Consider the following 563,547-nt stretch of genomic DNA (forward strand, 5'->3'; position numbering starts at 1 on the left):
CCTTTCTGACACCTTCCACGGTGGAGTTGTGCATGGGGTGTGTTTGGAACATTTTGTCACCAGCCGAGTCCAAAAGTCAGCGCTTCCCCAACTGAGCCCAGAAAGCAGGTAGAACAACTTTTGTGATGCATTTCAGCTGCCTACCGCGGTAGTCTAAAAACTAGCCACAGAACTCGTATCTGGCCCCTTCGCCAGTGGAGTTGTGCATGGGGTGTGTTTGGAACATTTTGTCACCAGCCGAGTCCAAAATTCAGCGCTTCCCCATCTCAGCCCAGAAAGCAGGTAGAACAAGTCTTGTGTTGCCGTTCAGCTGCCTACCCGAGCAATGTAAAAAGTACCAAGAGAACTCCTTTCTGGCTCCTTCGCCAGTGGAGTTGTGCATGGGGTGTGTTAGGAACATTTTGTCACCAGCCGAGTCCAAACTTCAGCGCTTCCCCAACTGAGCCCAGAAAGCAGGTAGAACAACTTTTGTGATGCATTTCAGCTGCCTACAGCGGTAGTCTAAAAACTAGACACAGAACTCGTATCTGGCCCCTTCGCCAGTGGAGTTGTGCATGGGGTGTGTTTGGAACATTTTGTCACCAGCCGAGTCCAAAATTCAGAGCTTCCCCATCTCAGCCCAGAAAGCAGGTAGAACAAGTCTTGTGGTGCCTTTCAGCTGCCTACCCGAGTAATGTAAAAAATTTCAACAGAACTCCTTTCTGGCACCTTCTCCAGTGGAGTTGTGCATGGGGTGTGTTTGGAACATTTTGTCACCAGCCGAGTCCAATCTTGAGCGCTTCCCCATCTCAGCCCAGAAAGCAGGATGAACTACATCTGTGGTACCTTTAAGCTGCCTACCGGGGTAGTGTAAGAACTACCAAAGGAACTCCTTTCTGGCACCTTCGACGGTGAAGTTGTGCATGGGGTGTGTTTGGAACATTTTGTCACCAGCCGAGTCCAAAATTCAGCTCTTCCCCAACTGAGCCCAGAAAGCAGGTAGAACAACTTTTGTGATGCATTTCAGCTGCCTACCGTGGTAGTCTAAAAACTAGCCACAGAACTCGTATCTGGCCCCTTCGCCAGTGGAGTTGTGCATGGGGTGTGTTTGGAACATTTTGTCACCAGCCGAGTCCAAAATTCAGCGCTTCCCCATCTCAGCCCAGAAAGCAGGTAAAACAACTTCTGTGGTGCCTTTCAGCTGCCTACCGCGGTAGTGTAAAAACTACCAAGAGAACTCCTGTCTGGCACGTTTCCCGATGGAGTTGTGCATGGGGTGTGTTTGGAACATTTTGTCACCAGCCGATTCCAAAATTCAGCGCTTCCCCATCTCAGCCCAGAAAGCAGGTAGAACAAGTTATGTGGTGCCTTTCAGCTGCCTAGTGGGGTAGTGTAAAAACTACCAAGAGAACTCCTGTCTGGCACGTTTCCCGATGGAGTTGTGCATGGGGTGTGTTTGGAACATTTTGTCACCAGCCGAGTCCAAAATTCAGCGCTTCCCCATCTCAGCCCAGAAAGCAGGTAGAACAAGTCTTGTGGTGCCTTTCAGCTGCCTAACGGAGCAATGTAAAAAATACCAAAAGAACTCGTTTCTGTCACCTTGCCCGATGGAGTTGTGCATGGGGTGTGTTTGGAACATTTTGTCACCAGCCGAGTCCAAAATTCAGCGCTTCCCCATCTCAGCCCAGAAAGCAGGTAGAACAAGTCTTGTGGTGCCTTTCAGCTGCCTACCGGGGTAATGTAAAAACTAGCAACAGAACTCCTTTCTGGCACCTTCCCCGATGGAGTTGTGCATGGGGTGTGTTTGGAACATTTTGTCACCAGCCGAGTCCAAAATTCAGCGATTCCCCATCTCAGCCCAGAAAGCAGGTAGAACAACTTCTGTGGTGCGTTTCTGCTGCCTACCGGGGTAATGTAAAAACTAGCAACAGAACTCGTATCTGGCCCCTTCCCCGATGGAGTTGTGCATGGGGTGTGTTTGGAACATTTTGTGACCAGCCGAGTCCAAACTTGAGCGCTTCCCCATCTCAGCCCAGAAAGCAGGATGAACTACATCTGTGGTACCTTTCAGCTGCCTACCGGGGTAGTGTAAAAACTACCAAAGGAACTCCTTTCTGGCACCTTCGACGGTGAAGTTGTGCATGGGGTGTGTTTGGAACATTTTGTCACCAGCCGAGTCCAAAATTCAGCTCTTCCCCAACTGAGCCCAGAAAGCAGGTAGAACAACTTTTGTGATGCATTTCAGCTGCCTACCGTGGTAGTCTAAAAACTAGCCACAGAACTCGTATCTGGCCCCTTCGCCAGTGGAGTTGTGCATGGGGTGTGTTTGGAACATTTTGTCACCAGCCGAGTCCAAAATTCAGCGCTTCCCCATCTCAGCCCAGAAAGCAGGTAGAACAAGTTTTGTGGGGCCTTTCAGCTGCCTACGCAAGTAATGTAAAAACTACCAACAGAATTCTTTTCTGGCACCTTCCCCGGTGGAGTTGTGCATGGGGTGTGTTTGGAACATTTTGTCACCAGCCGAGTCCAAAATTCAGCGCTTCCCCATCTCAGCCCAGAAAGCAGGTAGAACAAGTCTTGTGGTGCCTTTCAGCTGCCTAACGGAGCAATGCAAAAAATACCAAAAGAACTCGTTTCTGTCACCTTGCCCGATGGAGTTGTGCATGGGGTGTGTTTGGAACATTTTGTCACCAGCCGAGTCCAAAATTCAGCGCTTCCCCATCTCAGCCCAGAAAGCAGGTAGAACAAGTTTTGTGGTGCCTTTCAGCTGCCTACCGGGGTAATGTAAAAACTAGCAACAGAACTCCTTTCTGGCACCTTCCCCGATGGAGTTGTGCATGGGGTGTGTTTGGAACATTTTGTCACCAGCCGAGGCCAAAATTCAGCGATTCCCCATCTCAGCCCAGAAAGCGGGATGAACTACATCTGTGGTCCCTTTCACCTGCCTACCGGGGTAGTGTAAAAACTACCAAAGGATCTTCTTTCTGGCACCTTCCCCGGAGGAGTTGTGCATGGGGTGTGTTTGGAACATTTTGTCACCAGCCGAGTCCAAACTTCAGCGCTTCCCCATCTCAGCCCAGAAAGCAGGATGATCTACATCTGTGGTGCCTTTCAGCTGCCTACCGGGGTAGTGTAAGAACTATCAATAGAACTCATTTCTGGCACCTTCCACGGTGGAGTTGTGCATGGGGTGTGTTTGGAACATTTTGTGACCAGCCGAGGCCAAAATTCAGCGCTTCCCCATCCTAGCCCAGAAAGCAGGTAGAACAACTTTTGTGGTGCCTTCCCGCTGCCTACCCTAGCAATGTAAAAAGTACCAACAGAACACCTTTCTGACACCTTCCACGGTGGAGTTGTGCATGGGGTGTGTTTGGAACATTTTGTCACCAGCCGAGTCCAAAATTCAGCGCTTCCCCAACTGAGCCCAGAAAGCAGGTAGAACAACTTTTGTGATGCATTTCAGCTGCCTACCGCGGTAGTCTAAAAACTAGCCACAGAACTCGTATCTGGCCCCTTCGCCAGTGGAGTTGTGCATGGGGTGTGTTTGGAACATTTTGTCACCAGCCGAGTCCAAAATTCAGCGCTTCCCTATCTCAGCCCAGAAAGCAGGATGAACTACATCTGTGGTGCGTTTCAGCTGCCTACCGGGGTAATGTAAAAACTAGCAACAGAACTCTTTTCTGGCACCTTCCCCGATGGAGTTGTGCATGGGGTGTGTTTGGAACATTTTGTCACCAGCCGAGGCCAAAATTCAGCGCTTCCCCATCCTAGCCCAGAAAGCAGGTAGAACAAGTTTTGTGGTGCCTTCCAGCTGCCTACCCTAGCAATGTAAAAAGTACCAACAGAACACCTTTCTGACACCTTCCACGGTGGAGTTGTGCATGGGGTGTGTTTGGAACATTTTGTCACCAGCCGAGTCCAAAATTCAGCGCTTCCCCATCTCAGCCCAGAAAGCAGGTAGAACAAGTCTTGTGTTGCCGTTCAGCTGCCTACCCGAGCAATGTAAGAAGTACCAAGAGAACTCCTTTCTGGCTCCTTCGCCAGTGGAGTTGTGCATGGGGTGTGTTAGGAACATTTTGTCACCAGCCGAGTCCAAACTTCAGCTCTTCCCCATCTCAGCCCAGAAAGCAGGATGATCTACATCTGTGGTGCCTTTCAGCTGCCTACCGGGGTAGTGTAAGAACTATCAATAGAACTCATTTCTGGCACCTTCCACGGTGGAGTTGTGCATGGGGTGTGTTTGGAACATTTTGTGACCAGCCGAGGCCAAAATTCAGCGCTTCCCCATCCTAGCCCAGAAAGCAGGTAGAACAACTTTTGTGGTGCCTTCCCGCTGCCTACCCTAGCAATGTAAAAAGTACCAACAGAACACCTTTCTGACACCTTCCACGGTGGAGTTGTGCATGGGGTGTGTTTGGAACATTTTGTCACCAGCCGAGTCCAAAAGTCAGCGCTTCCCCAACTGAGCCCAGAAAGCAGGTAGAACAACTTTTGTGATGCATTTCAGCTGCCTACCGCGGTAGTCTAAAAACTAGCCACAGAACTCGTATCTGGCCCCTTCGCCAGTGGAGTTGTGCATGGGGTGTGTTTGGAACATTTTGTCACCAGCCGAGTCCAAAATTCAGCGCTTCCCCATCTCAGCCCAGAAAGCAGGTAGAACAAGTCTTGTGTTGCCGTTCAGCTGCCTACCCGAGCAATGTAAAAAGTACCAAGAGAACTCCTTTCTGGCTCCTTCGCCAGTGGAGTTGTGCATGGGGTGTGTTAGGAACATTTTGTCACCAGCCGAGTCCAATCTTGAGCGCTTCCCCATCTCAGCCCAGAAAGCAGGATGAACTACATCTGTGGTACCTTTAAGCTGCCTACCGGGGTAGTGTAAGAACTACCAAAGGAACTCCTTTCTGGCACCTTCGACGGTGAAGTTGTGCATGGGGTGTGTTTGGAACATTTTGTCACCAGCCGAGTCCAAAATTCAGCTCTTCCCCAACTGAGCCCAGAAAGCAGGTAGAACAACTTTTGTGATGCATTTCAGCTGCCTACCGTGGTAGTCTAAAAACTAGCCACAGAACTCGTATCTGGCCCCTTCGCCAGTGGAGTTGTGCATGGGGTGTGTTTGGAACATTTTGTCACCAGCCGAGTCCAAAATTCAGCGCTTCCCCATCTCAGCCCAGAAAGCAGGTAAAACAACTTCTGTGGTGCCTTTCAGCTGCCTACCGCGGTAGTGTAAAAACTACCAAGAGAACTCCTGTCTGGCACGTTTCCCGATGGAGTTGTGCATGGGGTGTGTTTGGAACATTTTGTCACCAGCCGATTCCAAAATTCAGCGCTTCCCCATCTCAGCCCAGAAAGCAGGATGAACTACATCTGTGGTACCTTTAAGCTGCCTACCGGGGTAGTGTAAGAACTACCAAAGGAACTCCTTTCTGGCACCTTCGACGGTGAAGTTGTGCATGGGGTGTGTTTGGAACATTTTGTCACCAGCCGAGTCCAAAATTCAGCTCTTCCCCAACTGAGCCCAGAAAGCAGGTAGAACAACTTTTGTGATGCATTTCAGCTGCCTACCGTGGTAGTCTAAAAACTAGCCACAGAACTCGTATCTGGCCCCTTCGCCAGTGGAGTTGTGCATGGGGTGTGTTTGGAACATTTTGTCACCAGCCGAGTCCAAAATTCAGCGCTTCCCCATCTCAGCCCAGAAAGCAGGTAAAACAACTTCTGTGGTGCCTTTCAGCTGCCTACCGTGGTAGTGTAAAAACTACGAAGAGAACTCCTGTCTGGCACGTTTCCCGATGGAGTTGTGCATGGGGTGTGTTTAGAACATTTTGTCACCAGCCGAGTCCAAAATTCAGCGATTCCCCATCTCAGCCCAGAAAGCAGGTAGAACAACTTCTGTGGTGCGTTTCTGCTGCCTACCGGGGTAATGTAAAAACTAGCAACAGAACTCGTATCTGGCCCCTTCCCCGATGGAGTTGTGCATGGGGTGTGTTTGGAACATTTTGTGACCAGCCGAGTCCAAACTTGAGCGCTTCCCCATCTCAGCCCAGAAAGCAGGATGAACTACATCTGTGGTACCTTTCAGCTGCCTACCGGGGTAGTGTAAAAACTACCAAAGGAACTCCTTTCTGGCACCTTCGACGGTGAAGTTGTGCATGGGGTGTGTTTGGAACATTTTGTCACCAGCCGAGTCCAAAATTCAGCTCTTCCCCAACTGAGCCCAGAAAGCAGGTAGAACAACTTTTGTGATGCATTTCAGCTGCCTACCGTGGTAGTCTAAAAACTAGCCACAGAACTCGTATCTGGCCCCTTCGCCAGTGGAGTTGTGCATGGGGTGTGTTTGGAACATTTTGTCACCAGCCGAGTCCAAAATTCAGCGCTTCCCCATCTCAGCCCAGAAAGCAGGTAGAACAAGTTTTGTGGGGCCTTTCAGCTGCCTACGCAAGTAATGTAAAAACTACCAACAGAATTCTTTTCTGGCACCTTCCCCGGTGGAGTTGTGCATGGGGTGTGTTTGGAACATTTTGTCACCAGCCGAGTCCAAAATTCAGCGCTTCCCCATCTCAGCCCAGAAAGCAGGTAGAACAAGTCTTGTGGTGCCTTTCAGCTGCCTAACGGAGCAATGCAAAAAATACCAAAAGAACTCGTTTCTGTCACCTTGCCCGATGGAGTTGTGCATGGGGTGTGTTTGGAACATTTTGTCACCAGCCGAGTCCAAAATTCAGCGCTTCCCCATCTCAGCCCAGAAAGCAGGTAGAACAAGTTTTGTGGTGCCTTTCAGCTGCCTACCGGGGTAATGTAAAAACTAGCAACAGAACTCCTTTCTGGCACCTTCCCCGATGGAGTTGTGCATGGGGTGTGTTTGGAACATTTTGTCACCAGCCGAGGCCAAAATTCAGCGATTCCCCATCTCAGCCCAGAAAGCGGGATGAACTACATCTGTGGTCCCTTTCACCTGCCTACCGGGGTAGTGTAAAAACTACCAAAGGATCTTCTTTCTGGCACCTTCCCCGGAGGAGTTGTGCATGGGGTGTGTTTGGAACATTTTGTCACCAGCCGAGTCCAAACTTCAGCGCTTCCCCATCTCAGCCCAGAAAGCAGGATGATCTACATCTGTGGTGCCTTTCAGCTGCCTACCGGGGTAGTGTAAGAACTATCAATAGAACTCATTTCTGGCACCTTCCACGGTGGAGTTGTGCATGGGGTGTGTTTGGAACATTTTGTGACCAGCCGAGGCCAAAATTCAGCGCTTCCCCATCCTAGCCCAGAAAGCAGGTAGAACAACTTTTGTGGTGCCTTCCCGCTGCCTACCCTAGCAATGTAAAAAGTACCAACAGAACACCTTTCTGACACCTTCCACGGTGGAGTTGTGCATGGGGTGTGTTTGGAACATTTTGTCACCAGCCGAGTCCAAACTTCAGCGCTTCCCCAACTGAGCCCAGAAAGCAGGTAGAACAACTTTTGTGATGCATTTCAGCTGCCTACCGCGGTAGTCTAAAAACTAGCCACAGAACTCGTATCTGGCCCCTTCGCCAGTGGAGTTGTGCATGGGGTGTGTTTGGAACATTTTGTCACCAGCCGAGTCCAAAATTCAGCGCTTCCCCATCTCAGCCCAGAAAGCAGGATGAACTACATCTGTGGTGCGTTTCAGCTGCCTACCGGGGTAATGTAAAAACTAGCAACAGAACTCTTTTCTGGCACCTTCCCCGATGGAGTTGTGCATGGGGTGTGTTTGGAACATTTTGTCACCAGCCGAGGCCAAAATTCAGCGCTTCCCCATCCTAGCCCAGAAAGCAGGTAGAACAAGTTTTGTGGTGCCTTCCAGCTGCCTACCCTAGCAATGTAAAAAGTACCAACAGAACACCTTTCTGACACCTTCCACGGTGGAGTTGTGCATGGGGTGTGTTTGGAACATTTTGTCACCAGCCGAGTCCAAAATTCAGCGCTTCCCCATCTCAGCCCAGAAAGCAGGTAGAACAAGTCTTGTGTTGCCGTTCAGCTGCCTACCCGAGCAATGTAAGAAGTACCAAGAGAACTCCTTTCTGGCTCCTTCGCCAGTGGAGTTGTGCATGGGGTGTGTTAGGAACATTTTGTCACCAGCCGAGTCCAAACTTCAGCGCTTCCCCAACTGAGCCCAGAAAGCAGGTAGAACAACTTTTGTGATGCATTTCAGCTGCCTACCGCGGTAGTCTAAAAACTAGCCACAGAACTCGTATCTGGCCCCTTCGCCAGTGGAGTTGTGCATGGGGTGTGTTTGGAACATTTTGTCACCAGCCGAGTCCAAAATTCAGCGCTTCCCCATCTCAGCCCAGAAAGCAGGTAGAACAAGTCTTGTGGTGCCTTTCAGCTGCCTACCCGAGTAATGTAAAAAATTTCAACAGAACTCCTTTCTGGCACCTTCTCCAGTGGAGTTGTGCATGGGGTGTGTTTGGAACATTTTGTCACCAGCCGAGTCCACAATTCAGCGCTTCCCCATCTCAGCCCAGAAAGCAGGTAGAACAACTTCTGTGGTGCCTTTCACCTGCCTACCGCGGTAGTGTAAAAACTACCAAGAGAACTCCTGTCTGGCACGTTTCCCGATGGAGTTGTGCATGGGGTGTGTTTGGAACAATTTGTCACCAGCCGAGGCCAAAATTCATCTCTTCCCCAACTGAGCCCAGAAAGCAGGTAGAACAACTTTTGTGATGCATTTCAGCTGCCTACAGCGGTAGTCTAAAAACTAGCCACAGAACTCGTGTCTGGCCCCTTCGCCAGTGGAGTTGTGCATGGGGTGTGTTTGGAACATTTTGTCACCAGCCGAGTCCAAAATTCAGCGCTTCCCCATCTCAGCCCAGAAAGCAGGTAGAACAACTTCTGTGGTGCCTTTCACCTGCCTAGTGGTGTAGTGTAAAAACTACCAAGAGAACTCCTGTCTGGCACGTTTCCCGATGGAGTTGTGCATGGGGTGTGTTTGGAACATTTTGTCACCAGCCGAGTCCAAAATTCAGCGCTTCCCCATCTCAGCCCAGAAAGCAGGTAGAACAAGTCTTGTGGTGCCTTTCAGCTGCCTAACGGAGCAATGCAAAAAATACCAAAAGAACTCGTTTCTGTCACCTTGCCCGATGGAGTTGTGCATGGGGTGTGTTTGGAACATTTTGTCACCAGCCGAGTCCAAAATTCAGCGCTTCCCCATCTCAGCCCAGAAAGCAGGTAGAACAAGTTTTGTGGTGCCTTTCAGCTGCCTACCGGGGTAATGTAAAAACTAGCAACAGAACTCCTTTCTGGCACCTTCCCCGATGGAGTTGTGCATGGGGTGTGTTTGGAACATTTTGTCACCAGCCGAGGCCAAAATTCAGCGATTCCCCATCTCAGCCCAGAAAGCGGGATGAACTACATCTGTGGTCCCTTTCACCTGCCTACCGGGGTAGTGTAAAAACTACCAAAGGATCTTCTTTCTGGCACCTTCCCCGGAGGAGTTGTGCATGGGGTGTGTTTGGAACATTTTGTCACCAGCCGAGTCCAAACTTCAGCGCTTCCCCATCTCAGCCCAGAAAGCAGGATGATCTACATCTGTGGTGCCTTTCAGCTGCCTACCGGGGTAGTGTAAGAACTATCAATAGAACTCATTTCTGGCACCTTCCACGGTGGAGTTGTGCATGGGGTGTGTTTGGAACATTTTGTGACCAGCCGAGGCCAAAATTCAGCGCTTCCCCATCCTAGCCCAGAAAGCAGGTAGAACAACTTTTGTGGTGCCTTCCCGCTGCCTACCCTAGCAATGTAAAAAGTACCAACAGAACACCTTTCTGACACCTTCCACGGTGGAGTTGTGCATGGGGTGTGTTTGGAACATTTTGTCACCAGCCGAGTCCAAAATTCAGCGCTTCCCCAACTGAGCCCAGAAAGCAGGTAGAACAACTTTTGTGATGCATTTCAGCTGCCTACCGCGGTAGTCTAAAAACTAGCCACAGAACTCGTATCTGGCCCCTTCGCCAGTGGAGTTGTGCATGGGGTGTGTTTGGAACATTTTGTCACCAGCCGAGTCCAAAATTCAGCGCTTCCCCATCTCAGCCCAGAAAGCAGGATGAACTACATCTGTGGTGCGTTTCAGCTGCCTACCGGGGTAATGTAAAAACTAGCAACAGAACTCTTTTCTGGCACCTTCCCCGATGGAGTTGTGCATGGGGTGTGTTTGGAACATTTTGTCACCAGCCGAGGCCAAAATTCAGCGCTTCCCCATCCTAGCCCAGAAAGCAGGTAGAACAAGTTTTGTGGTGCCTTCCAGCTGCCTACCCTAGCAATGTAAAAAGTACCAACAGAACACCTTTCTGACACCTTCCACGGTGGAGTTGTGCATGGGGTGTGTTTGGAACATTTTGTCACCAGCCGAGTCCAAAATTCAGCGCTTCCCCATCTCAGCCCAGAAAGCAGGTAGAACAAGTCTTGTGTTGCCGTTCAGCTGCCTACCCGAGCAATGTAAGAAGTACCAAGAGAACTCCTTTCTGGCTCCTTCGCCAGTGGAGTTGTGCATGGGGTGTGTTAGGAACATTTTGTCACCAGCCGAGTCCAAACTTCAGCGCTTCCCCAACTGAGCCCAGAAAGCAGGTAGAACAACTTTTGTGATGCATTTCAGCTGCCTACCGCGGTAGTCTAAAAACTAGCCACAGAACTCGTATCTGGCCCCTTCGCCAGTGGAGTTGTGCATGGGGTGTGTTTGGAACATTTTGTCACCAGCCGAGTCCAAAATTCAGCGCTTCCCCATCTCAGCCCAGAAAGCAGGTAGAACAAGTCTTGTGGTGCCTTTCAGCTGCCTACCCGAGTAATGTAAAAAATTTCAACAGAACTCCTTTCTGGCACCTTCTCCAGTGGAGTTGTGCATGGGGTGTGTTTGGAACATTTTGTCACCAGCCGAGTCCACAATTCAGCGCTTCCCCATCTCAGCCCAGAAAGCAGGTAGAACAAGTTATGTGGTGCCTTTCACCTGCCTACCGCGGTAGTGTAAAAACTACCAAGAGAACTCCTGTCTGGCACGTTTCCCGATGGAGTTGTGCATGGGGTGTGTTTGGAACAATTTGTCACCAGCCGAGGCCAAAATTCATCTCTTCCCCAACTGAGCCCAGAAAGCAGGTAGAACAACTTTTGTGATGCATTTCAGCTGCCTACAGCGGTAGTCTAAAAACTAGCCACAGAACTCGTGTCTGGCCCCTTCGCCAGTGGAGTTGTGCATGGGGTGTGTTTGGAACATTTTGTCACCAGCCGAGTCCAAAATTCAGCGCTTCCCCATCTCAGCCCAGAAAGCAGGTAAAACAACTTCTGTGATGCCTTTCAGCTGCCTACCGCGGTAGTGTAAAAACTACCAACAGAACTCCTTTCTGGCACCTTCCCCGGTGGAGATGTGCATGGGGTGTGCTTGGAACATTTTGTCACCAGCCGAGTCCAAAAGTCAGCGCTTCCCCATCTCAGCCCAGAAAGCAGGTAGAACAAGTTTTGTGGGGCCTTTCAGCTGCCTACGCAAGTAATGTAAAAACTACCAACAGAATTCCTTTCTGGCACCTTCCCCGGTGGAGTTGTGCATGGGGTGTGCTTGGAACATTTTGTCACCAGCCGACTCCAAAAGTCAGCGCTTCCCCATCTCAGCCCAGAAAGCAGATAGAACAAGTTTTGTGGTGTCTGTCAGGTGCCTACCGGGGTAGTGTAAGAATTACTACGAACAGAACACCTTTCTGGCATATTCCCCGGTGGAGTTGTGGATGGGGTGTGTTTGGAACATTTTATCGCCAGCCGAGTCCAAAATTCAGCGCTTCCCCATCTCAGCCCAGAAAGCAGGTAGAACAAGTTTTGTGGGGCCTTTCAGCTGTCTATGCAAGTAATGTAAAAACTACCAACAGAATTCCTTTCTGGCACCTTCCCCGGTGGAGTTGTGCATGGGGTGTGTTTGGAACATTTTGTCACCAGCCGAGTCCAAAATTCAGCGCTTCCCCATCTCAGCCCAGAAAGCCGGCAGAACAAGTTTTGTGGTGTCTTTCAGCTGCCTACCGGGGTAGTGTAAAAAGCACCAACAGAAGTCCTTTCTGGCACCTTCCCCGGTGGAGTTGTGCATGGGGTGTGTTTGGAACATTTTATCGCCAGCCAAGTCCAAAATTCAGCGCTTCCCCATCTCAGCCCAGAAAGCAGGTAGAACAACTTTCGTGGTGCCTTTCAGCTGCCTACCGGGGTAGTGTAAGAATTACTACCAGTACTCCTTTCTGGCACCTTCCCCGGTGGAGTTGTGCATGGGGTGTGTTTGGAACATTTTGTCACCAGCCGAGTCCAAACTTCAGCGCTTCCCCATCTCAGCCCAGAAAGCAGGTAGAACAAGTTTTGTGGGGCCTTTCAGCTTCCTACGCAAGTAATGTAAAAACTACCAACAGAATTCCTTTCTGGCACCTTCCCCAGCGGAGTTGTGCATGGGGTGTGCTTGGAACATTTTGTCACCAGCCGAGTCCAAAATTCAGCGCTTCCCCATCTCAGCCCAGAAAGCAGGTAAAACAACTTCTGTGGTTCCTTTCAGCTGCCTACCGCGGTAGTGTAAAAACTACCAAGAGAACTACTGTCTGGCACGTTTCCCGATGGAGTTGTGCATGGGGTGTGTTTGGAACATTTTGTCACCAGCCGAGGCCAAAATTCAGCGCTTCCCCATCTCAGCCCAGAAAGCAGGTAGAACAAGTCTTGTGGTGCCTTTCAGCTGCCTAACGGAGCAATGTAAAAAATACCAAAAGAACTCGTTTCTGTCACCTTGCCCGATGGAGTTGTGCATGGGGTGTGTTTGGAACATTTTGTCACCAGCCGAGTCCAAAATTCAGCGCTTCCCCATCTCAGCCCAGAAAGCAGGTAGAACAAGTCTTGTGGTGCCTTTCAGCTGCCTAACGGAGCAATGTAAAAAATACCAAAAGAACTCGTTTCTGTCACCTTGCCCGATGGAGTTGTGCATGGGGTGTGTTTGGAACATTTTGTCACCAGCCGACTCCAAAATTCAGCGCTTCCCCATCTCAGCCCAGAAAGCAGGTAGAACAAGTTTTGTGGTGCCTTTCAGCTGCCTACCGGGGTAATGTAAAAACTAGCAACAGAACTCCTTTCTGGCACCTTCCCCGATGGAGTTTTGCATGGGGTGTGTTTGGAACATTTTGTCACCAGCCGAGTCCAAAATTCAGCGCTTCCCCATCTCAGCCCAGAAAGCAGGTAGAACAACTTCTGTGGTGCTTTTCAGCTGCCTACCGGGGTAATGTAAAAACTAGCAACAGAACTCGTATCTGGCCCCTTCCCCGATGGAGTTGTGCATGGGGTGTGTTTGGAACATTTTGTCACCAGCCGAGTCCAATCTTGAGCGCTTCCCCATCTCAGCCCAGAAAGCAGGATGAACTACATCTGTGGTACCTTTAAGCTGCCTACCGGGGTAGTGTAAGAACTACCAAAGGAACTCCTTTCTGGCACCTTCGACGGTGAAGTTGTGCATGGGGTGTGTTTGGAACATTTTGTCACCAGCCGAGTCCAAAATTCAGCGCTTCCCCAACTGAGCCCAGAAAGCAGGTAGAACAACTTTTGTGATGCATTTCAGCTGCCTACCGTGGTAGTCTAAAAACTAGCCACAGAACTCGTATCTGGCCCCTTCGCCAGTGGAGTTGTGCATGGGGTGTGTTTGGAACATTTTGTCACCAGCCGAGTCCAAAATTCAGCGCTTCCCCATCTCAGCCCAGAAAGCAGGTAAAACAACTTCTGTGGTGCCTTTCAGCTGCCTACCGTGGTAGTGTAAAAACTACGAAGAGAACTCCTGTCTGGCACGTTTCCCGATGGAGTTGTGCATGGGGTGTGTTTGGAACATTTTGTCACCAGCCGAGTCCAAAATTCAGCCCTTCCCCATCTCAGCCCAGAAAGCAGGTAGAACAAGTCTTGTGGTGCCTTTCAGCTGCCTAACAGAGCAATGTAAAAAATACCAAAAGAACTCGTTTCTGTCACCTTGCCCGATGGAATTGTGCATGGGGTGTGTTTGGAACATTTTGTCACCAGCCGAGTCCAAAATTCAGCGCTTCCCCATCTCAGCCCAGAAAGCAGATAGAACAAGTTTTGTGGTGCCTTTCAGCTGCCTACGCAAGTAATGTAAAAACTAGCAACAGAACTCCTTTCTGGCACCTTCCCCAATGGAGTTCTGCATGGGGTGTGTTTGGAACATTTTGTCACCAGCCGAGTCCAAAATTCAGCGCTTCCCCATCTCAGCCCAGAAAGCAGGTAGAACAAGTTTTGTGGTGCGTTTCAGCTGCCTACCGGGGTAATGTAAAAACTAGCAACAGAACTCGTATCTGGCCCCTTCCCCGATGGAGTTGTGCATGGGGTGTGTTTGGAACATTTTGTCACCAGCCGAGGCCAAAATTCATCTCTTCCCCAACTGAGCCCAGAAAGCAGGTAGAACAACTTTTGTGATGCATTTCAGCTGCCTACAGCGGTAGTCTAAAAACTAGCCACAGAACTCGTGTCTGGCCCCTTCGCCAGTGGAGTTGTGCATGGGGTGTGTTTGGAACATTTTGTCACCAGCCGAGTCCAAAATTCAGCGCTTCCCCATCTCAGCCCAGAAAGCAGGTAAAACAACTTCTGTGGTGCCTTTCAGCTGCCTACCGGGGTAGTGTAAAAACTACCAACAGAACTCCTTTCTGGCACCTTCCCCGGTGGAGTAGTGCATGGGGTGTGTTTGGAACATTTTGTCACCAGCCGAGTCCAAACTTCAGCGCTTCCCCATCTCAGCCCAGAAAGCAGGTAGAACAAGTTTTGTGGGGCCTTTCAGCTGTCTATGCAAGTAATGTAAAAACTACCAACAGAATTCCTTTCTGGCACCTTCCCCGATGGAGTTGTGCATGGGGTGTGTTTGGAACATATTGTCACCAGCCGAGTCCAAAATTCAGCGCTTCCCCATCTCAGCCCAGAAAGCCGGCAGAACAAGTTTTGTGGTGTCTTTCAGCTGCCTACCGGGGTAGTGTAAAAAGCACCAACAGAAGTCCTTTCTGGCACCTTCCCCGGTGGAGTTGTGCATGGGGTGTGTTTGGAACATTTTATCGCCAGCCGAGTCCAAAATTCAGCGCTTCCCCATCTCAGCCCAGAAAGCAGGTAGAACAACTTTCGTGGTGCCTTTCAGCTGCCTACCGGGGTAGTGTAAGAATTACTACCAGTACTCCTTTCTGGCACCTTCCCCGGTGGAGTTGTGCATGGGGTGTGTTTGGAACATTTTGTCACCAGCCGAGTCCAAACTTCAGCGCTTCCCCATCTCAGCCCAGAAAGCAGGTAGAACAAGTTTTGTGGGGCCTTTCAGCTTCCTACGCAAGTAATGTAAAAATTACCAACAGAATTCCTTTCTGGCACCTTCCCCAGCGGAGTTGTGCATGGGGTGTGCTTGGAACATTTTGTCACCAGCCGAGTCCAAAATTCAGCGCTTCCCCATCTCAGCCCAGAAAGCAGGTAAAACAACTTCTGTGGTTCCTTTCAGCTGCCTACCGCGGTAGTGTAAAAACTACCAAGAGAACTACTGTCTGGCACGTTTCCCGATGGAGTTGTGCATGGGGTGTGTTTGGAACATTTTGTCACCAGCCGAGGCCAAAATTCAGCGCTTCCCCATCTCAGCCCAGAAAGCAGGTAGAACAAGTCTTGTGGTGCCTTTCAGCTGCCTAACGGAGCAATGTAAAAAATACCAAAAGAACTCGTTTCTGTCACCTTGCCCGATGGAGTTGTGCATGGGGTGTGTTTGGAACATTTTGTCACCAGCCGAGTCCAAAATTCAGCGCTTCCCCATCTCAGCCCAGAAAGCAGGTAGAACAAGTCTTGTGGTGCCTTTCAGCTGCCTAACGGAGCAATGTAAAAAATACCAAAAGAACTCGTTTCTGTCACCTTGCCCGATGGAGTTGTGCATGGGGTGTGTTTGGAACATTTTGTCACCAGCCGACTCCAAAATTCAGCGCTTCCCCATCTCAGCCCAGAAAGCAGGTAGAACAAGTTTTGTGGTGCCTTTCAGCTGCCTACCGGGGTAATGTAAAAACTAGCAACAGAACTCCTTTCTGGCACCTTCCCCGATGGAGTTTTGCATGGGGTGTGTTTGGAACATTTTGTCACCAGCCGAGTCCAAAATTCAGCGCTTCCCCATCTCAGCCCAGAAAGCAGGTAGAACAACTTCTGTGGTGCTTTTCAGCTGCCTACCGGGGTAATGTAAAAACTAGCAACAGAACTCGTATCTGGCCCCTTCCCCGATGGAGTTGTGCATGGGGTGTGTTTGGAACATTTTGTCACCAGCCGAGTCCAATCTTGAGCGCTTCCCCATCTCAGCCCAGAAAGCAGGATGAACTACATCTGTGGTACCTTTAAGCTGCCTACCGGGGTAGTGTAAGAACTACCAAAGGAACTCCTTTCTGGCACCTTCGACGGTGAAGTTGTGCATGGGGTGTGTTTGGAACATTTTGTCACCAGCCGAGTCCAAAATTCAGCGCTTCCCCAACTGAGCCCAGAAAGCAGGTAGAACAACTTTTGTGATGCATTTCAGCTGCCTACCGTGGTAGTCTAAAAACTAGCCACAGAACTCGTATCTGGCCCCTTCGCCAGTGGAGTTGTGCATGGGGTGTGTTTGGAACATTTTGTCACCAGCCGAGTCCAAAATTCAGCGCTTCCCCATCTCAGCCCAGAAAGCAGGTAAAACAACTTCTGTGGTGCCTTTCAGCTGCCTACCGTGGTAGTGTAAAAACTACGAAGAGAACTCCTGTCTGGCACGTTTCCCGATGGAGTTGTGCATGGGGTGTGTTTGGAACATTTTGTCACCAGCCGAGTCCAAAATTCAGCCCTTCCCCATCTCAGCCCAGAAAGCAGGTAGAACAAGTCTTGTGGTGCCTTTCAGCTGCCTAACAGAGCAATGTAAAAAATACCAAAAGAACTCGTTTCTGTCACCTTGCCCGATGGAATTGTGCATGGGGTGTGTTTGGAACATTTTGTCACCAGCCGAGTCCAAAATTCAGCGCTTCCCCATCTCAGCCCAGAAAGCAGATAGAACAAGTTTTGTGGTGCCTTTCAGCTGCCTACGCAAGTAATGTAAAAACTAGCAACAGAACTCCTTTCTGGCACCTTCCCCGATGGAGTTCTGCATGGGGTGTGTTTGGAACATTTTGTCACCAGCCGAGTCCAAAATTCAGCGCTTCCCCATCTCAGCCCAGAAAGCAGGTAGAACAAGTTTTGTGGTGCGTTTCAGCTGCCTACCGGGGTAATGTAAAAACTAGCAACAGAACTCGTATCTGGCCCCTTCCCCGATGGAGTTGTGCATGGGGTGTGTTTGGAACATTTTGTCACCAGCCGAGGCCAAAATTCAGCGCTTCCCCATCCTAGCCCAGAAAGCAGGTAGAACAGCTTTTGTGGTGCCTTCCAGCTGCCTACCCTAGCAATGTAAAAAGTACCAACAGAACTCCTTTCTCACACCTTCCACGGTGGAGTTGTGCATGGGGTGTGTTTGGAACATTTTGTCACCAGCCGAGTCCAAAATTCAGCTCTTCCCCAACTGAGCCCAGAAAGCAGGTAGAACAACTTTTGTGATGCATTTCAGCTGCCTACCGCGGTAGTCTAAAAACTAGACACAGAACTCGTATCTGGCCCCTTCGCCAGTGGAGTTGTGCATGGGGTGTGTTTGGAACATTTTGTCACCAGCCGAGTCCAAAATTCAGCGATTCCCCATCTCAGCCCAGAAAGCAGGTAGAACAACTTCTGTGGTGCGTTTCTGCTGCCTACCGGGGTAATGTAAAAACTAGCAACAGAACTCGTATCTGGCCCCTTCCCCGATGGAGTTGTGCATGGGGTGTGTTTGGAACATTTTGTCACCAGCCGAGGCCAAAATTCAGCGATTCCCCATCTCAGCCCAGAAAGCAGGTAGAACAAGTTATGTGGTGCCTTTCAGCTGCCTACTGGGGTAGTGTAAAAACTACCAACGGAACTCCTTTCTGGCACCTTCCCCGATGGAGTTGTGCATGGGGTGTGTTTGGAACATTTTGTCACCAGCCGAGTCCAAAATTCAGCGATTCCCGATCTCAGCCCAGAAAGCAGGTAGAACAACTTCTGTGGTGCCTTTCAGCTGCCTACCGCGGTAGTGTAAAAACTACCAAGAGAACTCCTGTCTGGCACGTTTCCCGATGGAGTTGTGCATGGGGTGTGTTTGGAACATTTTGTCACCAGCCGAGGCCAAAATTCAGCGCTTCCCAATCTCAGCCCAGAAAGCAGGATGAACTACATCTGTGGTGCATTTCAGCTGCCTACCCGAGTAATGTAAAAAGTTCCAACAGAACTCCTTTCTGGCACCTTGCCCGATGGAGTTGTGCATGGGGTGTGTTTGGAACATGTTGTCACCAGCCGAGTCCAAAATTCAGCGCTTCCCCATCTCAGCCCAGAAAGCAGGTAGAACAAGTTTTGTGGTGCCTTTCATCTGCCTACCGGGGTAATGTAAAAACTACCAAGAGAACTCCTTTCTGGCACCTTCCCCGATGGAGTTGTGCATGGGGTGTGTTTGGAACATTTTGTCACCAGCCGAGGCCAAAATTCAGCGCTTCCCCATCTCAGCCCAGAAAGCAGGATGAACTACATCTGTGGTACCTTTCACCTGCCTACCGGGGTAGTGTAAAAACTACCAACGGTTCTTCTTTCTGGCAGCTTCCCCGGAGGAGTTGTGCATGGGGTGTGTTTGGAACATTTTGTCACCAGCCGAGTCCAAAATTCAGCGCTTCCCCATCTCAGCCCAGAAAGCAGGTAAAACAAGTCTTGTGGTGCCTTTCAGCTGCCTACCCGAGCAATCTAAAAAGTACCAAGAGAACTCCTTTCTGGCACCTTCCCCGGTGGAGTTGTGCATGGGGTGTGTTTGGAACATTTTGTCACCAGCCGAGGCCAAAATTCAGCGCTTCCCCATCTCAGCCCAGAAAGCAGGTAGAACAAGTTTTGTGGTGCCTTTCAGCTGCCTACTGGGGTAGTGTAAAAACTACCAATAGAACTCATTTCTGGCACCTTCCCCGGTGGAGTCGTGCATGGGGTGTGTTTGGAACATTTTGTCACCAGCCGAGGCCAAAATTCAGCGCTTCCCCATCTCAGCCCAGAAAGCAGGATGAACTACATCTGTGGTGCCTTTCAGCTGCCTACCGGGGTAGTGTAAAAACTAGCAAAGGAACTCCTTTCTGGCACCTTCCCCGGTGGAGTTGTGCATGGGGTGTGTTTGGAACATTTTGTGACCAGCCGAGGCCAAAATTCAGCGCTTCCCCATCCTAGCCCAGAAAGCAGGTAGAACAACTTTTGTGGTGCCTTCCAGCTGCCTACCCTAGCAATGTAAAAAGTACCGAGAGAACTCCTTTCTGGCACCTTCCCCGGAGGAGTTGTGCATGGGGTGTGTTTGGAACATTTTGTCACCAGCCGAGTCCAAAATTCAGCTCTTCCCCAACTGAGCCCAGAAAGCAGGTAGAACAACTTTTGTGATGCATTTCAGCTGCCTACAGCGGTAGTCTAAAAACTAGACACAGAACTCGTATCTGGCCCCTTCGCCAGTGGAGTTGTGCATGGGGTATGTTAGGAACATTTTGTCACCAGCCGAGGCCAAAATTCAGCGCTTCCCCATCTCAGCCCAGAAAGCAGGTAGAACAAGTTTTGTGGTGCCTTTCAGCTGCCTACTGGGGTAGTGTAAAAACTACCAGCGGAACTCCTTTCTGGCACCTTCCCCGATGGAGTTGTGCATGGGGTGTGTTTGGAACATTTTGTCACCAGCCGAGTCCAAAATTCAGCGCTTCCCGATCTCAGCCCAGAAAGCAGGTAGAACAACTTCTGTGGTGCCTTTCAGCTGCCTACTGGGGTAGTGTAAAAACTACCAAGAGAACTCCTGTCTGGCACGTTTCCCGATGGAGTTGTGCATGGGGTGTGTTTGGAACATTTTGTCACCAGCCGAGTCCAAAATTCAGCGCTTCCCAATCTCAGCCCAGAAAGCAGGATGAACTACATCTGTGGTGCATTTCAGCTGCCTACCCGAGTAATGTAAAAAGTTCCAACAGAACTCCTTTCTGGCACCTTCCCCGATGGAGTTGTGCATGGGGTGTGTTTGGAATATTTTGTCACCAGCCGAGTCCAAAATTCAGCGCTTCCCCATCTCAGCCCAGAAAGCAGGTAGAACAAGTTTTGTGGTGCGTTTCAGCTGCCTACCGGGGTAATGTAAAAACTAGCAACAGAACTCCTTTCTGGCACCTTCCCCGATGGAGTTGTGCATGGGGTGTGTTTGGAACATTTTGTGACCAGCCGAGGCCAAAATTCAGCGCTTCCCCATCCTAGCCCAGAAAGCAGGTAGAACAACTTTTGTGGTGCCTTCCAGCTGCCTACCCTAGCAATGTAAAAAGTACCAACAGAACTCCTTTCTGGCACCTTCGCCAGTGGAGTTGTGCATGGGGTGTGTTTGGAACATTTTGTCACCAGCCGAGTCCAAAATTCAGCGCTTCCCCAACTGAGCCCAGAAAGCAGGTAGAACAACTTTTGTGATGCATTTCAGCTGCCTACGGCGGTAGTCTAAAAACTAGCCACAGAACTCGTATCTGGCCCCTTCGCCAGTGGAGTTGTGCATGGGGTGTGTTTGGAACATTTTGTCACCAGCCGAGGCCAAAATTCGGCGCTTCCCCATCTCAGCCCAGAAAGCAGGTAGAACAAGTTTTGTGGGGCCTTTCAGCTGCCTATTGGGGTAGTGTAAGAACTACCAATAGAACTCCTTTCTGGCACCTTCCCCGATGCAGTTGTGCATGGGGTGTGTTTGGAACATTTTGTCACCAGCCGAGGCCAAACTTCAGCGCTTCCCCATCTCAGCCCAGAAAGCAGGTAGAACAACTTCTGTGGTGCCTTTCAGCTGCCTACCCGAGCAATGTAAAAAGTACCAAAAGAACTCGTTTCTGGCACCTTCCCCGGTGGAGTTGTGCATGGGGTGTGTTTGGAACATTTTTTCACCAGCCGAGGCCAAAATTCAGCGCTTCCCAATCTCAGCCGAGAAAGCAGGATGAACTACATCTGTGGTGCATTTCAGCTGCCTACCCGAGTAATGTAAAAAGTTCCAAGAGAACTCCTTTCTGGCACCTTGCTCGATGGAGTTGTGCATGGGGTGTGTTTGGAACATTTTATCACCAGCCGAGTCCAAAATTCAGCGATTCCCCATCTCAGCCCAGAAAGCAGGTAGAACAAGTCTTGTGGTGCCTTTCAGCTGCCTACCCGAGTAATGTAAAAAATTTCAACAAAACTCCTTTCTGGCACCTTCTCCAGTGGAGTTGTGCATGGGGTGTGTTTGGAACATTTTGTCACCAGCCGAGGCCAAAATTCAGCGCTTCCCCATCCTAGCCCAGAAAGCAGGTAGAACAACTTTTGTGGTGCCTTCCAGATGCCTACCCTAGCAATGTAAAAAGTACCGAGAGAACTCCTTTCTGGCACCTTCCCCGGAGGAGTTGTGCATGGGGTGTGTTTGGAACATTTTGTCACCAGCCGAGTCCAAAATTCAGCGCTTCCCCAACTGAGCCCAGAAAGCAGGTAGAACAACTTTTGTGATGCATTTCAGCTGCCTACCGCGGTAGTCTAAAAACTAGCCACAGATCTCGTATCTGGCCCCTTCACCAGTGGAGTTGTGCATGGGGTGTGTTTGGAACATTTTGTCACCAGCCGAGGCCAAAATTCAGCGATTCCCCATCTCAGCCCAGAAAGCAGGTAGAACAAGTCTTGTGGTGCCTTTCAGCTGCCTACCCGAGCAATGTAAACAGTACCAAGAGAATTCCTTTCTGGCACCTTCCCCGGTGGAGTTGTGCATGGGGTGTGTTTGGAACATTTTGTCACCAGCCGAGGCCAAAATTCAGCGCTTCCCCATCTCAGCCCAGAAAGCAGGTAGAACAAGTTTTGTGGTGCGTTTCAGCTGCCTACCGGGGTAATGTAAAAACTAGCAACAGAACTCCTTTCTGGCACCTTCCCCGATGGAGTTGTGCATGGGGTGTGTTTGGAACATTTTGTGACCAGCCGAGGCCAAAATTCAGCGCTTCCCCATCCTAGCCCAGAAAGCAGGTAGAACAACTTTTGTGGTGCCTTCCAGCTGCCTACCCTAGCAATGTAAAAAGTACCGAGAGAACTCCTTTCTGGCACCTTCGCCAGTGGAGTTGTGCATGGGGTGTGTTTGGAACATTTTGTCACCAGCCGAGTCCAAAATTCAGCGCTTCCCCAACTGAGCCCAGAAAGCAGGTAGAACAACTTTTGTGATGCATTTCAGCTGCCTACGGCGGTAGTCTAAAAACTAGCCACAGAACTCGTATCTGGCCCCTTCGCCAGTGGAGTTGTGCATGGGGTGTGTTTGGAACATTTTGTCACCAGCCGAGGCCAAAATTCGGCGCTTCCCCATCTCAGCCCAGAAAGCAGGTAGAACAAGTTTTGTGGGGCCTTTCAGCTGCCTACCGGGGTAATGTAAAAACTACCAAGAGAACTCCTTTCTGGCACCTTCCCCGATGCAGTTGTGCATGGGGTGTGTTTGGAACATTTTGTCACCAGCCGAGTCCAAAATTCAGCGCTTCCCCATCCTAGCCCAGAAAGCAGGTAGAACAAGTTTTGTGGTGCGTTTCAGCTGCCTACCGGGGTAATGTAAAAACTAGCAACAGAACTCCTTTCTGGCACCTTCCCCGGTGGAGTTGTGCATGGGGTGTGTTTGGAACATTTTGTCACCAGCCGAGGCCAAAATTCAGCGCTTCCCCATCTCAGCCCAGGAAGCAGGTAGAACAAGTTTTGTGGTGCCTTTCAGCTGCCTATTGGGGTAGTGTAAGAACTACCAATAGAACTCCTTTCTGGCACCTTCCCCGGAGGAGCTGTGCATGGGGTGTGTTTGGAACATTTTGTCACCAGCCGAGGCCAAAATTCAGCGCTTCCCCATCTCAGCCCAGAAAGCAGGTAGAACAACTTCTGTGGTGCCTTTCAGCTGCCTACCGCGGTAGTGTAAAAACTACCAAGAGAACTCCTGTCTGGCACGTTTCCCGATGGAGTTGTGCATGGGGTGTGTTTGGAACATTTTGTTCACCAGCCGAGGCCAAAATTCAGCGCTTCCCCATCTCAGCCCAGAAAGCAGGATGAACTACATCTGTGGTGCATTTCAGCTGCCTACCCGAGTAATGTAAAAAGTTCCAAGAGAACTCCTTTCTGGCACCTTGCTCGATGGAGTTGTGCATGGGGTGTGTTTGGAACATTTTATCACCAGCCGAGTCCAAAATTCAGCGATTCCCCATCTCAGCCCAGAAAGCAGGTAGAACAAGTCTTGTGGTGCCTTTCAGCTGCCTACCCGAGTAATGTAAAAAATTTCAACAAAACTCCTTTCTGGCACCTTCTCCAGTGGAGTTGTGCATGGGGTGTGTTTGGAACATTTTGTCACCAGCCGAGGCCAAAATTCAGCGCTTCCCCATCCTAGCCCAGAAAGCAGGTAGAACAACTTTTGTGGTGCCTTCCAGATGCCTACCCTAGCAATGTAAAAAGTACCGAGAGAACTCCTTTCTGGCACCTTCCCCGGAGGAGTTGTGCATGGGGTGTGTTTGGAACATTTTGTCACCAGCCGAGTCCAAAATTCAGCGCTTCCCCAACTGAGCCCAGAAAGCAGGTAGAACAACTTTTGTGATGCATTTCAGCTGCCTACCGCGGTAGTCTAAAAACTAGCCACAGATCTCGTATCTGGCCCCTTCACCAGTGGAGTTGTGCATGGGGTGTGTTTGGAACATTTTGTCACCAGCCGAGGCCAAAATTCAGCGATTCCCCATCTCAGCCCAGAAAGCAGGTAGAACAAGTCTTGTGGTGCCTTTCAGCTGCCTACCCGAGCAATGTAAACAGTACCAAGAGAATTCCTTTCTGGCACCTTCCCCGGTGGAGTTGTGCATGGGGTGTGTTTGGAACATTTTGTCACCAGCCGAGGCCAAAATTCAGCGCTTCCCCATCTCAGCCCAGAAAGCAGGTAGAACAATTTTTGTGGTGCCTTTCAGCTACCTACTGGGGTAGTGTAAAAACTACCAATAGAACTCATTTCTGGCACCTTCCCCGGTGGAGTTGTGCATGGGGTGTGTTTGGAACATTTTGTCACCAGCCGAGTCCAAAATTCAGCGCTTCCCCATCTCAGCCCAGAAAGCAGGATGAACTACATCTGTGGTATCTTTCAGCTGCCTACCGGGGTAGTGTAAAAACTAGCAAAGGAACTCCTTTCTGGCACCTTCCCCGGTGGAGTTGTGCATGGGGTGTGTTTGGAACATTTTGTGACCAGCCGAGGCCAAAATTCAGCGCTTCCCCATCCTAGCCCAGAAAGCAGGTAGAACAACTTTTGTGGTGCCTTCCAGCTGCCTACCCTAGCAATGTAAAAAGTTCCAACAGAACTCCTTTCTGGCACCTTCCCCGGAGGAGTTGTGCATGGGGTGTGTTTGGAACATTTTGTCACCAGCCGAGTCCAAAATTCCGCTCTTCCCCAACTGAGCCCAGAAAGCAGGTAGAACAACTTTTGTGATGCATTTCAGCTGCCTACAGCGGTAGTCTAAAAACTAGACACAGAACTCGTATCTGGCCCCTTCGCCAGTGGAGTTGTGCATGGGGTGTGTTAGGAACATTTTGTCACCAGCCGAGTCCAAAATTCAGCGCTTCCCCATCCTAGCCCAGAAAGCAGGTAGAACAAGTTTTGTGGTGCGTTTCAGCTGCCTACCGGGGTAATGTAAAAACTAGCAACAGAACTCCTTTCTGGCACCTTCCCCGGTGGAGTTGTGCATGGGGTGTGTTTGGAACATTTTGTCACCAGCCGAGGCCAAAATTCAGCGCTTCCCCATCTCAGCCCAGGAAGCAGGTAGAACAAGTTTTGTGGTGCCTTTCAGCTGCCTATTGGGGTAGTGTAAGAACTACCAATAGAACTCCTTTCTGGCACCTTCCCCGGAGGAGCTGTGCATGGGGTGTGTTTGGAACATTTTGTCACCAGCCGAGGCCAAACTTCAGCGCTTCCCCATCTCAGCCCAGAAAGCAGGTAGAACAACTTCTGTGGTGCCTTTCAGCTGCCTACCGCGGTAGTGTAAAAACTACCAAGAGAACTCCTGTCTGGCACGTTTCCCGATGGAGTTGTGCATGGGGTGTGTTTGGAACATTTTGTTCACCAGCCGAGGCCAAAATTCAGCGCTTCCCCATCTCAGCCCAGAAAGCAGGATGAACTACATCTGTGGTGCATTTCAGCTGCCTACCCGAGTAATGTAAAAAGTTCCAAGAGAACTCCTTTCTGGCACCTTGCTCGATGGAGTTGTGCATGGGGTGTGTTTGGAACATTTTATCACCAGCCGAGTCCAAAATTCAGCGATTCCCCATCTCAGCCCAGAAAGCAGGTAGAACAAGTCTTGTGGTGCCTTTCAGCTGCCTACCCGAGTAATGTAAAAAATTTCAACAAAACTCCTTTCTGGCACCTTCTCCAGTGGAGTTGTGCATGGGGTGTGTTTGGAACATTTTGTCACCAGCCGAGGCCAAAATTCAGCGCTTCCCCATCCTAGCCCAGAAAGCAGGTAGAACAACTTTTGTGGTGCCTTCCAGATGCCTACCCTAGCAATGTAAAAAGTACCGAGAGAACTCCTTTCTGGCACCTTCCCCGGAGGAGTTGTGCATGGGGTGTGTTTGGAACATTTTGTCACCAGCCGAGTCCAAAATTCAGCGCTTCCCCAACTGAGCCCAGAAAGCAGGTAGAACAACTTTTGTGATGCATTTCAGCTGCCTACCGCGGTAGTCTAAAAACTAGCCACAGATCTCGTATCTGGCCCCTTCACCAGTGGAGTTGTGCATGGGGTGTGTTTGGAACATTTTGTCACCAGCCGAGGCCAAAATTCAGCGATTCCCCATCTCAGCCCAGAAAGCAGGTAGAACAAGTCTTGTGGTGCCTTTCAGCTGCCTACCCGAGCAATGTAAACAGTACCAAGAGAATTCCTTTCTGGCACCTTCCCCGGTGGAGTTGTGCATGGGGTGTGTTTGGAACATTTTGTCACCAGCCGAGGCCAAAATTCAGCGCTTCCCCATCTCAGCCCAGAAAGCAGGTAGAACAATTTTTGTGGTGCCTTTCAGCTACCTACTGGGGTAGTGTAAAAACTACCAATAGAACTCATTTCTGGCACCTTCCCCGGTGGAGTTGTGCATGGGGTGTGTTTGGAACATTTTGTCACCAGCCGAGTCCAAAATTCAGCGCTTCCCCATCTCAGCCCAGAAAGCAGGATGAACTACATCTGTGGTATCTTTCAGCTGCCTACCGGGGTAGTGTAAAAACTAGCAAAGGAACTCCTTTCTGGCACCTTCCCCGGTGGAGTTGTGCATGGGGTGTGTTTGGAACATTTTGTGACCAGCCGAGGCCAAAATTCAGCGCTTCCCCATCCTAGCCCAGAAAGCAGGTAGAACAACTTTTGTGGTGCCTTCCAGCTGCCTACCCTAGCAATGTAAAAAGTTCCAACAGAACTCCTTTCTGGCACCTTCCCCGGAGGAGTTGTGCATGGGGTGTGTTTGGAACATTTTGTCACCAGCCGAGTCCAAAATTCCGCTCTTCCCCAACTGAGCCCAGAAAGCAGGTAGAACAACTTTTGTGATGCATTTCAGCTGCCTACAGCGGTAGTCTAAAAACTAGACACAGAACTCGTATCTGGCCCCTTCGCCAGTGGAGTTGTGCATGGGGTGTGTTAGGAACATTTTGTCACCAGCCGAGGCCAAAATTCAGCGCTTCCCCATCTCAGCCCAGAAAGCAGGTAGAACAAGTTTTGTGGTGCCTTTCAGCTGCCTACTGGGGTAGTGTAAAAACTACCAATAGAATTCATTTCTGTCACCTTCCCCGGTGGAGTTGTGCATGGGGTGTGTTTGGAACATTTTGTCACCAGCCGAGTCCAAAATTCAGCGCTTCCCCATCTCAGCCCAGAAAGCAGGATGAACTACATCTGTGGTATCTTTCAGCTGCCTACCGGGGTAGTGTAAAAACTAGCAAAGGAACTCCTTTCTGACACCTTCCCCGGTGGAGTTGTGCATGGGGTGTGTTTGGAACATTTTGTGACCAGCCGAGGCCAAAATTCAGCGCTTCCCCATCCTAGCCCAGAAAGCCGGTAGAACAACTTTTGTGGTGCCTTCCAGCTGCCTACCCTAGCAATGTAAAAACTACGAAGAGAACTCCTTTCTGGCACCTTCCCCGGAGGAGTTGTGCATGGGGTGTGTTTAGAACATTTTGTCACCAGCCGAGTCCAAAATTCAGCGCTTCCCCATCTCAGCCCAGAAAGCAGGTAGAACAACTTTTGTGATGCATTTCAGCTGCCTACAGCGGTAGTCTAAAAACTAGACACAGAACTCGTATCTGGCCCCTTCGCCAGTGGAGTTGTGCATGGGGTGTGTTAGGAACATTTTGTCACCAGCCGAGTCCAAAATTCAGCGCTTCCCCATCTCAGCCCAGAAAGCAGGTAGAACAAGTCTTGTGGTGCCTTTCAGCTGCCTACCCGAGCAATGTAAAAAGTACCAAGAGAACTCCTTTCTGGCACCTTCCCCGGTGGAGTCGTGCATGGGGTGTGTTTGGAACATTTTGTCACCAGCCGAGTCCAAAATTCAGCGCTTCCCCATCTCAGCCCAGAAAGCAGGTAGAACAAGTCTTGTGGTGCCTTTCAGTTGCCTACCCGAGTAATGTAAAAAATTTCAACAGAACTCCTTTCTGGCACCTTCTCCAGTGGAGTTGTGCATGGGGTGTGTTTGGAACATTTTGTCACCAGCCGAGTCCAAAATTCAGCGCTTCCCCATCTCAGCCCAGAAAGCAGGTAGAACAAGTTATGTGGTGCCTTTCAGCTGCCTACCCGAGCAATGTAAAAAGTACCAAGAGAACTCCTTTCTGGCACCTTCCCCGGTGGAGTTGTGCATGGGGTGTGTTTGGAACATTTTGTCACCAGCCGAGTCCAAAATTCAGCGATTCCCCATCTCAGCCCAGAAAGCAGGTAGAACAACTTCTGTGGTGCCTTTCACCTGCCTACCGCGGTAGTGTAAAAACTACCAAGAGAACTCCTGTCTGGCACGTTTCCCGATGGAGTTGTGCATGGGGTGTGTTTGGAACATTTTGTCACCAGCCGAGGCCAAAATTCAGCGCTTCCCAATCTCAGCCCAGAAAGCAGGATGAACTACATCTGTGGTGCATTTCAGCTGCCTACCCGAGTAATGTAAAAAGTTCCAACAGAACTCCTTTCTGGCACCTTCCCCGATGGAGTTGTGCATGGGGTGTGTTTGGAATATTTTGTCACCAGCCGAGTCCAAAATTCAGCGCTTCCCCATCTCAGCCAAGAAAGCAGGTAGAACAAGTTTTGTGGTGCGTTTCAGCTGCCTACCGGGGTAATGTAAAAACTAGCAACAGAACTCCTTTCTGGCACCTTCCCCGGTGGAGTTGTGCATGGGGTGTGTTTGGAACATTTTGTGACCAGCCGAGGCCAAAATTCAGCGCTTCCCCATCCTAGCCCAGAAAGCAGGTAGAACAACTTTTGTGGTGCCTTCCAGCTGCCTACCCTAGCAATGTAAAAAGTACCGAGAGAACTCCTTTCTGGCCCCTTCGCCAGTGGAGTTGTGCATGGGGTGTGTTTGGAACATTTTGTCACCAGCCGAGTCCAAAATTCAGCGCTTCCCCAACTGAGCCCAGAAAGCAGGTAGAACAACTTTTGTGATGCATTTCAGCTGCCTACCGCGGTAGTCTAAAAACTAGCCACAGAACTCGTATCTGGCCCCTTCGCCAGTGGAGTTGTGCATGGGGTGTGTTTGGAACATTTTGTCACCAGCCGAGGCCAAAATTCAGCGCTTCCCCATCTCAGCTCAGAAAGCAGGTAGAACAAGTTTTGTGGTGCCTTTCAGCTGCCTACCGGGGTAATGTAAAAACTACCAAGAGAACTCCTTTCTGGCACCTTCCCCGGTGGAGTTGTGCATGGGGTGTGTTTGGAACATTTTGTCACCAGCCGAGGCCAAAATTCAGCGCTTCCCCATCTCAGCCCAGGAAGCAGGTAGAACAAGTTTTGTGGTGCCTTTCAGCTGCCTATTGGGGTAGTGTAAGAACTACCAATAGAACTCCTTTCTGGCACCTTCCCCGGAGGAGCTGTGCATGGGGTGTGTTTGGAACATTTTGTCACCAGCCGAGGCCAAACTTCAGCGCTTCCCCATCTCAGCCCAGAAAGCAGGTAGAACAAGTCTTGTGGTGCCTTTCAGCTGCCTACCCGAGCAATGTAAAAAGTACCAAAAGAACTCGTTTCTGGCACCTTCCCCGGTGGAGTTGTGCATGGGGTGTGTTTGGAACATTTTTTCACCAGCCGAGTCCAAAATTCAGCGCTTCCCAATCTCAGCCCAGAAAGCAGGATGAACTACATCTGTGGTGCATTTCAGCTGCCTACCCGAGTAATGTAAAAAGTTCTAAGAGAACTCCTTTCTGGCACCTTGCTCGATGGAGTTGTGCATGGGGTGTGTTTGGAACATTTTATCACCAGCCGAGTCCAAAATTCAGCGCTTCCCCATCTCAGCCCAGAAAGCAGGTAGAACAAGTCTTGTGGTGCCTTTCAGCTGCCTACCCGAGTAATGTAAAAAATTTCAACAAAACTCCTTTCTGGCACCTTCTCCAGTGGAGTTGTGCATGGGGTGTGTTTGGAACATTTTGTCACCAGCCGAGGCCAAAATTCAGCGCTTCCCCATCCTAGCCCAGAAAGCAGGTAGAACAACTTTTGTGGTGCCTTCCAGCTGCCTACCCTAGCAATGTAAAAAGTACCAACAGAACTCCTTTCTGGCACCTTCCCCGGAGGAGTTGTGCATGGGGTGTGTTTGGAACATTTTGTCACCAGCCGAGTCCAAAATTCAGCGCTTCCCCAACTGAGCCCAGAAAGCAGGTAGAACAACTTTTGTGATGCATTTCAGCTGCCTACCGCGGTAGTCTAAAAACTAGCCACAGAACTCGTATCTGGCCCCTTCCCCGGTGGAGTTGTGCCTGGGGTGTGTTTGGAACATTTTGTCACCAGCCGAGGCCAAAATTCAGCGCTTCCCCATCTCAGCCCAGAAAGTAGGTAGAACAAGTTATTGTGGTGCCTTTCACCTGCCTACTGGGGTAGTGTAAAAACTATCAATAGAACTCATTTCTGGCACCTTCCCCGGTGGAGTTGTGCATGGGGTGTGTTTGGAACATTTTGTCACCAGCCGAGGCCAAAATTCAGCGCTTCCCAATCTCAGCCCAGAAAGCAGGATGAACTACATCTGTGGTGCATTTCAGCTGCCTACCCTAGCAATGTAAAAAGTACCGAGAGAACTCCTTTCTGGCACCTTCCCCGGACGAGTTGTGCATGGGGTGTGTTTGGAACATTTTGTCACCAGCCGAGTCCAAAATTCAGCGCTTCCCCATCTCAGCCCAGAAAGCAGGTAGAACAACTTTTGTGATGCATTTCAGCTGCCTACCGCGGTAGTCTAAAAACTAGCCACAGAACTCGTATCTGGCCCCTTCGCCAGTGGAGTTGTGCATGGGGTGTGTTTGGAACATTTTGTCACCAGCCGAGGCCAAAATTCAGCGCTTCCCCATCTCAACCCAGAAAGCAGTAGAACAACTTTTGTGGTGCCTTCCAGCTGCCTACCCTAGCAATGTAAAAAGTACCAACAGAACTCTTTTCTGGCACGTTCCCCGGTGGAGTTGTGCATGGGGTGTGTTTGGAACATTTTGTCACCAGCCGAGGCCAAAATTCAGCGCTTCCCAATCTCAGCCCAGAAAGCAGGATGAACTACATCTGTGGTGCATTTCAGCTGCCTACCCGAGTAATGTAAAAAGTTCCAAAAGAACTCCTTTCTGGCACCTTCCCCGATGGAGTTGTGCATGGGGTGTGTTTGGAACATGTTGTCACCAGCCGAGTCCAAAATTCAGCGCTTCCCCATCTCAGCCCAGAAAGCAGGTAGAACAAGTTATGTGGTGCCTTTCAGCTGCCTACTGGGGTAGTGTAAAAACTACCAACGGAACTCCTTTCTGGCACATTCCTTGGTGGAGTTGTGCATGGGGTGTTTTTGGAACATTTTGTCACCAGCCGAGTCCAAAATTCAGCGCTTCCCCATCTCAGCCCAGAAAGCAGGTAGAACAAGTCTTGTGGTGCCTTTCAGCTGCCTACCCGAGTAATGTAAAAAATTTTAACAGAACTCCTTTCTGGCACCTTCTCCAGTGGAGTTGTGCATGGGGTGTGTTTGGAACATTTTGTCACCTGCCGAGTCCATACTTCAGCGCTTCCCCATCTCAGCCCAGAAAGCAGGTAGAACAAGTTATGTGGTGCCTTTCAGCTGCCTACTGGGGTAGTGTAAAAACTACTAACGGAACTCCTTTCTGGCACCTTCCCCGGTGGAGTTGTGCATGGGGTGTGTTTGGAACATTTTGTCACCAGCCGAGTCCAAAATTCAGCGCTTCCCCATCTCAGCCCAGAAAGCAGGTAGAACAAGTCTTGTGGTGCCTTTCAGCTGCCTAATGGAGCAATGTAAAAAATACCAAAACAACTCGTTTCTGGCACCTTCCCCGGTGGAGTTGTGCATGGGGTGTGTTTGGAACATTTTGTCACCAGCCGAGTCCAAAATTCAGCGCTTCCCCATCTCAGCCCAGAAAGCAGGTAGAACAAGTTTTGTGGTGCCTTTCAGCTGCCTACCGGGGTAATGTAAAAACTACCAAGAGAACTCCTTTCTGACACCTTCCCCGGTGGAGTTGTGCATGGGGTGTGTTTGGAACATTTTGTCACCAGCCGAGTCCAAAATTCAGCGCTTCCCCATCTCAGCCCAGAAAGCAGATAGAACAAGTTTTGTGGTGCCTTTCAGCTGCCTACCGGGGTAATGTAAAAACTACCAAGAGAACTCCTTTCTGGCACCTTCCCCGATGGAGTTGTGCATGGGGTGTGTTTGGAACATTTTGTCACCAGCCGAGGCCAAAATTCAGCGCTTCCCCATCTCAGCCCAGAAAGCAGGATGAACTACATCTGTGGTACCTTTCAGCTGCCTACCGGGGTAGTGTAAAAACTACCAACGGAACTCCTTTCTGGCACCTTCCCCGGTGGAGTTGTGCATGGGGTGTGTTTGGAACATTTTGTGACCAGCCGAGGCCAAAATTCAGCGCTTCCCCATCCTAGCCCAGAAAGCAGGTAGAACAACTTTTGTGGTGCCTTCCTGCTGACTACCCTAGCAATGTAAAAAGTACCAAGAGAACTCCTTTCTGGCACCTTCTCCAGTGGAGTTGTGCATAGGGTGTATTTGGAACATTTTGTCACCAGCCGAGTCCAAAATTCAGCGCTTCCCCATCTCAGCCCAGAAAGCAGGTAGAACAAGTCTTGTGGTGCCTTTCAGCTGCCTACCCGAGTAATGTAAAAAATTTCAACAGAACTCCTTTCTGGCACCTTCTCCAGTGGAGTTGTGCATGGGGTGTGTTTGGAACATTTTGTCACCAGCCGAGTCCAAAATTCAGCGCTTCCCCATCTCAGCCCAGAAAGCAGGTAGAACAAGTCTTGTGGTGCCTTTCAGCTGCCGACTGGGGTAGTGTAAAAACTTCCAACGGAACTCCTTTCTGGCACCTTCCCCGGTGGAGTTGTGCATGGGGTGTGTTTGGAACATTTTGTCACCAGCCGAGTCCAAAATTCAGCGATTCCCCATCTCAGCCCAGAAAGCAGTTAGAACAAGTCTTGTGGTGCCTTTCAGCTGCCTACCCGAGCAATCTAAAAAGTACCAAGAGAACTCCTTTCTGGCACCTTCCCCGGTGGAGTTGTGCATGGGGTGTGTTTGGAACATTTTGTCACCAGCCGAGTCCAAAATTCAGCGCTTCCCCATCTCAGCCCAGAAAGCAGGTAGAACAAGTCTTGTGGTGCCTTTCAGCTGCCTAACGGAGCAATGTAAAAAATACCAAAAGAACTCGTTTCTGGCACCTTGCCCGATGGGGTTGGCATGGGGTGTGTTTGGAACATGTTGTCACCAGCCGAGTCCAAAATTCAGCGCTTCCCCATCTCAGCCCAGAAAGCAGGTAGAACAAGTTTTGTGGTGCCTTTCAGCTGCCTACCGGGGTAATGTAAAAACTACCAATAGAACTCATTTCTGGCAGATTCCCCGGTGGAGTCGTGCATGGGGTGTGTTTGGAACATTTTGTCACCAGCCGAGTCCATACTTCAGCTCTTCCCCATCTCAGCCCAGAAAGTAGGATGAACTACATCTGTGGTACCTTTCAGCTGCCTACCGGGGTAGTGTAAAAACTAGCAAAGGAACTCCTTTCTGGCACCTTCCCCGGTGGAGTTGTGCATGGGGTGTGTTTGGAACATTTTGTGACCAGCCGAGGCCAAAATTCAGCGCTTCCCCATCCTAGCCCAGAAAGCAGGTAGAACAACTTTTGTGGTGCCTTCCAGCTGCCTACCCTAGCAATGTAAAAAGTACCAACAGAACTCCTTTCTGGCACCTTCTCCAGTGGAGTTGTGCATGGGGTGTGTTTGGAACATTTTGTCACCAGCCGAGTCCAAAATTCAGCGCTTCCCCATCTCAGCCCAGAAAGCAGGTAGAACAAGTCTTGTGGTGCCTTTCAGCTGCCTAACGGAGCAATGTAAAAAGTACCAAAAGAACTCGTTTCTGGCACCTTCCCCGGTGGAGTTGTGCATGGGGTGTGTTTGGAACATTTTGTCACCAGCCGAGGCCAAAATTCAGCGCTTCCCAATCTCAGCCCAGAAAGCAGGATGAACTACATCTGTGGTGCATTTCAGCTGCCTACCCGAGTAATGTAAAAAGTTCCAACAGAACTCCTTTCTGGCACCTTGCCCGATGGAGTTGTGCATGGGGTGTGTTTGGAACATTTTGTCACCAGCCGAGTCCAAAATTCAGCGCTTCCCCAACTGAGCCCAGAAAGCAGGTAGAACAACTTTTGTTATGCATTTCAGCTGCCTACCGCGGTAGTCTAAAAACTAGCCACAGAACTCGTATCTGGCCCCTTCGCCAGTGGAGTTGTGCATGGGGTGTGTTTGGAACATTTTGTCACCAGCCAAGTCCAAAATTCAGCGCTTCCCCATCTCAGCCCAGAAAGCAGGTAGAACAAGTCTTGTGGTGCCTTTCAGCTGCCTACCCGAGTAATGTAAAAAATTTCAACAGAACTCCTTTCTGGCACCTTCTCCAGTGGAGTTGTGCATGGGGTGTGCTTGGAACATTTTGTCACCAGCCGAGTCCAAAATTCAGCGCTTCCCCATCTCAGCCCAGAAAGCAGGTAGAACAAGTTATGTGGTGCCTTTCAGCTGCCTACTGGGGTAGTGTAAAAACTACCAACGGAACTCCTTTCTGGCACGTTTCCTGATGGAGTTGTGCATGGGGTGTGTTTGGAACATTTTGTCACCAGCCGAGTCCAAAATTCAGCGATTCCCCATCTCAGCCCAGAAAGCAGGTAGAACAACTTCTGTGGTGCCTTTCACCTGCCTACCGCGGTAGTGTAAAAACTACCAAGAGAACTCCTGTCTGGCACGTTTCCCGATGGAGTTGTGCATGGGGTGTGTTTGGAACATTTTGTCAACAGCCGAGTCCAAAATTCAGCGCTTCCCCATCTCAGCCCAGAAAGCAGGTAGAACAAGTTTTGTGGTGCCTTTCAGCTGCCTACCGGGGTAATGTAAAAACTACCAAGAGAACTCCTTTCTGGCACCTTCCCCGATGGAGTTGTGCATGGGGTGTGTTTGGAACATTTTGTCACCAGCCGAGTCCAAAATTCAGCGATTCCCCATCTCAGCCCAGAAAGCAGGTAGAACAAGTTTTGTGGTGCGTTTCAGCTGCCTACCGGGGTAATGTAAAAACTAGCAACAGAACTCCTTTCTGGCACCTTCCCCGATGGAGTTGTGCATGGGGTGTGTTTGGAACATTTTGTCACCAGCCTAGGCCAAACTTCAGCGCTTCCCCATCTCAGCCCAGAAAGCAGGATGAACTACATCTGTGGTCCCTTTCACCTGCCTATCGGGGTAGTGTAAAAACTACCAACGGATCTTCTTTCTGGCACCTTCCCCGGAGGAGTTGTGCATGGGGTGTGTTTGGAACATTTTGTCACCAGCCGAGGCCAAAATTCAGCGCTTCCCCATTTCAGCCCAGAAAGCAGGATGAACTACATCTGTGGTACCTTTCAGCTGCCTACCGGGGTAGTGTAAAAACTAGCAAAGGAACTCCTTTCTGGCACCTTCCCCGGTGGAGTTGTGCATGGGGTGTGTTTGGAACATTTTGTCAACAGCCGAGTCCAAAATTCAGCGCTTCCCCACCTCACCCCAGAAAGCAGGTAGAACAAGTTATGTGGTGCCTTTCAGCTGCCTAACGGAGCAATGTAAAAAATACCAAAAGAACTCGTTTCTGTCACCTTGCCCGATGGAGTTGTGCATGGGGTGTGTTTGGAACATTTTGTCACCAGCCTAGGCCAAACTTCAGCGCTTCCCCATCTCAGCCCAGAAAGCAGGATGAACTACATCTGTGGTCCCTTTCACCAGCCTACCGGGGTAGTGTAAAAACTACCAACGGATCTTCTTTCTGGCACCTTCCCCGGAGGAGTTGTGCATGGGGTGTGTTTGGAACATTTTGTCACCAGCCGAGGCCAAAATTCAGCGCTACCCCATCTCAGCCCAGAAAGCAGGTAGAACAAGTCTTGTGGTGCCTTTCAGCTGCCTAACGGAGCAATGTAAAAAATACCAAAAGAACTCGTTTCTGGCACCTTCCCCGGTGGAGTTGTGCATGGGGTGTGTTTGGAACATTTTGTCACCAGCCGAGGCCAAAATTCAGCGCTTCCCCACCTCACCCCAGAAAGCAGGTAGAACAAGTTATGTGGTGCCTTCCAGCTGCCTACCCTAGCAATGTAAAAAGTTCCAACAGAACTCCTTTCTGGCACCTTGCCCGATGGAGTTGTGCATGGGGTGTGTTTGGAACATTTTGTCACCAGCCGAGTCCAAAATTCAGCGCTTCCCCAACTGAGCCCAGAAAGCAGGTAGAACAACTTTTGTGATGCATTTCAGCTGCCTACCGCGGTAGTCTAAAAACTAGCCACAGAACTCCTTTCTGGCACCTTCCCTGGTGGAGTTGTGCATGGGGTGTGTTTGGAACATTTTGTCACCAGCCGAGTCCAAAATTCAGCGATTCCCCACCTCACCCCAGAAAGCAGGTAGAACAACTTCTGTGGTGCCTTTCACCTGCCTACCGCGGTAGTGTAAAAACTACCAAGAGAACTCCTGTCTGGCACGTTTCCCGATGGAGTTGTGCATGGGGTGTGTTTGGAACATTTTGTCACCAGCCGAGTCCAAAATTCAGCGCTTCCCCATCTCAGCCCAGAAAGCAGGTAGAACAAGTCTTGTGGTGCCTTTCAGCTGCCTACCCGAGTAATGTAAAAAATTTCAACAGAACTCCTTTCTGGCACCTTCTCCAGTGGAGTTGTGCATGGGGTGTGTTAGGAACTTTTTGTCACCAGCCGAGTCCAAAATTCAGCGCTTCCCCATCTCAGCCCAGAAAGCAGGTAGAACAAGTTATGTGGTGCCTTTCAGCTGCCTACTGGGGTAGTGTAAAAACTACCAACGGAACTCCTTTCTGGCACATTCCTTGGTGGAGTTGTGCATGGGGTGTTTTTGGAACATTTTGTCACCAGCCGAGTCCAAAATTCAGCGCTTCCCCATCTCAGCCCAGAAAGCAGGTAGAACAAGTCTTGTGGTGCCTTTCAGCTGCCTACCCGAGTAATGTAAAAAATTTTAACAGAACTCCTTTCTGGCACCTTCTCCAGTGGAGTTGTGCATGGGGTGTGTTTGGAACATTTTGTCACCTGCCGAGTCCATACTTCAGCGCTTCCCCATCTCAGCCCAGAAAGCAGGTAGAACAAGTTATGTGGTGCCTTTCAGCTGCCTACTGGGGTAGTGTAAAAACTACTAACGGAACTCCTTTCTGGCACCTTCCCCGGTGGAGTTGTGCATGGGGTGTGTTTGGAACATTTTGTCACCAGCCGAGTCCAAAATTCAGCGCTTCCCCATCTCAGCCCAGAAAGCAGGTAGAACAAGTCTTGTGGTGCCTTTCAGCTGCCTAATGGAGCAATGTAAAAAATACCAAAACAACTCGTTTCTGGCACCTTCCCCGGTGGAGTTGTGCATGGGGTGTGTTTGGAACATTTTGTCACCAGCCGAGTCCAAAATTCAGCGCTTCCCCATCTCAGCCCAGAAAGCAGGTAGAACAAGTTTTGTGGTGCCTTTCAGCTGCCTACCGGGGTAATGTAAAAACTACCAAGAGAACTCCTTTCTGACACCTTCCCCGGTGGAGTTGTGCATGGGGTGTGTTTGGAACATTTTGTCACCAGCCGAGTCCAAAATTCAGCGCTTCCCCATCTCAGCCCAGAAAGCAGATAGAACAAGTTTTGTGGTGCCTTTCAGCTGCCTACCGGGGTAATGTAAAAACTACCAAGAGAACTCCTTTCTGGCACCTTCCCCGATGGAGTTGTGCATGGGGTGTGTTTGGAACATTTTGTCACCAGCCGAGGCCAAAATTCAGCGCTTCCCCATCTCAGCCCAGAAAGCAGGATGAACTACATCTGTGGTACCTTTCAGCTGCCTACCGGGGTAGTGTAAAAACTACCAACGGAACTCCTTTCTGGCACCTTCCCCGGTGGAGTTGTGCATGGGGTGTGTTTGGAACATTTTGTGACCAGCCGAGGCCAAAATTCAGCGCTTCCCCATCCTAGCCCAGAAAGCAGGTAGAACAACTTTTGTGGTGCCTTCCTGCTGACTACCCTAGCAATGTAAAAAGTACCAAGAGAACTCCTTTCTGGCACCTTCTCCAGTGGAGTTGTGCATAGGGTGTATTTGGAACATTTTGTCACCAGCCGAGTCCAAAATTCAGCGCTTCCCCATCTCAGCCCAGAAAGCAGGTAGAACAAGTCTTGTGGTGCCTTTCAGCTGCCTACCCGAGTAATGTAAAAAATTTCAACAGAACTCCTTTCTGGCACCTTCTCCAGTGGAGTTGTGCATGGGGTGTGTTTGGAACATTTTGTCACCAGCCGAGTCCAAAATTCAGCGCTTCCCCATCTCAGCCCAGAAAGCAGGTAGAACAAGTCTTGTGGTGCCTTTCAGCTGCCGACTGGGGTAGTGTAAAAACTTCCAACGGAACTCCTTTCTGGCACCTTCCCCGGTGGAGTTGTGCATGGGGTGTGTTTGGAACATTTTGTCACCAGCCGAGTCCAAAATTCAGCGATTCCCCATCTCAGCCCAGAAAGCAGTTAGAACAAGTCTTGTGGTGCCTTTCAGCTGCCTACCCGAGCAATCTAAAAAGTACCAAGAGAACTCCTTTCTGGCACCTTCCCCGGTGGAGTTGTGCATGGGGTGTGTTTGGAACATTTTGTCACCAGCCGAGTCCAAAATTCAGCGCTTCCCCATCTCAGCCCAGAAAGCAGGTAGAACAAGTCTTGTGGTGCCTTTCAGCTGCCTAACGGAGCAATGTAAAAAATACCAAAAGAACTCGTTTCTGGCACCTTGCCCGATGGGGTTGGCATGGGGTGTGTTTGGAACATGTTGTCACCAGCCGAGTCCAAAATTCAGCGCTTCCCCATCTCAGCCCAGAAAGCAGGTAGAACAAGTTTTGTGGTGCCTTTCAGCTGCCTACCGGGGTAATGTAAAAACTACCAATAGAACTCATTTCTGGCAGATTCCCCGGTGGAGTCGTGCATGGGGTGTGTTTGGAACATTTTGTCACCAGCCGAGTCCATACTTCAGCTCTTCCCCATCTCAGCCCAGAAAGTAGGATGAACTACATCTGTGGTACCTTTCAGCTGCCTACCGGGGTAGTGTAAAAACTAGCAAAGGAACTCCTTTCTGGCACCTTCCCCGGTGGAGTTGTGCATGGGGTGTGTTTGGAACATTTTGTGACCAGCCGAGGCCAAAATTCAGCGCTTCCCCATCCTAGCCCAGAAAGCAGGTAGAACAACTTTTGTGGTGCCTTCCAGCTGCCTACCCTAGCAATGTAAAAAGTACCAACAGAACTCCTTTCTGGCACCTTCTCCAGTGGAGTTGTGCATGGGGTGTGTTTGGAACATTTTGTCACCAGCCGAGTCCAAAATTCAGCGCTTCCCCATCTCAGCCCAGAAAGCAGGTAGAACAAGTCTTGTGGTGCCTTTCAGCTGCCTAACGGAGCAATGTAAAAAGTACCAAAAGAACTCGTTTCTGGCACCTTCCCCGGTGGAGTTGTGCATGGGGTGTGTTTGGAACATTTTGTCACCAGCCGAGGCCAAAATTCAGCGCTTCCCAATCTCAGCCCAGAAAGCAGGATGAACTACATCTGTGGTGCATTTCAGCTGCCTACCCGAGTAATGTAAAAAGTTCCAACAGAACTCCTTTCTGGCACCTTGCCCGATGGAGTTGTGCATGGGGTGTGTTTGGAACATTTTGTCACCAGCCGAGTCCAAAATTCAGCGCTTCCCCAACTGAGCCCAGAAAGCAGGTAGAACAACTTTTGTTATGCATTTCAGCTGCCTACCGCGGTAGTCTAAAAACTAGCCACAGAACTCGTATCTGGCCCCTTCGCCAGTGGAGTTGTGCATGGGGTGTGTTTGGAACATTTTGTCACCAGCCAAGTCCAAAATTCAGCGCTTCCCCATCTCAGCCCAGAAAGCAGGTAGAACAAGTCTTGTGGTGCCTTTCAGCTGCCTACCCGAGTAATGTAAAAAATTTCAACAGAACTCCTTTCTGGCACCTTCTCCAGTGGAGTTGTGCATGGGGTGTGCTTGGAACATTTTGTCACCAGCCGAGTCCAAAATTCAGCGCTTCCCCATCTCAGCCCAGAAAGCAGGTAGAACAAGTTATGTGGTGCCTTTCAGCTGCCTACTGGGGTAGTGTAAAAACTACCAACGGAACTCCTTTCTGGCACGTTTCCTGATGGAGTTGTGCATGGGGTGTGTTTGGAACATTTTGTCACCAGCCGAGTCCAAAATTCAGCGATTCCCCATCTCAGCCCAGAAAGCAGGTAGAACAACTTCTGTGGTGCCTTTCACCTGCCTACCGCGGTAGTGTAAAAACTACCAAGAGAACTCCTGTCTGGCACGTTTCCCGATGGAGTTGTGCATGGGGTGTGTTTGGAACATTTTGTCAACAGCCGAGTCCAAAATTCAGCGCTTCCCCATCTCAGCCCAGAAAGCAGGTAGAACAAGTTTTGTGGTGCCTTTCAGCTGCCTACCGGGGTAATGTAAAAACTACCAAGAGAACTCCTTTCTGGCACCTTCCCCGATGGAGTTGTGCATGGGGTGTGTTTGGAACATTTTGTCACCAGCCGAGTCCAAAATTCAGCGATTCCCCATCTCAGCCCAGAAAGCAGGTAGAACAAGTTTTGTGGTGCGTTTCAGCTGCCTACCGGGGTAATGTAAAAACTAGCAACAGAACTCCTTTCTGGCACCTTCCCCGATGGAGTTGTGCATGGGGTGTGTTTGGAACATTTTGTCACCAGCCTAGGCCAAACTTCAGCGCTTCCCCATCTCAGCCCAGAAAGCAGGATGAACTACATCTGTGGTCCCTTTCACCTGCCTATCGGGGTAGTGTAAAAACTACCAACGGATCTTCTTTCTGGCACCTTCCCCGGAGGAGTTGTGCATGGGGTGTGTTTGGAACATTTTGTCACCAGCCGAGGCCAAAATTCAGCGCTTCCCCATTTCAGCCCAGAAAGCAGGATGAACTACATCTGTGGTACCTTTCAGCTGCCTACCGGGGTAGTGTAAAAACTAGCAAAGGAACTCCTTTCTGGCACCTTCCCCGGTGGAGTTGTGCATGGGGTGTGTTTGGAACATTTTGTCAACAGCCGAGTCCAAAATTCAGCGCTTCCCCACCTCACCCCAGAAAGCAGGTAGAACAAGTTATGTGGTGCCTTTCAGCTGCCTAACGGAGCAATGTAAAAAATACCAAAAGAACTCGTTTCTGTCACCTTGCCCGATGGAGTTGTGCATGGGGTGTGTTTGGAACATTTTGTCACCAGCCTAGGCCAAACTTCAGCGCTTCCCCATCTCAGCCCAGAAAGCAGGATGAACTACATCTGTGGTCCCTTTCACCAGCCTACCGGGGTAGTGTAAAAACTACCAACGGATCTTCTTTCTGGCACCTTCCCCGGAGGAGTTGTGCATGGGGTGTGTTTGGAACATTTTGTCACCAGCCGAGGCCAAAATTCAGCGCTACCCCATCTCAGCCCAGAAAGCAGGTAGAACAAGTCTTGTGGTGCCTTTCAGCTGCCTAACGGAGCAATGTAAAAAATACCAAAAGAACTCGTTTCTGGCACCTTCCCCGGTGGAGTTGTGCATGGGGTGTGTTTGGAACATTTTGTCACCAGCCGAGGCCAAAATTCAGCGCTTCCCCACCTCACCCCAGAAAGCAGGTAGAACAAGTTATGTGGTGCCTTCCAGCTGCCTACCCTAGCAATGTAAAAAGTTCCAACAGAACTCCTTTCTGGCACCTTGCCCGATGGAGTTGTGCATGGGGTGTGTTTGGAACATTTTGTCACCAGCCGAGTCCAAAATTCAGCGCTTCCCCAACTGAGCCCAGAAAGCAGGTAGAACAACTTTTGTGATGCATTTCAGCTGCCTACCGCGGTAGTCTAAAAACTAGCCACAGAACTCCTTTCTGGCACCTTCCCTGGTGGAGTTGTGCATGGGGTGTGTTTGGAACATTTTGTCACCAGCCGAGTCCAAAATTCAGCGATTCCCCATCTCAGCCCAGAAAGCAGGTAGAACAACTTCTGTGGTGCCTTTCACCTGCCTACCGCGGTAGTGTAAAAACTACCAAGAGAACTCCTGTCTGGCACGTTTCCCGATGGAGTTGTGCATGGGGTGTGTTTGGAACATTTTGTCACCAGCCGAGTCCAAAATTCAGCGCTTCCCCATCTCAGCCCAGAAAGCAGGTAGAACAAGTCTTGTGGTGCCTTTCAGCTGCCTACCCGAGTAATGTAAAAAATTTCAACAGAACTCCTTTCTGGCACCTTCTCCAGTGGAGTTGTGCATGGGGTGTGTTAGGAACTTTTTGTCACCAGCCGAGTCCAAAATTCAGCGCTTCCCCATCTCAGCCCAGAAAGCAGGTAGAACAAGTCTTGTGGTGCCTTTCAGCTGCCTACTGGGGTAGTGTAAAAACTTCCAACGGAACTCCTTTCTGGCACCTTCCACGGTGGAGTTGTGCATGGGGTGTGTTTGGAACATTTTGTCACCAGCCGAGTCCAAAATTCAGCGCTTCCCCATCTCAGCCCAGAAAGCAGGTAGAACAAGTTTTGTGGTGTCTTTCAGCTGCTTACCGGGGTAGTGTAAAAACTACCAACAGAACTCCTTTCTGGCACCTTCCCCGGTGGAGTTGTGCATGGGGTGTGTTTGGAACATTTTGTCACCAGCCGAGTCCAAAATTCAGCGCTTCCCCATCTCAGCCCAGAAAGCAGGTAGAACAAGTTTTGTGGTGCCTTTCAGATGCCTACCGGGGTAATGTAAAAACTAGCAACAGAACTCCTTTCTGGCACCTTCCCCGATGGAGTTGTGCATGGGGTGTGTTTGGAACATTTTGTCACCAGCCGAGTCCAAAATTCAGCGATTCCCCATCTCAGCCCAGAAAGCAGGTAGAACAAGTCTTGTGGTGCCTTTCAGCTGCCTAACGGAGCAATGCAAAAAGTACCAAGAGAACTCGTTTCTGGCACCTTCCCCGGTGGAGTTGTGCTTGGGGTGTGTTAGGAACATTTTGTCACCAGCCGAGTCCAAAATTCAGCGCTTCCCGATCTCAGCCCAGAAAGCAGGTAGAACAAGTTTTGTGGTGCATTTCAGCTGCCTACCGGGGTAGTGTAAAAACTACCAATGGATCTTCTTTCTGGTACCTTCCCCGGAGGAGTTGTGCATGGGGTGTGTTTGGAACATTTTGTCACCAGCCGAGTCCAAAATTCAGCGCTTCCCCATCTCAGCCCAGAAAGCAGGTAGAACAAGTCTTGTGGTGCCTTTCAGCTGCCTACCCGTGTAATGTGAAAAATTTCAACAGAACTCCTTTCTGGCCCCTTCGCCAATGGAGTTGTGCATGGGGTGTGTTTGGAACATTTTGTCACCAGCCGAGTCCAAAATTCAGCGATTCCCCATCTCAGCCCAGAAAGCAGGTAGAACAAGTCTTGTGGTGCCTTTCAGCTGCCTAACGGAGCAATGTAAAAAATACCAAAAGAACTCGTTTCTGGCACCTTCCCCGGTGGAGTTGTGCATGGGGTGTGTTTGGAACATTTTGTCAACAGCCGAGTCCAAAATTCAGCGCTTCCCCACCTCACCCCAGAAAGCAGGTAGAACAAGTTATGTGGTGCCTTTCAGCTGCCTAACGGAGCAATGTAAAAACTACCAACGGAACTCCTTTCTGGCACCTTCCCCGGAGGAGTTGTGCATGGGGTGTGTTTGGAACATTTTGTCACCAGCCGAGTCCAAAATTCATTTCTTCCCGATCTCAGCCCAGAAAGCAGGTAGAACAACTTTTGTGGTGCCTTCCAGCTGCCTACCCTAGCAATTTAAAAAGTACCAACAGAACTCCTTTCTGACACCTTCCACGGTGGAGTTGTGCATGGAGTGTGTTTGGAACATTTTGTCACCAGCCGAGTCCAAAATTCAGCTCTTCCCCAACTGAGCCCAGAAAGCAGGTAGAACAACTTTTGTGATGCATTTCAGCTGCCTACCGCGGTAGTCTAAAAACTAGACACAGAACTCGTATCTGGCCCCTTCGCCAGTGGAGTTGTGCATGGGGTGTGTTTGGAACTTTTTGTCACCAGCCGAGTCCAAAATTCAGCGCTTCCCCATCTCAGCCCAGAAAGCAGGTAGAACAAGTCTTGTGGTGCCTTTCAGCTGCCGACTGGGGTAGTGTAAAAACTTCCAACGGAACTCCTTTCTGGCACCTTCCCCGGTGGAGTTGTGCATGGGGTGTGTTTGGAACATTTTGTCACCAGCCGAGTCCAAAATTCAGCGATTCCCCATCTCAGCCCAGAAAGCAGTTAGAACAAGTCTTGTGGTGCCTTTCAGCTGCCTACCCGAGCAATGTAAAAAGTACCAAGAGAACTCCTTTCTGGCACCTTCCCCGGTGGAGTTGTGCATGGGGTGTGTTTGGAACATTTTGTCACCAGCCGAGTCCAAAATTCAGCGCTTCCCCATCTCAGCCCAGAAAGCAGGTAGAACAAGTCTTGTGGTGCCTTTCAGCTGCCTACCCGAGCAATCTAAAAAGTACCAAGAGAACTCCTTTCTGGCACCTTCCCCGGTGGAGTTGTGCATGGGGTGTGTTAGGAACATTTTGTCACCAGCCGAGGCCAAAATTCAGCGCTTCCCGATCTCAGCCCAGAAAGCAGGTAGAACAAGTTTTGTGGTGCCTTTCAGCTGCCTACTGGGGTAGTGTAAAAACTACCAATAGAACTCATTTCTGGCACCTTCCCCGGTGGAGTTGTGCATGGGGTGTGTTTGGAACATTTTGTCACCAGCCGAGTCCAAAATTCAGCGCTTCCCCATCTCAGCCCAGAAAGCAGGTAGAACAAGTTTTGTGGTGCGTTTCAGCTGCCTACTGGGGTAGTGTAAAAACTACCAATAGAACTCGTTTCTGGCACATTCCCCGGTGGAGTTGTGCATGGGGTGTGTTTGGAACATTTTGTCACCAGCCGAGTCCAAAATTCAGCGCTTCCCCATCTCAGCCCAGAAAGCAGGTAGAATAAGTTTTGTGTTGCATTTCAGCTGCCTACCGCGGTAGTGTAAAAACTACCAACGGAACTCCTTTCTGGCACCTTCCCCGGAGGAGTTGTGCATGGGGTGTGTTTGGAACATTTTGTCACCAGCCGAGGCCAAACTTCAGCGCTTCCCCATCTCAGCCCAGAAAGCAGGATGAACTACATCTGTGGTCCCTTTCACCTGCCTACCGGGGTAGTGTAAAAACTACCAACAGATCTTCTTTCTGGCAGCTTCCCCGGAGGAGTTGTGCATGGGGTGTGCTTGGAACATTTTGTCACCAGCCGAATCCAAAATTCAGCGCTTCCCCATCTCAGCCCAGAAAGCAGGTAGAACAAGTCTTGTGGTGCCTTTCAGCTGCCTACCCGAGCAATCTAAAAAGTACCAAGAGAACTCCTTTCTGGCACCTTCCCCGGTGGAGTTGTGCATGGGGTGTGTTAGGAACATTTTGTCACCAGCCGAGGCCAAAATTCAGCGCTTCCCGATCTCAGCCCAGAAAGCAGGTAGAACAAGTTTTGTCGTGCCTTTCAGCTGCCTACTGGGGTAGTGTAAAAACTACCAATAGAACTCATTTCTGGCACCTTCCCCGGTGGAGTCGTGCATGGGGTGTGTTTGGAACATTTTGTCACCAGCCGAGTCCAAAATTCAGCGCTTCCCCATCTCAGCCCAGAAAGCAGGATGAACTACATCTGTGGTGCCTTTCAGCTGCCTAACGGGGTTGTGTAAAAAATAGCAAAGGAACTCCTTTCTGGCACCTTCCCCGGTGGAGTTGTGCATGGGGTGTGTTTGGAACATTTTGTGACCAGCCGAGGCCAAAATTCAGCGCTTCCCCATCCTAGCCCAGAAAGCAGGTAGAACAACTTTTCTGGTGCCTTCCAGCTGCCTACCCTAGCAATGTAAAAAGTACCGAGAGAACTCCTTTCTGGCACCTTCCCCGGAGGAGTTGTGCATGGGGTGTGTTTGGAACATTTTGTCACCAGCCGAGTCCAAAATTCAGCGCTTCCCCAACTGAGCCCAGAAAGCAGGTAGAACAACTTTTGTGATGCATTTCAGCTGCCTACAGCGGTAGTCTAAAAACTAGCCACAGAACTCGTATCTGGCCCCTTCGCCAGTGGAGTTGTGCATGGGGTGTGTTTGGAACATTTTGTCACCAGCCGAGGCCAAACTTCAGCGCTTCCCCATCTCAGCCCAGAAAGCAGGATGAACTACATCTGCGGTCCCTTTCACCTGCCTACCGGGGTAGTGTAAAAACTACCAACGGATCTTCTTTCTGGCACCTTCCCCGGTGGAGTTGTGCATGGGGTGTGTTTGGAACATTTTGTCACCAGCCGAGGCCAAAATTCAGCGCTACCCCATCTCAGCCCAGAAAGCAGGTAGAACAAGTCTTGTGGTGCCTTTCAGCTGCCTAACGGAGCAATGTAAAAAATACCAAAAGAACTCGTTTCTGGCACCTTCCCCGGTGGAGTTGTGCATGGGGTGTGTTTGGAACATTTTGTCAACAGCCGAGGCCAAAATTCAGCGCTTCCCCACCTCACCCCAGAAAGCAGGTAGAACAAGTTATGTGGTGCCTTCCAGCTGCCTACCCTAGCAATGTAAAAAGTTCCAACAGAACTCCTTTCTGGCACCTTGCCCGATGGAGTTGTGCATGGGGTGTGTTTGGAACATTTTGTCACCAGCCGAGTCCAAAATTCAGCGCTTCCCCATCTCAGCCCAGAAAGCAGGTAGAACAACTTTTGTGATGCATTTCAGCTGCCTACCGCGGTAGTCTAAAAACTAGCCACAGAACTCCTTTCTGGCACCTTCCCTGGTGGAGTTGTGCATGGGGTGTGTTTGGAACATTTTGTCACCAGCCGAGTCCAAAATTCAGCGCTTCCCCATCTCAGCCCAGAAAGCAGGTAGAACAACTTCTGTGGTGCCTTTCACCTGCCTACCGCGGTAGTGTAAAAACTACCAAGAGAACTCCTGTCTGGCACGTTTCCCGATGGAGTTGTGCATGGGGTGTGTTTGGAACATTTTGTCACCAGCCGAGTCCAAAATTCAGCGCTTCCCCATCTCAGCCCAGAAAGCAGGTAGAACAAGTCTTGTGGTGCCTTTCAGCTGCCTACCCGAGTAATGTAAAAAATTTCAACAGAACTCCTTTCTGGCACCTTCTCCAGTGGAGTTGTGCATGGGGTGTGTTAGGAACTTTTTGTCACCAGCCGAGTCCAAAATTCAGCGCTTCCCCATCTCAGCCCAGAAAGCAGGTAGAACAAGTCTTGTGGTGCCTTTCAGCTGCCTACTGGGGTAGTGTAAAAACTTCCAACAGAACTCCTTTCTGGCACCTTCCACGGTGGAGTTGTGCATGGGGTGTGTTTGGAACATTTTGTCACCAGCCGAGTCCAAAATTCAGCGCTTTCCCATCTCAGCCCAGAAAGCAGGTAGAACAAGTCTTGTGGTGCCTTTCAGCTGCCTAACGGAGCAATGTAAAAAATACCAAAAGAACTCGTTTCTGGCACCTTCCCCGGTGGAGTTGTGCATGGGGTGTGTTTGGAACATTTTGTCACCAGCCGAGTCCAAAATTCAGCGCTTCCCCATCTCAGCCCAGAAAGCAGGTAGAACAAGTTTTGTGGTGCCTTTCAGCTGCCTACCGCGGTAGTGTAAAAACTAGCAACAGAACTCCTTTCTGGCACCTTCCCCGATGGAGTTGTGCATGGGGTGTGTTTGGAACATTTTGTCACCAGCCGAGTCCAAAATTCAGCGATTCCCCATCTCAGCCCAGAAAGCAGGTAGAACAAGTCTTGTGGTGCCTTTCAGCTGCCTAACGGAGCAATGCAAAAAGTACCAAGAGAACTCGTTTCTGGCACCTTCCCCGGTGGAGTTGTGCTTGGGGTGTGTTAGGAACATTTTGTCACCAGCCGAGTCCAAAATTCAGCGCTTCCCGATCTCAGCCCAGAAAGCAGGTAGAACAAGTTTTGTGGTGCATTTCAGCTGCCTACCGGGGTAGTGTAAAAACTACCAATGGATCTTCTTTCTGGTACCTTCCCCGGAGGAGTTGTGCATGGGGTGTGTTTGGAACATTTTGTCACCAGCCGAGTCCAAAATTCAGCGCTTCCCCATCTCAGCCCAGAAAGCAGGTAGAACAAGTCTTGTGGTGCCTTTCAGCTGCCTACCCGTGTATTGTGAAAAATTTCAACAGAACTCCTTTCTGGCGCCTTCGCCAATGGAGTTGTGCATGGGGTGTGTTTGGAACATTTTGTCACCAGCCGAGTCCAAAATTCAGCGATTCCCCATCTCAGCCCAGAAAGCAGGTAGAACAAGTCTTGTGGTGCCTTTCAGCTGCCTAACGGAGCAATGTAAAAAATACCAAAAGAACTCGTTTCTGGCACCTTCCCCGGTGGAGTTGTGCATGGGGTGTGTTTGGAACATTTTGTCAACAGCCGAGTCCAAAATTCAGCGCTTCCCCACCTCACCCCAGAAAGCAGGTAGAACAAGTTATGTGGTGCCTTTCAGCTGCCTAACGGAGCAATGTAAAAACTACCAACGGAACTCCTTTCTGGCACCTTCCCCGGAGGAGTTGTGCATGGGGTGTGTTTGGAACATTTTGTCACCAGCCGAGTCCAAAATTCATTTCTTCCCGATCTCAGCCCAGAAAGCAGGTAGAACAACTTTTGTGGTGCCTTCCAGCTGCCTACCCTAGCAATTTAAAAAGTACCAACAGAACTCCTTTCTGACACCTTCCACGGTGGAGTTGTGCATGGAGTGTGTTTGGAACATTTTGTCACCAGCCGAGTCCAAAATTCAGCTCTTCCCCAACTGAGCCCAGAAAGCAGGTAGAACAACTTTTGTGATGCATTTCAGCTGCCTACCGCGGTAGTCTAAAAACTAGACACAGAACTCGTATCTGGCCCCTTCGCCAGTGGAGTTGTGCATGGGGTGTGTTTGGAACTTTTTGTCACCAGCCGAGTCCAAAATTCAGCGCTTCCCCATCTCAGCCCAGAAAGCAGGTAGAACAAGTCTTGTGGTGCCTTTCAGCTGCCGACTGGGGTAGTGTAAAAACTTCCAACGGAACTCCTTTCTGGCACCTTCCCCGGTGGAGTTGTGCATGGGGTGTGTTTGGAACATTTTGTCACCAGCCGAGTCCAAAATTCAGCGATTCCCCATCTCAGCCCAGAAAGCAGTTAGAACAAGTCTTGTGGTGCCTTTCAGCTGCCTACCCGAGCAATGTAAAAAGTACCAAGAGAACTCCTTTCTGGCACCTTCCCCGGTGGAGTTGTGCATGGGGTGTGTTTGGAACATTTTGTCACCAGCCGAGTCCAAAATTCAGCGCTTCCCCATCTCAGCCCAGAAAGCAGGTAGAACAAGTCTTGTGGTGCCTTTCAGCTGCCTACCCGAGCAATCTAAAAAGTACCAAGAGAACTCCTTTCTGGCACCTTCCCCGGTGGAGTTGTGCATGGGGTGTGTTAGGAACATTTTGTCACCAGCCGAGGCCAAAATTCAGCGCTTCCCGATCTCAGCCCAGAAAGCAGGTAGAACAAGTTTTGTGGTGCCTTTCAGCTGCCTACTGGGGTAGTGTAAAAACTACCAATAGAACTCATTTCTGGCACCTTCCCCGGTGGAGTTGTGCATGGGGTGTGTTTGGAACATTTTGTCACCAGCCGAGTCCAAAATTCAGCGCTTCCCCATCTCAGCCCAGAAAACAGGTAGAACAAGTTTTGTGGTGCATTTCAGCTGCCTACTGGGGTAGTGTAAAAACTACCAATAGAACTCGTTTCTGGCACATTCCCCGGTGGAGTTGTGCATGGGGTGTGTTTGGAACATTTTGTCACCAGCCAAGTCCAAAATTCAGCGCTTCCCCATCTCAGCCCAGAAAGCAGGTAGAATAAGTTTTGTGTTGCATTGCAGCTGCCTACCGCGGTAGTGTAAAAACTACCAACGGAACTCCTTTCTGGCACCTTCCCCGGAGGAGTTGTGCATGGGGTGTGTTTGGAACATTTTGTCACCAGCCGAGGCCAAACTTCAGCGCTTCCCCATCTCAGCCCAGAAAGCAGGATGAACTACATCTGTGGTCCCTTTCACCTGCCTACCGGGGTAGTGTAAAAACTACCAACAGATCTTCTTTCTGGCAGCTTCCCCGGAGGAGTTGTGCATGGGGTGTGCTTGGAACATTTTGTCACCAGCCGAATCCAAAATTCAGCGCTTCCCCATCTCAGCCCAGAAAGCAGGTAGAACAAGTCTTGTGGTGCCTTTCAGCTGCCTACCCGAGCAATCTAAAAAGTACCAAGAGAACTCCTTTCTGGCACCTTCCCCGGTGGAGTTGTGCATGGGGTGTGTTAGGAACATTTTGTCACCAGCCGAGGCCAAAATTCAGCGCTTCCCGATCTCAGCCCAGAAAGCAGGTAGAACAAGTTTTGTGGTGCCTTTCAGCTGCCTACTGGGGTAGTGTAAAAACTACCAATAGAACTCATTTCTGGCACCTTCCCCGGTGGAGTCGTGCATGGGGTGTGTTTGGAACATTTTGTCACCAGCCGAGTCCAAAATTCAGCGCTTCCCCATCTCAGCCCAGAAAGCAGGATGAACTACATCTGTGGTGCCTTTCAGCTGCCTACCGGGGTTGTGTAAAAACTAGCAAAGGAACTCCTTTCTGGCACCTTCCCCGGTGGAGTTGTGCATGGGGTGTGTTTGGAACATTTTGTGACCAGCCGAGGCCAAAATTCAGCGCTTCCCCATCCTAGCCCAGAAAGCAGGTAGAACAACTTTTGTGGTGCCTTCCAGCTGCCTACCCTAGCAATGTAAAAAGTACCGAGAGAACTCCTTTCTGGCACCTTCCCCGGAGGAGTTGTGCATGGGGTGTGTTTGGAACATTTTGTCACCAGCCGAGTCCAAAATTCAGCGCTTCCCCAACTGAGCCCAGAAAGCAGGTAGAACAACTTTTGTGATGCATTTCAGCTGCCTACAGCGGTAGTCTAAAAACTAGCCACAGAACTCGTATCTGGCCCCTTCGCCAGTGGAGTTGTGCATGGGGTGTGTTTGGAACATGTTGTCACCAGCCGAGGCCAAAATTCAGCGCTTCCCCATCTCAGCCCAGAAAGCAGGTAGAACAAGTCTTGTGGTGCCTTTCAGCTGCCTACCCGAGCAATGTAAAAAGTACCAAGAGAACTCCTTTCTGGCACCTTCCCCGGTGGAGTCGTGCATGGGGTGTGTTTGGAACATTTTGTCACCAGCCGAGTCCAAAATTCAGCGCTTCCCCATCTCAGCCCAGAAAGCAGGTAGAACAAGTCTTGTGGTGCCTTTCAGCTGCCTACCCGAGTAATGTAAAAAATTTCAACAGAACTCCTTTCTGGCACCTTCTCCAGTGGAGTTGTGCATGGGGTGTGTTTGGAACATTTTGTCACCAGCCGAGTCCAAAATTCAGCGCTTCCCCATCTCAGCCCAGAAAGCAGGTAGAACAAGTTATGTGGTGCCTTTCAGCTGCCTACTGGGGTAGTGTAAAAACTACCAACGGAACTCCTTTCTGGCACCTTCCCCGATGGAGTTGTGCATGGGGTGTGTTTGGAACATTTTGTCACCAGCCGAGTCCAAAATTCAGCGCTTCCCCATCTCAGCCCAGAAAGCAGGTAGAACAACTTCTGTGGTGCCTTTCACCTGCCTACCGCGGTAGTGTAAAAACTACCAAGAGAACTCCTGTCTGGCACGTTTCCCGATGGAGTTGTGCATGGGGTGTGTTTGGAACATTTTGTCACCAGCCGAGGCCAAAATTCAGCGCTACCCCATCTCAGCCCAGAAAGCAGGTAGAACAAGTCTTCCGGTGTCTTTCAGCTGCCTACCTGAGTAATGTAAAAAATTTCAACAGAACTCCTTTCTGGCACCTTCTCCAGTGGAGTTGTGCATGGGGTGTATTTGGAACATTTTGTCACCAGCCGAGTCCAAAATTCAGCGCTTCCCCATCCTAGCCCAGAAAGCAGGATGAACTACATCTGTGGTGCATTTCAGCTGCCTACCCGAGTAATGTAAAAAGTTCCAACAGAACTCCTTTCTGGCACCTTGCCCGATGGGGTTGTGCATGGGGTGTGTTTGGAACATGTTGTCACCAGCCGAGTCCAAAATTCAGCGCTTCCCCATCTCAGCCCAGAAAGCAGGTAGAACAAGTTTTGTGGTGCCTTTCAGCTGCCTACCGGGGTAATGTAAAAACTACCAAGAGAACTCCTTTCTGGCACCTTCCCCGATGGAGTTGTGCATGGGGTGTGTTTGGAACATTTTGTCACCAGCCGAGGCCAAAATTCAGCGCTTCCCCATCTCAGCCCAGAAAGCAGGTAGAACAAGTTTTGTGGTGCCTTTCAGCTGCCTACCGGGGTAATGTAAAAACTAGCCACAGAACTCGTATCTGGCCCCTTCGCCAGTGGAGTTGTGCATGGGGTGTGTTTGGAACATTTTGTGACCAGCCGAGGCCAAAATTCAGCGCTTCCCCATCCTAGCCCAGAAAGCAGGTAGAACAACTTTTGTGGTGCCTTCCAGCTGCCTACCCTAGCAATGTAAAAAGTACCGAGAGAACTCCTTTCTGGCCCCTTCGCCAGTGGAGTTGTGCATGGGGTGTGTTTGGAACATTTTGTCAGCAGCCGAGTCCAAAATTCAGCGCTTCCCCAACTGAGCCCAGAAAGCAGGTAGAACAACTTTTGTGATGCATTTCAGCTGCCTACCGCGGTAGTCTAAAAACTAGCCACAGAACTCGTATCTGGCCCCTTCGCCAGTGGAGTTGTGCATGGGGTGTGTTTGGAACATTTTGTCAGCAGCCGAGTCCAAAATTCAGCGCTTCCCCATCTCAGCCCAGAAAGCAGGTAAAACAACTTCTGTGGTGCCTTTCAGCTGCCTACAGGGGTAATGTAAAAACTAGCAACAGAACTCGTATCTGGCCCCTTCCCCGGTGGAGTTGTGCATGGGGTGTGTTTGGAACATTTGTCACCAGCCGAGGCCAAAATTCAGCGCTTCCCCATCTCAGCCCAGAAAGCAGGTAGAACAAGTTTTGTGGTGCCTTTCAGCTGCCTAACGGGGTAATGTAAAAACTACCAAGAGAACTCCTTTCTGGCACCTTCCCCGATGGAGTTGTGCATGGGGTGTGTTTGGAACATTTTGTCACCAGCCGAGTCCAAAATTCAGCCCTTCCCCATCTCAGCCCAGAAAGCAGGTAGAACAAGTTTTGTGGTGCGTTTCAGCTGCCTACTGGGGTAGTGTAAAATCTACCAATAGAACTCGTTTCTGGCACATTCCCCGGTGGAGTTGTGCATGGGGTGTGTTTGGAACATTTTGTCACCAGCCGAGTCCAAAATTCAGCGCTTCCCCATCTCAGCCCAGAAAGCAGGTAGAATAAGTTTTGTGTTGCATTTCAGCTGCCTACCGCGGTAGTCTAAAAACTACCAACGGAACTCCTTTCTGGCACCTTCCCCGGAGGAGTTGTGCATGGGGTGTGTTTGGAACATTTTGTCACCAGCCGAGGCCAAACTTCAGCGCTTCCCCATCTCAGCCCAGAAAGCAGGATGAACTACATCTGTGGTCCCTTTCACCTGCCTATCGGGGTAGTGTAAAAACTACCAACGGATCTTCTTTCTGGCAGCTTCCCCGGAGGAGTTGTGCATGGGGTGTGTTTGGAACATTTTGTCACCAGCCGAGTCCAAAATTCAGCGCTTCCCCATCTCAGCCCAGAAAGCAGGTAGAACAAGTCTTGTGGTGCCTTTCAGCTGCCTACCCGAGCAATCTAAAAAGTACCAAGAGAACTCCTTTCTGGCACCTTCCCCGGTGGAGTTGTGCATGGGGTGTGTTAGGAACATTTTGTCACCAGCCGAGGCCAAAATTCAGCGCTTCCCCATCTCAGCCCAGAAAGCAGGTAGAACAAGTTTTGTGGTGCCTTTCAGCTGCCTACTGGGGTAGTGTAAAAACTACCAATAGAACTCATTTCTGGCACCTTCCCCGGTGGAGTTGTGCATGGGGTGTGTTTGGAACATTTTGTCACCAGCCGAGTCCAAAATTCAGCGCTTCCCCATCTCAGCCCAGAAAGCAGGTAGAACAAGTTTTGTGGTGCGTTTCAGCTGCCTACTGGGGTAGTGTAAAAACTACCAATAGAACTCGTTTCTGGCACATTCCCCGGTGGAGTTGTGCATGGGGTGTGTTTGGAACATTTTGTCACCAGCCGAGTCCAAAATTCAGCGCTTCCCCATCTCAGCCCAGAAAGCAGGTAGAATAAGTTTTGTGTTGCATTTCAGCTGCCTACCGCGGTAGTGTAAAAACTACCAACGGAACTCCTTTCTGGCACCTTCCCCGGAGGAGTTGTGCATGGGGTGTGTTTGGAACATTTTGTCACCAGCCGAGGCCAAACTTCAGCGCTTCCCCATCTCAGCCCAGAAAGCAGGTAGAACAAGTCTTTTGGTGCCTTTCAGCTGCCTACCCGAGCAATGTAAAAAGTACCAAAAGAACTCGTTTCTGGCAGCTTCCCCGGAGGAGTTGTGCATGGGGTGTGTTTGGAACATTTTGTCACCAGCCGAGTCCAAAATTCAGCGCTTCCCCATCTCAGCCCAGAAAGCAGGTAGAACAAGTCTTGTGGTGCCTTTCAGCTGCCTACCCGAGCAATCTAAAAAGTACCAAGAGAACTCCTTTCTGGCACCTTCCCCGGTGGAGTTGTGCATGGGGTGTGTTAGGAACATTTTGTCACCAGCCGAGGCCAAAATTCAGCGCTTCCCCATCTCAGCCCAGAAAGCAGGTAGAACAAGTTTTGTGGTGCCTTTCAGCTGCCTACTGGGGTAGTGTAAAAACTACCAATAGAACTCATTTCTGGCACCTTCCCCGGTGGAGTCGTGCATGGGGTGTGTTTGGAACATTTTGTCACCAGCCGAGTCCAAAATTCAGCGCTTCCCCATCTCAGCCCAGAAAGCAGGATGAACTACATCTGTGGTTCCTTTCAGCTGCCTACCGGGGTTGTGTAAAAACTAGCAAAGGAACTCCTTTCTGGCACCTTCCCCGGTGGAGTTGTGCATGGGGTGTGTTTGGAACATTTTGTGACCAGCCGAGGCCAAAATTCAGCGCTTCCCCATCCTAGCCCAGAAAGCAGGTAGAACAACTTTTCTGGTGCCTTCCAGCTGCCTACCCTAGCAATGTAAAAAGTACCGAGAGAACTCCTTTCTGGCACCTTCCCCGGAGGAGTTGTGCATGGGGTGTGTTTGGAACATTTTGTCACCAGCCGAGTCCAAAATTCAGCGCTTCCCCAACTGAGCCCAGAAAGCAGGTAGAACAACTTTTGTGATGCATTTCAGCTGCCTACAGCGGTAGTCTAAAAACTAGCCACAGAACTCGTATCTGGCCCCTTCGCCAGTGGAGTTGTGCATGGGGTGTGTTTGGAACATTTTGTCACCAGCCGAGGCCAAAATTCAGCGCTTCCCCATCTCAGCCCAGAAAGCAGGTAGAACAAGTCTTGTGGTGCCTTTCAGCTGCCTACCCGAGCAATGTAAAAAGTACCAAGAGAACTCCTTTCTGGCACCTTCCCCGGTGGAGTCGTGCATGGGGTGTGTTTGGAACATTTTGTCAGCAGCCGAGTCCAAAATTCAGCGCTTCCCCAACTGAGCCCAGAAAGCAGGTAGAACAACTTTTGTGATGCATTTCAGCTGCCTACCGCGGTAGTCTAAAAACTAGCCACAGAACTCGTATCTGGCCCCTTCGCCAGTGGAGTTGTGCATGGGGTGTGTTTGGAACATTTTGTCACCAGCCGAGTCCAAAATTCAGCGCTTCCCCATCTCAGCCCAGAAAGCAGGTAAAACAACTTCTGTGGTGCCTTTCAGCTGCCTACAGGGGTAATGTAAAAACTAGCAACAGAACTCGTATCTGGCCCCTTCCCCGGTGGAGTTGTGCATGGGGTGTGTTTGGAACATTTGTCACCAGCCGAGGCCAAAATTCAGCGCTTCCCCATCTCAGCCCAGAAAGCAGGTAGAACAAGTTTTGTGGTGCCTTTCAGCTGCCTAACGGGGTAATGTAAAAACTACCAAGAGAACTCCTTTCTGGCACCTTCCCCGATGGAGTTGTGCATGGGGTGTGTTTGGAACATTTTGTCACCAGCCGAGTCCAAAATTCAGCCCTTCCCCATCTCAGCCCAGAAAGCAGGTAGAACAAGTTTTGTGGTGCGTTTCAGCTGCCTACTGGGGTAGTGTAAAATCTACCAATAGAACTCGTTTCTGGCACATTCCCCGGTGGAGTTGTGCATGGGGTGTGTTTGGAACATTTTGTCACCAGCCGAGTCCAAAATTCAGCGCTTCCCCATCTCAGCCCAGAAAGCAGGTAGAATAAGTTTTGTGTTGCATTTCAGCTGCCTACCGCGGTAGTCTAAAAACTACCAACGGAACTCCTTTCTGGCACCTTCCCCGGAGGAGTTGTGCATGGGGTGTGTTTGGAACATTTTGTCACCAGCCGAGGCCAAACTTCAGCGCTTCCCCATCTCAGCCCAGAAAGCAGGATGAACTACATCTGTGGTCCCTTTCACCTGCCTATCGGGGTAGTGTAAAAACTACCAACGGATCTTCTTTCTGGCAGCTTCCCCGGAGGAGTTGTGCATGGGGTGTGTTTGGAACATTTTGTCACCAGCCGAGTCCAAAATTCAGCGCTTCCCCATCTCAGCCCAGAAAGCAGGTAGAACAAGTCTTGTGGTGCCTTTCAGCTGCCTACCCGAGCAATCTAAAAAGTACCAAGAGAACTCCTTTCTGGCACCTTCCCCGGAGGAGTTGTGCATGGGGTGTGTTAGGAACATTTTGTCACCAGCCGAGGCCAAAATTCAGCGCTTCCCGATCTCAGCCCAGAAAGCAGGTAGAACAAGTTTTGTGGTGCCTTTCAGCTGCCTACTGGGGTAGTGTAAAAACTACCAATAGAACTCATTTCTGGCACCTTCCCCGGTGGAGTTGTGCATGGGGTGTGTTTGGAACATTTTGTCACCAGCCGAGTCCAAAATTCAGCGCTTCCCCATCTCAGCCCAGAAAGCAGGTAGAACAAGTTTTGTGGTGCGTTTCAGCTGCCTACTGGGGTAGTGTAAAAACTACCAATAGAACTCGTTTCTGGCACATTCCCCGGTGGAGTTGTGCATGGGGTGTGTTTGGAACATTTTGTCACCAGCCGAGTCCAAAATTCAGCGCTTCCCCATCTCAGCCCAGAAAGCAGGTAGAATAAGTTTTGTGTTGCATTTCAGCTGCCTACCGCGGTAGTGTAAAAACTACCAACGGAACTCCTTTCTGGCACCTTCCCCGGAGGAGTTGTGCATGGGGTGTGTTTGGAACATTTTGTCACCAGCCGAGGCCAAACTTCAGCGCTTCCCCATCTCAGCCCAGAAAGCAGGATGAACTACATCTGTGGTCCCTTTCACCTGCCTACCGGGGTAGTGTAAAAACTACCAACAGATCTTCTTTCTGGCAGCTTCCCCGGAGGAGTTGTGCATGGGGTGTGTTTGGAACATTTTGTCACCAGCCGAGTCCAAAATTCAGCGCTTCCCCATCTCAGCCCAGAAAGCAGGTAGAACAAGTCTTGTGGTGCCTTTCAGCTGCCTACCCGAGCAATCTAAAAAGTACCAAGAGAACTCCTTTCTGGCACCTTCCCCGGTGGAGTTGTGCATGGGGTGTGTTAGGAACATTTTGTCACCAGCCGAGGCCAAAATTCAGCGCTTCCCGATCTCAGCCCAGAAAGCAGGTAGAACAAGTTTTGTGGTGCCTTTCAGCTGCCTACTGGGGTAGTGTAAAAACTACCAATAGAACTCATTTCTGGCACCTTCCCCGGTGGAGTCGTGCATGGGGTGTGTTTGGAACATTTTGTCACCAGCCGAGTCCAAAATTCAGCGCTTCCCCATCTCAGCCCAGAAAGCAGGATGAACTACATCTGTGGTGCCTTTCAGCTGCCTACCGGGGTTGTGTAAAAACTAGCAAAGGAACTCCTTTCTGGCACCTTCCCCGGTGGAGTTGTGCATGGGGTGTGTTTGGAACATTTTGTGACCAGCCGAGGCCAAAATTCAGCGCTTCCCCATCCTAGCCCAGAAAGCAGGTAGAACAACTTTTGTGGTGCCTTCCAGCTGCCTACCCTAGCAATGTAAAAAGTACCGAGAGAACTCCTTTCTGGCACCTTCCCCGGAGGAGTTGTGCATGGGGTGTGTTTGGAACATTTTGTCACCAGCCGAGTCCAAAATTCAGCGCTTCCCCAACTGAGCCCAGAAAGCAGGTAGAACAACTTTTGTGATGCATTTCAGCTGCCTACAGCGGTAGTCTAAAAACTAGCCACAGAACTCGTATCTGGCCCCTTCGCCAGTGGAGTTGTGCATGGGGTGTGTTTGGAACATTTTGTCACCAGCCGAGGCCAAAATTCAGCGCTTCCCCATCTCAGCCCAGAAAGCAGGTAGAACAAGTCTTGTGGTGCCTTTCAGCTGCCTACCCGAGCAATGTAAAAAGTACCAAGAGAACTCCTTTCTGGCACCTTCCCCGGTGGAGTCGTGCATGGGGTGTGTTTGGAACATTTTGTCACCAGCCGAGTCCAAAATTCAGCGCTTCCCCATCTCAGCCCAGAAAGCAGGTAGAACAAGTCTTGTGGTGCCTTTCAGCTGCCTACCCGAGTAATGTAAAAAATTTCAACAGAACTCCTTTCTGGCACCTTCTCCAGTGGAGTTGTGCATGGGGTGTGTTTGGAACATTTTGTCACCAGCCGAGTCCAAAATTCAGCGCTTCCCCATCTCAGCCCAGAAAGCAGGTAGAACAAGTTATGTGGTGCCTTTCAGCTGCCTACTGGGGTAGTGTAAAAACTACCAACGGAACTCCTTTCTGGCACCTTCCCCGATGGAGTTGTGCATGGGGTGTGTTTGGAACATTTTGTCACCAGCCGAGTCCAAAATTCAGCGATTCCCCATCTCAGCCCAGAAAGCAGGTAGAACAACTTCTGTGGTGCCTTTCACCTGCCTACCGCGGTAGTGTAAAAACTACCAAGAGAACTCCTGTCTGGCACGTTTCCCGATGGAGTTGTGCATGGGGTGTGTTTGGAACATTTTGTTCACCAGCCGAGGCCAAAATTCAGCGCTTCCCAATCTCAGCCCAGAAAGCAGGATGAACTACATCTGTGGTGCATTTCAGCTGCCTACCCGAGTAATGTAAAAAGTTCCAACAGAACTCCTTTCTGGCACCTTGCCCGATGGAGTTGTGCATGGGGTGTGTTTGGAACATGTTGTCACCAGCCGAGTCCAAAATTCAGCGATTCCCCATCTCAGCCCAGAAAGCAGGTAGAACAAGTTTTGTGGTGCCTTTCAGCTGCCTACCGGGGTAATGTAAAAACTACCAAGAGAACTCCTTTCTGGCACCTTCCCCGATGGAGTTGTGCATGGGGTGTGTTTGGAACATTTTGTCACCAGCCGAGGCCAAAATTCAGCGCTTCCCCATCTCAGCCCAGAAAGCAGGTAGAACAACTTTTGTGGTGCCTTCCAGCTGCCTACCCTAGCAATGTAAAAAGTACCGAGAGAACTCCTTTCTGGCCCCTTCGCCAGTGGAGTTGTGCATGGGGTGTGTTTGGAACATTTTGTCACCAGCCGAGTCCAAAATTCAGCGCTTCCCCAACTGAGCCCAGAAAGCAGGTAGAACAACTTTTGTGATGCATTTCAGCTGCCTACGGCGGTAGTCTAAAAACTAGCCACAGAACTCGTATCTGGCCCCTTCGCCAGTGGAGTTGTGCATGGGGTGTGTTTGGAACATTTTGTCACCAGCCGAGGCCAAAATTCAGCGCTTCCCCATCTCAGCCCAGAAAGCAGGTAGAACAAGTTTTGTGGTGCCTTTCAGCTGCCTACCGGGGTAATGTAAAAACTACCAAGAGAACTCCTTTCTGGCACCTTCCCCGATGGAGTTGTGCATGGGGTGTGTTTGGAACATTTTGTCACCAGCCGAGGCCAAAATTCAGCGCTTCCCCATCTCAGCCCAGGAAGCAGGTAGAAAAAGTTTTGTGGTGCCTTTCAGCTGCCTATTGGGGTAGTGTAAGAACTACCAATAGAACTCCTTTCTGGCACCTTCCCCGGAGGAGCTGTGCATGGGGTGTGTTTGGAACATTTTGTCACCAGCCGAGGCCAAACTTCAGCGCTTCCCCATCTCAGCCCAGAAAGCAGGTAGAACAAGTCTTTTGGTGCCTTTCAGCTGCCTACCCGAGCAATGTAAAAAGTACCAAAAGAACTCGTTTCTGGCACCTTCCCCGGTGGAGTTGTGCATGGGGTGTGTTTGGAACATTTTTTCACCAGCCGAGGCCAAAATTCAGCGCTTCCCAATCTCAGCCCAGAAAGCAGGTAGAACAAGTCTTGTGGTGCCTTTCAGCTGCCTACCCGAGCAATGTAAAAACTAGCAACAGAACTCCTTTCTGGCACCTTCCCCGATGGAGTTGTGCATGGGGTGTGTTTGGAACATTTTGTCACCAGCCGAGTCCAAAATTCAGCGCTTCCCCATCTCAGCCCAGAAAGCAGGTAGAACAAGTCTTGTGGTGCCTTTCAGCTGCCTACCCGAGTAATGTAAAAAGTTCCAACAGAACTCCTTTCTGGCACCTTGCCCGATGGAGTTGTGCATGGGGTGTGTTTGGAACATTTTGTCACCAGCCGAGGCCAAAATTCAGCGCTTCCCCATCTCAGCCCAGAAAGCAGCTAGAACAACTTTTGTGGTGCCTTTCAGCTGCCTACCCAAGCAATGTAAAAAGTACCAAGAGAACTCCTGTCTGGCACCTTCCCCGGTGGAGTCGTGCATGGGGTGTGTTTGGAACATTTTGTCACCAGCCGAGGCCAAACTTCAGCGCTTCCCCACCTCACCGCAGAAAGCAGGATGAACTACATCTGTGGTACCTTTCAGCTGCCTACCGGGGTAGTGTAAGAACTTACAACGGAACTCCTTTCTGGCACCTTCCCCGGTGGAGTTGTGCATGGGGTGTGTTTGGAACATTTTGTCACCAGCCGAGGCCAAAATTCAGCGCTTCCCCACCTCACCCCAGAAAGCAGGATGAACTACATCTGTGGTACCTTTCAGCTGCCTACCGGGGTAGTGTAAGAACTTACAACGGAACTCCTTTCTGGCACCTTCCCCGGTGGAGTTGTGCATTGGGTGTGTTTGGAACATTTTGTCACCAGCCAAGTCCAAAATTCAGCGCTTCCCCATCTCAGCCCAGAAAGCAGGTCGAACAAGTCTTGTGGTGCCTTTCAGCTGCCTACCCGAGTAATGTAAAAACTAGCAACAGAACTCCTTTCTGGCACCTTCCCCAGTGGAGTTGTGCATGGGGTGTGTTTGGAACATTTTGTCACCAGCCGAGTCCAAAATTCAGCGCTTCCCCATCTCAGCCCAGAAAGCAGGTAGAACAAGTCTTGTGGTGCCTTTCAGCTGCCTACCCGAGCAATGTAAAAAGTACCAAGAGAACTCCTTTCTGGCACCTTCCCCGGTGGAGTTGTGCATGGGGTGTGTTTGGAACATTTTGTCACCAGCCGAGGCCAAAATTCAGTGCTTCCCAACCTCACCCCAGAAAGCAGGATGAACTACATCTGTGGTGCCTTTCAGCTGCCTACCGGGGTAGTGTAAAAACTAGCAAAGGAACTTCTTTCTGGCACCTTCCCCGGTGGAGTTGTGCATGGGGTGTGTTTGGAACATTTTGTCACCAGCCGAGGCCAAAATTCAGCGCTTCCCCACCTCACCCCAGAAAGCAGGATGAACTACATCTGTGGTACCTTTCAGCTGCCTACCGGGGTAGTGTAAAAACTAGCAAAGGAACTCCTTTCTGACACCTTCCCCGGTGGAGTCGTTCATGGGGTGTGTTTGGAACATTTTGTCACCAGCCGAGTCCAAAATTCAGCGCTTCCCCACCTCACCCCAGAAAGCAGGTAGATCAAGTTTTGTGGTGCCTTTCAGCTGCCTACCGGGGTAATGTAAAAACTAGCAACAGAACTCCTTTCTGGCACCTTCCCCGATGGAGTTGTGCATGGGGTGTGTTTGGAACATTTTGTCACCAGCCGAGTCCAAAATTCAGCGCTTCCCCATCTCAGCCCAGAAAGCAGGTAGAACAAGTCTTGTGGTGCCTTTCAGCTGCCTACCCAAGTAATGTAAAAAGTTCCAACAGAACTCCTTTCTGGCACCTTGCCCGATGGAGTTGTGCATGGGGTGTGTTTGGAACATTTTGTCACCAGCCGAGTCCAAAATTCAGCGCTTCCCCATCTCAGCCCAGAAAGCAGCTAGAACAACTTTTGTGGTGCCTTTCAGCTGCCTACCCAAGCAATGTAAAAAGTACCAAGAGAACTCCTGTCTGGCACCTTCCCCGGTGGACTCGTGCATGGGGTGTGTTTGGAACATTTTGTCACCAGCCGAGGCCAAACTTCAGCGCTTCCCCACCTCACCCCAGAAAGCAGGATGAACTACATCTGTGGTACCTTTCAGCTGCCTACCGGGGTAGTGGAAGAACTTACAACGGAACTCCTTTCTGGCACCTTCCCCGGTGGAGTTGTGCATGGGGTGTGTTTGGAACATTTTGTCACCAGCCGAGGCCAAAATTCAGCGCTTCCCCACCTCACCCCAGAAAGCAGGATGAACTACATCTGTGGTACCTTTCAGCTGCCTACCGGGATAGTGTAAGAACTTACAACGGAACTCCTTTCTGGCACCTTCCCCAATGGAGTTGTGCATGGGGTGTGTTTGGAACATTTTGTCACCAGCCGAGTCCAAAATTCAGCGCTTCCCCATCTCAGCCCAAAAAGCAGGTAGAACAAGTCTTGTGGTGCCTTTCAGCTCCCTACCCGAGCAATGTAAAAAGTACCAAGAGAACTCCTTTCTGGCACCTTCCCCGGTGGAGTTGTGCATGGGGTGTGTTTGGAACATTTTGTCACCAGCCGAGGCCAAAATTCAGTGCTTCCCCACCTCACCCCAGAAAGCAGGATGAACTACATCTGTGGTACCTTTCAGCTGCCTACCGGGGTAGTGTAAGAACTTACAACGGAACTTCTTTCTGGCACCTTCCCCGGTGGAGTTGTGCATGGGGTGTGTTTGGAACATTTTGTCACCAGCCAAGTCCAAAATTCAGCGCTTCGCCATCTCAGCCCAGAAAGCAGGTAGAACAAGTCTTGTGGTGCCTTTCAGCTGCCTACCCGAGCAATGTAAAAAGTACCAAGAGAACTCCTTTCTGGCACCTTCCCCGGTGGAGTTGTGCATGGGGTGTGTTTGGAACATTTTGTCACCAGCCGAGGCCAAAATTCAGTGCTTCCCAACCTCACCCCAGAAAGCAGGATGAACTACATCTGTGGTACCTTTCAGCTGCCTACCGGGGTAGTTTAAAAACTAGCAAAGGAACTTCTTTCTGGCACCTTCCCCGGTGGAGTTGTGCATGGGGTGTGTTTGGAACATTTTGTCACCAGCCGAGGCCAAAATTCAGCACTTCCCCACCTCACCCCAGAAAGCAGGAAGAACTACATCTGTGGTACCTTTCAGCTGCCTACCGGGGTAGTGTAAAAACTAGCAAAGGAACTCCTTTCTGACACCTTCCCCGGTGGAGTCGTTCATGGGGTGTGTTTGGAACATTTTGTCACCAGCCGAGGCCAAACTTCAGCGCTTCCCCACCTCACCCCAGAAAGCAGGTAGATCAAGTCTTGTGGTGCCTTTCAGCTGCCTACCCAAGTAATGTAAAAGGTTCCAACAGAACTCCTTTCTGGCACCTTGCCCGATGGAGTTGTGCATGGGGTGTGTTTGGAACATTTTGTCACCAGCCGAGGCCAAAATTCAGCGCTTCCCCATCTCAGCCCAGAAAGCAGCTAGAACAACTTTTGTGGTGCCTTTCAGCTGCCTACCCAAGCAATGTAAAAAGTACCAAGAGAACTCCTGTCTGGCACCTTCCCCGGTGGAGTCGTGCATGGGGTGTGTTTGGAACATTTTGTCACCAGCCGAGGCCAAACTTCAGCGCTTCCCCACCTCACCCCAGAAAGCAGGATGAACTACATCTGTGGTACCTTTCAGCTGCCTACCGGGGTAGTGGAAGAACTTACAACGGAACTCCTTTCTGGCACCTTCCCCGGTGGAGTTGTGCATGGGGTGTGTTTGGAACATTTTGTCACCAGCCGAGTCCAAAATTCAGCGCTTCCCCATCTCAGCCCAGAAAGCAGGTAGAACAACTTCTGTGGTGCCTTTCACCTGCCTACCGCGGTAGTGTAAAAACTACCAAGAGAACTCCTGTCTGGCACGTTTCCCGATGGAGTTGTGCATGGGGTGTGTTTGGAACATTTTGTTCACCAGCCGAGGCCAAAATTCAGCGCTTCCCCATCTCAGCCCAGAAAGCAGGATGAACTACATCTGTGGTGCATTTCAGCTGCCTACCCGAGTAATGTAAAAAGTTCCAACAGAACTCCTTTCTGGCACCTTGCCCGATGGAGTTGTGCATGGGGTGTGTTTGGAACATGTTGTCACCAGCCGAGTCCAAAATTCAGCGCTTCCCCATCTCAGCCCAGAAAGCAGGTAGAACAAGTTTTGTGGTGCCTTTCAGCTGCCTACCGGGGTAATGTAAAAACTACCAAGAGAACTCCTTTCTGGCACCTTCCCCGATGGAGTTGTGCATGGGGTGTGTTTGGAACATTTTGTCACCAGCCGAGGCCAAAATTCAGCGCTTCCCCATCCTAGCCCAGAAAGCAGGTAGAACAACTTTTGTGGTGCCTTCCAGCTGCCTACCCTAGCAATGTAAAAAGTACCGAGAGAACTCCTTTCTGGCCCCTTCGCCAGTGGAGTTGTGCATGGGGTGTGTTTGGAACATTTTGTCACCAGCCGAGTCCAAAATTCAGCGCTTCCCCAACTGAGCCCAGAAAGCAGGTAGAACAACTTTTGTGATGCATTTCAGCTGCCTACGGCGGTAGTCTAAAAACTAGCCACAGAACTCGTATCTGGCCCCTTCGCCAGTGGAGTTGTGCATGGGGTGTGTTTGGAACATTTTGTCACCAGCCGAGGCCAAAATTCAGCGCTTCCCCATCTCAGCCCAGAAAGCAGGTAGAACAAGTTTTGTGGTGCCTTTCAGCTGCCTACCGGGGTAATGTAAAAACTACCAAGAGAACTCCTTTCTGGCACCTTCCCCGATGGAGTTGTGCATGGGGTGTGTTTGGAAAATTTTGTCACCAGCCGAGGCCAAAATTCAGCGCTTCCCCATCTCAGCCCAGGAAGCAGGTAGAACAAGTTTTGTGGTGCCTTTCAGCTGCCTATTGGGGTAGTGTAAGAACTACCAATAGAACTCCTTTCTGGCACCTTCCCCGGAGGAGCTGTGCATGGGGTGTGTTTGGAACATTTTGTCACCAGCCGAGGCCAAACTTCAGCGCTTCCCCATCTCAGCCCAGAAAGCAGGTAGAACAAGTCTTGTGGTGCCTTTCAGCTGCCTACCCGAGCAATGTAAAAAGTACCAAAAGAACTCGTTTCTGGCACCTTCCCCGGTGGAGTTGTGCATGGGGTGTGTTTGGAACATTTTTTCACCAGCCGAGGCCAAAATTCAGCGCTTCCCCATCTCAGCCCAGAAAGCAGGTAGAACAAGTCTTGTGGTGCCTTTCAGCTGCCTACCCGAGTAATGTAAAAAGTTCCAACAGAACTCCTTTCTGGCACCTTGCCCGATGGAGTTGTGCATGGGGTGTGTTTGGAACATTTTGTCACCAGCCGAGGCCAAAATTCAGCGCTTCCCCATCTCAGCCCAGAAAGCAGCTAGAACAACTTTTGTGGTGCCTTTCAGCTGCCTACCCAAGCAATGTAAAAAGTACCAAGAGAACTCCTGTCTGGCACCTTCCCCGGTGGAGTCGTGCATGGGGTGTGTTTGGAACATTTTGTCACCAGCCGAGGCCAAACTTCAGCGCTTCCCCACCTCACCGCAGAAAGCAGGATGAACTACATCTGTGGTACCTTTCAGCTGCCTACCGGGGTAGTGTAAGAACTTACAACGGAACTCCTTTCTGGCACCTTCCCCGGTGGAGTTGTGCATGGGGTGTGTTTGGAACATTTTGTCACCAGCCGAGGCCAAAATTCAGCGCTTCCCCACCTCACCGCAGAAAGCAGGATGAACTACATCTGTGGTACCTTTCAGCTGCCTACCGGGGTAGTGTAAGAACTTACAACGGAACTCCTTTCTGGCACCTTCCCCGGTGGAGTTGTGCATTGGGTGTGTTTGGAACATTTTGTCACCAGCCAAGTCCAAAATTCAGCGCTTCCCCATCTCAGCCCAGAAAGCAGGTAGAACAAGTCTTGTGGTGCCTTTCAGCTGCCTACCCGAGTAATGTAAAAACTAGCAACAGAACTCCTTTCTGGCACCTTCCCCAGTGGAGTTGTGCATGGGGTGTGTTTGGAACATTTTGTCACCAGCCGAGTCCAAAATTCAGCGCTTCCCCATCTCAGCCCAGAAAGCAGGTAGAACAAGTCTTGTGGTGCCTTTCAGCTGCCTACCCGAGCAATGTAAAAAGTACCAAGAGAACTCCTTTCTGGCACCTTCCCCGGTGGAGTTGTGCATGGGGTGTGTTTGGAACATTTTGTCACCAGCCGAGGCCAAAATTCAGTGCTTCCCAACCTCACCCCAGAAAGCAGGATGAACTACATCTGTGGTACCTTTCAGCTGCCTACCGGGGTAGTGTAAAAACTAGCAAAGGAACTTCTTTCTGGCACCTTCCCCGGTGGAGTTGTGCATGGGGTGTGTTTGGAACATTTTGTCACCAGCCGAGGCCAAAATTCAGCGCTTCCCCACCTCACCCAAGAAGCAGGATGAACTACATCTGTGGTACCTTTCAGCTGCCTACCGGGGTAGTGTAAAAACTAGCAAAGGAACTCCTTTCTGACACCTTCCCCGGTGGAGTCGTTCATGGGGTGTGTTTGGAACATTTTGTCACCAGCCGAGGCCAAACTTCAGCGCTTCCCCACCTCACCCCAGAAAGCAGGTAGATCAAGTTTTGTGGTGCCTTTCAGCTGCCTACCGGGGTAATGTAAAAACTACCAACGGAACTCCTTTCTGGCACCTTCCCCGATGGAGTTGTGCATGGGGTGTGTTTGGAACATTTTGTCACCAGCCGAGTCCAAAATTCAGCGCTTCCCCATCTCAGCCCAGAAAGCAGGTAGAACAAGTCTTGTGGTGCCTTTCAGCTGCCTACCCAAGTAATGTAAAAAGTTCCAACAGAACTCCTTTCTGGCACCTTGCCCGATGGAGTTGTGCATGGGGTGTGTTTGGAACATTTTGTCACCAGCCGAGGCCAAAATTCAGCGCTTCCCCATCTCAGCCCAGAAAGCAGCTAGAACAACTTTTGTGGTGCCTTTCAGCTGCCTACCCAAGCAATGTAAAAAGTACCAAGAGAACTCCTGTCTGGCACCTTCCCCGGTGGAGTCGTGCATGGGGTGTGTTTGGAACATTTTGTCACCAGCCGAGGCCAAACTTCAGCGCTTCCCCACCTCACCGCAGAAAGCAGGATGAACTACATCTGTGGTACCTTTCAGGTGCCTACCGGGGTAGTGTAAGAACTTACAACGGAACTCCTTTCTGGCACCTTCCCCGGTGGAGTTGTGCATGGGGTGTGTTTGGAACATTTTGTCACCAGCCGAGGCCAAAATTCAGCGCTTCCCCACCTCACCGCAGAAAGCAGGATGAACTACATCTGTGGTACCTTTCAGCTGCCTACCGGGGTAGTGTAAGAACTTACAACGGAACTCCTTTCTGGCACCTTCCCCGGTGGAGTTGTGCATTGGGTGTGTTTGGAACATTTTGTCACCAGCCAAGTCCAAAATTCAGCGCTTCCCCATCTCAGCCCAGAAAGCAGGTAGAACAAGTCTTGTGGTGCCTTTCAGCTGCCTACCCGAGTAATGTAAAAACTAGCAACAGAACTCCTTTCTGGCACCTTCCCCAGTGGAGTTGTGCATGGGGTGTGTTTGGAACATTTTGTCACCAGCCGAGTCCAAAATTCAGCGCTTCCCCATCTCAGCCCAGAAAGCAGGTAGAACAAGTCTTGTGGTGCCTTTCAGCTGCCTACCCGAGCAATGTAAAAAGTACCAAGAGAACTCCTTTCTGGCACCTTCCCCGGTGGAGTTGTGCATGGGGTGTGTTTGGAACATTTTGTCACCAGCCGAGGCCAAAATTCAGTGCTTCCCAACCTCACCCCAGAAAGCAGGATGAACTACATCTGTGGTACCTTTCAGCTGCCTACCGGGGTAGTGTAAAAACTAGCAAAGGAACTCCTTTCTGGCACCTTCCCCGGTGGAGTTGTGCATGGGGTGTGTTTGGAACATTTTGTCACCAGCCGAGGCCAAAATTCAGCGCTTCCCCACCTCACCCCAGAAAGCAGGATGAACTACATCTGTGGTACCTTTCAGCTGCCTACCGGGGTAGTGTAAAAACTAGCAAAGGAACTCCTTTCTGACACCTTCCCCGGTGGAGTCGTTCATGGGGTGTGTTTGGAACATTTTGTCACCAGCCGAGGCCAAACTTCAGCGCTTCCCCACCTCACCCCAGAAAGCAGGTAGATCAAGTTTTGTGGTGCCTTTCAGCTGCCTACCGGGGTAATGTAAAAACTACCAACGGAACTCCTTTCTGGCACCTTCCCCGATGGAGTTGTGCATGGGGTGTGTTTGGAACATTTTGTCACCAGCCGAGTCCAAAATTCAGTGCTTCCCCATCTCAGCCCAGAAAGCAGGTAGAACAAGTCTTGTGGTGCCTTTCAGCTGCCTACCCAAGTAATGTAAAAAGTTCCAACAGAACTCCTTTCTGGCACCTTGCCCGATGGAGTTGTGCATGGGGTGTGTTTGGAACATTTTGTCACCAGCCGAGGCCAAAATTCAGCGCTTCCCCATCTCAGCCCAGAAAGCAGCTAGAACAACTTTTGTGGTGCCTTTCAGCTGCCTACCCAAGCAATGTAAAAAGTACCAAGAGAACTCCTGTCTGGCACCTTCCCCGGTGGACTCGTGCATGGGGTGTGTTTGGAACATTTTGTCACCAGCCGAGGCCAAACTTCAGCGCTTCCCCACCTCACCCCAGAAAGCAGGATGAACTACATCTGTGGTACCTTTCAGCTGCCTACCGGGGTAGTGGAAGAACTTACAACGGAACTCCTTTCTGGCACCTTCCCCGGTGGAGTTGTGCATGGGGTGTGTTTGGAACATTTTGTCACCAGCCGAGGCCAAAATTCAGCGCTTCCCCACCTCACCCCAGAAAGCAGGATGAACTACATCTGTGGTACCTTTCAGCTGCCTACCGGGATAGTGTAAGAACTTACAACGGAACTCCTTTCTGGCACCTTCCCCGATGGAGTTGTGCATTGGGTGTGTTTGGAACATTTTGTCACCAGCCAAGTCCAAAATTCAGCGCTTCCCCATCTCAGCCCAGAAAGCAGGTAGAACAAGTCTTGTGGTGCCTTTCAGCTGCCTACCCGAGTAATGTAAAAACTAGCAACAGAACTCCTTTCTGGCACCTTCCCCGATGGAGTTGTGCATGGGGTGTGTTTGGAACATTTTGTCACCAGCCGAGTCCAAAATTCAGCGCTTCCCCATCTCAGCCCAGAAAGCAGGTAGAACAAGTCTTGTGGTGCCTTTCAGCTGCCTACCCGAGCAATGTAAAAAGTACCAAGAGAACTCCTTTCTGGCACCTTCCCCGGTGGAGTTGTGCATGGGGTGTGTTTGGAACATTTTGTCACCAGCCGAGGCCAAAATTCAGTGCTTCCCAACCTCACCCCAGAAAGCAGGATGAACTACATCTGTGGTACCTTTCAGCTGCCTACCGGGGTAGTGTAAAAACTAGCAAAGGAACTTCTTTCTGGCACCTTCCCCGGTGGAGTTGTGCATGGGGTGTGTTTGGAACATTTTGTCACCAGCCGAGGCCAAAATTCAGCGCTTCCCCACCTCACCCAAGAAAGCAGGATGAACTACATCTGTGGTACCTTTCAGCTGCCTACCGGGGTAGTGTAAAAACTAGCAAAGGAACTCCTTTCTGACACCTTCCCCGGTGGAGTCGTTCATGGGGTGTGTTTGGAACATTTTGTCACCAGCCGAGGCCAAACTTCAGCGCTTCCCCATCTCAGCCCAGAAAGCAGCTAGAACAACTTTTGTGGTGCCTTTCAGCTGCCTACCCAAGCAATGTAAAAAGTACCGAGAGAACTCCTGTCTGGCACCTTCCCCGGTGGAGTCGTGCATGGGGTGTGTTTGGAACATTTTGTCACCAGCCGAGGCCAAACTTCAGCGCTTCCCCACCTCACCCCAGAAAGCAGGTAGATCAAGTTTTGTGGTGCCTTTCAGCTGCCTACCGGGGTAATGTAAAAACTAGCAACAGAACTCCTTTCTGGCACCTTCCCCGATGGAGTTGTGCATGGGGTGTGTTTGGAACATTTTGTCACCAGCCGAGTCCAAAATTCAGCGCTTCCCCATCTCAGCCCAGAAAGCAGGTAGAACAAGTCTTGTGGTGCCTTTCAGCTGCCTACCCAAGTAATGTAAAAAGTTCCAACAGAACTCCTTTCTGGCACCTTGCCCGATGGAGTTGTGCATGGGGTGTGTTTGGAACATTTTGTCACCAGCCGAGGCCAAAATTCAGCGCTTCCCCATCTCAGCCCAGAAAGCAGCTAGAACAACTTTTGTGGTGCCTTTCAGCTGCCTACCCAAGCAATGTAAAAAGTACCAAGAGAACTCCTGTCTGGCACCTTCCCCGGTGGAGTCGTGCATGGGGTGTGTTTGGAACATTTTGTCACCAGCCGAGGCCAAACTTCAGCGCTTCCCCACCTCACCCCAGAAAGCAGGATGAACTACATCTGTGGTACCTTTCAGCTGCCTACCGGGGTAGTGGAAGAACTTACAACGGAACTCCTTTCTGGCACCTTCCCCGGTGGAGTTGTGCATGGGGTGTGTTTGGAACATTTTGTCACCAGCCGAGGCCAAAATTCAGCGCTTCCCCACCTCACCCCAGAAAGCAGGATGAACTACATCTGTGGTACCTTTCAGCTGCCTACCGGGGTAGTGTAAGAACTTACAACGGAACTCCTTTCTGGCACCTTCCCCGGTGGAGTTGTGCATTGGGTGTGTTTGGAACATTTTGTCACCAGCCAAGTCCAAAATTCAGCGCTTCCCCATCTCAGCCCAGAAAGCAGGTAGAACAAGTCTTGTGGTGCCTTTCAGCTGCCTACCCGAGTAATGTAAAAACTAGCAACAGAACTCCTTTCTGGCACCTTCCCCAATGGAGTTGTGCATGGGGTGTGTTTGGAACATTTTGTCACCAGCCGAGTCCAAAATTCAGCGCTTCCCCATCTCAGCCCAAAAAGCAGGTAGAACAAGTCTTGTGGTGCCTTTCAGCTGCCTACCCGAGCAATGTAAAAAGTACCAAGAGAACTCCTTTCTGGCACCTTCCCCGGTGGAGTTGTGCATGGGGTGTGTTTGGAACATTTTGTCACCAGCCGAGGCCAAAATTCAGTGCTTCCCCACCTCACCCCAGAAAGCAGGATGAACTACATCTGTGGTACCTTTCAGCTGCCTACCGGGGTAGTGTAAGAACTTACAACGGAACTCCTTTCTGGCACCTTCCCCGGTGGAGTTGTGCATTGGGTGTGTTTGGAACATTTTGTCACCAGCCAAGTCCAAAATTCAGCGCTTCCCCATCTCAGCCCAGAAAGCAGGTAGAACAAGTCTTGTGGTGCCTTTCAGCTGCCTACCCGAGCAATGTAAAAAGTACCAAGAGAACTCCTTTCTGGCACCTTCCCCGGTGGAGTTGTGCATGGGGTGTGTTTGGAACATTTTGTCACCAGCCGAGGCCAAAATTCAGTGCTTCCCAACCTCACCCCAGAAAGCAGGATGAACTACATCTGTGGTACCTTTCAGCTGCCTACCGGGGTAGTGTAAAAACTAGCAAAGGAACTTCTTTCTGGCACCTTCCCCGGTGGAGTTGTGCATGGGGTGTGTTTGGAACATTTTGTCACCAGCCGAGGCCAAAATTCAGCGCTTCCCCACCTCACCCCAGAAAGCAGGATGAACTACATCTGTGGTACCTTTCAGCTGCCTACCGGGGTAGTGTAAAAACTAGCAAAGGAACTCCTTTCTGACACCTTCCCCGGTGGAGTCGTTCATGGGGTGTGTTTGGAACATTTTGTCACCAGCCGAGGCCAAACTTCAGCGCTTCCCCACCTGTCCCCAGAAAGCAGGTAGATCAAGTTTTGTGGTGCCTTTCAGCTGCCTACCGGGGTAATGTAAAAACTAGCAACAGAACTCCTTTCTGGCACCTTCCCCGATGGAGTTGTGCATGGGGTGTGTTTGGAACATTTTGTCACCAGCCGAGTCCAAAATTCAGCGCTTCCCCATCTCAGCCCAGAAAGCAGGTAGAACAAGTCTTGTGGTGCCTTTCAGCTGCCTACCCGAGTAATGTAAAAAGTAGCAATAGAACTACTTTCTGGCACCTTCCCCAGTGGAGTTGTGCATGGGGTGTGTTTGGAACATTTTGTCACCAGCCGAGGCCAAAATTCAGCGCTTCCCCATCTCAGCCCAGGAAGCAGGTAGAACAAGTTTTGTGGTGCCTTTCAGCTGCCTATTGGGGTAGTGTAAGAACTACCAATAGAACTCCTTTCTGGCACCTTCCCCGGAGGAGCTGTGCATGGGGTGTGTTTGGAACATTTTGTCACCAGCCGAGGCCAAACTTCAGCGCTTCCCCATCTCAGCCCAGAAAGCAGGTAGAACAAGTCTTGTGGTGCCTTTCAGCTGCCTACCCGAGCAATGTAAAAAGTACCAAAAGAACTCGTTTCTGGCACCTTCCCCGGTGGAGTTGTGCATGGGGTGTGTTTGGAACATTTTTTCACCAGCCGAGGCCAAAATTCAGCGCTTCCCAATCTCAGCCCAGAAAGCAGGTAGAACAAGTCTTGTGGTGCCTTTCAGCTGCCTACCCGAGCAATGTAAAAACTAGCAACAGAACTCCTTTCTGGCCCCTTCCCCGATGGAGTTGTGCATGGGGTGTGTTTGGAACATTTTGTCACCAGCCGAGTCCAAAATTCAGCGCTTCCCCATCTCAGCCCAGAAAGCAGGTAGAACAAGTCTTGTGGTGCCTTTCAGCTGCCTACCCGAGTAATGTAAAAAGTTCCAACAGAACTCCTTTCTGGCACCTTGCCCGATGGAGTTGTGCATGGGGTGTGTTTGGAACATTTTGTCACCAGCCGAGGCCAAAATTCAGCGCTTCCCCATCTCAGCCCAGAAAGCAGCTAGAACAACTTTTGTGGTGCCTTTCAGCTGCCTACCCAAGCAATGTAAAAAGTACCAAGAGAACTCCTGTCTGGCACCTTCCCCGGTGGAGTCGTGCATGGGGTGTGTTTGGAACATTTTGTCACCAGCCGAGGCCAAACTTCAGCGCTTCCCCACCTCACCGCAGAAAGCAGGATGAACTACATCTGTGGTCCCTTTCACCTGCCTACCGGGGTAGTGTAAGAACTTACAACGGAACTCCTTTCTGGCACCTTCCCCGGTGGAGTTGTGCATGGGGTGTGTTTGGAACATTTTGTCACCAGCCGAGGCCAAAATTCAGCGCTTCCCCACCTCACCCCAGAAAGCAGGATGAACTACATCTGTGGTACCTTTCAGCTGCCTACCGGGGTAGTGTAAAAACTAGCAAAGGAACTCCTTTCTGACACCTTCCCCGGTGGAGTCGTTCATGGGGTGTGTTTGGAACATTTTGTCACCAGCCGAGGCCAAACTTCAGCGCTTCCCCACCTCACCCCAGAAAGCAGGTAGATCAAGTTTTGTGGTGCCTTTCAGCTGCCTACCGGGGTAGTGTAAAAACTACCAACAGAACTCCTTTCTGGCACCTTCCCCGGTGGAGTTGTGCATGGGGTGTGTTTGGAACATTTTGTCACCAGCCGAGTCCAAAATTCAGCGCTTCCCCATCTCAGCCCAGAAAGCAGGTAGAACAAGTCTTGTGGTGCCTTTCAGCTGCCTACCCAAGTAATGTAAAAAGTTCCAACAGAACTCCTTTCTGGCACCTTGCCCGATGGAGTTGTGCATGGGGTGTGTTTGGAACATTTTGTCACCAGCCGAGTCCAAAATTCAGCGCTTCCCCATCTCAGCCCAGAAAGCAGCTAGAACAACTTTTGTGGTGCCTTTCAGCTGCCTACCCAAGCAATGTAAAAAGTACCAAGAGAACTCCTGTCTGGCACCTTCCCCGGTGGAGTCGTGCATGGGGTGTGTTTGGAACATTTTGTCACCAGCCGAGGCCAAACTTCAGCGCTTCCCCACCTCACCCCAGAAAGCAGGATGAACTACATCTGTGGTACCTTTCAGCTGCCTACCGGGGTAGTGGAAGAACTTACAACGGAACTCCTTTCTGGCACCTTCCCCGGTGGAGTTGTGCATGGGGTGTGTTTGGAACATTTTGTCACCAGCCGAGGCCAAAATTCAGCGCTTCCCCACCTCACCCCAGAAAGCAGGATGAACTACATCTGTGGTACCTTTCAGCTGCCTACCGGGATAGTGTAAGAACTTACAACGGAACTCCTTTCTGGCACCTTCCCCGGTGGAGTTGTGCATTGGGTGTGTTTGGAACATTTTGTCACCAGCCAAGTCCAAAATTCAGCGCTTCCCCATCTCAGCCCAGAAAGCAGGTAGAACAAGTCTTGTGGTGCCTTTCAGCTGCCTACCCGAGTAATGTAAAAACTAGCAACAGAACTCCTTTCTGGCACCTTCCCCAATGGAGTTGTGCATGGGGTGTGTTTGGAACATTTTGTCACCAGCCGAGTCCAAAATTCAGCGCTTCCCCATCTCAGCCCAAAAAGCAGGTAGAACAAGTCTTGTGGTGCCTTTCAGCTGCCTACCCGAGCAATGTAAAAAGTACCAAGAGAACTCCTTTCTGGCACCTTCCCCGGTGGAGTTGTGCATGGGGTGTGTTTGGAACATTTTGTCACCAGCCGAGGCCAAAATTCAGTGCTTCCCCACCTCACCCCAGAAAGCAGGATGAACTACATCTGTGGTACCTTTCAGCTGCCTACCGGGGTAGTGTAAAAACTTACAACGGAACTCCTTTCTGGCACCTTCCCCGGAGGAGTTGTGCATGGGGTGTGTTTGGAACATTTTGTCACCAGCCAAGTCCAAAATTCAGCGCTTCCCCATCTCAGCCCAGAAAGCAGGTAGAACAAGTCTTGTGGTGCCTTTCAGCTGCCTACCCAAGTAATGTAAAAAGTTCCAACAGAACTCCTTTCTGGCACCTTGCCCGATGGAGTTGTGCATGGGGTGTGTTTGGAACATTTTGTCACCAGCCGAGGCCAAAATTCAGCGCTTCCCCATCTCAGCCCAGAAAGCAGCTAGAACAACTTTTGTGGTGCCTTTCAGCTGCCTACCCAAGCAATGTAAAAAGTACCAAGAGAACTCCTGTCTGGCACCTTCCCCGGTGGAGTCGTGCATGGGGTGTGTTTGGAACATTTTGTCACCAGCCGAGGCCAAACTTCAGCGCTTCCCCACCTCACCCCAGAAAGCAGGATGAACTACATCTGTGGTACCTTTCAGCTGCCTACCGGGGTAGTGGAAGAACTTACAACGGAACTCCTTTCTGGCACCTTCCCCGGTGGAGTTGTGCATGGGGTGTGTTTGGAACATTTTGTCACCAGCCGAGTCCAAAATTCAGCGCTTCCCCATCTCAGCCCAGAAAGCAGGTAGAACAACTTCTGTGGTGCCTTTCACCTGCCTACCGCGGTAGTGTAAAAACTACCAAGAGAACTCCTGTCTGGCACGTTTCCCGATGGAGTTGTGCATGGGGTGTGTTTGGAACATTTTGTTCACCAGCCGAGTCCAAAATTCAGCGCTTCCCAATCTCAGCCCAGAAAGCAGGATGAACTACATCTGTGGTGCATTTCAGCTGCCTACCCGAGTAATGTAAAAAGTTCCAACAGAACTCCTTTCTGGCACCTTGCCCGATGGAGTTGTGCATGGGGTGTGTTTGGAACATGTTGTCACCAGCCGAGTCCAAAATTCAGCGCTTCCCCATCCTAGCCCAGAAAGCAGGTAGAACAACTTTTGTGGTGCCTTCCAGCTGCCTACCCTAGCAATGTAAAAAGTACCGAGAGAACTCCTTTCTGGCCCCTTCGCCAGTGGAGTTGTGCATGGGGTGTGTTTGGAACATTTTGTCACCAGACGAGTCCAAAATTCAACGCTTCCCCATCTCAGCCCAGAAAGCAGGTAGAACAAGTTTTGTGATGCATTTCAGCTGCCTACGGCGGTAGTCTAAAAACTAGCCACAGAACTCGTATCTGGCCCCTTCGCCAGTGGAGTTGTGCATGGGGTGTGTTTGGAACATTTTGTCACCAGCCGAGGCCAAAATTCAGCGCTTCCCCATCTCAGCCCAGAAAGCAGGTAGAACAAGTTTTGTGGTGCCTTTCAGCTGCCTACCGGGGTAATGTAAAAACTACCAAGAGAACTCCTTTCTGGCACCTTCCCCGATGGAGTTGTGCATGGGGTGTGTTTGGAACATTTTGTCACCAGCCGAGTCCAAAATTCAGCGCTTCCCCATCTCAGCCCAGGAAGCAGGTAGAACAAGTTTTGTGGTGCCTTTCAGCTGCCTATTGGGGTAGTGTAAGAACTACCAATAGAACTCCTTTCTGGCACCTTCCCCGGAGGAGCTGTGCATGGGGTGTGTTTGGAACATTTTGTCACCAGCCAAGTCCAAAATTCAGCGCTTCCCCATCTCAGCCCAGAAAGCAGGTAGAACAAGTCTTGTGGTGCCTTTCAGCTGCCTACCCGAGTAATGTAAAAAGTTCCAACAGAACTCCTTTCTGGCACCTTGCCCGATGGAGTTGTGCATGGGGTGTGTTTGGAACATTTTGTCACCAGCCGAGGCCAAAATTCAGCGCTTCCCCATCTCAGCCCAGAAAGCAGCTAGAACAACTTTTGTGGTGCCTTTCAGCTGCCTACCCAAGCAATGTAAAAAGTACCAAGAGAACTCCTGTCTGGCACCTTCCCCGGTGGAGTCGTGCATGGGGTGTGTTTGGAACATTTTGTCACCAGCCGAGGCCAAACTTCAGCGCTTCCCCACCTCACCGCAGAAAGCAGGATGAACTACATCTGTGGTACCTTTCAGCTGCCTACCGGGGTAGTGTAAGAACTTACAACGGAACTCCTTTCTGGCACCTTCCCCGGTGGAGTTGTGCATGGGGTGTGTTTGGAACATTTTGTCACCAGCCGAGGCCAAAATTCAGCGCTTCCCCACCTCACCCCAGAAAGCAGGATGAACTACATCTGTGGTACCTTTCAGCTGCCTACCGGGGTAGTGTAAAAACTAGCAAAGGAACTCCTTTCTGACACCTTCCCCGGTGGAGTCGTTCATGGGGTGTGTTTGGAACATTTTGTCACCAGCCGAGGCCAAACTTCAGCGCTTCCCCACCTCACCCCAGAAAGCAGGTAGATCAAGTTTTGTGGTGCCTTTCAGCTGCCTACCGGGGTAGTGTAAAAACTACCAACAGAACTCCTTTCTGGCACCTTCCCCGGTGGAGTTGTGCATGGGGTGTGTTTGGAACATTTTGTCACCAGCCGAGTCCAAAATTCAGCGCTTCCCCATCTCAGCCCAGAAAGCAGGTAGAACAAGTCTTGTGGTGCCTTTCAGCTGCCTACCCGAGCAATGTAAAAAGTACCAAGAGAACTCCTTTCGGGCACCTTCCCCGGTGGAGTTGTGCATGGGGTGTGTTTGGAACATTTTGTCACCAGCCGAGGCCAAAATTCAGTGCTTCCCAACCTCACCCCAGAAAGCAGGATGAACTACATCTGTGGTACCTTTCAGCTGCCTACCGGGGTAGTGTAAAAACTAGCAAAGGAACTTCTTTCTGGCACCTTCCCCGGTGGAGTTGTGCATGGGGTGTGTTTGGAACATTTTGTCACCAGCCAAGTCCAAACTTCAGCGCTTCCCCATCTCAGCCCAGAAAGCAGGTAGAACAAGTCTTGTGGTGCCTTTCAGCTGCCTACCCGAGTAATGTAAAAACTAGCAACAGAACTCCTTTCTGGCACCTTCCCCAGTGGAGTTGTGCATGGGGTGTGTTTGGAACATTTTGTCACCAGCCGAGTCCAAAATTCAGCGCTTCCCCATCTCAGCCCAGAAAGCAGGTAGAACAAGTCTTGTGGTGCCTTTCAGCTGCCTACCCGAGCAATGTAAAAAGTACCAAGAGAACTCCTTTCTGGCACCTTCCCCGGTGGAGTTGTGCATGGGGTGTGTTTGGAACATTTTGTCACCAGCCGAGGCCAAAATTCAGTGCTTCCCCACCTCACCCCAGAAAGCAGGATGAACTACATCTGTGGTACCTTTCAGCTGCCTACCGGGGTAGTGTAAAAACTAGCAAAGGAACTTCTTTCTGGCACCTTCCCCGGTGGAGTTGTGCATGGGGTGTGTTTGGAACATTTTGTCACCAGCCGAGGCCAAAATTCAGCGCTTCCCCACCTCACCCCAGAAAGCAGGATGAACTACATCTGTGGTACCTTTCAGCTGCCTACCGGGGTAGTGTAAAAACTAGCAAAGGAACTCCTTTCTGACACCTTCCCCGGTGGAGTCGTTCATGGGGTGTGTTTGGAACATTTTGTCACCAGCCGAGGCCAAACTTCAGCGCTTCCCCACCTCACCCCAGAAAGCAGGTAGATCAAGTTTTGTGGTGCCTTTCAGCTGCCTACCGGGGTAATGTAAAAACTAGCAACAGAACTCCTTTCTGGCACCTTCCCCGATGGAGTTGTGCATGGGGTGTGTTTGGAACATTTTGTCACCAGCCGAGTCCAAAATTCAGCGCTTCCCCATCTCAGCCCAGAAAGCAGGTAGAACAAGTCTTGTGGTGCCTTTCAGCTGCCTACCCAAGTAATGTAAAAAGTTCCAACAGAACTCCTTTCTGGCACCTTGCCCGATGGAGTTGTGCATGGGGTGTGTTTGGAACATTTTGTCACCAGCCGAGGCCAAAATTCAGCGCTTCCCCATCTCAGCCCAGAAAGCAGGTAGAACAAGTCTTGTGGTGCCTTTCAGCTGCCTACCCAAGTAATGTAAAAAGTTCCAACAGAACTCCTTTCTGGCACCTTGCCCGATGGAGTTGTGCATGGGGTGTGTTTGGAACATTTTGTCACCAGCCGAGGCCAAAATTCAGCGCTTCCCCATCTCAGCCCAGAAAGCAGCTAGAACAACTTTTGTGGTGCCTTTCAGCTGCCTACCCAAGCAATGTAAAAAGTACCAAGAGAACTCCTGTCTGGCACCTTCCCCGGTGGAGTCGTGCATGGGGTGTGTTTGGAACATTTTGTCACCAGCCGAGGCCAAACTTCAGCGCTTCCCCACCTCACCCCAGAAAGCAGGATGAACTACATCTGTGGTACCTTTCAGCTGCCTACCGGGGTAGTGGAAGAACTTACAACGGAACTCCTTTCTGGCACCTTCCCCGGTGGAGTTGTGAATGGGGTGTGTTTGGAACATTTTGTCACCAGCCGAGGCCAAAATTCAGCGCTTCCCCACCTCACCCCAGAAAGCAGGATGAACTACATCTGTGGTACCTTTCAGCTGCCTACCGGGATAGTGTAAGAACTTACAACGGAACTCCTTTCTGGCACCTTCCCCGGTGGAGTTGTGCATTGGGTGTGTTTTGAACATTTTGTCACCAGCCAAGTCCAAAATTCAGCGCTTCCCCATCTCAGCCCAGAAAGCAGGTAGAACAAGTCTTGTGGTGCCTTTCAGCTGCCTACCCGAGTAATGTAAAAACTAGCAACAGAACTCCTTTCTGGCACCTTCCCCAATGGAGTTGTGCATGGGGTGTGTTTGGAACATTTTGTCACCAGCCGAGTCCAAAATTCAGCGCTTCCCCATCTCAGCCCAAAAAGCAGGTAGAACAAGTCTTGTGGTGCCTTTCAGCTGCCTACCCGAGCAATGTAAAAAGTACCAAGAGAACTCCTTTCTGGCACCTTCCTCGGTGGAGTTGTGCATGGGGTGTGTTTGGAACATTTTGTCACCAGCCGAGTCCAAAATTCAGCGCTTCCCCATCTCAGCCCAGAAAGCAGGTAGAACAAGTCTTGTGGTGCCTTTCAGCTGCCTACCCAAGTAATGTAAAAAGTTCCAACAGAACTCCTTTCTGGCACCTTGCCCGATGGAGTTGTGCATGGGGTGTGTTTGGAACATTTTGTCACCAGCCGAGGCCAAAATTCAGCGCTTCCCCATCTCAGCCCAGAAAGCAGCTAGAACAACTTTTGTGGTGCCTTTCAGCTGCCTACCCAAGCAATGTAAAAAGTACCAAGAGAACTCCTGTCTGGCACCTTCCCCGGTGGAGTCGTGCATGGGGTGTGTTTGGAACATTTTGTCACCAGCCGAGGCCAAACTTCAGCGCTTCCCCACCTCACCCCAGAAAGCAGGATGAACTACATCTGTGGTACCTTTCAGCTGCCTACCGGGGTAGTGGAAGAACTTACAACGGAACTCCTTTCTGGCACCTTCCCCGGTGGAGTTGTGAATGGGGTGTGTTTGGAACATTTTGTCACCAGCCGAGGCCAAAATTCAGCGCTTCCCCACCTCACCCCAGAAAGCAGGATGAACTACATCTGTGGTACCTTTCAGCTGCCTACCGGGATAGTGTAAGAACTTACAACGGAACTCCTTTCTGGCACCTTCCCCGGTGGAGTTGTGCATTGGGTGTGTTTTGAACATTTTGTCACCAGCCAAGTCCAAAATTCAGCGCTTCCCCATCTCAGCCCAGAAAGCAGGTAGAACAAGTCTTGTGGTGCCTTTCAGCTGCCTACCCGAGTAATGTAAAAACTAGCAACAGAACTCCTTTCTGGCACCTTCCCCAATGGAGTTGTGCATGGGGTGTGTTTGGAACATTTTGTCACCAGCCGAGTCCAAAATTCAGCGCTTCCCCATCTCAGCCCAAAAAGCAGGTAGAACAAGTCTTGTGGTGCCTTTCAGCTGCCTACCCGAGCAATGTAAAAAGTACCAAGAGAACTCCTTTCTGGCACCTTCCTCGGTGGAGTTGTGCATGGGGTGTGTTTGGAACATTTTGTCACCAGCCAAGTCCAAAATTCAGCGCTTCCCCACCTCACCCCAGAAAGCAGGATGAACTACATCTGTGGTACCTTTCAGCTGCCTACCGGGGTAGTGTAAGAACTTACAACGGAACTCCTTTCTGGCACCTTCCCCGGTGGAGTTGTGCATTGGGTGTGTTTGGAACATTTTGTCACCAGCCAAGTCCAAAATTCAGCGCTTCCCCATCTCAGCCCAGAAAGCAGGTAGAACAAGTCTTGTGGTGCCTTTCAGCTGCCTACCCGAGTAATGTAAAAACTAGCAACAGAACTCCTTTCTGGCACCTTCCCCAGTGGAGTTGTGCATGGGGTGTGTTTGGAACATTTTGTCACCAGCCGAGTCCAAAATTCAGCGCTTCCCCATCTCAGCCCAGAAAGCAGGTAGAACAAGTCTTGTGGTGCCTTTCAGCTGCCTACCCGAGCAATGTAAAAAGTACCAAGAGAACTCCTTTCTGGCACCTTCCCCGGTGGAGTTGTGCATGGGGTGTGTTTGGAACATTTTGTCACCAGCCGAGGCCAAAATTCAGTGCTTCCCAACCTCACCCCAGAAAGCAGGATGAACTACATCTGTGGTACCTTTCAGCTGCCTACCGGGGTAGTGTAAAAACTAGCAAAGGAACTTCTTTCTGGCACCTTCCCCGGTGGAGTTGTGCATGGGGTGTGTTTGGAACATTTTGTCACCAGCCGAGGCCAAAATTCAGCGCTTCCCCACCTCACCCCAGAAAGCAGGATGAACTACATCTGTGGTACCATTCAGCTGCCTACCGGGGTAGTGTAAAAACTAGCAAAGGAACTCCTTTCTGACACCTTCCCCGGTGGAGTCGTTCATGGGGTGTGTTTGGAACATTTTGTCACCAGCCGAGGCCAAACTTCAGCGCTTCCCCACCTCACCCCAGAAAGCAGGTAGAACAAGTCTTGTGGTGCCTTTCAGCTGCCTACCCAAGTAATGTAAAAAGTTCCAACAGAACTCCTTTCTGGCACCTTGCCCGATGGAGTTGTGCATGGGGTGTGTTTGGAACATTTTGTCACCAGCCGAGGCCAAAATTCAGCGCTTCCCCATCTCAGCCCAGAAAGCAGCTAGAACAACTTTTGTGGTGCCTTTCAGCTGCCTACCCAAGCAATGTAAAAAGTACCAAGAGAACTCCTGTCTGGCACCTTCCCCGGTGGAGTCGTGCATGGGGTGTGTTTGGAACATTTTGTCACCAGCCGAGGCCAAACTTCAGCGCTTCCCCACCTCACCCCAGAAAGCAGGATGAACTACATCTGTGGTACCTTTCAGCTGCCTACCGGGGTAGTGGAAGAACTTACAACGGAACTCCTTTCTGGCACCTTCCCCGGTGGAGTTGTGCATGGGGTGTGTTTGGAACATTTTGTCACCAGCCGAGGCCAAAATTCAGCGCTTCCCCACCTCACCCCAGAAAGCAGGATGAACTACATCTGTGGTACCTTTCAGCTGCCTACCGGGGTAGTGTAAGAACTTACAACGGAACTCCTTTCTGGCACCTTCCCCGGTGGAGTTGTGCATTGGGTGTGTTTGGAACATTTTGTCACCAGCCAAGTCCAAAATTCAGCGCTTCCCCATCTCAGCCCAGAAAGCAGGTAGAACAAGTCTTGTGGTGCCTTTCAGCTGCCTACCCGAGTAATGTAAAAACTAGCAACAGAACTCCTTTCTGGCACCTTCCCCAATGGAGTTGTGCATGGGGTGTGTTTGGAACATTTTGTCACCAGCCGAGTCCAAAATTCAGCGCTTCCCCATCTCAGCCCAAAAAGCAGGTAGAACAAGTCTTGTGGTGCCTTTCAGCTGCCTACCTGAGCAATGTAAAAAGTACCAAGAGAACTCCTTTCTGGCACCTTCCCCGGTGGAGTTGTGCATGGGGTGTGTTTGGAACATTTTGTCACCAGCCGAGGCCAAAATTCAGTGCTTCCCAACCTCACCCCAGAAAGCAGGATGAACTACATCTGTGGTACCTTTCAGCTGCCTACCGGGGTAATGTATAAACTAGCAACAGAAGTCGTATCTGGCCCCTTCCCTGATGGAGTTGTGCATGGGGTGTGTTTGGAACATTTTGTCACCAGCCGAGTCCAAAATTCAGCGCTTCCCTATCTCAGCCCAGAAAGCAGGATGAACTACATCTGTGGTACCTTTCAGCTGCCTACCGGGGTAGTGTAAAAACTAGCAAAGGAACTTCTTTCTGGCACCTTCCCCGGTGGAGTTGTGCATGGGGTGTGTTTGGAACATTTTGTCACCAGCCGAGGCCAAAATTCAGCGCTTCCCCACCTCACCCCAGAAAGCAGGATGAACTACATCTGTGGTACCTTTCAGCTGCCTACCGGGGTAGTGTAAAAACTAGCAAAGGAACTCCTTTCTGACACCTTCCCCGGTGGAGTCGTTCATGGGGTGTGTATGGAACATTTTGTCACCAGCCGAGTCCAAAATTCAGCGCTTCCCCACCTCACCCCAGAAAGCAGGTAGATCAAGTTTTGTGGTGCCTTTCAGCTGCCTACCGGGGTAATGTAAAAACTAGCAACAGAACTCCTTTCTGGCACCTTCCCCGATGGAGTTGTGCATGGGGTGTGTTTGGAACATTTTGTCACCAGCCGAGTCCAAAATTCAGCGCTTCCCCATCTCAGCCCAGAAAGCAGGTAGAACAAGTCTTGTGGTGCCTTTCAGCTGCCTACCCGAGTAATGTAAAAAATTTCAAAAGAACTCCTTTCTGGCACCTTCTCCCGTGGAGTTGTGCATGGGGTGTGTTTGGAACTTTTTGTCACCAGCCGAGTCCAAATTTCAGCGCTTCCCCATCTCAGCCCGGAAAGCAGGTAGAACAAGTCTTGTGGTGCCTTTCAGCTGCCTACTGGGGTAGTGTAAAAACTAGCAACAGAGCTCCTTTCTGGCACCTTCCACGGTGGAGTTGTGCATGGGGTGTGTTTGGAACATTTTGTCACCAGCCGAGGCCAAAATTCAGCGCTTCCCCATCTCAGCCCAGAAAGCAGGTAGAACAAGTCTTGTGGTGCCTTTCAGCTGCCTACCCGAGCAATGTAAAAAGTACCAAGAGAACTCCTTTCTGGCACCTTCCCCGGTGGAGCTGTGCATGGGGTGTGTTTGGAACATTTTGTCACCAGCCGAGGCCAAAATTCAGTGCTTCCCAACCTCACCCCAGAAAGCAGGATGAACTACATCTGTGGTACCTTTCAGCTGCCTACCGGGGTAGTGTAAAAACTAGCAAAGGAACTTCTTTCTGGCACCTTCCCCGGTGGAGTTGTGCATGGGGTGTGTTTGGAACATTTTGTCACCAGCCGAGGCCAAAATTCAGCGCTTCCCCACCTCACCCCAGAAAGCAGGATGAACTACATCTGTGGTACCTTTCAGCTGCCTACCGGGGTAGTGTAAAAACTAGCAAAGGAACTCCTTTCTGACACCTTCCCCGGTGGAGTCGTTCATGGGGTGTGTTTGGAACATTTTGTCACCAGCCGAGGCCAAACTTCAGCGCTTCCCCACCTCACCCCAGAAAGCAGGTAGATCAAGTTTTGTGGTGCCTTTCAGCTGCCTACCGGGGTAATGTAAAAACTAGCAACAGAACTCCTTTCTGGCACCTTCCCCGATGGAGTTGTGCATGGGGTGTGTTTGGAACATTTTGTCACCAGCCGAGTCCAAAATTCAGCGCTTCCCCATCTCAGCCCAGAAAGCAGGTAGAACAAGTCTTGTGGTGCCTTTCAGCTGCCTACCCAAGTAATGTAAAAAGTTCCAACAGAACTCCTTTCTGGCACCTTGCCCGATGGAGTTGTGCATGGGGTGTGTTTGGAACATTTTGTCACCAGCCGAGGCCAAAATTCAGCGCTTCCCCATCTCAGCCCAGAAAGCAGCTAGAACAACTTTTGTGGTGCCTTTCAGCTGCCTACCCAAGCAATGTAAAAAGTACCAAGAGAACTCCTGTCTGGCACCTTCCCCGGTGGAGTCGTGCATGGGGTGTGTTTGGAACATTTTGTCACCAGCCGAGGCCAAACTTCAGCGCTTCCCCACCTCACCCCAGAAAGCAGGATGAACTACATCTGTGGTACCTTTCAGCTGCCTACCGGGGTAGTGGAAGAACTTACAACGGAACTCCTTTCTGGCACCTTCCCCGGTGGAGTTGTGAATGGGGTGTGTTTGGAACATTTTGTCACCAGCCGAGGCCAAAATTCAGCGCTTCCCCACCTCACCCCAGAAAGCAGGATGAACTACATCTGTGGTACCTTTCAGCTGCCTACCGGGATAGTGTAAGAACTTACAACGGAACTCCTTTCTGGCACCTTCCCCGGTGGAGTTGTGCATTGGGTGTGTTTTGAACATTTTGTCACCAGCCAAGTCCAAAATTCAGCGCTTCCCCATCTCAGCCCAGAAAGCAGGTAGAACAAGTCTTGTGGTGCCTTTCAGCTGCCTACCCGAGTAATGTAAAAACTAGCAACAGAACTCCTTTCTGGCACCTTCCCCAATGGAGTTGTGCATGGGGTGTGTTTGGAACATTTTGTCACCAGCCGAGTCCAAAATTCAGCGCTTCCCCATCTCAGCCCAAAAAGCAGGTAGAACAAGTCTTGTGGTGCCTTTCAGCTGCCTACCCGAGCAATGTAAAAAGTACCAAGAGAACTCCTTTCTGGCACCTTCCCCGGTGGAGTTGTGCATGGGGTGTGTTTGGAACATTTTGTCACCAGCCGAGGCCAAAATTCAGTGCTTCCCCACCTCACCCCAGAAAGCAGGATGAACTACATCTGTGGTACCTTTCAGCTGCCTACCGGGGTAGTGTAAGAACTTACAACGGAACTCCTTTCTGGCACCTTCCCCGGTGGAGTTGTGCATTGGGTGTGTTTGGAACATTTTGTCACCAGCCAAGTCCAAAATTCAGCGCTTCCCCATCTCAGCCCAGAAAGCAGGTAGAACAAGTCTTGTGGTGCCTTTCAGCTGCCTACCCGAGTAATGTAAAAACTAGCAACAGAACTCCTTTCTGGCACCTTCCCCAGTGGAGTTGTGCATGGGGTGTGTTTGGAACATTTTGTCACCAGCCGAGGCCAAAATTCAGTGCTTCCCAACCTCACCCCAGAAAGCAGGATGAACTACATCTGTGGTACCTTTCAGCTGCCTACCGGGGTAATGTATAAACTAGCAACAGAAGTCGTATCTGGCCCCTTCCCTGATGGAGTTGTGCATGGGGTGTGTTTGGAACATTTTGTCACCAGCCGAGTCCAAAATTCAGCGCTTCCCTATCTCAGCCCAGAAAGCAGGATGAACTACATCTGTGGTACCTTTCAGCTGCCTACCGGGGTAGTGTAAAAACTAGCAAAGGAACTTCTTTCTGGCACCTTCCCCGGTGGAGTTGTGCATGGGGTGTGTTTGGAACATTTTGTCACCAGCCGAGGCCAAAATTCAGCGCTTCCCCACCTCACCCCAGAAAGCAGGATGAACTACATCTGTGGTACCTTTCAGCTGCCTACCGGGGTAGTGTAAAAACTAGCAAAGGAACTCCTTTCTGACACCTTCCCCGGTGGAGTCGTTCATGGGGTGTGTATGGAACATTTTGTCACCAGCCGAGTCCAAAATTCAGCGCTTCCCCACCTCACCCCAGAAAGCAGGTAGATCAAGTTTTGTGGTGCCTTTCAGCTGCCTACCGGGGTAATGTAAAAACTAGCAACAGAACTCCTTTCTGGCACCTTCCCCGATGGAGTTGTGCATGGGGTGTGTTTGGAACATTTTGTCACCAGCCGAGTCCAAAATTCAGCGCTTCCCCATCTCAGCCCAGAAAGCAGGTAGAACAAGTCTTGTGGTGCCTTTCAGCTGCCTACCCGAGTAATGTAAAAAATTTCAAAAGAACTCCTTTCTGGCACCTTCTCCCGTGGAGTTGTGCATGGGGTGTGTTTGGAACTTTTTGTCACCAGCCGAGTCCAAAATTCAGCGCTTCCCCATCTCAGCCCAGAAAGCAGGTAGAACAAGTCTTGTGGTGCCTTTCAGCTGCCTACTGGGGTAGTGTAAAAACTAGCAAAGGAACTTCTTTCTGGCACCTTCCCCGGTGGAGTTGTGCATGGGGTGTGTTTGGAACATTTTGTCACCAGCCGAGGCCAAAATTCAGCGCTTCCCCATCTCAGCCCAGAAAGCAGGTAGAACAAGTCTTGTGGTGCCTTTCAGCTGCCTAACGGAGCAATGTAAAAAATACCAAAAGAACTCGTTTCTGGCACCTTCCCCGGTGGAGTTGTGCATGGGGTGTGTTTGGAACATTTTGTCACCAGCCGAGTCCAAAATTCAGCGCTTCCCCATCTCAGCCCAGAAAGCAGGTAGAACAAGTTATGTGGTGCCTTTCAGCTGCCTAACGGAGCAATGTAAAAAATACCAAAAGAACTCGTTTCTGTCACCTTCCCCGGAGGAGTTGTGCATGGGGTGTGTTTGGAACATTTTGTCACCAGCCGAGTCCAAAATTCAGCGCTTCCCCATCTCAGCCCAGAAAGCAGGTAAAACAACTTCTGTGGTACCTTTCAGCTGCCTACCGCGGTAGTGTAAAAACTACCAAGAGAACTCCTGTCTGGCACGTTTCCCGATGGAGTTGTGCATGGGGTGTGTTTGGAACATTTTGTCACCAGCCGAGTCCAAAATTCAGCGCTTCCCCATCTCAGCCCAGAAAGCAGGTAGAACAAGTCTTGTGGTGCCCTTCAGCTGCCTACCCGACTAATGTAAAAAATTTCAACAGAACTCCTTTCTGGCACCTTCCCCGATGGAGTTGTGCATGGGGTGTGTTTGGAACATTTTGTCACCAGCCGAGTCCAAAATTCAGCGCTTCCCCATCTCAGCCCAGAAAGCAGGTAGAACAAGTTATGTTGTGCCTTTCAGCTGCCTACTGGGGTAGTGTAAAAACTAGCAACAGAACTCCTTTCTGGCACCTTCCCCGATGGAGTTGTGCATGGGGTGTGTTTGGAACATTTTGTCACCAGCCGAGTCCAAAATTCAGCGATTCCCCATCTCAGCCCAGAAAGCAGGTAGAACAAGTCTTGTGGTGCCTTTCAGTTGCCTACCCGAGCAATGTAAAAAGTACCAAGAGAACTCGTTTCTGGCACCTTCCCCGGTGGAGTTGTGCATGGGGTGTGTTAGGAACATTTTGTCACCAGCCGAGTCCAAACTTCAGCGCTTCCCCATCTCAGCCCAGAAAGCAGGTAGAACAAGTTTTGTGGTGCATTTCAGCTGCCTACCGGGGTAGTGTAAAAACTACCAATGGAACTTCTTTCTGGTACCTTCCCCGGAGGAGTTGTGCATGGGGTGTGTTTGGAACATTTTGTCACCAGCCGAGTCCAAAATTCAGCGCTTCCCCATCTCAGCCCAGAAAGCAGGTAGAACAAGTCTTGTGGTGCCTTTCAGCTGCCTACCGGGGTAATGTAAAAAATTTCAACAGAACTCCTTTCTGGCACCTTCCCCAATGGAGTTGTGCATGGGGTGTGTTTGGAACATTTTGTCACCAGCCGAGTCCAAAATTCAGCGCTTCCCCATCTCAGCCCAGAAAGCAGGTAGAACAAGTCTTGTGGTGCCTTTCAGCTGCCTAACGGAGCAATGTAAAAAATACCAAAAGAACTCATTTCTGTCACCTTGCCCGATGGAGTTGTGCATGGGGTGTGTTTGGAACATTTTGTCACCAGCCGAGTCCAAAATTCAGCGCTTCCCCATCTCAGCCCAGAAAGCAGGTAGAACAAGTTTTGTGGTGCGTTTCAGCTGCCTACCAGGGTAATGTAAAAACTAGCAACAGAACTCGTATCTGGCCCCTTCCCCGATGGAGTTGTGCATGGGGTGTGTTTGGAACATTTTGTCACCAGCCGAGGCCAAAATTCAGCGCTTCCCCATCTCAGCCCAGGAAGCAGGTAGAATAAGTTTTGTGTTGCATTTCAGCTGCCTACCGCGGTAGTGTAAAAACTACCAACGGAACTCCTTTCTGGCACCTTCCCCGGAGGAGTTGTGCATGGGGTGTGTTTGGAACATTTTGTCACCAGCCGAGTCCAAAATTCAGCGCTTCCCGATCTCAGCCCAGAAAGCAGGTAGAACAACTTTTGTGGTGCCTTCCAGCTGCCTACCCGAGCAATGTAAAAAGTACCAACAGAACTCCTTTCTGACACCTTCCACGGTGGAGTTGTGCATGGGGTGTGTTTGGAACATTTTGTCACCAGCCGAGTCCAAAATTCAGCGCTTCCCCAACTGAGCCCAGAAAGCAGGTAGAACAACTTTTGTGATGCATTTCAGCTGCCTACCGCGGTAGTCTAAAATCTAGCCACAGAACTCGTATCTGGCCCCTTCGCCAGTGGAGTTGTGCATGGGGTGTGTTTGGAACATTTTGTCACCAGCCGAGTCCAAAATTCAGCGATTCCCCATCTCAGCCCAGAAAGCAGGTAGAACAACTTTTGTGGTGCCTTTCAGCTGCCTACCGGGGTAGTGTAAGAACTACCAACGGAACTCCTTTCTGGCACCTTCCCCGGTGGAGTTGTGCATGGGGTGTGTTTGGAACATTTTGTCACCAGCCTAGGCCAAACTTCAGCGCTTCCCCATCTCAGCCCAGAAAGCAGGATGAACTACATCTGTGGTCCCTTTCACCTGCCTACCGGGGTAGTGTAAAAACTACCAACGGATCTTCTTTCTGGCACCTTCCCCGGAGGAGTTGTGCATGGGGTGTGTTTGGAACATTTTGTCACCAGCCGAGGCCAAAATTCAGCGCTTCCCCATCTCAGCCCAGAAAGCAGGTAGAACAAGTCTTGTGGTGCCTTTCAGCTGCCTACCCGAGCAATGTAAAAACTAGCAACAGAACTCCTTTCTGGCACCTTCCCCAGTGGAGTTGTGCATGGGGTGTGTTTGGAACATTTTGTCACCAGCCGAGTCCAAAATTCAGCGCTTCCCCATCTCAGCCCAGAAAGCAGGTAGAACAAGTCTTGTGGTGCCTTTCAGCTGCCTACCAGAGCAATGTAAAAAGTACCAAGAGAACTCCTTTCTGGCACCTTCCCCGGTGGAGTTGTGCATGGGGTGTGTTTGGAACATTTTGTCACCAGCCGAGGCCAAAAATCAGTGCTTCCCAACCTCACCCCAGAAAGCAGGATGAACTACATCTGTGGTACCTTTCAGCTGCCTACCGGGGTAGTGTAAAAACTAGCAAAGGAACTTCTTTCTGGCACCTTCCCCGGTGGAGTTGTGCATGGGGTGTGTTTGGAACATTTTGTCACCAGCCGAGGCCAAAATTCAGCGCTTCCCCACCTCACCCCAGAAAGCAGGATGAACTACATCTGTGGTACCTTTCAGCTGCCTACCGGGGTAGTGTAAAAACTAGCAAAGGAACTCCTTTCTGACACCTTCCCCGGTGGAGTCGTTCATGGGGTGTGTTTGGAACATTTTGTCACCAGCCGAGGCCAAACTTCAGCGCTTCCCCACCTCACCCCAGAAAGCAGGTAGAACAAGTCTTGTGGTGCCTTTCAGCTGCCTACCCAAGTAATGTAAAAAGTTCCAACAGAACTCCTTTCTGGCACCTTGCCCGATGCAGTTGTGCATGGGGTGTGTTTGGAACATTTTGTCACCAGCCGAGGCCAAAATTCAGCGCTTCCCCATCTCAGCCCAGAAAGCAGCTAGAACAACTTTTGTGGTGCCTTTCAGCTGCCTACCCAAGCAATGTAAAAAGTACCAAGAGAACTCCTGTCTGGCACCTTCCCCGGTGGAGTCGTGCATGGGGTGTGTTTGGAACATTTTGTCACCAGCCGAGGCCAAAATTCAGCGCTTCCCCACCTCACCCCAGAAAGCAGGATGAACTACATCTGTGGTACCTTTCAGCTGCCTACCGGGGTAGTGGAAGAACTTACAACGGAACTCCTTTCTGGCACCTTCCCCGGTGGAGTTGTGCATGGGGTGTGTTTGGAACATTTTGTCACCAGCCGAGGCCAAAATTCAGCGCTTCCCCACCTCACCCCAGAAAGCAGGATGAACTACATCTGTGGTACCTTTCAGCTGCCTACCGGGGTAGTGTAAGAACTTACAACGGAACTCCTTTCTGGCACCTTCCCCGGTGGAGTTGTGCATGGGGTGTGTTTGGAACATTTTGTCACCAGCCAAGTCCAAAATTCAGCGCTTCCCCATCTCAGCCCAGAAAGCAGGTAGAACAAGTTATGTTGTGCCTTTCAGCTGCCTACTGGGGTAGTGTAAAAACTAGCAACAGAACTCCTTTCAGGCACCTTCCCCGATGGAGTTGTGCATGGGGTGTGTTTGGAACATTTTGTCACCAGCCGAGTCCAAAATTCAGCGATTCCCCATCTCAGCCCAGAAAGCAGGTAGAACAAGTCTTGTGGTGCCTTTCAGTTGCCTACCCGAGCAATGTAAAAAGTACCAAGAGAACTCCTTTCTGGCACCTTCCCCAGTGGAGTTGTGCATGGGGTGTGTTAGGAACATTTTGTCACCAGCCGAGTCCAAACTTCAGCGCTTCCCGATCTCAGCCCAGAAAGCAGGTAGAACAAGTTTTGTGGTGCATTTCAGCTGCCTACCGGGGTAGTGTAAAAACTACCAATGGATATTCTTTCTGGTACCTTCCCCGGAGGAGTTGTGCATGGGGTGTGTTTGGAACATTTTGTCACCAGCCGAGTCCAAAATTCAGCGCTTCCCCATCTCAGCCCAGAAAGCAGGTAGAACAAGTCTTGTGGTGCCTTTCAGCTGCCTACCGGGGTAATGTAAAAAATTTCAACAGAACTCCTTTCTGGCCCCTTCGCCAATGGAGTTGTGCATGGGGTGTGTTTGGAACATTTTGTCACCAGCCGAGTCCAAAATTCAGCGCTTCCCCATCTCAGCCCAGAAAACAGGTAGAACAAGTTTTGTGGTATCTGTCAGGTGCCTAACGGGGTAGTGTAAAAACTACCAACAGAACTCATTTCTGGCACCTTCCCCGGTGGAGTCGTGCATGGGGTGTGTTTGGAACATTTTGTCACCATCCGAGTCCAAAATTCAGCGCTTCCCCATCTCAGCCCAGAAAGCAGGTAGAACAAGTTTTGTGGTGCGTTTCAGCTGCCTACCGGGGTAATGTAAAAACTAGCAACAGAACTCGTATCTGGCCCCTTCCCCGATGGAGTTGTGCATGGGGTGTGTTTGGAACATTTTGTCACCAGCCGAGGCCAAAATTCAGCGCTTCCCCATCTCAGCCCAGGAAGCAGGTAGAATAAGTTTTGTTTTGCATTTCAGCTGCCTACCGCGGTAGTGTAAAAACTACCAACGGAACTCCTTTCTGGCACCTTCCCCGGAGGAGTTGTGCATGGGGTGTGTTTGGAACATTTTGTCACCAGCCGAGTCCAAAATTCAGCGCTTCCCGATCTCAGCCCAGAAAGCAGGTAGAACAACTTTTGTGGTGCCTTCCAGCTGCCTACCCTAGCAATGTAAAAAGTACCAACAGAACTCCTTTCTGACACCTTCCACGGTGGAGTTGTGCATGGGGTGTGTTTGGAACATTTTGTCACCAGCCGAGTCCAAAATTCAGCGCTTCCCCAACTGAGCCCAGAAAGCAGGTAGAACAACTTTTGTGATGCATTTCAGCTGCCTACCGCGGTAGTCTAAAAACTAGCCACAGAACTCGTATCTGGCCCCTTCGCCTGTGGAGTTGTGCATGGGGTGTGTTTGGAACATTTTGTCACCAGCCGAGTCCAAAATTCAGCGATTCCCCATCTCAGCCCAGAAAGCAGGTAGAACAACTTTTGTGGTGCCTTTCAGCTGCCTACCGGGGTAGTGTAAGAACTACCAACGGAACTCCTTTCTGGCACCTTCCCCGGTGGAGTTGTGCATGGGGTGTGTTTGGAACATTTTGTCACCAGCCTAGGCCAAACTTCAGCGCTTCCCCATCTCAGCCCAGAAAGCAGGATGAACTACATCTGTGGTCCCTTTCACCTGCCTACCGGGGTAGTGTAAAAACTACCAACGGATCTTCTTTCTGGCACCTTCCCCGGAGGAGTTGTGCATGGGGTGTGTTTGGAACATTTTGTCACCAGCCGAGGCCAAAATTCAGCGCTACCCCATCTCAGCCCAGAAAGCAGGTAGAACAAGTCTTCTGGTGTCTTTCAGCTGCCTACCCGAGTAATGTAAAAAATTTCAACAGAACTCCTTTCTGGCACCTTCTCCAGTGGAGTTGTGCATGGGGTGTGTTTGGAACATTTTGTCACCAGCCGAGGCCAAAATTCAGCGCTTCCCCACCTCACCCCAGAAAGCAGGATGAACTACATCTATGGTACCTTTCAGCTGCCTACCGGGGTAATGTATAAACTAGCAACAGAAGTCGTATCTGGCCCCTTCCCTGATGGAGTTGTGCATGGGGTGTGTTTGGAACATTTTGTCACCAGCCGAGTCCAAAATTCAGCGCTTCCCTATCTCAGCCCAGAAAGCAGGATGAACTACATCTGTGGTACCTTTCAGCTGCCTACCGGGGTAGTGTAAAAACTAGCAAAGGAACTTCTTTCTGGCACCTTCCCCGGTGGAGTTGTGCATGGGGTGTGTTTGGAACATTTTGTCACCAGCCGAGGCCAAACTTCAGCGCTTCCCCACCTCACCCCAGAAAGCAGGTAGATCAAGTTTTGTGGTGCCTTTCAGCTGCCTACCGGGGTAATGTAAAAACTAGCAACAGAACTCCTTTCTGGCACCTTCCCCGATGGAGTTGTGCATGGGGTGTGTTTGGAACATTTTGTCACCAGCCGAGTCCAAAATTCAGCGCTTCCCCATCTCAGCCCAGAAAGCAGGTAGAACAAGTCTTGTGGTGCCTTTCAGCTGCCTACCCGAGTAATGTAAAAAATTTCAACAGAACTCCTTTCTGGCACCTTCTCCAGTGGAGTTGTGCATGGGGTGTGTTTGGAACTTTTTGTCACCAGCCGAGTCCAAAATTCAGCGCTTCCCCATCTCAGCCCAGAAAGCAGGTAGAACAAGTCTTGTGGTGCCTTTCAGCTGCCTACTGGGGTAGTGTAAAAACTAGCAACAGAACTCCTTTCTGGCACCTTCCACGGTGGAGTTGTGCATGGGGTGTGTTTGGAACATTTTGTCACCAGCCGAGGCCAAAATTCAGCGCTTCCCCACCTCACACCAGAAAGCAGGTAGAACAAGTCTTGTGGTGCCTTTCAGCTGCCTAACGGAGCAATGTAAAAAATACCAAAAGAACTCGTTTCTGGCACCTTCCCCGGTGGAGTTGTGCATGGGGTGTGTTTGGAACATTTTGTCACCAGCCGAGTCCAAAATTCAGCGCTTCCCCATCTCAGCCCAGAAAGCAGGTAGAACAAGTTATGTGGTGCCTTTCAGCTGCCTAACGGAGCAATGTAAAAAATACCAAAAGAACTCGTTTCTGTCACCTTCCCCGGAGGAGTTGTGCATGGGGTGTGTTTGGAACATTTTGTCACCAGCCGAGTCCAAAATTCAGCGCTTCCCCATCTCAGCCCAGAAAGCAGGTAAAACAACTTCTGTGGTACCTTTCAGCTGCCTACCGCGGTAGTGTAAAAACTACCAAGAGAACTCCTGTCTGGCACGTTTCCCGATGGAGTTGTGCATGGGGTGTGTTTGGAACATTTTGTCACCAGCCGAGTCCAAAATTCAGCGCTTCCCCATCTCAGCCCAGAAAGCAGGTAGAACAAGTCTTGTGGTGCCTTTCAGCTGCCTACCCGACTAATGTAAAAAATTTCAACAGAACTCCTTTCTGGCACCTTCCCCAGTGGAGTTGTGCATGGGGTGTGTTTGGAACATTTTGTCACCAGCCGAGTCCAAAATTCAGCGCTTCCCCATCTCAGCCCAGAAAGCAGGTAGAACAAGTTATGTTGTGCCTTTCAGCTGCCTACTGGGGTAGTGTAAAAACTAGCAACAGAACTCCTTTCTGGCACCTTCCCCGATGGAGTTGTGCATGGGGTGTGTTTGGAACATTTTGTCACCAGCCGAGTCCAAAATTCAGCGCTTCCCCATCTCAGCCCAGAAAGCAGGTAGAACAAGTTATGTTGTGCCTTTCAGCTGCCTACTGGGGTAGTGTAAAAACTAGCAACAGAACTCCTTTCTGGCACCTTCCCCGATGGAGTTGTGCATGGGGTGTGTTTGGAACATTTTGTCACCAGCCGAGGCCAAAATTCAGCGATTCCCCATCTCAGCCCAGAAAGCAGGTAGAACAAGTCTTGTGGTGCCTTTCAGTTGCCTACCCGAGCAATGTAAAAAGTACCAAGAGAACTCGTTTCTGGCACCTTCCCCGGTGGAGTTGTGCATGGGGTGTGTTAGGAACATTTTGTCACCAGCCGAGTCCAAACTTCAGCGCTTCCCCATCTCAGCCCAGAAAGCAGGTAGAACAAGTTTTGTGGTGCATTTCAGCTGCCTACCGGGGTAGTGTAAAAACTACCAATGGATCTTCTTTCTGGTACCTTCCCCGGAGGAGTTGTGCATGGGGTGTGTTTGGAACATTTTGTCACCAGCCGAGTCCAAAATTCAGCGCTTCCCCATCTCAGCCCAGAAAGCAGGTAGAACAAGTCTTGTGGTGCCTTTCAGCTGCCTAACGGAGCAATGTAAAAAATACCAAAAGAACTCATTTCTGTCACCTTGCCCGATGGAGTTGTGCATGGGGTGTGTTTGGAACATTTTGTCACCAGCCGAGTCCAAAATTCAGCGCTTCCCCATCTCAGCCCAGAAAGCAGGTAGAACAAGTTTTGTGGTGCGTTTCAGCTGCCTACCGGGGTAATGTAAAAACTAGCAACAGAACTCGTATCTGGCCCCTTCCCCGATGGAGTTGTGCATGGGGTGTGTTTGGAACATTTTGTCACCAGCCGAGGCCAAAATTCAGCGCTTCCCCATCTCAGCCCAGGAAGCAGGTAGAATAAGTTTTGTGTTGCATTTCAGCTGCCTACCGCGGTAGTGTAAAAACTACCAACGGAACTCCTTTCTGGCACCTTCCCCGGAGGAGTTGTGCATGGGGTGTGTTTGGAACATTTTGTCACCAGCCGAGGCCAAAATTCAGCGCTTCCCCATCTCAGCCCAGAAAGCAGGTAGAACAACTTTTGTGGTGCCTTCCAGCTGCCTACCCTAGCAATGTAAAAAGTACCAACAGAACTCCTTTCTGACACCTTCCACGGTGGAGTTGTGCATGGGGTGTGTTTGGAACATTTTGTCACCAGCCGAGTCCAAAATTCAGCGCTTCCCCAACTGAGCCCAGAAAGCAGGTAGAACAACTTTTGTGATGCATTTCAGCTGCCTACCGCGGTAGTCTAAAAACTAGCCACAGAACTCGTATCTGGCCCCTTCGCCAGTGGAGTTGTGCATGGGGTGTGTTTGGAACATTTTGTCACCAGCCGAGTCCAAAATTCAGCGATTCCCCATCTCAGCCCAGAAAGCAGGTAGAACAACTTTTGTGGTGCCTTTCAGCTGCCTACCGGGGTAGTGTAAGAACTACCAACGGAACTCCTTTCTGGCACCTTCCCCGGTGGAGTTGTGCATGGGGTGTGTTTGGAACATTTTGTCACCAGCCTAGGCCAAACTTCAGCGCTTCCCCATCTCAGCCCAGAAAGCAGGATGAACTACATCTGTGGTCCCTTTCACCTGCCTACCGGGGTAGTGTAAAAACTACCAACGGATCTTCTTTCTGGCACCTTCCCCGGAGGAGTTGTGCATGGGGTGTGTTTGGAACATTTTGTCACCAGCCGAGGCCAAAATTCAGCGCTTCCCCATCTCAGCCCAGAAAGCAGGTAGAACAAGTCTTGTGGTGCCTTTCAGCTGCCTACCAGAGCAATGTAAAAAGTACCAAGAGAACTCCTTTCTGGCACCTTCCCCGGTGGAGTTGTGCATGGGGTGTGTTTGGAACATTTTGTCACCAGCCGAGGCCAAAATTCAGTGCTTCCCAACCTCACCCCAGAAAGCAGGATGAACTACATCTGTGGTACCTTTCAGCTGCCTACCGGGGTAGTGTAAAAACTAGCAAAGGAACTTCTTTCTGGCACCTTCCCCGGTGGAGTTGTGCATGGGGTGTGTTTGGAACATTTTGTCACCAGCCGAGGCCAAAATTCAGCGCTTCCCCATCTCAGCCCAGAAAGCAGGATGAACTACATCTGTGGTACCTTTCAGCTGCCTACCGGGGTAGTGTAAAAACTAGCAAAGGAACTCCTTTCTGACACCTTCCCCGGTGGAGTCGTTCATGGGGTGTGTTTGGAACAATTTGTCACCAGCCGAGGCCAAACTTCAGCGCTTCCCCACCTCACCCCAGAAAGCAGGTAGAACAAGTCTTGTGGTGCCTTTCAGCTGCCTACCCAAGTAATGTAAAAAGTTCCAACAGAACTCCTTTCTGGCACCTTGCCCGATGGAGTTGTGCATGGGGTGTGTTTGGAACATTTTGTCACCAGCCGAGGCCAAAATTCAGCGCTTCCCCATCTCAGCCCAGAAAGCAGGTAGAACAAGTTTTGTGGTGCATTTCAGCTGCCTACCGCGGTAGTGTAAAAACTACCAATGGATCTTCTTTCTGGTACCTTCCCCGGAGGAGTTGTGCATGGGGTGTGTTTGGAACATTTTGTCACCAGCCGAGTCCAAAATTCAGCGCTTCCCCATCTCAGCCCAGAAAGCAGGTAGAACAAGTCTTGTGGTGCCTTTCAGCTGCCTACCGGGGTAATGTAAAAAATTTCAACAGAACTCCTTTCTGGCCCCTTCGCCAATGGAGTTGTGCATGGGGTGTGTTTGGAACATTTTGTCACCAGCCGAGTCCAAAATTCAGCGCTTCCCCATCTCAGCCCAGAAAGCAGGTAGAACAAGTCTTGTGGTGCCTTTCAGCTGCCTAACGGAGCAATGTAAAAAATACCAAAAGAACTCATTTCTGTCACCTTGCCCGATGGAGTTGTGCATGGGGTGTGTTTGGAACATTTTGTCACCAGCCGAGTCCAAAATTCAGCGCTTCCCCATCTCAGCCCAGAAAGCAGGTAGAACAAGTTTTGTGGTGCGTTTCAGCTGCCTACCGGGGTAATGTAAAAACTAGCAACAGAACTCGTATCTGGCCCCTTCCCCGATGGAGTTGTGCATGGGGTGTGTTTGGAACATTTTGTCACCAGCCGAGGCCAAAATTCAGCGCTTCCCCATCTCAGCCCAGGAAGCAGGTAGAATAAGTTTTGTGTTGCATTTCAGCTGCCTACCGCGGTAGTGTAAAAACTACCAACGGAACTCCTTTCTGGCACCTTCCCCGGAGGAGTTGTGCATGGGGTGTGTTTGGAACATTTTGTCACCAGCCGAGTCCAAAATTCAGCGCTTCCCGATCTCAGCCCAGAAAGCAGGTAGAACAACTTTTGTGGTGCCTTCCAGCTGCCTACCCTAGCAATGTAAAAAGTACCAACAGAACTCCTTTCTGACACCTTCCACGGTGGAGTTGTGCATGGGGTGTGTTTGGAACATTTTGTCACCAGCCGAGTCCAAAATTCAGCGCTTCCCCAACTGAGCCCAGAAAGCAGGTAGAACAACTTTTGTGATGCATTTCAGCTGCCTACCGCGGTAGTCTAAAAACTAGCCACAGAACTCGTATCTGGCCCCTTCGCCAGTGGAGTTGTGCATGGGGTGTGTTTGGAACATTTTGTCACCAGCCGAGTCCAAAATTCAGCGATTCCCCATCTCAGCCCAGAAAGCAGGTAGAACAACTTTTGTGGTGCCTTTCAGCTGCCTACCGGGGTAGTGTAAGAACTACCAACGGAACTCCTTTCTGGCACCTTCCCCGGTGGAGTTGTGCATGGGGTGTGTTTGGAACATTTTGTCACCAGCCTAGGCCAAACTTCAGCGCTTCCCCATCTCAGCCCAGAAAGCAGGATGAACTACATCTGTGGTCCCTTTCACCTGCCTACCGGGGTAGTGTAAAAACTACCAACGGATCTTCTTTCTGGCACCTTCCCCGGAGGAGTTGTGCATGGGGTGTGTTTGGAACATTTTGTCACCAGCCGAGTCCAAAATTCAGCGCTTCCCCATCTCAGCCCAGAAAGCAGGTAGAACAAGTTTTGTGGTGCGTTTCAGCTGCCTACCGGGGTAATGTAAAAACTAGCAACAGAACTCGTATCTGGCCCCTTCCCCGATGGAGTTGTGCATGGGGTGTGTTTGGAACATTTTGTCACCAGCCGAGGCCAAAATTCAGCGCTTCCCCATCTCAGCCCAGGAAGCAGGTAGAATAAGTTTTGTGTTGCATTTCAGCTGCCTACCGCGGTAGTGTAAAAACTACCAACGGAACTCCTTTCTGGCACCTTCCCCGGAGGAGTTGTGCATGGGGTGTGTTTGGAACATTTTGTCACCAGCCGAGTCCAAAATTCAGCGCTTCCCGATCTCAGCCCAGAAAGCAGGTAGAACAACTTTTGTGGTGCCTTCCAGCTGCCTACCCTAGCAATGTAAAAAGTACCAACAGAACTCCTTTCTGACACCTTCCACGGTGGAGTTGTGCATGGGGTGTGTTTGGAACATTTTGTCACCAGCCGAGTCCAAAATTCAGCGCTTCCCCAACTGAGCCCAGAAAGCAGGTAGAACAACTTTTGTGATGCATTTCAGCTGCCTACCGCGGTAGTCTAAAAACTAGCCACAGAACTCGTATCTGGCCCCTTCGCCAGTGGAGTTGTGCATGGGGTGTGTTTGGAACATTTTGTCACCAGCCGAGTCCAAAATTCAGCGATTCCCCATCTCAGCCCAGAAAGCAGGTAGAACAACTTTTGTGGTGCCTTTCAGCTGCCTACCGGGGTAGTGTAAGAACTACCAACGGAACTCCTTTCTGGCACCTTCCCCGGTGGAGTTGTGCATGGGGTGTGTTTGGAACATTTTGTCACCAGCCTAGGCCAAACTTCAGCGCTTCCCCATCTCAGCCCAGAAAGCAGGATGAACTACATCTGTGGTCCCTTTCACCTGCCTACCGGGGTAGTGTAAAAACTACCAACGGATCTTCTTTCTGGCACCTTCCCCGGAGGAGTTGTGCATGGGGTGTGTTTGGAACATTTTGTCACCAGCCGAGGCCAAAATTCAGCGCTTCCCCATCTCAGCCCAGAAAGCAGGTAGAACAAGTCTTGTGGTGCCTTTCAGCTGCCTACCCGAGCAATGTAAAAACTAGCAACAGAACTCCTTTCTGGCACCTTCCCCAGTGGAGTTGTGCATGGGGTGTGTTTGGAACATTTTGTCACCAGCCGAGTCCAAAATTCAGCGCTTCCCCATCTCAGCCCAGAAAGCAGGTAGAACAAGTCTTGTGGTGCCTTTCAGCTGCCTACCAGAGCAATGTAAAAAGTACCAAGAGAACTCCTTTCTGGCACCTTCCCCGGTGGAGTTGTGCATGGGGTGTGTTTGGAACATTTTGTCACCAGCCGAGGCCAAAATTCAGTGCTTCCCAACCTCACCCCAGAAAGCAGGATGAACTACATCTGTGGTACCTTTCAGCTGCCTACCGGGGTAGTGTAAAAACTAGCAAAGGAACTTCTTTCTGGCACCTTCCCCGGTGGAGTTGTGCATGGGGTGTGTTTGGAACATTTTGTCACCAGCCGAGGCCAAAATTCAGCGCTTCCCCACCTCACCCCAGAGAGCAGGATGAACTACATCTGTGTTACCTTTCAGCTGCCTACCGGGGTAGTGTAAAAACTAGCAAAGGAACTCCTTTCTGACACCTTCCCCGGTGGAGTCGTTCATGGGGTGTGTTTGGAACAATTTGTCACCAGCCGAGGCCAAACTTCAGCGCTTCCCCACCTCACCCCAGAAAGCAGGTAGAACAAGTCTTGTGGTGCCTTTCAGCTGCCTACCCAAGTAATGTAAAAAGTTCCAACAGAACTCCTTTCTGGCACCTTGCCCGATGGAGTTGTGCATGGGGTGTGTTTGGAACATTTTGTCACCAGCCGAGGCCAAAATTCAGCGCTTCCCCATCTCAGCCCAGAAAGCAGCTAGAACAACTTTTGTGGTGCCTTTCAGCTGCCTACCCAAGCAATGTAAAAAGTACCAAGAGAACTCCTGTCTGGCACCTTCCCCGGTGGAGTCGTGCATGGGGTGTGTTTGGAACATTTTGTCACCAGCCGAGGCCAAAATTCAGCGCTTCCCCACCTCACCCCAGAAAGCAGGATGAACTACATCTGTGGTACCTTTCAGCTGCCTACCGGGGTAGTGGAAGAACTTACAACGGAACTCCTTTCTGGCACCTTCCCCGGTGGAGTTGTGCATGGGGTGTGTTTGGAACATTTTGTCACCAGCCGAGGCCAAAATTCAGCGCTTCCCCACCTCACCCCAGAAAGCAGGATGAACTACATCTGTGGTACCTTTCAGCTGCCTACCGGGGTAGTGTAAGAACTTACAACGGAACTCCTTTCTGGCACCTTCCCCGGTGGAGTTGTGCATTGGGTGTGTTTGGAACATTTTGTCACCAGCCAAGTCCAAAATTCAGCGCTTCCCCATCTCAGCCCAGAAAGCAGGTAGAACAAGTCTTGTGGTGCCTTTCAGCTGCCTACCCGAGTAATGTAAAAACTAGCAACAGAACTCCTTTCTGGCACCTTCCCCAATGGAGTTGTGCATGGGGTGTGTTTGGAACATTTTGTCACCAGCCGAGTCCAAAATTCAGCGCTTCCCCATCTCAGCCCAAAAAGCAGGTAGAACAAGTCTTGTGGTGCCTTTCAGCTGCCTACCCGAGCAATGTAAAAAGTACCAAGAGAACTCCTTTCTGGCACCTTCCCCAGTGGAGTTGTGCATGGGGTGTGTTTGGAACATTTTGTCACCAGCCGAGGCCAAAATTCAGTGCTTCCCAACCTCACCCCAGAAAGCAGGATGAACTACATCTGTGGTACCTTTCAGCTGCCTACCGGGGTAATGTATAAACTAGCAACAGAAGTCGTATCTGGCCCCTTCCCTGATGGAGTTGTGCATGGGGTGTGTTTGGAACATTTTGTCACCAGCCGAGTCCAAAATTCAGCGCTTCCCTATCTCAGCCCAGAAAGCAGGATGAACTACATCTGTGGTACCTTTCAGCTGCCTACCGGGGTAGTGTAAAAACTAGCAAAGGAACTTCTTTCTGGCACCTTCCCCGGTGGAGTTGTGCATGGGGTGTGTTTGGAACATTTTGTCACCAGCCGAGGCCAAACTTCAGCGCTTCCCCACCTCACCCCAGAAAGCAGGATGAACTACATCTGTGGTACCTTTCAGCTGCCTACCGGGGTAGTGTAAAAACTAGCAAAGGAACTCCTTTCTGACACCTTCCCCGGTGGAGTCGTTCATGGGGTGTGTATGGAACATTTTGTCACCAGCCGAGGCCAAACTTCAGCGCTTCCCCACCTCACCCCAGAAAGCAGGTAGATCAAGTCTTGCGGTGCCTTTCAGCTGCCTACCCGAGTAATGTAAAAAATTTCAACAGAACTCCTTTCTGGCACCTTCTCCAGTGGAGTTGTGCATGGGGTGTGTTTGGAACATTTTGTCACCAGCCGAGTCCAAAATTCAGCGCTTCCCCATCTCAGCCCAGAAAGCAGGTAGAACAAGTCTTGTGGTGCCTTTCAGCTGCCTACCGGGGTAGTGTAAGAATTACTACCATTACTCCTTTCTGGCACCTTCAACGGTGGAGTTGTGCATGGGGTGTGCTTGGAACATTTTGTCACCAGCCGAGGCCAAAATTCAGCGCTTCCCCACCTCACACCAGAAAGCAGGTAGAACAAGTCTTGTGGTGCCTTTCAGCTGCCTAACGGAGCAATGTAAAAAATACCAAAAGAACTCGTTTCTGGCACCTTCCCCGGTGGAGTTGTGCATGGGGTGTGTTTGGAACATTTTGTCACCAGCCGAGTCCAAAATTCAGCGCTTCCCCATCTCAGCCCAGAAAGCAGGTAGAACAAGTTATGTGGTGCCTTTCAGCTGCCTAACGGAGCAATGTAAAAAATACCAAAAGAACTCGTTTCTGTCACCTTCCCCGGAGGAGTTGTGCATGGGGTGTGTTTGGAACATTTTGTCACCAGCCGAGTCCAAAATTCAGCGCTTCCCCATCTCAGCCCAGAAAGCAGGTAAAACAACTTCTGTGGTACCTTTCAGCTGCCTACCGCGGTAGTGTAAAAACTACCAAGAGAACTCCTGTCTGGCACGTTTCCCGATGGAGTTGTGCATGGGGTGTGTTTGGAACATTTTGTCACCAGCCGAGTCCAAAATTCAGCGCTTCCCCATCTCAGCCCAGAAAGCAGGTAGAACAAGTTTTGTGGTATCTGTCAGGTGCCTAACGGGGTAGTGTAAAAACTACCAACAGAACTCCTTTCTGGCACCTTCCCCGGAGGAGTTGTGCATGGGGTGTGTTTGGAACATTTTGTCACCAGCCGAGTCCAAAATTCAGCGCTTCCCCATCTCAGCCCAGAAAGCAGGTAGAACAAGTCTTGTGGTGCCTTTCAGCTGCCTACCGGGGTAATGTAAAAAATTTCAACAGAACTCCTTTCTGGCCCCTTCGCCAATGGAGTTGTGCATGGGGTGTGTTTGGAACATTTTGTCACCAGCCGAGTCCAAAATTCAGCGCTTCCCCATCTCAGCCCAGAAAACAGGTAGAACAAGTTTTGTGGTATCTGTCAGGTGCCTAACGGGGTAGTGTAAAAACTACCAACAGAACTCCTTTCTGGCACCTTCCCCGGTGGAGTCGTGCATGGGGTGTGTTTGGAACATTTTGTCACCAGCCGAGTCCAAAATTCAGCGCTTCTTCAACTGAGCCCAGAAAGCAGGTAGAACAACTTTTGTGATGCATTTCAGCTGCCTACCGCGGTAGTCTAAAAACTAGCCACAGAACTCGTATCTGGCCCCTTCGCCAGTGGAGTTGTGCATGGGGTGTGTTTGGAACATTTTGTCACCAGCCGAGTCCAAAATTCAGCGATTCCCCATCTCAGCCCAGAAAGCAGGTAGAACAACTTTTGTGGTGCCTTTCAGCTGCCTACCGGGGTAGTGTAAGAACTACCAACGGAACTCCTTTCTGGCACCTTCCCCGGTGGAGTTGTGCATGGGGTGTGTTTGGAACATTTTGTCACCAGCCTAGGCCAAACTTCAGCGCTTCCCCATCTCAGCCCAGAAAGCAGGATGAACTACATCTGTGGTCCCTTTCACCTGCCTACCGGGGTAGTGTAAAAACTACCAACGGATCTTCTTTCTGGCACCTTCCCCGGAGGAGTTGTGCATGGGGTGTGTTTGGAACATTTTATCACCAGCCGAGGCCAAAATTCAGCGCTACCCCATCTCAGCCCAGAAAGCAGGTAGAACAAGTCTTCTGGTGTCTTTCAGCTGCCTACCCGAGTAATGTAAAAAATTTCAACAGAACTCCTTTCTGGCACCTTCTCCAGTGGAGTTGTTCATGGGGTGTATTTGGAACATTTTGTCACCAGCCGAGTCCAAAATTCAGCGCTTCCCCATCTCAGCCCAGAAAGCAGGTAGAACAAGTTATGTGGTGCCTTCCAACTGCCTACTGGGGTAGTGTAAAAACTACCAACGGAACTCCTTTCAGGCACATTCCCCGGTGGAGTTGTGCATGGGGTGTTTTTGGAACATTTTGTCAGCAGCCGAGTCCAAAATTCAGCGCTTCCCCATCTCAGCCCAGAAAGCAGGTAGAACAAGTCTTGTGGTGCCTTTCAGCTGCCTACCCGAGCAATGTAAAAAGTACCAAGAGAACTCCTTTCTGGCACCTTCCCCGGTGGAGTTGTGCATGGGGTGTGTTAGGAACATTTTGTCACCAGCCGAGTCCAAAATTCAGCGCTTCCCGATCTCAGCCCAGAAAGCAGGTAGAACAAGTTTTGTGGTGCCTTTCAGCTGCCTACTGGGGTAGTGTAAAAACTACCAAGAGAACTCATTTCTGGCACATTCCTTGCTGGAGTCATGCATGGGCTGTGTTTGGAACATTTTGTCACCAGCCGAGTCCAAAATTCAGCGCTTCCCCATCTCAGCCCAGAAAGCAGGATGAACTACATCTGTGGTGCCTTTCAGCTGCCTACCGGGGTAGTGTAAAAACTAGCAAAGGAACTCCTTTCTGGCACCTTCCCCGGTGGAGTTGTGCATGGGGTGTGTTTGGAACATTTTGTCACCAGCCGAGTCCAAAATTCAGCGCTTCCCCATCTCAGCCCAGAAAGCAGGTAGAACAAGTCTTGTGGTGCCTTTCAGCTGCCTACCGGGGTAATGTAAAAACTACCAAGAGAACTCCTTTCTGGCACCTTCCCCGGTGGAGTTGTGCATGGGGTGTGTTTGGAACATTTTGTCACCAGCCGAGGCCAAAATTCAGCGCTTCCCCATCTCAGCCCAGGAAGCAGGTAGAACAAGTTTTGTGGTGCCTTTCAGCTGCCTATTGGGGTAGTGTAAGAACTACCAATAGAACTCCTTTCTGGCACCTTCCCCGGAGGAGCTGTGCATGGGGTGTGTTTGGAACATTTTGTCACCAGCCGAGGCCAAACTTCAGCGCTTCCCCATCTCAGCCCAGAAAGCAGGTAGAACAAGTCTTGTGGTGCCTTTCAGCTGCCTACCCGAGCAATGTAAAAAGTACCAAGAGAACTCGTTTCTGGCACCTTCCCCGGTGGAGTTGTGCATGGGGTGTGTTTGGAACATTTTGTCACCAGCCGAGGCCAAAATTCAGCGCTTCCCCATCTCAGCCCAGAAAGCAGGTAGAAGAAGTCTTGTGGTGCCTTTCAGCTGCCTACCCGAGCAATGTAAAAAGTACCAAGAGAACTCCTTTCTGGCACCTTCCCCGGTGGAGTCGTGCATGGGGTGTGTTTGGAACATTTTGTCACCAGCCGAGTCCAAAATTCAGCGCTTCCCCATCTCAGCCCAGAAAGCAGGTAGAACAAGTCTTGTGGTGCATTTTAGGTGCCTACCCGAGTAATGTAAAAACTACCAAGAGAACTCCTGTCTGGCACGTTTCCCGATGGAGTTGTGCATGGGGTGTGTTTGGAACATTTTGTCACCAGCCGAGGCCAAAATTCAGCGCTTCCCCATCCTAGCCCAGAAAGCAGGTAGAAAAACTTTTATGGTGCCTTCCAGCTGCCTACCCTAGCAATGTAAAAAGTACCGAGAGAACTCCTTTCTGGCCCCTTCGCCAGTGGAGTTGTGCATGGGGTGTGTATGGAACATTTTGTCACCAGCCGAGTCCAAAATTCAGCGCTTCCCCAACTGAGCCCAGAAAGCAGGTAGAACAACTTTTGTGATGCATTTCAGCTGCCTACCGCGGTAGTCTAAAAACTAGCCACAGAACTCGTATCTGGCCCCTTCGCCAGTGGAGTTGTGCATGGGGTGTGTTTGGAACATTTTGTCACCAGCCGAGTCCAAAATTCAGCGCTTCCCCATCTCAGCCCAGAAAGCAGGTAGAACAAGTTTTGTGGTGCCTTTCAGCTGCCTACCGGGGTAATGTAAAAACTACCAAGAGAACTCCTTTCTGGCACCTTCCCCGATGGAGTTGTGCATGGGGTGTGTTTGGAACATTTTGTCACCAGCCGACTCCAAAATTCAGCGCTTCCCCATCTCAGCCCAGAAAGCAGGTAGAACAAGTTTTGTGGTGCGTTTCAGCTGCCTACCGGGGTAATGTAAAAACTAGCAACGGAACTCCTTTCTGGCACCTTCCCCGGTGGAGTTGTGCATGGGGTGTGTTTGGAACATTTTGTCACCAGCCGAGTCCAAAATTCAGCGCTTCCCCATCTCAGCCCAGAAAGCAGGTAGAACAAGTTATGTGGTGCCTTTCAGATGCCTAACGGAGCAATGTAAAAAATACCAAAAGAACTCGTTTCTGTCACCTTCCCCGGAGGAGTTGTGCATGGGGTGTGTTTGGAACATTTTGTCACCAGCCGAGTCCAAAATTCAGCGCTTCCCCATCTCAGCCCAGAAAGCAGGTAAAACAACTTCTGTGGTACCTTTCAGCTGCCTACCGCGGTAGTGTAAAAACTACCAAGAGAACTCCTGTCTGGCACGTTTCCCGATGGAGTTGTGCATGGGGTGTGTTTGGAACATTTTGTCACCAGCCGAGTCCAAAATTCAGCGCTTCCCCATCTCAGCCCAGAAAGCAGGTAGAACAAGTTTTGTGGTATCTGTCAGGTGCCTAACGGGGTAGTGTAAAAACTACCAACAGAACTCCTTTCTGGCACCTTCCCCGATGGAGTTGTGCATGGGGTGTGTTTGGAACATTTTGTCACCAGCCGAGTCCAAAATTCAGCGATTCCCCATCTCAGCCCAGAAAGCAGGTAGAACAAGTCTTGTGGTGCCTTTCAGTTGCCTACCCGAGCAATGTAAAAAGTACCAAGAGAACTCCTTTCTGGCACCTTCCCCGGTGGAGTTGTGCATGGGGTGTGTTAGGAACATTTTGTCACCAGCCGAGTCCAAACTTCAGCGCTTCCCCATCTCAGCCCAGAAAGCAGGTAGAACAAGTTTTGTGGTGCATTTCAGCTGCCTACCGGGGTAGTGTAAAAACTACCAATGGATCTTCTTTCTGGTACCTTCCCCGGAGGAGTTGTGCATGGGGTGTGTTTGGAACATTTTGTCACCAGCCGAGTCCAAAATTCAGCGCTTCCCCATCTCAGCCCAGAAAGCAGGTAGAACAAGTCTTGTGGTGCCTTTCAGCTGCCTACCGGGGTAATGTAAAAAATTTCAACAGAACTCCTTTCTGGCCCCTTCGCCAATGGAGTTGTGCATGGGGTGTGTTTGGAACATTTTGTCACCAGCCGAGTCCAAAATTCAGCGCTTCCCCATCTCAGCCCAGAAAACAGGTAGAACAAGTTTTGTGGTATCTGTCAGGTGCCTAACGGGGTAGTGTAAAAACTACCAACAGAACTCCTTTCTGGCACCTTCCCCGGTGGAGTCGTGCATGGGGTGTGTTTGGAACATTTTGTCACCAGCCGAGTCCAAAATTCAGCGCTTCTTCAACTGAGCCCAGAAAGCAGGTAGAACAACTTTTGTGATGCATTTCAGCTGCCTACCGCGGTAGTCTAAAAACTAGCCACAGAACTCGTATCTGGCCCCTTCGCCAGTGGAGTTGTGCATGGGGTGTGTTTGGAACATTTTGTCACCAGCCGAGTCCAAAATTCAGCGATTCCCCATCTCAGCCCAGAAAGCAGGTAGAACAACTTTTGTGGTGCCTTTCAGCTGCCTACCGGGGTAGTGTAAGAACTACCAACGGAACTCCTTTCTGGCACCTTCCCCGGTGGAGTTGTGCATGGGGTGTGTTTGGAACATTTTGTCACCAGCCTAGGCCAAACTTCAGCGCTTCCCCATCTCAGCCCAGAAAGCAGGATGAACTACATCTGTGGTCCCTTTCACCTGCCTACCGGGGTAGTGTAAAAACTACCAACGGATCTTCTTTCTGGCACCTTCCCCGGAGGAGTTGTGCATGGGGTGTGTTTGGAACATTTTATCACCAGCCGAGGCCAAAATTCAGCGCTACCCCATCTCAGCCCAGAAAGCAGGTAGAACAAGTCTTCTGGTGTCTTTCAGCTGCCTACCCGAGTAATGTAAAAAATTTCAACAGAACTCCTTTCTGGCACCTTCTCCAGTGGAGTTGTTCATGGGGTGTATTTGGAACATTTTGTCACCAGCCGAGTCCAAAATTCAGCGCTTCCCCATCTCAGCCCAGAAAGCAGGTAGAACAAGTTATGTGGTGCCTTCCAACTGCCTACTGGGGTAGTGTAAAAACTACCAACGGAACTCCTTTCAGGCACATTCCCCGGTGGAGTTGTGCATGGGGTGTTTTTGGAACATTTTGTCACCAGCCGAGTCCAAAATTCAGCGCTTCCCCATCTCAGCCCAGAAAGCAGGTAGAACAAGTCTTGTGGTGCCTTTCAGCTGCCTACCCGAGCAATGTAAAAAGTACCAAGAGAACTCCTTTCTGGCACCTTCCCCGGTGGAGTTGTGCATGGGGTGTGTTAGGAACATTTTGTCACCAGCCGAGTCCAAAATTCAGCGCTTCCCGATCTCAGCCCAGAAAGCAGGTAGAACAAGTTTTGTGGTGCCTTTCAGCTGCCTACTGGGGTAGTGTAAAAACTACCAAGAGAACTCATTTCTGGCACATTCCTTGCTGGAGTCATGCATGGGCTGTGTTTGGAACATTTTGTCACCAGCCGAGTCCAAAATTCAGCGCTTCCCCATCTCAGCCCAGAAAGCAGGATGAACTACATCTGTGGTGCCTTTCAGCTGCCTACCGGGGTAGTGTAAAAACTAGCAAAGGAACTCCTTTCTGGCACCTTCCCCGGTGGAGTTGTGCATGGGGTGTGTTTGGAACATTTTGTCACCAGCCGAGGCCAAAATTCAGCGCTTCCCCATCTCAGCCCAGAAAGCAGGTAGAACAAGTCTTGTGGTGCCTTTCAGCTGCCTACCGGGGTAATGTAAAAACTACCAAGAGAACTCCTTTCTGGCACCTTCCCCGGTGGAGTTGTGCATGGGGTGTGTTTGGAACATTTTGTCACCAGCCGAGGCCAAAATTCAGCGCTTCCCCATCTCAGCCCAGGAAGCAGGTAGAACAAGTTTTGTGGTGCCTTTCAGCTGCCTATTGGGGTAGTGTAAGAACTACCAATAGAACTCCTTTCTGGCACCTTCCCCGGAGGAGCTGTGCATGGGGTGTGTTTGGAACATTTTGTCACCAGCCGAGGCCAAACTTCAGCGCTTCCCCATCTCAGCCCAGAAAGCAGGTAGAACAAGTCTTGTGGTGCCTTTCAGCTGCCTACCCGAGCAATGTAAAAAGTACCAAGAGAACTCGTTTCTGGCACCTTCCCCGGTGGAGTTGTGCATGGGGTGTGTTTGGAACATTTTGTCACCAGCCGAGGCCAAACTTCAGCGCTTCCCCATCTCAGCCCAGAAAGCAGGTAGAAGAAGTCTTGTGGTGCCTTTCAGCTGCCTACCCGAGCAATGTAAAAAGTACCAAGAGAACTCCTTTCTGGCACCTTCCCCGGTGGAGTCGTGCATGGGGTGTGTTTGGAACATTTTGTCACTAGCCGAGTCCAAAATTCAGCGCTTCCCCATCTCAGCCCAGAAAGCAGGTAGAACAAGTCTTGTGGTGCATTTTAGGTGCCTACCCGAGTAATGTAAAAACTACCAAGAGAACTCCTGTCTGGCACGTTTCCCGATGGAGTTGTGCATGGGGTGTGTTTGGAACATTTTGTCACCAGCCGAGGCCAAAATTCAGCGCTTCCCCATCCTAGCCCAGAAAGCAGGTAGAAAAACTTTTATGGTGCCTTCCAGCTGCCTACCCTAGCAATGTAAAAAGTACCGAGAGAACTCCTTTCTGGCCCCTTCGCCAGTGGAGTTGTGCATGGGGTGTGTATGGAACATTTTGTCACCAGCCGAGTCCAAAATTCAGCGCTTCCCCAACTGAGCCCAGAAAGCAGGTAGAACAACTTTTGTGATGCATTTCAGCTGCCTACCGCGGTAGTCTAAAAACTAGCCACAGAACTCGTATCTGGCCCCTTCGCCAGTGGAGTTGTGCATGGGGTGTGTTTGGAACATTTTGTCACCAGCCGAGTCCAAAATTCAGCGCTTCCCCATCTCAGCCCAGAAAGCAGGTAGAACAAGTTTTGTGGTGCCTTTCAGCTGCCTACCGGGGTAATGTAAAAACTACCAAGAGAACTCCTTTCTGGCACCTTCCCCGATGGAGTTGTGCATGGGGTGTGTTTGGAACATTTTGTCACCAGCCGAGTCCAAAATTCAGCGCTTCCCCATCTCAGCCCAGAAAGCAGGTAGAACAAGTTTTGTGGTGCGTTTCAGCTGCCTACCGGGGTAATGTAAAAACTAGCAACGGAACTCCTTTCTGGCACCTTCCCCGGTGGAGTTGTGCATGGGGTGTGTTTGGAACATTTTGTCACCAGCCGAGGCCAAAATTCAGCGCTTCCCCATCTCAGCCCAGGAAGCAGGTAGAACAAGTTTTGTGGTGCCTTTCAGCTGCCTATTGGGGTAGTGTAAGAACTACCAATAGAACTCCTTTCTGGCACCTTCCCCGGAGGAGCTGTGCATGGGGTGTGTTTGGAACATTTTGTCACCAGCCGAGGCCAAACTTCAGCGCTTCCCCATCTCAGCCCAGAAAGCAGGTAGAAGAAGTCTTGTGGTGCCTTTCAGCTGCCTACCCGAGCAATGTAAAAAGTACCAACAGAACTCGTTTCTGGCACCTTCCCCGGTGGAGTTGTGCATGGGGTGTGTTTGGAACATTTTGTCACCAGCCGAGGCCAAACTTCAGCGCTTCCCCATCTCAGCCCAGAAAGCAGGTAGAAGAAGTCTTGTGGTGCCTTTCAGCTGCCTACCCGAGCAATGTAAAAAGTCCCAAGAGAACTCCTTTCTGGCACCTTCCCCGGTGGAGTCGTGCATGGGGTGTGTTTGGAACATTTTGCCACCAGCCGAGTCCAAAATTCAGCGCTTCCCCATCTCAGCCCAGGAAGCAGGTAGAACAAGTCTTGTGGTGCCTTTCAGCTGCCTACCCGACTAATGTAAAAAATTTCAACAGAACTCCTTTCTGGCACCTTCCCCAGTGGAGTTGTGCATGGGGTGTGTTTGGAACATTTTGTCACCAGCCGAGTCCAAAATTCAGCGCTTCCCCATCTCAGCCCAGAAAGCAGGTAGAACAAGTTATGTGGTGCCTTTCAGCTGCCTACTGGGGTAGTGTAAAAACTACCAACAGAACTCCTTTCTGGCACCTTCCCCGATGGAGTTGTGCATGGGGTGTGTTTGGAACATTTTGTCACCAGCCGATTCCAAAATTCAGCGATTCCCCATCTCAGCCCAGAAAGCAGGTAGAACAACTTCTGTGGTGCCTTTCACCTGCCTACCGCGGTAGTGTAAAAACTACCAAGAGAACTCCTGTCTGGCACGTTTCCCGATGGAGTTGTGCATGGGGTGTGTTTGGAACAATTTGTCACCAGCCGAGGCCAAAATTCAGCGCTTCCCAATCTCAGCCCAGAAAGCAGGATGAACTACATCTGTGGTGCATTTCAGCTGCCTACCCGAGTAATGTAAAAAGTTCCAACAGAACTCCTTTCTGGCACCTTGCCCGATGGAGTTGTGCATGGGGTGTGTTTGGAACATGTTGTCACCAGCCGAGTCCAAAATTCAGCGCTTCCCCATCTCAGCCCAGAAAGCAGGTAGAACAAGTTTTGTGGTGCCTTTCAGCTGCCTACCGGGGTAATGTAAAAACTACCAAGAGAACTCGTTTCTGGCACCTTCCCCGATGGAGTTGTGCATGGGGTGTGTTTGGAACATTTTGTGACCAGCCGAGGCCAAAATTCAGCGCTTCCCCATCCTAGCCCAGAAAGCAGGTAGAACAACTTTTATGGTGCCTTCCAGCTGCCTACCCTAGCAATGTAAAAAGTACCGAGAGAACTCCTTTCTGGCCCCTTCGCCAGTGGAGTTGTGCATGGGGTGTGTTTGGAACATTTTGTCACCAGCCGAGTCCAAAATTCAGCGCTTCCCCAACTGAGCCCAGAAAGCAGGTAGAACAACTTTTGTGATGCATTTCAGCTGCCTACCGCGGTAGTCTAAAAACTAGCCACAGAACTCGTATCTGGCCCCTTCGCCAGTGGAGTTGTGCATGGGGTGTGTTTGGAACATTTTGTCACCAGCCGAGTCCAAAATTCAGCGCTTCCCCATCTCAGCCCAGAAAGCAGGTAGAACAAGTTTTGTGGTGCCTTTCAGCTGCCTACCAGGGTAATGTAAAAACTACCAAGAGAACTCCTTTCTGGCACCTTCCCCGATGGAGTTGTGCATGGGGTGTGTTTGGAACATTTTGTCACCAGCCGAGTCCAAAATTCAGCGCTTCCCCATCTCAGCCCAGAAAGCAGGTAGAACAAGTTTTGTGGTACCTTTCAGCTGCCTACCGGGGTAGTGTAAGAACTTACAACGGAACTCCTTTCTGGCACCTTCCCCGGTGGAGTTGTGCATGGGGTGTGTTTGGAACATTTTGTCACCAGCCGAGGCCAAAATTCAGCGCTTCCCCATCTCAGCCCAGAAAGCAGGTAGAACAAGTTTTGTGGTGCCTTTCAGCTGCCTATTGGGGTAGTGTAAGAACTACCAATAGAACTCCTTTCTGGCACCTTCCCCGGAGGAGCTGTGCATGGGGTGTGTTTGGAACATTTTGTCACCAGCCGAGGCCAAACTTCAGCGCTTCCCCATCTCAGCCCAGAAAGCAGGTAGAACAAGTCTTGTGGTGCCTTTCAGCTGCCTGCCCGAGCAATGTAAAAAGTACCAAAAGAACTCGTTTCTGGCACCTTCCCCGGTGGAGTTGTGCATGGGGTGTGTTTGGAACATTTTTTCACCAGCCGAGGCCAAAATTCAGCTCTTCCCAATCTCAGCCCAGAAAGCAGGATGAACTACATCTGTGGTGCATTTCAGCTGCCTACCCGAGTAATGTAAAAAGTTCCAACAGAACTCCTTTCTGGCACCTTGCCGGATGGAGTTGTGCATGGGGTGTGTTTGGAACATGTTGTCACCAGCCGAGTCCAAAATTCAGCGCTTCCCCATCTCAGCCCAGGAAGCAGGTAGAACAAGTCTTGTGGTGCCTTTCAGCTGCCTACCGGGGTAATGTAAAAAGTTTTAAGAGAACTCCTTTCTGGCACCTTCCCCGATGGAGTTGTGCATGGGGTGTGTTTGGAACATTTTATCACCAGCCGAGTCCAAAATTCAGCGCTTCCCCATCTCAGCCCAGAAAGCAGGTAGAACAAGTTTTGTGGTGCCTTTCAGCTGCCTACCGGGGTAATGTAAAAACTAGCAACAGAACTCCTTTCTGGCACCTTCCCCGATGGAGTTGTGCATGGGGTGTGTTTGGAACATTTTGTGACCAGCCGAGGCCAAAATTCAGCGCTTCCCCATCCTAGCCCAGAAAGCAGGTAGAACAACTTTTGTGGTGCCTTCCAGCTGCCTACCCTAGCAATGTAAAAAGTACCGAGAGAACTCCTTTCTGGCCCCTTCGCCAGTGGAGTTGTGCATGGGGTGTGTTTGGAACATTTTGTCACCAGCCGAGTCCAAAATTCAGCGCTTCCCAAACTGAGCCCAGAAAGCAGGTAGAACAACTTTTGTGATGCATTTCAGCTGCCTACCGCGGTAGTCTAAAAACTAGCCACAGAACTCGTATCTGGCCCCTTCGCCAGTGGAGTTGTGCATGGGGTGTGTTTGGAACATTTTGTCACCAGCCGAGGCCAAAATTCAGCGCTTCCCCATCTCAGCCCAGAAAGCAGGTAGAACAAGTTTTGTGGTGCGTTTCAGCTGCCTACCGGGGTAATGTAAAAACTAGCAACAGAACTCCTTTCTGGCACCTTCCCCGGTGGAGTTGTGCATGGGGTGTGTTTGGAACATTTTGTCACCAGCCGAGGCCAAAATTCAGCGCTTCCCCATCTCAGCCCAGGAAGCAGGTAGAACAAGTTATGTGGTGCCTTTCAGCTGCCTATTGGGGTAGTGTAAGAACTACCAATAGAACTCCTTTCTGGCACCTTCCCCGGAGGAGCTGTGCATGGGGTGTGTTTGGAACATTTTGTCACCAGCCGAGGCCAAACTTCAGCGCTTCCCCATCTCAGCCCAGAAAGCAGGTAGAACAAGTCTTGTGGTGCCTTTCAGCTGCCTACCCGAGTAATGTAAAAAATTTCAACAAAACTCCTTTCTGGCACCTTCTCCAGTGGAGTTGTGCATGGGGTGTGTTTGGAACATTTTGTCACCAGCCGAGGCCAAAATTCAGCGCTTCCCCATCCTAGCCCAGAAAGCAGGTAGAACAACTTTTTTGGTGCCTTCCAGCTGCCTACCCTAGCAATGTAAAAAGTACCGAGAGAACTCCTTTCTGGCACCTTCCCCGGAGGAGTTGTGCATGGGGAGTGTTTGGAACATTTTGTCACCAGCCGAGTCCAAAATTCAGCGCTTCCCCATCTCAGCCCAGAAAGCAGGTAGAACAACTTCTGTGGTGCCTTTCACCTGCCTACCGCGGTAGTGTAAAAACTACCAAGAGAACTCCTGTCTGGCACGTTTCCCGATGGAGTTGTGCATGGGGTGTGTTTGGAACATTTTGTCACCAGCCGAGGCCAAAATTCAGCGCTTCCCAATCTCAGCCCAGAAAGCAGGATGAACTACATCTGTGGTGCATTTCAGCTGCCTACCCGAGTAATGTAAAAAGTTCCAACAGAACTCCTTTCTGGCACCTTGCCCGATGGAGTTGTGCATGGGGTGTGTTTGGAACATTTTGTCACCAGCCGAGGCCAAAATTCAGCGCTTCCCCATCTCAGCCCAGAAAGCAGGATGAACTACATCTGTGGTATCTTTCAGCTGCCTACCGGGGTAGTGTAAAAACTAGCAAAGGAACTCCTTTCTGGCACCTTCCCCGGTGGAGTTGTGCATGGGGTGTGTTTGGAACATTTTGTCACCAGCCGAGTCCAAAATTCAGCGCTTCCCCATCTCAGCCCAGAAAGCAGGTAGAACAAGTCTTGTGGTGCCTTTCAGCTGCCTACCCGAGTAATGTAAAAACTAGCAACAGAAGTCCTTTCTGGCACCTTCCCCGGTGGAGTTGTGCATGGGGTGTGTTTGGAACATTTTGTGACCAGCCGAGGCCAAAATTCAGCGCTTCCCCAACTCAGCCCAGAAAGCAGGTAGAACAAGTTTTGTGGTGCCTTTCAGCTGCCTACCGGGGTAATGTAAAAACTAGCAACAGAACTCCTTTCTGGCCCCTTCCCCGATGGAGTTGTGCATGGGGTGTGTTTGGAACATTTTGTCACCAGCCGACTCCAAAATTCAGCCCTTCCCCATCTCAGCCCAGAAAGCAGGTAGAACAAGTTTTGTGGTGCGTTTCAGCTGTCTACCGGGGTAATGTAAAAACTAGCCACAGAACTCGTATCTGGCCCCTTCGCCAGTGGAGTTGTGCATGGGGTGTGTTTGGAACATTTTGTGACCAGCCGAGGCCAAAATTCAGCGCTTCCCCATCCTAGCCCAGAAAGCAGGTAGAACAACTTTTGTGGTGCCTTCCAGCTGCCTACCCTAGCAATGTAAAAAGTACCGAGAGAACTCCTTTCTGGCCCCTTCGCCAGTGGAGTTGTGCATGGGGTGTGTTTGGAACATTTTGTCACCAGCCGAGTCCAAAATTCAGCGCTTCCCCAACTGAGCCCAGAAAGCAGGTAGAACAACTTTTGTGATGCATTTCAGCTGCCTACCGCGGTAGTCTAAAAACTAGCCACAGAACTCGTATCTGGCCCCTTCGCCAGTGGAGTTGTGCATGGGGTGTGTTTGGAACATTTTGTCACCAGCCGAGTCCAAAATTCAGCGCTTCCCCAACTGAGCCCAGAAAGAAGGTAGAACAACTTTTGTGATGCATTTCAGCTGCCTACCGCGGTAGTCTAAAAACTAGCCACAGAACTCGTATCTGGCCCCTTCGCCAGTGGAGTTGTGCATGGGGTGTGTTTGGAACATTTTGTCACCAGCCGAGGCCAAAATTCAGCGCTTCCCCATCTCAGCCCAGAAAGCAGGTAGAACAAGTTTTGTGGTGCCTTTCAGCTGCCTACCGGGGTAATGTAAAAACTACCAAGAGAACTCCTTTCTGGCACCTTCCCCGATGGAGTTGTGCATGGGGTGTGTTTGGAACATTTTGTCACCAGCCGAGTCCAAAATTCAGCGCTTCCCCATCTCAGCCCAGAAAGCAGGTAGAACAAGTTTTGTGGTGCGTTTCAGCTGCCTACCGGGGTAATGTAAAAACTAGCAACAGAACTCCTTTCTGGCACCTTCCCCGGTGGAGTTGTGCATGGGGTGTGTTTGGAACATTTTGTCAGCAGCCGAGGCCAAAATTCAGCGCTTCCCCATCTCAGCCCAGAAAGCAGGTAGAACAAGTCTTGTGGTGCCTTTCAGCTGCCTACCCGAGCAATGTAAAAAGTACCAACAGAACTCGTTTCTGGCACCTTCCCCGGTGGAGTTGTGCATGGGGTGTGTTTGGAACATTTTTTCACCAGCCGAGGCCAAAATTCAGCGCTTCCCAATCTCAGCCCAGAAAGCAGGATGAACTACATCTGTGGTGCATTTCACCTGCCTACCCGAGTAATGTAAAAAGTTCTAAGAGAACTCCTTTCTGGCACTTTGCTCGATGGAGTTGTGCATGGGGTGTGTTTGGAACATTTTGTCACCAGCCGAGTCCAAAATTCAGCGCTTCCCCATCCTAGCCCAGAAAGCAGGTAGAACAACTTTTGTGATGCATTTCAGCTGCCTACCGCGGTAGTCTAAAAACTAGCCACAGAACTCGTATCTGGCCCCTTCGCCAGTGGAGTTGTGCATGGGGTGTGTTTGGAACATTTTGTCACCAGCCGAGTCCAAAATTCAGCGCTTCCCCATCTCAGCCCAGAAAGCAGGTAGAACAAGTCTTGTGGTGCCTTTCAGCTGCCTACCCTAGCAATGTAAAAAGTACCGAGAGAACTCCTTTCTGGCACCTTCCCCGGAGGAGTTGTGCATGGGTTGTGTTTGGAACATTTTGTCACCAGCCGAGTCCAAAATTCAGCGCTTCCCCATCTCAGCCCAGAAAGTAGGTAGAACAAGTTATTGTGGTGCCTTTCACCTGCCTACTGGGGTAGTGTAAAAACTACCAATAGAACTCATTTCTGGCACATTCCCCGGTGGAGTTGTGCATGGGGTGTGTTTGGAACATTTTTTCACCAGCCGAGGCCAAAATTCAGCGCTTCCCAATCTCAGCCCAGAAAGCAGGATGAACTACTTCTGTGGTGCATTTCAGCTGCCTACCCGAGTAATGTAAAAAGTTTTAAGAGAACTCCTTTCTGGCACCTTGCTCGATGGAGTTGTGCATGGGGTGTGTTTGGAACATTTTATCACCAGCCGAGTCCAAAATTCAGCGCTTCCCCATCTCAGCCCAGAAAGCAGGTAGAACAAGTCTTGTGGTGCCTTTCAGCTGCCTACCGGGGTAATGTAAAAAATTTCAACAAAACTCCTTTCTGGCACCTTCTCCAGTGGAGTTGTGCATGGGGTGTGTTTGGAACATTTTGTCACCAGCCGAGTCCAAAATTCAGCGCTTCCCCAACTGAGCCCAGAAAGCAGGTAGAACAACTTTTGTGATGCATTTCAGCTGCCTACCGTGGTAGTCTAAAAACTAGCCACAGAACTCGTATCTGGCCCCTTCGCCAGTGGAGTTGTGCATGGGGTGTGTTTGGAACATTTTGTCACCAGCCGAGGGCAAAATTCAGCGCTTCCCCATCTCAGCCCAGAAAGTAGATAGAACAAGTCTTGTGGTGCCTTTCAGCTGCCTACCCTAGCAATGTAAAAAGTACCGAGAGAACTCCTTTCTGGCACCTTCCCCGGAGGAGTTGTGCATGGGTTGTGTTTGGAACATTTTGTCACCAGCTGAGTCCAAAATTCAGCGCTTCCCCAACTGAGCCCAGAAAGCGGGTAGAACAACTTTTGTGATGCATTTCAGCTGCCTACCGCGGTAGTCTAAAAACTAGCCACAGAACTCGTATCTGGCCCCTTCCCCGGTGGAGTTGTGCCTGGGGTGTGTTTGGAACATTTTGTCACCAGCCGAGGCCAAAATTCAGCGCTTCCCCAACTGAGCCCAGAAAGTAGGTAGAACAAGTTATTGTGGTGCCTTTCACCTGCCTACTGGGGTAGTGTAAAAACTACCAATAGAACTCATTTCTGGCACATTCCCCGGTGGAGTTGTGCATGGGGTGTGTTTGGAACATTTTGTCACCAGCCGAGGCCAAAATTCAGCGCTTCCCCATCTCAGCCCAGAAAGCAGGATGAACTACATCTGTGGTGCATTTCAGCTGCCTACCCTAGCAATGTAAAAAGTACCGAGAGAACTCCTTTCTGGCACCTTCCCCGGAGGAGTTGTGCATGGGGTGTGTTTGGAACATTTTGTCAGCAGCCGAGTCCAAAATTCAGCGCTTCCCCAACTGAGCCCAGAAAGCAGGTAGAACAACTTTTGTGATGCATTTCAGCTGCCTACCGCGGTAGTCTAAAAACTAGCCACAGAACTCGTATCTGGCCCCTTCGCCAGTGGAGTTGTGCATGGGGTGTGTTTGGAACATTTTGTCACCAGCCGAGTCCAAAATTCAGCGCTTCCCCATCTCAGCCCAGAAAGCAGGTAGAACAAGTCTTGTGGTGCCTTTCAGCTGCCTACCCGAGCAATCTAAAAAGTACCAAGAGAACTCCTTTCTGGCACCTTCCCCGGTGGAGTTGTGCATGGGGTGTGTTAGGAACATTTTGTCACCAGCCGAGTCCAAAATTCAGCGCTTCCCGATCTCAGCCCAGAAAGTAGATAGAACAAGTCTTGTGGTGCCTTTCAGCTGCCTACCCTAGCAATGTAAAAAGTACCGAGAGAACTCCTTTCTGGCACCTTCCCCGGAGGAGTTGTGCATGGGTTGTGTTTGGAACATTTTGTCACCAGCCGAGTCCAAAATTCAGCGCTTCCCCAACTGAGCCCAGAAAGCGGGTAGAACAACTTTTGTGATGCATTTCAGCTGCCTACCGCGGTAGTCTAAAAACTAGCCACAGAACTCGTATCTGGCCCCTTCCCCGGTGGAGTTGTGCCTGGGGTGTGTTTGGAACATTTTGTCACCAGCCGAGGCCAAAATTCAGCGCTTCCCCATCTCAGCCCAGAAAGTAGGTAGAACAAGTTATTGTGGTGCCTTTCACCTGCCTACTGGGGTAGTGTAAAAACTACCAATAGAACTCATTTCTGGCACATTCCCCGGTGGAGTTGTGCATGGGGTGTGTTTGGAACATTTTGTCACCAGCCGAGGCCAAAATTCAGCGCTTCCCAATCTCAGCCCAGAAAGCAGGATGAACTACATCTGTGGTGCATTTCAGCTGCCTACCCTAGCAATGTAAAAAGTACCGAGAGAACTCCTTTCTGGCACCTTCCCCGGAGGAGTTGTGCATGGGGTGTGTTTGGAACATTTTGTCAGCAGCCGAGTCCAAAATTCAGCGCTTCCCCAACTGAGCCCAGAAAGCAGGTAGAACAACTTTTGTGATGCATTTCAGCTGCCTACCGCGGTAGTCTAAAAACTAGCCACAGAACTCGTATCTGGCCCCTTCGCCAGTGGAGTTGTGCATGGGGTGTGTTTGGAACATTTTGTCACCAGCCGAGGCCAAAATTCAGCGCTTCCCCATCTCAACCCAGAAAGCAGGTAGAACAACTTTTGTGGTGCCTTCCAGCTGCCTACCCTAGCAATGTAAAAAGTACCAACAGAACTCCTTTCTGGCACGTTCCCCGGTGGAGTTGTGCATGGGGTGTGTTTGGAACATTTTGTCACCAGCCGAGTCCAAAATTCAGCGCTTCCCAATCTCAGCCCAGAAAGCAGGATGAACTACATCTGTGGTGCCTTTCAGCTGCCTACCCGAGTAATGTAAAAAGTTCCAAAAGAACTCCTTTCTGGCACCTTGCCCGATGGAGTTGTGCATGGGGTGTGTTTGGAACATTTTGTCACCAGCCGAGTCCAAAATTCAGCGATTCCCCATCTCAGCCCAGAAAGCAGGTAGAACAAGTTATGTGGTGCCTTTCAGCTAGCTACTGGGGTAGTGTAAAAACTACCAATAGAACTCCTTTCTGGCACCTTCCCCGATGGAGTTGTGCATGGGGTGTGTTTGGAACATTTTGTCACCAGCCTAGGCCAAACTTCAGCGCTTCCCCATCTCAGCCCAGAAAGCAGGATGAACTACATCTGTGGTCCCTTTCACCTGCCTACCGGGGTAGTGTAAAAACTACCAACGGATCTTCTTTCTGGCACCTTCCCCGGAGGAGTTGTGCATGGGGTGTGTTTGGAACATTTTGTCACCAGCCGAGGCCAAAATTCAGCGCTACCCCATCTCAGCCCAGAAAGCAGGTAGAACAAGTCTTGTGGTGCCTTTCAGCTGCCTACCCGAGTAATGTAAAAAATACCAAAAGAACTCGTTTCTGGCACCTTCCCCGGTGGAGTTGTGCATGGGGTGTGTTTGGAACATTTTGTCAACAGCCGAGTCCAAAATTCAGCGCTTCCCCACCTCACCCCAGAAAGCAGGTAGAACAAGTTATGTGGTGCCTTTCAGCTGCCTAACGGAGCAATGTAAAAAATACCAAAAGAACTCGTTTCTGTCACCTTGCCCGATGGAGTTGTGCATGGGGTGTGTTTGGAACATTTTGTCACCAGCCTAGGCCAAACTTCAGCGCTTCCCCATCTCAGCCCAGAAAGCAGGATGAACTACATCTGTGGTCCCTTTCACCTGCCTACCGGGGTAGTGTAAAAACTACCAATGGATCTTCTTTCTGGCACCTTCCCCGGAGGAGTTGTGCATGGGGTGTGTTTGGAACATTTTGTCACCAGCCGAGGCCAAAATTCAGCGCTACCCCATCTCAGCCCAGAAAGCAGGTAGAACAAGTCTTGTGGTGCCTTTCAGCTGCCTACCCGAGTAATGTAAAAAATACCAAAAGAACTCGTTTCTGGCACCTTCCCCGGTGGAGTTGTGCATGGGGTGTGTTTGGAACATTTTGTCAACAGCCGAGTCCAAAATTCAGCGCTTCCCCACCTCACCCCAGAAAGCAGGTAGAACAAGTTATGTGGTGCCTTTCAGCTGCCTAACGGAGCAATGTAAAAAATACCAAAAGAACTCGTTTCTGTCACCTTGCCCGATGGAGTTGTGCATGGGGTGTGTTTGGAACATTTTGTCACCAGCCGACTCCAAAATTCAGCGCTTCCCCATCTCAGCCCAGAAACCAGGTAGAACAAGTTTTGTGGTGCGTTTCAGCTGCCTACCGGGGTAATGTAAAAACTAGCAACAGAACTCCTTTCTGGCACCTTCTCCAGTGGAGTTGTGCATGGGGTGTGCTTGGAACATTTTGTCACCAGCCGAGGCCAAAATTCAGCGCTTCCCCATCTCAGCCCAGGAAGCAGGTAGAATAAGTTTTGTGTTGCATTTCAGCTGCCTACCGCGGTAGTGTAAAAACTACCAACGGAACTCCTTTCTGGCACCTTCCCCGGAGGAGTTGTGCATGGGGTGTGTTTGGAACATTTTGTCACCAGCCGAGTCCAAAATTCAGCGCTTCCCGATCTCAGCCCAGAAAGCAGGTAGAACAACTTTTGTGGTGCCTTCCAGCTGCCTACCCTAGCAATGTAAAAAGTTCCAACAGAACTCCTTTCTGGCACCTTGCCCGATGGAGTTGTGCATGGGGTGTGTTTGGAACATTTTGTCACCAGCCGAGTCCAAAATTCAGCGCTTCCCCAACTGAGCCCAGAAAGCAGGTAGAACAACTTTTGTGATGCATTTCAGCTGCCTACCGCGGTAGTCTAAAAACTAGCCACAGAACTCGTATCTGGCCCCTTCCCCGGTGGAGTTGTGCATGGGGTGTGTTTGGAACATTTTGTCACCAGCCGAGGCCAAAATTCAGCGATTCCCCATCTCAGCCCAGAAAGCAGGTAGAACAACTTCTGTGGTACCTTTCAGCTGCCTACCGCGGTAGTGTAAAAACTACCAAGAGAACTCCTGTCTGGCACGTTTCCCGATGGAGTTGTGCATGGGGTGTGTTTGGAACATTTTGTCACCAGCCGAGGCCAAAATTCAGCGCTTCCCCAACTGAGCCCAGAAAGCGGGTAGAACAACTTTTGTGATGCATTTCAGCTGCCTACCGCGGTAGTCTAAAAACTAGCCACAGAACTCGTATCTGGCCCCTTCCCCGGTGGAGTTGTGCCTGGGGTGTGTTTGGAACATTTTGTCACCAGCCGAGGCCAAAATTCAGCGCTTCCCCATCTCAGCCCAGAAAGTAGGTAGAACAAGTTATTGTGGTGCCTTTCACCTGCCTACTGGGGTAGTGTAAAAACTACCAATAGAACTCATTTCTGGCACATTCCCCGGTGGAGTTGTGCATGGGGTGTGTTTGGAACATTTTGTCACCAGCCGAGGCCAAAATTCAGCGCTTCCCAATCTCAGCCCAGAAAGCAGGATGAACTACATCTGTGGTGCATTTCAGCTGCCTACCCTAGCAATGTAAAAAGTACCGAGAGAACTCCTTTCTGGCACCTTCCCCGGAGGAGTTGTGCATGGGGTGTGTTTGGAACATTTTGTCAGCAGCCGAGTCCAAAATTCAGCGCTTCCCCAACTGAGCCCAGAAAGCGGGTAGAACAACTTTTGTGATGCATTTCAGCTGCCCACCGCGGTAGTCTAAAAACTAGCCACAGAACTCGTATCTGGCCCCTTCGCCAGTGGAGTTGTGCATGGGGTGTGTTTGGAACATTTTGTCACCAGCCGAGGCCAAAATTCAGCGCTTCCCCATCTCAACCCAGAAAGCAGGTAGAACAACTTTTGTGGTGCCTTCCAGCTGCCTACCCTAGCAATGTAAAAAGTACCAACAGAACTCCTTTCTGGCACGTTCCCCGGTGGAGTTGTGCATGGGGTGTGTTTGGAACATTTTGTCACCAGCCGAGTCCAAAATTCAGCGCTTCCCAATCTCAGCCCAGAAAGCAGGATGAACTACATCTGTGGTGCATTTCAGCTGCCTACCCGAGTAATGTAAAAAGTTCCAAAAGAACTCCTTTCTGGCACCTTGCCCGATGGAGTTGTGCATGGGGTGTGTTTGGAACATTTTGTCACCAGCCGAGTCCAAAATTCAGCGATTCCCCATCTCAGCCCAGAAAGCAGGTAGAACAAGTCTTGTGGTGCCTTTCAGCTGCCTACTGGGGTAGTGTAAAAACTACCAACGGAACTCCTTTCTGGCACGTTTCCTGATGGAGTTGTGCATGGGGTGTGTTTGGAACATTTTGTCACCAGCCGAGTCCAAAATTCAGCGATTCCCCATCTCAGCCCAGAAAGCAGGTAGAACAACTTCTGTGGTGCCTTTCACCTGCCTACCGCGGTAGTGTAAAAACTACCAAGAGAACTCCTGTCTGGCACGTTTCCCGATGGAGTTGTGCATGGGGTGTGTTTGGAACATTTTGTCACCAGCCGAGGCCAAAATTCAGCGCTTCCCAATCTCAGCCCAGAAAGCAGGATGAACTACATCTGTGGTGCATTTCAGCTGCCTACCCGAGTAATGTAAAAAGTTCCAACAGAACTCCTTTCTGGCACCTTCCCCGATGGAGTTGTGCATGGGGTGTGTTTGGAATATTTTGTCACCAGCCGAGTCCAAAATTCAGCGCTTCCCCATCTCAGCCCAGAAAGCAGGTAGAACAAGTTTTGTGGTGCCTTTCAGCTGCCTACCGGGGTAATGTAAAAACTAGCAACAGAACTCCTTTCTGGCACCTTCCCCGGTGGAGTTGTGCATGGGGTGTGTTTGGAACATTTTGTGACCAGCCGAGGCCAAAATTCAGCGCTTCCCCATCCTAGCCCAGAAAGCAGGTAGAACAACTTTTGTGGTGCCTTCCAGCTGCCTACCCTAGCAATGTAAAAATTACCGAGAGAACTCCTTTCTGGCCCCTTCGCCAGTGGAGTTGTGCATGGGGTGTGTTTGGAACATTTTGTCACCAGCCGAGTCCAAAATTCAGCGCTTCCCCAACTGAGCCCAGAAAGCAGGTAGAACAACTTTTGTGATGCATTTCAGCTGCCTACCGCGGTAGTCTAAAAACTAGCCACAGAACTCGTATCTGGCCCCTTCGCCAGTGGAGTTGTGCATGGGGTGTGTTTGGAACATTTTGTCACCAGCCGAGGCCAAACTTCAGCGCTTCCCCATCTCAGCCCAGAAAGCAGGTAGAACAAGTCTTGTGGTGCCTTTCAGCTGCCTACCCGAGCAATGTAAAAAGTACCAAAAGAACTCGTTTCTGGCACCTTCCCCGGTGGAGTTGTGCATGGGGTGTGTTTGGAACATTTTTTCACCAGCCGAGGCCAAAATTCAGCGCTTCCCAATCTCAGCCCAGAAAGCAGGATGAACTACATCTGTGGTGCATTTCAGCTGCCTACCCGAGTAATGTAAAAAGTTCTAAGAGAACTCCTTTCTGGCACCTTGCTCGATGGAGTTGTGCATGGGGTGTGTTTGGAACATTTTATCACCAGCCGAGTCCAAAATTCAGCGCTTCCCCATCTCAGCCCAGAAAGCAGGTAGAACAAGTCTTGTGGTACCTTTCAGCTGCCTACCCGAGTAATGTAAAAAATTTCAACAAAACTCCTTTCTGGCACCTTCCCCGGAGGAGTTGTGCATGGGGTGTGTTTGGAACATTTTGTCACCAGCCGAGGCCAAAATTCAGCGCTTCCCCATCCTAGCCCAGAAAGCAGGTAGAACAACTTTTGTGTTGCCTTCCAGCTGCCTACCCTAGCAATGTAAAAAGTACCGAGAGAACTCCTTTCTGGCACCTTGCCCGATGGAGTTGTGCATGGGGTGTGTTTGGAACATGTTGTCACCAGCCGAGTCCAAAATTCAGCGCTTCCCCAACTGAGCCCAGAAAGCAGGTAGAACAACTTTTGTGATGCATTTCAGCTGCCTACCGCGGTAGTCTAAAAACTAGCCACAGAACTCGTATCTGGCCCCTTCGCCAGTGGAGTTGTGCATGGGGTGTGTTTGGAACATTTTGTGACCAGCCGAGGCCAAAATTCAGCGCTTCCCCATCTCAGCCCAGAAAGTAGATAGAACAAGTCTTGTGGTGCCTTTCAGCTGCCTACCCTAGCAATGTAAAAAGTACCGAGAGAACTCCTTTCTGGCACCTTCCCCGGAGGAGTTGTGCATGGGTTGTGTTTGGAACATTTTGTCACCAGCCGAGTCCAAAATTCAGCGCTTCCCCAACTGAGCCCAGAAAGCAGGTAGAACAACTTTTGTGATTCATTTCAGCTGCCTACCGCGGTAGTCTAAAAACTAGCCACAGAACTCGTATCTGGCCCCTTCCCCGGTGGAGTTGTGCATGGGGTGTGTTTGGAACATTTTGTCACCAGCCGAGTCCAAAATTCAGCGCTTCCCGATCTCAGCCCAGAAAGCAGGTAGAACAACTTTTGTGGTGCCTTCCAGCTGCCTACCCTAGCAATGTAAAAAGTTCCAACAGAACTCCTTTCTGGCACCTTGCCCGATGGAGTTGTGCATGGGGTGTGTTTGGAACATTTTGTCACCAGCCGAGTCCAAAATTCAGCGCTTCCCCAACTGAGCCCAGAAAGCAGGTAGAACAACTTTTGTGATGCATTTCAGCTGCCTACCGCGGTAGTCTAAAAACTAGCCACAGAACTCGTATCTGGCCCCTTCCCCGGTGGAGTTGTGCATGGGGTGTGTTTGGAACATTTTGTCACCAGCCGAGGCCAAAATTCAGCGCTTCCCCAACTGAGCCCAGAAAGCAGGTAGAATAAGTTTTGTGTTGCATTTCAGCTGCCTACCGCGGTAGTGTAAAAACTACCAACGGAACTCCTTTCTGGCACCTTCCCCGGAGGAGTTGTGCATGGGGTGTGTTTGGAACATTTTGTCACCAGCCGAGTCCAAAATTCAGCGCTTCCCGATCTCAGCCCAGAAAGCAGGTAGAACAACTTTTGTGGTGCCTTCCAGCTGCCTACCCTAGCAATGTAAAAAGTTCCAACAGAACTCCTTTCTGGCACCTTGCCCGATGGAGTTGTGCATGGGGTGTGTTTGGAACATTTTGTCACCAGCCGAGTCCAAAATTCAGCGCTTCCCCAACTGAGCCCAGAAAGCAGGTAGAACAACTTTTGTGATGCATTTCAGCTGCCTACCGCGGTAGTCTAAAAACTAGCCACAGAACTCGTATCTGGCCCCTTCCCCGGTGGAGTTGTGCATGGGGTGTGTTTGGAACATTTTGTCACCAGCCGAGGCCAAAATTCAGCGATTCCCCATCTCAGCCCAGAAAGCAGGTAGAACAACTTCTGTGGTACCTTTCAGCTGCCTACCGCGGTAGTGTAAAAACTACCAAGAGAACTCCTGTCTGGCACGTTTCCCGATGGAGTTGTGCATGGGGTGTGTTTGGAACATTTTGTCACCAGCCGAGGCCAAAATTCAGCGCTTCCCCATCTCAGCCCAGAAAGTAGGTAGAACAAGTTATTGTGGTGCCTTTCACCTGCCTACTGGGGTAGTGTAAAAACTACCAATAGAACTCATTTCTGGCACATTCCCCGGTGGAGTTGTGCATGGGGTGTGTTTGGAACATTTTGTCACCAGCCGAGGCCAAAATTCAGCGCTTCCCAATCTCAGCCCAGAAAGCAGGATGAACTACATCTGTGGTGCATTTCAGCTGCCTACCCTAGCAATGTAAAAAGTACCGAGAGAACTCCTTTCTGGCACCTTCCCCGGAGGAGTTGTGCATGGGGTGTGTTTGGAACATTTTGTCAGCAGCCGAGTCCAAAATTCAGCGCTTCCCCAACTGAGCCCAGAAAGCGGGTAGAACAACTTTTGTGATGCATTTCAGCTGCCTACCGCGGTAGTCTAAAAACTAGCCACAGAACTCGTATCTGGCCCCTTCGCCAGTGGAGTTGTGCATGGGGTGTGTTTGGAACATTTTGTCACCAGCCGAGGCCAAAATTCAGCGCTTCCCCATCTCAACCCAGAAAGCAGGTAGAACAACTTTTGTGGTGCCTTCCAGCTGCCTACCCTAGCAATGTAAAAAGTACCAACAGAACTCCTTTCTGGCACGTTCCCCGGTGGAGTTGTGCATGGGGTGTGTTTGGAACATTTTGTCACCAGCCGAGTCCAAAATTCAGCGCTTCCCAATCTCAGCCCAGAAAGCAGGATGAACTACATCTGTGGTGCATTTCAGCTGCCTACCCGAGTAATGTAAAAAGTTCCAAAAGAACTCCTTTCTGGCACCTTGCCCGATGGAGTTGTGCATGGGGTGTGTTAGGAACATTTTGTCACCAGCCGAGGCCAAAATTCAGCGATTCCCCATCTCAGCCCAGAAAGCAGGTAGAACAAGTCTTGTGGTGCCTTTCAGCTGCCTACTGGGGTAGTGTAAAAACTACCAACGGAACTCCTTTCTGGCACGTTTCCTGATGGAGTTGTGCATGGGGTGTGTTTGGAACATTTTGTCACCAGCCGAGTCCAAAATTCAGCGATTCCCCATCTCAGCCCAGAAAGCAGGTAGAACAACTTCTGTGGTGCCTTTCACCTGCCTACCGCGGTAGTGTAAAAACTACCAAGAGAACTCCTGTCTGGCACGTTTCCCGATGGAGTTGTGCATGGGGTGTGTTTGGAACATTTTGTCACCAGCCGAGGCCAAAATTCAGCGCTTCCCAATCTCAGCCCAGAAAGCAGGATGAACTACATCTGTGGTGCATTTCAGCTGCCTACCCGAGTAATGTAAAAAGTTCCAACAGAACTCCTTTCTGGCACCTTCCCCGATGGAGTTGTGCATGGGGTGTGTTTGGAATATTTTGTCACCAGCCGAGTCCAAAATTCAGCGCTTCCCCATCTCAGCCCAGAAAGCAGGTAGAACAAGTTTTGTGGTGCCTTTCAGCTGCCTACCGGGGTAATGTAAAAACTAGCAACAGAACTCCTTTCTGGCACCTTCCCCGGTGGAGTTGTGCATGGGGTGTGTTTGGAACATTTTGTGACCAGCCGAGGCCAAAATTCAGCGCTTCCCCATCCTAGCCCAGAAAGCAGGTAGAACAACTTTTGTGGTGCCTTCCAGCTGCCTACCCTAGCAATGTAAAAATTACCGAGAGAACTCCTTTCTGGCCCCTTCGCCAGTGGAGTTGTGCATGGGGTGTGTTTGGAACATTTTGTCACCAGCCGAGTCCAAAATTCAGCGCTTCCCCAACTGAGCCCAGAAAGCAGGTAGAACAACTTTTGTGATGCATTTCAGCTGCCTACCGCGGTAGTCTAAAAACTAGCCACAGAACTCGTATCTGGCCCCTTCGCCAGTGGAGTTGTGCATGGGGTGTGTTTGGAACATTTTGTCACCAGCCGAGGCCAAACTTCAGCGCTTCCCCATCTCAGCCCAGAAAGCAGGTAGAACAAGTCTTGTGGTGCCTTTCAGCTGCCTACCCGAGCAATGTAAAAAGTACCAAAAGAACTCGTTTCTGGCACCTTCCCCGGTGGAGTTGTGCATGGGGTGTGTTTGGAACATTTTTTCACCAGCCGAGGCCAAAATTCAGCGCTTCCCAATCTCAGCCCAGAAAGCAGGATGAACTACATCTGTGGTGCATTTCAGCTGCCTACCCGAGTAATGTAAAAAGTTCTAAGAGAACTCCTTTCTGGCACCTTGCTCGATGGAGTTGTGCATGGGGTGTGTTTGGAACATTTTATCACCAGCCGAGTCCAAAATTCAGCGCTTCCCCATCTCAGCCCAGAAAGCAGGTAGAACAAGTCTTGTGGTACCTTTCAGCTGCCTACCCGAGTAATGTAAAAAATTTCAACAAAACTCCTTTCTGGCACCTTCCCCGGAGGAGTTGTGCATGGGGTGTGTTTGGAACATTTTGTCACCAGCCGAGGCCAAAATTCAGCGCTTCCCCATCCTAGCCCAGAAAGCAGGTAGAACAACTTTTGTGTTGCCTTCCAGCTGCCTACCCTAGCAATGTAAAAAGTACCGAGAGAACTCCTTTCTGGCACCTTGCCCGATGGAGTTGTGCATGGGGTGTGTTTGGAACATGTTGTCACCAGCCGAGTCCAAAATTCAGCGCTTCCCCAACTGAGCCCAGAAAGCAGGTAGAACAACTTTTGTGATGCATTTCAGCTGCCTACCGCGGTAGTCTAAAAACTAGCCACAGAACTCGTATCTGGCCCCTTCGCCAGTGGAGTTGTGCATGGGGTGTGTTTGGAACATTTTGTCACCAGCCGAGTCCAAAATTCAGCGATTCCCCATCTCAGCCCAGAAAGTAGATAGAACAAGTCTTGTGGTGCCTTTCAGCTGCCTACCCTAGCAATGTAAAAAGTACCGAGAGAACTCCTTTCTGGCACCTTCCCCGGAGGAGTTGTGCATGGGTTGTGTTTGGAACATTTTGTCACCAGCCGAGTCCAAAATTCAGCGCTTCCCCAACTGAGCCCAGAAAGCAGGTAGAACAACTTTTGTGATGCATTTCAGCTGCCTACCGCGGTAGTCTAAAAACTAGCCACAGAACTCGTATCTGGCCCCTTCCCCGGTGGAGTTGTGCCTGGGGTGTGTTTGGAACATTTTGTCACCAGCCGAGTCCAAAATTCAGCGCTTCCCCATCTCAGCCCAGAAAGTAGGTAGAACAAGTTATTGTGGTGCCTTTCACCTGCCTACTGGGGTAGTGTAAAAACTACCAATAGAACTCATTTCTGGCACATTCCCCGGAGGAGCTGTGCATGGGGTGTGTTTGGAACATTTTGTCACCAGCCGAGGCCAAACTTCAGCGCTTCCCCATCTCAGCCCAGAAAGCAGGTAGAACAAGTCTTGTGGTGCCTTTCAGCTGCCTACCCGAGCAATGTAAAAAGTACCAACAGAACTCGTTTCTGGCACCTTCCCCGGTGGAGTTGTGCATGGGGTGTGTTTGGAACATTTTTTCACCAGCCGAGGCCAAAATTCAGCGCTTCCCAATCTCAGCCCAGAAAGCAGGATGAACTACATCTGTGGTGCATTTCACCTGCCTACCCGAGTAATGTAAAAAGTTCTAAGAGAACTCCTTTCTGGCACCTTGCTCGATGGAGTTGTGCATGGGGTGTGTTTGGAACATTTTGTCACCAGCCGAGTCCAAAATTCAGCGCTTCCCCAACTGAGCCCAGAAAGCAGGTAGAACAACTTTTGTGATGCATTTCAGCTGCCTACCGCGGTAGTCTAAAAACTAGCCACAGAACTCGTATCTGGCCCCTTCGCCAGTGGAGTTGTGCATGGGGTGTGTTTGGAACATTTTGTCACCAGCCGAGGGCAAAATTCAGCGCTTCCCAATCTCAGCCCAGAAAGTAGATAGAACAAGTCTTGTGGTGCCTTTCAGCTGCCTACCCTAGCAATGTAAAAAGTACCGAGAGAACTCCTTTCTGGCACCTTCCCCGGAGGAGTTGTGCATGGGTTGTGTTTGGAACATTTTGTCTCCAGCCGAGTCCAAAATTCAGCGCTTCCCCAACTGAGCCCAGAAAGCGGGTAGAACAACTTTTGTGATGCATTTCAGCTGCCTACCGCGGTAGTCTAAAAACTAGCCACAGAACTCGTATCTGGCCCCTTCCCCGGTGGAGTTGTGCCTGGGGTGTGTTTGGAACATTTTGTCACCAGCCGAGGCCAAAATTCAGCGCTTCCCCAACTGAGCCCAGAAAGTAGGTAGAACAAGTTATTGTGGTGCCTTTCACCTGCCTACTGGGGTAGTGTAAAAACTACCAATAGAACTCATTTCTGGCACATTCCCCGGTGGAGTTGTGCATGGGGTGTGTTTGGAACATTTTGTCACCAGCCGAGGCCAAAATTCAGCGCTTCCCCATCTCAGCCCAGAAAGCAGGATGAACTACATCTGTGGTGCATTTCAGCTGCCTACCCTAGCAATGTAAAAAGTACCGAGAGAACTCCTTTCTGGCACCTTCCCCGGAGGAGTTGTGCATGGGGTGTGTTTGGAACATTTTGTCAGCAGCCGAGTCCAAAATTCAGCGCTTCCCCAACTGAGCCCAGAAAGCAGGTAGAACAACTTTTGTGATGCATTTCAGCTGCCTACCGCGGTAGTCTAAAAACTAGCCACAGAACTCGTATCTGGCCCCTTCGCCAGTGGAGTTGTGCATGGGGTGTGTTTGGAACATTTTGTCACCAGCCGAGTCCAAAATTCAGCGCTTCCCCATCTCAGCCCAGAAAGCAGGTAGAACAAGTCTTGTGGTGCCTTTCAGCTGCCTACCCGAGCAATCTAAAAAGTACCAAGAGAACTCCTTTCTGGCACCTTCCCCGGTGGAGTTGTGCATGGGGTGTGTTAGGAACATTTTGTCACCAGCCGAGGCCAAAATTCAGCGCTTCCCGATCTCAGCCCAGAAAGTAGATAGAACAAGTCTTGTGGTGCCTTTCAGCTGCCTACCCTAGCAATGTAAAAAGTACCGAGAGAACTCCTTTCTGGCACCTTCCCCGGAGGAGTTGTGCATGGGTTGTGTTTGGAACATTTTGTCACCAGCCGAGTCCAAAATTCAGCGCTTCCCCAACTGAGCCCAGAAAGCGGGTAGAACAACTTTTGTGATGCATTTCAGCTGCCTACCGCGGTAGTCTAAAAACTAGCCACAGAACTCGTATCTGGCCCCTTCCCCGGTGGAGTTGTGCCTGGGGTGTGTTTGGAACATTTTGTCACCAGCCGAGGCCAAAATTCAGCGCTTCCCCATCTCAGCCCAGAAAGTAGGTAGAACAAGTTATTGTGGTGCCTTTCACCTGCCTACTGGGGTAGTGTAAAAACTACCAATAGAACTCCTTTCTGGCACCTTCCCCGGTGGAGTTGTGCATGGGGTGTGTTTGGAACATTTTGTCACCAGCCGAGGCCAAAATTCAGCGCTTCCCAATCTCAGCCCAGAAAGCAGGATGAACTACATCTGTGGTGCATTTCAGCTGCCTACCCTAGCAATGTAAAAAGTACCGAGAGAACTCCTTTCTGGCACCTTCCCCGGAGGAGTTGTGCATGGGGTGTGTTTGGAACATTTTGTCAGCAGCCTAGTCCAAAATTCAGCGCTTCCCCAACTGAGCCCAGAAAGCAGGTAGAACAACTTTTGTGATGCATTTCAGCTGCCTACCGCGGTAGTCTAAAAACTAGCCACAGAACTCGTATCTGGCCCCTTCGCCAGTGGAGTTGTGCATGGGGTGTGTTTGGAACATTTTGTCACCAGCCGAGGCCAAAATTCAGCGCTTCCCCATCTCAACCCAGAAAGCAGGTAGAACAACTTTTGTGGTGCCTTCCAGCTGCCTACCCTAGCAATGTAAAAAGTACCAACAGAACTCCTTTCTGGCACGTTCCCCGGTGGAGTTGTGCATGGGGTGTGTTTGGAACATTTTGTCACCAGCCGAGTCCAAAATTCAGCGCTTCCCAATCTCAGCCCAGAAAGCAGGATGAACTACATCTGTGGTGCCTTTCAGCTGCCTACCCGAGTAATGTAAAAAGTTCCAAAAGAACTCCTTTCTGGCACCTTGCCCGATGGAGTTGTGCATGGGGTGTGTTTGGAACATTTTGTCACCAGCCGAGTCCAAAATTCAGCGATTCCCCATCTCAGCCCAGAAAGCAGGTAGAACAAGTTATGTGGTGCCTTTCAGCTAGCTACTGGGGTAGTGTAAAAACTACCAATAGAACTCCTTTCTGGCACCTTCCCCGATGGAGTTGTGCATGGGGTGTGTTTGGAACATTTTGTCACCAGCCGAGTCCAAACTTCAGCGATTCCCCATCTCAGCCCAGAAAGCAGGTAGAACAACTTCTGTGGTGCCTTTCACCTGCCTACCGCGGTAGTGGAAAAACTACCAAGAGAACTCCTGTCTGGCACGTTTCCCGATGGAGTTGTGCATGGGGTGTGTTTGGAACATTTTGTCACCAGCCGAGGCCAAAATTCAGCGCTTCCCCAACTGAGCCCAGAAAGCGGGTAGAACAACTTTTGTGATGCATTTCAGCTGCCTACCGCGGTAGTCTAAAAACTAGCCACAGAACTCGTATCTGGCCCCTTCCCCGGTGGAGTTGTGCCTGGGGTGTGTTTGGAACATTTTGTCACCAGCCGAGGCCAAAATTCAGCGCTTCCCCATCTCAGCCCAGAAAGTAGGTAGAACAAGTTATTGTGGTGCCTTTCACCTGCCTACTGGGGTAGTGTAAAAACTACCAACGGAACTCCTTTCTGGCACGTTTCCTGATGGAGTTGTGCATGGGGTGTGTTTGGAACATTTTGTCACCAGCCGAGTCCAAAATTCAGCGATTCCCCATCTCAGCCCAGAAAGCAGGTAGAACAACTTCTGTGGTGCCTTTCACCTGCCTACCGCGGTAGTGTAAAAACTACCAAGAGAACTCCTGTCTGGCACGTTTCCCGATGGAGTTGTGCATGGGGTGTGTTTGGAACATTTTGTCACCAGCCGAGGCCAAAATTCAGCGCTTCCCAATCTCAGCCCAGAAAGCAGGATGAACTACATCTGTGGTGCATTTCAGCTGCCTACCCGAGTAATGTAAAAAGTTCTAAGAGAACTCCTTTCTGGCACCTTGCTCGATGGAGTTGTGCATGGGGTGTGTTTGGAACATTTTATCACCAGCCGAGTCCAAAATTCAGCACTTCCCCATCTCAGCCCAGAAAGCAGGTAGAACAAGTCTTGTGGTACCTTTCAGCTGCCTACCCGAGTAATGTAAAAAATTTCAACAAAACTCCTTTCTGGCACCTTGCCCGATGGAGTTGTGCATGGGGTGTGTTTGGAACATGTTGTCACCAGCCGAGTCCAAAATTCAGCGCTTCCCCAACTGAGCCCAGAAAGCAGGTAGAACAACTTTTGTGATGCATTTCAGCTGCCTACCGCGGTAGTCTAAAAACTAGCCACAGAACTCGTATCTGGCCCCTTCGCCAGTGGAGTTGTGCATGGGGTGTGTTTGGAACATTTTGTCACCAGCCGAGGGCAAAATTCAGCGCTTCCCCATCTCAGCCCAGAAAGTAGATAGAACAAGTCTTGTGGTGCCTTTCAGCTGCCTACCCTAGCAATGTAAAAAGTACCGAGAGAACTCCTTTCTGGCACCTTCCCCGGAGGAGTTGTGCATGGGTTGTGTTTGGAACATTTTGTCACCAGCCGAGTCCAAAATTCAGCGCTTCCCCAACTGAGCCCAGAAAGCAGGTAGAACAACTTTTGTGATGCATTTCAGCTGCCTACCGCGGTAGTCTAAAAACTAGCCACAGAACTCGTATCTGGCCCCTTCCCCGGTGGAGTTGTGCCTGGGGTGTGTTTGGAACATTTTGTCACCAGCCGAGTCCAAAATTCAGCGCTTCCCCATCTCAGCCCAGAAAGTAGGTAGAACAAGTTATTGTGGTGCCTTTCACCTGCCTACTGGGGTAGTGTAAAAACTACCAATAGAACTCATTTCTGGCACATTCCCCGGAGGAGCTGTGCATGGGGTGTGTTTGGAACATTTTGTCACCAGCCGAGGCCAAACTTCAGCGCTTCCCCATCTCAGCCCAGAAAGCAGGTAGAACAAGTCTTGTGGTGCCTTTCAGCTGCCTACCCGAGTAATGTAAAAAATTTCAACAAAACTCCTTTCTGGCACCTTCTCCAGTGGAGTTGTGCATGGGGTGTGTTTGGAACATTTTGTCACCAGCCGAGGCCAAAATTCAGCGCTTCCCCATCCTAGCCCAGAAAGCAGGTAGAACAACTTTTGTGTTGCCTTCCAGCTGCCTACCCTAGCAATGTAAAAAGTACCGAGAGAACTCCTTTCTGGCACCTTCCCCGGAGGAGTTGTGCATGGGGTGTGTTTGGAACATTTTGTCACCAGCCGAGTCCAAAATTCAGCGCTTCCCCAACTGAGCCCAGAAAGCAGGTAGAACAACTTTTGTGATGCATTTCAGCTGCCTACCGCGGTAGTCTAAAAACTAGCCACAGAACTCGTATCTGGCCCCTTCGCCAGTGGAGTTGTGCATGGGGTGTGTTTGGAACATTTTGTCACCAGCCGAGGGCAAAATTCAGCGCTTCCCCATCTCAGCCCAGAAAGTAGATAGAACAAGTCTTGTGGTGCCTTTCAGCTGCCTACCCTAGCAATGTAAAAAGTACCGAGAGAACTCCTTTCTGGCACCTTCCCCGGAGGAGTTGTGCATGGGTTGTGTTTGGAACATTTTGTCACCAGCCGAGTCCAAAATTCAGCGCTTCCCCAACTGAGCCCAGAAAGCGGGTAGAACAACTTTTGTGATGCATTTCAGCTGCCTACCGCGGTAGTCTAAAAACTAGCCACAGAACTCGTATCTGGCCCCTTCCCCGGTGGAGTTGTGCCTGGGGTGTGTTTGGAACATTTTGTCACCAGCCGAGGCCAAAATTCAGCGCTTCCCCAACTGAGCCCAGAAAGTAGGTAGAACAAGTTATTGTGGTGCCTTTCACCTGCCTACTGGGGTAGTGTAAAAACTACCAATAGAACTCATTTCTGGCACATTCCCCGGTGGAGTTGTGCATGGGGTGTGTTTGGAACATTTTGTCACCAGCCGAGGCCAAACTTCAGCGCTTCCCCATCTCAGCCCAGAAAGCAGGATGAACTACATCTGTGGTGCATTTCAGCTGCCTACCCTAGCAATGTAAAAAGTACCGAGAGAACTCCTTTCTGGCACCTTCCCCGGAGGAGTTGTGCATGGGGTGTGTTTGGAACATTTTGTCAGCAGCCGAGTCCAAAATTCAGCGCTTCCCCAACTGAGCCCAGAAAGCAGGTAGAACAACTTTTGTGATGCATTTCAGCTGCCTACCGCGGTAGTCTAAAAACTAGCCACAGAACTCGTATCTGGCCCCTTCGCCAGTGGAGTTGTGCATGGGGTGTGTTTGGAACATTTTGTCACCAGCCGAGTCCAAAATTCAGCGCTTCCCCATCTCAGCCCAGAAAGCAGGTAGAACAAGTCTTGTGGTGCCTTTCAGCTGCCTACCCGAGCAATCTAAAAAGTACCAAGAGAACTCCTTTCTGGCACCTTCCCCGGTGGAGTTGTGCATGGGGTGTGTTAGGAACATTTTGTCACCAGCCGAGGCCAAAATTCAGCGCTTCCCGATCTCAGCCCTGAAAGTAGATAGAACAAGTCTTGTGGTGCCTTTCAGCTGCCTACCCTAGCAATGTAAAAAGTACCGAGAGAACTCCTTTCTGGCACCTTCCCCGGAGGAGTTGTGCATGGGTTGTGTTTGGAACATTTTGTCACCAGCCGAGTCCAAAATTCAGCGCTTCCCCAACTGAGCCCAGAAAGCGGGTAGAACAACTTTTGTGATGCATTTCAGCTGCCTACCGCGGTAGTCTAAAAACTAGCCACAGAACTCGTATCTGGCCCCTTCCCCGGTGGAGTTGTGCCTGGGGTGTGTTTGGAACATTTTGTCACCAGCCGAGGCCAAAATTCAGCGCTTCCCCATCTCAGCCCAGAAAGTAGGTAGAACAAGTTATTGTGGTGCCTTTCACCTGCCTACTGGGGTAGTGTAAAAACTACCAATAGAACTCATTTCTGGCACATTCCCCGGTGGAGTTGTGCATGGGGTGTGTTTGGAACATTTTGTCACCAGCCGAGGCCAAAATTCAGCGCTTCCCAATCTCAGCCCAGAAAGCAGGATGAACTACATCTGTGGTGCATTTCAGCTGCCTACCCTAGCAATGTAAAAAGTACCGAGAGAACTCCTTTCTGGCACCTTCCCCGGAGGAGTTGTGCATGGGGTGTGTTTGGAACATTTTGTCAGCAGCCGAGTCCAAAATTCAGCGCTTCCCCAACTGAGCCCAGAAAGCAGGTAGAACAACTTTTGTGATGCATTTCAGCTGCCTACCGCGGTAGTCTAAAAACTAGCCACAGAACTCGTATCTGGCCCCTTCGCCAGTGGAGTTGTGCATGGGGTGTGTTTGGAACATTTTGTCACCAGCCGAGGCCAAAATTCAGCGCTTCCCCATCTCAACCCAGAAAGCAGGTAGAACAACTTTTGTGGTGCCTTCCAGCTGCCTACCCTAGCAATGTAAAAAGTACCAACAGAACTCCTTTCTGGCACGTTCCCCGGTGGAGTTGTGCATGGGGTGTGTTTGGAACATTTTGTCACCAGCCGAGTCCAAACTTCAGCGCTTCCCCATCTCAGCCCAGAAAGCAGGATGAACTACATCTGTGGTGCCTTTCAGCTGCCTACCCGAGTAATGTAAAAAGTTCCAAAAGAACTCCTTTCTGGCACCTTGCCCGATGGAGTTGTGCATGGGGTGTGTTTGGAACATTTTGTCACCAGCCGAGTCCAAAATTCAGCGATTCCCCATCTCAGCCCAGAAAGCAGGTAGAACAAGTTATGTGGTGCCTTTCAGCTAGCTACTGGGGTAGTGTAAAAACTACCAATAGAACTCCTTTCTGGCACCTTCCCCGATGGAGTTGTGCATGGGGTGTGTTTGGAACATTTTGTCACCAGCCGAGTCCAAACTTCAGCGATTCCCCATCTCAGCCCAGAAAGCAGGTAGAACAACTTCTGTGGTGCCTTTCACCTGCCTACCGCGGTAGTGGAAAAACTACCAAGAGAACTCCTGTCTGGCACGTTTCCCGATGGAGTTGTGCATGGGGTGTGTTTGGAACATTTTGTCACCAGCCGAGGCCAAAATTCAGCGCTTCCCCAACTGAGCCCAGAAAGCGGGTAGAACAACTTTTGTGATGCATTTCAGCTGCCTACCGCGGTAGTCTAAAAACTAGCCACAGAACTCGTATCTGGCCCCTTCCCCGGTGGAGTTGTGCCTGGGGTGTGTTTGGAACATTTTGTCACCAGCCGAGGCCAAAATTCAGCGCTTCCCCATCTCAGCCCAGAAAGTAGGTAGAACAAGTTATTGTGGTGCCTTTCACCTGCCTACTGGGGTAGTGTAAAAACTACCAATAGAACTCATTTCTGGCACATTCCCCGGTGGAGTTGTGCATGGGGTGTGTTTGGAACATTTTGTCACCAGCCGAGGCCAAAATTCAGCGCTTCCCAATCTCAGCCCAGAAAGCAGGATGAACTACATCTGTGGTGCATTTCAGCTGCCTACCCTAGCAATGTAAAAAGTACCAAGAGAACTCCTTTCTGGCACCTTCCCCGGAGGAGTTGTGCATGGGGTGTGTTTGGAACATTTTGTCACCAGCCGAGTCCAAAATTCAGCGCTTCCCCAACTGAGCCCAGAAAGCGGGTAGAACAACTTTTGTGATGCATTTCAGCTGCCTACCGCGGTAGTCTAAAAACTAGCCACAGAACTCGTATCTGGCCCCTTCGCCAGTGGAGTTGTGCATGGGGTGTGTTTGGAACATTTTGTCACCAGCCGAGGCCAAAATTCAGCGCTTCCCCATCTCAACCCAGAAAGCAGGTAGAACAACTTTTGTGGTGCCTTCCAGCTGCCTACCCTAGCAATGTAAAAAGTACCAACAGAACTCCTTTCTGGCACGTTCCCCGGTGGAGTTGTGCATGGGGTGTGTTTGGAACATTTTGTCACCAGCCGAGTCCAAAATTCAGCGCTTCCCAATCTCAGCCCAGAAAGCAGGATGAACTACATCTGTGGTGCATTTCAGCTGCCTACCCGAGTAATGTAAAAAGTTCCAAAAGAACTCCTTTCTGGCACCTTGCCCGATGGAGTTGTGCATGGGGTGTGTTTGGAACATTTTGTCACCAGCCGAGTCCAAAATTCAGCGATTCCCCATCTCAGCCCAGAAAGCAGGTAGAACAAGTCTTGTGGTGCCTTTCAGCTGCCTACTGGGGTAGTGTAAAAACTACCAACGGAACTCCTTTCTGGCACGTTTCCTGATGGAGTTGTGCATGGGGTGTGTTTGGAACATTTTGTCACCAGCCGAGTCCAAAATTCAGCGATTCCCCATCTCAGCCCAGAAAGCAGGTAGAACAACTTCTGTGGTGCCTTTCACCTGCCTACCGCGGTAGTGTAAAAACTACCAAGAGAACTCCTGTCTGGCACGTTTCCCGATGGAGTTGTGCATGGGGTGTGTTTGGAACATTTTGTCACCAGCCGAGGCCAAAATTCAGCGCTTCCCAATCTCAGCCCAGAAAGCAGGATGAACTACATCTGTGGTGCATTTCAGCTGCCTACCCGAGTAATGTAAAAAGTTCCAACAGAACTCCTTTCTGGCACCTTCCCCGATGGAGTTGTGCATGGGGTGTGTTTGGAATATTTTGTCACCAGCCGAGTCCAAAATTCAGCGCTTCCCCATCTCAGCCCAGAAAGCAGGTAGAACAAGTTTTGTGGTGCCTTTCAGCTGCCTACCGGGGTAATGTAAAAACTAGCAACAGAACTCATTTCTGGCACCTTCCCCGGTGGAGTTGTGCATGGGGTGTGTTTGGAACATTTTGTCACCAGCCGAGGCCAAAATTCAGCGCTTCCCCATCCTAGCCCAGAAAGCAGGTAGAACAACTTTTGTGGTGCCTTCCAGCTGCCTACCCTAGCAATGTAAAAATTACCGAGAGAACTCCTTTCTGGCCCCTTCGCCAGTGGAGTTGTGCATGGGGTGTGTTTGGAACATTTTGTCACCAGCCGAGTCCAAAATTCAGCGCTTCCCCAACTGAGCCCAGAAAGCAGGTAGAACAACTTTTGTGATGCATTTCAGCTGCCTACCGCGGTAGTCTAAAAACTAGCCACAGAACTCGTATCTGGCCCCTTCGCCAGTGGAGTTGTGCATGGGGTGTGTTTGGAACATTTTGTCACCAGCCGAGGGCAAAATTCAGCGCTTCCCCATCTCAGCCCAGAAAGTAGATAGAACAAGTCTTGTGGTGCCTTTCAGCTGCCTACCCGAGCAATGTAAAAAGTACCAAAAGAACTCGTTTCTGGCACCTTCCCCGGTGGAGTTGTGCATGGGGTGTGTTTGGAACATTTTTTCACCAGCCGAGGCCAAAATTCAGCGCTTCCCAATCTCAGCCCAGAAAGCAGGATGAACTACATCTGTGGTGCATTTCAGCTGCCTACCCGAGTAATGTAAAAAGTTCTAAGAGAACTCCTTTCTGGCACCTTGCTCGATGGAGTTGTGCATGGGGTGTGTTTGGAACATTTTATCACCAGCCGAGTCCAAAATTCAGCGCTTCCCCATCTCAGCCCAGAAAGCAGGTAGAACAAGTCTTGTGGTGCCTTTCAGCTGCCTACCCGAGTAATGTAAAAAATTTCAACAAAACTCCTTTCTGGCACCTTCCCCGGAGGAGCTGTGCATGGGGTGTGTTTGGAACATTTTGTCACCAGCCGAGGCCAAAATTCAGCGCTTCCCCATCCTAGCCCAGAAAGCAGGTAGAACAACTTTTGTGTTGCCTTCCAGCTGCCTACCCTAGCAATGTAAAAAGTACCGAGAGAACTCCTTTCTGGCACCTTGCCCGATGGAGTTGTGCATGGGGTGTGTTTGGAACATGTTGTCACCAGCCGAGTCCAAAATTCAGCGCTTCCCCAACTGAGCCCAGAAAGCAGGTAGAACAACTTTTGTGATGCATTTCAGCTGCCTACCGCGGTAGTCTAAAAACTAGCCACAGAACTCGTATCTGGCCCCTTCGCCAGTGGAGTTGTGCATGGGGTGTGTTTGGAACATTTTGTCACCAGCCGAGGGCAAAATTCAGCGCTTCCCCATCTCAGCCCAGAAAGTAGATAGAACAAGTCTTGTGGTGCCTTTCAGCTGCCTACCCTAGCAATGTAAAAAGTACCGAGAGAACTCCTTTCTGGCACCTTCCCCGGAGGAGTTGTGCATGGGTTGTGTTTGGAACATTTTGTCACCAGCCGAGTCCAAAATTCAGCGCTTCCCCAACTGAGCCCAGAAAGCAGGTAGAACAACTTTTGTGATGCATTTCAGCTGCCTACCGCGGTAGTCTAAAAACTAGCCACAGAACTCGTATCTGGCCCCTTCCCCGGTGGAGTTGTGCCTGGGGTGTGTTTGGAACATTTTGTCACCAGCCGAGTCCAAAATTCAGCGCTTCCCCATCTCAGCCCAGAAAGTAGGTAGAACAAGTTATTGTGGTGCCTTTCACCTGCCTACTGGGGTAGTGTAAAAACTACCAATAGAACTCATTTCTGGCACATTCCCCGGAGGAGCTGTGCATGGGGTGTGTTTGGAACATTTTGTCACCAGCCGAGGCCAAACTTCAGCGCTTCCCCATCTCAGCCCAGAAAGCAGGTAGAACAAGTCTTGTGGTGCCTTTCAGCTGCCTACCCGAGCAATGTAAAAAGTACCAACAGAACTCGTTTCTGGCACCTTCCCCGGTGGAGTTGTGCATGGGGTGTGTTTGGAACATTTTTTCACCAGCCGAGGCCAAAATTCAGCGCTTCCCAATCTCAGCCCAGAAAGCAGGATGAACTACATCTGTGGTGCATTTCACCTGCCTACCCGAGTAATGTAAAAAGTTCTAAGAGAACTCCTTTCTGGCACCTTGCTCGATGGAGTTGTGCATGGGGTGTGTTTGGAACATTTTGTCAGCAGCCGAGTCCAAAATTCAGCGCTTCCCCAACTGAGCCCAGAAAGCAGGTAGAACAACTTTTGTGATTCATTTCAGCTGCCTACCGCGGTAGTCTAAAAACTAGCCACAGAACTCGTATCTGGCCCCTTCGCCAGTGGAGTTGTGCATGGGGTGTGTTTGGAACATTTTGTCACCAGCCGAGGCCAAAATTCAGCGCTTCCCCATCTCAGCCCAGAAAGCAGGTAGAACAAGTTTTGTGGTGCGTTTCAGCTGCCTACCGGGGTAATGTAAAAACTACCAAGAGAACTCCTTTCTGGCACCTTCCCCGGTGGAGTTGTGCATGGGGTGTGTTTGGAACATTTTGTCACCAGCCGAGGCCAAAATTCAGCGCTTCCCCATCTCAGCCCAGGAAGCAGGTAGAACAAGTTTTGTTGTGCCTTTCAGCTGCCTATTGGGGTAGTGTAAGAACTACCAATAGAACTCCTTTCTGGCACGTTCCCCGGAGGAGCTGTGCATGGGGTGTGTTTGGAACATTTTGTCACCAGCCGAGGCCAAACTTCAGCGCTTCCCCATCTCAGCCCAGAAAGCAGGTAGAACAAGTCTTGTGGTGCCTTTCAGCTGCCTACCCGAGTAATGTAAAAAATTTTAACAGAACTCCTTTCTGGCACCTTCTCCAGTGGAGTTGTGCATGGGGTGTGTTTGGAACATTTTTTCACCAGCCGAGGCCAAAATTCAGCGCTTCCCAATCTCAGCCCAGAAAGCAGGATGAACTACATCTGTGGTGCATTTCACCTGCCTACCCGAGTAATGTAAAAAGTTCTAAGAGAACTCCTTTCTGGCACCTTGCTCGATGGAGTTGTGCATGGGGTGTGTTTGGAACATTTTGTCACCAGCCGAGTCCAAAATTCAGCGCTTCCCCATCCTAGCCCAGAAAGCAGGTAGAACAACTTTTGTGATGCATTTCAGCTGCCTACCGCGGTAGTCTAAAAACTAGCCACAGAACTCGTATCTGGCCCCTTCGCCAGTGGAGTTGTGCATGGGGTGTGTTTGGAACATTTTGTCACCAGCCGAGGGCAAAATTCAGCGCTTCCCCATCTCAGCCCAGAAAGTAGATAGAACAAGTCTTGTGGTGCCTTTCAGCTGCCTACCCTAGCAATGTAAAAAGTACCGAGAGAACTCCTTTCTGGCACCTTCCCCGGAGGAGTTGTGCATGGGTTGTGTTTGGAACATTTTGTCACCAGCCGAGTCCAAAATTCAGCGCTTTCCCATCTCAGCCCAGAAAGTAGGTAGAACAAGTTATTGTGGTGCCTTTCACCTGCCTACTGGGGTAGTGTAAAAACTACCAATAGAACTCATTTCTGGCACATTCCCCGGTGGAGTTGTGCATGGGGTGTGTTTGGAACATTTTTTCACCAGCCGAGGCCAAAATTCAGCGCTTCCCAATCTCAGCCCAGAAAGCAGGATGAACTACTTCTGTGGTGCATTTCAGCTGCCTACCCGAGTAATGTAAAAAGTTTTAAGAGAACTCCTTTCTGGCACCTTGCTCGATGGAGTTGTGCATGGGGTGTGTTTGGAACATTTTATCACCAGCCGAGTCCAAAATTCAGCGCTTCCCCATCTCAGCCCAGAAAGCAGGTAGAACAAGTCTTGTGGTGCCTTTCAGCTGCCTACCGGGGTAATGTAAAAAATTTCAACAAAACTCCTTTCTGGCACCTTCTCCAGTGGAGTTGTGCATGGGGTGTGTTTGGAACATTTTGTCACCAGCCGAGTCCAAAATTCAGCGCTTCCCCAACTGAGCCCAGAAAGCAGGTAGAACAACTTTTGTGATGCATTTCAGCTGCCTACCGCGGTAGTCTAAAAACTAGCCACAGAACTCGTATCTGGCCCCTTCGCCAGTGGAGTTGTGCATGGGGTGTGTTTGGAACATTTTGTCACCAGCCGAGGGCAAAATTCAGCGCTTCCCCATCTCAGCCCAGAAAGTAGATAGAACAAGTCTTGTGGTGCCTTTCAGCTGCCTACCCTAGCAATGTAAAAAGTACCGAGAGAACTCCTTTCTGGCACCTTCCCCGGAGGAGTTGTGCATGGGTTGTGTTTGGAACATTTTGTCACCAGCCGAGTCCAAAATTCAGCGCTTCCCCAACTGAGCCCAGAAAGCGGGTAGAACAACTTTTGTGATGCATTTCAGCTGCCTACCGCGGTAGTCTAAAAACTAGCCACAGAACTCGTATCTGGCCCCTTCCCCGGTGGAGTTGTGCCTGGGGTGTGTTTGGAACATTTTGTCACCAGCCGAGGCCAAAATTCAGCGCTTCCCCAACTGAGCCCAGAAAGTAGGTAGAACAAGTTATTGTGGTGCCTTTCACCTGCCTACTGGGGTAGTGTAAAAACTACCAATAGAACTCATTTCTGGCACATTCCCCGGTGGAGTTGTGCATGGGGTGTGTTTGGAACATTTTGTCACCAGCCGAGGCCAAAATTCAGCGCTTCCCAATCTCAGCCCAGAAAGCAGGATGAACTACATCTGTGGTGCATTTCAGCTGCCTACCCTAGCAATGTAAAAAGTACCGAGAGAACTCCTTTCTGGCACCTTCCCCGGAGGAGTTGTGCATGGGGTGTGTTTGGAACATTTTGTCACCAGCCGAGTCCAAAATTCAGCGCTTCCCCAACTGAGCCCAGAAAGCGGGTAGAACAACTTTTGTGATGCATTTCAGCTGCCTACCGCGGTAGTCTAAAAACTAGCCACAGAACTCGTATCTGGCCCCTTCCCCGGTGGAGTTGTGCCTGGGGTGTGTTTGGAACATTTTGTCACCAGCCGAGGCCAAAATTCAGCGCTTCCCCATCTCAGCCCAGAAAGTAGGTAGAACAAGTTATTGTGGTGCCTTTCACCTGCCTACTGGGGTAGTGTAAAAACTACCAATAGAACTCATTTCTGGCACATTCCCCGGTGGAGTTGTGCATGGGGTGTGTTTGGAACATTTTGTCACCAGCCGAGGCCAAAATTCAGCGCTTCCCAATCTCAGCCCAGAAAGCAGGATGAACTACATCTGTGGTGCATTTCAGCTGCCTACCCTAGCAATGTAAAAAGTACCGAGAGAACTCCTTTCTGGCACCTTCCCCGGAGGAGTTGTGCATGGGGTGTGTTTGGAACATTTTGTCACCAGCCGAGTCCAAAATTCAGCGCTTCCCCAACTGAGCCCAGAAAGCGGGTAGAACAACTTTTGTGATGCATTTCAGCTGCCTACCGCGGTAGTCTAAAAACTAGCCACAGAACTCGTATCTGGCCCCTTCGCCAGTGGAGTTGTGCATGGGGTGTGTTTGGAACATTTTGTCACCAGCCGAGGCCAAAATTCAGCGCTTCCCCATCTCAACCCAGAAAGCAGGTAGAACAACTTTTGTGGTGCCTTCCAGCTGCCTACCCTAGCAATGTAAAAAGTACCAACAGAACTCCTTTCTGGCACGTTCCCCGGTGGAGTTGTGCATGGGGTGTGTTTGGAACATTTTGTCACCAGCCGAGTCCAAAATTCAGCGCTTCCCAATCTCAGCCCAGAAAGCAGGATGAACTACATCTGTGGTGCATTTCAGCTGCCTACCCGAGTAATGTAAAAAGTTCCAAAAGAACTCCTTTCTGGCACCTTGCCCGATGGAGTTGTGCATGGGGTGTGTTTGGAACATTTTGTCACCAGCCGAGTCCAAAATTCAGCGATTCCCCATCTCAGCCCAGAAAGCAGGTAGAACAAGTCTTGTGGTGCCTTTCAGCTGCCTACTGGGGTAGTGTAAAAACTACCAACGGAACTCCTTTCTGGCACGTTTCCTGATGGAGTTGTGCATGGGGTGTGTTTGGAACATTTTGTCACCAGCCGAGTCCAAAATTCAGCGATTCCCCATCTCAGCCCAGAAAGCAGGTAGAACAACTTCTGTGGTGCCTTTCACCTGCCTACCGCGGTAGTGTAAAAACTACCAAGAGAACTCCTGTCTGGCACGTTTCCCGATGGAGTTGTGCATGGGGTGTGTTTGGAACATTTTGTCACCAGCCGAGGCCAAAATTCAGCGCTTCCCAATCTCAGCCCAGAAAGCAGGATGAACTACATCTGTGGTGCATTTCAGCTGCCTACCCGAGTAATGTAAAAAGTTCCAACAGAACTCCTTTCTGGCACCTTCCCCGATGGAGTTGTGCATGGGGTGTGTTTGGAATATTTTGTCACCAGCCGAGTCCAAAATTCAGCGCTTCCCCATCTCAGCCCAGAAAGCAGGTAGAACAAGTTTTGTGGTGCCTTTCAGCTGCCTACCGGGGTAATGTAAAAACTAGCAACAGAACTCATTTCTGGCACCTTCCCCGGTGGAGTTGTGCATGGGGTGTGTTTGGAACATTTTGTGACCAGCCGAGGCCAAAATTCAGCGCTTCCCCATCCTAGCCCAGAAAGCAGGTAGAACAACTTTTGTGGTGCCTTCCAGCTGCCTACCCTAGCAATGTAAAAATTACCGAGAGAACTCCTTTCTGGCCCCTTCGCCAGTGGAGTTGTGCATGGGGTGTGTTTGGAACATTTTGTCACCAGCCGAGTCCAAAATTCAGCGCTTCCCCAACTGAGCCCAGAAAGCAGGTAGAACAACTTTTGTGATGCATTTCAGCTGCCTACCGCGGTAGTCTAAAAACTAGCCACAGAACTCGTATCTGGCCCCTTCGCCAGTGGAGTTGTGCATGGGGTGTGTTTGGAACATTTTGTCACCAGCCGAGGGCAAAATTCAGCGCTTCCCCATCTCAGCCCAGAAAGTAGATAGAACAAGTCTTGTGGTGCCTTTCAGCTGCCTACCCGAGCAATGTAAAAAGTACCAAAAGAACTCGTTTCTGGCACCTTCCCCGGTGGAGTTGTGCATGGGGTGTGTTTGGAACATTTTTTCACCAGCCGAGGCCAAAATTCAGCGCTTCCCAATCTCAGCCCAGAAAGCAGGATGAACTACATCTGTGGTGCATTTCAGCTGCCTACCCGAGTAATGTAAAAAGTTCTAAGAGAACTCCTTTCTGGCACCTTGCTCGATGGAGTTGTGCATGGGGTGTGTTTGGAACATTTTATCACCAGCCGAGTCCAAAATTCAGCGCTTCCCCATCTCAGCCCAGAAAGCAGGTAGAACAAGTCTTGTGGTGCCTTTCAGCTGCCTACCCGAGTAATGTAAAAAATTTCAACAAAACTCCTTTCTGGCACCTTCCCCGGAGGAGCTGTGCATGGGGTGTGTTTGGAACATTTTGTCACCAGCCGAGGCCAAAATTCAGCGCTTCCCCATCCTAGCCCAGAAAGCAGGTAGAACAACTTTTGTGTTGCCTTCCAGCTGCCTACCCTAGCAATGTAAAAAGTACCGAGAGAACTCCTTTCTGGCACCTTGCCCGATGGAGTTGTGCATGGGGTGTGTTTGGAACATGTTGTCACCAGCCGAGTCCAAAATTCAGCGCTTCCCCAACTGAGCCCAGAAAGCAGGTAGAACAACTTTTGTGATGCATTTCAGCTGCCTACCGCGGTAGTCTAAAAACTAGCCACAGAACTCGTATCTGGCCCCTTCGCCAGTGGAGTTGTGCATGGGGTGTGTTTGGAACATTTTGTCACCAGCCGAGGGCAAAATTCAGCGCTTCCCCATCTCAGCCCAGAAAGTAGATAGAACAAGTCTTGTGGTGCCTTTCAGCTGCCTACCCTAGCAATGTAAAAAGTACCGAGAGAACTCCTTTCTGGCACCTTCCCCGGAGGAGTTGTGCATGGGTTGTGTTTGGAACATTTTGTCACCAGCCGAGTCCAAAATTCAGCGCTTCCCCAACTGAGCCCAGAAAGCAGGTAGAACAACTTTTGTGATGCATTTCAGCTGCCTACCGCGGTAGTCTAAAAACTAGCCACAGAACTCGTATCTGGCCCCTTCCCCGGTGGAGTTGTGCCTGGGGTGTGTTTGGAACATTTTGTCACCAGCCGAGTCCAAAATTCAGCGCTTCCCCATCTCAGCCCAGAAAGTAGGTAGAACAAGTTATTGTGGTGCCTTTCACCTGCCTACTGGGGTAGTGTAAAAACTACCAATAGAACTCATTTCTGGCACATTCCCCGGAGGAGCTGTGCATGGGGTGTGTTTGGAACATTTTGTCACCAGCCGAGGCCAAACTTCAGCGCTTCCCCATCTCAGCCCAGAAAGCAGGTAGAACAAGTCTTGTGGTGCCTTTCAGCTGCCTACCCGAGCAATGTAAAAAGTACCAACAGAACTCGTTTCTGGCACCTTCCCCGGTGGAGTTGTGCATGGGGTGTGTTTGGAACATTTTTTCACCAGCCGAGGCCAAAATTCAGCGCTTCCCAATCTCAGCCCAGAAAGCAGGATGAACTACATCTGTGGTGCATTTCACCTGCCTACCCGAGTAATGTAAAAAGTTCTAAGAGAACTCCTTTCTGGCACCTTGCTCGATGGAGTTGTGCATGGGGTGTGTTTGGAACATTTTGTCAGCAGCCGAGTCCAAAATTCAGCGCTTCCCCAACTGAGCCCAGAAAGCAGGTAGAACAACTTTTGTGATTCATTTCAGCTGCCTACCGCGGTAGTCTAAAAACTAGCCACAGAACTCGTATCTGGCCCCTTCGCCAGTGGAGTTGTGCATGGGGTGTGTTTGGAACATTTTGTCACCAGCCGAGGCCAAAATTCAGCGCTTCCCCATCTCAGCCCAGAAAGCAGGTAGAACAAGTTTTGTGGTGCGTTTCAGCTGCCTACCGGGGTAATGTAAAAACTACCAAGAGAACTCCTTTCTGGCACCTTCCCCGGTGGAGTTGTGCATGGGGTGTGTTTGGAACATTTTGTCACCAGCCGAGGCCAAAATTCAGCGCTTCCCCATCTCAGCCCAGGAAGCAGGTAGAACAAGTTTTGTTGTGCCTTTCAGCTGCCTATTGGGGTAGTGTAAGAACTACCAATAGAACTCCTTTCTGGCACGTTCCCCGGAGGAGCTGTGCATGGGGTGTGTTTGGAACATTTTGTCACCAGCCGAGGCCAAACTTCAGCGCTTCCCCATCTCAGCCCAGAAAGCAGGTAGAACAAGTCTTGTGGTGCCTTTCAGCTGCCTACCCGAGTAATGTAAAAAATTTTAACAGAACTCCTTTCTGGCACCTTCTCCAGTGGAGTTGTGCATGGGGTGTGTTTGGAACATTTTTTCACCAGCCGAGGCCAAAATTCAGCGCTTCCCAATCTCAGCCCAGAAAGCAGGATGAACTACATCTGTGGTGCATTTCACCTGCCTACCCGAGTAATGTAAAAAGTTCTAAGAGAACTCCTTTCTGGCACCTTGCTCGATGGAGTTGTGCATGGGGTGTGTTTGGAACATTTTGTCACCAGCCGAGTCCAAAATTCAGCGCTTCCCCATCCTAGCCCAGAAAGCAGGTAGAACAACTTTTGTGATGCATTTCAGCTGCCTACCGCGGTAGTCTAAAAACTAGCCACAGAACTCGTATCTGGCCCCTTCGCCAGTGGAGTTGTGCATGGGGTGTGTTTGGAACATTTTGTCACCAGCCGAGGGCAAAATTCAGCGCTTCCCCATCTCAGCCCAGAAAGTAGATAGAACAAGTCTTGTGGTGCCTTTCAGCTGCCTACCCTAGCAATGTAAAAAGTACCGAGAGAACTCCTTTCTGGCACCTTCCCCGGAGGAGTTGTGCATGGGTTGTGTTTGGAACATTTTGTCACCAGCCGAGTCCAAAATTCAGCGCTTTCCCATCTCAGCCCAGAAAGTAGGTAGAACAAGTTATTGTGGTGCCTTTCACCTGCCTACTGGGGTAGTGTAAAAACTACCAATAGAACTCATTTCTGGCACATTCCCCGGTGGAGTTGTGCATGGGGTGTGTTTGGAACATTTTGTCACCAGCCGAGGCCAAAATTCAGCGCTTCCCCATCCTAGCCCAGAAAGCAGGTAGAACAACTTTTGTGTTGCCTTCCAGCTGCCTACCCTAGCAATGTAAAAAGTACCGAGAGAACTCCTTTCTGGCACCTTCCCCGGAGGAGTTGTGCATGGGGTGTGTTTGGAACATTTTGTCACCAGCCGAGTCCAAAATTCAGCGCTTCCCCAACTGAGCCCAGAAAGCAGGTAGAACAACTTTTGTGATGCATTTCAGCTGCCTACCGCGGTAGTCTAAAAACTAGCCACAGAACTCGTATCTGGCCCCTTCGCCAGTGGAGTTGTGCATGGGGTGTGTTTGGAACATTTTGTCACCAGCCGAGGGCAAAATTCAGCGCTTCCCCATCTCAGCCCAGAAAGTAGATAGAACAAGTCTTGTGGTGCCTTTCAGCTGCCTACCCTAGCAATGTAAAAAGTACCGAGAGAACTCCTTTCTGGCACCTTCCCCGGAGGAGTTGTGCATGGGGTGTGTTTGGAACATTTTGTCACCAGCCGAGGCCAAAATTCAGCGCTTCCCCATCTCAGCCCAGAAAGTAGGTAGAACAAGTTATTGTGGTGCCTTTCACCTGCCTACTGGGGTAGTGTAAAAACTACCAATAGAACTCATTTCTGGCACATTCCCCGGAGGAGCTGTGCATGGGGTGTGTTTGGAACATTTTGTCACCAGCCGCGGCCAAACTTCAGCGCTTCCCCATCTCAGCCCAGAAAGCAGGTAGAACAAGTCTTGTGGTGCCTTTCAGCTGCCTACCCGAGCAATGTAAAAAGTACCAACAGAACTCGTTTCTGGCACCTTCCCCGGTGGAGTTGTGCATGGGGTGTGTTTGGAACATTTTTTCACCAGCCGAGGCCAAAATTCAGCGCTTCCCAATCTCAGCCCAGAAAGCAGGATGAACTACATCTGTGGTGCATTTCACCTGCCTACCCGAGTAATGTAAAAAGTTCTAAGAGAACTCCTTTCTGGCACCTTGCTCGATGGAGTTGTGCATGGGGTGTGTTTGGAACATTTTTTCACCAGCCGAGTCCAAAATTCAGCGCTTCCCCAACTGAGCCCAGAAAGCAGGTAGAACAACTTTTGTGATGCATTTCAGCTGCCTACCGCGGTAGTCTAAAAACTAGCCACGGAACTCGTATCTGGCCCCTTCGCCAGTGGAGTTGTGCATGGGGTGTGTTTGGAACATTTTGTCACCAGCCGAGGCCAAAATTCAGCGCTTCCCCATCTCAGCCCAGAAAGCAGGTAGAACAAGTTTTGTGGTGCGTTTCAGCTGCCTACCGGGGTAATGTAAAAACTAGCAACAGAACTCCTTTCTGGCACCTTCCCCGGTGGAGTTGTGCATGGGGTGTGTTTGGAACATTTTGTCACCAGCCGAGGCCAAAATTCAGCGCTTCCCCATCTCAGCCCAGGAAGCAGGTAGAACAAGTTTTGTGGTGCCTTTCAGCTGCCTATTGGGGTAGTGTAAGAACTACCAATAGAACTCCTTTCTGGCACCTTCCCCGGAGGAGCTGTGCATGGGGTGTGTTTGGAACATTTTGTCACCAGCCGAGGCCAAACTTCAGCGCTTCCCCATCTCAGCCCAGAAAGCAGGTAGAACAAGTCTTGTGGTGCCTTTCAGCTGCCTACCCGAGTAATGTAAAAAATTTTAACAGAACTCCTTTCTGGCACCTTCTCCAGTGGAGTTGTGCATGGGGTGTGTTTGGAACATTTTGTCACCAGCCGAGTCCAAAATTCTGCGCTTCCCCATCTCAGCCCAGAAAGCAGGATGAACTACATCTGTGGTATCTTTCAGCTGCCTACCGGGGTAGTGTAAAAACTAGCAAAGGAACTCCTTTCTGGCACCTTCCCCGGAGGAGTTGTGCATGGGGTGTGTTTGGAACATTTTGTCACCAGCCGAGTCCAAAATTCAGCTCTTCCCCAACTGAGCCCAGAAAGCAGGTAGAACAACTTTTGTGATGCATTTCAGCTGCCTACAGCGGTAGTCTAAAAACTAGACACAGAACTCGTATCTGCCCCCTTCGCCAGTGGAGTTGTGCATGGGGTGTGTTAGGAACATTTTGTCACCAGCCGAGTCCAAAATTCAGCGCTTCCCCATCTCATCCCAGAAAGCAGGTAGAACAAGTCTTGTGGTGCCTTTCAGCTGCCTACCCGAGCAATGTAAAAAGTACCAAGAGAACTCCTTTCTGGCACCTTCCCCGGTGGAGTCGTGCATGGGGTGTGTTTGGAACATTTTGTCACCAGCCGAGTCCAAAATTCAGCCCTTCCCCATCTCAGCCCAGAAAGCAGGTAGAACAAGTCTTGTGGTGCCTTCCAGCTGCCTACCCTAGCAATGTAAAAAATACCGAGAGAACTCCTTTCTGGCACCTTCCCCGGAGGAGTTGTGCATGGGGTGTGTTTGGAACATTTTGTCACCAGCCGAGTCCAAAATTCAGCTCTTCCCCAACTGAGCCCAGAAAGCAGGTAGAACAACTTTTGTGATGCATTTCAGCTGCCTACCGCGGTAGTCTAAAAACTAGCCACAGAACTCGTATCTGGCCCCTTCGCCAGTGGAGTTGTGCATGGGGTGTGTTTGGAACATTTTGTCACCAGCCGAGGGCAAAATTCAGCGCTTCCCCATCTCAGCCCAGAAAACAGGTAGAACAAGTTTTGTGGTGCCTTTCAGCTGCCTACTGGGGTAATGTAAAAACTACCAATAGAACTCATTTCTGGCACATTCCCCGGTGGAGTCGTGCATGGGGTGTGTTTGGAACATTTTGTCACCAGCCGAGTCCATACTTCAGCTCTTCCCCATCTCAGCCCAGAAAGTAGGATGAACTACATCTGTGGTACCTTTCAGCTGCCTACCGGGGTAGTGTAAAAACTAGCAAAGGAACTCCTTTCTGGCACCTTCCCCGGTGGAGTTGTGCATGGGGTGTGTTTGGAACATTTTGTCACCAGCCGAGTCCAAACTTCAGCTCTTCCCCATCTCAGCCCAGAAAGCAGGATGAACTACATCTGTGGTCCCTTTCACCTGCCTACCGGGGTAGTGTAAAAACTACCAACGGATCTTCTTTCTGGCACCTTCCCCGGAGGAGTTGTGCATGGGGTGTGTTTGGAACATTTTGTCACCAGCCGAGGCCAAAATTCAGCGCTTCCCCATTTCAGCCCAGAAAGCAGGATGAACTACATCTGTGGTACCTTTCAGCTGCCTACCGGGGTAGTGTAAAAACTAGCAAAGGAACTCCTTTCTGGCACCTTCCCCGGTGGAGTTGTGCATGGGGTGTGTTTGGAACATTTTGTCAACAGCCGAGTCCAAAATTCAGCGCTTCCCCACCTCACCCCAGAAAGCAGGTAGAACAAGTTATGTGGTGCCTTTCAGCTGCCTAACGGAGCAATGTAAAAAATACCAAAAGAACTCGTTTCTGTCACCTTGCCCGATGGAGTTGTGCATGGGGTGTGTTTGGAACATTTTGTCACCAGCCTAGGCCAAATTTCAGCGCTTCCCCATCTCAGCCCAGAAAGCAGGATGAACTACATCTGTGGTCCCTTTCACCTGCCTACCGGGGTAGTGTAAAAACTACCAACGGATCTTCTTTCTGGCACCTTCCCCGGAGGAGTTGTGCATGGGGTGTGTTTGGAACATTTTGTCACCAGCCGAGGCCAAAATTCAGCGCTACCCCATCTCAGCCCAGAAAGCAGGTAGAACAAGTCTTGTGGTGCCTTTCAGCTGCCTAACGGAGCAATGTAAAAAATACCAAAAGAACTCGTTTCTGGCACCTTCCCCGGTGGAGTTGTGCATGGGGTGTGTTTGGAACATTTTGTCAACAGCCGAGTCCAAAATTCAGCGCTTCCCCACCTCACCCCAGAAAGCAGGTAGAACAAGTTATGTGGTGCCTTTCAGCTGCCTAACGGAGCAATGTAAAAAATACCAAAAGAACTCGTTTCTGTCACCTTGCCCGATGGAGTTGTGCATGGGGTGTGTTTGGAACATTTTGTCACCAGCCGAGGCCAAAATTCAGCGCTTCCCCATCTCAGCCCAGAAAGCAGGTAGAACAAGTTTTGTGGTGCGTTTCAGCTGCCTACCGGGGTAATGTAAAAACTAGCAACAGAACTCGTATCTGGCCCCTTCCCCGATGGAGTTGTGCATGGGGTGTTTGGAACATTTTGTCACCAGCCGAGGCCAAAATTCAGCGCTTCCCCATCTCAGCCCAGAAAGCAGGTAGAATAAGTTTTGTGTTGCATTTCAGCTGCCTACCGCGGTAGTGTAAAAACTACCAACGGAACTCCTTTCTGGCACCTTCCCCGGAGGAGTTGTGCATGGGGTGTGTTTGGAACATTTTGTCACCAGCCGAGTCCAAAATTCAGCGCTTCCCGATCTCAGCCCAGAAAGCAGGTAGAACAACTTTTGTGGTGCCTTCCAGCTGCCTACCCTAGCAATGTAAAAAGTTCCAACAGAACTCCTTTCTGGCACCTTGCCCGATGGAGTTGTGCATGGGGTGTGTTTGGAACATTTTGTCACCAGCCGAGTCCAAATTTCAGCGCTTCCCCAACTGAGCCCAGAAAGCAGGTAGAACAACTTTTGTGATGCATTTCAGCTGCCTACCGCGGTAGTCTAAAAACTAGCCACAGAACTCGTATCTGGCCCCTTCCCCGGTGGAGTTGTGCATGGGGTGTGTTTGGAACATTTTGTCACCAGCCGAGGCCAAAATTCAGCGCTTCCCCATCTCAGCCCAGAAAGCAGGTAGAACAAGTTATGTGGTGCCTTTCAGCTGCCTACTGGGGTAGTGTAAAAACTACCAACGGAACTCCTTTCTGGCACCTTCCCCGGTGGAGTTGTGCATGGGGTGTTTTTGGAACATTTTGTCACCAGCCGAGTCCAAAATTCAGCGCTTCCCCATCTCAGCCCAGAAAGCAGGTAGAACAAGTCTTGTGGTGCCTTTCAGCTGCCTACCCGAGTAATGTAAAAAATTTCAACAGAACTCCTTTCTGGCACCTTCTCCAGTGGAGTTGTGCATGGGGTGTGCTTGGAACATTTTGTCACCAGCCGAGTCCAAAATTCAGCGATTCCCCATCTCAGCCCAGAAAGCAGGTAGAACAACTTCTGTGGTGCCTTTCACCTGCCTACCGCGGTAGTGTAAAAACTACCAAGAGAACTCCTGTCTGGCACGTTTCCCGATGGAGTTGTGCATGGGGTGTGTTTGGAACATTTTGTCACCAGCCGAGTCCAAAATTCAGCGCTTCCCCATCTCAGCCCAGAAAGCAGGTAGAACAAGTCTTGTGGTGCCTTTCAGCTGCCTACCCGAGTAATGTAAAAAATTTCAACAGAACTCCTTTCTGGCACCTTCTCCAGTGGAGTTGTGCATGGGGTGTGTTTGGAACTTTTTGTCACCAGCCGAGTCCAAAATTCAGCGCTTCCCCATCTCAGCCCAGAAAGCAGGTAGAACAAGTCTTGTGGTGCCTTTCAGCTGCCTACTGGGGTAGTGTAAAAACTTCCAACGGAACTCCTTTCTGGCACCTTCCACGGTGGAGTTGTGCATGGGGTGTGTTTGGAACATTTTGTCACCAGCCGAGGCCAAAATTCAGCGCTTCCCCATCTCAGCCCAGAAAGCAGGTAGAACAAGTCTTGTGGTGCCTTTCAGCTGCCTAACGGAGCAATGTAAAAAATACCAAAAGAACTCGTTTCTGGCACCTTCCCCGGTGGAGTTGTGCATGGGGTGTGTTTGGAACATTTTGTCACCAGCCGAGTCCAAAATTCAGCGCTTCCCCATCTCAGCCCAGAAAACAGGTAGAACAAGTTTTGTGGTGCCTTTCAGCTGCCTACTGGGGTAATGTAAAAACTACCAATAGAACTCATTTCTGGCACATTCCCCGGTGGAGTCGTTCATGGGGTGTGTTTGGAACATTTTGTCACCAGCCGAGTCCATACTTCAGCTCTTCCCCATCTCAGCCCAGAAAGTAGGATGAACTACATCTGTGGTACCTTTCAGCTGCCTACCGGGGTAGTGTAAAAACTAGCAAAGGAACTCCTTTCTGGCACCTTCCCCGGTGGAGTTGTGCATGGGGTGTGTTTGGAACATTTTGTGACCAGCCGAGGCCAAAATTCAGCGCTTCCCCATCCTAGCCCAGAAAGCAGGTAGAACAACTTTTGTGGTGCCTCCCAGCTGCCTACCCTAGCACTGTAAAAAGTACCAACAGAACTCCTTTCTGGCACCTTCTCCAGTGGAGTTCTGCATGGGGTGTATTTGGAACATTTTGTCACCAGCCGAGTCCAAAATTCAGCGCTTCCCCATCTCAGCCCAGAAAGCAGGTAGAACAAGTCTTGTGGTGCCTTTCAGCTGCCTAACGGAGCAATGTAAAAAGTACCAAAGGAACTCCTTTCTGGCACCTTCCCCGATGGAGTTGTGCATGGGGTGTGTTTGGAACATTTTGTCACCAGCCGAGTCCAAACTTCAGCTCTTCCCCATCTCAGCCCAGAAAGCAGGATGAACTACATCTGTGGTCCCTTTCACCTGCCTACCGGGGTAGTGTAAAAACTACCAACGGATCTTCTTTCTGGCACCTTCCCCGGTGGAGTTGTGCATGGGGTGTGTTTGGAACATTTTGTCAACAGCCGAGTCCAAAATTCAGCGCTTCCCCACCTCACCCCAGAAAGCAGGTAGAACAAGTTATGTGGTGCCTTTCAGCTGCCTAACGGAGCAATGTAAAAAATACCAAAAGAACTCGTTTCTGTCACCTTGCCCGATGGAGTTGTGCATGGGGTGTTTTTGGAACATTTTGTCACCAGCCTAGGCCAAACTTCAGCGCTTCCCCATCTCAGCCCAGAAAGCAGGATGAACTACATCTGTGGTCCCTTTCACCTGCCTACCGGGGTAGTGTAAAAACTACCAACGGATCTTCTTTCTGGCACCTTCCCCGGAGGAGTTGTGCATGGGGTGTGTTTGGAACATTTTGTCACCAGCCGAGGCCAAAATTCAGCGCTACCCCCATCTCAGCCCAGAAAGCAGGTAGAACAAGTCTTGTGGTGCCTTTCAGCTGCCTACCCGAGTAATGTAAGAAATACCAAAAGAACTCGTTTCTGGCACCTTCCCCGGTGGAGTTGTGCATGGGGTGTGTTTGGAACATTTTGTCAACAGCCGAGTCCAAAATTCAGCGCTTCCCCACCTCACCCCAGAAAGCAGGTAGAACAAGTTATGTGGTGCCTTTCAGCTGCCTAACGGAGCAATGTAAAAAATACCAAAAGAACTCGTTTCTGTCACCTTGCCCGATGGAGTTGTGCATGGGGTGTGTTTGGAACATTTTGTCACCAGCCGACTCCAAAATTCAGCGCTTCCCCATCTCAGCCCAGTAACCAGGTAGAACAAGTTTTGTGGTGCGTTTCAGCTGCCTACCGGGGTAATGTAAAAACTAGCAACAGAACTCCTTTCTGGCACCTTCTCCAGTGGAGTTGTGCATGGGGTGTGCTTGGAACATTTTGTCACCAGCCGAGGCCAAAATTCAGCGCTTCCCCATCTCAGCCCAGGAAGCAGGTAGAATAAGTTTTGTGTTGCATTTCAGCTGCCTACCGCGGTAGTGTAAAAACTACCAACGGAACTCCTTTCTGGCACCTTCCCCGGAGGAGTTGTGCATGGGGTGTGTTTGGAACATTTTGTCACCAGCCGAGTCCAAAATTCAGCGCTTCCCGATCTCAGCCCAGAAAGCAGGTAGAACAACTTTTGTGGTGCCTTCCAGCTGCCTACCCTAGCAATGTAAAAAGTTCCAACAGAACTCCTTTCTGGCACCTTGCCCGATGGAGTTGTGCATGGGGTGTGTTTGGAACATTTTGTCACCAGCCGAGTCCAAAATTCAGCGCTTCCCCAACTGAGCCCAGAAAGCAGGTAGAACAACTTTTGTGATGCATTTCAGCTGCCTACCGCGGTAGTCTAAAAACTAGCCACAGAAATCGTATCTGGCCCCTTCCCCGGTGGAGTTGTGCATGGGGTGTGTTTGGAACATTTTGTCACCAGCCGAGTCCAAAATTCAGCGATTCCCCATCTCAGCCCAGAAAGCAGGTAGAACAACTTCTGTGGTACCTTTCAGCTGCCTACCGCGGTAGTGTAAAAACTACCAAGAGAACTCCTGTCTGGCACGTTTCCCGATGGAGTTGTGCATGGGGTGTGTTTGGAACATTTTGTCACCAGCCGAGTCCAAAATTCAGCGCTTCCCCATCTCAGCCCAGAAAGCAGGTAGAACAAGTCTTGTGGTGCCTTTCAGCTGCCTACCCGAGTAATGTAAAAAATTTCAACAGAACTCCTTTCTGGCACCTTCCACGGTGGAGTTGTGCATGGGGTGTGTTTGGAACATTTTGTCACCAGCCGAGGCCAAAATTCAGCGCTTTCCCATCTCAGCTCAGAAAGCAGGTAGAACAAGTCTTGTGGTGCCTTTCAGCTGCCTAACGGAGCAATGTAAAAAATACCAAAAGAACTCGTTTCTGGCACCTTCCCCGGTGGAGTTGTGCATGGGGTGTGTTTGGAACATTTTGTCACCAGCCGAGTCCAAATTTCAGCGCTTCCCCATCTCAGCCCAGAAAGCAGGTAGAACAAGTCTTGTGGTGCCTTTCAGCTGCCTACCCGAGCAATCTAAAAAGTACCAAGAGAACTCCTTTCTGGCACCTTCCCCGGTGGAGTTGTGCATGGGGTGTGTTTGGAACATTTTGTGACCAGCCGAGGCCAAAATTCAGCGCTTCCCCATCCTAGCCCAGAAAGCAGGTAGAACAACTTTTGTGGTGCCTTCCAGCTGCCTACCCTAGCAATGTAAAAAGTACCGAGAGAACTCCTTTCTGGCCCCTTCGCCAGTGGAGTTGTGCATGGGGTGTGTTTGGAACATTTTGTCACCAGCCGAGTCCAAAATTCAGCGCTTCCCCAACTGAGCCCAGAAAGCAGGTAGAACAACTTTTGTGATGCAATTCAGCTGCCTACCGCGGTAGTCTAAAAACTAGCCACAGAACTCGTATCTGGCCCCTTCGCCAGTGGAGTTGTGCATGGGGTGTGTTAGGAACATTTTGTCACCAGCCGAGTCCAAAATTCAGCGCTTCCCCATCTCAGCCCAGAAAGCAGGTAAAACAACTTCTGTGGTGCCTTTCAGCTGCCTACAGGGGTAATGTAAAAACTAGCAACAGAACTCGTATCTGGCCCCTTCCCCGGAGGAGTTGTGCATGGGGTGTGTTTGGAACATTTGTCACCAGCCGAGGCCAAAATTCAGCGCTTCCCCATCTCAGCCCAGAAAGCAGGTAGAACAAGTTTTGTGGTGCCTTTCAGCTGCCTAACGGGATAATGTAAAAACTACCAAGAGAACTCCTTTCTGGCACCTTCACCGATGGAGTTGTGCATGGGGTGTGTTTGGAACATTTTGTCACCAGCCGAGTCCAAAATTCAGCCCTTCCCCATCCCTAGCCCAGAAAGCAGGTAGAACAAGTTTTGTGGTGCGTTTCAGCTGCCTACTGGGGTAGTGTAAAAACTACCAATAGAACTCGTTTCTGGCACATTCCCCGGTGGAGTTGTGCATGGGGTGTGTTTGGAACATTTTGTCACCAGCCGAGGCCAAAATTCAGCGCTTTCCCATCTCAGCCCAGGAAGCAGGTAGAATAAGTTTTGTGTTGCATTTCAGCTGCCTACCGCGGTAGTGTAAAAACTACCAACGGAACTCCTTTCTGGCACCTTCCCCGGAGGAGTTGTGCATGGGGTGTGTTTGGAACATTTTGTCACCAGCCGAGTCCAAAATTCAGCGCTTCCCGATCTCAGCCCAGAAAGCAGGTAGAACAACTTTTGTGGTGCCTTCCAGCTGCCTACCCTAGCAATGTAAAAAGTTCCAACAGAACTCCTTTCTGGCACCTTGCCCGATGGAGTTGTGCATGGGGTGTGTTTGGAACATTTTGTCACCAGCCGAGTCCAAAATTCAGCGCTTCCCCAACTGAGCCCAGAAAGCAGGTAGAACAACTTTTGTGATGCATTTCAGCTGCCTACCGCGGTAGTCTAAAAACTAGCCACAGAAATCGTATCTGGCCCCTTCCCCGGTGGAGTTGTGCATGGGGTGTGTTTGGAACATTTTGTCACCAGCCGAGTCCAAAATTCAGCGATTCCCCATCTCAGCCCAGAAAGCAGGTAGAACAACTTCTGTGGTACCTTTCAGCTGCCTACCGCGGTAGTGTAAAAACTACCAAGAGAACTCCTGTCTGGCACGTTTCCCGATGGAGTTGTGCATGGGGTGTGTTTGGAACATTTTGTCACCAGCCGAGTCCAAAATTCAGCGCTTCCCCATCTCAGCCCAGAAAGCAGGTAGAACAAGTCTTGTGGTGCCTTTCAGCTGCCTACCCGAGTAATGTAAAAAATTTCAACAGAACTCCTTTCTGGCACCTTCCACGGTGGAGTTGTGCATGGGGTGTGTTTGGAACATTTTGTCACCAGCCGAGGCCAAAATTCAGCGCTTTCCCATCTCAGCTCAGAAAGCAGGTAGAACAAGTCTTGTGGTGCCTTTCAGCTGCCTAACGGAGCAATGTAAAAAATACCAAAAGAACTCGTTTCTGGCACCTTCCCCGGTGGAGTTGTGCATGGGGTGTGTTTGGAACATTTTGTCACCAGCCGAGTCCAAATTTCAGCGCTTCCCCATCTCAGCCCAGAAAGCAGGTAGAACAAGTCTTGTGGTGCCTTTCAGCTGCCTACCCGAGCAATCTAAAAAGTACCAAGAGAACTCCTTTCTGGCACCTTCCCCGGTGGAGTTGTGCATGGGGTGTGTTTGGAACATTTTGTGACCAGCCGAGGCCAAAATTCAGCGCTTCCCCATCCTAGCCCAGAAAGCAGGTAGAACAACTTTTGTGGTGCCTTCCAGCTGCCTACCCTAGCAATGTAAAAAGTACCGAGAGAACTCCTTTCTGGCCCCTTCGCCAGTGGAGTTGTGCATGGGGTGTGTTTGGAACATTTTGTCACCAGCCGAGTCCAAAATTCAGCGCTTCCCCAACTGAGCCCAGAAAGCAGGTAGAACAACTTTTGTGATGCATTTCAGCTGCCTACCGCGGTAGTCTAAAAACTAGCCACAGAACTCGTATCTGGCCCCTTCGCCAGTGGAGTTGTGCATGGGGTGTGTTTGGAACATTTTGTCACCAGCCGAGTCCAAAATTCAGCGCTTCCCCATCTCAGCCCAGAAAGCAGGTAAAACAACTTCTGTGGTGCCTTTCAGCTGCCTACAGGGGTAATGTAAAAACTAGCAACAGAACTCGTATCTGGCCCCTTCCCCGGAGGAGTTGTGCATGGGGTGTGTTTGGAACATTTGTCACCAGCCGAGGCCAAAATTCAGCGCTTCCCCATCTCAGCCCAGAAAGCAGGTAGAACAAGTTTTGTGGTGCCTTTCAGCTGCCTAACGGGATAATGTAAAAACTACCAAGAGAACTCCTTTCTGGCACCTTCACCGATGGAGTTGTGCATGGGGTGTGTTTGGAACATTTTGTCACCAGCCGAGTCCAAAATTCAGCCCTTCCCCATCTCAGCCCAGAAAGCAGGTAGAACAAGTTTTGTGGTGCGTTTCAGCTGCCTACCGCGGTAGTGTAAAAACTACCAAGAGAACTCGTTTCTGGCACATTCCCCGGTGGAGTTGTGCATGGGGTGTGTTTGGAACATTTTGTCACCAGCCGAGGCCAAAATTCAGCGCTTCCCCATCTCAGCCCAGGAAGCAGGTAGAACAACTTTTGTGGTGCCTTCCAGCTGCCTACCCTAGCAATGTAAAAAGTTCCAACAGAACTCCTTTCTGGCACCTTGCCCGATGGAGTTGTGCATGGGGTGTGTTTGGAACATTTTGTCACCAGCCGAGTCCAAAATTCAGCGCTTCCCCAACTGAGCCCAGAAAGCAGGTAGAACAACTTTTGTGATGCATTTCAGCTGCCTACCGCGGTAGTCTAAAAACTAGCCACAGAAATCGTATCTGGCCCCTTCCCCGGTGGAGTTGTGCATGGGGTGTGTTTGGAACATTTTGTCACCAGCCGAGTCCAAAATTCAGCGATTCCCCATCTCAGCCCAGAAAGCAGGTAGAACAACTTCTGTGGTACCTTTCAGCTGCCTACCGCGGTAGTGTAAAAACTACCAAGAGAACTCCTGTCTGGCACGTTTCCCGATGGAGTTGTGCATGGGGTGTGTTTGGAACATTTTGTCACCAGCCGAGTCCAAAATTCAGCGCTTCCCCATCTCAGCCCAGAAAGCAGGTAGAACAAGTCTTGTGGTGCCTTTCAGCTGCCTACCCGAGTAATGTAAAAAATTTCAACAGAACTCCTTTCTGGCACCTTCCACGGTGGAGTTGTGCATGGGGTGTGTTTGGAACATTTTGTCACCAGCCGAGGCCAAAATTCAGCGCTTTCCCATCTCAGCTCAGAAAGCAGGTAGAACAAGTCTTGTGGTGCCTTTCAGCTGCCTAACGGAGCAATGTAAAAAATACCAAAAGAACTCGTTTCTGGCACCTTCCCCGGTGGAGTTGTGCATGGGGTGTGTTTGGAACATTTTGTCACCAGCCGAGTCCAAATTTAAGCGCTTCCCCATCTCAGCCCAGAAAGCAGGTAGAACAAGTCTTGTGGTGCCTTTCAGCTGCCTACCCGAGCAATCTAAAAAGTACCAAGAGAACTCCTTTCTGGCACCTTCCCCGGTGGAGTTGTGCATGGGGTGTGTTTGGAACATTTTGTGACCAGCCGAGGCCAAAATTCAGCGCTTCCCCATCCTAGCCCAGAAAGCAGGTAGAACAACTTTTGTGGTGCCTTCCAGCTGCCTACCCTAGCAATGTAAAAAGTACCGAGAGAACTCCTTTCTGGCCCCTTCGCCAGTGGAGTTGTGCATGGGGTGTGTTTGGAACATTTTGTCACCAGCCGAGTCCAAAATTCAGCGCTTCCCGATCTCAGCCCAGAAAGCAGGTAGAACAACTTTTGTGGTGCCTTCCTGCTGCCTACCGCGGTAGTCTAAAAACTAGCCACAGAACTCGTATCTGGCCCCTTCGCCAGTGGAGTTGTGCATGGGGTGTGTTTGGAACATTTTGTCACCAGCCGAGTCCAAAATTCAGCGCTTCCCCATCTCAGCCCAGAAAGCAGGTAAAACAACTTCTGTGGTGCCTTTCAGCTGCCTACAGGGGTAATGTAAAAACTAGCAACAGAACTCGTATCTGGCCCCTTCCCCGGAGGAGCTGTGCATGGGGTGTGTTTGGAACATTTGTCACCAGCCGAGGCCAAAATTCAGCGCTTCCCCATCTCAGCCCAGAAAGCAGGTAGAACAAGTTTTGTGGTGCCTTTCAGCTGCCTAACGGGATAATGTAAAAACTACCAAGAGAACTCCTTTCTGGCACCTTCACCGATGGAGTTGTGCATGGGGTGTGTTTGGAACATTTTGTCACCAGCCGAGTCCAAAATTCAGCCCTTCCCCATCTCAGCCCAGAAAGCAGGTAGAACAAGTTTTGTGGTGCGTTTCAGCTGCCTACTGGGGTAGTGTAAAAACTACCAATAGAACTCGTTTCTGGCACATTCCCCGGTGGAGTTGTGCATGGGGTGTGTTTGGAACATTTTGTCACCAGCCGAGTCCAAAATTCAGCGCTTCCCCATCTCAGCCCAGAAAGCAGGTAGAATAAGTTTTGTGTTGCATTTCAGCTGCCTACCGCGGTAGTGTAAAAACTACCAACGGAACTCCTTTCTGGCACCTTCCCCGGAGGAGTTGTGCATGGGGTGTGTTTGGAACATTTTGTCACCAGCCGAGTCCAAATTTCAGCGCTTCCCCATCTCAGCCCAGAAAGCAGGATGAACTACATCTGTGGTCCCTTTCACCTGCCTACCGGGGTAGTGTAAAAACTACCAACGGATCTTCTTTCTGGCAGCTTCCCCGGAGGAGTTGTGCATGGGGTGTGTTTGGAACATTTTGTCACCAGCCGAGTCCAAAATTCAGCGCTTCCCCATCTCAGCCCAGAAAGCAGGTAGAACAAGTCTTGTGGTGCCTTTCAGCTGCCTACCCGAGCAATCTAAAAAGTACCAAGAGAACTCCTTTCTGGCACCTTCCCCGGTGGAGTTGTGCATGGGGTGTGTTAGGAACATTTTGTCACCAGCCGAGGCCAAAATTCAGCGCTTCCCGATCTCAGCCCAGAAAGCAGGTAGAACAAGTTTTGTGGTGCCTTTCAGCTGCCTACTGGGGTAGTGTAAAAACTACCAATAGAACTCATTTCTGGCACCTTCCCCGGTGGAGTTGTGCATAGGGTGTGTTTGGAACATTTTGTCACCAGCCGAGTCCAAAATTCAGCGCTTCCCCATCTCAGCCCAGAAAGCAGGTAGAACAAGTTTTGTGGTGCGTTTCAGCTGTCTACTGGGGTAGTGTAAAAACTACCAATAGAACTCGTTTCTGGCACATTCCCCGGTGGAGTTGTGCATGGGGTGTGTTTGGAACATTTTGTCACCAGCCGAGTCCAAAATTCAGCGCTTCCCCATCTCAGCCCAGAAAGCAGGTAGAATAAGTTTTGTGTTGCATTTCAGCTGCCTACCGCGGTAGTGTAAAAACTACCAACGGAACTCCTTTCTGGCACCTTCCCCGGAGGAGTTGTGCATGGGGTGTGTTTGGAACATTTTGTCACCAGCCGAGTCCAAACTTCAGCGCTTCCCCATCTCAGCCCAGAAAGCAGGATGAACTACATCTGTGGTCCCTTTCACCTGCCTACCGGGGTAGTGTAAAAACTACCAACGGATCTTCTTTCTGGCAGCTTCCCCGGAGGAGTTGTGCATGGGGTGTGTTTGGAACATTTTGTCACCAGCCGAGTCCAAAATTCAGCGCTTCCCCATCTCAGCCCAGAAAGCAGGTAGAACAAGTCTTGTGGTGCCTTTCAGCTGCCTACCCGAGCAATCTAAAAAGTACCAAGAGAACTCCTTTCTGGCACCTTCCCCGGTGGAGTTGTGCATGGGGTGTGTTAGGAACATTTTGTCACCAGCCGAGGCCAAAATTCAGCGCTTCCCCATCTCAGCCCAGAAAGCAGGTAGAACAAGTTTTGTGGTGCCTTTCAGCTGCCTACTGGGGTAGTGTAAAAACTACCAATAGAACTCATTTCTGGCACCTTCCCCGGTGGAGTTGTGCATGGGGTGTGTTTGGAACATTTTGTCACCAGCCGAGTCCAAAATTCAGCGCTTCCCCATCTCAGCCCAGAAAGCAGGTAGAACAAGTTTTGTGGTGCCTTTCAGCTGCCTACTGGGGTAGTGTAAAAACTACCAATAGAACTCGTTTCTGGCACATTCCCCGGTGGAGTTGTGCATGGGGTGTGTTTGGAACATTTTGTCACCAGCCGAGTCCAAAATTCAGCGCTTCCCGATCTCAGCCCAGAAAGCAGGTAGAACAACTTTTGTGGTGCCTTCCTGCTGCCTACCCTAGCAATGTAAAAAGTTCCAAAAGAACTCCTTTCTGGCACCTTGCCCGATGGAGTTGTGCATGGGGTGTGTTTGGAACATTTTGTCACCAGCCGAGTCCAAAATTCAGCGCTTCCCCAACTGAGCCCAGAAAGCAGGTAGAACAACTTTTGTGATGCATTTCAGCTGCCTACCGCGGTAGTCTAAAAACTAGCCACAGAACTCGTATCTGGCCCCTTCCCCGGTGGAGTTGTGCATGGGGTGTGTTTGGAACATTTTGTCACCAGCCGAGTCCAAAATTCAGCGCTTCCCCATCTCAGCCCAGAAAGCAGGTAGAACAAGTCTTGTGGTGCCTTTCAGCTGCCTACCCGAGTAATGTAAAAAATTTTAACAGAACTCCTTTCTGGCACCTTCTCCAGTGGAGTTGTGCATGGGGTGTGCTTGGAACATTTTGTCACCAGCCGAGTCCAAAATTCAGCGCTTCCCCATCTCAGCCCAGAAAGCAGGTAGAACAAGTCTTGTGGTGCCTTTCAGCTGCCTACTGGCGTAGTGTAAAAACTACCAACGGAACTCCTTTCTGGCACGTTTCCTGATGGAGTTGTGCATGGGGTGTGTTTGGAACATTTTGTCACCAGCCGAGTCCAAAATTCAGCGATTCCCCATCTCAGCCCAGAAAGCAGGTAGAACAACTTCTGTGGTGCCTTTCACCTGCCTACCGCGGTAGTGTAAAAACTACCAAGAGAACTCCTGTCTGGCACGTTTCCCGATGGAGTTGTGCATGGGGTGTGTTTGGAACATTTTGTCACCAGCCGAGTCCAAAATTCAGCGCTTCCCCATCTCAGCCCAGAAAGCAGGTAGAACAAGTCTTGTGGTGCTTTTCAGCTGCCTACCCGAGTAATGTAAAAAATTTCAACAGAACTCCTTTCTGGCACCTTCTCCAGTGGAGTTGTACATGGGGTGTGTTTGGAACTTTTTGTCACCAGCCGAGTCCAAAATTCAGCGCTTCCCCATCTCAGCCCAGAAAGCAGGTAGAACAAGTCTTGTGGTGCCTTTCAGCTGCCTACTGGGGTAGTGTAAAAACTTCCAACGGAACTCCTTTCTGGCACCTTCCACGGTGGAGTTGTGCATGGGGTGTGTTTGGAACATTTTGTCACCAGCCGAGTCCAAAATTCAGCGCTTTCCCATCTCAGCCCAGAAAGCAGGTAGAACAAGTCTTGTGGTGCCTTTCAGCTGCCTAACGGAGCAATGTAAAAAATACCAAAAGAACTCGTTTCTGGCACCTTCCCCGGTGGAGTTGTGCATGGGGTGTGTTTGGAACATTTTGTCACCAGCCGAGGCCAAAATTCAGCGCTTCCCCATCTCAGCCCAGAAAGCAGGTAGAACAAGTTTTGTGGTGCCTTTCAGCTGCCTACCGGGGTAATGTAAAAACTAGCAACAGAACTCCTTTCTGGCACCTTCCCCGATGGAGTTGTGCATGGGGTGTGTTTGGAACATTTTGTCACCAGCCGAGTCCAAAATTCAGCGCTTCCCCATCTCAGCCCAGAAAGCAGGTAGAACAAGTCTTGTGGTGCCTTTCAGCTGCCTACCCGAGTAATGTAAAAAATTTCAACAGAACTCCTTTCTGGCACCTTCTCCAGTGGAGTTGTGCATGGGGTGTGTTTGGAACTTTTTGTCACCAGCCGAGTCCAAAATTCAGCGCTTCCCCATCTCAGCCCAGAAAGCAGGTAGAACAAGTCTTGTGGTGCCTTTCAGCTGCCGACTGGGGTAGTGTAAAAACTTCCAACGGAACTCCTTTCTGGCACCTTCCCCGGTGGAGTTGTGCATGGGGTGTGTTTGGAACATTTTGTCACCAGCCGAGTCCAAAATTCAGCGCTTCCCCATCTCAGCCCAGAAAGCAGTTAGAACAAGTCTTGTGGTGCCTTTCAGCTGCCTACCCGAGCAATGTAAAAAGTACCAAGAGAACTCCTTTCTGGCACCTTCCCCGGTGGAGTTGTGCATGGGGTGTGTTTGGAACATTTTGTCACCAGCCGAGGCCAAAATTCAGCCCTTCCCCATCTCAGCCCAGGAAGCAGGTAGAACAAGTTTTGTGGTGCCTTTCAGCTGCCTATTGGGGTAGTGTAAGAACTACCAATAGAACTCCTTTCTGGCACCTTCCCCGGAGGAGCTGTGCATGGGGTGTGTTTGGAACATTTTGTCACCAGCCGAGGCCAAACTTCAGCGCTTCCCCATCTCAGCCCAGAAAGCAGGTAGAACAAGTCTTGTGGTGCCTTTCAGCTGCCTACCCGAGCAATGTAAAAAGTACCAAAAGAACTCGTTTCTGGCACCTTCCCCGGTGGAGTTGTGCATGGGGTGTGTTTGGAACATTTTTTCACCAGCCGAGGCCAAAATTCAGCGCTTCCCAATCTCAGCCCAGAAAGCAGGATGAACTACATCTGTGGTGCATTTCAGCTGCCTACCCGAGTAATGTAAAAAGTTCTAAGAGAACTCCTTTCTGGCACCTTGCTCGATGGAGTTGTGCATGGGGTGTGTTTGGAACATTTTATCACCAGCCGAGTCCAAAATTCAGCGCTTCCCCATCTCAGCCCAGAAAGCAGGTAGAACAAGTCTTGTGGTGCCTTCCAGCTGCCTACCCTAGCAATGTAAAAAATACCGAGAGAACTCCTTTCTGGCACCTTCCCCGGAGGAGTTGTGCATGGGGTGTGTTTGGAACATTTTGTCACCAGCCGAGTCCAAAATTCAGCGCTTCCCCAACTGAGCCCAGAAAGCAGGTAGAACAACTTTTGTGATGCATTTCAGCTGCCTACCGCGGTAGTCTAAAAACTAGCCACAGAACTCGTATCTGGCCCCTTCCCCGGTGGAGTTGTGCATGGGGTGTGTTTGGAACATTTTGTCACCAGCCGAGTCCAAAATTCAGCGCTTCCCCATCACAGCCCAGAAAGCAGGTAGAACAAGTCTTGTGGTGCCTTTCAGCTGCCTACCCGAGTAATGTAAAAAATTTTAACAGAACTCCTTTCTGGCACCTTCTCCAGTGGAGTTGTGCATGGGGTGTGTTTGAAACATTTTGTCACCAGCCGAGTCCAAAATGCAGCGCTTCCCCATCTCAGCCCAGAAAGCACGTAGAACAAGTTATGTGGTGCCTTTCAGCTGCCTACTGGGGTAGTGTAAAAACTACCAACGGAACTCCTTTCTGGCACCTTCCCCGGTGGAGTTGTGCATGGGGTGTGTTTGGAACATTTTGTCACCAGCCGAGTCCAAAATTCAGCGCTTCCCCAACTGAGCCCAGAAAGCAGGTAGAACAACTTTTGTGATGCATTTCAGCTGCCTACCGCGGTAGTCTAAAAACTAGCCACAGAACTCGTATCTGGCCCCTTCCCCGGTGGAGTTGTGCATGGGGTGTGTTTGGAACATTTTGTCACCAGCCGAGTCCAAAATTCAGCGCTTCCCCATCTCAGCCCAGAAAGCAGGTAGAATAAGTTTTGTGTTGCATTTCAGCTGCCTACCGCGGTAGTCTAAAAACTACCAACGGAACTCCTTTCTGGCACCTTCCCCGGAGGAGTTGTGCATGGGGTGTGTTTGGAACATTTTGTCACCAGCAAAGGGCAAAATTCAGCGCTTCCCCATCTCAGCCCAGAAAGCAGGTAGAACAAGTCTTGTGGTGCCTTTCAGCTGCCTACCCGAGTAATGTAAAAAATTTCAACAGAACTCCTTTCTGGCACCTTCTCCAGTGGAGTTGTGCATGGGGTGTGTTTGGAACTTTTTGTCACCAGCCGAGTCCAAAATTCAGCGCTTCCCCATCTCAGCCCAGAAAGCAGGTAGAACAAGTCTTGTGGTGCCTTTCAGCTGCCGACTGGGGTAGTGTAAAAACTTCCAACGGAACTCCTTTCTGGCACCTTCCCCGGTGGAGTTGTGCATGGGGTGTGTTTGGAACATTTTGTCACCAGCCGAGTCCAAAATTCAGCGATTCCCCATCTCAGCCCAGAAAGCAGTTAGAACAAGTCTTGTGGTGCCTTTCAGCTGCCTACCCGAGCAATGTAAAAAGTACCAAGAGAACTCCTTTCTGGCACCTTCCCCGGTGGAGTTGTGCATGGGGTGTGTTTGGAACATTTTGTCACCAGCCGAGGCCAAAATTCAGCCCTTCCCCATCTCAGCCCAGGAAGCAGGTAGAACAAGTTTTGTGGTGCCTTTCAGCTGCCTATTGGGGTAGTGTAAGAACTACCAATAGAACTCCTTTCTGGCACCTTCCCCGGAGGAGCTGTGCATGGGGTGTGTTTGGAACATTTTGTCACCAGCCGAGGCCAAACTTCAGCGATTCCCCATCTCAGCCCAGAAAGCAGGTAGAACAAGTCTTGTGGTGCCTTTCAGCTGCCTACCCGAGCAATGTAAAAAGTACCAAAAGAACTCGTTTCTGGCACCTTCCCCGGTGGAGTTGTGCATGGGGTGTGTTTGGAACATTTTTTCACCAGCCGAGGCCAAAATTCAGCGCTTCCCAATCTCAGCCCAGAAAGCAGGATGAACTACATCTGTGGTGCATTTCAGCTGCCTACCCGAGTAATGTAAAAAGTTCTAAGAGAACTCCTTTCTGGCACCTTGCTCGATGGAGTTGTGCATGGGGTGTGTTTGGAACATTTTATCACCAGCCGAGTCCAAAATTCAGCGCTTCCCCATCTCAGCCCAGAAAGCAGGTAGAACAAGTCTTGTGGTGCCTTCCAGCTGCCTACCCTAGCAATGTAAAAAATACCGAGAGAACTCCTTTCTGGCACCTTCCCCGGAGGAGTTGTGCATGGGGTGTGTTTGGAACATTTTGTCACCAGCCGAGTCCAAAATTCAGCGCTTCCCCAACTGAGCCCAGAAAGCAGGTAGAACAACTTTTGTGATGCATTTCAGCTGCCTACCGCGGTAGTCTAAAAACTAGCCACAGAACTCGTATCTGGCCCCTTCCCCGGTGGAGTTGTGCATGGGGTGTGTTTGGAACATTTTGTCACCAGCCGAGTCCAAAATTCAGCGCTTCCCCATCACAGCCCAGAAAGCAGGTAGAACAAGTCTTGTGGTGCCTTTCAGCTGCCTACCCGAGTAATGTAAAAAATTTTAACAGAACTCCTTTCTGGCACCTTCTCCAGTGGAGTTGTGCATGGGGTGTGTTTGGAACATTTTGTCACCAGCCGAGTCCAAAATGCAGCGCTTCCCCATCTCAGCCCAGAAAGCACGTAGAACAAGTTATGTGGTGCCTTTCAGCTGCCTACTGGGGTAGTGTAAAAACTACCAACGGAACTCCTTTCTGGCACCTTCCCCGGTGGAGTTGTGCATGGGGTGTGTTTGGAACATTTTGTCACCAGCCGAGTCCAAAATTCAGCGCTTCCCCATCTCAGCCCAGAAAGCAGGTAGAACAAGTCTTGTGGTGCCTTTCAGCTGCCTAATGGAGCAATGTAAAAAATACCAAAACAACTCGTTTCTGGCACCTTCCCCGGTGGAGTTGTGCATGGGGTGTGTTTGGAACATTTTGTCACCAGCCGAGTCCAAAATTCAGCGCTTCCCCAACTGAGCCCAGAAAGCAGGTAGAACAACTTTTGTGATGCATTTCAGCTGCCTACCGCGGTAGTCTAAAAACTAGCCACAGAACTCGTATCTGGCCCCTTCCCCGGTGGAGTTGTGCATGGGGTGTGTTTGGAACATTTTGTCACCAGCCGAGTCCAAAATTCAGCGCTTCCCCATCTCAGCCCAGAAAGCAGGTAGAATAAGTTTTGTGTTGCATTTCAGCTGCCTACCGCGGTAGTCTAAAAACTACCAACGGAACTCCTTTCTGGCACCTTCCCCGGAGGAGTTGTGCATGGGGTGTGTTTGGAACATTTTGTCACCAGCCGAGGCCAAAATTCAGCGCTTCCCCATCTCAGCCCAGAAAGCAGGATGAACTACATCTGTGGTCCCTTTCACCTGCCTACCGGGGTAGTGTAAAAACTACCAACGGATCTTCTTTCTGGCAGCTTCCCCGGAGGAGTTGTGCATGGGGTGTGTTTGGAACATTTTGTCACCAGCCGAGTCCAAAATTCAGCGCTTCCCCATCTCAGCCCAGAAAGCAGGTAGAACAAGTCTTGTGGTGCCTTTCAGCTGCCTACCCGAGCAATCTAAAAAGTACCAAGAGAACTCCTTTCTGGCACCTTCCCCGGTGGAGTTGTGCATGGGGTGTGTTAGGAACATTTTGTCACCAGCCGAGGCCAAAATTCAGCGCTTCCCCATCTCAGCCCAGAAAGCAGGTAGAACAAGTTTTGTGGTGCCTTTCAGCTGCCTACTGGGGTAGTGTAAAAACTACCAATAGAACTCGTTTCTGGCACATTCCCCGTTGGAGTTGTGCATGGGGTGTGTTTGGAACATTTTGTCACCAGCCGAGTCCAAAATTCAGCGCTTCCCGATCTCAGCCCAGAAAGCAGGTAGAACAACTTTTGTGGTGCCTTCCTGCTGCCTACCCTAGCAATGTAAAAAGTTCCAACAGAACTCCTTTCTGGCACCTTGCCCGATGGAGTTGTGCATGGGGTGTGTTTGGAACATTTTGTCACCAGCCGAGTCCAAAATTCAGCGCTTCCCCAACTGAGCCCAGAAAGCAGGTAGAACAACTTTTGTGATGCATTTCAGCTGCCTACCGCGGTAGTCTAAAAACTAGCCACAGAACTCGTATCTGGCCCCTTCCCCGGTGGAGTTGTGCATGGGGTGTGTTTGGAACATTTTGTCACCAGCCGAGTCCAAAATTCAGCGCTTCCCCATCTCAGCCCAGAAAGCAGGTAGAACAAGTTATGTGGTGCCTTTCAGCTGCCTACTGGGGTAGTGTAAAAACTACCAACGGAACTCCTTTCTGGCACCTTCCCCGGTGGAGTTGTGCATGGGGTGTGTTTGGAACATTTTGTCACCAGCCGAGTCCAAAATTCAGCGCTTCCCCATCTCAGCCCAGAAAGCAGGTAGAACAAGTCTTGTGGTGCCTTTCAGCTGCCTAATGGAGCAATGTAAAAAATACCAAAACAACTCGTTTCTGGCACCTTCCCCGGTGGAGTTGTGCATGGGGTGTGTTTGGAACATTTTGTCACCAGCCGAGTCAAAGATTCAGCGCTTCCCCCACTGAGCCCAGAAAGCAGGTAGAACAACTTTTGTGATGCATTTCAGCTGCCTACCGCGGTAGTCTAAAAACTAGCCACAGAACTCGTATCTGGCCCCTTCCCCGGTGGAGTTGTGCATGGGGTGTGTTTGGAACATTTTGTCACCAGCCGAGTCCAAAATTCAGCGCTTCCCCATCTCAGCCCAGAAAGCAGGTAGAATAAGTTTTGTGTTGCATTTCAGCTGCCTACCGCGGTAGTCTAAAAACTACCAACGGAACTCCTTTCTGGCACCTTCCCCGGAGGAGTTGTGCATGGGGTGTGTTTGGAACATTTTGTCACCAGCCGAGGCCAAAATTCAGCGCTTCCCCATCTCAGCCCAGAAAGCAGGATGAACTACATCTGTGGTCCCTTTCACCTGCCTACCGGGGTAGTGTAAAAACTACCAACGGATCTTCTTTCTGGCAGCTTCCCCGGAGGAGTTGTGCATGGGGTGTGTTTGGAACATTTTGTCACCAGCCGAGTCCAAAATTCAGCGCTTCCCCATCTCAGCCCAGAAAGCAGGTAGAACAAGTTTTGTGGTGCCTTTCAGCTGCCTACTGGGGTAGTGTAAAAACTACCAATAGAACTCGTTTCTGGCACATTCCCCGTTGGAGTTGTGCATGGGGTGTGTTTGGAACATTTTGTCACCAGCCGAGTCCAAAATTCAGCGCTTCCCGATCTCAGCCCAGAAAGCAGGTAGAACATCTTTTGTGGTGCCTTCCTGCTGCCTACCCTAGCAATGTAAAAAGTTCCAACAGAACTCCTTTCTGGCACCTTGCCCGATGGAGTTGTGCATGGGGTGTGTTTGGAACATTTTGTCACCAGCCGAGTCCAAAATTCAGCGCTTCCCCAACTGAGCCCAGAAAGCAGGTAGAACAACTTTTGTGATGCATTTCAGCTGCCTACCGCGGTAGTCTAAAAACTAGCCACAGAACTCGTATCTGGCCCCTTCCCCGGTGGAGTTGTGCATGGGGTGTGTTTGGAACATTTTGTCACCAGCCGAGTCCAAAATTCAGCGCTTCCCCATCTCAGCCCAGAAAGCAGGTAGAACAAGTTATGTGGTGCCTTTCAGCTGCCTACTGGGGTAGTGTAAAAACTACCAACGGAACTCCTTTCTGGCACATTCCCCGGTGGAGTTGTGCATGGGGTGTGTTTGGAACATTTTGTCACCAGCCGAGTCCAAAATTCAGCGCTTCCCCATCTCAGCCCAGAAAGCAGGTAGAAGAAGTCTTGTGGTGCCTTTCAGCTGCCTACCCGAGTAATGTAAAAAATTTTAACAGAACTCCTTTCTGGCACCTTCTCCAGTGGAGTTGTGCATGGGGTGTGCTTGGAACATTTTGTCACCAGCCGAGGCCAAAATTCAGCGCTTCCCCATCTCAGCCCAGAAAGCAGGTAGAACAAGTCTTGTGGTGCCTTTCAGCTGCCTACTGGGGTAGTGTAAAAACTACCAACGGAACTCCTTTCTGGCACGTTTCCTGATGGAGTTGTGCATGGGGTGTGTTTGGAACATTTTGTCACCAGCCGAGTCCAAAATTCAGCGATTCCCCATCTCAGCCCAGAAAGCAGGTAGAACAACTTCTGTGGTGCCTTTCACCTGCCTACCGCGGTAGTGTAAAAACTACCAAGAGAACTCCTGTCTGGCACGTTTCCCGATGGAGTTGTGCATGGGGTGTGTTTGGAACATTTTGTCACCAGCCGAGTCCAAAATTCAGCGCTTCCCCATCTCAGCCCAGAAAGCAGGTAGAACAAGTCTTGTGGTGCTTTTCAGCTGCCTACCCGAGTAATGTAAAAAATTTCAACAGAACTCCTTTCTGGCACCTTCTCCAGTGGAGTTGTGCATGGGGTGTGTTTGGAACTTTTTGTCACCAGCCGAGTCCAAAATTCAGCGCTTCCCCATCTCAGCCCAGAAAGCAGGTAGAACAAGTCTTGTGGTGCCTTTCAGCTGCCTACTGGGGTAGTGTAAAAACTTCCAACGGAACTCCTTTCTGGCACCTTCCCCGGTGGAGTTGTGCATGGGGTGTGTTTGGAACATTTTGTCACCAGCCGAGTCCAAAACGCAGCGCTTCCCCATCTCAGCCCAGAAAGCAGGTAGAACAAGTTATGTGGTGCCTTTCAGCTGCCTACTGGGGTAGTGTAAAAACTACCAACGGAACTCCTTTCTGGCACCTTCTCCAGTGGAGTTGTGCATGGGGTGTGTTTGGAACTTTTTGTCACCAGCCGAGTCCAAAATTCAGCGCTTCCCCATCTCAGCCCAGAAAGCAGGTAGAACAAGTCTTGTGGTGCCTTTCAGCTGCCTACTGGGGTAGTGTAAAAACTTCCAGCGGAACTCCTTTCTGGCCCCTTCCACGGTGGAGTTGTGCATGGGGTGTGTTTGGAACATTTTGTCACCAGCCGAGTCCAAAATTCAGCGCTTTCCCATCTCAGCCCAGAAAGCAGGTAGAACAAGTCTTGTGGTGCCTTTCAGCTGCCTACCCGAGCAATGTAAAAAGTACCAAAAGAACTCGTTTCTGGCACCTTCCCCGGTGGAGTTGTGCATGGGGTGTGTTTGGAACATTTTTTCACCAGCCGAGGCCAAAATTCAGCGCTTCCCAATCTCAGCCCAGAAAGCAGGATGAACTACATCTGTGGTGCATTTCAGCTGCCTACCCGAGTAATGTAAAATTTCTAAGAGAACTCCTTTCTGGCACCTTGCTCGATGGAGTTGTGCATGGGGTGTGTTTGGAACATTTTATCACCAGCCGAGTCCAAAATTCAGCGCTTCCCCATCTCAGCCCAGAAAGCAGGTAGAACAAGTCTTGTGGTGCCTTCCAGCTGCCTACCCTAGCAATGTAAAAAATACCGAGAGAACTCCTTTCTGGCACCTTCCCCGGAGGAGTTGTGCATGGGGTGTGTTTGGAACATTTTGTCACCAGCCGAGTCCAAAATTCAGCGCTTCCCCAACTGAGCCCAGAAAGCAGGTAGAACAACTTTTGTGATGCATTTCAGCTGCCTACCGCGGTAGTCTAAAAACTAGCCACAGAACTCGTATCTGGCCCCTTCCCCGGTGGAGTTGTGCATGGGGTGTGTTTGGAACATTTTGTCACCAGCCGAGTCCAAAATTCAGCGCTTCCCCATCACAGCCCAGAAAGCAGGTAGAACAAGTCTTGTGGTGCCTTTCAGCTGCCTACCCGAGTAATGTAAAAAATTTTAACAGAACTCCTTTCTGGCACCTTCTCCAGTGGAGTTGTGCATGGGGTGTGTTTGGAACATTTTGTCACCAGCCGAGTCCAAAATGCAGCGCTTCCCCATCTCAGCCCAGAAAGCACGTAGAACAAGTTATGTGGTGCCTTTCAGCTGCCTACTGGGGTAGTGTAAAAACTACCAACGGAACTCCTTTCTGGCACCTTCCCCGGTGGAGTTGTGCATGGGGTGTGTTTGGAACATTTTGTCACCAGCCGAGTCCAAAATTCAGCGCTTCCCCATCTCAGCCCAGAAAGCAGGTAGAACAAGTCTTGTGGTGCCTTTCAGCTGCCTAATGGAGCAATGTAAAAAATACCAAAACAACTCGTTTCTGGCACCTTCCCCGGTGGAGTTGTGCATGGGGTGTGTTTGGAACATTTTGTCACCAGCCGAGTCCAAAATTCAGCGCTTCCCCAACTGAGCCCAGAAAGCAGGTAGAACAACTTTTGTGATGCATTTCAGCTGCCTACCGCGGTAGTCTAAAAACTAGCCACAGAACTCGTATCTGGCCCCTTCCCCGGTGGAGTTGTGCATGGGGTGTGTTTGGAACATTTTGTCACCAGCCGAGTCCAAAATTCAGCGCTTCCCCATCTCAGCCCAGAAAGCAGGTAGAATAAGTTTTGTGTTGCATTTCAGCTGCCTACCGCGGTAGTCTAAAAACTACCAACGGAACTCCTTTCTGGCACCTTCCCCGGAGGAGTTGTGCATGGGGTGTGTTTGGAACATTTTGTCACCAGCCGAGGCCAAAATTCAGCGCTTCCCCATCTCAGCCCAGAAAGCAGGATGAACTACATCTGTGGTCCCTTTCACCTGCCTACCGGGGTAGTGTAAAAACTACCAACGGATCTTCTTTCTGGCAGCTTCCCCGGAGGAGTTGTGCATGGGGTGTGTTTGGAACATTTTGTCACCAGCCGAGTCCAAAATTCAGCGCTTCCCCATCTCAGCCCAGAAAGCAGGTAGAACAAGTCTTGTGGTGCCTTTCAGCTGCCTACCCGAGCAATCTAAAAAGTACCAAGAGAACTCCTTTCTGGCACCTTCCCCGGTGGAGTTGTGCATGGGGTGTGTTAGGAACATTTTGTCACCAGCCGAGGCCAAAATTCAGCGCTTCCCCATCTCAGCCCAGAAAGCAGGTAGAACAAGTTTTGTGGTGCCTTTCAGCTGCCTACTGGGGTAGTGTAAAAACTACCAATAGAACTCGTTTCTGGCACATTCCCCGTTGGAGTTGTGCATGGGGTGTGTTTGGAACATTTTGTCACCAGCCGAGTCCAAAATTCAGCGCTTCCCGATCTCACCCCAGAAAGCAGGTAGAACAACTTTTGTGGTGCCTTCCTGCTGCCTACCCTAGCAATGTAAAAAGTTCCAACAGAACTCCTTTCTGGCACCTTGCCCGATGGAGTTGTGCATGGGGTGTGTTTGGAACATTTTGTCACCAGCCGAGTCCAAAATTCAGCGCTTCCCCAACTGAGCCCAGAAAGCAGGTAGAACAACTTTTGTGATGCATTTCAGCTGCCTACCGCGGTAGTCTAAAAACTAGCCACAGAACTCGTATCTGGCCCCTTCCCCGGTGGAGTTGTGCATGGGGTGTGTTTGGAACATTTTGTCACCAGCCGAGTCCAAAATTCAGCGCTTCCCCATCTCAGCCCAGAAAGCAGGTAGAACAAGTTATGTGGTGCCTTTCAGCTGCCTACTGGGGTAGTGTAAAAACTACCAACGGAACTCCTTTCTGGCACCTTCCCCGGTGGAGTTGTGCATGGGGTGTGTTTGGAACATTTTGTCACCAGCCGAGTCCAAAATTCAGCGCTTCCCCATCTCAGCCCAGAAAGCAGGTAGAACAAGTCTTGTGGTGCCTTTCAGCTGCCTACCCGAGCAATGTAAAAAGTACCAAGAGAACTCCTTTCTGGCACCTTCCCCGGTGGAGTTGTGCATGGGGTGTGTTTGGAACATTTTGTCACCAGCCGAGGCCAAAATTCAGTGCTTCCCAACCTCACCCCAGAAAGCAGGATGAACTACATCTGTGGTACCTTTCAGCTGCCTACCGGGGTAGTGTAAAAACTAGCAAAACAACTCGTTTCTGGCACCTTCCCCGGTGGAGTTGTGCATGGGGTGTGTTTGGAACATTTTGTCACCAGCCGAGTCCAAAATTCAGCGCTTCCCCAACTGAGCCCAGAAAGCAGGTAGAATAAGTTTTGTGTTGCATTTCAGCTGCCAACCGCGGTAGTGTAAAAACTACCAACGGAACTCCTTTCTGGCACCTTCCCCGGAGGAGTTGTGCATGGGGTGTGTTTGGAACATTTTGTCACCAGCCGAGGCCAAACTTCAGCGCTTCCCCATCTCAGCCCAGAAAGCAGGATGAACTACATCTGTGGTCCCTTTCACCTGCCTACCGGGGTAGTGTAAAAACTACCAACGGATCTTCTTTCTGGCAGCTTCCCCGGAGGAGTTGTGCATGGGGTGTGTTTGGAACATTTTGTCACCAGCCGAGTCCAAAATTCAGCGCTTCCCCATCTCAGCCCAGAAAGCAGGTAGAACAAGTTTTGTGGTGCCTTTCAGCTGCCTACTGGGGTAGTGTAAAAACTACCAATAGAACTCGTTTCTGGCACATTCCCCGTTGGAGTTGTGCATGGGGTGTGTTTGGAACATTTTGTTACCAGCCGAGTCCAAAATTCAGCGCTTCCCGATCTCAGCCCAGAAAGCAGGTAGAACATCTTTTGTGGTGCCTTCCTGCTGCCTACCCTAGCAATGTAAAAAGTTCCAACAGAACTCCTTTCTGGCACCTTGCCCGATGGAGTTGTGCATGGGGTGTGTTTGGAACATTTTGTCACCAGCCGAGTCCAAAATTCAGCGCTTCCCCAACTGAGCCCAGAAAGCAGGTAGAACAACTTTTGTGATGCATTTCAGCTGCCTACCGCGGTAGTCTAAAAACTAGCCACAGAACTCGTATCTGGCCCCTTCCCCGGTGGAGTTGTGCATGGGGTGTGTTTGGAACATTTTGTCACCAGCCGAGTCCAAAATTCAGCGCTTCCCCATCTCAGCCCAGAAAGCAGGTAGAACAAGTTATGTGGTGCCTTTCAGCTGCCTACTGGGGTAGTGTAAAAACTACCAACGGAACTCCTTTCTGGCACATTCCCCGGTGGAGTTGTGCATGGGGTGTGTTTGGAACATTTTGTCACCAGCCGAGTCCAAAATTCAGCGCTTCCCCATCTCAGCCCAGAAAGCAGGTAGAAGAAGTCTTGTGGTGCCTTTCAGCTGCCTACCCGAGTAATGTAAAAAATTTTAACAGAACTCCTTTCTGGCACCTTCTCCAGTGGAGTTGTGCATGGGGTGTGCTTGGAACATTTTGTCACCGGCCGAGTCCAAAATTCAGCGCTTCCCCATCTCAGCCCAGAAAGCAGGTAGAACAAGTCTTGTGGTGCCTTTCAGCTGCCTACTGGGGTAGTGTAAAAACTACCAACGGAACTCCTTTCTGGCACGTTTCCTGATGGAGTTGTGCATGGGGTGTGTTTGGAACATTTTGTCACCAGCCGAGTCCAAAATTCAGCGATTCCCCATCTCAGCCCAGAAAGCAGGTAGAACAACTTCTGTGGTGCCTTTCACCTGCCTACCGCGGTAGTGTAAAAACTACCAAGAGAACTCCTGTCTGGCACGTTTCCCGATGGAGTTGTGCATGGGGTGTGTTTGGAACATTTTGTCACCAGCCGAGTCCAAAATTCAGCGCTTCCCCATCTCAGCCCAGAAAGCAGGTAGAACAAGTCTTGTGGTGCTTTTCAGCTGCCTACCCGAGTAATGTAAAAAATTTCAACAGAACTCCTTTCTGGCACCTTCTCCAGTGGAGTTGTGCATGGGGTGTGTTTGGAACTTTTTGTCACCAGCCGAGTCCAAAATTCAGCGCTTCCCCATCTCAGCCCAGAAAGCAGGTAGAACAAGTCTTGTGGTGCCTTTCAGCTGCCTACTGGGGTAGTGTAAAAACTTCCAACGGAACTCCTTTCTGGCACCTTCCCCGGTGGAGTTGTGCATGGGGTGTGTTTGGAACATTTTGTCACCAGCCGAGTCCAAAATGCAGCGCTTCCCCATCTCAGCCCAGAAAGCAGGTAGAACAAGTTATGTGGTGCCTTTCAGCTGCCTACTGGGGTAGTGTAAAAACTACCAACGGAACTCCTTTCTGGCACCTTCTCCAGTGGAGTTGTGCATGGGGTGTGTTTGGAACTTTTTGTCACCAGCCGAGTCCAAAATTCAGCGCTTCCCCATCTCAGCCCAGAAAGCAGGTAGAACAAGTCTTGTGGTGCCTTTCAGCTGCCTACTGGGGTAGTGTAAAAACTTCCAGCGGAACTCCTTTCTGGCACCTTCCACAGTGGAGTTGTGCATGGGGTGTGTTTGGAACATTTTGTCACCAGCCGAGTCCAAAATTCAGCGCTTTCCCATCTCAGCCCAGAAAGCAGGTAGAACAAGTCTTGTGGTGCCTTTCAGCTGCCTAACGGAGCAATGTAAAAAATACCAAAAGAACTCGTTTCTGGCACCTTCCCCGGTGGAGTTGTGCATGGGGTGTGTTTGGAACATTTTGTCACAAGCCGAGTCCAAAATTCAGCGCTTCCCCATCTCAGCCCAGAAAGCAGGTAGAACAAGTTTTGTGGTGCCTTTCAGCTGCCTACCGGGGTAATGTAAAAACTAGCAACAGAACTCCTTTCTGGCACCTTCCCCGATGGAGTTGTGCATGGGGTGTGTTTGGAACATTTTGTCACCAGCCGAGTCCAAAATTCAGCGCTTCCCCATCTCAGCCCAGAAAGCAGGTAGAACAAGTCTTGTGGTGCCTTTCAGCTGCCTACCCGACTAATGTAAAAAATTTCAACAGAACTCCTTTCTGGCACCTTCTCCAGTGGAGTTGTGCATGGGGTGTGTTTGGAACTTTTTGTCACCAGCCGAGTCCAAAATTCAGCGCTTCCCCATCTCAGCCCAGAAAGCAGGTAGAACAAGTCTTGTGGTGCCTTCCAGCTGCCTACCCTAGCAATGTAAAAAATACCGAGAGAACTCCTTTCTGGCACCTTCCCCGGAGGAGTTGTGCATGGGGTGTGTTTGGAACATTTTGTCACCAGCCGAGTCCAAAATTCAGCGCTTCCCCAACTGAGCCCAGAAAGCAGGTAGAACAACTTTTGTGATGCATTTCAGCTGCCTACCGCGGTAGTCTAAAAACTAGCCACAGAACTCGTATCTGGCCCCTTCGCCAGTGGAGTTGTGCATGGGGTGTGTTTGGAACATTTTGTCACCAGCCGAGGCCAAAATTCAGCGCTTCCCCATCTCAACCCAGAAAGCAGGTAGAACAACTTTTGTGGTGCCTTCCAGCTGCCTACCCTAGCAATGTAAAAAGTACCAACGGAACTCCTTTCTGGCACGTTCCGCGGTGGAGTTGTGCATGGGGTGTGTTTGGAACATTTTGTCACCAGCCGAGACCAAAATTCAGCGCTTCCCCATCTCAGCCCAGAAAGCAGGATGAACTACATCTGTGGTGCATTTCAGCTGCCTACCCGAGTAATGTAAAAAGTTCCAAAAGAACTCCTTTCTGGCACCTTGCCCAGCGGAGTTGTGCATGGGGTGTGTTTGGAACATTTTGTCACCAGCCGAGGCCAAAATTCAGCGCTTCCCCATCTCAGCCCAGAAAGCAGGTAGAACAAGTTATGTGGTGCCTTTCAGCTGCCTACTGGGGTAGTGTAAAAACTACCAAGAGAACTCCTTTCTGACACCTTCCCCGGTGGAGTTGCGCATGGGGTGTGTTTGGAACATTTTGTCACCAGCCGAGTCCAAAATTCAGCGCTTCCCCATCTCAGCCCAGAAAGCAGGTAGAACAAGTTTTGTGGTGCCTTTCAGCTGCCTACCGGGGTAATGTAAAAACTACCAAGAGAACTCCTTTCTGGCACCTTCCCCGATGGAGTTGTGCATGGGGTGTTTTTGGAACATTTTGTCACCAGCCGAGGCCAAAATTCAGCGCTTCCCCATCTCAGCCCAGAAAGCAGGATGAACTACATCTGTGGTACCTTTCAGCTGCCTACCGCGGTAGTGTAAAAACTACCAACGGAACTCCTTTCTGGCACCTTCCCCGGAGGAGTTGTGCATGGGGTGTGTTTGGAACATTTTGTCACCAGCCGAGGCCAAACTTCAGCGCTTCCCCATCTCAGCCCAGAAAGCAGGATGAACTACATCTGTGGTCCCTTTCACCTGCCTACCGGGGTAGTCTAAAAACTAGCCACAGACCTCGTATCTGGCCCCTTCGCCAGTGGAGTTGTGCATGGGGTGTGTTTGGAACATTTTGTCACCAGCCGAGGCCAAACTTCAGCGCTTCCCCATCTCAGCCCAGAAAGCAGGTAGAACAAGTCTTGTGGTGCCTTTCAGCTGCCTACCCGAGCAATCTAAAAAGTACCAAGAGAACTCCTTTCTGGCACCTTCCCCGGTGGAGTTGTGCATGGGGTGTGTTAGGAACATTTTGTCACAAGCCGAGGCCAAAATTCAGCGCTTCCCGATCTCAGCCCAGAAAGCAGGTAGAACAAGTTTTGTGGTGCCTTTCAGCTGCCTACTGGGGTAGTGTAAAAACTACCAATAGAACTCATTTCTGGCACCTTCCCCGGTGGAGTTGTGCATGGGGTGTGTTTGGAACATTTTGTCACCAGCCGAGTCCAAAATTCAGCGCTTCCCCATCTCAGCCCAGAAAGCAGGTAGAACAAGTTTTGTGGAGCGTTTCAGCTGCCTACTGGGGTAGTGTAAAAACTACCAATAGAACTCGTTTCTGGCACATTCCCCGGTGGAGTTGTGCATGGGGTGTGTTTGGAACATTTTGTCACCAGCCGAGTCCAAAATTCAGCGCTTCCCCATCTCAGCCCAGAAAGCAGGTAGAATAAGTTTTGTGTTGCATTTCAGCTGCCTACCGCGGTAGTGTAAAAACTACCAACGGAACTCCTTTCTGGCACCTTCCCCGGAGGAGTTGTGCATGGGGTGTGTTTGGAACATTTTGTCACCAGCCGAGGCCAAACTTCAGCGCTTCCCCATCTCAGCCCAGAAAGCAGGATGAACTACATCTGTGGTCCCTTTCACCTGCCTACCAAGGTAGTGTAAAAACTACCAACAGATCTTCTTTCTGGCAGCTTCCCCGGAGGAGTTGTGCATGGGGTGTGTTTGGAACATTTTGTCACCAGCCGAGTCCAAAATTCAGCGCTTCCCCATCTCAGCCCAGAAAGCAGGTAGAACAAGTTTTGTGGTGCCTTTCAGCTGCCTACTGGGGTAGTGTAAAAACTACCAATAGAACTCATTTCTGGCACCTTCCCCGGTGGAGTTGTGCATGGGGTGTGTTTGGAACATTTTGTCACCAGCCGAGTCCAAAATTCAGCGCTTCCCCATCTCAGCCCAGAAAGCAGGTAGAACAAGTTTTGTGGTGCGTTTCAGCTGCCTACTGGGGTAGTGTAAAAACTACCAACAGAACTCCTTTCTGGCACCTTCCCCGGAGGAGTTGTGCATGGGGTGTGTTTGGAACATTTTGTCACCAGCCGAGGCCAAACTTCAGCGCTTCCCCATCTCAGCCCAGAAAGCAGGTAGAACAAGTTTTGTGGTGCCTTTCAGCTGCCTACTGGGGTAGTGTAAAAACTTCCAACGGATCTTCTTTCTGGCAGCTTCCCCGGAGGAGTTGTGCATGGGGTGTGTTTGGAACATTTTGTCACCAGCCGAGTCCAAAATTCAGCGCTTCCCCATCTCAGCCCAGAAAGCAGGTAGAACAAGTCTTGTGGTGCCTTTCAGCTGCCTACCCGAGCAATCTAAAAAGTACCAAGAGAACTCCTTTCTGGCACCTTCCCCGGTGGAGTTGTGCATGGGGTGTGTTAGGAACATTTTGTCACCAGCCGAGGCCAAAATTCAGCGCTTCCCGATCTCAGCCCAGAAAGCAGGTAGAACAAGTTTTGTGGTGCCTTTCAGCTGCCTACTGGGGTAGTGTAAAAACTACCAATAGAACTCATTTCTGGCACCTTCCCCGGTGGAGTCGTGCATGGGGTGTGTTTGGAACATTTTGTCACCAGCCGAGTCCAAAATTCAGCGCTTCCCCATCTCAGCCCAGAAAGCAGGATGAACTACATCTGTGGTCCCTTTCACCTGCCTACCGGGGTAGTGTAAAAACTACCAACGGAACTCCTTTCTGGCACCTTCCCCGGAGGAGTTGTGCATGGGGTGTGTTTGGAACATTTTGTCACCAGCCGAGGCCAAACTTCAGCGCTTCCCCATCTCAGCCCAGAAAGCAGGTAGAACAAGTTTTGTGGTGCGTTTCAGCTGCCTACCGGGGTAGTGTAAAAACTACCAACGGATCTTCTTTCTGGCAGCTTCCCCGGAGGAGTTGTGCATGGGGTGTGTTTGGAACATTTTGTCACCAGCCGAGTCCAAAATTCAGCGCTTCCCCATCTCAGCCCAGAAAGCAGGTAGAACAAGTCTTGTGGTGCCTTTCAGCTGCCTACTGGGGTAGTGTAAAAACTTCCAACGGAACTCCTTTCTGGCACCTTCCACGGTGGAGTTGTGCATGGGGTGTGTTTGGAATATTTTGTCACCAGCCGAGTCCAAAATTCAGCGCTTTCCCATCTCAGCCCAGAAAGCAGGTAGAACAAGTCTTGTGGTGCCTTTCAGCTGCCGACTCGGGTAGTGTAAAAACTTCCAACGGAACTCCTTTCTGGCACCTTCCCCGGTGGAGTTGTGCATGGGGTGTGTTTGGAACATTTTGTCACCAGCCGAGTCCAAAATTCAGCGCTTCCCCATCTCAGCCCAGAAAGCAGGTAGAAGAAGTCTTGTGGTGCCTTTCAGCTGCCTACCCGAGCAATGTAAAAAGTACCAAGAGAACTCGTTTCTGGCACCTTCCCCGGTGGAGTCGTGCATGGGGTGTGTTTGGAACATTTTGTCACCAGCCGAGGCCAAAATTCAGCGCTTCCCCATCTCAGCCCAGAAAGCAGGTAGAACAAGTCTTGTGGTGCCTTTCAGCTGCCTAACGGAGCAATGTAAAAAATACCAAAAGAACTCGTTTCTGGCACCTTCCCCAGTGGAGTTGTGCATGGGGTGTGTTTGGAATATTTTGTCACCAGCCGAGTCCAAAATTCAGCGCTTCCCCATCTCAGCCCAGAAAACAGGTAGAACAAGTTTTGTGGTGCCTTTCAGCTGCCTAACGGAGCAATGTAAAAAATACCAAAAGAACTCGTTTCTGGCACCTTCCCCGGTGGAGTCGTGCATGGGGTGTGTTTGGAACATTTTGTCACCAGCCGAGTCCATACTTCAGCTCTTCCCCATCTCAGCCCAGAAAGTAGGATGAACTACATCTGTGGTACCTTTCAGCTGCCTACCGGGGTAGTGTAAAAACTAGCAAAGGAACTCCTTTCTGGCACCTTCCCCGGTGGAGTTGTGCATGGGGTGTGTTTGGAACATTTTGTGACCAGCCGAGGCCAAAATTCAGCGCTTCCCCATCCTAGCCCAGAAAGCAGGTAGAACAACTTTTGTGGTGCCTCCCAGCTGCCTACCCTAGCACTGTAAAAAGTACCAACAGAACTCCTTTCTGGCACCTTCTCCAGTGGAGTTCTGCATGGGGTGTATTTGGAACATTTTGTCACCAGCCGAGTCCAAAATTCAGCGCTTCCCCATCTCAGCCCAGAAAGCAGGTAGAACAAGTCTTGTGGTGCCTTTCAGCTGCCTAACGGAGCAATGTAAAAAGTACCAAAAGAACTCCTTTCTGGCACCTTCCCCGATGGAGTTGTGCATGGGGTGTGTTTGGAACATTTTGTCACCAGCCGAGTCCAAACTTCAGCTCTTCCCCATCTCAGCCCAGAAAGCAGGATGAACTACATCTGTGGTCCCTTTCACCTGCCTACCGGGGTAGTGTAAAAACTACCAACGGATCTTCTTTCTGGCACCTTCCCCGGTGGAGTTGTGCATGGGGTGTGTTTGGAACATTTTGTCAACAGCCGAGTCCAAAATTCAGCGATTCCCCATCTCAGCCCCGAAAGCAGGTAGAACAAGTTATGTGGTGCCTTTCAGCTGCCTAACGGAGCAATGTAAAAAATACCAAAAGAACTCGTTTCTGTCACCTTGCCCGATGGAGTTGTGCATGGGGTGTGTTTGGAACATTTTGTCACCAGCCTAGGCCAAACTTCAGCGCTTCCCCATCTCAGCCCAGAAAGCAGGATGAACTACATCTGTGGTCCCTTTCACCTGCCTACCGGGGTAGTGTAAAAACTACCAACGGATCTTCTTTCTGGCACCTTCCCCGGAGGAGTTGTGCATGGGGTGTGTTTGGAACATTTTGTCACCAGCCGAGGCCAAACTTCAGCGCTACCCCATCTCAGCCCAGAAAGCAGGTAGAACAAGTCTTGTGGTGCCTTTCAGCTGCCTACCCGAGTAATGTAAAAAATACCAAAAGAACTCGTTTCTGGCACCTTCCCCGGTGGAGTTGTGCATGGGGTGTGTTTGGAACATTTTGTCAACAGCCGAGTCCAAAATTCAGCGCTTCCCCACCTCACCCCAGAAAGCAGGTAGAACAAGTTATGTGGTGCCTTTCAGCTGCCTAACGGAGCAATGTAAAAAATACCAAAAGAACTCGTTTCTGTCACCTTGCCCGATGGAGTTGTGCATGGGGTGTGTTTGGAACATTTTGTCACCAGCCTAGGCCAAACTTCAGCGCTTCCCCATCTCAGCCCAGAAAGCAGGATGAACTACATCTGTGGTCCCTTTCACCTGCCTACCGGGGTAGTGTAAAAACTACCAACGGATCTTCTTTCTGGCACCTTCCCCGGAGGAGTTGTGCATGGGGTGTGTTTGGAACATTTTGTCACCAGCCGAGGCCAAAATTCAGCGCTACCCCATCTCAGCCCAGAAAGCAGGTAGAACAAGTCTTGTGGTGCCTTTCAGCTGCCTACCCGAGTAATGTAAAAAATACCAAAAGAACTCGTTTCTGGCACCTTCCCCGGTGGAGTTGTGCATGGGGTGTGTTTGGAACATTTTGTCAACAGCCGAGTCCAAAATTCAGCGCTTCCCCACCTCACCCCAGAAAGCAGGTAGAACAAGTTATGTGGTGCCTTTCAGCTGCCTAACGGAGCAATGTAAAAAATACCAAAAGAACTCGTTTCTGTCACCTTGCCCGATGGAGTTGTGCATGGGGTGTGTTTGGAACATTTTGTCACCAGCCGACTCCAAAATTCAGCGCTTCCCCATCTCAGCCCAGAAAGCAGGTAGAACAAGTTTTGTGGTGCGTTTCAGCTGCCTACCGGGGTAATGTAAAAATAGCAACAGAACTCCTTTCTGGCACCTTCTCCAGTGGAGTTGTGCATGGGGTGTGCTTGGAACATTTTGTCACCAGCCGAGGCCAAAATTCAGCGCTTCCCCATCTCAGCCCAGGAAGCAGGTAGAATAAGTTTTGTGTTGCATTTCAGCTGCCTACCGCGGTAGTGTAAAAACTACCAACGGAACTCCTTTCTGGCACCTTCCCCGGAGGAGTTGTGCATGGGGTGTGTTTGGAACATTTTGTCACCAGCCGAGTCCAAAATTCAGCGCTTCCCGATCTCAGCCCAGAAAGCAGGTAGAACAACTTTTGTGGTGCCTTCCAGCTGCCTACCCTAGCAATGTAAAAAGTTCCAACAGAACTCCTTTCTGGCACCTTTCCCGATGGAGTTGTGCATGGGGTGTGTTTGGAACATTTTGTCACCAGCCGAGTCCAAAATTCAGCGCTTCCCCAACTGAGCCCAGAAAGCAGGTAGAACAACTTTTGTGATGCATTTCAGCTGCCTACCGCGGTAGTCTAAAAACTAGCCACAGAACTCGTATCTGGCCCCTTCGCCAGTGGAGTTGTGCATGGGGTGTGTTTGGAACATTTTGTCACCAGCCGAGGCCAAAATTCAGCGATTCCCCATCTCAGCCCAGAAAGCAGGTAGAACAACTTCTGTGGTACCTTTCAGCTGCCTACCGCGGTAGTGTAAAAACTACCAAAAGAACTCCTGTCTGGCACGTTTCCCGATGGAGTTGTGCATGGGGTGTGTTTGGAACATTTTGTCACCAGCCGAGTCCAAAATTCAGCGCTTCCCCATCTCAGCCCAGAAAGCAGGTAGAACAAGTCTTGTGGTGCCTTTCAGCTGCCTACCCGAGTAATGTAAAAAATTTCAACAGAACTCCTTTCTGGCACCTTCTCCAGTGGAGTTGTGCATGGGGTGTGTTTGGAACTTTTTGTCACCAGCCGAGTCCAAAATTCAGCGCTTCCCCATCTCAGCCCAGAAAGCAGGTAGAACAAGTCTTGTGGTGCCTTTCAGCTGCCTACTGGGGTAGTGTAAAAACTTCCAACGGAACTCCTTTCTGGCACCTTCCACCGTGGAGTTGTGCATGGGGTGTGTTTGGAACATTTTGTCACCAGCCGAGGCCAAAATTCAGCGCTTTCCCATCTCAGCTCAGAAAGCAGGTAGAACAAGTCTTGTGGTGCCTTTCAGCTGCCTAACGGAGCAATGTAAAAAATACCAAAAGAACTCGTTTCTGGCACCTTCCCCGGTGGAGTTGTGCATGGGGTGTGTTTGGAACATTTTTTCACCAGCCGAGGCCAAAATTCAGCGCTTCCCCATCTCAGCCCAGAAAGCAGGTAGAACAAGTCTTGTGGTGCCTTTCAGCTGCCTACCCGAGCAATCTAAAAAGTACCAAGAGAACTCCTTTCTGGCACCTTCCCCGGTGGAGTTGTGCATGGGGTGTGTTTGGAACATTTTGTGACCAGCCGAGGCCAAAATTCAGCGCTTCCCCATCCTAGCCCAGAAAGCAGGTAGAACAACTTTTGTGGTGCCTTCCAGCTGCCTACCCTAGCAATGTAAAAAGTACCGAGAGAACTCCTTTCTGGCCCCTTCGCCAGTGGAGTTGTGCATGGGGTGTGTTTGGAACATTTTGTCACCAGCCGAGTCCAAAATTCAGCGCTTCCCCATCTCAGCCCAGAAAGCAGGTAGAACAAGTTATGTGGTGCCTTTCAGCTGCCTACTGGGGTAGTGTAAAAACTACCAACGGAACTCCTTTCTGGCACATTCCCCGGTGGAGTTGTGCATGGGGTGTGTTTGGAACATTTTGTCACCAGCCGAGTCCAAAATTCAGCGCTTCCCCATCTCAGCCCAGGAAGCAGGTAAAACAACTTCTGTGGTGCCTTTCAGCTGCCTACAGGGGTAATGTAAAAACTAGCAACAGAACTCGTATCTGGCCCCTTCCCCGGAGGAGTTGTGCATGGGGTGTGTTTGGAACATTTGTCACCAGCCGAGGCCAAAATTCAGCGCTTCCCCATCTCAGCCCAGAAAGCAGGTAGAACAAGTTTTGTGGTGCCTTTCAGCTGCCTCACGGGATAATGTAAAAACTACCAAGAGAACTCCTTTCTGGCACCTTCCCCGGTGGAGTTGTGCATGGGGTGTGTTTGGAACATTTTGTCACCAGCCGAGTCCAAAATTCAGCGCTTCCCCATCTCAGCCCAGAAAGCAGGTAGAACAAGTTTTGTGGTGCGTTTCAGCTGCCTACTGGGGTAGTGTAAAAACTACCAACAGAACTCCTTTCTGGCACCTTCCCCGGAGGAGTTGTGCATGGGGTGTGTTTGGAACATTTTGTCACCAGCCGAGGCCAAACTTCAGCGCTTCCCCATCTCAGCCCAGAAAGCAGGTAGAACAAGTTTTGTGGTGCCTTTCAGCTGCCTACTGGGGTAGTGTAAAAACTACCAACGGATCTTCTTTCTGGCACCTTCCCCGGAGGAGTTGTGCATGGGGTGTGTTTGGAACATTTTGTGACCAGCCGAGGCCAAAATTCAGCGCTTCCCCATCCTAGCCCAGAAAGCAGGTAGAACAACTTTTGTGGTGCCTTCCAGCTGCCTACCCTAGCAATGTAAAAAGTACCGAGAGAACTCCTTTCTGGCCCCTTCGCCAGTGGAGTTGTGCATGGGGTGTGTTTGGAACATTTTGTCACCAGCCGAGGCCAAAATTCAGCGCTTCCCCATCTCAGCCCAGAAAGCAGGTAGAACAAGTTTTGTGGTGCCTTTCAGCTGCCTACCGGGGTAATGTAAAAACTACCAAGAGAACTCCTTTCTGGCACCTTCCCCGATGGAGTTGTGCATGGGGTGTTTTTGGAACATTTTGTCACCAGCCGAGGCCAAAATTCAGCGCTTCCCCATCTCAGCCCAGAAAGCAGGTAGAACAAGTCTTGTGGTGCCTTTCAGCTGCCTACCCGAGCAATCTAAAAAGTACCAAGAGAACTCCTTTCTGGCACCTTCCCCGGTGGAGTCGTGCATGGGGTGTGTTTGGAACATTTTGTCACCAGCCGAGGCCAAAATTCAGCGCTTCCCCATCTCAGCCCAGAAAGCAGGTAGAACAAGTTTTGTGGTGCCTTTCAGCTGCCTACTGGGGTAGTGTAAAAACTACCAATAGAACTCATTTCTGGCACCTTCCCCGGTGGAGTCGTGCATGGGGTGTGTTTGGAACATTTTGTCACCAGCCGAGTCCAAACTTCAGCTCTTCCCCATCTCAGCCCAGAAAGCAGGATGAACTACATCTGTGGTCCCTTTCACCTGCCTACCGGGGTAGTGTAAAAACTACCAACGGAACTCCTTTCTGGCACCTTCCCCGGAGGAGTTGTGCATGGGGTGTGTTTGGAACATTTTGTCACCAGCCGAGGCCAAACTTCAGCGCTTCCCCATCTCAGCCCAGAAAGCAGGATGAACTACATCTGTGGTCCCTTTCACCTGCCTACCGGGGTAGTGTAAAAACTACCAACGGATCTTCTTTCTGGCACCTTCCCCGGAGGAGTTGTGCATGGGGTGTGTTTGGAACATTTTGTCACCAGCCGAGTCCAAAATTCAGCGCTTCCCCATCTCAGCCCAGAAAGCAGGTAGAACAAGTCTTGTGGTGCCTTTCAGCTGCCTACCCGAGCAATCTAAAAAGTACCAAGAGAACTCCTTTCTGGCACATTCCCCGGTGGAGTTGTGCATGGGGTATGTTAGGAACATTTTGTCACCAGCCGAGGCCAAAATTCAGCGCTTCCCCATCTCAGCCCAGAAAGCAGGTAGAACAAGTTTTGTGGTGCCTTTCAGCTGCCTACTGGGGTAGTGTAAAAACTACCAATAGAACTCATTTCTGGCACCTTCCCCGGTGGAGTCGTGCATGGGGTGTGTTTGGAACATTTTGTCACCAGCCGAGTCCAAAATTCAGCGCTTCCCGATCTCAGCCCAGAAAGCATGTAGAACAACTTTTGTGGTGCCTTCCAGCTGCCTACGCAAGTAATGTAAAAAGTTCCAACAGAACTCCTTTCTGGCACCTTGCCCGATGGAGTTGTGCATGGGGTGTGTTTGGAACATTTTGTCACCAGCCGAGTCCAAAATTCAGCTCTTCCCCAACTGAGCCCAGAAAGCAGGTAGAACAACTTTTGTGATGCATTTCAGCTGCCTACCGCGGTAGTCTAAAAACTAGCCACAGAACTCGTATCTGGCCCCTTCCCCGGTGGAGTTGTGCATGGGGTGTGTTTGGAACATTTTGTCACCAGCCGAGTCCAAAATTCAGCGCTTCCCCATCTCAGCCCAGAAAGCAGGTAGAACAAGTCTTGTGGTGCCTTTCAGCTGCCTACCCGAGTAATGTAAAAAATTTTAACAGAACTCCTTTCTGGCACCTTCTCCAGTGGAGTTGTGCATGGGGTGTGTTTGGAACATTTTGTCACCAGCCGAGTCCAAAATTCAGCGCTTCCCCATCTCAGCCCAGAAAGCAGGTAGAACAAGTTATGTGGTGCCTTTCAGCTGCCTACTGGGGTAGTGTAAAAACTACCAACGGAACTCCTTTCTGGCACCTTCCCCGGTGGAGTTGTGCATGGGGTGTGTTTGGAACATTTTGTCACCAGCCGAGTCCAAAATTCAGCGCTTCCCCATCTCAGCCCAGAAAGCAGGTAGAACAAGTCTTGTGGTGCCTTTCAGCTGCCTAATGGAGCAATGTAAAAAATACCAAAACAACTCGTTTCTGGCACCTTCCCCGGTGGAGTTGTGCATGGGGTGTGTTTGGAACATTTTGTCACCAGCCGAGTCCAAAATTCAGCGCTTCCCCAACTGAGCCCAGAAAGCAGGTAGAACAACTTTTGTGATGCATTTCAGCTGCCTACCGCGGTAGTCTAAAAACTAGCCACAGAACTCGTATCTGGCCCCTTCCCCGGTGGAGTTGTGCATGGGGTGTGTTTGGAACATTTTGTCACCAGCCGAGGCCAAAATTCAGCGCTTCCCCATCTCAGCCCAGAAAGCAGGATGAACTACATCTGTGGTCCCTTTCACCTGCCTACCGGGGTAGTGTAAAAACTACCAACGGATCTTCTTTCTGGCAGCTTCCCCGGAAGAGTTGTGCATGGGGTGTGTTTGGAACATTTTGTCACCAGCCGAGTCCAAAATTCAGCGCTTCCCCATCTCAGCCCAGAAAGCAGGTAGAACAAGTTTTGTGGTGCCTTTCAGCTGCCTACTGGGGTAGTGTAAAAACTACCAATAGAACTCATTTCTGGCACCTTCCCCGGTGGAGTTGTGCATGGGGTGTGTTTGGAACATTTTGTCACCAGCCGAGTCCAAAATTCAGCGCTTCCCCATCTCAGCCCAGAAAGCAGGTAGAACAAGTTTTGTGGTGCGTTTCAGCTGCCTACTGGGGTAGTGTAAAAACTACCAATAGAACTCGTTTCTGGCACATTCCCCGGTGGAGTTGTGCATGGGGTGTGTTTGGAACATTTTGTCACCAGCCGAGTCCAAAATTCAGCGCTTCCCGATCTCAGCCCAGAAAGCAGGTAGAACAACTTTTGTGGTGCCTTCCTGCTGCCTACCCTAGCAATGTAAAAAGTACCAAGAGAACTCCTTTCTGGCACCTTGCCCGATGGAGTTGTGCATGGGGTGTGTTTGGAACATTTTGTCACCAGCCGAGTCCAAAATTCAGCGCTTCCCCAACTGAGCCCAGAAAGCAGGTAGAACAACTTTTGTGATGCATTTCAGCTGCCTACCGCGGTAGTCTAAAAACTAGCCACAGAACTCGTATCTGGCCCCTTCCCCGGTGGAGTTGTGCATGGGGTGTGTTTGGAACATTTTGTCACCAGCCGAGTCCAAAATTCAGCGCTTCCCCATCTCAGCCCAGAAAGCAGGTAGAACAAGTTATGTGGTGCCTTTCAGCTGCCTACTGGGGTAGTGTAAAAACTACCAACGGAACTCCTTTCTGGCACATTCCCCGGTGGAGTTGTGCATGGGGTGTGTTTGGAACATTTTGTCACCAGCCGAGTCCAAAATACAGCGCTTCCCCATCTCAGCCCAGAAAGCAGGTAGAACAAGTCTTGTGGTGCGTTTCAGCTGCCTACCCGAGTAATGTAAAAAATTTTAACAGAACTCCTTTCTGGCACCTTCTCCAGTGGAGTTGTGCATGGGGTGTGCTTGGAACATTTTGTCACCAGCCGAGTCCAAAATTCAGCGCTTCCCCATCTCAGCCCAGAAAGCAGGTAGAACAAGTCTTGTGGTGCCTTTCAGCTGCCTACTGGGGTAGTGTAAAAACTACCAACGGAACTCCTTTCTGGCACGTTTCCTGATGGAGTTGTGCATGGGGTGTGTTTGGAACATTTTGTCACCAGCCGAGTCCAAAATTCAGCGATTCCCCATCTCAGCCCAGAAAGCAGGTAGAACAACTTCTGTGGTGCCTTTCACCTGCCTACCGCGGTAGTGTAAAAACTACCAAGAGAACTCCTGTCTGGCACGTTTCCCGATGGAGTTGTGCATGGGGTGTGTTTGGAACATTTTGTCACCAGCCGAGTCCAAAATTCAGCGATTCCCCATCTCAGCCCAGAAAGCAGGTAGAACAACTTCTGTGGTGCCTTTCCCCTGCCTACCGCGGTAGTGTAAAAACTACCAAGAGAACTCCTGTCTGCCACGTTTCCCGATGGAGTTGTGCATGGGGTGTGTTTGGAACATTTTGTCACCAGCCGAGTCCAAAATTCAGCGCTTCCCCATCTCAGCCCAGAAAGCAGGTAGAACAAGTCTTGTGGTGCTTTTCAGCTGCCTACCCGAGTAATGTAAAAAATTTCAACAGAACTCCTTTCTGGCACCTTCTCCAGTGGAGTTGTGCATGGGGTGTGTTTGGAACTTTTTGTCACCAGCCGAGTCCAAAATTCAGCGCTTCCCCATCTCAGCCCAGAAAGCAGGTAGAACAAGTCTTGTGGTGCCTTTCAGCTGCCTACTGGGGTAGTGTAAAAACTTCCAACGGAACTCCTTTCTGGCACCTTCCACGGTGGAGTTGTGCATGGGGTGTGTTTGGAACATTTTGTCACCAGCCGAGTCCAAAATTCAGCGCTTTCCCATCTCAGCCCAGAAAGCAGGTAGAACAAGTCTTGTGGTGCCTTTCAGCTGCCTACTGGGGTAGTGTAAAAACTACCAACGGAACTCCTTTCTGGCACGTTTCCTGATGGAGTTGTGCATGGGGTGTGTTTGGAACATTTTGTCACCAGCCGAGTCCAAAATTCAGCGCTTCCCCATCTCAGCCCAGAAAGCAGGTAGAACAAGTCTTGTGGTGCCTTTCAGCTGCCTACCCGAGTAATGTAAAAAATTTCAACAGAACTCCTTTCTGGCACCTTCTCCAGTGGAGTTGTGCATGGGGTGTGTTTGGAACATTTTGTCACCAGCCGAGTCCAAAATTCAGCGCTTCCCCATCTCAGCCCAGAAAGCAGGTAGAACAAGACTTGTGGTGCCTTTCAGCTGCCTACCCGAGTAATGTAAAAAATTTTAACAGAACTCCTTTCTGGCACCTTCTCCAGTGGAGTTGTGCATGGGGTGTGCTTGGAACATTTTGTCACCAGCCGAGTCCAAAATTCAGCGCTTCCCCATCTCAGCCCAGAAAGCAGGTAGAACAAGTCTTGTGGTGCCTTTCAGCTGCCTAACGGAGCCATGTAAAAAATACCAAAAGAACTCGTTTCTGGCACCTTCCCCGGTGGAGTTGTGCATGGGGTGTGTTTGGAACATTTTGTCACCAGCCGAGTCCAAAATTCAGCGATTCCCCATCTCAGCCCAGAAAGCAGGTAGAACAACTTCTGTGGTGCCTTTCACCTGCCTACCGCGGTAGTGTAAAAACTACCAAGAGAACTCCTGTCTGGCACGTTTCCCGATGGAGTTGTGCATGGGGTGTGTTTGGAACATTTTGTCACCAGCCGAGTCCAAAATTCAGCTCTTCCCCATCTCAGCCCAGAAAGCAGGTAGAACAAGTCTTGTGGTGCTTTTCAGCTGCCTACCCGAGTAATGTAAAAAATTTCAACAGAACTCCTTTCTGGCACCTTCTCCAGTGGAGTTGTGCATGGGGTGTGTTTGGAACTTTTTGTCACCAGCCGAGTCCAAAATTCAGCGCTTCCCCATCTCAGCCCAGAAAGCAGGTAGAACAAGTTTTGTGGTGCCTTTCAGCTGCCTACCGGGGTAATGTAAAAACTAGCAACAGAACTCCTTTCTGGCACCTTCCCCGATGGAGTTGTGCATGGGGTGTGTTTGGAACATTTTGTCACCAGCCGAGTCCAAAATTCAGCGCTTCCCCATCTCAGCCCAGAAAGCAGGTAGAACAAGTCTTGTGGTGCCTTTCAGCTGCCTACCCGAGTAATGTAAAAAATTTCAAAAGAACTCCTTTCTGGCACCTTCTCCAGTGGAGTTGTGCATGGGGTGTGTTTGGAACTTTTTGTCACCAGCCGAGTCCAAAATTCAGCGCTTCCCCATCTCAGCCCAGAAAGCAGGTAGAACAAGTCTTGTGGTGCCTTTCAGCTGCCGACTGGGGTAGTGTAAAAACTTCCAACGGAACTCCTTTCTGGCACCTTCCCCGGTGGAGTTGTGCATGGGGTGTGTTTGGAACATTTTGTCACCAGCCGAGTCCAAAATTCAGCGATTCCCCATCTCAGTCCAGAAAGCAGTTAGAACAAGTCTTGTGGTGCCTTTCAGCTGCCTACCCGAGCAATGTAAAAAGTACCAAGAGAACTCCTTTCTGGCACCTTCCCCGGTGGAGTTGTGCATGGGGTGTGCTTGGAACATTTTGTCACCAGCCGAGGCCAAAATTCAGCCCTTCCCCATCTCAGCCCAGGAAGCAGGTAGAACAAGTTTTGTGGTGCCTTTCAGCTGCCTATTGGGGTAGTGTAAGAACTACCAATAGAACTCCTTTCTGGCACCTTCCCCGGAGGAGCTGTGCATGGGGTGTGTTTGGAACATTTTGTCACCAGCGGAGGCCAAACTTCAGCGCTTCCCCATCTCAGCCCAGAAAGCAGGTAGAACAAGTCTTGTGGTGCCTTTCAGCTGCCTACCCGAGCAATGTAAAAAGTACCAAAAGAACTCGTTTCTGGCACCTTCCCCGGTGGAGTTGTGCATGGGGTGTGTTTGGAACATTTTTTCACCAGCCGAGGCCAAAATTCAGCGCTTCCCAATCTCAGCCCAGAAAGCAGGATGAACTACATCTGTGGTGCATTTCAGCTGCCTACCCGAGTAATGTAAAAAGTTCTAAGAGAACTCCTTTCTGGCACCTTGCTCGATGGAGTTGTGCATGGGGTGTGTTTGGAACATTTTATCACCAGCCGAGTCCAAAATTCAGCGCTTCCCCATCTCAGCCCAGAAAGCAGGTAGAACAACTTTTGTGATGCATTTCAGCTGCCTACCGCGGTAGTCTAAAAACTAGCCACAGAACTCGTATCTGGCCCCTTCCCCGGTGGAGTTGTGCATGGGGTGTGTTTGGAACATTTTGTCACCAGCCGAGTCCAAAATTCAGCGCTTCCCCATCTCAGCCCAGAAAGCAGGTAGAACAAGTCTTGTGGTGCCTTTCAGCTGCCTACCCGAGTAATGTAAAAAATTTTAACAGAACTCCTTTCTGGCACCTTCTCCAGTGGAGTTGTGCATGGGGTGTGTTTGGAACATTTTGTCACCAGCCGAGTCCAAAATTCAGCGATTCCCCATCTCAGCCCAGAAAGCAGGTAGAACAAGTCTTGTGGTGCCTTTCAGCTGCCTAATGGAGCAATGTAAAAAATACCAAAACAACTCGTTTCTGGCACCTTCCCCGGTGGAGTTGTGCATGGGGTGTGTTTGGAACATTTTGTCACCAGCCGAGTCCAAAATTCAGCGCTTCCCCAACTGAGCCCAGAAAGCAGGTAGAACAACTTTTGTGATGCATTTCAGCTGCCTACCGCGGTAGTCTAAAAACTAGCCACAGAACTCGTATCTGGCCCCTTCCCCGGTGGAGTTGTGCATGGGGTGTGTTTGGAACATTTTGTCACCAGCCGAGTCCAAAATTCAGCGCTTCCCCATCTCAGCCCAGAAAGCAGGTAGAATAAGTTTTGTGTTGCATTTCAGCTGCCTACCGCGGTAGTCTAAAAACTACCAACGGAACTCCTTTCTGGCACCTTCCCCGGAGGAGTTGTGCATGGGGTGTGTTTGGAACATTTTGTCACCAGCCGAGGCCAAAATTCAGCGCTTCCCCATCTCAGCCCAGAAAGCAGGATGAACTACATCTGTGGTCCCTTTCACCTGCCTACCGGGGTAGTGTAAAAACTACCAACGGATCTTCGTTCTGGCCCCTTCCCCGGAGGAGTTGTGCATGGGGTGTGTTAGGAACATTTTGTCACCAGCCGAGGCCAAAATTCAGCGCTTCCCGATCTCAGCCCAGAAAGCAGGTAGAACAAGTTTTGTGGTGCCTTTCAGCTGCCTACTGGGGTAGTGTAAAAACTACCAATAGAACTCATTTCTGGCACCTTCCCCGGTGGAGTTGTGCATGGGGTGTGTTTGGAACATTTTGTCACCAGCCGAGTCCAAAATTCAGCGCTTCCCCATCTCAGCCCAGAAAGCAGGTAGAACAAGTTTTGTGGTGCCTTTCAGCTGCCTACTGGGGTAGTGTAAAAACTACCAATAGAACTCGTTTCTGGCACATTCCCCGGTGGAGTTGTGCATGGGGTGTGTTTGGAACATTTTGTCACCAGCCGAGTCCAAAATTCAGCGCTTCCCCAACTGAGCCCAGAAAGCAGGTAGAACAACTTTTGTGATGCATTTCAGCTGCCTACCGCGGTAGTCTAAAAACTAGCCACAGAACTCGTATCTGGCCCCTTCCCCGGTGGAGTTGTGCATGGGGTGTGTTTGGAACATTTTGTCACCAGCCGAGTCCAAAATTCAGCGCTTCCCCATCTCAGCCCAGAAAGCAGGTAGAACAAGTCTTGTGGTGCCTTTCAGCTGCCTACTGGGGTAGTGTAAAAACTACCAACGGAACTCCTTTCTGGCACATTCCCCGGTGGAGTTGTGCATGGGGTGTGTTTGGAACATTTTGTCACCAGCCGAGTCCAAAATTCAGCGCTTCCCCATCTCAGCCCAGAAAGCAGGTAGAACAAGTCTTGTGGTGCCTTTCAGCTGCCTACCCGAGTAATGTAAAAAATTTTAACAGAACTCCTTTCTGGCACCTTCTCCAGTGGAGTTGTGCATGGGGTGTGCTTGGAACATTTTGTCACCAGCCGAGTCCAAAATTCAGCGCTTCCCCATCTCAGCCCAGAAAGCAGGTAGAACAAGTCTTGTGGTGCCTTTCAGCTGCCTACTGGGGTAGTGTAAAAACTACCAACGGAACTCCTTTCTGGCACGTTTCCTGATGGAGTTGTGCATGGGGTGTGTTTGGAACATTTTGTCACCAGCCGAGTCCAAAATTCAGCGCTTCCCCATCTCAGCCCAGAAAGCAGGTAGAACAAGTCTTGTGGTGCCTTTCAGCTGCCTACCCGAGCAATGTAAAAAGTACCAAGAGAACTCCTTTCTGGCACCTTCCCCGGTGGAGTTGTGCATGGGGTGTGTTTGGAACATTTTGTCACCAGCCGAGGCCAAAATTCAGCCCTTCCCCATCTCAGCCCAGGAAGCAGGTAGAACAAGTTTTGTGGTGCCTTTCAGCTGCCTATTGGGGTAGTGTAAGAACTACCAATAGAACTCCTTTCTGGCACCTTCCCCGGAGGAGCTGTGCATGGGGTGTGTTTGGAACATTTTGTCACCAGCCGAGTCCAAACTTCAGCTCTTCCCCATCTCAGCCCAGAAAGCAGGTAGAACAAGTCTTGTGGTGCCTTTCAGCTGCCTACCCGAGCAATGTAAAAAGTACCAAAAGAACTCGTTTCTGGCACCTTCCCCGGTGGAGTTGTGCATGGGGTGTGTTTGGAACATTTTTTCACCAGCCGAGGCCAAAATTCAGCGCTTCCCAATCTCAGCCCAGAAAGCAGGATGAACTACATCTGTGGTGCATTTCAGCTGCCTACCCGAGTAATGTAAAAAGTTCTAAGAGAACTCCTTTCTGGCACCTTGCTCGATGGAGTTGTGCCTGGGGTGTGTTTGGAACATTTTATCACCAGCCGAGTCCAAAATTCAGCGCTTCCCCATCTCAGCCCAGAAAGCAGGTAGAACAAGTCTTGTGGTGCCTTCCAGCTGCCTACCCTAGCAATGTAAAAAATACCGAGAGAACTCCTTTCTGGCACCTTCCCCGGAGGAGTTGTGCATGGGGTGTGTTTGGAACATTTTGTCACCAGCCGAGTCCAAAATTCAGCGCTTCCCCATCCTAGCCCAGAAAGCAGGTAGAACAACTTTTGTGGTGCCTTCCAGCTGCCTACCGCGGTAGTCTAAAAACTAGCCACAGAACTCGTATCTGGCCCCTTCGCCAGTGGAGTTGTGCATGGGGTGTGTTTGGAACATTTTGTCACCAGCCGAGGGCAAAATTCAGCGCTTCCCCATCTCAGCCCAGAAAGTAGATAGAACAAGTCTTGTGGTGCCTTTCAGCTGCCTACCCTAGCAATGTAAAAAGTACCGAGAGAACTCCTTTCTGGCACCTTCCCCGGAGGAGTTGTGCATGGGTTGTGTTTGGAACATTTTGTCACCAGCCGAGTCCAAAATTCAGCGCTTCCCCAACTGAGCTCAGAAAGCAGGTAGAACAACTTTTGTGATGCATTTCAGCTGCCTACCGCGGTAGTCTAAAAACTAGCCACAGAACTCGTATCTGGCCCCTTCGCCAGTGGAGTTGTGCATGGGGTGTGTTTGGAACATTTTGTCACCAGCCGAGGCCAAAATTCAGCGCTTCCCCATCTCAGCCCAGAAAGCAGGATGAACTACATCTGTGGTCCCTTTCACCTGCCTACCGGGGTAGTGTAAAAACTACCAACGGATCTTCTTTCTGGCAGCTTCCCCGGAGGAGTTGTGCATGGGGTGTGTTTGGAACATTTTGTCACCAGCCGAGTCCAAAATTCAGCGCTTCCCCATCTCAGCCCAGAAAGCAGGTAGAACAAGTTTTGTGGTGCCTTTCAGCTGCCTACCGGGGTAGTGTAAAAACTAGCAAAGGAACTCCTTTCTGGCACCTTCCCCGGTGGAGTTGTGCATGGGGTGTGTTTGGAACATTTTGTCACCAGCCGAGGCCAAAATTCAGCGCTTCCCCATCTCAGCCCAGAAAGCAGGATGAACTACATCTGTGGTCCCTTTCACCTGCCTACCGGGGTAGTGTAAAAACTACCAACGGATCTTCTTTCTGGCCCCTTCCCCGGAGGAGTTGTGCATGGGGTGTGTTTGGAACATTTTGTCACCAGCCGAGTCCAAAATTCAGCGCTTCCCCATCTCAGCCCAGAAAGCAGGTAGAACAAGTCTTGTGGTGCCTTTCAGCTGCCTACCCGAGCAATCTAAAAAGTACCAAGAGAACTCCTTTCTGGCACCTTCCCCGGTGGAGTTGTGCATGGGGTGTGTTAGGAACATTTTGTCACCAGCCGAGGCCAAAATTCAGCGATTCCCCATCTCAGCCCAGAAAGCAGGTAGAACAAGTTTTGTGGTGCCTTTCAGCTGCCTACTGGGGTAGTGTAAAAACTACCAATAGAACTCATTTCTGGCACCTTCCCCGGTGGAGTTGTGCATGGGGTGTGTTTGGAACATTTTGTCACCAGCCGAGTCCAAAATTCAGCGCTTCCCCATCTCAGCCCAGAAAGCAGGTAGAACAAGTTTTGTGGTGCCTTTCAGCTGCCTACTGGGGTAGTGTAAAAACTACCAATAGAACTCGTTTCTGGCACATTCCCCGGTGGAGTTGTGCATGGGGTGTGTTTGGAACATTTTGTCACCAGCCGAGTCCAAAATTCAGCGCTTCCCCAACTGAGCCCAGAAAGCAGGTAGAACAACTTTTGTGATGCATTTCAGCTGCCTACCGCGGTAGTCTAAAAACTAGCCACAGAACTCGTATCTGGCCCCTTCCCCGGTGGAGTTGTGCATGGGGTGTGTTTGGAACATTTTGTCACCAGCCGAGTCCAAAATTCAGCGCTTCCCCATCTCAGCCCAGAAAGCAGGTAGAACAAGTTATGTGGTGCCTTTCAGCTGCCTACTGGGGTAGTGTAAAAACTACCAACGGAACTCCTTTCTGGCACATTCCCCGGTGGAGTTGTGCATGGGGTGTGTTTGGAACATTTTGTCACCAGCCGAGTCCAAAATTCAGCGCTTCCCCATCTCAGCCCAGAAAGCAGGTAGAACAAGTCTTGTGGTGCCTTTCAGCTGCCTACCCGAGTAATGTAAAAAATTTTAACAGAACTCCTTTCTGGCACCTTCTCCAGTGGAGTTGTGCATGGGGTGTGCTTGGAACATTTTGTCACCAGCCGAGTCCAAAATTCAGCGCTTCCCCATCTCAGCCCAGAAAGCAGGTAGAACAAGTCTTGTGGTGCCTTTCAGCTGCCTACTGGGGTAGTGTAAAAACTACCAACGGAACTCCTTTCTGGCACGTTTCCTGATGGAGTTGTGCATGGGGTGTGTTTGGAACATTTTGTCACCAGCCGAGTCCAAAATTCAGCGCTTCCCCATCTCAGCCCAGAAAGCAGGTAGAACAAGTCTTGTGGTGCCTTTCAGCTGCCTACCCGAGCAATGTAAAAAGTACCAAGAGAACTCCTTTCTGGCACCTTCCCCGGTGGAGTTGTGCATGGGGTGTGTTTGGAACATTTTGTCACCAGCCGAGGCCAAAATTCAGCCCTTCCCCATCTCAGCCCAGGAAGCAGGTAGAACAAGTTTTGTGGTGCCTTTCAGCTGCCTATTGGGGTAGTGTAAGAACTACCAATAGAACTCCTTTCTGGCACCTTCCCCGGAGGAGCTGTGCATGGGGTGTGTTTGGAACATTTTGTCACCAGCCGAGGCCAAACTTCAGCTCTTCCCCATCTCAGCCCAGAAAGCAGGTAGAACAAGTCTTGTGGTGCCTTTCAGCTGCCTACCCGAGCAATGTAAAAAGTACCAAAAGAACTCGTTTCTGGCACCTTCCCCGGTGGAGTTGTGCATGGGGTGTGTTTGGAACATTTTTTCACCAGCCGAGGCCAAAATTCAGCGCTTCCCAATCTCAGCCCAGAAAGCAGGATGAACTACATCTGTGGTGCATTTCAGCTGCCTACCCGAGTAATGTAAAAAGTTCTAAGAGAACTCCTTTCTGGCACCTTGCTCGATGGAGTTGTGCCTGGGGTGTGTTTGGAACATTTTATCACCAGCCGAGTCCAAAATTCAGCGCTTCCCCATCTCAGCCCAGAAAGCAGGTAGAACAAGTCTTGTGGTGCCTTCCAGCTGCCTACCCTAGCAATGTAAAAAATACCGAGAGAACTCCTTTCTGGCGCCTTCCCCGGAGGAGTTGTGCATGGGGTGTGTTTGGAACATTTTGTCACCAGCCGAGTCCAAAATTCAGCGCTTCCCCAACTGAGCCCAGAAAGCAGGTAGAACAACTTTTGTGATGCATTTCAGCTGCCTACCGCGGTAGTCTAAAAACTAGCCACAGAACTCGTATCTGGCCCCTTCGCCAGTGGAGTTGTGCATGGGGTGTGTTTGGAACATTTTGTCACCAGCAGAGGGCAAAATTCAGCGCTTCCCCATCTCAGCCCAGAAAGTAGATAGAACAAGTCTTGTGGTGCCTTTCAGCTGCCTACCCTAGCAATGTAAAAAGTACCGAGAGAACTCCTTTCTGGCACCTTCCCCGGAGGAGTTGTGCATGGGTTGTGTTTGGAACATTTTGTCACCAGCCGAGTCCAAAATTCAGCGCTTCCCCAACTGAGCTCAGAAAGCAGGTAGAACAACTTTTGTGATGCATTTCAGCTGCCTACCGCGGTAGTCTAAAAACTAGCCACAGAACTCGTATCTGGCCCCTTCGCCAGTGGAGTTGTGCATGGGGTGTGTTTGGAACATTTTGTCACCAGCCGAGGCCAAAATTCAGCGCTTCCCCATCTCAGCCCAGAAAGCAGGTAAAACAACTTCTGTGGTGCCTTTCAGCTGCCTACAGGCGTAATGTAAAAACTAGCAACAGATCTCGTATCTGGCACCTTCACCGATGGAGTTGTGCATGGGGTGTGTTTGGAACATTTTGTCACCAGCCGAGTCCAAAATTCAGCCCTTCCCCATCTCAGCCCAGAAAGCAGGTAGAACAAGTTTTGTGGTGCGTTTCAGCTGCCTACTGGGGTAGTGTAAAAACTACCAATAGAACTCGTTTCTGGCACATTCCCCGGTGGAGTTGTGCATGGGGTGTGTTTGGAACATTTTGTCACCAGCCGAGTCCAAAATTCAGCGCTTCCCCATCTCAGCCCAGAAAGCAGGTAGAATAAGTTTTGTGTTGCATTTCAGCTGCCTACCGCGGTAGTGTAAAAACTACCAACGGAACTCCTTTCTGGCACCTTCCCCGGAGGAGTTGTGCATGGGGTGTGTTTGGAACATTTTGTCACCAGCCGAGGCCAAACTTCAGCGCTTCCCCATCTCAGCCCAGAAAGCAGGATGAACTACATCTGTGGTCCCTTTCACCTGCCTACCGGGGTAGTGTAAAAACTACCAACGGATCTTCTTTCTGGCAGCTTCCCCGGAGGAGTTGTGCATGGGGTGTGTTTGGAACATTTTGTCACCAGCCGAGTCCAAAATTCAGCGCTTCCCCATCTCAGCCCAGAAAGCAGGTAGAACAAGTCTTGTGGTGCCTTTCAGCTGCCTACCCGAGCAATCTAAAAAGTACCAAGAGAACTCCTTTCTGGCACCTTCCCCGGTGGAGTTGTGCATGGGGTGTGTTAGGAACATTTTGTCACCAGCCGAGGCCAAAATTCAGCGCTTCCCCAACTGAGCCCAGAAAGCAGGTAGAACAAGTTTTGTGGTGCCTTTCAGCTGCCTACTGGGGTAGTGTAAAAACTACCAATAGAACTCATTTCTGGCACCTTCCCCGGTGGAGTCGTGCATGGGGTGTGTTTGGAACATTTTGTCACCAGCCGAGTCCAAAATTCAGCGCTTCCCCATCTCAGCCCAGAAAGCAGGATGAACTACATCTGTGGTCCCTTTCACCTGCCTACCGGGGTAGTGTAAAAACTACCAACGGATCTTCTTTCTGGCAGCTTCCCCGGAGGAGTTGTGCATGGGGTGTGTTTGGAACATTTTGTCACCAGCCGAGTCCAAAATTCAGCGCTTCCCCATCTCAGCCCAGAAAGCAGGTAGAACAAGTTTTGTGGTGCCTTTCAGCTGCCTACCGGGGTAGTGTAAAAACTAGCAAAGGAACTCCTTTCTGGCACCTTCCCCGGTGGAGTTGTGCATGGGGTGTGTTTGGAACATTTTGTCACCAGCCGAGGCCAAAATTCAGCGCTTCCCCATCTCAGCCCAGAAAGCAGGTAGAACAAGTTTTGTGGTGCCTTTCAGCTGCCTACTGGGGTAGTGTAAAAACTACCAATAGAACTCATTTCTGGCACCTTCCCCGGTGGAGTCGTGCATGGGGTGTGTTTGGAACATTTTGTCACCAGCCGAGTCCAAAATTCAGCGCTTCCCCATCTCAGCCCAGAAAGCAGGTAGAACAAGTCTTGTGGTGCCTTTCAGCTGCCTACCCGAGCAATCTAAAAAGTACCAAGAGAACTCCTTTCTGGCACCTTCCCCGGTGGAGTTGTGCATGGGGTGTGTTAGGAACATTTTGTCACCAGCCGAGGCCAAAATTCAGCGCTTCCCCAACTGAGCCCAGAAAGCAGGTAGAACAAGTTTTGTGGTGCCTTTCAGCTGCCTACTGGGGTAGTGTAAAAACTACCAATAGAACTCATTTCTGGCACCTTCCCCGGTGGAGTCGTGCATGGGGTGTGTTTGGAACATTTTGTCACCAGCCGAGTCCAAAATTCAGCGCTTCCCCATCTCAGCCCAGAAAGCAGGATGAACTACATCTGTGGTCCCTTTCACCTGCCTACCGGGGTAGTGTAAAAACTACCAACGGATCTTCTTTCTGGCAGCTTCCCCGGAGGAGTTGTGCATGGGGTGTGTTTGGAACATTTTGTCACCAGCCGAGTCCAAAATTCAGCGCTTCCCCATCTCAGCCCAGAAAGCAGGTAGAACAAGTTTTGTGGTGCCTTTCAGCTGCCTACCGGGGTAGTGTAAAAACTAGCAAAGGAACTCCTTTCTGGCACCTTCCCCGGTGGAGTTGTGCATGGGGTGTGTTTGGAACATTTTGTGACCAGCCGAGGCCAAAATTCAGCGCTTCCCCATCTCAGCCCAGAAAGCAGGTAGAACAACTTTTGTGGTGCCTTCCAGCTGCCTACCCTAGCAATGTAAAAAGTACCGAGAGAACTCCTTTATGGCACCTTCCCCGGAGGAGTTGTGCATGGGGTGTGTTTGGAACATTTTGTCACCAGCCGAGGCCAAAATTCAGCGCTTCCCCATCTCAGCCCAGAAAGCAGGTAGAACAAGTTTTGTGGTGCCTTTCAGCTGCCTAACGGGGTAATGTAAAAACTACCAAGAGAACTCCTTTCTGGCACCTTCACCGATGGAGTTGTGCATGGGGTGTGTTTGGAACATTTTGTCACCAGCCGAGTCCAAAATTCAGCCCTTCCCCATCTCAGCCCAGAAAGCAGGTAGAACAAGTTTTGTGGTGCGTTTCAGCTGCCTACTGGGGTAGTGTAAAAACTACCAATAGAACTCGTTTCTGGCACATTCCCCGGTGGAGTTGTGCATGGGGTGTGTTTGGAACATTTTGTCACCAGCCGAGTCCAAAATTCAGCGCTTCCCCATCTCAGCCCAGAAAGCAGGTAGAATAAGTTTTGTGTTGCATTTCAGCTGCCTACCGCGGTAGTCTTAAAACTACCAACGGAACTCCTTTCTGGCACCTTCCCCGGAGGAGTTGTGCATGGGGTGTGTTTGGAACATTTTGTCACCAGCCGAGGCCAAACTTCAGCGCTTCCCCATCTCAGCCCAGAAAGCAGGATGAACTACATCTGTGGTCCCTTTCACCTGCCTACCGGGGTAGTGTAAAAACTACCAACGGAACTTCTTTCTGGCAGCTTCCCCGGAGGAGTTGTGCATGGGGTGTGTTTGGAACATTTTGTCACCAGCCGAGTCCAAAATTCAGCGCTTCCCCATCTCAGCCCAGAAAGCAGGTAGAACAAGTTTTGTGGTGCCTTTCAGCTGCCTACTGGGGTAGTGTAAAAACTACCAATAGAACTCGTTTCTGGCACATTCCCCGGTGGAGTTGTGCATGGGGTGTGTTTGGAACATTTTGTCACCAGCCGAGTCCAAAATTCAGCGCTTCCCCATCTCAGCCCAGAAAGCAGGTAGAATAAGTTTTGTGTTGCATTTCAGCTGCCTACCGCGGTAGTGTAAAAACTACCAACGGAACTCCTTTCTGGCACCTTCCCCGGAGGAGTTGTGCATGGGGTGTGTTTGGAACATTTTGTCACCAGCCGAGGCCAAACTTCAGCGCTTCCCCATCTCAGCCCAGAAAGCAGGATGAACTACATCTGTGGTCCCTTTCACCTGCCTACCGGGGTAGTGTAAAAACTACCAACGGATCTTCTTTCTGGCAGCTTCCCCGGAGGAGTTGTGCATGGGGTGTGTTTGGAACATTTTGTCACCAGCCGAGTCCAAAATTCAGCGCTTCCCCATCTCAGCCCAGAAAGCAGGTAGAACAAGTCTTGTGGTGCCTTTCAGCTGCCTACCCGAGCAATCTAAAAAGTACCAAGAGAACTCCTTTCTGGCACCTTCCCCGGTGGAGTTGTGCATGGGGTGTGTTAGGAACATTTTGTCACCAGCCGAGGCCAAAATTCAGCGCTTCCCCAACTGAGCCCAGAAAGCAGGTAGAACAACTTTTGTGATGCATTTCAGCTGCCTACCGCGGTAGTCTAAAAACTAGCCACAGAACTCGTATCTGGCCCCTTCGCCAGTGGAGTTGTGCATGGGGTGTGTTTGGAACATTTTGTCACCAGCCGAGTCCAAAATTCAGCGCTTCCCCATCTCAGCCCAGAAAGCAGGTAGAATAAGTTTTGTGTTGCATTTCAGCTGCGTACCGCGGTAGTGTAAAAACTACCAACGGAACTCCTTTCTGGCACCTTCCCCGGAGGAGTTGTGCATGGGGTGTGTTTGGAACATTTTGTCACCAGCCGAGTCCAAAATTCAGCGCTTCCCCATCTCAGCCCAGAAAGCAGGTAGAACAAGTCTTGTGGTGCCTTTCAGCTGCCTACCGGGGTAATGTAAAAAATTTCAACAGAACTCCTTTCTGGCACCTTCTCCAGTGGAGTTGTGCATGGGGTGTGTTTGGAACATGTTGTCACCAGCCGAGTCCAAAATTCAGCGCTTCCCCATCTCAGCCCAGAAAGCAGGTAGAACAAGTTTTGTGGTGCCTTTCAGCTGCCTACCGGGGTAATGTAAAAACTAGCAACAGAACTCCTTTCTGGCACCTTCCCCGATGGAGTTGTGCATGGGGTGTGTTTGGAACATTTTGTCACCAGCCGAGGCCAAAATTCAGCGCTTCCCCATCTCAGCCCAGAAAGCAGGTAGAACAAGTTTTGTGGTGCGTTTCAGCTGCCTACCTGGGTAATGTAAAAACTAGCCACAGAACTCGTATCTGGCCCCTTCGCCAGTGGAGTTGTGCATGGGGTGGGTTTGGAACATTTTGTCACCAGCCGAGGCCAAAATTCAGGGCTTCCCCATCTCAGCCCAGAAAGCAGGTAGAACAACTTTTGTGGTGCCTTCCAGCTGCCTACCCTAGCAATGTAAAAAGTACCGAGAGAACTCCTTTCTGGCCCCTTCGCCAGTGGAGTTGTGCATGGGGTGTATTTGGAACATTTTGTCACCAGCCGAGTCCAAAATTCAGCGCTTCCCCATCTCAGCCCAGAAAGCAGGTAAAACAACTTCTGTGGTGCCTTTCAGCTGCCTACAGGGGTAATGTAAAAACTAGCAACAGATCTCGTATCTGGCCCCTTCCCCGGTGGAGTTGTGCATGGGGTGTGTTTGGAACATTTGTCACCAGCCGAGGCCAAAATTCAGCGCTTCCCCATCTCAGCCCAGAAAGCAGGTAGAACAAGTTTTGTGGTGCCTTTCAGCTGCCTAACGGGGTAATGTAAAAACTACCAAGAGAACTCCTTTCTGGCACCTTCACCGATGGAGTTGTGCATGGGGTGTGTTTGGAACATTTTGTCACCAGCCGAGTCCAAAATTCAGCCCTTCCCCATCTCAGCCCAGAAAGCAGGTAGAACAAGTTTTGTGGTGCGTTTCAGCTGCCTACTGGGGTAGTGTAAAAACTACCAATAGAACTCGTTTCTGGCACATTCCCCGGTGGAGTTGTGCATGGGGTGTGTTTGGAACATTTTGTCACCAACCGAGGCCAAAATTCAGCGCTTCCCGATCTCAGCCCAGAAAGCAGGTAGAATAAGTTTTGTGTTGCATTTCAGCTGCCTACTGCGGTAGTCTTAAAACTACCAACGGAACTCCTTTCTGGCACCTTCCCCGGAGGAGTTGTGCATGGGGTGTGTTTGGAACATTTTGTCACCAGCCGAGGCCAAACTTCAGCGCTTCCCCATCTCAGCCCAGAAAGCAGGATGAACTACATCTGTGGTCCCTTTCACCTGCCTACCGGGGTAGTGTAAAAACTACCAACGGATCTTCTTTCTGGCAGCTTCCCCGGAGGAGTTGTGCATGGGGTGTGTTTGGAACATTTTGTCACCAGCCGAGTCCAAAATTCAGCGCTTCCCCATCTCAGCCCAGAAAGCAGGTAGAACAAGTCTTGTGGTGCCTTTCAGCTGCCTACTGGGGTAGTGTAAAAACTTCCAAAGGAACTCCTTTCTGGCACCTTCCACGGTGGAGTTGTGCATGGGGTGTGTTTGGAACATTTTGTCACCAGCCGAGGCCAAAATTCAGCGCTTCCCCATCTCAGCCCAGAAAGCAGGTAGAACAAGTTTTGTGGTGCGTTTCAGCTGCCTACCTGGGTAATGTAAAAACTAGCCACAGAACTCGTATCTGGCCCCTTCGCCAGTGGAGTTGTGCATGGGGTGGGTTTGGAACATTTTGTCACCAGCCGAGGCCAAAATTCAGGGCTTCCCCATCTCAGCCCAGAAAGCAGGTAGAACAACTTTTGTGGTGCCTTCCAGCTGCCTACCCTAGCAATGTAAAAAGTACCGAGAGAACTCCTTTCTGGCCCCTTCGCCAGTGGAGTTGTGCATGGGGTGTATTTGGAACATTTTGTCACCAGCCGAGTCCAAAATTCAGCGCTTCCCCATCTCAGCCCAGAAAGCAGGTAAAACAACTTCTGTGGTGCCTTTCAGCTGCCTACAGGGGTAATGTAAAAACTAGCAACAGATCTCGTATCTGGCCCCTTCCCCGGTGGAGTTGTGCATGGGGTGTGTTTGGAACATTTGTCACCAGCCGAGGCCAAAATTCAGCGCTTCCCCATCTCAGCCCAGAAAGCAGGTAGAACAAGTTTTGTGGTGCGTTTCAGCTGCCTAACGGGGTAATGTAAAAACTACCAAGAGAACTCCTTTCTGGCACCTTCACCGATGGAGTTGTGCATGGGGTGTGTTTGGAACATTTTGTCACCAGCCGAGTCCAAAATTCAGCCCTTCCCCATCTCAGCCCAGAAAGCAGGTAGAACAAGTTTTGTGGTGCGTTTCAGCTGCCTACTGGGGTAGTGTAAAAACTACCAATAGAACTCGTTTCTGGCACATTCCCCGGTGGAGTTGTGCATGGGGTGTGTTTGGAACATTTTGTCACCAGCCGAGGCCAAAATTCAGCGCTTCCCGATCTCAGCCCAGAAAGCAGGTAGAATAAGTTTTGTGTTGCATTTCAGCTGCCTACTGCGGTAGTCTTAAAACTACCAAAGGAACTCCTTTCTGGCACCTTCCCCGGAGGAGTTGTGCATGGGGTGTGTTTGGAACATTTTGTCACCAGCCGAGGCCAAACTTCAGCGCTTCCCCATCTCAGCCCAGAAAGCAGGATGAACTACATCTGTGGTCCCTTTCACCTGCCTACCGGGGTAGTGTAAAAATTACCAACGGATCTTCTTTCTGGCAGCTTCCCCGGAGGAGTTGTGCATGGGGTGTGTTTGGAACATTTTGTCACCAGCCGAATCCAAAATTCAGCGCTTCCCCATCTCAGCCCAGAAAGCAGGTAGAACAAGTCTTGTGGTGCCTTTCAGCTGCCTACCCGAGCAATCTAAAAAGTACCAAGAGAACTCCTTTCTGGCACCTTCCCCGGAGGAGTTGTGCATGGGGTGTGTTTGGAACATTTTGTCACCAGCCGAGTCCAAAATTCAGCGCTTCCCCATCTCAGCCCAGAAAGCAGGTAGAACAAGTCTTGTGGTGCCTTTCAGCTGCCTACTGGGGTAGTGTAAAAACTTCCAACGGAACTCCTTTCTGGCACCTTCCACGGTGGAGTTGTGCATGGGGTGTGTTTGGAACATTTTGTCACCAGCCGAGGCCAAAATTCAGCGCTTCCCCATCTCAGCCCAGAAAGCAGGTAAAACAACTTCTGTGGTGCCTTTCAGCTGCCTACAGGGGTAATGTAAAAACTAGCAACAGATCTCGTATCTGGCCCCTTCCCCGGTGGAGTTGTGCATGGGGTGTGTTTGGAACATTTGTCACCAGCCGAGGCCAAAATTCAGCGCTTCCCCATCTCAGCCCAGAAAGCAGGTAGAACAAGTTTTGTGGTGCCTTTCAGCTGCCTAACGGGGTAATGTAAAAACTACCAAGAGAACTCCTTTCTGGCACCTTCACCGATGGAGTTGTGCATGGGGTGTGTTTGGAACATTTTGTCACCAGCCGAGTCCAAAATTCAGCCCTTCCCCATCTCAGCCCAGAAAGCAGGTAGAACAAGTTTTGTGGTGCGTTTCAGCTGCCTACTGGGGTAGTGTAAAAACTACCAATAGAACTCGTTTCTGGCACATTCCCCGGTGGAGTTGTGCATGGGGTGTGTTTGGAACATTTTGTCACCAGCCGAGGCCAAAATTCAGCGCTTCCCGATCTCAGCCCAGAAAGCAGGTAGAATAAGTTTTGTGTTGCATTTCAGCTGCCTACTGCGGTAGTCTTAAAACTACCAACGGAACTCCTTTCTGGCACCTTCCCCGGAGGAGTTGTGCATGGGGTGTGTTTGGAACATTTTGTCACCAGCCGAGGCCAAACTTCAGCGCTTCCCCATCTCAGCCCAGAAAGCAGGATGAACTACATCTGTGGTCCCTTTCACCTGCCTACCAGGGTAGTGTAAAAACTACCAACGGATCTTCTTTCTGGCAGCTTCCCCGGAGGAGTTGTGCATGGGGTGTGTTTGGAACATTTTGTCACCAGCCGAGTCCAAAATTCAGCGCTTCCCCATCTCAGCCCAGAAAGCAGGTAGAACAAGTCTTGTGGTGCCTTTCAGCTGCCTACTGGGGTAGTGTAAAAACTTCCAACGGAACTCCTTTCTGGCACCTTCCACGGTGGAGTTGTGCATGGGGTGTGTTTGGAACATTTTGTCACCAGCCGAGGCCAAAATTCAGCGCTTCCCCATCTCAGCCCAGAAAGCAGGTAGAACAAGTTTTGTGGTGCGTTTCAGCTGCCTACCTGGGTAATGTAAAAACTAGCAAGAGAACTCGTATCTGGCCCCTTCGCCAGTGGAGTTGTGCATGGGGTGGGTTTGGAACATTTTGTCACCAGCCGAGGCCAAAATTCAGGGCTTCCCCATCTCAGCCCAGAAAGCAGGTAGAACAACTTTTGTGGTGCCTTCCAGCTGCCTACCCTAGCAATGTAAAAAGTACCGAGAGAACTCCTTTCTGGCCCCTTCGCCAGTGGAGTTGTGCATGGGGTGTATTTGGAACATTTTGTCACCAGCCGAGTCCAAAATTCAGCGCTTCCCCATCTCAGCCCAGAAAGCAGGTAAAACAACTTCTGTGGTGCCTTTCAGCTGCCTACAGGGGTAATGTAAAAACTAGCAACAGATCTCGTATCTGGCCCCTTCCCCGGTGGAGTTGTGCATGGGGTGTGTTTGGAACATTTGTCACCAGCCGAGGCCAAAATTCAGCGCTTCCCCATCTCAGCCCAGAAAGCAGGTAGAACAAGTTTTGTGGTGCCTTTCAGCTGCCTAACGGGGTAATGTAAAAACTACCAAGAGAACTCCTTTCTGGCACCTTCACCGATGGAGTTGTGCATGGGGTGTGTTTGGAACATTTTGTCACCAGCCGAGTCCAAAATTCAGCCCTTCCCCATCTCAGCCCAGAAAGCAGGTAGAACAAGTTTTGTGGTGCGTTTCAGCTGCCTACTGGGGTAGTGTAAAAACTACCAATAGAACTCGTTTCTGGCACATTCCCCGGTGGAGTTGTGCATGGGGTGTGTTTGGAACATTTTGTCACCAGCCGAGGCCAAAATTCAGCGCTTCCCGATCTCAGCCCAGAAAGCAGGTAGAATAAGTTTTGTGTTGCATTTCAGCTGCCTACTGCGGTAGTCTTAAAACTACCAACGGAACTCCTTTCTGGCACCTTCCCCGGAGGAGTTGTGCATGGGGTGTGTTTGGAACATTTTGTCACCAGCCGAGGCCAAACTTCAGCGCTTCCCCATCTCAGCCCAGAAAGCAGGATGAACTACATCTGTGGTCCCTTTCACCTGCCTACCGGGGTAGTGTAAAAACTACCAACGGATCTTCTTTCTGGCAGCTTCCCCGGAGGAGTTGTGCATGGGGTGTGTTTGGAACATTTTGTCACCAGCCGAGTCCAAAATTCAGCGCTTCCCCATCTCAGCCCAGAAAGCAGGTAGAACAAGTCTTGTGGTGCCTTTCAGCTGCCTACTGGGGTAGTGTAAAAACTTCCAAAGGAACTCCTTTCTGGCACCTTCCACGGTGGAGTTGTGCATGGGGTGTGTTTGGAACATTTTGTCACCAGCCGAGGCCAAAATTCAGCGCTTCCCCATCTCAGCCCAGAAAGCAGGTAGAACAAGTTTTGTGGTGCGTTTCAGCTGCCTACCTGGGTAATGTAAAAACTAGCCACAGAACTCGTATCTGGCCCCTTCGCCAGTGGAGTTGTGCATGGGGTGGGTTTGGAACATTTTGTCACCAGCCGAGGCCAAAATTCAGGGCTTCCCCATCTCAGCCCAGAAAGCAGGTAGAACAACTTTTGTGGTGCCTTCCAGCTGCCTACCCTAGCAATGTAAAAAGTACCGAGAGAACTCCTTTCTGGCCCCTTCGCCAGTGGAGTTGTGCATGGGGTGTATTTGGAACATTTTGTCACCAGCCGAGTCCAAAATTCAGCGCTTCCCCATCTCAGCCCAGAAAGCAGGTAAAACAACTTCTGTGGTGCCTTTCAGCTGCCTACAGGGGTAATGTAAAAACTAGCAACAGATCTCGTATCTGGCCCCTTCCCCGGTGGAGTTGTGCATGGGGTGTGTTTGGAACATTTGTCACCAGCCGAGGCCAAAATTCAGCGCTTCCCCATCTCAGCCCAGAAAGCAGGTAGAACAAGTTTTGTGGTGCCTTTCAGCTGCCTAACGGGGTAATGTAAAAACTACCAAGAGAACTCCTTTCTGGCACCTTCACCGATGGAGTTGTGCATGGGGTGTGTTTGGAACATTTTGTCACCAGCCGAGTCCAAAATTCAGCCCTTCCCCATCTCAGCCCAGAAAGCAGGTAGAACAAGTTTTGTGGTGCGTTTCAGCTGCCTACTGGGGTAGTGTAAAAACTACCAATAGAACTCGTTTCTGGCACATTCCCCGGTGGAGTTGTGCATGGGGTGTGTTTGGAACATTTTGTCACCAGCCGAGGCCAAAATTCAGCGCTTCCCGATCTCAGCCCAGAAAGCAGGTAGAATAAGTTTTGTGTTGCATTTCAGCTGCCTACTGCGGTAGTCTTAAAACTACCAAAGGAACTCCTTTCTGGCACCTTCCCCGGAGGAGTTGTGCATGGGGTGTGTTTGGAACATTTTGTCACCAGCCGAGGCCAAACTTCAGCGCTTCCCCATCTCAGCCCAGAAAGCAGGATGAACTACATCTGTGGTCCCTTTCACCTGCCTACCGGGGTAGTGTAAAAATTACCAACGGATCTTCTTTCTGGCAGCTTCCCCGGAGGAGTTGTGCATGGGGTGTGTTTGGAACATTTTGTCACCAGCCGAGTCCAAAATTCAGCGCTTCCCCATCTCAGCCCAGAAAGCAGGTAGAACAAGTCTTGTGGTGCCTTTCAGCTGCCTACCCGAGCAATCTAAAAAGTACCAAGAGAACTCCTTTCTGGCACCTTCCCCGGTGGAGTTGTGCATGGGGTGTGTTTGGAACATTTTGTCACCAGCCGAGTCCAAAATTCAGCGCTTCCCCATCTCAGCCCAGAAAGCAGGTAGAACAAGTCTTGTGGTGCCTTTCAGCTGCCTACTGGGGTAGTGTAAAAACTTCCAACGGAACTCCTTTCTGGCACCTTCCACGGTGGAGTTGTGCATGGGGTGTGTTTGGAACATTTTGTCACCAGCCGAGGCCAAAATTCAGCGCTTCCGCATCTCAGCCCAGAAAGCAGGTAAAACAACTTCTGTGGTGCCTTTCAGCTGCCTACAGGGGTAATGTAAAAACTAGCAACAGATCTCGTATCTGGCCCCTTCCCCGGTGGAGTTGTGCATGGGGTGTGTTTGGAACATTTGTCACCAGCCGAGGCCAAAATTCAGCGCTTCCCCATCTCAGCCCAGAAAGCAGGTAGAACAAGTTTTGTGGTGCCTTTCAGCTGCCTAACGGGGTAATGTAAAAACTACCAAGAGAACTCCTTTCTGGCACCTTCACCGATGGAGTTGTGCATGGGGTGTGTTTGGAACATTTTGTCACCAGCCGAGTCCAAAATTCAGCCCTTCCCCATCTCAGCCCAGAAAGCAGGTAGAACAAGTTTTGTGGTGCGTTTCAGCTGCCTACTGGGGTAGTGTAAAAACTACCAATAGAACTCGTTTCTGGCACATTCCCCGGTGGAGTTGTGCATGGGGTGTGTTTGGAACATTTTGTCACCAGCCGAGGCCAAAATTCAGCGCTTCCCGATCTCAGCCCAGAAAGCAGGTAGAATAAGTTTTGTGTTGCATTTCAGCTGCCTACTGCGGTAGTCTTAAAACTACCAACGGAACTCCTTTCTGGCACCTTCCCCGGAGGAGTTGTGCATGGGGTGTGTTTGGAACATTTTGTCACCAGCCGAGGCCAAACTTCAGCGCTTCCCCATCTCAGCCCAGAAAGCAGGATGAACTACATCTGTGGTCCCTTTCACCTGCCTACCGGGGTAGTGTAAAAACTACCAACGGATCTTCTTTCTGGCAGCTTCCCCGGAGGAGTTGTGCATGGGGTGTGTTTGGAACATTTTGTCACCAGCCGAGTCCAAAATTCAGCGCTTCCCCATCTCAGCCCAGAAAGCAGGTAGAACAAGTCTTGTGGTGCCTTTCAGCTGCCTACCCGAGCAATCTAAAAAGTACCAAGAGAACTCCTTTCTGGCACCTTCCCCGGTGGAGTTGTGCATGGGGTGTGTTTGGAACATTTTGTCACCAGCCGAGTCCAAAATTCAGCGCTTCCCCATCTCAGCCCAGAAAGCAGGTAGAACAAGTCTTGTGGTGCCTTTCAGCTGCCTACTGGGGTAGTGTAAAAACTTCCAACGGAACTCCTTTCTGGCACCTTCCACGGTGGAGTTGTGCATGGGGTGTGTTTGGAACATTTTGTCACCAGCCGAGGCCAAAATTCAGCGCTTCCGCATCTCAGCCCAGAAAGCAGGTAAAACAACTTCTGTGGTGCCTTTCAGCTGCCTACAGGGGTAATGTAAAAACTAGCAACAGATCTCGTATCTGGCCCCTTCCCCGGTGGAGTTGTGCATGGGGTGTGTTTGGAACATTTGTCACCAGCCGAGGCCAAAATTCAGCGCTTCCCCATCTCAGCCCAGAAAGCAGGTAGAACAAGTTTTGTGGTGCCTTTCAGCTGCCTAACGGGGTAATGTAAAAACTACCAAGAGAACTCCTTTCTGGCACCTTCACCGATGGAGTTGTGCATGGGGTGTGTTTGGAACATTTTGTCACCAGCCGAGTCCAAAATTCAGCCCTTCCCCATCTCAGCCCAGAAAGCAGGTAGAACAAGTTTTGTGGTGCGTTTCAGCTGCCTACTGGGGTAGTGTAAAAACTACCAATAGAACTCGTTTCTGGCACATTCCCCGGTGGAGTTGTGCATGGGGTGTGTTTGGAACATTTTGTCACCAGCCGAGGCCAAAATTCAGCGCTTCCCGATCTCAGCCCAGAAAGCAGGTAGAATAAGTTTTGTGTTGCATTTCAGCTGCCTACTGCGGTAGTCTTAAAACTACCAACGGAACTCCTTTCTGGCACCTTCCCCGGAGGAGTTGTGCATGGGGTGTGTTTGGAACATTTTGTCACCAGCCGAGGCCAAACTTCAGCGCTTCCCCATCTCAGCCCAGAAAGCAGGATGAACTACATCTGTGGTCCCTTTCACCTGCCTACCGGGGTAGTGTAAAAACTACCAACGGATCTTCTTTCTGGCAGCTTCCCCGGAGGAGTTGTGCATGGGGTGTGTTTGGAACATTTTGTCACCAGCCGAGTCCAAAATTCAGCGCTTCCCCATCTCAGCCCAGAAAGCAGGTAGAACAAGTCTTGTGGTGCCTTTCAGCTGCCTACTGGGGTAGTGTAAAAACTTCCAACGGAACTCCTTTCTGGCACCTTCCACGGTGGAGTTGTGCATGGGGTGTGTTTGGAACATTTTGTCACCAGCCGAGGCCAAAATTCAGCGCTTCCCCATCTCAGCCCAGAAAGCAGGTAGAACAAGTTTTGTGGTGCGTTTCAGCTGCCTACCTGGGTAATGTAAAAACTAGCCACAGAACTCGTATCTGGCCCCTTCGCCAGTGGAGTTGTGCATGGGGTGGGTTTGGAACATTTTGTCACCAGCCGAGGCCAAAATTCAGGGCTTCCCCATCTCAGCCCAGAAAGCAGGTAGAACAACTTTTGTGGTGCCTTCCAGCTGCCTACCCTAGCAATGTAAAAAGTACCGAGAGAACTCCTTTCTGGCCCCTTCGCCAGTGGAGTTGTGCATGGGGTGTATTTGGAACATTTTGTCACCAGCCGAGTCCAAAATTCAGCGCTTCCCCATCTCAGCCCAGAAAGCAGGTAAAACAACTTCTGTGGTGCCTTTCAGCTGCCTACAGGGGTAATGTAAAAACTAGCAACAGATCTCGTATCTGGCCCCTTCCCCGGTGGAGTTGTGCATGGGGTGTGTTTGGAACATTTGTCACCAGCCGAGGCCAAAATTCAGCGCTTCCCCATCTCAGCCCAGAAAGCAGGTAGAACAAGTTTTGTGGTGCCTTTCAGCTGCCTAACGGGGTAATGTAAAAACTACCAAGAGAACTCCTTTCTGGCACCTTCACCGATGGAGTTGTGCATGGGGTGTGTTTGGAACATTTTGTCACCAGCCGAGTCCAAAATTCAGCCCTTCCCCATCTCAGCCCAGAAAGCAGGTAGAACAAGTTTTGTGGTGCGTTTCAGCTGCCTACTGGGGTAGTGTAAAAACTACCAATAGAACTCGTTTCTGGCACATTCCCCGGTGGAGTTGTGCATGGGGTGTGTTTGGAACATTTTGTCACCAGCCGAGGCCAAAATTCAGCGCTTCCCGATCTCAGCCCAGAAAGCAGGTAGAATAAGTTTTGTGTTGCATTTCAGCTGCCTACTGCGGTAGTCTTAAAACTACCAAAGGAACTCCTTTCTGGCACCTTCCCCGGAGGAGTTGTGCATGGGGTGTGTTTGGAACATTTTGTCACCAGCCGAGGCCAAACTTCAGCGCTTCCCCATCTCAGCCCAGAAAGCAGGATGAACTACATCTGTGGTCCCTTTCACCTGCCTACCGGGGTAGTGTAAAAATTACCAACGGATCTTCTTTCTGGCAGCTTCCCCGGAGGAGTTGTGCATGGGGTGTGTTTGGAACATTTTGTCACCAGCCGAGTCCAAAATTCAGCGCTTCCCCATCTCAGCCCAGAAAGCAGGTAGAACAAGTCTTGTGGTGCCTTTCAGCTGCCTACCCGAGCAATCTAAAAAGTACCAAGAGAACTCCTTTCTGGCACCTTCCCCGGTGGAGTTGTGCATGGGGTGTGTTTGGAACATTTTGTCACCAGCCGAGTCCAAAATTCAGCGCTTCCCGATCTCAGCCCAGAAATCAGGTAGAATAAGTTTTGTGTTGCATTTCAGCTGCCTACCGCGGTAGTGTAAAAACTACCAACGGAACTCCTTTGTGGCACCTTCCCCGGAGGAGTTGTGCATGGGGTGTGTTTGGAACATTTTGTCACCAGCCGAGTCCAAACTTCAGCGCTTCCCCATCTCAGCCCAGAAAGCAGGATGAACTACATCTGTGGTCCCTTTCACCTGCCTACCGGGGTAGTGTAAAAACTACCAACGGATCTTCTTTCTGGCAGCTTCCCCGGAGGAGTTGTGCATGGGGTGTGTTTGGAACATTTTGTCACCAGCCGAGTCCAAAATTCAGCGCTTCCCCATCTCAGCCCAGAAAGCAGGTAGAACAAGTTTTGTGGTGCCTTTCAGCTGCCTACCCGAGCAATCTAAAAAGTACCAAGAGAACTCCTTTCTGGCACCTTCCCCGGTGGAGTTGTGCATGGGGTGTGTTAGGAACATTTTGTCACCAGCCGAGGCCAAAATTCAGCGCTTCCCGATCTCAGCCCAGAAAGCAGGTAGAACAAGTTTTGTGGTGCCTTTCAGCTGCCTACTGGGGTAGTGTAAAAACTACCAATAGAACTCATTTCTGGCACCTTCCCCGGTGGAGTCGTGCATGGGGTGTGTTTGGAACATTTTGTCACCAGCCGAGTCCAAAATTCAGCGCTTCCCCATCTCAGCCCAGAAAGCAGGATGAACTACATCTGTGGTCCCTTTCACCTGCCTACCGGGGTAGTGTAAAAACTACCAACGGATCTTCTTTCTGGCAGCTTCCCCGGAGGAGTTGTGCATGGGGTGTGTTTGGAACATTTTGTCACCAGCCGAGTCCAAAATTCAGCGCTTCCCCATCTCAGCCCAGAAAGCAGGTAGAACAAGTTTTGTGGTGCCTTTCAGCTGCCTACCGGGGTAGTGTAAAAACTAGCAAAGGAACTCCTTTCTGGCACCTTCCCCGGTGGAGTTGTGCATGGGGTGTGTTTGGAACATTTTGTGACCAGCCGAGGCCAAAATTCAGCGCTTCCCCATCTCAGCCCAGAAAGCAGGTAGAACAACTTTTGTGGTGCCTTCCAGCTGCCTACCCTAGCAATGTAAAAAGTACCGAGAGAACTCCTTTATGGCACCTTCCCCGGAGGAGTTGTGCATGGGGTGTGTTTGGAACATTTTGTCACCAGCCGAGGCCAAAATTCAGCGCTTCCCCATCTCAGCCCAGAAAGCAGGTAGAACAAGTCTTGTGGTGCCTTTCAGCTGCCTAACGGGGTAATGTAAAAACTACCAAGAGAACTCCTTTCTGGCACCTTCACCGATGGAGTTGTGCATGGGGTGTGTTTGGAACATTTTGTCACCAGCCGAGTCCAAAATTCAGCCCTTCCCCATCTCAGCCCAGAAAGCAGGTAGAACAAGTTTTGTGGTGCGTTTCAGCTGCCTACTGGGGTAGTGTAAAAACTACCAATAGAACTCGTTTCTGGCACATTCCCCGGTGGAGTTGTGCATGGGGTGTGTTTGGAACATTTTGTCACCAGCCGAGTCCAAAATTCAGCGCTTCCCCATCTCAGCCCAGAAAGCAGGTAGAATAAGTTTTGTGTTGCATTTCAGCTGCCTACCGCGGTAGTCTTAAAACTACCAACGGAACTCCTTTCTGGCACCTTCCCCGGAGGAGTTGTGCATGGGGTGTGTTTGGAACATTTTGTCACCAGCCGAGGCCAAACTTCAGCGCTTCCCCATCTCAGCCCAGAAAGCAGGATGAACTACATCTGTGGTCCCTTTCACCTGCCTACCGGGGTAGTGTAAAAACTACCAACGGATCTTCTTTCTGGCAGCTTCCCCGGAGGAGTTGTGCATGGGGTGTGTTTGGAACATTTTGTCACCAGCCGAGTCCAAAATTCAGCGCTTCCCCATCTCAGCCCAGAAAGCAGGTAGAACAAGTCTTGTGGTGCCTTTCAGCTGCCTACCCGAGCAATCTAAAAAGTACCAAGAGAACTCCTTTCTGGCACCTTCCCCGGTGGAGTTGTGCATGGGGTGTGTTAGGAACATTTTGTCACCAGCCGAGGCCAAAATTCAGCGCTTCCCGATCTCAGCCCAGAAAGCAGGTAGAACAAGTCTTGTGGTGCCTTTCAGCTGCCTACTGGGGTAGTGTAAAAACTTCCAACGGAACTCCTTTCTGGCACCTTCCACGGTGGAGTTGTGCATGGGGTGTGTTTGGAACATTTTGTCACCAGCCGAGTCCAAAATTCAGCGCTTCCCCATCTCAGCCCAGAAAGCAGGTAGAACAAGTTTTGTGGTGCCTTTCAGCTGCCTACTGGGGTAGTGTAAAAACTACCAATAGAACTCGTTTCTGGCACATTCCCCGGTGGAGTTGTGCATGGGGTGTGTTTGGAACATTTTGTCACCAGCCGAGTCCAAAATTCAGCGCTTCCCCATCTCAGCCCAGAAAGCAGGTAGAATAAGTTTTGTGTTGCATTTCAGCTGCCTACCGCGGTAGTGTAAAAACTACCAACGGAACTCCTTTCTGGCACCTTCCCCGGAGGAGTTGTGCATGGGGTGTGTTTGGAACATTTTGTCACCAGCCGAGGCCAAACTTCAGCGCTTCCCCATCTCAGCCCAGAAAGCAGGATGAACTACATCTGTGGTCCCTTTCACCTGCCTACCGGGGTAGTGTAAAAACTACCAACGGATCTTCTTTCTGGCAGCTTCCCCGGAGGAGTTGTGCATGGGGTGTGTTTGGAACATTTTGTCACCAGCCGAGTCCAAAATTCAGCGCTTCCCCATCTCAGCCCAGAAAGCAGGTAGAACAAGTCTTGTGGTGCCTTTCAGCTGCCTACCCGAGCAATCTAAAAAGTACCAAGAGAACTCCTTTCTGGCACCTTCCCCGGTGGAGTTGTGCATGGGGTGTGTTAGGAACATTTTGTCACCAGCCGAGGCCAAAATTCAGCGCTTCCCCAACTGAGCCCAGAAAGCAGGTAGAACAACTTTTGTGATGCATTTCAGCTGCCTACCGCGGTAGTCTAAAAACTAGCCACAGAACTCGTATCTGGCCCCTTCGCCAGTGGAGTTGTGCATGGGGTGTGTTTGGAACATTTTGTCACCAGCCGAGTCCAAAATTCAGCGCTTCCCCATCTCAGCCCAGAAAGCAGGTAGAATAAGTTTTGTGTTGCATTTCAGCTGGGTACCGCGGTAGTGTAAAAACTACCAACGGAACTCCTTTCTGGCACCTTCCCCGGAGGAGTTGTGCATGGGGTGTGTTTGGAACATTTTGTCACCAGCCGAGTCCAAAATTCAGCGCTTCCCCATCTCAGCCCAGAAAGCAGGTAGAACAAGTCTTGTGGTGCCTTTCAGCTGCCTACCCGAGTAATGTAAAAAATTTCAACAGAACTCCTTTCTGGCACCTTCTCCAGTGGAGTTGTGCATGGGGTGTGTTTGGAACATGTTGTCACCAGCCGAGTCCAAAATTCAGCGCTTCCCCATCTCAGCCCAGAAAGCAGGTAGAACAAGTTTTGTGGTGCCTTTCAGCTGCCTACCGGGGTAATGTAAAAACTAGCAACAGAACTCCTTTCTGGCACCTTCCCCGATGGAGTTGTGCATGGGGTGTGTTTGGAACATTTTGTCACCAGCCGAGGCCAAAATTCAGCGCTTCCCCAACTGAGCCCAGAAAGCAGGTAGAACAACTTTTGTGATGCATTTCAGCTGCCTACCGCGGTAGTCTAAAAACTAGCCACAGAACTCGTATCTGGCCCCTTCGCCAGTGGAGTTGTGCATGGGGTGTGTTTGGAACATTTTGTCACCAGCCGAGGCCAAAATTCAGCGCTTCCCCATCTCAGCCCAGAAAGCAGGTAGAACAAGTTTTGTGGTGCGTTTCAGCTGCCTACTGGGGTAGTGTAAAAACTACCAATAGAACTCGTTTCTGGCACATTCCCCGGTGGAGTTGTGCATGGGGTGTGTTTGGAACATTTTGTCACCAGCCGAGGCCAAAATTCAGCGCTTCCCGATCTCAGCCCAGAAAGCAGGTAGAATAAGTTTTGTGTTGCATTTCAGCTGCCTACTGCGGTAGTCTTAAAACTACCAAAGGAACTCCTTTCTGGCACCTTCCCCGGAGGAGTTGTGCATGGGGTGTGTTTGGAACATTTTGTCACCAGCCGAGGCCAAAATTCAGCGCTTTCCCATCTCAGCCCAGAAAGCAGGATGAACTACATCTGTGGTCCCTTTCACCTGCCTACCGGGGTAGTGTAAAAATTACCAACGGATCTTCTTTCTGGCAGCTTCCCCGGAGGAGTTGTGCATGGGGTGTGTTTGGAACATTTTGTCACCAGCCGAGTCCAAAATTCAGCGCTTCCCCATCTCAGCCCAGAAAGCAGGTAGAACAAGTCTTGTGGTGCCTTTCAGCTGCCTACCCGAGCAATCTAAAAAGTACCAAGAGAACTCCTTTCTGGCACCTTCCCCGGTGGAGTTGTGCATGGGGTGTGTTTGGAACATTTTGTCACCAGCCGAGTCCAAAATTCAGCGCTTCCCCATCTCAGCCCAGAAAGCAGGTAGAACAAGTCTTGTGGTGCCTTTCAGCTGCCTACTGGGGTAGTGTAAAAACTTCCAACGGAACTCCTTTCTGGCACCTTCCACGGTGGAGTTGTGCATGGGGTGTGTTTGGAACATTTTGTCACCAGCCGAGGCCAAAATTCAGCGCTTCCCCATCTCAGCCCAGAAAGCAGGTAGAACAAGTTTTGTGGTGCCTTTCAGCTGCCTACTGGGGTAGTGTAAAAACTACCAATAGAACTCGTTTCTGGCACATTCCCCGGTGGAGTTGTGCATGGGGTGTGTTTGGAACATTTTGTCACCAGCCGAGTCCAAAATTCAGCGCTTCCCGATCTCAGCCCAGAAATCAGGTAGAATAAGTTTTGTGTTGCATTTCAGCTGCCTACCGCGGTAGTGTAAAAACTACCAACGGAACTCCTTTCTGGCACCTTCCCCGGAGGAGTTGTGCATGGGGTGTGTTTGGAACATTTTGTCACCAGCCGAGGCCAAACTTCAGCGCTTCCCCATCTCAGCCCAGAAAGCAGGATGAACTACATCTGTGGTCCCTTTCACCTGCCTACCGGGGTAGTGTAAAAACTACCAACGGATCTTCTTTCTGGCAGCTTCCCCGGAGGAGTTGTGCATGGGGTGTGTTTGGAACATTTTGTCACCAGCCGAGTCCAAAATTCAGCGCTTCCCCATCTCAGCCCAGAAAGCAGGTAGAACAAGTTTTGTGGTGCCTTTCAGCTGCCTACTGGGGTAATGTAAAAACTACCAAGAGAACTCCTTTCTGGCACCTTCACCGATGGAGTTGTGCATGGGGTGTGTTTGGAACATTTTGTCACCAGCCGAGTCCAAAATTCAGCCCTTCCCCATCTCAGCCCAGAAAGCAGGTAGAACAAGTTTTGTGGTGCGTTTCAGCTGCCTACTGGGGTAGTGTAAAAACTACCAATAGAACTCGTTTCTGGCACATTCCCCGGTGGAGTTGTGCATGGGGTGTGTTTGGAACATTTTGTCACCAGCCGAGTCCAAAATTCAGCGCTTCCCCATCTCAGCCCAGAAAGCAGGTAGAATAAGTTTTGTGTTGCATTTCAGCTGCCTACCGCGGTAGTCTTAAAACTACCAACGGAACTCCTTTCTGGCACCTTCCCCGGAGGAGTTGTGCATGGGGTGTGTTTGGAACATTTTGTCACCAGCCGAGGCCAAACTTCAGCGCTTCCCCATCTCAGCCCAGAAAGCAGGATGAACTACATCTGTGGTCCCTTTCACCTGCCTACCGGGGTAGTGTAAAAACTACCAACGGAACTCCTTTCTGGCACCTTCCACGGTGGAGTTGTGCATGGGGTGTGTTTGGAACATTTTGTCACCAGCCGAGTCCAAAATTCAGCGCTTCCCCATCTCAGCCCAGAAAGCAGGTAGAACAAGTCTTGTGGTGCCTTTCAGCTGCCTACCCGAGCAATCTAAAAAGTACCAAGAGAACTCCTTTCTGGCACCTTCCCCGGTGGAGTTGTGCATGGGGTGTGTTAGGAACATTTTGTCACCAGCCGAGGCCAAAATTCAGCGCTTCCCGATCTCAGCCCAGAAAGCAGGTAGAACAAGTCTTGTGGTGCCTTTCAGCTGCCTACTGGGGTAGTGTAAAAACTTCCAACGGAACTCCTTTCTGGCACATTCCCCGGTGGAGTTGTGCATGGGGTGTGTTTGGAACATTTTGTCACCAGCCGAGTCCAAAATTCAGCGCTTCCCCATCTCAGCCCAGAAAGCAGGTAGAACAAGTCTTGTGGTGCCTTTCAGCTGCCTACCCGAGCAATCTAAAAAGTACCAAGAGAACTCCTTTCTGGCACCTTCCCCGGTGGAGTTGTGCATGGGGTGTGTTAGGAACATTTTGTCACCAGCCGAGGCCAAAATTCAGCGCTTCCCCATCTCAGCCCAGAAAGCAGGTAGAACAACTTTTGTGATGCATTTCAGCTGCCTACCGCGGTAGTCTAAAAACTAGCCACAGAACTCGTATCTGGCCCCTTCGCCAGTGGAGTTGTGCATGGGGTGTGTTTGGAACATTTTGTCACCAGCCGAGTCCAAAATTCAGCGCTTCCCCATCTCAGCCCAGAAAGCAGGTAGAATAAGTTTTGTGTTGCATTTCAGCTGCGTACCGCGGTAGTGTAAAAACTACCAACGGAACTCCTTTCTGGCACCTTGCCCGATGGAGTTGTGCATGGGGTGTGTTTGGAACATTTTGTCACCAGCCGAGGCCAAAATTCAGCGCTTCCCCATCTCAGCCCAGAAAGCAGGTAGAACAAGTTTTGTGGTGCCTTTCAGCTGCCTACCTGGGTAATGTAAAAACTAGCCACAGAACTCGTATCTGGCCCCTTCGCCAGTGGAGTTGTGCATGGGGTGGGTTTGGAACATTTTGTCACCAGCCGAGGCCAAAATTCAGGGCTTCCCCATCTCAGCCCAGAAAGCAGGTAGAACAACTTTTGTGGTGCCTTCCAGCTGCCTACCCTAGCAATGTAAAAAGTACCGAGAGAACTCCTTTCTGGCCCCTTCGCCAGTGGAGTTGTGCATGGGGTGTATTTGGAACATTTTGTCACCAGCCGAGTCCAAAATTCAGCGCTTCCCCATCTCAGCCCAGAAAGCAGGTAAAACAACTTCTGTGGTGCCTTTCAGCTGCCTACAGGGGTAATGTAAAAACTAGCAACAGATCTCGTATCTGGCCCCTTCCCCGGTGGAGTTGTGCATGGGGTGTGTTTGGAACATTTGTCACCAGCCGAGGCCAAAATTCAGCGCTTCCCCATCTCAGCCCAGAAAGCAGGTAGAACAAGTTTTGTGGTGCCTTTCAGCTGCCTAACGGGGTAATGTAAAAACTACCAAGAGAACTCCTTTCTGGCACCTTCACCGATGGAGTTGTGCATGGGGTGTGTTTGGAACATTTTGTCACCAGCCGAGTCCAAAATTCAGCCCTTCCCCATCTCAGCCCAGAAAGCAGGTAGAACAAGTTTTGTGGTGCGTTTCAGCTGCCTACTGGGGTAGTGTAAAAACTACCAATAGAACTCGTTTCTGGCACATTCCCCGGTGGAGTTGTGCATGGGGTGTGTTTGGAACATTTTGTCACCAGCCGAGGCCAAAATTCAGCGCTTCCCGATCTCAGCCCAGAAAGCAGGTAGAATAAGTTTTGTGTTGCATTTCAGCTGCCTACTGCGGTAGTCTTAAAACTACCAACGGAACTCCTTTCTGGCACCTTCCCCGGAGGAGTTGTGCATGGGGTGTGTTTGGAACATTTTGTCACCAGCCGAGGCCAAACTTCAGCGCTTCCCCATCTCAGCCCAGAAAGCAGGATGAACTACATCTGTGGTCCCTTTCACCTGCCTACCGGGGTAGTGTAAAAACTACCAACGGATCTTCTTTCTGGCACCTTCCCCGGAGGAGTTGTGCATGGGGTGTGTTTGGAACATTTTGTCACCAGCCGAGTCCAAAATTCAGCGCTTCCCCATCTCAGCCCAGAAAGCAGGTAGAACAAGTCTTGTGGTGCCTTTCAGCTGCCTACCCGAGCAATCTAAAAAGTACCAAGAGAACTCCTTTCTGGCACCTTCCCCGGTGGAGTTGTGCATGGGGTGTGTTAGGAACATTTTGTCACCAGCCGAGGCCAAAATTCAGCGCTTCCCGATCTCAGCCCAGAAAGCAGGTAGAACAAGTCTTGTGGTGCCTTTCAGCTGCCTAGTGGGGTAGTGTAAAAACTTCCAACGGAACTCCTTTCTGGCACCTTCCACGGTGGAGTTGTGCATGGGGTGTGTTTGGAACATTTTGTCACCAGCCGAGGCCAAAATTCAGCGCTTCCCCATCTCAGCCCAGAAAGCAGGTAGAACAAGTTTTGTGGTGCGTTTCAGCTGCCTACCTGGGTAATGTAAAAACTAGCCACAGAACTCGTATCTGGCCCCTTCGCCAGGGGAGTTGTGCATGGGGTGGGTTTGGAACATTTTGTCACCAGCCGAGGCCAAAATTCAGGGCTTCCCCATCTCAGCCCAGAAAGCAGGTAGAACAACTTTTGTGGTGCCTTCCAGCTGCCTACCCTAGCAATGTAAAAAGTACCGAGAGAACTCCTTTCTGGCCCCTTCGCCAGTGGAGTTGTGCATGGGGTGTGTTTCGAACATTTTGTGACCAGCCGAGTCCAAAATTCAGCGCTTCCCCATCTCAGCCCAGAAAGCAGGTAAAACAACTTCTGTGGTGCCTTTCAGCTGCCTACAGGGGTAATGTAAAAACTAGCAACAGATCTCGTATCTGGCCCCTTCCCCGGTGGAGTTGTGCATGGGGTGTGTTTGGAACATTTGTCACCAGCCGAGGCCAAAATTCAGCGCTTCCCCATCTCAGCCCAGAAAGCAGGTAGAACAAGTTTTGTGGTGCCTTTCAGCTGCCTAACGGGGTAATGTAAAAACTACCAAGAGAACTCCTTTCTGGCACCTTCACCGATGGAGTTGTGCATGGGGTGTGTTTGGAACATTTTGTCACCAGCCGAGTCCAAAATTCAGCCCTTCCCCATCTCAGCCCAGAAAGCAGGTAGAACAAGTTTTGTGGTGCGTTTCAGCTGCCTACTGGGGTAGTGTAAAAACTACCAATAGAACTCGTTTCTGGCACATTCCCCGGTGGAGTTGTGCATGGGGTGTGTTTGGAACATTTTGTCACCAGCCGAGTCCAAAATTCAGCGCTTCCCCATCTCAGCCCAGAAAGCAGGTAGAACAAGTCTTGTGGTGCCTTTCAGCTGCCTACCCGAGCAATCTAAAAAGTACCAAGAGAACTCCTTTCTGGCACCTTCCCCGGTGGAGTTGTGCATGGGGTGTGTTAGGAACATTTTGTCACCAGCCGAGGCCAAAATTCAGCGCTTCCCGATCTCAGCCCAGAAAGCAGGTAGAACAAGTCTTGTGGTGCCTTTCAGCTGCCTACTGGGGTAGTGTAAAAACTTCCAATGGAACTCCTTTCTGGCACCTTCCACGGTGGAGTTGTGCATGGGGTGTGTTTGGAACATTTTGTCACCAGCCGAGGCCAAAATTCAGCGCTTCCCCATCTCAGCCCAGAAAGCAGGTAGAACAAGTTTTGTGGTGCCTTTCAGCTGCCTACTGGGGTAGTGTAAAAACTACCAATAGAACTCGTTTCTGGCACATTCCCCGGTGGAGTTGTGCATGGGGTGTGTTTGGAACATTTTGTCACCAGCCGAGTCCAAAATTCAGCGCTTCCCGATCTCAGCCCAGAAATCAGGTAGAATAAGTTTTGTGTTGCATTTCAGCTGCCTACCGCGGTAGTGTAAAAACTACCAACGGAACTCCTTTCTGGCACCTTCCCCGGAGGAGTTGTGCATGGGGTGTGTTTGGAACATTTTGTCACCAGCCGAGGCCAAACTTCAGCGCTTCCCCATCTCAGCCCAGAAAGCAGGATGAACTACATCTGTGGTCCCTTTCACCTGCCTACCGGGGTAGTGTAAAAACTACCAACGGATCTTCTTTCTGGCAGCTTCCCCGGAGGAGTTGTGCATGGGGTGTGTTTGGAACATTTTGTCACCAGCCGAGTCCAAAATTCAGCGCTTCCCCATCTCAGCCCAGAAAGCAGGTAGAACAAGTCTTGTGGTGCCTTTCAGCTGCCTACCCGAGCAATCTAAAAAGTACCAAGAGAACTCCTTTCTGGCACCTTCCCCGGTGGAGTTGTGCATGGGGTGTGTTAGGAACATTTTGTCACCAGCCGAGGCCAAAATTCAGCGCTTCCCGATCTCAGCCCAGAAAGCAGGTAGAACAAGTCTTGTGGTGCCTTTCAGCTGCCTACTGGGGTAGTGTAAAAACTTCCAACGGAACTCCTTTCTGGCACCTTCCACGGTGGAGTTGTGCATGGGGTGTGTTTGGAACATTTTGTCACCAGCCGAGGCCAAAATTCAGCGCTTCCCCATCTCAGCCCAGAAAGCAGGTAGAACAAGTTTTGTGGTGCGTTTCAGCTGCCTACCTGGGTAATGTAAAAACTAGCCACAGAACTCGTATCTGGCCCCTTCGCCAGTGGAGTTGTGCATGGGGTGGGTTTGGAACATTTTGTCACCAGCCGAGGCCAAAATTCAGGGCTTCCCCATCTCAGCCCAGAAAGCAGGTAGAACAACTTTTGTGGTGCCTTCCAGCTGCCTACCCTAGCAATGTAAAAAGTACCGAGAGAACTCCTTTCTGGCCCCTTCGCCAGTGGAGTTGTGCATGGGGTGTATTTGGAACATTTTGTCACCAGCCGAGTCCAAAATTCAGCGCTTCCCCATCTCAGCCCAGAAAGCAGGTAAAACAACTTCTGTGGTGCCTTTCAGCTGCCTACAGGGGTAATGTAAAAACTAGCAACAGATCTCGTATCTGGCCCCTTCCCCGGTGGAGTTGTGCATGGGGTGTGTTTGGAACATTTGTCACCAGCCGAGGCCAAAATTCAGCGCTTCCCCATCTCAGCCCAGAAAGCAGGTAGAACAAGTTTTGTGGTGCCTTTCAGCTGCCTAACGGGGTAATGTAAAAACTACCAAGAGAACTCCTTTCTGGCACCTTCACCGATGGAGTTGTGCATGGGGTGTGTTTGGAACATTTTGTCACCAGCCGAGTCCAAAATTCAGCCCTTCCCCATCTCAGCCCAGAAAGCAGGTAGAACAAGTTTTGTGGTGCGTTTCAGCTGCCTACTGGGGTAGTGTAAAAACTACCAATAGAACTCGTTTCTGGCACATTCCCCGGTGGAGTTGTGCATGGGGTGTGTTTGGAACATTTTGTCACCAGCCGAGGCCAAAATTCAGCGCTTCCCGATCTCAGCCCAGAAAGCAGGTAGAATAAGTTTTGTGTTGCATTTCAGCTGCCTACTGCGGTAGTCTTAAAACTACCAACGGAACTCCTTTCTGGCACCTTCCCCGGAGGAGTTGTGCATGGGGTGTGTTTGGAATATTTTGTCACCAGCCGAGGCCAAACTTCAGCGCTTCCCCATCTCAGCCCAGAAAGCAGGATGAACTACATCTGTGGTCCCTTTCACCTGCCTACCGGGGTAGTGTAAAAACTACCAACGGATCTTCTTTCTGGCACCTTCCCCGGAGGAGTTGTGCATGGGGTGTGTTTGGAACATTTTGTCACCAGCCGAGTCCAAAATTCAGCGCTTCCCCATCTCAGCCCAGAAAGCAGGTAGAACAAGTCTTGTGGTGCCTTTCAGCTGCCTACCCGAGCAATCTAAAAAGTACCAAGAGAACTCCTTTCTGGCACCTTCCCCGGTGGAGTTGTGCATGGGGTGTGTTAGGAACATTTTGTCACCAGCCGAGGCCAAAATTCAGCGCTTCCCGATCTCAGCCCAGAAAGCAGGTAGAACAAGTCTTGTGGTGCCTTTCAGCTGCCTACTGGGGTAGTGTAAAAACTTCCAACGGAACTCCTTTCTGGCACCTTCCACGGTGGAGTTGTGCATGGGGTGTGTTTGGAACATTTTGTCACCAGCCGAGGCCAAAATTCAGCGCTTCCCCATCTCAGCCCAGAAAGCAGGTAGAACAAGTCTTGTGGTGCCTTTCAGCTGCCTACTGGGGTAGTGTAAAAACTACCAATAGAACTCGTTTCTGGCACATTCCCCGGTGGAGTTGTGCATGGGGTGTGTTTGGAACATTTTGTCACCAGCCGAGTCCAAAATTCAGCGCTTCCCCATCTCAGCCCAGAAATCAGGTAGAATAAGTTTTGTGTTGCATTTCAGCTGCCTACCGCGGTAGTGTAAAAACTACCAACGGAACTCCTTTCTGGCACCTTCCCCGGAGGAGTTGTGCATGGGGTGTGTTTGGAACATTTTGTCACCAGCCGAGGCCAAACTTCAGCGCTTCCCCATCTCAGCCCAGAAAGCAGGATGAACTACATCTGTGGTCCCTTTCACCTGCCTACCGGGGTAGTGTAAAAACTACCAACGGATCTTCTTTCTGGCAGCTTCCCCGGAGGAGTTGTGCATGGGGTGTGTTTGGAACATTTTGTCACCAGCCGAGTCCAAAATTCAGCGCTTCCCCATCTCAGCCCAGAAAGCAGGTAGAACAAGTCTTGTGGTGCCTTTCAGCTGCCTACCCGAGCAATCTAAAAAGTACCAAGAGAACTCCTTTCTGGCACCTTCCCCGGTGGAGTTGTGCATGGGGTGTGTTAGGAACATTTTGTCACCAGCCGAGGCCAAAATTCAGCGCTTCCCGATCTCAGCCCAGAAAGCAGGTAGAACAAGTCTTGTGGTGCCTTTCAGCTGCCTACTGGGGTAGTGTAAAAACTTCCAACGGAACTCCTTTCTGGCACCTTCCACGGTGGAGTTGTGCATGGGGTGTGTTTGGAACATTTTGTGACCAGCCGAGTCCAAAATTCAGCGCTTCCCCATCTCAGCCCAGAAAGCAGGTAAAACAACTTCTGTGGTGCCTTTCAGCTGCCTACAGGGGTAATGTAAAAACTAGCAACAGATCTCGTATCTGGCCCCTTCCCCGGTGGAGTTGTGCATGGGGTGTGTTTGGAACATTTGTCACCAGCCGAGGCCAAAATTCAGCGCTTCCCCATCTCAGCCCAGAAAGCAGGTAGAACAAGTTTTGTGGTGCCTTTCAGCTGCCTAACGGGGTAATGTAAAAACTTCCAACGGAACTCCTTTCTGGCACCTTCCACGGTGGAGTTGTGCATGGGGTGTGTTAGGAACATTTTGTCACCAGCCGAGGCCAAAATTCAGCGCTTCCCGATCTCAGCCCAGAAAGCAGGTAGAACAAGTCTTGTGGTGCCTTTCAGCTGCCTAGTGGGGTAGTGTAAAAACTTCCAACGGAACTCCTTTCTGGCACCTTCCACGGTGGAGTTGTGCATGGGGTGTGTTTGGAACATTTTGTCACCAGCCGAGGCCAAAATTCAGCGCTTCCCCATCTCAGCCCAGAAAGCAGGTAGAACAAGTTTTGTGGTGCGTTTCAGCTGCCTACCTGGGTAATGTAAAAACTAGCCACAGAACTCGTATCTGGCCCCTTCGCCAGTGGAGTTGTGCATGGGGTGGGTTTGGAACATTTTGTCACCAGCCGAGGCCAAAATTCAGGGCTTCCCCATCTCAGCCCAGAAAGCAGGTAGAACAACTTTTGTGGTGCCTTCCAGCTGCCTACCCTAGCAATGTAAAAAGTACCGAGAGAACTCCTTTCTGGCCCCTTCGCCAGTGGAGTTGTGCATGGGGTGTGTTTCGAACATTTTGTGACCAGCCGAGTCCAAAATTCAGCGCTTCCCCATCTCAGCCCAGAAAGCAGGTAAAACAACTTCTGTGGTGCCTTTCAGCTGCCTACAGGGGTAATGTAAAAACTAGCAACAGATCTCGTATCTGGCCCCTTCCCCGGTGGAGTTGTGCATGGGGTGTGTTTGGAACATTTGTCACCAGCCGAGGCCAAAATTCAGCGCTTCCCCATCTCAGCCCAGAAAGCAGGTAGAACAAGTTTTGTGGTGCCTTTCAGCTGCCTAACGGGGTAATGTAAAAACTACCAAGAGAACTCCTTTCTGGCACCTTCACCGATGGAGTTGTGCATGGGGTGTGTTTGGAACATTTTGTCACCAGCCGAGTCCAAAATTCAGCCCTTCCCCATCTCAGCCCAGAAAGCAGGTAGAACAAGTTTTGTGGTGCGTTTCAGCTGCCTACTGGGGTAGTGTAAAAACTACCAATAGAACTCGTTTCTGGCACATTCCCCGGTGGAGTTGTGCATGGGGTGTGTTTGGAACATTTTGTCACCAGCCGAGTCCAAAATTCAGCGCTTCCCCATCTCAGCCCAGAAAGCAGGTAGAACAAGTCTTGTGGTGCCTTTCAGCTGCCTACCCGAGCAATCTAAAAAGTACCAAGAGAACTCCTTTCTGGCACCTTCCCCGGTGGAGTTGTGCATGGGGTGTGTTAGGAACATTTTGTCACCAGCCGAGGCCAAAATTCAGCGCTTCCCGATCTCAGCCCAGAAAGCAGGTAGAACAAGTCTTGTGGTGCCTTTCAGCTGCCTACTGGGGTAGTGTAAAAACTTCCAACGGAACTCCTTTCTGGCACCTTCCACGGTGGAGTTGTGCATGGGGTGTGTTTGGAACATTTTGTGACCAGCCGAGTCCAAAATTCAGCGCTTCCCCATCTCAGCCCAGAAAGCAGGTAAAACAACTTCTGTGGTGCCTTTCAGCTGCCTACAGGGGTAATGTAAAAACTAGCAACAGATCTCGTATCTGGCCCCTTCCCCGGTGGAGTTGTGCATGGGGTGTGTTTGGAACATTTGTCACCAGCCGAGGCCAAAATTCAGCGCTTCCCCATCTCAGCCCAGAAAGCAGGTAGAACAAGTTTTGTGGTGCCTTTCAGCTGCCTAACGGGGTAATGTAAAAACTTCCAACGGAACTCCTTTCTGGCACCTTCCACGGTGGAGTTGTGCATGGGGTGTGTTAGGAACATTTTGTCACCAGCCGAGGCCAAAATTCAGCGCTTCCCGATCTCAGCCCAGAAAGCAGGTAGAACAAGTCTTGTGGTGCCTTTCAGCTGCCTAGTGGGGTAGTGTAAAAACTTCCAACGGAACTCCTTTCTGGCACCTTCCACGGTGGAGTTGTGCATGGGGTGTGTTTGGAACATTTTGTCACCAGCCGAGGCCAAAATTCAGCGCTTCCCCATCTCAGCCCAGAAAGCAGGTAGAACAAGTTTTGTGGTGCGTTTCAGCTGCCTACCTGGGTAATGTAAAAACTAGCCACAGAACTCGTATCTGGCCCCTTCGCCAGTGGAGTTGTGCATGGGGTGGGTTTGGAACATTTTGTCACCAGCCGAGGCCAAAATTCAGGGCTTCCCCATCTCAGCCCAGAAAGCAGGTAGAACAACTTTTGTGGTGCCTTCCAGCTGCCTACCCTAGCAATGTAAAAAGTACCGAGAGAACTCCTTTCTGGCCCCTTCGCCAGTGGAGTTGTGCATGGGGTGTGTTTCGAACATTTTGTGACCAGCCGAGTCCAAAATTCAGCGCTTCCCCATCTCAGCCCAGAAAGCAGGTAAAACAACTTCTGTGGTGCCTTTCAGCTGCCTACAGGGGTAATGTAAAAACTAGCAACAGATCTCGTATCTGGCCCCTTCCCCGGTGGAGTTGTGCATGGGGTGTGTTTGGAACATTTGTCACCAGCCGAGGCCAAAATTCAGCGCTTCCCCATCTCAGCCCAGAAAGCAGGTAGAACAAGTTTTGTGGTGCCTTTCAGCTGCCTAACGGGGTAATGTAAAAACTACCAAGAGAACTCCTTTCTGGCACCTTCACCGATGGAGTTGTGCATGGGGTGTGTTTGGAACATTTTGTCACCAGCCGAGTCCAAAATTCAGCCCTTCCCCATCTCAGCCCAGAAAGCAGGTAGAACAAGTTTTGTGGTGCGTTTCAGCTGCCTACTGGGGTAGTGTAAAAACTACCAATAGAACTCGTTTCTGGCACATTCCCCGGTGGAGTTGTGCATGGGGATGTGTTTGGAACATTTTGTCACCAGCCGAGTCCAAAATTCAGCGCTTCCCCATCTCAGCCCAGAAAGCAGGTAGAACAAGTCTTGTGGTGCCTTTCAGCTGCCTACCCGAGCAATCTAAAAAGTACCAAGAGAACTCCTTTCTGGCACCTTCCCCGGTGGAGTTGTGCATGGGGTGTGTTAGGAACATTTTGTCACCAGCCGAGGCCAAAATTCAGCGCTTCCCGATCTCAGCCCAGAAAGCAGGTAGAACAAGTCTTGTGGTGCCTTTCAGCTGCCTACTGGGGTAGTGTAAAAACTTCCAATGGAACTCCTTTCTGGCACCTTCCACGGTGGAGTTGTGCATGGGGTGTGTTTGGAACATTTTGTCACCAGCCGAGGCCAAAATTCAGCGCTTCCCCATCTCAGCCCAGAAAGCAGGTAGAACAAGTTTTGTGGTGCGTTTCAGCTGCCTACTGGGGTAGTGTAAAAACTACCAATAGAACTCGTTTCTGGCACATTCCCCGGTGGAGTTGTGCATGGGGTGTGTTTGGAACATTTTGTCACCAGCCGAGTCCAAAATTCAGCGCTTCCCGATCTCAGCCCAGAAATCAGGTAGAATAAGTTTTGTGTTGCATTTCAGCTGCCTACCGCGGTAGTGTAAAAACTACCAACGGAACTCCTTTCTGGCACCTTCCCCGGAGGAGTTGTGCATGGGGTGTGTTTGGAACATTTTGTCACCAGCCGAGGCCAAACTTCAGCGCTTCCCCATCTCAGCCCAGAAAGCAGGATGAACTACATCTGTGGTCCCTTTCACCTGCCTACCGGGGTAGTGTAAAAACTACCAACGGATCTTCTTTCTGGCAGCTTCCCCGGAGGAGTTGTGCATGGGGTGTGTTTGGAACATTTTGTCACCAGCCGAGTCCAAAATTCAGCGCTTCCCCATCTCAGCCCAGAAAGCAGGTAGAACAAGTCTTGTGGTGCCTTTCAGCTGCCTACCCGAGCAATCTAAAAAGTACCAAGAGAACTCCTTTCTGGCACCTTCCCCGGTGGAGTTGTGCATGGGGTGTGTTAGGAACATTTTGTCACCAGCCGAGGCCAAAATTCAGCGCTTCCCGATCTCAGCCCAGAAAGCAGGTAGAACAAGTCTTGTGGTGCCTTTCAGCTGCCTACTGGGGTAGTGTAAAAACTTCCAACGGAACTCCTTTCTGGCACCTTCCACGGTGGAGTTGTGCATGGGGTGTGTTTGGAACATTTTGTCACCAGCCGAGGCCAAAATTCAGCGCTTCCCCATCTCAGCCCAGAAAGCAGGTAGAACAAGTTTTGTGGTGCGTTTCAGCTGCCTACCTGGGTAATGTAAAAACTAGCCACAGAACTCGTATCTGGCCCCTTCGCCAGTGGAGTTGTGCATGGGGTGGGTTTGGAACATTTTGTCACCAGCCGAGGCCAAAATTCAGGGCTTCCCCATCTCAGCCCAGAAAGCAGGTAGAACAACTTTTGTGGTGCCTTCCAGCTGCCTACCCTAGCAATGTAAAAAGTACCGAGAGAACTCCTTTCTGGCCCCTTCGCCAGTGGAGTTGTGCATGGGGTGTATTTGGAACATTTTGTCACCAGCCGAGTCCAAAATTCAGCGCTTCCCCATCTCAGCCCAGAAAGCAGGTAAAACAACTTCTGTGGTGCCTTTCAGCTGCCTACAGGGGTAATGTAAAAACTAGCAACAGATCTCGTATCTGGCCCCTTCCCCGGTGGAGTTGTGCATGGGGTGTGTTTGGAACATTTTGTCACCAGCCGAGGCCAAAATTCAGCGCTTCCCCATCTCAGCCCAGAAAGCAGGTAGAACAAGTTTTGTGGTGCCTTTCAGCTGCCTAACGGGGTAATGTAAAAACTACCAAGAGAACTCCTTTCTGGCACCTTCACCGATGGAGTTGTGCATGGGGTGTGTTTGGAACATTTTGTCACCAGCCGAGTCCAAAATTCAGCCCTTCCCCATCTCAGCCCAGAAAGCAGGTAGAACAAGTTTTGTGGTGCGTTTCAGCTGCCTACTGGGGTAGTGTAAAAACTACCAATAGAACTCGTTTCTGGCACATTCCCCGGTGGAGTTGTGCATGGGGTGTGTTTGGAACATTTTGTCACCAGCCGAGGCCAAAATTCAGCGCTTCCCGATCTCAGCCCAGAAAGCAGGTAGAATAAGTTTTGTGTTGCATTTCAGCTGCCTACTGCGGTAGTCTTAAAACTACCAACGGAACTCCTTTCTGGCACCTTCCCCGGAGGAGTTGTGCATGGGGTGTGTTTGGAATATTTTGTCACCAGCCGAGGCCAAACTTCAGCGCTTCCCCATCTCAGCCCAGAAAGCAGGATGAACTACATCTGTGGTCCCTTTCACCTGCCTACCGGGGTAGTGTAAAAACTACCAACGGATCTTCTTTCTGGCACCTTCCCCGGAGGAGTTGTGCATGGGGTGTGTTTGGAACATTTTGTCACCAGCCGAGTCCAAAATTCAGCGCTTCCCCATCTCAGCCCAGAAAGCAGGTAGAACAAGTCTTGTGGTGCCTTTCAGCTGCCTACCCGAGCAATCTAAAAAGTACCAAGAGAACTCCTTTCTGGCACCTTCCCCGGTGGAGTTGTGCATGGGGTGTGTTAGGAACATTTTGTCACCAGCCGAGGCCAAAATTCAGCGCTTCCCGATCTCAGCCCAGAAAGCAGGTAGAACAAGTCTTGTGGTGCCTTTCAGCTGCCTACTGGGGTAGTGTAAAAACTTCCAACGGAACTCCTTTCTGGCACCTTCCACGGTGGAGTTGTGCATGGGGTGTGTTTGGAACATTTTGTCACCAGCCGAGGCCAAAATTCAGCGCTTCCCCATCTCAGCCCAGAAAGCAGGTAGAACAAGTTTTGTGGTGCCTTTCAGCTGCCTACTGGGGTAGTGTAAAAACTACCAATAGAACTCGTTTCTGGCACATTCCCCGGTGGAGTTCTGCATGGGGTGTGTTTGGAACATTTTGTCACCAGCCGAGTCCAAAATTCAGCGCTTCCCCATCTCAGCCCAGAAATCAGGTAGAATAAGTTTTGTGTTGCATTTCAGCTGCCTACCGCGGTAGTGTAAAAAACTACCAACGGAACTCCTTTCTGGCACCTTCCCCGGAGGAGTTGTGCATGGGGTGTGTTTGGAACATTTTGTCACCAGCCGAGGCCAAACTTCAGCGCTTCCCCATCTCAGCCCAGAAAGCAGGATGAACTACATCTGTGGTCCCTTTCACCTGCCTACCGGGGTAGTGTAAAAACTACCAACGGATCTTCTTTCTGGCAGCTTCCCCGGAGGAGTTGTGCATGGGGTGTGTTTGGAACATTTTGTCACCAGCCGAGTCCAAAATTCAGCGCTTCCCCATCTCAGCCCAGAAAGCAGGTAGAACAAGTCTTGTGGTGCCTTTCAGCTGCCTACCCGAGCAATCTAAAAAGTACCAAGAGAACTCCTTTCTGGCACCTTCCCCGGTGGAGTTGTGCATGGGGTGTGTTAGGAACATTTTGTCACCAGCCGAGGCCAAAATTCAGCGCTTCCCGATCTCAGCCCAGAAAGCAGGTAGAACAAGTCTTGTGGTGCCTTTCAGCTGCCTACTGGGGTAGTGTAAAAACTTCCAACGGAACTCCTTTCTGGCACCTTCCACGGTGGAGTTGTGCATGGGGTGTGTTTGGAACATTTTGTCACCAGCCGAGGCCAAAATTCAGCGCTTCCCCATCTCAGCCCAGAAAGCAGGTAGAACAAGTTTTGTGGTGCGTTTCAGCTGCCTACCTGGGTAATGTAAAAACTAGCCACAGAACTCGTATCTGGCCCCTTCGCCAGTGGAGTTGTGCATGGGGTGGGTTTGGAACATTTTGTCACCAGCCGAGGCCAAAATTCAGGGCTTCCCCATCTCAGCCCAGAAAGCAGGTAGAACAACTTTTGTGGTGCCTTCCAGCTGCCTACCCTAGCAATGTAAAAAGTACCGAGAGAACTCCTTTCTGGCCCCTTCGCCAGTGGAGTTGTGCATGGGGTGTATTTGGAACATTTTGTCACCAGCCGAGTCCAAAATTCAGCGCTTCCCCATCTCAGCCCAGAAAGCAGGTAAAACAACTTCTGTGGTGCCTTTCAGCTGCCTACAGGGGTAGTGTAAAAACTAGCAACAGATCTCGTATCTGGCCCCTTCCCCGGTGGAGTTGTGCATGGGGTGTGTTTGGAACATTTGTCACCAGCCGAGGCCAAAATTCAGCGCTTCCCCATCTCAGCCCAGAAAGCAGGTAGAACAAGTTTTGTGGTGCCTTTCAGCTGCCTAACGGGGTAATGTAAAAACTACCAAGAGAACTCCTTTCTGGCACCTTCACCGATGGAGTTGTGCATGGGGTGTGTTTGGAACATTTTGTCACCAGCCGAGTCCAAAATTCAGCCCTTCCCCATCTCAGCCCAGAAAGCAGGTAGAACAAGTTTTGTGGTGCGTTTCAGCTGCCTACTGGGGTAGTGTAAAAACTACCAATAGAACTCGTTTCTGGCACATTCCCCGGTGGAGTTGTGCATGGGGTGTGTTTGGAACATTTTGTCACCAGCCGAGGCCAAAATTCAGCGCTTCCCGATCTCAGCCCAGAAAGCAGGTAGAATAAGTTTTGTGTTGCATTTCAGCTGCCTACTGCGGTAGTCTTAAAACTACCAAAGGAACTCCTTTCTGGCACCTTCCCCGGAGGAGTTGTGCATGGGGTGTGTTTGGAACATTTTGTCACCAGCCGAGGCCAAACTTCAGCGCTTCCCCATCTCAGCCCAGAAAGCAGGATGAACTACATCTGTGGTCCCTTTCACCTGCCTACCGGGGTAGTGTAAAAATTACCAACGGATCTTCTTTCTGGCAGCTTCCCCGGAGGAGTTGTGCATGGGGTGTGTTTGGAACATTTTGTCACCAGCCGAGTCCAAAATTCAGCGCTTCCCCATCTCAGCCCAGAAAGCAGGTAGAACAAGTCTTGTGGTGCCTTTCAGCTGCCTACCCGAGCAATCTAAAAAGTACCAAGAGAACTCCTTTCTGGCACCTTCCCCGGTGGAGTTGTGCATGGGGTGTGTTAGGAACATTTTGTCACCAGCCGAGGGCAAAATTCAGCGCTTCCCGATCTCAGCCCAGAAAGCAGGTAGAACAAGTTTTGTGGTGCGTTTCAGCTGCCTACTGGGGTAGTGTAAAAACTACCAATAGAACTCGTTTCTGGCACATTCCCCGGTGGAGTTGTGCATGGGGTGTGTTTGGAACATTTTGTCACCAGCCGAGTCCAAAATTCAGCGCTTCCCGATCTCAGCCCAGAAATCAGGTAGAATAAGTTTTGTGTTGCATTTCAGCTGCCTACCGCGGTAGTGTAAAAACTACCAACGGAACTCCTTTCTGGCACCTTCCCCGGAGGAGTTGTGCATGGGGTGTGTTTGGAACATTTTGTCACCAGCCGAGGCCAAACTTCAGCGCTTCCCCATCTCAGCCCAGAAAGCAGGATGAACTACATCTGTGGTCCCTTTCACCTGCCTACCGGGGTAGTGTAAAAACTACCAACGGATCTTCTTTCTGGCAGCTTCCCCGGAGGAGTTGTGCATGGGGTGTGTTTGGAACATTTTGTCACCAGCCGAGTCCAAAATTCAGCGCTTCCCCATCTCAGCCCAGAAAGCAGGTAGAACAAGTCTTGTGGTGCCTTTCAGCTGCCTACCCGAGCAATCTAAAAAGTACCAAGAGAACTCCTTTCTGGCACCTTCCCCGGTGGAGTTGTGCATGGGGTGTGTTAGGAACATTTTGTCACCAGCCGAGGCCAAAATTCAGCGCTTCCCGATCTCAGCCCAGAAAGCAGGTAGAACAAGTCTTGTGGTGCCTTTCAGCTGCCTACTGGGGTAGTGTAAAAACTTCCAACGGAACTCCTTTCTGGCACCTTCCACGGTGGAGTTGTGCATGGGGTGTGTTTGGAACATTTTGTCACCAGCCGAGGCCAAAATTCAGCGCTTCCCCATCTCAGCCCAGAAAGCAGGTAGAACAAGTTTTGTGGTGCGTTTCAGCTGCCTACCTGGGTAATGTAAAAACTAGCCACAGAACTCGTATCTGGCCCCTTCGCCAGTGGAGTTGTGCATGGGGTGGGTTTGGAACATTTTGTCACCAGCCGAGGCCAAAATTCAGGGCTTCCCCATCTCAGCCCAGAAAGCAGGTAGAACAACTTTTGTGGTGCCTTCCAGCTGCCTACCCTAGCAATGTAAAAAGTACCGAGAGAACTCCTTTCTGGCCCCTTCGCCAGTGGAGTTGTGCATGGGGTGTATTTGGAACATTTTGTCACCAGCCGAGTCCAAAATTCAGCGCTTCCCCATCTCAGCCCAGAAAGCAGGTAAAACAACTTCTGTGGTGCCTTTCAGCTGCCTACAGGGGTAATGTAAAAACTAGCAACAGATCTCGTATCTGGCCCCTTCCCCGGTGGAGTTGTGCATGGGGTGTGTTTGGAACATTTGTCACCAGCCGAGGCCAAAATTCAGCGCTTCCCCATCTCAGCCCAGAAAGCAGGTAGAACAAGTTTTGTGGTGCCTTTCAGCTGCCTAACGGGGTAATGTAAAAACTACCAAGAGAACTCCTTTCTGGCACCTTCACCGATGGAGTTGTGCATGGGGTGTGTTTGGAACATTTTGTCACCAGCCGAGTCCAAAATTCAGCCCTTCCCCATCTCAGCCCAGAAAGCAGGTAGAACAAGTTTTGTGGTGCGTTTCAGCTGCCTACTGGGGTAGTGTAAAAACTACCAATAGAACTCGTTTCTGGCACATTCCCCGGTGGAGTTGTGCATGGGGTGTGTTTGGAACATTTTGTCACCAGCCGAGGCCAAAATTCAGCGCTTCCCGATCTCAGCCCAGAAAGCAGGTAGAATAAGTTTTGTGTTGCATTTCAGCTGCCTACTGCGGTAGTCTTAAAACTACCAACGGAACTCCTTTCTGGCACCTTCCCCGGAGGAGTTGTGCATGGGGTGTGTTTGGAACATTTTGTCACCAGCCGAGGCCAAACTTCAGCGCTTCCCCATCTCAGCCCAGAAAGCAGGATGAACTACATCTGTGGTCCCTTTCACCTGCCTACCGGGGTAGTGTAAAAACTACCAACGGATCTTCTTTCTGGCAGCTTCCCCGGAGGAGTTGTGCATGGGGTGTGTTTGGAACATTTTGTCACCAGCCGAGTCCAAAATTCAGCGCTTCCCCATCTCAGCCCAGAAAGCAGGTAGAACAAGTCTTGTGGTGCCTTTCAGCTGCCTACTGGGGTAGTGTAAAAACTTCCAAAGGAACTCCTTTCTGGCACCTTCCACGGTGGAGTTGTGCATGGGGTGTGTTTGGAACATTTTGTCACCAGCCGAGGCCAAAATTCAGCGCTTCCCCATCTCAGCCCAGAAAGCAGGTAGAACAAGTTTTGTGGTGCGTTTCAGCTGCCTACCTGGGTAATGTAAAAACTAGCCACAGAACTCGTATCTGGCCCCTTCGCCAGTGGAGTTGTGCATGGGGCGGGTTTGGAACATTTTGTCACCAGCCGAGGCCAAAATTCAGGGCTTCCCCATCTCAGCCCAGAAAGCAGGTAGAACAACTTTTTTGGTGCCTTCCAGCTGCCTACCCTAGCAATGTAAAAAGTACCGAGAGAACTCCTTTCTGGCCCCTTCGCCAGTGGAGTTGTGCATGGGGTGTATTTGGAACATTTTGTCACCAGCCGAGTCCAAAATTCAGCGCTTCCCCATCTCAGCCCAGAAAGCAGGTAGAACAAGTCTTGTGGTGCCTTTCAGCTGCCTACCCGAGCAATGTAAAAAGTACCAAGAGAACTCCTTTCTGGCACCTTCCCCGGTGGAGTTGTGCATGGGGTGTGTTAGGAACATTTTGTCACCAGCCGAGGCCAAAATTCAGCGCTTCCCGATCTCAGCCCAGAAAGCAGGTAGAACAAGTCTTGTGGTGCCTTTCAGCTGCCTACTGGGGTAGTGTAAAAACTTCCAACGGAACTCCTTTCTGGCACCTTCCACGGTGGAGTTGTGCATGGGGTGTGTTTGGAACATTTTGTCACCAGCCGAGGCCAAAATTCAGCGCTTCCCGATCTCAGCCCAGAAAGCAGGTAGAATAAGTTTTGTGTTGCATTTCAGCTGCCTACTGCGGTAGTCTTAAAACTACCAAAGGAACTCCTTTCTGGCACCTTCCCCGGAGGAGTTGTGCATGGGGTGTGTTTGGAACATTTTGTCACCAGCCGAGGCCAAACTTCAGCGCTTCCCCATCTCAGCCCAGAAAGCAGGATGAACTACATCTGTGGTCCCTTTCACCTGCCTACCGGGGTAGTGTAAAAATTACCAATGGATCTTCTTTCTGGCAGCTTCCCCGGAGGAGTTGTGCATGGGGTGTGTTTGGAACATTTTGTCACCAGCCGAGTCCAAAATTCAGCGCTTCCCCATCTCAGCCCAGAAAGCAGGTAGAACAAGTCTTGTGGTGCCTTTCAGCTGCCTACCCGAGCAATCTAAAAAGTACCAAGAGAACTCCTTTCTGGCACCTTCCCCGGTGGAGTTGTGCATGGGGTGTGTTAGGAACATTTTGTCACCAGCCGAGGCCAAAATTCAGCGCTTCCCGATCTCAGCCCAGAAAGCAGGTAGAACAAGTTTTGTGGTGCGTTTCAGCTGCCTACTGGGGTAGTGTAAAAACTACCAATAGAACTCGTTTCTGGCACATTCCCCGGTGGAGTTGTGCATGGGGTGTGTTTGGAACATTTTGTCACCAGCCGAGTCCAAAATTCAGCGCTTCCCGATCTCAGCCCAGAAATCAGGTAGAATAAGTTTTGTGTTGCATTTCAGCTGCCTACCGCGGTAGTGTAAAAACTACCAACGGAACTCCTTTCTGGCACCTTCCCCGGAGGAGTTGTGCATGGGGTGTGTTTGGAACATTTTGTCACCAGCCGAGGCCAAACTTCAGCGCTTCCCCATCTCAGCCCAGAAAGCAGGATGAACTACATCTGTGGTCCCTTTCACCTGCCTACCGGGGTAGTGTAAAAACTACCAACGGATCTTCTTTCTGGCAGCTTCCCCGGAGGAGTTGTGCATGGGGTGTGTTTGGAACATTTTGTCACCAGCCGAGTCCAAAATTCAGCGCTTCCCCATCTCAGCCCAGAAAGCAGGTAGAACAAGTCTTGTGGTGCCTTTCAGCTGCCTACCCGAGCAATCTAAAAAGTACCAAGAGAACTCCTTTCTGGCACCTTCCCCGGTGGAGTTGTGCATGGGGTGTGTTAGGAACATTTTGTCACCAGCCGAGGCCAAAATTCAGCGCTTCCCGATCTCAGCCCAGAAAGCAGGTAGAACAAGTCTTGTGGTGCCTTTCAGCTGCCTACTGGGGTAGTGTAAAAACTTCCAACGGAACTCCTTTCTGGCACCTTCCACGGTGGAGTTGTGCATGGGGTGTGTTTGGAACATTTTGTCACCAGCCGAGGCCAAAATTCAGCGCTTCCCCATCTCAGCCCAGAAAGCAGGTAGAACAAGTTTTGTGGTGCGTTTCAGCTGCCTACCTGGGTAATGTAAAAACTAGCCACAGAACTCGTATCTGGCCCCTTCGCCAGTGGAGTTGTGCATGGGGTGGGTTTGGAACATTTTGTCACCAGCCGAGGCCAAAATTCAGGGCTTCCCCATCTCAGCCCAGAAAGCAGGTAGAACAACTTTTGTGGTGCCTTCCAGCTGCCTACCCTAGCAATGTAAAAAGTACCGAGAGAACTCCTTTCTGGCCCCTTCGCCAGTGGAGTTGTGCATGGGGTGTATTTGGAACATTTTGTCACCAGCCGAGTCCAAAATTCAGCGCTTCCCCATCTCAGCCCAGAAAGCAGGTAAAACAACTTCTGTGGTGCCTTTCAGCTGCCTACAGGGGTAATGTAAAAACTAGCAACAGATCTCGTATCTGGCCCCTTCCCCGGTGGAGTTGTGCATGGGGTGTGTTTGGAACATTTGTCACCAGCCGAGGCCAAAATTCAGCGCTTCCCCATCTCAGCCCAGAAAGCAGGTAGAACAAGTTTTGTGGTGCCTTTCAGCTGCCTAACGGGGTAATGTAAAAACTACCAAGAGAACTCCTTTCTGGCACCTTCACCGATGGAGTTGTGCATGGGGTGTGTTTGGAACATTTTGTCACCAGCCGAGTCCAAAATTCAGCCCTTCCCCATCTCAGCCCAGAAAGCAGGTAGAACAAGTTTTGTGGTGCGTTTCAGCTGCCTACTGGGGTAGTGTAAAAACTACCAATAGAACTCGTTTCTGGCACATTCCCCGGTGGAGTTGTGCATGGGGTGTGTTTGGAACATTTTGTCACCAGCCGAGGCCAAAATTCAGCGCTTCCCGATCTCAGCCCAGAAAGCAGGTAGAATAAGTTTTGTGTTGCATTTCAGCTGCCTACTGCGGTAGTCTTAAAACTACCAACGGAACTCCTTTCTGGCACCTTCCCCGGAGGAGTTGTGCATGGGGTGTGTTTGGAACATTTTGTCACCAGCCGAGGCCAAACTTCAGCGCTTCCCCATCTCAGCCCAGAAAGCAGGATGAACTACATCTGTGGTCCCTTTCACCTGCCTACCGGGGTAGTGTAAAAACTACCAACGGATCTTCTTTCTGGCAGCTTCCCCGGAGGAGTTGTGCATGGGGTGTGTTTGGAACATTTTGTCACCAGCCGAGTCCAAAATTCAGCGCTTCCCCATCTCAGCCCAGAAAGCAGGTAGAACAAGTCTTGTGGTGCCTTTCAGCTGCCTACTGGGGTAGTGTAAAAACTTCCAAAGGAACTCCTTTCTGGCACCTTCCACGGTGGAGTTGTGCATGGGGTGTGTTTGGAACATTTTGTCACCAGCCGAGGCCAAAATTCAGCGCTTCCCCATCTCAGCCCAGAAAGCAGGTAGAACAAGTTTTGTGGTGCGTTTCAGCTGCCTACCTGGGTAATGTAAAAACTAGCCACAGAACTCGTATCTGGCCCCTTCGCCAGTGGAGTTGTGCATGGGGTGGGTTTGGAACATTTTGTCACCAGCCGAGGCCAAAATTCAGGGCTTCCCCATCTCAGCCCAGAAAGCAGGTAGAACAACTTTTTTGGTGCCTTCCAGCTGCCTACCCTAGCAATGTAAAAAGTACCGAGAGAACTCCTTTCTGGCCCCCTTCGCCAGTGGAGTTGTGCATGGGGTGTATTTGGAACATTTTGTCACCAGCCGAGTCCAAAATTCAGCGCTTCCCCATCTCAGCCCAGAAAGCAGGTAGAACAAGTCTTGTGGTGCCTTTCAGCTGCCTACCCGAGCAATGTAAAAAGTACCAAGAGAACTCCTTTCTGGCACCTTCCCCGGTGGAGTTGTGCATGGGGTGTGTTAGGAACATTTTGTCACCAGCCGAGGCCAAAATTCAGCGCTTCCCGATCTCAGCCCAGAAAGCAGGTAGAACAAGTCTTGTGGTGCCTTTCAGCTGCCTACTGGGGTAGTGTAAAAACTTCCAACGGAACTCCTTTCTGGCACCTTCCACGGTGGAGTTGTGCATGGGGTGTGTTTGGAACATTTTGTCACCAGCCGAGGCCAAAATTCAGCGCTTCCCCATCTCAGCCCAGAAAGCAGGTAGAACAAGTTTTGTGGTGCGTTTCAGCTGCCTACTGGGGTAGTGTAAAAACTACCAATAGAACTCGTTTCTGGCACATTCCCCGGTGGAGTTGTGCATGGGGTGTGTTTGGAACATTTTGTCACCAGCCGAGTCCAAAATTCAGCGCTTCCCCATCTCAGCCCAGAAAGCAGGTAGAATAAGTTTTGTGTTGCATTTCAGCTGCCTACCGCGGTAGTGTAAAAACTACCAACGGAACTCCTTTCTGGCACCTTCCCCGGAGGAGTTGTGCATGGGGTGTGTTTGGAACATTTTGTCACCAGCCGAGGCCAAACTTCAGCGCTTCCCCATCTCAGCCCAGAAAGCAGGATGAACTACATCTGTGGTCCCTTTCACCTGCCTACCGGGGTAGTGTAAAAACTACCAACGGATCTTCTTTCTGGCACCTTCCCCGGTGGAGTTGTGCATGGGGTGTGTTTGGAACATTTTGTGACCAGCCGAGGCCAAAAATCAGCGCTTCCCCATCCTAGCCCAGAAAGCAGGTAGAACAACTTTTGTGGTGCCTTCCAGCTGCCTACCCTAGCAATGTAAAAAGTACCGAGAGAACTCCTTTATGGCACCTTCCCCGGAGGAGTTGTGCATGGGGTGTGTTTGGAACATTTTTTCACCAGCCGAGTCCAAAATTCAGCGCTTCCCCAACTGAGCCCAGAAAGCAGGTAGAACAACTTTTGTGAGGCATTTCAGCTGCCTACAGCGGTAGTCTAAAAACTAGCCACAGAACTCGTATCTGGCCCCTTCGCCAGTGGAGTTGTGCATGGGGTGTGTTTGGAACATTTTGTCACCAGCCGAGGCCAAAATTCAGCGCTTCCCCATCTCAGCCCAGAAAGCAGGTAGAACAAGTCTTGTGGTGCCTTTCAGCTGCCTACCCGAGCAATGTAAAAAGTACCAAGAGAACTCCTTTCTGGCACCTTCCCCGGTGGAGTCGTGCATGGGGTGTGTTTGGAACATTTTGTCACCAGCCGAGTCCAAAATTCAGCGCTTCCCCATCTCAGCCCAGAAAGCAGGTAGAACAAGTCTTGTGGTGCCTTTCAGCTGCCTACCCGAGTAATGTAAAAAATTTCAACAGAACTCCTTTCTGGCACCTTCTCCAGTGGAGTTGTGCATTGGGTGTGTTAGGAACATTTTGTCACCAGCCGAGGCCAAAATTCAGCGCTTCCCGATCTCAGCCCAGAAAGCAGGTAGAACAAGTCTTGTGGTGCATTTCAGCTGCCTACCCGAGTAATGTAAAAAGTTCCAACAGAACTCCTTTCTGGCACCTTGCCCGATGGAGTTGTGCATGGGGTGTGTTTGGAACATGTTGTCACCAGCCGAGTCCAAAATTCAGCGCTTCCCCATCTCAGCCCAGAAAGCAGGTAGAACAAGTTTTGTGGTGCCTTTCAGCTGCCTACCGGGGTAATGTAAAAACTACCAAGAGAACTCCTTTCTGGCACCTTCCCCGATGGAGTTGTGCATGGGGTGTGTTTGGAACATTTTGTGACCAGCCGAGGCCAAAATTCAGCGCTTCCCCATCTCAGCCCAGAAAGCAGGTAGAATAAGTTTTGTGTTGCATTTCAGCTGCCTACCGCGGTAGTGTAAAAACTACCAACGGAACTCCTTTCTGGCACCTTCCCCGGAGGAGTTGTGCATGGGGTGTGTTTGGAACATTTTGTCACCAGCCGAGGCCAAACTTCAGCGCTTCCCCATCTCAGCCCAGAAAGCAGGATGAACTACATCTGTGGTGCCTTTCACCTGCCTACCGGGGTAGTGTAAAAACTACCAACGGATCTTCTTTCTGGCAGCTTCCCCGGAGGAGTTGTGCATGGGGTGTGTTTGGAACATTTTGTCACCAGCCGAGTCCAAAATTCAGCGCTTCCCCATCTCAGCCCAGAAAGCAGGTAGAACAAGTCTTGTGGTGCCTTTCAGCTGCCTACCCGAGCAATCTAAAAAGTACCAAGAGAACTCCTTTCTGGCACCTTCCCCGGTGGAGTTGTGCATGGGGTGTGTTAGGAACATTTTGTCACCAGCCGAGGCCAAAATTCAGCGCTTCCCGATCTCAGCCCAGAAAGCAGGTAGAACAAGTTTTGTGGTGCCTTTCAGCTGCCTACTGGGGTAGTGTAAAAACTACCAATAGAACTCATTTCTGGCACCTTCCCCGGTGGAGTCGTGCATGGGGTGTGTTTGGAACATTTTGTCACCAGCCGAGTCCAAAATTCAGCGCTTCCCCATCTCAGCCCAGAAAGCAGGATGAACTACATCTGTGGTGCCTTTCAGCTGCCTACCGGGGTAGTGTAAAAACTAGCAAAGGAACTCCTTTCTGGCACCTTCCCCGGTGGAGTTGTGCATGGGGTGTGTTTGGAACATTTTGTGACCAGCCGAGGCCAAAATTCAGCGCTTCCCCATCCTAGCCCAGAAAGCAGGTAGAACAACTTTTGTGGTGCCTTCCAGCTGCCTACCCTAGCAATGTAAAAAGTACCGAGAGAACTCCTTTATGGCACCTTCCCCGGAGGAGTTGTGCATGGGGTGTGTTTGGAACATTTTGTCACCAGCCGAGTCCAAAATTCAGCGCTTCCCCAACTGAGCCCAGAAAGCAGGTAGAACAAGTCTTGTGGTGCCTTTCAGCTGCCTACCCGAGCAATGTAAAAAGTACCAAGAGAACTCCTTTCTGGCACCTGCCCCGGTGGAGTCGTGCATGGGGTGTGTTTGGAACATTTTGTCACCAGCCGAGTCCAAAATTCAGCGCTTCCCCATCTCAGCCCAGAAAGCAGGTAGAACAAGTTTTGTGGTGCCTTTCAGCTGCTTACCGGGGTAATGTAAAAACTAGCCACAGAACTCGTATCTGGCCCCTTCGCCAGTGGAGTTGTGCATGGGGTGTGTTTGGAACATTTTGTGACCAGCCGAGGCCAAAATTCAGCGCTTCCCCATCCTAGCCCAGAAAGCAGGTAGAACAACTTTTGTGGTGCCTTCCAGCTGCCTACCCTAGCAATGTAAAAAGTACCGAGAGAACTCCTTTCTGGCCCCTTCGCCAGTGGAGTTGTGCATGGGGTGTGTTTGGAACATTTTGTCACCAGCCGAGTCCAAAATTCAGCGCTTCCCCAACTGAGCCCAGAAAGCAGGTAGAACAACTTTTGTGAGGCATTTCAGCTGCCTACCGCGGTAGTCTAAAAACTAGCCACAGAACTCGTATCTGGCCCCTTCGCCAGTGGAGTTGTGCATGGGGTGTGTTTGGAACATTTTGTCACCAGCCGAGTCCAAAATTCAGCGCTTCCCCATCTCAGCCCAGAAAGCAGGTAAAACAACTTCTGTGGTGCCTTTCAGCTGCCTACAGGGGTAATGTAAAAACTAGCAACAGATCTCGTATCTGGCCCCTTCCCCGGTGGAGTTGTGCATGGGGTGTGTTTGGAACATTTGTCACCAGCCGAGGCCAAAATTCAGCGCTTCCCCATCTCAGCCCAGAAAGCAGGTAGAACAAGTTTTGTGGTGCCTTTCAGCTGCCTAACGGGGTAATGTAAAAACTACCAAGAGAACTCCTTTCTGGCACCTTCACCGATGGAGTTGTGCATGGGGTGTGTTTGGAACATTTTGTCACCAGCCGAGTCCAAAATTCAGCCCTTCCCCATCTCAGCCCAGAAAGCAGGTAGAACAAGTTTTGTGGTGCCTTTCAGCTGCCTACTGGGGTAGTGTAAAAACTACCAATAGAACTCATTTCTGGCACCTTCCCCGGTGGAGTCGTGCATGGGGTGTGTTTGGAACATTTTGTCACCAGCCGAGTCCAAAATTCAGCGCTTCCCCATCTCAGCCCAGAAAGCAGGATGAACTACATCTGTGGTGCCTTTCAGCTGCCTACCGGGGTAGTGTAAAAACTAGCCACAGAACTCGTATCTGGCCCCTTCGCCAGTGGAGTTGTGCATGGGGTGTGTTTGGAACATTTTGTCACCAGCCGAGGCCAAAATTCAGCGCTTCCCCATCCTAGCCCAGAAAGCAGGTAGAACAACTTTTGTGGTGCCTTCCAGCTGCCTACCCTAGCAATGTAAAAAGTACCGAGAGAACTCCTTTATGGCACCTTCCCCGGAGGAGTTGTGCATGGGGTGTGTTTGGAACATTTTGTCACCAGCCGAGTCCAAAATTCAGCGCTTCCCCAACTGAGCCCAGAAAGCAGGTAGAACAACTTTTGTGAGGCATTTCAGCTGCCTACAGCGGTAGTCTAAAAACTAGCCACAGAACTCGTATCTGGCCCCTTCGCCAGTGGAGTTGTGCATGGGGTGTGTTTGGAACATTTTGTCACCAGCCGAGGCCAAAATTCAGCGCTTCCCCATCTCAGCCCAGAAAGCAGGTAGAACAAGTCTTGTGGTGCCTTTCAGCTGCCTACCCGAGCAATGTAAAAAGTACCAAGAGAACTCCTTTCTGGCACCTGCCCCGGTGGAGTTGTGCATGGGGTGTGTTTGGAACATTTTGTCACCAGCCGAGTCCAAAATTCAGCGCTTCCCCATCTCAGCCCAGAAAGCAGGTAGAACAAGTTTTGTGGTGCCTTTCAGCTGCTTACCGGGGTAATGTAAAAACTAGCCACAGAACTCGTATCTGGCCCCTTCGCCAGTGGAGTTGTGCATGGGGTGTGTTTGGAACATTTTGTCACCAGCCGAGGCCAAAATTCAGCGCTTCCCCATCCTAGCCCAGAAAGCAGGTAGAACAACTTTTGTGGTGCCTTCCAGCTGCCTACCCTAGCAATGTAAAAAGTACCGAGAGAACTCCTTTATGGCACCTTCCCCGGAGGAGTTGTGCATGGGGTGTGTTTGGAACATTTTGTCACCAGCCGAGTCCAAAATTCAGCGCTTCCCCAACTGAGCCCAGAAAGCAGGTAGAACAACTTTTGTGAGGCATTTCAGCTGCCTACAGCGGTAGTCTAAAAACTAGCCACAGAACTCGTATCTGGCCCCTTCGCCAGTGGAGTTGTGCATGGGGTGTGTTTGGAACATTTTGTCACCAGCCGAGGCCAAAATTCAGCGCTTCCCCATCTCAGCCCAGAAAGCAGGTAGAACAAGTCTTGTGGTGCCTTTCAGCTGCCTACCCGAGCAATGTAAAAAGTACCAAGAGAACTCCTTTCTGGCACCTTCCCCGGTGGAGTCGTGCATGGGGTGTGTTTGGAACATTTTGTCACCAGCCGAGTCCAAAATTCAGCGCTTCCCCATCTCAGCCCAGAAAGCAGGTAGAACAAGTTTTGTGGTGCCTTTCAGCTGCTTACCGGGGTAATGTAAAAACTAGCAACAGAACTCCTTTCTGGCACCTTCCCCGATGGAGTTGTGCATGGGGTGTGTTTGGAACATTTTGTCACCAGCCGAGTCCAAAATTCAGCGCTTCCCCATCTCAGCCCAGAAAGCAGGTAGAACAAGTTTTGTGGTGCGTTTCAGCTGCCTACAGGGGTAATGTAAAAACTAGCCACAGAACTCGTATCTGGCCCCTTCGCCAGTGGAGTTGTGCATGGGGTGTGTTTGGAACATTTTGTGACCAGCCGAGGCCAAAATTCAGCGCTTCCCCATCCTAGCCCAGAAAGCAGGTAGAACAACTTTTGTGGTGCCTTCCAGCTGCCTACCCTAGCAATGTAAAAAGTACCGAGAGAACTCCTTTCTGGCCCCTTCGCCAGTGGAGTTGTGCATGGGGTGTGTTTGGAACATTTTGTCACCAGCCGAGTCCAAAATTCAGCGCTTCCCCATCTCAGCCCAGAAAGCAGGTAAAACAACTTCTGTGGTGCCTTTCAGCTGCCTACAGGGGTAATGTAAAAACTAGCAACAGATCTCGTATCTGGCCCCTTCCCCGGTGGAGTTGTGCATGGGGTGTGTTTGGAACATTTGTCACCAGCCGAGGCCAAAATTCAGCGCTTCCCCATCTCAGCCCAGAAAGCAGGTAGAACAAGTTTTGTGGTGCCTTTCAGCTGCCTAACGGGGGTAATGTAAAAACTACCAAGAGAACTCCTTTCTGGCACCTTCACCGATGGAGTTGTGCATGGGGTGTGTTTGGAACATTTTGTCACCAGCCGAGTCCAAAATTCAGCCCTTCCCCATCTCAGCCCAGAAAGCAGGTAGAACAAGTTTTGTGGTGCGTTTCAGCTGCCTACTGGGGTAGTGTAAAAACTACCAATAGAACTCGTTTCTGGCACATTCCCCGGTGGAGTTGTGCATGGGGTGTGTTTGGAACATTTTGTGACCAGCCGAGGCCAAAATTCAGCGCTTCCCCATCTCAGCCCAGAAAGCAGGATGAACAACTTTTGTGGTGCCTTCCAGCTGCCTACCCTAGCAATGTAAAAAGTACCGAGAGAACTCCTTTCTGGCCCCTTCGCCAGTGGAGTTGTGCATGGGGTGTGTTTGGAACATTTTGTCACCAGCCGAGTCCAAAATTTAGCGCTTCCCCAACTGAGCCCAGAAAGCAGGTAGAACAACTTTTGTGATGCATTTCAGCTGCCTACCGCGGTAGTCTAAAAACTAGCCACAGAACTCGTATCTGGCCCCTTCGCCAGTGGAGTTGTGCATGGGGTGTGTTTGGAACATTTTGTCACCAGCAGAGGGCAAAATTCAGCGCTTCCCCATCTCAGCCCAGAAAGCAGGTAGAACAAGTTTTGTGGTGCCTTTCAGCTGCCTACCGGGGTAATGTAAAAACTAGCAACAGAACTCCTTTCTGGCCCCTTCCCCGATGGAGTTGTGCATGGGGTGTGTTTGGAACATTTTGTCACCAGCCGAGGCCAAAATTCAGCGCTTCCCGATCTCAGCCCAGAAAGCAGGTAGAACAAGTTTTGTGGTGCCTTTCAGCTGCCTACTGGGGTAGTGTAAAAACTACCAATAGAACTCATTTCTGGCACCTTCCCCGGTGGAGTCGTGCATGGGGTGTGTTTGGAACATTTTGTCACCAGCCGAGTCCAAAATTCAGCGCTTCCCCATCTCAGCCCAGAAAGCAGGATGAACTACATCTGTGGTGCCTTTCAGCTGCCTACCGGGGTAGTGTAAAAACTAGCAAAGGAACTCCTTTCTGGCACCTTCCCCGGTGGAGTTGTGCATGGGGTGTGTTTGGAACATTTTGTGACCAGCCGAGGCCAAAATTCAGCGCTTCCCCATCCTAGCCCAGAAAGCAGGTAGAACAACTTTTGTGGTGCCTTCCAGCTGCCTACCCTAGCAATGTAAAAAGTACCGAGAGAACTCCTTTATGGCACCTTCCCCGGAGGAGTTGTGCATGGGGTGTGTTTGGAACATTTTGTCACCAGCCGAGTCCAAAATTCAGCGCTTCCCCAACTGAGCCCAGAAAGCAGGTAGAACAAGTCTTGTGGTGCCTTTCAGCTGCCTACCCGAGCAATGTAAAAAGTACCAAGAGAACTCCTTTCTGGCACCTGCCCCGGTGGAGTCGTGCATGGGGTGTGTTTGGAACATTTTGTCACCAGCCGAGTCCAAAATTCAGCGCTTCCCCATCTCAGCCCAGAAAGCAGGTAGAACAAGTTTTGTGGTGCCTTTCAGCTGCTTACCGGGGTAATGTAAAAACTAGCCACAGAACTCGTATCTGGCCCCTTCGCCAGTGGAGTTGTGCATGGGGTGTGTTTGGAACATTTTGTGACCAGCCGAGGCCAAAATTCAGCGCTTCCCCATCCTAGCCCAGAAAGCAGGTAGAACAACTTTTGTGGTGCCTTCCAGCTGCCTACCCTAGCAATGTAAAAAGTACCGAGAGAACTCCTTTCTGGCCCCTTCGCCAGTGGAGTTGTGCATGGGGTGTGTTTGGAACATTTTGTCACCAGCCGAGTCCAAAATTCAGCGCTTCCCCAACTGAGCCCAGAAAGCAGGTAGAACAACTTTTGTGAGGCATTTCAGCTGCCTACCGCGGTAGTCTAAAAACTAGCCACAGAACTCGTATCTGGCCCCTTCGCCAGTGGAGTTGTGCATGGGGTGTGTTTGGAACATTTTGTCACCAGCCGAGTCCAAAATTCAGCGCTTCCCCATCTCAGCCCAGAAAGCAGGTAAAACAACTTCTGTGGTGCCTTTCAGCTGCCTACAGGGGTAATGTAAAAACTAGCAACAGATCTCGTATCTGGCCCCTTCCCCGGTGGAGTTGTGCATGGGGTGTGTTTGGAACATTTGTCACCAGCCGAGGCCAAAATTCAGCGCTTCCCCATCTCAGCCCAGAAAGCAGGTAGAACAAGTTTTGTGGTGCCTTTCAGCTGCCTAACGGGGTAATGTAAAAACTACCAAGAGAACTCCTTTCTGGCACCTTCACCGATGGAGTTGTGCATGGGGTGTGTTTGGAACATTTTGTCACCAGCCGAGTCCAAAATTCAGCGCTTCCCCATCTCAGCCCAGAAAGCAGGTAGAACAAGTTTTGTGGTGCCTTTCAGCTGCCTACTGGGGTAGTGTAAAAACTACCAATAGAACTCATTTCTGGCACCTTCCCCGGTGGAGTCGTGCATGGGGTGTGTTTGGAACATTTTGTCACCAGCCGAGTACAAAATTCAGCGCTTCCCCATCTCAGCCCAGAAAGCAGGATGAACTACATCTGTGGTGCCTTTCAGCTGCCTACCGGGGTAGTGTAAAAACTAGCCACAGAACTCGTATCTGGCCCCTTCGCCAGTGGAGTTGTGCATGGGGTGTGTTTGGAACATTTTGTCACCAGCCGAGGCCAAAATTCAGCGCTTCCCCATCCTAGCCCAGAAAGCAGGTAGAACAACTTTTGTGGTGCCTTCCAGCTGCCTACCCTAGCAATGTAAAAAGTACCGAGAGAACTCCTTTATGGCACCTTCCCCGGAGGAGTTGTGCATGGGGTGTGTTTGGAACATTTTGTCACCAGCCGAGTCCAAAATTCAGCGCTTCCCCAACTGAGCCCAGAAAGCAGGTAGAACAACTTTTGTGAGGCATTTCAGCTGCCTACAGCGGTAGTCTAAAAACTAGCCACAGAACTCGTATCTGGCCCCTTCGCCAGTGGAGTTGTGCATGGGGTGTGTTTGGAACATTTTGTCACCAGCCGAGGCCAAAATTCAGCGCTTCCCCATCTCAGCCCAGAAAGCAGGTAGAACAAGTCTTGTGGTGCCTTTCAGCTGCCTACCCGAGCAATGTAAAAAGTACCAAGAGAACTCCTTTCTGGCACCTTCCCCGGTGGAGTCGTGCATGGGGTGTGTTTGGAACATTTTGTCACCAGCCGAGTCCAAAATTCAGCGCTTCCCCATCTCAGCCCAGAAAGCAGGTAGAACAAGTTTTGTGGTGCCTTTCAGCTGCTTACCGGGGTAATGTAAAAACTAGCAACAGAACTCCTTTCTGGCACCTTCCCCGATGGAGTTGTGCATGGGGTGTGTTTGGAACATTTTGTCACCAGCCGAGTCCAAAATTCAGCGCTTCCCCATCTCAGCCCAGAAAGCAGGTAGAACAAGTTTTGTGGTGCGTTTCAGCTGCCTACAGGGGTAATGTAAAAACTAGCCACAGAACTCGTATCTGGCCCCTTCGCCAGTGGAGTTGTGCATGGGGTGTGTTTGGAACATTTTGTGACCAGCCGAGGCCAAAATTCAGCGCTTCCCCATCCTAGCCCAGAAAGCAGGTAGAACAACTTTTGTGGTGCCTTCCAGCTGCCTACCCTAGCAATGTAAAAAGTACCGAGAGAACTCCTTTCTGGCCCCTTCGCCAGTGGAGTTGTGCATGGGGTGTGTTTGGAACATTTTGTCACCAGCCGAGTCCAAAATTCAGCGCTTCCCCATCTCAGCCCAGAAAGCAGGTAAAACAACTTCTGTGGTGCCTTTCAGCTGCCTACAGGGGTAATGTAAAAACTAGCAACAGATCTCGTATCTGGCCCCTTCCCCGGTGGAGTTGTGCATGGGGTGTGTTTGGAACATTTGTCACCAGCCGAGGCCAAAATTCAGCGCTTCCCCATCTCAGCCCAGAAAGCAGGTAGAACAAGTTTTGTGGTGCCTTTCAGCTGCCTAACGGGGTAATGTAAAAACTACCAAGAGAACTCCTTTCTGGCACCTTCACCGATGGAGTTGTGCATGGGGTGTGTTTGGAACATTTTGTCACCAGCCGAGTCCAAAATTCAGCCCTTCCCCATCTCAGCCCAGAAAGCAGGTAGAACAAGTTTTGTGGTGCGTTTCAGCTGCCTACTGGGGTAGTGTAAAAACTACCAATAGAACTCGTTTCTGGCACATTCCCCGGTGGAGTTGTGCATGGGGTGTGTTTGGAACATTTTGTGACCAGCCGAGGCCAAAATTCAGCGCTTCCCCATCTCAGCCCAGAAAGCAGGATGAACAACTTTTGTGGTGCCTTCCAGCTGCCTACCCTAGCAATGTAAAAAGTACCGAGAGAACTCCTTTCTGGCCCCTTCGCCAGTGGAGTTGTGCATGGGGTGTGTTTGGAACATTTTGTCACCAGCCGAGTCCAAAATTTAGCGCTTCCCCAACTGAGCCCAGAAAGCAGGTAGAACAACTTTTGTGATGCATTTCAGCTGCCTACCGCGGTAGTCTAAAAACTAGCCACAGAACTCGTATCTGGCCCCTTCGCCAGTGGAGTTGTGCATGGGGTGTGTTTGGAACATTTTGTCACCAGCAGAGGGCAAAATTCAGCGCTTCCCCATCTCAGCCCAGAAAGCAGGTAGAACAAGTTTTGTGGTGCCTTTCAGCTGCCTACCGGGGTAATGTAAAAACTAGCAACAGAACTCCTTTCTGGCCCCTTCCCCGATGGAGTTGTGCATGGGGTGTGTTTGGAACATTTTGTCACCAGCCGACTCCAAAATTCAGCCCTTCCCCATCTCAGCCCAGAAAGCAGGTAGAACAAGTTTTGTGGTGCGTTTCAGCTGTCTACCGGGGTAATGTAAAAACTAGCCACAGAACTCGTATCTGGCCCCTTCGCCAGTGGAGTTGTGCATGGGGTGTGTTTGGAACATTTTGTGACCAGCCGAGGCCAAAATTCAGCGCTTCCCCATCCTAGCCCAGAAAGCAGGTAGAACAACTTTTGTGGTGCCTTCCAGCTGCCTACCCTAGCAATGTAAAAAGTACCGAGAGAACTCCTTTCTGGCCCCTTCGCCAGTGGAGTTGTGCATGGGGTGTGTTTGGAACATTTTGTCACCAGCCGAGTCCAAAATTCAGCGCTTCCCCAACTGAGCCCAGAAAGCAGGTAGAACAACTTTTGTGATGCATTTCAGCTGCCTACCGCGGTAGTCTAAAAACTAGCCACAGAACTCGTATCTGGCCCCTTCGCCAGTGGAGTTGTGCATGGGGTGTGTTTGGAACATTTTGTCACCAGCCGAGTCCAAAATTCAGCGCTTCCCCATCTCAGCCCAGAAAGCAGGTAAAACAACTTCTGTGGTGCCTTTCAGCTGCCTACAGGGGTAATGTAAAAACTAGCAACAGATCTCGTATCTGGCCCCTTCCCCGGTGGAGTTGTGCATGGGGTGTGTTTGGAACATTTGTCACCAGCCGAGGCCAAAATTCAGCGCTTCCCCATCTCAGCCCAGAAAGCAGGTAGAACAAGTTTTGTGGTGCCTTTCAGCTGCCTAACGGGGTAATGTAAAAACTACCAAGAGAACTCCTTTCTGGCACCTTCCCCGGAGGAGTTGTGCATGGGGTGTGTTTGGAACATTTTGTCACCAGCCGAGTCCAAAATTCAGCCCTTCCCCATCTCAGCCCAGAAAGCAGGTAGAACAAGTCTTGTGGTGCCTTTCAGCTGCCTACAGGGGTAGTGTAAAAACTACCAATAGAACTCGTTTCTGGCAGCTTCCCCGGTGGAGTTGTGCATGGGGTGTGTTAGGAACATTTTGTCACCAGCCGAGGCCAAAATTCAGCGCTTCCCGATCTCAGCCCAGAAAGCAGGTAGAACAAGTCTTGTGGTGCCTTTCAGCTGCCTACTGGGGTAGTGTAAAAACTTCCAACGGAACTCCTTTCTGGCACCTTCCACGGTGGAGTTGTGCATGGGGTGTGTTTGGAACATTTTGTCACCAGCCGAGTCCAAAATTCAGCGCTTCCCCATCTCAGCCCAGAAAGCAGGTAGAACAAGTCTTGTGGTGCCTTTCAGCTGCCTACTGGGGTAGTGTAAAAACTACCAATAGAACTCGTTTCTGGCACATTCCCCGGTGGAGTTGTGCATGGGGTGTGTTTGGAACATTTTGTCACCAGCCGAGTCCAAAATTCAGCGCTTCCCCATCTCAGCCCAGAAAGCAGGTAGAATAAGTTTTGTGTTGCATTTCAGCTGCCTACCGCGGTAGTGTAAAAACTACCAACGGAACTCCTTTCTGGCACCTTCCCCGGAGGAGTTGTGCATGGGGTGTGTTTGGAACATTTTGTCACCAGCCGAGGCCAAACTTCAGCGCATCCCCATCTCAGCCCAGAAAGCAGGATGAACTACATCTGTGGTGCCTTTCAGCTGCCTACCGGGGTAGTGTAAAAACTAGCAAAGGAACTCCTTTCTGGCACCTTCCCCGGTGGAGTTGTGCATGGGGTGTGTTTGGAACATTTTGTGACCAGCCGAGGCCAATATTCAGCGCTTCCCCATCCTAGCCCAGAAAGCAGGTAGAACAACTTTTGTGGTGCCTTCCAGCTGCCTACCCTAGCAATGTAAAAAGTACCGAGAGAACTCCTTTATGGCACCTTCCCCGGTGTAGTTGTGCATGGGGTGTGTTTGGAACATTTTGTCACCAGCCGAGTCCAAAATTCAGCGCTTCCCCAACTGAGCCCAGAAAGCAGGTAAGAACAACTTTTGTGAGGCATTTCAGCTGCCTACAGCGGTAGTCTAAAAACTAGCCACAGAACTCGTATCTGGACTCTTCGCCAGTGGAGTTGTGCATGGGGTGTGTTTGGAACATTTTGTCACCAGCCGAGGCCAAAATTCAGCGCTTCCCCATCTCAGCCCAGAAAGCAGGTAGAACAAGTCTTGTGGTGCCTTTCAGCTGCCTACCCGAGCAATGTAAAAAGTACCAAGAGAACTCCTTTCTGGCACCTTCCCCGGTGGAGTCGTGCATGGGGTGTGTTTGGAACATTTTGTCACCAGCCGAGTCCAAAATTCAGCGCTTCCCCATCTCAGCCCAGAAAGCAGGTAGAACAAGTTTTGTGGTGCCTTTCAGCTGCTTACCGGGGTAATGTAAAAACTAGCCACAGAACTCCTTTCTGGCGCCTTCGCCAGTGGAGTTGTGCATGGGGTGTGTTTGGAACATTTTGTGAACAGCCGAGGCCAAACTTCAGCGCTTCCCCATCCTAGCCCAGAAAGCAGGTAGAACAACTTTTTTGGTGCCTTCCAGCTGCCTACCCTAGCAATGTAAAAAGTACCGAGAGAACTCCTTTCTGGCCCCTTCGCCAGTGGAGTTGTGCATGGGGTGTGTTTGGAACATTTTGTCACCAGCCGAGTCCAAAATTCAGCGCTTCCCCATCTCAGCCCAGAAAGCAGGTAAAACAACTTCTGTGGTGCCTTTCAGCTGCCTACAGGGGTAATGTAAAAACTAGCAACAGATCTCGTATCTGGCCCCTTCCCCGGTGGAGTTGTGCATGGGGTGTGTTTGGAACATTTGTCACCAGCCGAGGCCAAAATTCAGCGCTTCCCCATCTCAGCCCAGAAAGCAGGTAGAACAAGTTTTGTGGTGCCTTTCAGCTGCCTAACGGGGTAATGTAAAAACTACCAAGAGAACTCCTTTCTGGCACCTTCACCGATGGAGTTGTGCATGGGGTGTGTTTGGAACATTTTGTCACCAGCCGAGTCCAAAATTCAGCCCTTCCCCATCTCAGCCCAGAAAGCAGGTAGAACAAGTTTTGTGGTGCCTTTCAGCTGCCTACTGGGGTAGTGTAAAAACTACCAATAGAACTCATTTCTGGCACCTTCCCCGGTGGAGTCGTGCATGGGGTGTGTTTGGAACATTTTGTCACCAGCCGAGTCCAAAATTCAGCGCTTCCCCATCTCAGCCCAGAAAGCAGGATGAACTACATCTGTGGTGCCTTTCAGCTGCCTACCGGGGTAGTGTAAAAACTAGCAAAGGAACTCCTTTCTGGCACCTTCTCCGGTGGAGTTGTGCATGGGGTGTGTTTGGAACATTTTGTGACCAGCCGAGGCCAAAATTCAGCGCTTCCCCATCCTAGCCCAGAAAGGAGGTAGAACAACTTTTGTGGTGCCTTCCAGCTGCCTACCCTAGCAATGTAAAAAGTACCGAGAGAACTCGTTTCTGGCAGCTTCCCCGGTGGAGTTGTGCATGGGGTGTGTTTGGAACATTTTGTCACCAGCCGAGTCCAAAATTCAGCGCTTCCCCAACTGAGCCCAGAAAGCAGGTAGAACAACTTTTGTGAGGCATTTCAGCTGCCTACAGCGGTAGTCTAAAAACTAGCCACAGAACTCGTATCTGGCCCCTTCGCCAGTGGAGTTGTGCATGGGGTGTGTTTGGAACATTTTGTCACCAGCCGAGGCCAAAATTCAGCGCTTCCCCATCTCAGCCCAGAAAGCAGGTAGAACAAGTCTTGTGGTGCCTTTCAGCTGCCTACCCGAGCAATGTAAAAAGTACCAAGAGAACTCCTTTCTGGCACCTTCCCCGGTGGAGTCGTGCATGGGGTGTGTTTGGAACATTTTGTCACCAGCCGAGTCCAAAATTCAGCGCTTCCCCATCTCAGCCCAGAAAGCAGGTAGAACAAGTTTTGTGGTGCCTTTCAGCTGCCTAACGGGGTAATGTAAAAACTAGCCACAGAACTCGTATCTGGCCCCTTCGCCAGTGGAGTTGTGCATGGGGTGTGTTTGGAACATTTTGTCACCAGCCGAGTCCAAAATTCAGCCCTTCCCCATCTCAGCCCAGAGAGCAGGTAGAACAAGTTTTGTGGTGCGTTTCAGCTGCCTACCGGGGTAATGTAAAAACTAGCCACAGAACTCGTATCTGGCCCCTTCGCCAGTGGAGTTGTGCATGGGGTGTGTTTGGAACATTTTGTGACCAGCCGAACCAAAATTCAGCGCTTCCCCATCCTAGCCCAGAAAGCAGGTAGAACAACTTTTGTGGTGCCTTCCAGCTGCCTACCCTAGCAATGTAAAAAGTACCGAGAGAACTCCTTTCTGGCCCCTTCGCCAGTGGAGTTGTGCATGGGGTGTGTTTGGAACATTTTGTCACCAGCCGAGTCCAAAATTCAGCGCTTCCCCAACTGAGCCCAGAAAGCAGGTAGAACAACTTTTGTGATGCATTTCAGCTGCCTACCGCGGTAGTCTAAAAACTAGCCACAGAACTCGTATCTGGCCCCTTCGCCAGTGGAGTTGTGCATGGGGTGTGTTTGGAACATTTTGTCACCAGCCGAGTCCAAAATTCAGCGCTTCCCCATCTCAGCCCAGAAAGCAGGTAAAACAACTTCTGTGGTGCCTTTCAGCTGCCTACAGGGGTAATGTAAAAACTAGCAACAGATCTCGTATCTGGCCCCTTCCCCGGTGGAGTTGTGCATGGGGTGTGTTTGGAACATTTGTCACCAGCCGAGGCCAAAATTCAGCGCTTCCCCATCTCAGCCCAGAAAGCAGGATGAACTACATCTGTGGTCCCTTTCACCTGCCTACCGGGGTAGTGTAAAAACTACCAACGGATCTTCTTTCTGGCAGCTTCCCCGGAGGAGTTGTGCATGGGGTGTGTTTGGAACATTTTGTCACCAGCCGAGTCCAAAATTCAGCGCTTCCCCAACCGAGCCCAGAAAGCAGGTAGAACAACTTTTGTGGTGCGTTTCAGCTGCCTACTGGGGTAGTCTAAAAACTACCAATAGAACTCGTATCTGGCCCCTTCGCCAGTGGAGTTGTGCATGGGGTGTGTTTGGAACATTTTGTCACCAGCCGAGGCCAAAATTCAGCGCTTCCCCATCTCAGCCCAGAAAGCAGGTAGAACAAGTTTTGTGGTGCCTTTCAGCTGCCTACCCGAGCAATGTAAAAAGTACCAAGAGAACTCCTTTCTGGCACCTTCCCCGATGGAGTTGTGCATGGGGTGTGTTTGGAACATTTTGTCACCAGCCGAGTCCAAAATTCAGCGCTTCCCCATCTCAGCCCAGAAAGCAGGTAGAACAAGTTTTGTGGTGCGTTTCAGCTGCCTACCGGGGTAATGTAAAAACTAGCCACAGAACTCGTATCTGGCCCCTTCGCCAGTGGAGTTGTGCATGGGGTGTGTTTGGAACATTTTGTGACCAGCCGAGGCCAAAATTCAGCGCTTCCCCATCCTAGCCCAGAAAGCAGGTAGAACAACTTTTGTGGTGCCTTCAGGCTGCCTACCCTAGCAATGTAAAAAGTACCGAGAGAACTCCTTTCTGGCCCCTTCGCCAGTGGAGTTGTGCATGGGGTGTGTTTGGAACATTTTGTCACCAGCCGAGTCCAAAATTCAGCGCTTCCCCATCTCAGCCCAGAAAGCAGGTAGAACAAGTTTTGTGGTGCCTTTCAGCTGCCTAACGGGGTAGTGTAAAAACTACCAATAGAACTCCTTTCTGGCACCTTCCCCGGTGGAGTCGTGCATGGGGTGTGTTTGGAACATTTTGTCACCAGCCGAGGCCAAACTTCAGCGCTTCCCCATCTCAGCCCAGAAAGCAGGTAGAACAAGTCTTGTGGTGCCTTTCAGCTGCCTACTGGGGTAGTGTAAAAACTTCCAACGGAACTCCTTTCTGGCACCTTCCCCGGTGGAGTTGTGCATGGGGTGTGTTTGGAACATTTTGTCACCAGCCGAGTCCAAAATTCAGCGCTTCCCCATCTCAGCCCAGAAAGCAGTTAGAACAACTTTTGTGATGCATTTCAGCTGCCTACCGCGGTAGTCTAAAAACTAGCAACAGATCTCGTATCTGGCCCCTTCCCCGGTGGAGTTGTGCATGGGGTGTGTTTGGAACATTTGTCACCAGCCGAGGCCAAAATTCAGCGCTTCCCCATCTCAGCCCAGAAAGCAGGTAGAACAAGTTTTGTGGTGCCTTTCAGCTGCCTACCGGGGTAATGTAAAAACTAGCAACAGAACTCCTTTCTGGCACCTTCACCGATGGAGTTGTGCATGGGGTGTGTTTGGAACATTTTGTCACCAGCCGAGGCCAAACTTCAGCGCTTCCCCATCTCAGCCCAGAAAGCAGGATGAACTACATCTGTGGTCCCTTTCACCTGCCTACCGGGGTAGTGTAAAAACTACCAACGGATCTTCTTTCTGGCAGCTTCCCCGGAGGAGTTGTGCATGGGGTGTGTTTGGAACATTTTGTCACCAGCCGAGTCCAAAATTCAGCGCTTCCCCAACCGAGCCCAGAAAGCAGGTAGAACAACTTTTGTGGTGCGTTTCAGCTGCCTACTGGGGTAGTCTAAAAACTAGCCACAGAACTCGTATCTGGCCCCTTCGCCAGTGGAGTTGTGCATGGGGTGTGTTTGGAACATTTTGTCACCAGCCGAGGCCAAAATTCAGCGCTTCCCCATCTCAGCCCAGAAAGCAGGTAGAACAAGTCTTGTGGTGCCTTTCAGCTGCCTACCCGAGCAATGTAAAAAGTACCAAGAGAACTCCTTTCTGGCACCTTCCCCGGTGGAGTCGTGCATGGGGTGTGTTTGGAACATTTTGTCACCAGCCGAGTCCAAAATTCATCGCTTCCCCATCTCAGCCCAGAAAGCAGGTAGAACAAGTTTTGTGGTGCCTTTCAGCTGCTTACCGGCGTAATGTAAAAACTAGCAACAGAACTCCTTTCTGGCACCTTCCCCGATGGAGTTGTGCATGGGGTGTGTTTGGAACATTTGTCACCAGCCGAGTCCAAAATTCAGCGCTTCCCCATCTCAGCCCAGAAAGCAGGTAGAACAAGTTTTGTGGTGCGTTTCAGCTGCCTACCGGGGTAATGTAAAAACTAGCCACAGAACTCGTATCTGGCCCCTTCGCCAGTGGAGTTGTGCATGGGGTGTGTTTGGAACATTTTGTGACCAGCCGAGGCCAAAATTCAGCGCTTCCCCATCTCAGCCCAGAAAGCAGGTAGAACAACTTTTGTGGTGCCTTCCAGCTGCCTACCCTAGCAATGTAAAAAGTACCGAGAGAACTCCTTTCTGGCCCCTTCGCCAGTGGAGTTGTGCATGGGGTGTGTTTGGAACATTTTGTCACCAGCCGAGTCCAAAATTCAGCGCTTCCCCATCTCAGCCCAGAAAGCAGGTAGAACAAGTTTTGTGGTGCCTTTCAGCTGCCTAACGGGGTAGTGTAAGAACTACCAATAGAACTCCTTTCTGGCACCTTCCCCGGAGGAGCTGTGCATGGGGTGTGTTTGGAACATTTTGTCACCAGCCGAGGCCAAACTTCAGCGCTTCCCCATCTCAGCCCAGAAAGCAGGTAGAACAAGTCTTGTGGTGCCTTTCAGCTGCCTACCCGAGCAATGTAAAAAGTACCAAAAGAACTCGTTTCTGGCACCTTCCCCGGTGGAGTTGTGCATGGGGTGTGTTTGGAACATTTTTTCACCAGCCGAGGCCAAAATTCAGCGCTTCCCAATCTCAGCCCAGAAAGCAGGATGAACTACATCTGTGGTGCATTTCAGCTGCCTACCCGAGTAATGTAAAAAGTTCCAACAGAACTCCTTTCTGGCACCTTGCCCGATGGAGTTGTGCATGGGGTGTGTTTGGAACATGTTGTCACCAGCCGAGTCCAAAATTCAGCGCTTCCCCATCTCAGCCCAGAAAGCAGGTAGAACAAGTTTTGTGGTGCCTTTCAGCTGCCTACCGGGGTAATGTAAAAACTACCAAGAGAACTCCTTTCTGGCACCTTCCCCGATGGAGTTGTGCATGGGGTGTGTTTGGAACATTTTGTGACCAGCCGAGGCCAAAATTCAGCGCTTCCCCATCTCAGCCCAGAAAGCAGGTAGAATAAGTTTTGTGTTGCATTTCAGCTGCCTACCGCGGTAGTGTAAAAACTACCAACGGAACTCCTTTCTGGCACCTTCCCCGGTGGAGTTGTGCATGGGGTGTGTTTGGAACATTTTGTCACCAGCCGAGTCCAAAATTCAGCGCTTCCCCATCTCAGCCCAGAAAGCAGTTAGAACAACTTTTGTGATGCATTTCAGCTGCCTACCGCGGTAGTCTAAAAACTAGCAACAGATCTCGTATCTGGCCCCTTCCCCGGTGGAGTTGTGCATGGGGTGTGTTTGGAACATTTGTCACCAGCCGAGGCCAAAATTCAGCGCTTCCCCATCTCAGCCCAGAAAGCAGGTAGAACAAGTTTTGTGGTGCCTTTCAGCTGCCTACCGGGGTAATGTAAAAACTAGCAACAGAACTCCTTTCTGGCACCTTCACCGATGGAGTTGTGCATGGGGTGTGTTTGGAACATTTTGTCACCAGCCGAGGCCAAACTTCAGCGCTTCCCCATCTCAGCCCAGAAAGCAGGATGAACTACATCTGTGGTCCCTTTCACCTGCCTACCGGGGTAGTGTAAAAACTACCAACGGATCTTCTTTCTGGCAGCTTCCCCGGAGGAGTTGTGCATGGGGTGTGTTTGGAACATTTTGTCACCAGCCGAGTCCAAAATTCAGCGCTTCCCCAACCGAGCCCAGAAAGCAGGTAGAACAACTTTTGTGGTGCGTTTCAGCTGCCTACTGGGGTAGTCTAAAAACTAGCCACAGAACTCGTATCTGGCCCCTTCGCCAGTGGAGTTGTGCATGGGGTGTGTTTGGAACATTTTGTCACCAGCCGAGGCCAAAATTCAGCGCTTCCCCATCTCAGCCCAGAAAGCAGGTAGAACAAGTCTTGTGGTGCCTTTCAGCTGCCTACCCGAGCAATGTAAAAAGTACCAAGAGAACTCCTTTCTGGCACCTTCCCCGGTGGAGTCGTGCATGGGGTGTGTTTGGAACATTTTGTCACCAGCCGAGTCCAAAATTCAGCGCTTCCCCATCTCAGCCCAGAAAGCAGGTAGAACAAGTTTTGTGGTGCCTTTCAGCTGCTTACCGGCGTAATGTAAAAACTAGCAACAGAACTCCTTTCTGGCACCTTCCCCGATGGAGTTGTGCATGGGGTGTGTTTGGAACATTTGTCACCAGCCGAGTCCAAAATTCAGCGCTTCCCCATCTCAGCCCAGAAAGCAGGTAGAACAAGTTTTGTGGTGCGTTTCAGCTGCCTACCGGGGTAATGTAAAAACTAGCCACAGAACTCGTATCTGGCCCCTTCGCCAGTGGAGTTGTGCATGGGGTGTGTTTGGAACATTTTGTGACCAGCCGAGGCCAAAATTCAGCGCTTCCCCATCTCAGCCCAGAAAGCAGGTAGAACAACTTTTGTGGTGCCTTCCAGCTGCCTACCCTAGCAATGTAAAAAGTACCGAGAGAACTCCTTTCTGGCCCCTTCGCCAGTGGAGTTGTGCATGGGGTGTGTTTGGAACATTTTGTCACCAGCCGAGTCCAAAATTCAGCGCTTCCCCATCTCAGCCCAGAAAGCAGGTAGAACAAGTTTTGTGGTGCCTTTCAGCTGCCTAACGGGGTAGTGTAAGAACTACCAATAGAACTCCTTTCTGGCACCTTCCCCGGAGGAGCTGTGCATGGGGTGTGTTTGGAACATTTTGTCACCAGCCGAGGCCAAACTTCAGCGCTTCCCCATCTCAGCCCAGAAAGCAGGTAGAACAAGTCTTGTGGTGCCTTTCAGCTGCCTACCCGAGCAATGTAAAAAGTACCAAAAGAACTCGTTTCTGGCACCTTCCCCGGTGGAGTTGTGCATGGGGTGTGTTTGGAACATTTTTTCACCAGCCGAGGCCAAAATTCAGCGCTTCCCAATCTCAGCCCAGAAAGCAGGATGAACTACATCTGTGGTGCATTTCAGCTGCCTACCCGAGTAATGTAAAAAGTTCCAACAGAACTCCTTTCTGGCACCTTGCCCGATGGAGTTGTGCATGGGGTGTGTTTGGAACATGTTGTCACCAGCCGAGTCCAAAATTCAGCGCTTCCCCATCTCAGCCCAGAAAGCAGGTAGAACAAGTTTTGTGGTGCCTTTCAGCTGCCTACCGGGGTAATGTAAAAACTACCAAGAGAACTCCTTTCTGGCACCTTCCCCGATGGAGTTGTGCATGGGGTGTGTTTGGAACATTTTGTGACCAGCCGAGGCCAAAATTCAGCGCTTCCCCATCTCAGCCCAGAAAGCAGGTAGAATAAGTTTTGTGTTGCATTTCAGCTGCCTACCGCGGTAGTGTAAAAACTACCAACGGAACTCCTTTCTGGCACCTTCCCCGGAGGAGTTGTGCATGGGGTGTGTTTGGAACATTTTGTCACCAGCCGAGGCCAAACTTCAGCGCTTCCCCATCTCAGCCCAGAGAGCAGGATGAACTACATCTGTGGTCCCTTTCACCTGCCTACCGGGGTAGTGTAAAAACTACCAACGGATCTTCTTTCTGGCAGCTTCCCCGGAGGAGTTGTGCATGGGATGTTTTTGGAACATTTTGTCACCAGCCGAGTCCAAAATTCAGCGCTTCCCCATCTCAGCCCAGAAAGCAGGTAGAACAAGTCTTGTGGTGCCTTTCAGCTGCCTACCCGAGCAATCTAAAAAGTACCAAGAGAACTCCTTTCTGGCACCTTCCCCGGTGGAGTCGTGCATGGGGTGTGTTTGGAACATTTTGTCACCAGCCGAGTCCAAAATTCAGCGCTTCCCCATCTCAGCCCAGAAAGCAGGTAGAACAAGTTTTGTGGTGCCTTTCAGCTGCTTACCGGGGTAATGTAAAAACTAGCCACAGAACTCCTTTCTGGCACCTTCGCCAGTGGAGTTGTGCATGGGGTGTGTTTGGAACATTTTGTGACCAGCCGAGGCCAAAATTCAGCGCTTCCCCATCCTAGCCCAGAAAGCAGGTAGAACAACTTTTGTGGTGCCTTCCAGCTGCCTACCCTAGCAATGTAAAAAGTACCGAGAGAACTCCTTTCTGGCCCCTTCGCCAGTGGAGTTGTGCATGGGGTGTGTTTGGAACATTTTGTCACCAGCCGAGTCCAAAATTCAGCGCTTCCCCAACTGAGCCCAGAAAGCAGGTAGAACAACTTTTGTGAGGCATTTCAGCTGCCTACCGCGGTAGTCTAAAAACTAGCCACAGAACTCGTATCTGGCCCCTTCGCCAGTGGAGTTGTGCATGGGGTGTGTTTGGAACATTTTGTCACCAGCCGAGTCCAAAATTCAGCGCTTCCCCATCTCAGCCCAGAAAGCAGGTAAAACAACTTCTGTGGTGCCTTTCAGCTGCCTACAGGGGTAATGTAAAAACTAGCAACAGATCTCGTATCTGGCCCCTTCCCCGGTGGAGTTGTGCATGGGGTGTGTTTGGAACATTTGTCACCAGCCGAGGCCAAAATTCAGCGCTTCCCCATCTCAGCCCAGAAAGCAGGTAGAACAAGTTTTGTGGTGCCTTTCAGCTGCCTAACGGGGTAATGTAAAAACTACCAAGAGAACTCCTTTCTGGCACCTTCACCGATGGAGTTGTGCATGGGGTGTGTTTGGAACATTTTGTCACCAGCCGAGTCCAAAATTCAGCCCTTCCCCATCTCAGCCCAGAAAGCAGGTAGAACAAGTTTTGTGGTGCCTTTCAGCTGCCTACTGGGGTAGTGTAAAAACTACCAATAGAACTCATTTCTGGCACCTTCCCCGGTGGAGTCGTGCATGGGGTGTGTTTGGAACATTTTGTCACCAGCCGAGTCCAAACTTCAGCGCTTCCCCATCTCAGCCCAGAAAGCAGGATGAACTACATCTGTGGTGCCTTTCAGCTGCCTACCGGGGTAGTGTAAAAACTAGCAAAGGAACTCCTTTCTGGCACCTTCCCCGGTGGAGTTGTGCATGGGGTGTGTTTGGAACATTTTGTCACCAGCCGAGGCCAAAATTCAGCGCTTCCCCATCTCAGCCCAGAAAGCAGGTAGAACAAGTCTTGTGGTGCCTTTCAGCTGCCTACCCGAGCAATGTAAAAAGTACCAAGAGAACTCCTTTCTGGCACCTTCCCCGGTGGAGTCGTGCATGGGGTGTGTTTGGAACATTTTGTCACCAGCCGAGTCCAAAATTCAGCGCTTCCCCATCTCAGCCCAGAAAGCAGGTAGAACAAGTTTTGTGGTGCCTTTCAGCTGCTTACCGGGGTAATGTAAAAACTAGCAACAGAACTCCTTTCTGGCACCTTCCCCGATGGAGTTGTGCATGGGGTGTGTTTGGAACATTTTGTCACCAGCCGAGTCCAAAATTCAGCGCTTCCCCATCTCAGCCCAGAAAGCAGGTAGAACAAGTTTTGTGGTGCGTTTCAGCTGCCTACCGGGGTAATGTAAAAACTAGCCACAGAACTCGTATCTGGCCCCTTCGCCAGTGGAGTTGTGCATGGGGTGTGTTTGGAACATTTTGTGACCAGCCGAGTCCAAAATTCAGCGCTTCCCCATCCTAGCCCAGAAAGCAGGTAGAACAACTTTTGTGGTGCCTTCCAGCTGCCTACCCTAGCAATGTAAAAAGTACCGAGAGAACTCCTTTCTGGCCCCTTCGCCAGTGGAGTTGTGCATGGGGTGTGTTTGGAACATTTTGTCACCAGCCGAGTCCAAAATTCAGCGCTTCCCCATCTCAGCCCAGAAAGCAGGTAAAACAACTTCTGTGGTGCCTTTCAGCTGCCTACAGGGGTAATGTAAAAACTAGCAACAGATCTCGTATCTGGCCCCTTCCCCGGTGGAGTTGTGCATGGGGTGTGTTTGGAACATTTGTCACCAGCCGAGGCCAAAATTCAGCGCTTCCCCATCTCAGCCCAGAAAGCAGGTAGAACAAGTTTTGTGGTGCCTTTCAGCTGCCTAACGGGGTAATGTAAAAACTACCAAGAGAACTCCTTTCTGGCACCTTCACCGATGGAGTTGTGCATGGGGTGTGTTTGGAACATTTTGTCACCAGCCGAGTCCAAAATTCAGCCCTTCCCCATCTCAGCCCAGAAAGCAGGTAGAACAAGTCTTGTGGTGCGTTTCAGCTGCCTACTGGGGTAGTGTAAAAACTACCAATAGAACTCGTTTCTGGCACATTCCCCGGTGGAGTTGTGCATGGGGTGTGTTTGGAACATTTTGTCACCAGCCGAGGCCAAAATTCAGCGCTTCCCCATCTCAGCCCAGAAAGCAGGATGAACTACATCTGTGGTGCCTTTCAGCTGCCTACCGGGGTAGTGTAAAAACTAGCAAAGGAACTCCTTTCTGGCACCTTCCCCGGTGGAGTTGTGCATGGGGTGTGTTTGGAACATTTTGTGACCAGCCGAGGCCAAAATTCAGCGCTTCCCCATCCTAGCCCAGAAAGCAGGTAGAACAACTTTTGTGGTGCCTTCCAGCTGCCTACCCTAGCAATGTAAAAAGTACCGAGAGAACTCCTTTATGGCACCTTCCCCGGTGGAGTTGTGCATGGGGTGTGTTTGGAACATTTTGTCACCAGCCGAGTCCAAAATTCAGCGCTTCCCCAACTGAGCCCAGAAAGCAGGTAGAACAACTTTTGTGAGGCATTTCAGCTGCCTACAGCGGTAGTCTAAAAACTAGCCACAGAACTCGTATCTGGACTCTTCGCCAGTGGAGTTGTGCATGGGGTGTGTTTGGAACATTTTGTCAGCAGCCGAGGCCAAAATTCAGCGCTTCCCCATCTCAGCCCAGAAAGCAGGTAGAACAAGTCTTGTGGTGCCTTTCAGCTGCCTACCCGAGCAATGTAAAAAGTACCAAGAGAACTCCTTTCTGGCACCTTCCCCGGTGGAGTCGTGCATGGGGTGTGTTTGGAACATTTTGTCACCAGCCGAGTCCAAAATTCAGCGCTTCCCCATCTCAGCCCAGAAAGCAGGTAGAACAAGTTTTGTGGTGCCTTTCAGCTGCTTACCGGGGTAATGTAAAAACTAGCCACAGAACTCCTTTCTGGCACCTTCGCCAGTGGAGTTGTGCATGGGGTGTGTTTGGAACATTTTGTGACCAGCCGAGTCCAAAATTCAGCGCTTCCCCATCTCAGCCCAGAAAGCAGGTAGAACAACTTCTGTGGTGCCTTTCAGCTGCCTACAGGGGTAATGTAAAAACTAGCAACAGATCTCGTATCTGGCCCCTTCCCCGGTGGAGTTGTGCATGGGGTGTGTTTGGAACATTTGTCACCAGCCGAGGCCAAAATTCAGCGCTTCCCCATCTCAGCCCAGAAAGCAGGTAGAACAAGTTTTGTGGTGCCTTTCAGCTGCCTAACGGGGTAATGTAAAAACTACCAAGAGAACTCCTTTCTGGCACCTTCACCGATGGAGTTGTGCATGGGGTGTGTTTGGAACATTTTGTCACCAGCCGAGTCCAAAATTCAGCCCTTCCCCATCTCAGCCCAGAAAGCAGGTAGAACAAGTTTTGTGGTGCCTTTCAGCTGCCTACTGGGGTAGTGTAAAAACTACCAATAGAACTCATTTCTGGCACCTTCCCCGGTGGAGTCGTGCATGGGGTGTGTTTGGAACATTTTGTCACCAGCCGAGTCCAAAATTCAGCGCTTCCCCATCTCAGCCCAGAAAGCAGGATGAACTACATCTGTGGTGCCTTTCAGCTGCCTACCGGGGTAATGTAAAAACTAGCAAAGGAACTCCTTTCTGGCACCTTCCCCGGTGGAGTTGTGCATGGGGTGTGTTTGGAACATTTTGTGACCAGCCGAGGCCAAAATTCAGCGCTTCCCCAACTGAGCCCAGAAAGCAGGTAGAACAACTTTTGTGAGGCATTTCAGCTGCCTACAGCGGTAGTCTAAAAACTAGCCACAGAACTCGTATCTGGCCCCTTCGCCAGTGGAGTTGTGCATGGGGTGTGTTTGGAACATTTTGTGACCAGCCGAGGCCAAAATTCAGCGCTTCCCCATCTCAGCCCAGAAAGCAGGATGAACAACTTTTGTGGTGCCTTCCAGCTGCCTACCCTAGCAATGTAAAAAGTACCGAGAGAACTCCTTTCTGGCCCCTTCGCCAGTGGAGTTGTGCATGGGGTGTGTTTGGAACATTTTGTCACCAGCCGAGTCCAAAATTTAGCGCTTCCCCAACTGAGCCCAGAAAGCAGGTAGAACAACTTTTGTGATGCATTTCAGCTGCCTACCGCGGTAGTCTAAAAACTAGCCACAGAACTCGTATCTGGCCCCTTCGCCAGTGGAGTTGTGCATGGGGTGTGTTTGGAACATTTTGTCACCAGCCGAGTCCAAAATTCAGCGCTTCCCCATCTCAGCCCAGAAAGCAGGTAAAACAACTTCTGTGGTGCCTTTCAGCTGCCTACAGGGGTAATGTAAAAACTAGCAACAGATCTCGTATCTGGCCCCTTCCCCGGTGGAGTTGTGCATGGGGTGTGTTTGGAACATTTGTCACCAGCCGAGGCCAAAATTCAGCGCTTCCCCATCTCAGCCCAGAAAGCAGGTAGAACAAGTTTTGTGGTGCCTTTCAGCTGCCTAACGGGGTAATGTAAAAACTACCAAGAGAACTCCTTTCTGGCACCTTCACCGATGGAGTTGTGCATGGGGTGTGTTTGGAACATTTTGTCACCAGCCGAGTCCAAAATTCAGCCCTTCCCCATCTCAGCCCAGAAAGCAGGTAGAACAAGTTTTGTGGTGCGTTTCAGCTGCCTACTGGGGTAGTGTAAAAACTACCAATAGAACTCGTTTCTGGCACATTCCCCGGTGGAGTTGTGCATGGGGTGTGTTTGGAACATTTTGTCACCAGCCGAGTCCAAAATTCAGCGCTTCCCCATCTCAGCCCAGAAAGCAGGTAGAATAAGTTTTGTGTTGCATTTCAGCTGCCTACCGCGGTAGTGTAAAAACTACCAACGGAACTCCTTTCTGGCACCTTCCCCGGAGGAGTCGTGCATGGGGTGTGTTTGGAACATTTTGTCACCAGCCGAGTCCAAAATTCAGCGCTTCCCCATCTCAGCCCAGAAAGCAGGATGAACTACATCTGTGGTGCCTTTCAGCTGCCTACCGGGGTAGTGTAAAAACTAGCAAAGGAACTCCTTTCTGGCACCTTCCCCGGTGGAGTTGTGCATGGGGTGTGTTTGGAACATTTTGTGACCAGCCGAGGCCAAAATTCAGCGCTTCCCCATCCTAGCCCAGAAAGCAGGTAGAACAACTTTTGTGGTGCCTTCCAGCTGCCTACCCTAGCAATGTAAAAAGTACCGAGAGAACTCCTTTATGGCACCTTCCCCGGAGGAGTTGTGCATGGGGTGTGTTTGGAACATTTTGTCACCAGCCGAGTCCAAAATTCAGCGCTTCCCCAACTGAGCCCAGAAAGCAGGTAGAACAACTTTTGTGAGGCATTTCAGCTGCCTACAGCGGTAGTCTAAAAACTAGCCACAGAACTCGTATCTGGCCCCTTCGCCAGTGGAGTTGTGCATGGGGTGTGTTTGGAACATTTTGTCACCAGCCGAGGCCAAAATTCAGCGCTTCCCCATCTCAGCCCAGAAAGCAGGTAGAACAAGTCTTGTGGTGCCTTTCAGCTGCCTACCCTAGCAATGTAAAAAGTACCAAGAGAACTCCTTTCTGGCACCTTCCCCGATGGAGTTGTGCATGGGGTGTGTTTGGAACATTTTGTCACCAGCCGAGTCCAAAATTCAGCGCTTCCCCATCTCAGCCCAGAAAGCAGGTAGAACAAGTTTTGTGGTGCGTTTCAGCTGCCTACCGGGGTAATGTAAAAACTAGCCACAGAACTCGTATCTGGCCCCTTCGCCAGTGGAGTTGTGCATGGGGTGTGTTTGGAACATTTTGTGACCAGCCGAGGCCAAAATTCAGCGCTTCCCCATCCTAGCCCAGAAAGCAGGTAGAACAACTTTTGTGGTGCCTTCCAGCTGCCTACCCTAGCAATGTAAAAAGTACCGAGAGAACTCCTTTCTGGCCCCTTCGCCAGTGGAGTTGTGCATGGGGTGTGTTTGGAACATTTTGTCACCAGCCGAGTCCAAAATTCAGCGCTTCCCCATCTCAGCCCAGAAAGCAGGTAAAACAACTTCTGTGGTGCCTTTCAGCTGCCTACAGGGGTAATGTAAAAACTAGCAACAGATCTCGTATCTGGCCCCTTCCCCGGTGGAGTTGTGCATGGGGTGTGTTTGGAACATTTGTCACCAGCCGAGGCCAAAATTCAGCGCTTCCCCATCTCAGCCCAGAAAGCAGGTAGAACAAGTTTTGTGGTGCCTTTCAGCTGCCTAACGGGGTAATGTAAAAACTACCAAGAGAACTCCTTTCTGGCACCTTCACCGATGGAGTTGTGCATGGGGTGTGTTTGGAACATTTTGTCACCAGCCGAGTCCAAAATTCAGCCCTTCCCCATCTCAGCCCAGAAAGCAGGTAGAACAAGTTTTGTGGTGCGTTTCAGCTGCCTACTGGGGTAGTGTAAAAACTACCAATAGAACTCGTTTCTGGCACATTCCCCGGTGGAGTTGTGCATGGGGTGTGTTTGGAACATTTTGTCACCAGCCGAGGCCAAAATTCAGCGCTTCCCCATCTCAGCCCAGAAAGCAGGATGAACAACTTTTGTGGTGCCTTCCAGCTGCCTACCCTAGCAATGTAAAAAGTACCGAGAGAACTCCTTTCTGGCCCCTTCGCCAGTGGAGTTGTGCATGGGGTGTGTTTGGAACATTTTGTCACCAGCCGAGTCCAAAATTTAGCGCTTCCCCAACTGAGCCCAGAAAGCAGGTAGAACAACTTTTGTCATGCATTTCAGCTGCCTACCGCGGTAGTCTAAAAACTAGCCACAGAACTCGTATCTGGCCCCTTCGCCAGTGGAGTTGTGCATGGGGTGTGTTTGGAACATTTTGTCACCAGCCGAGGGCAAAATTCAGCGCTTCCCCATCTCAGCCCAGAAAGCAGGTAGAACAAGTTTTGTGGTGCCTTTCAGCTGCCTACCGGGGTAATGTAAAAACTAGCAACAGAACTCCTTTCTGGCCCCTTCCCCGATGGAGTTGTGCATGGGGTGTGTTTGGAACATTTTGTGACCAGCCGAGGCCAAAATTCAGCGCTTCCCCATCCTAGCCCAGAAAGCAGGTAGAACAACTTTTGTGGTGCCTTCCAGCTGCCTACCCTAGCAATGTAAAAAGTACCGAGAGAACTCCTTTCTGGCCCCTTCGCCAGTGGAGTTGTGCATGGGGTGTGTTTGGAACATTTTGTCACCAGCCGAGGGCAAAATTCAGCGCTTCCCCATCTCAGCCCAGAAAGCAGGTAGAACAGGTTTTGTGGTGCCTTTCAGCTGCCTACTGGGGTAGTGTAAAAACTACCAATAGAACTCATTTCTGGCACCTTCCCCGGTGGAGTCGTGCATGGGGTGTGTTTGGAACATTTTGTCACCAGCCGAGTCCAAAATTCAGCGCTTCCCCATCTCAGCCCAGAAAGCAGGTAGAATAAGTTTTGTGTTGCATTTCAGCTGCCTACCGCGGTAGTGTAAAAACTACCAACGGAACTCCTTTCTGGCACCTTCCCCGGAGGAGTCGTGCATGGGGTGTGTTTGGAACATTTTGTCACCAGCCGAGTCCAAAATTCAGCGCTTCCCCATCTCAGCCCAGAAAGCAGGATGAACTACATCTGTGGTGCCTTTCAGCTGCCTACCGGGGTAGTGTAAAAACTAGCAAAGGAACTCCTTTCTGGCACCTTCCCCGGTGGAGTTGTGCATGGGGTGTGTTTGGAACATTTTGTGACCAGCCGAGGCCAAAATTCAGCGCTTCCCCATCCTAGCCCAGAAAGCAGGTAGAACAACTTTTGTGGTGCCTTCCAGCTGCCTACCCTAGCAATGTAAAAAGTACCGAGAGAACTCCTTTCTGGCCCCTTCGCCAGTGGAGTTGTGCATGGGGTGTGTTTGGAACATTTTGTCACCAGCCGAGGGCAAAATTCAGCGCTTCCCCATCTCAGCCCAGAAAGCAGGTAGAACAAGTTTTGTGGTGCCTTTCAGCTGCCTACTGGGGTAGTGTAAAAACTACCAATAGAACTCATTTCTGGCACCTTCCCCGGTGGAGTCGTGCATGGGGTGTGTTTGGAACATTTTGTCACCAGCCGAGTCCAAAATTCAGCGCTTCCCCATCTCAGCCCAGAAAGCAGGTAGAATAAGTTTTGTGTTGCATTTCAGCTGCCTACCGCGGTAGTGTAAAAACTACCAACGGAACTCCTTTCTGGCACCTTCCCCGGAGGAGTCGTGCATGGGGTGTGTTTGGAACATTTTGTCACCAGCCGAGTCCAAAATTCAGCGCTTCCCCATCTCAGCCCAGAAAGCAGGATGAACTACATCTGTGGTGCCTTTCAGCTGCCTACCGGGGTAGTGTAAAAACTAGCAAAGGAACTCCTTTCTGGCACCTTCCCCGGTGGAGTTGTGCATGGGGTGTGTTTGGAACATTTTGTGACCAGCCGAGGCCAAAATTCAGCGCTTCCCCATCCTAGCCCAGAAAGCAGGTAGAACAACTTTTGTGGTGCCTTCCAGCTGCCTACCCTAGCAATGTAAAAAGTACCGAGAGAACTCCTTTATGGCACCTTCCCCGGAGGAGTTGTGCATGGGGTGTGTTTGGAACATTTTGTCACCAGCCGAGTCCAAAATTCAGCGCTTCCCCAACTGAGCCCAGAAAGCAGGTAGAACAACTTTTGTGAGGCATTTCAGCTGCCTACAGCGGTAGTCTAAAAACTAGCCACAGAACTCGTATCTGGCCCCTTCGCCAGTGGAGTTGTGCATAGGGTGTGTTTGGAACATTTTGTCACCAGCCGAGGCCAAAATTCAGCGCTTCCCCATCTCAGCCCAGAAAGCAGGTAGAACAAGTCTTGTGGTGCCTTTCAGCTGCCTACCCTAGCAATGTAAAAAGTACCAAGAGAACTCCTTTCTGGCACCTTCCCCGATGGAGTTGTGCATGGGGTGTGTTTGGAACATTTTGTCACCAGCCAAGTCCAAAATTCAGCGCTTCCCCATTTCAGCCCAGAAAGCAGGTAGAACAAGTTTTGTGGTGCGTTTCAGCTGCCTACCGGGGTAATGTAAAAACTAGCCACAGAACTCGTATCTGGCCCCTTCGCCAGTGGAGTTGTGCATGGGGTGTGTTTGGAACATTTTGTGACCAGCCGAGGCCAAAATTCAGCGCTTCCCCATCCTAGCCCAGAAAGCAGGTAGAACAACTTTTGTGGTGCCTTCCAGCTGCCTACCCTAGCAATGTAAAAAGTACCGAGAGAACTCCTTTCTGGCCCCTTCGCCAGTGGAGTTGTGCATGGGGTGTGTTTGGAACATTTTGTCACCAGCCGAGTCCAAAATTCAGCGCTTCCCCATCTCAGCCCAGAAAGCAGGTAAAACAACTTCTGTGGTGCCTTTCAGCTGCCTACAGGGGTAATGTAAAAACTAGCAACAGATCTCGTATCTGGCCCCTTCCCCGGTGGAGTTGTGCATGGGGTGTGTTTGGAACATTTGTCACCAGCCGAGGCCAAAATTCAGCGCTTCCCCATCTCAGCCCAGAAAGCAGGTAGAACAAGTTTTGTGGTGCCTTTCAGCTGCCTAACGGGGTAATGTAAAAACTACCAAGAGAACTCCTTTCTGGCACCTTCACCGATGGAGTTGTGCATGGGGTGTGTTTGGAACATTTTGTCACCAGCCGAGTCCAAAATTCAGCCCTTCCCCATCTCAGCCCAGAAAGCAGGTAGAACAAGTTTTGTGGTGCGTTTCAGCTGCCTACTGGGGTAGTGTAAAAACTACCAATAGAACTCGTTTCTGGCACATTCCCCGGTGGAGTTGTGCATGGGGTGTGTTTGGAACATTTTGTCACCAGCCGAGGCCAAAATTCAGCGCTTCCCCATCTCAGCCCAGAAAGCAGGATGAACAACTTTTGTGGTGCCTTCCAGCTGCCTACCCTAGCAATGTAAAAAGTACCGAGAGAACTCCTTTCTGGCCCCTTCGCCAGTGGAGTTGTGCATGGGGTGTGTTTGGAACATTTTGTCACCAGCCGAGTCCAAAATTTAGCGCTTCCCCAACTGAGCCCAGAAAGCAGGTAGAACAACTTTTGTCATGCATTTCAGCTGCCTACCGCGGTAGTCTAAAAACTAGCCACAGAACTCGTATCTGGCCCCTTCGCCAGTGGAGTTGTGCATGGGGTGTGTTTGGAACATTTTGTCACCAGCCGAGGGCAAAATTCAGCGCTTCCCCATCTCAGCCCAGAAAGCAGGTAGAACAAGTTTTGTGGTGCCTTTCAGCTGCCTACCGGGGTAATGTAAAAACTAGCAACAGAACTCCTTTCTGGCCCCTTCCCCGATGGAGTTGTGCATGGGGTGTGTTTGGAACATTTTGTCACCAGCCGAGGCCAAAATTCAGCGCTTCCCCATCTCAGCCCAGAAAGCAGGTAGAACAAGTTTTGTGGTGCGTTTCAGCTGCCTACCGGGGTAATGTAAAAACTAGCCACAGAACTCGTATCTGGCCCCTTCGCCAGTGGAGTTGTGCATGGGGTGTGTTTGGAACATTTTGTGACCAGCCGAGGCCAAAATTCAGCGCTTCCCCATCCTAGCCCAGAAAGCAGGTAGAACAACTTTTGTGGTGCCTTCCAGCTGCCTACCCTAGCAATGTAAAAAGTACCGAGAGAACTCCTTTCTGGCCCCTTCGCCAGTGGAGTTGTGCATGGGGTGTGTTTGGAACATTTTGTCACCAGCCGAGGGCAAAATTCAGCGCTTCCCCATCTCAGCCCAGAAAGCAGGTAGAACAAGTTTTGTGGTGCCTTTCAGCTGCCTACTGGGGTAGTGTAAAAACTACCAATAGAACTCATTTCTGGCACCTTCCCCGGTGGAGTCGTGCATGGGGTGTGTTTGGAACATTTTGTCACCAGCCGAGGCCAAAATTCAGCGCTTCCCCATCTCAGCCCAGAAAGCAGGATGAACTACATCTGTGGTGCCTTTCAGCTGCCTACCGGGGTAATGTAAAAACTAGCAAAGGAACTCCTTTCTGGCACCTTCCCCGGTGGAGTTGTGCATGGGGTGTGTTTGGAACATTTTGTGACCAGCCGAGGCCAAAATTCAGCGCTTCCCCATCCTAGCCCAGAAAGCAGGTAGAACAACTTTTGTGGTGCCTTCCAGCTGCCTACCCTAGCAATGTAAAAAGTACCGAGAGAACTCCTTTATGGCACCTTCCCCGGTGGAGTTGTGCATGGGGTGTGTTTGGAACATTTTGTCACCAGCCGAGTCCAAAATTCAGCGCTTCCCCAACTGAGCCCAGAAAGCAGGTAGAACAACTTTTGTGAGGCATTTCAGCTGCCTACAGCGGTAGTCTAAAAACTAGCCACAGAACTCGTATCTGGACTCTTCGCCAGTGGAGTTGTGCATGGGGTGTGTTTGGAACATTTTGTCAGCAGCCGAGGCCAAAATTCAGCGCTTCCCCATCTCAGCCCAGAAAGCAGGTAGAACAAGTCTTGTGGTGCCTTTCAGCTGCCTACCCGAGCAATGTAAAAAGTACCAAGAGAACTCCTTTCTGGCACCTTCCCCGGTGGAGTCGTGCATGGGGTGTGTTTGGAACATTTTGTCACCAGCCGAGTCCAAAATTCAGCCCTTCCCCATCTCAGCCCAGAAAGCAGGTAGAACAAGTTTTGTGGTGCGTTTCAGCTGCCTACTGGGGTAGTGTAAAAACTACCAAGAGAACTCCTTTCTGGCACCTTCACCGATGGAGTTGTGCATGGGGTGTGTTTGGAACATTTTGTCACCAGCCGAGTCCAAAATTCAGCCCTTCCCCATCTCAGCCCAGAAAGCAGGTAGAACAAGTTTTGTGGTGCGTTTCAGCTGCCTACTGGGGTAGTGTAAAAACTACCAATAGAACTCGTTTCTGGCACATTCCCCGGTGGAGTTGTGCATGGGGTGTGTTTGGAACATTTTGTCACCAGCCGAGGCCAAAATTCAGCGCTTCCCCATCTCAGCCCAGAAAGCAGGATGAACAACTTTTGTGGTGCCTTCCAGCTGCCTACCCTAGCAATGTAAAAAGTACCGAGAGAACTCCTTTCTGGCCCCTTCGCCAGTGAGTTGTGCATGGGGTGTGTTTGGAACATTTTGTCACCAGCCGAGTCCAAAATTTAGCGCTTCCCCAACTGAGCCCAGAAAGCAGGTAGAACAACTTTTGTCATGCATTTCAGCTGCCTACCGCGGTAGTCTAAAAACTAGCCACAGAACTCGTATCTGGCCCCTTCGCCAGTGGAGTTGTGCATGGGGTGTGTTTGGAACATTTTGTCACCAGCCAAGGGCAAAATTCAGCGCTTCCCCATCTCAGCCCAGAAAGCAGGTAGAACAAGTTTTGTGGTGCCTTTCACCTGCCTACCGGGGTAATGTAAAAACTAGCAACAGAACTCCTTTCTGGCACCTTCCCCGATGGAGTTGTGCATGGGGTGTGTTTGGAACATTTTGTCACCAGCCGAGGCCAAAATTCAGCGCTTCCCCATCTCAGCCCAGAAAGCAGGTAGAACAAGTTTTGTGGTGCGTTTCAGCTGCCTACCGGGGTAATGTAAAAACTAGCCACAGAACTCGTATCTGGCCCCTTCGCCAGTGGAGTTGTGCATGGGGTGTGTTTGGAACATTTTGTGACCAGCCGAGGCCAAAATTCAGCGCTTCCCCATCCTAGCCCAGAAAGCAGGTAGAACAACTTTTGTGGTGCCTTCCAGCTGCCTACCCTAGCAATGTAAAAAGTACCGAGAGAACTCCTTTCTGGCCCCTTCGCCAGTGGAGTTGTGCATGGGGTGTGTTTGGAACATTTTGTCACCAGCCGAGGGCAAAATTCAGCGCTTCCCCATCTCAGCCCAGAAAGCAGGTAGAACAAGTTTTGTGGTGCCTTTCAGCTGCCTACTGGGGTAGTGTAAAAACTACCAATAGAACTCATTTCTGGCACCTTCCCCGGTGGAGTCGTGCATGGGGTGTGTTTGGAACATTTTGTCACCAGCCGAGGCCAAAATTCAGCGCTTCCCCATCTCAGCCCAGAAAGCAGGATGAACTACATCTGTGGTGCCTTTCAGCTGCCTACCGGGGTAGTGTAAAAACTAGCAAAGGAACTCCTTTCTGGCACCTTCCCCGGTGGAGTTGTGCATGGGGTGTGTTTGGAACATTTTGTGACCAGCCGAGGCCAAAATTCAGCGCTTCCCCATCCTAGCCCAGAAAGCAGGTAGAACAACTTTTGTGGTGCCTTCCAGCTGCCTACCCTAGCAATGTAAAAAGTACCGAGAGAACTCCTTTATGGCACCTTCCCCGGTGGAGTTGTGCATGGGGTGTGTTTGGAACATTTTGTCACCAGCCGAGTCCAAAATTCAGCGCTTCCCCAACTGAGCCCAGAAAGCAGGTAGAACAACTTTTGTGAGGCATTTCAGCTGCCTACAGCGGTAGTCTAAAAACTAGCCACAGAACTCGTATCTGGACTCTTCGCCAGTGGAGTTGTGCATGGGGTGTGTTTGGAACATTTTGTCAGCAGCCGAGGCCAAAATTCAGCGCTTCCCCATCTCAGCCCAGAAAGCAGGTAGAACAAGTCTTGTGGTGCCTTTCAGCTGCCTACCCGAGCAATGTAAAAAGTACCAAGAGAACTCCTTTCTGGCACCTTCCCCGGTGGAGTCGTGCATGGGGTGTGTTTGGAACATTTTGTCACCAGCCGAGTCCAAAATTCAGCGCTTCCCCATCTCAGCCCAGAAAGCAGGTAGAACAAGTTTTGTGGTGCCTTTCAGCTGCTTACCGGGGTAATGTAAAAACTAGCCACAGAACTCCTTTCTGGCACCTTCGCCAGTGGAGTTGTGCATGGGGTGTGTTTGGAACATTTTGTGACCAGCCGAGGCCAAAATTCAGCGCTTCCCCATCTCAGCCCAGAAAGCAGGTAAAACAACTTCTGTGGTGCCTTTCAGCTGCCTACAGGGGTAATGTAAAAACTAGCAACAGATCTCGTATCTGGCCCCTTCCCCGGTGGAGTTGTGCATGGGGTGTGTTTGGAACATTTGTCACCAGCCGAGGCCAAAATTCAGCGCTTCCCCATCTCAGCCCAGAAAGCAGGTAGAACAAGTTTTGTGGTGCCTTTCAGCTGCCTAACGGGGTAATGTAAAAACTACCAAGAGAACTCCTTTCTGGCACCTTCACCGATGGAGTTGTGCATGGGGTGTGTTTGGAACATTTTGTCACCAGCCGAGTCCAAAATTCAGCCCTTCCCCATCTCAGCCCAGAAAGCAGGTAGAACAAGTTTTGTGGTGCCTTTCAGCTGCCTACTGGGGTAGTGTAAAAACTACCAATAGAACTCATTTCTGGCACCTTCCCCGGTGGAGTCGTGCATGGGGTGTGTTTGGAACATTTTGTCACCAGCCGAGTCCAAAATTCAGCGCTTCCCCATCTCAGCCCAGAAAGCAGGATGAACTACATCTGTGGTGCCTTTCAGCTGCCTACCGGGGTAGTGTAAAAACTAGCAAAGGAACTCCTTTCTGGCACCTTCCCCGGTGGAGTTGTGCATGGGGTGTGTTTGGAACATTTTGTGACCAGCCGAGGCCAAAATTCAGCGCTTCCCCAACTGAGCCCAGAAAGCAGGTAGAACAACTTTTGTGAGGCATTTCAGCTGCCTACAGCGGTAGTCTAAAAACTAGCCACAGAACTCGTATCTGGCCCCTTCGCCAGTGGAGTTGTGCATGGGGTGTGTTTGGAACATTTTGTCAGCAGCCGAGGCCAAAATTCAGCGCTTCCCCATCTCAGCCCAGAAAGCAGGTAGAACAAGTCTTGTGGTGCCTTTCAGCTGCCTACCCGAGCAATGTAAAAAGTACCAAGAGAACTCCTTTCTGGCACCTTCCCCGGTGGAGTTGTGCATGGGGTGTGTTTGGAACATTTTGTCACCAGCCGAGTCCAAAATTCAGCCCTTCCCAATCTCAGCCCAGAAAGCAGGTAGAACAAGTTTTGTGGTGCGTTTCAGCTGCCTACTGGGGTAGTGTAAAAACTACCAATAGAACTCGTTTCTGGCACATTCCCCGGTGGAGTTGTGCATGGGGTGTGTTTGGAACATTTTGTCACCAGCCGAGTCCAAAATTCAGCGCTTCCCCATCTCAGCCCAGAAAGCAGGTAGAATAAGTTTTGTGTTGCATTTCAGCTGCCTACCGCGGTAGTGTAAAAACTACCAACGGAACTCCTTTCTGGCACCTTCCCCGGAGGAGTCGTGCATGGGGTGTGTTTGGAACATTTTGTCACCAGCCGAGTCCAAAATTCAGCGCTTCCCCATCTCAGCCCAGAAAGCAGGATGAACTACATCTGTGGTGCCTTTCAGCTGCCTACCGGGGTAGTGTAAAAACTAGCAAAGGAACTCCTTTCTGGCACCTTCCCCGGTGGAGTTGTGCATGGGGTGTGTTTGGAACATTTTGTGACCAGCCGAGGCCAAAATTCAGCGCTTCCCCATCCTAGCCCAGAAAGCAGGTAGAACAACTTTTGTGGTGCCTTCCAGCTGCCTACCCTAGCAATGTAAAAAGTACCGAGAGAACTCCTTTATGGCACCTTCCCCGGAGGAGTTGTGCATGGGGTGTGTTTGGAACATTTTGTCACCAGCCGAGTCCAAAATTCAGCGCTTCCCCAACTGAGCCCAGAAAGCAGGTAGAACAACTTTTGTGAGGCATTTCAGCTGCCTACAGCGGTAGTCTAAAAACTAGCCACAGAACTCGTATCTGGCCCCTTCGCCAGTGGAGTTGTGCATGGGGTGTGTTTGGAACATTTTGTCACCAGCCGAGGCCAAAATTCAGCGCTTCCCCATCTCAGCCCAGAAAGCAGGTAGAACAAGTCTTGTGGTGCCTTTCAGCTGCCTACCCTAGCAATGTAAAAAGTACCAAGAGAACTCCTTTCTGGCACCTTCCCCGATGGAGTTGTGCATGGGGTGTGTTTGGAACATTTTGTCACCAGCCGAGTCCAAAATTCAGCGCTTCCCCATCTCAGCCCAGAAAGCAGGTAGAACAAGTTTTGTGGTGCGTTTCAGCTGCCTACCGGGGGTAATGTAAAAACTAGCCACAGAACTCGTATCTGGCCCCTTCGCCAGTGGAGTTGTGCATGGGGTGTGTTTGGAACATTTTGTGACCAGCCGAGGCCAAAATTCAGCGCTTCCCCATCCTAGCCCAGAAAGCAGGTAGAACAACATTTGTGGTGCCTTCCAGCTGCCTACCCTAGCAATGTAAAAAGTACCGAGAGAACTCCTTTCTGGCCCCTTCGCCAGTGGAGTTGTGCATGGGGTGTGTTTGGAACATTTTGTCACCAGCCGAGTCCAAAATTCAGCGCTTCCCCATCTCAGCCCAGAAAGCAGGTAGAACAAGTTTTGTGGTGCCTTTCAGCTGCCTAACGGGGTAATGTAAAAACTACCAAGAGAACTCCTTTCTGGCACCTTCACCGATGGAGTTGTGCATGGGGTGTGTTTGGAACATTTTGTCACCAGCCGAGTCCAAAATTCAGCCCTTCCCCATCTCAGCCCAGAAAGCAGGTAGAACAAGTTTTGTGGTGCGTTTCAGCTGCCTACTGGGGTAGTGTAAAAACTACCAATAGAACTCGTTTCTGGCCCCTTCGCCAGTGGAGTTGTGCATGGGGTGTGTTTGGAACATTTTGTCACCAGCCGAGTCCAAAATTCAGCGCTTCCCCATCTCAGCCCAGAAAGCAGGTAGAATAAGTTTTGTGTTGCATTTCAGCTGCCTACCGCGGTAGTGTAAAAACTACCAACGGAACTCCTTTCTGGCACCTTCCCCGGAGGAGTTGTGCATGGGGTGTGTTTGGAACATTTTGTCACCAGCCGAGGCCAAACTTCAGCGCTTCCCCATCTCAGCCCAGAAAGCAGGATGAACTACATCTGTGGTCCCTTTCACCTGCCTACCGGGGTAGTGTAAAAACTACCAACGGATCTTCTTTCTGGCAGCTTCCCCGGAGGAGTTGTGCATGGGGTGTGTTTGGAACATTTTGTCACCAGCCGAGTCCAAAATTCAGCGCTTCCCCATCTCAGCCCAGAAAGCAGGTAGAACAAGTCTTGTGGTGCCTTTCAGCTGCCTACCCGAGCAATCTAAAAAGTACCAAGAGAACTCCTTTCTGGGACCTTCCCCGGTGGAGTTGTGCATGGGGTGTGTTTGGAACATTTTGTCACCAGCCGGGGCCAAAATTCAGCGCTTCCCCAACCGAGCCCAGAAAGCAGGTAGAACAACTTTTGTGGTGCCTTCCAGCTGCCTACCCTAGCAATGTAAAAAGTACCGAGAGAACTCCTTTCTGGCCCCTTCCCCGGAGGAGTTGTGCATGGGGTGTGTTTGGAACATTTTGTCACCAGCCGAGTCCAAAATTTAGCGCTTCCCCAACTGAGCCCAGAAAGCAGGTAGAACAACTTTTGTGATGCATTTCAGCTGCCTACCGCGGTAGTCTAAAAACTAGCCACAGAACTCGTATCTGGCCCCTTCGCCAGTGGAGGTGTGCATGGGGTGTGTTTGGAACATTTTGTCACCAGCAGAGGGCAAAATTCAGCGCTTCCCCATCTCAGCCCAGAAAGCAGGTAGAACAAGTTTTGTGGTGCCTTTCAGCTGCCTACCGGGGTAATGTAAAAACTAGCAACAGAACTCCTTTCTGGCACCTTCCCCGATGGAGTTGTGCATGGGGTGTGTTTGGAACATTTTGTCACCAGCCGAGGCCAAAATTCAGCGCTTCCCCATCTCAGCCCAGAAAGCAGGTAGAACAAGTTTTGTGGTGCGTTTCAGCTGCCTACCGGGGTAATGTAAAAACTAGCCACAGAACTCGTATCTGGCCCCTTCGCCAGTGGAGTTGTGCATGGGGTGTGTTTGGAACATTTTGTGACCAGCCGAGGCCAAAATTCAGCGCTTCCCCATCCTAGCCCAGAAAGCAGGTAGAACAACTTTTGTGGTGCCTTCCAGCTGCCTACCCTAGCAATGTAAAAAGTACCGAGAGAACTCCTTTCTGGCCCCTTCGCCAGTGGAGTTGTGCATGGGGTGTGTTTGGAACATTTTGTCACCAGCCGAGTCCAAAATTCAGCGCTTCCCCAACTGAGCCCAGAAAGCAGGTAGAACAACTTTTGTGATGCATTTCAGCTGCCTACCGCGGTAGTCTAAAAACTAGCCACAGAACTCGTATCTGGCCCCTTCGCCAGTGGAGTTGTGCATGGGGTGTGTTTGGAACATTTTGTCACCAGCCGAGTCCAAAATTCAGCGCTTCCCCATCTCAGCCCAGAAAGCAGGTAAAACAACTTCTGTGGTGCCTTTCAGCTGCCTACAGGGGTAATGTAAAAACTAGCAACAGATCTCGTATCTGGCCCCTTCCCCGGTGGAGTTGTGCATGGGGTGTGTTTGGAACATTTGTCACCAGCCGAGGCCAAAATTCAGCGCTTCCCCATCTCAGCCCAGAAAGCAGGTAGAACAAGTTTTGTGGTGCCTTTCAGCTGCCTAACGGGGTAATGTAAAAACTACCAAGAGAACTCCTTTCTGGCACCTTCACCGATGAAGTTGTGCATGGGGTGTGTTTGGAACATTTTGTCACCAGCCGAGTCCAAAATTCAGCCCTTCCCCATCTCAGCCCAGAAAGCAGGTAGAACAAGTTTTGTGGTGCGTTTCAGCTGCCTACAGGGGTAGTGTAAAAACTACCAATAGAACTCGTTTCTGGCAGCTTCCCCGGTGGAGTTGTGCATGGGGTGTGTTAGGAACGTTTTGTCACCAGCCGAGGCCAAAATTCAGCGCTTCCCGATCTCAGCCCAGAAAGCAGGTAGAACAAGTCTTGTGGTGCCTTTCAGCTGCCTACTGGGGTAGTGTAAAAACTTCCAACGGAACTCCTTTCTGGCACCTTCCACGGTGGAGTTGTGCATGGGGTGTGTTTGGAACATTTTGTCACCAGCCGAGTCCAAAATTCAGCGCTTCCCCATCTCAGCCCAGAAAGCAGGTAGAACAAGTTTTGTGGTGCGTTTCAGCTGCCTACTGTGGTAGTGTAAAAACTACCAGTAGAACTCGTTTCTGGCAGCTTCCCCGGTGGAGTTGTGCATGGGGTGTGTTTGGAACATTTTGTCACCAGCCGAGTCCAAAATTCAGCGCTTCCCCATCTCAGCCCAGAAAGCAGGTAGAATAAGTTTTGTGTTGCATTTCAGCTGCCTACCGCGGTAGTGTAAAAACTACCAACGGAACTCCTTTCTGGCACCTTCCCCGGAGGAGTTGTGCATGGGGTGTGTTTGGAACATTTTTTCACCAGCCGAGGCCAAACTTCAGCGCTTCCCCATCTCAGCCCAGAAAGCAGGATGAACTACATCTGTGGTCCCTTTCACCTGCCTACCGGGGTAGTGTAAAAACTACCAACGGATCTTCTTTCTGGCAGCTTCCCCGGAGGAGTTGTGCATGGGGTGTGTTTGGAACATTTTGTCACCAGCCGAGTCCAAAATTCAGCGCTTCCCCATCTCAGCCCAGAAAGCAGGTAGAACAAGTCTTGTGGTGCCTTTCAGCTGCCTACCCGAGCAATCTAAAAAGTACCAAGAGAACTCCTTTCTGGCACCTTCCCCGGTGGAGTTGTGCATGGGGTGTGTTTGGAACATTTTGTCACCAGCCGAGGCCAAAATTCAGCGCTTCCCCAACTGAGCCCAGAAAGCAGGTAGAACAACTTTTGTGGTGCCTTCCAGCTGCCTACCCTAGCAATGTAAAAAGTACCGAGAGAACTCCTTTCTGGCCCCTTCCCCGGAGGAGTTGTGCATGGGGTGTGTTTGGAACATTTTGTCACCAGCCGAGTCCAAAATTTAGCGCTTCCCCAACTGAGCCCAGAAAGCAGGTAGAACAACTTTTGTGATGCATTTCAGCTGCCTACCGCGGTAGTCTAAAAACTAGCCACAGAACTCGTATCTGGCCCCTTCGCCAGTGGAGTTGTGCATGGGGTGTGTTTGGAACATTTTGTCACCAGCAGAGGGCAAAATTCAGCGCTTCCCCATCTCAGCCCAGAAAGCAGGTAGAACAAGTTTTGTGGTGCCTTTCAGCTGCCTACCGGGGTAATGTAAAAACTAGCAACAGAACTCCTTTCTGGCACCTTCCCCGATGGAGTTGTGCATGGGGTGTGTTTGGAACATTTTGTCACCAGCCGAGTCCAAAATTCAGCCCTTCCCCATCTCAGCCCAGAAAGCAGGTAGAACAAGTTTTGTGGTGCCTTTCAGCTGCCTACTGGGGTAGTGTAAAAACTACCAATAGAACTCATTTCTGGCACCTTCCCCGGTGGAGTCGTGCATGGGGTGTGTTTGGAACATTTTGTCACCAGCCGAGTCCAAAATTCAGCGCTTCCCCATCTCAGCCCAGAAAGCAGGATGAACTACATCTGTGGTGCCTTTCAGCTGCCTACCGGGGTAGTGTAAAAACTAGCAAAGGAACTCCTTTCTGGCACCTTCCCCGGAGGAGTTGTGCATGGGGTGTGTTTGGAACATTTTGTGACCAGCCGAGGCCAAAATTCAGCGCTTCCCCAACTGAGCCCAGAAAGCAGGTAGAACAACTTTTGTGAGGCATTTCAGCTGCCTACAGCGGTAGTCTAAAAACTAGCCACAGAACTCGTATCTGGCCCCTTCGCCAGTGGAGTTGTGCATGGGGTGTGTTTGGAACATTTTGTGACCAGCCGAGGCCAAAATTCAGCGCTTCCCCATCCTAGCCCAGAAAGCAGGTAGAACAACTTTTGTGGTGCCTTCCAGCTGCCTACCCTAGCAATGTAAAAAGTACCGAGAGAACTCCTTTCTGGCCCCTTCGCCAGTGGAGTTGTGCATGGGGTGTGTTTGGAACATTTTGTCACCAGCCGAGTCCAAAATTCAGCGCTTCCCCAACTGAGCCCAGAAAGCAGGTAGAACAACTTTTGTGATGCATTTCAGCTGCCTACCGCGGTAGTCTAAAAACTAGCCACAGAACTCGTATCTGGCCCCTTCGCCAGTGGAGTTGTGCATGGGGTGTGTTTGGAACATTTTGTCACCAGCCGAGTCCAAAATTCAGCGCTTCCCCATCTCAGCCCAGAAAGCAGGTAAAACAACTTCTGTGGTGCCTTTCAGCTGCCTACAGGGGTAATGTAAAAACTAGCAACAGATCTCGTATCTGGCCCCTTCCCCGGTGGAGTTGTGCATGGGGTGTGTTTGGAACATTTGTCACCAGCCGAGGCCAAAATTCAGCGCTTCCCCATCTCAGCCCAGAAAGCAGGTAGAACAAGTTTTGTGGTGCCTTTCAGCTGCCTAACGGGGTAATGTAAAAACTACCAAGAGAACTCCTTTCTGGCACCTTCACCGATGGAGTTGTGCATGGGGTGTGTTTGGAACATTTTGTCACCAGCCGAGTCCAAAATTCAGCCCTTCCCCATCTCAGCCCAGAAAGCAGGTAGAACAAGTTTTGTGGTGCGTTTCAGCTGCCTACTGGGGTAGTGTAAAAACTACCAATAGAACTCGTTTCTGGCACATTCCCCGGTGGAGTTGTGCATGGGGTGTGTTTGGAACATTTTGTGACCAGCCGAGGCCAAAATTCAGCGCTTCCCCATCTCAGCCCAGAAAGCAGGATGAACAACTTTTGTGGTGCCTTCCAGCTGCCTACCCTAGCAATGTAAAAAGTACCGAGAGAACTCCTTTCTGGCCCCTTCGCCAGTGGAGTTGTGCATGGGGTGTGTTTGGAACATTTTGTCACCAGCCGAGTCCAAAATTTAGCGCTTCCCCAACTGAGCCCAGAAAGCAGGTAGAACAACTTTTGTCATGCATTTCAGCTGCCTACCGCGGTAGTCTAAAAACTAGCCACAGAACTCGTATCTGGCCCCTTCGCCAGTGGAGTTGTGCATGGGGTGTGTTTGGAACATTTTGTCACCAGCCGAGGGCAAAATTCAGCGCTTCCCCATCTCAGCCCAGAAAGCAGGTAGAACAAGTTTTGTGGTGCCTTTCAGCTGCCTACCGGGGTAATGTAAAAACTAGCAACAGAACTCCTTTCTGGCCCCTTCCCCGATGGAGTTGTGCATGGGGTGTGTTTGGAACATTTTGTCACCAGCCGAGGCCAAAATTCAGCGCTTCCCCATCTCAGCCCAGAAAGCAGGTAGAACAAGTTTTGTGGTGCGTTTCAGCTGCCTACCGGGGTAATGTAAAAACTAGCCACAGAACTCGTATCTGGCCCCTTCGCCAGTGGAGTTGTGCATGGGGTGTGTTTGGAACATTTTGTGACCAGCCGAGGCCAAAATTCAGCGCTTCCCCATCCTAGCCCAGAAAGCAGGTAGAACAACTTTTGTGGTGCCTTCCAGCTGCCTACCCTAGCAATGTAAAAAGTACCGAGAGAACTCCTTTCTGGCCCCTTCGCCAGTGGAGTTGTGCATGGGGTGTGTTTGGAACATTTTGTCACCAGCCGAGTCCAAAATTCAGCGCTTCCCCATCTCAGCCCAGAAAGCAGGTAGAACAAGTTTTGTGGTGCCTTTCAGCTGCCTACTGGGGTAGTGTAAAAACTACCAATAGAACTCATTTCTGGCACCTTCCCCGGTGGAGTCGTGCATGGGGTGTGTTTGGAACATTTTGTCACCAGCCGAGTCCAAAATTCAGCGCTTCCCCATCTCAGCCCAGAAAGCAGGTAGAATAAGTTTTGTGTTGCATTTCAGCTGCCTACCGCGGTAGTGTAAAAACTACCAACGGAACTCCTTTCTGGCACCTTCCCCGGAGGAGTCGTGCATGGGGTGTGTTTGGAACATTTTGTCACCAGCCGAGTCCAAAATTCAGCGCTTCCCCATCTCAGCCCAGAAAGCAGGATGAACAACTTTTGTGGTGCCTTCCAGCTGCCTACCCTAGCAATGTAAAAAGTACCGAGAGAACTCCTTTCTGGCCCCTTCGCCAGTGGAGTTGTGCATGGGGTGTGTTTGGAACATTTTGTCACCAGCAGAGGGCAAAATTTAGCGCTTCCCCAACTGAGCCCAGAAAGCAGGTAGAACAACTTTTGTCATGCATTTCAGCTGCCTACCGCGGTAGTCTAAAAACTAGCCACAGAACTCGTATCTGGCCCCTTCGCCAGTGGAGTTGTGCATGGGGTGTGTTTGGAACATTTTGTCACCAGCCGAGGGCAAAATTCAGCGCTTCCCCATCTCAGCCCAGAAAGCAGGTAGAACAAGTTTTGTGGTGCCTTTCAGCTGCCTACCGGGGTAATGTAAAAACTAGCAACAGAACTCCTTTCTGGCCCCTTCCCCGATGGAGTTGTGCATGGGGTGTGTTTGGAACATTTTGTCACCAGCCGAGGCCAAAATTCAGCGCTTCCCCATCTCAGCCCAGAAAGCAGGTAGAACAAGTTTTGTGGTGCGTTTCAGCTGCCTACCGGGGTAATGTAAAAACTAGCCACAGAACTCGTATCTGGCCCCTTCGCCAGTGGAGTTGTGCATGGGGTGTGTTTGGAACATTTTGTGACCAGCCGAGGCCAAAATTCAGCGCTTCCCCATCCTAGCCCAGAAAGCAGGTAGAACAACTTTTGTGGTGCCTTCCAGCTGCCTACCCTAGCAATGTAAAAAGTACCGAGAGAACTCCTTTCTGGCCCCTTCGCCAGTGGAGTTGTGCATGGGGTGTGTTTGGAACATTTTGTCACCAGCCGAGTCCAAAATTCAGCGCTTCCCCATCTCAGCCCAGAAAGCAGGTAGAACAAGTTTTGTGGTGCCTTTCAGCTGCCTACTGGGGTAGTGTAAAAACTACCAATAGAACTCATTTCTGGCACCTTCCCCGGTGGAGTCGTGCATGGGGTGTGTTTGGAACATTTTGTCACCAGCCGAGTCCAAAATTCAGCGCTTCCCCATCTCAGCCCAGAAAGCAGGTAGAATAAGTTTTGTGTTGCATTTCAGCTGCCTACCGCGGTAGTGTAAAAACTACCAACGGAACTCCTTTCTGGCACCTTCCCCGGAGGAGTCGTGCATGGGGTGTGTTTGGAACATTTTGTCACCAGCCGAGTCCAAAATTCAGCGCTTCCCCATCTCAGCCCAGAAAGCAGGATGAACTACATCTGTGGTGCCTTTCAGCTGCCTACCGGGGTAGTGTAAAAACTAGCAAAGGAACTCCTTTCTGGCACCTTCCCCGGTGGAGTTGTGCATGGGGTGTGTTTGGAACATTTTGTGACCAGCCGAGGCCAAAATTCAGCGCTTCCCCATCCTAGCCCAGAAAGCAGGTAGAACAACTTTTGTGGTGCCTTCCAGCTGCCTACCCTAGCAATGTAAAAAGTACCGAGAGAACTCCTTTATGGCACCTTCCCCGGAGGAGTTGTGCATGGGGTGTGTTTGGAACATTTTGTCACCAGCCGAGTCCAAAATTCAGCGCTTCCCCAACTGAGCCCAGAAAGCAGGTAGAACAACTTTTGTGAGGCATTTCAGCTGCCTACAGCGGTAGTCTAAAAACTAGCCACAGAACTCGTATCTGGCCCCTTCGCCAGTGGAGTTGTGCATGGGGTGTGTTTGGAACATTTTGTCACCAGCCGAGGCCAAAATTCAGCGCTTCCCCATCTCAGCCCAGAAAGCAGGTAGAACAAGTCTTGTGGTGCCTTTCAGCTGCCTACCCGAGCAATGTAAAAAGTACCAAGAGAACTCCTTTCTGGCACCTTCCCCGATGGAGTTGTGCATGGGGTGTGTTTGGAACATTTTGTCACCAGCCGAGTCCAAAATTCAGCGCTTCCCCATCTCAGCCCAGAAAGCAGGTAGAACAAGTTTTGTGGTGCGTTTCAGCTGCCTACCGGGGTAATGTAAAAACTAGCCACAGAACTCGTATCTGGCCCCTTCGCCAGTGGAGTTGTGCATGGGGTGTGTTTGGAACATTTTGTGACCAGCCGAGGCCAAAATTCAGCGCTTCCCCATCCTAGCCCAGAAAGCAGGTAGAACAACTTTTGTGGTGCCTTCCAGCTGCCTACCCTAGCAATGTAAAAAGTACCGAGAGAACTCCTTTCTGGCCCCTTCGCCAGTGGAGTTGTGCATGGGGTGTGTTTGGAACATTTTGTCACCAGCCGAGTCCAAAATTCAGCGCTTCCCCATCTCAGCCCAGAAAGCAGGTAAAACAACTTCTGTGGTGCCTTTCAGCTGCCTACAGGGGTAATGTAAAAACTAGCAACAGATCTCGTATCTGGCCCCTTCCCCGGTGGAGTTGTGCATGGGGTGTGTTTGGAACATTTGTCATCAGCCGAGGCCAAAATTCAGCGCTTCCCCATCTCAGCCCAGAAAGCAGGTAGAACAAGTTTTGTGGTGCCTTTCAGCTGCCTAACGGGGTAATGTAAAAACTACCAAGAGAACTCCTTTCTGGCACCTTCACCGATGGAGTTGTGCATGGGGTGTGTTTGGAACATTTTGTGACCAGCCGAGTCCAAAATTCAGCCCTTCCCCATCTCAGCCCAGAAAGCAGGTAGAACAAGTTTTGTGGTGCGTTTCAGCTGCCTACTGGGGTAGTGTAAAAACTACCAATAGAACTCGTTTCTGGCACATTCCCCGGTGGAGTTGTGCATGGGGTGTGTTTGGAACATTTTGTGACCAGCCGAGGCCAAAATTCAGCGCTTCCCCATCTCAGCCCAGAAAGCAGGATGAACAACTTTTGTGGTGCCTTCCAGCTGCCTACCCTAGCAATGTAAAAAGTACCGAGAGAACTCCTTTCTGGCCCCTTCGCCAGTGGAGTTGTGCATGGGGTGTGTTTGGAACATTTTGTCACCAGCCGAGTCCAAAATTTAGCGCTTCCCCAACTGAGCCCAGAAAGCAGGTAGAACAACTTTTGTCATGCATTTCAGCTGCCTACCGCGGTAGTCTAAAAACTAGCCACAGAACTCGTATCTGGCCCCTTCGCCAGTGGAGTTGTGCATGGGGTGTGTTTGGAACATTTTGTCACCAGCCGAGGGCAAAATTCAGCGCTTCCCCATCTCAGCCCAGAAAGCAGGTAGAACAAGTTTTGTGGTGCCTTTCAGCTGCCTACCGGGGTAATGTAAAAACTAGCAACAGAACTCCTTTCTGGCCCCTTCCCCGATGGAGTTGTGCATGGGGTGTGTTTGGAACATTTTGTCACCAGCCGAGGCCAAAATTCAGCGCTTCCCCATCTCAGCCCAGAAAGCAGGTAGAACAAGTTTTGTGGTGCGTTTCAGCTGCCTACCGGGGTAATGTAAAAACTAGCCACAGAACTCGTATCTGGCCCCTTCGCCAGTGGAGTTGTGCATGGGGTGTGTTTGGAACATTTTGTGACCAGCCGAGGCCAAAATTCAGCGCTTCCCCATCCTAGCCCAGAAAGCAGGTAGAACAACTTTTGTGGTGCCTTCCAGCTGCCTACCCTAGCAATGTAAAAAGTACCGAGAGAACTCCTTTCTGGCCCCTTCGCCAGTGGAGTTGTGCATGGGGTGTGTTTGGAACATTTTGTCACCAGCCGAGGGCAAAATTCAGCGCTTCCCCATCTCAGCCCAGAAAGCAGGTAGAACAAGTTTTGTGGTGCCTTTCAGCTGCCTACTGGGGTAGTGTAAAAACTACCAATAGAACTCATTTCTGGCACCTTCCCCGGTGGAGTCGTGCATGGGGTGTGTTTGGAACATTTTGTCACCAGCCGAGGCCAAAATTCAGCGCTTCCCCATCTCAGCCCAGAAAGCAGGATGAACTACATCTGTGGTGCCTTTCAGCTGCCTACCGGGGTAGTGTAAAAACTAGCAAAGGAACTCCTTTCTGGCACCTTCCCCGGTGGAGTTGTGCATGGGGTGTGTTTGGAACATTTTGTGACCAGCCGAGGCCAAAATTCAGCGCTTCCCCATCCTAGCCCAGAAAGCAGGTAGAACAACTTTTGTGGTGCCTTCCAGCTGCCTACCCTAGCAATGTAAAAAGTACCGAGAGAACTCCTTTATGGCACCTTCCCCGGTGGAGTTGTGCATGGGGTGTGTTTGGAACATTTTGTCACCAGCCGAGTCCAAAATTCAGCGCTTCCCCAACTGAGCCCAGAAAGCAGGTAGAACAACTTTTGTGAGGCATTTCAGCTGCCTACAGCGGTAGTCTAAAAACTAGCCACAGAACTCGTATCTGGACTCTTCGCCAGTGGAGTTGTGCATGGGATGTGTTTGGAACATTTTGTCAGCAGCCGAGGCCAAAATTCAGCGCTTCCCCATCTCAGCCCAGAAAGCAGGTAGAACAAGTCTTGTGGTGCCTTTCAGCTGCCTACCCGAGCAATGTAAAAAGTACCAAGAGAACTCCTTTCTGGCACCTTCCCCGGTGGAGTCGTGCATGGGGTGTGTTTGGAACATTTTGTCACCAGCCGAGTCCAAAATTCAGCGCTTCCCCATCTCAGCCCAGAAAGCAGGTAGAACAAGTTTTGTGGTGCCTTTCAGCTGCTTACCGGGGTAATGTAAAAACTAGCCACAGAACTCCTTTCTGGCACCTTCGCCAGTGGAGTTGTGCATGGGGTGTGTTTGGAACATTTTGTGACCAGCCGAGGCCAAAATTCAGCGCTTCCCCATCTCAGCCCAGAAAGCAGGTAAAACAACTTCTGTGGTGCCTTTCAGCTGCCTACAGGGGTAATGTAAAAACTAGCAACAGATCTCGTATCTGGCCCCTTCCCCGGTGGAGTTGTGCATGGGGTGTGTTTGGAACATTTGTCACCAGCCGAGGCCAAAATTCAGCGCTTCCCCATCTCAGCCCAGAAAGCAGGTAGAACAAGTTTTGTGGTGCCTTTCAGCTGCCTAACGGGGTAATGTAAAAACTACCAAGAGAACTCCTTTCTGGCACCTTCACCGATGGAGTTGTGCATGGGGTGTGTTTGGAACATTTTGTCACCAGCCGAGTCCAAAATTCAGCCCTTCCCCATCTCAGCCCAGAAAGCAGGTAGAACAAGTTTTGTGGTGCCTTTCAGCTGCCTACTGGGGTAGTGTAAAAACTACCAATAGAACTCATTTCTGGCACCTTCCCCGGTGGAGTCGTGCATGGGGTGTGTTTGGAACATTTTGTCACCAGCCGAGTCCAAAATTCAGCGCTTCCCCATCTCAGCCCAGAAAGCAGGATGAACTACATCTGTGGTGCCTTTCAGCTGCCTACCGGGGTAGTGTAAAAACTAGCAAAGGAACTCCTTTCTGGCACCTTCCCCGGTGGAGTTGTGCATGGGGTGTGTTTGGAACATTTTGTGACCAGCCGAGGCCAAAATTCAGCGCTTCCCCAACTGAGCCCAGAAAGCAGGTAGAACAACTTTTGTGAGGCATTTCAGCTGCCTACAGCGGTAGTCTAAAAACTAGCCACAGAACTCGTATCTGGCCCCTTCGCCAGTGGAGTTGTGCATGGGGTGTGTTTGGAACATTTTGTCACCAGCCGAGGCCAAAATTCAGCGCTTCCCCATCTCAGCCCAGAAAGCAGGTAGAACAAGTCTTGCGGTGCCTTTCAGCTGCCTACCCGAGCAATGTAAAAAGTACCAAGAGAACTCCTTTCTGGCACCTTCCCCGGTGGAGTCGTGCATGGGGTGTGTTTGGAACATTTTGTCACCAGCCGAGTCCAAAATTCAGCGCTTCCCCATCTCAGCCCAGAAAGCAGGTAGAACAAGTTTTGTGGTGCCTTTCAGCTGCCTAACGGGGTAATGTAAAAACTACCAAGAGAACTCCTTTCTGGCACCTTCCCCGATGGAGTTGTGCATGGGGTGTGTTTGGAACATTTTGTCACCAGCCGACTCCAAAATTCAGCCCTTCCCCATCTCAGCCCAGAAAGCAGGTAGAACAAGTTTTGTGGTGCGTTTCAGCTGCCTACCGGGGTAATGTAAAAACTAGCCACAGAACTCGTATCTGGCCCCTTCGCCAGTGGAGTTGTGCATGGGGTGTGTTTGGAACATTTTGTGACCAGCCGAGGCCAAAATTCAGCGCTTCCCCATCCTAGCCCAGAAAGCAGGTAGAACAACTTTTGTGGTGCCTTCCAGCTGCCTACCCTAGCAATGTAAAAAGTACCGAGAGAACTCCTTTCTGGCCCCTTCGCCAGTGGAGTTGTGCATGGGGTGTGTTTGGAACATTTTGTCACCAGCCGAGTCCAAAATTCAGCGCTTCCCCAACTGAGCCCAGAAAGCAGGTAGAACAACTTTTGTGATGCATTTCAGCTGCCTACCGCGGTAGTCTAAAAACTAGCCACAGAACTCGTATCTGGCCCCTTCGCCAGTGGAGTTGTGCATGGGGTGTGTTTGGAACATTTTGTCACCAGCCGAGTCCAAAATTCAGCGCTTCCCCATCTCAGCCCAGAAAGCAGGTAAAACAACTTCTGTGGTGCCTTTCAGCTGCCTACAGGGGTAATGTAAAAACTAGCAACAGATCTCGTATCTGGCCCCTTCCCCGGTGGAGTTGTGCATGGGGTGTGTTTGGAACATTTGTCACCAGCCGAGGCCAAAATTCAGCGCTTCCCCATCTCAGCCCAGAAAGCAGGTAGAACAAGTTTTGTGGTGCCTTTCAGCTGCCTAACGGGGTAATGTAAAAACTACCAAGAGAACTCCTTTCTGGCACCTTCACCGATGGAGTTGTGCATGGGGTGTGTTTGGAACATTTTGTCACCAGCCGAGTCCAAAATTCAGCCCTTCCCCATCTCAGCCCAGAAAGCAGGTAGAACAAGTTTTGTGGTGCGTTTCAGCTGCCTACTGGGGTAGTGTAAAAACTACCAATAGAACTCGTTTCTGGCACATTCCCCGGTGGAGTTGTGCATGGGGTGTGTTTGGAACATTTTGTCACCAGCCGAGTCCAAAATTCAGCGCTTCCCCATCTCAGCCCAGAAAGCAGGTAGAATAAGTTTTGTGTTGCATTTCAGCTGCCTACCGCGGTAGTGTAAAAACTACCAACGGAACTCCTTTCTGGCACCTTCCCCGGAGGAGTCGTGCATGGGGTGTGTTTGGAACATTTTGTCACCAGCCGAGTCCAAAATTCAGCGCTTCCCCATCTCAGCCCAGAAAGCAGGATGAACTACATCTGTGGTGCCTTTCAGCTGCCTACCGGGGTAGTGTAAAAACTAGCAAAGGAACTCCTTTCTGGCACCTTCCCCGGTGGAGTTGTGCATGGGGTGTGTTTGGAACATTTTGTGACCAGCCGAGGCCAAAATTCAGCGCTTCCCCATCCTAGCCCAGAAAGCAGGTAGAACAACTTTTGTGGTGCCTTCCAGCTGCCTACCCTAGCAATGTAAAAAGTACCGAGAGAACTCCTTTATGGCACCTTCCCCGGAGGAGTTGTGCATGGGGTGTGTTTGGAACATTTTGTCACCAGCCGAGTCCAAAATTCAGCGCTTCCCCAACTGAGCCCAGAAAGCAGGTAGAACAACTTTTGTGAGGCATTTCAGCTGCCTACAGCGGTAGTCTAAAAACTAGCCACAGAACTCGTATCTGGCCCCTTCGCCAGTGGAGTTGTGCATGGGGTGTGTTTGGAACATTTTGTCACCAGCCGAGGCCAAAATTCAGCGCTTCCCCATCTCAGCCCAGAAAGCAGGTAGAACAAGTCTTGTGGTGCCTTTCAGCTGCCTACCCTAGCAATGTAAAAAGTACCAAGAGAACTCCTTTCTGGCACCTTCCCCGATGGAGTTGTGCATGGGGTGTGTTTGGAACATTTTGTCACCAGCCGAGTCCAAAATTCAGCGCTTCCCCATCTCAGCCCAGAAAGCAGGTAGAACAAGTTTTGTGGTGCGTTTCAGCTGCCTACCGGGGTAATGTAAAAACTAGCCACAGAACTCGTATCTGGCCCCTTCGCCAGTGGAGTTGTGCATGGGGTGTGTTTGGAACATTTTGTGACCAGCCGAGGCCAAAATTCAGCGCTTCCCCATCCTAGCCCAGAAAGCAGGTAGAACAACATTTGTGGTGCCTTCCAGCTGCCTACCCTAGCAATGTAAAAAGTACCAAGAGAACTCCTTTCTGGCCCCTTCGCCAGTGGAGTTGTGCATGGGGTGTGTTTGGAACATTTTGTCACCAGCCGAGTCCAAAATTCAGCCCTTCCCCATCTCAGCCCAGAAAGCAGGTAGAACAAGTTTTGTGGTGCCTTTCAGCTGCCTAACGGGGTAATGTAAAAACTACCAAGAGAACTCCTTTCTGGCACCTTCACCGATGGAGTTGTGCATGGGGTGTGTTTGGAACATTTTGTCACCAGCCGAGTCCAAAATTCAGCCCTTCCCCATCTCAGCCCAGAAAGCAGGTAGAACAAGTTTTGTGGTGCCTTTCAGCTGCCTACTGGGGTAGTGTAAAAACTACCAATAGAACTCGTTTCTGGCCCCTTCGCCAGTGGAGTTGTGCATGGGGTGTGTTTGGAACATTTTGTCACCAGCCGAGTCCAAAATTCAGCGCTTCCCCATCTCAGCCCAGAAAGCAGGTAGAATAAGTTTTGTGTTGCATTTCAGCTGCCTACCGCGGTAGTGTAAAAACTACCAACGGAACTCCTTTCTGGCACCTTCCCCGGAGGAGTTGTGCATGGGGTGTGTTTGGAACATTTTGTCACCAGCCGAGGCCAAACTTCAGCGCTTCCCCATCTCAGCCCAGAAAGCAGGATGAACTACATCTGTGGTCCCTTTCACCTGCCTACCGGGGTAGTGTAAAAACTACCAACGGATCTTCTTTCTGGCAGCTTCCCCGGAGGAGTTGTGCATGGGGTGTGTTTGGAACATTTTGTCACCAGCCGAGTCCAAAATTCAGCGCTTCCCCATCTCAGCCCAGAAAGCAGGTAGAACAAGTCTTGTGGTGCCTTTCAGCTGCCTACCCGAGCAATCTAAAAAGTACCAAGAGAACTCCTTTCTGGGACCTTCCCCGGTGGAGTTGTGCATGGGGTGTGTTTGGAACATTTTGTCACCAGCCGAGGCCAAAATTCAGCGCTTCCCCAACTGAGCCCAGAAAGCAGGTAGAACAACTTTTGTGATGCATTTCAGCTGCCTACCGCGGTAGTCTAAAAACTAGCCACAGAACTCGTATCTGGCCCCTTCGCCAGTGGAGGTGTGCATGGGGTGTGTTTGGAACATTTTGTCACCAGCAGAGGGCAAAATTCAGCGCTTCCCCATCTCAGACCAGAAAGCAGGTAGAACAAGTTTTGTGGTGCCTTTCAGCTGCCTACCGGGGTAATGTAAAAACTAGCAACAGAACTCCTTTCTGGCACCTTCCCCGATGGAGTTGTGCATGGGGTGTGTTTGGAACATTTTGTCACCAGCCGAGGCCAAAATTCAGCGCTTCCCCATCTCAGCCCAGAAAGCAGGTAGAACAAGTTTTGTGGTGCGTTTCAGCTGCCTACCGGGGTAATGTAAAAACTAGCCACAGAACTCGTATCTGGCCCCTTCGCCAGTGGAGTTGTGCATGGGGTGTGTTTGGAACATTTTGTGACCAGCCGAGGCCAAAATTCAGCGCTTCCCCATCCTAGCCCAGAAAGCAGGTAGAACAACTTTTGTGGTGCCTTCCAGCTGCCTACCCTAGCAATGTAAAAAGTACCGAGAGAACTCCTTTCTGGCCCCTTCGCCAGTGGAGTTGTGCATGGGGTGTGTTTGGAACATTTTGTCACCAGCCGAGTCCAAAATTCAGCGCTTCCCCAACTGAGCCCAGAAAGCAGGTAGAACAACTTTTGTGATGCATTTCAGCTGCCTACCGCGGTAGTCTAAAAACTAGCCACAGAACTCGTATCTGGCCCCTTCGCCAGTGGAGTTGTGCATGGGGTGTGTTTGGAACATTTTGTCACCAGCCGAGTCCAAAATTCAGCGCTTCCCCATCTCAGCCCAGAAAGCAGGTAAAACAACTTCTGTGGTGCCTTTCAGCTGCCTACAGGGGTAATGTAAAAACTAGCAACAGATCTCGTATCTGGCCCCTTCCCCGGTGGAGTTGTGCATGGGGTGTGTTTGGAACATTTGTCACCAGCCGAGGCCAAAATTCAGCGCTTCCCCATCTCAGCCCAGAAAGCAGGTAGAACAAGTTTTGTGGTGCCTTTCAGCTGCCTAACGGGGTAATGTAAAAACTACCAAGAGAACTCCTTTCTGGCACCTTCACCGATGGAGTTGTGCATGGGGTGTGTTTGGAACATTTTGTCACCAGCCGAGTCCAAAATTCAGCCCTTCCCCATCTCAGCCCAGAAAGCAGGTAGAACAAGTTTTGTGGTGCGTTTCAGCTGCCTACAGGGGTAGTGTAAAAACTACCAATAGAACTCGTTTCTGGCAGCTTCCCCGGTGGAGTTGTGCATGGGGTGTGTTAGGAACGTTTTGTCACCAGCCGAGGCCAAAATTCAGCGCTTCCCCATCTCAGCCCAGAAAGCAGGTAGAACAAGTTTTGTGGTGCGTTTCAGCTGCCTACTGTGGTAGTGTAAAAACTACCAGTAGAACTCGTTTCTGGCAGCTTCCCCGGTGGAGTTGTGCATGGGGTGTGTTTGGAACATTTTGTCACCAGCCGAGTCCAAAATTCAGCGCTTCCCCATCTCAGCCCAGAAAGCAGGTAGAATAAGTTTTGTGTTGCATTTCAGCTGCCTACCGGGGTAGTGTAAAAACTACCAACGGAACTCCTTTCTGGCACCTTCCCCGGAGGAGTTGTGCATGGGGTGTGTTTGGAACATTTTGTCACCAGCCGAGGCCAAACTTCAGCGCTTCCCCATCTCAGCCCAGAAAGCAGGATGAACTACATCTGTGGTCCCTTTCACCTGCCTACCGGGGTAGTGTAAAAACTACCAACGGATCTTCTTTCTGGCAGCTTCCCCGGAGGAGTTGTGCATGGGGTGTGTTTGGAACATTTTGTCACCAGCCGAGTCCAAAATTCAGCGCTTCCCCATCTCAGCCCAGAAAGCAGGTAGAACAAGTCTTGTGGTGCCTTTCAGCTGCCTACCCGAGCAATCTAAAAAGTACCAAGAGAACTCCTTTCTGGCACCTTCCCCGGTGGAGTTGTGCATGGGGTGTGTTTGGAACATTTTGTCACCAGCCGAGGCCAAAATTCAGCGCTTCCCCAACTGAGCCCAGAAAGCAGGTAGAACAACTTTTGTGGTGCCTTCCAGCTGCCTACCCTAGCAATGTAAAAAGTACCGAGAGAACTCCTTTCTGGCCCCTTCCCCGGAGGAGTTGTGCATGGGGTGTGTTTGGAACATTTTGTCACCAGCCGAGTCCAAAATTTAGCGCTTCCCCAACTGAGCCCAGAAAGCAGGTAGAACAACTTTTGTGATGCATTTCAGCTGCCTACCGCGGTAGTCTAAAAACTAGCCACAGAACTCGTATCTGGCCCCTTCGCCAGTGGAGTTGTGCATGGGGTGTGTTTGGAACATTTTGTCACCAGCAGAGGGCAAAATTCAGCGCTTCCCCATCTCAGCCCAGTAAGCAGGTAGAACAAGTTTTGTGGTGCCTTTCAGCTGCCTACCGGGGTAATGTAAAAACTAGCAACAGAACTCCTTTCTGGCACCTTCCCCGATGGAGTTGTGCATGGGGTGTGTTTGGAACATTTTGTCACCAGCCGAGGCCAAAATTCAGCGCTTCCCCATCTCAGCCCAGAAAGCAGGTAGAACAAGTTTTGTGGTGCGTTTCAGCTGCCTACCGGGGTAATGTAAAAACTAGCCACAGAACTCGTATCTGGCCCCTTCGCCAGTGGAGTTGTGCATGGGGTGTGTTTGGAACATTTTGTGACCAGCCGAGGCCAAAATTCAGCGCTTCCCCATCCTAGCCCAGAAAGCAGGTAGAACAACTTTTGTGGTGCCTTCCAGCTGCCTACCCTAGCAATGTAAAAAGTACCGAGAGAACTCCTTTCTGGCACCTTCCCCGGAGGAGTTGTGCATGGGGTGTGTTTGGAACATTTTGTCACCAGCCGAGTCCAAAATTCAGCGCTTCCCCAACTGAGCCCAGAAAGCAGGTAGAACAACTTTTGTGATGCATTTCAGCTGCCTACCGCGGTAGTCTAAAAACTAGCCACAGAACTCGTATCTGGCCCCTTCGCCAGTGGAGTTGTGCATGGGGTGTGTTTGGAACATTTTGTCACCAGCCGAGTCCAAAATTCAGCGCTTCCCCATCTCAGCCCAGAAAGCAGGTAAAACAACTTCTGTGGTGCCTTTCAGCTGCCTACAGGGGTAATGTAAAAACTAGCAACAGATCTCGTATCTGGCCCCTTCCCCGGTGGAGTTGTGCATGGGGTGTGTTTGGAACATTTGTCACCAGCCGAGGCCAAAATTCAGCGCTTCCCCATCTCAGCCCAGAAAGCAGGTAGAACAAGTCTTGTGGTGCCTTTCAGCTGCCTAACGGGGTAATGTAAAAACTACCAAGAGAACTCCTTTCTGGCACCTTCACCAATGGAGTTGTGCATGGGGTGTGTTTGGAACATTTTGTCACCAGCCGAGTCCAAAATTCAGCCCTTCCCCATCTCAGCCCAGAAAGCAGGTAGAACAAGTTTTGTGGTGCGTTTCAGCTGCCTACAGGGGTAGTGTAAAAACTACCAATAGAACTCGTTTCTGGCAGCTTCCCCGGTGGAGTTGTGCATGGGGTGTGTTAGGAACGTTTTGTCACCAGCCGAGGCCAAAATTCAGCGCTTCCCGATCTCAGCCCAGAAAGCAGGTAGAACAAGTCTTGTGGTGCCTTTCAGCTGCCTACTGGGGTAGTGTAAAAACTACCAACGGAACTCCTTTCTGGCACCTTCCACGGTGGAGTTGTGCATGGGGTGTGTTTGGAACATTTTGTCACCAGCCGAGTCCAAAATTCAGCGCTTCCCCATCTCAGCCCAGAAAGCAGGTAGAACAAGTTTTGTGGTGCGTTTCAGCTGCCTACTGTGGTAGTGTAAAAACTACCAGTAGAACTCGTTTCTGGCAGCTTCCCCGGTGGAGTTGTGCATGGGGTGTGTTTGGAACATTTTGTCACCAGCCGAGTCCAAAATTCAGCGCTTCCCCATCTCAGCCCAGAAAGCAGGTAGAATAAGTTTTGTGTTGCATTTCAGCTGCCTACCGCGGTAGTGTAAAAACTACCAACGGAACTCCTTTCTGGCACCTTCCCCGGAGGAGTTGTGCATGGGGTGTGTTTGGAACATTTTGTCACCAGCCGAGGCCAAACTTCAGCGCTTCCCCATCTCAGCCCAGAAAGCAGGATGAACTACATCTGTGGTCCCTTTCACCTGCCTACCGGGGTAGTGTAAAAACTACCAACGGATCTTCTTTCTGGCAGCTTCCCCGGAGGAGTTGTGCATGGGGTGTGTTTGGAACATTTTGTCACCAGCCGAGTCCAAAATTCAGCGCTTCCCCATCTCAGCCCAGAAAGCAGGTAGAACAAGTCTTGTGGTGCCTTTCAGCTGCCTACCCGAGCAATCTAAAAAGTACCAAGAGAACTCCTTTCTGGCACCTTCCCCGGTGGAGTTGTGCATGGGGTGTGTTAGGAACATTTTGTCCCAAGCCGAGGCCAAAATTCAGCGCTTCCCGATCTCAGCCCAGAAAGCAGGTAGAACAAGTTTTGTGGTGCCTTTCAGCTGCCTACTGGGGTAGTGTAAAAACTACCAATAGAACTCATTTCTGGCACCTTCCCCGGTGGAGTCGTGCATGGGGTGTGTTTGGAACATTTTGTCACCAGCCGAGTCCAAAATTCAGCGCTTCCCCATCTCAGCCCAGAAAGCAGGATGAACTACATCTGTGGTGCCTTTCAGCTGCCTACCGGGGTAGTGTAAAAACTAGCAAAGGAACTCCTTTCTGGCACCTTCCCCGGTGGAGTTGTGCATGGGGTGTGTTTGGAACATTTTGTCACCAGCCGAGGCCAAAATTCAGCGCTTCCCCATCCTAGCCCAGAAAGCAGGTAGAACAACTTTTGTGGTGCCTTCCAGCTGCCTACCCTAGCAATGTAAAAAGTACCGAGAGAACTCCTTTATGGCACCTTCCCCGGAGGAGTTGTGCATGGGGTGTGTTTGGAACATTTTGTCACCAGCCGAGTCCAAAATTCAGCGCTTCCCCAACTGAGCCCAGAAAGCAGGTAGAACAACTTTTGTGAGGCATTTCAGCTGCCTACAGCGGTAGTCTAAAAACTAGCCACAGAACTCGTATCTGGACTCTTCGCCAGTGGAGTTGTGCATGGGGTGTGTTTGGAACATTTTGTCACCAGCCGAGGCCAAAATTCAGCGCTTCCCCATCTCAGCCCAGAAAGCAGGTAGAACAAGTCTTGTGGTGCCTTTCAGCTGCCTACCCGAGCAATGTAAAAAGTACCAAGAGAACTCCTTTCTGGCACCTTCCCCGGTGGAGTCGTGCATGGGGTGTGTTTGGAACATTTTGTCACCAGCCGAGTCCAAAATTCAGCGCTTCCCCATCTCAGCCCAGAAAGCAGGTAGAACAAGTTTTGTGGTGCCTTTCAGCTGCTTACCGGGGTAATGTAAAAACTAGCCACAGAACTCCTTTCTGGCACCTTCGCCAGTGGAGTTGTGCATGGGGTGTGTTTGGAACATTTTGTGACCAGCCGAGGCCAAAATTCAGCGCTTCCCCATCCTAGCCCAGAAAGCAGGTAGAACAACTTTTGTGGTGCCTTCCAGCTGCCTACCCTAGCAATGTAAAAAGTACCGAGAGAACTCCTTTCTGGCCCCTTCGCCAGTGGAGTTGTGCATGGGGTGTGTTTGGAACATTTTGTCACCAGCCGAGTCCAAAATTCAGCGCTTCCCCAACTGAGCCCAGAAAGCAGGTAGAACAACTTTTGTGATGCATTTCAGCTGCCTACCGCGGTAGTCTAAAAACTAGCCACAGAACTCGTATCTGGCCCCTTCGCCAGTGGAGTTGTGCATGGGGTGTGTTTGGAACATTTTGTCACCAGCCGAGTCCAAAATTCAGCGCTTCCCCATCTCAGCCCAGAAAGCAGGTAAAACAACTTCTGTGGTGCCTTTCAGCTGCCTACAGGGGTAATGTAAAAACTAGCAACAGATCTCGTATCTGGCCCCTTCCCCGGTGGAGTTGTGCATGGGGTGTGTTTGGAACATTTGTCACCAGCCGAGGCCAAAATTCAGCGCTTCCCCATCTCAGCCCAGAAAGCAGGTAGAACAAGTTTTGTGGTGCCTTTCAGCTGCCTAACGGGGTAATGTAAAAACTACCAAGAGAACTCCTTTCTGGCACCTTCACCGATGGAGTTGTGCATGGGGTGTGTTTGGAACATTTTGTCACCAGCCGAGTCCAAAATTCAGCCCTTCCCCATCTCAGCCCAGAAAGCAGGTAGAACAAGTTTTGTGGTGCGTTTCAGCTGCCTACAGGGGTAGTGTAAAAACTACCAATAGAACTCGTTTCTGGCAGCTTCCCCGGTGGAGTTGTGCATGGGGTGTGTTAGGAACGTTTTGTCACCAGCCGAGGCCAAAATTCAGCGCTTCCCCATCTCAGCCCAGAAAGCAGGTAGAACAAGTCTTGTGGTGCCTTTCAGCTGCCTACTGGGGTAGTGTAAAAACTTCCAACAGAACTCCTTTCTGGCACCTTCCACGGTGGAGTTGTGCATGGGGTGTGTTTGGAACATTTTGTCACCAGCCGAGTCCAAAATTCAGCGCTTCCCCATCTCAGCCCAGAAAGCAGGTAGAACAAGTTTTGTGGTGCGTTTCAGCTGCCTACTGTGGTAGTGTAAAAACTACCAGTAGAACTCGTTTCTGGCAGCTTCCCCGGTGGAGTTGTGCATGGGGTGTGTTTGGAACATTTTGTCACCAGCCGAGTCCAAAATTCAGCGCTTCCCCATCTCAGCCCAGAAAGCAGGTAGAATAAGTTTTGTGTTGCATTTCAGCTGCCTACCGCGGTAGTGTAAAAACTACCAACGGAACTCCTTTCTGGCACCTTCCCCGGAGGAGTTGTGCATGGGGTGTGTTTGGAACATTTTGTCACCAGCCGAGGCCAAACTTCAGCGCTTCCCCATCTCAGCCCAGAAAGCAGGATGAACTACATCTGTGGTCCCTTTCACCTGCCTACCGGGGTAGTGTAAAAACTACCAACGGATCTTCTTTCTGGCAGCTTCCCCGGAGGAGTTGTGCATGGGGTGTGTTTGGAACATTTTGTCACCAGCCGAGTCCAAAATTCAGCGCTTCCCCATCTCAGCCCAGAAAGCAGGTAGAACAAGTCTTGTGGTGCCTTTCAGCTGCCTACCCGAGCAATCTAAAAAGTACCAAGAGAACTCCTTTCTGGCACCTTCCCCGGTGGAGTTGTGCATGGGGTGTGTTAGGAACATTTTGTCCCAAGCCGAGGCCAAAATTCAGCGCTTCCCGATCTCAGCCCAGAAAGCAGGTAGAACAAGTTTTGTGGTGCCTTTCAGCTGCCTACTGGGGTAGTGTAAAAACTACCAATAGAACTCATTTCTGGCACCTTCCCCGGTGGAGTCGTGCATGGGGTGTGTTTGGAACATTTTGTCACCAGCCGAGTCCAAAATTCAGCGCTTCCCCATCTCAGCCCAGAAAGCAGGATGAACTACATCTGTGGTGCCTTTCAGCTGCCTACCGGGGTAGTGTAAAAACTAGCAAAGGAACTCCTTTCTGGCACCTTCCCCGGTGGAGTTGTGCATGGGGTGTGTTTGGAACATTTTGTGACCAGCCGAGGCCAAAATTCAGCGCTTCCCCATCCTAGCCCAGAAAGCAGGTAGAACAACTTTTGTGGTGCCTTCCAGCTGCCTACCCTAGCAATGTAAAAAGTACCGAGAGAACTCCTTTCTGGCACCTTCCCCGGAGGAGTTGTGCATTGGGTGTGTTTGGAACATTTTGTCACCAGCCGAGTCCAAAATTCAGCGCTTCCCCAACTGAGCCCAGAAAGCAGGTAGAACAACTTTTGTGAGGCATTTCAGCTGCCTACAGCGGTAGTCTAAAAACTAGCCACAGAACTCGTATCTGGACTCTTCGCCAGTGGAGTTGTGCATGGGGTGTGTTTGGAACATTTTGTCACCAGCCGAGGCCAAAATTCAGCGCTTCCCCATCTCAGCCCAGAAAGCAGGTAGAACAAGTCTTGTGGTGCCTTTCAGCTGCCTACCCGAGCAATGTAAAAAGTACCAAGAGAACTCCTTTCTGGCACCTTCCCCGGTGGAGTCGTGCATGGGGTGTGTTTGGAACATTTTGTCACCAGCCGAGTCCAAAATTCAGCGCTTCCCCATCTCAGCCCAGAAAGCAGGTAGAACAAGTTTTGTGGTGCCTTTCAGCTGCTTACCGGGGTAATGTAAAAACTAGCCACAGAACTCCTTTCTGGCACCTTCGCCAGTGGAGTTGTGCATGGGGTGTGTTTGGAACATTTTGTGACCAGCCGAGGCCAAAATTCAGCGCTTCCCCATCCTAGCCCAGAAAGCAGGTAGAACAACTTTTGTGGTGCCTTCCAGCTGCCTACCCTAGCAATGTAAAAAGTACCGAGAGAACTCCTTTCTGGCCCCTTCGCCAGTGGAGTTGTGCATGGGGTGTGTTTGGAACATTTTGTCACCAGCCGAGTCCAAAATTCAGCGCTTCCCCAACTGAGCCCAGAAAGCAGGTAGAACAACTTTTGTGATGCATTTCAGCTGCCTACCGCGGTAGTCTAAAAACTAGCCACAGAACTCGTATCTGGCCCCTTCGCCAGTGGAGTTGTGCATGGGGTGTGTTTGGAACATTTTGTCACCAGCCGAGTCCAAAATTCAGCGCTTCCCCATCTCAGCCCAGAAAGCAGGTAAAACAACTTCTGTGGTGCCTTTCAGCTGCCTACAGGGGTAATGTAAAAACTAGCAACAGATCTCGTATCTGGCCCCTTCCCCGGTGGAGTTGTGCATGGGGTGTGTTTGGAACATTTGTCACCAGCCGAGGCCAAAATTCAGCGCTTCCCCATCTCAGCCCAGAAAGCAGGTAGAACAAGTTTTGTGGTGCCTTTCAGCTGCCTAACGGGGTAATGTAAAAACTACCAAGAGAACTCCTTTCTGGCACCTTCACCGATGGAGTTGTGCATGGGGTGTGTTTGGAACATTTTGTCACCAGCCGAGTCCAAAATTCAGCCCTTCCCCATCTCAGCCCAGAAAGCAGGTAGAACAAGTTTTGTGGTGCCTTTCAGCTGCCTACTGGGGTAGTGTAAAAACTACTAATAGAACTCATTTCTGGCACCTTCCCCGGTGGAGTCGTGCATGGGGTGTGTTTGGAACATTTTGTCACCAGCCGAGTCCAAAATTCAGCGCTTCCCCATCTCAGCCCAGAAAGCAGGATGAACTACATCTGTGGTGCCTTTCAGCTGCCTACCGGGGTAGTGTAAAAACTAGCAAAGGAACTCCTTTCTGGCACCTTCCCCGGTGGAGTTGTGCATGGGGTGTGTTTGGAACATTTTGTGACCAGCCGAGGCCAAAATTCAGCGCTTCCCCATCCTAGCCCAGAAAGCAGGTAGAACAACTTTTGTGGTGCCTTCCAGCTGCCTACCCTAGCAATGTAAAAAGTACCGAGAGAACTCCTTTATGGCACCTTCCCCGGAGGAGTTGTGCATGGGGTGTGTTTGGAACATTTTGTCACCAGCCGAGTCCAAAATTCAGCGCTTCCCCAACTGAGCCCAGAAAGCAGGTAGAACAACTTTTGTGAGGCATTTCAGCTGCCTACAGCGGTAGTCTAAAAACTAGCCACAGAACTCGTATCTGGCCCCTTCGCCAGTGGAGTTGTGCATGGGGTGTGTTTGGAACATTTTGTCACCAGCCGAGGCCAAAATTCAGCGCTTCCCCATCTCAGCCCAGAAAGCAGGTAGAACAAGTCTTGTGGTGCCTTTCAGCTGCCTACCCGAGCAATGTAAAAAGTACCAAGAGAACTCCTTTCTGGCACCTTCCCCGGTGGAGTTGTGCATGGGGTGTGTTTGGAACATTTTGTCACCAGCCGAGTCCAAAATTCAGCGCTTCCCCAACTGAGCCCAGAAAGCAGGTAGAACAACTTTTGTGAGGCATTTCAGCTGCCTACAGCGGTAGTCTAAAAACTAGCCACAGAACTCGTATCTGGCCCCTTCGCCAGTGGAGTTGTGCATGGGGTGTGTTTGGAACATTTTGTCACCAGCGGAGGCCAAAATTCAGCGCTTCCCCATCTCAGCCCAGAAAGCAGGTAGAACAAGTTTTGTGGTGCCTTTCAGCTGCTTACCGGGGTAATGTAAAAACTAGCAACAGAACTCCTTTCTGGCACCTTCCCCGATGGAGTTGTGCATGGGGTGTGTTTGGAACATTTTGTCACCAGCCGAGGCCAAAATTCAGCGCTTCCCCATCTCAGCCCAGAAAGCAGGTAGAACAAGTTTTGTGGTGCGTTTCAGCTGCCTACCGGGGTAATGTAAAAACTAGCCACAGAACTCGTATCTGGCCCCTTCGCCAGTGGAGTTGTGCATGGGGTGTGTTTGGAACATTTTGTGACCAGCCGAGGCCAAAATTCAGCGCTTCCCCATCCTAGCCCAGAAAGCAGGTAGAACAACTTTTGTGGTGCCTTCCAGCTGCCTACCCTAGCAATGTAAAAAGTACCGAGAGAACTCCTTTCTGGCACCTTCCCCGGAGGAGTTGTGCATGGGGTGTGTTTGGAACATTTTGTCACCAGCCGAGTCCAAAATTCAGCGCTTCCCCAACTGAGCCCAGAAAGCAGGTAGAACAACTTTTGTGATGCATTTCAGCTGCCTACCGCGGTAGTCTAAAAACTAGCCACAGAAATCGTATCTGGCCCCTTCGCCAGTGGAGTTGTGCATGGGGTGTGTTTGGAACATTTTGTCACCAGCCGAGTCCAAAATTCAGCGCTTCCCCATCTCAGCCCAGAAAGCAGGTAGAACAAGTTTTGTGGTGCCTTTCAGCTGCCTAACGGGGTAATGTAAAAACTACCAGTAGAACTCGTTTCTGGCAGCTTCCCCGGTGGAGTTGTGCATGGGGTGTGTTTGGAACATTTGTCACCAGCCGAGGCCAAAATTCAGCGCTTCCCCATCTCAGCCCAGAAAGCAGGTAGAACAAGTTTTGTGGTGCCTTTCAGCTGCCTAACGGGGTAATGTAAAAACTACCAAGAGAACTCCTTTCTGGCACCTTCACCGATGGAGTTGTGCATGGGGTGTGTTTGGAACATTTTGTCACCAGCCGAGTCCAATATTCAGCCCTTCCCCATCTCAGCCCAGAAAGCAGGTAGAACAAGTTTTGTGGTGCGTTTCAGCTGCCTACTGGGGTAGTGTAAAAACTACCAATAGAACTCGTTTCTGGCAGGTTCCCCGGAGGAGTTGTGCATGGGGTGTGTTTGGAACATTTTGTGACCAGCCGAGTCCAAAATTCAGCGCTTCCCCATCTCAGCCCAGAAAGCAGGTAGAATAAGTTTTGTGTTGCATTTCAGCTGCCTACCGCGGTAGTCTTAAAACTACCAACGGAACTCCTTTCTGGCACCTTCCCCGGAGGAGTTGTGCATGGGGTGTGTTTGGAACATTTTGTCACCAGCCGAGGCCAAACTTCAGCGCTTCCCCATCTCAGCCCAGAAAGCAGGATGAACTACATCTGTGGTCCCTTTCACCTGCCTACCGGGGTAGTGTAAAAACTACCAACGGATCTTCTTTCTGGCAGCTTCCCCGGAGGAGTTGTGCATGGGGTGTGTTTGGAACATTTTGTCACCAGCCGAGTCCAAAATTCAGCGCTTCCCCATCTCAGCCCAGAAAGCAGGTAGAACAAGTCTTGTGGTGCCTTTCAGCTGCCTACCCGAGCAATCTAAAAAGTACCAAGAGAACTCCTTTCTGGCACCTTCCCCGGTGGAGTTGTGCATGGGGTGTGTTAGGAACATTTTGTCACCAGCCGAGGCCAAAATTCAGCGCTTCCCGATCTCAGCCCAGAAAGCAGGTAGAACAAGTCTTGTGGTGCCTTTCAGCTGCCTACTGGGGTAGTGTAAAAACTTCCAACGGAACTCCTTTCTGGCACCTTCCACGGTGGAGTTGTGCATGGGGTGTGTTTGGAACATTTTGTCACCAGCCGAGTCCAAAATTCAGCGCTTCCCCATCTCAGCCCAGAAAGCAGGTAGAACAAGTTTTGTGGTGCGTTTCAGCTGCCTACTGGGGTAGTGTAAAAACTACCAATAGAACTCGTTTCTGGCACATTCCCCGGTGGAGTTGTGCATGGGGTGTGTTTGGAACATTTTGTCACCAGCCGAGTCCAAAATTCAGCGCTTCCCCATCTCAGCCCAGAAAGCAGGTAGAATAAGTTTTGTGTTGCATTTCAGCTGCCTACCGCGGTAGTGTAAAAACTACCAACGGAACTCCTTTCTGGCACCTTCCCCGGAGGAGTTGTGCATGGGGTGTGTTTGGAACATTTTGTCACCAGCCGAGGCCAAACTTCAGCGCTTCCCCATCTCAGCCCAGAAAGCAGGATGAACTACATCTGTGGTCCCTTTCACCTGCCTACCGGGGTAGTGTAAAAACTACCAACGGATCTTCTTTCTGGCAGCTTCCCCGGAGGAGTTGTGCATGGGGTGTGTTTGGAACATTTTGTCACCAGCCGAGTCCAAAATTCAGCGCTTCCCCATCTCAGCCCAGAAAGCAGGTAGAACAAGTCTTGTGGTGCCTTTCAGCTGCCTACCCGAGCAATCTAAAAAGTACCAAGAGAACTCCTTTCTGGCACCTTCCCCGGTGGAGTTGTGCATGGGGTGTGTTAGGAACATTTTGTCACCAGCCGAGGCCAAAATTCAGCGCTTCCCGATCTCAGCCCAGAAAGCAGGTAGAACAAGTCTTGTGGTGCCTTTCAGCTGCCTACCGGGGTAATGTAAAAACTAGCAACAGAACTCCTTTCTGGCACCTTCCCCGATGGAGTTGTGCATGGGGTGTGTTAGGAACATTTTGTCACCAGCCGAGGCCAAAATTCAGCGCTTCCCGATCTCAGCCCAGAAAGCAGGTAGAACAAGTTTTGTGGTGCCTTTCAGCTGCCTACTGGGGTAGTGTAAAAACTAACAATAGAACTCATTTCTGGCACCTTCCCCGGTGGAGTCGTGCATGGGGTGTGTTTGGAACATTTTGTCACCAGCCGAGTCCAAAATTCAGCGCTTCCCCATCTCAGCCCAGAAAGCAGGTAGAACAACTTCTGTGGTGCCTTTCACCTGCCTACCGCGGTAGTGTAAAAACTACCAAGAGAACTCCTGTCTGGCACGTTTCCCGATGGAGTTGTGCATGGGGTGTGTTTGGAACATTTTGTGACCAGCCGAGGCCAAAATTCAGCGCTTCCCAATCTCAGCCCAGAAAGCAGGATGAACTACATCTGTGGTGCATTTCAGCTGCCTACCCGAGTAATGTAAAAAGTTCCAACAGAACTCCTTTCTGGCACCTTGCCCGATGGAGTTGTGCATGGGGTGTGTTTGGAACATGTTGTCACCAGCCGAGTCCAAAATTCAGCGCTTCCCCATCTCAGCCCAGAAAGCAGGTAGAACAACTTTTGTGGTGCCTTCCAGCTGCCTACCCTAGCAATGTAAAAAGTACCGAGAGAACTCCTTTCTGGCCCCTTCGCCAGTGGAGTTGTGCATGGGGTGTGTTTGGAACATTTTGTCACCAGCCGAGTCCAAAATTCAGCGCTTCCCCAACTGAGCCCAGAAAGCAGGTAGAACAACTTTTGTGATGCATTTCAGCTGCCTACCGCGGTAGTCTAAAAACTAGCCACAGAACTCGTATCTGGCCCCTTCGCCAGTGGAGTTGTGCATGGGGTGTGTTAGGAACATTTTGTCACCAGCCGAGGCCAAAATTCAGCGCTTCCCCATCTCAGCCCAGAAAGCAGGTAGAACAAGTTTTGTGGTGCCTTTCAGCTGCCTACTGGGGTAGTGTAAAAACTACCAATAGAACTCATTTCTGGCACCTTCCCCGGTGGAGTTGTGCATGGGGTGTGTTTGGAACATTTTGTCACCAGCCGAGTCCAAAATTCAGCGCTTCCCCATCTCAGCCCAGAAAGCAGGTAGAACAAGTTATGTGGTGCCTTTCAGCTGCCTACTGGGGTAGTGTAAAAACTACCAACGGAACTCCTTTCTGGCACCTTCACCGATGGAGTTGTGCATGGGGTGTGTTTGGAACATTTTGTCACCAGCCGAGTCCAAAATTCAGCGCTTCCCCATCTCAGCCCAGAAAGCAGGTAGAACAAGTTTTGTGGTGCCTTTCAGCTGCTTACCGGGGTAATGTAAAAACTAGCAACAGAACTCCTTTCTGGCACCTTCCCCGATGGAGTTGTGCATGGGGTGTGTTTGGAACATTTTGTCACCAGCCGAGTCCAAAATTCAGCGCTTCCCCAACTGAGCCCAGAAAGCAGGTAGAACAACTTTTGTGAGGCATTTCAGCTGCCTACCGCGGTAGTCTAAAAACTAGCCACAGAACTCGTATCTGGCCCCTTCGCCAGTGGAGTTGTGCATGGGGTGTGTTTGGAACATTTTGTCACCAGCCGAGGCCAAAATTCAGCGCTTCCCCATCTCAGCCCAGAAAGCAGGTAAAACAACTTCTGTGGTGCCTTTCAGCTGCCTACAGGGGTAATGTAAAAACTAGCAACAGATCTCGTATCTGGCCCCTTCCCCGGTGGAGTTGTGCATGGGGTGTGTTTGGAACATTTGTCACCAGCCGAGGCCAAAATTCAGCGCTTCCCCATCTCAGCCCAGAAAGCAGGTAGAACAAGTTTTGTGGTGCCTTTCAGCTGCCTAACGGGGTAATGTAAAAACTACCAAGAGAACTCCTTTCTGGCACCTTCACCGATGGAGTTGTGCATGGGGTGTGTTTGGAACATTTTGTCACCAGCCGAGTCCAAAATTCAGCGCTTCCCCATCTCAGCCCAGAAAGCAGGATGAACTACATCTGTGGTGCCTTTCAGCTGCCTACCGGGGTAGTGTAAAAACTAGCAAAGGAACTCCTTTCTGGCACCTTCCCCGGTGGAGTTGTGCATGGGGTGTGTTTGGAACATTTTGTGACCAGCCGAGGCCAAAATTCAGCGCTTCCCCATCCTAGCCCAGAAAGCAGGTAGAACAACTTTTGTGGTGCCTTCCAGCTGCCTACCCTAGCAATGTAAAAAGTACCGAGAGAACTCCTTTATGGCACCTTCCCCGGAGGAGTTGTGCATGGGGTGTGTTTGGAACATTTTGTCACCAGCCGAGTCCAAAATTCAGCGCTTCCCCAACTGAGCCCAGAAAGCAGGTAGAACAACTTTTGTGAGGCATTTCAGCTGCCTACAGCGGTAGTCTAAAAACTAGCCACAGAACTCGTATCTGGCCCCTTCGCCAGTGGAGTTGTGCATGGGGTGTGTTTGGAACATTTTGTCACCAGCCGAGGCCAAAATTCAGCGCTTCCCCATCTCAGCCCAGAAAGCAGGTAGAACAAGTCTTGTGGTGCCTTTCAGCTGCCTACCCGAGCAATGTAAAAAGTACCAAGAGAACTCCTTTCTGGCACCTTCCCCGGTGGAGTCGTGCATGGGGTGTGTTTGGAACATTTTGTCACCAGCCGAGTCCAAAATTCAGCGCTTCCCCATCTCAGCCCAGAAAGCAGGTAGAACAAGTTTTGTGGTGCCTTTCAGCTGCTTACCGGGGTAATGTAAAAACTAGCAACAGAACTCCTTTCTGGCACCTTCCCCGATGGAGTTGTGCATGGGGTGTGTTTGGAACATTTTGTCACCAGCCGAGGCCAAAATTCAGCGCTTCCCCATCTCAGCCCAGAAAGCAGGTAGAACAAGTTTTGTGGTGCGTTTCAGCTGCCTACCGGGGTAATGTAAAAACTAGCCACAGAACTCGTATCTGGCCCCTTCGCCAGTGGAGTTGTGCATGGGGTGTGTTTGGAACATTTTGTGACCAGCCGAGGCCAAAATTCAGCGCTTCCCCATCCTAGCCCAGAAAGCAGGTAGAACAACTTTTGTGGTGCCTTCCAGCTGCCTACCCTAGCAATGTAAAAAGTACCGAGAGAACTCCTTTCTGGCCCCTTCGCCAGTGGAGTTGTGCATGGGGTGTGTTTGGAACATTTTGTCACCAGCCGAGTCCAAAATTCAGCGCTTCCCCAACTGAGCCCAGAAAGCAGGTAGAACAACTTTTGTGATGCATTTCAGCTGCCTACCGCGGTAGTCTAAAAACTAGCCACAGAACTCGTATCTGGCCCCTTCGCCAGTGGAGTTGTGCATGGGGTGTGTTTGGAACATTTTGTCACCAGCCGAGTCCAAAATTCAGCGCTTCCCCATCTCAGCCCAGAAAGCAGGTAAAACAACTTCTGTGGTGCCTTTCAGCTGCCTACAGGGGTAATGTAAAAACTAGCAACAGATCTCGTATCTGGCCCCTTCCCCGGTGGAGTTGTGCATGGGGTGTGTTTGGAACATTTGTCACCAGCCGAGGCCAAAATTCAGCGCTTCCCCATCTCAGCCCAGAAAGCAGGTAGAACAAGTTTTGTGGTGCCTTTCAGCTGCCTAACGGGGTAATGTAAAAACTACCAGTAGAACTCCTTTCTGGCAGCTTCCCCGGTGGAGTTGTGCATGGGGTGTGTTTGGAACATTTTGTCACCAGCCGAGGCCAAACTTCAGCGCTTCCCCATCTCAGCCCAGAAAGCAGGATGAACTACATCTGTGGTCCCTTTCACCTGCCTACCGGGGTAGTGTAAAAACTACCAACGGATCTTCTTTCTGGCAGCTTCCCCGGAGGAGTTGTGCATGGGGTGTGTTTGGAACATTTTGTCACCAGCCGAGTCCAAAATTCAGCGCTTCCCCATCTCAGCCCAGAAAGCAGGTAGAACAAGTCTTGTGGTGCCTTTCAGCTGCCTACCCGAGCAATCTAAAAAGTACCAAGAGAACTCCTTTCTGGCACCTTCCCCGGTGGAGTTGTGCATGGGGTGTGTTAGGAACATTTTGTCCCAAGCCGAGGCCAAAATTCAGCGCTTCCCGATCTCAGCCCAGAAAGCAGGTAGAACAAGTTTTGTGGTGCCTTTCAGCTGCCTACTGGGGTAGTGTAAAAACTACCAATAGAACTCATTTCTGGCACCTTCCCCGGTGGAGTCGTGCATGGGGTGTGTTTGGAACATTTTGTCACCAGCCGAGTCCAAAATTCAGCGCTTCCCCATCTCAGCCCAGAAAGCAGGATGAACTACATCTGTGGTGCCTTTCAGCTGCCTACCGGGGTAGTGTAAAAACTAGCAAAGGAACTCCTTTCTGGCACCTTCCCCGGTGGAGTTGTGCATGGGGTGTGTTTGGAACATTTTGTGACCAGCCGAGGCCAAAATTCAGCGCTTCCCCATCCTAGCCCAGAAAGCAGGTAGAACAACTTTTGTGGTGCCTTCCAGCTGCCTACCCTAGCAATGTAAAAAGTACCGAGAGAACTCCTTTCTGGCACCTTCCCCGGAGGAGTTGTGCATGGGGTGTGTTTGGAACATTTTGTCACCAGCCGAGTCCAAAATTCAGCGCTTCCCCAACTGAGCCCAGAAAGCAGGTAGAACAACTTTTGTGAGGCATTTCAGCTGCCTACAGCGGTAGTCTAAAAACTAGCCACAGAACTCGTATCTGGACTCTTCGCCAGTGGAGTTGTGCATGAGGTGTGTTTGGAACATTTTGTCACCAGCCGAGGCCAAAATTCAGCGCTTCCCCATCTCAGCCCAGAAAGCAGGTAGAACAAGTCTTGTGGTGCCTTTCAGCTGCCTACCCGAGCAATGTAAAAAGTACCAAGAGAACTCCTTTCTGGCACCTTCCCCGGTGGAGTCGTGCATGGGGTGTGTTTGGAACATTTTGTCACCAGCCGAGTCCAAAATTCAGCGCTTCCCCATCTCAGCCCAGAAAGCAGGTAGAACAAGTTTTGTGGTGCCTTTCAGCTGCCTACCGGGGTAATGTAAAAACTAGCCACAGAACTCCTTTCTGGCACCTTCGCCAGTGGAGTTGTGCATGGGGTGTGTTTGGAACATTTTGTGACCAGCCGAGGCCAAAATTCAGCGCTTCCCCATCCTAGCCCAGAAAGCAGGTAGAACAACTTTTGTGGTGCCTTCCAGCTGCCTACCCTAGCAATGTAAAAAGTACCGAGAGAACTCCTTTCTGGCCCCTTCGCCAGTGGAGTTGTGCATGGGGTGTGTTTGGAACATTTTGTCACCAGCCGAGTCCAAAATTCAGCGCTTCCCCAACTGAGCCCAGAAAGCAGGTAGAACAACTTTTGTGATGCATTTCAGCTGCCTACCGCGGTAGTCTAAAAACTAGCCACAGAACTCGTATCTGGCCCCTTCGCCAGTGGAGTTGTGCATGGGGTGTGTTTGGAACATTTTGTCACCAGCCGAGTCCAAAATTCAGCGCTTCCCCATCTCAGCCCAGAAAGCAGGTAAAACAACTTCTGTGGTGCCTTTCAGCTGCCTACAGGGGTAATGTAAAAACTAGCAACAGATCTCGTATCTGGCCCCTTCCCCGGTGGAGTTGTGCATGGGGTGTGTTTGGAACATTTGTCACCAGCCGAGGCCAAAATTCAGCGCTTCCCCATCTCAGCCCAGAAAGCAGGTAGAACAAGTTTTGTGGTGCCTTTCAGCTGCCTAACGGGGTAATGTAAAAACTACCAAGAGAACTCCTTTCTGGCACCTTCACCGATGGAGTTGTGCATGGGGTGTGTTTGGAACATTTTGTCACCAGCCGAGTCCAAAATTCAGCCCTTCCCCATCTCAGCCCAGAAAGCAGGTAGAACAAGTTTTGTGGTGCCTTTCAGCTGCCTACTGGGGTAGTGTAAAAACTACTAATAGAACTCATTTCTGGCACCTTCCCCGGTGGAGTCGTGCATGGGGTGTGTTTGGAACATTTTGTCACCAGCCGAGTCCAAAATTCAGCGCTTCCCCATCTCAGCCCAGAAAGCAGGATGAACTACATCTGTGGTGCCTTTCAGCTGCCTACCGGGGTAGTGTAAAAACTAGCAAAGGAACTCCTTTCTGGCACCTTCCCCGGTGGAGTTGTGCATGGGGTGTGTTTGGAACATTTTGTGACCAGCCGAGGCCAAAATTCAGCGCTTCCCCATCCTAGCCCAGAAAGCAGGTAGAACAACTTTTGTGAGGCATTTCAGCTGCCTACAGCGGTAGTCTAAAAACTAGCCACAGAACTCGTATCTGGCCCCTTCGCCAGTGGAGTTGTGCATGGGGTGTGTTTGGAACATTTTGTCACCAGCCGAGGCCAAAATTCAGCGCTTCCCCATCTCAGCCCAGAAAGCAGGTAGAACAAGTCTTGTGGTGCCTTTCAGCTGCCTACCCGAGCAATGTAAAAAGTACCAAGAGAACTCCTTTCTGGCACCTTCCCCGGTGGAGTTGTGCATGGGGTGTGTTTGGAACATTTTGTCACCAGCCGAGGCCAAAATTCAGCGCTTCCCCATCTCAGCCCAGAAAGCAGGTAGAACAAGTTTTGTGGTGCGTTTCAGCTGCCTACCGGGGTAATGTAAAAACTAGCCACAGAACTCGTATCTGGCCCCTTCGCCAGTGGAGTTGTGCATGGGGTGTGTTTGGAACATTTTGTGACCAGCCGAGGCCAAAATTCAGCGCTTCCCCATCCTAGCCCAGAAAGCAGGTAGAACAACTTTTGTGGTGCCTTCCAGCTGCCTACCCTAGCAATGTAAAAAGTACCGAGAGAACTCCTTTCTGGCCCCTTCGCCAGTGGAGTTGTGCATGGGGTGTGTTTGGAACATTTTGTCACCAGCCGAGTCCAAAATTCAGCGCTTCCCCAACTGAGCCCAGAAAGCAGGTAGAACAACTTTTGTGATGCATTTCAGCTGCCTACCGCGGTAGTCTAAAAACTAGCCACAGAACTCGTATCTGGCCCCTTCGCCAGTGGAGTTGTGCATGGGGTGTGTTTGGAACATTTTGTCACCAGCCGAGTCCAAAATTCAGCGCTTCCCCATCTCAGCCCAGAAAGCAGGTAAAACAACTTCTGTGGTGCCTTTCAGCTGCCTACAGGGGTAATGTAAAAACTAGCAACAGATCTCGTATCTGGCCCCTTCCCCGGTGGAGTTGTGCATGGGGTGTGTTTGGAACATTTTGTCACCAGCCGAGTCCAAAATTCAGCCCTTCCCCATCTCAGCCCAGAAAGCAGGTAGAACAAGTTTTGTGGTGCGTTTCAGCTGCCTACTGGGGTAGTGTAAAAACTACCAATAGAACTCGTTTCTGGCACATTCCCCGGTGGAGTTGTGCATGGGGTGTGTTTGGAACATTTTGTCACCAGCCGAGGCCAAACTTCAGCGCTTCCCCATCTCAGCCCAGAAAGCAGGATGAACTACATCTGTGGTCCCTTTCACCTGCCTACCGGGGTAGTGTAAAAACTACCAACGGATCTTCTTTCTGGCAGCTTCCCCGGAGGAGTTGTGCATGGGGTGTGTTTGGAACATTTTGTCACCAGCCGAGTCCAAAATTCAGCGCTTCCCCATCTCAGCCCAGAAAGCAGGTAAAACAACTTCTGTGGTGCCTTTCAGCTGCCTACAGGGGTAATGTAAAAACTAGCAACAGATCTCGTATCTGGCCCCTTCCCCGGTGGAGTTGTGCATGGGGTGTGTTTGGAACATTTGTCACCAGCCGAGGCCAAAATTCAGCGCTTCCCCAACTGAGCCCAGAAAGCAGGTAGAACAACTTTTGTGAGGCATTTCAGCTGCCTACAGCGGTAGTCTAAAAACTAGCCACAGAACTCGTATCTGGCCCCTTCGCCAGTGGAGTTGTGCATGGGGTGTGTTTGGAACATTTTGTCACCAGCCGAGGCCAAAATTCAGCGCTTCCCCATCTCAGCCCAGAAAGCAGGTAGAACAAGTTTTGTGGTGCCTTTCAGCTGCTTACCGGGGTAATGTAAAAACTAGCAACAGAACTCCTTTCTGGCACCTTCCCCGATGGAGTTGTGCATGGGGTGTGTTTGGAACATTTTGTCACCAGCCGAGGCCAAAATTCAGCGCTTCCCCCATCTCAGCCCAGAAAGCAGGTAGAACAAGTTTTGTGGTGCGTTTCAGCTGCCTACCGGGGTAATGTAAAAACTAGCCACAGAACTCGTATCTGGCCCCTTCGCCAGTGGAGTTGTGCATGGGGTGTGTTTGGAACATTTTGTGACCAGCCGAGGCCAAAATTCAGCGCTTCCCCATCCTAGCCCAGAAAGCAGGTAGAACAACTTTTGTGGTGCCTTCCAGCTGCCTACCCTAGCAATGTAAAAAGTACCGAGAGAACTCCTTTCTGGCACCTTCCCCGGAGGAGTTGTGCATGGGGTGTGTTTGGAACATTTTGTCACCAGCCGAGTCCAAAATTCAGCGCTTCCCCAACTGAGCCCAGAAAGCAGGTAGAACAACTTTTGTGATGCATTTCAGCTGCCTACCGCGGTAGTCTAAAAACTAGCCACAGAACTCGTATCTGGCCCCTTCGCCAGTGGAGTTGTGCATGGGGTGTGTTTGGAACATTTGTCACCAGCCGAGGCCAAAATTCAGCGCTTCCCCATCTCAGCCCAGAAAGCAGGTAGAACAAGTTTTGTGGTGCCTTTCAGCTGCCTACAGGGGTAATGTAAAAACTACCAAGAGAACTCCTTTCTGGCACCTTCACCGATGGAGTTGTGCATGGGGTGTGTTTGGAACATTTTGTCACCAGCCGAGTCCAAAATTCAGCCCTTCCCCATCTCAGCCCAGAAAGCAGGTAGAACAAGTTTTGTGGTGCGTTTCAGCTGCCTACTGGGGTAGTGTAAAAACTACCAATAGAACTCGTTTCTGGCAGGTTCCCCGGAGGAGTTGTGCATGGGGTGTGTTTGGAACATTTTGTCACCAGCCGAGGCCAAACTTCAGCGCTTCCCCATCTCAGCCCAGAAAGCAGGATGAACTACATCTGTGGTCCCTTTCACCTGCCTACCGGGGTAGTGTAAAAACTACCAACGGATCTTCTTTCTGGCAGCTTCCCCGGAGGAGTTGTGCATGGGGTGTGTTTGGAACATTTTGTCACCAGCCGAGTCCAAAATTCAGCGCTTCCCCATCTCAGCCCAGAAAGCAGGTAGAACAAGTCTTGTGGTGCCTTTCAGCTGCCTACCCGAGCAATCTAAAAAGTACCAAGAGAACTCCTTTCTGGCACCTTCCCCGGTGGAGTTGTGCATGGGGTGTGTTAGGAACATTTTGTCACCAGCCGAGGCCAAAATTCAGCGCTTCCCGATCTCAGCCCAGAAAGCAGGTAGAACAAGTCTTGTGGTGCCTTTCAGCTGCCTACTGGGGTAGTGTAAAAACTTCCAACGGAACTCCTTTCTGGCACCTTCCACGGTGGAGTTGTGCATGGGGTGTGTTTGGAACATTTTGTCACCAGCCGAGTCCAAAATTCAGCGCTTCCCCATCTCAGCCCAGAAAGCAGGTAGAACAAGTTTTGTGGTGCGTTTCAGCTGCCTACTGGGGTAGTGTAAAAACTACCAATAGAACTCGTTTCTGGCACATTCCCCGGTGGAGTTGTGCATGGGGTGTGTTTGGAACATTTTGTCACCAGCCGAGTCCAAAATTCAGCGCTTCCCCATCTCAGCCCAGAAAGCAGGTAGAATAAGTTTTGTGTTGCATTTCAGCTGCCTACCGCGGTAGTGTAAAAACTACCAACGGAACTCCTTTCTGGCACCTTCCCCGGAGGAGTTGTGCATGGGGTGTGTTTGGAACATTTTGTCACCAGCCGAGGCCAAACTTCAGCGCTTCCCCATCTCAGCCCAGAAAGCAGGATGAATTACATCTGTGGTCCCTTTCACCTGCCTACCGGGGTAGTGTAAAAACTACCAACGGATCTTCTTTCTGGCAGCTTCCCCGGAGGAGTTGTGCATGGGGTGTGTTTGGAACATTTTGTCACCAGCCGAGTCCAAAATTCAGCGCTTCCCCATCTCAGCCCAGAAAGCAGGTAGAACAAGTCTTGTGGTGCCTTTCAGCTGCCTACCCGAGCAATCTAAAAAGTACCAAGAGAACTCCTTTCTGGCACCTTCCCCGGTGGAGTTGTGCATGGGGTGTGTTAGGAACATTTTGTCACCAGCCGAGGCCAAAATTCAGCGCTTCCCGATCTCAGCCCAGAAAGCAGGTAGAACAAGTCTTGTGGTGCCTTTCAGCTGCCTACCGGGGTAATGTAAAAACTAGCAACAGAACTCCTTTCTGGCACCTTCCCCGATGGAGTTGTGCATGGGGTGTGTTAGGAACATTTTGTCACCAGCCGAGGCCAAAATTCAGCGCTTCCCGATCTCAGCCCAGAAAGCAGGTAGAACAAGTTTTGTGGTGCCTTTCAGCTGCCTACTGGGGTAGTGTAAAAACTAACAATAGAACTCATTTCTGGCACCTTCCCCGGTGGAGTCGTGCATGGGGTGTGTTTGGAACATTTTGTCACCAGCCGAGTCCAAAATTCAGCGCTTCCCCATCTCAGCCCAGAAAGCAGGTAGAACAACTTCTGTGGTGCCTTTCACCTGCCTACCGCGGTAGTGTAAAAACTACCAAGAGAACTCCTGTCTGGCACGTTTCCCGATGGAGTTGTGCATGGGGTGTGTTTGGAACATTTTGTGACCAGCCGAGGCCAAAATTCAGCGCTTCCCAATCTCAGCCCAGAAAGCAGGATGAACTACATCTGTGGTGCATTTCAGCTGCCTACCCGAGTAATGTAAAAAGTTCCAACAGAACTCCTTTCTGGCACCTTGCCCGATGGAGTTGTGCATGGGGTGTGTTTGGAACATGTTGTCACCAGCCGAGTCCAAAATTCAGCGCTTCCCCATCTCAGCCCAGAAAGCAGGTAGAACAACTTTTGTGGTGCCTTCCAGCTGCCTACCCTAGCAATGTAAAAAGTACCGAGAGAACTCCTTTCTGGCCCCTTCGCCAGTGGAGTTGTGCATGGGGTGTGTTTGGAACATTTTGTCACCAGCCGAGTCCAAAATTCAGCGCTTCCCCAACTGAGCCCAGAAAGCAGGTAGAACAACTTTTGTGATGCATTTCAGCTGCCTACCGCGGTAGTCTAAAAACTAGCCACAGAACTCGTATCTGGCCCCTTCGCCAGTGGAGTTGTGCATGGGGTGTGTTAGGAACATTTTGTCACCAGCCGAGGCCAAAATTCAGCGCTTCCCCATCTCAGCCCAGAAAGCAGGTAGAACAAGTTTTGTGGTGCCTTTCAGCTGCCTACTGGGGTAGTGTAAAAACTACCAATAGAACTCATTTCTGGCACCTTCCCCGGTGGAGTTGTGCATGGGGTGTGTTTGGAACATTTTGTCACCAGCCGAGTCCAAAATTCAGCGCTTCCCCATCTCAGCCCAGAAAGCAGGTAGAACAAGTTATGTGGTGCCTTTCAGCTGCCTACTGGGGTAGTGTAAAAACTACCAACGGAACTCCTTTCTGGCACCTTCCCCGATGGAGTTGTGCATGGGGTGTGTTTGGAACATTTTGTCACCAGCCGAGGCCAAAATTCAGCGCTTCCCCATCCTAGCCCAGAAAGCAGGTAGAACAACTTTTGTGGTGCCTTCCAGCTGCCTACCCTAGCAATGTAAAAAGTACCGAGAGAACTCCTTTCTGGCCCCTTCGCCAGTGGAGTTGTGCATGGGGTGTGTTTGGAACATTTTGTCACCAGCCGAGTCCAAAATTCAGCGCTTCCCCAACTGAGCCCAGAAAGCAGGTAGAACAACTTTTGTGAGGCATTTCAGCTGCCTACCGCGGTAGTCTAAAAACTAGCCACAGAACTCGTATCTGGCCCCTTCGCCAGTGGAGTTGTGCATGGGGTGTGTTTGGAACATTTTGTCACCAGCCGAGGCCAAAATTCAGCGCTTCCCCATCTCAGCCCAGAAAGCAGGTAAAACAACTTCTGTGGTGCCTTTCAGCTGCCTACAGGGGTAATGTAAAAACTAGCAACAGATCTCGTATCTGGCCCCTTCCCCGGTGGAGTTGTGCATGGGGTGTGTTTGGAACATTTGTCACCAGCCGAGGCCAAAATTCAGCGCTTCCCCATCTCAGCCCAGAAAGCAGGTAGAACAAGTTTTGTGGTGCCTTTCAGCTGCCTAACGGGGTAATGTAAAAACTACCAAGAGAACTCCTTTCTGGCACCTTCACCGATGGAGTTGTGCATGGGGTGTGTTTGGAACATTTTGTCACCAGCCGAGTCCAAAATTCAGCCCTTCCCCATCTCAGCCCAGAAAGCAGGTAGAACAAGTTTTGTGGTGCCTTTCAGCTGCCTACTGGGGTAGTGTAAAAACTACCAATAGAACTCATTTCTGGCACCTTCCCCGGTGGAGTCGTGCATGGGGTGTGTTTGGAACATTTTGTCACCAGCCGAGTCCAAAATTCAGCGCTTCCCCATCTCAGCCCAGAAAGCAGGATGAACTACATCTGTGGTGCCTTTCAGCTGCCTACCGGGGTAGTGTAAAAACTAGCAAAGGAACTCCTTTCTGGCACCTTCCCCGGTGGAGTTGTGCATGGGGTGTGTTTGGAACATTTTGTGACCAGCCGAGGCCAAAATTCAGCGCTTCCCCATCCTAGCCCAGAAAGCAGGTAGAACAACTTTTGTGGTGCCTTCCAGCTGCCTACCCTAGCAATGTAAAAAGTACCGAGAGAACTCCTTTATGGCACCTTCCCCGGAGGAGTTGTGCATGGGGTGTGTTTGGAACATTTTGTCACCAGCCGAGTCCAAAATTCAGCGCTTCCCCAACTGAGCCCAGAAAGCAGGTAGAACAACTTTTGTGAGGCATTTCAGCTGCCTACAGCGGTAGTCTAAAAACTAGCCACAGAACTCGTATCTGGCCCCTTCGCCAGTGGAGTTGTGCATGGGGTGTGTTTGGAACATTTTGTCACCAGCCGAGGCCAAAATTCAGCGCTTCCCCATCTCAGCCCAGAAAGCAGGTAGAACAAGTCTTGTGGTGCCTTTCAGCTGCCTACCCGAGCAATGTAAAAAGTACCAAGAGAACTCCTTTCTGGCACCTTCCCCGGTGGAGTCGTGCATGGGGTGTGTTTGGAACATTTTGTCACCAGCCGAGTCCAAAATTCAGCGCTTCCCCATCCTAGCCCAGAAAGCAGGTAGAACAACTTTTGTGGTGCCTTCCAGCTGCCTACCCTAGCAATGTAAAAAGTACCGAGAGAACTCCTTTCTGGCCCCTTCGCCAGTGGAGTTGTGCATGGGGTGTGTTTGGAACATTTTGTCACCAGCCGAGTCCAAAATTCAGCGCTTCCCCAACTGAGCCCAGAAAGCAGGTAGAACAACTTTTGTGATGCATTTCAGCTGCCTACCGCGGTAGTCTAAAAACTAGCCACAGAACTCGTATCTGGCCCTTCGCCAGTGGAGTTGTGCATGGGGTGTGTTTGGAACATTTTGTCACCAGCCGAGTCCAAAATTCAGCGCTTCCCCATCTCAGCCCAGAAAGCAGGTAAAACAACTTCTGTGGTGCCTTTCAGCTGCCTACAGGGGTAATGTAAAAACTAGCAACAGATCTCGTATCTGGCCCCTTCCCCGGTGGAGTTGTGCATGGGGTGTGTTTGGAACATTTGTCACCAGCCGAGGCCAAAATTCAGCGCTTCCCCATCTCAGCCCAGAAAGCAGGTAGAACAAGTTTTGTGGTGCCTTTCAGCTGCCTAACGGGGTAATGTAAAAACTACCAAGAGAACTCCTTTCTGGCAGCTTCCCCGGTGGAGTTGTGCATGGGGTGTGTTTGGAACATTTTGTCACCAGCCGAGTCCAAAATTCAGCCCTTCCCCATCTCAGCCCAGAAAGCAGGTAGAATAAGTTTTGTGTTGCATTTCAGCTGCCTACCGCGGTAGTCTTAAAACTACCAACGGAACTCCTTTCTGGCACCTTCCCCGGAGGAGTTGTGCATGGGGTGTGTTTGGAACATTTTGTCACCAGCCGAGGCCAAACTTCAGCGCTTCCCCATCTCAGCCCAGAAAGCAGGATGAACTACATCTGTGGTCCCTTTCACCTGCCTACCGGGGTAGTGTAAAAACTACCAACGGATCTTCTTTCTGGCAGCTTCCCCGGAGGAGTTGTGCATGGGGTGTGTTTGGAACATTTTGTCACCAGCCGAGTCCAAAATTCAGCGCTTCCCCATCTCAGCCCAGAAAGCAGGTAGAACAAGTCTTGTGGTGCCTTTCAGCTGCCTACCCGAGCAATCTAAAAAGTACCAAGAGAACTCCTTTCTGGCACCTTCCCCGGTGGAGTTGTGCATGGGGTGTGTTTGGAACATTTTGTGACCAGCCGAGGCCAAAATTCAGCGCTTCCCCATCCTAGCCCAGAAAGCAGGTAGAACAACTTTTGTGGTGCCTTCCAGCTGCCTACCCTAGCAATGTAAAAAGTACCGAGAGAACTCCTTTATGGCACCTTCCCCGGAGGAGTTGTGCATGGGGTGTGTTTGGAACATTTTGTCACCAGCCGAGTCCAAAATTCAGCGCTTCCCCATCTCAGCCCAGAAAGCAGGTAGAACAACTTTTGTGAGGCATTTCAGCTGCCTACAGCGGTAGTCTAAAAACTAGCCACAGAACTCGTATCTGGCCCCTTCGCCAGTGGAGTTGTGCATGGGGTGTGTTTGGAACATTTTGTCACCAGCCGAGGCCAAAATTCAGCGCTTCCCCATCTCAGCCCAGAAAGCAGGTAGAACAAGTCTTGTGGTGCCTTTCAGCTGCCTACCCGAGCAATGTAAAAAGTACCAAGAGAACTCCTTTCTGGCACCTTCCCCGGTGGAGTCGTGCATGGGGTGTGTTTGGAACATTTTGTCACCAGCCGAGTCCAAAATTCAGCGCTTCCCCATCTCAGCCCAGAAAGCAGGTAGAACAAGTTTTGTGGTGCGTTTCAGCTGCCTACCGGGGTAATGTAAAAACTAGCCACAGAACTCGTATCTGGCCCCTTCGCCAGTGGAGTTGTGCATGGGGTGTGTTTGGAACATTTTGTGACCAGCCGAGGCCAAAATTCAGCGCTTCCCCATCCTAGCCCAGAAAGCAGGTAGAACAACTTTTGTGGTGCCTTCCAGCTGCCTACCCTAGCAATGTAAAAAGTACCAAGAGAACTCCTTTCTGGCCCCTTCGCCAGTGGAGTTGTGCATGGGGTGTGTTTGGAACATTTTGTCACCAGCCGAGGGCAAAATTCAGCGCTTCCCCATCTCAGCCCAGAAAGCAGGTAGAACAAGTTTTGTGGTGCCTTTCAGCTGCCTACTGGGGTAGTGTAAAAACTACCAATAGAACTCATTTCTGGCACCTTCCCCGGTGGAGTCGTGCATGGGGTGTGTTTGGAACATTTTGTCACCAGCCGAGGCCAAAATTCAGCGCTTCCCCATCTCAGCCCAGAAAGCAGGATGAACTACATCTGTGGTGCCTTTCAGCTGCCTACCGGGGTAGTGTAAAAACTAGCAAAGGAACTCCTTTCTGGCACCTTCCCCGGTGGAGTTGTGCATGGGGTGTGTTTGGAACATTTTGTGACCAGCCGAGGCCAAAATTCAGCGCTTCCCCATCCTAGCCCAGAAAGCAGGTAGAACAACTTTTGTGGTGCCTTCCAGCTGCCTACCCTAGCAATGTAAAAAGTACCGAGAGAACTCCTTTATGGCACCTTCCCCGGTGGAGTTGTGCATGGGGTGTGTTTGGAACATTTTGTCACCAGCCGAGTCCAAAATTCAGCGCTTCCCCAACTGAGCCCAGAAAGCAGGTAGAACAACTTTTGTGAGGCATTTCAGCTGCCTACAGCGGTAGTCTAAAAACTAGCCACAGAACTCGTATCTGGACTCTTCGCCAGTGGAGTTGTGCATGGGGTGTGTTTGGAACATTTTGTCAGCAGCCGAGGCCAAAATTCAGCGCTTCCCCATCTCAGCCCAGAAAGCAGGTAGAACAAGTCTTGTGGTGCCTTTCAGCTGCCTACCCGAGCAATGTAAAAAGTACCAAGAGAACTCCTTTCTGGCACCTTCCCCGGTGGAGTCGTGCATGGGGTGTGTTTGGAACATTTTGTCACCAGCCGAGTCCAAAATTCAGCGCTTCCCCATCTCAGCCCAGAAAGCAGGTAGAACAAGTTTTGTGGTGCCTTTCAGCTGCTTACCGGGGTAATGTAAAAACTAGCCACAGAACTCCTTTCTGGCACCTTCGCCAGTGGAGTTGTGCATGGGATGTGTTTGGAACATTTTGTGACCAGCCGAGGCCAAAATTCAGCGCTTCCCCATCTCAGCCCAGAAAGCAGGTAAAACAACTTCTGTGGTGCCTTTCAGCTGCCTACAGGGGTAATGTAAAAACTAGCAACAGATCTCGTATCTGGCCCCTTCCCCGGTGGAGTTGTGCATGGGGTGTGTTTGGAACATTTGTCACCAGCCGAGGCCAAAATTCAGCGCTTCCCCATCTCAGCCCAGAAAGCAGGTAGAACAAGTTTTGTGGTGCCTTTCAGCTGCCTAACGGGGTAATGTAAAAACTACCAAGAGAACTCCTTTCTGGCACCTTCACCGATGGAGTTGTGCATGGGGTGTGTTTGGAACATTTTGTCACCAGCCGAGTCCAAAATTCAGCCCTTCCCCATCTCAGCCCAGAAAGCAGGTAGAACAAGTTTTGTGGTGCCTTTCAGCTGCCTACTGGGGTAGTGTAAAAACTACCAATAGAACTCATTTCTGGCACCTTCCCCGGTGGAGTCGTGCATGGGGTGTGTTTGGAACATTTTGTCACCAGCCGAGTCCAAAATTCAGCGCTTCCCCATCTCAGCCCAGAAAGCAGGATGAACTACATCTGTGGTGCCTTTCAGCTGCCTACCGGGGTAGTGTAAAAACTAGCAAAGGAACTCCTTTCTGGCACCTTCCCCGGTGGAGTTGTGCATGGGGTGTGTTTGGAACATTTTGTGACCAGCCGAGGCCAAAATTCAGCGCTTCCCCAACTGAGCCCAGAAAGCAGGTAGAACAACTTTTGTGAGGCATTTCAGCTGCCTACAGCGGTAGTCTAAAAACTAGCCACAGAACTCGTATCTGGCCCCTTCGCCAGTGGAGTTGTGCATGGGGTGTGTTTGGAACATTTTGTCACCAGCCGAGGCCAAAATTCAGCGCTTCCCCATCTCAGCCCAGAAAGCAGGTAGAACAAGTCTTGTGGTGCCTTTCAGCTGCCTACCCGAGCAATGTAAAAAGTACCAAGAGAACTCCTTTCTGGCACCTTCCCCGGTGGAGTCGTGCATGGGGTGTGTTTGGAACATTTTGTCACCAGCCGAGTCCAAAATTCAGCGCTTCCCCATCTCAGCCCAGAAAGCAGGTAGAACAAGTTTTGTGGTGCCTTTCAGCTGCCTAACGGGGTAATGTAAAAACTACCAAGAGAACTCCTTTCTGGCACCTTCCCCGATGGAGTTGTGCATGGGGTGTGTTTGGAACATTTTGTCACCAGCCGACTCCAAAATTCAGCCCTTCCCCATCTCAGCCCAGAAAGCAGGTAGAACAAGTTTTGTGGTGCGTTTCAGCTGCCTACCGGGGTAATGTAAAAACTAGCCACAGAACTCGTATCTGGCCCCTTCGCCAGTGGAGTTGTGCATGGGGTGTGTTTGGAACATTTTGTGACCAGCCGAGGCCAAAATTCAGCGCTTCCCCATCCTAGCCCAGAAAGCAGGTAGAACAACTTTTGTGGTGCCTTCCAGCTGCCTACCCTAGCAATGTAAAAAGTACCGAGAGAACTCCTTTCTGGCCCCTTCGCCAGTGGAGTTGTGCATGGGGTGTGTTTGGAACATTTTGTCACCAGCCGAGTCCAAAATTCAGCGCTTCCCCAACTGAGCCCAGAAAGCAGGTAGAACAACTTTTGTGATGCATTTCAGCTGCCTACCGCGGTAGTCTAAAAACTAGCCACAGAACTCGTATCTGGCCCCTTCGCCAGTGGAGTTGTGCATGGGGTGTGTTTGGAACATTTTGTCACCAGCCGAGTCCAAAATTCAGCGCTTCCCCATCTCAGCCCAGAAAGCAGGTAAAACAACTTCTGTGGTGCCTTTCAGCTGCCTACAGGGGTAATGTAAAAACTAGCAACAGATCTCGTATCTGGCCCCTTCCCCGGTGGAGTTGTGCATGGGGTGTGTTTGGAACATTTGTCACCAGCCGAGGCCAAAATTCAGCGCTTCCCCATCTCAGCCCAGAAAGCAGGTAGAACAAGTTTTGTGGTGCCTTTCAGCTGCCTAACGGGGTAATGTAAAAACTACCAAGAGAACTCGTTTCTGGCACCTTCCCCGGTGGAGTTGTGCATGGGGTGTATTTGGAACATTTTGTCACCAGCCGAGTCCAAAATTCAGCCCTTCCCCATCTCAGCCCAGAAAGCAGGTAGAACAAGTTTTGTGGTGCGTTTCAGCTGCCTACTGGGGTAGTGTAAAAACTACCAATAGAACTCGTTTCTGGCACATTCCCCGGTGGAGTTGTGCATGGGGTGTGTTTGGAACATTTTGTCACCAGCCGAGTCCAAAATTCAGCGCTTCCCGATCTCAGCCCAGAAAGCAGGTAGAACAAGTCTTGTGGTGCCTTTCAGCTGCCTACTGGGGTAGTGTAAAAACTTCCAACGGAACTCCTTTCTGGCACCTTCCACGGTGGAGTTGTGCATGGGGTGTGTTTGGAACATTTTGTCACCAGCCGAGTCCAAAATTCAGCGCTTCCCCATCTCAGCCCAGAAAGCAGGTAGAACAAGTTTTGTGGTGCGTTTCAGCTGCCTACTGTGGTAGTGTAAAAACTACCAGTAGAACTCGTTTCTGGCAGCTTCCCCGGTGGAGTTGTGCATGGGGTGTGTTTGGAACATTTTGTCACCAGCCGAGTCCAAAATTCAGCGCTTCCCCATCTCAGCCCAGAAAGCAGGTAGAATAAGTTTTGTGTTGCATTTCAGCTGCCTACCGCGGTAGTGTAAAAACTACCAACGGAACTCCTTTCTGGCACCTTCCCCGGAGGAGTTGTGCATGGGGTGTGTTTGGAACATTTTGTCACCAGCCGAGGCCAAACTTCAGCGCTTCCCCATCTCAGCCCAGAAAGCAGGATGAACTACATCTGTGGTCCCTTTCACCTGCCTACCGGGGTAGTGTAAAAACTACCAACGGATCTTCTTTCTGGCAGCTTCCCCGGAGGAGTTGTGCATGGGGTGTGTTTGGAACATTTTGTCACCAGCCGAGTCCAAAATTCAGCGCTTCCCCATCTCAGCCCAGAAAGCAGGTAGAACAAGTCTTGTGGTGCCTTTCAGCTGCCTACCCGAGCAATCTAAAAAGTACCAAGAGAACTCCTTTCTGGCACCTTCCCCGGTGGAGTTGTGCATGGGGTGTGTTTGGAACATTTTGTGACCAGCCGAGGCCAAAATTCAGCGCTTCCCCAACTGAGCCCAGAAAGCAGGTAGAACAACTTTTGTGGTGCCTTCCAGCTGCCTACCCTAGCAATGTAAAAAGTACCGAGAGAACTCCTTTCTGGCCCCTTCCCCGGAGGAGTTGTGCATGGGGTGTGTTTGGAACATTTTGTCACCAGCCGAGTCCAAAATTTAGCGCTTCCCCAACTGAGCCCAGAAAGCAGGTAGAACAACTTTTGTGATGCATTTCAGCTGCCTACCGCGGTAGTGTAAAAACTACCAACGGAACTCCTTTCTGGCACCTTCCCCGGAGGAGTTGTGCATGGGGTGTGTTTGGAACATTTTGTCACCAGCAGAGGGCAAAATTCAGCGCTTCCCCATCTCAGCCCAGAAAGCAGGTAGAACAAGTTTTGTGGTGCCTTTCAGCTGCCTACCGGGGTAATGTAAAAACTAGCAACAGAACTCCTTTCTGGCACCTTCCCCGATGGAGTTGTGCATGGGGTGTGTTTGGAACATTTTGTCACCAGCCGAGGCCAAAATTCAGCGCTTCCCCATCTCAGCCCAGAAAGCAGGTAGAACAAGTTTTGTGGTGCGTTTCAGCTGCCTACCGGGGTAATGTAAAAACTAGCCACAGAACTCGTATCTGGCCCCTTCGCCAGTGGAGTTGTGCATGGGGTGTGTTTGGAACATTTTGTCACCAGCCGAGGCCAAAATTCAGCGCTTCCCCATCCTAGCCCAGAAAGCAGGTAGAACAACTTTTGTGGTGCCTTCCAGCTGCCTACCCTAGCAATGTAAAAAGTACCGAGAGAACTCCTTTCTGGCCCCTTCGCCAGTGGAGTTGTGCATGGGGTGTGTTTGGAACATTTTGTCACCAGCCGAGTCCAAAATTCAGCGCTTCCCCAACTGAGCCCAGAAAGCAGGTAGAACAACTTTTGTGATGCATTTCAGCTGCCTACCGCGGTAGTCTAAAAACTAGCCACAGAACTCGTATCTGGCCCCTTCGCCAGTGGAGTTGTGCATGGGGTGTGTTTGGAACATTTTGTCACCAGCCGAGTCCAAAATTCAGCGCTTCCCCATCTCAGCCCAGAAAGCAGGTAAAACAACTTCTGTGGTGCCTTTCAGCTGCCTACAGGGGTAATGTAAAAACTAGCAACAGATCTCGTATCTGGCCCCTTCCCCGGTGGAGTTGTGCATGGGGTGTGTTTGGAACATTTGTCACCAGCCTAGGCCAAACTTCAGCGCTTCCCCATCTCAGCCCAGAAAGCAGGTAGAACAAGTTTTGTGGTGCCTTTCAGCTGCCTAACGGGGTAATGTAAAAACTACCAAGAGAACTCCTTTCTGGCACCTTCACCGATGGAGTTGTGCATGGGGTGTGTTTGGAACATTTTGTCACCAGCCGAGTCCAAAATTCAGCCCTTCCCCATCTCAGCCCAGAAAGCAGGTAGAACAAGTTTTGTGGTGCGTTTCAGCTGCCTACAGGGGTAGTGTAAAAACTACCAATAGAACTCGTTTCTGGCAGCTTCCCCGGTGGAGTTGTGCATGGGGTGTGTTAGGAACGTTTTGTCACCAGCCGAGGCCAAAATTCAGCGCTTCCCGATCTCAGCCCAGAAAGCAGGTAGAACAAGTCTTGTGGTGCCTTTCAGCTGCCTACTGGGGTAGTGTAAAAACTTCCAACGGAACTCCTTTCTGGCACCTTCCACGGTGGAGTTGTGCATGGGGTGTGTTTGGAACATTTTGTCACCAGCCGAGTCCAAAATTCAGCGCTTCCCCATCTCAGCCCAGAAAGCAGGTAGAACAAGTTTTGTGGTGCGTTTCAGCTGCCTACTGTGGTAGTGTAAAAACTACCAGTAGAACTCGTTTCTGGCAGCTTCCCCGGTGGAGTTGTGCATGGGGTGTGTTTGGAACATTTTGTCACCAGCCGAGTCCAAAATTCAGCGCTTCCCCATCTCAGCCCAGAAAGCAGGTAGAATAAGTTTTGTGTTGCATTTCAGCTGCCTACCGCGGTAGTGTAAAAACTACCAACGGAACTCCTTTCTGGCACCTTCCCCGGAGGAGTTGTGCATGGGGTGTGTTTGGAACATTTTGTCACCAGCCGAGGCCAAACTTCAGCGCTTCCCCATCTCAGCCCAGAAAGCAGGATGAACTACATCTGTGGTCCCTTTCACCTGCCTACCGGGGTAGTGTAAAAACTACCAACGGATCTTCTTTCTGGCAGCTTCCTCGGAGGAGTTGTGCATGGGGTGTGTTTGGAACATTTTGTCACCAGCCGAGTCCAAAATTCAGCGCTTCCCCATCTCAGCCCAGAAAGCAGGTAGAACAAGTCTTGTGGTGCCTTTCAGCTGCCTACCCGAGCAATCTAAAAAGTACCAAGAGAACTCCTTTCTGGCACCTTCCCCGGTGGAGTTGTGCATGGGGTGTGTTAGGAACATTTTGTCCCAAGCCGAGGCCAAAATTCAGCGCTTCCCGATCTCAGCCCAGAAAGCAGGTAGAACAAGTTTTGTGGTGCCTTTCAGCTGCCTACTGGGGTAGTGTAAAAACTACCAATAGAACTCATTTCTGGCACCTTCCCCGGTGGAGTCGTGCATGGGGTGTGTTTGGAACATTTTGTCACCAGCCGAGTCCAAAATTCAGCGCTTCCCCATCTCAGCCCAGAAAGCAGGATGAACTACATCTGTGGTGCCTTTCAGCTGCCTACCGGGGTAGTGTAAAAACTAGCAAAGGAACTCCTTTCTGGCACCTTCCCCGGTGGAGTTGTGCATGGGGTGTGTTTGGAACATTTTGTGACCAGCCGAGGCCAAAATTCAGCGCTTCCCCATCCTAGCCCAGAAAGCAGGTAGAACAACTTTTGTGGTGCCTTCCAGCTGCCTACCCTAGCAATGTAAAAAGTACCGAGAGAACTCCTTTATGGCACCTTCCCCGGAGGAGTTGTGCATGGGGTGTGTTTGGAACATTTTGTCACCAGCCGAGTCCAAAATTCAGCGCTTCCCCAACTGAGCCCAGAAAGCAGGTAGAACAACTTTTGTGAGGCATTTCAGCTGCCTACAGCGGTAGTCTAAAAACTAGCCACAGAACTCGTATCTGGACTCTTCGCCAGTGGAGTTGTGCATGGGGTGTGTTTGGAACATTTTGTCACCAGCCGAGGCCAAAATTCAGCGCTTCCCCATCTCAGCCCAGAAAGCAGGTAGAACAAGTCTTGTGGTGCCTTTCAGCTGCCTACCCGAGCAATGTAAAAAGTACCAAGAGAACTCCTTTCTGGCACCTTCCCCGGTGGAGTCGTGCATGGGGTGTGTTTGGAACATTTTGTCACCAGCCGAGTCCAAAATTCAGCGCTTCCCCATCTCAGCCCAGAAAGCAGGTAGAACAAGTTTTGTGGTGCCTTTCAGCTGCTTACCGGGGTAATGTAAAAACTAGCCACAGAACTCCTTTCTGGCACCTTCGCCAGTGGAGTTGTGCATGGGGTGTGTTTGGAACATTTTGTGACCAGCCGAGGCCAAAATTCAGCGCTTCCCCATCCTAGCCCAGAAAGCAGGTAGAACAACTTTTGTGGTGCCTTCCAGCTGCCTACCCTAGCAATGTAAAAAGTACCGAGAGAACTCCTTTCTGGCCCCTTCGCCAGTGGAGTTGTGCATGGGGTGTGTTTGGAACATTTTGTCACCAGCCGAGTCCAAAATTCAGCGCTTCCCCAACTGAGCCCAGAAAGCAGGTAGAACAACTTTTGTGATGCATTTCAGCTGCCTACCGCGGTAGTCTAAAAACTAGCCACAGAACTCGTATCTGGCCCCTTCGCCAGTGGAGTTGTGCATGGGGTGTGTTTGGAACATTTTGTCACCAGCCGAGTCCAAAATTCAGCGCTTCCCCATCTCAGCCCAGAAAGCAGGTAAAACAACTTCTGTGGTGCCTTTCAGCTGCCTACAGGGGTAATGTAAAACCTAGCAACAGATCTCGTATCTGGCCCCTTCCCCGGTGGAGTTGTGCATGGGGTGTGTTTGGAACATTTGTCACCAGCCGAGGCCAAAATTCAGCGCTTCCCCATCTCAGCCCAGAAAGCAGGTAGAACAAGTTTTGTGGTGCCTTTCAGCTGCCTAACGGGGTAATGTAAAAACTACCAAGAGAACTCCTTTCTGGCACCTTCACCGATGGAGTTGTGCATGGGGTGTGTTTGGAACATTTTGTCACCAGCCGAGTCCAAAATTCAGCGCTTCCCCATCTCAGCCCAGAAAGCAGGTAGAACAAGTTTTGTGGTGCGTTTCAGCTGCCTACTGTGGTAGTGTAAAAACTACCAGTAGAACTCGTTTCTGGCAGCTTCCCCGGTGGAGTTGTGCATGGGGTGTGTTTGGAACATTTTGTCACCAGCCGAGTCCAAAATTCAGCGCTTCCCCATCTCAGCCCAGAAAGCAGGTAGAATAAGTTTTGTGTTGCATTTCAGCTGCCTACCGCGGTAGTGTAAAAACTACCAACGGAACTCCTTTCTGGCACCTTCCCCGGAGGAGTTGTGCATGGGGTGTGTTTGGAACATTTTGTCACCAGCCGAGGCCAAACTTCAGCGCTTCCCCATCTCAGCCCAGAAAGCAGGATGAACTACATCTGTGGTCCCTTTCACCTGCCTACCGGGGTAGTGTAAAAACTACCAACGGATCTTCTTTCTGGCAGCTTCCCCGGAGGAGTTGTGCATGGGGTGTGTTTGGAACATTTTGTCACCAGCCGAGGCCAAAATTCAGCGCTTCCCCATCTCAGCCCAGAAAGCAGGTAGAACAAGTCTTGTGGTGCCTTTCAGCTGCCTACCCGAGCAATCTAAAAAGTACCAAGAGAACTCCTTTCTGGCACCTTCCCCGGTGGAGTTGTGCATGGGGTGTGTTTGGAACATTTTGTCACCAGCCGAGGCCAAAATTCAGCGCTTCCCCAACTGAGCCCAGAAAGCAGGTAGAACAACTTTTGTGGTGCCTTCCAGCTGCCTACCCTAGCAATGTAAAAAGTACCGAGAGAACTCCTTTCTGGCCCCTTCCCCGGAGGAGTTGTGCATGGGGTGTGTTTGGAACATTTTGTCACCAGCCGAGTCCAAAATTTAGCGCTTCCCCAACTGAGCCCAGAAAGCAGGTAGAACAACTTTTGTGATGCATTTCAGCTGCCTACCGCGGTAGTCTAAAAACTAGCCACAGAACTCGTATCTGGCCCCTTCGCCAGTGGAGTTGTGCATGGGGTGTGTTTGGAACATTTTGTCACCAGCAGAGGGCAAAATTCAGCGCTTCCCCATCTCAGCCCAGAAAGCAGGTAGAACAAGTTTTGTGGTGCCTTTCAGCTGCCTACCGGGGTAATGTAAAAACTAGCAACAGAACTCCTTTCTGGCACCTTCCCCGATGGAGTTGTGCATGGGGTGTGTTTGGAACATTTTGTCACCAGCCGAGGCCAAAATTCAGCGCTTCCCCATCTCAGCCCAGAAAGCAGGTAGAACAAGTTTTGTGGTGCGTTTCAGCTGCCTACCGGGGTAATGTAAAAACTAGCCACAGAACTCGTATCTGGCCCCTTCGCCAGTGGAGTTGTGCATGGGGTGTGTTTGGAACATTTTGTGACCAGCCGAGGCCAAAATTCAGCGCTTCCCCATCCTAGCCCAGAAAGCAGGTAGAACAACTTTTGTGGTGCCTTCCAGCTGCCTACCCTAGCAATGTAAAAAGTACCGAGAGAACTCCTTTCTGGCCCCTTCGCCAGTGGAGTTGTGCATGGGGTGTGTTTGGAACATTTTGTCACCAGCCGAGGCCAAAATTCAGCGCTTCCCCAACTGAGCCCAGAAAGCAGGTAGAACAACTTTTGTGATGCATTTCAGCTGCCTACCGCGGTAGTCTAAAAACTAGCCACAGAACTCGTATCTGGCCCCTTCGCCAGTGGAGTTGTGCATGGGGTGTGTTTGGAACATTTTGTCACCAGCCGAGTCCAAAATTCAGCGCTTCCCCATCTCAGCCCAGAAAGCAGGTAAAACAACTTCTGTGGTGCCTTTCAGCTGCCTACAGGGGTAATGTAAAAACTAGCAACAGATCTCGTATCTGGCCCCTTCCCCGGTGGAGTTGTGCATGGGGTGTGTTTGGAACATTTCTCACCAGCCGAGGCCAAAATTCAGCGCTTCCCCATCTCAGCCCAGAAAGCAGGTAGAACAAGTTTTGTGGTGCCTTTCAGCTGCCTAACGGGGTAATGTAAAAACTACCAAGAGAACTCCTTTCTGGCACCTTCACCGATGGAGTTGTGCATGGGGTGTGTTTGGAACATTTTGTCACCAGCCGAGTCCAAAATTCAGCCCTTCCCCATCTCAGCCCAGAAAGCAGGTAGAACAAGTTTTGTGGTGCGTTTCAGCTGCCTACAGGGGTAGTGTAAAAACTACCAATAGAACTCGTTTCTGGCAGCTTCCCCGGTGGAGTTGTGCATGGGGTGTGTTAGGAACGTTTTGTCACCAGCCGAGGCCAAAATTCAGCGCTTCCCGATCTCAGCCCAGAAAGCAGGTAGAACAAGTCTTGTGGTGCCTTTCAGCTGCCTACTGGGGTAGTGTAAAAACTTCCAACGGAACTCCTTTCTGGCACCTTCCACGGTGGAGTTGTGCATGGGGTGTGTTTGGAACATTTTGTCACCAGCCGAGTCCAAAATTCAGCGCTTCCCCATCTCAGCCCAGAAAGCAGGTAGAACAAGTTTTGTGGTGCGTTTCAGCTGCCTACTGTGGTAGTGTAAAAACTACCAGTAGAACTCGTTTCTGGCAGCTTCCCCGGTGGAGTTGTGCATGGGGTGTGTTTGGAACATTTTGTCACCAGCCGAGTCCAAAATTCAGCGCTTCCCCATCTCAGCCCAGAAAGCAGGTAGAATAAGTTTTGTGTTGCATTTCAGCTGCCTACCGCGGTAGTGTAAAAACTACCAACGGAACTCCTTTCTGGCACCTTCCCCGGTGGAGTTGTGCATGGGGTGTGTTTGGAACATTTTGTCACCAGCCGAGGCCAAACTTCAGCGCTTCCCCATCTCAGCCCAGAAAGCAGGATGAACTACATCTGTGGTCCCTTTCACCTGCCTACCAGGGTAGTGTAAAAACTACCAACGGATCTTCTTTCTGGCAGCTTCCCCGGAGGAGTTGTGCATGGGGTGTGTTTGGAACATTTTGTCACCAGCCGAGTCCAAAATTCAGCGCTTCCCCATCTCAGCCCAGAAAGCAGGTAGAACAAGTCTTGTGGTGCCTTTCAGCTGCCTACCCGAGCAATCTAAAAAGTACCAAGACAACTCCTTTCTGGCACCTTCCCCGGTGGAGTTGTGCATGGGGTGTGTTAGGAACATTTTGTCCCAAGCCGAGGCCAAAATTCAGCGCTTCCCGATCTCAGCCCAGAAAGCAGGTAGAACAAGTTTTGTGGTGCCTTTCAGCTGCCTACTGGGGTAGTGTAAAAACTACCAATAGAACTCATTTCTGGCACCTTCCCCGGTGGAGTCGTGCATGGGGTGTGTTTGGAACATTTTGTCACCAGCCGAGTCCAAAATTCAGCGCTTCCCCATCTCAGCCCAGAAAGCAGGATGAACTACATCTGTGGTGCCTTTCAGCTGCCTACCGGGGTAGTGTAAAAACTAGCAAAGGAACTCCTTTCTGGCACCTTCCCCGGTGGAGTTGTGCATGGGGTGTGTTTGGAACATTTTGTGACCAGCCGAGGCCAAAATTCAGCGCTTCCCCATCCTAGCCCAGAAAGCAGGTAGAACAACTTTTGTGGTGCCTTCCAGCTGCCTACCCTAGCAATGTAAAAAGTACCGAGAGAACTCCTTTCTGGCACCTTCCCCGGAGGAGTTGTGCATGGGGTGTGTTTGGAACATTTTGTCACCAGCCGAGTCCAAAATTCAGCGCTTCCCCAACTGAGCCCAGAAAGCAGGTAGAACAACTTTTGTGAGGCATTTCAGCTGCCTACAGCGGTAGTCTAAAAACTAGCCACAGAACTCGTATCTGGACTCTTCGCCAGTGGAGTTGTGCATGGGGTGTGTTTGGAACATTTTGTCACCAGCCGAGGCCAAAATTCAGCGCTTCCCCATCTCAGCCCAGAAAGCAGGTAGAACAAGTCTTGTGGTGCCTTTCAGCTGCCTACCCGAGCAATGTAAAAAGTACCAAGAGAACTCCTTTCTGGCACCTTCCCCGGTGGAGTCGTGCATGGGGTGTGTTTGGAACATTTTGTCACCAGCCGAGTCCAAAATTCAGCGCTTCCCCATCTCAGCCCAGAAAGCAGGTAGAACAAGTTTTGTGGTGCCTTTCAGCTGCTTACCGGGGTAATGTAAAAACTAGCCACAGAACTCCTTTCTGGCACCTTCGCCAGTGGAGTTGTGCATGGGGTGTGTTTGGAACATTTTGTGACCAGCCGAGGCCAAAATTCAGCGCTTCCCCATCCTAGCCCAGAAAGCAGGTAGAACAACTTTTGTGGTGCCTTCCAGCTGCCTACCCTAGCAATGTAAAAAGTACCGAGAGAACTCCTTTCTGGCCCCTTCGCCAGTGGAGTTGTGCATGGGGTGTGTTTGGAACATTTTGTCACCAGCCGAGTCCAAAATTCAGCGCTTCCCCATCTCAGCCCAGAAAGCAGGTAAAACAACTTCTGTGGTGCCTTTCAGCTGCCTACAGGGGTAATGTAAAAACTAGCAACAGATCTCGTATCTGGCCCCTTCCCCGGTGGAGTTGTGCATGGGGTGTGTTTGGAACATTTGTCACCAGCCGAGGCCAAAATTCAGCGCTTCCCCATCTCAGACCAGAAAGCAGGTAGAACAAGTTTTGTGGTGCCTTTCAGCTGCCTAACGGGGTAATGTAAAAACTACCAAGAGAACTCCTTTCTGGCACCTTCACCGATGGAGTTGTGCATGGGGTGTGTTTGGAACATTTTGTCACCAGCCGAGTCCAAAATTCAGCCCTTCCCCATCTCAGCCCAGAAAGCAGGTAGAACAAGTTTTGTGGTGCCTTTCAGCTGCCTACTGGGGTAGTGTAAAAACTACTAATAGAACTCATTTCTGGCACCTTCCCCGGTGGAGTCGTGCATGGGGTGTGTTTGGAACATTTTGTCACCAGCCGAGTCCAAAATTCAGCGCTTCCCCATCTCAGCCCAGAAAGCAGGATGAACTACATCTGTGGTGCCTTTCAGCTGCCTACCGGGGTAGTGTAAAAACTAGCAAAGGAACTCCTTTCTGGCACCTTCCCCGGTGGAGTTGTGCATGGGGTGTGTTTGGAACATTTTGTGACCAGCCGAGGCCAAAATTCAGCGCTTCCCCATCCTAGCCCAGAAAGCAGGTAGAACAACTTTTGTGGTGCCTTCCAGCTGCCTACCCTAGCAATGTAAAAAGTACCGAGAGAACTCCTTTATGGCACCTTCCCCGGAGGAGTTGTGCATGGGGTGTGTTTGGAACATTTTGTCACCAGCCGAGTCCAAAATTCAGCGCTTCCCCAACTGAGCCCAGAAAGCAGGTAGAACAACTTTTGTGAGGCATTTCAGCTGCCTACCGCGGTAGTCTAAAAACTAGCCACAGAACTCGTATCTGGCCCCTTCGCCAGTGGAGTTGTGCATGGGGTGTGTTTGGAACATTTTGTCACCAGCCGAGGCCAAAATTCAGCGCTTCCCCATCTCAGCCCAGAAAGCAGGTAGAACAAGTCTTGTGGTGCCTTTCAGCTGCCTACCCGAGCAATGTAAAAAGTACCAAGAGAACTCCTTTCTGGCACCTTCCCCGGTGCAGTTGTGCATGGGGTGTGTTTGGAACATTTTGTCACCAGCCGAGGCCAAAATTCAGCGCTTCCCCATCTCAGCCCAGAAAGCAGGTAGAATAAGTTTTGTGGTGCGTTTCAGCTGCCTACCGCGGTAGTCTAAAAACTAGCCACAGAACTCGTATCTGGCCCCTTCGCCAGTGGAGTTGTGCATGGGGTGTGTTTGGAACATTTTGTGACCAGCCGAGGCCAAAATTCAGCGCTTCCCCATCCTAGCCCAGAAAGCAGGTAGAACAACTTTTGTGGTGCCTTCCAGCTGCCTACCCTAGCAATGTAAAAAGTACCGAGAGAACTCCTTTCTGGCCCCTTCGCCAGTGGAGTTGTGCATGGGGTGTGTTTGGAACATTTTGTCACCAGCCGAGTCCAAAATTCAGCGCTTCCCCAACTGAGCCCAGAAAGCAGGTAGAACAACTTTTGTGATGCATTTCAGCTGCCTACCGCGGTAGTCTAAAAACTAGCCACAGAACTCGTATCTGGCCCCTTCGCCAGTGGAGTTGTGCATGGGGTGTGTTTGGAACATTTTGTCACCAGCCGAGTCCAAAATTCAGCGCTTCCCCATCTCAGCCCAGAAAGCAGGTAAAACAACTTCTGTGGTGCCTTTCAGCTGCCTACAGGGGTAATGTAAAAACTAGCAACAGATCTCGTATCTGGCCCCTTCCCCGGTGGAGTTGTGCATGGGGTGTGTTTGGAACATTTGTCACCAGCCGAGGCCAAAATTCAGCGCTTCCCCAACTGAGCCCAGAAAGCAGGTAGAACAACTTTTGTGAGGCATTTCAGCTGCCTACAGCGGTAGTCTAAAAACTAGCCACAGAACTCGTATCTGGACTCTTCGCCAGTGGAGTTGTGCATGGGGTGTGTTTGGAACATTTTGTCACCAGCCGAGGCCAAAATTCAGCGCTTCCCCATCTCAGCCCAGAAAGCAGGTAGAACAAGTCTTGTGGTGCCTTTCAGCTGCCTACCCGAGCAATGTAAAAAGTACCAAGAGAACTCCTTTCTGGCACCTTCCCCGGTGGAGTCGTGCATGGGGTGTGTTTGGAACATTTTGTCACCAGCCGAGTCCAAAATTCAGCGCTTCCCCATCTCAGCCCAGAAAGCAGGTAGAACAAGTTTTGTGGTGCCTTTCAGCTGCTTACCGGGGTAATGTAAAAACTAGCCACAGAACTCCTTTCTGGCACCTTCGCCAGTGGAGTTGTGCATGGGGTGTGTTTGGAACATTTTGTGACCAGCCGAGGCCAAAATTCAGCGCTTCCCCATCCTAGCCCAGAAAGCAGGTAGAACAACTTTTGTGGTGCCTTCCAGCTGCCTACCCTAGCAATGTAAAAAGTACCGAGAGAACTCCTTTCTGGCCCCTTCGCCAGTGGAGTTGTGCATGGGGTGTGTTTGGAACATTTTGTCACCAGCCGAGTCCAAAATTCAGCGCTTCCCCAACTGAGCCCAGAAAGCAGGTAGAACAACTTTTGTGATGCATTTCAGCTGCCTACCGCGGTAGTCTAAAAACTAGCCACAGAACTCGTATCTGGCCCCTTCGCCAGTGGAGTTGTGCATGGGGTGTGTTTGGAACATTTTGTCACCAGCCGAGTCCAAAATTCAGCGCTTCCCCATCTCAGCCCAGAAAGCAGGTAAAACAACTTCTGTGGTGCCTTTCAGCTGCCTACAGGGGTAATGTAAAAACTAGCAACAGATCTCGTATCTGGCCCCTTCCCCGGTGGAGTTGTGCATGGGGTGTGTTTGGAACATTTGTCACCAGCCGAGGCCAAAATTCAGCGCTTCCCCATCTCAGCCCAGAAAGCAGGTAGAACAAGTTTTGTGGTGCCTTTCAGCTGCCTAACGGGGTAATGTAAAAACTACCAAGAGAACTCCTTTCTGGCACCTTCACCGATGGAGTTGTGCATGGGGTGTGTTTGGAACATTTTGTCACCAGCCGAGTCCAAAATTCAGCCCTTCCCCATCTCAGCCCAGAAAGCAGGTAGAACAAGTTTTGTGGTGCCTTTCAGCTGCCTACTGGGGTAGTGTAAAAACTACTAATAGAACTCATTTCTGGCACCTTCCCCGGAGGAGTCGTGCATGGGGTGTGTTTGGAACATTTTGTCACCAGCCGAGTCCAAAATTCAGCGCTTCCCCATCTCAGCCCAGAAAGCAGGATGAACTACATCTGTGGTGCCTTTCAGCTGCCTACCGGGGTAGTGTAAAAACTAGCAAAGGAACTCCTTTCTGGCACCTTCCCCGGTGGAGTTGTGCATGGGGTGTGTTTGGAACATTTTGTGACCAGCCGAGGCCAAAATTCAGCGCTTCCCCATCCTAGCCCAGAAAGCAGGTAGAACAACTTTTGTGGTGCCTTCCAGCTGCCTACCCTAGCAATGTAAAAAGTACCGAGAGAACTCCTTTATGGCACCTTCCCCGGAGGAGTTGTGCATGGGGTGTGTTTGGAACATTTTGTCACCAGCCGAGTCCAAAATTCAGCGCTTCCCCAACTGAGCCCAGAAAGCAGGTAGAACAACTTTTGTGAGGCATTTCAGCTGCCTACAGCGGTAGTCTAAAAACTAGCCACAGAACTCGTATCTGGCCCCTTCGCCAGTGGAGTTGTGCATGGGGTGTGTTTGGAACATTTTGTCACCAGCCGAGGCCAAAATTCAGCGCTTCCCCATCTCAGCCCAGAAAGCAGGTAGAACAAGTCTTGTGGTGCCTTTCAGCTGCCTACCCGAGCAATGTAAAAAGTACCAAGAGAACTCCTTTCTGGCACCTTCCCCGGTGGAGTTGTGCATGGGGTGTGTTTGGAACATTTTGTCACCAGCCGAGGCCAAAATTCAGCGCTTCCCCATCTCAGCCCAGAAAGCAGGTAGAATAAGTTTTGTGGTGCGTTTCAGCTGCCTACCGCGGTAGTCTAAAAACTAGCCACAGAACTCGTATCTGGCCCCTTCGCCAGTGGAGTTGTGCATGGGGTGTGTTTGGAACATTTTGTGACCAGCCGAGGCCAAAATTCAGCGCTTCCCCATCCTAGCCCAGAAAGCAGGTAGAACAACTTTTGTGGTGCCTTCCAGCTGCCTACCCTAGCAATGTAAAAAGTACCGAGAGAACTCCTTTCTGGCACCTTCCCCGGAGGAGTTGTGCATGGGGTGTGTTTGGAACATTTTGTCACCAGCCGAGTCCAAAATTCAGCGCTTCCCCAACTGAGCCCAGAAAGCAGGTAGAACAACTTTTGTGATACATTTCAGCTGCCTACCGCGGTAGTCTAAAAACTAGCCACAGAACTCGTATCTGGCCCCTTCGCCAGTGGAGTTGTGCATGGGGTGTGTTTGGAACATTTTGTCACCAGCCGAGTCCAAAATTCAGCGCTTCCCCATCTCAGCCCAGAAAGCAGGTAAAACAACTTCTGTGGTGCCTTTCAGCTGCCTACAGGGGTAATGTAAAAACTAGCAACAGATCTCGTATCTGGCCCCTTCCCCGGTGGAGTTGTGCATGGGGTGTGTTTGGAACATTTGTCACCAGCCGAGGCCAAAATTCAGCGCTTCCCCATCTCAGCCCAGAAAGCAGGTAGAACAAGTTTTGTGGTGCCTTTCAGCTGCCTAACGGGGTAATGTAAAAACTACCAAGAGAACTCCTTTCTGGCACCTTCACCGATGGAGTTGTGCATGGGGTGTGTTTGGAACATTTTGTCACCAGCCGAGTCCAATATTCAGCCCTTCCCCATCTCAGCCCAGAAAGCAGGTAGAACAAGTTTTGTGGTGCGTTTCAGCTGCCTACTGGGGTAGTGTAAAAACTACCAATAGAACTCGTTTCTGGCAGGTTCCCCGGAGGAGTTGTGCATGGGGTGTGTTTGGAACATTTTGTCACCAGCCGAGTCCAAAATTCAGCGCTTCCCCATCTCAGCCCAGAAAGCAGGTAGAATAAGTTTTGTGTTGCATTTCAGCTGCCTACCGCGGTAGTCTTAAAACTACCAACGGAACTCCTTTCTGGCACCTTCCCCGGAGGAGTTGTGCATGGGGTGTGTTTGGAACATTTTGTCACCAGCCGAGGCCAAACTTCAGCGCTTCCCCATCTCAGCCCAGAAAGCAGGATGAACTACATCTGTGGTCCCTTTCACCTGCCTACCGGGGTAGTGTAAAAACTACCAACGGATCTTCTTTCTGGCAGCTTCCCCGGAGGAGTTGTGCATGGGGTGTGTTTGGAACATTTTGTCACCAGCCGAGTCCAAAATTCAGCGCTTCCCCATCTCAGCCCAGAAAGCAGGTAGAACAAGTCTTGTGGTGCCTTTCAGCTGCCTACCCGAGCAATCTAAAAAGTACCAAGAGAACTCCTTTCTGGCACCTTCCCCGGTGGAGTTGTGCATGGGGTGTGTTAGGAACATTTTGTCACCAGCCGAGGCCAAAATTCAGCGCTTCCCGATCTCAGCCCAGAAAGCAGGTAGAACAAGTCTTGTGGTGCCTTTCAGCTGCCTACTGGGGTAGTGTAAAAACTTCCAACGGAACTCCTTTCTGGCACCTTCCACGGTGGAGTTGTGCATGGGGTGTGTTTGGAACATTTTGTCACCAGCCGAGTCCAAAATTCAGCGCTTCCCCATCTCAGCCCAGAAAGCAGGTAGAACAAGTTTTGTGGTGCGTTTCAGCTGCCTACTGGGGTAGTGTAAAAACTACCAATAGAACTCGTTTCTGGCACATTCCCCGGTGGAGTTGTGCATGGGGTGTGTTTGGAACATTTTGTCACCAGCCGAGTCCAAAATTCAGCGCTTCCCCATCTCAGCCCAGAAAGCAGGTAGAATAAGTTTTGTGTTGCATTTCAGCTGCCTACCGCGGTAGTGTAAAAACTACCAACGGAACTCCTTTCTGGCACCTTCCCCGGAGGAGTTGTGCATGGGGTTTGTTTGGAACATTTTGTCACCAGCCGAGGCCAAACTTCAGCGCTTCCCCATCTCAGCCCAGAAAGCAGGATGAACTACATCTGTGGTCCCTTTCACCTGCCTACCGGGGTAGTGTAAAAACTACCAACGGAACTCCTTTCTGGCAGCTTCCCCGGAGGAGTTGTGCATGGGGTGTGTTTGGAACATTTTGTCACCAGCCGAGTCCAAAATTCAGCGCTTCCCCATCTCAGCCCAGAAAGCAGGTAGAACAAGTCTTGTGGTGCCTTTCAGCTGCCTACCCGAGCAATCTAAAAAGTACCAAGAGAACTCCTTTCTGGCCCCTTCGCCAGTGGAGTTGTGCATGGGGTGTGTTAGGAACATTTTGTCACCAGCCGAGGCCAAAATTCAGCGCTTCCCGATCTCAGCCCAGAAAGCAGGTAGAACAAGTCTTGTGGTGCCTTTCAGCTGCCTACCGGGGTAATGTAAAAACTAGCAACAGAACTCCTTTCTGGCACCTTCCCCGATGGAGTTGTGCATGGGGTGTGTTAGGAACATTTTGTCACCAGCCGAGGCCAAAATTCAGCGCTTCCCGATCTCAGCCCAGAAAGCAGGTAGAACAAGTTTTGTGGTGCCTTTCAGCTGCCTACTGGGGTAGTGTAAAAACTACCAATAGAACTCATTTCTGGCACCTTCCCCGGTGGAGTCGTGCATGGGGTGTGTTTGGAACATTTTGTCACCAGCCGAGTCCAAAATTCAGCGCTTCCCCATCTCAGCCCAGAAAGCAGGTAGAACAACTTCTGTGGTGCCTTTCACCTGCCTACCGCGGTAGTGTAAAAACTACCAAGAGAACTCCTGTCTGGCACGTTTCCCGATGGAGTTGTGCATGGGGTGTGTTTGGAACATTTTGTGACCAGCCGAGGCCAAAATTCAGCGCTTCCCAATCTCAGCCCAGAAAGCAGGATGAACTACATCTGTGGTGCATTTCAGCTGCCTACCCGAGTAATGTAAAAAGTTCCAACAGAACTCCTTTCTGGCACCTTGCCCGATGGAGTTGTGCATGGGGTGTGTTTGGAACATGTTGTCACCAGCCGAGTCCAAAATTCAGCGCTTCCCCATCTCAGCCCAGAAAGCAGGTAGAACAACTTTTGTGGTGCCTTCCAGCTGCCTACCCTAGCAATGTAAAAAGTACCGAGAGAACTCCTTTCTGGCCCCTTCGCCAGTGGAGTTGTGCATGGGGTGTGTTTGGAACATTTTGTCACCAGCCGAGTCCAAAATTCAGCGCTTCCCCAACTGAGCCCAGAAAGCAGGTAGAACAACTTTTGTGAGGCATTTCAGCTGCCTACCGCGGTAGTCTAAAAACTAGCCACAGAACTCGTATCTGGCCCCTTCGCCAGTGGAGTTGTGCATGGGGTGTGTTAGGAACATTTTGTCACCAGCCGAGGCCAAAATTCAGCGCTTCCCCATCTCAGCCCAGAAAGCAGGTAGAACAAGTTTTGTGGTGCCTTTCAGCTGCCTACTGGGGTAGTGTAAAAACTACCAATAGAACTCATTTCTGGCACCTTCCCCGGTGGAGTTGTGCATGGGGTGTGTTTGGAACATTTTGTCACCAGCCGAGTCCAAAATTCAGCGCTTCCCCATCTCAGCCCAGAAAGCAGGTAGAACAAGTTATGTGGTGCCTTTCAGCTGCCTACTGGGGTAGTGTAAAAACTACCAACGGAACTCCTTTCTGGCACCTTCCCCGATGGAGTTGTGCATGGGGTGTGTTTGGAACATTTTGTCACCAGCCGAGGCCAAAATTCAGCGCTTCCCCATCCTAGCCCAGAAAGCAGGTAGAACAACTTCTGTGGTGCCTTCCAGCTGCCTACCCTAGCAATGTAAAAAGTACCGAGAGAACTCCTTTCTGGCCCCTTCGCCAGTGGAGTTGTGCATGCGGTGTGTTTGGAACATTTTGTCACCAGCCGAGTCCAAAATTCAGCGCTTCCCCAACTGAGCCCAGAAAGCAGGTAGAACAACTTTTGTGAGGCATTTCAGCTGCCTACCGCGGTAGTCTAAAAACTAGCCACAGAACTCGTATCTGGCCCCTTCGCCAGTGGAGTTGTGCATGGGGTGTGTTTGGAACATTTTGTCACCAGCCGAGTCCAAAATTCAGCGCTTCCCCATCTCAGCCCAGAAAGCAGGTAAAACAACTTCTGTGGTGCCTTTCAGCTGCCTACAGGGGTAATGTAAAAACTAGCAACAGATCTCGTATCTGGCCCCTTCCCCGGTGGAGTTCTGCATGGGGTGTGTTTGGAACATTTGTCACCAGCCGAGGCCAAAATTCAGCGCTTCCCCATCTCAGCCCAGAAAGCAGGTAGAACAAGTTTTGTGGTGCCTTTCAGCTGCCTAACGGGGTAATGTAAAAACTACCAAGAGAACTACTTTCTGGCACCTTCACCGATGGAGTTGTGCATGGGGTGTGTTTGGAACATTTTGTCACCAGCCGAGTCCAAAATTCAGCCCTTCCCCATCTCAGCCCAGAAAGCAGGTAGAACAAGTTTTGTGGTGCCTTTCAGCTGCCTACTGGGGTAGTGTAAAAACTACCAATAGAACTCATTTCTGGCACCTTTCCCGGAGGAGTTGTGCATGGGGTGTGTTTGGAACATTTTGTCACCAGCCGAGTCCAAAATTCAGCGCTTCCCCATCTCAGCCCAGAAAGCAGGATGAACTACATCTGTGGTGCCTTTCAGCTGCCTACCGGGGTAGTGTAAAAACTAGCAAAGGAACTCCTTTCTGGCACCTTCCCCGGTGGAGTTGTGCATGGGGTGTGTTTGGAACATTTTGTGACCAGCCGAGGCCAAAATTCAGCGCTTCCCCATCCTAGCCCAGAAAGCAGGTAGAACAACTTTTGTGGTGCCTTCCAGCTGCCTACCCTAGCAATGTAAAAAGTACCGAGAGAACTCCTTTATGGCACCTTCCCCGGAGGAGTTGTGCATGGGGTGTGTTTGGAACATTTTGTCACCAGCCGAGTCCAAAATTCAGCGCTTCCCCAACTGAGCCCAGAAAGCAGGTAGAACAACTTTTGTGAGGCATTTCAGCTGCCTACAGCGGTAGTCTAAAAACTAGCCACAGAACTCGTATCTGGCCCCTTCGCCAGTGGAGTTGTGCATGGGGTGTGTTTGGAACATTTTGTCACCAGCCGAGGCCAAAATTCAGCGCTTCCCCATCTCAGCCCAGAAAGCAGGTAGAACAAGTCTTGTGGTGCCTTTCAGCTGCCTACCCGAGCAATGTAAAAAGTACCAAGAGAACTCCTTTCTGGCACCTTCCCCGGTGGAGTCGTGCATGGGGTGTGTTTGGAACATTTTGTCACCAGCCGAGTCCAAAATTCAGCGCTTCCCCATCTCAGCCCAGAAAGCAGGTAGAACAAGTTTTGTGGTGCCTTTCAGCTGCTTACCGGGGTAATGTAAAAACTAGCAACAGAACTCCTTTCTGGCACCTTCCCCGATGGAGTTGTGCATGGGGTGTGTTTGGAACATTTTGTCACCAGCCGAGGCCAAAATTCAGCGCTTCCCCATCTCAGCCCAGAAAGCAGGTAGAACAAGTTTTGTGGTGCGTTTCAGCTGCCTACCGGGGTAATGTAAAAACTAGCCACAGAACTCGTATCTGGCCCCTTCGCCAGTGGAGTTGTGCATGGGGTGTGTTTGGAACATTTTGTGACCAGCCGAGGCCAAAATTCAGCGCTTCCCCATCCTAGCCCAGAAAGCAGGTAGAACAACTTTTGTGGTGCCTTCCAGCTGCCTACCCTAGCAATGTAAAAAGTACCGAGAGAACTCCTTTCTGGCCCCTTCGCCAGTGGAGTTGTGCATGGGGTGTGTTTGGAACATTTTGTCACCAGCCGAGTCCAAAATTCAGCGCTTCCCCAACTGAGCCCAGAAAGCAGGTAGAACAACTTTTGTGATGCATTTCAGCTGCCTACCGCGGTAGTCTAAAAACTAGCCACAGAACTCGTATCTGGCCCCTTCGCCAGTGGAGTTGTGCATGGGGTGTGTTTGGAACATTTTGTCACCAGCCGAGTCCAAAATTCAGCGCTTCCCCATCTCAGCCCAGAAAGCAGGTAAAACAACTTCTGTGGTGCCTTTCAGCTGCCTACAGGGGTAATGTAAAAACTAGCAACAGATCTCGTATCTGGCCCCTTCCCCGGTGGAGTTGTGCATGGGGTGTGTTTGGAACATTTGTCACCAGCCGAGGCCAAAATTCAGCGCTTCCCCATCTCAGCCCAGAAAGCAGGTAGAACAAGTTTTGTGGTGCCTTTCAGCTGCCTAACGGGGTAATGTAAAAACTACCAAGAGAACTCCTTTCTGGCACCTTCACCGATGGAGTTGTGCATGGGGTGTGTTTGGAACATTTTGTCACCAGCCGAGTCCAAAATTCAGCCCTTCCCCATCTCAGCCCAGAAAGCAGGTAGAATAAGTTTTGTGTTGCATTTCAGCTGCCTACCGCGGTAGTCTTAAAACTACCAACGGAACTCCTTTCTGGCACCTTCCCCGGAGGAGTTGTGCATGGGGTGTGTTTGGAACATTTTGTCACCAGCCGAGGCCAAACTTCAGCGCTTCCCCATCTCAGCCCAGAAAGCAGGATGAACTACATCTGTGGTCCCTTTCACCTGCCTACCGGGGTAGTGTAAAAACTACCAACGGATCTTCTTTCTGGCAGCTTCCCCGGAGGAGTTGTGCATGGGGTGTGTTTGGAACATTTTGTCACCAGCCGAGTCCAAAATTCAGCGCTTCCCCATCTCAGCCCAGAAAGCAGGTAGAACAAGTCTTGTGGTGCCTTTCAGCTGCCTACCCGAGCAATCTAAAAAGTACCAAGAGAACTCCTTTCTGGCACCTTCCCCGGTGGAGTTGTGCATGGGGTGTGTTTGGAACATTTTGTGACCAGCCGAGGCCAAAATTCAGCGCTTCCCCATCCTAGCCCAGAAAGCAGGTAGAACAACTTTTGTGGTGCCTTCCAGCTGCCTACCCTAGCAATGTAAAAAGTACCGAGAGAACTCCTTTATGGCACCTTCCCCGGAGGAGTTGTGCATGGGGTGTGTTTGGAACATTTTGTCACCAGCCGAGTCCAAAATTCAGCGCTTCCCCAACTGAGCCCAGAAAGCAGGTAGAACAACTTTTGTGAGGCATTTCAGCTGCCTACAGCGGTAGTCTAAAAACTAGCCACAGAACTCGTATCTGGCCCCTTCGCCAGTGGAGTTGTGCATGGGGTGTGTTTGGAACATTTTGTCACCAGCCGAGGCCAAAATTCAGCGCTTCCCCATCTCAGCCCAGAAAGCAGGTAGAACAAGTCTTGTGGTGCCTTTCAGCTCCCTACCCTAGCAATGTAAAAAGTACCAAGAGAACTCCTTTCTGGCACCTTCCCCGGTGGAGTCGTGCATGGGGTGTGTTTGGAACATTTTGTCACCAGCCGAGTCCAAAATTCAGCGCTTCCCCATCTCAGCCCAGAAAGCAGGTAGAACAAGTTTTGTGGTGCCTTTCAGCTGCCTACCGGGGTAGTGTAAAAACTAGCAAAGGAAATCCTTTCTGGCACCTTCCCCGGTGGAGTTGTGCATGGGGTGTGTTTGGAACATTTTGTGACCAGCCGAGGCCAAAATTCAGCGCTTCCCCATCCTAGCCCAGAAAGCAGGTAGAACAACTTTTGTGGTGCCTTCCAGCTGCCTACCCTAGCAATGTAAAAAGTACCGAGAGAACTCCTTTATGGCACCTTCCCCGGAGGAGTTGTGCATGGGGTGTGTTTGGAACATTTTGTCACCAGCCGAGTCCAAAATTCAGCGCTTCCCCAACTGAGCCCAGAAAGCAGGTAGAACAACTTTTGTGATGCATTTCAGCTGCCTACAGCGGTAGTCTAAAAACTAGCCACAGAACTCGTATCTGGCCCCTTCGCCAGTGGAGTTGTGCATGGGGTGTGTTTGGAACATTTTGTCACCAGCCGAGGCCAAAATTCAGCGCTTCCCCATCTCAGCCCAGAAAGCAGGTAGAACAAGTCTTGTGGTGCCTTTCAGCTGCCTACCCGAGCAATGTAAAAAGTACCAAGAGAACTCCTTTCTGGCACCTTCCCCGGTGGAGTCGTGCATGGGGTGTGTTTGGAACATTTTGTCACCAGCCGAGTCCAAAATTCAGCGCTTCCCCATCTCAGCCCAGAAAGCAGGTAGAACAAGTCTTGTGGTGCCTTTCAGCTGCCTACCCGAGTAATGTAAAAAATTTCAACAGAACTCCTTTCTGGCACCTTCTCCAGTGGAGTTGTGCATGGGGTGTGTTTGGAACATTTTGTCACCAGCCGAGTCCAAAATTCAGCGCTTCCCCATCTCAGCCCAGAAAGCAGGTAGAACAAGTCTTGTGGTGCCTTTCAGCTGCCTACTGGGGTAGTGTAAAAACTACCAACGGAACTCCTTTCTGGCACCTTCCCCGATGGAGTTGTGCATGGGGTGTGTTTGGAACATTTTGTCACCAGCCGAGTCCAAAATTCAGCGATTCCCCATCTCAGCCCAGAAAGCAGGTAGAACAACTTCTGTGGTGCCTTTCACCTGCCTACCGCGGTAGTGTAAAAACTACCAAGAGAACTCCTGTCTGGCACGTTTCCCGATGGAGTTGTGCATGGGGTGTGTTTGGAACATTTTGTGACCAGCCGAGGCCAAAATTCAGCGCTTCCCAATCTCAGCCCAGAAAGCAGGATGAACTACATCTGTGGTGCATTTCAGCTGCCTACCCGAGTAATGTAAAAAGTTCCAACAGAACTCCTTTCTGGCACCTTGCCCGATGGAGTTGTGCATGGGGTGTGTTTGGAACATGTTGTCACCAGCCGAGTCCAAAATTCAGCGCTTCCCCATCTCAGCCCAGAAAGCAGGTAGAACAACTTTTGTGGTGCCTTCCAGCTGCCTACCCTAGCAATGTAAAAAGTACCGAGAGAACTCCTTTCTGGCCCCTTCGCCAGTGGAGTTGTGCATGGGGTGTGTTTGGAACATTTTGTCACCAGCCGAGTCCAAAATTCAGCGCTTCCCCAACTGAGCCCAGAAAGCAGGTAGAACAACTTTTGTGATGCATTTCAGCTGCCTACCGCGGTAGTCTAAAAACTAGCCACAGAACTCGTATCTGGCCCCTTCGCCAGTGGAGTTGTGCATGGGGTGTGTTAGGAACATTTTGTCACCAGCCGAGGCCAAAATTCAGCGCTTCCCCATCTCAGCCCAGAAAGCAGGTAGAACAAGTTTTGTGGTGCCTTTCAGCTGCCTACTGGGGTAGTGTAAAAACTACCAATAGAACTCATTTCTGGCACCTTCCCCGGTGGAGTTGTGCATGGGGTGTGTTTGGAACATTTTGTCACCAGCCGAGTCCAAAATTCAGCGCTTCCCCATCTCAGCCCAGAAAGCAGGTAGAACAAGTTATGTGGTGCCTTTCAGCTGCCTACTGGGGTAGTGTAAAAACTACCAACGGAACTCCTTTCTGGCACCTTCCCCGATGGAGTTGTGCATGGGGTGTGTTTGGAACATTTTGTCACCAGCCGAGGCCAAAATTCAGCGCTTCCCCATCCTAGCCCAGAAAGCAGGTAGAACAACTTCTGTGGTGCCTTCCAGCTGCCTACCCTAGCAATGTAAAAAGTACCGAGAGAACTCCTTTCTGGCCCCTTCGCCAGTGGAGTTGTGCATGCGGTGTGTTTGGAACATTTTGTCACCAGCCGAGTCCAAAATTCAGCGCTTCCCCAACTGAGCCCAGAAAGCAGGTAGAACAACTTTTGTGAGGCATTTCAGCTGCCTACCGCGGTAGTCTAAAAACTAGCCACAGAACTCGTATCTGGCCCCTTCGCCAGTGGAGTTGTGCATGGGGTGTGTTTGGAACATTTTGTCACCAGCCGAGGCCAAAATTCAGCGCTTCCCCATCTCAGCCCAGAAAGCAGGTAAAACAACTTCTGTGGTGCCTTTCAGCTGCCTACAGGGGTAATGTAAAAACTAGCAACAGATCTCGTATCTGGCCCCTTCCCCAGTGGAGTTGTGCATGGGGTGTGTTTGGAACATTTGTCACCAGCCGAGGCCAAAATTCAGCGCTTCCCCATCTCAGCCCAGAAAGCAGGTAGAACAAGTTTTGTGGTGCCTTTCAGCTGCCTAACGGGGTAATGTAAAAACTACCAAGAGAACTCCTTTCTGGCACCTTCACCGATGGAGTTGTGCATGGGGTGTGTTTGGAACATTTTGTCACCAGCCGAGTCCAAAATTCAGCCCTTCCCCATCTCAGCCCAGAAAGCAGGTAGAACAAGTTTTGTGGTGCCTTTCAGCTGCCTACCGGGGTAGTGTAAAAACTAGCAAAGGAACTCCTTTCTGGCACCTTCCCCGGTGGAGTTGTGCATGGGGTGTGTTTGGAACATTTTGTGACCAGCCGAGGCCAAAATTCAGCGCTTCCCCATCCTAGCCCAGAAAGCAGGTAGAACAACTTTTGTGGTGCCTTCCAGCTGCCTACCCTAGCAATGTAAAAAGTACCGAGAGAACTCCTTTATGGCACCTTCCCCGGAGGAGTTGTGCATGGGGTGTGTTTGGAACATTTTGTCACCAGCCGAGGCCAAAATTCAGCGCTTCCCCATCTCAGCCCAGAAAGCAGGTAGAACAACTTTTGTGAGGCATTTCAGCTGCCTACAGCGGTAGTCTAAAAACTAGCCACAGAACTCGTATCTGGCCCCTTCGCCAGTGGAGTTGTGCATGGGGTGTGTTTGGAACATTTTGTCACCAGCCGAGGCCAAAATTCAGCGCTTCCCCATCTCAGCCCAGAAAGCAGGTAGAACAAGTCTTGTGGTGCCTTTCAGCTGCCTACCCGAGCAATGTAAAAAGTACCAAGAGAACTCCTTTCTGGCACCTTCCCCGGTGGAGTCGTGCATGGGGTGTGTTTGGAACATTTTGTCACCAGCCGAGTCCAAAATTCAGCGCTTCCCCATCTCAGCCCAGAAAGCAGGTAGAACAAGTTTTGTGGTGCCTTTCAGCTGCTTACCGGGGTAATGTAAAAACTAGCAACAGAACTCCTTTCTGGCACCTTCCCCGATGGAGTTGTGCATGGGGTGTGTTTGGAACATTTTGTCACCAGCCGAGGCCAAAATTCAGCGCTTCCCCATCTCAGCCCAGAAAGCAGGTAGAACAAGTTTTGTGGTGCGTTTCAGCTGCCTACCGGGGTAATGTAAAAACTAGCCACAGAACTCGTATCTGGCCCCTTCGCCAGTGGAGTTGTGCATGGGGTGTGTTTGGAACATTTTGTGACCAGCCGAGGCCAAAATTCAGCGCTTCCCCATCCTAGCCCAGAAAGCAGGTAGAACAACTTTTGTGGTGCCTTCCAGCTGCCTACCCTAGCAATGTAAAAAGTACCAAGAGAACTCCTTTCTGGCCCCTTCGCCAGTGGAGTTGTGCATGGGGTGTGTTTGGAACATTTTGTCACCAGCCGAGTCCAAAATTCAGCGCTTCCCCAACTGAGCCCAGAAAGCAGGTAGAACAACTTTTGTGATGCATTTCAGCTGCCTACCGCGGTAGTCTAAAAACTAGCCACAGAACTCGTATCTGGCCCCTTCGCCAGTGGAGTTGTGCATGGGGTGTGTTTGGAACATTTTGTCACCAGCCGAGACCAAAATTCAGCCCTTCCCCATCTCAGCCCAGAAAGCAGGTAGAATAAGTTTTGTGTTGCATTTCAGCTGCCTACCGCGGTAGTCTTAAAACTACCAACGGAACTCCTTTCTGGCACCTTCCCCGGAGGAGTTGTGCATGGGGTGTGTTTGGAACATTTTGTCACCAGCCGAGGCCAAACTTCAGCGCTTCCCCATCTCAGCCCAGAAAGCAGGATGAACTACATCTGTGGTCCCTTTCACCTGCCTACCGGGGTAGTGTAAAAACTACCAACGGATCTTCTTTCTGGCAGCTTCCCCGGAGGAGTTGTGCATGGGGTGTGTTTGGAACATTTTGTCACCAGCCGAGTCCAAAATTCAGCGCTTCCCCATCTCAGCCCAGAAAGCAGGTAGAACAAGTCTTGTGGTGCCTTTCAGCTGCCTACCCGAGCAATCTAAAAAGTACCAAGAGAACTCCTTTCTGGCACCTTCCCCGGTGGAGTTGTGCATGGGGTGTGTTTGGAACATTTTGTGACCAGCCGAGGCCAAAATTCAGCGCTTCCCCAACTGAGCCCAGAAAGCAGGTAGAACAACTTTTGTGGTGCCTTCCAGCTGCCTACCCTAGCAATGTAAAAAGTACCGAGAGAACTCCTTTATGGCACCTTCCCCGGAGGAGTTGTGCATGGGGTGTGTTTGGAACATTTTGTCACCAGCCGAGTCCAAAATTCAGCGCTTCCCCAACTGAGCCCAGAAAGCAGGTAGAACAACTTTTGTGAGGCATTTCAGCTGCCTACAGCGGTAGTCTAAAAACTAGCCACAGAACTCGTATCTGGCCCCTTCGCCAGTGGAGTTGTGCATGGGGTGTGTTTGGAACATTTTGTCACCAGCCGAGGCCAAAATTCAGCGCTTCCCCATCTCAGCCCAGAAAGCAGGTAGAACAAGTCTTGTGGTGCCTTTCAGCTGCCTACCCGAGCAATGTAAAAAGTACCAAGAGAACTCCTTTCTGGCACCTTCCCCGGTGGAGTCGTGCATGGGGTGTGTTTGGAACATTTTGTCACCAGCCGAGTCCAAACTTCAGCGCTTCCCCATCTCAGCCCAGAAAGCAGGTAGAACAAGTTTTGTGGTGCCTTTCAGCTGCTTACCGGGGTAATGTAAAAACTAGCAACAGAACTCCTTTCTGGCACCTTCCCCGATGGAGTTGTGCATGGGGTGTGTTTGGAACATTTTGTCACCAGCCGAGGCCAAAATTCAGCGCTTCCCCATCTCAGCCCAGAAAGCAGGTAGAACAACTTTTGTGGTGCCTTCCAGCTGCCTACCCTAGCAATGTAAAAAGTACCGAGAGAACTCCTTTCTGGCCCCTTCGCCAGTGGAGTTGTGCATGGGGTGTGTTTGGAACATTTTGTCACCAGCCGAGTCCAAAATTCAGCGCTTCCCCAACTGAGCCCAGAAAGCAGGTAGAACAACTTTTGTGATGCATTTCAGCTGCCTACCGCGGTAGTCTAAAAACTAGCCACAGAACTCGTATCTGGCCCCTTCGCCAGTGGAGTTGTGCATGGGGTGTGTTTGGAACATTTTGTCACCAGCCGAGTCCAAAATTCAGCGCTTCCCCATCTCAGCCCAGAAAGCAGGTAAAACAACTTCTGTGGTGCCTTTCAGCTGCCTACAGGGGTAATGTAAAAACTAGCAACAGATCTCGTATCTGGCCCCTTCCCCGGTGGAGTTGTGCATGGGGTGTGTTTGGAACATTTGTCACCAGCCGAGGCCAAAATTCAGCGCTTCCCCATCTCAGCCCAGAAAGCAGGTAGAACAAGTTTTGTGGTGCCTTTCAGCTGCCTAACGGGGTAATGTAAAAACTACCAAGAGAACTCCTTTCTGGCACCTTCACCGATGGAGTTGTGCATGGGGTGTGTTTGGAACATTTTGTCACCAGCCGAGTCCAAAATTCAGCCCTTCCCCATCTCAGCCCAGAAAGCAGGTAGAACAAGTTTTGTGGTGCGTTTCAGCTGCCTACTGGGGTAGTGTAAAAACTACCAATAGAACTCGTTTCTGGCACATTCCCCGGTGGAGTTGTGCATGGGGTGTGTTTGGAACATTTTGTCACCAGCCGAGGCCAAAATTCAGCGCTTCCCCATCTCAGCCCAGAAAGCAGGTAGAATAAGTTTTGTGTTGCATTTCAGCTGCCTACCGCGGTAGTCTTAAAACTACCAACGGAACTCCTTTCTGGCACCTTCCCCGGAGGAGTTGTGCATGGGGTGTGTTTGGAACATTTTGTCACCAGCCGAGGCCAAACTTCAGCGCTTCCCCATCTCAGCCCAGAAAGCAGGATGAACTACATCTGTGGTCCCTTTCACCTGCCTACCGGGGTAGTGTAAAAACTACCAACGGATCTTCTTTCTGGCAGCTTCCCCGGAGGAGTTGTGCATGGGGTGTGTTTGGAACATTTTGTCACCAGCCGAGTCCAAAATTCAGCGCTTCCCCATCTCAGCCCAGAAAGCAGGTAGAACAAGTCTTGTGGTGCCTTTCAGCTGCCTACCCGAGCAATCTAAAAAGTACCAAGAGAACTCCTTTCTGGCACCTTCCCCGGTGGAGTTGTGCATGGGGTGTGTTAGGAACATTTTGTCACCAGCCGAGGCCAAAATTCAGCGCTTCCCCATCTCAGCCCAGAAAGCAGGTAGAACAAGTCTTGTGGTGCCTTTCAGCTGCCTACTGGGGTAGTGTAAAAACTTCCAACGGAACTCCTTTCTGGCACCTTCCACGGTGGAGTTGTGCATGGGGTGTGTTTGGAACATTTTGTCACCAGCCGAGTCCAAAATTCAGCGCTTCCCCATCTCAGCCCAGAAAGCAGGTAGAACAAGTTTTGTGGTGCGTTTCAGCTGCCTACTGGGGTAGTGTAAAAACTACCAATAGAACTCGTTTCTGGCACATTCCCCGGTGGAGTTGTGCATGGGGTGTGTTTGGAACATTTTGTCACCAGCCGAGTCCAAAATTCAGCGCTTCCCCATCTCAGCCCAGAAAGCAGGTAGAATAAGTTTTGTGTTGCATTTCAGCTGCCTACCGCGGTAGTGTAAAAACTACCAACGGAACTCCTTTCTGGCACCTTCCCCGGAGGAGTTGTGCATGGGGTGTGTTTGGAACATTTTGTCACCAGCCGAGGCCAAACTTCAGCGCTTCCCCATCTCAGCCCAGAAAGCAGGATGAACTACATCTGTGGTCCCTTTCACCTGCCTACCGGGGTAGTGTAAAAACTACCAACGGATCTTCTTTCTGGCAGCTTCCCCGGAGGAGTTGTGCATGGGGTGTGTTTGGAACATTTTGTCACCAGCCGAGTCCAAAATTCAGCGCTTCCCCAACTGAGCCCAGAAAGCAGGTAGAACAACTTTTGTGATGCATTTCAGCTGCCTACCGCGGTAGTCTAAAAACTAGCCACAGAACTCGTATCTGGCCCCTTCGCCAGTGGAGTTGTGCATGGGGTGTGTTTGGAACATTTTGTCACCAGCCGAGGCCAAAATTCAGGGCTTCCCCATCTCAGCCCAGAAAGCAGGTAGAACAAGTTTTGTGGTGCCTTTCAGCTGCCTACCGGGGTAATGTAAAAACTACCAAGAGAACTCCTTTCTGGCACCTTCCCCGATGGAGTTGTGCATGGGGTGTGTTTGGAACATTTTTTCACCAGCCGAGGCCAAAATTCAGCGCTTCCCAATCTCAGCCCAGAAAGCAGGATGAACTACATCTGTGGTGCATTTCAGCTGCCTACCCGAGTAATGTAAAAAGTTCCAACAGAACTCCTTTCTGGCACCTTGCCCGATGGAGTTGTGCATGGGGTGTGTTTGGAACATGTTGTCACCAGCCGTTTCCAAAATTCAGCGCTTCCCCATCTCAGCCCAGAAAGCAGGTAGAACAAGTTTTGTGGTGCCTTTCAGCTGCCTACCGGGGTAATGTAAAAACTACCAACAGAACTCCTTTCTGGCACCTTCCCCGATGGAGTTGTGCATGGGGTGTGTTTGGAACATTTTGTGACCAGCCGAGGCCAAAATTCAGCGCTTCCCCATCTCAGCCCAGAAAGCAGGATGAACAACTTTTGTGGTGCCTTCCAGCTGCCTACCCTAGCAATGTAAAAAGTACCGAGAGAACTCCTTTCTGGCCCCTTCGCCAGTGGAGTTGTGCATGGGGTGTGTTTGGAACATTTTGTCACCAGCCGAGTCCAAAATTTAGCGCTTCCCCAACTGAGCCCAGAAAGCAGGTAGAACAACTTTTGTGATGCATTTCAGCTGCCTACCGCGGTAGTCTAAAAACTAGCCACAGAACTCGTATCTGGCCCCTTCGCCAGTGGAGTTGTGCATGGGGTGTGTTTGGAACATTTTGTCACCAGCCGAGGCCAAAATTCAGCGCTTCCCCATCTCAGCCCAGAAAGCAGGTAGAACAAGTTTTGTGGTGCGTTTCAGCTGCCTACCGGGGTAATGTAAAAACTAGCCACAGAACTCGTATCTGGCCCCTTCGCCAGTGGAGTTGTGCATGGGGTGTGTTTGGAACATTTTGTGACCAGCCGAGGCCAAAATTCAGCGCTTCCCCATCCTAGCCCAGAAAGCAGGTAGAACAACTTTTGTGGTGCCTTCCAGCTGCCTACCCTAGCAATGTAAAAAGTACCGAGAGAACTCCTTTCTGGCCCCTTCGCCAGTGGAGTTGTGCATGGGGTGTGTTTGGAACATTTTGTCACCAGCCGAGTCCAAAATTTAGCGCTTCCCCAACTGAGCCCAGAAAGCAGGTAGAACAACTTTTGTGATGCATTTCAGCTGCCTACCGCGGTAGTCTAAAAACTAGCCACAGAACTCGTATCTGGCCCCTTCGCCAGTGGAGTTGTGCATGGGGTGTGTTTGGAACATTTTGTCACCAGCCGAGGCCAAAATTCAGCGCTTCCCCATCTCAGCCCAGAAAGCAGGTAGAACAAGTTTTGTGGTGCGTTTCAGCTGCCTACCGGGGTAATGTAAAAACTAGCCACAGAACTCGTATCTGGCCCCTTCGCCAGTGGAGTTGTGCATGGGGTGTGTTTGGAACATTTTGTGACCAGCCGAGGCCAAAATTCAGCGCTTCCCCATCCTAGCCCAGAAAGCAGGTAGAACAACTTTTGTGGTGCCTTCCAGCTGCCTACCCTAGCAATGTAAAAAGTACCGAGAGAACTCCTTTCTGGCCCCTTCGCCAGTGGAGTTGTGCATGGGGTGTGTTTGGAACATTTTGTCACCAGCCGAGTCCAAAATTCAGCGCTTCCCCAACTGAGCCCAGAAAGCAGGTAGAACAACTTTTGTGATGCATTTCAGCTGCCTACCGCGGTAGTCTAAAAACTAGCCACAGAACTCGTATCTGGCCCCTTCGCCAGTGGAGTTGTGCATGGGGTGTGTTTGGAACATTTTGTCACCAGCCGAGTCCAAAATTCAGCGCTTCCCCATCTCAGCCCAGAAAGCAGGTAGAATAAGTTTTGTGTTGCATTTCAGCTGCCTACCGCGGTAGTGTAAAAACTACCAACGGAACTCCTTTCTGGCACCTTCCCCGGAGGAGTTGTGCATGGGGTGTGTTTGGAACATTTTGTCACCAGCCGAGGGCAAAATTCAGCGCTTCCCCATCTCAGCCCAGAAAGCAGGTAGAACAAGTTTTGTGGTGCCTTTCAGCTGCCTACCGGGGTAATGTAAAAACTAGCAACAGAACTCCTTTCTGGCACCTTCCCCGATGGAGTTGTGCATGGGGTGTGTTTGGAACATTTTGTCACCAGCCGAGGCCAAAATTCAGCGCTTCCCCATCTCAGCCCAGAAAGCAGGTAGAACAAGTTTTGTGGTGCGTTTCAGCTGCCTACCTGAGTAATGTAAAAACTAGCCACAGAACTCGTATCTGGCCCCTTCGCCAGTGGAGTTGTGCATGGGGTGTGTTTGGAACATTTTGTGACCAGCCGAGGCCAAAATTCAGCGCTTCCCCATCCTAGCCCAGAAAGCAGGTAGAACAACTTTTGTGGTGCCTTCCAGCTGCCTACCCTAGCAATGTAAAAAGTACCGAGAGAACTCCTTTCTGGCCCCTTCGCCAGTGGAGTTGTGCATGGGGTGTGTTTGGAACATTTTGTCACCAGCCGAGTCCAAAATTCAGCGCTTCCCCAACTGAGCCCAGAAAGCAGGTAGAACAACTTTTGTGATGCATTTCAGCTGCCTACCGCGGTAGTCTAAAAACTAGCCACAGAACTCGTATCTGGCCCCTTCGCCAGTGGAGTTGTGCATGGGGTGTGTTTGGAACATTTTGTCACCAGCCGAGTCCAAAATTCAGCGCTTCCCCATCTCAGCCCAGAAAGCAGGTAAAACAACTTCTGTGGTGCCTTTCAGCTGCCTACCGGGGTAATGTAAAAACTAGCAACAGATCTCGTATCTGGCACCTTCCCCGGTGGAGTTGTGCATGGGGTGTGTTTGGAACATTTGTCACCAGCCGAGGCCAAAATTCAGCGCTTCCCCATCTCAGCCCAGAAAGCAGGTAGAACAAGTTTTGTGGTGCCTTTCAGCTGCCTAACGGGGTAATGTAAAAACTACCAAGAGAACTCCTTTCTGGCACCTTCACCGATGGAGTTGTGCATGGGGTGTGTTTGGAACATTTTGTCACCAGCCGAGTCCAAAATTCAGCGATTCCCCATCTCAGCCCAGAAAGCAGGTAGAACAAGTTTTGTGGTGCGTTTCAGCTGCCTACTGGGGTAGTGTAAAAACTACCAATAGAATTCGTTTCTGGCAGCTTCCCCGGTGGAGTTGTGCATGGGGTGTGTTAGGAACATTTTGTCACCAGCCGAGGCCAAAATTCAGCGCTTCCCGATCTCAGCCCAGAAAGCAGGTAGAACAAGTCTTGTGGTGCCTTTCAGCTGCCTACTGGGGTAGTGTAAAAACTTCCAACGGAACTCCTTTCTGGCACCTTCCACGGTGGAGTTGTGCATGGGGTGTGTTTGGAACATTTTGTCACCAGCCGAGTCCAAAATTCAGCGCTTCCCCATCTCAGCCCAGAAAGCAGGTAGAACAAGTTTTGTGGTGCGTTTCAGCTGCCTACTGGGGTAGTGTAAAAACTACCAATAGAACTCGTTTCTGGCACATTCCCCGGTGGAGTTGTGCATGGGGTGTGTTTGGAACATTTTGTCACCAGCCGAGTCCAAAATTCAGCGCTTCCCCATCTCAGCCCAGAAAGCAGGTAGAATAAGTTTTGTGTTGCATTTCAGCTGCCTACCGCGGTAGTGTAAAAACTACCAACGGAACTCCTTTCTGGCACCTTCCCCGGAGGAGTTGTGCATGGGGTGTGTTTGGAACATTTTGTCACCAGCCGAGGCCAAACTTCAGCGCTTCCCCATCTCAGCCCAGAAAGCAGGATGAACTACATCTGTGGTCCCTTTCACCTGCCTACCGGGGTAGTGTAAAAACTACCAACGGATCTTCTTTCTGGCAGCTTCCCCGGAGGAGTTGTGCATGGGGTGTGTTTGGAACATTTTGTCACCAGCCGAGTCCAAAATTCAGCGCTTCCCCATCTCAGCCCAGAAAGCAGGTAGAAGAAGTCTTGTGGTGCCTTTCAGCTGCCTACCCGAGCAATCTGAAAAGTACCAAGAGAACTCCTTTCTGGCACCTTCCCCGGTGGAGTTGTGCATGGGGTGTGTTAGGAACATTTTGTCACCAGCCGAGGCCAAAATTCAGCGCTTCCCGATCTCAGCCCAGAAAGCAGGTAGAACAAGTTTTGTGGTGCCTTTCAGCTGCCTACTGGGGTAGTGTAAAAACTACCAATAGAACTCATTTCTGGCACCTTCCCCGGTGGAGTCGTGCATGGGGTGTGTTTGGAACATTTTGTGACCAGCCGAGGCCAAAATTCAGCGCTTCCCCATCTCAGCCCAGAAAGCAGGATGAACTACATCTGTGGTGCCTTTCAGCTGCCTACCGGGGTAGTGTAAAAACTAGCAAAGGAACTCCTTTCTGGCACCTTCCCCGGTGGAGTTGTGCATGGGGTGTGTTTGGAACATTTTGTGACCAGCCGAGGCCAAAATTCAGCGCTTCCCCATCCTAGCCCAGAAAGCAGGTAGAACAACTTTTGTGGTGCCTTCCAGCTGCCTACCCTAGCAATGTAAAAAGTACCGAGAGAACTCCTTTATGGCACCTTCCCCGGAGGAGTTGTGCATGGGGTGTGTTTGGAACATTTTGTCACCAGCCGAGTCCAAAATTCAGCGCTTCCCCAACTGAGCCCAGAAAGCAGGTAGAACAACTTTTGTGAGGCATTTCAGCTGCCTACAGCGGTAGTCTAAAAACTAGCCACAGAACTCGTATCTGGACTCTTCGCCAGTGGAGTTGTGCATGGGGTGTGTTTGGAACATTTTGTCACCAGCCGAGGCCAAAATTCAGCGCTTCCCAATCTCAGCCCAGAAAGCAGGTAGAACAAGTCTTGTGGTGCCTTTCAGCTGCCTACCCGAGCAATGTAAAAAGTACCAAGAGAACTCCTTTCTGGCACCTTCCCCGGTGGAGTCGTGCATGGGGTGTGTTTGGAACATTTTGTCACCAGCCGAGTCCAAAATTCAGCGCTTCCCCATCTCAGCCCAGAAAGCAGGTAGAACAAGTTTTGTGGTGCCTTTCAGCTGCCTACCGGGGTAATGTAAAAACTAGCAACAGAACTCCTTTCTGGCACCTTCCCCGATGGAGTTGTGCATGGGGTGTGTTTGGAACATTTTGTCACCAGCCGAGGCCAAAATTCAGCGCTTCCCCATCTCAGCCCAGAAAGCAGGTAGAACAAGTTTTGTGGTGCGTTTCAGCTGCCTACCGGGGTAATGTAAAAACTAGCCACAGAACTCGTATCTGGCCCCTTCGCCAGTGGAGTTGTGCATGGGGTGTGTTTGGAACATTTTGTGACCAGCCGAGGCCAAAATTCAGCGCTTCCCCATCCTAGCCCAGAAAGCAGGTAGAACAACTTTTGTGGTGCCTTCCAGCTGCCTACCCTAGCAATGTAAAAAGTACCGAGAGAACTCCTTTCTGGCCCCTTCGCCAGTGGAGTTGTGCATGGGGTGTGTTTGGAACATTTTGTCACCAGCCGAGTCCAAAATTCAGCGCTTCCCCAACTGAGCCCAGAAAGCAGGTAGAACAACTTTTGTGATGCATTTCAGCTGCCTACCGCGGTAGTCTAAAAACTAGCCACAGAACTCGTATCTGGCCCCTTCGCCAGTGGAGTTGTGCATGGGGTGTGTTTGGAACATTTTGTCACCAGCCGAGTCCAAAATTCAGCGCTTCCCCATCTCAGCCCAGAAAGCAGGTAAAACAACTTCTGTGGTGCCTTTCAGCTGCCTACCCGAGCAATGTAAAAAGTACCAAGAGAACTCCTTTCTGGCACCTTCCCCGGTGGAGTCGTGCATGGGGTGTGTTTGGAACATTTTGTCACCAGCCGAGTCCAAAATTCAGCGCTTCCCCAACTGAGCCCAGAAAGCAGGTAGAACAAGTTTTGTGGTGCCTTTCAGCTGCTTACCGGGGTAATGTAAAAACTAGCAACAGAACTCCTTTCTGGCACCTTCCCCGATGGAGTTGTGCATGGGGTGTGTTTGGAACATTTTGTCACCAGCCGAGGCCAAAATTCAGCGCTTCCCCATCTCAGCCCAGAAAGCAGGTAGAACAAGTTTTGTGGTGCGTTTCAGCTGCCTACCTGGGTAATGTAAAAACTAGCCACAGAACTCGTATCTGGCCCCTTCGCCAGTGGAGTTGTGCATGGGGTGTGTTTGGAACATTTTGTGACCAGCCGAGGCCAAAATTCAGCGCTTCCCCATCCTAGCCCAGAAAGCAGGTAGAACAACTTTTGTGGTGCCTTCCAGCTGCCTACCCTAGCAATGTAAAAAGTACCGAGAGAACTCCTTTCTGGCCCCTTCGCCAGTGGAGTTGTGCATGGGGTGTGTTTGGAACATTTTGTCACCAGCCGAGTCCAAAATTCAGCGCTTCCCCAACTGAGCCCAGAAAGCAGGTAGAACAACTTTTGTGATGCATTTCAGCTGCCTACCGCGGTAGTCTAAAAACTAGCCACAGAACTCGTATCTGGCCCCTTCGCCAGTGGAGTTGTGCATGGGGTGTGTTTGGAACATTTTGTCACCAGCCGAGTCCAAAATTCAGCGCTTCCCCATCTCAGCCCAGAAAGCAGGTAGAATAAGTTTTGTGTTGCATTTCACCTGCCTACCGGGGTAGTGTAAAAACTACCAACGGATCTTCTTTCTGGCAGCTTCCCCGGAGGAGTTGTGCATGGGGTGTGTTTGGAACATTTTGTCACCAGCCGAGTCCAAAATTCAGCGCTTCCCCATCTCAGCCCAGAAAGCAGGTAGAACAAGTCTTGTGGTGCCTTTCAGCTGCCTACCCGAGCAATCTAAAAAGTACCAAGAGAACTCCTTTCTGGCACCTTCCACGGTGGAGTTGTGCATGGGGTGTGTTTGGAACATTTTGTCACCAGCCGAGGCCAAAATTCAGCGCTTCCCCATCTCAGCCCAGAAAGCAGGTAGAACAACTTTTGTGATGCATTTCAGCTGCCTACCGCGGTAGTCTAAAAACTAGCCACAGAACTCGTATCTGGCCCCTTCGCCAGTGGAGTTGTGCATGGGGTGTGTTTGGAACATTTTGTCACCAGCCGAGGCCAAAATTCAGCGCTTCCCCATCTCAGCCCAGAAAGCAGGTAGAACAAGTCTTGTGGTGCCTTTCAGCTGCCTACCCGAGCAATGTAAAAAGTACCAAGAGAACTCCTTTCTGGCACCTTCCCCGGTGGAGTCGTGCATGGGGTGTGTTTGGAACATTTTGTCACCAGCCGAGTCCAAAATTCAGCGCTTCCCCATCTCAGCCCAGAAAGCAGGTAGAACAAGTTTTGTGGTGCCTTTCAGCTGCTTACTGGGGTAATGTAAAAACTAGCAACAGAACTCCTTTCTGGCACCTTCCCCGATGGAGTTGTGCATGGGGTGTGTTTGGAACATTTTGTCACCAGCCGAGGCCAAAATTCAGCGCTTCCCCATCTCAGCCCAGAAAGCAGGTAGAACAAGTTTTGTGGTGCGTTTCAGCTGCCTACCTGAGTAATGTAAAAACTAGCCACAGAACTCGTATCTGGCCCCTTCGCCAGTGGAGTTGTGCATGGGGTGTGTTTGGAACATTTTGTGACCAGCCGAGGCCAAAATTCAGCGCTTCCCCATCCTAGCCCAGAAAGCAGGTAGAACAACTTTTGTGGTGCCTTCCAGCTGCCTACCCTAGCAATGTAAAAAGTACCGAGAGAACTCCTTTCTGGCCCCTTCGCCAGTGGAGTTGTGCATGGGGTGTGTTTGGAACATTTTGTCACCAGCCGAGTCCAAAATTCAGCGCTTCCCCAACTGAGCCCAGAAAGCAGGTAGAACAACTTTTGTGATGCATTTCAGCTGCCTACCGCGGTAGTCTAAAAACTAGCCACAGAACTCGTATCTGGCCCCTTCGCCAGTGGAGTTGTGCATGGGGTGTGTTTGGAACATTTTGTCACCAGCCGAGTCCAAAATTCAGCGCTTCCCCATCTCAGCCCAGAAAGCAGGTAAAACAACTTCTGTGGTGCCTTTCAGCTGCCTACAGGGGTAATGTAAAAACTAGCAACAGATCTCGTATCTGGCCCCTTCCCCGGTGGAGTTGTGCATGGGGTGTGTTTGGAACATTTGTCACCAGCCGAGTCCAAAATTCAGCGCTTCCCCATCTCAGCCCAGAAAGCAGGTAGAACAAGTTTTGTGGTGCCTTTCAGCTGCCTAACGGGGTAATGTAAAAACTACCAAGAGAACTCCTTTCTGGCACCTTCACCGATGGAGTTGTGCATGGGGTGTGTTTGGAACATTTTGTCACCAGCCGAGTCCAAAATTCAGCCCTTCCCCATCTCAGCCCAGAAAGCAGGATGAACTACATCTGTGGTCCCTTTCACCTGCCTACCGGGGTAGTGTAAAAAACTACCAACGGATCTTCTTTCTGGCAGCTTCCCCGGAGGAGTTGTGCATGGGGTGTGTTTGGAACATTTTGTCACCAGCCGAGTCCAAAATTCAGCGCTTCCCCATCTCAGCCCAGAAAGCAGGTAGAACAAGTCTTGTGGTGCCTTTCAGCTGCCTACCCGAGCAATCTAAAAAGTACCAAGAGAACTCCTTTCTGGCACCTTCCCCCGGTGGAGTTGTGCATGGGGTGTGTTAGGAACATTTTGTCACCAGCCGAGGCCAAAATTCAGCGCTTCCCGATCTCAGCCCAGAAAGCAGGTAGAACAAGTCTTGTGGTGCCTTTCAGCTGCCTACTGGGGTAGTGTAAAAACTTCCAACGGAACTCCTTTCTGGCACCTTCCACGGTGGAGTTGTGCATGGGGTGTGTTTGGAACATTTTGTCACCAGCCGAGTCCAAAATTCAGCGCTTCCCCATCTCAGCCCAGAAAGCAGGTAGAACAAGTTTTGTGGTGCGTTTCAGCTGCCTACTGGGGTAGTGTAAAAACTACCAATAGAACTCGTTTCTGGCACATTCCCCGGTGGAGTTGTGCATGGGGTGTGTTTGGAACATTTTGTCACCAGCCGAGTCCAAAATTCAGCGCTTCCCCATCTCAGCCCAGAAAGCAGGTAGAATAAGTTTTGTGTTGCATTTCAGCTGCCTACCGCGGTAGTGTAAAAACTACCAACGGAACTCCTTTCTGGCACCTTCCCCGGAGGAGTTGTGCATGGGGTGTGTTTGGAACATTTTGTCACCAGCCGAGGCCAAACTTCAGCGCTTCCCCATCTCAGCCCAGAAAGCAGGATGAACTACATCTGTGGTCCCTTTCACCTGCCTACCGGGGTAGTGTAAAAACTACCAACGGATCTTCTTTCTGGCAGCTTCCCCGGAGGAGTTGTGCATGGGGTGTGTTTGGAACATTTTGTCACCAGCCGAGTCCAAAATTCAGCGCTTCCCCATCTCAGCCCAGAAAGCAGGTAGAACAAGTCTTGTGGTGCCTTTCAGCTGCCTACCCGAGCAATGTAAAAAGTACCAATAGAACTCCTTTCTGGCACCTTCCCCGGTGGAGTTGTGCATGGGGTGTGTTAGGAACATTTTGTCACCAGCCGAGGCCAAAATTCAGCGCTTCCCGATCTCAGCCCAGAAAGCAGGTAGAACAACTTTTGTGGTGCCTTCCAGCTGCCTACCCTAGCAATGTAAAAAGTACCGAGAGAACTCCTTTATGGCACCTTCCCCGGAGGAGTTGTGCATGGGGTGTGTTTGGAACATTTTGTCACCAGCCGAGTCCAAACTTCAGCGCTTCCCCAACTGAGCCCAGAAAGCAGGTAGAACAACTTTTGTGAGGCATTTCAGCTGCCTACAGCGGTAGTCTAAAAACTAGCCACAGAACTCGTATCTGGCCCCTTCGCCAGTGGAGTTGTGCATGGGGTGTGTTTGGAACATTTTGTCACCAGCCGAGGCCAAAATTCAGCGCTTCCCCATCTCAGCCCAGAAAGCAGGTAGAACAAGTTTTGTGGTGCCTTTCAGCTGCCTACCGGGGTAATGTAAAAACTACCAAGAGAACTCGTTTCTGTCACCTTGCCCTATGGAGTTGTGCATGGGGTGTGTTTGGAACATTTTGTCACCAGCCGAGTCCAAAATTCAGCGCTTCCCCATCTCAGCCCAGAAAGCAGGTAGAACAAGTTTTGTGGTTCCTTTCAGCTGCCTACTGGGGTAGTGTAAGAACTACCAATAGAACTCGTTTCTGGCACATTCCCCGGTGGAGTTGTGCATGGGGTGTGTTTGGAACATTTTGTCACCAGCCGAGTCCAAAATTCAGCGCTTCCCCATCTCAGCCCAGAAAGCAGGTAGAACAAGTCTTGTGGTGCCTTTCAGCTGCCTACCTGAGTAATGTAAAAAATTTCAACAGAACTCCTTTCTGGCCCCTTCGCCAGTGGAGTTGTGCATGGGGTGTGTTTGGAACATTTTGTCACCAGCCGAGTCCAAAATTCAGCGCTTCCCCATCTCAGCCCAGAAAGCAGGTAGAACAAGTCTTGTGGTGCCTTTCAGCTGCCTACCCGAGCAATGTAAAAAGTACCAAGAGAACTCGTTTCTGGCACCTTCCCCGGTGGAGTTGTGCATGGGGTGTGTTTGGAACATTTTGTCACCAGCCGAGTCCAAACTTCAGCGCTTCCCCAACTCAGCCCAGAAAGCAGGTAGAACAAGTCTTGTGGTGCATTTCAGCTGCCTACCGGGGTAGTGTAAAAACTACCAATGGATCTTCTTTCTGGTACCTTCCCCGGTGGAGTTGTGCATGGGGTGTGTTTGGAACATTTTGTCACCAGCCGAGTCCAAAATTCAGCGCTTCCCCATCTCAGCCCAGAAAGCAGGTAGAACAAGTCTTGTGGTGCCTTTCAGCTGCCTACCCGAGCAATGTAAAAAGTACCAAGAGAACTCGTTTCTGGCACCTTCCCCGGTGGAGTTGTGCATGGGGTGTGTTTGGAACATTTTGTCACCAGCCGAGTCCAAAATTCAGCGCTTCCCCATCTCAGCCCAGAAAGCAGGTAGAACAAGTTATGTTGTGCCTTTCAGCTGCCTACTGGGGTAGTGTAAAAACTACCAACAGAACTCCTTTCTGGTACCTTCCCCGGTGGAGTTGTGCATGGGGTGTGTTTGGAACATTTTGTCACCAGCCGAGTCCAAAATTCAGCGCTTCCCCATCTCAGCCCAGAAAGCAGGTAGAACAAGTTTTGTGGTGCCTTTCAGCTGCCTACCGGGGTAATGTAAAAACTAGCAACAGAACTCCTTTCTGTCACCTTGCCCGATGGAGTTGTGCATGGGGTGTGTTTGGAACATTTTGTCACCAGCCGAGTCCAAAATTCAGCGATTCCCCATCTCAGCCCAGAAAGCAGGTAGAACAAGTCTTGTGGTGCCTTTCAGTTGCCTACCCGAGCAATGTAAAAAGTACCAAGAGAACTCGTTTCTGGCACCTTCCCAGGTGGAGTTGTGCATGGGGTGTGTTAGGAACATTTTGTCACCAGCCGAGGCCAAAATTCAGCGCTTCCCCATCTCAGCCCAGAAAGCAGGTAGAACAAGTTTTGTGGTGCATTTCAGCTGCCTACCGGGGTAGTGTAAAAACTACCAATGGATCTTCTTTCTGGTACCTTCCCCGGAGGAGTTGTGCATGGGGTGTGTTTGGAACATTTTGTCACCAGCCGAGTCCAAAATTCAGCGCTTCCCCATCTCAGCCCAGAAAGCAGGTAGAACAAGTCTTGTGGTGCCTTTCAGCTGCCTACCGGGGTAATGTAAAAAATTTCAACAAAACTCCTTTCTGGCCCCTTCGCCAATGGAGTTGTGCATGGGGTGTGTTTGGAACATTTTGTCACCAGCCGAGTCCAAAATTCAGCGCTTCCCCATCTCAGCCCAGAAAGCAGGTAGAACAAGTCTTGTGGTGCCTTTCATCTGCCTAACGGAGCAATGTAAAAAATACCAAAAGTACTCGTTTCTGTCACCTTCCCCGATGGAGTTGTGCATGGGGGTGTGTTAGGAACATTTTGTCACCAGCCGAGGCCAAAATTCAGCGCTTCCCCATCTCAGCCCAGAAAGCAGGTAGAACAAGTTTTGTGGTGCGTTTCAGCTGCCTACCGGGGTAATGTAAAAACTAGCAAGAGAACTCGTATCTGGCCCCTTCCCCGATGGAGTTGTGCATGGGGTGTGTTTGGAACATTTTGTCACCAGCCGAGGCCAAAATTCAGCGCTTCCCCATCTCAGCCCAGGAAGCAGGTAGAATAAGTTTTGTGTTACATTTCAGCTGCCTACCGCGGTAGTGTAAAAACTACCAACGGAACTCCTTTCTGGCACCTTCCCCGGAGGAGTTGTGCATGGGGTGTGTTTGGAACATTTTGTCACCAGCCGAGTCCAAAATTCAGCGCTTCCCCATCTCAGCCCAGAAAGCAGGTAGAACAAGTCTTGTGGTGCCTTTCAGCTGCCTACCCGAGCAATGTAAAAAGTACCAAGAGAACTCGTTTCTGGCACCTTCCCCGGTGGAGTTGTGCATGGGGTGTGTTTGGAACATTTTGTCACCAGCCGAGTCCAAACTTCAGCGCTTCCCCAACTCAGCCCAGAAAGCAGGTAGAACAACTTTTGTGGTGCATTTCAGCTGCCTACTGGGGTAGTGTAAAAACTACCAATGGATCTTCTTTCTGGTACCTTCCCCGGAGCAGTTGTGCATGGGGTGTGTTTGGAACATTTTGTCACCAGCCGAGTCCAAAATTCAGCGCTTCCCCATCTCAGCCCAGAAAGCAGGTAGAACAAGTCTTGTGGTGCCTTTCAGCTGCCTAATGGAGTAATGTAAAAAATACCAAAAGAACTCATTTCTGTCACCTTGCCCGATGGAGTTGTGCATGGGGTGTGTTTGGAACATTTTGTCACCAGCCGAGTCCAAAATTCAGCGCTTCCCCATCTCAGCCCAGAAAGCAGGTAGAACAAGTTTTGTGTTGCATTTCAGCTGCCTACCGCGGTAGTGTAAAAACTACCAACAGAATTCTTTTCTGGCACCTTCTCCGGTGGAGTTGTGCATGGGGTGTGCTTGGAACATTTTGTCACCAGCCGAGTCCAAAATTCAGCGCTTCCCGATCTCAGCCCAGAAAGCAGGTAGAACAACTTTTGTGGTGCCTTTCAGCTGCCTACTGGGGTAGTGTAAAAACTACCAAGAGAACTCATTTCTGGCACATTCCTTGGTGGAGTCGTGCATGGGGTGTGTTTGGAACATTTTGTCACCAGCCGAGTCCATACTTCAGCGCTTCCCCATCTCAGCCCAGAAAGCAGGATGAACTACATCTGTGGTACCTTTCAGCTGCCTACCGGGGTAGTGTAAAAACTAGCAAAGGAACTCCTTTCTGGCACCTTCCCCGGTGGAGTTGTGCATGGGGTGTGTTTGGAACATTTTGTGACCAGCCGAGGCCAAAATTCAGCGCTTCCCCATCCTAGCCCAGAAAGCAGGTAGAACAACTTTTGTGGTGCCTTCCAGCTGCCTACCCTAGCAATGTAAAAAGTACCGAGAGAACTCCTTTCTGGCCCCTTCCCCGGAGGAGTTGTGCATGGGGTGTGTTTGGAACATTTTGTCACCAGCCGAGTCCAAAATTCAGCGCTTCCCCAACTGAGCCCAGAAAGCAGGTAGAACAACTTTTGTGATGCATTTCAGCTGCCTACCGCGGTAGTCTAAAAACTAGCCACAGAACTCGTATCTGGCCCCTTCGCCAGTGGAGTTGTGCATGGGGTGTGTTTGGAACATTTTGTCACCAGCCGAGGCCAAAATTCAGCGCTTCCCCATCTCAGCCCAGGAAGTAGGTAGAACAAGTTATTGTGGTGCCTTTCAGCTGCCTACTGGGGTAGTGTAAAAACTACCAATAGAACTCATTTCTGGCACATTCCCCGGTGGAGTTGTGCATGGGGTGTTTTTGGAACATTTTGTCACCAGCCGAGTCCAAAATTCAGCGCTTCCCAATCTCAGCCCAGAAAGCAGGATGAACTACATCTGTGGTGCATTTCAGCTGCCTACCCGAGTAATGTAAAAAGTTCCAACAGAACTCCTTTCTGGCACCTTGCCCTATGGAGTTGTGCATGGGGTGTGTTTGGAACATTTTGTCACCAGCCGAGGCCAAAATTCAGCGCTTCCCCATCTCAGCCCAGAAAGCAGGTAGAACAAGTTTTGTGGTGCCTTTCAGCTGCCTACCGGGGTAATGTAAAAAATTTCAACAGAACTCCTTTCTGGCCCCTTCGCCAATGGAGTTGTGCATGGGGTGTGTTTGGAACATTTTGTCACCAGCCGAGTCCAAAATTCAGCGCTTCCCCATCTCAGCCCAGAAAGCAGGTAGAACAAGTCTTGTGGTGCCTTTCATCTGCCTAACGGAGCAATGTAAAAAATACCAAAAGTACTCGTTTCTGTCACCTTCCCCGATGGAGTTGTGCATGGGGTGTGTTAGGAACATTTTGTCACCAGCCGAGGCCAAAATTCAGCGCTTCCCCATCTCAGCCCAGAAAGCAGGTAGAACAAGTTTTGTGGTGCGTTTCAGCTGCCTACCGGGGTAATGTAAAAACTAGCAAGAGAACTCGTATCTGGCCCCTTCCCCGATGGAGTTGTGCATGGGGTGTGTTTGGAACATTTTGTCACCAGCCGAGGCCAAAATTCAGCGCTTCCCCATCTCAGCCCAGGAAGCAGGTAGAATAAGTTTTGTGTTACATTTCAGCTGCCTACCGCGGTAGTGTAAAAACTACCAACGGAACTCCTTTCTGGCACCTTCCCCGGAGGAGTTGTGCATGGGGTGTGTTTGGAACATTTTGTCACCAGCCGAGTCCAAAATTCAGCGCTTCCCCATCTCAGCCCAGAAAGCAGGTAGAACAAGTCTTGTGGTGCCTTTCAGCTGCCTACCCGAGCAATGTAAAAAGTACCAAGAGAACTCGTTTCTGGCACCTTCCCCGGTGGAGTTGTGCATGGGGTGTGTTTGGAACATTTTGTCACCAGCCGAGTCCAAACTTCAGCGCTTCCCCAACTCAGCCCAGAAAGCAGGTAGAACAACTTTTGTGGTGCATTTCAGCTGCCTACTGGGGTAGTGTAAAAACTACCAATGGATCTTCTTTCTGGTACCTTCCCCGGAGCAGTTGTGCATGGGGTGTGTTTGGAACATTTTGTCACCAGCCGAGTCCATACTTCAGCGCTTCCCCATCTCAGCCCAGAAAGCAGGATGAACTACATCTGTGGTACCTTTCAGCTGCCTACCGGGGTAGTGTAAAAACTAGCAAAGGAACTCCTTTCTGGCACCTTCCCCGGTGGAGTTGTGCATGGGGTGTGTTTGGAACATTTTGTGACCAGCCGAGGCCAAAATTCAGCGCTTCCCCATCCTAGCCCAGAAAGCAGGTAGAACAACTTTTGTGGTGCCTTCCAGCTGCCTACCCTAGCAATGTAAAAAGTACCGAGAGAACTCCTTTCTGGCCCCTTCCCCGGAGGAGTTGTGCATGGGGTGTGTTTGGAACATTTTGTCACCAGCCGAGTCCAAAATTCAGCGCTTCCCCAACTGAGCCCAGAAAGCAGGTAGAACAACTTTTGTGATGCATTTCAGCTGCCTACCGCGGTAGTCTAAAAACTAGCCACAGAACTCGTATCTGGCCCCTTCGCCAGTGGAGTTGTGCATGGGGTGTGTTTGGAACATTTTGTCACCAGCCGAGGCCAAAATTCAGCGCTTCCCCATCTCAGCCCAGGAAGTAGGTAGAACAAGTTATTGTGGTGCCTTTCAGCTGCCTACTGGGGTAGTGTAAAAACTACCAATAGAACTCATTTCTGGCACATTCCCCGGTGGAGTTGTGCATGGGGTGTTTTTGGAACATTTTGTCACCAGCCGAGTCCAAAATTCAGCGCTTCCCAATCTCAGCCCAGAAAGCAGGATGAACTACATCTGTGGTGCATTTCAGCTGCCTACCCGAGTAATGTAAAAAGTTCCAACAGAACTCCTTTCTGGCACCTTGCCCTATGGAGTTGTGCATGGGGTGTGTTTGGAACATTTTGTCACCAGCCGAGGCCAAAATTCAGCGCTTCCCCATCTCAGCCCAGAAAGCAGGTAGAACAAGTTTTGTGGTGCCTTTCAGCTGCCTACCGGGGTAATGTAAAAACTACCAAGAGAACTCGTTTCTGTCACCTTGCCCGATGGAGTTGTGCATGGGGTGTGTTTGGAACATTTTGTCACCAGCCGAGGCCAAAATTCAGCGCTTCCCCATCTCAGCCCAGAAAGCAGGTAGAACAAGTTTTGTGGTTCCTTTCAGCTGCCTACTGGGGTAGTGTAAGAACTACCAATAGAACTCGTTTCTGGCACATTCCCCGGTGGAGTTGTGCATGGGGTGTGTTTGGAACATTTTGTCACCAGCCGAGTCCAAAATTCAGCGCTTCCCCATCTCAGCCCAGAAAGCAGGTAGAACAAGTCTTGTGGTGCCTTTCAGCTGCCTACCTTAGTAATGTAAAAAATTTCAACAGAACTCCTTTCTGGCCCCTTCGCCAGTGGAGTTGTGCATGGGGTGTGTTTGGAACATTTTGTCACCAGCCGAGTCCAAAATTCAGCGCTTCCCCATCTCAGCCCAGAAAGCAGGTAGAACAAGTCTTGTGGTGCCTTTCAGCTGCCTACCCGAGCAATGTAAAAAGTACCAAGAGAACTCGTTTCTGGCACCTTCCCCGGTGGAGTTGTGCATGGGGTGTGTTTGGAACATTTTGTCACCAGCCGAGTCCAAACTTCAGCGCTTCCCCAACTCAGCCCAGAAAGCAGGTAGAACAACTTTTGTGGTGCATTTCAGCTGCCTACTGGGGTAGTGTAAGAACTACCAATGGATCTTCTTTCTGGTACCTTCCCCGGACCAGTTGTGCATGGGGTGTGTTTGGAACATTTTGTCACCAGCCGAGTCCAAAATTCAGCGCTTCCCCATCTCAGCCCAGAAAGCAGGTAGAACAAGTCTTGTGGTGCCTTTTTGCTGCCTACCCGTGTAATGTAAAAAATTTCAACAGAACTCCTTTCTGGCCCCTTCGCCAGTGGAGTTGTGCATGGGGTGTGTTTGGAACATTTTGTCACCAGCCGAGTCCAAAATTCAGCGCTTCCCCATCTCAGCCCAGAAAGCAGGTAAAACAACTTCTGTGGTGCCTTTCAGCTGCCTACCGCAATAGTGTAAAAACTACCAAGAGAACTCCTGTCTGGCACGTTTCCCGATGGAGTTGTGCATGGGGTGTGTTTGGAACATTTTGTCACCAGCCGAGTCCAAAATTCAGCGCTTCCCCATCTCAGCCCAGAAAGCAGGTAGAACAAGTCTTGTGGTGCATTTCAGCTGCCTACCGGGGTAGTGTAAAAACAACCAGCGGATCTTCTTTCTGGCACCTTCCCCGGAGGAGTTGTGCATGGGGTGTTTTTGGAACATTTTGTGACCAGCCGAGTCCAAAATTCAGCGCTTCCCCATCTCAGCCCAGAAAGCAGGTAGAACAAGTCTTGTGGTGCCTTTCAGCTGCCTACCCGACTAATGTAAAAAATTTCAACAGAACTCCTTTCTGGCACCTTCCCCAGTGGAGTTGTGCATGGGGTGTGTTTGGAACATTTTGTCACCAGCCGAGTCCAAAATTCAGCGCTTCCCCATCTCAGCCCAGAAAGCAGGTAGAACAAGTTATGTTGTGCCTTTCAGCTGCCTACTGGGGTAGTGTAAAAACTACCAACGGAACTCCTGTCTGGCACCTTCCCCGGTGGAGTTGTGCATGGGGTGTGTTTGGAACATTTTGTCACCAGCCGAGTCCAAAATTCAGCGCTTCCCAATCTCAGCCCAGAAAGCAGGTAGAACAAGTCTTGTGGTGCCTTTCAGCTGCCTAACGGAGCAATGTAAAAAGTACCAAGAGAACTCGTTTCTGGCACCTTCCCCGGTGGAGTTGTGCATGGGGTGTGTTTGGAACATTTTGTCACCAGCCGAGTCCAAACTTCAGCGCTTCCCGATCTCAGCCCAGAAAGCAGGTAGAACAAGTCTTGTGGTGCATTTCAGCTGCCTACCGGGGTAGTGTAAAAACTACCAATGGATCTTCTTTCTGGTACCTTCCCCGGAGGAGTTGTGCATGGGGTGTGTTTGGAACATTTTGTCACCAGCCGAGTCCAAAATTCAGCGCTTCCCCATCTCAGCCCAGAAAGCAGGTAGAACAAGTCTTGTGGTGCCTTTCAGCTGCCTACCGGGGTAATGTAAAAAATTTCAACAGAACTCCTTTCTGGCCCCTTCGCCAATGGAGTTGTGCATGGGGTGTGTTTGGAACATTTTGTAACCAGCCGAGTCCAAAATTCAGCGCTTCCCCATCTCAGCCCAGAAAGCAGGTAGAACAAGTCTTGTGGTGCCTTTCAGCTGCCTAACGGAGCAATGTAAAAAATACCAAAAGAACTCGTTTCTGGCACCTTCCCCGGTGGAGTTGTGCATGGGGTGTGTTTGGAACATTTTGTCACCAGCCGAGTCCAAAATTCAGCGCTTCCCCATCTCAGCCCAGAAAGCAGGTAGAACAAGTTATGTGGTGCCTTTCAGCTGCCTAACGGAGCAATGTAAAAAATACCAAAAGAACTCGTTTCTGTCACCTTCCCCGGAGGAGTTGTGCATGGGGTGTGTTTGGAACATATTGTCACCATCCGAGGCCAAAATTCAGCGCTTCCGCATCTCAGCCCAGAAAGCAGGATGAATTACATCTGTGGTACCTTTAAGCTGCAACCGGGGTAGTGCAAGAACTACCAACGGAACTCCTTTCTGGCACCTTCCCCGGTGGAGTTGTGCATGGGGTGTGTTTGGAACATTTTGTGACCAGCCGAGGCCAAAATTCAGCGCTTCCCCATCCTAGCCCAGAAAGCATGTAGAACAACTTCTGTGGTGCCTTCCAGCTGCCTACCCTAGCAATGTAAAAAGTACCAAAAGAACTCCTTTCTGACACCTTCCACGGTGGAGTTGTGCATGGGGTGTGTTTGGAACATTTTGTCACCAGCCGAGTCCAAAATTCAGCGCTTCCCCAACTGAGCCCAGAAAGCAGGTAGAACAACTTTTGTGATGCATTTCAGCTGCCTACCGCGGTAGTCTAAAAACTAGCCACAGAACTCGTATCTGGCCCCTTCGCCAGTGGAGTTGTGCATGGGGTGTGTTTGGAACATTTTGTCACCAGCCGAGTCCAAACTTCAGCGCTTCCCCATCTCAGCCCAGAAAGCAGGTAGAACAAGTTATGTGGTGCCTTCCAACTGCCTACTGGGGTAGTGTATAAACTACCAACGGAACTCCTTTCTGGCACATTCCCCGGAGGAGTTGTGCATGGGGTGTTTTTGGAACATTTTGTCACCAGCCGAGTCCAAAATTCAGCGCTTCCCCATCTCAGCCCAGAAAGCGGTTAGAACAAGTCTTGTGGTGCCTTTCAGCTGCCTACCCGAGCAATCTAAAAAGTACCAAGAGAACTCCTTTCTGGCACCTTCCCCGGTGGAGTTGTGCATGGGGTGTGTTAGGAACATTTTGTCACCAGCCGAGTCCAAAATTCAGCGCTTCCCCATCTCAGCCCAGAAAGCAGGTAGAACAAGTTTTGTGGTGCCTTTCAGCTGCCTACTGGGGTAGTGTAAAAACTACCAAGAGAACTCATTTCTGGCACATTCCTTGGTGGAGTCGTGCATGGGGTGTGTTTGGAACATTTTGTCACCAGCCGAGTCCATACTTCAGCGCTTCCCCATCTCAGCCCAGAAAGCAGGTAGAACAAGTTATGTGGTACCTTTCAGCTGCCTACCGGGGTAGTGTAAAAACTAGCAAAGGAACTCCTTTCTGGCACCTTCCCCGGTGGAGTTGTGCATGGGGTGTGTTTGGAACATTTTGTGACCAGCCGAGGCCAAAATTCAGCGCTTCCCCATCCTAGCCCAGAAAGCAGGTAGAACAACTTTTGTGGTGCCTTCCAGCTGCCTACCCTAGCAATGTAAAAAGTACCGAGAGAACTCCTTTCTGGCACCTTCCCCGGAGGAGTTGTGCATGGGGTGTGTTTGGAACATTTTTTCACCAGCCGAGTCCAAAATTCAGCGCTTCCCCAACTGAGCCCAGAAAGCAGGTAGAACAACTTTTGTGATGCATTTCAGCTGCCTACCGCGGTAGTCTAAAAACTAGCCACAGAACTCGTATCTGGCCCCTTCGCCAGTGGAGTTGTGCATGGGGTGTGTTTGGAACATTTTGTCACCAGCCGAGGCCAAAATTCAGCGCTTCCCCATCTCAGCCCAGAAAGCAGGTAGAACAAGTCTTGTGGTGCCTTTCAGCTGCCTACCCGACTAATGTAAAAAATTTCAACAGAACTCCTTTCTGGCACCTTCCCCGGTGGAGTTGTGCATGGGGTGTGTTTGGAACATTTTGTCACCAGCCGAGTCCAAAATTCAGCGCTTCCCCAACTGAGCCCAGAAAGCAGGTAGAACAAGTTTTGTGATGCATTTCAGCTGCCTACCGTGGTAGTCTAAAAACTAGCCACAGAACTCGTATCTGGCCCCTTCGCCAGTGGAGTTGTGCATGGGGTGTGTTTGGAACATTTTGTCACCAGCCGAGTCCAAAATTCAGCGATTCCCCATCTCAGCCCAGAAAGCAGGTAGAACAACTTTTGTGGTGCCTTTCAGCTGCCTACCGGGGGTAGTGTAAGAACTACCAACGGAACTCCTTTCTGGCACCTTCCCCGGTGGAGTTGTGCATGGGGTGTGTTTGGAACATTTTGTCACCAGCCTAGGCCAAACTTCAGTGCTTCCCCATCTCAGCCCAGAAAGCAGGATGAACTACATCTGTGGTCCCTTTCACCTGCCTACCGAGGTAGTGTAAAAACTACCAACGGATCTTCTTTCTGGCAGCTTCCCCGGAGGAGTTGTGCATGGGGTGTGTTTGGAACATTTTGTCACCAGCCGAGGCCAAAATTCAGCGCTTCCCCATCTCAGCCCAGAAAGCAGGTAGAACAAGTCTTCCGGTGTCTTTCAGCTGCCTACCCGAGTAATGTAAAAAATTTCAACAGAACTCCTTTCTGGCACCTTCTCCATTGGAGTTGTGCATGGGGTGTATTTGGAACATTTTGTCACCAGCCGAGTCCAAAATTCAGCGCTTCCCCATCTCAGCCCAGAAAGCAGGTAGAACAAGTTATGTGGTGCCTTCCAACTGCCTACTGGGGTAGTGTAAAAACTACCAATGGAACTCCTTTCAGGCACATTCCCCGGTGGAGTTGTGCATGGGGTGTGTTTGGAACATTTTGTCACCAGCCGAGTCCATACTTCAGCGCTTCCCCATCTCAGCCCAGAAAGCAGGATGAACTACATCTGTGGTACCTTTCAGCTGCCTACCGGGGTAGTGTAAAAACTAGCAAAGGAACTCCTTTCTGGCACCTTCCCCGGTGGAGTTGTGCATGGGGTGTGTTTGGAACATTTTGTGACCAGCCGAGGCCAAAATTCAGCGCTTCCCCATCCTAGCCCAGAAAGCAGGTAGAACAACTTTTGTGGTGCCTTCCAGCTGCCTACCCTAGCAATGTAAAAAGTACCGAGAGAACTCCTTTCTGGCACCTTCCCCGGAGGAGTTGTGCATGGGGTGTGTTTGGAACATTTTGTCACCAGCCGAGTCCAAAATTCAGCGCTTCCCCAACTGAGCCCAGAAAGCAGGTAGAACAACTTTTGTGATGCATTTCAGCTGCCTACCGCGGTAGTCTAAAAACTAGCCACAGAACTCGTATCTGGCCCCTTCGCCAGTGGAGTTGTGCATGGGGTGTGTTTGGAACATTTTGTCACCAGCCGAGGCCAAAATTCAGCGCTTCCCCATCTCAGCCCAGGAAGTAGGTAGAACAAGTTATTGTGGTGCCTTTCAGCTGCCTACTGGGGTAGTGTAAAAACTACCAATAGAACTCATTTCTGGCACATTCCCCGGTGGAGTTGTGCATGGGGTGTTTTTGGAACATTTTGTCACCAGCCGACGCCAAAATTCAGCGCTTCCCCATCTCAGCCCAGAAAGCAGGATGAACTACATCTGTGGTGCATTTCAGCTGCCTACCCGAGTAATGTAAAAAGTTCCAACAGAACTCCTTTCTGGCACCTTGCCCTATGGAGTTGTGCATGGGGTGTGTTTGGAACATTTTGTCACCAGCCGAGGCCAAAATTCAGCGCTTCCCCATCTCAGCCCAGAAAGCAGGTAGAACAAGTTTTGTGGTGCCTTTCAGCTGCCTACCGGGGTAATGTAAAAAGTACCAAGAGAACTCGTTTCTGTCACCTTGCCCGATGGAGTTGTGCATGGGGTGTGTTTGGAACATTTTGTCACCAACCGAGTCCAAAATTCAGCGCTTCCCCATCTCAGCCCAGAAAGCAGGTAGAACAAGTTTTGTGGTTCCTTTCAGCTGCCTACTGGGGTAGTGTAAGAACTACGAATAGAACTCGTTTCTGGCACATTCCCCGGTGGAGTTGTGCATGGGGTGTGTTTGGAACATTTTGTCACCAGCCGAGTCCAAAATTCAGCGCTTCCCCATCTCAGCCCAGAAAGCAGGTAGAACAAGTCTTGTGGTGCCTTTCAGCTGCCTACCTGAGTAATGTAAAAAATTTCAACAGAACTCCTTTCTGGCCCCTTCGCCAGTGGAGTTGTGCATGGGGTGTGTTTGGAACATTTTGTCACCAGCCGAGTCCAAAATTCAGCGCTTCCCCATCTCAGCCCAGAAAGCAGGTAGAACAAGTCTTGTGGTGCCTTTCAGCTGCCTACCCGAGCAATGTAAAAAGTACCAAGAGAACTCGTTTCTGGCACCTTCCCCGGTGGAGTTGTGCATGGGGTGTGTTTGGAACATTTTGTCACCAGCCGAGTCCAAACTTCAGCGCTTCCCCAACTCAGCCCAGAAAGCAGGTAGAACAACTTTTGTGGTGCATTTCAGCTGCCTACTGGGGTAGTGTAAAAACTACCAATGGATCTTCTTTCTGGTACCTTCCCCGGAGCAGTTGTGCATGGGGTGTGTTTGGAACATTTTGTCACCAGCCGAGTCCAAAATTCAGCGCTTCCCCATCTCAGCCCAGAAAGCAGGTAGAACAAGTCTTGTGGTGCCTTTCAGCTGCCTACCCGTGTAATGTAAAAAATTTCAACAGAACTCCTTTCTGGCCCCTTCGCCAGTGGAGTTGTGCATGGGGTGTGTTTGGAACATTTTGTCACCAGCCGAGTCCAAAATTCAGCGCTTCCCCATCTCAGCCCAGAAAGCAGGTAGAACAAGTTATGTGGTGCCTTCCAACTGCCTACTGGGGTAGTGTAAAAACTACCAACGGAACTCCTTTCAGGCACATTCCCCGGTGGAGTTGTGCATGGGGTGTTTTTGGAACATTTTGTCACCAGCCGAGTCCAAAATTCAGCGCTTCCCCATCTCAGCCCAGAAAGCAGGTAGAACAAGTCTTGTGGTGCCTTTCAGCTGCCTACCCGAGCAATGTAAAAAGTACCAAGAGAACTCCTTTCTGGCACCTTCCCCGGTGGAGTTGTGCATGGGGTGTGTTAGGAACATTTTGTCACCAGCCGAGTCCAAAATTCAGCGCTTCCCCATCTCAGCCCAGAAAGCAGGTAGAACAAGTTTTGTGGTTCCTTTCAGCTGCCTACTGGGGTAGTGTAAGAACTACGAATAGAACTCGTTTCTGGCACATTCCCCGGTGGAGTTGTGCATGGGGTGTGTTTGGAACATTTTGTCACCAGCCGAGTCCAAAATTCAGCGCTTCCCCATCTCAGCCCAGAAAGCAGGTAGAACAAGTCTTGTGGTGCCTTTCAGCTGCCTACCTGAGTAATGTAAAAAAATTTCAACAGAACTCCTTTCTGGCCCCTTCGCCAGTGGAGTTGTGCATGGGGTGTGTTTGGAACATTTTGTCACCAGCCGAGTCCAAAATTCAGCGCTTCCCCATCTCAGCCCAGAAAGCAGGTAGAACAAGTCTTGTGGTGCCTTTCAGCTGCCTACCCGAGCAATGTAAAAAGTACCAAGAGAACTCGTTTCTGGCACCTTCCCCGGTGGAGTTGTGCATGGGGTGTGTTTGGAACATTTTGTCACCAGCCGAGTCCAAACTTCAGCGCTTCCCCAACTCAGCCCAGAAAGCAGGTAGAACAACTTTTGTGGTGCATTTCAGCTGCCTACTGGGGTAGTGTAAAAACTACCAATGGATCTTCTTTCTGGTACCTTCCCCGGAGCAGTTGTGCATGGGGTGTGTTTGGAACATTTTGTCACCAGCCGAGTCCAAAATTCAGCGCTTCCCCATCTCAGCCCAGAAAGCAGGTAGAACAAGTCTTGTGGTGCCTTTCAGCTGCCTACCCGTGTAATGTAAAAAATTTCAACAGAACTCCTTTCTGGCCCCTTCGCCAGTGGAGTTGTGCATGGGGTGTGTTTGGAACATTTTGTCACCAGCCGAGTCCAAAATTCAGCGCTTCCCCATCTCAGCCCAGAAAGCAGGTAGAACAAGTTATGTGGTGCCTTCCAACTGCCTACTGGGGTAGTGTAAAAACTACCAACGGAACTCCTTTCAGGCACATTCCCCGGTGGAGTTGTGCATGGGGTGTTTTTGGAACATTTTGTCACCAGCCGAGTCCAAAATTCAGCGCTTCCCCATCTCAGCCCAGAAAGCAGGTAGAACAAGTCTTGTGGTGCCTTTCAGCTGCCTACCCGAGCAATGTAAAAAGTACCAAGAGAACTCCTTTCTGGCACCTTCCCCGGTGGAGTTGTGCATGGGGTGTGTTAGGAACATTTTGTCACCAGCCGAGTCCAAAATTCAGCGCTTCCCGATCTCAGCCCAGAAAGCAGGTAGAACAACTTTTGTGGTGCCTTTCAGCTGCCTACTGGGGTAGTGTAAAAACTACCAAGAGAACTCATTTCTGGCACATTCCTTGGTGGAGTCGTGCATGGGGTGTGTTTGGAACATTTTGTCACCAGCCGAGTCCATACTTCAGCGCTTCCCCATCTCAGCCCAGAAAGCAGGATGAACTACATCTGTGGTACCTTTCAGCTGCCTACCGGGGTAGTGTAAAAACTAGCAAAGGAACTCCTTTCTGGCACCTTCCCCGGTGGAGTTGTGCATGGGGTGTGTTTGGAACATTTTGTGACCAGCCGAGGCCAAAATTCAGCGCTTCCCCATCCTAGCCCAGAAAGCAGGTAGAACAACTTTTGTGGTGCCTTCCAGCTGCCTACCCTAGCAATGTAAAAAGTACCGAGAGAACTCCTTTCTGGCCCCTTCCCCGGAGGAGTTGTGCATGGGGTGTGTTTGGAACATTTTGTCACCAGCCGAGTCCAAAATTCAGCGCTTCCCCATCTCAGCCCAGAAAGCAGGTAGAACAACTTTTGTGATGCATTTCAGCTGCCTACCGCGGTAGTCTAAAAACTAGCCACAGAACTCGTATCTGGCCCCTTCGCCAGTGGAGTTGTGCATGGGGTGTGTTTGGAACATTTTGTCACCAGCCGAGGCCAAAATTCAGCGCTTCCCCATCTCAGCCCAGGAAGTAGGTAGAACAAGTTATTGTGGTGCCTTTCAGCTGCCTACTGGGGTAGTGTAAAAACTACCAATAGAACTCATTTCTGGCACATTCCCCGGTGGAGTTGTGCATGGGGTGTTTTTGGAACATTTTGTCACCAGCCGAGGCCAAAATTCAGCGCTTCCCAATCTCAGCCCAGAAAGCAGGATGAACTACATCTGTGGTGCATTTCAGCTGCCTACCCGAGTAATGTAAAAAGTTCCAACAGAACTCCTTTCTGGCACCTTGCCCTATGGAGTTGTGCATGGGGTGTGTTTGGAACATTTTGTCACCAGCCGAGGCCAAAATTCAGCGCTTCCCCATCTCAGCCCAGAAAGCAGGTAGAACAAGTTTTGTGGTGCCTTTCAGCTGCCTACCGGGGTAATGTAAAAACTACCAAGAGAACTCGTTTCTGTCACCTTGCCCGATGGAGTTGTGCATGGGGTGTGTTTGGAACATTTTGTCACCAGCCGAGTCCAAAATTCAGCGCTTCCCCATCTCAGCCCAGAAAGCAGGTAGAACAAGTTTTGTGGTTCCTTTCAGCTGCCTACTGGGGTAGTGTAAGAACTACCAATAGAACTCGTTTCTGGCACATTCCCCGGTGGAGTTGTGCATGGGGTGTGTTTGGAACATTTTGTCACCAGCCGAGTCCAAAATTCAGCGCTTCCCCATCTCAGCCCAGAAAGCAGGGTAGAACAAGTCTTGTGGTGCCTTTCAGCTGCCTACCTGAGTAATGTAAAAAATTTCAACAGAACTCCTTTCTGGCCCCTTCGCCAGTGGAGTTGTGCATGGGGTGTGTTTGGAACATTTTGTCACCAGCCGAGTCCAAAATTCAGCGCTTCCCCATCTCAGCCCAGAAAGCAGGTAGAACAAGTCTTGTGGTGCCTTTCAGCTGCCTACCCGTGTAATGTAAAAAATTTCAACAGAACTCCTTTCTGGCCCCTTCGCCAGTGGAGTTGTGCATGGGGTGTGTTTGGAACATTTTGTCACCAGCCGAGTCCAAACTTCAGCGCTTCCCCAACTCAGCCCAGAAAGCAGGTAGAACAAGTTATGTGGTGCCTTCCAACTGCCTACTGGGGTAGTGTAAAAACTACCAACGGAACTCCTTTCAGGCACATTCCCCGGAGCAGTTGTGCATGGGGTGTGTTTGGAACATTTTGTCACCAGCCGAGTCCAAAATTCAGCGCTTCCCCATCTCAGCCCAGAAAGCAGGTAGAACAAGTCTTGTGGTGCCTTTCAGCTGCCTACCCGTGTAATGTAAAAAATTTCAACAGAACTCCTTTCTGGCCCCTTCGCCAGTGGAGTTGTGCATGGGGTGTGTTTGGAACATTTTGTCACCAGCCGAGTCCAAAATTCAGCGCTTCCCCATCTCAGCCCAGAAAGCAGGTAGAACAAGTCTTGTGGTGCCTTTCAGCTGCCTACCGGGGTAATGTAAAAACTAGCAAGAGAACTCGTATCTGGCCCCTTCCCCGATGGAGTTGTGCATGGGGTGTGTTTGGAACATTTTGTCACCAGCCGAGGCCAAAATTCAGCGCTTCCCCATCTCAGCCCAGGAAGAAGGTAGAATAAGTTTTGTGTTGCATTTCAGCTGCCTACCGCGGTAGTGTAAAAACTACCAACGGAACTCCTTTCTGGCACCTTCCCCGGAGGAGTTGTGCATGGGGTGTGTTTGGAACATTTTGTCACCAGCCGAGTCCAAAATTCAGCGCTTCCCCAACTGAGCCCAGAAAGCAGGTAGAACAACTTTTGTGATGCATTTCAGCTGCCTACCGCGGTAGTCTAAAAACTAGCCACAGAACTCGTATCTGGCCCCTTCGCCAGTGGAGTTGTGCATGGGGTGTGTTTGGAACATTTTGTCACCAGCCGAGTCCAAAATTCAGCGATTCCCCATCTCAGCCCAGAAAGCAGGTAGAACAACTTTTGTGGTGCCTTTCAGCTGCCTACCGGGGTAGTGTAAGAACTACCAACGGAACTCCTTTCTGGCACCTTCCCCGGTGGAGTTGTGCATGGGGTGTGTTTGGAACATTTTGTCACCAGCCTAGGCCAAACTTCAGCGCTTCCCCATCTCAGCCCAGAAAGCAGGATGAACTACATCTGTGGTCCCTTTCACCTGCCTACCGAGGTAGTGTAAAAACTACCAACGGATCTTCTTTCTGGCACCTTCCCCGGAGGAGTTGTGCATGGGGTGTGTTTGGAACATTTTGTCACCAGCCGAGGCCAAAATTCAGCGCTACCCCATCTCAGCCCAGAAAGCAGGTAGAACAAGTCTTCCGGTGTCTTTCAGCTGCCTACCCGAGTAATGTAAAAAATTTCAACAGAACTCCTTTCTGGCACCTTCTCCATTGGAGTTGTGCATGGGGTGTATTTGGAACATTTTGTCACCAGCCGAGTCCAAAATTCAGCGCTTCCCCATCTCAGCCCAGAAAGCAGGTAGAACAAGTTATGTGGTGCCTTCCAACTGCCTACTGGGGTAGTGTAAAAACTACCAACGGAACTCCTTTCAGGCACATTCCCCGGTGGAGTTGTGCATGGGGTGTGTTTGGAACATTTTGTCACCAGCCGAGTCCATACTTCAGCGCTTCCCCATCTCAGCCCAGAAAGCAGGATGAACTACATCTGTGGTACCTTTCAGCTGCCTACCGGGGTAGTGTAAAAACTAGCAAAGGAACTCCTTTCTGGCAGCTTCCCCGGTGGAGTTGTGCATGGGGTGTGTTTGGAACATTTTGTGACCAGCCGAGGCCAAAATTCAGCGCTTCCCCATCCTAGACCAGAAAGCAGGTAGAACAACTTTTGTGGTGCCTTCCAGCTGCCTACCCTAGCAATGTAAAAAGTACCGAGAGAACTCCTTTCTGGCACCTTCCCCGGAGGAGTTGTGCATGGGGTGTGTTTGGAACATTTTGTCACCAGCCGAGTCCAAAATTCAGCGCTTCCCCATCTCAGCCCAGAAAGCAGGTAGAACAAGTCTTGTGGTGCCTTCCAACTGCCTACTGGGGTAGTGTAAAAACTACCAACGGAACTCCTTTCAGGCACATTCCCCGGTGGAGTTGTGCATGGGGTGTTTTTGGAACATTTTGTTACCAGCCGAGTCCAAAATTCAGCGCTTCCCCATCTCAGCCCAGAAAGCAGGTAGAACAAGTCTTGTGGTGCCTTTCAGCTGCCTACCCGAGCAATGTAAAAAGTACCAAGAGAACTCCTTTCTGGCACCTTCCCCGGTGGAGTTGTGCATGGGGTGTGTTAGGAACATTTTGTCACCAGCCGAGGCCAAAATTCAGCGCTTCCCCATCTCAGCCCAGAAAGCAGGTAGAACAAGTTTTGTGGTGCGTTTCAGCTGCCTACCGGGGTAATGTAAAAACTAGCAAGAGAACTCGTATCTGGCCCCTTCCCCGATGGAGTTGTGCATGGGGTGTGTTTGGAACATTTTGTCACCAGCCGAGGCCAAAATTCAGCGCTTCCCCATCTCAGCCCAGGAAGCAGGTAGAATAAGTTTTGTGTTGCATTTCAGCTGCCTACCGCGGTAGTGTAAAAACTACCAACGGAACTCCTTTCTGGCACCTTCCCCGGAGGAGTTGTGCATGGGGTGTGTTTGGAACATTTTGTCACCAGCCGAGTCCAAAATTCAGCGCTTCCCCAACTGAGCCCAGAAAGCAGGTAGAACAACTTTTGTGATGCATTTCAGCTGCCTACCGCGGTAGTCTAAAAACTAGCCACAGAACTCGTATCTGGCCCCTTCGCCAGTGGAGTTGTGCATGGGGTGTGTTTGGAACATTTTGTCACCAGCCGAGTCCAAAATTCAGCGATTCCCCATCTCAGCCCAGAAAGCAGGTAGAACAACTTTTGTGGTGCCTTTCAGCTGCCTACCGGGGTAGTGTAAGCACTACCAACGGAACTCCTTTCTGGCACCTTCCCCGGTGGAGTTGTGCATGGGGTGTGTTTGGAACATTTTGTCACCAGCCTAGGCCAAACTTCAGCGCTTCCCCATCTCAGCCCAGAAAGCAGGATGAACTACATCTGTGGTCCCTTTCACCTGCCTACCGGGGTAGTGTAAAAACTACCAACGGATCTTCTTTCTGGCAGCTTCCCCGGAGGAGTTGTGCATGGGGTGTGTTTGGAACATTTTGTCACCAGCCGAGGCCAAAATTCAGCGCTACCCCATCTCAGCCCAGAAAGCAGGTAGAACAAGTCTTGTGGTGCCTTTCAGCTGCCTACCCGACTAATGTAAAAAATTTCAACAGAACTCCTTTCTGGCACATTCCATTGGAGTTGTGCATGGCGTGTATTTGGAACATTTTGTCACCAGCCGAGTCCAAAATTCAGCGCTTCCCCATCTCAGCCCAGAAAGCAGGTAGAACAAGTTATGTGGTGCCTTCCAACTGCCTACTGGGGTAGTGTAAAAACTACCAACGGAACTCCTTTCAGGCACATTCCCCGGTGGAGTTGTGCATGGGGTGTGTTTGGAACATTTTGTCACCAGCCGAGTCCAAAATTCAGCGCTTCCCCATCTCAGCCCAGAAAGCAGGATGAACTACATCTGTGGTACCTTTCAGCTGCCTACCGGGGTAGTGTAAAAACTAGCAAAGGAACTCCTTTCTGGCACCTTCCCCGGTGGAGTTGTGCATGGGGTGTGTTTGGAACATTTTGTGACCAGCCGAGGCCAAAATTCAGCGCTTCCCCATCCTAGCCCAGAAAGCAGGTAGAACAACTTTTGTGGTGCCTTCCAGCTGCCTACCCTAGCAATGTAAAAAGTACCGAGAGAACTCCTTTCTGGCACCTTCCCCGGAGGAGTTGTGCATGGGGTGTGTTTGGAACATTTTGTCACCAGCCGAGTCCAAAATTCAGCGCTTCCCCAACTGAGCCCAGAAAGCAGGTAGAACAACTTTTGTGATGCATTTCAGCTGCCTACCGCGGTAGTCTAAAAACTAGCCACAGAACTCGTATCTGGCCCCTTCGCCAGTGGAGTTGTGCATGGGGTGTGTTTGGAACATTTTGTCACCAGCCGAGGCCAAAATTCAGCGCTTCCCCATCTCAGCCCAGGAAGTAGGTAGAACAAGTTATTGTGGTGCCTTTCAGCTGCCTACTGGGGTAGTGTAAAAACTACCAATAGAACTCATTTCTGGCACATTCCCCGGTGGAGTTGTGCATGGGGTGTTTTTGGAACATTTTGTCACCAGCCGAGGCCAAAATTCAGCGCTTCCCAATCTCAGCCCAGAAAGCAGGATGAACTACATCTGTGGTGCATTTCAGCTGCCTACCCGAGTAATGTAAAAAGTTCCAACAGAACTCCTTTCTGGCACCTTGCCCTATGGAGTTGTGCATGGGGTGTGTTTGGAACATTTTGTCACCAGCCGAGGCCAAAATTCAGCGCTTCCCCATCTCAGCCCAGAAAGCAGGTAGAACAAGTTTTGTGGTGCCTTTCAGCTGCCTACCGGGGTAATGTAAAAACTACCAAGAGAACTCGTTTCTGTCACCTTGCCCGATGGAGTTGTGCATGGGGTGTGTTTGGAACATTTTGTCACCAGCCGAGTCCAAAATTCAGCGCTTCCCCATCTCAGCCCAGAAAGCAGGTAGAACAAGTTTTGTGGTTCCTTTCAGCTGCCTACTGGGGTAGTGTAAGAACTACCAATAGAACTCGTTTCTGGCACATTCCCCGGTGGAGTTGTGCATGGGGTGTGTTTGGAACATTTTGTCACCAGCCGAGTCCAAAATTCAGCGCTTCCCCATCTCAGCCCAGAAAGCAGGTAGAACAAGTCTTGTGGTGCCTTTCAGCTGCCTACCTGAGTAATGTAAAAAATTTCAACAGAACTCCTTTCTGGCCCCTTCGCCAGTGGAGTTGTGCATGGGGTGTGTTTGGAACATTTTGTCACCAGCCGAGTCCAAAATTCAGCGCTTCCCCATCTCAGCCCAGAAAGCAGGTAGAACAAGTCTTGTGGTGCCTTTCAGCTGCCTACCCGAGCAATGTAAAAAGTACCAAGAGAACTCGTTTCTGGCCCCTTCCCCGGTGGAGTTGTGCATGGGGTGTGTTTGGAACATTTTGTCACCAGCCGAGTCCAAAATTCAGCGCTTCCCCATCTCAGCCCAGAAAGCAGGTAGAACAAGTCTTGTGGTGCCTTTCAGCTGCCTACCCGAGCAATGTAAAAAGTACCAAGAGAACTCCTTTCTGGCACCTTCCCCGGTGGAGTTGTGCATGGGGTGTGTTTGGAACATTTTGTCACCAGCCGAGGCCAAAATTCAGCGCTTCCCCATCTCAGCCCAGAAAGCAGGTAGAACAAGTTTTGTGGTGCGTTTCAGCTGCCTACCGGGGTAATGTAAAAACTAGCAAGAGAACTCGTATCTGGCCCCTTCCCCGATGGAGTTGTGCATGGGGTGTGTTTGGAACATTTTGTCACCAGCCGAGTCCAAAATTCAGCGCTTCCCCATCTCAGCCCAGGAAGCAGGTAGAATAAGTTTTGTGTTGCATTTCAGCTGCCTACCACGGTAGTGTAAAAACTACCAACGGAACTCCTTTCTGGCACCTTCCCCGGAGGAGTTGTGCATGGGGTGTGTTTGGAACATTTTGTCACCAGCCGAGTCCAAAATTAAGCGCTTCCCCAACTGAGCCCAGAAAGCAGGTAGAACAACTTTTGTGATGCATTTCAGCTGCCTACCGCGGTAGTCTAAAAACTAGCCACAGAACTCGTATCTGGCCCCTTCGCCAGTGGAGTTGTGCATGGGGTGTGTTTGGAACATTTTGTCACCAGCCGAGTCCAAAATTCAGCGATTCCCCATCTCAGCCCAGAAAGCAGGTAGAACAACTTTTGTGGTGCCTTTCAGCTGCCTACCGGGGTAGTGTAAGAACTACCAACGGAACTCCTTTCTGGCACCTTCCCCGGTGGAGTTGTGCATGGGGTGTGTTTGGAACATTTTGTCACCAGCCTAGGCCAAACTTCAGCGCTTCCCCATCTCAGCCCAGAAAGCAGGATGAACTACATCTGTTGTCCCTTTCACCTGCCTACCGAGGTAGTGTAAAAACTACCAACGGATCTTCTTTCTGGCACCTTCCCCGGAGGAGTTGTGCATGGGGTGTGTTTGGAACATTTTGTCACCAGCCGAGGCCAAAATTCAGCGCTACCCCATCTCAGCCCAGAAAGCAGGTAGAACAAGTCTTCCGGTGTCTTTCAGCTGCCTACCCGAGTAATGTAAAAAATTTCAACAGAACTCCTTTCTGGCACCTTCTCCATTGGAGTTGTGCATGGGGTGTATTTGGAACATTTTGTCACCAGCCGAGTCCAAAATTCAGCGATTCCCCATCTCAGCCCAGAAAGCAGGTAGAACAACTTTTGTGGTGCCTTTCAGCTGCCTACCGGGGTAGTGTAAGAACTACCAACGGAACTCCTTTCTGGCACCTTCCCCGGTGGAGTTGTGCATGGGGTGTGTTTGGAACATTTTGTCACCAGCCTAGGCCAAACTTCAGCGCTTCCCCATCTCAGCCCAGAAAGCAGGATGAACTACATCTGTTGTCCCTTTCACCTGCCTACCGAGGTAGTGTAAAAACTACCAACGGATCTTCTTTCTGGCACCTTCCCCGGAGGAGTTGTGCATGGGGTGTGTTTGGAACATTTTGTCACCAGCCGAGTCCAAAATTCAGCGCTTCCCCATCTCAGCCCAGGAAGTAGGTAGAACAAGTTATTGTGGTGCCTTTCAGCTGCCTACTGGGGTAGTGTAAAAACTACCAATAGAACTCATTTCTGGCACATTCCCCGGTGGAGTTGTGCATGGGGTGTTTTTGGAACATTTTGTCACCAGCCGAGTCCAAAATTCAGCGCTTCCCCATCTCAGCCCAGAAAGCAGGATGAACTACATCTGTGGTGCATTTCAGCTGCCTACACGAGTAATGTAAAAAGTTCCAACAGAACTCCTTTCTGGCACCTTGCCCTATGGAGTTGTGCATGGGGTGTGTTTGGAACATTTTGTCACCAGCCGAGGCCAAAATTCAGCGCTTCCCCATCTCAGCCCAGAAAGCAGGTAGAACAAGTTTTGTGGTGCCTTTCAGCTGCCTACCGGGGTAATGTAAAAACTACCAAGAGAACTCGTTTCTGTCACCTTGCCCGATGGAGTTGTGCATGGGGTGTGTTTGGAACATTTTGTCACCAGCCGAGTCCAAAATTCAGCGCTTCCCCATCTCAGCCCAGAAAGCAGGTAGAACAAGTTATGTTGTGCCTTTCAGCTGCCTACTGGGGTAGTGTAAGAACTACCAATAGAACTCGTTTCTGGCACATTCCCCGGTGGAGTTGTGCATGGGGTGTGTTTGGAACATTTTGTCACCAGCCGAGTCCAAAATTCAGCGCTTCCCCATCTCAGCCCAGAAAGCAGGTAGAACAAGTCTTGTGGTGCCTTTCAGCTGCCTACCTGAGTAATGTAAAAAATTTCAACAGAACTCCTTTCTGGCCCCTTCGCCAGTGGAGTTGTGCATGGGGTGTGTTTGGAACATTTTGTCACCAGCCGAGTCCAAAATTCAGCGCTTCCCCATCTCAGCCCAGAAAGCAGGTAGAACAAGTCTTGTGGTGCCTTTCAGCTGCCTACCCGAGCAATGTAAAAAGTACCAAGAGAACTCGTTTCTGGCACCTTCCCCGGTGGAGTTGTGCATGGGGTGTGTTTGGAACATTTTGTCACCAGCCGAGTCCAAACTTCAGCGCTTCCCCAACTCAGCCCAGAAAGCAGGTAGAACAACTTTTGTGGTGCATTTCAGCTGCCTACTGGGGTAGTGTAAAAACTACCAATGGATCTTCTTTCTGGTACCTTCCCCGGAGCAGTTGTGCATGGGGTGTGTTTGGAACATTTTGTCACCAGCCGAGTCCAAAATTCAGCGCTTCCCCATCTCAGCCCAGAAAGCAGGTAGAACAAGTCTTGCGGTGCCTTTCAGCTGCCTACCCGTGTAATGTAAAAAATTTCAACAGAACTCCTTTCTGGCCCCTTCGCCAGTGGAGTTGTGCATGGGGTGTGTTTGGAACATTTTGTCACCAGCCGAGTCCAAAATTCAGCGCTTCCCCATCTCAGCCCAGAAAGCAGGTAGAACAAGTTATGTGGTGCCTTCCAACTGCCTACTGGGGTAGTGTAAAAACTACCAACGGAACTCCTTTCAGGCACATTCCCCGGTGGAGTTGTGCATGGGGTGTTTTTGGAACATTTTGTCACCAGCCGAGTCCAAAATTCAGCGCTTCCCCATCTCAGCCCAGAAAGCAGGTAGAACAAGTCTTGTGGTGCCTTTCAGCTGCCTACCCGAGCAATGTAAAAAGTACCAAGAGAACTCCTTTCTGGCACCTTCCCCGGTGGAGTTGTGCATGGGGTGTGTTAGGAACATTTTGTCACCAGCCGAGTCCAAAATTCAGCGCTTCCCGATCTCAGCCCAGAAAGCAGGTAGAACAAGATTTGTGGTGCCTTTCAGCTGCCTACTGGGGTAGTGTAAAAACTACCAAGAGAACTCATTTCTGGCACATTCCTTGGTGGAGTCGTGCATGGGGTGTGTTTGGAACATTTTGTCACCAGCCGAGTCCATACTTCAGCGCTTCCCCATCTCAGCCCAGAAAGCAGGATGAACTACATCTGTGGTACCTTTCAGCTGCCTACCGGGGTAGTGTAAAAACTAGCAAAGGAACTCCTTTCTGGCACCTTCCCCGGTGGAGTTGTGCATGGGGTGTGTTTGGAACATTTTGTGACCAGCCGAGGCCAAAATTCAGCGCTTCCCCATCCTAGCCCAGAAAGCAGGTAGAACAACTTTTGTGGTGCCTTCCAGCTGCCTACCCTAGCAATGTAAAAGGTACCGAGAGAACTCCTTTCTGGCACCTTCCCCGGAGGAGTTGTGCATGGGGTGTGTTTGGAACATTTTGTCACCAGCCGAGTCCAAAATTCAGCGCTTCCCCAACTGAGCCCAGAAAGCAGGTAGAACAACTTTTGTGATGCATTTCAGCTGCCTACCGCGGTAGTCTAAAAACTAGCCACAGAACTCGTATCTGGCCCCTTCGCCAGTGGAGTTGTGCATGGGGTGTGTTTGGAACATTTTGTCACCAGCCGAGGCCAAAATTCAGCGCTTCCCCATCTCAGCCCAGGAAGTAGGTAGAACAAGTTATTGTGGTGCCTTTCAGCTGCCTACTGGGGTAGTGTAAAAACTACCAATAGAACTCATTTCTGGCACATTCCCCGGTGGAGTTGTGCATGGGGTGTTTTTGGAACATTTTGTCACCAGCCGAGGCAAAAATTCAGCGCTTCCCAATCTCAGCCCAGAAAGCAGGATGAACTACATCTGTGGTGCATTTCAGCTGCCTACCCGAGTAATGTAAAAAGTTCCAACAGAACTCCTTTCTGGCACCTTGCCCTATGGAGTTGTGCATGGGGTGTGTTTGGAACATTTTGTCACCAGCCGAGGCCAAAATTCAGCGCTTCCCCATCTCAGCCCAGAAAGCAGGTAGAACAAGTTTTGTGGTGCCTTTCAGCTGCCTACCGGGGTAATGTAAAAACTACCAAGAGAACTCGTTTCTGTCACCTTGCCCGATGGAGTTGTGCATGGGGTGTGTTTGGAACATTTTGTCACCAGCCGAGGCCAAAATTCAGCGCTTCCCCATCTCAGCCCAGAAAGCAGGTAGAACAAGTTTTGTGGTTCCTTTCAGCTGCCTACTGGGGTAGTGTAAGAACTACCAATAGAACTCGTTTCTGGCACATTCCCCGGTGGAGTTGTGCATGGGGTGTGTTTGGAACATTTTGTCACCAGCCGAGTCCAAAATTCAGCGCTTCCCCATCTCAGCCCAGAAAGCAGGTAGAACAAGTCTTGTGGTGCCTTTCAGCTGCCTACCTGAGTAATGTAAAAAATTTCAACAGAACTCCTTTCTGGCCCCTTCGCCAGTGGAGTTGTGCATGGGGTGTGTTTGGAACATTTTGTCACCAGCCGAGTCCAAAATTCAGCGCTTCCCCATCTCAGCCCAGAAAGCAGGTAGAACAAGTCTTGTGGTGCCTTTCAGCTGCCTACCCGAGCAATGTAAAAAGTACCAAGAGAACTCGTTTCTGGCACCTTCCCCGGTGGAGTTGTGCATGGGGTGTGTTTGGAACATTTTGTCACCAGCCGAGTCCAAACTTCAGCGCTTCCCCAACTCAGCCCAGAAAGCAGGTAGAACAACTTTTGTGGTGCATTTCAGCTGCCTACTGGGGTAGTGTAAAAACTACCAACGGATCTTCTTTCTGGTACCTTCCCCGGAGCAGTTGTGCATGGGGTGTGTTTGGAACATTTTGTCACCAGCCGAGTCCAAAATTCAGCGCTTCCCCATCTCAGCCCAGAAAGCAGGTAGAACAAGTCTTGTGGTGCCTTTCAGCTGCCTACCCGTGTAATGTAAAAAATTTCAACAGAACTCCTTTCTGGCCCCTTCGCCAGTGGAGTTGTGCATGGGGTGTGTTTGGAACATTTTGTCACCAGCCGAGTCCAAAATTCAGCGCTTCCCCATCTCAGCCCAGAAAGCAGGTAAAACAACTTCTGTGGTGCCTTTCAGCTGCCTACCGCGGTAGTGTAAAAACTACCAAGAGAACTCCTGTCTGGCACGTTTCCCGATGGAGTTGTGCATGGGGTGTGTTTGGAACATTTTGTCACCAGCCGAGTCCGAAATTCAGCGCTTCCCCATCTCAGCCCAGAAAGCAGGTAGAACAAGTCTTGTGGTGCATTTCAGCTGCCTACCGGGGTAGTGTAAAAACAACCAGCGGATCTTCTTTCTGGCACCTTCCCCGGAGGAGTTGTGCATGGGGTGTTTTTGGAACATTTTGTCACCAGCCGAGTCCAAAATTCAGCGCTTCCCCATCTCAGCCCAGAAAGCAGGTAGAACAAGTCTTGTGGTGCCTTTCAGCTGCCTACCCGACTAATGTAAAAAATTTCAACAGAACTCCTTTCTGGCACCTTCCCCAGTGGAGTTGTGCATGGGGTGTGTTTGGAACATTTTGTCACCAGCCGAGTCCAAAATTCAGCGCTTCCCCATCTCAGCCCAGAAAGCAGGTAGAACAAGTTATGTTGTGCCTTTCAGCTGCCTACTGGGGTAGTGTAAAAACTACCAACGGAACTCCTGTCTGGCACCTTCCCCGGTGGAGTTGTGCATGGGGTGTGTTTGGAACATTTTGTCACCAGCCGAGTCCAAAATTCAGCGCTTCCCAATCTCAGCCCAGAAAGCAGGTAGAACAAGTCTTGTGGTGCCTTTCAGCTGCCTAACGGAGCAATGTAAAAAGTACCAAGAGAACTCGTTTCTGGCACCTTCCCCGGTGGAGTTGTGCATGGGGTGTGTTTGGAACATTTTGTCACCAGCCGAGTCCAAACTTCAGCGCTTCCCGATCTCAGCCCAGAAAGCAGGTAGAACAAGTCTTGTGGTGCATTTCAGCTGCCTACCGGGGTAGTGTAAAAACTACCAATGGATCTTCTTTCTGGTACCTTCCCCGGAGGAGTTGTGCATGGGGTGTGTTTGGAACATTTTGTCACCAGCCGAGTCCAAAATTCAGCGCTTCCCCATCTCAGCCCAGAAAGCAGGTAGAACAAGTCTTGTGGTGCCTTTCAGCTGCCTACCTGGGTAATGTAAAAAATTTCAACAGAACTCCTTTCTGGCCCCTTCGCCAATGGAGTTGTGCATGGGGTGTGTTTGGAACATTTTGTAACCAGCCGAGTCCAAAATTCAGCGCTTCCCCATCTCAGCCCAGAAAGCAGGTAGAACAAGTCTTGTGGTGCCTTTCAGCTGCCTAACGGAGCAATGTAAAAAATACCAAAAGAACTCGTTTCTGGCACCTTCCCCGGTGGAGTTGTGCATGGGGTGTGTTTGGAACATTTTGTCACCAGCCGAGTCCAAAATTCAGCGCTTCCCCATCTCAGCCCAGAAAGCAGGTAGAACAAGTTATGTGGTGCCTTTCAGCTGCCTAACGGAGCAATGTAAAAAATACCAAAAGAACTCGTTTCTGTCACCTTCCCCGGAGGAGTTGTGCATGGGGTGTGTTTGGAACATATTGTCACCATCCGAGGCCAAAATTCAGCGCTTCCGCATCTCAGCCCAGAAAGCAGGATGAATTACATCTGTGGTACCTTTAAGCTGCAACCGGGGTAGTGCAAGAACTACCAACGGAACTCCTTTCTGGCACCTTCCCCGGTGGAGTTGTGCATGGGGTGTGTTTGGAACATTTTGTGACCAGCCGAGGCCAAAATTCAGCGCTTCCCCATCCTAGCCCAGAAAGCATGTAGAACAACTTTTGTGGTGCCTTCCAGCTGCCTACCCTAGCAATGTAAAAAGTACCAAAAGAACTCCTTTCTGACACCTTCCACGGTGGAGTTGTGCATGGGGTGTGTTTGGAACATTTTGTCACCAGCCGAGTCCAAAATTCAGCGCTTCCCCAACTGAGCCCAGAAAGCAGGTAGAACAACTTTTGTGATGCATTTCAGCTGCCTACCGCGGTAGTCTAAAAACTAGCCACAGAACTCGTATCTGGCCTCTTCGCCACTGGAGTTGTGCATGGGGTGTGTTTGGAACATTTTGTCACCAGCCGAGTCCAAACTTCAGCGCTTCCCCATCTCAGCCCAGAAAGCAGGTAGAACAAGTTATGTGGTGCCTTCCAACTGCCTACTGGGGTAGTGTATAAACTACCAACGGAACTCCTTTCTGGCACATTCCCCGGAGGAGTTGTGCATGGGGTGTTTTTGGAACATTTTGTCACCAGCCGAGTCCAAAATTCAGCGCTTCCCCATCTCAGCCCAGAAAGCAGGTAGAACAAGTCTTGTGGTGCCTTTCAGCTGCCTACCCGAGCAATCTAAAAAGTACCAAGAGAACTCCTTTCTGGCACCTTCCCCGGTGGAGTTGTGCATGGGGTGTGTTAGGAACATTTTGTCACCAGCCGAGTCCAAAATTCAGCGCTTCCCCATCTCAGCCCAGAAAGCAGGTAGAACAAGTTTTGTGGTGCCTTTCAGCTGCCTACTGGGGTAGTGTAAAAACTACCAAGAGAACTCATTTCTGGCACATTCCTTGGTGGAGTCGTGCATGGGGTGTGTTTGGAACATTTTGTCACCAGCCGAGTCCATACTTCAGCGCTTCCCCATCTCAGCCCAGAAAGCAGGATGAACTACATCTGTGGTACCTTTCAGCTGCCTACCGGGGTAGTGTAAAAACTAGCAAAGGAACTCCTTTCTGGCACCTTCCCCGGTGGAGTTGTGCATGGGGTGTGTTTGGAACATTTTGTGACCAGCCGAGGCCAAAATTCAGCGCTTCCCCATCCTAGCCCAGAAAGCAGGTAGAACAACTTTTGTGGTGCCTTTCAGCTGCCTGCCCTAGCAATGTAAAAAGTACCGAGAGAACTCCTTTCTGGCACCTTCCCCGGAGGAGTTGTGCATGGGGTGTGTTTGGAACATTTTGTCACCAGCCGAGTCCAAAATTCAGCGCTTCCCCAACTGAGCCCAGAAAGCAGGTAGAACAACTTTTGTGATGCATTTCAGCTGCCTACCGCGGTAGTCTAAAAACTAGCCACAGAACTCGTATCTGGCCCCTTCGCCAGTGGAGTTGTGCATGGGGTGTGTTTGGAACATTTTGTCACCAGCCGAGGCCAAAATTCAGCGCTTCCCCATCTCAGCCCAGAAAGCAGGTAGAACAAGTCTTGTGGTGCCTTTCAGCTGCCTACCCGACTAATGTAAAAAATTTCAACAGAACTCCTTTCTGGCACCTTCTCCGGTGGAGTTGTGCATGGGGTGTGTTTGGAACATTTTGTCACCAGCCGAGTCCAAAATTCAGCGCTTCCCCATCTCAGCCCAGAAAGCAGGTAGAACAAGTTATGTGGTGCCTTTCAGCTGCCTACTGGGGTAGTGGAAAAACTACCAACAGAACTCCTTTCTGGCACCTTCCCCGGTGGAGTTGTGCATGGGGTGTGTTTGGAACATTTTGTCACCAGCCGAGTCCAAAATTCAGCGCTTCCCCATCTCAGCCCAGAAAGCAGGTAGAACAAGTCTTGTGGTGCCTTTCAGCTGCCTAACGGAGCAATGTAAAAAATACCAAAAGAACTCGTTTCTGGCACCTTCCCCGGTGGAGTTGTGCATGGGGTGTATTTGGAACATTTTGTCACCAGCCGAGTCCAAAATTCAGCGCTTCCCCATCTGAGCCCAGAAAGCAGGTAGAACAAGTCTTGTGGTGCCTTTCAGCTGCCTAACGGAGCAATGTAAAAAATACCAAAAGAACTCGTTTCTGGCACCTTCCCCGGAGGAGTTGTGCATGGGGTGTGTTTGGAACATTTTGTCACCAGCCGAGTCCAAAATTCAGCGCTTCCCCATCTCAGCCCAGAAAGCAGGTAGAACAAGTCTTGTGGTGCCTTTCAGCTGCCGACCGGGGTAATGTAAAAACTAGCAACAGAACTCCTATCTGGCCCCTTCCCCGATGGAGTTGTGCATGGGGTGTGTTTGGAACATTTTGTCACCAGCCGAGGCCAAAATTCAGCGCTTCCCCATCTCATACCCAGGAAGCAGGTAGAACAAGTTTTGTGGTGCCTTTCAGCTGCCTACCGCGGTAGTGTAAAAACTACCAATAGAACTCGTTTCTGGCACATTCCCCGGTGGAGTTGTGCATGGGGTGTGTTTGGAACATTTTGTCACCAGCCGAGTCCAAAATTCAGCGCTTCCCCATGTCAGCCCAGAAAGCAGGTAGAATAAGTTTTGTGTTGCATTTCAGCTGCCTACCGCGGTAGTGTAAAAACTACCAACGGAACTCCTTTCTGGCACCTTCCCCGGAGGAGTTGTGCATGGGGTGTGTTTGGAACATTTTGTCACCAGCCGAGGCCAAACTTCAGCGCTTCCCCATCTCAGCCCAGAAAGCAGGATGAACTACATCTGTGGTACCTTTAAGCTGCCTACCGGGGTAGTGTAAGAACTACCAACGGAACTCCTTTCTGGCACCTTCCCCGGAGGAGTTGTGCATGGGGTGTTTTTGGAACATTTTGTCACCAGCCGAGTCCAAAATTCAGCGCTTCCCCATCTCAGCCCAGAAAGCAGGTAGAACAAGTCTTGTGGTGCCTTTCAGCTGCCTACCCGAGCAATGTAAAAAGTACCAAGAGAACTCCTTTCTGGCACCTTTCCCGGAGGAGTTGTGCATGGGGTGTGTTTGGAACATTTTGTCACCAGCCGAGTCCAAAATTCAGCGCTTCCCCATCTCAGCCCAGAAAGCAGGTAGAACAAGTCTTGTGGTGCCTTTCAGCTGCCTACTGGGGTAGTGTAAAAACTTCCAAAGGAACTCCTTTCTGGCACCTTCCACGGTGGAGTTGTGCATGGGGTGTGTTTGGAACATTTTGTCACCAGCCGAGGCCAAAATTCAGCGCTTCCCCATCTCAGCCCAGAAAGCAGGTAGAACAAGTCTTGTGGTGCCTTTCAGCTGCCTAACGGAGCAATGTAAAAAATACCAAAAGAACTCGTTTCTGGCACCTTCCCCGGAGGAGTTGTGCATGGGGTCTGTTTGGAACATTTTGTCACCAGCCGAGTCCAAAATTCAGCGCTTCCCCATCTCAGCCCAGAAAGCAGGTAGAACAAGTCTTGTGGTGCCTTTCAGCTGCCGACCGGGGTAATGTAAAAACTAGCAACAGAACTCCTATCTGGCCCCTTCCCCGATGGAGTTGTGCATGGGGTGTGTTTGGAACATTTTGTCACCAGCCGAGGCCAAAATTCAGCGCTTCCCCATCTCATACCCAGGAAGCAGGTAGAACAAGTTTTGTGGTGCCTTTCAGCTGCCTACCGCGGTAGTGTAAAAACTACCAATAGAACTCGTTTCTGGCACATTCCCCGGTGGAGTTGTGCATGGGGTGTGTTTGGAACATTTTGTCACCAGCCGAGTCCAAAATTCAGCGCTTCCCCATGTCAGCCCAGAAAGCAGGTAGAATAAGTTTTGTGTTGCATTTCAGCTGCCTACCGCGGTAGTGTAAAAACTACCAACGGAACTCCTTTCTGGCAGCTTCCCCGGAGGAGTTGTGCATGGGGTGTGTTTGGAACATTTTGTCACCAGCCGAGGCCAAACTTCAGCGCTTCCCCATCTCAGCCCAGAAAGCAGGATGAACTACATCTGTGGTACCTTTAAGCTGCCTACCGGGGTAGTGTAAGAACTACCAACGGAACTCCTTTCTGGCACCTTCCCCGGAGGAGTTGTGCATGGGGTGTTTTTGGAACATTTTGTCACCAGCCGAGTCCAAAATTCAGCGCTTCCCCATCTCAGCCCAGAAAGCAGGTAGAACAAGTCTTGTGGTGCCTTTCAGCTGCCTACCCGTGTAATGTAAAAAATTTCAACAGAACTCCTTTCTGGCCCCTTCGCCAGTGGAGTTGTGCATGGGGTGTGTTTGGAACATTTTGTCACCAGCCGAGTCCAAAATTCAGCGCTTCCCCATCTCAGCCCAGAAAGCAGGTAAAACAACTTCTGTGGTGCCTTTCAGCTGCCTACCGCGGTAGTGTAAAAACTACCAAGAGAACTCCTGTCTGGCACGTTTCCCGATGGAGTTGTGCATGGGGTGTGTTTGGAACATTTTGTCACCAGCCGAGTCCGAAATTCAGCGCTTCCCCATCTCAGCCCAGAAAGCAGGTAGAACAAGTCTTGTGGTGCATTTCAGCTGCCTACCGGGGTAGTGTAAAAACAACCAGCGGATCTTCTTTCTGGCACCTTCCCCGGAGGAGTTGTGCATGGGGTGTTTTTGGAACATTTTGTCACCAGCCGAGTCCAAAATTCAGCGCTTCCCCATCTCAGCCCAGAAAGCAGGTAGAACAAGTCTTGTGGTGCCTTTCAGCTGCCTACCCGACTAATGTAAAAAATTTCAACAGAACTCCTTTCTGGCACCTTCCCCAGTGGAGTTGTGCATGGGGTGTGTTTGGAACATTTTGTCACCAGCCGAGTCCAAAATTCAGCGCTTCCCCATCTCAGCCCAGAAAGCAGGTAGAACAAGTTATGTTGTGCCTTTCAGCTGCCTACTGGGGTAGTGTAAAAACTACCAACGGAACTCCTGTCTGGCACCTTCCCCGGTGGAGTTGTGCATGGGGTGTGTTTGGAACATTTTGTCACCAGCCGAGTCCAAAATTCAGCGCTTCCCAATCTCAGCCCAGAAAGCAGGTAGAACAAGTCTTGTGGTGCCTTTCAGCTGCCTAACGGAGCAATGTAAAAAGTACCAAGAGAACTCGTTTCTGGCACCTTCCCCGGTGGAGTTGTGCATGGGGTGTGTTTGGAACATTTTGTCACCAGCCGAGTCCAAACTTCAGCGCTTCCCGATCTCAGCCCAGAAAGCAGGTAGAACAAGTCTTGTGGTGCATTTCAGCTGCCTACCGGGGTAGTGTAAAAACTACCAATGGATCTTCTTTCTGGTACCTTCCCCGGAGGAGTTGTGCATGGGGTGTGTTTGGAACATTTTGTCACCAGCCGAGTCCAAAATTCAGCGCTTCCCCATCTCAGCCCAGAAAGCAGGTAGAACAAGTCTTGTGGTGCCTTTCAGCTGCCTACCTGGGTAATGTAAAAAATTTCAACAGAACTCCTTTCTGGCCCCTTCGCCAATGGAGTTGTGCATGGGGTGTGTTTGGAACATTTTGTAACCAGCCGAGTCCAAAATTCAGCGCTTCCCCATCTCAGCCCAGAAAGCAGGTAGAACAAGTCTTGTGGTGCCTTTCAGCTGCCTAACGGAGCAATGTAAAAAATACCAAAAGAACTCGTTTCTGGCACCTTCCCCGGTGGAGTTGTGCATGGGGTGTGTTTGGAACATTTTGTCACCAGCCGAGTCCAAAATTCAGCGCTTCCCCATCTCAGCCCAGAAAGCAGGTAGAACAAGTTATGTGGTGCCTTTCAGCTGCCTAACGGAGCAATGTAAAAAATACCAAAAGAACTCGTTTCTGTCACCTTCCCCGGAGGAGTTGTGCATGGGGTGTGTTTGGAACATATTGTCACCATCCGAGGCCAAAATTCAGCGCTTCCGCATCTCAGCCCAGAAAGCAGGATGAATTACATCTGTGGTACCTTTAAGCTGCAACCGGGGTAGTGCAAGAACTACCAACGGAACTCCTTTCTGGCACCTTCCCCGGTGGAGTTGTGCATGGGGTGTGTTTGGAACATTTTGTGACCAGCCGAGGCCAAAATTCAGCGCTTCCCCATCCTAGCCCAGAAAGCATGTAGAACAACTTTTGTGGTGCCTTCCAGCTGCCTACCCTAGCAATGTAAAAAGTACCAAAAGAACTCCTTTCTGACACCTTCCACGGTGGAGTTGTGCATGGGGTGTGTTTGGAACATTTTGTCACCAGCCGAGTCCAAAATTCAGCGCTTCCCCAACTGAGCCCAGAAAGCAGGTAGAACAACTTTTGTGATGCATTTCAGCTGCCTACCGCGGTAGTCTAAAAACTAGCCACAGAACTCGTATCTGGCCCCTTCGCCAGTGGAGTTGTGCATGGGGTGTGTTTGGAACATTTTGTCACCAGCCGAGTCCAAACTTCAGCGCTTCCCCATCTCAGCCCAGAAAGCAGGTAGAACAAGTTATGTGGTGCCTTCCAACTGCCTACTGGGGTAGTGTATAAACTACCAACGGAACTCCTTTCTGGCACATTCCCCGGAGGAGTTGTGCATGGGGTGTTTTTGGAACATTTTGTCACCAGCCGAGTCCAAAATTCAGCGCTTCCCCATCTCAGCCCAGAAAGCAGGTAGAACAAGTCTTGTGGTGCCTTTCAGCTGCCTACCCGAGCAATCTAAAAAGTACCAAGAGAACTCCTTTCTGGCACCTTCCCCGGTGGAGTTGTGCATGGGGTGTGTTAGGAACATTTTGTCACCAGCCGAGTCCAAAATTCAGCGCTTCCCCATCTCAGCCCAGAAAGCAGGTAGAACAAGTTTTGTGGTGCCTTTCAGCTGCCTACTGGGGTAGTGTAAAAACTACCAAGAGAACTCATTTCTGGCACATTCCTTGGTGGAGTCGTGCATGGGGTGTGTTTGGAACATTTTGTCACCAGCCGAGTCCATACTTCAGCGCTTCCCCATCTCAGCCCAGAAAGCAGGATGAACTACATCTGTGGTACCTTTCAGCTGCCTACCGGGGTAGTGTAAAAACTAGCAAAGGAACTCCTTTCTGGCACCTTCCCCGGTGGAGTTGTGCATGGGGTGTGTTTGGAACATTTTGTGACCAGCCGAGGCCAAAATTCAGCGCTTCCCCATCCTAGCCCAGAAAGCAGGTAGAACAACTTTTGTGGTGCCTTTCAGCTGCCTGCCCTAGCAATGTAAAAAGTACCGAGAGAACTCCTTTCTGGCACCTTCCCCGGAGGAGTTGTGCATGGGGTGTGTTTGGAACATTTTGTCACCAGCCGAGTCCAAAATTCAGCGCTTCCCCAACTGAGCCCAGAAAGCAGGTAGAACAACTTTTGTGATGCATTTCAGCTGCCTACCGCGGTAGTCTAAAAACTAGCCACAGAACTCGTATCTGGCCCCTTCGCCAGTGGAGTTGTGCATGGGGTGTGTTTGGAACATTTTGTCACCAGCCGAGGCCAAAATTCAGCGCTTCCCCATCTCAGCCCAGAAAGCAGGTAGAACAAGTCTTGTGGTGCCTTTCAGCTGCCTACCCGACTAATGTAAAAAATTTCAACAGAACTCCTTTCTGGCACCTTCTCCGGTGGAGTTGTGCATGGGGTGTGTTTGGAACATTTTGTCACCAGCCGAGTCCAAAATTCAGCGCTTCCCCATCTCAGCCCAGAAAGCAGGTAGAACAAGTTATGTGGTGCCTTTCAGCTGCCTACTGGGGTAGTGGAAAAACTACCAACAGAACTCCTTTCTGGCACCTTCCCCGGTGGAGTTGTGCATGGGGTGTGTTTGGAACATTTTGTCACCAGCCGAGTCCAAAATTCAGCGCTTCCCCATCTCAGCCCAGAAAGCAGGTAGAACAAGTCTTGTGGTGCCTTTCAGCTGCCTAACGGAGCAATGTAAAAAATACCAAAAGAACTCGTTTCTGGCACCTTCCCCGGTGGAGTTGTGCATGGGGTGTATTTGGAACATTTTGTCACCAGCCGAGTCCAAAATTCAGCGCTTCCCCATCTGAGCCCAGAAAGCAGGTAGAACAAGTCTTGTGGTGCCTTTCAGCTGCCTAACGGAGCAATGTAAAAAATACCAAAAGAACTCGTTTCTGGCACCTTCCCCGGAGGAGTTGTGCATGGGGTGTGTTTGGAACATTTTGTCACCAGCCGAGTCCAAAATTCAGCGCTTCCCCATCTCAGCCCAGAAAGCAGGTAGAACAAGTCTTGTGGTGCCTTTCAGCTGCCGACCGGGGTAATGTAAAAACTAGCAACAGAACTCCTATCTGGCCCCTTCCCCGATGGAGTTGTGCATGGGGTGTGTTTGGAACATTTTGTCACCAGCCGAGGCCAAAATTCAGCGCTTCCCCATCTCATACCCAGGAAGCAGGTAGAACAAGTTTTGTGGTGCCTTTCAGCTGCCTACCGCGGTAGTGTAAAAACTACCAATAGAACTCGTTTCTGGCACATTCCCCGGTGGAGTTGTGCATGGGGTGTGTTTGGAACATTTTGTCACCAGCCGAGTCCAAAATTCAGCGCTTCCCCATGTCAGCCCAGAAAGCAGGTAGAATAAGTTTTGTGTTGCATTTCAGCTGCCTACCGCGGTAGTGTAAAAACTACCAACGGAACTCCTTTCTGGCACCTTCCCCGGAGGAGTTGTGCATGGGGTGTGTTTGGAACATTTTGTCACCAGCCGAGGCCAAACTTCAGCGCTTCCCCATCTCAGCCCAGAAAGCAGGATGAACTACATCTGTGGTACCTTTAAGCTGCCTACCGGGGTAGTGTAAGAACTACCAACGGAACTCCTTTCTGGCACCTTCCCCGGAGGAGTTGTGCATGGGGTGTTTTTGGAACATTTTGTCACCAGCCGAGTCCAAAATTCAGCGCTTCCCCATCTCAGCCCAGAAAGCAGGTAGAACAAGTCTTGTGGTGCCTTTCAGCTGCCTACCCGAGCAATGTAAAAAGTACCAAGAGAACTCCTTTCTGGCACCTTTCCCGGAGGAGTTGTGCATGGGGTGTGTTTGGAACATTTTGTCACCAGCCGAGTCCAAAATTCAGCGCTTCCCCATCTCAGCCCAGAAAGCAGGTAGAACAAGTCTTGTGGTGCCTTTCAGCTGCCTACTGGGGTAGTGTAAAAACTTCCAAAGGAACTCCTTTCTGGCACCTTCCACGGTGGAGTTGTGCATGGGGTGTGTTTGGAACATTTTGTCACCAGCCGAGGCCAAAATTCAGCGCTTCCCCATCTCAGCCCAGAAAGCAGGTAGAACAAGTCTTGTGGTGCCTTTCAGCTGCCTAACGGAGCAATGTAAAAAATACCAAAAGAACTCGTTTCTGGCACCTTCCCCGGAGGAGTTGTGCATGGGGTCTGTTTGGAACATTTTGTCACCAGCCGAGTCCAAAATTCAGCGCTTCCCCATCTCAGCCCAGAAAGCAGGTAGAACAAGTCTTGTGGTGCCTTTCAGCTGCCGACCGGGGTAATGTAAAAACTAGCAACAGAACTCCTATCTGGCCCCTTCCCCGATGGAGTTGTGCATGGGGTGTGTTTGGAACATTTTGTCACCAGCCGAGGCCAAAATTCAGCGCTTCCCCATCTCATACCCAGGAAGCAGGTAGAACAAGTTTTGTGGTGCCTTTCAGCTGCCTACCGCGGTAGTGTAAAAACTACCAATAGAACTCGTTTCTGGCACATTCCCCGGTGGAGTTGTGCATGGGGTGTGTTTGGAACATTTTGTCACCAGCCGAGTCCAAAATTCAGCGCTTCCCCATGTCAGCCCAGAAAGCAGGTAGAATAAGTTTTGTGTTGCATTTCAGCTGCCTACCGCGGTAGTGTAAAAACTACCAACGGAACTCCTTTCTGGCAGCTTCCCCGGAGGAGTTGTGCATGGGGTGTGTTTGGAACATTTTGTCACCAGCCGAGGCCAAACTTCAGCGCTTCCCCATCTCAGCCCAGAAAGCAGGATGAACTACATCTGTGGTACCTTTAAGCTGCCTACCGGGGTAGTGTAAGAACTACCAACGGAACTCCTTTCTGGCACCTTCCCCGGAGGAGTTGTGCATGGGGTGTTTTTGGAACATTTTGTCACCAGCCGAGTCCAAAATTCAGCGCTTCCCCATCTCAGCCCAGAAAGCAGGTAGAACAAGTCTTGTGGTGCCTTTCAGCTGCCTACCCGAGCAATGTAAAAAGTACCAAGAGAACTCCTTTCTGGCACCTTCCCCGGTGGAGTTGTGCATGGGGTGTGTTAGGAACATTTTGTCACCAGCCGAGTCCAAAATTCAGCGCTTCCCCATCTCAGCCCAGAAAGCAGGTAGAACAAGTTTTGTGGTGCCTTTCAGCTGCCTACTGGGGTAGTGTAAAAACTACCAAGAGAACTCATTTCTGGCACATTCCTTGGTGGAGTCGTGCATGGGGTGTGTTTGGAACATTTTGTCACCAGCCGAGTCCAAAATTCAGCGCTTCCCCATCTCAGCCCAGAAAGCAGGTAGAACAAGTTATGTGGTGCCTTTCAGCTGCCTACCCGAGCAATGTAAAAAGTACCAAGAGAACTCCTTTCTGGCACCTTCCCCGGAGGAGTTGTGCATGGGGTGTGTTTGGAACATTTTGTCACCAGCCGAGTCCAAAATTCAGCGCTTCCCCATCTCAGCCCAGAAAGCAGGTAGAACAAGTCTTGTGGTGCATTTCAGCTGCCTACCGGGGTAGTGTAAAAACAACCAACGGATCTTCTTTCTGGCACCTTCCCCGGAGGAGTTGTGCATGGGGTGTTTTTGGAACATTTTGTCACCAGCCGAGTCCAAAATTCAGCGCTTCCCCATCTCAGCCCAGAAAGCAGGTAGAACAAGTCTTGTGGTGCCTTTCAGCTGCCTACCCGACTAATGTAAAAAATTTCAACAGAACTCCTTTCTGGCACCTTCCCCAGTGGAGTTGTGCATGGGGTGTGTTTGGAACATTTTGTCACCAGCCGAGTCCAAAATTCAGCGCTTCCCCATCTCAGCCCAGAAAGCAGGTAGAACAAGTTATGTTGTGCCTTTCAGCTGCCTACTGGGGTAGTGTAAAAACTACCAATAGAACTCCTTTCTGGCACCTTCCCCGGTGGAGTTGTGCATGGGGTGTGTTTGGAACATTTTGTCACCAGACGAGTCCAAAATTCAGCGCTTCCCAATCTCAGCCCAGAAAGCAGGTAGAACAAGTCTTGTGGTGCCTTTCAGCTGCCTAACGGAGCAATGTAAAAAATACCAAAAGAACTCGTTTCTGGCACCTTCCCCGGTGGAGTTGTGCATGGGGTGTGTTTGGAACATTTTGTCACCAGCCGAGTCCAAAATTCAGCGCTTCCCCATCTCAGCCCAGAAAGCAGGTAGAACAAGTTATGTTGTGCCTTTCAGCTGCCTACTGGGGTAGTGTAAAAACTACCAACAGAACTCCTTTCTGGCACCTTCCCCGGTGGAGTTGTGCATGGGGTGTGTTTGGAACATTTTGTCACCAGCCGAGTCCAAAATTCAGCGCTTCCCCATCTCAGCCCAGAAAGCAGGTAGAACAAGTTTTGTGGTGCCTTTCAGCTGCCTACCGGGGTAATGTAAAAACTAGCAACAGAACTCCTTTCTGGCACCTTCCCCGATGGAGTTGTGCATGGGGTGTGTTTGGAACATTTTGTCACCAGCCGAGTCCAAAATTCAGCGCTTCCCCATCTCAGCCCAGAAAGCAGGTAGAACAAGTCTTGTGGTGCCTTTCAGTTGCCTACCCGAGCAATGTAAAAAGTACCAAGAGAACTCGTTTCTGGCACCTTCCCCGGTGGAGTTGTGCATGGGGTGTGTTTGGAACATTTTGTCACCAGCCGAGTCCAAAATTCAGCGCTTCCCCAACTCAGCCCAGAAAGCAGGTAGAACAACTTTTGTGGTGCATTTCAGCTGCCTACTGGGGTAGTGTAAAAACTACCAATGGATCTTCTTTCTGGTACCTTCCCCGGAGCAGTTGTGCATGGGGTGTGTTTGGAACATTTTGTCACCAGCCGAGTCCAAAATTCAGCGCTTCCCCATCTCAGCCCAGAAAGCAGGTAGAACAAGTCTTGTGGTGCCTTTCAGCTGCCTACCCGTGTAATGTAAAAAATTTCAACAGAACTCCTTTCTGGCCCCTTCGCCAGTGGAGTTGTGCATGGGGTGTGTTTGGAACATTTTGTCACCAGCCGAGTCCAAAATTCAGCGCTTCCCCATCTCAGCCCAGAAAGCAGGTAGAACAAGTTATGTGGTGCCTTCCAACTGCCTACTGGGGTAGTGTAAAAACTACCAACGGAACTCCTTTCAGGCACATTCCCCGGTGGAGTTGTGCATGGGGTGTTTTTGGAACATTTTGTCACCAGCCGAGTCCAAAATTCAGCGCTTCCCCATCTCAGCCCAGAAAGCAGGTAGAACAAGTCTTGTGGTGCCTTTCAGCTGCCTACCCGAGCAATGTAAAAAGTACCAAGAGAACTCCTTTCTGGCACCTTCCCCGGTGGAGTTGTGCATGGGGTGTGTTAGGAACATTTTGTCACCAGCCGAGTCCAAAATTCAGCGCTTCCCGATCTCAGCCCAGAAAGCAGGTAGAACAACTTTTGTGGTGCCTTTCAGCTGCCTACTGGGGTAGTGTAAAAACTACCAAGAGAACTCATTTCTGGCACATTCCTTGGTGGAGTCGTGCATGGGGTGTGTTTGGAACATTTTGTCACCAGCCGAGTCCATACTTCAGCGCTTCCCCATCTCAGCCCAGAAAGCAGGATGAACTACATCTGTGGTACCTTTCAGCTGCCTACCGGGGTAGTGTAAAAACTAGCAAAGGAACTCCTTTCTGGCACCTTCCCCGGTGGAGTTGTGCATGGGGTGTGTTTGGAACATTTTGTGACCAGCCGAGGCCAAAATTCAGCGCTTCCCCATCCTAGCCCAGAAAGCAGGTAGAACAACTTTTGTGGTGCCTTCCAGCTGCCTACCCTAGCAATGTAAAAAGTACCGAGAGAACTCCTTTCTGGCCCCTTCCCCGGAGGAGTTGTGCATGGGGTGTGTTTGGAACATTTTGTCACCAGCCGAGTCCAAAATTCAGCGCTTCCCCAACTGAGCCCAGAAAGCAGGTAGAACAACTTTTGTGATGCATTTCAGCTGCCTACCGGGGTAGTGTAAAAACTAGCCACAGAACTCGTATCTGGCCCCTTCGCCAGTGGAGTTGTGCATGGGGTGTGTTTGGAACATTTTGTCACCAGCCGAGGCCAAAATTCAGCGCTTCCCCATCTCAGCCCAGGAAGTAGGTAGAACAAGTTATTGTGGTGCCTTTCAGCTGCCTACTGGGGTAGTGTAAAAACTACCAATAGAACTCATTTCTGGCACATTCCCCGGTGGAGTTGTGCATGGGGTGTTTTTGGAACATTTTGTCACCAGCCGAGGCCAAAATTCAGCGCTTCCCAATCTCAGCCCAGAAAGCAGGATGAACTACATCTGTGGTGCATTTCAGCTGCCTACCCGAGTAATGTAAAAAGTTCCAACAGAACTCCTTTCTGGCACCTTGCCCTATGGAGTTGTGCATGGGGTGTGTTTGGAACATTTTGTCACCAGCCGAGGCCAAAATTCAGCGCTTCCCCATCTCAGCCCAGAAAGCAGGTAGAACAAGTTTTGTGGTGCCTTTCAGCTGCCTACCGGGGTAATGTAAAAACTACCAAGAGAACTCGTTTCTGTCACCTTGCCCGATGGAGTTGTGCATGGGGTGTGTTTGGAACATTTTGTCACCAGCCGAGTCCAAAATTCAGCGCTTCCCCATCTCAGCCCAGAAAGCAGGTAGAACAAGTTTTGTGGTTCCTTTCAGCTGCCTACTGGGGTAGTGTAAGAACTACCAATAGAACTCGTTTCTGGCACCTTCCCCGGTGGAGTTGTGCATGGGGTGTGTTTGGAACATTTTGTCACCAGCCGAGTCCAAAATTCAGCGCTTCCCCATCTCAGCCCAGAAAGCAGGTAGAACAAGTCTTGTGGTGCCTTTCAGCTGCCTACCTGAGTAATGTAAAAAATTTCAACAGAACTCCTTTCTGGCCCCTTCGCCAGTGGAGTTGTGCATGGGGTGTGTTTGGAACATTTTGTCACCAGCCGAGTCCAAAATTCAGCGCTTCCCCATCTCAGCCCAGAAAGCAGGTAGAACAAGTCTTGTGGTGCCTTTCAGCTGCCTACTGGGGTAGTGTAAAAACTTCCAAAGGAACTCGTTTCTGGCACCTTCCCCGGTGGAGTTGTGCATGGGGTGTGTTTGGAACATTTTGTCACCAGCCGAGTCCAAACTTCAGCGCTTCCCCAACTCAGCCCAGAAAGCAGGTAGAACAACTTTTGTGGTGCATTTCAGCTGCCTACTGGGGTAGTGTAAAAACTACCAACGGATCTTCTTTCTGGTACCTTCCCCGGAGCAGTTGTGCATGGGGTGTGTTTGGAACATTTTGTCACCAGCCGAGTCCAAAATTCAGCGCTTCCCCATCTCAGCCCAGAAAGCAGGTAGAACAAGTCTTGTGGTGCCTTTCAGCTGCCTACCCGTGTAATGTAAAAAATTTCAACAGAACTCCTTTCTGGCCCCTTCGCCAGTGGAGTTGTGCATGGGGTGTGTTTGGAACATTTTGTCACCAGCCGAGGCCAAAATTCAGCGCTTCCCCATCTCAGCCCAGAAAGCAGGTAGAACAAGTTATGTTGTGCCTTTCAGCTGCCTACTGGGGTAGTGTAAAAACTACCAACGGAACTCCTGTCTGGCACCTTCCCCGGTGGAGTTGTGCATGGGGTGTGTTTGGAACATTTTGTCACCAGCCGAGTCCAAAATTCAGCGCTTCCCAATCTCAGCCCAGAAAGCAGGTAGAACAAGTCTTGTGGTGCCTTTCAGCTGCCTAACGGAGCAATGTAAAAAGTACCAAGAGAACTCGTTTCTGGCACCTTCCCCGGTGGAGTTGTGCATGGGGTGTGTTTGGAACATTTTGTCACCAGCCGAGTCCAAACTTCAGCGCTTCCCGATCTCAGCCCAGAAAGCAGGTAGAACAAGTCTTGTGGTGCATTTCAGCTGCCTACCGGGGTAGTGTAAAAACTACCAATGGATCTTCTTTCTGGTACCTTCCCCGGAGGAGTTGTGCATGGGGTGTGTTTGGAACATTTTGTCACCAGCCGAGTCCAAAATTCAGCGCTTCCCCATCTCAGCCCAGAAAGCAGGTAGAACAAGTCTTGTGGTGCCTTTCAGCTGCCTACCGGGGTAATGTAAAAAATTTCAACAGAACTCCTTTCTGGCCCCTTCGCCAATGGAGTTGTGCATGGGGTGTGTTTGGAACATTTTGTAACCAGCCGAGTCCAAAATTCAGCGCTTCCCCATCTCAGCCCAGAAAGCAGGTAGAACAAGTCTTGTGGTGCCTTTCAGCTGCCTAACGGAGCAATGTAAAAAATACCAAAAGAACTCGTTTCTGGCACCTTCCCCGGTGGAGTTGTGCATGGGGTGTGTTTGGAACATTTTGTCACCAGCCGAGTCCAAAATTCAGCGCTTCCCCATCTCAGCCCAGAAAGCAGGTAGAAGAAGTTATGTGGTGCCTTTCAGCTGCCTAACGGAGCAATGTAAAAAATACCAAAAGAACTCGTTTCTGTCACCTTCCCCGGAGGAGTTGTGCATGGGGTGTGTTTGGAACATATTGTCACCATCCGAGGCCAAAATTCAGCGCTTCCGCATCTCAGCCCAGAAAGCAGGATGAATTACATCTGTGGTACCTTTAAGCTGCAACCGGGGTAGTGCAAGAACTACCAACGGAACTCCTTTCTGGCACCTTCCCCGGTGGAGTTGTGCATGGGGTGTGTTTGGAACATTTTGTGACCAGCCGAGGCCAAAATTCAGCGCTTCCCCATCCTAGCCCAGAAAGCATGTAGAACAACTTTTGTGGTGCCTTCCAGCTGCCTACCCTAGCAATGTAAAAAGTACCAAAAGAACTCCTTTCTGACACCTTCCACGGTGGAGTTGTGCATGGGGTGTGTTTGGAACATTTTGTCACCAGCCGAGTCCAAAATTCAGCGCTTTCCCAACTGAGCCCAGAAAGCAGGTAGAACAACTTTTGTGATGCATTTCAGCTGCCTACCGCGGTAGTCTAAAAACTAGCCACAGAACTCGTATCTGGCCCCTTCGCCAGTGGAGTTGTGCATGGGGTGTGTTTGGAACATTTTGTCACCAGCCGAGTCCAAACTTCAGCGCTTCCCCATCTCAGCCCAGAAAGCAGGTAGAACAAGTTATGTGGTGCCTTCCAACTGCCTACTGGGGTAGTGTATAAACTACCAACGGAACTCCTTTCTGGCACATTCCCCGGAGGAGTTGTGCATGGGGTGTTTTTGGAACATTTTGTCACCAGCCGAGTCCAAAATTCAGCGCTTCCCCATCTCAGCCCAGAAAGCAGGTAGAACAAGTCTTGTGGTGCCTTTCAGCTGCCTACCCGAGCAATCTAAAAAGTACCAAGAGAACTCGTTTCTGGCACCTTCCCCGGTGGAGTTGTGCATGGGGTGTGTTAGGAACATTTTGTCACCAGCCGAGTCCAAAATTCAGCGCTTCCCCATCTCAGCCCAGAAAGCAGGTAGAACAAGTTTTGTGGTGCCTTTCAGCTGCCTACTGGGGTAGTGTAAAAACTACCAAGAGAACTCATTTCTGGCACATTCCTTGGTGGAGTCGTGCATGGGGTGTGTTTGGAACATTTTGTCACCAGCCGAGTCCATACTTCAGCGCTTCCCCATCTCAGCCCAGAAAGCAGGATGAACTACATCTGTGGTACCTTTCAGCTGCCTACCGGGGTAGTGTAAAAACTAGCAAAGGAACTCCTTTCTGGCACCTTCCCCGGTGGAGTTGTGCATGGGGTGTGTTTGGAACATTTTGTGACCAGCCGAGGCCAAAATTCAGCGCTTCCCCATCCTAGCCCAGAAAGCAGGTAGAACAACTTTTGTGGTGCCTTCCAGCTGCCTACCCTAGCAATGTAAAAAGTACCGAGAGAACTCCTTTCTGGCCCCTTCCCCGGAGGAGTTGTGCATGGGGTGTGTTTGGAACATTTTGTCACCAGCCGAGTCCAAAATTCAGCGCTTCCCCAACTGAGCCCAGAAAGCAGGTAGAACAACTTTTGTGATGCATTTCAGCTGCCTACCGCGGTAGTCTAAAAACTAGCCACAGAACTCGTATCTGGCCCCTTCGCCAGTGGAGTTGTGCATGGGGTGTGTTTGGAACATTTTGTCACCAGCCGAGGCCAAAATTCAGTGCTTCCCCATCTCAGCCCAGGAAGTAGGTAGAACAAGTTATTGTGGTGCCTTTCAGCTGCCTACTGGGGTAGTGTAAAAACTACCAATAGAACTCATTTCTGGCACATTCCCCGGTGGAGTTGTGCATGGGGTGTTTTTGGAACATTTTGTCACCAGCCGAGGCCAAAATTCAGCGCTTCCCAATCTCAGCCCAGAAAGCAGGATGAACTACATCTGTGGTGCATTTCAGCTGCCTACCCGAGTAATGTAAAAAGTTCCAACAGAACTCCTTTCTGGCACCTTGCCCTATGGAGTTGTGCATGGGGTGTGTTTGGAACATTTTGTCACCAGCCGAGGCCAAAATTCAGCGCTTCCCCATCTCAGCCCAGAAAGCAGGTAGAACAAGTTTTGTGGTGCCTTTCAGCTGCCTACCGGGGTAATGTAAAAACTACCAAGAGAACTCGTTTCTGTCACCTTGCCCGATGGAGTTGTGCATGGGGTGTGGTTGGAACATTTTGTCACCAGCCGAGTCCAAAATTCAGCGCTTCCCCATCTCAGCCCAGAAAGCAGGTAGAACAAGTTTTGTGGTTCCTTTCAGCTGCCTACTGGGGTAGTGTAAGAACTACCAATAGAACTCGTTTCTGGCACATTCCCCGGTGGAGTTGTGCATGGGGTGTGTTTGGAACATTTTGTCACCAGCCGAGTCCAAAATTCAGCGCTTCCCCATCTCAGCCCAGAAAGCAGGTAGAACAAGTCTTGTGGTGCCTTTCAGCTGCCTACCTGAGTAATGTAAAAAATTTCAACAGAACTCCTTTCTGGCCCCTTCGCCAGTGGAGTTGTGCATGGGGTGTGTTTGGAACATTTTGTCACCAGCCGAGTCCAAAATTCAGCGCTTCCCCATCTCAGCCCAGAAAGCAGGTAGAACAAGTCTTGTGGTGCCTTTCAGCTGCCTACCCGAGCAATGTAAAAAGTACCAAGAGAACTCGTTTCTGGCACCTTCCCCGGTGGAGTTGTGCATGGGGTGTGTTTGGAACATTTTGTCACCAGCCGAGTCCAAACTTCAGCGCTTCCCCAACTCAGCCCAGAAAGCAGGTAGAACAACTTTTGTGGTGCATTTCAGCTGCCTACTGGGGTAGTGTAAAAACTACCAATGGATCTTCTTTCTGGTACCTTCCCCGGAGCAGTTGTGCATGGGGTGTGTTTGGAACATTTTGTCACCAGCCGAGTCCAAAATTCAGCGCTTCCCCATCTCAGCCCAGAAAGCAGGTAGAACAAGTCTTGTGGTGCCTTTCAGCTGCCGACCGGGGTAATGTAAAAACTAGCAACAGAACTCCTATCTGGCCCCTTCCCCGATGGAGTTGTGCATGGGGTGTGTTTGGAACATTTTGTCACCAGCCGAGTCCAAAATTCAGCGCTTCCCCATCTCAGCCCAGAAAGCAGGTAGAACAAGTTATGTTGTGCCTTTCAGCTGCCTACTGGGGTAGTGTAAAAACTACCAACGGAACTCCTGTCTGGCACCTTCCCCGGTGGAGTTGTGCATGGGGTGTGTTTGGAACATTTTGTCACCAGCCGAGTCCAAAATTCAGCGCTTCCCAATCTCAGCCCAGAAAGCAGGTAGAACAAGTCTTGTGGTGCCTTTCAGCTGCCTAACGGAGCAATGTAAAAAGTACCAAGAGAACTCGTTTCTGGCACCTTCCCCGGTGGAGTTGTGCATGGGGTGTGTTTGGAACATTTTGTCACCAGCCGAGTCCAAACTTCAGCGCTTCCCGATCTCAGCCCAGAAAGCAGGTAGAACAAGTCTTGTGGTGCATTTCAGCTGCCTACCGGGGTAGTGTAAAAACTACCAATGGATCTTCTTTCTGGTACCTTCCCCGGAGGAGTTGTGCATGGGGTGTGTTTGGAACATTTTGTCACCAGCCGAGTCCAAAATTCAGCGCTTCCCCATCTCAGCCCAGAAAGCAGGTAGAACAAGTCTTGTGGTGCCTTTCAGCTGCCTACCGGGGTAATGTAAAAAATTTCAACAGAACTCCTTTCTGGCCCCTTCGCCAATGGAGTTGTGCATGGGGTGTGTTTGGAACATTTTGTCACCAGCCGATTCCAAAATTCAGCGCTTCCCCATCTCAGCCCAGAAAGCAGGTAGAACAAGTCTTGTGGTGCCTTTCAGCTGCCTAACGGAGCAATGTAAAAAATACCAAAAGAACTCGTTTCTGGCACCTTCCCCGGTGGAGTTGTGCATGGGGTGTGTTTGGAACATTTTGTCACCAGCCGAGTCCAAAATTCAGCGCTTCCCCAACTGAGCCCAGAAAGCAGGTAGAACAACTTTTGTGATGCATTTCAGCTGCCTACCGCGGTAGTCTAAAAACTAGCCACAGAACTCGTATCTGGCCCCTTCGCCAGTGGAGTTGTGCATGGGGTGTGTTTGGAACATTTTGTCACCAGCCGAGTCCAAACTTCAGCGCTTCCCCATCTCAGCCCAGAAAGCAGGTAGAACAAGTTATGTGGTGCCTTCCAACTGCCTACTGGGGTAGTGTATAAACTACCAACGGAACTCCTTTCTGGCACATTCCCCGGAGGAGTTGTGCATGGGGTGTTTTTGGAACATTTTGTCACCAGCCGAGTCCAAAATTCAGCGCTTCCCCATCTCAGCCCAGAAAGCAGGTAGAACAAGTCTTGTGGTGCCTTTCAGCTGCCTACCCGAGCAATCTAAAAAGTACCAAGAGAACTCCTTTCTGGCACCTTCCCCGGTGGAGTTGTGCATGGTGTGTGTTAGGAACATTTTGTCACCAGCCGAGTCCAAAATTCAGCGCTTCCCCATCTCAGCCCAGAAAGCAGGTAGAACAAGTTTTGTGGTGCCTTTCAGCTGCCTACTGGGGTAGTGTAAAAACTACCAAGAGAACTCATTTCTGGCACATTCCTTGGTGGAGTCGTGCATGGGGTGTGTTTGGAACATTTTGTCACCAGCCGAGTCCATACTTCAGCGCTTCCCCATCTCAGCCCAGAAAGCAGGATGAACTACATCTGTGGTACCTTTCAGCTGCCTACCGGGGTAGTGTAAAAACTAGCAAAGGAACTCCTTTCTGGCACCTTCCCCGGTGGAGTTGTGCATGGGGTGTGTTTGGAACATTTTGTGACCAGCCGAGGCCAAAATTCAGCGCTTCCCCATCCTAGCCCAGAAAGCAGGTAGAACAACTTTTGTGGTGCCTTCCAGCTGCCTACCCTAGCAATGTAAAAAGTACCGAGAGAACTCCTTTCTGGCACCTTCCCCGGAGGAGTTGTGCATGGGGTGTGTTTGGAACATTTTTTCACCAGCCGAGTCCAAAATTCAGCGCTTCCCCAACTGAGCCCAGAAAGCAGGTAGAACAACTTTTGTGATGCATTTCAGCTGCCTACCGCGGTAGTCTAAAAACTAGCCACAGAACTCGTATCTGGCCCCTTCGCCAGTGGAGTTGTGCATGGGGTGTGTTTGGAACATTTTGTCACCAGCCGAGGCCAAAATTCAGCGCTTCCCCATCTCAGCCCAGAAAGCAGGTAGAACAAGTCTTGTGGTGCCTTTCAGCTGCCTACCCGACTAATGTAAAAAATTTCAACATAACTCCTTTCTGGCACCTTCCCCGGTGGAGTTGTGCATGGGGTGTGTTTGGAACATTTTGTCACCAGCCGAGTCCAAAATTCAGCGCTTCCCCATCTCAGCCCAGAAAGCAGGTAGAACAAGTTATGTGGTGCCTTTCAGCTGCCTACTGGGGTAGTGGAAAAACTACCAACAGAACTCCTTTCTGGCACCTTCCCCGGTGGAGTTGTGCATGGGGTGTGTTTGGAACATTTTGTCACCAGCCGAGGCCAAAATTCAGCGCTTCCCCATCTCAGCCCAGAAAGCAGGTAGAACAAGTTTTGTGGTGCGTTTCAGCTGCCTACCTGGGTAATGTAAAAACTACCAAGAGAACTCGTTTCTGTCACCTTGCCCGATGGAGTTGTGCATGGGGTGTGTTTGGAACATTTTGTCACCAGCCGAGTCCAAAATTCAGCGCTTCCCCATCTCAGCCCAGAAAGCAGGTAGAACAAGTTTTGTGGTTCCTTTCAGCTGCCTACTGGGGTAGTGTAAGAACTACCAATAGAACTCGTTTCTGGCACATTCCCCGGTGGAGTTGTGCATGGGGTGTGTTTGGAACATTTTGTCACCAGCCGAGTCCAAAATTCAGCGCTTCCCCATCTCAGCCCAGAAAGCAGGTAGAACAAGTCTTGTGGTGCCTTTCAGCTGCCTACCTGAGTAATGTAAAAAATTTCAACATGACTCCTTTCTGGCCCCTTCGCCAGTGGAGTTGTGCATGGGGTGTGTTTGGAACATTTTGTCACCAGCCGAGTCCAAAATTCAGCGCTTCCCCATCTCAGCCCAGAAAGCAGGTAGAACAAGTCTTGTGGTGCCTTTCAGCTGCCTACCCGAGCAATGTAAAAAGTACCAAGAGAACTCGTTTCTGGCACCTTCCCCGGTGGAGTTGTGCATGGGGTGTGTTTGGAACATTTTGTCACCAGCCGAGTCCAAACTTCAGCGCTTCCCCAACTCAGCCCAGAAAGCAGGTAGAACAACTTTTGTGGTGCATTTCAGCTGCCTACTGGGGTAGTGTAAAAACTACCAATGGATCTTCTTTCTGGTACCTTCCCCGGAGCAGTTGTGCATGGGGTGTGTTTGGAACATTTTGTCACCAGCCGAGTCCAAAATTCAGCGCTTCCCCATCTCAGCCCAGAAAGCAGGTAGAACAAGTCTTGTGGTGCCTTTCAGCTGCCTACCCGTGTAATGTAAAAAATTTCAACAGAACTCCTTTCTGGCCCCTTCGCCAGTGGAGTTGTGCATGGGGTGTGTTTGGAACATTTTGTCACCAGCCGAGTCCAAAATTCAGCGCTTCCCCATCTCAGCCCAGAAAGCAGGTAGAACAAGTTATGTTGTGCCTTTCAGCTGCCTACTGGGGTAGTGTAAAAACTACCAATAGAACTCCTGTCTGGCACCTTCCCCGGTGGAGTTGTGCATGGGGTGTGTTTGGAACATTTTGTCACCAGCCGAGTCCAAAATTCAGCGCTTCCCAATCTCAGCCCAGAAAGCAGGTAGAACAAGTCTTGTGGTGCCTTTCAGCTGCCTAACGGAGCAATGTAAAAAGTACCAAGAGAACTCGTTTCTGGCACCTTCCCCGGTGGAGTTGTGCATGGGGTGTGTTTGGAACATTTTGTCACCAGCCGAGTCCAAACTTCAGCGCTTCCCGATCTCAGCCCAGAAAGCAGGTAGAACAAGTCTTGTGGTGCATTTCAGCTGCCTACCGGGGTAGTGTAAAAACTACCAATGGATCTTCTTTCTGGTACCTTCCCCGGAGGAGTTGTGCATGGGGTGTGTTTGGAACATTTTGTCACCAGCCGAGTCCAAAATTCAGCGCTTCCCAAACTCAGCCCAGAAAGCAGGTAGAACAAGTCTTGTGGTGCCTTTCAGCTGCCTACCGGGGTAATGTAAAAAATTTCAACAGAACTCCTTTCTAGCCCCTTCGCCAATGGAGTTGTGCATGGGGTGTGTTTGGAACATTTTGTAACCAGCCGAGTCCAAAATTCAGCGCTTCCCCATCTCATCCCAGAAAGCAGGTAGAACAAGTCTTGTGGTGCCTTTCAGCTGCCTAACGGAGCAATGTAAAAAATACCAAAAGAACTCGTTTCTGGCACCTTCCCCGGTGGAGTTGTGCATGGGGTGTGTTTGGAACATTTTGTCACCAGCCGAGTCCAAAATTCAGCGCTTCCCCATCTCAGCCCAGAAAGCAGGTAGAAGAAGTTATGTGGAGCCTTTCAGCTGCCTAACGGAGCAATGTAAAAAATACCAAAAGAACTCGTTTCTGTCACCTTCCCCGGAGGAGTTGTGCATGGGGTGTGTTTGGAACATATTGTCACCATCCGAGGCCAAAATTCAGCGCTTCCGCATCTCAGCCCAGAAAGCAGGATGAATTACATCTGTGGTACCTTTAAGCTGCAACCGGGGTAGTGCAAGAACTACCAACGGAACTCCTTTCTGGCACCTTCCCCGGTGGAGTTGTGCATGGGGTGTGTTTGGAACATTTTGTGACCAGCCGAGGCCAAAATTCAGCGCTTCCCCATCCTAGCCCAGAAAGCATGTAGAACAACTTTTGTGGTGCCTTCCAGCTGCCTACCCTAGCAATGTAAAAAGTACCAAAAGAACTCCTTTCTGACACCTTCCACGGTGGAGTTGTGCATGGGGTGTGTTTGGAACATTTTGTCACCAGCCGAGTCCAAAATTCAGCGCTTCCCCAACTGAGCCCAGAAAGCAGGTAGAACAACTTTTGTGATGCATTTCAGCTGCCTACCGCGGTAGTCTAAAAACTAGCCACAGAACTCGTATCTGGCCCCTTCGCCAGTGGAGTTGTGCATGGGGTGTGTTTGGAACATTTTGTCACCAGCCGAGTCCAAACTTCAGCGCTTCCCCATCTCAGCCCAGAAAGCAGGTAGAACAAGTTATGTGGTGCCTTCCAACTGCCTACTGGGGTAGTGTATAAACTACCAACGGAACTCCTTTCTGGCACATTCCCCGGAGGAGTTGTGCATGGGGTGTTTTTGGAACATTTTGTCACCAGCCGAGTCCAAAATTCAGCGCTTCCCCATCTCAGCCCAGAAAGCAGGTAGAACAAGTCTTGTGGTGCCTTTCAGCTGCCTACCCGAGCAATCTAAAAAGTACCAAGAGAACTCCTTTCTGGCACCTTCCCCGGTGGAGTTGTGCATGGTGTGTGTTAGGAACATTTTGTCACCAGCCGAGTCCAAAATTCAGCGCTTCCCCATCTCAGCCCAGAAAGCAGGTAGAACAAGTTTTGTGGTGCCTTTCAGCTGCCTACTGGGGTAGTGTAAAAACTACCAAGAGAACTCATTTCTGGCACATTCCTTGGTGGAGTCGTGCATGGGGTGTGTTTGGAACATTTTGTCACCAGCCGAGTCCATACTTCAGCGCTTCCCCATCTCAGCCCAGAAAGCAGGATGAACTACATCTGTGGTACCTTTCAGCTGCCTACCGGGGTAGTGTAAAAACTAGCAAAGGAACTCCTTTCTGGCACCTTCCCCGGTGGAGTTGTGCATGGGGTGTGTTTGGAACATTTTGTGACCAGCCGAGGCCAAAATTCAGCGCTTCCCCATCCTAGCCCAGAAAGCAGGTAGAACAACTTTTGTGGTGCCTTCCAGCTGCCTACCCTAGCAATGTAAAAAGTACCGAGAGAACTCCTTTCTGGCACCTTCCCCGGAGGAGTTGTGCATGGGGTGTGTTTGGAACATTTTTTCACCAGCCGAGTCCAAAATTCAGCGCTTCCCCAACTGAGCCCAGAAAGCAGGTAGAACAACTTTTGTGATGCATTTCAGCTGCCTACCGCGGTAGTCTAAAAACTAGCCACAGAACTCGTATCTGGCCCCTTCGCCAGTGGAGTTGTGCATGGGGTGTGTTTGGAACATTTTGTCACCAGCCGAGGCCAAAATTCAGCGCTTCCCCATCTCAGCCCAGAAAGCAGGTAGAACAAGTCTTGTGGTGCCTTTCAGCTGCCTACCCGACTAATGTAAAAAATTTCAACAGAACTCCTTTCTGGCACCTTCCCCGGTGGAGTTGTGCATGGGGTGTGTTTGGAACATTTTGTCACCAGCCGAGTCCAAAATTCAGCGCTTCCCCATCTCAGCCCAGAAAGCAGGTAGAACAAGTTATGTGGTGCCTTTCAGCTGCCTACTGGGGTAGTGGAAAAACTACCAACAGAACTCCTTTCTGGCACCTTCCCCGGTGGAGTTGTGCATGGGGTGTGTTTGGAACATTTTGTCACCAGCCGAGTCCAAAATTCAGCGCTTCCCCATCTCAGCCCAGAAAGCAGGTAGAACAAGTCTTGTGGTGCCTTTCAGCTGCCTAACGGAGCAATGTAAAAAATACCAAAAGAACTCGTTTCTGGCACCTTCCCCGGTGGAGTTGTGCATGGGGTGTATTTGGAACATTTTGTCACCAGCCGAGTCCAAAATTCAGCGCTTCCCCATCTGAGCCCAGAAAGCAGGTAGAACAAGTCTTGTGGTGCCTTTCAGCTGCCTAACGGAGCAATGTAAAAAATACCAAAAGAACTCGTTTCTGGCACCTTCCCCGGAGGAGTTGTGCATGGGGTGTGTTTGGAACATTTTGTCACCAGCCGAGTCCAAAATTCAGCGCTTCCCCATCTCAGCCCAGAAAGCAGGTAGAACAAGTCTTGTGGTGCCTTTCAGCTGCCGACCGGGGTAATGTAAAAACTAGCAACAGAACTCCTATCTGGCCCCTTCCCCGATGGAGTTGTGCATGGGGTGTGTTTGGAACATTTTGTCACCAGCCGAGGCCAAAATTCAGCGCTTCCCCATCTCATACCCAGGAAGCAGGTAGAACAAGTTTTGTGGTGCCTTTCACCTGCCTACCGCGGTAGTGTAAAAACTACCAATAGAACTCGTTTCTGGCACATTCCCCGGTGGAGTTGTGCATGGGGTGTGTTTGGAACATTTTGTCACCAGCCGAGTCCAAAATTCAGCGCTTCCCCATGTCAGCCCAGAAAGCAGGTAGAATAAGTTTTGTGTTGCATTTCAGCTGCCTACCGCGGTAGTGTAAAAACTACCAAGGGAACTCCTTTTTGGCACCTTCCCCGGAGGAGTTGTGCATGGGGTGTGTTTGGAACATTTTGTCACCAGCCGAGGCCAAACTTCAGCGCTTCCCCATCTCAGCCCAGAAAGCAGCATGAACTACATCTGTGGTACCTTTAAGCTGCCTACCGGGGTAGTGTAAGAACTACCAACGGAACTCCTTTCTGGCACCTTCCCCGGTGGAGTTGTGCATGGGGTGTGTTTGGAACATTTTGTCACCAGCCGAGTCCAAAATTCAGCGCTTCCCCATGTCAGCCCAGAAAGCAGGTAGAATAAGTTTTGTGTTGCATTTCAGCTGCCTACCGCGGTAGTGTAAAAACTACCAACGGAACTCCTTTCTGGCACCTTCCCCGGAGGAGTTGTGCATGGGGTGTGTTTGGAACATTTTGTCACCAGCCGAGGCCAAAATTCAGCGCTTCCCCATCTCAGCCCAGAAAGCAGGTAGAACAAGTTTTGTGGTGCCTTTCAGCTGCCTACTGGGGTAGTGTAAAAACTACCAAGAGAACTCATTTCTGGCACATTCCTTGGTGGAGTCGTGCATGGGGTGTGTTTGGAACATTTTGTCACCAGCCGAGTCCAAAATTCAGCGCTTCCCCATCTCAGCCCAGAAAGCAGGTAGAACAAGTTATGTGGTGCCTTTCAGCTGCCTACCCGAGCAATGTAAAAAGTACCAAGAGAACTCCTTTCTGGCACCTTCCCCGGAGGAGTTGTGCATGGGGTGTGTTTGGAACATTTTGTCACCAGCCGAGTCCAAAATTCAGCGCTTCCCCATCTCAGCCCAGAAAGCAGGTAAAACAACTTCTGTGGTACCTTTCAGCTGCCTACCGCGGTAGTGTAAAAACTACCAAGAGAACTCCTGTCTGGCACGTTTCCCGATGGAGTTGTGCATGGGGTGTGTTTGGAACATTTTGTCACCAGCCGAGTCCAAAATTCAGCGCTTCCCCATCTCAGCCCAGAAAGCAGGTAGAACAAGTCTTGTGGTGCATTTCAGCTGCCTACCGGGGTAGTGTAAAAACAACCAACGGATCTTCTTTCTGGCACCTTCCCCGGAGGAGTTGTGCATGGGGTGTTTTTGGAACATTTTGTCACCAGCCGAGTCCAAAATTCAGCGCTTCCCCATCTCAGCCCAGAAAGCAGGTAGAACAAGTCTTGTGGTGCCTTTCAGCTGCCTACCCGACTAATGTAAAAAATTTCAACAGAACTCCTTTCTGGCACCTTCCCCAGTGGAGTTGTGCATGGGGTGTGTTTGGAACATTTTGTCACCAGCCGAGTCCAAAATTCAGCGCTTCCCCATCTCAGCCCAGAAAGCAGGTAGAACAAGTTATGTTGTGCCTTTCAGCTGCCTACTGGGGTAGTGTAAAAACTACCAATAGAACTCCTTTCTGGCACCTTCCCCGGTGGAGTTGTGCATGGGGTGTGTTTGGAACATTTTGTCACCAGACGAGTCCAAAATTCAGCGCTTCCCAATCTCAGCCCAGAAAGCAGGTAGAACAAGTCTTGTGGTGCCTTTCAGCTGCCTAACGGAGCAATGTAAAAAATACCAAAAGAACTCGTTTCTGGCACCTTCCCCGGTGGAGTTGTGCATGGGGTGTGTTTGGAACATTTTGTCACCAGCCGAGTCCAAAATTCAGCGCTTCCCCATCTCAGCCCAGAAAGCAGGTAGAACAAGTTATGTTGTGCCTTTCAGCTGCCTACTGGGGTAGTGTAAAAACTACCAACAGAACTCCTTTCTGGCACCTTCCCCGGTGGAGTTGTGCATGGGGTGTGTTTGGAACATTTTGTCACCAGCCGAGTCCAAAATTCAGCGCTTCCCCATCTCAGCCCAGAAAGCAGGTAGAACAAGTTTTGTGGTGCCTTTCAGCTGCCTACCCGAGTAATGTAAAAACTAGCAACAGAACTCCTTTCTGGCACCTTCCCCGATGGAGTTGTGCATGGGGTGTGTTTGGAACATTTTGTCACCAGCCGAGTCCAAAATTCAGCGATTCCCCATCTCAGCCCAGAAAGCAGGTAGAACAAGTCTTGTGGTGCCTTTCAGTTGCCTACCCGAGCAATGTAAAAAGTACCAATAGAACTCGTTTCTGGCACCTTCCCCGGTGGAGTTGTGCATGGGGTGTGTTAGGAACATTTTGTCACCAGCCGAGTCCAAACTTCAGCGCTTCCCGATCTCAGCCCAGAAAGCAGGTAGAACAAGTTTTGTGGTGCATTTCAGCTGCCTACCGGGGTAGTGTAAAAACTACCAATGGATCTTCTTTCTGGTACCTTCCCCGGAGGAGTTGTGCATGGGGTGTGTTTGGAACATTTTGTCACCAGCCGAGTCCAAAATTCAGCGCTTCCCCATCTCAGCCCAGAAAGCAGGTAGAACAAGTCTTGTGGTGCCTTTCAGCTGCCTACCGGGGTAATGTAAAAAATTTCAACAGAACTCCTTTCTGGCCCCTTCGCCAATGGAGTTGTGCATGGGGTGTGTTTGGAACATTTTGTCACCAGCCGAGTCCAAAATTCAGCGCTTCCCCATCTCAGCCCAGAAAGCAGCTAGAACAAGTCTTGTGGTGCCTTTCATCTGCCTAACGGAGCAATGTAAAAAATACCAAAAGTACTCGTTTCTGGAACCTTCCCCGGAGGAGTTGTGCATGGGGTGTGTTTGGAACATTTTGTCACCAGCCGAGTCCAAAATTCAGCGCTTCCCCAACTGAGCCCAGAAAGCAGGTAGAACAACTTTTGTGATGCATTTCAGCTGCCTACCGCGGTAGTCTAAAAACTAGCCACAGAACTCGTATCTGGCCCCTTCGCCAGTGGAGTTGTGCATGGGGTGTGTTTGGAACATTTTGTCACCAGCCGAGTCCAAAATTCAGCGATTCCCCATCTCAGTCCAGAAAGCAGGTAGAACAACTTTTGTGGTGCCTTTCAGCTGCCTACCGGGGTAGTGTAAAAACTACCAACGGATCTTCTTTCTGGCACCTTCCCCGGTGGAGTTGTGCATGGGGTGTGTTTGGAACATTTTGTCACCAGCCGAGGCCAAAATTCAGCGCTACCCCATCTCAGCCCAGAAAGCAGGTAGAACAAGTCTTCCGGTGTCTTTCAGCTGCCTACCCGAGTAATGTAAAAAATTTCAACAGAACTCCTTTCTGGCACCTTCTCCATTGGAGTTGTGCATGGGGTGTATTTGGAACATTTTGTCACCAGCCGAGTCCAAAATTCAGCGCTTCCCCATCTCAGCCCAGAAAGCAGGTAGAACAAGTTATGTGGTGCCTTCCAACTGCCTACTGGGGTAGTGTAAAAACTACCAACGGAACTCCTTTCAGGCACATTCCCCGGTGGAGTTGTGCATGGGGTGTGTTTGGAACATTTTGTCACCAGCCGAGTCCATACTTCAGCGCTTCCCCATCTCAGCCCAGAAAGCAGGATGAACTACATCTGTGGTACCTTTCAGCTGCCTACCGGGGTAGTGTAAAAACTAGCAAAGGAACTCCTTTCTGGCACCTTCCCCGGTGGAGTTGTGCATGGGGTGTGTTTGGAACATTTTGTGACCAGCCGAGGCCAAAATTCAGCGCTTCCCCATCCTAGCCCAGAAAGCAGGTAGAACAACTTTTGTGGTGCCTTCCAGCTGCCTACCCTAGCAATGTAAAAAGTACCGAGAGAACTCCTTTCTGGCACCTTCCCCGGAGGAGTTGTGCATGGGGTGTGTTTGGAACATTTTGTCACCAGCCGAGTCCAAAATTCAGCGCTTCCCCAACTGAGCCCAGAAAGCAGGTAGAACAACTTTTGTGATGCATTTCAGCTGCCTACCGCGGTAGTCTAAAAACTAGCCACAGAACTCGTATCTGGCCCCTTCGCCAGTGGAGTTGTGCATGGGGTGTGTTTGGAACATTTTGTCACCAGCCGAGGCCAAAATTCAGCGCTTCCCCATCTCAGCCCAGGAAGTAGGTAGAACAAGTTATTGTGGTGCCTTTCAGCTGCCTACCCGACTAATGTAAAAAATTTCAACAGAACTCCTTTCTGGCACCTTCCCCAGTGGAGTTGTGCATGGGGTGTGTTTGGAACATTTTGTCACCAGCCGAGGCCAAAATTCAGCGCTTCCCCATCTCAGCCCAGAAAGCAGGTAGAACAAGTTTTGTGGTGCCTTTCAGCTGCCTACCGGGGTAATGTAAAAACTACCAAGAGAACTCGTTTCTGTCACCTTGCCCGATGGAGTTGTGCATGGGGTGTGTTTGGAACATTTTGTCACCAGCCGAGTCCAAAATTCAGCGCTTCCCCATCTCAGCCCAGAAAGCAGGTAGAACAAGTTATGTTGTGCCTTTCAGCTGCCTACTGGGGTAGTGTAAGAACTACCAATAGAACTCGTTTCTGGCACATTCCCCGGTGGAGTTGTGCATGGGGTGTGTTTGGAACATTTTGTCACCAGCCGAGGCCAAAATTCAGCGCTACCCCATCTCAGCCCAGAAAGCAGGTAGAACAAGTCTTCCGGTGTCTTTCAGCTGCCTACCCGAGTAATGTAAAAAATTTCAACAGAACTCCTTTCTGGCACCTTCTCCATTGGAGTTGTGCATGGGGTGTATTTGGAACATTTTGTCACCAGCCGAGTCCAAAATTCAGCGCTTCCCCATCTCAGCCCAGAAAGCAGGTAGAACAAGTTATGTGGTGCCTTCCAACTGCCTACTGGGGTAGTGTAAAAACTACCAACGGAACTCCTTTCAGGCACATTCCCCGGTGGAGTTGTGCATGGGGTGTGTTTGGAACATTTTGTCACCAGCCGAGTCCATACTTCAGCGCTTCCCCATCTCAGCCCAGAAAGCAGGATGAACTACATCTGTGGTACCTTTCAGCTGCCTACCGGGGTAGTGTAAAAACTAGCAAAGGAACTCCTTTCTGGCACCTTCCCCGGTGGAGTTGTGCATGGGGTGTGTTTGGAACATTTTGTGACCAGCCGAGGCCAAAATTCAGCGCTTCCCCATCCTAGCCCAGAAAGCAGGTAGAACAACTTTTGTGGTGCCTTCCAGCTGCCTACCCTAGCAATGTAAAAAGTACCGAGAGAACTCCTTTCTGGCACCTTCCCCGGAGGAGTTGTGCATGGGGTGTGTTTGGAACATTTTGTCACCAGCCGAGTCCAAAATTCAGCGCTTCCCCAACTGAGCCCAGAAAGCAGGTAGAACAACTTTTGTGATGCATTTCAGCTGCCTACCGCGGTAGTCTAAAAACTAGCCACAGAACTCGAATCTGGCCCCTTCGCCAGTGGAGTTGTGCATGGGGTGTGTTTGGAACATTTTGTCACCAGCCGAGGCCAAAATTCAGCGCTTCCCCATCTCAGCCCAGGAAGTAGGTAGAACAAGTTATTGTGGTGCCTTTCAGCTGCCTACCCGACTAATGTAAAAAATTTCAACAGAACTCCTTTCTGGCACCTTCCCCAGTGGAGTTGTGCATGGGGTGTGTTTGGAACATTTTGTCACCAGCCGAGGCCAAAATTCAGCGCTTCCCCATCTCAGCCCAGAAAGCAGGTAGAACAAGTTTTGTGGTGCCTTTCAGCTGCCTACCGGGGTAATGTAAAAACTACCAAGAGAACTCGTTTCTGTCACCTTGCCCGATGGAGTTGTGCATGGGGTGTGTTTGGAACATTTTGTCACCAGCCGAGTCCAAAATTCAGCGCTTCCCCATCTCAGCCCAGAAAGCAGGTAGAACAAGTTATGTTGTGCCTTTCAGCTGCCTACTGGGGTAGTGTAAGAACTACCAATAGAACTCGTTTCTGGCACATTCCCCGGTGGAGTTGTGCATGGGGTGTGTTTGGAACATTTTGTCACCAGCCGAGTCCAAAATTCAGCGCTTCCCCATCTCAGCCCAGAAAGCAGGTAGAACAAGTCTTGTGGTGCCTTTCAGCTGCCTACCTGAGTAATGTAAAAAATTTCAACAGAACTCCTTTCTGGCCCCTTCGCCAGTGGAGTTGTGCATGGGGTGTGTTTGGAACATTTTGTCACCAGCCGAGTCCAAAATTCAGCGCTTCCCCATCTCAGCCCAGAAAGCAGGTAGAACAAGTCTTGTGGTGCCTTTCAGCTGCCTACCCGAGCAATGTAAAAAGTACCAAGAGAACTCGTTTCTGGCACCTTCCCCGGTGGAGTTGTGCATGGGGTGTGTTTGGAACATTTTGTCACCAGCCGAGTCCAAACTTCAGCGCTTCCCCAACTCAGCCCAGAAAGCAGGTAGAACAACTTTTGTGGTGCATTTCAGCTGCCTACTGGGGTAGTGTAAAAACTACCAATGGATCTTCTTTCTGGTACCTTCCCCGGAGCAGTTGTGCATGGGGTGTGTTTGGAACATTTTGTCACCAGCCGAGTCCAAAATTCAGCGCTTCCCCATCTCAGCCCAGAAAGCAGGTAGAACAAGTCTTGTGGTGCCTTTCAGCTGCCTACCCGTGTAATGTAAAAAATTTCAACAGAACTCCTTTCTGGCCCCTTCGCCAGTGGAGTTGTGCATGGGGTGTGTTTGGAACATTTTGTCACCAGCCGAGTCCAAAATTCAGCGCTTCCCCATCTCAGCCCAGAAAGCAGGTAGAACAAGTTATGTGGTGCCTTCCAACTGCCTACTGGGGTAGTGTAAAAACTACCAACGGAACTCCTTTCAGGCACATTCCCCGGTGGAGTTGTGCATGGGGTGTTTTTGGAACATTTTGTCACCAGCCGAGTCCAAAATTCAGCGCTTCCCCATCTCAGCCCAGAAAGCAGGTAGAACAAGTCTTGTGGTGCCTTTCAGCTGCCTACCCGAGCAATGTAAAAAGTACCAAGAGAACTCCTTTCTGGCACCTTCCCCGGTGGAGTTGTGCATGGGGTGTGTTAGGAACATTTTGTCACCAGCCGAGTCCAAAATTCAGCGCTTCCCGATCTCAGCCCAGAAAGCAGGTAGAACAACTTTTGTGGTGCCTTTCAGCTGCCTACTGGGGTAGTGTAAAAACTACCAAGAGAACTCATTTCTGGCACATTCCTTGGTGGAGTCGTGCATGGGGTGTGTTTGGAACATTTTGTCACCAGCCGAGTCCATACTTCAGCGCTTCCCCATCTCAGCCCAGAAAGCAGGATGAACTACATCTGTGGTACCTTTCAGCTGCCTACCGGGGTAGTGTAAAAACTAGCAAAGGAACTCCTTTCTGGCACCTTCCCCGGTGGAGTTGTGCATGGGGTGTGTTTGGAACATTTTGTGACCAGCCGAGGCCAAAATTCAGCGCTTCCCCATCCTAGCCCAGAAAGCAGGTAGAACAACTTTTGTGGTGCCTTCCAGCTGCCTACCCTAGCAATGTAAAAAGTACCGAGAGAACTCCTTTCTGGCACCTTCCCCGGAGGAGTTGTGCATGGGGTGTGTTTGGAACATTTTGTCACCAGCCGAGTCCAAAATTCAGCGCTTCCCCAACTGAGCCCAGAAAGCAGGTAGAACAACTTTTGTGATGCATTTCAGCTGCCTACCGCGGTAGTCTAAAAACTAGCCACAGAACTCGTATCTGGCCCCTTCGCCAGTGGAGTTGTGCATGGGGTGTGTTTGGAACATTTTGTCTCCAGCCGAGGCCAAAATTCAGCGCTTCCCCATCTCAGCCCAGGAAGTAGGTAGAACAAGTTATTGTGGTGCCTTTCAGCTGCCTACTGGGGTAGTGTAAAAACTACCAATAGAACTCATTTCTGGCACATTCCCCGGTGGAGTTGTGCATGGGGTGTTTTTGGAACATTTTGTCACCAGCCGAGGCCAAAATTCAGCGCTTCCCAATCTCAGCCCAGAAAGCAGGATGAACTACATCTGTGGTGCATTTCAGCTGCCTACCCGAGTAATGTAAAAAGTTCCAACAGAACTCCTTTCTGGCACCTTGCCCTATGGAGTTGTGCATGGGGTGTGTTTGGAACATTTTGTCACCAGCCGAGGCCAAAATTCAGCGCTTCCCCATCTCAGCCCAGAAAGCAGGTAGAACAAGTTTTGTGGTGCCTTTCAGCTGCCTACCGGGGTAATGTAAAAACTACCAAGAGAACTCGTTTCTGTCACCTTGCCCGATGGAGTTGTGCATGGGGTGTGTTTGGAACATTTTGTCACCAGCCGAGTCCAAAATTCAGCGCTTCCCCATCTCAGCCCAGAAAGCAGGTAGAACAAGTTTTGTGGTTCCTTTCAGCTGCCTACTGGGGTAGTGTAAGAACTACCAATAGAACTCGTTTCTGGCACATTCCCCGGTGGAGTTGTGCATGGGGTGTGTTTGGAACATTTTGTCACCAGCCGAGTCCAAAATTCAGCGCTTCCCCATCTCAGCCCAGAAAGCAGGTAGAACAAGTCTTGTGGTGCCTTTCAGCTGCCTACCTGAGTAATGTAAAAAATTTCAACAGAACTCCTTTCTGGCCCCTTCGCCAGTGGAGTTGTGCATGGGGTGTGTTTGGAACATTTTGTCACCAGCCGAGTCCAAAATTCAGCGCTTCCCCATCTCAGCCCAGAAAGCAGGTAGAACAAGTCTTGTGGTGCCTTTCAGCTGCCTACCCGAGCAATGTAAAAAGTACCAAGAGAACTCGTTTCTGGCACCTTCCCCGGTGGAGTTGTGCATGGGGTGTGTTTGGAACATTTTGTCACCAGCCGAGTCCAAACTTCAGCGCTTCCCCAACTCAGCCCAGAAAGCAGGTAGAACAACTTTTGTGGTGCATTTCAGCTGCCTACTGGGGTAGTGTAAAAACTACCAATGGATCTTCTTTCTGGTACCTTCCCCGGAGCAGTTGTGCATGGGGTGTGTTTGGAACATTTTGTCACCAGCCGAGTCCAAAATTCAGCGCTTCCCCATCTCAGCCCAGAAAGCAGGTAGAACAAGTCTTGTGGTGCCTTTCAGCTGCCTACCCGTGTAATGTAAAAAATTTCAACAGAACTCCTTTCTGGCCCCTTCGCCAGTGGAGTTGTGCATGGGGTGTGTTTGGAACATTTTGTCACCAGCCGAGTCCAAAATTCAGCGCTTCCCCATCTCAGCCCAGAAAGCAGGTAAAACAACTTCTGTGGTGCCTTTCAGCTGCCTACCGCGGTAGTGTAAAAACTACCAAGAGAACTCCTGTCTGGCACGTTTCCCGATGGAGTTGTGCATGGGGTGTGTTTGGAACATTTTGTCACCAGCCGAGTCCAAAATTCAGCGCTTCCCCATCTCAGCCCAGAAAGCAGGTAGAACAAGTCTTGTGGTGCATTTCAGCTGCCTACCGGGGTAGTGTAAAAACAACCAGCGGATCTTCTTTCTGGCACCTTCCCCGGAGGAGTTGTGCATGGGGTGTTTTTGGAACATTTTGTCACCAGCCGAGTCCAAAATTCAGCGCTTCCCCATCTCAGCCCAGAAAGCAGGTAGAACAAGTCTTGTGGTGCCTTTCAGCTGCCTACCCGACTAATGTAAAAAATTTCAACAGAACTCCTTTCTGGCCCCTTCGCCAGTGGAGTTGTGCATGGGGTGTGTTTGGAACATTTTGTCACCAGCCGAGGCCAAAATTCAGCTCTTCCCCATCTCAGCCCAGAAAGCAGGTAGAACAAGTCTTGTGGTGCCTTTCAGCTGCCTACCCGAGCAATGTAAAAACTACCAACGGAACTCCTTTCTGGCACCTTCCCCGGTGGAGTTGTGCATGGGGTGTGTTTGGAACATTTTGTCACCAGCCGAGTCCAAACTTCAGCGCTTCCCCAACTCAGCCCAGAAAGCAGGTAGAACAACTTTTGTGGTGCATTTCAGCTGCCTACTGGGGTAGTGTAAAAACTACCAATGGATCTTCTTTCTGGTACCTTCCCCGGAGCAGTTGTGCATGGGGTGTGTTTGGAACATTTTGTCACCAGCCGAGTCCAAAATTCAGCGCTTCCCCATCTCAGCCCAGAAAGCAGGTAGAACAAGTCTTGTGGTGCCTTTCAGCTGCCTACCCGTGTAATGTAAAAAAATTTCAACAGAACTCCTTTCTGGCCCCTTCGCCAGTGGAGTTGTGCATGGGGTGTGTTTGGAACATTTTGTCACCAGCCGAGTCCAAAATTCAGCGCTTCCCCATCTCAGCCCAGAAAGCAGGTAAAACAACTTCTGTGGTGCCTTTCAGCTGCCTACCGCGGTAGTGTAAAAACTACCAAGAGAACTCCTGTCTGGCACGTTTCCCGATGGAGTTGTGCATGGGGTGTGTTTGGAACATTTTGTCACCAGCCGAGTCCAAAATTCAGCGCTTCCCCATCTCAGCCCAGAAAGCAGGTAGAACAAGTCTTGTGGTGCATTTCAGCTGCCTACCGGGGTAGTGTAAAAACAACCAGCGGATCTTCTTTCTGGCACCTTCCCCGGAGGAGTTGTGCATGGGGTGTTTTTGGAACATTTTGTCACCAGCCGAGTCCAAAATTCAGCGCTTCCCCATCTCAGCCCAGAAAGCAGGTAGAACAAGTCTTGTGGTGCCTTTCAGCTGCCTACCCGACTAATGTAAAAAATTTCAACAGAACTCCTTTCTGGCACCTTCCCCAGTGGAGTTGTGCATGGGGTGTGTTTGGAACATTTTGTCACCAGCCGAGGCCAAAATTCAGCGCTTCCCCATCTCAGCCCAGAAAGCAGGTAGAACAAGTTATGTTGTGCCTTTCAGCTGCCTACTGGGGTAGTGTAAAAACTACCAACGGAACTCCTGTCTGGCACCTTCCCCGGTGGAGTTGTGCATGGGGTGTGTTTGGAACATTTTGTCACCAGACGAGTCCAAAATTCAGCGCTTCCCCATCTCAGCCCAGAAAGCAGGTAGAACAAGTTATGTGGTGCCTTTCAGCTGCCTAACGGAGCAATGTAAAAAATACCAAAAGAACTCGTTTCTGTCACCTTCCCCGGAGGAGTTGTGCATGGGGTGTGTTTGGAACATATTGTCACCATCCGAGGCCAAAATTCAGCGCTTCCGCATCTCAGCCCAGAAAGCAGGATGAATTACATCTGTGGTACCTTTAAGCTGCAACCGGGGTAGTGCAAGAACTACCAACGGAACTCCTTTCTGGCACCTTCCCCGGTGGAGTTGTGCATGGGGTGTGTTTGGAACATTTTGTGACCAGCCGAGGCCAAAATTCAGCGCTTCCCCATCCTAGCCCAGAAAGCATGTAGAACAACTTTTGTGGTGCCTTCCAGCTGCCTACCCTAGCAATGTAAAAAGTACCAAAAGAACTCCTTTCTGACACCTTCCACGGTGGAGTTGTGCATGGGGTGTGTTTGGAACATTTTGTCACCAGCCGAGTCCAAAATTCAGCGCTTCCCCAACTGAGCCCAGAAAGCAGGTAGAACAACTTTTGTGATGCATTTCAGCTGCCTACCGCGGTAGTCTAAAAACTAGCCACAGAACTCGTATCTGGCCCCTTCGCCAGTGGAGTTGTGCATGGGGTGTGTTTGGAACATTTTGTCACCAGCCGAGTCCAAACTTCAGCGCTTCCCCATCTCAGCCCAGAAAGCAGGTAGAACAAGTTATGTGGTGCCTTCCAACTGCCTACTGGGGTAGTGTATAAACTACCAACGGAACTCCTTTCTGGCACCTTCCCCGGAGGAGTTGTGCATGGGGTGTTTTTGGAACATTTTGTCACCAGCCGAGTCCAAAATTCAGCGCTTCCCCATCTCAGCCCAGAAAGCAGGTAGAACAAGTCTTGTGGTGCCTTTCAGCTGCCTACCCGAGCAATCTAAAAAGTACCAAGAGAACTCCTTTCTGGCACCTTCCCCGGTGGAGTTGTGCATGGGGTGTGTTAGGAACATTTTGTCACCAGCCGAGTCCAAAATTCAGCGCTTCCCCATCTCAGCCCAGAAAGCAGGTAGAACAAGTTTTGTGGTGCCTTTCAGCTGCCTACTGGGGTAGTGTAAAAACTACCAAGAGAACTCATTTCTGGCACATTCCTTGGTGGAGTCGTGCATGGGGTGTGTTTGGAACATTTTGTCACCAGCCGAGTCCATACTTCAGCGCTTCCCCATCTCAGCCCAGAAAGCAGGATGAACTACATCTGTGGTACCTTTCAGCTGCCTACCGGGGTAGTGTAAAAACTAGCAAAGGAACTCCTTTCTGGCACCTTCCCCGGTGGAGTTGTGCATGGGGTGTGTTTGGAACATTTTGTGACCAGCCGAGGCCAAAATTCAGCCCTTCCCCATCCTAGCCCAGAAAGCAGGTAGAACAACTTTTGTGGTGCCTTCCAGCTGCCTACCCTAGCAATGTAAAAAGTACCGAGAGAACTCCTTTCTGGCACCTTCCCCGGAGGAGTTGTGCATGGGGTGTGTTTGGAACATTTTGTCACCAGCCGAGTCCAAAATTCAGCGCTTCCCCATCTCAGCCCAGAAAGTAGGTAGAACAAGTCTTGTGGTGCCTTTCAGCTGCCTACCCTAGCAATGTAAAAAGTACCGAGAGAACTCCTTTCTGGCACCTTCCCCGGAGGAGTTGTGCATGGGGTGTGTTTGGAACATTTTGTCACCAGCCGAGTCCAAAATTCAGCGCTTCCCCAACTGAGCCCAGAAAGCAGGTAGAACAACTTTTGTGATGCATTTCAGCTGCCTACCGCGGTAGTCTAAAAACTAGCCACAGAACTCGTATCTGGCCCCTTCGCCAGTGGAGTTGTGCATGGGGTGTGTTTGGAACATTTTGTCACCAGCCGAGGCCAAAATTCAGCGCTTCCCCATCTCAGCCCAGGAAGTAGGTAGAACAAGTTATTGTGGTGCCTTTCAGCTGCCTAACGGAGCAATGTAAAAAATACCAAAAGAACTCGTTTCTGTCACCTTCCCCGGAGGAGTTGTGCATGGGGTCTGTTTGGAACATTTTGTCACCAGCCGAGTCCAAAATTCAGCGCTTCCCCATCTCAGTCCAGAAAGCAGGTAGAACAAGTTTTGTGGTGCCTTTCAGCTGCCTACCGGGGTAATGTAAAAACTAGCAACAGAACTCGTATCTGGCCCCTTCCCCGATGGAGTTGTGCATGGGGTGTGTTTGGAACATTTTGTCACCAGCCGAGGCCAAAATTCAGCGCTTCCCCATCTCAGCCCAGAAAGCAGGTAGAACAAGTCTTGTGGTGCCTTTCAGCTGCCTACTGGGGTAGTGTAAAAACTACCAAGAGAACTCATTTCTGGCACATTCCTTGGTGGAGTCGTGCATGGGGTGTGTTTGGAACATTTTGTCACCAGCCGAGTCCAAAATTCAGCGCTTCCCCATCTCAGCCCAGAAAGCAGGTAGAACAAGTTTTGTGGTGCCTTTCAGCTGCCTACCGCGGTAGTGTAAAAACTACCAACGGAACTCCTTTCTGGCACCTTCCCCGGAGGAGTTGTGCATGGGGTGTGTTTGGAACATTTTGTCACCAGCCGAGGCCAAACTTCAGCGCTTCCCCATCTCAGCCCAGAAAGCAGGATGAACTACATCTGTGGTACCTTTAAGCTGCCTACCGGGGTAGTGTAAGAACTACCAACGGAACTCCTTTCTGGCACCTTCCCCGATGGAGTTGTGCATGGGGTGTTTTTGGAACATTTTGTCACCAGCCGAGTCCAAAATTCAGCGCTTCCCCATGTCAGCCCAGAAAGCAGGTAGAACAAGTCTTGTGGTGCCTTTCAGCTGCCTACCCGAGCAATGTAAAAAGTACCAAGAGAACTCCTTTCTGGCACCTTCCCCGGTGGAGTTGTGCATGGGGTGTGTTAGGAACATTTTGTCACCAGCCGAGTCCAAAATTCAGCGCTTCCCCATCTCAGCCCAGAAAGCAGGTAGAACAAGTCTTGTGGTGCATTTCAGCTGCCTACCGGGGTAGTGTAAAAACAACCAACGGATCTTCTTTCTGGCACCTTCCCCGGAGGAGTTGTGCATGGGGTGTTTTTGGAACATTTTGTCACCAGCCGAGTCCAAAATTCAGCGCTTCCCCATCTCAGCCCAGAAAGCAGGTAGAACAAGTCTTGTGGTGCCTTTCAGCTGCCTACCCGACTAATGTAAAAAATTTCAACAGAACTCCTTTCTGGCACCTTCCCCAGTGGAGTTGTGCATGGGGTGTGTTTGGAACATTTTGTCACCAGACGAGTCCAAAATTCAGCGCTTCCCAATCTCAGCCCAGAAAGCAGGTAGAACAAGTCTTGTGGTGCCTTTCAGCTGCCTAACGGAGAAATGTAAAAAATACCAAAAGAACTCGTTTCTGGCACCTTCCCCGGTGGAGTTGTGCATGGGGTGTGTTTGGAACATTTTGTCACCAGCCGAGTCCAAAATTCAGCGCTTCCCCATCTCAGCCCAGAAAGCAGGTAGAACAAGTTATGTTGTGCCTTTCAGCTGCCTACTGGGGTAGTGTAAAAACTACCAACAGAACTCCTTTCTGGCACCTTCCCCGGTGGAGTTGTGCATGGGGTGTGTTTGGAACATTTTGTCACCAGCCGAGTCCAAAATTCAGCGCTTCCCCATCTCAGCCCAGAAAGCAGGTAAAACAACTTCTGTGGTGCCTTTCAGCTGCCTACCGCGGTAGTGTAAAAACTACCAAGAGAACTCCTGTCTGGCACGTTTCCCGATGGAGTTGTGCATGGGGTGTGTTTGGAACATTTTGTCACCAGCCGAGTCCAAAATTCAGCGCTTCCCCATCTCAGCCCAGAAAGCAGGTAGAACAAGTCTTGTGGTGCATTTCAGCTGCCTACCGGGGTAGTGTAAAAACAACCAGCGGATCTTCTTTCTGGCACCTTCCCCGGAGGAGTTGTGCATGGGGTGTTTTTGGAACATTTTGTCACCAGCCGAGTCCAAAATTCAGCGCTTCCCCATCTCAGCCCAGAAAGCAGGTAGAACAAGTCTTGTGGTGCCTTTCAGCTGCCTACCCGACTAATGTAAAAAATTTCAACAGAACTCCTTTCTGGCACCTTCCCCAGTGGAGTTGTGCATGGGGTGTGTTTGGAACATTTTGTCACCAGCCGAGGCCAAAATTCAGCGCTTCCCCATCTCAGCCCAGAAAGCAGGTAGAACAAGTTATGTTGTGCCTTTCAGCTGCCTACTGGGGTAGTGTAAAAACTACCAACGGAACTCCTGTCTGGCACCTTCCCCGGTGGAGTTGTGCATGGGGTGTGTTTGGAACATTTTGTCACCAGACGAGTCCAAAATTCAGCGCTTCCCCATCTCAGCCCAGAAAGCAGGTAGAACAAGTTATGTGGTGCCTTTCAGCTGCCTAACGCAGCAATGTAAAAAATACCAAAAGAACTCGTTTCTGTCACCTTCCCCGGAGGAGTTGTGCATGGGGTGTGTTTGGAACATATTGTCACCATCCGAGGCCAAAATTCAGCGCTTCCGCATCTCAGCCCAGAAAGCAGGATGAATTACATCTGTGGTACCTTTAAGCTGCAACCGGGGTAGTGCAAGAACTACCAACGGAACTCCTTTCTGGCACCTTCCCCGGTGGAGTTGTGCATGGGGTGTGTTTGGAACATTTTGTGACCAGCCGAGGCCAAAATTCAGCGCTTCCCCATCCTAGCCCAGAAAGCATGTAGAACAACTTTTGTGGTGCCTTCCAGCTGCCTACCCTAGCAATGTAAAAAGTACCAAAAGAACTCCTTTCTGACACCTTCCACGGTGGAGTTGTGCATGGGGTGTGTTTGGAACATTTTGTCACCAGCCGAGTCCAAAATTCAGCGCTTCCCCAACTGAGCCCAGAAAGCAGGTAGAACAACTTTTGTGATGCATTTCAGCTGCCTACCGCGGTAGTCTAAAAACTAGCCACAGAACTCGTATCTGGCCCCTTCGCCAGTGGAGTTGTGCATGGGGTGTGTTTGGAACATTTTGTCACCAGCCGAGTCCAAACTTCAGCGCTTCCCCATCTCAGCCCAGAAAGCAGGTAGAACAAGTTATGTGGTGCCTTCCAACTGCCTACTGGGGTAGTGTATAAACTACCAACAGAACTCCTTTCTGGCACCTTCCCCGGAGGAGTTGTGCATGGGGTGTTTTTGGAACATTTTGTCACCAGCCGAGTCCAAAATTCAGCGCTTCCCCATCTCAGCCCAGAAAGCAGGTAGAACAAGTCTTGTGGTGCCTTTCAGCTGCCTACCCGAGCAATCTAAAAAGTACCAAGAGAACTCCTTTCTGGCACCTTCCCCGGTGGAGTTGTGCATGGGGTGTGTTAGGAACATTTTGTCACCAGCCGAGTCCAAAATTCAGCGCTTCCCCATCTCAGCCCAGAAAGCAGGTAGAACAAGTCTTGTGGTGCCTTTCAGCTGCCTACTGGGGTAGTGTAAAAACTACCAAGAGAACTCATTTCTGGCACATTCCTTGGTGGAGTCGTGCATGGGGTGTGTTTGGAACATTTTGTCACCAGCCGAGTCCATACTTCAGCGCTTCCCCATCTCAGCCCAGAAAGCAGGATGAACTACATCTGTGGTACCTTTCAGCTGCCTACCGGGGTAGTGTAAAAACTAGCAAAGGAACTCCTTTCTGGCACCTTCCCCGGTGGAGTTGTGCATGGGGTGTGTTTGGAACATTTTGTGACCAGCCGAGGCCAAAATTCAGCCCTTCCCCATCCTAGCCCAGAAAGCAGGTAGAACAACTTTTGTGGTGCCTTCCAGCTGCCTACCCTAGCAATGTAAAAAGTACCGAGAGAACTCCTTTCTGGCACCTTCCCCGGAGGAGTTGTGCATGGGGTGTGTTTGGAACATTTTGTCACCAGCCGAGTCCAAAATTCAGCGCTTCCCCATCTCAGCCCAGAAAGTAGGTAGAACAAGTCTTGTGGTGCCTTTCAGCTGCCTACCCTAGCAATGTAAAAAGTACCGAGAGAACTCCTTTCTGGCACCTTCCCCGGAGGAGTTGTGCATGGGGTGTGTTTGGAACATTTTGTCACCAGCCGAGTCCAAAATTCAGCGCTTCCCCAACTGAGCCCAGAAAGCAGGTAGAACAACTTTTGTGATGCATTTCAGCTGCCTACCGCGGTAGTCTAAAAACTAGCCACAGAACTCGTATCTGGCCCCTTCGCCAGTGGAGTTGTGCATGGGGTGTGTTTGGAACATTTTGTCACCAGCCGAGGCCAAAATTCAGCGCTTCCCCATCTCAGCCCAGGAAGTAGGTAGAACAAGTTATTGTGGTGCCTTTCAGCTGCCTAACGGAGCAATGTAAAAAATACCAAAAGAACTCGTTTCTGTCACCTTCCCCGGAGGAGTTGTGCATGGGGTCTGTTTGGAACATTTTGTCACCAGCCGAGTCCAAAATTCAGCGCTTCCCCATCTCAGTCCAGAAAGCAGGTAGAACAAGTTTTGTGGTGCCTTTCAGCTGCCTACCGGGGTAATGTAAAAACTAGCAACAGAACTCGTATCTGGCCCCTTCCCCGATGGAGTTGTGCATGGGGTGTGTTTGGAACATTTTGTCACCAGCCGAGGCCAAAATTCAGCGCTTCCCCATCTCAGCCCAGAAAGCAGGTAGAACAAGTCTTGTGGTGCCTTTCAGCTGCCTACTGGGGTAGTGTAAAAACTACCAAGAGAACTCATTTCTGGCACATTCCTTGGTGGAGTCGTGCATGGGGTGTGTTTGGAACATTTTGTCACCAGCCGAGTCCAAAATTCAGCGCTTCCCCATCTCAGCCCAGAAAGCAGGTAGAACAAGTTTTGTGGTGCCTTTCAGCTGCCTACCGCGGTAGTGTAAAAACTACCAACGGAACTCCTTTCTGGCACCTTCCCCGGAGGAGTTGTGCATGGGGTGTGTTTGGAACATTTTGTCACCAGCCGAGGCCAAACTTCAGCGCTTCCCCATCTCAGCCCAGAAAGCAGGATGAACTACATCTGTGGTACCTTTAAGCTGCCTACCGGGGTAGTGTAAGAACTACCAACGGAACTCCTTTCTGGCACCTTCCCCGATGGAGTTGTGCATGGGGTGTTTTTGGAACATTTTGTCACCAGCCGAGTCCAAACTTCAGCGCTTCCCCATGTCAGCCCAGAAAGCAGGTAGAACAAGTCTTGTGGTGCCTTTCAGCTGCCTACCCGAGCAATGTAAAAAGTACCAAGAGAACTCCTTTCTGGCACCTTCCCCGGTGGAGTTGTGCATGGGGTGTGTTAGGAACATTTTGTCACCAGCCGAGTCCAAAATTCAGCGCTTCCCCATCTCAGCCCAGAAAGCAGGTAGAACAAGTCTTGTGGTGCATTTCAGCTGCCTACCGGGGTAGTGTAAAAACAACCAACGGATCTTCTTTCTGGCACCTTCCCCGGAGGAGTTGTGCATGGGGTGTTTTTGGAACATTTTGTCACCAGCCGAGTCCAAAATTCAGCGCTTCCCCATCTCAGCCCAGAAAGCAGGTAGAACAAGTCTTGTGGTGCCTTTCAGCTGCCTACCCGACTAATGTAAAAAATTTCAACAGAACTCCTTTCTGGCACCTTCCCCAGTGGAGTTGTGCATGGGGTGTGTTTGGAACATTTTGTCACCAGCCGAGTCCAAAATTCAGCGCTTCCCCATCTCAGCCCAGAAAGCAGGTAGAACAAGTTATGTTGTGCCTTTCAGCTGCCTACTGGGGTAGTGTAAAAACTACCAACAGAACTCCTTTCTGGCACCTTCCCCGGTGGAGTTGTGCATGGGGTGTGTTTGGAACATTTTGTCACCAGACGAGTCCAAAATTCAGCGCTTCCCAATCTCAGCCCAGAAAGCAGGTAGAACAAGTCTTGTGGTGCCTTTCAGCTGCCTAACGGAGCAATGTAAAAAATACCAAAAGAACTCGTTTCTGGCACCTTCCCCGGTGGAGTTGTGCATGGGGTGTGTTTGGAACATTTTGTCACCAGCCGAGTCCAAAATTCAGCGCTTCCCCATCTCAGCCCAGAAAGCAGGTAGAACAAGTTATGTTGTGCCTTTCAGCTGCCTACTGGGGTAGTGTAAAAACTACCAACAGAACTCCTTTCTGGCACCTTCCCCGGTGGAGTTGTGCATGGGGTGTGTTTGGAACATTTTGTCACCAGCCGAGTCCAAAATTCAGCGCTTCCCCATCTCAGCCCAGAAAGCAGGTAGAACAAGTTTTGTGGTGCCTTTCAGCTGCCTACCGGGGTAATGTAAAAACTAGCAACAGAACTCCTTTCTGGCACCTTCCCCGATGGAGTTGTGCATGGGGTGTGTTTGGAACATTTTGTCACCAGCCGAGTCCAAAATTCAGCGATTCCCCATCTCAGCCCAGAAAGCAGGTAGAACAAGTCTTGTGGTGCCTTTCAGTTGCCTACCCGAGCAATGTAAAAAGTACCAAGAGAACTCGTTTCTGGCACCTTCCCCGGTGGAGTTGTGCATGGGGTGTGTTTGGAACATTTTGTCACCAGCCGAGTCCAAAATTCAGCGCTTCCCCAACTCAGCCCAGAAAGCAGGTAGAACAACTTTTGTGGTGCATTTCAGCTGCCTACTGGGGTAGTGTAAAAACTACCAATGGATCTTCTTTCTGGTACCTTCCCCGGAGCAGTTGTGCATGGGGTGTGTTTGGAACATTTTGTCACCAGCCGAGTCCAAAATTCAGCGCTTCCCCATCTCAGCCCAGAAAGCAGGTAGAACAAGTCTTGTGGTGCCTTTCAGCTGCCTACCCGTGTAATGTAAAAAATTTCAACAGAACTCCTTTCTGGCCCCTTCGCCAGTGGAGTTGTGCATGGGGTGTGTTTGGAACATTTTGTCACCAGCCGAGTCCAAAATTCAGCGCTTCCCCATCTCAGCCCAGAAAGCAGGTAGAACAAGTTTTGTGGTGCCTTTCAGCTGCCTACTGGGGTAGTGTAAAAACTACCAACGGAACTCCTTTCAGGCACATTCCCCGGTGGAGTTGTGCATGGGGTGTTTTTGGAACATTTTGTCACCAGCCAAGTCCAAAATTCAGCGCTTCCCCATCTCAGCCCAGAAAGCAGGTAGAACAAGTCTTGTGGTGCCTTTCAGCTGCCTACCCGAGCAATGTAAAAAGTACCAAGAGAACTCCTTTCTGGCACCTTCCCCGGTGGAGTTGTGCATGGGGTGTGTTAGGAACATTTTGTCACCAGCCGAGTCCAAAATTCAGCGCTTCCCGATCTCAGCCCAGAAAGCAGGTAGAACAACTTTTGTGGTGCCTTTCAGCTGCCTACTGGGGTAGTGTAAAAACTACCAAGAGAACTCATTTCTGGCACATTCCTTGGTGGAGTCGTGCATGGGGTGTGTTTGGAACATTTTGTCACCAGCCGAGTCCATACTTCAGCGCTTCCCCATCTCAGCCCAGAAAGCAGGATGAACTACATCTGTGGTACCTTTCAGCTGCCTACCGGGGTAGTGTAAAAACTAGCAAAGGAACTCCTTTCTGGCACCTTCCCCGGTGGAGTTGTGCATGGGGTGTGTTTGGAACATTTTGTGACCAGCCGAGGCCAAAATTCAGCGCTTCCCCATCCTAGCCCAGAAAGCAGGTAGAACAACTTTTGTGGTGCCTTCCAGCTGCCTACCCTAGCAATGTAAAAAGTACCGAGAGAACTCCTTTCTGGCCCCTTCCCCGGAGGAGTTGTGCATGGGGTGTGTTTGGAACATTTTGTCACCAGCCGAGTCCAAAATTCAGCGCTTCCCCAACTGAGCCCAGAAAGCAGGTAGAACAACTTTTGTGATGCATTTCAGCTGCCTACCGCGGTAGTCTAAAAACTAGCCACAGAACTCGTATCTGGCCCCTTCGCCAGTGGAGTTGTGCATGGGGTGTGTTTGGAACATTTTGTCACCAGCCGAGGCCAAAATTCAGCGCTTCCCCATCTCAGCCCAGGAAGTAGGTAGAACAAGTTATTGTGGTGCCTTTCAGCTGCCTACTGGGGTAGTGTAAAAACTACCAATAGAACTCATTTCTGGCACATTCCCCGGTGGAGTTGTGCATGGGGTGTTTTTGGAACATTTTGTCACCAGCCGAGGCCAAAATTCAGCGCTTCCCAATCTCAGCCCAGAAAGCAGGATGAACTACATCTGTGGTGCATTTCAGCTGCCTACCCGAGTAATGTAAAAAGTTCCAACAGAACTCCTTTCTGGCACCTTGCCCTATGGAGTTGTGCATGGGGTGTGTTTGGAACATTTTGTCACCAGCCGAGGCCAAAATTCAGCGCTTCCCCATCTCAGCCCAGAAAGCAGGTAGAACAAGTTTTGTGGTGCCTTTCAGCTGCCTACCGGGGTAATGTAAAAAGTTCCAACAGAACTCCTTCCTGGCACCTTGCCCGATGGAGTTGTGCATGGGGTGTGTTTGGAACATTTTGTCACCAGCCGAGTCCAAAATTCAGCGCTTCCCCATCTCAGCCCAGAAAGCAGGTAGAACAAGTTTTGTGGTTCCTTTCAGCTGCCTACTGGGGTAGTGTAAGAACTACCAATAGAACTCGTTTCTGGCACCTTCCCCGGTGGAGTTGTGCATGGGGTGTGTTTGGAACATTTTGTCACCAGCCGAGGGCAAAATTCAGCGCTTCCCCATCTCAGCCCAGAAAGCAGGTAGAACAAGTCTTGTGGTGCCTTTCAGCTGCCTACCTGAGTAATGTAAAAAATTTCAACAGAACTCCTTTCTGGCCCCTTCGCCAGTGGAGTTGTGCATGGGGTGTGTTTGGAACATTTTGTCACCAGCCGAGTCCAAAATTCAGCGCTTCCCCATCTCAGCCCAGAAAGCAGGTAGAACAAGTCTTGTGGTGCCTTTCAGCTGCCTACCCGAGCAATGTAAAAAGTACCAAGAGAACTCGTTTCTGGCACCTTCCCCGGTGGAGTTGTGCATGGGGTGTGTTTGGAACATTTTGTCACCAGCCGAGTCCAAACTTCAGCGCTTCCCCAACTCAGCCCAGAAAGCAGGTAGAACAACTTTTGTGGTGCATTTCAGCTGCCTACTGGGGTAGTGTAAAAACTACCAACGGATCTTCTTTCTGGTACCTTCCCCGGAGCAGTTGTGCATGGGGTGTGTTTGGAACATTTTGTCACCAGCCGAGTCCAAAATTCAGCGCTTCCCCATCTCAGCCCAGAAAGCAGGTAGAACAAGTCTTGTGGTGCCTTTCAGCTGCCTACCCGTGTAATGTAAAAAATTTCAACAGAACTCCTTTCTGGCCCCTTCGCCAGTGGAGTTGTGCATGGGGTGTGTTTGGAACATTTTGTCACCAGCCGAGGCCAAAATTCAGCGCTTCCCCATCTCAGCCCAGAAAGCAGGTAGAACAAGTTATGTTGTGCCTTTCAGCTGCCTACTGGGGTAGTGTAAAAACTACCAACGGAACTCCTGTCTGGCACCTTCCCCGGTGGAGTTGTGCATGGGGTGTGTTTGGAACATTTTGTCACCAGCCGAGTCCAAAATTCAGCGCTTCCCAATCTCAGCCCAGAAAGCAGGTAGAACAAGTCTTGTGGTGCCTTTCAGCTGCCTAACGGAGCAATGTAAAAAGTACCAAGAGAACTCGTTTCTGGCACCTTCCCCGGTGGAGTTGTGCATGGGGTGTGTTTGGAACATTTTGTCACCAGCCGAGTCCAAACTTCAGCGCTTCCCGATCTCAGCCCAGAAAGCAGGTAGAACAAGTCTTGTGGTGCATTTCAGCTGCCTACCGGGGTAGTGTAAAAACTACCAATGGATCTTCTTTCTGGTACCTTCCCCGGAGGAGTTGTGCATGGGGTGTGTTTGGAACATTTTGTCACCAGCCGAGTCCAAAATTCAGCGCTTCCCCATCTCAGCCCAGAAAGCAGGTAGAACAAGTCTTGTGGTGCCTTTCAGCTGCCTACCGGGGTAATGTAAAAAATTTCAACAGAACTCCTTTCTGGCCCCTTCGCCAATGGAGTTGTGCATGGGGTGTGTTTGGAACATTTTGTAACCAGCCGAGTCCAAAATTCAGCGCTTCCCCATCTCAGCCCAGAAAGCAGGTAGAACAAGTCTTGTGGTGCCTTTCAGCTGCCTAACGGAGCAATGTAAAAAATACCAAAAGAACTCGTTTCTGGCACCTTCCCCGGTGGAGTTGTGCATGGGGTGTGTTTGGAACATTTTGTCACCAGCCGAGTCCAAAATTCAGCGCTTCCCCATCTCAGCCCAGAAAGCAGGTAGAAGAAGTTATGTGGTGCCTTTCAGCTGCCTAACGGAGCAATGTAAAAAATACCAAAAGAACTCGTTTCTGTCACCTTCCCCGGAGGAGTTGTGCATGGGGTGTGTTTGGAAAATATTGTCACCATCCGAGGCCAAAATTCAGCGCTTCCGCATCTCAGCCCAGAAAGCAGGATGAATTACATCTGTGGTACCTTTAAGCTGCAACCGGGGTAGTGCAAGAACTACCAACGGAACTCCTTTCTGGCACCTTCCCCGGTGGAGTTGTGCATGGGGTGTGTTTGGAACATTTTGTGACCAGCCGAGGCCAAAATTCAGCGCTTCCCCATCCTAGCCCAGAAAGCATGTAGAACAACTTTTGTGGTGCCTTCCAGCTGCCTACCCTAGCAATGTAAAAAGTACCAAAAGAACTCCTTTCTGACACCTTCCACGGTGGAGTTGTGCATGGGGTGTGTTTGGAACATTTTGTCACCAGCCGAGTCCAAAATTCAGCGCTTTCCCAACTGAGCCCAGAAAGCAGGTAGAACAACTTTTGTGATGCATTTCAGCTGCCTACCGCGGTAGTCTAAAAACTAGCCACAGAACTCGTATCTGGCCCCTTCGCCAGTGGAGTTGTGCATGGGGTGTGTTTGGAACATTTTGTCACCAGCCGAGTCCAAACTTCAGCGCTTCCCCATCTCAGCCCAGAAAGCAGGTAGAACAAGTTATGTGGTGCCTTCCAACTGCCTACTGGGGTAGTGTATAAACTACCAACGGAACTCCTTTCTGGCACCTTCCCCGGAGGAGTTGTGCATGGGGTGTTTTTGGAACATTTTGTCACCAGCCGAGTCCAAAATTCAGCGCTTCCCCATCTCAGCCCAGAAAGCAGGTAGAACAAGTCTTGTGGTGCCTTTCAGCTGCCTACCCGAGCAATCTAAAAAGTACCAAGAGAACTCGTTTCTGGCACCTTCCCCGGTGGAGTTGTGCATGGGGTGTGTTAGGAACATTTTGTCACCAGCCGAGTCCAAAATTCAGCGCTTCCCCATCTCAGCCCAGAAAGCAGGTAGAACAAGTTTTGTGGTGCCTTTCAGCTGCCTACTGGGCTAGTGTAAAAACTACCAAGAGAACTCATTTCTGGCACATTCCTTGGTGGAGTCGTGCATGGGGTGTGTTTGGAACATTTTGTCACCAGCCGAGTCCATACTTCAGCCATTCCCCATCTCAGCCCAGAAAGCAGGATGAACTACATCTGTGGTACCTTTCAGCTGCCTACCGGGGTAGTGTAAAAACTAGCAAAGGAACTCCTTTCTGGCACCTTCCCCGGTGGAGTTGTGCATGGGGTGTGTTTGGAACATTTTGTGACCAGCCGAGGCCAAAATTCAGCGCTTCCCCATCCTAGCCCAGAAAGCAGGTAGAACAACTTTTGTGGTGCCTTCCAGCTGCCTACCCTAGCAATGTAAAAAGTACCGAGAGAACTCCTTTCTGGCCCCTTCCCCGGAGGAGTTGTGCATGGGGTGTGTTTGGAACATTTTGTCACCAGCCGAGTCCAAAATTCAGCGCTTCCCCAACTGAGCCCAGAAAGCAGGTAGAACAACTTTTGTGATGCATTTCAGCTGCCTACCGCGGTAGTCTAAAAACTAGCCACAGAACTCGTATCTGGCCCCTTCGCCAGTGGAGTTGTGCATGGGGTGTGTTTGGAACATTTTGTCACCAGCCGAGGCCAAAATTCAGCGCTTCCCCATCTCAGCCCAGGAAGTAGGTAGAACAAGTTATTGTGGTGCCTTTCAGCTGCCTACTGGGGTAGTGTAAAAACTACCAATAGAACTCATTTCTGGCACATTCCCCGGTGGAGTTGTGCATGGGGTGTTTTTGGAACATTTTGTCACCAGCCGAGGCCAAAATTCAGCGCTTCCCAATCTCAGCCCAGAAAGCAGGATGAACTACATCTGTGGTGCATTTCAGCTGCCTACCCGAGTAATGTAAAAAGTTCCAACAGAACTCCTTTCTGGCACCTTGCCCTATGGAGTTGTGCATGGGGTGTGTTTGGAACATTTTGTCACCAGCCGAGGCCAAAATTCAGCGCTTCCCCATCTCAGCCCAGAAAGCAGGTAGAACAAGTTTTGTGGTGCCTTTCAGCTGCCTACCGGGGTAATGTAAAAACTACCAAGAGAACTCGTTTCTGTCACCTTGCCCGATGGAGTTGTGCATGGGGTGTGTTTGGAACATTTTGTCACCAGCCGAGTCCAAAATTCAGCGCTTCCCCATCTCAGCCCAGAAAGCAGGTAGAACAAGTTTTGTGGTTCCTTTCAGCTGCCTACTGGGGTAGTGTAAGAACTACCAATAGAACTCGTTTCTGGCACATTCCCCGGTGGAGTTGTGCATGGGGTGTGTTTGGAACATTTTGTCACCAGCCGAGTCCAAAATTCAGCGCTTCCCCATCTCAGCCCAGAAAGCAGGTAGAACAAGTCTTGTGGTGCCTTTCAGCTGCCTACCTGAGTAATGTAAAAAATTTCAACAGAACTCCTTTCTGGCCCCTTCGCCAGTGGAGTTGTGCATGGGGTGTGTTTGGAACATTTTGTCACCAGCCGAGTCCAAAATTCAGCGCTTCCCCATCTCAGCCCAGAAAGCAGGTAGAACAAGTCTTGTGGTGCCTTTCAGCTGCCTACCCGAGCAATGTAAAAAGTACCAAGAGAACTCGTTTCTGGCACCTTCCCCGGTGGAGTTGTGCATGGGGTGTGTTTGGAACATTTTGTCACCAGCCGAGTCCAAACTTCAGCGCTTCCCCAACTCAGCCCAGAAAGCAGGTAGAACAACTTTTGTGGTGCATTTCAGCTGCCTACTGGGGTAGTGTAAAAACTACCAATGGATCTTCTTTCTGGTACCTTCCCCGGAGCAGTTGTGCATGGGGTGTGTTTGGAACATTTTGTCACCAGCCGAGTCCAAAATTCAGCGCTTCCCCATCTCAGCCCAGAAAGCAGGTAGAACAAGTCTTGTGGTGCCTTTCAGCTGCCTACCCGTGTAATGTAAAAAATTTCAACAGAACTCCTTTCTGGCCCCTTCGCCAGTGGAGTTGTGCATGGGGTGTGTTTGGAACATTTTGTCACCAGCCGAGTCCAAAATTCAGCGCTTCCCCATCTCAGCCCAGAAAGCAGGTAGAACAAGTTATGTTGTGCCTTTCAGCTGCCTACTGGGGTAGTGTAAAAACTACCAACGGAACTCCTGTCTGGCACCTTCCCCGGTGGAGTTGTGCATGGGGTGTGTTTGGAACATTTTGTCACCAGCCGAGTCCAAAATTCAGCGCTTCCCAATCTCAGCCCAGAAAGCAGGTAGAACAAGTCTTGTGGTGCCTTTCAGCTGCCTAACGGAGCAATGTAAAAAGTACCAAGAGAACTCGTTTCTGGCACCTTCCCCGGTGGAGTTGTGCATGGGGTGTGTTTGGAACATTTTGTCACCAGCCGAGTCCAAACTTCAGCGCTTCCCGATCTCAGCCCAGAAAGCAGGTAGAACAAGTCTTGTGGTGCATTTCAGCTGCCTACCGGGGTAGTGTAAAAACTACCAATGGATCTTCTTTCTGGTACCTTCCCCGGAGGAGTTGTGCATGGGGTGTGTTTGGAACATTTTGTCACCAGCCGAGTCCAAAATTCAGCGCTTCCCCATCTCAGCCCAGAAAGCAGGTAGAACAAGTCTTGTGGTGCCTTTCAGCTGCCTACCGGGGTAATGTAAAAAATTTCAACAGAACTCCTTTCTGGCCCCTTCGCCAATGGAGTTGTGCATGGGGTGTGTTTGGAACATTTTGTAACCAGCCGAGTCCAAAATTCAGCGCTTCCCCATCTCAGCCCAGAAAGCAGGTAGAACAAGTCTTGTGGTGCCTTTCAGCTGCCTAACGGAGCAATGTAAAAAATACCAAAAGAACTCGTTTCTGGCACCTTCCCCGGTGGAGTTGTGCATGGGGTGTGTTTGGAACATTTTGTCACCAGCCGAGTCCAAAATTCAGCGCTTCCCCATCTCAGCCCAGAAAGCAGGTAGAAGAAGTTATGTGGTGCCTTTCAGCTGCCTAACGGAGCAATGTAAAAAATACCAAAAGAACTCGTTTCTGTCACCTTCCCCGGAGGAGTTGTGCATGGGGTGTGTTTGGAACATATTGTCACCATCCGAGGCCAAAATTCAGCGCTTCCGCATCTCAGCCCAGAAAGCAGGATGAATTACATCTGTGGTACCTTTAAGCTGCAACCGGGGTAGTGCAAGAACTACCAACGGAACTCCTTTCTGGCACCTTCCCCGGTGGAGTTGTGCATGGGGTGTGTTTGGAACATTTTGTGACCAGCCGAGGCCAAAATTCAGCGCTTCCCCATCCTAGCCCAGAAAGCATGTAGAACAACTTTTGTGGTGCCTTCCAGCTGCCTACCCTAGCAATGTAAAAAGTACCAAAAGAACTCCTTTCTGACACCTTCCACGGTGGAGTTGTGCATGGGGTGTGTTTGGAACATTTTGTCACCAGCCGAGTCCAAAATTCAGCGCTTCCCCAACTGAGCCCAGAAAGCAGGTAGAACAACTTTTGTGATGCATTTCAGCTGCCTACCGCGGTAGTCTAAAAACTAGCCACAGAACTCGTATCTGGCCCCTTCGCCAGTGGAGTTGTGCATGGGGTGTGTTTGGAACATTTTGTCACCAGCCGAGTCCAAACTTCAGCGCTTCCCCATCTCAGCCCAGAAAGCAGGTAGAACAAGTTATGTGGTGCCTTCCAACTGCCTACTGGGGTAGTGTATAAACTACCAACGGAACTCCTTTCTGGCACATTCCCCGGAGGAGTTGTGCATGGGGTGTTTTTGGAACATTTTGTCACCAGCCGAGTCCAAAATTCAGCGCTTCCCCATCTCAGCCCAGAAAGCAGGTAGAACAAGTCTTGTGGTGCCTTTCAGCTGCCTACCCGAGCAATCTAAAAAGTACCAAGAGAACTCCTTTCTGGCACCTTCCCCGGTGGAGTTGTGCATGGTGTGTGTTAGGAACATTTTGTCACCAGCCGAGTCCAAAATTCAGCGCTTCCCCATCTCAGCCCAGAAAGCAGGTAGAACAAGTTTTGTGGTGCCTTTCAGCTGCCTACTGGGGTAGTGTAAAAACTACCAAGAGAACTCATTTCTGGCACATTCCTTGGTGGAGTCGTGCATGGGGTGTGTTTGGAACATTTTGTCACCAGCCGAGTCCATACTTCAGCGCTTCCCCATCTCAGCCCAGAAAGCAGGATGAACTACATCTGTGGTACCTTTCAGCTGCCTACCGGGGTAGTGTAAAAACTAGCAAAGGAACTCCTTTCTGGCACCTTCCCCGGTGGAGTTGTGCATGGGGTGTGTTTGGAACATTTTGTGACCAGCCGAGGCCAAAATTCAGCGCTTCCCCATCCTAGCCCAGAAAGCAGGTAGAACAACTTTTGTGGTGCCTTCCAGCTGCCTACCCTAGCAATGTAAAAAGTACCGAGAGAACTCCTTTCTGGCACCTTCCCCGGAGGAGTTGTGCATGGGGTGTGTTTGGAACATTTTTTCACCAGCCGAGTCCAAAATTCAGCGCTTCCCCAACTGAGCCCAGAAAGCAGGTAGAACAACTTTTGTGATGCATTTCAGCTGCCTACCGCGGTAGTCTAAAAACTAGCCACAGAACTCGTATCTGGCCCCTTCGCCAGTGGAGTTGTGCATGGGGTGTGTTTGGAACATTTTGTCACCAGCCGAGGCCAAAATTCAGCGCTTCCCCATCTCAGCCCAGAAAGCAGGTAGAACAAGTCTTGTGGTGCCTTTCAGCTGCCTACCCGACTAATGTAAAAAATTTCAACAGAACTCCTTTCTGGCACCTTCCCCGGTGGAGTTGTGCATGGGGTGTGTTTGGAACATTTTGTCACCAGCCGAGTCCAAAATTCAGCGCTTCCCCATCTCAGCCCAGAAAGCAGGTAGAACAAGTTATGTGGTGCCTTTCAGCTGCCTACTGGGGTAGTGGAAAAACTACCAACAGAACTCCTTTCTGGCACCTTCCCCGGTGGAGTTGTGCATGGGGTGTGTTTGGAACATTTTGTCACCAGCCGAGTCCAAAATTCAGCGCTTCCCCATCTCAGCCCAGAAAGCAGGTAGAACAAGTCTTGTGGTGCCTTTCAGCTGCCTAACGGAGCAATGTAAAAAATACCAAAAGAACTCGTTTCTGGCACCTTCCCCGGTGGAGTTGTGCATGGGGTGTATTTGGAACATTTTGTCACCAGCCGAGTCCAAAATTCAGCGCTTCCCCATCTGAGCCCAGAAAGCAGGTAGAACAAGTCTTGTGGTGCCTTTCAGCTGCCTAACGGAGCAATGTAAAAAATACCAAAAGAACTCGTTTCTGGCACCTTCCCCGGAGGAGTTGTGCATGGGGTGTGTTTGGAACATTTTGTCACCAGCCGAGTCCAAAATTCAGCGCTTCCCCATCTCAGCCCAGAAAGCAGGTAGAACAAGTCTTGTGGTGCCTTTCAGCTGCCGACCGGGGTAATGTAAAAACTAGCAACAGAACTCCTATCTGGCACCTTCCCCGATGGAGTTGTGCATGGGGTGTGTTTGGAACATTTTGTCACCAGCCGAGGCCAAAATTCAGCGCTTCCCCATCTCATACCCAGGAAGCAGGTAGAACAAGTTTTGTGGTGCCTTTCACCTGCCTACCGCGGTAGTGTAAAAACTACCAATAGAACTCGTTTCTGGCACATTCCCCGGTGGAGTTGTGCATGGGGTGTGTTTGGAACATTTTGTCACCAGCCGAGTCCAAAATTCAGCGCTTCCCCATGTCAGCCCAGAAAGCAGGTAGAATAAGTTTTGTGTTGCATTTCAGCTGCCTACCGCGGTAGTGTAAAAACTACCAACGGAACTCCTTTCTGGCACCTTCCCCGGAGGAGTTGTGCATGGGGTGTGTTTGGAACATTTTGTCACCAGCCGAGGCCAAAATTCAGCGCTTCCCCATCTCAGCCCAGAAAGCAGGTAGAACAAGTTTTGTGGTGCCTTTCAGCTGCCTACTGGGGTAGTGTAAAAACTACCAAGAGAACTCATTTCTGGCACATTCCTTGGTGGAGTCGTGCATGGGGTGTGTTTGGAACATTTTGTCACCAGCCGAGTCCAAAATTCAGCGCTTCCCCATCTCAGCCCAGAAAGCAGGTAGAACAAGTTATGTGGTGCCTTTCAGCTGCCTACCCGAGCAATGTAAAAAGTACCAAGAGAACTCCTTTCTGGCACCTTCCCCGGAGGAGTTGTGCATGGGGTGTGTTTGGAACATTTTGTCACCAGCCGAGTCCAAAATTCAGCGCTTCCCCATCTCAGCCCAGAAAGCAGGTAAAACAACTTCTGTGGTACCTTTCAGCTGCCTACCGCGGTAGTGTAAAAACTACCAAGAGAACTCCTGTCTGGCACGTTTCCCGATGGAGTTGTGCATGGGGTGTGTTTGGAACATTTTGTCACCAGCCGAGTCCAAAATTCAGCGCTTCCCCATCTCAGCCCAGAAAGCAGGTAGAACAAGTCTTGTGGTGCATTTCAGCTGCCTACCGGGGTAGTGTAAAAACAACCAACGGATCTTCTTTCTGGCACCTTCCCCGGAGGAGTTGTGCATGGGGTGTTTTTGGAACATTTTGTCACCAGCCGAGTCCAAAATTCAGCGCTTCCCCATCTCAGCCCAGAAAGCAGGTAGAACAAGTCTTGTGGTGCCTTTCAGCTGCCTACCCGACTAATGTAAAAAATTTCAACAGAACTCCTTTCTGGCACCTTCCCCAGTGGAGTTGTGCATGGGGTGTGTTTGGAACATTTTGTCACCAGCCGAGTCCAAAATTCAGCGCTTCCCCATCTCAGCCCAGAAAGCAGGTAGAACAAGTTATGTTGTGCCTTTCAGCTGCCTACTGGGGTAGTGTAAAAACTACCAATAGAACTCCTTTCTGGCACCTTCCCCGGTGGAGTTGTGCATGGGGTGTGTTTGGAACATTTTGTCACCAGACGAGTCCAAAATTCAGCGCTTCCCAATCTCAGCGCAGAAAGCAGGTAGAACAAGTCTTGTGGTGCCTTTCAGCTGCCTAACGGAGCAATGTAAAAAATACCAAAAGAACTCGTTTCTGGCACCTTCCCCGGTGGAGTTGTGCATGGGGTGTGTTTGGAACATTTTGTCACCAGCCGAGTCCAAAATTCAGCGCTTCCCCATCTCAGCCCAGAAAGCAGGTAGAACAAGTTATGTTGTGCCTTTCAGCTGCCTACTGGGGTAGTGTAAAAACTACCAACAGAACTCCTTTCTGGCACCTTCCCCGGTGGAGTTGTGCATGGGGTGTGTTTGGAACATTTTGTCACCAGCCGAGTCCAAAATTCAGCGCTTCCCCATCTCAGCCCAGAAAGCAGGTAGAACAAGTTTTGTGGTGCCTTTCAGCTGCCTACCGGGGTAATGTAAAAACTAGCAACAGAACTCCTTTCTGGCACCTTCCCCGATGGAGTTGTGCATGGGGTGTGTTTGGAACATTTTGTCACCAGCCGAGTCCAAAATTCAGCGATTCCCCATCTCAGCCCAGAAAGCAGGTAGAACAAGTCTTGTGGTGCCTTTCAGTTGCCTACCCGAGCAATGTAAAAAGTACCAATAGAACTCGTTTCTGGCACCTTCCCCGGTGGAGTTGTGCATGGGGTGTGTTAGGAACATTTTGTCACCAGCCGAGTCCAAACTTCAGCGCTTCCCGATCTCAGCCCAGAAAGCAGGTAGAACAAGTTTTGTGGTGCATTTCAGCTGCCTACCGGGGTAGTGTAAAAACTACCAATGGATCTTCTTTCTGGTACCTTCCCCGGAGGAGTTGTGCATGGGGTGTGTTTGGAACATTTTGTCACCAGCCGAGTCCAAAATTCAGCGCTTCCCCATCTCAGCCCAGAAAGCAGGTAGAACAAGTCTTGTGGTGCCTTTCAGCTGCCTACCGGGGTAATGTAAAAAATTTCAACAGAACTCCTTTCTGGCCCCTTCGCCAATGGAGTTGTGCATGGGGTGTGTTTGGAACATTTTGTCACCAGCCGAGTCCAAAATTCAGCGCTTCCCCATCTCAGCCCAGAAAGCAGGTAGAACAAGTCTTGTGGTGCCTTTCATCTGCCTAACGGAGCAATGTAAAAAATACCAAAAGTACTCGTTTCTGGAACCTTCCCCGGAGGAGTTGTGCATGGGGTGTGTTTGGAACATTTTGTCACCAGCCGAGTCCAAAATTCAGCGCTTCCCCAACTGAGCCCAGAAAGCAGGTAGAACAACTTTTGTGATGCATTTCAGCTGCCTACCGCGGTAGTCTAAAAACTAGCCACAGAACTCGTATCTGGCCCCTTCGCCAGTGGAGTTGTGCATGGGGTGTGTTTGGAACATTTTGTCACCAGCCGAGTCCAAAATTCAGCGATTCCCCATCTCAGTCCAGAAAGCAGGTAGAACAACTTTTGTGGTGCCTTTCAGCTGCCTACCGGGGTAGTGTAAAAACTACCAACGGATCTTCTTTCTGGCACCTTCCCCGGTGGAGTTGTGCATGGGGTGTGTTTGGAACATTTTGTCACCAGCCGAGGCCAAAATTCAGCGCTACCCCATCTCAGCCCAGAAAGCAGGTAGAACAAGTCTTCCGGTGTCTTTCAGCTGCCTACCCGAGTAATGTAAAAAATTTCAACAGAACTCCTTTCTGGCACCTTCTCCATTGGAGTTGTGCATGGGGTGTATTTGGAACATTTTGTCACCAGCCGAGTCCAAAATTCAGCGCTTCCCCATCTCAGCCCAGAAAGCAGGTAGAACAAGTTATGTGGTGCCTTCCAACTGCCTACTGGGGTAGTGTAAAAACTACCAACGGAACTCCTTTCAGGCACATTCCCCGGTGGAGTTGTGCATGGGGTGTGTTTGGAACATTTTGTCACCAGCCGAGTCCATACTTCAGCGCTTCCCCATCTCAGCCCAGAAAGCAGGATGAACTACATCTGTGGTACCTTTCAGCTGCCTACCGGGGTAGTGTAAAAACTAGCAAAGGAACTCCTTTCTGGCACCTTCCCCGGTGGAGTTGTGCATGGGGTGTGTTTGGAACATTTTGTGACCAGCCGAGGCCAAAATTCAGCGCTTCCCCATCCTAGCCCAGAAAGCAGGTAGAACAACTTTTGTGGTGCCTTCCAGCTGCCTACCCTAGCAATGTAAAAAGTACCGAGAGAACTCCTTTCTGGCACCTTCCCCGGAGGAGTTGTGCATGGGGTGTGTTTGGAACATTTTGTCACCAGCCGAGTCCAAAATTCAGCGCTTCCCCAACTGAGCCCAGAAAGCAGGTAGAACAACTTTTGTGATGCATTTCAGCTGCCTACCGCGGTAGTCTAAAAACTAGCCACAGAACTCGTATCTGGCCCCTTCGCCAGTGGAGTTGTGCATGGGGTGTGTTTGGAACATTTTGTCACCAGCCGAGGCCAAAATTCAGCGCTTCCCCATCTCAGCCCAGGAAGTAGGTAGAACAAGTTATTGTGGTGCCTTTCAGCTGCCTACCCGACTAATGTAAAAAATTTCAACAGAACTCCTTTCTGGCACCTTCCCCAGTGGAGTTGTGCATGGGGTGTGTTTGGAACATTTTGTCACCAGCCGAGGCCAAAATTCAGCGCTTCCCCATCTCAGCCCAGAAAGCAGGTAGAACAAGTTTTGTGGTGCCTTTCAGCTGCCTACCGGGGTAATGTAAAAACTACCAAGAGAACTCGTTTCTGTCACCTTGCCCGATGGAGTTGTGCATGGGGTGTGTTTGGAACATTTTGTCACCAGCCGAGTCCAAAATTCAGCGCTTCCCCATCTCAGCCCAGAAAGCAGGTAGAACAAGTTATGTTGTGCCTTTCAGCTGCCTACTGGGGTAGTGTAAGAACTACCAATAGAACTCGTTTCTGGCACATTCCCCGGTGGAGTTGTGCATGGGGTGTGTTTGGAACATTTTGTCACCAGCCGAGTCCAAAATTCAGCGCTTCCCCATCTCAGCCCAGAAAGCAGGTAGAACAAGTCTTGTGGTGCCTTTCAGCTGCCTACCTGAGTAATGTAAAAAATTTCAACAGAACTCCTTTCTGGCCCCTTCGCCAGTGGAGTTGTGCATGGGGTGTGTTTGGAACATTTTGTCACCAGCCGAGTCCAAAATTCAGCGCTTCCCCATCTCAGCCCAGAAAGCAGGTAGAACAAGTCTTGTGGTGCCTTTCAGCTGCCTACCCGAGCAATGTAAAAAGTACCAAGAGAACTCGTTTCTGGCACCTTCCCCGGTGGAGTTGTGCATGGGGTGTGTTTGGAACATTTTGTCACCAGCCGAGTCCAAACTTCAGCGCTTCCCCAACTCAGCCCAGAAAGCAGGTAGAACAACTTTTGTGGTGCATTTCAGCTGCCTACTGGGGTAGTGTAAAAACTACCAATGGATCTTCTTTCTGGTACCTTCCCCGGAGCAGTTGTGCATGGGGTGTGTTTGGAACATTTTGTCACCAGCCGAGTCCAAAATTCAGCGCTTCCCCATCTCAGCCCAGAAAGCAGGTAGAACAAGTCTTGTGGTGCCTTTCAGCTGCCTACCCGTGTAATGTAAAAAATTTCAACAGAACTCCTTTCTGGCCCCTTCGCCAGTGGAGTTGTGCATGGGGTGTGTTTGGAACATTTTGTCACCAGCCGAGTCCAAAATTCAGCGCTTCCCCATCTCAGCCCAGAAAGCAGGTAGAACAAGTTATGTGGTGCCTTCCAACTGCCTACTGGGGTAGTGTAAAAACTACCAACGGAACTCCTTTCAGGCACATTCCCCGGTGGAGTTGTGCATGGGGTGTTTTTGGAACATTTTGTCACCAGCCGAGTCCAAAATTCAGCGCTTCCCCATCTCAGCCCAGAAAGCAGGTAGAACAAGTCTTGTGGTGCCTTTCAGCTGCCTACCCGAGCAATGTAAAAAGTACCAAGAGAACTCCTTTCTGGCACCTTCCCCGGTGGAGTTGTGCATGGGGTGTGTTAGGAACATTTTGTCACCAGCCGAGTCCAAAATTCAGCGCTTCCCGATCTCAGCCCAGAAAGCAGGTAGAATAACTTTTGTGGTGCCTTTCAGCTGCCTACTGGGGTAGTGTAAAAACTACCAAGAGAACTCATTTCTGGCACATTCCTTGGTGGAGTCGTGCATGGGGTGTGTTTGGAACATTTTGTCACCAGCCGAGTCCATACTTCAGCGCTTCCCCATCTCAGCCCAGAAAGCAGGATGAACTACATCTGTGGTACCTTTCAGCTGCCTACCGGGGTAGTGTAAAAACTAGCAAAGGAACTCCTTTCTGGCACCTTCCCCGGTGGAGTTGTGCATGGGGTGTGTTTGGAACATTTTGTGACCAGCCGAGGCCAAAATTCAGCGCTTCCCCATCCTAGCCCAGAAAGCAGGTAGAACAACTTTTGTGGTGCCTTCCAGCTGCCTACCCTAGCAATGTAAAAAGTACCGAGAGAACTCCTTTCTGGCACCTTCCCCGGAGGAGTTGTGCATGGGGTGTGTTTGGAACATTTTGTCACCAGCCGAGTCCAAAATTCAGCGCTTCCCCAACTGAGCCCAGAAAGCAGGTAGAACAACTTTTGTGATGCATTTCAGCTGCCTACCGCGGTAGTCTAAAAACTAGCCACAGAACTCGTATCTGGCCCCTTCGCCAGTGGAGTTGTGCATGGGGTGTGTTTGGAACATTTTGTCTCCAGCCGAGGCCAAAATTCAGCGCTTCCCCATCTCAGCCCAGGAAGTAGGTAGAACAAGTTATTGTGGTGCCTTTCAGCTGCCTACTGGGGTAGTGTAAAAACTACCAATAGAACTCATTTCTGGCACATTCCCCGGTGGAGTTGTGCATGGGGTGTTTTTGGAACATTTTGTCACCAGCCGAGGCCAAAATTCAGCGCTTCCCAATCTCAGCCCAGAAAGCAGGATGAACTACATCTGTGGTGCATTTCAGCTGCCTACCCGAGTAATGTAAAAAGTTCCAACAGAACTCCTTTCTGGCACCTTGCCCTATGGAGTTGTGCATGGGGTGTGTTTGGAACATTTTGTCACCAGCCGAGGCCAAAATTCAGCGCTTCCCCATCTCAGCCCAGAAAGCAGGTAGAACAAGTTTTGTGGTGCCTTTCAGCTGCCTACCGGGGTAATGTAAAAACTACCAAGAGAACTCGTTTCTGTCACCTTGCCCGATGGAGTTGTGCATGGGGTGTGTTTGGAACATTTTGTCACCAGCCGAGTCCAAAATTCAGCGCTTCCCCATCTCAGCCCAGAAAGCAGGTAGAACAAGTTTTGTGGTTCCTTTCAGCTGCCTACTGGGGTAGTGTAAGAACTACCAATAGAACTCGTTTCTGGCACATTCCCCGGTGGAGTTGTGCATGGGGTGTGTTTGGAACATTTTGTCACCAGCCGAGTCCAAAATTCAGCGCTTCCCCATCTCAGCCCAGAAAGCAGGTAGAACAAGTCTTGTGGTGCCTTTCAGCTGCCTACCTGAGTAATGTAAAAAATTTCAACAGAACTCCTTTCTGGCCCCTTCGCCAGTGGAGTTGTGCATGGGGTGTGTTTGGAACATTTTGTCACCAGCCGAGTCCAAAATTCAGCGCTTCCCCATCTCAGCCCAGAAAGCAGGTAGAACAAGTCTTGTGGTGCCTTTCAGCTGCCTACCCGAGCAATGTAAAAAGTACCAAGAGAACTCGTTTCTGGCACCTTCCCCGGTGGAGTTGTGCATGGGGTGTGTTTGGAACATTTTGTCACCAGCCGAGTCCAAACTTCAGCGCTTCCCCAACTCAGCCCAGAAAGCAGGTAGAACAACTTTTGTGGTGCATTTCAGCTGCCTACTGGGGTAGTGTAAAAACTACCAATGGATCTTCTTTCTGGTACCTTCCCCGGAGCAGTTGTGCATGGGGTGTGTTTGGAACATTTTGTCACCAGCCGAGTCCAAAATTCAGCGCTTCCCCATCTCAGCCCAGAAAGCAGGTAGAACAAGTCTTGTGGTGCCTTTCAGCTGCCTACCCGTGTAATGTAAAAAATTTCAACAGAACTCCTTTCTGGCCCCTTCGCCAGTGGAGTTGTGCATGGGGTGTGTTTGGAACATTTTGTCACCAGCCGAGTCCAAAATTCAGCGCTTCCCCATCTCAGCCCAGAAAGCAGGTAAAACAACTTCTGTGGTGCCTTTCAGCTGCCTACCGCGGTAGTGTAAAAACTACCAAGAGAACTCCTGTCTGGCACGTTTCCCGATGGAGTTGTGCATGGGGTGTGTTTGGAACATTTTGTCACCAGCCGAGTCCAAAATTCAGCGCTTCCCCATCTCAGCCCAGAAAGCAGGTAGAACAAGTCTTGTGGTGCATTTCAGCTGCCTACCGGGGTAGTGTAAAAACAACCAGCGGATCTTCTTTCTGGCACCTTCCCCGGAGGAGTTGTGCATGGGGTGTTTTTGGAACATTTTGTCACCAGCCGAGTCCAAAATTCAGCGCTTCCCCATCTCAGCCCAGAAAGCAGGTAGAACAAGTCTTGTGGTGCCTTTCAGCTGCCTACCCGACTAATGTAAAAAATTTCAACAGAACTCCTTTCTGGCACCTTCCCCAGTGGAGTTGTGCATGGGGTGTGTTTGGAACATTTTGTCACCAGCCGAGGCCAAAATTCAGCACTTCCCCATCTCAGCCCAGAAAGCAGGTAGAACAAGTTATGTTGTGCCTTTCAGCTGCCTACTGGGGTAGTGTAAAAACTACCAACGGAACTCCTGTCTGGCACCTTCCCCGGTGGAGTTGTGCATGGGGTGTGTTTGGAACATTTTGTCACCAGACGAGTCCAAAATTCAGCGCTTCCCCATCTCAGCCCAGAAAGCAGGTAGAACAAGTTATGTGGTGCCTTTCAGCTGCCTAACGGAGCAATGTAAAAAATACCAAAAGAACTCGTTTCTGTCACCTTCCCCGGAGGAGTTGTGCATGGGGTGTGTTTGGAACATATTGTCACCATCCGAGGCCAAAATTCAGCGCTTCCGCATCTCAGCCCAGAAAGCAGGATGAATTACATCTGTGGTACCTTTAAGCTGCAACCGGGGTAGTGCAAGAACTACCAACGGAACTCCTTTCTGGCACCTTCCCCGGTGGAGTTGTGCATGGGGTGTGTTTGGAACATTTTGTGACCAGCCGAGGCCAAAATTCAGCGCTTCCCCATCCTAGCCCAGAAAGCATGTAGAACAACTTTTGTGGTGCCTTCCAGCTGCCTACCCTAGCAATGTAAAAAGTACCAAAAGAACTCCTTTCTGACACCTTCCACGGTGGAGTTGTGCATGGGGTGTGTTTGGAACATTTTGTCACCAGCCGAGTCCAAAATTCAGCGCTTCCCCAACTGAGCCCAGAAAGCAGGTAGAACAACTTTTGTGATGCATTTCAGCTGCCTACCGCGGTAGTCTAAAAACTAGCCACAGAACTCGTATCTGGCCCCTTCGCCAGTGGAGTTGTGCATGGGGTGTGTTTGGAACATTTTGTCACCAGCCGAGTCCAAACTTCAGCGCTTCCCCATCTCAGCCCAGAAAGCAGGTAGAACAAGTTATGTGGTGCCTTCCAACTGCCTACTGGGGTAGTGTATAAACTACCAACGGAACTCCTTTCTGGCACCTTCCCCGGAGGAGTTGTGCATGGGGTGTTTTTGGAACATTTTGTCACCAGCCGAGTCCAAAATTCAGCGCTTCCCCATCTCAGCCCAGAAAGCAGGTAGAACAAGTCTTGTGGTGCCTTTCAGCTGCCTACCCGAGCAATCTAAAAAGTACCAAGAGAACTCCTTTCTGGCACCTTCCCCGGTGGAGTTGTGCATGGGGTGTGTTAGGAACATTTTGTCACCAGCCGAGTCCAAAATTCAGCGCTTCCCCATCTCAGCCCAGAAAGCAGGTAGAACAAGTTTTGTGGTGCCTTTCAGCTGCCTACTGGGGTAGTGTAAAAACTACCAAGAGAACTCATTTCTGGCACATTCCTTGGTGGAGTCGTGCATGGGGTGTGTTTGGAACATTTTGTCACCAGCCGAGTCCATACTTCAGCGCTTCCCCATCTCAGCCCAGAAAGCAGGATGAACTACATCTGTGGTACCTTTCAGCTGCCTACCGGGGTAGTGTAAAAACTAGCAAAGGAACTCCTTTCTGGCACCTTCCCCGGTGGAGTTGTGCATGGGGTGTGTTTGGAACATTTTGTGACCAGCCGAGGCCAAAATTCAGCCCTTCCCCATCCTAGCCCAGAAAGCAGGTAGAACAACTTTTGTGGTGCCTTCCAGCTGCCTACCCTAGCAATGTAAAAAGTACCGAGAGAACTCCTTTCTGGCACCTTCCCCGGAGGAGTTGTGCATGGGGTGTGTTTGGAACATTTTGTCACCAGCCGAGTCCAAAATTCAGCGCTTCCCCATCTCAGCCCAGAAAGTAGGTAGAACAAGTCTTGTGGTGCCTTTCAGCTGCCTACCCTAGCAATGTAAAAAGTACCGAGAGAACTCCTTTCTGGCACCTTCCCCGGAGGAGTTGTGCATGGGGTGTGTTTGGAACATTTTGTCACCAGCCGAGTCCAAAATTCAGCGCTTCCCCAACTGAGCCCAGAAAGCAGGTAGAACAACTTTTGTGATGCATTTCAGCTGCCTACCGCGGTAGTCTAAAAACTAGCCACAGAACTCGTATCTGGCCCCTTCGCCAGTGGAGTTGTGCATGGGGTGTGTTTGGAACATTTTGTCACCAGCCGAGGCCAAAATTCAGCGCTTCCCCATCTCAGCCCAGGAAGTAGGTAGAACAAGTTATTGTGGTGCCTTTCAGCTGCCTAACGGAGCAATGTAAAAAATACCAAAAGAACTCGTTTCTGTCACCTTCCCCGGAGGAGTTGTGCATGGGGTCTGTTTGGAACATTTTGTCACCAGCCGAGTCCAAAATTCAGCGCTTCCCCATCTCAGTCCAGAAAGCAGGTAGAACAAGTTTTGTGGTGCCTTTCAGCTGCCTACCGGGGTAATGTAAAAACTAGCAACAGAACTCGTATCTGGCCCCTTCCCCGATGGAGTTGTGCATGGGGTGTGTTTGGAACATTTTGTCACCAGCCGAGGCCAAAATTCAGCGCTTCCCCATCTCAGCCCAGAAAGCAGGTAGAACAAGTCTTGTGGTGCCTTTCAGCTGCCTACTGGGGTAGTGTAAAAACTACCAAGAGAACTCATTTCTGGCACATTCCTTGGTGGAGTCGTGCATGGGGTGTGTTTGGAACATTTTGTCACCAGCCGAGGCCAAAATTCAGCGCTTCCCCATCTCAGCCCAGAAAGCAGGTAGAACAAGTTTTGTGGTGCCTTTCAGCTGCCTACCGCGGTAGTGTAAAAACTACCAACGGAACTCCTTTCTGGCACCTTCCCCGGAGGAGTTGTGCATGGGGTGTGTTTGGAACATTTTGTCACCAGCCGAGGCCAAACTTCAGCGCTTCCCCATCTCAGCCCAGAAAGCAGGATGAACTACATCTGTGGTACCTTTAAGCTGCCTACCGGGGTAGTGTAAGAACTACCAACGGAACTCCTTTCTGGCACCTTCCCCGATGGAGTTGTGCATGGGGTGTTTTTGGAACATTTTGTCACCAGCCGAGTCCAAAATTCAGCGCTTCCCCATGTCAGCCCAGAAAGCAGGTAGAACAGTCTTGTGGTGCCTTTCAGCTGCCTACCCGAGCAATGTAAAAAGTACCAAGAGAACTCCTTTCTGGCACCTTCCCCGGTGGAGTTGTGCATGGGGTGTGTTAGGAACATTTTGTCACCAGCCGAGTCCAAAATTCAGCGCTTCCCCATCTCAGCCCAGAAAGCAGGTAGAACAAGTTTTGTGGTGCCTTTCAGCTGCCTACTGGGGTAGTGTAAAAACTACCAAGAGAACTCATTTCTGGCACATTCCTTGGTGGAGTCGTGCATGGGGTGTGTTTGGAACATTTTGTCACCAGCCGAGTCCATACTTCAGCGCTTCCCCATCTCAGCCCAGAAAGCAGGATGAACTACATCTGTGGTACCTTTCAGCTGCCTACCGGGGTAGTGTAAAAACTAGCAAAGGAACTCCTTTCTGGCACCTTCCCCGGAGGAGTTGTGCATGGGGTGTGTTTGGAACATTTTGTCACCAGCCGAGTCCAAAATTCAGCGCTTCCCCAACTGAGCCCAGAAAGCAGGTAGAACAACTTTTGTGATGCATTTCAGCTGCCTACCGCGGTAGTCTAAAAACTAGCCACAGAACTCGTATCTGGCCCCTTCGCCAGTGGAGTTGTGCATGGGGTGTGTTTGGAACATTTTGTCACCAGCCGAGGCCAAAATTCAGCGCTTCCCCATCTCAGCCCAGGAAGTAGGTAGAACAAGTTATTGTGGTGCCTTTCATCTGCCTAACGGAGCAATGTAAAAAATACCAAAAGAACTCGTTTCTGTCACCTTCCCCGGAGGAGTTGTGCATGGGGTCTGTTTGGAACATTTTGTCACCAGCCGAGTCCAAAATTCAGCGCTTCCCCATCTCAGTCCAGAAAGCAGGTAGAACAAGTTTTGTGGTGCCTTTCAGCTGCCTACCGGGGTAATGTAAAAACTAGCAACAGAACTCCTATCTGGCCCCTTCCCCGATGGAGTTGTGCATGGGGTGTGTTTGGAACATTTTGTGACCAGCCGAGGCCAAAATTCAGCGCTTCCCCATCTCAGCCCAGAAAGCAGGTAGAACAAGTTTTGTGGTGCCTTTCAGCTGCCTACTGGGGTAGTGTAAAAACTACCAATAGAACTCGTTTCTGGCACATTCCCCGGTGGAGTTGTGCATGGGGTGTGTTTGGAACATTTTGTCACCAGCCGAGTCCAAAATTCAGCGCTTCCCCATGTCAGCCCAGAAAGCAGGTAGAATAAGTTTTGTGTTGCATTTCAGCTGCCTACCGCGGTAGTGTAAAAACTACCAACGGAACTCCTTTCTGGCACCTTCCCCGGAGGAGTTGTGCATGGGGTGTGTTTGGAACATTTTGTCACCAGCCGAGGCCAAACTTCAGCGCTTCCCCATCTCAGCCCAGAAAGCAGGATGAACTACATCTGTGGTACCTTTAAGCTGCCTACCGGGGTAGTGTAAGAACTACCAACGGAACTCCTTTCTGGCACCTTCCCCGGTGAAGTTGTGCATGGGGTGTTTTTGGAACATTTTGTCACCAGCCGAGTCCAAAATTCAGCGCTTCCCCATCTCAGCCCAGAAAGCAGGTAGAATAAGTTTTGTGTTGCATTTCAGCTGCCTACCGCGGTAGTGTAAAAACTACCAACGGAACTCCTTTCTGGCACCTTCCCCGGAGGAGTTGTGCATGGGGTGTGTTTGGAACATTTTGTCACCAGCCGAGGCCAAACTTCAGCGCTTCCCCATCTCAGCCCAGAAAGCAGGATGAACTACATCTGTGGTACCTTTAAGCTGCCTACCGGGGTAGTGTAAGAACTACCAACGGAACTCCTTTCTGGCACCTTCCCCGGTGGAGTTGTGCATGGGGTGTTTTTGGAACATTTTGTCACCAGCCGAGTCCAAAATTCAGCGCTTCCCCATCTCAGCCCAGAAAGCAGGTAGAACAAGTCTTGTGGTGCCTTTCAGCTGCCTACCCGAGCAATGTAAAAAGTACCAAGAGAACTCCTTTCTGGCACCTTCACCGATGGAGTTGTGCATGGGGTGTGTTAGGAACATTTTGTCACCAGCCGAGTCCAAAATTCAGCGCTTCCCCATCTCAGCCCAGAAAGCAGGTAGAACAAGTCTTGTGGTGCCTTTCAGCTGCCTACTGGGGTAGTGTAAAAACTACCAAGAGAACTCATTTCTGGCACATTCCTTGGTGGAGTCGTGCATGGGGTGTGTTTGGAACATTTTGTCACCAGCCGAGTCCATACTTCAGCGCTTCCCCATCTCAGCCCAGAAAGCAGGATGAACTACATCTGTGGTACCTTTCACCTGCCTACCGGGGTAGTGTAAAAACTAGCAAAGGAACTCCTTTCTGGCACCTTCCCCGGTGGAGTTGTGCATGGGGTGTGTTTGGAACATTTTGTGACCAGCCGAGGCCAAAATTCAGCGCTTCCCCAACTGAGCCCAGAAAGCAGGTAGAACAACTTTTGTGATGCATTTCAGCTGCCTACCGCGGTAGTCTAAAAACTAGCCACAGAACTCGTATCTGGCCCCTTCGCCAGTGGAGTTGTGCATGGGGTGTGTTTGGAACATTTTGTCACCAGCCGAGGCCAAAATTCAGCGCTTCCCCATCTCAGCCCAGAAAGTAGGCAGAACAAGTCTTGTGGTGCCTTTCAGCTGCCTACCCTAGCAATGTAAAAAGTACCGAGAGAACTCCTTACTGGCACCTTCCCCGGAGGAGTTGTGCATGGGGTGTGTTTGGAACATTTTGTCACCAGCCGAGTCCAAAATTCAGCGCTTCCCCAACTGAGCCCAGAAAGCAGGTAGAACAACTTTTGTGATGCATTTCAGCTGCCTACCGCGGTAGTCTAAAAACTAGCCACAGAACTCGTATCTGGCCCCTTCGCCAGTGGAGTTGTGCATGGGGTGTGTTTGGAACATTTTGTCACCAGCCGAGTCCAAACTTCAGCGCTTCCCCATCTCAGCCCAGGAAGTAGGTAGAACAAGTCTTGTGGTGCCTTTCAGCTGCCTACCCGAGCAATGTAAAAAGTACCAAAAGAACTCCTTTCTGGCACCTTCCCCGGTGGAGTTGTGCATGGGGTGTGTTAGGAACATTTTGTCACCAGCCGAGTCCAAAATTCAGCGCTTCCCCATCTCAGCCCAGAAAGCAGGTAGAACAAGTCTTGTGGTGCCTTTCAGCTGCCTACTGGGGTAGTGTAAAAACTACCAAGAGAACTCATTTCTGGCACATTCCTTGGTGGAGTCGTGCATGGGGTGTGTTTGGAACATTTTGTCACCAGCCGAGTCCATACTTCAGCGCTTCCCCATCTCAGCCCAGAAAGCAGGATGAACTACATCTGTGGTACCTTTCAGCTGCCTACCGGGGTAGTGTAAAAACTAGCAAAGGAACTCCTTTCTGGCACCTTCCCCGGTGGAGTTGTGCATGGGGTGTGTTTGGAACATTTTGTGACCAGCCGAGGCCAAAATTCAGCGCTTCCCCATCCTAGCCCAGAAAGCAGGTAGAACAACTTTTGTGGTGCCTTCCAGCTGCCTACCCTAGCAATGTAAAAAGTACCGAGAGAACTCCTTTCTGGCACCTTCCCCGGAGGAGTTGTGCATGGGGTGTGTTTGGAACATTTTTTCACCAGCCGAGTCCAAAATTCAGCGCTTCCCCAACTGAGCCCAGAAAGCAGGTAGAACAACTTTTGTGATGCATTTCAGCTGCCTACCGCGGTAGTCTAAAAACAAGACACAGAACTCGTATCTGGCCCCTTCGCCAGTGGAGTTGTGCATGGGGTGTGTTTGGAACATTTTGTCACCAGCCGAGGCCAAAATTCAGCGCTTCCCCATCTCAGCCCAGGAAGTAGGTAGAACAAGTTATTGTGGTGCCTTTCAGCTGCCTACTGGGGTAGTGTAAAAACTACCAATAGAACTCATTTCTGGCACATTCCCCGGTGGAGTTGTGCATGGGGTGTTTTTGGAACATTTTGTCACCAGCCGAGTCCAAAATTCAGCGCTTCCCAATCTCAGCCTAGAAAGCAGGATGAACTACATCTGTGGTGCATTTCAGCTGCCTACCCGAGTAATGTAAAAAGTTCCAACAGAACTCCTTTCTGGCACCTTCTCCAGTGGAGTTGTGCATGGGGTGTGTTTGGAACATTTTGTCACCAGCCGAGTCCAAAATTCAGCGCTTCCCCATCTCAGCCCAGAAAGCAGGTAGAACAAGTCTTGTGGTGCCTTTCAGCTGCCTATCCGAGCAATGTAAAAAGTACCAAGAGAACTCGTTTCTGGCACCTTCCCCGGTGGAGTTGTGCATGGGGTGTGTTTGGAACATTTTGTCACCAGCCGAGGCCAAAATTCAGCGCTTCCCCATCTCAGCCCAGGAAGTAGGTAGAACAAGTTATTGTGGTGCCTTTCATCTGCCTAACGGAGCAATGTAAAAAATACCAAAAGAACTCGTTTCTGTCACCTTCCCCGGAGGAGTTGTGCATGGGGTCTGTTTGGAACATTTTGTCACCAGCCGAGTCCAAAATTCAGCGCTTCCCCATCTCAGTCCAGAAAGCAGGTAGAACAAGTTTTGTGGTGCCTTTCAGCTGCCTACCGGGGTAATGTAAAAACTAGCAACAGAACTCCTATCTGGCCCCTTCCCCGATGGAGTTGTGCATGGGGTGTGTTTGGAACATTTTGTGACCAGCCGAGGCCAAAATTCAGCGCTTCCCCATCTCAGCCCAGAAAGCAGGTAGAACAAGTTTTGTGGTGCCTTTCAGCTGCCTACTGGGGTAGTGTAAAAACTACCAATAGAACTCGTTTCTGGCACATTCCCCGGTGGAGTTGTGCATGGGGTGTGTTTGGAACATTTTGTCACCAGCCGAGTCCAAAATTCAGCGCTTCCCCATGTCAGCCCAGAAAGCAGGTAGAATAAGTTTTGTGTTGCATTTCAGCTGCCTACCGCGGTAGTGTAAAAACTACCAACGGAACTCCTTTCTGGCACCTTCCCCGGAGGAGTTGTGCATGGGGTGTGTTTGGAACATTTTGTCACCAGCCGAGGCCAAACTTCAGCGCTTCCCCATCTCAGCCCAGAAAGCAGGATGAACTACATCTGTGGTACCTTTAAGCTGCCTACCGGGGTAGTGTAAGAACTACCAACGGAACTCCTTTCTGGCACCTTCCCCGGTGGAGTTGTGCATGGGGTGTTTTTGGAACATTTTGTCACCAGCCGAGTCCAAAATTCAGCGCTTCCCCATCTCAGCCCAGAAAGCAGGTAGAATAAGTTTTGTGTTGCATTTCAGCTGCCTACCGCGGTAGTGTAAAAACTACCAACGGAACTCCTTTCTGGCACCTTCCCCGGAGGAGTTGTGCATGGGGTGTGTTTGGAACATTTTGTCACCAGCCGAGGCCAAACTTCAGCGCTTCCCCATCTCAGCCCAGAAAGCAGGATGAACTACATCTGTGGTACCTTTAAGCTGCCTACCGGGGTAGTGTAAGAACTACCAACGGAACTCCTTTCTGGCACCTTCCCCGGTGGAGTTGTGCATGGGGTGTTTTTGGAACATTTTGTCACCAGCCGAGTCCAAAATTCAGCGCTTCCCCATCTCAGCCCAGAAAGCAGGTAGAACAAGTCTTGTGGTGCCTTTCAGCTGCCTACCCGAGCAATGTAAAAAGTACCAAGAGAACTCCTTTCTGGCACCTTCCCCGGTGGAGTTGTGCATGGGGTGTGTTAGGAACATTTTGTCACCAGCCGAGTCCAAAATTCAGCGCTTCCCCATCTCAGCCCAGAAAGCAGGTAGAACAAGTCTTGTGGTGCCTTTCAGCTGCCTACTGGGGTAGTGTAAAAACTACCAAGAGAACTCATTTCTGGCACATTCCTTGGTGGAGTCGTGCATGGGGTGTGTTTGGAACATTTTGTCACCAGCCGAGTCCATACTTCAGCGCTTCCCCATCTCAGCCCAGAAAGCAGGATGAACTACATCTGTGGTACCTTTCACCTGCCTACCGGGGTAGTGTAAAAACTAGCAAAGGAACTCCTTTCTGGCACCTTCCCCGGTGGAGTTGTGCATGGGGTGTGTTTGGAACATTTTGTGACCAGCCGAGGCCAAAATTCAGCGCTTCCCCATCCTAGCCCAGAAAGCAGGTAGAACAACTTTTGTGGTGCCTTCCAGCTGCCTACCCTAGCAATGTAAAAAGTACCGAGAGAACTCCTTTCTGGCCCCTTCGCCAGTGGAGTTGTGCATGGGGTGTGTTTGGAACATTTTTTCACCAGCCGAGTCCAAAATTCAGCGCTTCCCCAACTGAGCCCAGAAAGCAGGTAGAACAACTTTTGTGATGCATTTCAGCTGCCTACCGCGGTAGTCTAAAAACTAGCCACAGAACTCGTATCTGGCCCCTTCGCCAGTGGAGTTGTGCATGGGGTGTGTTTGGAACATTTTGTCACCAGCCGAGGCCAAAATTCAGCGCTTCCCCATCTCAGCCCAGAAAGTAGGCAGAACAAGTCTTGTGGTGCCTTTCAGCTGCCTACCCTAGCAATGTAAAAAGTACCGAGAGAACTCCTTTCTGGCACCTTCCCCGGAGGAGTTGTGCATGGGGTGTGTTTGGAACATTTTGTCACCAGCCGAGTCCAAAATTCAGCGCTTCCCCAACTGAGCCCAGAAAGCAGGTAGAACAACTTTTGTGATGCATTTCAGCTGCCTACCGCGGTAGTCTAAAAACTAGCCACAGAACTCGTATCTGGCCCCTTCGCCAGTGGAGTTGTGCATGGGGTGTGTTTGGAACATTTTGTCACCAGCCGAGGCCAAAATTCAGCGCTTCCCCATCTCAGCCCAGGAAGTAGGTAGAACAAGTCTTGTGGTGCCTTTCAGCTGCCTACCCGAGCAATGTAAAAAGTACCAAGAGAACTCCTTTCTGGCACCTTCCCCGGTGGAGTTGTGCATGGGGTGTGTTAGGAACATTTTGTCACCAGCCGAGTCCAAAATTCAGCGCTTCCCCATCTCAGCCCAGAAAGCAGGTAGAACAAGTCTTGTGGTGCCTTTCAGCTGCCTACTGGGGTAGTGTAAAAACTACCAAGAGAACTCATTTCTGGCACATTCCTTGGTGGAGTCGTGCATGGGGTGTGTTTGGAACATTTTGTCACCAGCCGAGTCCATACTTCAGCGCTTCCCCATCTCAGCCCAGAAAGCAGGATGAACTACATCTGTGGTACCTTTCAGCTGCCTACCGGGGTAGTGTAAAAACTAGCAAAGGAACTCCTTTCTGGCACCTTCCCCGGTGGAGTTGTGCATGGGGTGTGTTTGGAACATTTTGTGACCAGCCGAGGCCAAAATTCAGCGCTTCCCCATCCTAGCCCAGAAAGCAGGTAGAACAACTTTTGTGGTGCCTTCCAGCTGCCTACCCTAGCAATGTAAAAAGTACCGAGAGAACTCCTTTCTGGCACCTTCCCCGGAGGAGTTGTGCATGGGGTGTGTTTGGAACATTTTTTCACCAGCCGAGTCCAAAATTCAGCGCTTCCCCAACTGAGCCCAGAAAGCAGGTAGAACAACTTTTGTGATGCATTTCAGCTGCCTACCGCGGTAGTCTAAAAACAAGACACAGAACTCGTATCTGGCCCCTTCGCCAGTGGAGTTGTGCATGGGGTGTGTTTGGAACATTTTGTCACCAGCCGAGGCCAAAATTCAGCGCTTCCCCATCTCAGCCCAGGAAGTAGGTAGAACAAGTTATTGTGGTGCCTTTCAGCTGCCTACTGGGGTAGTGTAAAAACTACCAATAGAACTCATTTCTGGCACATTCCCCGGTGGAGTTGTGCATGGGGTGTTTTTGGAACATTTTGTCACCAGCCGAGTCCAAAATTCAGCGCTTCCCAATCTCAGCCTAGAAAGCAGGATGAACTACATCTGTGGTGCATTTCAGCTGCCTACCCGAGTAATGTAAAAAGTTCCAACAGAACTCCTTTCTGGCACCTTCTCCAGTGGAGTTGTGCATGGGGTGTGTTTGGAACATTTTGTCACCAGCCGAGTCCAAAATTCAGCGCTTCCCCATCTCAGCCCAGAAAGCAGGTAGAACAAGTCTTGTGGTGCCTTTCAGCTGCCTATCCGAGCAATGTAAAAAGTACCAAGAGAACTCGTTTCTGGCACCTTCCCCGGTGGAGTTGTGCATGGGGTGTGTTTGGAACATTTTGTCACCAGCCGAGTCCAAACTTCAGCGCTTCCCCAACTCAGCCCAGAAAGCAGGTAGAACAACTTTTGTGGTGCATTTCAGCTGCCTACCGGGGTAGTGTAAAAACTACCAATGGATCTTCTTTCTGGTACCTTCCCCGGAGGAGTTGTGCATGGGGTGTGTTTGGAACATTTTGTCACCAGCCGAGTCCAAAATTCAGCGCTTCCCCATCTCAGCCCAGAAAGCAGGTAGAACAAGTCTTGTGGTGCCTTTCAGCTGCCTACCCGTGTAATGTAAAAAATTTCAACAGAACTCCTTTCTGGCCCCTTCGCCAGTGGAGTTGTGCATGGGGTGTGTTTGGAACATTTTGTCACCAGCCGAGTCCAAAATTCAGCGCTTCCCCAACTGAGCCCAGAAAGCAGGTAGAACAACTTTTGTGATGCATTTCAGCTGCCTACCGCGGTAGTCTAAAAACTAGCCACAGAACTCGTATCTGGCCCCTTCGCCAGTGGAGTTGTGCATGGGGTGTGTTTGGAACATTTTGTCACCAGCCGAGTCAAAAATTCAGCGCTTCCCCATCTCAGCCCAGGAAGCAGGTAGAACAAGTTTTGTGGTGCCTTTCAGCTGCCTACTGGGGTAGTGTAAAAACTACCAAGAGAACTCCTTTCTGGCACCTTCCCCGATGGAGTTGTGCATGGGGTGTGTTTGGAACATTTTGTCACCAGCCGAGTCCAAAATTCAGCGCTTCCCCATCTCAGCCCAGAAAGCAGGTAGAACAAGTCTTGTGGTGCCTTTCAGCTGCCTAACGGAGCAATGTAAAAAATACCAAAAGAACTCGTTTCTGTCACCTTGCCCGATGGAGTTGTGCATGGGGTGTGTTTGGAACATTTTGTCACCAGCCGAGTCCAAAATTCAGCGCTTCCCCATCTCAGCCCAGAAAGCAGGTAGAACAAGTTTTGTGGTGCGTTTCAGCTGCCTACCGGGGTAATGTAAAAACTACCAACGGAACTCCTTTCTGGCACCTTCCCCGGAGGAGTTGTGCATGGGGTGTGTTTGGAACATTTTGTCACCAGCCGAGTCCAAAATTCAGCGCTTCCCGATCTCAGCCCAGAAAGCAGGTAGAACAACTTTTGTGGTGCCTTCCAGCTGCCTACCCTAGCAATGTAAAAAGTACCAACAGAACTCCTTTCTGACACCTTCCACGGTGGAGTTGTGCATGGGGTGTGTTTGGAACATTTTGTCACCAGCCGAGTCCAAAATTCAGCGCTTCCCCAACTGAGCCCAGAAAGCAGGTAGAACAACTTTTGTGATGCATTTCAGCTGCCTACCGCGGTAGTCTAAAAACTAGCCACAGAACTCGTATCTGGCCCCTTCGCCAGTGGAGTTGTGCATGGGGTGTGTTTGGAACATTTTGTGACCAGCCGAGGCCAAAATTCAGCGCTTCCCCATCTCAGCCCAGAAAGTAGGTAGAACAACTTTTGTGGTGCCTTTCAGCTGCCTACCCGAGCAATGTAAAAAGTACCAAGAGAACTCCTTTCTGGCACCTTCCCCGATGGAGTTCTGCATGGGGTGTGTTTGGAACATTTTGTCACCAGCCGAGTCCAAAATTCAGCGCTTCCCCATCTCAGCCCAGAAAGCAGGTAGAACAAGTTTTGTGGTGCCTTTCACCTGCCTACCGCGGTAGTGTAAAAACTACCAAGAGAACTCCTGTCTGGCACGTTTCCCGATGGAGTTGTGCATGGGGTGTGTTTGGAACATTTTGTCACCAGCCGAGGCCAAAATTCAGCGCTTCCCCATCTCAGCCCAGAAAGCAGGTAGAACAAGTCTTGTGGTGCCTTTCAGCTGCCTAACGGAGCAATGTAAAAAATACCAAAAGAACTCGTTTCTGGCACCTTCCCCGGTGGAGTTGTGCATGGGGTGTGTTTGGAACATTTTGTCAACAGCCGAGTCCAAAATTCAGCGCTTCCCCATCTCAGCCCAGAAAGCAGGTAGAACAACTTTTCTGGTGCCTTCCAGCTGCCTACCCTAGCAATGTAAAAAGTACCGAGAGAACTCCTTTCTGGCACCTTCCCCGGAGGAGTTGTGCATGGGGTGTGTTTGGAACATTTTGTCACCAGCCGAGTCCAAAATTCAGCGCTTCCCCATCTCAGCCCAGAAAGCAGGTAGAACAAGTTTTGTGGTGCCTTTCAGCTGCCTACCGCGGTAGTGTAAAAACTACCAACGGAACTCCTTTCTGGCACCTTCCCCGGAGGAGTTGTGCATGGGGTGTGTTTGGAACATTTTGTCACCAGCCGAGGCCAAACTTCAGCGCTTCCCCATCTCAGCCCAGAAAGCAGGATGAACTACATCTGTGGTACCTTTAAGCTGCCTACCGGGGTAGTGTAAGAACTACCAACGGAACTCCTTTCTGGCACCTTCCCCGATGGAGTTGTGCATGGGGTGTTTTTGGAACATTTTGTCACCAGCCGAGTCCAAAATTCAGCGCTTCCCCATGTCAGCCCAGAAAGCAGGTAGAACAAGTCTTGTGGTGCCTTTCAGCTGCCTACCCGAGCAATGTAAAAAGTACCAAGAGAACTCCTTTCTGGCACCTTCCCCGGTGGAGTTGTGCATGGGGTGTGTTAGGAACATTTTGTCACCAGCCGAGTCCAAAATTCAGCGCTTCCCCATCTCAGCCCAGAAAGCAGGTAGAACAAGTTTTGTGGTGCCTTTCAGCTGCCTACTGGGGTAGTGTAAAAACTACCAAGAGAACTCATTTCTGGCACATTCCTTGGTGGAGTCGTGCATGGGGTGTGTTTGGAACATTTTGTCACCAGCCGAGTCCATACTTCAGCGCTTCCCCATCTCAGCCCAGAAAGCAGGATGAACTACATCTGTGGTACCTTTCAGCTGCCTACCGGGGTAGTGTAAAAACTAGCAAAGGAACTCCTTTCTGGCACCTTCCCCGGTGGAGTTGTGCATGGGGTGTGTTTGGAACATTTTGTGACCAGCCGAGGCCAAAATTCAGCGCTTCCCCATCCTAGCCCAGAAAGCAGGTAGAACAACTTTTGTGGTGCCTTCCAGCTGCCTACCCTAGCAATGTAAAAAGTACCGAGAGAACTCCTTTCTGGCACCTTCGCCAGTGGAGTTGTGCATGGGGTGTGTTTGGAACATTTTGTCACCAGCCGAGTCCAAAATTCAGCGCTTCCCCAACTGAGCCCAGAAAGCAGGTAGAACAACTTTTGTGATGCATTTCAGCTGCCTACCGCAGTAGTCTAAAAACTAGCCACAGAACTCGTATCTGGCCCCTTCGCCAGTGGAGTTGTGCATGGGGTGTGTTTGGAACATTTTGTCACCAGCCGAGGCCAAAATTCAGCGCTTCCCCATCTCAGCCCAGAAAGTAGGCAGAACAAGTCTTGTGGTGCCTTTCAGCTGCCTACCCTAGCAATGTAAAAAGTACCGAGAGAACTCCTTTCTGGCACCTTCCCCGGAGGAGTTGTGCATGGGGTGTGTTTGGAACATTTTGTCACCAGCCGAGTCCAAAATTCAGCGCTTCCCCAACTGAGCCCAGAAAGCAGGTAGAACAACTTTTGTGATGCATTTCAGCTGCCTACCGCGGTAGTCTAAAAACTAGCCACAGAACTCGTATCTGGCCCCTTCGCCAGTGGAGTTGTGCATGGGGTGTGTTTGGAACATTTTGTCACCAGCCGAGGCCAAAATTCAGCGCTTCCCCATCTCAGCCCAGGAAGTAGGTAGAACAAGTCTTGTGGTGCCTTTCAGCTGCCTACCCGAGCAATGTAAAAAGTACCAAGAGAACTCCTTTCTGGCACCTTCCCCGGTGGAGTTGTGCATGGGGTGTGTTAGGAACATTTTGTCACCAGCCGAGTCCAAAATTCAGCGCTTCCCCATCTCAGCCCAGAAAGCAGGTAGAACAAGTCTTGTGGTGCCTTTCAGCTGCCTACTGGGGTAGTGTAAAAACTACCAAGAGAACTCATTTCTGGCACATTCCTTGGTGGAGTCGTGCATGGGGTGTGTTTGGAACATTTTGTCACCAGCCGAGTCCATACTTCAGCGCTTCCCCATCTCAGCCCAGAAAGCAGGATGAACTACATCTGTGGTACCTTTCAGCTGCCTACCGGGGTAGTGTAAAAACTAGCAAAGGAACTCCTTTCTGGCACCTTCCCCGGTGGAGTTGTGCATGGGGTGTGTTTGGAACATTTTGTGACCAGCCGAGGCCAAAATTCAGCGCTTCCCCATCCTAGCCCAGAAAGCAGGTAGAACAACTTTTGTGGTGCCTTCCAGCTGCCTACCCTAGCAATGTAAAAAGTACCGAGAGAACTCCTTTCTGGCACCTTCCCCGGAGGAGTTGTGCATGGGGTGTGTTTGGAACATTTTTTCACCAGCCGAGTCCAAAATTCAGCGCTTCCCCAACTGAGCCCAGAAAGCAGGTAGAACAACTTTTGTGATGCATTTCAGCTGCCTACCGCGGTAGTCTAAAAACAAGACACAGAACTCGTATCTGGCCCCTTCGCCAGTGGAGTTGTGCATGGGGTGTGTTTGGAACATTTTGTCACCAGCCGAGGCCAAAATTCAGCGCTTCCCCATCTCAGCCCAGGAAGTAGGTAGAACAAGTTATTGTGGTGCCTTTCAGCTGCCTACTGGGGTAGTGTAAAAACTACCAATAGAACTCATTTCTGGCACATTCCCCGGTGGAGTTGTGCATGGGGTGTTTTTGGAACATTTTGTCACCAGCCGAGTCCAAAATTCAGCGCTTCCCAATCTCAGCCTAGAAAGCAGGATGAACTACATCTGTGGTGCATTTCAGCTGCCTACCCGAGTAATGTAAAAAGTTCCAACAGAACTCCTTTCTGGCACCTTCTCCAGTGGAGTTGTGCATGGGGTGTGTTTGGAACATTTTGTCACCAGCCGAGTCCAAAATTCAGCGCTTCCCCATCTCAGCCCAGAAAGCAGGTAGAACAAGTCTTGTGGTGCCTTTCAGCTGCCTATCCGAGCAATGTAAAAAGTACCAAGAGAACTCGTTTCTGGCACCTTCCCCGGTGGAGTTGTGCATGGGGTGTGTTTGGAACATTTTGTCACCAGCCGAGTCCAAACTTCAGCGCTTCCCCAACTCAGCCCAGAAAGCAGGTAGAACAACTTTTGTGGTGCATTTCAGCTGCCTACCGGGGTAGTGTAAAAACTACCAATGGATCTTCTTTCTGGTACCTTCCCCGGAGGAGTTGTGCATGGGGTGTGTTTGGAACATTTTGTCACCAGCCGAGTCCAAAATTCAGCGCTTCCCCATCTCAGCCCAGAAAGCAGGTAGAACAAGTCTTGTGGTGCCTTTCAGCTGCCTACCCGTGTAATGTAAAAAATTTCAACAGAACTCCTTTCTGGCCCCTTCGCCAGTGGAGTTGTGCATGGGGTGTGTTTGGAACATTTTGTCACCAGCCGAGTCCAAAATTCAGCGCTTCCCCAACTGAGCCCAGAAAGCAGGTAGAACAACTTTTGTGATGCATTTCAGCTGCCTACCGCGGTAGTCTAAAAACTAGCCGCAGAACTCGTATCTGGCCCCTTCGCCAGTGGAGTTGTGCATGGGGTGTGTTTGGAACATTTTGTCACCAGCCGAGTCCAAAATTCAGCGCTTCCCCATCTCAGCCCAGGAAGCAGGTAGAACAAGTTTTGTGGTGCCTTTCAGCTGCCTACTGGGGTAGTGTAAAAACTACCAATAGAACTCGTTTCTGGCACATTCCCCGGTGGAGTTGTGCATGGGGTGTGTTTGGAACATTTTGTCACCAGCCGAGTCCAAAATTCAGCGCTTCCCCATCTAAGCCCAGAAAGCAGGTAGAACAAGTCTTGTGGTGCCTTTCAGCTGCCTAACGGAGCAATGTAAAAAATACCAAAAGAACTCGTTTCTGTCACCTTGCCCGATGGAGTTGTGCATGGGGTGTGTTTGGAACATTTTGTCACCAGCCGAGTCCAAAATTCAGCGCTTCCCCATCTCAGCCCAGAAAGCAGGTAGAACAAGTTTTGTGGTGCGTTTCAGCTGCCTACCGGGGTAATGTAAAAACTACCAACGGAACTCCTTTCTGGCACCTTCCTCGGAGGAGTTGTCCATGGGGTGTGTTTGGAACATTTTGTCACCAGCCGAGTCCAAAATTCAGCGCTTCCCCATCTCAGCCCAGAAAGCAGGTAGAACAACTTTTGTGGTGCCTTCCAGCTGCCTACCCTAGCAATGTAAAAAGTACCAACAGAACTCCTTTCTGACACCTTCCACGGTGGAGTTGTGCATGGGGTGTGTTTGGAACATTTTGTCACCAGCCGAGTCCAAAATTCAGCGCTTCCCCAACTGAGCCCAGAAAGCAGGTAGAACAACTTTTGTGATGCATTTCAGCTGCCTACCGCGGTAGTCTAAAAACTAGCCACAGAACTCGTATCTGGCCCCTTCGCCAGTGGAGTTGTGCATGGGGTGTGTTTGGAACATTTTGTGACCAGCCGAGGCCAAAATTCAGCGCTTCCCCATCTCAGCCCAGAAAGTAGGTAGAACAACTTATGTGGTGCCTTTCAGCTGCCTACCCGAGCAATGTAAAAAGTACCAAGAGAACTCCTTTCTGGCACCTTCCCCGGTGGAGTTGTGCATGGGGTGTGTTAGGAACATTTTGTCACCAGCCGAGTCCAAAATTCAGCGCTTCCCCATCTCAGCCCAGAAAGCAGGTAGAACAAGTTTTGTGGTGCCTTTCACCTGCCTACCGCGGTAGTGTAAAAACTACCAAGAGAACTCCTGTCTGGCACGTTTCCCGATGGAGTTGTGCATGGGGTGTGTTTGGAACATTTTGTCACCAGCCGAGGCCAAAATTCAGCGCTTCCCCATCTCAGCCCAGAAAGCAGGTAGAACAAGTCTTGTGGTGCCTTTCAGCTGCCTAACGGAGCAATGTAAAAAATACCAAAAGAACTCGTTTCTGGCACCTTCCCCGGTGGAGTTGTGCATGGGGTGTGTTTGGAACATTTTGTCAACAGCCGAGTCCAAAATTCAGCGCTTCCCCATCTCAGCCCAGAAAGCAGGTAGAACAAGATTTGTGGTGCCTTTCAGCTGCCTACCGGGGTAATGTAAAAACTACCAAGAGAACTCATTTCTGGCACATTCCTTGGTGGAGTCGTGCATGGGGTGTTTTTGGAACATTTTGTCACCAGCCGAGGCCAAAATTCAGCGCTTCCCCATCTCAGCCCAGAAAGCAGGTAGAACAAGTTTTGTGGTGCGTTTCAGCTGCCTACTGGGGTAATGTAAAAACCAGCAACAAAACTCGTATCTGGCCCCTTCCCCGATGGAGTTGTGCATTGGGTGTGTTTGGAACATTTTGTCACCAGCCGAGTCCAAAATTCAGCGCTTCCCCATCTCAGCCCAGAAAGCAGGTAGAACAAGTTTTGTGGTGCGTTTCAGCTGCCTACTGGGGTAATGTAAAAACTAGCAACAGAACTCGTATCTGGCCCCTTCCCCGGTGGAGTTGTGCATGGGGTGTGTTTGGAACATTTTGTCACCAGCCGAGGCCAAAATTCAGCGCTTCCCCATCTCAGCCCAGAAAGTAGGTAGAACAAGTCTTGTGGTGCCTTTCAGCTGCCTACCCTAGCAATGTAAAAAGTACCGAGAGAACTCCTTTCTGGCACCTTTCCCGATGGAGTTGTGCATGGGGTGTGTTTGGAACATTTTGTCACCAGCCGAGTCCAAAATTCAGCGCTTCCCAATCTCAGCCCAGGAAGCAGGTAGAACAACTTTTGAGATGCATTTCAGCTGCCTACCGCGGTAGTCTAAAAACTAGCCACAGAACTTGTATCTGGCCCCTTCGCCAGTGGAGTTGTGCATGGGGTGTGTTTGGAACATTTTGTCACCAGCCGAGGGCAAAATTCAGCGCTTCCCCATCTCAGCCCAGAAAGTAGGTAGAACAACTTTTGTGGTGCCTTTCAGCTGCCTACCCGAGCAATGTAAAAAGTACCAAGAGAACTCCTTTCTGGCACCTTCCCCGGTGGAGTTGTGCATGGGGTGTGTTAGGAACATTTTGTCACCAGCCGAGGCCAAAATTCAGCGCTTCCCCATCTCAGCCCAGAAAGCAGGTAGAACAAGTTTTGTGGTGCCTTTCAGCTGCCTACTGGGGTAGTGTAAAAACTACCAAGAGAACTCATTTCTGGCACATTCCCCAGTGGAGTTGTGCATGGGGTGTGTTTGGAACATTTTGTCACCAGCCGAGTCCAAAATTCAGCGCTTCCCCATCTCAGCCCAGAAAGCAGGATGAACTACATCTGTGGTGCATTTCAGCTGCCTACCCGAGTAATGTAAAAAGTTCCAACAGAACTCCTTTCTGGCACCTTCCCCGGTGGAGTTGTGCATGGGGTGTGTTTGGAACATTTTGTCACCAGCCGAGTCCAAAATTCAGCGCTTCCCCAACTGAGCCCAGAAAGCAGGTAGAACAACTTTTGTGATGCATTTCAGCTGCCTACCGCGGTAGTCTAAAAACTAGCCACAGAACTCGTATCTGGCCCCTTCGCCAGTGGAGTTGTGCATGGGGTGTGTTTGGAACATTTTGTCACCAGCCGAGGCCAAAATTCAGCGCTTCCCCATCTCAGCCCAGAAAGTAGGTAGAACAAGTCTTGTGGTGCCTTTCAGCTGCCTACCCGAGCAATGTAAAAAGTACCAAGAGAACTCCTTTCTGGCACCTTTCCCGGAGGAGTTGTGCATGGGGTGTGTTTGGAACATTTTGTCACCAGCCGAGTCCAAAATTCAGCGCTTCCCCATCTCAGCCCAGAAAGCAGGTAGAACAAGTTATGTGGTGCCTTTCAGCTGCCTACTGGGGTAGTGTAAAAACTACCAACAGAACTCCTTTCTGGCACCTTCCCCGGTGGAGTTGTGCATGGGGTGTGTTTGGAACATTTTGTCACCAGCCGAGTCCAAAATTCAGCGATTCCCCATCTCAGCCCAGAAAGCAGGTAGAACAACTTCTGTGGTGCCTTTCACCTGCCTACCGCGGTAGTGTAAAAACTATCAAGAGAACTCCTGTCTGGCACGTTTCCCGATGGAGTTGTGCATGGGGTGTGTTTGGAACATTTTGTCACCAGCCGAGGCCAAAATTCAGCGCTTCCCCATCTCAGCCCAGAAAGCAGGTAGAACAAGTCTTGTGGTGCCTTTCAGCTGCCTAACGGAGCAATGTAAAAAATACCAAAAGAACTCCTTTCTGGCACCTTTTCCGGTGGAGTTGTGCATGGGGTGTGTTTGGAACATTTTGTCAACAGCCGAGACCAAAATTCAGCGCTTCCCCATCTCAGCCCAGAAAGCAGGTAGAACAAGATTTGTGGTGCCTTTCAGCTGCCTACCGGGGTAATGTAAAAACTACCAAGAGAACTCCTTTCTGGCACCTTCCCCGATGGAGTTGTGCATGGGGTGTTTTTGGAACATTTTGTCACCAGCCGAGGCCAAAATTCAGCGCTTCCCCATCTCAGCCCAGAAAGCAGGTAGAACAAGTTTTGTGGTGCGTTTCAGCTGCCTACTGGGGTAATGTAAAAACCAGCAACAAAACTCGTATCTGGCCCCTTCCCCGATGGAGTTGTGCATTGGGTGTGTTTGGAACATTTTGTCACCAGCCGAGTCCAAAATTCAGCGCTTCCCCATCTCAGCCCAGAAAGCAGGTAGAACAAGTCTTGTGGTGCCTTTCAGCTGCCTAACGGAGCAATGTAAAAAATACCAAAAGAACTCGTTTCTGTCACCTTGCCCGATGGAGTTGTGCATGGGGTGTGTTTGGAACATTTTGTCACCAGCCGAGTCCATAATTCAGCGCTTCCCCATCTCAGCCCAGAAAGCAGGTAGAACAAGTTTTGTGGTGCCTTTCAGCTGCCTACCGGGGTAATGTAAAAACTACCAAGAGAACTCGTATCTGGCCCCTTCCCCGATGGAGTTGTGCATGGGGTGTGGTTGGAACATTTTGTCACCAGCCGAGTCCAAAATTCAGCGCTTCCCCATCTCAGCCCAGAAAGCAGGTAGAACAAGTTTTGTGGTGCCTTTCACCTGCCTACCGCGGTAGTGTAAAAACTACCAAGAGAACTCCTGTCTGGCACGTTTCCCGGTGGAGTTGTGCATGGGGTGTGTTTGGAACATTTTGTCAACAGCCGAGTCCAAAATTCAGTGCTTCCCCATCTCAGCCCAGAAAGCAGGTAGAACAAGATTTGTGGTGCCTTTCAGCTGCCTACCGGGGTAATGTAAAAACTACCAAGAGAACTCCTTTCTGGCACCTTCCCCGATGGAGTTGTGCATGGGGTGTTTTTGGAACATTTTGTCACCAGCCGAGTCCAAAATTCAGCGCTTCCCCATCTCAGCCCAGAAAGCAGGTAGAACAAGTCTTCCGGTGTCTTTCAGCTGCCTACTGGGGTAATGTAAAAACCAGCAACAAAACTCGTATCTGGCCCCTTCCCCGATGGAGTTGTGCATTGGGTGTGTTTGGAACATTTTGTCACCAGCCGAGTCCAAAATTCAGCGCTTCCCCATCTCAGCCCAGAAAGCAGGTAGAACAAGTCTTGTGGTGCCTTTCAGCTGCCTAACGGAGCAATGTAAAAAATACCAAAAGAACTCGTTTCTGTCACCTTGCCCGATGGAGTTGTGCATGGGGTGTGTTAGGAACATTTTGTCACCAGCCGAGGCCAAAATTCAGCGCTTCCCCATCTCAGCCCAGAAAGCAGGTAGAACAAGTTTTGTGGTGCCTTTCAGCTGCCTACCGGGGTAATGTAAAAACTACCAAGAGAACTCGTATCTGGCCCCTTCCCCGATGGAGTTGTGCATGGGGTGTGGTTGGAACATTTTGTCACCAGCCGAGTCCAAAATTCAGCTCTTCCCCATCTCAAGCCCAGAAAGCAGGTAGAACAAGTTTTGTGGTGCGATTCAGCTGCCTACCGGGGTAATGTAAAAACTAGCAACAGAACTCGTATCTGGCCCCTTCCCCGGTGGAGTTGTGCATGGGGTGTGTTTGGAACATTTTGTCACCAGCCGAGTCCAAAATTGAGCGCGTCCCCATCTCAGCCCAGGAAGTAGGTAGAACAACTTTTGTGGTGCCTTTCAGCTGCCTACCCGAGCAATGTAAAAAGTACCAAGAGAACTCCTTTCTGGCACCTTCCCCGGTGGAGTCGTGCATGGGGTGTGTTAGGAACATTTTGTCACCAGCCGAGGCCAAAATTCAGCGCTTCCCCATCTCAGCCCAGAAAGCAGGTAGAACAAGTTTTGTGGTGCCATTCAGCTGCCTACTGGGGTAGTGTAAAAACTACCAAGAGAACTCATTACTGGCACATTCCCCGGTGGAGTTGTGCATGGGGTGTGTTTGGAACATTTTGTCACCAGCCGAGTCCAAAATTCAGCGCTTCCCCATCTCAGCCCAGAAAGCAGGATGAACTACATCTGTGGTGCATTTCAGCTGCCTACCCGAGTAATGTAAAAAGTTCCAACAGAACTCCTTTCTGGCACCTTCCCCGGTGGAGTTGTGCATGGGGTGTGTTTGGAACATTTTGTCACCAGCCGAGTCCAAAATTCAGCCCTTCCCCAACTGAGCCCAGAAAGCAGGTAGAACAACTTTTGTGATGCATTTCAGCTGCCTACCGCGGTAGTCTAAAAACTAGCCACAGAACTCGTATCTGGCCCCTTCGCCAGTGGAGTTGTGCATGGGGTGTGTTTGGAACATTTTGTCACCAGCCGAGGCCAAAATTCAGCGCTTCCCCATCTCAGCCCAGAAAGTAGGTAGAACAAGTCTTGTGGTGCCTTTCAGCTGCCTACCCTAGCAATGTAAAAAGTACCAAGAGAACTCCTTTCTGGCACCTTCCCCGATGGAGTTGTGCATGGGGTGTGTTTGGAACATTTTGTCACCAGCCGAGTCCAAAATTCAGCGCTTCCCCATCTCAGCCCAGAAAGCAGGTAGAACAAGTCTTGTGGTGCCTTTCAGCTGCCTAACGGAGCAATGTAAAAAATACCAAAAGAACTCGTTTCTGTCACCTTGCCCGATGGAGTTGTGCATGGGGTGTGTTTGGAACATTTTGTCACCAGCCGAGGCCAAAATTCAGCGCTTCCCCATCTCAGCCCAGAAAGCAGGTAGAACAAGTTTTGTGGTGCCTTTCAGCTGCCTACTGGGGTAGTGTAAAAACTACCAAGAGAACTCATTTCTGGCACATTCCCCGGTGGAGTTGTGCATGGGGTGTGTTTGGAACATTTTGTCACCAGCCGAGTCCAAAATTCAGCGCTTCCCCATCTCAGCCCAGAAAGCAGGTAGAACAAGTTTTGTGGTGCGTTTCAGCTGCCTACCGGGGTAATGTAAAAACTAGCAACAGAACTCGTATCTGGCCCCTTCCCCGATGGAGTTGTGCATGGGGTGTGTTTGGAACATTTTGTCACCAGCCGAGTCCAAAATTGAGCGCGTCCCCATCTCAGCCCAGGAAGCAGGTAAAACAAGTTTTGTGTTGCATTTCAGCTGCCTACTGGGGTAGTGTAAAAACTACCAACGGAACTCCTTTCTGGCACCTTCCCCGGTGGAGTCGTGCATGGGGTGTGTTTGGAACATTTTGTCACCAGCCGAGTCCAAACTTCAGCTCTTCCCTGTCTCAGCCCAGAAAGGAGGATGAACTACATCTGTGGTACCTTTAAGCTGCCTACCGGGGTAGTGTAAGAACTACCAACGGATCTCCTTTCTGGCACCTTCCCCGGAGGAGTTGTGCATGGGGTGTTTTTGGAACATTTTGTCACCAGCCGAGTCCAAAATTCAGCGCTTCCCCATCTCAGCCCAGAAAGCAGGTAGAACAAGTCTTGTGGTGCCTTTCAGCTGCATACCCGAGCAATGTAAAAAGTACCAAGAGAACTCCTTTCTGGCACCTTCCCCGGTGGAGTTGTGCATGGGGTGTGTTAGGAACATTTTGTCACCAGCCGAGTCCAAAATTCAGCGCTTCCCCATCTCAGCCCAGAAAGCAGGTAGAACAAGTTTTGTGGTGCCTTTCAGCTGCCTACGGGGGTAGTGTAAAAACTACCAAGAGAACTCATTTCTGGCACATTCCTTGGTGGAGTCGTGCATGGGGTGTGTTTGGAACATTTTGTCACCAGCCGAGTCCAAAATTCAGCGCTTCCCCATCTCAGCCCAGAAAGCAGGTAGAACAAGTTTTGTGGTGCGTTTCAGCTGCCTACTGGGGTAATGTAAAAACCAGCAACAAAACTCGTATCTGGCCCCTTCCCCGATGGAGTTGTGCATTGGGTGTGTTTGGAACATTTTGTCACCAGCCGAGTCCAAAATTCAGCGCTTCCCCATCTCAGCCCAGAAAGCAGGTAGAACAAGTCTTGTGGTGCCTTTCAGCTGCCTAACGGAGCAATGTAAAAAATACCAAAAGAACTCGTTTCTGTCACCTTGCCCGATGGAGTTGTGCATGGGGTGTGTTTGGAACATTTTGTCACCAGCCGAGTCCATAATTCAGCGCTTCCCCATCTCAGCCCAGAAAGCAGGTAGAACAAGTTTTGTGGTGCCTTTCAGCTGCCTACCGGGGTAATGTAAAAACTACCAAGAGAACTTGTATCTGGCCCCTTCCCCGATGGAGTTGTGCATGGGGTGTGGTTGGAACATTTTGTCACCAGCCGAGTCCAAAATTCAGCTCTTCCCCATCTCAGCCCAGAAAGCAGGTAGAACAAGTTTTGTGGTGCGTTTCAGCTGCCTACCGGGGTAATGTAAAAACTAGCAACAGAACTCGTATCTGGCCCCTTCCCCGGTGGAGTTGTGCATGGGGTGTGTTTGGAACATTTTGTCACCAGCCGAGTCCAAAATTGAGCGCGTCCCCATCTCAGCCCAGGAAGTAGGTAGAACAACTTTTGTGGTGCCTTTCAGCTGCCTACCCGAGCAATGTAAAAAGTACCAAGAGAACTCCTTTCTGGCACCTTCACCGGTGGAGTTGTGCATGGGGTGTGTTAGGAACATTTTGTCACCAGCCGAGGCCAAAATTCAGCGCTTCCCCATCTCAGCCCAGAAAGCAGGTAGAACAAGTTTTGTGGTGCATTTCAGCTGCCTACTGGGGTAGTGTAAAAACTACCAAGAGAACTCCTTTCTGGCACATTCCCCGGTGGAGTTGTGCATGGGGTGTGTTTGGAACATTTTGTCACCAGCCGAGTCCAAAATTCAGCGCTTCCCCATCTCAGCCCAGAAAGCAGGATGAACTACATCTGTGGTGCATTTCAGCTGCCTACCCGAGTAATGTAAAAAGTTCCAACAGAACTCCTTTCTGGCACCTTCCCCGGTGGAGTTGTGCATGGGGTGTGTTTGGAACATTTTGTCACCAGCCGAGTCCAAAATTCAGCCCTTCCCCAACTGAGCCCAGAAAGCAGGTAGAACAACTTTTGTGATGCATTTCAGCTGCCTACCGCGGTAGTCTAAAAACTAGCCACAGAACTCGTATCTGGCCCCTTCGCCAGTGGAGTTGTGCATGGGGTGTGTTTGGAACATTTTGTCACCAGCCGAGGCCAAAATTCAGCGCTTCCCCATCTCAGCCCAGAAAGTAGGTAGAACAAGTCTTGTGCTGCCTTTCAGCTGCCTACCCTAGCAATGTAAAAAGTACCAAGAGAACTCCTTTCTGGCACCTTCCCCGATGGAGTTGTGCATGGGGTGTTTTTGGAACATTTTGTCACCAGCCGAGTCCAAAATTCAGCGCTTCCCCATCTCAGCCCAGAAAGCAGGTAGAACAAGTTTTGTGGTGCGTTTCAGCTGCCTACTGGGGTAATGTAAAAACCAGCAACAAAACTCGTATCTGGCCCCTTCCCCGATGGAGTTGTGCATGGGGTGTGTTTGGAACATTTTGTCACCAGCCGAGTCCAAAATTCAGCGCTTCCCCATCTCAGCCCAGAAAGCAGGTAGAACAAGTCTTGTGGTGCCTTTCAGCTGCCTAACGGAGCAATGTAAAAAATACCAAAAGAACTCGTTTCTGTCACCTTGCCCGATGGAGTTGTGCATGGGGTGTGTTTGGAACATTTTGTCACCAGCCGAGGCCAAAATTCAGCGCTTCCCCATCTCAGCCCAGAAAGCAGGTAGAACAAGTTTTGTGGTGCGTTTCAGCTGCCTACCTGAGTAATGTAAAAACTAGCAACAGAACTCGTATCTGGCCCCTTCCCCGATGGAGTTGTGCATGGGGTGTGTTTGGAACATTTTGTCACCAGCCGAGTCCAAAATTGAGCGCGTCCCCATCTCAGCCCAGGAAGCAGGTAAAACAAGTTTTGTGTTGCATTTCAGCTGCCTACTGGGGTAGTGTAAAAACTACCAACGGAACTCCTTTCTGGCACCTTCCCCGGTGGAGTCGTGCATGGGGTGTGTTTGGAACATTTTGTCACCAGCCGAGTCCATACTTCAGCGCTTCCCCATCTCAGCACAGAAAGCAGGTAGAATAAGTTTTGTGTTGCATTTCAGCTGCCTACCGCGGTAGTGTAAAAACTACCAAAGGAACTCCTTTCTGGCACCTTCCCCGGAGGAGTTGTGCATGGGGTGTGTTTGGAACATTTTGTCACCAGCCGAGGCCAAACTTCAGCTCTTCCCTGTCTCAGCCCAGAAAGGAGGATGAACTACATCTGTGGTACCTTTAAGCTGCCTACCGGGGTAGTGTAAGAACTACCAACGGATCTCCTTTCTGGCACCTTCCCCGGAGGAGTTGTGCATGGGGTGTTTTTGGAACATTTTGTCACCAGCCGAGTCCAAAATTCAGCGCTTCCCCATCTCAGCCCAGAAAGCAGGTAGAACAAGTCTTGTGGTGCCTTTCAGCTGCCTACCCGAGCAATGTAAAAAGTACCAAGAGAACTCCTTTCTGGCACCTTCCCCGGTGGAGTTGTGCATGGGGTGTGTTAGGAACATTTTGTCACCAGCCGAGTCCAAAATTCAGCGCTTCCCCATCTCAGCCCAGAAAGCAGGTAGAACAAGTTTTGTGGTGCCTTTCAGCTGCCTACGGGGGTAGTGTAAAAACTACCAAGAGAACTCATTTCTGGCACATTCCCCGGTGGAGTTGTGCATGGGGTGTTTTTGGAACATTTTGTCACCAGCCGAGTCCATACTTCAGCGCTTCCCCATCTCAGCCCAGAAAGCAGGATGAACTACATCTGTGGTACCTTTCAGCTGCCTACCGGGGTAGTGTAAAAACTAGCAAAGGAACTCCTTTCTGGCATCTTCCCCGGTGGAGTTGTGCATGGGGTGTGTTTGGAACATTTTGTGACCAGCCGAGGCCAAACTTCAGCCCTTCCCCATCCTAGCCCAGAAAGCAGGTAGAACAACTTTTGTGGTGCCTTCCAGCTGCCTACCCTAGCAATGTAAAAAGTACCGAGAGAACTCCTTTCTGGCACCTTCCCCGGAGGAGTTGTGCATGGGGTGTGTTTGGAACATTTTGTCACCAGCCGAGTCCAAAATTCAGCGCTTCCCCATCTCAGCCCAGAAAGTAGGTAGAACAAGTCTTGTGGTGCCTTTCAGCTGCCTACCCTAGCAATGTAAAAAGTACCGAGAGAACTCCTTTCTGGCACCTTCCCCGGAGGAGTTGTGCATGGGGTGTGTTTGGAACATTTTGTCACCAGCCGAGTCCAAAATTCAGTGCTTCCCCAACTGAGCCCAGAAAGCAGGTAGAACAACTTTTGTGATGCATTTCAGCTGCCTACCGCGGTAGTCTAAAAACTAGCCACAGAACTCGTATCTGGCCCCTTCGCCAGTGGAGTTGTGCATGGGGTGTGTTTGGAACATTTTGTCACCAGCCGAGGCCAAAATTCAGCGCTTCCCCATCTCAGCCCAGGAAGTAGGTAGAACAAGTTATTGTGGTGCCTTTCAGCTGCCTAACGGAGCAATGTAAAAAATACCAAAAGAACTCGTTTCTGTCACCTTACCCGGAGGAGTTGTGCATGGGGTCTGTTTGGAACATTTTGTCACCAGCCGAGTCCAAAATTCAGCGCTTCCCCATCTCAGTCCAGAAAGCAGGTAGAACAAGTTTTGTGGTGCCTTTCAGCTGCCTACCGGGGTAATGTAAAAACTAGCAACAGAACTCCTATCTGGCCCCTTCCCCGATGGAGTTGTGCATGGGGTGTGTTTGGAACATTTTGTCACCAGCCGAGGCCAAAATTCAGCGCTTCCCCATCTCATACCCAGGAAGCAGGTAGAACAAGTTTTGTGGTGCCTTTCAGCTGCCTACTGGGGTAGTGTAAAAACTACCAACGGAACTCCTTTCTGGCACATTCCCCGGTGGAGTTGTGCATGGGGTGTGTTTGGAACATTTTGTCACCAGCCGAGGCCAAAATTCAGCGCTTCCCCATGTCAGCCCAGAAAGCAGGTAGAATAAGTTTTGTGTTGCATTTCAGCTGCCTACCGCGGTAGTGTAAAAACTACCAACGGAACTCCTTTCTGGCACCTTCCCCGGAGGAGTTGTGCATGGGGTGTGTTTGGAACATTTTGTCACCAGCCGAGGCCAAATTTCAGCGCTTCCCCATCTCAGCCCAGAAAGCAGGATGAACTACATCTGTGGTACCTTTAAGCTGCCTACCGGGGTAGTGTAAGAACTACCAACGGAACTCCTTTCTGGCACCTTCCCCGGTGGAGTTGTGCATGGGGTGTGTTAGGAACATTTTGTCACCAGCCGAGTCCAAAATTCAGCGCTTCCCCATCTCAGCCCAGAAAGCAGGTAGAACAAGTCTTGTGGTGCCTTTCAGCTGCCTACTGGGGTAGTGTAAAAACTACCAAGAGAACTCATTTCTGGCACATTCCTTGGTGGAGTCGTGCATGGGGTGTGTTTGGAACATTTTGTCACCAGCCGAGTCCATACTTCAGCGCTTCCCCATCTCAGCCCAGAAAGCAGGATGAACTACATCTGTGGTACCTTTCAGCTGCCTACCGGGGTAGTGTAAAAACTAGCAAAGGAACTCCTTTCTGGCCCCTTCGCCAGTGGAGTTGTGCATGGGGTGTGTTTGGAACATTTTGTCACCAGCCGAGGCCAAAATTCAGCGCTTCCCCATCTCAGCCCAGAAAGTAGGTAGAACAAGTTATTGTGGTGCCTTTCAGCTGCCTACCGGGGTAGTGTAAAAACTAGCAAAGGAACTCCTTTCTGGCCCCTTCGCCAGTGGAGTTGTGCATGGGGTGTGTTTGGAACATTTTGTCACCAGCCGAGGCCAAAATTCATCGCTTCCCAATCTCAGCCCAGAAAGCAGGATGAACTACATCTGTGGTGCATTTCAGCTGCCTACCCGAGCAATGTAAAAAGTACCAAGAGAACTCGTTTCTGGCACCTTCCCCGGTGGAGTTGTGCATGGGGTGTGTTTGGAACATTTTGTCACCAGCCGAGTCCAAACTTCAGCGCTTCCCCAACTCAGCCCAGAAAGCAGGTAGAACAACTTTTGTGGTGCATTTCAGCTGCCTACCGGGGTAGTGTAAAAACTACCAATGGATCTTCTTTCTGGTACCTTCCCCGGAGGAGTTGTGCATGGGGTGTGTTTGGAACATTTTGTCACCAGCCGAGTCCAAAATTCAGCGCTTCCCCATCTCAGCCCAGAGAGCAGGTAGAACAAGTCTTGTGGTGCCTTTCAGCTGCCTACCCGTGTAATGTAAAAAATTTCAACAGAACTCCTTTCTGGCCCCTTCGCCAGTGGAGTTGTGCATGGGGTGTGTTTGGAACATTTTGTCACCAGCCGCGTCCAAAATTCAGCGCTTCCCCAACTGAGCCCAGAAAGCAGGTAGAACAACTTTTGTGATGCATTTCAGCTGCCTACCGTGGTAGTCTAAAAACTAGCCACAGAACTCGTATCTGGCCCCTTCGCCAGTGGAGTTGTGCATGGGGTGTGTTTGGAACATTTTGTCACCAGCCGAGTCCAAAATTCAGCGCTTCCCCATCTCAGCCCAGGAAGCAGGTAGAACAAGTTTTGTGGTGCCTTTCAGCTGCCTACTGGGGTAGTGTAAAAACTACCAATAGAACTCGTTTCTGGCACATTCCCCGGTGGAGTTGTGCATGGGGTGTGCTTGGAACATTTTGTCACCAGCCGAGTCCAAAATTCAGCGCTTCCCCATCTCAGCCCAGAAAGCAGGTAGAACAAGTCTTGTGGTGCCTTTCAGCTGCCTAACGGAGCAATGTAAAAAATACCAAAAGAACTCGTTTCTGTCACCTTGCCCGATGGAGTTGTGCATGGGGTGTGTTTGGAACATTTTGTCACCAGCCGAGGCCAAAATTCAGCGCTTCCCCAACTGAGCCCAGAAAGCAGGTAGAACAACTTTTGTGATGCATTTCAGCTGCCTAACGGAGCAATGTAAAAAATACCAAAAGAACTCGTTTCTGTCACCTTGCCCGATGGAGTTGTGCATGGGGTGTGTTTGGAACATTTTGTCACCAGCCGAGTCCAAAATTCAGCGCTTCCCCATCTCAGCCCAGAAAGCAGGTAGAATAAGTTTTGTGTTGCATTTCAGCTGCCTACCGCGGTAGTGTAAAAACTACCAACGGAACTCCTTTCTGGCACCTTCCCCGGAGGAGTTGTGCATGGGGTGTGTTTGGAACATTTTGTCACCAGCCGAGGCCAAACTTCAGCGCTTCCCCATCTCAGCCCAGAAAGCAGGATGAACTACATCTGTGGTACCTTTAAGCTGCCTACCGGGGTAGTGTAAGAACTACCAACGGAACTCCTTTCTGGCACCTTCCCCGGAGGAGTTGTGCATGGGGTGTTTTTGGAACATTTTGTCACCAGCCGAGTCCAAAATTCAGCGCTTCCCCATCTCAGCCCAGAAAGCAGGTAGAACAAGTCTTGTGGTGCCTTTCAGCTGCCTACCCGAGCAATGTAAAAAGTACCAAGAGAACTCCTTTCTGGCACCTTCCCCGGTGGAGTTGTGCATGGGGTGTGTTAGGAACATTTTGTCACCAGCCGAGTCCAAAATTCAGCGCTTCCCCATCTCAGCCCAGAAAGCAGGTAGAACAAGTTTTGTGGTGCCTTTCAGCTGCCTACTGGGGTAGTGTAAAAACTACCAAGAGAACTCATTTCTGGCACATTCCTTGGTGGAGTCGTGCATGGGGTGTGTTTGGAACATTTTGTCACCAGCCGAGTCCATACTTCAGCGCTTCCCCATCTCAGCCCAGAAAGCAGGATGAACTACATCTGTGGTACCTTTCAGCTGCCTACCGGGGTAGTGTAAAAACTAGCAAAGGAACTCCTTTCTGGCACCTTCCCCGGTGGAGTTGTGCATGGGGTGTGTTTGGAACATTTTGTGACCAGCCGAGGCCAAAATTCAGCGCTTCCCCATCCTAGCCCAGAAAGCAGGTAGAACAACTTTTCTGGTGCCTTCCAGCTGCCTACCCTAGCAATGTAAAAAGTACCGAGAGAACTCCTTTCTGGCACCTTCCCCGGAGGAGTTGTGCATGGGGTGTGTTTGGAACATTTTGTCACCAGCCGAGTCCAAAATTCAGCGCTTCCCCATCTCAGCCCAGAAAGTAGGTAGAACAAGTCTTGTGGTGCCTTTCAGCTGCCTACCCTAGCAATGTAAAAAGTACCGAGAGAACTCCTTTCTGGCACCTTCCCCGGAGGAGTTGTGCATGGGGTGTGTTTGGAACATTTTGTCACCAGCCGAGTCCAAAATTCAGCGCTTCCCCAACTGAGCCCAGAAAGCAGGTAGAACATCTTTTGTGAGGCATTTCAGCTGCCTACCGCGGTAGTCTAAAAACTAGCCACAGAACTCGTATCTGGCCCCTTCGCCAGTGGAGTTGTGCATGGGGTGTGTTTGGAACATTTTGTCACCAGCCGAGGCCAAAATTCAGCGCTTCCCCATCTCAGCCCAGGAAGTAGGTAGAACAAGTTATTGTGGTGCCTTTCATCTGCCTAACGGAGCAATGTAAAAAATACCAAAAGTACTCGTTTCTGGAACCTTCCCCGGAGGAGTTGTGCATGGGGTGTGTTTGGAACATTTTGTCACCAGCCGAGTCCAAAATTCAGCGCTTCCCCAACTGAGCCCAGAAAGCAGGTAGAACAACTTTTGTGATGCATTTCAGCTGCCTACCGCGGTAGTCTAAAAACTAGCCACAGAACTCGTATCTGGCCCCTTCGCCAGTGGAGTTGTGCATGGGGTGTGTTTGGAACATTTTGTCACCAGCCGAGGCCAAAATTCAGCGCTTCCCCATCTCATACCCAGGAAGCAGGTAGAACAAGTTTTGTGGTGCCTTTCAGCTGCCTACTGGGGTAGTGTAAAAACTACCAATAGAACTCGTTTCTGGCACATTCCCCGGTGGAGTTGTGCATGGGGTGTGTTTGGAACATTTTGTCACCAGCCGAGTCCAAAATTCAGCGCTTCCCGATCTCAGCCCAGAAAGCAGGTAGAATAAGTTTTGTGTTGCATTTCAGCTGCCTACCGCGGTAGTGTAAAAACTACCAAGGGAACTCCTTTCTGGCACCTTCCCCGGAGGAGTTGTGCATGGGGTGTGTTTGGAACATTTTGTCACCAGCCGAGGCCAAACTTCAGCGCTTCCCCATCTCAGCCCAGAAAGCAGGATGAACTACATCTGTGGTACCTTTAAGCTGCCTACCGGGGTAGTGTAAGAACTACCAACGGAACTCCTTTCTGGCACCTTCCCCGGTGGAGTTGTGCATGGGGTGTGTTTGGAACATTTTGTCACCAGCCGAGGCCAAAATTCAGCGCTTCCCCATCTCAGCCCAGAAAGTAGGTAGAACAAGTTATTGTGGTGCCTTTCAGCTGCCTACCCTAGCAATGTAAAAAGTACCGAGAGAACTCCTTTCTGGCACCTTCCCCGGAGGAGTTGTGCATGGGGTGTGTTTGGAACATTTTGTCACCAGCCGAGTCCAAAATTCAGCGCTTCCCCAACTGAGCCCAGAAAGCAGGTAGAACAACTTTTGTGATGCATTTCAGCTGCCTACCGCGGTAGTCTAAAAACTAGCCACAGAACTCGTATCTGGCCCCTTCGCCAGTGGAGTTGTGCATGGGGTGTGTTTGGAACATTTTGTCACCAGCCGAGGCCAAAATTCAGCGCTTCCCCATCTCAGCCCAGGAAGTAGGTAGAACAAGTTATTGTGGTGCCTTTCAGCTGCCTACTGGGGTAGTGTAAAAACTACCAATAGAACTCATTTCTGGCACATTCCCCGGTGGAGTTGTGCATGGGGTGTTTTTGGAACATTTTGTCACCAGCCGAGTCCAAAATTCATCGCTTCCCAATCTCAGCCCAGAAAGCAGGATGAACTACATCTGTGGTGCATTTCAGCTGCCTACCCGAGCAATGTAAAAAGTACCAAGAGAACTCGTTTCTGGCACCTTCCCCGGTGGAGTTGTGCATGGGGTGTGTTTGGAACATTTTGTCACCAGCCGAGTCCAAACTTCAGCGCTTCCCCAACTCAGCCCAGAAAGCAGGTAGAACAACTTTTGTGGTGCATTTCAGCTGCCTACCGGGGTAGTGTAAAAACTACCAATGGATCTTCTTTCTGGTACCTTCCCCGGAGGAGTTGTGCATGGGGTGTGTTTGGAACATTTTGTCACCAGCCGAGTCCAAAATTCAGCGCTTCCCCATCTCAGCCCAGAGAGCAGGTAGAACAAGTCTTGTGGTGCCTTTCAGCTGCCTACCCGTGTAATGTAAAAAATTTCAACAGAACTCCTTTCTGGCCCCTTCGCCAGTGGAGTTGTGCATGGGGTGTGTTTGGAACATTTTGTCACCAGCCGAGTCCAAAATTCAGCGCTTCCCCAACTGAGCCCAGAAAGCAGGTAGAACAACTTTTGTGATGCATTTCAGCTGCCTACCGCGGTAGTCTAAAAACTAGCCACAGTACTCGTATCTGGCCCCTTCGCCAGTGGAGTTGTGCATGGGGTGTGTTTGGAACATTTTGTCACCAGCCGAGGCCAAAATTCAGCGCTTCCCCATCTCAGCCCAGGAAGCAGGTAGAACAAGTTTTGTGGTGCCTTTCAGCTGCCTACTGGGGTAGTGTAAAAACTACCAATAGAACTCGTTTCTGGCACATTCCCCGGTGGAGTTGTGCATGGGGTGTGCTTGGAACATTTTGTCACCAGCCGAGTCCAAAATTCAGCGCTTCCCCATCTCAGCCCAGAAAGCAGGTAGAACAAGTCTTGTGGTGCCTTTCAGCTGCCTAACGGAGCAATGTAAAAAATACCAAAAGAACTCGTTTCTGGCACCTTCCCCGGTGGAGTTGTCCATGGGGTGTATTTGGAACATTTTGTCACCAGCCGAGTCCAAAATTCAGCGCTTCCCCATCTCAGCCCAGAAAGCAGGTAGAACAAGTCTTGTGGTGCCTTTCAGCTGCCTAATGGAGCAATGTAAAAAATACCAAAAGAACTCGTTTCTGTCACCTTGCCCGATGGAGTTGTGCATGGGGTGTGTTTGGAACATTTTGTCACCAGCCGAGTCCAAAATTCAGCGCTTCCCGATCTCAGCCCAGAAAGCAGGTAGAACAAGTTTTGTGTTGCATTTCAGCTGCCTACCGCGGTAGTGTAAAAACTACCAACGGAACTCCTTTCTGGCACCTTCCCCGATGGAGTTGTGCATGGGGTGTGTTTGGAACATTTTGTCACCAGCCGAGTCCAAAATTCAGCGCTTCCCGATCTCAGCCCAGAAAGCTGGTAGAACAACTTTTGTGGTGCCTTCCAGCTGCCTACCCTAGCAATGTAAAAACTAGCAACAGAACTCGTATCTGGCCCCTTCCCCGGTGGAGTTGTGCATGGGGTGTGTTTGGAACATTTTGTCACCAGCCGAGTCCAAAATTCAGCGCTTCCCCATCTCAGCCCAGAAAGCAGGTAGAACAACTTTTGTGATGCATTTCAGCTGCCTACCGCGGTAGTCTAAAAACTAGCCACAGAACTCGTATCTGGCCCCTTCGCCAGTGGAGTTGTGCATGGGGTGTGTTTGGAACATTTTGTCACCAGCCGAGGCCAAAATTCAGCGCTTCCCCATCTCAGCCCAGAAAGCAGGTAGAACAAGTCTTGTGGTGCCTTTCAGCTGCCGACCGGGGTAATGTAAAAACTACCAAGAGAACTCCTTTCTGGCACCTTCCCCGATGGAGTTGTGCATGGGGTGTTTTTGGAACATTTTGTCACCAGCCGAGGCCAAAATTCAGCGCTTCCCCATCTCAGCCCAGAAAGCAGGTAGAACAAGTTTTGTGGTGCGTTTCAGCTGCCTACTGGGGTAATGTAAAAACTAGCAACAAAACTCGTATCTGGCCACTTCCCCGGAGGAGTTGTGCATGGGGTGTGTTTGGAACATTTTGTCACCAGCCGAGTCCAAAATTCAGCGCTTCCCCATCTCAGCCCAGAAAGCAGGTAGAACAAGTCTTGTGGTGCCTTTCAGCTGCCTAACGGAGCAATGTAAAAAATACCAAAAGAACTCGTTTCTGTTACCTTGCCCGATGGAGTTGTGCATGGGGTGTGTTTGGAACATTTTGTCACCAGCCGAGTCCATAATTCAGCGCTTCCCCATCTCAGCCCAGAAAGCAGGTAGAACAAGTTTTGTGGTGCCTTTCAGCTGCCTACCGGGGTAATGTAAAAACTACCAAGAGAACTCGTATCTGGCCCCTTCCCCGATGGAGTTGTGCATGGGGTGTGGTTGGAGCATTTTGTCACCAGCCGAGTCCAAAATTCAGCGCTTCCCCATCTCAGCCCAGAAAGCAGGTAGAACAAGTTTTGTGGTGCGTTTCAGCTGCCTACCGGGGTAATGTAAAAACTAGCAACAGAACTCGTATCTGGCCCCTTCCCCGGTGGAGTTGTGCATGGGGTGTGTTTGGAACATTTTGTCACCAGCCGAGTCCAAAATTGAGCGCGTCCCCATCTCAGCCCAGGAAGCAGGTAGAACAAGTTTTGTGGTGCCATTCAGCTGCCTACTGGGGTAGTGTAAAAACTACCAACGGAACTCCTTTCTGGCACATTCCCCGGTGGAGTCGTGCATGGGGTGTGTTTGGAACATTTTGTCACCAGCCGAGTCCAAAATTCAGCGCTTCCCCATCTCAGCCCAGAAAGCAGGATGAACTACATCTGTGGTACCTTTCAGCTGCCTACCGGGGCAGTGTAAAAACTAGCAAAGGAACTCCTTTCTGACACCTTCCCCGGAGGAGTTGTGCATGGGGTGTGTTTGGAACATTTTGTCACCAGCCGAGGCCAAAATTCAGCGCTTCCCCATCTCAGCCCAGAAAGTAGGTAGAACAAGTCTTGTGGTGCCTTTCAGCTGCCTACCCTAGCAATGTAAAAAGTACCGAGAGAACTCCTTTCTGGCACCTTTCCCGATGGAGTTGTGCATGGGGTGTGTTTGGAACATTTTGTCACCAGCCGAGTCCAAAATTCAGCGCTTCCCAATCTCAGCCCAGGAAGCAGGTAGAACAACTTTTGAGATGCATTTCAGCTGCCTACCGCGGTAGTCTAAAAACTAGCCACAGAACTCGTATCTGGCCCCTTCGCCAGTGGAGTTGTGCATGGGGTGTGTTAGGAACATTTTGTCACCAGCCGAGGCCAAAATTCAGCGCTTCCCCATCTCAGCCCAGAAAGCAGGTAGAACAAGTTTTGTGGTGCCTTTCAGCTGCCTACTGGGGTAGTGTAAAAACTACCAAGAGAACTCATTTCTGGCACATTCCCCGGTGGAGTTGTGCATGGGGTGTGTTTGGAACATTTTGTCACCAGCCGAGTCCAAAATTCAGCGCTTCCCCATCTCAGCCCAGAAAGCAGGATGAACTACATCTGTGGTGCATTTCAGCTGCCTACCCGAGTAATGTAAAAAGTTCCAACAGAACTCCTTTCTGGCACCTTCCCCGGTGGAGTTGTGCATGGGGTGTGTTTGGAACATTTTGTCACCAGCCGAGTCCAAAATTCAGCGCTTCCCCAACTGAGCCCAGAAAGCAGGTAGAACAACTTTTGTGATGCATTTCAGCTGCCTACCGCGGTAGTCTAAAAACTAGCCACAGAACTCGTATCTGGCCCCTTCGCCAGTGGAGTTGTGCATGGGGTGTGTTTGGAACATTTTGTCACCAGCCGAGGCCAAAATTCAGCGCTTCCCCATCTCAGCCCAGAAAGTAGGTAGAACAAGTCTTGTGGTGCCTTTCAGCTGCCTACCCTAGCAATGTAAAAAGTACCAAGAGAACTCCTTTCTGGCACCTTTCCCGGAGGAGTTGTGCATGGGGTGTGTTTGGAACATTTTGTCACCAGCCGAGTCCAAAATTCAGCGCTTCCCCATCTCAGCCCAGAAAGCAGGTAGAACAAGTTATGTGGTGCCTTTCAGCTGCCTACTGGGGTAGTGTAAAAACTACCAACAGAACTCCTTTCTGGCACCTTCCCCGGTGGAGTTGTGCATGGGGTGTGTTTGGAACATTTTGTCACCAGCCGAGTCCAAAATTCAGCGATTCCCCATCTCAGCCCAGAAAGCAGGTAGAACAACTTCTGTGGTGCCTTTCACCTGCCTACCGCGGTAGTGTAAAAACTATCAAGAGAACTCCTGTCTGGCACGTTTCCCGATGGAGTTGTGCATGGGGTGTGGTTGGAACATTTTGTCACCAGCCGAGTCCAAAATTCAGCGCTTCCCCATCTCAGCCCAGAAAGCAGGTAGAACAAGTTTTGTGGTGCGTTTCAGCTGCCTACCGGGGTAATGTAAAAACTAGCAACAGAACTCGTATCTGGCCCCTTCCCCGATGGAGTTGTGCATGGGGTGTGTTTGGAACATTTTGTCACCAGCCGAGTCCAAAATTGAGCGCGTCCCCATCTCAGCCCAGGAAGCAGGTAAAACAAGTTTTGTGTTGCATTTCAGCTGCCTACTGGGGTAGTGTAAAAACTACCAACGGAACTCCTTTCTGGCACCTTCCCCGGTGGAGTCGTGCATGGGGTGTGTTTGGAACATTTTGTCACCAGCCGAGTCCATACTTCAGCGCATCCCCATCTCAGCACAGAAAGCAGGTAGAATAAGTTTTGTGTTGCATTTCAGCTGCCTACCGCGGTAGTGTAAAAACTACCAAAGGAACTCCTTTCTGGCACCTTCCCCGGAGGAGTTGTGCATGGGGAGTGTTTGGAACATTTTGTCACCAGCCGAGGCCAAACTTCAGCTCTTCCCTGTCTCAGCCCAGAAAGGAGGATGAACTACATCTGTGGTACCTTTAAGCTGCCTACCGGGGTAGTGTAAGAAGAACCAACGGAACTCCTTTCTGGCACCTTCCCCGGTGGAGTTGTGCATGGGGTGTGTTTGGAACATTTTGTCACCAGCCGAGTCCAAAATTCAGCGCTTCCCCATCTCAGCCCAGAAAGCAGGTAGAACAAGTCTTGTGGTGCCTTTCAGCTGCCTACCCGAGTAATGTAAAAAATTTCAACAGAACTCCTTTCTGGCACCTTCTCCAGTGGAGTTGTGCATGGGGTGTATTTGGAACATTTTGTCACCAGCCGAGTCAAAAATTCAGCGCTTCCCCATCTCAGCCCAGAAAGCAGGTAGAACAAGTTATGTGGTGCCTTTCAGCTGCCTACTGGGGTAGTGTAAAAACTACCAACGGAACTCCTTTCTGGCACATTCCCCGGAGGAGTTGTGCATGGGGTGTTTTTGGAACATTTTGTCACCAGCCGAGTCCAAAATTCAGCGCTTCCCCATCTCAGCCCAGAAAGCAGGTAGAACAAGTCTTGTGGTGCCTTCCAGCTGCCTACCCTAGCAATGTAAAAAGTACCAACAGAACTCCTTTCTGGCACCTTCCCCGGTGGAGTTGTGCATGGGGTGTGTTTGGAACATTTTGTCACCAGCCGAGGCCAAAATTCAGCGCTTCCCCATCTCAGCCCAGAAAGCAGGTAGAACAAGTTTTGTGGTGCCTTTCAGCTGCCTACTGGGGTAGTGTAAAAACTACCAATAGAACTCCTTTCTGGCACCTTCCCCGGTGGAGTCGTGCATGGGGTGTGTTTGGAACATTTTGTCACCAGCCGAGGCCAAAATTCAGCGCTTCCCCATCTCAGCCCAGAAAGCAGGTAGAACAAGTCTTGTGGTGCCTTTCAGCTGCCTACCCGAGCAATGTAAAAAGTACCAAGAGAACTCCTTTCTGGCACCTTCCCCGGTGGAGTTGTGCATGGGGTGTGTTTGGAACATTTTGTCACCAGCCGAGGCCAAAATTCAGCGCTTCCCAATCTCAGCCCAGAAAGCAGGATGAGCTACATCTGTGGTGCATTTCAGCTGCCTACCCGAGTAATGTAAAAAGTTCCAACAGAACTCCTTCCTGGCACCTTGCCCGATGGAGTTGTGCATGGGGTGTGTTTGGAACATTTTGTCACCAGCCGAGTCCAAAATTCAGCGCTTCCCCATCTCAGCCCAGAAAGCAGGTAGAACAAGTCTTGTGGTGCCTTTCAGCTGCCTACTGGGGTAGTGTAAAAACTAGCAAAGGAACTCCTTTCTGGCACCTTCCCCGGTGGAGTTGTGCATGGGGTGTGTTTGGAACATTTTGTCACCAGCCGAGGCCAAAATTCAGCGCTTCCCAATCTCAGCCCAGAAAGCAGGATGAACTACATCTGTGGTGCATTTCAGCTGCCTACCCGAGTAATGTAAAAAGTTCCAACAGAACTCCTTTCTGGCACCTTCCCCGGTGGAGTTGTGCATGGGGTGTGTTTGGAACATTTTGTCACCAGCCGAGTCCAAAATTCAGCGCTTCCCCATCTCAGCCCAGAAAGCAGGTAGAACAAGTCTTGTGGTGCCTTTCAGCTGCCTACCCGAGTAATGTAAAAAATTTCAACAGAACTCCTTTCTGGCACCTTCTCCAGTGGAGTTGTGCATGGGGTGTGTTTGGAACATTTTGTCACCAGCCGAGTCCAAAATTCAGCGCTTCCCCATCTGAGCCCAGAAAGCAGGTAGAACAAGTCTTGTGGTGCCTTTCAGCTGCCTAACGGAGCAATGTAAAAAATACCAAAAGAACTCGTTTCTGGCACCTTGCCCGATGGAGTTGTGCATGGGGTGTGTTTGGAACATTTTGTCACCAGCCGAGTCCAAAATTCAGCGCTTCCCCATCTCCGCCCAGAAAGCAGGTAGAACAACTTTTGTGGTGCCTTTCAGCTGCCTACCGGGGTAATGTAAAAACTACCAAGAGAACTCCTTTCTGGCACCTTCCCCGATGGAGTTGTGCATGGGGTGTGTTTGGAACATTTTGTCACCAGCCGAGTCCAAAATTCAGCGCTTCCCCATCTCAGCCCAGAAAGCAGGTAGAACAAGTCTTGTGGTGCCTTTCAGCTGCCTAACGGAGCAATGTAAAAAATACCAAAAGAACTCGTTTCTGTCACCTTGCTCGATGGAGTTGTGCATGGGGTGTGTTTGGAACATTTTGTCACCAGCCGAGTCCAAAATTCAGCGCTTCCCCATCTCAGCCCAGAAAGCAGGTAGAACAACTTCTGTGGTGCCTTTCAGCTGCCTACCGCGGTAGTGTAAAAACTACCAAAGGAACTCCTTTCTGGCACCTTCCCCGGAGGAGTTGTGCATGGGGTGTGTTTGGAACATTTTGTCACCAGCCGAGGCCAAACTTCAGCGCTTCCCCATCTCAGCCCAGAAAGCAGGTAAAACAACTTCTGTGGTGCCTTTCAGCTGCCTACCGCGGTAGTGTAAAAACTACCAAGAGAAGTCCTTTCTGGCACGTTTCCCGATGGAGTTGTGCATGGGGTGTGTTTGGAACATTTTGTCACCAGCCGAGTCCAAAATTCAGCGCTTCCCCATCTCAGCCCAGAAAGCAGGTAGAACAAGTCTTGTGGTGCCTTTCAGCTGCCTACCCGAGTAATGTAAAAAATTTCAAAAGAACTCCTTTCTGGCACCTTCTCCAGTGGAGTTGTGCATGGGGTGTGTTTGGAACATTTTGTCACCAGCCGAGTCCAAACTTCAGCGCTTCCCGATCTCAGCCCAGAAAGCAGGATGAACAAGTCTTGTGGTGCATTTCAGGTGCCTCCCGGGGTAGTGTAACAACTACCAACGGATCTTCTTTCTGGTACCTTCCCCGGAGGAGTTGTGCATGGGGTGTGTTTGGAACATTTTGTCACCAGCCGAGTCCAAAATTCAGCGCTTCCCCATCTCAGCCCAGAAAGCAGGTAGAACAAGTCTTGTGGTGCCTTTCAGCTGCCTACCCGAGCAATGTAAAAAGTACCAAGAGAACTCCTTTCTGGCACCTTCCCCGATGTAGTTGTGCATGGGGTGTGTTTGGAACATTTTGTCACCAGCCGAGTCCAAAATTCAGCGCTTCCCCATCTCAGCCCAGAAAGCAGGTAGAACAAGTTTTGTGGTGCCTTTCAGCTGCCTACTGGGGTAATGTAAAAACCAGCAACAAAACTCGTATCTGGCCCCTTCCCCGATGGAGTTGTGCATTGGGTGTGTTTGGAACATTTTGTCACCAGCCGAGTCCAAAATTCAGCGCTTCCCCATCTCAGCCCAGAAAGCAGGTAGAACAAGTCTTGTGGTGCCTTTCAGCTGCCTAACGGAGCAATGTAAAAAATACCAAAAGAACTCGTTTCTGTCACCTTGCCCGATGGAGTTGTGCATGGGGTGTGTTTGGAACATTTTGTCACCAGCCGAGTCCATAATTCAGCGCTTCCCCATCTCAGCCCAGAAAGCAGGTAGAACAAGTTTTGTGGTGCCTTTCAGCTGCCTACCGGGGTAATGTAAAAACTACCAAGAGAACTCGTATCTGGCCCCTTCCCCGATGGAGTTGTGCATGGGGTGTGGTTGGAACATTTTGTCACCAGCCGAGTCCAAAATTCAGCGCTTCCCCATCTCAGCCCAGAAAGCAGGTAGAACAAGTTTTGTGGTGCGTTTCAGCTGCCTACCGGGGTAATGTAAAAACTAGCAACAGAACTCGTATCTGGCCCCTTCCCCGATGGAGTTGTGCATGGGGTGTGTTTGGAACATTTTGTCACCAGCCGAGTCCAAAATTGAGCGCGTCCCCATCTCAGCCCAGGAAGCAGGTAAAACAAGTTTTGTGTTGCATTTCAGCTGCCTACTGGGGTAGTGTAAAAACTACCAATAGAACTCGTTTCTGGCACATTCCCCGGTGGCGTTGTGCATGGGGTGTGTTTGGAACATTTTGTCACCAGCCGAGTCCAAAATTCAGCGCTTCCCCATCTCAGCACAGAAAGCAGGTAGAATAAGTTTTGTGTTGCATTTCAGCTGCCTACCGCGGTAGTGTAAAAACTACCAAAGGAACTCCTTTCTGGCACCTTCCCCGGAGGAGTTGTGCATGGGGTGTGTTTGGAACATTTTGTCACCAGCCGAGGCCAAACTTCAGCTCTTCCCTGTCTCAGCCCAGAAAGGAGGATGAACTACATCTGTGGTACCTTTAAGCTGCCTACCGGAGTAGTGTAAGAAGAACCAACGGAACTCCTTTCTGGCACCTTCCACGGTGGAGTTGTGCATGGGGTGTGTTTGGAACATTTTGTCACCAGCCGAGTCCAAAATTCAGCGCTTCCCCATCTCAGCCCAGAAAGCAGGTAGAACAAGTCTTGTGGTGCCTTTCAGCTGCCTACCCGAGTAATGTAAAAAATTTCAACAGAACTCCTTTCTGGCACCTTCTCCAGTGGAGTTGTGCATGGGGTGTGTTTGGAACATTTTGTCACCAGCCGAGTCCAAAATTCAGCGCTTCCCCATCTCAGCCCAGAAAGCAGGTAAAACAACTTCTGTGGTGCCTTTCAGCTGCCTACTGGGGTAGTGTAAAAACTAGCAAAGGAACTCCTTTCTGGCACCTTCCCCGGTGGAGTTGTGCATGGGGTGTTTTTGGAACATTTTGTCAACAGCCGAGGCCAAAATTCAGCGCTTCCCCATCTCAGCCCAGAAAGCAGGTAGAACAAGTCTTGTGGTGCCTTTCAGCTGCCTACCCGAGCAATGTAAAAAGTACCAAGAGAACTCCTTTCTGGCACCTTCCCCGGTGGAGTTGTGCATGGGGTGTGTTAGGAACATTTTGTCGCCAGCCGAGGCCAAAATTCAGCGCTTCCCAATCTCAGCCCAGAAAGCAGGATGAACTACATCTGTGGTGCATTTCAGCTGCCTACCCGAGTAATGTAAAAAGTTCCAACAGAACTCCTTTCTGGCACCTTCCCCGGTGGAGTTGTGCATGGGGTGTGTTTGGAACATTTTGTCACCAGCCGAGTCCAAAATTCAGCGCTTCCCCATCTCAGCCCAGAAAGCAGGTAGAACAAGTCTTGTGGTGCCTTTCAGCTGCCTACCCGAGTAATGTAAAAAATTTCAACAGAACTCCTTTCTGGCACCTTCTCCAGTGGAGTTGTGCATGGGGTGTGTTTGGAACATTTTGTCACCAGCCGAGTCCAAAATTCAGCGCTTCCCCATCTCAGCCCAGAAAGCAGGTAGAACAAGTCTTGTGGTGCCTTTCAGCTGCCTAACGGAGCAATGTAAAAAATACCAAAAGAACTCGTTTCTGTTACCTTGCCCGATGGAGTTGTGCATGGGGTGTGTTTGGAACATTTTGTCACCAGCCGAGTCCATAATTCAGCGCTTCCCCATCTCAGCCCAGAAAGCAGGTAGAACAAGTTTTGTGGTGCCTTTCAGCTGCCTACCGGGGTAATGTAAAAACTACCAAGAGAACTCGTATCTGGCCCCTTCCCCGATGGAGTTGTGCATGGGGTGTGGTTGGAGCATTTTGTCACCAGCCGAGTCCAAAATTCAGCGCTTCCCCATCTCAGCCCAGAAAGCAGGTAGAACAAGTTTTGTGGTGCGTTTCAGCTGCCTACCGGGGTAATGTAAAAACTAGCAACAGAACTCGTATCTGGCCCCTTCCCCGGTGGAGTTGTGCATGGGGTGTGTTTGGAACATTTTGTCACCAGCCGAGTCCAAAATTGAGCGCGTCCCCATCTCAGCCCAGGAAGCAGGTAGAACAAGTTTTGTGGTGCCATTCAGCTGCCTACTGGGGTAGTGTAAAAACTACCAACGGAACTCCTTTCTGGCACATTCCCCGGTGGAGTCGTGCATGGGGTGTGTTTGGAACATTTTGTCACCAGCCGAGTCCAAAATTCAGCGCTTCCCCATCTCAGCCCAGAAAGCAGGATGAACTACATCTGTGGTACCTTTCAGCTGCCTACCGGGGCAGTGTAAAAACTAGCAAAGGAACTCCTTTCTGACACCTTCCCCGGAGGAGTTGTGCATGGGGTGTGTTTGGAACATTTTGTCACCAGCCGAGGCCAAAATTCAGCGCTTCCCCATCTCAGCCCAGAAAGTAGGTAGAACAACTTCTGTGGTGCCTTTCAGCTGCCTACCCTAGCAATGTAAAAAGTACCGAGAGAACTCCTTTCTGGCACCTTTCCCGATGGAGTTGTGCATGGGGTGTGTTTGGAACATTTTGTCACCAGCCGAGTCCAAAATTCAGCGCTTCCCAATCTCAGCCCAGGAAGCAGGTAGAACAACTTTTGAGATGCATTTCAGCTGCCTACCGCGGTAGTCTAAAAACTAGCCACAGAACTCGTATCTGGCCCCTTCGCCAGTGGAGTTGTGCATGGGGTGTGTTAGGAACATTTTGTCACCAGCCGAGGCCAAAATTCAGCGCTTCCCCATCTCAGCCCAGAAAGCAGGTAGAACAAGTTTTGTGGTGCCTTTCAGCTGCCTACTGGGGTAGTGTAAAAACTACCAAGAGAACTCATTTCTGGCACATTCCCCGGTGGAGTTGTGCATGGGGTGTGTTTGGAACATTTTGTCACCAGCCGAGTCCAAAATTCAGCGCTTCCCCATCTCAGCCCAGAAAGCAGGATGAACTACATCTGTGGTGCATTTCAGCTGCCTACCCGAGTAATGTAAAAAGTTCCAACAGAACTCCTTTCTGGCACCTTCCCCGGTGGAGTTGTGCATGGGGTGTGTTTGGAACATTTTGTCACCAGCCGAGTCCAAAATTCAGCGCTTCCCCAACTGAGCCCAGAAAGCAGGTAGAACAACTTTTGTGATGCATTTCAGCTGCCTACCGCGGTAGTCTAAAAACTAGCCACAGAACTCGTATCTGGCCCCTTCGCCAGTGGAGTTGTGCATGGGGTGTGTTTGGAACATTTTGTCACCAGCCGAGGCCAAAATTCAGCGCTTCCCCATCTCAGCCCAGAAAGTAGGTAGAACAAGTCTTGTGGTGCCTTTCAGCTGCCTACCCTAGCAATGTAAAAAGTACCAAGAGAACTCCTTTCTGGCACCTTTCCCGGAGGAGTTGTGCATGGGGTGTGTTTGGAACATTTTGTCACCAGCCGAGTCCAAAATTCAGCGCTTCCCCATCTCAGCCCAGAAAGCAGGTAGAACAAGTTATGTGGTGCCTTTCAGCTGCCTACTGGGGTAGTGTAAAAACTACCAACAGAACTCCTTTCTGGCACCTTCCCCGGTGGAGTTGTGCATGGGGTGTGTTTGGAACATTTTGTCACCAGCCAAGTCCAAAATTCAGCGATTCCCCATCTCAGCCCAGAAAGCAGGTAGAACAACTTCTGTGGTGCCTTTCACCTGCCTACCGCGGTAGTGTAAAAACTATCAAGAGAACTCCTGTCTGGCACGTTTCCCGATGGAGTTGTGCATGGGGTGTGTTTGGAACATTTTGTCACCAGCCGAGGCCAAAATTCAGCGCTTCCCCATCTCAGCCCAGAAAGCAGGTAGAACAAGTCTTGTGGTGCCTTTCAGCTGCCTAACGGAGCAATGTAAAAAATACCAAAAGAACTCGTTTCTGGCACCTTCCCCGGTGGAGTTGTGCATGGGGTGTGTTTGGAACATTTTGTCAACAGCCGAGTCCAAAATTCAGCGCTTCCCCATCTCAGCCCAGAAAGCAGGTAGAACAAGATTTGTGGTGCCTTTCAGCTGCCTACCGGGGTAATGTAAAAACTACCAAGAGAACTCCTTTCTGGCCCCTTCCCCGATGGAGTTGTGCATGGGGTGTGTTTGGAACATTTTGTCACCAGCCGAGTCCAAAATTCAGCGCTTCCCCATCTCAGCCCAGAAAGCAGGTAGAACAAGTCTTGTGGTGCCTTTCAGCTGCCTACTGGGGTAGTGTAAAAACTACCAACGGAACTCCTTTCTGGCAACTTCCCCGATGGAGTTGTGCATGGGGTGTGTTTGGAACATTTTGTCACCAGCCGAGTCCAAAATTCAGCGCTTCCCCATCTCAGCCCAGAAAGCAGGTAGAACAAGTTTTGTGGTGCCTTTCAGCTGCCTACCGGGGTAATGTAAAAACTACCAAGAGAACTCGTATCTGGCCCCTTCCCCGATGGAGTTGTGCATGGGGTGTGGTTGGAACATTTTGTCACCAGCCGAGTCCAAAATTCAGCGCTTCCCCATCTCAGCCCAGAAAGCAGGTAGAACAAGTTTTGTGGTGCGTTTCAGCTGCCTACCGGGGTAATGTAAAAACTAGCAACAGAACTCGTATCTGGCCCCTTCCCCGATGGAGTTGTGCATGGGGTGTGTTTGGAACATTTTGTCACCAGCCGAGTCCAAAATTGAGCGCGTCCCCATCTCAGCCCAGGAAGCAGGTAAAACAAGTTTTGTGTTGCATTTCAGCTGCCTACTGGGGTAGTGTAAAAACTACCAACGGAACTCCTTTCTGGCACCTTCCCCGGTGGAGTCGTGCATGGGGTGTGTTTGGAACATTTTGTCACCAGCCGAGTCCATACTTCAGCGCATCCCCATCTCAGCACAGAAAGCAGGTAGTATAAGTTTTGTGTTGCATTTCAGCTGCCTACCGCGGTAGTGTAAAAACTACCAAAGGAACTCCTTTCTGGCACCTTCCCCGGAGGAGTTGTGCATGGGGTGTGTTTGGAACATTTTGTCACCAGCCGAGGCCAAACTTCAGCTCTTCCCTGTCTCAGCCCAGAAAGGAGGATGAACTACATCTGTGGTACCTTTAAGCTGCCTACCGGGGTAGTGTAAGAAGAACCAACGGAACTCCTTTCTGGCACCTTCCCCGGTGGAGTTGTGCATGGGGTGTGTTTGGAACATTTTGTCACCAGCCGAGTCCAAAATTCAGCGCTTCCCCATCTCAGCCCAGAAAGCAGGTAGAACAAGTCTTGTGGTGCCTTTCAGCTGCCTACCCGAGTAATGTAAAAAATTTCAACAGAACTCCTTTCTGGCACCTTCTCCAGTGGAGTTGTGCATGGGGTGTATTTGGAACATTTTGTCACCAGCCGAGTCAAAAATTCAGCGCTTCCCCATCTCAGCCCAGAAAGCAGGTAGAACAAGTTATGTGGTGCCTTTCAGCTGCCTACTGGGGTAGTGTAAAAACTACCAACGGAACTCCTTTCTGGCACATTCCCCGGAGGAGTTGTGCATGGGGTGTTTTTGGAACATTTTGTCGCCAGCCGAGGCCAAAATTCAGCGCTTCCCAATCTCAGCCCAGAAAGCAGGATGAACTACATCTGTGGTGCATTTCAGCTGCCTACCCGAGTAATGTAAAAAGTTCCAACAGAACTCCTTTCTGGCACCTTCCCCGGTGGAGTTGTGCATGGGGTGTGTTTGGAACATTTTGTCACCAGCCGAGTCCAAAATTCAGCGCTTCCCCATCTCAGCCCAGAAAGCAGGTAGAACAAGTCTTGTGGTGCCTTTCAGCTGCCTACCCGAGTAATGTAAAAAATTTCAACAGAACTCCTTTCTGGCACCTTCTCCAGTGGAGTTGTGCATGGGGTGTGTTTGGAACATTTTGTCACCAGCCGAGTCCAAAATTCAGCGCTTCCCCATCTCAGCCCAGAAAGCAGGTAGAACAAGTCTTGTGGTGCCTTTCAGCTGCCTAACGGAGCAATGTAAAAAATACCAAAAGAACTCGTTTCTGTTACCTTGCCCGATGGAGTTGTGCATGGGGTGTGTTTGGAACATTTTGTCACCAGCCGAGTCCATAATTCAGCGCTTCCCCATCTCAGCCCAGAAAGCAGGTAGAACAAGTTTTGTGGTGCCTTTCAGCTGCCTACCGGGGTAATGTAAAAACTACCAAGAGAACTCGTATCTGGCCCCTTCCCCGATGGAGTTGTGCATGGGGTGTGGTTGGAGCATTTTGTCACCAGCCGAGTCCAAAATTCAGCGCTTCCCCATCTCAGCCCAGAAAGCAGGTAGAACAAGTTTTGTGGTGCGATTCAGCTGCCTACCGGGGTAATGTAAAAACTAGCAACAGAACTCGTATCTGGCCCCTTCCCCGGTGGAGTTGTGCATGGGGTGTGTTTGGAACATTTTGTCACCAGCCGAGGCCAAAATTGAGCGCGTCCCCATCTCAGCCCAGGAAGCAGGTAGAACAAGTTTTGTGGTGCCATTCAGCTGCCTACTGGGGTAGTGTAAAAACTACCAACGGAACTCCTTTCTGGCACATTCCCCGGTGGAGTCGTGCATGGGGTGTGTTTGGAACATTTTGTCACCAGCCGAGTCCAAAATTCAGCGCTTCCCCATCTCAGCCCAGAAAGCAGGATGAACTACATCTGTGGTACCTTTCAGCTGCCTACCGGGGCAGTGTAAAAACTAGCAAAGGAACTCCTTTCTGACACCTTCCCCGGAGGAGTTGTGCATGGGGTGTGTTTGGAACATTTTGTCACCAGCCGAGGCCAAAATTCAGCGCTTCCCCATCTCAGCCCAGAAAGTAGGTAGAACAAGTCTTGTGGTGCCTTTCAGCTGCCTACCCTAGCAATGTAAAAAGTACCGAGAGAACTCCTTTCTGGCACCTTTCCCGATGGAGTTGTGCATGGGGTGTGTTTGGAACATTTTGTCACCAGCCGAGTCCAAAATTCAGCGCTTCCCAATCTCAGCCCAGGAAGCAGGTAGAACAACTTTTGAGATGCATTTCAGCTGCCTACCGCGGTAGTCTAAAAACTAGCCACAGAACTCGTATCTGGCCCCTTCGCCAGTGGAGTTGTGCATGGGGTGTGTTAGGAACATTTTGTCACCAGCCGAGGCCAAAATTCAGCGCTTCCCCATCTCAGCCCAGAAAGCAGGTAGAACAAGTTTTGTGGTGCCTTTCAGCTGCCTACTGGGGTAGTGTAAAAACTACCAAGAGAACTCATTTCTGGCACATTCCCCGGTGGAGTTGTGCATGGGGTGTGTTTGGAACATTTTGTCACCAGCCGAGTCCAAAATTCAGCGCTTCCCCATCTCAGCCCAGAAAGCAGGATGAACTACATCTGTGGTGCATTTCAGCTGCCTACCCGAGTAATGTAAAAAGTTCCAACAGAACTCCTTTCTGGCACCTTCCCCGGTGGAGTTGTGCATGGGGTGTGTTTGGAACATTTTGTCACCAGCCGAGTCCAAAATTCAGCGCTTCCCCAACTGAGCCCAGAAAGCAGGTAGAACAACTTTTGTGATGCATTTCAGCTGCCTACCGCGGTAGTCTAAAAACTAGCCACAGAACTCGTATCTGGCCCCTTCGCCAGTGGAGTTGTGCATGGGGTGTGTTTGGAACATTTTGTCACCAGCCGAGGCCAAAATTCAGCGCTTCCCCATCTCAGCCCAGAAAGTAGGTAGAACAAGTCTTGTGGTGCCTTTCAGCTGCCTACCCTAGCAATGTAAAAAGTACCAAGAGAACTCCTTTCTGGCACCTTTCCCGGAGGAGTTGTGCATGGGGTGTGTTTGGAACATTTTGTCACCAGCCGAGTCCAAAATTCAGCGCTTCCCCATCTCAGCCCAGAAAGCAGGTAGAACAAGTTATGTGGTGCCTTTCAGCTGCCTACTGGGGTAGTGTAAAAACTACCAACAGAACTCCTTTCTGGCACCTTCCCCGGTGGAGTTGTGCATGGGGTGTGTTTGGAACATTTTGTCACCAGCCAAGTCCAAAATTCAGCGATTCCCCATCTCAGCCCAGAAAGCAGGTAGAACAACTTCTGTGGTGCCTTTCACCTGCCTACCGCGGTAGTGTAAAAACTATCAAGAGAACTCCTGTCTGGCACGTTTCCCGATGGAGTTGTGCATGGGGTGTGTTTGGAACATTTTGTCACCAGCCGAGGCCAAAATTCAGCGCTTCCCCATCTCAGCCCAGAAAGCAGGTAGAACAAGTCTTGTGGTGCCTTTCAGCTGCCTAACGGAGCAATGTAAAAAATACCAAAAGAACTCGTTTCTGGCACCTTCCCCGGTGGAGTTGTGCATGGGGTGTGTTTGGAACATTTTGTCAACAGCCGAGTCCAAAATTCAGCGCTTCCCCATCTCAGCCCAGAAAGCAGGTAGAACAAGATTTGTGGTGCCTTTCAGCTGCCTACCGGGGTAATGTAAAAACTACCAAGAGAACTCCTTTCTGGCCCCTTCCCCGATGGAGTTGTGCATGGGGTGTGTTTGGAACATTTTGTCACCAGCCGAGTCCAAAATTCAGCGCTTCCCCATCTCAGCCCAGAAAGCAGGTAGAACAAGTCTTGTGGTGCCTTTCAGCTGCCTACTGGGGTAGTGTAAAAACTACCAACGGAACTCCTTTCTGGCAACTTCCCCGATGGAGTTGTGCATGGGGTGTGTTTGGAACATTTTGTCACCAGCCGAGTCCAAAATTCAGCGCTTCCCCATCTCAGCCCAGAAAGCAGGTAGAACAAGTTTTGTGGTGCCTTTCAGCTGCCTACCGGGGTAATGTAAAAACTACCAAGAGAACTCGTATCTGGCCCCTTCCCCGATGGAGTTGTGCATGGGGTGTGGTTGGAACATTTTGTCACCAGCCGAGTCCAAAATTCAGCGCTTCCCCATCTCAGCCCAGAAAGCAGGTAGAACAAGTTTTGTGGTGCGTTTCAGCTGCCTACCGGGGTAATGTAAAAACTAGCAACAGAACTCGTATCTGGCCCCTTCCCCGATGGAGTTGTGCATGGGGTGTGTTTGGAACATTTTGTCACCAGCCGAGTCCAAAATTGAGCGCGTCCCCATCTCAGCCCAGGAAGCAGGTAAAACAAGTTTTGTGTTGCATTTCAGCTGCCTACTGGGGTAGTGTAAAAACTACCAACGGAACTCCTTTCTGGCACCTTCCCCGGTGGAGTCGTGCATGGGGTGTGTTTGGAACATTTTGTCACCAGCCGAGTCCATACTTCAGCGCATCCCCATCTCAGCACAGAAAGCAGGTAGAATAAGTTTTGTGTTGCATTTCAGCTGCCTACCGCGGTAGTGTAAAAACTACCAAAGGAACTCCTTTCTGGCACCTTCCCCGGAGGAGTTGTGCATGGGGTGTGTTTGGAACATTTTGTCACCAGCCGAGGCCAAACTTCAGCTCTTCCCTGTCTCAGCCCAGAAAGGAGGATGAACTACATCTGTGGTACCTTTAAGCTGCCTACCGGGGTAGTGTAAGAAGAACCAACGGAACTCCTTTCTGGCACCTTCCCCGGTGGAGTTGTGCATGGGGTGTGTTTGGAACATTTTGTCACCAGCCGAGTCCAAAATTCAGCGCTTCCCCATCTCAGCCCAGAAAGCAGGTAGAACAAGTCTTGTGGTGCCTTTCAGCTGCCTACCCGAGTAATGTAAAAAATTTCAACAGAACTCCTTTCTGGCACCTTCTCCAGTGGAGTTGTGCATGGGGTGTATTTGGAACATTTTGTCACCAGCCGAGTCAAAAATTCAGCGCTTCCCCATCTCAGCCCAGAAAGCAGGTAGAACAAGTTATGTGGTGCCTTTCAGCTGCCTACTGGGGTAGTGTAAAAACTACCAACGGAACTCCTTTCTGGCACATTCCCCGGAGGAGTTGTGCATGGGGTGTTTTTGGAACATTTTGTCACCAGCCGAGTCCAAAATTCAGCGCTTCCCCATCTCAGCCCAGAAAGCAGGTAGAACAAGTCTTGTGGTGCCTTCCAGCTGCCTACCCTAGCAATGTAAAAAGTACCAACAGAACTCCTTTCTGGCACCTTCCCCGGTGGAGTTGTGCATGGGGTGTGTTTGGAACATTTTGTCACCAGCCGAGGCCAAAATTCAGCGCTTCCCCATCTCAGCCCAGAAAGCAGGTAGAACAACTTCTGTGGTGCCTTTCAGCTGCCTACTGGGGTAGTGTAAAAACTACCAATAGAACTCCTTTCTGGCACCTTCCCCGGTGGAGTCGTGCATGGGGTGTGTTTGGAACATTTTGTCACCAGCCGAGGCCAAAATTCAGCGCTTCCCCATCTCAGCCCAGAAAGCAGGTAGAACAAGTCTTGTGGTGCCTTTCAGCTGCCTACCCGAGCAATGTAAAAAGTACCAAGAGAACTCCTTTCTGGCACCTTCCCCGGTGGAGTTGTGCATGGGGTGTGTTTGGAACATTTTGTCACCAGCCGAGGCCAAAATTCAGCGCTTCCCAATCTCAGCCCAGAAAGCAGGATGAGCTACATCTGTGGTGCATTTCAGCTGCCTACCCGAGTAATGTAAAAAGTTCCAACAGAACTCCTTCCTGGCACCTTGCCCGATGGAGTTGTGCATGGGGTGTGTTTGGAACATTTTGTCACCAGCCGAGTCCAAAATTCAGCGCTTCCCCATCTCAGCCCAGAAAGCAGGTAGAACAAGTCTTGTGGTGCCTTTCAGCTGCCTACTGGGGTAGTGTAAAAACTAGCAAAGGAACTCCTTTCTGGCACCTTCCCCGGTGGAGTTGTGCATGGGGTTTTTTTGGAACATTTTGTCACCAGCCGAGGCCAAAATTCAGCGCTTCCCCATCTCAGCCCAGAAAGCAGGTAGAAAAAGTCTTGTGGTGCCTTTCAGCTGCCTACCCGAGCAATGTAAAAAGTACCAAGAGAACTCCTTTCTGGCACCTTCCCCGGTGGAGTTGTGCATGGGGTGTGTTAGGAACATTTTGTCAACAGCCGAGGCCAAAATTCAGCGCTTCCCAATCTCAGCCCAGAAAGCAGGATGAACTACATCTGTGGTGCATTTCAGCTGCCTACCCGAGTAATGTAAAAAGTTCCAACAGAACTCCTTTCTGGCACCTTCCCCGGTGGAGTTGTGCATGGGGTGTGTTTGGAACATTTTGTCACCAGCCGAGTCCAAAATTCAGCGCTTCCCCATCTCAGCCCAGAAAGCAGGTAGAACAAGTCTTGTGGTGCCTTTCAGCTGCCTACCCGAGTAATGTAAAAAATTTCAACAGAACTCCTTTCTGGCACCTTCTCCAGTGGAGTTGTGCATGGGGTGTGTTTGGAACATTTTGTCACCAGCCGAGTCCAAAATTCAGCGCTTCCCCATCTGAGCCCAGAAAGCAGGTAGAACAAGTCTTGTGGTGCCTTTCAGCTGCCTAACGGAGCAATGTAAAAAATACCAAAAGAACTCGTTTCTGGCACCTTGCCCGATGGAGTTGTGCATGGGGTGTGTTTGGAACATTTTGTCACCAGCCGAGTCCAAAATTCAGCGCTTCCCCATCTCCGCCCAGAAAGCAGGTAGAACAACTTTTGTGGTGCCTTTCAGCTGCCTACCGGGGTAATGTAAAAACTACCAAGAGAACTCCTTTCTGGCACCTTGCCCGATGGAGTTGTGCATGGGGTGTGTTTGGAACATTTTGTCACCAGCCGAGTCCAAAATTCAGCGCTTCCCCATCTCAGCCCAGAAAGCAGGTAGAACAAGTCTTGTGGTGCCTTTCAGCTGCCTAACGGAGCAATGTAAAAAATACCAAAAGAACTCGTTTCTGTCACCTTGCTCGATGGAGTTGTGCATGGGGTGTGTTTGGAACATTTTGTCACCAGCCGAGTCCAAAATTCAGCGCTTCCCCATCTCAGCCCAGAAAGCAGGTAGAACAACTTCTGTGGTGCCTTTCAGCTGCCTACCGCGGTAGTCTAAAAACTACCAAGAGAAGTCCTTTCTGGCACGTTTCCCGATGGAGTTGTGCATGGGGTGTGTTTGGAACATTTTGTCACCAGCCGAGGCCAAAATTCAGCGCTTCCCCATCTCAGCCCAGAAAGCAGGTAAAACAACTTCTGTGGTGCCTTTCAGCTGCCTACCGCGGTAGTGTAAAAACTACCAAGAGAAGTCCTTTCTGGCACGTTTCCCGATGGAGTTGTGCATGGGGTGTGTTTGGAACATTTTGTCACCAGCCGAGTCCAAAATTCAGCGCTTCCCCATCTCAGCCCAGAAAGCAGGTAGAACAAGTCTTGTGGTGCCTTTCAGCTGCCTACCCGAGTAATGTAAAAAATTTCAAAAGAACTCCTTTCTGGCACCTTCTCCAGTGGAGTTGTGCATGGGGTGTGTTTGGAACATTTTGTCACCAGCCGAGTCCAAACTTCAGCGCTTCCCGATCTCAGCCCAGAAAGCAGGATGAACAAGTCTTGTGGTGCATTTCAGGTGCCTCCCGGGGTAGTGTAACAACTACCAACGGATCTTCTTTCTGGTACCTTCCCCGGAGGAGTTGTGCATGGGGTGTGTTTGGAACATTTTGTCACCAGCCGAGTCCAAAATTCAGCGCTTCCCCATCTCAGCCCAGAAAGCAGGTAGAACAAGTCTTGTGGTGCCTTTCAGCTGCCTACCCGAGCAATGTAAAAAGTACCAAGAGAACTCCTTTCTGGCACCTTCCCCGATGTAGTTGTGCATGGGGTGTGTTTGGAACATTTTGTCACCAGCCGAGTCCAAAATTCAGCGCTTCCCCATCTCAGCCCAGAAAGCAGGTAGAACAAGTTTTGTGGTGCCTTTCAGCTGCCTACTGGGGTAATGTAAAAACCAGCAACAAAACTCGTATCTGGCCCCTTCCCCGATGGAGTTGTGCATTGGGTGTGTTTGGAACATTTTGTCACCAGCCGAGTCCAAAATTCAGCGCTTCCCCATCTCAGCCCAGAAAGCAGGTAGAACAAGTCTTGTGGTGCCTTTCAGCTGCCTAACGGAGCAATGTAAAAAATACCAAAAGAACTCGTTTCTGTCACCTTGCCCGATGGAGTTGTGCATGGGGTGTGTTTGGAACATTTTGTCACCAGCCGAGTCCATAATTCAGCGCTTCCCCATCTCAGCCCAGAAAGCAGGTAGAACAAGTTTTGTGGTGCCTTTCAGCTGCCTACCGGGGTAATGTAAAAACTACCAAGAGAACTCGTATCTGGCCCCTTCCCCGATGGAGTTGTGCATGGGGTGTGGTTGGAACATTTTGTCACCAGCCGAGTCCAAAATTCAGCGCTTCCCCATCTCAGCCCAGAAAGCAGGTAGAACAAGTTTTGTGGTGCGTTTCAGCTGCCTACCGGGGTAATGTAAAAACTAGCAACAGAACTCGTATCTGGCCCCTTCCCCGATGGAGTTGTGCATGGGGTGTGTTTGGAACATTTTGTCACCAGCCGAGTCCAAAATTGAGCGCGTCCCCATCTCAGCCCAGGAAGCAGGTAAAACAAGTTTTGTGTTGCATTTCAGCTGCCTACTGGGGTAGTGTAAAAACTACCAATAGAACTCGTTTCTGGCACATTCCCCGGTGGAGTTGTGCATGGGGTGTGTTTGGAACATTTTGTCACCAGCCGAGTCCAAAATTCAGCGCTTCCCCATCTCAGCACAGAAAGCAGGTAGAATAAGTTTTGTGTTGCATTTCAGCTGCCTACCGCGGTAGTGTAAAAACTACCAAAGGAACTCCTTTCTGGCACCTTCCCCGGAGGAGTTGTGCATGGGGTGTGTTTGGAACATTTTGTCACCAGCCGAGGCCAAACTTCAGCTCTTCCCTGTCTCAGCCCAGAAAGGAGGATGAACTACATCTGTGGTACCTTTAAGCTGCCTACCGGAGTAGTGTAAGAAGAACCAACGGAACTCCTTTCTGGCACCTTCCACGGTGGAGTTGTGCATGGGGTGTGTTTGGAACATTTTGTCACCAGCCGAGTCCAAAATTCAGCGCTTCCCCATCTCAGCCCAGAAAGCAGGTAGAACAAGTCTTGTGGTGCCTTTCAGCTGCCTACCCGAGTAATGTAAAAAATTTCAACAGAACTCCTTTCTGGCACCTTCTCCAGTGGAGTTGTGCATGGGGTGTGTTTGGAACATTTTGTCACCAGCCGAGTCCAAAATTCAGCGCTTCCCCATCTCAGCCCAGAAAGCAGGTAAAACAACTTCTGTGGTGCCTTTCAGCTGCCTACTGGGGTAGTGTAAAAACTAGCAAAGGAACTCCTTTCTGGCACCTTCCCCGGTGGAGTTGTGCATGGGGTGTTTTTGGAACATTTTGTCAACAGCCGAGGCCAAAATTCAGCGCTTCCCCATCTCAGCCCAGAAAGCAGGTAGAACAAGTCTTGTGGTGCCTTTCAGCTGCCTACCCGAGCAATGTAAAAAGTACCAAGAGAACTCCTTTCTGGCACCTTCCCCGGTGGAGTTGTGCATGGGGTGTGTTAGGAACATTTTGTCAACAGCCGAGGCCAAAATTCAGCGCTTCCCAATCTCAGCCCAGAAAGCAGGATGAACTACATCTGTGGTGCATTTCAGCTGCCTACCCGAGTAATGTAAAAAGTTCCAACAGAACTCCTTTCTGGCACCTTCCCCGGTGGAGTTGTGCATGGGGTGTGTTTGGAACATTTTGTCACCAGCCGAGTCCAAAATTCAGCGCTTCCCCATCTCAGCCCAGAAAGCAGGTAGAACAAGTCTTGTGGTGCCTTTCAGCTGCCTACCCGAGTAATGTAAAAAATTTCAACAGAACTCCTTTCTGGCACCTTCTCCAGTGGAGTTGTGCATGGGGTGTGTTTGGAACATTTTGTCACCAGCCGAGTCCAAAATTCAGCGCTTCCCCATCTGAGCCCAGAAAGCAGGTAGAACAAGTCTTGTGGTGCCTTTCAGCTGCCTAACGGAGCAATGTAAAAAATACCAAAAGAACTCGTTTCTGTCACCTTGCCCGATGGAGTTGTGCATGGGGTGTGTTTGGAACATTTTGTCACCAGCCGAGTCCAAAATTCAGCGCTTCCCCATCTCCGCCCAGAAAGCAGGTAGAACAACTTTTGTGGTGCCTTTCAGCTGCCTACCGGGGTAATGTAAAAACTACCAAGAGAACTCCTTTCTGGCCCCTTCCCCGATGGAGTTGTGCATGGGGTGTGTTTGGAACATTTTGTCACCAGCCGAGTCCAAAATTCAGCGCTTCCCCATCTCAGCCCAGAAAGCAGGTAGAACAAGTCTTGTGGTGCCTTTCAGCTGCCTAACGGAGCAATGTAAAAAATACCAAAAGAACTCGTTTCTGTCACCTTGCTCGATGGAGTTGTGCATGGGGTGTGTTTGGAACATTTTGTCACCAGCCGAGTCCAAAATTCAGCGCTTCCCCATCTCAGCCCAGAAAGCAGGTAGAACAACTTCTGTGGTGCCTTTCAGCTGCCTACCGCGGTAGTGTAAAAACTACCAAGAGAAGTCCTTTCTGGCACGTTTCCCGATGGAGTTGTGCATGGGGTGTGTTTGGAACATTTTGTCACCAGCCGAGGCCAAAATTCAGCGCTTCCCCATCTCAGCCCAGAAAGCAGGTAAAACAACTTCTGTGGTGCCTTTCAGCTGCCTACCGCGGTAGTGTAAAAACTACCAAGAGAAGTCCTTTCTGGCACGTTTCCCGATGGAGTTGTGCATGGGGTGTGTTTGGAACATTTTGTCACCAGCCGAGTCCAAAATTCAGCGCTTCCCCATCTCAGCCCAGAAAGCAGGTAGAACAAGTCTTGTGGTGCCTTTCAGCTGCCTACCCGAGTAATGTAAAAAATTTCAAAAGAACTCCTTTCTGGCACCTTCTCCAGTGGAGTTGTGCATGGGGTGTGTTTGGAACATTTTGTCACCAGCCGAGTCCAAACTTCAGCGCTTCCCGATCTCAGCCCAGAAAGCAGGATGAACAAGTCTTGTGGTGCATTTCAGCTGCCTACCGGGGTAGTGTAACAACTACCAACGGATCTTCTTTCTGGTACCTTCCCCGGAGGAGTTGTGCATGGGGTGTGTTTGGAACATTTTGTCACCAGCCGAGTCCAAAATTCAGCGCTTCCCCAACTGAGCCCAGAAAGCAGGTAGAACAACTTTTGTGATGCATTTCAGCTGCCTACTGGGGTAATGTAAAAACCAGCAACAAAACTCGTATCTGGCCCCTTCCCCGATGGAGTTGTGCATTGGGTGTGTTTGGAACATTTTGTCACCAGCCGAGTCCAAAATTCAGCGCTTCCCCATCTCAGCCCAGAAAGCAGGTAGAACAAGTCTTGTGGTGCCTTTCAGCTGCCTAACGGAGCAATGTAAAAAATACCAAAAGAACTCGTTTCTGTCACCTTGCCCGATGGAGTTGTGCATGGGGTGTGTTTGGAACATTTTGTCACCAGCCGAGTCCATAATTCAGCGCTTCCCCATCTCAGCCCAGAAAGCAGGTAGAACAACTTTTGTGGTGCCTTTCAGCTGCCTACTGGGGTAGTGTAAAAACTACCAAGAGAACTCGTATCTGGCCCCTTCCCCGATGGAGTTGTGCATGGGGTGTGGTTGGAACATTTTGTCACCAGCCGAGTCCGTAATTCAGCGCTTCCCCATCTCAGCCCAGAAAGCAGGTAGAACAAGTTTTGTGGTGCCTTTCAGCTGCCTACCGCGGTAGTGTAAAAACTACCAAAGGAACTCCTTTCTGGCACCTTCCCCGGAGGAGTTGTTCATGGGGTGTGTTTGGAACATTTTGTCACCAGCCGAGGCCAAACTTCAGCTCTTCCCTGTCTCAGCCCAGAAAGGAGGATGAACTACATCTGTGGTACCTTTAAGCTGCCTACCGGAGTAGTGTAAGAAGAACCAACGGAACACCTTTCTGGCACCTTCCCCGGTGGAGTTGTGCATGGGGTGTGTTTGGAACATTTTGTCACCAGCCGAGTCCAAAATTCAGCGCTTCCCCATCTCAGCCCAGAAAGCAGGTAGAACAAGTCTTGTGGTGCCTTTCAGCTGCCTACCCGAGTAATGTAAAAAATTTCAACAGAACTCCTTTCTGGCACCTTCTCCAGAGGAGTTGTGCATGGGGTGTATTTGGAACATTTTGTCACCAGCCGAGTCAAAAATTCAGCGCTTCCCCATCTCAGCCCAGAAAGCAGGTAGAACAAGTTATGTGGTGCCTTCCAGCTGCCTACCCTAGCAATGTAAAAAGTACCAACAGAACTCCTTTCTGGCACCTTCCCCGGTGGAGTTGTGCATGGGGTGTGTTTGGAACATTTTGTCACCAGCCGAGTCCAAAATTCAGCGCTTCCCCATCTCAGCCCAGAAAGCAGGTAGAACAACTTCTGTGGTGCCTTTCAGCTGCCTACCGCGGTAGTGTAAAAACTACCAAGAGAAGTCCTTTCTGGCACGTTTCCCGATGGAGTTGTGCATGGGGTGTGTTTGGAACATTTTGTCACCAGCCGAGGCCAAAATTCAGCGCTTCCCCATCTCAGCCCAGAAAGCAGGTAAAACAACTTCTGTGGTGCCTTTCAGCTGCCTACCGCGGTAGTGTAAAAACTACCAAGAGAAGTCCTTTCTGGCACGTTTCCCGATGGAGTTGTGCATGGGGTGTGTTTGGAACATTTTGTCACCAGCCGAGTCCAAAATTCAGCGCTTCCCCATCTCAGCCCAGAAAGCAGGTAGAACAAGTCTTGTGGTGCCTTTCAGCTGCCTACCCGAGTAATGTAAAAAATTTCAAAAGAACTCCTTTCTGGCACCTTCTCCAGTGGAGTTGTGCATGGGGTGTGTTTGGAACATTTTGTCACCAGCCGAGTCCAAACTTCAGCGCTTCCCGATCTCAGCCCAGAAAGCAGGATGAACAAGTCTTGTGGTGCATTTCAGCTGCCTACCGGGGTAGTGTAACAACTACCAACGGATCTTCTTTCTGGTACCTTCCCCGGAGGAGTTGTGCATGGGGTGTGTTTGGAACATTTTGTCACCAGCCGAGTCCAAAATTCAGCGCTTCCCCAACTGAGCCCAGAAAGCAGGTAGAACAACTTTTGTGATGCATTTCAGCTGCCTACTGGGGTAATGTAAAAACCAGCAACAAAACTCGTATCTGGCCCCTTCCCCGATGGAGTTGTGCATTGGGTGTGTTTGGAACATTTTGTCACCAGCCGAGTCCAAAATTCAGCGCTTCCCCATCTGAGCCCAGAAAGCAGGTAGAACAAGTCTTGTGGTGCCTTTCAGCTGCCTAACGGAGCAATGTAAAAAATACCAAAAGAACTCGTTTCTGTCACCTTGCCCGATGGAGTTGTGCATGGGGTGTGTTTGGAACATTTTGTCACCAGCCGAGTCCATAATTCAGCGCTTCCCCATCTCAGCCCAGAAAGTAGGTAGAACAACTTTTGTGGTGCCTTTCAGCTGCCTACTGGGGTAGTGTAAAAACTACCAAGAGAACTCGTATCTGGCCCCTTCCCCGATGGAGTTGTGCATGGGGTGTGGTTGGAACATTTTGTCACCAGCCGAGTCCGTAATTCAGCGCTTCCCCATCTCAGCCCAGAAAGCAGGTAGAACAAGTTTTGTGGTGCCTTTCAGCTGCCTACCGCGGTAGTGTAAAAACTACCAAAGGAACTCCTTTCTGGCACCTTCCCCGGAGGAGTTGTTCATGGGGTGTGTTTGGAACATTTTGTCACCAGCCGAGGCCAAACTTCAGCTCTTCCCTGTCTCAGCCCAGAAAGGAGGATGAACTACATCTGTGGTACCTTTAAGCTGCCTACCGGAGTAGTGTAAGAAGAACCAACGGAACACCTTTCTGGCACCTTCCCCGGTGGAGTTGTGCATGGGGTGTGTTTGGAACATTTTGTCACCAGCCGAGTCCAAAATTCAGCGCTTCCCCATCTCAGCCCAGAAAGCAGGTAGAACAAGTCTTGTGGTGCCTTTCAGCTGCCTACCCGAGTAATGTAAAAAATTTCAACAGAACTCCTTTCTGGCACCTTCTCCAGAGGAGTTGTGCATGGGGTGTATTTGGAACATTTTGTCACCAGCCGAGTCAAAAATTCAGCGCTTCCCCATCTCAGCCCAGAAAGCAGGTAGAACAAGTTATGTGGTGCCTTCCAGCTGCCTACCCTAGCAATGTAAAAAGTACCAACAGAACTCCTTTCTGGCACCTTCCCCGGTGGAGTTGTGCATGGGGTGTGTTTGGAACATTTTGTCACCAGCCGAGGCCAAAATTCAGCGCTTCCCGATCTCAGCCCAGAAAGCAGGTAGAACAAGTTTTGTGGTGCCTTTCAGCTGCCTACTGGGGTAGTGTAAAAACTACCAATAGAACTCATTTCTGGCACATTCCCCGGTGGAGTCGTGCATGGGGTGTGTTTGGAACATTTTGTCACCAGCCGAGTCCAAAATTCAGCGCTTCCCCATCTCAGCCCAGAAAGCAGGTAGAAGAAGTCTTGTGGTGCCTTTCAGCTGCCTACCCGAGTAATGTAAAAAGTTCCAAAAGAACTCCTTTCTGGCACCTTCCACGGTGGAGTTGTGCATGGGGTGTGTTTGGAACATTTTGTCACCAGCCGAGGCCAAAATTCAGCGCTTCCCAATCTCAGCCCAGAAAGCAGGATGAGCTACATCTGTGGTGCATTTCAGCTGCCTACCCGAGTAATGTAAAAAGTTCCAACAGAACTCCTTCCTGGCACCTTGCCCGATGGAGTTGTGCATGGGGTGTGTTTGGAACATTTTGTCACCAGCCGAGTCCAAAATTCAGCGCTTCCCCATCTCAGCCCAGAAAGCAGGTAGAACAAGTCTTGTGGTGCATTTCAGCTGCCTACTGAGGTAGTGTAAAAACTAGCAAAGGAACTCCTTTCTGGCACCTTCCCCGGTGGAGTTGTGCATGGGGTGTTTTTGGAACAATTTGTCACCAGCCGAGTCCAAAATTCAGCGCTTCCCCATCTCAGCCCAGAAAGCAGGTAGAACAAGTCTTGTGGTGCCTTTCAGCTGCCTACCCGAGCAATGTAAAAAGTACCAAGAGAACTCCTTTCTGGCACCTTCCCCGGTGGAGTTGTGCATGGGGTGTGTTAGGAACATTTTGTCAACAGCCGAGGCCAAAATTCAGCGCTTCCCAATCTCAGCCCAGAAAGCAGGATGAACTACATCTGTGGTGCATTTCAGCTGCCTACCCGAGTAATGTAAAAAGTTCCAACAGAACTCCTTTCTGGCACCTTCCCCGGTGGAGTTGTGCATGGGGTGTGTTTGGAACATTTTGTCACCAGCCGAGTCCATACTTCAGCGCTTCCCCATCTCAGCCCAGAAAGCAGGTAGAACAAGTCTTGTGGTGCCTTTCAGCTGCCTACCCGAGTAATGTAAAAAATTTCAACAGAACTCCTTTCTGGCACCTTCTCCAGTGGAGTTGTGCATGGGGTGTGTTTGGAACATTTTGTCACCAGCCGAGTCCAAAATTCAGCGCTTCCCCATCCTAGCCCAGAAAGCAGGTAGAACAACTTTTGTGGTGCCTTCCAGCTGCCTACCCTAGCAATGTAAAAAGTACCGAGAGAACTCCTTTCTGGCACCTTCCCCGATGGAGTTGTGCATGGGGTGTGTTAGGAACATTTTGTCAACAGCCGAGGCCAAAATTCAGCGCTTCCCCAACTGAGCCCAGAAAGCAGGATGAACTACATCTGTGGTGCATTTCAGCTGCCTACCCGAGTAATGTAAAAAGTTCCAACAGAACTCCTTTCTGGCACCTTCCCCGGTGGAGTTGTGCATGGGGTGTGTTTGGAACATTTTGTCACCAGCCGAGTCCAAAATTCAGCGCTTCCCCATCTCAGCCCAGAAAGCAGGTAGAACAAGTCTTGTGGTGCCTTTCAGCTGCCTACCCGAGTAATGTAAAAAATTTCAAAAGAACTCCTTTCTGGCACCTTCTCCAGTGGAGTTGTGCATGGGGTGTGTTTGGAACATTTTGTCACCAGCCGAGTCCAAAATTCAGCGCTTCCCCATCTGAGCCCAGAAAGCAGGTAGAACAAGTCTTGTGGTGCCTTTCAGCTGCCTAACGGAGCAATGTAAAAAATACCAAAAGAACTCGTTTCTGTCACCTTGCCCGATGGAGTTGTGCATGGGGTGTGTTTGGAACATTTTGTCACCAGCCGAGTCCAAAATTCAACGCTTCCCCATCTCCGCCCAGAAAGCAGGTAGAACAACTTTTGTGGTGCCTTTCAGCTGCCTACCGGGGTAATGTAAAAACTACCAAGAGAACTCCTTTCTGGCACCTTCCCCGATGGAGTTGTGCATGGGGTGTGTTTGGAACATTTTGTCACCAGCCGAGTCCAAAATTCAGCGCTTCCCCATCTCAGCCCAGAAAGCAGGTAGAACAAGTCTTGTGGTGCCTTTCAGCTGCCTAACGGAGCAATGTAAAAAATACCAAAAGAACTCGTTTCTGTCACCTTGCTCGATGGAGTTGTGCATGGGGTGTGTTTGGAACATTTTGTCACCAGCCGAGTCCAAAATTCAGCGCTTCCCCATCTCAGCCCAGAAAGCAGGTAGAACAACTTCTGTGGTGCCTTTCAGCTGCCTACCGCGGTAGTGTAAAAACTACAAGAGAAGTCCTTTCTGGCACGTTTCCCGATGGAGTTGTGCATGGGGTGTGTTTGGAACATTTTGTCACCAGCCGAGTCCAAAATTCAGCGCTTCCCCATCTCAGCCCAGAAAGCAGGTAGAACAAGTCTTGTGGTGCCTTTCAGCTGCCTACCCGAGTAATGTAAAAAATTTCAAAAGAACTCCTTTCTGGCACCTTCTCCAGTGGAGTTGTGCATGGGGTGTGTTTGGAACATTTTGTCACCAGCCGAGTCCAAACTTCAGCGCTTCCCGATCTCAGCCCAGAAAGCAGGATGAACAAGTCTTGTGGTGCATTTCAGCTGCCTACCGGGGTAGTGTAACAACTACCAACGGATCTTCTTTCTGGTACCTTCCCCGGAGGAGTTGTGCATGGGGTGTGTTTGGAACATTTTGTCACCAGCCGAGTCCAAAATTCAGCGCTTCCCCATCTCAGCCCAGAAAGCAGGTAGAACAAGTTTTGTGGTGCGTTTCAGCTGCCTACTGGGGTAATGTAAAAACCAGCAACAAAACTCGTATCTGGCCCCTTCCCCGATGGAGTTGTGCATTGGGTGCGTTTGGAACATTTTGTCACCAGCCGAGTCCAAAATTCAGCGCTTCCCCATCTCAGCCCAGAAAGCAGGTAGAACAAGTCTTGTGGTGCCTTTCAGCTGCCTAACGGAGCAATGTAAAAAATACCAAAAGAACTCGTTTCTGTCACCTTGCCCGATGGAGTTGTGCATGGGGTGTGTTTGGAACATTTTGTCACCAGCCGAGTCCATAATTCCGCGCTTCCCCATCTCAGCCCAGAAAGTAGGTAGAACAACTTTTGTGGTGCCTTTCAGCTGCCTACCGGGGTAATGTAAAAACTACCAAGAGAACTCGTATCTGGCCCCTTCCCCGATGGAGTTGTGCATGGGGTGTGGTTGGAACATTTTGTCACCAGCCGAGTCCGTAATTCAGCGCTTCCCCATCTCAGCCCAGAAAGCAGGTAGAACAAGTTTTGTGGTGCCTTTCAGCTGCCTACCGCGGTAGTGTAAAAACTACCAAAGGAACTCCTTTCTGGCACCTTCCCCGGAGGAGTTGTGCATGGGGTGTGTTTGGAACATTTTGTCACCAGCCGAGGCCAAACTTCAGCTCTTCCCTGTCTCAGCCCAGAAAGGAGGATGAACTACATCTGTGGTACCTTTAAGCTGCCTACCGGAGTAGTGTAAGAAGAACCAACGGAACTCCTTTCTGGCACCTTCCCCGGTGGAGTTGTGCATGGGGTGTGTTTGGAACATTTTGTCACCAGCCGAGTCCAAAATTCAGCGCTTCCCCATCTCAGCCCAGAAAGCAGGTAGAACAAGTCTTGTGGTGCCTTTCAGCTGCCTACCCGAGTAATGTAAAAAATTTCAACAGAACTCCTTTCTGGCACCTTCTCCAGTGGAGTTGTGCATGGGGTGTATTTGGAACATTTTGTCACCAGCCGAGTCAAAAATTCAGCGCTTCCCCATCTCAGCCCAGAAAGCAGGTAGAACAAGTTATGTGGTGCCTTCCAGCTGCCTACCCTAGCAATGTAAAAAGTACCGAGAGAACTCCTTTCTGGCACCTTCCCCGGTGGAGTTGTGCATGGGGTGTGTTTGGAACATTTTGTCACCAGCCGAGGCCAAAATTCAGCGCTTCCCGATCTCAGCCCAGAAAGCAGGTAGAACAAGTTTTGTGGTGCCTTTCAGCTGCCTACTGGGGTAGTGTAAAAACTACCAATAGAACTCATTTCTGGCACATTCCCCGGTGGAGTCGTGCATGGGGTGTGTTTGGAACATTTTGTCACCAGCCGAGTCCAAAATTCAGCGCTTCCCCATCTCAGCCCAGAAAGCAGGTAGAAGAAGTCTTGTGGTGCCTTTCAGCTGCCTACCCGAGTAATGTAAAAAGTTCCAAAAGAACTCCTTTCTGGCACCTTCCACGGTGGAGTTGTGCATGGGGTGTGTTTGGAACATTTTGTCACCAGCCGAGGCCAAAATTCAGCGCTTCCCAATCTCAGCCCAGAAAGCAGGATGAGCTACATCTGTGGTGCATTTCAGCTGCCTACCCGAGTAATGTAAAAAGTTCCAACAGAACTCCTTCCTGGCACCTTGCCCGATGGAGTTGTGCATGGGGTGTGTTTGGAACATTTTGTCACCAGCCGAGTCCAAAATTCAGCGCTTCCCCATCTCAGCCCAGAAAGCAGGTAGAACAAGTCTTGTGGTGCATTTCAGCTGCCTACTGAGGTAGTGTAAAAACTAGCAAAGGAACTCCTTTCTGGCACCTTCCCCGGTGGAGTTGTGCATGGGGTGTTTTTGGAACATTTTGTCACCAGCCGAGTCCAAAATTCAGCGCTTCCCCATCTCAGCCCAGAAAGCAGGTAGAACAAGTCTTGTGGTGCCTTTCAGCTGCCTACCCGAGCAATGTAAAAAGTACCAAGAGAACTCCTTTCTGGCACCTTCCCCGGTGGAGTTGTGCATGGGGTGTGTTAGGAACATTTTGTCAACAGCCGAGGCCAAATTTCAGCACTTCCCAATCTCAGCCCAGAAAGCAGGATGAACTACATCTGTGGTGCATTTCAGCTGCCTACCCGAGTAATGTAAAAAGTTCCAACAGAACTCCTTTCTGGCACCTTCCCCGGTGGAGTTGTGAATGGGGTGTGTTTGGAACATTTTGTCACCAGCCGAGTCCATACTTCAGCGCTTCCCCATCTCAGCCCAGAAAGCAGGTAGAACAAGTCTTGTGGTGCCTTTCAGCTGCCTACCCGAGTAATGTAAAAAATTTCAACAGAACTCCTTTCTGGCACCTTCTCCAGTGGAGTTGTGCATGGGGTGTGTTTGGAACATTTTGTCACCAGCCGAGTCCAAAATTCAGCGCTTCCCCATCCTAGCCCAGAAAGCAGGTAGAACAACTTTTGTGGTGCCTTCCAGCTGCCTACCCTAGCAATGTAAAAAGTACCGAGAGAACTCCTTTCTGGCACCTTCCCCGATGGAGTTGTGCATGGGGTGTGTTTGGAACATTTTGTCACCAGCCGAGTCCAAAATTCAGCGCTTCCCAATCTCAGCCCAGAAAGCAGGTAGAACAACTTTTGTGATGCATTTCAGCTGCCTACCGCGGTAGTCTAAAAACTAGCCACAGTACTCGTATCTGGCCCCTTCGCCAGTGGAGTTGTGCATGGGGTGTGTTTGGAACATTTTGTCACCAGCCGAGTCCAAAATTCAGCGATTCCCCATCTCAGCCCAGAAAGCAGGTAGAACAAGTCTTGTGGTGCCTTTCAGCTGCCTACTGGGGTAGTGTAAAAACTACCAATGGATCTTCTTTCTGGTACCTTCCCCGGAGGAGTTGTGCATGGGGTGTGTTTGGAACATTTTGTCACCAGCCGAGGCCAAAATTCAGCGCTTCCCCATCTCAGCCCAGAAAGCAGGTAGAACAACTTCTGTGGTGCCTTTCAGCTGCCTACCCGTGTAATGTAAAAAATTTCAACAGAACTCCTTTCTGGCACCTTGCCCTATGGAGTTGTGCATGGGGTGTGTTTGGAACATTTTGTCACCAGCCGAGTCCAAAATTCAGCGCTTCCCCATCTGAGCCCAGAAAGCAGGTAGAACAAGTCTTGTGGTGCCTTTCAGCTGCCTACCCGAGTAATGTAAAAAATTTCAACAGAACTCCTTTCTGGCACCTTCTCCAGTGGAGTTGTGCATGGGGTGTATTTGGAACATTTTGTCACCAGCCGAGTCAAAAATTCAGCGCTTCCCCATCTCAGCCCAGAAAGCAGGTAGAACAAGTTATGTGGTGCCTTTCAGCTGCCTACTGGGGTAGTGTAAAAACTACCAACGGAACTCCTTTCTAGCACATTCCCCGGAGGAGTTGTGCATGGGGTGTTTTTGGAACATTTTGTCACCAGCCGAGGCCAAAATTCAGCGCTTCCCCATCTCAGCCCAGAAAGCAGGTAGAACAAGTCTTGTGGTGCCTTCCAGCTGCCTACCCTAGCAATGTAAAAAGTACCAACAGAACTCCTTTCTCCACCTTCCCCGGTGGAGTTGTGCATGGGGTGTGTTTGGAACATTTTGTCACCAGCCGAGGCCAAAATTCAGCGCTTCCCGATCTCAGCCCAGAAAGCAGGTAGAACAAGTTTTGTGGTGCCTTTCAGCTGCCTACTGGGGTAGTGTAAAAACTACCAATAGAACTCATTTCTGGCACATTCCCCGGTGGAGTCGTGCATGGGGTGTGTTTGGAACATTTTGTCACCAGCCGAGTCCAAAATTCAGCGCTTCCCCATCTCAGCCCAGAAAGCAGGTAGAAGAAGTCTTGTGGTGCCTTTCAGCTGCCTACCCGAGTAATGTAAAAAGTTCCAAAAGAACTCCTTTCTGGCACCTTCCACGGTGGAGTTGTGCATGGGGTGTGTTTGGAACATTTTGTCACCAGCCGAGGCCAAAATTCAGCGCTTCCCAATCTCAGCCCAGAAAGCAGGATGAGCTACATCTGTGGTGCATTTCAGCTGCCTACCCGAGTAATGTAAAAAGTTCCAACAGAACTCCTTCCTGGCACCTTGCCCGATGGAGTTGTGCATGGGGTGTGTTTGGAACATTTTGTCACCAGCCGAGTCCAAAATTCAGCGCTTCCCGATCTCAGCCCAGAAAGCAGGTAGAACAAGTTTTGTGGTGCCTTTCAGCTGCCTACTGGGGTAGTGTAAAAACTAGCAAAGGAACTCCTTTCTGGCACCTTCCCCGGTGGAGTTGTGCATGGGGTGTGTTTGGAACATTTTGTCACCAGCCGAGGCCAAAATTCAGCGCTTCCCCATCTCAGCCCAGAAAGCAGGTAGAACAAGTCTTGTGGTGCCTTTCAGCTGCCTACCCGAGCAATGTAAAAAGTACCAAGAGAACTCCTTTCTGGCACCTTCCCCGGTGGAGTTGTGCATGGGGTGTGTTAGGAACATTTTGTCAACAGCCGAGGCCAAAATTCAGCGCTTCCCAATCTCAGCCCAGAAAGCAGGATGAACTACATCTGTGGTGCATTTCAGCTGCCTACCCGAGTAATGTAAAAAGTTCCAACAGAACTCCTTTCTGGCACCTTCCCCGGTGGAGTTGTGCATGGGGTGTGTTTGGAACATTTTGTCACCAGCCGAGTCCAAAATTCAGCGCTTCCCCATCTCAGCCCAGAAAGCAGGTAGAACAAGTCTTGTGGTGCCTTTCAGCTGCCTACCCGAGTAATGTAAAAAATTTCAACAGAACTCCTTTCTGGCACCTTCCCCGATGGAGTTGTGCATGGGGTGTGTTTGGAACATTTTGTCACCAGCCGAGTCCAAAATTCAGCGCTTCCCCATCCTAGCCCAGAAAGCAGGTAGAACAACTTTTGTGGTGCCTTCCAGCTGCCTACCCTAGCAATGTAAAAAGTACCGAGAGAACTCCTTTCTGGCACCTTCCCCGATGGAGTTGTGCATGGGGTGTGTTTGGAACATTTTGTCACCAGCCGAGTCCAAAATTCAGCGCTTCCCCAACTGAGCCCAGAAAGCAGGTAGAACAACTTTTGTGATGCATTTCAGCTGCCTACCGCGGTAGTCTAAAAACTAGCCACAGTACTCGTATCTGGCCCCTTCGCCAGTGGAGTTGTGCATGGGGTGTGTTTGGAACATTTTGTCACCAGCCGAGTCCAAAATTCAGCGCTTCCCCATCTCAGCCCAGAAAGCAGGTAGAACAAGTCTTGTGGTGCCTTTCAGCTGCCTACTGGGGTAGTGTAAAAACTACCAATGGATCTTCTTTCTGGCACCTTCCCCGGAGGAGTTGTGCATGGGGTGTGTTTGGAACATTTTGTCACCAGCCGAGGCCAAAATTCAGCGCTTCCCCATCTCAGCCCAGAAAGCAGGTAGAACAACTTCTGTGGTGCCTTTCAGCTGCCTACCCGTGTAATGTAAAAAATTTCAACAGAACTCCTTTCTGGCACCTCCCCAGTGGAGTTGTGCATGGGGTGTGTTTGGAACATTTTGTCACCAGCCGAGGCCAAACTTCAGCTCTTCCCTGTCTCAGCCCAGAAAGGAGGATGAACTACATCTGTGGTACCTTTAAGCTGCCTACCGGGGTAGTGTAAGAAGAACCAACGGAACTCCTTTCTGGCACCTTCCCCGGTGGAGTTGTGCATGGGGTGTGTTTGGAACATTTTGTCACCAGCCGAGTCCAAAATTCAGCGCTTCCCCATCTCAGCCCAGAAAGCAGGTAGAACAAGTCTTGTGGTGCCTTTCAGCTGCCTACCCGAGTAATGTAAAAAATTTCAACAGAACTCCTTTCTGGCACCTTCTCCAGTGGAGTTGTGCATGGGGTGTATTTGGAACATTTTGTCACCACCCGAGTCAAAAATTCAGCGCTTCCCCATCTCAGCCCAGAAAGCAGGTAGAACAACTTTTGTTGTGCCTTTCAGCTGCCTACCGCGGTAGTCTAAAAACTAGCCACAGTACTCGTATCTGGCCCCTTCGCCAGTGGAGTTGTGCATGGGGTGTGTTTGGAACATTTTGTCACCAGCCGAGTCCAAAATTCAGCGATTCCCCATCTCAGCCCAGAAAGCAGGTAGAACAAGTCTTGTGGTGCCTTTCAGCTGCCTACTGGGGTAGTGTAAAAACTACCAATGGATCTTCTTTCTGGTACCTTCCCCGGAGGAGTTGTGCATGGGGTGTGTTTGGAACATTTTGTCACCAGCCGAGGCCAAAATTCAGCGCTTCCCCATCTCAGCCCAGAAAGCAGGTAGAACAACTTTTGTGGTGCCTTTCAGCTGCCTACCGGGGTAGTGTAAAAACTACCAAGAGAACTCCTTTCTGGCACCTTCCCCGATGGAGTTGTGCATGGGGTGTGTTTGGAACATTTTGTCACCAGCCGAGGCCAAAATTCAGCGCTTCCCCATCTCAGCCCAGAAAGCAGGTAGAACAAGTCTTGTGGTGCCTTTCAGCTGCCTAACGGAGCAATGTAAAAAATACCAAAAGAACTCGTTTCTGGCACCTTCCCCGGTGGAGTTGTGCATGGGGTGTGTTTGGAACATTTTGTCACCAGCCGAGTCCAAAATTCAGCGCTTCCCCATCTCAGCCCAGAAAGCAGGTAGAACAACTTCTGTGGTGCCTTTCACATGCCTACCGCGGTAGTGTAAAAACTACCAACAGAAGTCCTTTCTGGCACGATTCCCGATGGAGTTGCGCATGGGGTGTGTTTGGAACATTTTGTCACCAGCCGAGGCCAAAATTCAGCGCTTCCCCATCTCAGCCCAGAAAGCAGGTAAAACAACTTCTGTGGTGCCTTTCAGCTGCCTACCGCGGTAGTGTAAAAACTACCAAGAGAACTCCTGTCTGGCACGTTTCCCGATGGAGTTGTGCATGGGGTGTGTTTGGAACATTTTGTCACCAGCCGAGTCCAAAATTCAGCGCTTCCCCATCTCAGCCCAGAAAGCAGGTAGAACAAGTCTTGTGGTGCCTTTCAGCTGCCTACCCGAGTAATGTAAAAAATTTCAAAAGAACTCCTTTCTGGCACCTTCTCCAGTGGAGTTGTGCATGGGGTGTGTTTGGAACATTTTGTCACCAGCCGAGTCCAAAATTGAGCGCGTCCCCATCTCAGCCCAGGAAGCAGGTAAAACAAGTTTTGTGTTGCATTTCAGCTGCCTACTGGGGTAGTGTAAAAACTACCAATAGAACTCGTTTCTGGCACATTCCCCGGTGGAGTTGTGCATGGGGTGTGTTTGGAACATTTTGTCACCAGCCGAGTCCAAAATTGAGCGCGTCCCCATCTCAGCCCAGGAAGCAGGTAAAACAAGTTTTGTGTTGCATTTCAGCTGCCTACTGGGGTAGTGTAAAAACTACCAATAGAACTCGTTTCTGGCACATTCCCCGGTGGAGTTGTGCATGGGGTGTGTTTGGAACATTTTGTCACCAGCCGAGTCCAAAATTGAGCGCGTCCCCATCTCAGCCCAGGAAGCAGGTAAAACAAGTTTTGTGTTGCATTTCAGCTGCCTACTGGGGTAGTGTAAAAACTACCAATAGAACTCGTTTCTGGCACATTCCCCGGTGGAGTTGTGCATGGGGTGTGTTTGGAACATTTTGTCACCAGCCGAGTCCAAAATTCAGCGCTTCCCCAACTGAGCCCAGAAAGCAGGTAGAACAAGTCTTGTGGTGCCTTTCAGCTGCCTACTGGGGTAGTGTAAAAACTACCAATGGATCTTCTTTCTGGTACCTTCCCCGGAGGAGTTGTGCATGGGGTGTGTTTGGAACATTTTGTCACCAGCCGAGGCCAAAATTCAGCGCTTCCCCATCTCAGCCCAGAAAGCAGGTAAAACAACTTCTGTGGTGCCTTTCAGCTGCCTACCGCGGTAGTGTAAAAACTACCAAGAGAACTCCTGTCTGGCACGTTTCCCGATGGAGTTGTGCATGGGGTGTGTTTGGAACATTTTGTCACCAGCCGAGTCCAAAATTCAGCGCTTCCCCATCTCAGCCCAGAAAGCAGGTAGAACAAGTCTTGTGGTGCCTTCCAGCTGCCTACCCTAGCAATGTAAAAAGTACCAACAGAACTCCTTTCTGGCACCTTCCCCGGTGGAGTTGTGCATGGGGTGTGTTTGGAACATTTTGTCACCAGCCGAGGCCAAAATTCAGCGCTTCCCGATCTCAGCCCAGAAAGCAGGTAGAACAAGTTTTGTGGTGCCTTTCAGCTGCCTACTGGGGTAGTGTAAAAACTACCAATAGAACTCATTTCTGGCACATTCCCCGGTGGAGTCGTGCATGGGGTGTGTTTGGAACATTTTGTCAACAGCCGAGGCCAAAATTCAGCGCTTCCCAATCTCAGCCCAGAAAGCAGGATGAACTACATCTGTGGTGCATTTCAGCTGCCTACCCGAGTAATGTAAAAAGTTCCAACAGAACTCCTTTCTGGCACCTTCCCCGGTGGAGTTGTGCATGGGGTGTGTTTGGAACATTTTGTCACCAGCCGAGTCCAAAATTCAGCGCTTCCCCATCTCAGCCCAGAAAGCAGGTAGAACAAGACTTGTGGTGCCTTTCAGCTGCCTACCCGAGTAATGTAAAAAATTTCAACAGAACTCCTTTCTGGCACCTTCTCCAGTGGAGTTGTGCATGGGGTGTGTTTGGAACATTTTGTCACCAGCCGAGTCCAAAATTCAGCGCTTCCCCATCCTAGCCCAGAAAGCAGGTAGAACAACTTTTGTGGTGCCTTCCAGCTGCCTACCCTAGCAATGTAAAAAGTACCGAGAGAACTCCTTTCTGGCACCTTCCCCGATGGAGTTGTGCATGGGGTGTGTTTGGAACATTTTGTCACCAGCCGAGGCCAAAATTCAGCGATTCCCCATCTCAGCCCAGAAAGCAGGTAGAACAAGTCTTGTGGTGCCTTTCAGCTGCCTACCCGAGCAATGTAAAAATTTCCAACAGAACTCCTTTCTGGCACCTTGCCCGATGGAGTTGTGCATGGGGTGTGTTTGGAACATTTTGTCACCAGCCGAGGCCAAAATTCAGCGATTCCCCATCTCAGCCCAGAAAGCAGGTAGAACAAGTCTTGTGGTGCCTTTCAGCTGCCTACTGGGGTAGTGTAAAAACTACCAATGGATCTTCTTTCTGGTACCTTCCCCGGAGGAGTTGTGCATGGGGTGTGTTTGGAACATTTTGTCACCAGCCGAGGCCAAAATTCAGCGCTTCCCCATCTCAGCCCAGAAAGCAGGTAGAACAACTTCTGTGGTGCCTTTCAGCTGCCTACCCGTGTAATGTAAAAAATTTCAAAAGAACTCCTTTCTGGCACCTCCCCAGTGGAGTTGTGCATGGGGTGTGTTTGGAACATTTTGTCACCAGCCGAGTCCAAAATTCAGCGCTTCCCCATCTGAGCCCAGAAAGCAGGTAGAACAAGTCTTGTGGTGCCTTTCAGCTGCCTAACGGAGCAATGTAAAAAATACCAAAAGAACTCGTTTCTGTCACCTTGCCCGATGGAGTTGTGCATGGGGTGTGTTTGGAACATTTTGTCACCAGCCGAGTCCAAAATTCAGCGCTTCCCCATCTCAGCCCAGAAAGCAGGTAGAACAACTTTTGTGGTGCCTTTCAGCTGCCTACCGGGGTAATGTAAAAACTACCAAGAGAACTCCTTTCTGTCACCTTGCCCGATGGAGTTGTGCATGGGGTGTGTTTGGAACATTTTGTCACCAGCCGAGTCCAAAATTCAGCGCTTCCCCATCTCAGCCCAGAAAGCAGGTAGAACAACTTCTGTGGTGCCTTTCACCTGCCTACCGCGGTAGTGTAAAAACTACCAACAGTAGTCCTTTCTGGCACGATTCCCGATGGAGTTGTGCATGGGGTGTGTTTGGAACATTTTGTCACCAGCCGAGTCCAAAATTCAGCGCTTCCCCATCTCAGCCCAGAAAGCAGGTAGAACAAGTCTTGTGGTGCCTTTCAGCTGTCTACCCGAGCAATGTAAAAAGTACCAAGAGAACTCCTTTCTGGCACCTTCCCCGGTGGAGTTGTGCATGGGGTGTGTTTGGAACATTTTGTCACCAGCCGAGGCCAAAATTCAGCGCTTCCCGATCTCAGCCCAGAAAGCAGGATGAACAAGTCTTGTGGTGCATTTCAGCAGCCTACCGGGGTAGTGTAACAACTACCAACGGATCTTCTTTCTGGTACCTTCCCCGGAGGAGTTGTGCATGGGGTGTGTTTGGAACATTTTGTCACCAGCCGAGTCCAAAATTCAGCGCTTCCCCATCTCAGCCCAGAAAGCAGGTAGAACAACTTTTGTGGTGCCTTTCAGCTGCCTACTGGGGTAGTGTAAAAACTACCAATAGAACTCATTTCTGGCACATTCCACGGTGGAGTCGTGCATGGGGTGTTTTTGGAACATTTTGTCACCAGCCGAGGCCAAAATTCAGCGCTTCCCCATCTCAGCCCAGAAAGCAGGTAGAATAAGTTTTGTGTTGCATTTCAGCTGCCTACTGCGGTAGTGTAAAAACTACCAACGGAACTCGTTTCTGGCACCTTCCCCGGAGGAGTTGTGCATGGGGTGTGTTTGGAACATTTTGTGACCAGCCGAGGCCAAAATTCAGCGCTTCCCCATCTCAGCCCAGAAAGCAGGATGAACTACATCTGTGGTACCTTTAAGCTGCCTACCGGGGTAGTGTAAGAACTACCAACGGAACTCCTTTCTGGCACCTTCCCCGGTGGAGTTGTGCATGGGGTGTGTTTGGAACATTTTGTCACCAGCCGAGGCCAAAATTCAGCGCTTCCCCATCCTAGCCCAGAAAGCAGGTAGAACAACTTTTGTGGTGCCTTACAGCTGCCTACCCGAGTAATGTAAAAAATTTCAACAGAACTCCTTATTGGCACCTTCTCCAGTGGAGTTGTGCATGGGGTGTATTTGGAACATTTTGTCACCAGCCGAGGCCAAAATTCAGCGCTTCCCCATCTCAGCCCAGAAAGCAGGTAGAACAAGTCTTGTGGTGCCTTTCAGCTGCCTACCCGAGTAAGGTAAAAAGTTCCAACAGAACTCCTTTCTGGCACCTTGCCCGATGGAGTTGTGCATGGGGTGTGTTTGGAACATTTTGTCACCAGCCGAGTCCAAAATTGAGCGCGTCCCCATCTCAGCCCAGGAAGCAGGTAAAACAAGTTTTGTGTTGCATTTCAGCTGCCTACTGGGGTAGTGTAAAAACTACCAATAGAACTCGTATCTGGCACATTCCCCGGTGGAGTTGTGCATGGGGTGTGTTTGGAACATTTTGTCACCAGCCGAGTCCAAAATTCAGCGCTTCCCCATCTCAGCACAGAAAGCAGGTAGAATAAGTTTTGTGTTGCATTTCAGCTGCCTACCGCGGTAGTGTAAAAACTACCAAAGGAACTCCTTTCTGGCACCTTCCCCGGAGGAGTTGTGCATGGGGTGTGTTTGGAACATTTTGTCACCAGCCGAGGCCAAACTTCAGCTCTTCCCTGTCTCAGCCCAGAAAGGAGGATGAACTACATCTGTGGTACCTTTAAGCTGCCTACCGGGGTAGTGTAAGAAGAACCAACGGAACTCCTTTCTGGCACCTTCCCCGGTGGAGTTGTGCATGGGGTGTGTTTGGAACATTTTGTCACCAGCCGAGTCCAAAATTCAGCGCTTCCCCATCTCAGCCCAGAAAGCAGGTAGAACAAGTCTTGTGGTGCCTTTCAGCTGCCTACCCGAGTAATGTAAAAAATTTCAACAGAACTCCTTTCTGGCACCTTCTCCAGTGGAGTTGTGCATGGGGTGTATTTGGAACATTTTGTCACCAGCCGAGTCAAAAATTCAGCGCTTCCCCATCTCAGCCCAGAAAGCAGGTAGAACAAGTTATGTGGTGCCTTTCAGCTGCCTACTGGGGTAGTGTAAAAACTACCAACGGAACTCCTTTCTGGCACATTCCCCGGAGGAGTTGTGCATGGGGTGTTTTTGGAACATTTTGTCACCAGCCGAGTCCAAAATTCAGCGCTTCCCCATCTCAGCCCAGAAAGCAGGTAGAACAAGTCTTGTGGTGCCTTCCAGCTGCCTACCCTAGCAATGTAAAAAGTACCAACAGAACTCCTTTCTGGCACCTTCCCCGGTGGAGTTGTGCATGGGGTGTGTTTGGAACATTTTGTCACCAGCCGAGGCCAAAATTCAGCGCTTCCCGATCTCAGCCCAGAAAGCAGGTAGAACAAGTTTTGTGGTGCCTTTCAGCTGCCTACTGGGGTAGTGTAAAAACTACCAATAGAACTCATTTCTGGCACATTCCCCGGTGGAGTTGTGCATGGGGTGTGTTTGGAACATTTTGTCACCAGCCGAGTCCAAAATTCAGCGCTTCCCCATCTCAGCACAGAAAGCAGGTAGAATAAGTTTTGTGTTGCATTTCAGCTGCCTACCGCGGTAGTGTAAAAACTACCAAAGGAACTCCTTTCTGGCACCTTCCCCGGAGGAGTTGTGCATGGGGTGTGTTTGGAACATTTTGTCACCAGCCGAGGCCAAACTTCAGCTCTTCCCTGTCTCAGCCCAGAAAGGAGGATGAACTACATCTGTGGTACCTTTAAGCTGCCTACCGGGGTAGTGTAAGAAGAACCAACGGAACTCCTTTCTGGCACCTTCCCCGGTGGAGTTGTGCATGGGGTGTGTTTGGAACATTTTGTCACCAGCCGAGTCCAAAATTCAGCGCTTCCCCATCTCAGCCCAGAAAGCAGGTAGAACAAGTCTTGTGGTGCCTTTCAGCTGCCTACCCGAGTAATGTAAAAAGTTCCAAAAGAACTCCTTTCTGGCACCTTCCACGGTGGAGTTGTGCATGGGGTGTGTTTGGAACATTTTGTCACCAGCCGAGGCCAAAATTCAGCGCTTCCCCATCTCAGCCCAGAAAGCAGGTAGAATAAGTTTTGTGTTGCATTTCAGCTGCCTACCGCGGTAGTGTAAAAACTACCAAAGGAACTCGTTTCTGGCACCTTCCCCGGAGGAGTTGTGCATGGGGTGTGTTTGGAACATTTTGTCACCAGCCGAGGCCAAACTTCAGCGCTTCCCCATCTCAGCCCAGAAAGCAGGATGAACTACATCTGTGGTACCTTTAAGCTGCCTACCGGGGTAGTGTAAGAACTACCAACGGAACTCCTTTCTGGCACCTTCCCCGGTGGAGTTGTGCATGGGGTGTGTTTGGAACATTTTGTGACCAGCCGAGGCCAAAATTCAGCGCTTCCCCATCCTAGCCCAGAAAGCAGGTAGAACAACTTTTGTGGTGCCTTACAGCTGCCTACCCTAGCAATGTAAAAAGTACCAACAGAACTCCTTTCTGACACCTTCCACGGTGGAGTTGTGCATGGGGTGTGTTTGGAACATTTTGTCACCAGCCGAGTCCAAAATTCAGCGCTTCCCCATCTCAGCCCAGAAAGCAGGTAGAACAAGTCTTGTGGTGCCTTTCAGCTGCCTACCCGAGTAATGTAAAAAATTTCAACAGAACTCCTTATTGGCACCTTCTCCAGTGGAGTTGTGCATGGGGTGTATTTGGAACATTTTGTCACCAGCCGAGGCCAAAATTCAGCGCTTCCCCATCTCAGCCCAGAAAGCAGGTAGAACAAGTTTTGTGGTGCCATTCAGCTGCCTACTGGGGTAGTGTAAAAACTACCAACGGAACTCCTTTCTGGCACATTCCCCGGTGGAGTCGTGCATGGGGTGTGTTTGGAACATTTTGTCACCAGCCGAGTCCATACTTCAGCGCTTCCCCATCTCAGCCCAGAAAGCAGGATGAACTACATCTGTGGTACCTTTCAGCTGCCTACCGGGGCAGTGTAAAAACTAGCAAAGGAACTCCTTTCTGACACCTTCCCCGGAGGAGTTGTGCATGGGGTGTGTTTGGAACATTTTGTCACCACCCGAGGCCAAACTTCAGCGCTTCCCCATCTCAGCCCAGAAAGTAGGTAGAACAAGTCTTGTGGTGCCTTTCAGCTGCCTACCGGGGTAATGTAAAAACTAGCAACAGAACTCGTATCTGGCCCCTTCCCCGGTGGAGTTGTGCATGGGGTGTGTTTGGAACATTTTGTCACCAGCCGAGTCCAAAATTCAGCGCTTCCCAATCTCAGCCCAGGAAGCAGGTAGAACAACTTTTGTGATGCATTTCAGCTGCCTACCGCGGTAGTCTAAAAACTAGCCACAGAACTCGTAACTGGCCCCTTCGCCAGTGGAGTTGTGCATGGGGTGTGTTTGGAACATTTTGTCACCAGCCGAGTCCAAAATTCAGCGCTTCCCCATCTCAGCCCAGAAAGTAGGTAGAACAAGTCTTGTGGTGCCTTTCAGCTGCCTAACGGAGCAATGTAAAAAATACCAAGAGAACTCCTTTCTGGCACCTTCCCCGGTGGAGTTGTGCATGGGGTGTGTTAGGAACATTTTGTCACCAGCCGAGTCCAAAATTCAGCGCTTCCCCATCTCAGCCCAGAAAGCAGGTAGAACAAGTTTTGTGGTGCCTTTCACCTGCCTACCGCGGTAGTGTAAAAACTACCATCAGAACTCCTTTCTGGCACGTTTCCCGATGGAGTTGTGCATGGGGTGTGTTTGGAACATTTTGTCACCAGCCGAGGCCAAAATTCAGCGCTTCCCCATCTCAGCCCAGAAAGCAGGTAGAACAAGTCTTGTGGTGCCTTTCAGCTGCCTAACGGAGCAATGTAAAAAATACCAAAAGAACTCGTTTCTGGCACCTTCCCCGGTGGAGTTGTGCATGGGGTGTGTTTGGAACATTTTGTCAACAGCCGAGTCCAAAATTCAGCGCTTCCCCATCTCAGCCCAGAAAGCAGGTAGAACAAGATTTGTGGTGCCTTTCAGCTGCCTACCGGGGTAATGTAAAAACTACCAAGAGAACTCCTTTCTGGCACCTTCCCCGATGGAGTTGTGCATGGGGTGTTTTTGGAACATTTTGTCACCAGCCGAGTCCAAAATTCAGCGCTTCCCCATCTCAGCCCAGAAAGCAGGTAGAACAAGTTTTGTGGTGCGTTTCAGCTGCCTACTGGGGTAATGTAAAAACCAGCAACAAAACTCGTATCTGGCCCCTTCCCCGATGGAGTTGTGCATTGGGTGTGTTTGGAACATTTTGTCACCAGCCGAGTCCAAAATTCAGCGCTTCCCCATCTCAGCCCAGAAAGCAGGTAGAACAAGTCTTGTGGTACCTTTCAGCTGCCTAACGGAGCAATGTAAAAAATACCAAAAGAACTCGTTTCTGTCACCTTGCCCGATGGAGTTGTGCATGGGGTGTGTTTGGAACATTTTGTCACCAGCCGAGTCCATAATTCAGCGCTTCCCCATCTCAGCCCAGAAAGCAGGTAGAACAAGTTTTGTGGTGCCTTTCAGCTGCCTACCGGGGTAATGTAAAAACTACCAAGAGAACTCGTATCTGGCCCCTTCCCCGATGGAGTTGTGCATGGGGTGTGGTTGGAACATTTTGTCACCAGCCGAGTCCAAAATTCAGCCCTTCCCCATCTCAGCCCAGAAAGCAGGTAGAACAAGTTTTGTGGTGCGTTTCAGCTGCCTACCGGGGTAATGTAAAAACTAGCAACAGAACTCGTATCTGGCCCCTTCCCCGATGGAGTTGTGCATGGGGTGTGTTTGGAACATTTTGTCACCAGCCGAGTCCAAAATTGAGCGCGTCCCCATCTCAGCCCAGGAAGCAGGTAAAACAAGTTTTGTGTTGCATTTCAGCTGCCTACTGGGGTAGTGTAAAAACTACCAATAGAACTCGTTTCTGGCACATTCCCCGGTGGAGTTGTGCATGGGGTGTGTTTGGAACATTTTGTCACCAGCCGAGTCCAAAATTCAGCGCTTCCCCATCTCAGCACAGAAAGCAGGTAGAATAAGTTTTGTGTTGCATTTCAGCTGCCTACCGCGGTAGTGTAAAAACTACCAAAGGAACTCCTTTCTGGCACCTTCCCCGGAGGAGTTGTGCATGGGGTGTGTTTGGAACATTTTGTCACCAGCCGAGGCCAAACTTCAGCTCTTCCCTGTCTCAGCCCAGAAAGGAGGATGAACTACATCTGTGGTACCTTTAAGCTGCCTACCGGGGTAGTGTAAGAAGAACCAACGGAACTCCTTTCTGGCACCTTCCCCGGTGGAGTTGTGCATGGGGTGTGTTTGGAACATTTTGTCACCAGCCGAGTCCAAAATTCAGCGCTTCCCCATCTCAGCCCAGAAAGCAGGTAGAACAAGTCTTGTGGTGCCTTTCAGCTGCCTACCCGAGTAATGTAAAAAATTTCAAAAGAACTCCTTTCTGGCACCTTCCCCAGTGGAGTTGTGCATGGGGTGTATTTGGAACATTTTGTCACCAGCCGAGTCAAAAATTCAGCGCTTCCCCATCTCAGCCCAGAAAGCAGGTAGAACAAGTTATGTGGTGCCTTTCAGCTGCCTACTGGGGTAGTGTAAAAACTACCAACGGAACTCCTTTCTGGCACATTCCCCGGAGGAGTTGTGCATGGGGTGTTTTTGGAACATTTTGTCACCAGCCGAGTCCAAAATTCAGCGCTTCCCCATCTCAGCCCAGAAAGCAGGTAGAACAAGTCTTGTGGTGCCTTCCAGCTGCCTACCCTAGCAATGTAAAAAGTACCAACAGAACTCCTTTCTGGCACCTTCCCCGGTGGAGTTGTGCATGGGGTGTGTTTGGAACATTTTGTCACCAGCCGAGGCCAAAATTCAGTGCTTCCCGATCTCAGCCCAGAAAGCAGGTAGAACAAGTTTTGTGGTGCCTTTCAGCTGCCTACTGGGGTAGTGTAAAAACTACCAATAGAACTCATTTCTGGCACATTCCCCGGTGGAGTCGTGCATGGGGTGTGTTTGGAACATTTTGTCACCAGCCGAGTCCAAAATTCAGCGCTTCCCCATCTCAGCCCAGAAAGCAGGTAGAACAACTTCTGTGGTGCCTTTCACCTGCCTACCGCGGTAGTGTAAAAACTACCAAGAGAACTCCTGTCTGGCACGTTTCCCGATGGAGTTGTGCATGGGGTGTGTTTGGAACATTTTGTCACCAGCCGAGTCCAAAATTCAGCGCTTCCCAATCTCAGCCCAGAAAGCAGGATGAGCTACATCTGTGGTGCATTTCAGCTGCCTACCCGAGTAATGTAAAAAGTTCCAACAGAACTCCTTCCTGGCACCTTGCCCGATGGAGTTGTGCATGGGGTGTGTTTGGAACATTTTGTCACCAGCCGAGTCCAAAATTCAGCGCTTCCCCATCTCAGCCCAGAAAGCAGGTAGAACAAGTCTTGTGGTGCCTTTCAGCTGCCTACTGGGGTAGTGTAAAAACTAGCAAAGAAACTCCTTTCTGGCACCTTCCCCGGTGGAGTTGTGCATGGGGTGTTTTTGGAACATTTTGTCACCAGCCGAGGCCAAAATTCAGCGCTTCCCCATCTCAGCCCAGAAAGCAGGTAGAACAAGTCTTGTGGTGCCTTTCAGCTGCCTACCCGAGCAATGTAAAAAGTACCAAGAGAACTCCTTTCTGGCACCTTCCCCGGTGGAGTTGTGCATGGGGTGTGTTAGGAACATTTTGTCAACAGCCGAGGCCAAAATTCAGCGCTTCCCAATCTCAGCCCAGAAAGCAGGATGAACTACATCTGTGGTGCATTTCAGCTGCCTACCCGAGTAATGTAAAAAGTTCCAACAGAACTCCTTTCTGGCACCTTCCCCGGTGGAGTTGTGCATGGGGTGTGTTTGGAACATTTTGTCACCAGCCGAGTCCAAAATTCAGCGCTTCCCCATCTCAGCCCAGAAAGCAGGTAGAACAAGTCTTGTGGTGCCTTTCAGCTGCCTACCCGAGTAATGTAAAAAATTTCAACAGAACTCCTTTCTGGCACCTTCTCCAGTGGAGTTGTGCATGGGGTGTGTTTGGAACATTTTGTCACCAGCCGAGTCCAAAATTCAGCGCTTCCCCATCCTAGCCCAGAAAGCAGGTAGAACAACTTTTGTGGTGCCTTCCAGCTGCCTACCCTAGCAATGTAAAAAGTACCGAGAGAACTCCTTTCTGGCACCTTCCCCGATGGAGTTGTGCATGGGGTGTGTTTGGAACATTTTGTCACCAGCCGAGTCCAAAATTCAGCGCTTCCCCAACTGAGCCCAGAAAGCAGGTAGAACAACTTTTGTGATGCATTTCAGCTGCCTACCGCGGTAGTCTAAAAACTAGCCACAGTACTCGTATCTGGCCCCTTCGCCAGTGGAGTTGTGCATGGGGTGTGTTTGGAACATTTTGTCACCAGCCGAGTCCAAAATTCAGCGATTCCCCATCTCAGCCCAGAAAGCAGGTAGAACAAGTCTTGTGGTGCCTTTCAGCTGCCTACTGGGGTAGTGTAAAAACTACCAATGGATCTTCTTTCTGGTACCTTCCCCGGAGGAGTTGTGCATGGGGTGTGTTTGGAACATTTTGTCACCAGCCGAGGCCAAAATTCAGCGCTTCCCCATCTCAGCCCAGAAAGCAGGTAGAACAACTTCTGTGGTGCCTTTCAGCTGCCTACCCGTGTAATGTAAAAAATTTCAACAGAACTCCTTTCTGGCACCTCCCCAGTGGAGTTGTGCATGGGGTGTGTTTGGAACATTTTGTCACCAGCCGAGTCCAAAATTCAGCGCTTCCCCATCTCAGCCCAGAAAGCAGGTAGAACAAGTCTTGTGGTGCCTTTCAGCTGCCTAACGGAGCAATGTAAAAAATACCAAAAGAACTCGTTTCTGTCACCTTGCCCGATGGAGTTGTGCATGGGGTGTGTTTGGAACATTTTGTCACCAGCCGAGTCCAAAATTCAGCGCTTCCCCACCTCACCCCAGAAAGCAGGTAGAACAACTTTTGTGGTGCCTTTCAGCTGCCTACCGGGGTAATGTAAAAACTACCAAGAGAACTCCTTTCTGGCACCTTCCCCGATGGAGTTGTGCATGGGGTGTGTTTGGAACATTTTGTCACCAGCCGAGTCCAAAATTCAGCGCTTCCCCATCTCAGCCCAGAAAGCAGGTAGAACAAGTCTTGTGGTGCCTTTCAGCTGCCTAACGGAGCAATGTAAAAAATACCAAAAGAACTCGTTTCTGTCACCTTGCCCGATGGAGTTGTGCATGGGGTGTGTTTGGAACATTTTGTCACCAGCCGAGTCCAAAATTCAGCGCTTCCCCATCTCAGCCCAGAAAGCAGGTAGAACAACTTCTGTGGTGCCTTTCACCTGCCTACCGCGGTAGTGTAAAAACTACCAACAGAAGTCCTTTCTGGCACGATTCCCGATGGAGTTGTGCATGGGGTGTGTTTGGAACATTTTGTCACCAGCCGAGGCCAAAATTCAGCGCTTCCCCATCTCAGCCCAGAAAGCAGGTAGAACAACTTCTGTGGTGCCTTTCACCTGCCTACCGCGGTAGTGTAAAAACTACCAACAGAAGTCCTTTCTGGCACGATTCCCGATGGAGTTGTGCATGGGGTGTGTTTGGAACATTTTGTCACCAGCCGAGGCCAAAATTCAGCGCTTCCCCATCTCAGCCCAGAAAGCAGGTAAAACAACTTCTGTGGTGACTTTCAGCTGCCTACCGCGGTAGTGTAAAAACTACCAAGAGAACTCCTGTCTGGCACGTTTCCCGATGGAGTTGTGCATGGGGTGTGTTTGGAACATTTTGTCACCAGCCGAGGCCAAAATTCAGCGCTTCCCCATCTCAGCCCAGAAAGCAGGTAGAACAAGTCTTGTGGTGCCTTTCAGCTGCCTACCCGAGTAATGTAAAAAATTTCAAAAGAACTCCTTTCTGGCACCTTCTCCAGTGGAGTTGTGCATGGGGTGTGTTTGGAACATTTTGTCACCAGCCGAGGCCAAAATTCAGCGCTTCCCGATCTCAGCCCAGAAAGCAGGATGAACAAGTCTTGTGGTGCATTTCAGCTGCCTACCGGGGTAGTGTAACAACTACCAACGGATCTTCTTTCTGGTACCTTCCCCGGAGGAGTTGTGCATGGGGTGTGTTTGGAACATTTTGTCACCAGCCGAGTCCAAAATTCAGCGCTTCCCCATCTCAGCCCAGAAAGCAGGTAGAACAAGTCTTGTGGTGCCTTTCAGCTGCCTACCCGAGCAATGTAAAAAGTACCAAGAGAACTCCTTTCTGGCACCTTCCCCGATGGAGTTGTGCATGGGGTGTGTTAGGAACATTTTGTCACCAGCCGAGGCCAAAATTCAGCGCTTCCCCATCTCAGCCCAGAAAGCAGGTAGAACAACTTTTGTGGTGCCTTTCAGCTGCCTACTGGGGTAGTGTAAAAACTACCAATAGAACTCATTTCTGGCACATTCCTTGGTGGAGTCGTGCATGGGGTGTGTTTGGAACATTTTGTCACCAGCCGAGTCCATACTTCAGCGCTTCCCCATCTCAGCCCAGAAAGCAGGATGAACTACATCTGTGGTACCTTTCAGCTGCCTACCGGGGTAGTGTAAAAACTACCAACGGAACTCCTTTCTGGCACCTTCCCCGGTGGAGTTGTGCATGGGGTGTGTTTGGAACATTTTGTGACCAGCCGAGGCCAAAATTCAGCGCTTCCCCATCCTAGCCCAGACAGCAGGTAGAACAACTTTTGTGGTGCCTTCCAGCTGCCTACCCTAGCAATGTAAAAAGTACCGAGAGAACTCCTTTCTGGCACCTTCCCCGGAGGAGTTGTGCATGGGGTGTGTTTGGAACATTTTGTCACCAGCCGAGTCCAAAATTCAGCGCTTCCCCATCTGAGCCCAGAAAGCAGGTAGAACAAGTCTTGTGGTGCCTTTCAGCTGCCTAACGGAGCAATGTAAAAAATACCAAAAGAACTCGTTTCTGTCACCTTGCCCGATGGAGTTGTGCATGGGGTGTGTTTGGAACATTTTGTCACCAGCCGAGTCCAAAATTCAGCGCTTCCCCATCTCAGCCCAGAAAGCAGGTAGAACAAGTCTTGTGGTGCCTTTCAGCTGCCTACCGGGGTAATGTAAAAACTACCAAGAGAACTCCTTTCTGGCACCTTCCCCGATGGAGTTGTGCATGGGGTGTGTTTGGAACATTTTGTCACCAGCCGAGTCCAAAATTCAGCGCTTCCCCATCTCAGCCCAGAAAGCAGGTAGAACAAGTCTTGTGGTGCCTTTCAGCTGCCTAACGGAGCAATGTAAAAAATACCAAAAGAACTCGTTTCTGTCACCTTGCCCGATGGAGTTGTGCATGGGGTGTGTTTGGAACATTTTGTCACCAGCCGAGTCCAAAATTCAGCGCTTCCCCATGTCAGCCCAGAAAGCAGGTAAAACAACTTCTGTGGTGCCTTTCAGCTGCCTACCGCGGTAGTCTAAAAACTAGCCACAGTACTCGTATCTGGCCCCTTCGCCAGTGGAGTTGTGCATGGGGTGTGTTTGGAACATTTTGTCACCAGCCGAGTCCAAAATTCAGCGCTTCCCCATCTCAGCCCAGAAAGCAGGTAGAACAAGTCTTGTGGTGCCTTTCAGCTGCCTAACGGAGCAATGTAAAAAATACCAAAAGAACTCGTTTCTGTCACCTTGCCCGATGGAGTTGTGCATGGGGTGTGTTTGGAACATTTTGTCACCAGCCGAGGCCAAAATTCAGCGCTTCCCCAACTGAGCCCAGAAAGCAGGTAGAACAACTTTTGTGATGCATTTCAGCTGCCTACCGCGGTAGTCTAAAAACTAGCCACAGTACTCGTATCTGGCCCCTTCGCCAGTGGAGTTGTGCATGGGGTGTGTTTGGAACATTTTGTCACCAGCCGAGTCCAAAATTCAGCGCTTCCCCATCTCAGCCCAGAAAGCAGGTAGAACAAGTCTTGTGGTGCCTTTCAGCTGCCTAACGGAGCAATGTAAAAAATACCAAAAGAACTCGTTTCTGGCACCTTCCCCGGTGGAGTTGTGCATGGGGTGTGTTTGGAACATTTTGTCACCAGCCGAGTCCAAAATTCAGCGCTTCCCGATCTCAGCCCAGAAAGCAGGTAGAACAACTTTTGTGGTGCATTTCAGCTGCCTAACGGAGCAATGTAAAAAATACCAAAAGAACTCGTTTCTGTCACCTTGCCCGATGGAGTTGTGCATGGGGTGTGTTTGGAACATTTTGTCACCAGCCGAGTCCAAAATTCAGCGCTTCCCCATCTCAGCCCAGAAAGCAGGTAGAACAAGTCTTGTGGTGCCTTTCAGCTGCCTACCGGGGTAATGTAAAAACTACCAAGAGAACTCCTTTCTGGCACCTTGCCCGATGGAGTTGTGCATGGGGTGTGTTTGGAACATTTTGTCACCAGCCGAGTCCAAAATTCAGCGCTTCCCCATCTCAGCCCAGAAAGCAGGTAGAACAAGTCTTGTGGTGCCTTTCAGCTGCCTAACGGAGCAATGTAAAAAATACCAAAAGAACTCGTTTCTGTCACCTTGCCCGATGGAGTTGTGCATGGGGTGTGTTTGGAACATTTTGTCACCAGCCGAGTCCAAAATTCAGCGCTTCCCCATCTCAGCCCAGAAAGCAGGTAGAACAACTTCTGTGGTGCCTTTCAGCTGCCTACCGCGGTAGTGTAAAAACTACCAACAGAAGTCCTTTCTGGCACGATTCCCGATGGAGTTGTGCATGGGGTGTGTTTGGAACATTTTGTCACCAGCCGAGTCCAAAATTCAGCGCTTCCCCATCTCAGACCAGAAAGCAGGTAGAACAAGTCTTGTGGTGCCTTTCAGCTGCCTACTGGGGTAGTGTAAAAACTACCAAGAGAACTCATTTCTGGCACCTTCTCCAGTGGAGTTGTGCATGGGGTGTGTTTGGAACATTTTGTCACCAGCCGAGTCCAAACTTCAGCGCTTCCCGATCTCAGCCCAGAAAGCAGGATGAACAAGTCTTGTGGTGCATTTCAGCTGCCTACCGGGGTAGTGTAACAACTACCAACGGATCTTCTTTCTGGTACCTTCCCCGGTGGAGTTGTGCATGGGGTGTGTTTGGAACATTTTGTCACCAGCCGAGTCCAAAATTCAGCGCTTCCCCATCTCAGCCCAGAAAGCAGGTAGAACAAGTCTTGTGGTGCCTTTCAGCTGCCTACCCGAGCAATGTAAAAAGTACCAAGAGAACTCCTTTCTGGCACCTTCCCCGATGGAGTTGTGCATGGGGTGTGTTAGGAACATTTTGTCACCAGCCGAGGCCAAAATTCAGCGCTTCCCCATCTCAGCCCAGAAAGCAGGTAGAACAAGTTTTGTGGTGCCTTTCAGCTGCCTACTGGGGTAGTGTAAAAACTACCAATAGAACTCATTTCTGGCACTTTCCACGGTGGAGTCGTGCATGGGGTGTGTTTGGAACATTTTGTCACCAGCCGAGTCCATACTTCAGCGCTTCCCCATCTCAGCCCAGAAAGCAGGATGAACTACATCTGTGGTACCTTTCAGCTGCCTACCGGGGTAGTGTAAAAACTGCCAACGGAACTCCTTTCTGGCACCTTCCCCGGTGGAGTTGTGCATGGGGTGTGTTTGGAACATTTTGTGACCAGCCGAGGCCAAAATTCAGCGCTTCCCCATCCTAGCCCAGACAGCAGGTAGAACAACTTTTGTGGTGCCTTCCAGCTGCCTACCCTAGCAATGTAAAAAGTACCGAGAGAACTCCTTTCTGGCACCTTCCCCGGAGGAGTTGTGCATGGGGTGTGTTTGGAACATTTTGTCACCAGCCGAGTCCATACTTCAGCGCTTCCCCATCTCAGCCCAGAAAGCAGGTAGAACAACTTTTGTGATGCATTTCAGCTGCCTACCGCGGTAGTCTAAAAACTAGCCACAGTACTCGTATCTGGCCCCTTCGCCAGTGGAGTTGTGCATGGGGTGTGTTTGGAACATTTTGTCACCAGCCGAGTCCAAAATTCAGCGCTTCCCCATCTCAGCCCAGAAAGCAGGTAGAACAAGTCTTGTGGTGCCTTTCAGCTGCCTAACGGAGCAATGTAAAAAATACCAAAAGAACTCGTTTCTGGCACCTTCCCCGGTGGAGTTGTGCATGGGGTGTGTTTGGAACATTTTGTCACCAGCCGAGTCCAAAATTCAGCGCTTCCCGATCTCAGCCCAGAAAGCAGGTAGAACAACTTTTGTGGTGCATTTCAGCTGCCTAACGGAGCAATGTAAAAAATACCAAAAGAACTCGTTTCTGTCACCTTGCCCGATGGAGTTGTGCATGGGGTGTGTTTGGAACATTTTGTCACCAGCCGAGTCCAAAATTCAGCGCTTCCCCATCTCAGCCCAGAAAGCAGGTAGAACAAGTCTTGTGGTGCCTTTCAGCTGCCTACCGGGGTAATGTAAAAACTACCAAGAGAACTCCTTTCTGGCACCTTCCCCGGAGGAGTTGTGCATGGGGTGTGTTTGGAACATTTTGTCACCAGCCGAGTCCAAAATTCAGCGCTTCCCCATCTGAGCCCAGAAAGCAGGTAGAACAAGTCTTGTGGTGCCTTTCAGCTGCCTAACGGAGCAATGTAAAAAATACCAAAAGAACTCGTTTCTGTCACCTTGCCCGATGGAGTTGTGCATGGGGTGTGTTTGGAACATTTTGTCACCAGCCGAGTCCATACTTCAGCGCTTCCCCATCTCAGCCCAGAAAGCAGGTAAAACAACTTCTGTGGTGCCTTTCAGCTGCCTACCGCGGTAGTGTAAAAACTACCAAGAGAACTCCTGTCTGGCACGTTTCCCGATGGAGTTGTGCATGGGGTGTGTTTGGAACATTTTGTCACCAGCCGAGTCCAAACTTCAGCGCTTCCCCATCTCAGCCCAGAAAGCAGGTAGAACAAGTCTTGTGGTGCCTTTCAGCTGCCTAACGGAGCAATGTAAAAAATACCAAAAGAACTCGTTTCTGGCACGATTCCCGATGGAGTTGTGCATGGGGTGTGTTTGGAACATTTTGTCACCAGCCGAGTCCAAAATTCAGCGCTTCCCCATCTCAGCCCAGAAAGCAGGTAGAACAACTTCTGTGGTGCCTTTCACCTGCCTACCGCGGTAGTGTAAAAACTACCAACAGAAGTCCTTTCTGGCACGATTCCCGATGGAGTTGTGCATGGGGTGTGTTTGGAACATTTTGTCACCAGCCGAGGCCAAAATTCAGCGCTTCCCCATCTCAGCCCAGAAAGCAGGTAAAACAACTTCTGTGGTGCCTTTCAGCTGCCTACCGCGGTAGTGTAAAAACTACCAAGAGAACTCCTGTCTGGCACGTTTCCCGATGGAGTTGTGCATGGGGTGTGTTTGGAACATTTTGTCACCAGCCGAGTCCAAAATTCAGCGCTTCCCCATCTCAGACCAGAAAGCAGGTAGAACAAGTCTTGTGGTGCCTTTCAGCTGCCTACCCGAGTAATGTAAAAAATTTCAAAAGAACTCCTTTCTGGCACCTTCCTCAGTGGAGTTGTGCATGGGGTGTGTTTGGAACATTTTGTCACCAGCCGAGTCCAAACTTCAGCGCTTCCCGATCTCAGCCCAGAAAGCAGGATGAACAAGTCTTGTGGTGCATTTCAGCTGCCTACCGGGGTAGTGTAACAACTACCAACGGATCTTCTTTCTGGTACCTTCCCCGGAGGAGTTGTGCATGGGGTGTGTTTGGAACATTTTGTCACCAGCCGAGTCCAAAATTCAGCGCTTCCCCATCTCAGCCCAGAAAGCAGGTAGAACAAGTCTTGTGGTGCCTTTCAGCTGCCTACCCGAGCAATGTAAAAAGTACCAAGAGAACTCCTTTCTGGCACCTTCCCCGATGGAGTTGTGCATGGGGTGTGTTTGGAACATTTTGTTACCAGCCGAGGGCAAAATTCAGCGCTTCCCCATCTCAGCCCAGAAAGCAGGTAGAACAAGTTTTGTGGTGCCTTTCAGCTGCCTACTGGGGTAGTGTAAAAACTACCAATAGAACTCATTTCTGGCACATTCCACGGTGGAGTCGTGCATGGGGTGTGTTTGGAACATTTTGTCACCAGCCGAGTCCATACTTCAGCGCTTCCCCATCTCAGCCCAGAAAGCAGGATGAACTACATCTGTGGTACCTTTCAGCTGCCTACCGGGGTAGTGTAAAAACTACCAACGGAACTCCTTTCTGGCACCTTCCCCGGTGGAGTTGTGCATGGGGTGTGTTTGGAACATTTTGTCACCAGCCGAGGCCAAAATTCAGCGCTTCCCCATCTCAGCCCAGACAGCAGGTAGAACAACTTTTGTGGTGCCTTCCAGCTGCCTACCCTAGCAATGTAAAAAGTACCGAGAGAACTCCTTTCTGGCACCTTCCCCGGAGGAGTTGTGCATGGGGTGTGTTTGGAACATTTTGTCACCAGCCGAGTCCAAAATTCAGCGCTTCCCCAACTGAGCCCAGAAAGCAGGTAGAACAACTTTTGTGATGCATTTCAGCTGCCTACCGCGGTAGTCTAAAAACTAGCCACAGTACTCGTATCTGGCCCCTTCGCCAGTGGAGTTGTGCATGGGGTGTGTTTGGAACATTTTGTCACCAGCCGAGTCCAAAATTCAGCGCTTCCCCATCTCAGCCCAGAAAGCAGGTAGAACAAGTCTTGTGGTGCCTTTCAGCTGCCTAACGGAGCAATGTAAAAAATACCAAAAGAACTCGTTTCTGGCACCTTCCCCGGTGGAGTTGTGCATGGGGTGTGTTTGGAACATTTTGTCACCAGCCGAGTCCAAAATTCAGCGCTTCCCCATCTCAGCCCAGAAAGCAGGTAGAACAACTTTTGTGGTGCATTTCAGCTGCCTAACGGAGCAATGTAAAAAATACCAAAAGAACTCGTTTCTGGCACCTTCCCCAGTGGAGTTGTGCATGGGGTGTGTTTGGAACATTTTGTCACCAGCCGAGTCCAAAATTCAGCGCTTCCCCATCTGAGCCCAGAAAGCAGGTAGAACAAGTCTTGTGGTGCCTTTCAGCTGCCTAACGGAGCAATGTAAAAAATACCAAAAGAACTCGTTTCTGTCACCTTGCCCGATGGAGTTGTGCATGGGGTGTGTTTGGAACATTTTGTCACCAGCCGAGTCCAAAATTCAGCGCTTCCCCATCTCAGCCCAGAAAGCAGGTAGAACAACTTTTGTGGTGCCTTTCAGCTGCCTACCGGGGTAGTGTAAGAACTACCAATAGAACTCCTTTCTGGCACCTTCCCCGATGGAGTTGTGCATGGGGTGTGTTTGGAACATTTTGTCACCAGCCGAGTCCAAAATTCAGCGCTTCCCCATCTCAGCCCAGAAAGCAGGTAGAACAAGTCTTGTGGTGCCTTTCAGCTGCCTAACGGAGCAATGTAAAAAATACCAATAGAACTCGTTTCTGTCACCTTGCCCGATGGAGTTGTGCATGGGGTGTGTTTGGAACATTTTGTCACCAGCCGAGTCCAAAATTCAGCGCTTCCCCATCTCAGCCCAGAAAGCAGGTAAAACAACTTCTGTGGTGCCTTTCAGCTGCCTACCGCGGTAGTGTAAAAACTACCAAGAGAACTCCTGTCTGGCACGTTTCCCGATGGAGTTGTGCATGGGGTGTGTTTGGAACATTTTGTCACCAGCCGAGTCCAAAATTCAGCGCTTCCCGATCTCAGCCCAGAAAGCAGGATGAACAAGTCTTGTGGTGCATTTCAGCTGCCTACCGGGGTAGTGTAACAACTACCAACGGATCTTCTTTCTGGTACCTTCCCCGGAGGAGTTGTGCATGGGGTGTCTTTGGAACATTTTGTCACCAGCCGAGTCCAAAATTCAGCGCTTCCCCATCTCAGCCCAGAAAGCAGGTAGAACAAGTCTTGTGGTGCCTTTCAGCTGCCTACCCGAGCAATGTAAAAAGTACCAAGAGAACTCCTTTCTGGCACCTTCCCCGATGGAGTTGTGCATGGGGTGTGTTAGGAACATTTTGTCACCAGCCGAGGCCAAAATTCAGCGCTTCCCCATCTCAGCCCAGAAAGCAGGTAGAACAAGTTTTGTGGTGCCTTTCAGCTGCCTACTGGGGTAGTGTAAAAACTACCAATAGAACTCATTTCTGGCACATTCCACGGTGGAGTCGTGCATGGGGTGTGTTTGGAACATTTTGTCACCAGCCGAGTCCATACTTCAGCGCTTCCCCATCTCAGCCCAGAAAGCAGGATGAACTACATCTGTGGTACCTTTCAGCTGCCTACCGGGGTAGTGTAAAAACTACCAACGGAACTCCTTTCTGGCACCTTCCCCGGTGGAGTTGTGCATGGGGTGTGTTTGGAACATTTTGTCACCAGCCGAGGCCAAAATTCAGCGCTTCCCCATCCTAGCCCAGACAGCAGGTAGAACAACTTTTGTGGTGCCTTCCAGCTGCCTACCCTAGCAATGTAAAAAGTACCGAGAGAACTCCTTTCTGGCACCTTCCCCGGAGGAGTTGTGCATGGGGTGTGTTTGGAACATTTTGTCACCAGCCGAGTCCATACTTCAGCGCTTCCCCATCTCAGCCCAGAAAGCAGGTAGAACAACTTTTGTGATGCATTTCAGCTGCCTACCGCGGTAGTCTAAAAACTAGCCACAGTACTCGTATCTGGCCCCTTCGCCAGTGGAGTTGTGCATGGGGTGTGTTTGGAACATTTTGTCACCAGCCGAGTCCAAAATTCAGCGCTTCCCCATCTCAGCCCAGAAAGCAGGTAGAACAAGTCTTGTGGTGCCTTTCAGCTGCCTAACGGAGCAATGTAAAAAATACCAAAAGAACTCGTTTCTGGCACCTTCCCCGGTGGAGTTGTGCATGGGGTGTGTTTGGAACATTTTGTCACCAGCCGAGTCCAAAATTCAGCGCTTCCCGATCTCAGCCCAGAAAGCAGGTAGAACAACTTTTGTGGTGCATTTCAGCTGCCTAACGGAGCAATGTAAAAAATACCAAAAGAACTCGTTTCTGTCACCTTGCCCGATGGAGTTGTGCATGGGGTGTGTTTGGAACATTTTGTCACCAGCCGAGTCCAAAATTCAGCGCTTCCCCATCTGAGCCCAGAAAGCAGGTAGAACAAGTCTTGTGGTGCCTTTCAGCTGCCTACCGGGGTAATGTAAAAACTACCAAGAGAACTCCTTTCTGTCACCTTCCCCGATGGAGTTGTGCATGGGGTGTGTTTGGAACATTTTGTCACCAGCCGAGTCCAAAATTCAGCGCTTCCCCATCTCAGCCCAGAAAGCAGGTAGAACAAGTCTTGTGGTGCCTTTCAGCTGCCTAACGGAGCAATGTAAAAAATACCAAAAGAACTCGTTTCTGTCACCTTGCCCGATGGAGTTGTGCATGGGGTGTGTTTGGAACATTTTGTCACCAGCCGAGTCCAAAATTCAGCGCTTCCCCATCTCAGCCCAGAAAGCAGGTAAAACAACTTCTGTGGTGCCTTTCAGCTGCCTACCGCGGTAGTGTAAAAACTACCAAGAGAACTCCTGTATGGCACGTTTCCCGATGGAGTTGTGCATGGGGTGTGTTTGGAACATTTTGTCACCAGCCGAGGCCAAACTTCAGCGCTTCCCCATCTCAGCCCAGAAAGCAGGTAGAACAAGTCTTGTGGTGCCTTTCAGCTGCCTAACGGAGCAATGTAAAAAATACCAAAAGAACTCGTTTCTGGCACGATTCCCGATGGAGTTGTGCATGGGGTGTGTTTGGAACATTTTGTCACCAGCCGAGTCCAAAATTCAGCGCTTCCCCATCTCAGCCCAGAAAGCAGGTAGAACAACTTCTGTGGTGCCTTTCACCTGCCTACCGCGGTAGTGTAAAAAACTACCAACAGAAGTCCTTTCTGGCACGATTCCCGATGGAGTTGTGCATGGGGTGTGTTTGGAACATTTTGTCACCAGCCGAGGCCAAAATTCAGCGCTTCCCCATCTCAGCCCAGAAAGCAGCTAGAACAACTTCTGTGGTGCCTTTCAGCTGCCTACCGCGGTAGTGTAAAAACTACCAAGAGAACTCCTGTCTGGCACGTTTCCCGATGGAGTTGTGCATGGGGTGTGTTTGGAACATTTTGTCACCAGCCGAGTCCAAAATTCAGCGCTTCCCCATCTCAGACCAGAAAGCAGGTAGAACAAGTCTTGTGGTGCCTTTCAGCTGCCTACCCGAGTAATGTAAAAAATTTCAAAAGAACTCCTTTCTGGCACCTTCCTCAGTGGAGTTGTGCATGGGGTGTGTTTGGAACATTTTGTCACCAGCCGAGTCCAAACTTCAGCGCTTCCCGATCTCAGCCCAGAAAGCAGGATGAACAAGTCTTGTGGTGCATTTCAGCTGCCTACCGGGGTAGTGTAACAACTACCAACGGATCTTCTTTCTGGTACCTTCCCCGGAGGAGTTGTGCATGGGGTGTGTTTGGAACATTTTGTCACCAGCCGAGTCCAAAATTCAGCGCTTCCCCATCTCAGCCCAGAAAGCAGGTAGAACAAGTCTTGTGGTGCCTTTCAGCTGCCTACCCGAGCAATGTAAAAAGTACCAAGAGAACTCCTTTCTGGCACCTTCCCCGATGGAGTTGTGCATGGGGTGTGTTAGGAACATTTTGTCACCAGCCGAGGCCAAAATTCAGCGCTTCCCCATCTCAGCCCAGAAAGCAGGTAGAACAAGTTTTGTGGTGCCTTTCAGCTGCCTACTGGGGTAGTGTAAAAACTACCAATAGAACTCATTTCTGGCACATTCCACGGTGGAGTCGTGCATGGGGTGTGTTTGGAACATTTTGTCACCAGCCGAGTCCATACTTCAGCGCTTCCCCATCTCAGCCCAGAAAGCAGGATGAACTACATCTGTGGTACCTTTCAGCTGCCTACCGGGGTAGTGTAAAAACTACCAACGGAACTCCTTTCTGGCACCTTCCCCGGTGGAGTTGTGCATGGGGTGTGTTTGGAACATTTTGTCACCAGCCGAGGCCAAAATTCAGCGCTTCCCCATCCTAGCCCAGACAGCAGGTAGAACAACTTTTGTGGTGCCTTCCAGCTGCCTACCCTAGCAATGTAAAAAGTACCGAGAGAACTCCTTTCTGGCACCTTCCCCGGAGGAGTTGTGCATGGGGTGTGTTTGGAACATTTTGTCACCAGCCGAGTCCAAAATTCATCGCTTCCCCAACTGAGCCCAGAAAGCAGGTAGAACAACTTTTGTGATGCATTTCAGCTGCCTACCGCGGTAGTCTAAAAACTAGCCACAGTACTCGTATCTGGCCCCTTCGCCAGTGGAGTTGTGCATGGGGTGTGTTTGGAACATTTTGTCACCAGCCGAGTCCAAAATTCAGCGCTTCCCCATCTCAGCCCAGAAAGCAGGTAGAACAAGTCTTGTGGTGCCTTTCAGCTGCCTAACGGAGCAATGTAAAAAATACCAAAAGAACTCGTTTCTGGCACCTTCCCCGGTGGAGTTGTGCATGGGGTGTGTTTGGAACATTTTGTCACCAGCCGAGTCCAAAATTCAGCGCTTCCCGATCTCAGCCCAGAAAGCAGGTAGAACAACTTTTGTGGTGCATTTCAGCTGCCTAACGGAGCAATGTAAAAAATACCAAAAGAACTCGTTTCTGGCACCTTCCCCAGTGGAGTTGTGCATGGGGTGTGTTTGGAACATTTTGTCACCAGCCGAGTCCAAAATTCAGCGCTTCCCCATCTGAGCCCAGAAAGCAGGTAGAACAAGTCTTGTGGTACCTTTCAGCTGTCTAACGGAGCAATGTAAAAAAATACCAAAAGAACTCGTTTCTGTCACCTTGCCCGATGGAGTTGTGCATGGGGTGTGTTTGGAACATTTTGTCACCAGCCGAGTCCAAAATTCAGCGCTTCCCCATCTCAGCCCAGAAAGCAGGTAGAACAACTTTTGTGGTGCCTTTCAGCTGCCTACCGGGGTAATGTAAAAACTACCAAGAGAACTCCTGTATGGCACGTTTCCCGATGGAGTTGTGCAATGGGGTGTGTTTGGAACATTTTGTCACCAGCCGAGTCCAAAATTCAGCGCTTCCCCATCTCAGCCCAGAAAGCAGGTAGAACAAGTCTTGTGGTGCCTTTCAGCTGCCTAACGGAGCAATGTAAAAAATACCAAAAGAACTCCTTTCTGTCACCTTGCCCGATGGAGTTGTGCATGGGGTGTGTTTGGAACATTTTGTCACCAGCCAAGTCCAAAATTCAGCGCTTCCCCCATCTCAGCCCAGAAAGCAGGTAAAAACAACTTCTGTGGTGCCTTTCAGCTGCCTACCGCGGTAGTGTAAAAACTACCAAGAGAACTCCTGTCTGGCACGTTTCCCGATGGAGTTGTGCATGGGGTGTGTTTGGAACATTTTGTCACCAGCCGAGTCCAAAATTCAGCGCTTCCCCCATCTCAGCCCAGAAAGCAGGTAGAACAAGTCTTGTGGTGCCTTTCAGCTGCCTACCCGAGTAATGTAAAAAATTTCAAAAGAACTCCTTTCTGGCACCTTCTCCAGTGGAGTTGTGCATGGGGTGTGTTTGGAACATTTTGTCACCAGCCCGAGTCCAAACTTCAGCGCTTCCCGATCTCAGCCCAGAAAGCAGGTAGAACAAGTTTTGTGGTGCCTTTCAGCTGCCTACCGGGGTAGTGTAACAACTACCAACGGATCTTCTTTCTGGTACCTTTCCCCGGAGGAGTTGTGCATGGGGTGTGTTTGGAACATTTTGTCACCAGCCGAGTCCAAAATTCAGCGCTTCCCCATCTCAGCCCAGAAAGCAGGTAGAACAAGTTTTGTGGTGCCTTTCAGCTGCCTACTGGGGTAGTGTAAAAAACTACCAATAGAACTCATTTCTGGCACATTCCACGGTGGAGTCGTGCATGGGGTGTGTTTGGAACATTTTGTCACCAGCCGAGGCCAAAATTCAGCGCTTCCCCATCTCAGCCCAGAAAAGCAGGTAGAACAAGTTATGTGGTGCCTTTCAGCTGCCTACCGCGGTAGTGTAAAAACTACCAAGAGAACTCCTGTATGGCACGTTTCCCGATGGAGTTGTGCATGGGGTGTGTTTGGAACATTTTGTCACCAGCCGAGTCCAAAATTCAGCGCTTCCCCATCTCAGCCCAGAAAGCAGGTAGAACAAGTCTTGTGGTGCCTTTCAGCTGCCTAACGGAGCAATGTAAAAAATACCAAAAGAACTCGTTTCTGGCACCTTCCCCGGTGGAGTTGTGCATGGGGTGTGTTTGGAACATTTTGTCACCAGCCGAGTCCAAAATTCAGCGCTTCCCCATCTCAGCCCAGAAAGCAGGTAGAACAAGTCTTGTGGTGCCTTTCAGCTGCCTACCCGAGCAATGTAAAAAGTACCAAGAGAACTCCTTTCTGGCACCTTCCCCGGTGGAGTTGTGCATGGGGTGTGTTAGGAACATTTTGTCACCAGCCGAGGCCAAAATTCAGCGCTTCCCCATCTCAGCCCAGAAAGCAGGTAGAACAAGTCTTGTGGTGCCTTTCAGCTCCCTACCCCGAGTAATGTAAAAAATTTCAACAGAACTCCTTTCTGGCACCTTCCCCAGTGGAGTTGTGCATGGGGTGTGTTTGGAACATTTTGTCACCAGCCGAGTCCAAAATTCAGCGCTTCCCCATCTCAGCCCAGAAAGCAGGTAGAACAAGTCTTGTGGTGCCTTTCAGCTGCCTACTGGGGTAGTGTAAAAACTACCAACAGAACTCCTTTCTGGCACCTTCCCCGGTGGAGTTGTGCATGGGGTGTGTTTGGAACATTTTGTCACCAGCCGAGTCCAAAATTCAGTGCTTCCCCCATCTCAGCCCAGAAAGCAGGTAGAACAAGTCTTGTGGTGCCTTTCACCTGCCTACCGCGGTAGTGTAAAAACTACCAAGAGAACTCCTGTATGGCACGTTTCCCGATGGAGTTGTGCATGGGGTGTGTTTGGAACATTTTGTCACCAGCCGAGTCCAAAATTCAGCGCTTCCCCATCTCAGACCAGAAAGCAGGTAGAACAAGTCTTGTGGTGCCTTTCAGCTGCCTAACGGAGCAATGTAAAAAATACCAAAAGAACTCGTTTCTGGCACCTTCCCCGGTGGAGTTGTGCATGGGGTGTGTTTGGAACATTTTGTCACCAGCCGAGTCCAAAATTCAGCGCTTCCCCATCTCAGCCCAGAAAGCAGGTAGAACAAGTCTTGTGGTGCCTTTCAGCTGCCTACCCGAGCAATGTAAAAAGTACCAAGAGAACTCCTTTCTGGCACCTTCCCCGGTGGAGTTGTGCATGGGGTGTGTTAGGAACATTTTGTCACCAGCCGAGGCCATACTTCAGCGCTTCCCGATCTCAGCCCAGAAAGCAGGTAGAACAAGTTTTGTGGTGCCTTTCAGCTGCCTACTGGGGTAGTGTAAAAACTACCAATAGAACTCATTTCTGGCACATTCCCCGGTGGAGTCGTGCATGGGGTGTGTTTGGAACATTTTGTCACCAGCCGAGTCCATACTTCAGCGCTTCCCCATCTCAGCCCAGAAAGCAGGATGAACTACATCTGTGGTACCTTTCAGCTGCCTACCGGGGTAGTGTAAAAACTAGCAAAGGAACTCCTTTCTGGCACCTTCACCGGTGGAGTTGTGCATGGGGTGTGTTTGGAACATTTTGTCACCAGCCGAGTCCAATATTCAGCGCTTCCCCATCTCAGCCCAGAAAGCAGGTAGAACAAGTCTTGTGGTGCCTTTCAGCTGCCTAACGGAGCAATGTATAAAATACCAAAAGAACTCGTTTCTGTCACCTTGCCCGATGGAGTTGTGCATGGGGTGTGTTTGGAACATTTTGTCACCAGCCGAGGCCAAAATTCAGCGCTTCCCCATCTCAGCCCAGAAAGCAGGTAGAACAAGTTTTGTGGTGCCTTTCACCTGCCTACCGCGGTAGTGTAAAAACTACCAAGAGAACTCCTGTATGGCACGTTTTCCGATGGAGTTGTGCATGGGGTGTGTTTGGAACATTTTGTCACCAGCCGAGTCCAAAATTCAGCGCTTCCCCATCTCAGCCCAGAAAGCAGGTAGAACAAGTCTTGTGGTGCCTTTCAGCTGCCTAACGGAGCAATGTAAAAAATACCAAAAGAACTCGTTTCTGGCACCTTCCCCGGAGGAGTTGTGCATGGGGTGTGTTTGGAACATTTTGTCACCAGCCGAGTCCAAAATTCAGCGCTTCCCGATCTCAGCCCAGAAAGCAGGTAGAACAAGTCTTGTGGTGCCTTTCAGCTGCCTACCCGAGCAATGTAAAAAGTACCAAGAGAACTCCTTTCTGGCACCTTCCCCGATGGAGTTGTGCATGGGGTGTGTTAGGAACATTTTGTCACCAGCCGAGTCCAAAATTCAGGGCTTCCCCATCTCAGCCCAGAAAGAAGGCAGAACAAGTTTTGTGGTGCGTTTCAGCTGCCTACTGGGGTAATGTAAAAACTAGCAACAGAACTCGTATCTGGCCCCTTCTCCGATGGAGTTGTGCATGGGGTGTGTTTGGAACATTTTGTCACCAGCCGAGGCCAAAATTCAGCGATTCCCCATCTCAGCCCAGGAAGCAGGTAGAACAAGTCTTGTGGTGCCTTTCAGCTGCCTACCCGAGCAATGTAAAAAGTACCAAGAGAACTCGTTTCTGGCACCTTCCCCGGTGGAGTTGTGCATGGGGTGTGTTTGGAACATTTTGTCACCAGCCGAGGCCAAAATTCAGCGCTTCCCGATCTCAGCCCAGAAAGCAGGTAGAACAAGTTTTGTGGTGCCTTTCAGCTGCCTACTGGGGTAGTGTAAAAACTACCAATAGAACTCATTTCTGGCACATTCCCCGGTGGAGTCGTGCATGGGGTGTGTTTGGAACATTTTGTCACCAGCCGAGTCCATACTTCAGCGCTTCCCCATCTCAGCCCAGAAAGCAGGATGAACAACTTCTGTGGTGCCTTTTACCTGCATACCGCGGTAGTGTAAAAACTACCAAGAGAACTCCTGTATGGCACGTTTCCCGATGGAGTTGTGCATGGGGTGTGTTTGGAACATTTTGTCACCAGCCGAGTCCAAAATTCAGCGCTTCCCCATCTCAGCCCAGAAAGCAGGTAGAACAAGTCTTGTGGTGCCTTTCAGCTGCCTAACGGAGCAATGTAAAAAATACCAAAAGAACTCGTTTCTGGCACCTTCCCCGGTGGAGTTGTGCATGGGGTGTGTTTGGAACATTTTGTCACCAGCCGAGTCCAAAATTCAGCGCTTCCCCATCTCAGCCCAGAAAGCAGGTAGAACAAGTCTTGTGGTGCCTTTCAGCTGCCTAACGGAGCAATGTAAAAAATACCAAAAGAACTCGTTTCTGGCACCTTCCCCGGTGGAGTTGTGCATGGGGTGTGTTTGGAACATTTTGTCACCAGCCGAGTCCAAAATTCAGCGCTTCCCCATCTCAGCCCAGAAAGCAGGTAGAACAAGTCTTGTGGTGCCTTTCAGCTCCCTACCCGAGTAATGTAAAAAATTTCAACAGAACTCCTTTCTGGCACCTTCCCCAGTGGAGTTGTGCATGGGGTGTGTTTGGAACATTTTGTCACCAGCCGAGTCCAAAATTCAGCGCTTCCCCATCTCAGCCCAGAAAGCAGGTAGAACAAGTTATGTGGTGCCTTTCAGCTGCCTACTGGGGTAATGTAAAAATTTCCAACAGAACTCCTTTCTGGCACCTTCCCCGGTGGAGTTGTGCATGGGGTGTGTTAGGAACATTTTGTCACCAGCCGAGTCCAAAATTCAGCGCTTCCCCATCTCAGCCCAGAAAGCAGGTAGAACAACTTCTGTGGTGCCTTTCACCTGCCTACCGCGGTAGTGTAAAAACTACCAAGAGAACTCCTGTATGGCACGTTTCCCGATGGAGTTGTGCATGGGGTGTGTTTGGAACATTTTTTCACCAGCCGAGTCCAAAATTCAGCGCTTCCCCATCTCAGCCCAGAAAGCAGGTAGAACAAGTCTTGTGGTGCCTTTCAGCTGCCTAACGGAGCAATGTAAAAAATACCAAAAGAACTCGTTTCTGTCACCTTGCTCGATGGAGTTGTGCATGGGGTGTGTTTGGAACATTTTGTCACCAGCCGAGGCCAAAATTCAGCGCTTCCCCATCTCAGCCCAGAAAGCAGGTAGAACAAGTCTTGTGGTGCCTTTCAGCTGCCTACCCGAGCAATGTAAAAAGTACCAAGAGAACTCCTTTCTGGCACCTTCCCCGGTGGAGTTGTGCATGGGGTGTGTTAGGAACATTTTTTCACCAGCCGAGTCCAAAATTCAGCGCTTCCCCATCTCAGCCCAGAAAGCAGGTAGAACAAGTCTTGTGGTGCCTTTCAGCTGCCTAACGGAGCAATGTAAAAAATACCAAAAGAACTCGTTTCTGGCACCTTCCCCGGTGGAGTTGTGCATGGGGTGTGTTTGGAACATTTTGTCACCAGCCGAGTCCAAAATTCAGCGCTTCCCCATCTCAGCCCAGAAAGCAGGATGAACTACATCTGTGGTACCTTTCAGCTGCCTACCGGGGTAGTGTAAAAACTAGCAAAGGAACTCCTTTCTGGCACCTTCACCGGTGGAGTTGTGCATGGGGTGTGTTTGGAACATTTTGTCACCAGCCGAGTCCAAAATTCAGCGCTTCCCCATCTCAGCCCAGAAAGCAGGTAGAACAAGTCTTGTGGTGCCTTTCAGCTGCCTAACGGAGCAATGTATAAAATACCAAAAGAACTCGTTTCTGTCACCTTGCCCGATGGAGTTGTGCATGGGGTGTGTTTGGAACATTTTGTCACCAGCCGAGGCCAAAATTCAGCGCTTCCCCATCTCAGCCCAGAAAGCAGGTAGAACAAGTCTTGTGGTGCCTTTCAGCTGCCTACCCGAGCAATGTAAAAAGTACCAAGAGAACTCCTTTCTGGCACCTTCCCCGATGGAGTTGTGCATGGGGTGTGTTAGGAACATTTTGTCACCAGCCGAGTCCAAAATTCAGCGCTTCCCCATCTCAGCCCAGAAAGCAGGTAGAACAAGTTTTGTGGTGCCTTTCAGCTGCCTACTGGGGTAGTGTAAAAACTACCAATAGAACTCATTTCTGGCACATTCCCCGGTGGAGTCGTGCATGGGGTGTGTTTGGAACATTTTGTCACCAGCCGAGTCCATACTTCAGCTCTTCCCCATCTCAGCCCAGAAAGCAGGATTAACTACATCTGTGGTACCTTTCAGTTGCCTACCGGGGTAGTGTAAAAACTAGCAAAGGAACTCCTTTCTGGCACCTTCCCCGGTGGAGTTGTGCATGGGGTGTGTTTGGAACATTTTGTGACCAGTCGAGGCCAAAATTCAGCGCTTCCCCATCCTAGCCCAGACAGCAGGTAGAACAACTTTTGTGGTGCCTTCCAGCTGCCTACCCTAGCAATGTAAAAAGTACCGAGAGAACTCCTTTCTGGCACCTTCCCCAGTGGAGTTGTGCATGGGGTGTGTTTGGAACATTTTGTCACCAGCCGAGTCCAAAATTCAGCGCTTCCCCAACTGAGCCCAGAAAGCAGGTAGAACAACTTTTGTGATGCATTTCAGCTGCCTACCGCGGTAGTCTAAAAACTAGCCACAGTACTCGTATCTGACCCCTTCGCCAGTGGAGTTGTGCATGGGGTGTGTTTGGAACATTTTGTCACCAGCCGAGTCCAAAATTCAGCGCTTCCCCATCTGAGCCCAGAAAGCAGGTAGAACAAGTCTTGTGGTGCCTTTCAGCTCCCTACCCGAGTAATGTAAAAAATTTCAACAGAACTCATTTCTGGCACCTTCCCCGGTGGAGTTGTGCATGGGGTGTGTTTGGAACATTTTGTCACCAGCCGAGTCCAAAATTCAGCGCTTCCCCATCTCAGCCCAGAAAGCAGGATGAACAACTTCTGTGGTGCCTTTCACCTGCCTACCGCGGTAGTGTAAAAACTACCAAGAGAACTCCTGTATGGCACGTTTCCCGATGGAGTTGTGCATGGGGTGTGTTTGGAACATTTTGTCACCAGCCGAGTCCAAAATTCAGCGCTTCCCCATCTCAGCCCAGAAAGCAGGTAGAACAAGTCTTGTGTTTCCGTTCAGCTGCCTACCCGAGCAATGTAAAAAATACCAAAAGAACTCGTTTCTGGCACCTTCCCCGGTGGAGTTGTGCATGGGGTGTGTTTGGAACATTTTGTCACCAGCCGAGGCCAAAATTCAGCACTTCCCCATCTCAGCCCAGAAAGCAGGTAGAACAAGTCTTGTGGTGCCTTTCAGCTGCCTACCCGAGCAATGTAAAAAGTACCAAGAGAACTCCTTTCTGGCACCTTCCTCAGTGGAGTTGTGCATGGGGTGTGTTAGGAACATTTTGTCACCAGCCGAGGCCATACTTCAGCGCTTCCCGATCTCAGCCCAGAAAGCAGGTAGAACAAGTTTTGTGGTGCCTTTCAGCTGCCTACAGGGGTAGTGTAAAAACTACCAATAGAACTCATTTCTGGCACATTCCCCGGTGGAGTCGTGCATGGGGTGTGTTTGGAACATTTTGTCACCAGCCGAGTCCATACTTCAGCGCTTCCCCATCTCAGCCCAGAAAGCAGGATGAACTACATCTGTGGTACCTTTCAGCTGCCTACCGGGGTAGTGTAAAAACTAGCAAAGGAACTCCTTTCTGGCACCTTCACCGGTGGAGTTGTGCATGGGGTGTGTTTGGAACATTTTGTCACCAGCCGAGTCCAAAATTCAGCGCTTCCCCATCTCAGCCCAGAAAGCAGGTAGAACAACTTCTGTGGTGCCTTTCAGCTGCCTACTGGGGTAGTGTAAAAACTACCAAGAGAACTCCTGTCTGGCACGTTTCCCGATGGAGTTGTGCATGGGGTGTGTTTGGAACATTTTGTCACCAGCCGAGTCCAAAATTCAGCGCTTCCCCATCTCAGCCCAGAAAGCAGGTAGAACAAGTTTTGTGGTGCCTTTCACCTGCCTACCGCGGTAGTGTAAAAACTACCAAGAGAACTCCTGTCTGGCACGTTTCCCGATGGAGTTGTGCATGGGGTGTGTTTGGAACATTTTGTCACCAGCCGAGTCCAAAATTCAGCGCTTCCCCATCTCAGCCCAGAAAGCAGGTAGAACAAGTCTTGTGGTGCCTTTCAGCTGCCTA

This window comes from Falco peregrinus, chromosome 1 (assembly GCF_023634155.1).
Source record: "Falco peregrinus isolate bFalPer1 chromosome 1, bFalPer1.pri, whole genome shotgun sequence".
NCBI lineage: Eukaryota > Metazoa > Chordata > Aves > Falconiformes > Falconidae > Falco > Falco peregrinus.